The sequence below is a fragment of the Aptenodytes patagonicus genome, chromosome 5 (genome assembly GCF_965638725.1).
Source record: "Aptenodytes patagonicus chromosome 5, bAptPat1.pri.cur, whole genome shotgun sequence".
NCBI lineage: Eukaryota > Metazoa > Chordata > Aves > Sphenisciformes > Spheniscidae > Aptenodytes > Aptenodytes patagonicus.
Genome location: NC_134953.1, coordinates 8,460,297 through 9,013,575, shown reverse-complemented (window position 1 = coordinate 9,013,575; position 553,279 = coordinate 8,460,297). Strand labels below are relative to the sequence as shown.

The following is a 553,279-nucleotide window of genomic DNA, read 5'->3' as shown; positions in this document are numbered from 1 at the left end:
ATCCCACCATTTTAGCATAATGTTTTATTCAAACACACAACACATGGTTCCTCTAGCCTTAGGCCAGTACAAATGCAAGGCCCAGCAATAACAACATTCAGAATTCAAGTTTCCTGCATAACTTCTCCAAATGCCAGCACAGGCCAACAGTCAACAATGTCCTGCACACACTGGACTTGCGTGCAACCCTGTCCACGTGAGTTGCTTCTGGAACAGGTTTAGGGACAGGAGCAGAGGACAAGCGACATTTGGGACTTGCCTGCAGCTTTCAGCACTGCCTTGGAAGTGCACGTGCCCTTTGGGAATGATATTTGTGGGGACCCATCCCCATGTGAGTCCATCCAGCACAAGTGAGAGGGAGGAGGAGCACTGCTGAGTACTTAGTCCATGAAGGCGAGCCCACAGCGTATACAGGAATTTTTGTAGCAGTAAAGATTCAAGAAGCAGCAAGAAAAAATATGCAGGCCTCATACAGTTGAAACAGACATGGGTCATCTGAGTGGAAGGTGAGGAAGAGAAAAAGTTTCAGTGACTATAGGAACAGTCCTGCTACTACTGACTCAAAAAAAAAGAGGCCACTGTGGGAGAAATAGCAATCCATTGCCAATGCAATTTAGCATTTATAAAACAAGCATCAGTATGGCAAGATCGCAAGTGCTACAGATGGCAGTGAAAAGGGAACGTCATCAGGAGATCACAGTACACAAAACCACGAAAGACGGTCCAAACCAAATGGCTTCAAATGTCTTCCTTGACAGTCAAAAAATGTTAGTAGAAAGGAGGAGAGCCTCAGCTGAGCTGCGTGCTGCACTGAAGAGTTTTGATCGCCACTCAGGTACCTGAGGTGCTCAGACGTCCTCAAGGAAGCGTCGCTGAGAGACACCTGGTGGCATCAGCCACCCTCGCTCTGCCGAGCTGCTGCCGATCCTGACCGCCAGCGCGGCAGTGAACGCTCACTGCGAGGGTAACTTACCTGCAACCCTGGCTAAGGCTGGGTAACTGAACACATAAATCTCTCCCGGGTGTAAAGACCCCAGCTGCCAAGATGTCTAGACTGCCCAAGGATTAAAACCACAGCCACAACAATCATTTTATAGAATCATAGAATCACAGAATGGTTTGGGTTGGAAGGGACCTCTAAAGGTCATCTAGTCCAACCCCCCTGCCATGGGCAGGGACATCTTCAACTAGATCAGGTTGCTCAGAGCCCCGTCCAACCTGACCTGGAATGTTTCCAGGGATGGGGCATCCACCACCTCTCTGGGCAACCTGGGCCAGTGTTTCACCACCCTCAGCGTAAAAAATTTCTTCCTCATAGCCAGTCTAAATCTAACCCTCTTTAGTTTAAAGCCATTCCCCCTTGTCCTGTCACAACAGGCCCTGCTAATTTTAGACTGTTTAATCCTGTGGTTTAATTAGCTAAGAAAAAACTTCCAGTTTAGGTGGTTATGAATTACCCATACTGCAAAACTATATTCCTCTCAATCAGTTTCAGCTGTGTGTCTGCGTGCCCTACTCTTGGCATTACAACTTCTGCTTTTGTTGTCCTCTGCGCCCGTAAAACCCTCTTTGTGCTCATTTGCCCGTGTTCCCTTGTTAAAGTCTAACCTTACAATAGGATCTTGCAGCAGGTGACCCTGCCTTCTCATCACGAATCATTTCCTCTACTGAACGGTTATTGTGCCTTCTTGGAGGTCAACAGAGCTCTTTGGAGGTGGGCTACTTATTTGCACAGGTCAGCAAGTATTTACGTAGTGATGTACAGCAACAAAATGACAGAATAAGAGAGCTGCAATAATAAGTCATGCCTGGACATCATTACATAGGCAGGACTCCTAATCAAGGCAAAAAACTACCTAGAGAAAGGACTCAGAAGAAATTTCTCTCCCTTTTCTGTGTCGTTTACATCAAGGGAGAAATCAGAAATCATCATTTAGATTCAGTTTACTAGGTTTAAAGAGATTTTTGGCACTTAGGAAATTATCTCTATCACTCAGTATTTTTTAACTATTTAAAGGAGAATTGACAGATATCCATGAATATATTTGAGGAAAATGCCTGATTTATACCAGATAGCCAAGTACATATTTTCAAATTTGATTTCTAAGATTCTATTTAAAACAGTCTTTTAATACTACATATAAAAAGGAGGGGGAAAAACACAAGAGAAAATGTGGAAGCATACCCCACGATCCCATCATAATTCACTTAAGTAATTTTTCCTGGAAATCACTGCAGATTTAACATCAGGCTGAGCTAGCTATGAGGTACTCATTCCTTTTGTGTCCATCTCAGGAAGCTCCTGCTGCAAAACATTTCTAAGCATAAGGATGTACTACAACAAACCAACCAACCTATCTCAGTTATTAATTTCTTGTGTTCTTCAGAAAATAATGAAGCTACACTGTGTGTGTATATACCCTGTAACAGAGTAGAAATCAAAGACCCAAAAGCATATCTTTCGGCACCCAGGAGAAGTCTACTGTGAAGTAAGGTTTTCCAGGCTGAAGGTGCCTCTGTCATGTGTCACACTACAGGCAGGAGAACCTCTAACCACTGGTTTTAGCAGTTTGCCTAGGCAACCTCCACGAAGGCTATCTCTGTGGGGTCCCTCCAAATAGCTCTCTACTAGGAGAGGGTAATAAGGGGAAAATCAACGTGCCTATGTATTGAGGAAAAAAGAAAAAAATACTCCAAAGATATCTAAACTAAAAAGAGACAAAACTCTGGGAACCGGAGGTGGTGGTGGGGGAAGCATTTACTTAATTACTCAAGTAATGGCCCCACTGTTAATGAGTACAGGAGGTATAAAGAGCCAGACTAGATCCGATGGGGAGGTAGTTCCAGCATAAGAGGAATTCTTGAAACAACAAGCACACGGTTTGCACTTGAGAAATAAAGCTGATCATGGCTACTGTAATTACACAAGCGCACACTGCCCCCAGAAGGCAGCATCCCACACTTTTCCACTCTTGTGGCTTTTTTCTGCTGCTTCTCATTTGCCTGTGCTAACATTTATTGCAGATAAATGTCAAGTGATGCTCGTGGGGAAAAAAATCCCAGCTTCATGTATGAAGTGATGGACTCTGAGCTGATCATTACTATTCGCAAGTAAGAAGGGCAACAAAGATAGCCAAATATATGGAATGCCGCTCTAACAGAGAAGATTAAGTAAACTGGGAAACTTAGAAAGGAAACGAATGAAAGTGATGTGAAACTTGCATATAAAATAACAAGGGGATTCAGAGGAAGAAAGAAGAGAAAGCAACTGTGATAAATGCCATAAACATCTACTTTCCATTAAGAAGCTAGTCCTGGTGTTTTCCCCTGGAATTCACCAAGCCAGGTAGCTTTAGACTTGCTAGGTGAGTATCAGGCTAACAGGTCTTAGAACAACAGGGTGACATGGTCCTCCAGAGTTCCTCACATCTCTGCTGCCACCCTGGGCTCCCCAAAAGTACATCAGGGCCAGTCTTACCTACAGAAACACACTGAGTGGTCCGCCCTGACCTCCACCAACTCATAAGCAGCACTCACCACCATTCCGACCCCATAGCCTGAGCCTTGGGGTATGAAGGCGACATGGACTGGGCAGAACTGAGCTGGTACTTCCTGAAGGAGTTGGGCAAGATCTCATCATCCCGAGCAGGGCGCTGAACGCTCCCTCCGGCCGTCAGCTGGGCCTGCACAAATTGATCACAACCCTCAGCAGAGGTATGCAGCCCTTGAGAGAACCAAGGGAACCCATCCTAAGATATCAAACTGGCTCTTGCCTTCAGAGCAATTTTTTTGCACGATCTTCTCACTTGGTTTATATTTATTGATGTACTCTTTTCCTCTGAAGCCTGAAAGAGCTTTAAAGCCTTTTCCAACCTTCCCCTCTGCAGAACGCACACATATCTGCAGTAATGCAATTCCCTTTGCCATTTCCTAACAGGCTTACAGCGTTAAATTCTGGTCCCACAAGACACTTTGCTGTAACGGGCCTCGGTGCTTTCATAAATCCACCGTTCAGTAACGGCACAAGCAGGGCTGTTGGAGCAGCAAAGGGGAGTGATCCGGAGGGATGCCTGGCATACGTGAGCCGGGTGTGACCAAGCCTAGAGCAATCCGAGAAGCCCAACGGCAAGGACCATCCACACACCTGGAAGAGCGATGGAAACACTCGGATGCGAGTGGGAAACCCACTCGGTACCAGGCAGCAGGACCACCCCGGGGGAGGGTGGGGGGTGGGGGCCCCCCCCCCGACCTTGGGGCCGGGCCGGGCGGCCGCCAGGGGGCGCCCCCGTCCGGTGCCTCCGCCCCGCCCCGCCGGCCGCCGCCGGGGCCGGGCTGCCCCCGCCGGCCGCTCGGCCCGGCCCGCGCCTGGGCGGAGGGGGGCCGGGGCCCGGACGGGAGTCGCCCAGCCGGAGTAGGCGGCCTGGCACCCGAGGTGGCTTGCAGGCTGCATTCTGTCTGCTGCTCAGGTGCGGCCAAAGCCACGAAAGGAGTTGTTTTTATGGGGAAGGTATTCACAATCTCAACAGGGCAGAGACTTGTTTCGAGCTGCGCTTCGCGTCCTTCTCAGCCTACGAAATTTTACTCCAAAATTTTAAGGACAGAACCTGTTCAGACTTGTTCAAAAACGTACACTGACAGAAGCATTTAAGATAAGATCAGTGGGTTTATGCAGGCTGTACAAATTACACTGGTTTGGATTTTCTGCTGTCCTGACAGCAGCTCAAGATTCCTGTAACTCCAAAACCCAAGCTCTGCCCCAATTCAGCCCAAGCGCAGACCGTAGTGCAGATGATGAGAATTCAGCACCTACCCACACCGTAAGGCCTGGTGTGGCTCCGAGGTGTATGAGGGAACGTCTGGGTGTGGTGCTTGCCTCCCTCGAACAAATCACTGTTCTTCACAGTCTAATTCCTGCAATGCCCCGGCAAGTAATCAACAAATCCAATCCAAATTGGGAATCTCCTGCAAGACACTTAATTGCAAGCTCAACGAGAAGGAGGAATTGATCAAAGAGCAAAGGGATACTACATGAGACACGGCATGTTTCTGTGGCAACATCCAGTTTAAACGTAACACAGGGTGTGAGAGCTCATCATTCTTGAAAAGTTATTTTCAAATAAAGGATCTGTTTGTGAACTAAGGCACCTTGCAAGAGTTGTGACCAGTAAGACAAGACCAATGCCATCAGACAATTTACATTCGTAAATATGGGCCTGGAGCTGTCAGATTTTCAGTTGCTGGCTCCACGGTGGCCTCAGACGAGCCCTACACTTCTTGCTTCTATCTCTTCATTTGCAAGACGAAGATAGCACTTATCTCTCCTATAAATCACGTAGAGGGCTATGACTGACAACTGGTATATAAAGAATGAAGACTTGCTAACAGTCACTGAAGTTATGCCAACTAACAACCCCGCAAATTCATTCTGTTCTTGCTGTGGGTGTATTCATTTAGCTAATGAATATCAGTGTGTGGGATTAACCAAACCTGTAGCCAGTGAGAAATGAATACTATGCAGGGTGTGCATCCCTCTCAGCAATCCATGATTAATACTTGTTTCTACTAGAGTTTATGCTTTCTCCAGAATAATAAGCCCCAGTTTGCTTAAGGGGCTTAATTTTTCTAAATTCAATACTCTGGAGGTTGTGGCTCCCCAGGTGGCTTACAAAGGACAAACAAAAAACTGGGAGAAAATCACTTTTGCCGTGTTGAACCTAAATGTGCATCCCCATTGCAAACAGGAGGAGGGGCTGTTGTTTGCAGTTTAGAGTTCCCAGGGCTGTTTGCCATGGCCAAGGGAAATGTTTACTACAGCTGTAATATGTTACGTGCTGTTGATTTTAATTGCTTTTCAAAATGTGAAGACAACTGTGATATTTGGAAGGGACGGGTGAGCTGCACTAATAAGCTCTGTTCTGCAGCAGATCTAGTTCACACTGTGCCATGCAGGCTTCTCTGCAAAATTTTGCCAGTACCCTGGGGAGTGGGGAAGGAAAGGAAGGATCTTAGGCATGGCCTACCCAGCCAAAGAAGTGAGCCTGATTAACTGTTTATCTCGGAGCTGTACCAACAGAGGCCCATGTCCTTTCTTATAAGATCCTACAGTAAAAGCAGCTAGCTCTAGCTACAGAGCTACGGAGCTACTACATTAACCCTTATTGTGAGTAAAAGCAACACTGAACATCAGATTTGGCAAAAGTTATTTGGTCCAGTTGAGAACTGTCTTGGGAATTAGTGGCTTAGTACTTGCGTTAGAAATGGGTCGCCCGCAATGCACCTTGGTTCAGGGCTCAGAGGGGTTCCTCAAATCTTTGGAAACACTCCAGTTCCAGGCTAATGTCCATCTGGAGGCTGTTCCCAAAAGGTTTCAGACCCTGGTCCCAGCTGGTGATGTATGGAGGAAATTCACTGCTTCCTTCCGCTAGGCAATGGGTATTCTGGGATTTTGACTCACCTAGGAGTGGGTTGGAGGTGCAGTGGGGGTGCTGTTTACAGCTGGGTGCTCTCTGCAAATGATGCAATTTGCTTCATCCAGCCCCTTGGAATCCAAGTGCGTAGGCTTCTTCCTGGGGCTTGTGTAGAGTCTCAGCCCCAAATGTGGAGTGCGTTTCTCACTAGCAAGAGATGAGCCAAATGAGAATGACATGTCAGAGGGTTAGGAAGCTTTGCCTCAGCAAAGCTGTACTGCACAGACCCCACAGCCAGCTTTTTTTTTTGCAGCTGTGAGCAAACCTAGCACTAAAATCAGAAAAAGCATCAGCAAGGCAACTAGTGGAAAGTGGCAGATTCAAATACAGCAATGGAGCAAAGCTACTGCTCTCATCCTGTCACTCCTGGATAACCAGATGCTTTACAGTAAAACTGGATGTAAACATGATTTTCAATCATGATCTCAGTTTCTATTCCTCCAGAAGAGCTAGGTGTGACTTCTCTGTTGCTTAGCTCGAACTGCTACACCAGAAGTTACGTGTCTATTTAGAAGTACAAGCGGGTCACAAATGCAGACTGATTTTCAGAAATGCTTGAGTTCCCAGTAATTTCAAAGCAAGCTGTGGATGTTTAGTATCTCTGGGGGAAAAAAAAAAATCAGTCTGCTTTCCTGTGCCAAATATTAATTTTTGGAAGACTGACCTCACACATGCTGGCTCATCTCTTGTTTGACCTCTCTCAGACCTGTTTTTCTCCTCTGGATTATGTAAATAATAATGATATCTCTCCTTGTAATTTGGCTGAATAATACTATGTAAATACTAGATACGATTAATTGCTGTCCTCCTCACACATCAGGAATAGGCAAATCATTAATTCCACTGTTTCTAAAGATTTTGGCTTTTGAACTGTTTTAATTTGACATATAGGTTGTACCCAAAAAACCCAAACACCTGCAGTTACGTACCTTGCTGAAATTATAGCCAAAGCCATAGCCTTACTGACATGCACATTGTCTGCGAATAAACAGGCACTTCGGATTTCTTTGCATAAACAACTAGACGCAGGTCTGAACAAATAGAGACAAGTCTGTGCCGGCCACCTTCACCACCCAGTCCCAGGTGCCAGTGCAACACTGGACTGTGCGAGTTCTACCTGCCAGGGCCCTGCGTGCACCTCCCCTGCCCCAGGGTTTAGCTGCCTGTGCTCCAGGGCCGGGCTGGCAGTGCTCGGCTGTAATTGGGTTCAGGTTGGGAAGCCGGGGCCTGCCCTGCTTTTGCTCAGGAGCGGAGCTGAAGCTGAGCCCCTCGGCCTCGGTTCTTGCCCAGGCTGTGTTGAGGGTAGGCACGTCCCCGGTCTCGTACCTCCCTGCCCCGCCGACCTCCTGGCCTGACCTCAGACGTGCCGCTACGGGCTCAGCTGGCAGCTGGGCGCTTGGCTGAGGCTGGTTACCCTCACTGCGCCTGCCCCGCTCGCCATGCCGGCCGACTGCGGTCCAGCCGGTGCGGGCACAGCCCTGCCTGCCCTGGGGCGAGTCCCCGCTGCCAGCTCTCCTCCCCGGGGGAGCGCCTGCCCCTGCTGCTCCCTGGCACCCCAGGCTTCGGAGCAGCCCTATTCCCTTCTCACAAAGGGATCAGAGACTCAAGAAAAAGGTTTCTTGATTATTTTTTATCTTGGACAGACAAATGTATTTGACTGCTTTGGGTGAGCAGAAGCCCTTTCCTACTTCTATGCCTATGCTGACCTAGCTTAAACTTTATTGTGAATTGATGAAAAAATTTGTGTTTAGACGGAAAGTTTTCCCAGAAACTCTGCTCTTACAAGGCAGCTGCCTAGCTGATCCTCACAAATGAACTAACTATGTCTGGGAAATACACAACGAAACTTCCTGTAATCTAAAATGGAGACTACTGCTGAGTGCTTCCAGCACACGTACACACCACCAGCTCCTCACCGCACACAGCTAGCTGGCATGCTGCGGAGGTCTGTAGAGGCGTAGTGCGTACAACCCCTGACTCACCGGGACGGTCCGAGTCAGTCTGAAACAAACCTGCCTTGCCCATTACACTGTTAGGGCTCAGGGTAATAAACACACCGCCCTGGCATCTGGGCCATATCGGCCTGCCTTTGCTAGGGCGGATGGAGCAACGCTAATGAACATCAACCGACATTCACCTTGTCTCATCCAACCCCAGTTAAACACTCCCAGGAGAGAAAGCAAAGTTGTAACTCACTGTTGTAGGCAATGCATTATATACTATCTAAAGAAGAAAAGACAGACAGAAAATCCTCTTCACTGGCTCAGGAAGGAGATGCTCACTGTCACTATACTGCATAGAGGTAAGATTCAAAACAAATCTACCACCAGCTAACCATTTAGACACAGACACTTAGAAATGTTACTTCACTTAGCTTGTACCTTTTGAGGGAAGGCATTGGATCCTCTGTTTGTCTTGTGTTTGTACAGTAATTAGCACAGTGGGGCTTTGATCTATAACCAACGTTCCTATGGCTATTCAATAGCTGAGGCGTTTAAGAGAGATCAGAAAATTGCCCAGGGCAACTGGCAACCTCACTGGTTGTCACAGGGCAGACTAAGGACTGGATAGGACAGAGATAACTTTGAAAGAAAGGTAGAGGCACAATAGTGCAATAGTATAGTTTTGTGCTGTGCCTACACCCTACGTAATCTGAACAAAAAAAGAAAGCTTTTGAATAGTTGCTCTGTTTTAAAAAACAGATATGAATTACCACATTAACCTAAAGGGAGAATGATGGAATCGAGAATGAGCTTTGTTTTTCCAAGTAGTTTAACTTTTAAAAAAGCTAAGTCTTCCTTTTGGGTAAATACAGTAGTCAAGAACCAAAACTCTACAATATTAATGGTGTAACCCAAGGCAAAAAATATGTTATTTCAGGCCTATGCGTACCTGTAATACACTGAAATAATCTCAGCCATTGCATGATCATTGATTGCTGAGATTTTCCGTATTATTAGTTTTACTCTGATTTACTAATTTTCTATATTTATACTTTTATAACGCATTTTCGTGTTTCTGAGGCCAAACATTTTGTTTTCAGTGTCTCCTCTAACTAGTCATAGCTGAATGATGTGACTTCATAAAATCCATAAAAACGGATTACGCTGCATGGGGTATTTCCATTATGTCTTCAGCCTGTGCCTAATAGCACTGTTTTTCTTACTACAAAATATTCTGGTTTCCTTGAAGAAGTCCAGTGACAGAGATGAAAACAAAGATTAAATTATCCAAACACAGATGCTCAAAAGCAAACATACAAGAACCTCAATATAAGGATCCTTTTAAGTAATGCCTTCATTTGCTGGAGAACAAGTACTAAGAATATCAGATTAAGGGGACATGCTGAGCCTCAGATTTTGTCCCCGGTTATTGAAGGAAGCCACTTCATAAAATACTGTTTCTTAAAATGACCAATTTTCTCTGTGAAACAGCGGCAGGCTTTTTGCCTCCTTTCATCATTTGGGAAGGCGCTCCAAAGCTGTGATCGTCAGAGAACTCACTTCAATTTCCAGCCCAAACATACTCACAACCAGTGGACAGTGGACAGTCTGTTCCAGGGGTTCCCCTAAGTGACATTTCTTGCATAAATAGCTTCTGCCACGTAAATGCCAATGGAGCACATCCATCTTTTCCATCCGGTCATCTTTGCGACCTAAATAATTCTTCAAATCTCTTCAAACAGTAGTATACCCTCCACTCATTCGGTGCCCAGCTCCCTACAAACTCACCTATACATACCCTTGTTTACTACTTTTTGTTTCCTTGGATCCTCGGTCTTGTCTCTGTATTTTTTAGCTTCTTGCCTGAATAAACACTGCATACAGTGTTAGCAGATTCACCAGCTATGTGCAAAGGAAGGAAGGAAGCCTCCTCCCAGCCTTTAGCTGTACGCTAGGCCTTTATCCTCCTCTCACCGAGGAGAAGCTGCAGACATGGCACATGCACAGTGTTCAGCTGGGGAAGAGATCTTCAACTCAACAGACTTGACACTTGTTGAGCCTGACAAACAGAGACGTCATTGCTAACATTTCTGACTATTAACAGAATTTGTAGTTATCCATATTAAAAGATCATGTTTTAAGATGATGATTCAGGGAATTAGTATGAATAGATTTGGCTGGCACTGAAAATAAATAATGTCTCTACAAAACATCACAAGAATCATAAGGACAGACAAACCTTGAATTAGTGGGCTGGGCATTTTAAATAACCTGACAGTAATGAAGGTGCTTACAGCCAACGTGTGAGTCAGAGCTGGTAGTAAAACTTAGCTTTGCAACTCATGAATCAAGGGTCCCTCCAAGGCATAAAACTGGCTTCTATAGTAAAGCAGCTTATGTGTGTTTTCAGGGTGAGAGAAGAGATGGGAAACCATGCTGAGCATCTAACTCTCAGTTACCAGCCAGGTCAAAAGGCAGGATGCCAAGCCGGATAGATCAAATACTTTCATCTATGATGACACTCCTGGAAGCACATGAAATATATCCAAATCTTAACAGATTCCGTAACAGGCTAGACCTCTTGTTATCCAGGCAACTTGAGTAGGTGCGTCATTTATAACTAGGTATCTGTGAATTTCCCAGTTGATCAAAAGCAACTTTTTATTAGCTCCTCAGCATTCCCTCATTCTTGTCTTAGCCTGAAAAAAAGGAAAACCCCACACTGACACATGAGAGAGCAGGAAAACAGGCACAACAGAAAGCACAGCATTGCTTAATGAATTGGGAAAGGAATGAGAATACCTGTCTCGTAGCTTTTTGTTTACAAGGTCCTTCCTCCAGCACTACTTAGAGAGCATGCATTGGCCCTGCTTTTCCAATTATGGGGCACCAAGTAACCAAGGAGTAGATTCAAGCAGGAAGCTAAGGAGGGTAATTTTCAATGTCCACGGTGTGTATATGAATAGGATCCGCGTTCCCCTGTTTTGTCTAAAGTTACATTGTCACTTTTAGGTATAAGCTAACTTTTCATAAACCAGATTTAAAGTGACTGAATCTGTTCACACTTGAAGCTGCAGCAGCTTCATTAAACAGGTTCAGCATTCAGCTAAACGAACCGTACCTCCCTGCTTGCTGACCTTCTCCAATATGGATATCCCGCAATAAAGTAAAGCACCATAAATGTAAAATGATTGAACGCAGCGAATATGCATTTTGCATACCCATGTCCTAAGGCACTTTCTGCCTTAGGAAAAGAAAAAAAAGAACTGAAAAATACCCTCACAATTCATTACGCATTAAAGAATTTCAGTGACTCACTTGTTTTAAGAGTATGATCCACAGATGGTTGGTCAAATAGGTAGGCATTCCTTCTCAAAGGCTGATACAGTATGAAAAATTACTTAATCACACTACAGTAGCTTCTGAATGCAACTCTTGTTTCAGCAGCCCATAACCTTTCTTTAGTTCTATAGGAACATCCTAACCCTCAGCACAAACAAATACAAGGCCTGAGAACAAGTGTAAGGATAAATTAGTTAAATAAATAAAATGGTAAGTAGCTGATCAGTTGAGCACAGCGACTGTGGTTTCTCTAGAGTCACTTACTCAAGCCACTGTCAGTAATGAAACTGGAATGCGATATCACATAGCATGTGAATTAGAGCTGTCAAACACGTTCACCTTTATGCTGACAGTTGTGTACAAAGGTGCTAGCCTGCAGCCAGAGTTTCTCAGTTTCCACAGAATAAAAGGAATCATTCATTGCTTTTCTCACTAGAGATATCCTTCCCCTATAACATTCAAGCCCAAATTTCAATTTCAGACACACTAAAGCACAAAGAGTGTTGATGTGGCTGAGTCCTGTTTCCTTACAATTCCATTAACAGTTTTCAGGAATAGATTTGGATCAAATTATCTGCACCACCGACTTTCTTCCCAGCAGAGTAGAAGGTGGGAGTAGACCTGGTCTTCTGGTTTAGGAGCTCCAAATATAGCTGGCATGTTGCCAGGTATTCAGCATATTATGATATACTGCTACTCTATATTCATGAAGCTCCAAACAGAAGAATGTACTTGCAGTACATCTGTGTCTTCCCATCTGCAACAAACTAGCTCCTCGAAGGTTAAACACTACTTAAGGGAGGAAGGAGATAAGCCATCCTATAAAGGAAGCCTTTAATCAGCAATAAATACAATGAAGGAAAGTAAGATCATCCTGTTGGAAAGCAGTGTGAAAGGAAACATGGAACCATTTCCTCCTAAAACCACACACTCACCATGCTATTCATTCCCAGGGCAATTATTTAGCTGCAACTGCTCAGAGTCACATTATCAGTGACATTATAAGGTGAGATCAACTCCTACTGTTCTCTATAGAACTCATGAAAAAACTTGATAGGAACCAAACTGAAGGCAAAGATGTTTGATAAGTTGGGAGAGAGTTTCCAAAGATGCACCTGCATTTTGGTGCTTTTTTCCCAGCTGTACTCATGCCACAGACAACAGAAACCTATGCAAGCAAGGTACGGTCACTTTACCTATTATTTCTGTGAGCGGTGCCAGAGAATTGAGCGAGAAATGCACTGAGAACTGGCAGGAGGAAAGGCCATGTTCCATTTGATTTGGATCAAATTATCTGCACCACCGACTTTCTTCCCAGCAGAGTAGAAGGTGGGAGTAGACCTGGTCTTCTGGTTTAGGAGCTCCAAATATAGCTGCCTGACCCAAACACTTTATTCAAGAGCCTCATGGCTGCAGAGGTTAAAATGCCCCAGAGATCGAAGGACACTGAATAACTTGGGGTTTGGCAAATTCACCTCCTGAATGTTGATGGTTGCCAAGAAAATTCATTCTGACTCACAAGCAGCCATATGTACTGTTCCGTGAAAGGATATGAATATGTGTAGTACTTGCATTGATGGCCCTTGAAAGCAGTTAAAAATTTTCAGCACTTTTAGTAGATTTCTATCTGGCCTGAAGAATAGTTCCGGTTTGCAGAGGAGACCTCCTTTGACACTCTGAATGCCACTTGTCCAAAAAGACCTGGCGGGTGGCCCGCCTGGGAAAAAGAGAGCAAAAGCACGGAAGCGGAGGTGACTTGGTAATGTGTCAGCAAGGAGTGGCAGGCCTGAAAAAGATGGTACGGAGCCAAAATGGGAGAGAGGCGTATAATCAAAGGCTACTTTGCTAAAACAGTTCTGCCCTGCAGAGCTCTTTTTTTTTTTTATCCTGTGCAGCAGGAACCCTGAGGAAACACCACCTGACCTTCCCAGGGCTGATGCTTGGTGATAGACAGTCCTGCTGACACAATTGTCAGATTATTTCATCACAAAATTTGGCCCCTTAATTGCTAAATTTAGTTCTTAATTATTTCATAGAATGGCTGACTCTGAAGATCTGCACATGTGTTTGTGAAAAAGATTTACAAAGGGAACAAAACCCAGCCTTAGCAGCGTGGATGTTCAGACTGTCCTCTGATAATAACACCCTTGGCTTTGCACATCTAAAACATCTTCTATCTTGGACAGCAGCATGCTCTTCACATAGTCATTAGTCAAACTACACAGCATGTCTAGGTGGTAAGTAAGTTTTATAGTCCACTAAATGGGTATGTACAGTGAGAAACTGAAAAATTCTGACTTACCTAAAGCAACAAAACAAGACGGTAGCAAACAGTTCGGATCTAGATGATAACATTTTCCTACTTGGCTTGATGTTACTCTTTTAGGCTAACTAGCAGAACTCTTCAACTCTGTCTCCAAAAACAAATCCCTTCGTTCCGTATGTGTGGGATCTTCCCATTCTACACTGGCCAGGCTGGAAATCATAGGCTTCTTGCCATTAAAAAAACCCCAAACTGTTATGTTTCAAAAAAGTTGTCTGCATGTCACAAGTTTCTGTCTCCACTAGTTTCATGCTTTGAACAAAATTTTAAAATCGCATCCAATGAGGATATGTCCCTTGCATCTGATAACTTATCACTTCCCTGGAGTCCACACTCCAGCTGTTGGATGTCTCTCTACATAAGGACTCAAGCATGCTAATGGTATTTTAAAAGGAGACGAGATAAACGGCCAAGACACACCATAAATGGCCAAGACACACCAATATAAAGCAGGGATCAGAGAGGTATCTGCAACCCCTCCAAAGTTGGAACAGAGAAAAGATTTAAGAGCCCTTCTCTCTTACTGGCATGGGCATCAGGGCACGACTGCCCAGATTTGGAGCCCAGAAACATTGCCGCTCTTTGTAAGTAAAGGAGCTCAGCCTAATTTTTTGCAGAGAATTCACTGCTTGTTTTAATGTCCCCACAAACTATTTGGCAGCAGCACAAAAGTTTCTTCAGACAGCTGTGGGATATTACTGAGCACTTCATGCCCATAGCAATGCAGTAATTCCCTAACCACTGTATAATTAAGGGCTTTGTTGAGGTCCAGTGACATATTTGTGCATTTGAAGTGCTGCACCTTGTTTCATAGGTCAGACTGACACGCACTGAGAAAAAAAGCCCAATTTCTAGCCAAACTTTTATCTGCAAAGGTGGATTCTTTAATAGTGCTTCATAGCTGCTGGAGGTGCAGTCCATCCCCAACCTGCTCCACTTGTCCTCCCCTTGGAACATAACCATTCTCTGCGTTTGCTTTTAGTCACCATTAAAGCCCCGGTGCTCAGCTAGAGAACTGACTTGGCTCTCTTGAGACCAGAGCAGCTAAACATTGAGCCTTTTGTTCTCATTGCCCGGTGAAAAGAGAACGAAATTCCTGAGTGGATGATTCTATCTTATTTGATCATCGTTTATAATTTCTTCCTTTGTTTCCTGTCATGGATTTCCCTGGGAAAGAAACAAAGAAGCTTTCCCTGCCTGGTGTGTGATTTCCCTGCCCTTCTGCTGACAAGCCAAATGGTTGGTGCTGACTGGTGATAATATTACACTCTATGCAAGAGGCAAAGGGGAAATGACCTGTCAGCACTCAAATAATAAAACTTGCAACTGCCACATTTCACTTCTGATGACTTACTTGTATTTCTGGCTTTTTACAGCCTTTTTCACCCTGGATAATCCTAAAGAAATTTTAAAATACATTCAGGAATTAAAGGCTGATTCTACCAACTTTTTGTCATGCAGGTGCTTCATGAAAATCTGCACTAAAATCATGGGGATGACTCATACGAATGCCTGCAGAGGCAAGCACCATTCTTCTATTCTAAGTAGTAAGTACATTTACCAAGTGCACCGTATGCATTGTCTGCAAGATGGGAGGTTACATCTGTAAAACAGGCATTAAGAGAGCTGATAAAAATTTTAAACAACTTGAGTGACAAATGCAGGTCACCTTCAGATGCCTAACTTTTTGTTATAAGTGCCATTTCATGTTTCATGTCCCAGCAACATAAAGATATGAGAACTGCTTGAGATGTTATCAATCCCCTGCATTTTTCCAGTTCATCACTATCTGCTCCCTTCATCTACAGATATTTCAGAAGGTTTAGGGAATTCCGGCTCGAGCTTTGATATATGTAGACAGAAAGATAAAATATTGTCTAAAATGATTTTAGATGAGTTTTCAAAAAATCTCCACATGTAGGAAAAAAAAGAAAAAAAGAAAAAAGAAAAAAACATTTTGTAATCAGAGACTAGCAGGTTAAATAAAACTCACAAGGCAGTATAATAGAGAAGTGATATTCTGGGCAAGTATGGGCATTCCAACCTGCTAGTATAGTAGAAACTATAGACTGACTTTTCTACAGTGACTAAAACCCCTTGAGGCTTAATGTAATTTAACCTGCTTTTCTTAAGGAAGTATGTTCAATGTAGGTTTTGGCAACATTTTATTTTTCACACATGATGAATTAACCAGCAAAACATCCTGCCCTTTCTCACACAGATGAAATAAACTGTATGATTTTCCATGAGAGTTTTCCTCCTAAACAGAAGATTTTAAAAAAAAAGAAAAAAGAAAACACAGAGCAAAACCCAATCTAATCTCCATTGAAAACATGATGTTTGGTAGAATATTCATTCTTATGGGAACTGAAATGAGATACTAACTTCTAAAAGGTTTTTTGGGTGGGATTTTGCATATCCATTGTATCTGCAATTTGGGGTGTTTTTCGTAACCATAAGTGCCCCCACTGACTAGGACGACTTAAAAACTTCACTACTCGATGTCTTTCTGGCCTATAAAGGAGGTTGGGTAAGAAAGGCACAGGGATGAAACTCATGGCGTTCCCAGAAAACATTTCTGATTCTTTCACGGATGCTCTGCAAGACATCAGGCAAGTCAGCGTCAACCTGCTGCAAAATCTAACTGGACCGGGTTTATGCACCACCTTTCTGTCTATAAAATGAAAAGAGTGCCTTTTTAGAATAGAAAGTCTTCGGAGCAGGGAGTGTGACTTAGCAAGTAGTTGTAAATTTCCTGGCAGGTTGGAAGCCTGATTTCAGCACTGGCCTCCAGGCAAAACCTTAAAGGTAATGCAAGAGAGAGTAATAAACTTTGCTGCAGCTTCCCTGTGAGGCACCTGGGTGCTACCAGTGATGATTATCTGACTCTCTTGTCTGTTTGATGGCTACTGCATTGCTTGCAAACTGCTAAGAGTTAAATCTAATGATGGTAGTTTCATATACCCAGATGAAAAAAAGTAAAAGATTTCAGATAACTGATAGCAAAACAGGTGTCAAAGGCCTCTGACAAGCCCCACACATCTCCAGTGGAACAGTGCTACAGGATATGCAGTTATTAATGGAATTTTTGAAGATCTGTCCAGAATAGGAGAGGCAAGAGCTGAAATTTTGCTTCCCTGTGAGAAGTGACACTTGGATAAGTGGGGCCTGCTTCAGTGCAAAGGAAGATGCTAAGCACTTAATAGAATAATTTGCATGCTGGCTTTTTATTGTTTTGTCCTTCTTCTGTGACTCCTGTCCTCTAGATGCATAAGTAATAAGTAAGTTTTTCTGGGTCCTCGTACCATCAAAAAAATCACAGCTCCCTTCCAAACCAGTTGTTTGGAAGTGGTCAGGCAGAGTGAAGCTGGAAGAACAATGATGTCTGGAACTATAGGCTGAAAACACCTTTGAAACATGGTTGTACCCAGAAAGAAGAGAAGACCTGGGGACTGTCATTCAAATAACTAGATCTGGAAAGGTCTGAAAGAAAAGGCCATAGATATGGCTAGTCCTGAATAACAGCTGTTCTAAAATATATATTTCTGTCATACAGAAGAGTTTAATTTTATCTTCTATGTCTGTAATATTGCTTCTTCTAACTCTAGAAGGGGTGGATAGAGTGATTCTGGTGTAAGACGGTGTATATAAAATCTATTGCTGTTCCAGTTTAAAATAAATGTGCTATATTATTTTAAATTACCTGTATATAAAGTCAGTCTTTGTATTCTCTGCCATCCACCTTCAAAACAGATATGGCATATCCTCTTAAGTACAAGGAATCAAGAACTGTTGAGTAGATAATGATCTCAACATGAATGTGCTTGTAGCAGCAAAACCAGTTTCTACAGGGAGATGGACATTCTGTGGGTGCTGCCATTGAATATTGTGATTTTCATGCGATTGCTAACATGGGAGCCTCCCCACCCTCTGGTAGCTTGCTGAAAACAGATGTCACATGCTACTCAGATACTTAGTTATTTTTTACTTCTATTTCAAGATTCCCCCCTAGTTCAAGTCTGGGCCAAAAGATAATAAAAACCATGTGTTTTCAGATTTAGGAAATCAGTATGCTTTATCTTCCACTGCGTTAGCTGCTTTCTGTGTGACTTGTTCATGCAGCTCAGTGATCAGGCACTAGAAATATCAGGCACAAATGAATTCTTATTCTCTTCTGGTGACAGTCCCACCTGCAAGCTGCGATGGTCATGCCTTTTCTGGGGTCACTGAAAGAGCAAGCCTTGCTATGTGAGCCTTCACTGATGACGGTATCGTATCCACACACATGCTCGCGTTGCCGCACATTTCTGTTTCTTCCCTTAAGCTTTGGAAGTGCTAATGAGAAGCTGAAGTGCTGTGCCCTCGCCAAGAATATGTAAACCCCAAAGAGTTCAGGTTCTAAATAAGAAAGAAAAAGTAAAGAAAGTAGTGGGTGAAAGGAAGCACCAGTAGCCCAATTTGATAGATGAGAATCAATTTGAAGAGACATTAAAGGTCAGTTTCAAGAAGTACATACGCACAGGAAGACCTTCAGAGGTAGCTAGACTAGTTAAATTCTTGAACTATTCAGTGAAAGAGTTACCTGCGGGTAGGGTCAAGTTCCAAAACACAGTTCCTCTACATCCATAACTGGAGGCCAGATGTGAGGCATGTTAAAATCAGAACACATCTCTTGCACCTGTGACAAACAGAAGCTTAATACAGTCACCAGCTTTGGAGGTTGCTATTTGGTGCTGAGACTGGCTTATTCTGCATAGCAAATACTCCGGCTGGCTAATTCTCGCCAGCTGCATTAAGCCACATCCCTTGCAGGACACAACCATTCTCTTCCTGGAGAAGACCCAGCATCTTTCCTCCTTAAGCTTTAGCAAGCCACAGTTTTATTATCAGAAAACATCTGGGCCCGTGTGTATTACAGCGTTGTTGCTATGGGCTAGCTAGTCAAATCAATATGCAGTCCAAAAGGAGACCAGCAGAAGTCTGTTTTCTGGCTATCTGGATGTGTGTTGAGTTCAAGTAAGAATCATCCCAAGTTCAGGATGGAAAATCCCAAGTACTCTGGAATCCCTTGAAACTCTCAGCTGTCAACTATCTGTATTCCTTGTCCTATTAATTCTTGTATCTTCTTATCATTCCTCCTCGCCTCCCCAGCGTCCTACAGATACTGGGTATTAGCTCCAGCCACAGCTCTACAACTGTGGGTGAGCCTGACTGCCTTGACACCTTGCAAGAAGTCAGTGGGAGAGTCTGTCTGCCTCTTCTCAGCAGGCTCTGCTATCTCTGTACCACACCACCCATTAGTTCTGTTTCCCAGGGTGGCACCGACTGACTTGCCTTATATTTAGCTATTGCAAGTCTCATGATGTTTCAGGATGTCCTCAGGTAAACTTACTAACTCCTCTGTCAAACCCATGAGTCAAGCCAGACAGCTTCTACTATCTCACACGCTAAAAAGAAGGTTAGTCCTCAACAGTCTTTTCTGATCAGAAAAGCCTGTGTATTAGATGAGGCAACCACACCTACCTTAATACATCTGCTTGTTTGAGCTTTCCTCAACCAAACAGCCAATAAGCCTCCAATAACCAAAGAAAAGGAATAGATGTTCCCACACAGAGCTGCAATACTCTACGCTGCAAAGAGAAAGTGGATTGTAAGGTCTCTTCTTTATCTAGATCTCAGGACACAGGACGGACAGCCTAAAAGTCAGAATTAACTTCTCATTGCTAGGGTGCCTTCCGCAGACAGCCAGAGCTGGAAGAAGAGCTACAATCCCAACAGGTTGCCAAAATGTATCAGGTGAGAAGGTGGGATTTCTGTCTAGTTTCCATTATGTTACCATTGTCTTCTCTCCCCCCAACCCTGTAATCTCAGTTCTCTTCACAGAGATACAGGTAAAGGTAGTGAGTACCTTATCTTGGAAGTGCTGGCTTCCATGACGCTAGAGTTTGGATGTTGCCAGGATCAAAGATCAGCTTGGCCAAATAGACTGAGCAATGTGGGCATCTATGAGAGATCTGCTAAAAGGCAGCTGCAGCTGGGGAAGAGCTAACATTCAGTAGGAAACAAAACCATGAAGAGCAGGTGTAAAACAGTAAGATATGACATAGAAATACAGGAAGGTGGACTTCTTCTCTCCTGGATGTGGATCCCAGCTCATTTGTCGTTTTCCCCTCAGCCATACCTTGCCTGTTTGTGTGATCCTTTCACACAACCGAGAAGGAGGTGGGGGTTCATGAAAGGCAGGGTACATCGGGTACAGTAGACTGCAGAAATGTAGTGAAGTGTATGTGGAGCAAGATAGAGGATAAGACCATTTCCCTCCTTGATGGATCAATCCCGCTTGCGACCCCTCTCTCTCCATGTACTCCTTAGGGAGCTGGCTGGTGTGTCTATATCCAAACCGAGCTCTGCAAAAGCCAGCATGAGCAGCTTTCTGCAAACCACTGTCCTGTTTCGTGTATGCGTCACCGAGCTCTGCTTTCAACACAGCCCACTTTCTTTCCAAAGAGCTCTCAGTCCCTCCAGTCCCAAGTGGAGACAATGATCTGCACTCTCCTCTGCTCACGCTCTGGGGATGTCTCCAGATTCACAAACCTCTTCAGCTCCCACACAGAGCCTTTGAGGAGTCCTTCCTCAAAGTTCACACTGCCTATTTAATTGTTAACTCCTCGCACCTGGATGCGGGGCATGTCTGCATTAGACGTGCTCATTAGTTTATTATTTGCTTTCCTGTTTTGCTCGTAACTTTCAAAACGGTTTCTGAAAGATTTGGCATTTCCATTCCCTGTCTACCTTAATGGGGACTTTGACTTGCGATGCTCAAACAGGCAAAAATCCCCTTGTAAGACCCAGGCATGTTTTCACAATTGTTCTGCCTGCCTGACGGGGGTGTTGGGAAACATCTCAATTACAGCGTGCGCAAGTGCTCTGTAAGAGCAAACGACTCCCCAGCTTTCTCTAATGTGTTAACAGGTCTACTATAACTGTAAAAGGGAAAAAGCTCAACAGGAAAGGCAGACATGACCAGTTCCTTCCTTAGACAGTCCCACTGACTTCAGCTCTGCCACTCCGAGCCACCAAAGGCAATGGGGAAGGGAAGTCAGGGGAAGTAAGCTGGGGCAATGAGCTGCACAATACACACGCAGTTTACATGTCGCAGAATGGGACACAGGCCCAGGCAAGTCAGAGCATCACTCGAGCCTGTGAACAGCAACTGGGTGTTGCCAAAGACCAAAAGCAGCCGCAGGCAGGTCTGTAGTGGTCACAGAATCACCTGTACGGTGTGGAGCGAGGAGGTCACAGATTAATCCCTAGCTCATGAGACTTGCCAAGACAGCCTATGCAGGCTGGTTAGGGCACGCTTCTGTTTCTCTCCTTATTCTTGCTGCTTTTTGCTGCCTCATTATGTCAATAACACATTGTAACAACAACAAATCTTTTCAAGCTCACTTTTCTACTTTTTTTTTCAAAGTAGGGAAAAAAGTGTGTCCCATCTGTAACTTATTATGCCTCACTCTGTCTCTGTCAAAAATTGGAAAGAGTCTAGAAAGCCACAGATTAGCTACAAAATTCAGCCCATCAAATATCTGTAGTTTCTCCTACCAACAGACAATGGATGCGTTTCTGTAGTTTTGTGCTGGTTTTAACCAGCTGCCAGAAAACAGCCCTACGATGAAGAATGGGTTTCTGGGTTGCAATTATCAAAGGCATCTGAGAGACTCAGGCTCTTCGTTTTATTTCAGACTCCAGAGGAGTTCAGTGCAGGAGCATGCACTTGTGAGAGCAGCTACTGGGAAGGTGGCCCTTTGCCCCTTTTGTTCTGAGATGCTGTCCTGGATTTTCAACTGAAATGCAAGATCAGACATCCAGAGAACTAAGGGTTCATTCAGGCTCTGCTACTGATTTCCTCCGCAACCTTGAGAAGTGCCATCCCTCCTGCCAATGTCAGCACCTGTAACATGGGAAATATATACATTTCCTAATGGCCAAGGAGGTGCGATTGAATTAATGAGTCTGTGAAACACTGTGTGAAAAAATCAAGTACGCAGGACACTTTCAGAAAAAGAGTATGCAGTTGCTACATCACTGAAAAAGTCTCTATAATAGAGTGGTAATCACTAAAAACTTAACACAGCAACTGGGGTTAAAGGAGAATATGGATTTTAGCCAAGAAAGAAAAACCTATACCAAACATTTGCCAAATATTTGCGGACTGCACTTTAAGACTTACTTAAATGAAGGCTCCACTGGACACCTTTGGACAAAGCTGACGCCTAAGGTACAGCTAACAATATATTAAGATATTTCAGAAAAGGGGAGGCAGCTCTACTGGTGTTGGCATTTCCTTGCAAACTCCTCAAAGGCATACAGAAAGAATTACATTATTTTTCCTGAGAAAAGTGTTTTTTTTCTCTGACTCTACAGGAGCTAGCTCACTACTGGACACTCGCACACACAGAGTTCTGTGTGTCTGAATTGACTAACTGTCTATTAAAGGATTTCCAAATCATAATTTATAGCTTTTACTATTACAGGGCTCTCCAAAGCCACATTTTCAATAGGCCATAGTCTTACAGTTATGGGACAACTGGTGTGTATTCATGAGTTACTTGGTACAGCCAAGTGCCCTCTAGCACGCTAGCATCCTCCATCAGGAGTGTGGAATTAAAATACTCGAGTCCCTTATTTCAATTTTGTTTCCTTGTCTAAAGGGCATGAAAATATGGACAGGACTTCAGTGGTATCGTGTTTCTCAACCACCTGGTGATGACCACCAGTAGTCCTGCTGATAACTCAGAACCAGAGTTCCCCTCTGTTTCAAAGGACCTGAGCTTTACTGAATCAAAACACAGTCCCAAAGACTGAGACTTTGATCTTGCCTTGACATACTCGTATATACAGTGCACCTGTAAAGGAAATAAATTTCATTCAGATTTGCAAACTCAGGAGTAAGCACTCTGCATAGTTATTTGCTTAACTAATCCAGCCAAAGGAAAAATTTGCCTGAAGGAACATGTCAACAGTTTGCTGAACAAAGGCTGCTTGTGTTCCAGATGAATTTCCATCCTTTTTCTGGTTAAATACCTGACAAATGCTCCATAGGCTAACTTCAGTTTGTAAAACAGGTTCTGACTATGATGTTTCATCATTAATCCAGTTGTTAGATAGATTCCCAGCTCTATGTCAGAGCTGAGAACATTCATTACGTAATTGGACTTTCCTTTTCCGAAAGTTTGGTGTTTATTTGACCAGAAAACAGTCATTAAAGGTCACTTTCATGAGCATGAGGAAAAAAACTTGAATCTTGTATAACTCAAGGTTACATAATAATTTTGTGCCTGAAATCATAATGGGGATTTGCTATTTTTGTTGCCACACGACAGATGCCAATCCAGCTGCTCTCTTCCCCCTCCAGGCGCAGCCTCCCCTCCCCCAGTGACACCAGGAGGAGATGAGACATACAGAGGAGCTGAATATTGTAGGAAAATAATCTGCTGTGAGCCGGATACTTTGGTCCCCCAAGTCTGCATGGCACTGTGCGAATGAGAGCTATCTAGATACCGCCTTCGTATGAGCAGCGCAAAGTTGCAGAAGCAGCTCTGACCTCTCCTGCACTGGAATCATTCCTTTCTGTATATAAAAAGAAACAGGGAATGAGTCAGAAATGGGGAGAGAGAATATGGGAAAAGGAGAGTCATGTTTCAGACCAGGAAAAGGATGGGGACGGATCACAGCTCTGTAGACCTGAGCAGTCAGTCCAGCTGTCCCTGTCACACTGCTACACAAGCAGCACAAGTTGAAGTGGTTTCCTGCAGCATGCAGCTAAAAGCCAGAAAGGCGCCCTGAAAGCATTTGAGTGAACAGTAGAATTACGCCCCCAAAGATGTTGTGAAAAGGAGCAAATCCTTAATCACTGCTTGTCAGTCATCCCAGCCTGCCTCGCCCTTCCTTGCTTAATATGGCCTCAGGATTCTGGCAAGGACATTAAAAAAAATAAATCACATCTTCCCGTACTAACTACGAGTATTGCAGCATACCAAAAGCCCAGGCATAACCTTTTGCACTTTATTCTATATATAAGAAAATGTATTTGTAAATGACAAAATCTGTTTTTACACACTCCTTGTGAACTTGGAAATGAAATCTTTGTCTAAGTGGTTTTCTTCTGTCATACAGTCACACTGGCTTATTATAGCAGAAGAGCAGGCAAGTGCTGAGCTGAGAACATCGGTTTGCCATTGTCTGAATGGTCACAAAGTGCTGAGTTTTGCACAAAATAACTTTTTACTTCAAAGTTTCTCAGAAGGTCCAAGTTGTTTGCACAGGTTTGCTATTCTAGGGTTGCTTACAAGTGCTGAACTGTAGAAGATGTGCTTGTTATTACATGAAAGATCCTAAGTGCTAGACGGTTGTTTGGGGTTTTTTTGTTGGTTTGGGGTTTTTTTGTTTTTTTTTTTCATGGTACCAAGTATCAATTGTACTGAAAAAACCCAGCAATTAACACCCCCCCCCCCATTAAAGCTAATGCCTTAATTAATTCTCTGTTTCATTTCCCCACTTCCTTGTGGCAAACATAAGAATTGTAAAACAAAGTTATGACATTTCCATTTGAACTGCTAGACAGGATAAAAGAGTGGAATTACAATTGCATGTTAAGTCTTTAATGAACAATTTCTTAACCTATCTACAATTAACTACATAAAAATCTTAAAAGGGATAGGATTTTTCTTCCGATGAAGAAAATCTCTCAATTGTCTCTCAACTGCAGGTAAATTGTGCTCTCATTTGCACTGTGTAAACAAAATAGCTTCACTTAATTAAATTCCTGTGGTATCCTGAGGAACCATAATTTGCTACCCAATTAAAAGAGCTGAACATTATAGATCAGATGCAAACGACTGTCTTATTACTTTATGGAAAGGCTCTCATCCTAAAAAAATGGAAGATCCAGCACCCTTCATGCACTGTTATGCATATCAACAAGCACTAACTTTGTCCTCCTCATTTTTAACATCCTTCAAATAAAATGAGAAATAGAACAAGGATATACAGATAAGAAGCTACATTTTGGGTCTTATGAACATAGGAGATACTAATAGAGGCAACAGTTTTTACAGGAACTGTGTGCTCTCCCTAAGGCATTTCAATGCAATTTGGGCATTTAAATCCCCTAGATGCATATCAAAATATCACCTTTAAATAAGAAGAAAGCACCCTAAGAATCATTTACCGCAAAGATAATTACAGTAAGCAGTAAAGTTAGAACTGACATAAAAGAAGCAGAGCATTCCCACGGCAGAGTTCTTGGAATTCCTTTATGAAATTTCAAAATATTTTATTAAAGAGGATTTGAAATTGTTGCTTCATAATGGAGAGAGAGATGCCTGTGAAGAAGCGCTGCCTTATACATGGACACACGCTTTCAAAGGGATATTTTAGAATTATGGATGCTGAGGTGGTCCCTTCTGAGATATGCAAAGACTACAGTCTTGTCTCATAGCAAAACCTGTCTCAGAATCTAGAATTTTATTCTCTCCTTTAGAAGTATTCAATCACTTCGTACTACCCAGAGCTGTAAAAGCTGAGGCTTTTCCGTCTAAATATGATGTTGTATTAATGTCGTCAACAAGAAATTGCTGCCTCTATGCTGTTTTCAATTACTGTACAGTTGGAATTAATTATTATGACATCTGGTTGCTCCAATCTCTGTGATTCACTGAGTTCACTGTCTAGCAATTTGGTGGTCAAGCTCTGAGCAGCTAGTCTGTGAATGGGCACCACACCGTAACATTCACCCTTGGAGAGTTTTTGCAGCTCAGCTCCTTCTTTTCCAGTGTCTCTTCTTTCCTGTGAGCCTCTTCCTTCTACTGGCCAGCCTCATCTCTTTTCATGGTCTCTCTCATACCAAAGTGCTGTGCAGCTTCTGGTACACTGCCTGTTCAATGCATACATTTTCACTATATGTTTCCACATTGCTTTTTCTCATTGCACATTTTCACGGAGCGATGTTTGGAATACTGTGGTCTTTCCACAGTATGTGTGAAACGGGGTTCATCCAGTTCCTAGTGGGATGCGAGCTTGGATATGAGCAAACAGATGTAACCAACCCTTCACATCCACCCCTTAGTTTATACCAAACTTCTATACTCCAAACATATGTCTGCAACTGACAAAATGCTTGCCCATCATTTTAGAAATATTTACAAGAGGAAGTGATAGGTAAGGGGGAGAGTGACCTAGATAAGGGTCTTCTTGGATAAGTCTGCCATTTAAATAGCTGGCCTAGGACGCTCCCTCCCTCACTGTACTGTAACACTAAGAAAAGCTCTGTAGATGAATAGCTGGTTGAACTGCAACTGTACAACCTGCCTGACAGCCCCATCTGGCTGTGTCCATAACTGTCCATACCTTGGAAAACGTAAGGATAACACTGGCTACTGTCGGTGGTGATACGGCACTGGTCAGTATGCTCGGGACTGTAAAGATTCTGTCGCTGCTGGTGGCAGTCTCTGCTTTTAAGTTCACGTGGCATCTCATTTAACTTCAGCCTGTGGAGCAACTTCTGAGGACAGGCTGTGTGTTCCTACTAGTACCCACCAGCCAGGGCCGCATCCCTCATTTTGGTGTAGTGAAGCTGACAGACAGCATGCCTCTCCCTATGGCAGAGGAAAATCTGGCCCCGTTTTTACAATCCCGTGCACTACAACTAGGTCAGTGAACCATACTGGTGACTCACTGTGGTGTCTGTTGACTATAAGCACTTTGGTGGATGCCTGTTCTTCAAAAACATTGCTGCAGAGGCCAGGACTTCAGGAAACATGTTTATAGGAATGTTGGTGGTTTTGAATTTGAAACGGGATTTACAAAAAATTAACCAAAATCCATAGAAAAGCAGATTCATGCCTGTCAACTCATTCTCTGGCTCTCCTGACCAATGCCCAAGAGAGGAAGACAGGTGACCAGTTCAAGTTTGCAATCTTCAGTTGACAAGAGTTTGCATCACTACTTTATCATGACATGGCATTATCCTGCTGTAATATAGTGTATCATATGCTGCATCAATCAGGAGCCCGCTAATGACCACAGGGAGCAAAATTCTCACCTCAAATGCTTTAAAAAAAAAGATTTTGCTTAAATTAATGACATTTTCAAAATATAGTATTTTGTGGGTCCTATGATTTCCTATCTGAATCCATGCTTCAAGCCTTTTTCCAATAATCAGGAAGGTAAAAATATGTAACTGAGATTCTCCACTGCTCTGATACACCAAGGAACCTTGAAGTAATATAGCATGAAATTGTGAAATTTGGCAACACTGACAAACTGGAGGGTGGCTTGCTGCTCCCTCATAGTTAGCTCATAGGAGCATCCAGCCAGGCGAGGAGACTGAGTTACTACACAGACTCCTTTGGGCCCACTTTGTGACGTGGTGTCCACGTAACAACTCAAATGTTTCCATGGTTTTATTAAACATGACCAGACTTTGAGCCTTTGAGCCAGCATGAACTCAAAATTCTTGGGTTTTTTGCTTTATTTATTGTAACTTTCATAATTTCTGAAATTAAAATCTGTTTTTCCCCCTTCTAGCGTTCCCTGGATCTGTGCTGCTGGGGTGGAGGTGGGGGTGCAACATTGCTGGGCAGCTAATTTTGGGAATTTTTAAAATTCTGTGTATTCAGCCTCAGCAGAGCAGAGTAGCTTGCATGACTCAACTGTGACTGATTTAATTGCGACAGCTCCTTTCCCAGGAATATAGTGCCTTGTAACTGGGTTGGGAGCAGAACCTCTGACTTTCCTATGCAAGTAAAAACCGTGACATGTTCAGAAGGTAAAGAACAAAAAAAAGGCAATCTGTGAGCAACGCGGTGGATTAGAAACCAAATTTTGCAGAATAGTTCTGATCTGCCAGCTGCAGTCCTGACTGCTGTCCTCCAACTCTGCCCGTCAAATCCTTGGGCTTTCAAACTTGTGACAGACACATCACTTCCCCTGCAGACCACTTCCACTTATTAACAGCAGGAAATTGTCTCTGAAAGAGACACGTGCTCTGCTTGGAGCGCCAGCTTTGGCAGCCTGTAGGACGGAACACTTCCTCTTAGACCTCAGAGCTCTTCAATCTAGTGCTCTCCCATGCTGGGTCTTCTCTGTTTTGACCACCGTATCTCCTTCCACTGCAAATAACCAGCACTAACATATGTCCATCATTGTAACATTCACTTGTGGAAAGAAAAAAAAATGCCCTCCAAACCATTAAAATGCAACACCCATATCAACACTCCTTTGGAGCTACACTGAGCTTGCCTGCATTAGCCAGTAACAGGTTCTTTACTAGGGTGTCCTCTACTACGCAGTTACTAAGGGGCTACTGCATCATTAACACATCTATGCACCAGGTCTGTTGCTATGTCTGCAGAACGTGGATTCTTCTCAGTAACACACTGATGTCAGAACTACCAATGACCAATAGTGCCTGGACAATGGTTTGGACGGCAAAACTTAGGTCAAGCAAATTTGGCACACCCTCTAGGTAAATGTAACAGACTTGTACATGGGAGGAGACATGGTCCCTTAAAGGGCATGTTCCCTAAGCCTTAGCCCAAAGCTCTTTACTAAGAGTGAAATAATAAAGCATTTAATTAGAAGCACCACCTACAATGCCACTCATGGCCTAATGTTACATCTGACAGCTGCACTTCTATTACAATAGCTTGTTTTTACTGGCTGGGTTATCTTGGCCAAGGTCTGATTCAAGCCGTACGGAAAGGAAGAATTCTAAAAACTCTGTAATGCTGCCAGCTCTTTCTGTAGATAATGTTCTCAGGGAATGGGGAGGGGATTCAAATGTGTACTGATTTGACCTCTTTCTTGCCACTTCTGTGGAAAGAAGTGGTAGCCTGTGACTAAGGAGATCAATTACACGATGGTAATAACAAGAAATAGAGAATCTCCACTGTGAAAAGATGTTGGAGCAGTAATTCGAAATAAGTCATTGATGATCCAGTGTCCGTTCTCAAAAGAAAGAATGGCTGGAAAGCGACAAGCGGGTTTTTGAACGGGAGCTATGAATAAAAAACTTGAATATGGACATGAACATAAGACTTAAAAAAATCTTATCCATCCTTCATTGAGCTGTTTTATTGTCTCACCTCCTGTTTTTGCTTAGCTGTCATAGCTGCGAGAGCGAATATGGAAGAAGGCAACAAAAATTTCCCTAAATACATACCCTCTGCACTACGTATGTTGCTCGCTGCATTGTAGCCACTCCACAATAAATTGCTTTTACCCTGAATGTCTGGCTGTCCTAATGTCAGTGACAGTGCTGGCACTTCTCCATCTGTTGCAGCATTAGCAGCCCGACTCCATGGTATTTATGTTCAGCAGTTTTTACAACTTTATCCTCTAGATTTGCATGGCTCTGTAGCCAAGCTGCTAAAAATAATCAAATAGTTTCTACTCTACCACAGTCAATAGGTGATAAACAAGAATTTGAGGAGAAATTCTTAAAACTGCCAGGGTTACACAGTATCATGATGAAGTATAAACACTGCAGATTTTTTTTTCCAATTAAAATACTTTAAATGCATAAACCCTGGTTCAGAAATGCATTTAAGCAGATTTTTCATTTCCAACACATGTGACTTATAGGCAGGTCTGAAAAGGCATGTTTTCTTGAACCAAGACAATATGCATTTTAATTACACAGTGCATTCATACCATACTGACTTGATTATAAGGTAATCTCAAATTTAAGATGATGTTTCATTTTGGAAGATCTGAGATGAAAAATGAAGAGGAAATTATTACCATTCACTTTGTTTTGCTGCTCCACAGTTCTGCCCCTGCGGTCCCTGTACTATATACACAGGGGATCTTCCCCAGTCCTGTCCACAGACCCACACAACTGCTTCCCCTCCCGATCCCACCGGGCGCCACAGAGCTGGTTAATCCAACTCTCTGTGCCACCCTGCAGCTCACCAGAGCTCTAGACTGAGGTGATGTTAAGAGAGAAGGGCGAATGCAAAAGGGTCCCCCTGACTATATAATAATGACTGAAGAAGGTCAGGCTATTGATATCCCCCACTATCCTCTCCAACAGGGATTATAAAATCTACATCTTCACAGGAATGAGAACAGGCTAAGCAAACAGGACAGTTTCCTCCAGATACTCTCGCAGCCTCCATATATTTTCAGTTTCATCCTGTGTGGCTGCTAGGTATTTAACAGCACCTCCCTTGTCATGTAGTTACTAACTGCACGACAAGGGGCTTCAGCTAACACATTGAACTACTGGAGTAGCATCTGCTCCTAAGTACATCTCGTTTGGGTTCATTGCAGAAATCCATTCTGCTCCCAGGTAAGCCTAAGGCCTGCTAACAAGAGCCAACACAGCTTTGTCAAGAACAAGTCGTGTCAAACCATGTTTCCTTCTTGGTGCAGGATACCTACTGACCTCTCAAAGGGGAGGGAATAGATCTATTTCCAGCACAATCCCATACGATATTCTCATAGGGAAACTGGTGAAATACAGTCTAGATGGACACTGCTATGGGGTAGCGCTACTATATGAAAAAGCATACATACAGTAGTCATCTGTATTTTGCCGGCAAATGGGGAACCCGTTTAAGTCAGTTCCCATAGGCCTGGTGCTAGCCAATGTTTTCATTAACAATTTGGGTGACATATTGGAGATAACAGTTATAACATCTGTCAGTGCAAAACTGGGGGGAATTGCAAGTACTCTGCAGATCAGGACAAAATTTCAAAATTATTTTGATTAGGATAAGAGAAAGTTCAAACGCAGTAAGATGAAATTCAAGAAAGAGAAGTGCAAACTACCACCCTTGAGAAGGAAGAATGAAAGCACACAAATTCAAAATGAAGAATAACTGCTTACTGGCAAAAGAGCAGTGAAGCATTTGGGCAAAATGTCACACACTGAATAGGGATCAATAATGTGATGGCTACAAAAAAGGTAAATCTCAGCTTGTTCTAAATTATCAGTTTTGTTGTGGATTAGAGAAGGGAGGTGAAAATCCAATGCTTCTGAGTGCTGGTGCAGAGGAGTATGATATTGCTTTAAAGACAAACAAAATGAAGATGTAGGCAAACTGGACAAAGTCCAGAGATGGACAACATGATCAATCAACTAGAAAACATGCCCTAAAAGGAAACGTTGAAGAAATTGGGGTGATAGAGTCTGGAAAAGAGACAACTGTGAAGGACCATGAGGAAACACAAAGTTAGAAGGCTTCTAATATATGAAAGGACATTATAAAAAGAATAGCGATGAACTCTTCTCCATCTTTAGCGGTAGGAAAACAAGAAGTAAGTATAATATGCAGAAGCTGAGGGTTAGTACAAACACTGCAATGCTATGGAAAAAGGTCTTAAAGAAGTTAGCTAGGGAGGTTTTAAGTCCCATTCACCAGAGATTTGAATACAAATGTGTCTCAGGAATTTATAACTGTTTATATCTGTTTATAACTAATACTACCTCAGCGAGGAGGTTACATGACCTCTCAAGTTTCCTTTCATTTTCACAGTTCTGGGTTCATTTTAGTCATACAGGAAAATACAAGCACAGAAGTATGATGACTTCCCAAGCTGAGACAGACTAGAAAGAGCCAAGAGAGAACACAGATCATGAGACTTCAAATTCTCTGCTGTAAGCAATACCTCTTCTCCCCACTATGGACACAGCACTAAGCACTAAGCAAATTGATACGCATTCCCGAAACTCTCAGGGAAATTCCCAGCTTCCTCCTCCTTTTTATACACTCTACATTAAGTGTTAAGACTGGTAACTTAATGTTACTGAACATCAGATGAACTGTGGGACAGTTATGGCAGTAATTCTAAATAAGTCTCACATTTTTATAGGGATTATGGACAGAGAATGTGAGGCTGCCTTTGTCTGCCGAGGACACCTATTCCTTTACGGTCCTTCTAAACCTGTGAAAGAATACGTGAGTCGTCTGTGTCAACATTTACAACTCAGTCTGCCCATTGTGAAGAGAAGAGCCGTCGCAGCAGTGACAACCCAGAGCCGTACCTGAATTCCACTTTGGGCATGGAGGCAGCTCTTTGCACTCCTTTTCTCGGTCATCAGTAGCACAGCCTCTGCAAGCTGGCCTGCATGATAGACAAGTAGCAGATTTCTTATCCCGGCACACTAAACGTTCTCCAGAGCAAACCAGAGAAATTTGTTTTTTCATTTTTGCTTTAATTGCCATAGAGTTGATATGGGTCGGGGTTTCATTAGGTGGGTTTTTAAAAACTAGTTTGTCCTTGGTCCAGGACTGTTCAATATTTTCAAAACAGCAAGAAGGGTGGAATAAAGATTATCATTATTTAACACGCAGGGCTCAAATAGTGGTGAAGATCAGTTTAGAACTTAAGGCAATTTTGGCAAACTAGAAAAACAATTAAAAAAAAAAAGAATGCAAATCTCTTTTGGCAAATACAAGAAAATGAGCTTCAATGAGAAGATGGCAGTGGCTGGGATACTACTGTCCCAGCAGCTGTTCTGTGGGAGTAGATCTCAGGGTTATAACCGTTCACAGGCTGAAAATGAGTCAGTAACATCATGCTGCTGTGAAAAAGGCAGGCATTGTACTGAAGTGTCTACATTGGAGTATGGCCTGTACAGCACATGAAATAATCCTGCTTCTCTACCCACTTAGGCACTCGTAAAGCCTCAGCTGAAACACGGTGTGCAGTTCTAGGTGCCCAAGAAGTACATGGGCGAGTAAGAGACAGAAGGAGACCAACTAATGTATTCAGAGGTTCAGGAAACACTGCCCGTGAGCAGAGGTCAGACACACTGCATCAGCCACGGAAGAAGGCAGGAGAGGGGATGCCATAGCAGTTTTAAAGTACACGAGGTGTGTAGAAATAAACTGTTTAAATGCCTGTGGTAGACAGGACAAGAACTAATGGATTTCAGTTGCAGTGACTGGAATCCAAGTTTTCATTAGAATAAATTGATGAGGAGCATACACCGTCTCTATTATCATAGGTTTTTTCAAGCAGGTGAAATAATGTCATAGATAGAGTGACCCTGCTTTTGGACAGAGGGATTAATCTAAGGTTCCTTCGAATATGATTTGTTTCATAATTTACTGAAAGAAAAACACAAGACATTGTATTGTAGATGGCTCATTCTTGAGCTTAAGACTATAAAAGAAAACAAATCTAAAAAAGTGATATACAACTCTCTGCCTCTCAGATGACCTCCTTCTCATAAGACCATGCGGATGTGAATGTTATCAATTCCTGTTATGATATGCAGAAACATAAAAATACTAACATGGGAAAAAAGAACCTCAAGCAAATCATCCTCTTCCTCTCTAATCTTTGGCACAAATTCCTTCTGTCCAACAAGAACGTAATTTCTCTGCTTTATGCCCATTATGGAAATGGAGGTGTGGTTGACACACTAACTGCAAATCTTTCTAAGAAACATTACTCTTTCCAGAAGTTAATTCCTTGCCTAACATTGTAATCTATTATGCAGCCTGAAGCCTCCGTGAGACACGTTGCCTTCAGATACCTAGGAATTAGTTAATCTTTTTAATTTGCTATGACTGCAGGTTTATCTAATTTCCTATGCCTCAGTCCCCATTTCCTGGGAATACTGCAAGGTTAAAACCATGACTGTCAAAGTCACTAAACAGATACATCACAATATACTTAAAACAGTCTTTTCCTTGCCCATATATCAAAAAATAGGGAATGGGCTAGATAGTACATTGGCTGGAATGCATATCAGCTACTCCTATTACACACAGCTTTTTAAATTAACAGTACTTTCGCAGCATTTTATTTTGGTTTTATTTGGAAGATGCCTGCAGTAATCATAAAATCTCAAAAGGATCTGAAAACCAGGAAAAGCACCACTCCCACTTTCATTTAGTAAAAATGGCTGTTATAATTGCTAAAAGAACTTCAATGACTTGCACAAGGTAAGAGATATTTAGATTCAAAAAACACATTTTCCACGTGAGAACATCTGAAATTAAAGATCCATTTTCACAGCTGGAAGTATTACTATAATGAAGATCTTTATGGGAGCATTTCTATGCTGACTGAGGATTCAAAATAAGAAAAAAATAAAGTATGTATAAATCTCATCCAGACTCAGGGTTCAGGATACTGGGATCAAGGGGCTGAACCTCAGTCACTGATTATAATCCTGCAAAGAGCAGGCTGCAGAAGAGAAGAAAACAGAGACATTCCCACCATCTGCTAAGCAACCAGCTTTACACAGTGCAAGCACTACAAGGAGAAGAACTTGGATTCTGACAGGGAACATGGACTGTAATCCTGCAGCCAGGGAGCTCTTGGGTGCTTGGCTGGACAAGAGAGACCACCAGCGTGGACAGAGCTTCTACCGCCTAGAAAAATCTGACTGAAAAGACAGTTATCCTTCATTCAATTTGATGAAGACAGTTGTAGACACAAAATACTAGTGTGGTAACATGACAACTTTTGCACGCTTTCTGCATCTGAAATAACCACTCTGAATGAACTTTCCTATTTGCCTCTTCAGATCAATCAAAGTTTGTTAACATCCAAGAAATTTCAAACATATGCTACGTTCATAAATGCAAGGATATTAATAGACAAATTGCCGAACAGGAATGGTTTTCTAAACAAGGCCTCCGAGGTAATAAAACATAGAAAACCAGAGATGGTTACAGGGGACAGACGCAGCAACCTCAGTTCTGAAAACAGCGCCAAGAACAATACTGGGGACATTGACTCATGGAGAGCTGTTTAAATTCCCGAGTAAACTACTGCACAGCTGTATTATATCCTGGAGAAAAGCCAGGCTTGGAGATTTTATCTTCTTCTTTCATGAAACTCCTTAAAATGACTCTTGGGCAATCTCAGACAAAAACTGAACAGAGTTGAGGAAATACAGGACTCCATTGGCTAAATTGGTTGAAATAAGCTGAAGGCAGGTAACTCGTAAGCACATGCCAGCGTCAGCCCAGTAGGCCATTTGTGCCTCTTGAGATTCACTTTAACCCAAGTTCATTTGACAAAGGCAAGGAAAAGTTGCTTCACATGTACAGATGTTCAAATAGTAAAATTCAGATTTGTCTCAGGCTTTTAAGAGCATACCTTGACTTTGAGAAGGTACTCCCAAATACCCCTTTCAATGCAAAAGTCTTTCTGAACAGACTCTTAGCCTGAAACATCTCCTTTTTCAGTATATTACCAGTATCTGAGAACAAAGGACATTACAAGGTAATGGCTGTAACAATAACTGTAACAATGGCTACCATGAAAATCCCATGCTTTTGCATACCGCAAGAAGTCTATTATAGCCCAGCAAAAGAGGGACTGCACTGTAAATACATTTGGTTGTAACGTTTACACTGAAGGCTTTTTTGGTTTGCAAATATTTCATGAGTCAGTTCTGATTTCTTTAGATGTAGTCATTGGGTCATATGAACATATCATAACATTTTCACAAATACCTGAAAATCATTTGAATGAACTCTCACAAACGATTGTGCTTCTATGTGTTACAGTATTTGCAATGTTGATTCAACAAATGCCATTTGTCCTCTTCAACACATTTTTCTCTAGCGTTCATACTGTTGTAATCATAAATTTACATTAAGTAATGCCAGAATTGCACTCAAGATACTTCACACTATATTTAATACAGAAAAGAGAAAGACTTGTATAATCAATACTGAGCTTTTAAAACTAGTAAAGAAAACAACTTGGCAGCCTTCTCCATATACTCATAATTTATGGGAGAATTATTTTTTTCCTAGGTTTGGCTAAGTCTCTGAACATGTCCCTAAAATATGCAGCTTTGCCACGAATTGCATAAACAATTATCAGAAAAACCAACAGCCAAAGCCAAATCTGAGAGGAAGACTATTTCCATGACAGAACGAACCAGTATAATCATGGTTTAGTTCCACATCAATATCTGTAACCATGCCAGTACGGGGGAAGAAAGATGGAAGGTCCACAAAGCCATTAATTTTTTCCATTCCAAATATTTTTTGGTTCTTACCACATGATTATTTAACTTCTTTAGGATACTAAAATCAAAATTTTAACAAATTAAACTATATCATCTGGTTCATATTCATTCCTCATTCTACTGACACATTCAAAGAATTCTCAAATAAGAGAAGCAAGATTTATCCTTGCAAAACCTGTATTCTTTCATCCTTTGAGAACATCATCTTCCAGCGTTCCCTCTGTTTTAGCTACAGTTTCAAATAATTATTGGGAATAAAGGTAAGGTTTTTTGATATACAATACTCCCGAGTTAACCTTGGAATATTTTTCAACACAAGAGCAATACTTACTAATTCTGATCCTCTTCAGCAGCAGCAATTTTAACTGAGAAGCAGCATTGTTTTTAACATTCCTATACTTCATATTAAAGTTCATTCAGAAGTTTCAGATGCTGCTTACCTCCTAACAGCGCTACTTCTTTCCGACCTACTAGTTTGATCAGTCACCCCTCTTTTTGATATCTCATTTTCCATATATACTACAAGGAGAAAGCAGGTCCAAGACAGGTCTCTCTCCAAAATTAATAGAGAAGATAGATACAGAAACTTGGTTTGCAATCACAGCAATTGTCTAAATTTCCTAACTGTATTTCCTAACACCTTGTGATCCACTAGGCTAACCAAATTGGTCATGGGCTTGCCTTTTCCAATAAACTTAACGTGGCACATGATTCTCTTGTTTGATTTTACAACATTAACCATTTTCTGAATTATTTGTAATGATATCTTCCCTCTTAATGCCTGTCATAATTTATATTCTGTTTTACTGATTTCATTTGTCAAAGACTTCTGTGTGGCTTTAGTGGATTTTCAAACCTCACCATGTAGCCAAACAACTCTTTGGAATGGAATGGGGCAAATGTTTTTTGAAACTTCAAAAGAATTTAAATTAACGGAAATTGAGCAAACATGGATACAGGATCAAGTACCACCCTGTCATACCAATGGAACGCCTCTTTGAAACAGCACAGGTATCAAATAAATCAGGCTTCAATGCCATGGGAGTGGGCTACTAAAAAAGGCAGGCCAGATGGGAAAAACCTGAAACAAAATCGCAAAGTTCATAAAGGAGTGTGGATATATCAGTCGAAACCTGAGGTGTAAATTCAAAGGAAAGAGAAAATGCAATTTGGCTGGTGGTTAATAGTCATTAACAAACTGTAAATAACAGAAGAAGAGAGACTACAATGTACGGTATGCAGTATCTATGCAGAGGAAATGAATAAAGATGACCCTACAAGGTTGACAGTTGTATTTATTCTTAAAAGCTACTTAAGTCACATCCTACTTTGTTTGGAAACGCAGCCCACAGTTATGTAAAGCAAGACAGACTTAGCGTCAAGTCATGATTACATAAACTTATTTACAGCAGCGTAAATAAAGGAAGCAGCATGAAAAATATGTTGACAATCTGGCTGATGTTAGGCAGTCCTCTCACTCATGCTACTGCAATCGCTTCACTGCTGTGGCAATCAGCAAACTTGCATAGGGACAGATATGTCTAAAAATTGTTCCTTGCTATCAAAAATACTGAATATGCAAAAAAATCTTAGTTCTATGTTGGATCTGAGGAATGAGTCATATGGGTAATGAGACAACTAATAGGGTTGCAAGCATCTGGACTGTACTCTTCTGTGGATTCAAGTTCAGATAAGGTGACACCTGAGAAGAGGCAATATTGTATGTCCTCCTAAGCAGATACACTAACATGCTTCAGGAGAGCTGTGCTATTTCCTATATATTTGAAATGTCAAGAAGTACTACAAAGGGGAACCTTATTCTTCAGATCCTGAGTTTGGTACAACTAAATCAATTAATATTTCCCTCATGTAAGACTTGGATTTTGAATTCTTTGATAATTGGACAGAAAACTGTCAGTCAGTCCTTGCTCTGGCACCAGTACTATCAAAAGAGGCACATCTCTATACACCTTGATGATTTTTATTGTCACTCTGCCCACAAACATGGGGAAGGTTGCTTACTAAGCTGGACTTGCACGGTATTATATCCAATTTTCTTATCCCGATCTGGCATGTCATGAAGTCTATTGGTAAAATAGTTGCACTTCAAGATCCGATTTACATCAAAAGAAACTCATGCAAGTACATCATCTAAATACTTTTCCTCTTCTTCCCCCAATTCATAGTACTGAACTTCAGAACTTAATTCTGCATCTTTTGTATATAATAAATTCAAATGTAGATTTTAATATATGTATTTAAGAACAAAAATCTGCCCCTTGAAAGTTTTTGGGTAGGTAAACCTCACACAGCTGCGTGACTGCAAGCGTCAGAATCTATTTGTGCATGCCAGCAACAACAAAATAATCCTATAGATTAGCTCCTGACGAGGACAGTAAAGCATACAGGCTTTCAATATTGTTAAAGAGAAGAGACAGGTCTGTTGCATGGGCCGACCACAGAGCTCCAAGCAATACAGGAATTCATGATGCTTAACTCTGTCAGTAAGACCCTTCCTGGGGTGTCAAATAAGTGTTGTAAATTTAAGTAGCACGTATGATTCTCAGAAAGCAAGGAGTTTTAACACACATAAATCCTGTGTTGTTCTTGGTGAAGAAAAGCTAATGAAATACACTAGTTTAAGAGCACCTGTTCATTACTCCTCCCTGAGAGTTGCAAGAGGATCAGTATTATCTGCAACCTAGGAATACATCTGTAAGATTTACAGATTTTAACTTTGCAAAATTTCAGATGAAAAGAGATTTTCAGGTTGCGTTAGAAAGTGTTACTAATGACAAGTGAGTAGGAATTTTTTATGATATTTCTATACTATTAGAAGTCTTTGTGCAGGTACTACTATACTAGAATGGAAGAGGGTTAAGGATACTAATATATTTCATTTTGCTCACAAAATTACTATGTGCCTAATCTGCAAAGTAGTCCAAATAAAAATTTCTATAATAAACTAGGCCAGAGGCAAGAATTTTCTAAAGAACATGAGAAAATGGTATGATAAATCTCATTGAACTCCAGCTCATTCAGGAGCTCACTTGAAATAAGCATGAAGGATTAATGCAAGAAGTGTGACAATTTTATCTTCTGAACCTCTAGCTTTAACTGTATAATTTGCATACATGCTGAACAGCCTTTTACATGAAATACGTGGAATCTGTGACATAATGGACAGGGAGAAATATAAAATTATCAGCATTGACCGATCCTGGTTCAAAGAACATTAGTCCAGCTTTTCATTTGGTAGAGATATTAATCATAGGAAGGAAATCCTTATCAGCATTGGAAGAAGGGGTATCTTTATCAGCCAAACAGCAAACACAGTATCCTATTATTTTCTCTTCCTCATTAAAATTAACATCTCCAGAGAAGTGGAAGTCTGATTCAGAATTTCTACAGATTTTTAATGACTAAAAAAGTCAGGAAGTGGAAACGGTGATACAAAAAGTATCTACTTTTCATCTTCCTAGGGATGAATGCAGTTCTCCACTTGAGTGAGCGCAGTACTTCACTGCAGGACAATGCATGTGATGTGTGTCAGTGCACTGTATATATTCATGTCGCTGCTCCCCTCCCACTAAGTAGCAGTTACTGCAGAAAATACAGAACCAAATGGGAATTTAAACCCACTCCTATTTTATTTTATTTTAGCTACATTACTCTTTTACATTAAATACATAGATAGACTAATGGACAGCAGAACACTGAAAGAAAAGGGAAATGGGCTTTAATGACTGGTACCAGAAGCAAGCAGTTTGCTGTGGAAGGGGAGAAAGCACTATTTTGACCAGTAAAGAAAGCTAATAGGTCTCAAATTGTGTTTGGTTTCATTCTGACAAAATCATAAAGATTCTGAAAGTTAATACTCAACTTCCATGGTCCAAAAGGTCTGAATCTTTATCCAGACTTCAGAATGATGCTGGTTTTATCAAAATTGAACTACTGTTCTTCCTCCCAACAGGTCCCAAACATACCTCTTTACTCTTTCTAGCAGGCACTAGCATCTCCATTGTACCTTCTCTTGTCCCAGTAGGACAGGATATTTGCTTTCTTCCAACATGCCCCTCTTACTCCCTACTGACTTTGAAGAGTCTTAGTACTCAAGCTAGCGATGCCCTTAAGGCATGAAAAAATGCAGTCTTCAGTCATCTACACTTTGAGTGTAGATCGTTGCATCCAGAGGGTAGTGGTCAACGGCTCAATATCCAGACGGAGGTTGGTGACGAGTGGCATCCCGCAGGGGTCCGTATTGGGACCGGTACTGTTTACCATCTCCATCAAGGACATAGACAGTGGGATCGAGTGCACCCTCAGCAAGTTTGCAGATGACACCAAGCTGAGTGGTGCGGTCGACACACCTGAGGGACGGGATGCCATCCAGAGGGACCTGGACAAGCTCAAGAAGTGGGCCCGTGTGAACCTCATGAGGTTCAACAAGGCCAAGGGCAAGGTCCTGCACCTGGGTCGGGGCAGCCCCCAGTATCAATACAGGCTGGGGGATGAAGAGATTGAGAGCAGCCCTGCCCAGAAGGTCTTGGGGGTACTGGTGGGTGAAAAGCTGGACATGAGCCAGCAATGTGCGCTCGCAGCCCCGAAGGCCAACCGTATCCTGGGCTGCATCCAAAGCAGCATGGCCAGCAGGTCGAGGGAGGGGATTCTGCCCCTCTCCTCTGCTCTGGTGAGACCCCACCTGCAGGACTGCGTCCAGCTCTGGAGCCCTCAGCATAAGAAAGACACGGACCTGTTGGAGCGGGTCCAGAAGAGGGCCAGGAAAACGATCAGGGGGATGGAACGCCTCTCCTCTGAAGAAAGGCTGAGAGAGTTGGGGTTGTTCAGCCTGGAGAAGAGAAGGCTTTGCGGAGACCTTCTTGCAGCCTATCAGTACTTAAAGGGGGCTTACAAGAAAGATGGGGACAAACTTTTTAGCAGGGCCTGTTGCGACAGGACAAGGGGGAATGGCTTTAAACTAAAGGGGGGTAGATTTAGACAGGCTATGAGGAAGAAATTTTTTACGCTGAGGGTGGTGAAGCACTGGCCCAGGTTGCCCAGAGAGGTGGTGGATGCCCCATCCCTGGAAACATTCCAGGTCAGGTTGGACGGGGCTCTGAGCAACCTGATCTAGGTGAAGATGTCCCTGCCCACGGCAGGGGGGTTGGACTAGATGACCTTTAGAGGTCCCTTCCAACCCAAACTATTTTATGATTCTATGAGGGCAAGAGAAAGACTAGCAGGTCCTTAGCCTTTTCTCCTTCCCTTGCAAGACATATCAAAATGAAAATGAGTGACAGATGGCAGAAGAATTGTTGAAATCCTTCTATCCCTTTGGATACTTGGCACATGAGACATGTTTGTTAAATGAACTTTGTAAAGGTTTATAGGGATTTATGTGCAGGAAGAAGTTCTTTACCGATCTTTCCACCTCAGGGGCAGCAATTCTACAGAAGTTGCTTTTTTTTTGCTGCCGAGTCACAACATCTACCACCATAAACCAGAAAATGAAGACACTTGTAATTTTCTTAAAACATGGGCCTTGGTTACTCTGACGTCTGTACTCTGTGGCAGTCCTTATTCCAAATAGTTAAAATTATAGATTTGTTCATCATTTCACAGTGATCAGATAGATACACAGTCATCATTACCAGCTGCTGAACTTTGCCTTCCATGCAGAAAGCTGTTTTCCCTAGCAGGGCTCTTTTTTTAGGATACTTCAACTTAAATTGAACAACATTTTGCCTGAAAGACATAGTGTCTGTAAAATATCTGACAGGGGAAAAAAAAAATTATCAGTACTGATTGATCCTAGTTCAAAGAACAATAGTCGAGATTTTTGTCTGGTGGAGATATTAATTATAGGAATTGACAGATAATGGCAGATAATACTGCTGAAGCTGGGAAGCAGCAGATGGGACTGCTGTTGTGAAGTATGCATATATTTCTTTTAAAAACTGAAGTTTCATTTCTCAAGTGTTGTGCTCTCCAAACAACTAGCATATAAATATATTTTTGGCAGCCAGTAAACATTCCAGTTAGAATACCAATACCATGTATCAGTGCCAAGTAAACATCTCCTGATTTACTCTAACATCTCAAATGGAGGAACTGAGTTAATATACTGGAAAATCAAATGCAACCCCCTAATCTCCACAGAAATTAACACCATATCGTACCATAGCAAAGACTCTTTCTGACAGTCATGTCATCTTTAAGATTGGAGATCTCAATTTGTCAATATTCCAATACACATCTCCTGAAATCTATTAGGTGGTCAGATGTGTATGAGCAGTGTTCATTTTAAGAGAACGGAGATATATAGGAATTGACTTTGCAGCTCATGGAAATGATTTGGGAAATATTTCTAGTACTGCCATTGACTTCTCTTCCCAGATTTCATTTTTATGACCTTGATCTAGCCGGCTGAACTTTCCATACCTCAGTTTCTCATTTGCTGTCCTACCAAATAATGGTGTATTAGTTGAATTGTGAATTTTTTGAAAGCGTGACTTTCTATGCATTTATAAAATGCTTAAAACAACAAAATCCTATTCTACTGTAGGTTTTTGAAGGACCAAAACCAGAAAATACATATAGATTGCAACAGCTTTCAAAAATTACCTGAAAAATATAATATGGTTTTGGGTGGTCAGCTTAAGATACTTAAGTCAACTTTTCATCAAACTTAAGTGCCAACTCAAGAATCTTTAAAAGGGGTGAACTGAAGCACCCACATTTTAAAAAAAATTCACCACTTGTAATGTACTCAAGGTAATTCCATACACTTCATGGGCTTGAATCACCTGTTAGCATGACACATGAGTTTCACTAGCTTTTTTATTCTAAATATAGACCACACATATTGAGGTCCCTTATGTAATCTTAAAAATTACTCCACACCCAAACTAATCTAATCTACCATGAATGACCCAGAACTCCTTTGACTCCATTAGAGACAGCAGGTGTGCAAGGAAATGCAACATCCCAAATGCTGTGGGAGAACCGTGTGCTTTGGACTGACAGCCCACTTTATTTCAAACTTCATGAAAAAACAAATCCGTTCCAATTAGTAAGTATTAAGGGTTTCTTAACAGCTTGTATTTACAAACTGGAACACCAGAAGTGCAGTGAAAGAATATGGAGTATGCAACACCATGAAAATACAAATATTTATCATTTACTTGAAATTATAAGCCCAAAGTTTCCAAGAAATGGCTGATATGGAAGTCAGAGAAATATGGGCATCTGAAAAGGTCTTAATTTCAAGGGGGTTTGTTATTCTTTATCAATTTTTCCAAAACTACCCTGTAGTCTCTAGAACAGGCGTCTACTTTTCTTAATATTCTCTGAAAGACAGAAATAATAGTTGAGGGGATTTATCACTATGGAGCCATTAAAAATGGAAATAATGAAACCAAGCACATCATGCACAGTCACACACACTGCCCTCAGGGCACTTCAATGCTGCAGCTAAACCATTTATTCATGCTATTGTCTATCCAGCATACCAGATGCAATTTACAGCTGGTATCCTACACAAATGCAGTATGTTTATCAGGGTTTTTTAGTCTAGACCATGTGTTATGGAAATTTGACTTTAAGACCATTCAGGAGAACTTTAAGACTTCGCATGGAGGCTTTTTCTTAAATTTATGAGTGGGGTCAGTTTTGGTATAGGTACAGTGCCAGCAGTTGCCTAGAGCAGGTGATTGCTAGGGCACAACTGGAAATGAGGAACGACCAGAGCTGCAAGCAGCAAGATGTGCTCCTGTGGTTGCCTCTAGAAGAAGGATCAGGGTGTGGGAGACGACAGCTCCAGCTGGCGGCAAGGGGAATATATCCCCTCAGCTATACCAGTCTCTGCTATTGGCTTTTCTTCCATCCCTCACGTACACTTGGGAACAGCAAAAGCAACAAGGTGGTCTCTTACCCAGTTTAAACCATGTATGCCAGTTTTATGGACATGGGTTTAATTTTGTCTCTTGTTCTTAAAAAGGGCAAAATAAGAGCTGACCTATTAGCTAAGAAGCATTTAAATACTTTGATTTTTGCTAAGAAAAATGAAAAAGGCAAATAAAATACTACTTCTAGTTGTATTTTTAGTGGTAGAAACTTTTAATGGATTGACTGGAAACCAGGCTGAAACTTGGATGACCTTCTTCCCAGTTAATCTCAAGGGGCTGAAAATAGTTGGCCATCTTCACTATGGAAAAAATAAATAAATGGAGCCCCTACTGACCAAAAGCACCACAGAAAACTACTTGGTGGTTGTGACTGTTAGTGCTACTTCCTCCTACTAATTGTATTCTTATAATCAGAGCTCTTACTATTACAGCCAATCATTCTGTAAAGGTAGCATACATTACCACCATCTTTACATTTCCTAATTGCATCATGGATAGCTATGAATACAACTGTTCGAAGGTCACAAATTGTGACGTCAGTGGAACTGTGAGGGTGTAGCTAGGGACAAATTTTGACTCACTATTTGTAAATGATCGGTCTAATGACCAGTCCGATTCTGAGCTACTTCATCACAGTGGAAGATGTTTACCAGTTTTCTAGAAATTTTTCAAATTACTTAAGTAACATTCATACATTAGTAACAAAAATGCAATGCTGTTCTCTTCCTGTAATACCCTGAATAGTTTACTTTTAAAACGTAGTGTGACAAGCACAATATCTGGTAACGCCACAGTATCTTTTCAACATTACTGTCAACTGTCAAGATGGCACAGCCCCGGGCTATGTCTTTGCCCATGGGAAACAATAAGCAGGAAATTGTGAATATAACTGTCTGAGTTCTTTTTGAAACACCTGAAAGTTAAAAAGGTAAGCTGTTTATATACTTTTAATCACAAGTTTTGGTTGCGTCTATTAAATAATTTAAGACTGTGGACAATGCGACAGTTTCTTTAGTCCATCTGTGAATACTGGTTTCTCACTGAAATGCTATCTGGGGACCAGGTACTACGGCAAAAACTTTGGTGTTCCTGAATTTTCAGCCCAGCTGGTAATGTGAACCGTTTCTGTCATTTCTGAGCTCTACCTCTACTTCAGCAGTTACAAAACAGCAGCAATAGTTCTCACTACACCTATTTTACAGGACTGCACTGGTTATTGTCTGCAGAATTCTCACCAGATAGAAATGCTCAGGCATACATGGAAACCAGGACACATAGGAAACCTTAACTGTTCCAAACTTTCATGCTTTTTTCTTAAAAAAAACCTGTAATTCTTTCATAATTTGGTAGAGGATAATAACTTGGCCTTACAAAAACAGGCTGAAAGTGCCTTGCTAGGCTTGCAAGTTGTGATTCACTCACTCTTGTAGTCAGTCTCTACTGTGAATAAATTGGTGGCTCACATACATACCCAAATCAACAGCATTTAACATACAGCTAGGAAAGAAGTAAGGGATACCCTTCCTTTTTGCCCCGTCCTTGTGGAGTGACACAACATGACATTCACAGCTCTGCACAGCAAGCTAACCAGAAAAGCAATCTATATAAACAACCACAATTGCCACGAGTAGCAAACAATCTGAGGAGAGGCGGGAAGCAAAAACCGTGAGAGATGGGGGGAGCTGATGAAAGGGGAGTTGGGTTAACGGTCTTTGCAGGGCATGCCTCTGATAGTACAAGGGCATCTTTGTGGGATAATATTCTGGGCTGTCCAGGAAGATTGCCCACAATGAGATAGTTGGGGAAAACAGTTGAACATGGTAAGACAACTGTCCATAAGACAGGAGGTAAGAGGAGAATGGACGAGTCATCATCATCAACACCTTTCACATAAATTTCCCAGAGAACAGCACCCACAGACACCTATCTTAGGAACATATCCTACTGTAAATATGTCATCCTACAGTAAATATGACTAATTCATAGTCCTCCATCACTCAGCTACTTTGCTACCTCGCCTTTCCTCTTGTAGGTGACTGATTTAACGAAGAGCTTCCTGCACTATAAAGTCAACAAGCAATTTTATGACATACTTCCCCAACACAATATGTTACATGCACCTCAGCAAACAGAACGGCAGAAGCACGTACAGCTTGACTAATTCCAGGACTGAGATACAAAAATTGTATAGGACAAGGAAACACACGTGCTTTAGGTGAGAACTTAACTTGCCCCACAACCTTTATGGAAGCTGGATCAGTGCATCACTGGGTTGGCACTTCAGCAGACAGCAGGATAGTGCTGCTCAGAGGATATGTTTGCAAGCCTTGGCATAAGAGATGTGCTGGAGAACTGGAGATCAACAAGACGTGCTCTACAGATTTGAGACAGTGGTGCAGCTCACAGAAAAGCAACTTGGAAATGGTTGTAACTTGGATGCCTGTGCAGCAGAGGTTTGAGTGCGGTTTGCACTTTTGAATCTGTCTACAGGGCAATCTAGTGGCACTGCGACTTGTGTAGACATATCCCAAGAAGCTTTAAGCATGAATCTTTGGTGCTGCCAGCATAGCTGTGGCAGCTTCCGCTCCGCATGCCCAAAAGGGACTCCAGGCCTAACAATGAAAACTACATGCCCCTGCAGCTCTACGAGATGTAGCTAAGTTAGCAAGCATAAAGCTACTTTAGGAATACCTACACCAACTGTGCTTCCCATCTGGATTGCCACAAACAGGAAATTTCAGATACAGTTTGCAGGGAGTTTACATTAAGGCATACAAATCAGTAACATCCTGTGAAATGTTTACTGTTAGTTAGCTCTTTTCAGGTTCTGCCCTAAAATAGGCATGTTTCTTAATGTGCGTCAAATCTAGCAAGAACTGGGCATGGTGCACGACAGCTACATCTCTTTCCTCCCATGCCTGCTTGTTTTAATATTTTTCACAATAATTAAGAGGTTACCTGCCTCAATCTTCCCATATTTGAACGGTCACTTTGGTTATTCAGCTACTAATTAAAGAATTCTAAGAATTGTTTTGTTTTCTACTATTTTATTTCAAAAAATATAAAAAGCCAGCCCAAACCTTATTCATTCCTTTTTAACCAAGAAGGTAATTAATTTCAGCTGTATTTAAAGTCATACTTCTTGTTGGTAACAGTTCTAGATTACAAGATAAGCCAACGATGACTTTGAACTCCACAGGGAATTTATTCCAACTCACTGGAGTATTCTTATCATACTTTAAAAATCTTCAAAAACTAAACAAAACTAAACAGCCCCCTCTTGTTTACACAGAATGGGCTCAAATTTGATGTGACCAAATGCCTGTGCAATGTCAGGCAGCAGGATGCACTGGTCAGTTCTGAGATGTTGCAGACTAGCAGTGAGAACACACAGGGCAATTTACTGAGAAATTCATACTGCTAGAATACCCTGAAACATATCGCTTTGCAAATTTTGGCTCATTTGGAAGGGTGAAAACAAACAGTTTCCATAATAGGACAGAATAGAATATGTTGTGCACCTTGCTTTTTAATGCAACACCAGGTAATTAAGTCCCTTGATTTAGAGTTTGACAATTTTTTATTCTATTAACGTAGACTACTTTCAAACATATTACAGAAACCCCTCTCTTCACACCTCTCTGGAGTAAGCCAGGATTTCTTCCCTGTGAGGACATGATGTCATTTCAACTCATGACCCTTGCAAGTCCGATATCTTCTAGAATGAATATGAGAAAGATAAACGTCTTTCATTTATCATTGCTTGTGTGGCAATACCCAGCTACACCTTACTTTCAGGTGAGAGCTGTTTTATTGATCTGTCTGGAACTCCAAGAAAAGACACTTCCCTCCCGAACAGATCCCACTGGCAATAGGTTTAGGTCCTATCCTACCAGTCCAGTACAGTGGAGAGAAGAGCCCTAGCCTTCCTCCGTGGAACTTTCTCTTTACATCTTTCCCAGGTGTGGCAGACGCTTTTGGTCTTTGTGGAATAATATTTTGGGGAACATTCTGCTACTTTTCGAGGTGAGCAGCTGCATAAAAATAATTGTTTTTCTTATAGGCCTTCCTGAAATTATTTCTGTGAAAGGAGTAATGCTTTTTTCTTGAAAGCAATCAAATGTATTTATTGTGCAGGCAAAATAATTCACTTTACTAGTAGAAAGAATTGAAGTGGACTACAATTTCACAATGTGAAACTCATTCCTGCCTGCTCACCTCCAAAACTGAACAGGTTTCAGGACGTCTGGCACCTTCTAGTTCTTGTAAGGTCAAAACTATCAACTCTTTGTTCCCATGTTTTGAAACTGGATGCTTGTAAGCATTTAAAAATGGACCCTTGAAACAGAGCACAATTCTGCCAAGTTAGAGAAAATATAGAAAAAGAGTCAAAATTGGACTTTCATTTCTGACTTTTATTTTGAAACAAGGACAATGAAAAGGAACTAAATTTGTATGAAGTTCCATTAGAGACAATGAACTTGTCTTAACTTCTAATATCATCCGTTCTAAATTATTTTTTTATCCATGAAACTTGGACAAAGGATTATGAACTCTTCAGGAATATCCTGATCGAGTGACTCACACCTCAATAGGGAGCTTACCCTACACTTAGTTTCTTTCATATCTGCTGTCATATGCCTACCTCTCATTCACATTCATGTCCTCTCTAGCAACTCATAGGAACTCAAAAAAGTAGTAGGAGAGTGCAGTAAGTGATATGAATAAATGTCTGTAATGCTAAAGATATGCTTGTTTCCAGCAGCTTCAAGAAAATTAATGTTCCCTGTCTTTGCTATCTGTGGTACTCCTGATAATTGCTGATGGGTACATATACCCAGTGGGCCTGAAAATTACTTTTCTTCTCCCCTGAAGTCTGAGGAAGAGGTGGAGGGGAGATGGCTGAGCTTTGCTTCCATTTCTTTGGCTGCTCTGCATGTCTTCACATTGCTAGGTGTCAAAAGTTTTGAGGTTTTTTTGAGGCAGCTGGAAATAACAGAATGAGGACCTGTACTAAATCATAACCCAGCCCTCTTCAGGCAGCAGTTTGAGAAACCTCTGGCTTAAAATTCAAGCACTAGAATAAAAGGCAGGTCTCTGTCCTACTCTTCACCCTGACTGCTTATGACCTTGAAAAATTTACTTCCCCCCTGTATTTATAGATAAGAAGTTAAGGCAAATAAATGTGTGAAGCAGAGTCAGGCAAGATGCTCCTATATGAGCATCTTCAGCTAGATAACAAGTAATGTGGATGACAGAGGTCTACATCTGGTGACTATGCCTACTGCCACACACTTCAGAAAGAAATCTCATGGCTAGAAAGGGAACTGTGAAAACGATGTTATCCTGCACCTGCAAACAACCTCAATCAGCTGCTTTCAGAGAATGAGCTGAAAATCGTTTCTCACCAGGATGAACCACTGGGGAAGAATCTGCTAGCAGAGCTTTGTTTGCTACACAAAAGAAAGAATGAAGAAAAGTACTTTCCCAGGAAGTGCAAGAAACAGAAACTTCCTGCTGCCACTAAACATGGTGTTCTTGTTTATGTATCTGAAAGAAATGGGGAAGTTGCTCCAATATACCTAAAAAGACCTTTGGGTAAAAGACATGCTTCTCCTCAATATTTGACCTTCAGTCTCTCTTAATCTTCATCCCAGAGAGCTGTGTGTACCCTGGCTAAAACTCTTACAGTTAGGTGAGACAGCATCTCCTTCTTGCTTGCTCATCAGGCTGCATAAAGCAAAGAGGTCCACTGTAAGCAAATGAGTTGTATAAGAGCAATGTAAGCAGACATCAAGGAGTGGTGCCACCTACTCATCTCCTTGCAAAACTCACTGAATGCTCACAAACCATAAGCACTGACCCATGCTTGAACTCCCAAGCAGTAAAAAAGCCTCGTCTTAGCCATTTTACCTTCAACCTGCAGTTCCAAGGACAGGGTGAAATAATCCTGCCCTTTCAATTCTTGATCAGATACATAACAGTTTTGGCTGTTCATGATCCCATGAGGCTCAGAAATAGCAGAGTGCAGGAAGTGGCAACAAGTCTTATTCATGAACCAGGTTTAGTACAGGAAGGAACAATGCCTTTTGTTTGCTCAATGACTTTTCACTGATACTCGGTAAAAAATCTCCTGAAAGCTAAAGTTAGAAGGGATTTGAGCTGCCTAGTTACTTGGCAATGTAAGACCTTTCCAGTAAGTCTTCAGCTACTAACCCTTCCCCACAACTTGAAATGAGTAACCACTTCAGCATGATACCTATATTTCACAGTTCTCCAAAGGCTAGGAAAGACGTAATAAAATCTCAAAATAACAATGTTACTATTTTTTTCAGTTCTCTTTCGCCAGTCCCTAGGAGCAGAACTTGTTGGGAAGCCAGAATGCTTGCAGAGGGACTCCACTGTCTGTGATCCCACAGCTCTTGCCAACTAGCCCAACTCATCATCTGCACTCTGTGAGCTTCCATGCTATGGCAATACAGGTATAAAATACCAGCATTTCTGGCTGAAGAGCTTTCTGAAGTTTTCAATTTCCTGCACTGTGTAAGTCTTTTCAGCATTACAAAGTGAGAGCAATACACCTACAAAACCCCAACATGCTCACAAACAGGTTGTTTGGCTTCTACAGTTGTTCACAGAACTACAGGCGGAAAATGTGCTAGTTGAAGAAATACCCTAAAAGCCACACTTAAAACAAGCAAAATTTGAAAAATTGAATGAAAAACTACTTAACTTAGGATGGGCTAACATGAAATACATTAGTGTATGTTTGCACAGTACAAAGACCAACAATTATTTGGTTTTTTTAAATAAACAGACACTAATATACACATGCAATGTACACCAATATGGTAACTGGATACGACACCATCCATTTCTTTTGTTGTTGTATGTTTTTTAAACTCTCAGAATGTAGACAGCCTAAATTATCATATCTGAGGGGGAGAGAGAAGCCACAAAGAAAGGTGCTGCAACAGGCAGGGTATGACAGATGAAGGCATCAGTAAGGATTCTGATCAAAATGGAGTTACGGTCAACTAGTGAGCTTCAGCGTAGGCAGGTTGCTATGTGGGTGGACGGTAGGGCGAAGGGATACCAGGAATTTCATAATGATTGGCATTTCTGGTTCAATACATAGTGAGAACTGGCACTCTATATTACATTGCTGGCAGTTGGTCTCACACAAGGCCACAGACTTTGAAAGCTCCCATTACTAATTGCATATGATTAAATTGTTTTACCTATATTATCCCCTTTCCTCATTTCTTTAGAAGTGTTTCAACATATTTCTAGTCCAAAACCCTGTATTTAGAACCTTATTTTTCACTGACCATTTCCTTCTCCTCCCCTTTGCTTGACTAAGTGACCCAGCCCTTCCTCTAGCTTCCTCTCCTGGGGTAAGCATCCAAGCTCCCTCACTTCCTTCATGATCAAATGGAAAATTTTGTTTTGGAGGGTGGAGGAAAGGTAAAGGAAGGGGAAGGGGAAGAGGAGAGACCAGGATTAGTTGGTGTGTTGTGCATGATCAGTGCGTTCTTTATATGACACCAAGAGAACTTCTTGATCATGTTTCAGAGTGAAATCTTGCCACTGTTTCTCACACTCAGTAATATCCTACTCCTCACTCTGATGGAATGATTTACACCTTTAAGAACAAAGGGGCTTGGACCTGCAAGCCCAGTTCCAGCAGGTGCTCAGAGTTGGTACTGTTGTGCCCAGGGAACTGAATTTTGCATGCTTATGTCTCTTTCTCTGCTGTGGAAGCTACTGCATCACCCTTGATGAACCGCATCTTCTTGCTAAGATGGTACATCTAATGTTTAAACACATTCTCAACGTTAATGGAGGTACTCACATGTTGACAAACTCCACCTACATCCACCTGCTAAATGAGCTACCTAACGTTTAATATGTTCCCTAACTCCAGAAATCAGTTAACCATTACATACAGATTACAGAGGTTAACTAAATGGTCCAAAACTCATCTTCCTGCTTCAAAATTCAAACCATTTATATGTAGCCAGTCATGATTTTAACAATAATGCTAGCAGGTCCAAAACAAGCGTTACCAAGAGTCCTACTAAAATTTCTCTAAAATTAAGTCAAATGCAGGTAGATATTATTTCATAATTACAAAAAATGAAAATCAGGAAAACGATAAAAAGATTTCTGTGAACAATTAAACATGAAAAAGATTTACAGCTCACTATGTCATCAACTACATGCAGGATCACAGCACCTACACTGCCTGTTGGACAATTTCAGATTTGAAGCTGTGATCTTTCACAGCAGCTTCTGGCATTACTTTGTAAATCCAGGTACCAAAATTTGCTGCCACAAACTTTCACATAAATTAGTGTGTGGATAAAAGACATTAGACATCTGTTTTGAGGACCTACTTTTCTTAAATTGTAAAGTTGTGATTTTTTTTCTATGTAACAACGGGATTTAAAAAAAACAGTACACTTACTGAGTAGAGAACAATACTGTACTGGACATGTGAAAGCCAGTAGGAAAGATCACGTGCGGAGCATCTTCAGTTTAAACTTTGCTGAGGTTTGTTCAATCCCTATCCATAAATTAAGACTTTGTTTAGAAAGGCTAAAAGTTTTTGTTTAGAAAAGGCTGTTCTGAGTCACTGTGCACATCTACTGGGTCACGAGTCCTGAGAGGAAATGTACTGCAAATGCCTCAGTGCACCCCTTCAGTTGCAAAATTGAACTAGCTGAAAAATCTCAGACAGATTACAGTGAAGGAAAAATTTCTTTACTGAAAGAGTGGTGAAACATTGGAACAGGCTACCCAGGGAAGTGGTTGAGTCCCCATCCCTGGAGGTATTTAAAAGACGAGTAGATGAGGCACTTAGGGACATGGCTTAGTGGGTGGTGCTGTTGGGTCGACGGTTGGATTCGATGATCTTAGAGGTCTTTTCCAACCTCAATGATTCTATGATTCTATGATTCTATGACGGTGACTGTCTCAAAGACAGTCTCCAAGTGGGATAAGTCATGGGACTGCAAAACTGCAGGTGCCAAGCCTGGCACTTCCAGCAGTGCCCACAGAAAGACAGACTGCATGTCTGAGTTGTGGCACTCATCCTTCCAACACGCCTGGAGGATGGTGACCAGCTAAGTGCAGGAAAAAGGTACAAGCTTAGAGGAAAGGAGGAGAATTATTCTCCCAGTGAAGTAAGTGGGGGAAAGTTGTAATTATCCCTGTCTGGAATCTGGGATGTTGCGGTTAATATCCCTGTTCTTGTCAATAGTTCAATGAATTTCCCAGTGGCCACAAACAGTCAGGGCTTTAGTTTTATATTCCACACTCTAGAAAGGCGTTTGGACACTGGCTCAACACTGACTCAGCGGGCAAGGTGCCGTTTACTGAATCACAAACACCACTTCCTGCGGGACGGTTTCTGCCTGTAGCATTTCGAAGGAGTGCTTGGCCGGTGAGCTGAGAACCAACCTCACAACTTAAGGCAAGGATGTTGCAGAACATATGCAGTTCGTGTAGCGTTTGAACAAAATACACTGTTCCATCCCACAGACTTTGAATGAGGTTGTTCAAATGCAGTAGCGTTTCCTATGTGTTATATGATATTCATTTTTCTTAGGAAAATAAACTTTTTCAAATGAAAAAAACAGAAAGCATGTCTATCTTTATGCTTCTCTTGCTTTGTGTCCTTCTTCAATGGCGCTGCAAAGCACTTCATTATAACAGAACGGACATCTTACTGAATAGGATGATTTTCCCTTATCAGGAAGTCATGATAGCTAAAACTTTCTGAGAGAGTTGGATTTCCGTATCTTAGGCTGTACAACACTTTTAGGAACAGACAAAAACAAAACAAGCAACTCTTAGGTCACTGTAATATTACACATTTTAAAAACACATAAAGTACTAGTGGGGGAATTTTACATGGTACTATTATCAGAAATTATACATATAATTTCATGTGCACATATTGCACATGACCGTCCCAGCTCATAAATTCATTGCTAAGTCTCTGGTCAATAATGCTGGTAAATGTCCTTAAATTGTCCTTATGATATGCGAAAGAAAAACAGTGGTCTCTTCCTCTTGGTGACAGACTGTTGGCTGTAAGTAGCTAAATGGTTAATTCCTAGTAAGGATCAGTGAGTTTATCATGAGGTCATGCTTGCATGCCAGTGCTAACCACTTCAGCTGTACGTGGGCCAGCAGAGCTGTTTCTGCAACCCAGCCAAGCCTAGGCACTCTCCTACAGTTTTGTGACTCTCCTGCTTATGTTTTCCATCAGCAAAAGTTTTGGCAAGTTGTGCTTATAAAAATGTTTGTCAAGTACTAGGAATACGCATGAAATAAAGCTGTAATCAGAAGTAATGGACGCTTCTGTTTAGATTCCTCATTCTTAGCCCAGCTGTAACTATTCTCATTTGAGAGGTTATTTAAAATACATTTGACTACTTGCATGCCTGCCAAAGAAGCCAGTATTTCACATCAAGTATCTGCTTTCACTGGTAGTAAGTAGTAAGTCACTTTCCATTGTAAGAGTGACCAAAGATGTAACTAGTCAGTCTGGAGGCTCAACTAACTAGATTTCTGAAGAAGTTTGTCCAAAAGGAGAGTAGCGGTATGAGAAGACAACGGTATAAGCCTAACCGTGAACTGCTAACACATTCAAATTTCCTTCTTAAGTTTAGTGCACAAGGAACTAGGACATTATTTTGCTGATAGAGTAACAGCACTGACCTCTTATCCCATACATGAATGATGAAAACAAGAACCACTGGCAAACTTGAAAATTCAAACCAGAAATTCTCAGATGACATAAGGCGGGCTGCATATGTGCCAGGCACTAACATCTGAACCAAATCTTTTGCAGTCGATATCATTTTTAGCTTATATGGGCAGCCCAAATAGATCCATAGCATTCACAATATTCCTATATACCCCAAACTTCAGCTTCTAAGTACATTATTGTGGAATCCCCCATAGCCACAACCCAACATGATGCTGCAGAAGATTGCCCTGCTGTGGAATACAGGTTTCAGCAGAGGTGAGATAGCAACAGAACTATACAAGAACTCATGAGTTCACTGTTTCCTTTGGTCATTGCATAAGATCTACCATTCTGAGGCTTTGGGATAGAGTATCAGGTAAGGACACACTCCTATTGTTAACCACCTGCTTAAAAGCAGTGCTTAAAAGCAGTACACACTTTTATTTTGTCAAGAAGTAAAAAGAAAATACGATGTTGACTTCCAGCTGCTCGGCTTTCTGGCTCCTTCTCTTCCTAGAAAGACTTCTTTAAAAGAAGTGTTACTATTGCTCCGAGAGGTAAATCTCATGTCAGGGTTCAGAGAACTACCTGTCACATCAAAGGTGCCTCAGAGCTCCTGACGAGTCACAGCTCCTGGGACTCTACTGGCTCTAATAGCATTGGTCCATCTAACATCTGAAGAAATCCTCTCATAACATGAAAGTCGCACCAGGTATTTAGGTATCTGTTCTTATTTTCACTTTTATTTAAAATTTGTTAAAATTTCCGTGTCATTTATTAATAACCAAAACATAGCTTATAATCTTTCTTTTGCCTTTTGAAACATCTGTACTACATAGACACTTATTAGAGCTTATATTTATGATAGTTTTTTGAAGATACTTAAGGTAAAGTTTGCCTGTGTGTCTAGTCTGAAGTTACTTACACAAACTGTTTCTAGTTATAATACTTGATATATATACTCGCACAGACTTGAATGTCACATGCTCAAACTGTGGTTTCCTTATGTTCCTTAAATGATTTTGTCTTTCCTCTTTTTCTGTATTTTCTCATTTTTTTGAGGAATCAGTCTTCTCAGTACTTACCTCAGCTAGGGAGAAAACGTCAAACATGCCTATAGAAGGCAACGTGGAGAAATGCAGAGGTCCAAGTGTGCCAAATTATCTAGCTCCAGAACTGAGATCTGTGAAACCGTAACTGTGCAGCACTGTCAGTTTAATGAACCTCACTTTCAGGAATTATCTCATGTTAATGTAGTGACATGCTTTGAGGATCAAAGCAAACACCTCTGCCTGGCACTAAATACTATTGTGGTATCACCTACTAATATATCACCAGACTGTCAAAGACAAGATAAATTCCTTTTTCAATATGAGTCGCACAGTGGGAAGAACAAAAGACAGAGGAATAGCATTAATAACTTAAAATTATCTGAAGCAAGCAAGTGACCTAGTAGCCTACATTGCCTTTATTGGAATTTAGCTTGAAAATCATCACATTTATGAGCTTAATTTCCACATGTATCAAATTTAGGCATGGAAACATTAAAAAAAAAAAAAAAGGTGCTTGGCCTGGTTCAGAATGCCTAAGGTAGGCATTTGATGTCCTTATGTCCCATGAGAGCACCCCTGAAAGCATTTAACAGGTCCTACGGCATATGAGCTCACACTTCTGTAGAACCCTTGCACAACTGACTTTCAGTGCCTGCACTAGAAACACCCCTTAAGACTCGTATCAAGTTATCTTCTAAGAGCAGGAGCTTGACAAAAGACCCAGCAGTAGCAGCACCCACTTTTTGCAGCTACCCTGAAAGGGAAGACTGGGATTCCAGGCTCTTGTCAGCCTAAGGCATGAATTTCTAGCTTTTACAGTGAAGAGGGTGGCCTAGGGCAGGAGTCATTCTCCACCTTTTCCTGACGAGAATGAGGCCCTGCAGAGAGAGAAATGGGAGATCTATGAGGCCCAAGAGACAATGAGCAACTAGGTAGCTTTCCAGGAAAAGCTGTTCCACTGGCACATATGTTCTACAGTGGGCTTTTTGTATAAATTTGTGGATACAAGAAAAGAGTGATGAGTTATTATGGGCCAAATGCTGATCCCTGTTACACCAGTATAAACATGTAATGGACTAGCTGAGCTTATAGATGCGTATTTCAGAAGAGGGTTTGGGTCTCTGATTTAGTAGGTATTTTGGTACCCAGACCTATTCCATTAAAATGAACAGAAGACAAGGATCTCCCTAAGCTAGTTTTCTTTTACATAATATTCAGTGCAGCATAAGGTACTTTTAAGTGATATTCAGTACAGCATAATACAGTAGCCTAGGATTTGTCCTGACGTTCCTTACTCCCACTGAGTAATGCTTATTCATAGAAGTAGTTCCATATAATGAATTGTGTTACACAGACTATATTCGAAATTTCCATTTATCTCAGGGGAATTCACATAGGCTGGCAAAAGCTTTCCTATTGGACTACAGCATGAATGTTCATCACCAGGTGCCGGGAGGGAAAATCCAATTCTTTCTTATAGTCTGTCTTACCTTAACAATATCCCACTCTCTACACTACCGGCAACTCCTTCACACATTGATCACTTCAGAGCTCACCAAATACAAACTTAACAATGGAGTTTCTTCTCCAACTCCAGTTTAGGCTTTCTCCAATCTTCCTCTGTCCTTTGCATGGAGTGGAAGCTATTCTAACCAGAACTGTTCAGAAGCAGAGCTCTGTCCTCATTCTCCTGGGCTTGGGAGCTCCCTTTTGTGGTGGTTTAACCTCAGCCGGCAACTGAGCACCACACAGCCGCTCGCTCACTCCCCCCCACCCGGTGGGATGGGGGAGAGAATTGGAAGAGTAAAAATGAGAAAACTCATGGGTTGAGATAAGAACAGTTTAATAATTGAAATAAAATAAAGTAAAATAGTAGTAGTAATAATAATAATAAAAAAAGAATATACAAAGCAAGTGATGCACGATGCAATTGCTCACCACCCGCCAACCGATGCCCAGCCAGTCCCTGAGCAACAGCCCCTGCCCCCCGGCCAGCTTTCCCCTGTTTATATGCTGAGCACGATGTCCCATGGTATGGAATGTCCCTTTGGCCAGTTGGGGTCAGCTGTCCTGGCTGTGCCCCCTCCCAGCTCCTTGTGCATCTCCAGCCTTCTCAGCCGGTAGAGCATGGGAAGCTGAAAAGTCCTTCACTAGCATAAGCACTACCTAGCAACAACTAAAACATCGGTGTGTTATTGTCGTGGTTTATAGTTGGCAACTAAGCACCACGCAGCTGCTCGCTCACTCCCCCCCCACCCGGTGGGATGGGGGAGAGAATTGGAAGAGCACAAGTGAGAAAAAAACTCGTGGGTTGAGATAAAAACAGTTTAATAATTGAAATAAAATGATAATAATAATAATATGATAATAATAATAATACACAAAGCAAGTGATGCACAGTACAATTGCTCACCACCCGCCGACCGATGCCCAGCCAGTCCCCGAGCAGCGGCCCCCCCGGCCAGCTTTCCCCAGTTTATGTCCTGAGCATGACGTCCCATGGTATGGAATGTCCCTTTGGCCAGTTTGGCTGTGCCCCCTCCCAGCTTCTTGTGCACCTCCAGCCTTCTCAGTCGGTAGAGCATGGGAAGCTGAAAAGTCCTTGGCTAGTGTAAGCATTACCTAGCAATGACTAAAACATCGGTGCGTTATCAACTTTGTTCTCATCCTAAATCCAAAACACTGTACCAGCTACTAGGAAGGAAATTAACTCTATCCCTGCCGAAACCAGGACAACATTATTCTCATCCTAAATCCAAAACACAGCACTGTACCAGCTACCAGGAAGAAAATTAACTCTATCCCAGCTGAAACCAGGACACCTTTACACATCACTGGCCATGTTCCGCTCTCCTCCACTGCCTCTCTTTGTACTCTTTTAACTCAACGCTCCTTGTCTTGAAAAGGCTCTCTTTTGGTTCCCTTTTGTCCCTCATTTTATATCTCACTTGGAAACACAAACTTATTTGCCATCTCTATGTGGGTGATGTTACACCTCTACTGTAAACCTCCCTCACTCTGTCAAAGAGTAAATCCGCACATCTCTCTGGTATCACCTTTTGTAAGACCTTTCATAAGATCAAACTCAACTTAATTATAACAAAGCTCCATCTTTCCTGGTCCTTTTGGGTCCAAAACCACTGTCCTCCACCTTCTTTCTCTATCATTGAAAGCAATGCAACTTTTCTGCCTGCCAGAAGCCTTGACAAATGCAATTCCGCTTCTCTTGTCTGCACTCAGAGAAGCTCCTGCAAAGGCTTCTCTTATGGCATTCTCTCCGATCAAGTCATCCTGTATCATCCACCTGTTCTTCACTGAGTCAACCATACATAATTTGTTTTCACTCTCAGAGCACCTCACGACCTATGCCCTCTAGGCCTATCCTCTTGCATTCATCCTTTGGATGCTGACTCCTCCTGAATAACCTGTGTGGCCAACCTCCACTGCCCACTTACTAACTTTTCTGATATTAAGTCCATGGATAAGTGGCTTTCAACCTTTTCCAGCACAACCTTCATTTGCTACGGTGTTCTCCTTCCATTTCTGACAACTACTTACTTAATAACACTTCTTTCTTACCCTTCTCCTGGCTAAACCACAGCAGTTTCTGAAAGGCAAATGACACTTAACACTGCCTCTTCCCCCTGCCACCTTCCACCCTGCCTTTCTGATCATGACTATAGCAGTACCAGCATGCAGCCCAAGATGCTGAGCCTTACGGATTTATTAACATGGACTCTGCTCTACACCTTGCCTTCTCCATCTCCCCTGTAAATGCCTGCCTCGCTCACTGCTTGGTCCGTAGAGACAAGTGAGCATACTCCTGACACCTCTTGGGGAACAAAGGGAAGATGCACTCCAAAGCTGTTTCAAAAGCTCCCAACGAGGGAGACTTTGTTATATCTGAGTTTGAGATATTTTGCTCAAAAACCACACACATTTCAGAAGAAATAAAACATTGTCATTTCCAACAATTCTAACCAAAATCACAGGATGGCACAAGTGGTCAGTATTGCCAAGAAAAAGCCATGGAGACAGAAGAGGGAGACAGAAAGTAAGTGTTTCCGCTTTCTGGCAGGAATAACCTTGGTGGTACTGATGATAGGTCACTATATGCCAGAACCTCCCTCTGGAAGACTTTGCACAAGGATGAAAAAAAGGCCTGTTTTGAAAACAAAAGTTGTTTTAAAAAGTTTTTTTCTGTTGTGCTTATCATATACGAAAAGGCTCTGTAATCTCTCTTCTTTCCTTTTTTTTTTTGTCCTCTTTGTCCATCAATAAAAGCTGCAACAGCCATAGACAGGATAGGTGTTAAAGTTCCGGCAGGAGAGCAAGCACAACTTTCTTTAGAGATGTATTTACTTTAACTCTATAAGCTTTAAACAACAATGAGCAAACAAAGATTAGGGAAAGTAGCACAGTGTCTATGCTAGAAATGTCACAGGAAGCTAACTAGGAAAAAAAGGAAGACTGCAGCCAAAACATCCAAAGGAGCGGGAGGGGGAGAAAAGATAAGTACTATCATTAGAGCACCCAAGATACATGCTATTATTAGAGTACCCAAGTTAATTCTGTTTCCCCTTTCTTCTCAGCACAGTTTCTTTATGAGCTTATGCAGGAAGAATGCCGTTGTTCAACAGCACCCAGGAAGCAACTTATTTTTTCTCCTTAAAACTCTTTTTCCTCTGAATTGTTCAACGGCTGTTCACTTGCAGGTGTATCGAGACTCTGCCTGACACACTGGGCAGTACTGCCCTATGGGCTCTCTGCACTCACATCTTTCTGCATTTGGTATCCTTTTCCTTCAGCTGTAAATGCACAGGGGTGTCTTTTTTCTTCAGAGCTTTTTCAGTGCTTCATAGAACAGTCCATGACTAATGTCATTAATGTTATTATTACGGAGTTATTTTTCTGTAGCTTGTATTTATTTAGATAATTAATGCTTTAGAAAATTATACTGCTGCCCACCATTATGGTACCTGGATATTTACAGTCAAAACAATCCTGCATTTAAGGATTGTAGCACAATTCTGTGCCACGGCTGCAAGCCATCTGCATCTCCGGTGAGCAGCAAGGGATACACTCAACCCACCTGCTACCCTCCGGGCAGACAGGGCTCCCTGCCACTGATCCTGCACCCCTGGATTCTGCCTGAGAGGTGCGAGACCTGCACAATATGGTGTTTTCTCCCTGGAGGCCAAACTGGTAAGAGCAGGCAGTGTCACACCCTACTGAGAGCCCGAACAATTAGTTGCCTCTCCGCTAAGACACGTGTTGTGGTATTAGTGCCGCTTGGCAGGGCAGCCTGAAAAATCACCACTTCCTTCCCTGTAGGTAGGAACTGTCCATGTTAGTTTAGGCATTTATCTTCCTTCATGAGTAGGAAAGCCAAAGACAGAGGAGGAAGGAGCGGAATCCTAAATGATCTTCCCAGGCAGCCTCTCGCGGAGATGAGCAGTGCCAATTTTCTCATTGCACAGGGGGTTAGGGTATGCTGCTTCCCTGGATACACCATCACTGGGATACAGCATGCAGAACTTATCCCCCAAAATTTGCTTTCTTCCCAGTTTTTAGCAAATCTTTTTTCACCAGAAGTCTGCCAACTGGCGCGCTCTCAGTTTGTTGGTTTTCCTGTGGAATGTGAATCTGATTGACTGACGCACTGCAGAAATAATAGTCCAAGCCAGCTGTTTCTGTAAATTTCCAATGTTAGATTTCAATGTGCTATTCCAGATCAGTAAATGGCAGGCAGACCTAAGATTCCCTTGAAAAATATCCTACTTCAGAACTTAAGATCACCAAAAGAAGCACAGCTTAATCCCTAAAAAACTCTGTATTTGCTTTCTGCCTTCTAACTTCAGACTCAGAAGTCATCTTTTCTGGGTTTCCCCCAGTGCTGCCAGCAACTAGAAACTAAAGATAGGCCTAGACCTAAATGCAAACATAATTTTAAGCTGTTTAGGATGTGGATGCAACATCTGTAGCTCCGACTAATCTTTGTTTTAGACATTAGCTGTCTCAACTGAGCAATTTCAACAAACATCAAAGAGATTGGTGATTTTCATAATCAATGGATTTTCATAAACGCTAAATGAGATACAAAACATAGTTTAAAAGCAGGTGCATATCAAGCTGATGAAGAAATCCTCAGATGCGATCACTGCTGTTCAAAAAATACCCATATTTGGACAGCTCACTGAAACAACAAAAGATTGTATACAAAAAAAGAACATTCGTCAAGTAGCTGCTTTCTACGCATGAAAGAAATGGGCTCAATGACAGGGGATTTCAGAGGTGCTCAAGGTGCTCAGCCTGTACCTAGAGTCAACTTCTGGCACAGTCAGTCGCTTTGGAGAATGCAGCTGGAGTATCCAGCAAAACAGTGCTTGAGAGGCATTATATTGTTTTAAAGCTTCAACCACATTCTCTCCTAGTGTAATAAAATAGCTGAGCCAACAGCCGTTGGTTGCTTGTGACTGAAGCAAGTTTACAAGTTTTTGATTACACTGGCTCAGTTCAGAGATAAAGGCTGGCTACTCCTACCACTTGCAAAGCAACAAGTAGTGTCAACAAGCATGTGGAGAGAGTCCAGTGGCCCTCAGCTGATACACTCTGCTACTTCTACCCACACAGATAACACAGATGAGAGAAAAACAGTAGGCACCAAGGAAAAGGGAAAAAAAACTAAATAAACATAGAAACCCAAGTAGCTGAATTATACCTAAAGGAAATGAGATCACCATTTGCTTCAGATTCCAACCACAAACAACTGACAAGTAATCAAGAGTCATTAAAGTGCAAGAATTTTTATGAATCACGTTCGACTTAAAATCAGCTACTCTGGAAATTCCTGGGACTCATACAAGCTACAATTTGAGAGAATAAGATTAAAGAGCAAGCTGTATATTTTTAACTTTATGAATAGTGATAATGTAACATTTGAAATCTATTGGTTTACATTTAAAAATCTATTGGTTCATTCAGTCATACCTGTTATTATCTCAAGAGCTAGAAGTAAACTGATTAAAAAAATGAAGTTGGCTAATATCAAAGGGAGAATACAAAATATTTTACTGTAAAAGTGCCCGTGTTTTTAAAGGTGAAGCTAGAATATTCCAAAACTTTATACTGGAAAATTGCCCTTAAACTTGTAATACATTTTATGACTGCCTTGAAATCCTTTCTGCCATAATCCAAAATTTACTGTAACCCAACACTGTTTGATTTTGAAGCTGCATTCCAATACACAAAGCAGTTGTAAATAAAGCTATATGCTTTACATTCTATATCCATAGCTGGGGCTACTTAATTCAGTGACAAGCTATTTTCTCTAAAAAAAAAAACCAACAACAAACTATTATCATTATGGAGATTACAAATCATGTCAAAAGGATCTAGGTGTTTTCTTAGCTTTTGTATTCTTAATCACTAACTAAATACTGAATGTGAGGCTTAACCCTGCTCTTTTATGTGAGATGACAGAGGTTCAGAGACACATAACTGCTCATATGCAAATTTAGACCTCCCGTTCTTAATGCACCATGAGTAGCGAGGACTTGCAAATGATTTTTCTATTTTATGGGAAGCCACGTTGGCAAAACAGACATAATTCTGATATTATTGATATGTGATACAAACCAGAACGTGCTCCACACAACCACCAGATTTAAGGCAACATAAAGCCTCAGGCGTATCTGAGCCCTGACTCTAAAGTGCCTTGAGCAGAAGGGACTGCTCCCCCTGCACTGAGCCCCATTACCTTCAGTGGTGGCTTGCAGAAGTGTCTGCTCGCAGAGCCGGGATTTCAGGATTGGGGCAGATTTCTAAGCATGGTTGTAATTTTAAGCGTGTGGAGATTCCTATTAGGCTAGCGAGTGTCCCTGACTGAGAAAACCGGTGTAGAGTGTCAGGGTACCACAGCAAGGGAAATTTTTCCCGATAGAACAGCACTTCTGTGGCAGTTCTTTTTACTAATATTTACAGGGTTACTTAACTCTCCATGAATTCTATCCTTTTGGGGTTTACTGACGGACCACCAGAACCAATATGTGGTGGATGGTGTTTCTCTTTAGTTTTAATATTTTATCATCACCTGTGAAAATGAACACTGGAACTAATAATACCTCCACCTCGGCAACTTCTGCAAAACAAGGCGAACCTCACAATCTCTTTCAGCGCACCACCATGAGATAAAAACCCCGTATTTCTTTAAGAGGGTCGGTGTCCTCATCTAGTTGGAATGGAATGTTATCTTTTCTAAATTTGCTAAGTCAGGCTGGCGATTAGTCTGAAACATTCAAGTTACTTCAACTATAAATTAAAAGAATCAGCAAGATTTTTATCGGCAACTGAAAACTAAATCACAGAATCACAGTAAACCAAGAACTGCCTGACTGTGGGTCTGATCCTACTAGGTCTTCAGGGTTGGATCCACTGCATCTGACCTCTGTTTGAGAGAAGTACTATACGACTGCAAGGGGTTCAGAGATTTGGATCACATGAGCAGCTCATAATAGGTGTATATATTTTCTTTACTCTGTCTTATAATCCAGGTACAGACAAGAGAAATATATAAAGCCCTATTATTAACAGTCCTGACTATGTAAATGAGAGAATGACTTTCAATTTTGTTAACTGCATTTTCTTGTTTAGATGCTGTATTCCTACGAAGCAGATAAAATGCTCCAAGGTCACCCATACCAGTTCCTGTAGCACTGCTCTTTTCTCATAGATAGATGTCTATCAGTTCACATCTTATGAAATGACCCCACTTTGAATATTTCTTTGGAAGACAGAAATTAGGGGGAAACTGTGACTAAACTTCTGCTCCAGAGAAGATTGCTTAGGGGTAAGGAAGCTGTGAGTAGCTTTGGAGAAGATGCGTTTAGCCCCCGCTGTGAGCCCTGTGTCCTAACAGAATCCTAAAATAGTTTCGGTTGGAAGGGACCTCTAAAGGTCATCTCGTCCAACCCCCCTGCAATGAGCAGGGACATCTTCAACTAGATCAGGTTGCTCAGAGCCCCGTCCAACCTGACCTGGAATGTTTCCAGGGATGGGGCATCCACCACCTCTCTGGGCAACCTGGGCCAGTGCTTCACCACCCTCAGCGTAAAAAATTTCTTCCTCATAGCCAGTCTAAATCTAACCCCCTTTAGTTTAAAGCCATTCCCCCTTGTCCTGTCGCAACAGGCCCTGCTAAAAAGTTTGTCCCCATCTTTTTTAGAAGCCCCCTTTAAGTACTGATAGGCTGCAAGAAGGTCTCCCCAAAGCCTTCTCTTCTCTAGGCTGAACAACCCCAACTCTCTCAGCCTTTCTTCAGAGGAGAGGCGTTCCATCCCCCTGATCATTTTCCTGGCCCTCTTCTGGACCCGCTCCAACAGGTCCGTGTCTTTCTTATGCTGAGGGCTCCAGAGCTGGACGCAGTCCTCCAGGTGGGGTCTCACCAGAGCAGAGGAGAGGGGCAGAATCACCTCCCTCGACCTGCTGGCCACACTGCTTTGGATGCAGCCCAGGATACGATTGGCCTTTGGGGCTGCGAGCGCACATTGCTGGCTCATGTCCAGCTTTTCACCCACCAGTACCCCCAAGTCCTTCTCGGCAGGGCTGCTCTCAATCCCTTCATCCCCCAGCCTGTATTGATACCGGGGGCTGCCCTGACCCAGGTGCAGGACCCTGCGCTTGGCCTTGTTAAACCTCATGAGGTTTACACGGGCCCACTTCTTGAGCTTGTCCAGGTCCCTCTGGATGGCATCCCGTCCCTCAGGTGTGTCGACCGCACCACTCAGCTTGGTGTCATCTGCAAACTTGCTGAGGATGCACTCGGTCCCACTGTCTATGTCCTTGATGGAGATGGTAAACAGTACCGGTCCCAATACGGACCCCTGCGGGACACCACTCGTCACCAACCTCCGTCTGGATATTGAGCCATTGACCACTACCCTCTGGATGCGACCATCCAACCAATTCCTCACCCACCGGACAGTCCACCCATCAAATCCATACCTCTCCAGTTTAGAGAGAAGGATGTTGTGGGGGACCGTGTCAGAGGCCTTACAGAGGTCCAGATAGACGACATCTGTAGCCCTTCCCGTGTCCACTGATGTAGTCACTCCATCATAGAAGGCCACTAGGTTGGTCAGGCAGGACTTGCTCTTGGTGAAGCCATGCTGGCTGTCTCGAATCACCTCCCTGTCCTCCATGTGCCTCAGCATAGCTTCCAGGAGGATCTGTGCCATGATCTTTCCAGGCACAGAGGTGAGACTGACTGGCCTGTAGTTCCCCGAGCCTTCCGTTTTTCCCTTTTTAGAAATGGGGGTTATGTTTCCCCTTTTCCAGTCAGTTCTTTTCTTCAGAAGTCTTCCCCCCTTCCATCCTGCCCACACCTCTGCCAAATTCAGATAAGAGACCAAAGTGATGACACCACAGACATGTGTAAGGAAAAAGGATTAAACAGTGGAAAGCAGAAAGTGTCTCTCAAAATACAAAACTTGTTCATGGGTCTGTACAAGAGTTTCTCTCTTAAGCCCCATGGCTTGTCATTAATCAGTATCTACTGGGCACGTGGGTTCCACTGAGAGTCTTTCAGTAGGCGTTTCATTTTGTTCACTGTTCTTCCCAAACAACTTTGATTTTGAGTTATAAAGACCTTCTTTTCCTCTGTCCTATCACGACCTTATTCTGGAGAGAGAACATGACTTGTAACAGGGCCCTTCTAAACTCTCGAGACATGCAGTAATGAACAAATCCTGACCCTGAAGCTATCGAAAGTCCCTTAGTAGCAGAACTGGTCCTGTTTCACCCCTCCCACTCCCTGGGTCTGTGCATTTCCTACCTGTGCAGGCAGGTCCAGCTTTGAGGTTAGGTGGAGGTCTTACCAGAACTGCCAGGCTACAGATTTTCCAAGGTCTCTGCCTTAAGGCAGGGCACATAACAAGGGTCAAAGGGTTTATTTCAGCTGCAACCTCACTTCAGATCTTGTTGGGCCAGCCATCAGCCAGCTCAGTGAACTCAGGCACTGGAAATTATCTCATCCATTTCTGCTTCCCTAAGAGTCACTTAATGCGCATAACGACCATGCGGCCTTGTTTGCTGTGAGATTACTTGCAGTACCAAAGCAAACTCATTTGCAGCTAGCTTGGGTATCTCTCTGCTAAACCATAGTTTCAGTTCAATCATTCAACTATAACTCATTCACCTATCTAGGTGCAAATATTCGGACCAAAGGAATCTGATGGCACTAAAGCGGTACTGCAAACATGGCAGAGTTTCTGATCAGTAACTTACCAGTCCAATTGAAACAAAGCGGCACCACAGCCCAGGTCACTTCTCCCGGTGGCCTTTTAGATATATTTTATCATTGAGAAGAAAGTAATATAGTATTTCAGTAAAACCTAAGTATATGACAAATGGTAGAAAAAGGGAGTTTTGAATCTTGCTGTATCTTGTGCCAGAGTGAAGACAACAAAAGTTTTTGGCTTTTGGACCTGGGAAACAAGTATGAACCTTCAGGTTTTAGGGGGAAAATGAGGAACAGGGGACATCTACACAGCTTGGTCAAAGGTTCAGGGAGAAGACCATTGCTCATGCTTCTACGGCACTTCTCAGGGAATAACAAATGTGAAAGAGGAAACCCAGATGCTCTAGGGTTGACTTGTTTTCCAGAAAGAGAATTTGAGGAAGCCACCAAGGCCTAGCACCTCTTCTTTGGGTGCATGGAGGAGGAAGGAGAGGAGCTGTCCAGCCCCAAGGAGCCCTCCTCTTCCCAGCACCTTGTCCCTTCCCTGCTCTCCCTGCTGAATCAAACCATGACCTATTTCTTCATTTATTATGTGTAAGGTTGGTTGGCGGATTAAAATTCATTAAGTGAGTAAATGTTCCAGACTGCTTTTAAAATCTGGATTATCCCCCCCCCCCCAATATATTATTTATTTATAAGTTTACTCCACAGCCACTCCTCTAAAGTGAAGAGTGCCATGGGGATTCTACCTTCCTTGATGTTTTCTGTCCTGTTTCTTAGAGGATGTAATTGCTTATGATGTTGATATATTCAGTCACCACAGAGAGAGAGAAAAATTGCTCTCCTGAAATTCAGAAAGATTTGTTCCTTACCTATGTTCATTTTCAGACTTCCAGCCTGAGCTGTTTCTCTTGACTCAGTTCCTGCCATTCAGTGAAGTGAATTCAGCGTGCTTTCGGCACACATGAGGTCTGTTCTGACGTGAGCTTGAAGATCTGAACAGAAAGGAATAGAGAATGTAAGTGGCCAGTACCCAAATAAAGGTATGCTTATATCGTAGACTTAACACAAATAGAAGGTGGGGAGGGAAGAAGAAAGCTAACCCATACTCATACCAGTGAAGTTAGATGTCAAACATAGAAAGGTGGTCTCCTTAAGCTCTGAATTGTCCAGTTATGAAAACATTCCTCTTGATGGAAATTCAGGTCAACTCCTGCTCTGACCTGGCCTCTGAAGGAACTGCTCTTCATCAGCTACACAGCCTATGGAGACCTGCCTCAGCTTAGTCACCTGCACTATCTGAAGCTAAAACCTATGAATATACCCACAAGGACTATGTGCTGGTTTGCTGTCAGTCACTGCATTGCTACAATATCACAGCATAATGTGAAAAATCACGTTTGACTGGGCTAGGAAAGACTATCTGTTTTGCTGGGCCTGCATGCTTAGACAGATGTCTATCAGTTCACATCTTATGAAATGACCCCACTTTGAATATTTCTTTGGAAGACAGAAATTAGGGGGAAACTGTGACTAAACTTCTGCTCCAGAGAAGATTGCTTAGGGGTAAGGAAGCTGTGAGTAGCTTTGGAGAAGATGCGTTTAGCCCCCGCTGTGAGCCCTGTGTCCTAACAGAATCCTAAAATAGTTTGGGTTGGAAGGGACCTCTAAAGGTCATCTAGTCCAACCCCCCTGCCATGGGCAGGGACATCTTCAACTAGATCAGGTTGCTCAGAGCCCCGTCCAACCTGACCTGGAATGTTTCCAGGGATGGGGCATCCACCACCTCTCTGGGCAACCTGGGCCAGTGTTTCACCACCCTCAGCGTAAAAAATTTCTTCCTTACATCTAGTCTAAATCTACCCCCCTTTAGTTTAAAGCCATTCCCCCTTGTCCTGTCGCAACAGGCCCTGCTAAAAAGTTTGTCCCCATCTTTCTTGTAAGCCCCCTTTAAGTACTGATAGGCTGCAAGAAGGTCTCCCCAAAGCCTTCTCTTCTCCAGGCTGAACAACCCCAACTCTCTCAGCCTTTCTTCAGAGGAGAGGCGTTCCATCCCCCTGATCGTTTTCCTGGCCCTCTTCTGGACCCGCTCCAACAGGTCCGTGTCTTTCTTATGCTGAGGGCTCCAGAGCTGGACGCAGTACTGCAGGTGGGGTCTCACCAGAGCAGAGGAGAGGGGCAGAATCCCCTCCCTCGACCTGCTGGCCACGCTGCTTTGGATGCAGCCCAGGATACGATTGGCCTTTGGGGCTGCGAGCGCACATTGCTGGCTCATGTCCAGCTTTTCACCCACCAGTACCCCCAAGTCCTTCTCGGCAGGGCTGCTCTCCATCCCTTCATCCCCCAGCCTGTATTGATACTGGGGGCTGCCCCAACCCAGGTGCAGGACCCTGCACTTGGCCTTGTTGAACCTCATGAGGTTCATACGCACCCAATAGGTTCCAGCTGGCATGAGAAATGCTCCCTGCTCCCCCAAAATGTCCTGTGTTTCTGGAGGCAGCTCTCTGAAAACACATTCAGTGCCTCAAGCACACGTTCTGGCCCAACACCCCCTCCCAGTGGGCTGTGTTTAACCCACACCTGAATCAATTTAATTCTCTACTAATTACTATATTATTTGTGCTTCTCTCATTATGGGTAGCACCGTATGAATAAAATACACCACGCTTCTTCAAATCTCTAGGCACGTTTCAGCACAAGTCGTTCGTCCCACAGCTGTCACTCACATTTCTCTTTCGGTTTTATTTAAATGCCTCTTAAGAAATTGCCGACTGCCGCGGGGAGGCCAAGGAGCCCCTCACAGAAACCCAACTCCGAACAAAGCTGTTTCTTCGCCCGGACCGTACTCCCCCCACCCCCCGAAACCACAAAGCGGCGTTTAACATGTCCCCCCTTGAGTCACTCCAGCAGCTTTTCCTCTGCAGCGAGGCAAGCGCCGAGGCGTTTGCAGGTCCCGGGGGGGGGGGGGGGGGGGGGGGAAGCGGGCGCGGACCCGCCCCGGGGCGGTAGCGGCGGCGGTACCGCCCCGGCTCGGCCTTTATAGCGCCCGCCCGGCGCCCCACCGCCAGCAGCGCCGCCGCCGCCGCAGCCTCCCCCTGCGCCCGCCCGGCACGGACAGCGGCCGTTCCGCGGGGCTCCTGCGCTGGTAAGTGCCGTGCCCTTAAAACCGAATTAGGATTTAAGGGCGAAAACGCCGGGTGTGAGTTGAACAGGATTAAGCGGTTGCTCTTTAAATTAAAACAAATAAGATCTCATGTCACGCGGTGTTTCAGCGGTGGGGAAGATCTGTTCTACGCCCTACAGGGTATCATAGTTTTTGCAAGAAATCGGCAGTGCTGCTATCTGTGATGCTAAGGTTGGGCCTGAGAAACTAATTATGGTAACAAATGGCAAACTACCTGCACAGCTGCCAAATATGCTAAAAATAATTACCTTAATATGAATAATGTTTAAGGGAAAGTATATCTGCTGAAATCACAACTGAATCTGAAAAGTGTGCATGTCCAAGTACCCGAGGCATGATTTGCTTTCTTGCATTATGAAACCTGCTTACAAGCGAAGGGTGCATCTACATGAGCATTTTGCTTTGGATCATGTCAGCTTGTTTTCAAATGAATCCAGTGACCTTCTCTATTCCCTGAGTTTTTGTTCACACCACCGAATGGCTTTAGAGTACTTGCACTGCATTTCTTCTGAATAAAAGCGAACTGGAAGATGCACTCCAAATATCAGCAGGCATTCAGTCTGCAGGACCAAACTAGAACTAGTCCAGTGTAGAAACCTCTGAAGCAGATACAATGCGGAGCGGGTCTTCAGCACCAACTCAAGTTCTGCATACCTTCTCCTACTGCATTGCACTGCTTGCCGATGTAAATATAACTAAGATTCCCATGGAATCTTTTAAAAAACAAAGTTGTCCAGTTTTCTAGAACTGAGGGCACTTTAAAAAAAAAAACAATCCATGACTTGCATTGCAATTTAAAAAAAAAAAGACATATTGGTACCTTATAGCTCTCTTCCCCCATCGTTTTTAAAAGCTAGTTTTTTAGCAGTCACTCTTGGGAAGATTGCTATGCATGCTTGGCTGCCAGATCCAGCTGCATATAAGAAATCAAGACAGAATATGTTCTAAGCCTCTCTAATACTGTAAATAAGTGAGGTAACATCACAACCAGCCTTTCAAGAGTTTGCAGTGGTCAGAGGCACTCAGTGAAGTGGCCAGGCTTATGTAAGTGCCTAGCATCAACAAGATGCAGTCAGCAGCTATAGAGGAAATGAAAAAAAAGGAGCTTTCCCTTTCATACCCTAAATGTGGATGTTCAGTGCTGTTGTTGTGAGGTAGTAATACTCAGTTAAATAGGTACAAACAGCTGGACAGCAACTAAATACATGTCCCAATTTCTGTGTTAGCCCACACTGCAGAAACCAAGTATGGATTTTTCCAATTTCCCTTTCTCTGCCTCATTTAAACTCTAAAAAAAATCTGGTTGTATTGCTAAATGGACCAAAAAAGCTTCAAACAATAACCTCTAATTTAATTCATGGAAATAATAAGCAGATATTCCACAGCAAGTCAATGCTTAATTCTTTTGTCAATTGTGTTGTGACTTATTCTGAAACCAACTGAAGACAATAGAAACGAGAAAGCTGATGCTGCAAGCTACATGACACTAAGTTCCTCTTTTATTTTTAGAGTCAAAATAATACAGATAGAAGAGGAACGAAGCGAGAAGTTAATTGACAACATGAAGTTACTCATCTTCCTCACAGTAACTCTGGGCACACTTGTCATGGGACTAGATTCTGTAAGTTTTGAAATTAATGGTGGGGAGGTTCACTTGGAACCACTTCTGGGTTTGATTGTACTTCTGCTTTGGACAGTGTAGTAAGCTTTTGACTTGAATTCTCCTCTTTGCTCCCTTTGCATGTACACATACATCTGCTGCACATATACCTCCAAGAAACCTGTTTTTGAACCCTTAGGTTTTTCTTCTGATTCTGCTCCACCCTAAGATGTCTGCTAGCATTCAAATAGTGAAGCCATCGTGCAATCATCCAGAAATCTAGCTTTTCTATTTTTCTCTTAATGTAATTTAGACCTGGACACTGAGTACTAAGAGCTCATTGGTCTTTGATGGAGGTGGATATTGGGCCTTAACTAAATTTCCACCTCCCCTACTTGAAAGTGTGATGCTAAAAAACGAGCAACAGATATGAATTTGAATATTTTTGACTATCAATTCATATGATAGTTGGTATCTATCAGCAGAGCCATTCACCAACATTACGGAATTATATTGTTACCATTACTTGTTTTAGCTCAGGCAAGCCCACTTGACCTCTGGGAAAAGTATACATAAAGCCAAATCTTATTTAACTCCATGGAGAAAGAAATATCCAGCCTGCAAAGCAGAGGCAGGACCTGAAGTACAGGGCAAGAATCTATTGTTGTATAAATGTACTGGCTTTTATTCCATGGCCCAAATGTGAAGCACCAAGGTCATCAAAATGACAGAGGCAGCTGGGGAATACTGCATCTTTACTGCACTGCTTAGTGGCTGAGAGGTGGAGAGGGAGAAGTTCCCTTCCCTGTTTTAGGGACACTGACCATTGAGAGCTGCTTAGGTCCTTATAGCAAAAATAACTGCAATGTTGACCTGATGCAGTGGACCAGATTGGTGGAGTTCTCCTGAGGTTTTTTTGTGTGGGGTGCGTGTTTGGGTTTGGGTTGGTTTGTTTTTATTCCCCATTCTGCTTTTGCTCAAGTAGAGTTCCACTTATCATTCACATCCAGATTCCACAGAGCAGGTTCAGCTGGTTAACTACATACAAAAAACTAAACTGTTGAAGGTATGCAGTAGGGAACAGAGCTTGGGCCCATAAAAGGTAATCACACCACACAAAAGAAACTTTGCTTAAAATCCTTTTTTCTTTTCCCTTAGGTTTATAGCAGGAAGCACCACAAGCTGCCAGTTAAACACAGATCACATCACAAGGGTAAATATCTGCCTGTTCTACTTGAACCTAAAAAGAACTTGGTAACCTGCACTTACATCTTCATACAAGAAGAAAGACTCTTAATGATACTTAAACACCTAAAACTTAAGTTTGCAGCTACATTTCACTTCACCATTCAAATGCTTTGCCTCTTAATTAGTGATGTCTTTTACTTGCAGAATGCCATTGTTTGAATGGAGGAACCTGCATTACCTATTACCTCTTTAGCGGAATTAATCGTTGCATATGCCCAGAAGGATACAGTGGGACTCACTGTGAACTAGGTAGAGTATCTATCTTCCTTAATACTAACTACATTGATTGAAAAGATCTAAAAAGATAGGTAAATCATTAATATGAAATGCCAAGTGAAAGTATTACCCATAAGCACATGACTGGATATCCTGTAGCGCTTTATACTACAGACTTAAGTGAGGAGAAACAGCTAAATATTGGTGCAAAATCGGGATCTCTGATTTTTTTTTTTTTGTCCCTGCCTCACTAATATTGCCTACCTCCTCATAAATGTTTTAGTTTGGAGGGGAAAAAAGTGAACTTGTTTGGAAGTGTTCAGAAGCAGAAGAACTGATTATATTGTGAAGTACACTGAAGCTATTAAAGAAGCAATAGGCATGCTTTAAAGCATAAGACACTTGATGCTCAAAATTCATATAGAACAAATTTAGTAAGAATATATAATCAGTCCAGATCTTGCATCATCTGTTTTCAAGTGTAATGCATGAACTTTTTTCTCATTAGAAGGATCCATACAGATTATTTCTGTCTCAGAACGGCTATAAACAAGAACACACTGCTAACAAAATATTTATTTTTCTCAGACACTGAGAGCGTATGCTATACTGACAATGGGGAGGACTACAGAGGAGTTGCAACAGAAGACAAATGTCTGCTATGGGACCTTCCCTCATTAGTCGGGAGGGGTCATTACCATGCTCACTTGAAGAATGCTTTGCAGCTTGGACTGGGCAAACACAACTATTGCAGGTAAGAAAAGCATCACTCTTCCTGGGATGCCTCCTATTGTCACAGCCCCATAAGTGCCTCAAGTGATGGCACATGCTTTTTAAAAAAAAAAAAAAAAAAATACAAACCAAGCCAGAATATTATGGAGATGAATTTTGAATAAAAATATTTGGTATGTGACTCTGAAGTGTTTAGAGTTCTCACCACTGAAGCTGATCGTACTGCAAAATTCCCAGTATGCAACAGTAATAGTCAGTAGTTAATTATTTTCTCTGGTATATGTTGCAACAGAACACTTTTGGCCTGTTCAGAACAGTTAGAATTCCAAGATACCTTAAGTCTTTAAGAAAAGAACACTTCCTTTATCTTCTAGAAACCCGAATGGAAGGAACAGGCCCTGGTGTTACACCAGAAAGGGATTCACCATTCAAGAAACACCCTGCAACATAGAGAAGTGTGGTAAGTACAGTTTCAAGACAACTGGTTTTTGTTTTGTTTTTTTTAATAGCACAAGGTTGGTGCTTAGTTGTAAGAAAATCTGAACAAAATTTCTCCTCTCATAGGGCGTGCATGTGGTCAAAGGAGCATCAGCAAGTACTTCAAGATTGTTGGTGGAAGCCAGGCAGAGGTTGAGTCTCAGCCTTGGGTAGCTGGCATCTTCCAAAACATAAGGGGCATCGACCATTTCTTGTGCGGTGGCAGCCTCATTGACCCTTGCTGGGTACTTACAGCAGCACACTGTTTTCATAGTCTGTAAGTTTGCAGTTCTGCATCCTTCCTATTTGCAACTTTCTTCAACTGATTCCTTTGCGCGATGCTCACTGAGCAACCCTTCAAAATGTATTGTAGTAAGAATGTTCTTTTGATTGAGCAAAACAAGAAGAGCAGCCGTAAACATTAAGCCTCTGGGAGTCCAAGTCTAGCAGAATGCGCTAGCAAGATGCAAACATTTTGGTGGATTATGCACTTTAAACAACTCTAGCCTAAATTTGAGCCAGGGTTTCATTTTACCTTAGCTGTTCCCAAAACTTAAAAGTTGTACTGAAAGGTCATGAGCTGTTGAGCAATACATTTATGGGTGTGTTTTGTTTTTCCTGTGGAAAGCTGATCCTCCTGTCATCCTGCAGGGGACTCTCAGGGCCCATGCTTGGCATTAGTAGCAGCTAGCTAGGTGTGCATTTCAAAATGCCTGAACGTCTATCGTAATCCCTTCAAATGGAAAATCAGGATGCTTTCCTTTAGAATACTGGACCAACTTTCAAAGCTGACTAAATTTTGCTTGTCAGCATTAAAGTAAACACAAAGCAGAACTGGGACTTGATCTAAGCTGTTGACCTCACTCTCAGAAACCAGTAGTCGTCATGAATCTCTTTACTCTCACTCAGGACCGAAAAACCCCAAGAGAAATCCATCTACAAGGTCTTCCTTGGAAAGTCCATACTGAATGTTACTGATGATAAGGAACAAGTATTCATGGTCGATGACATCATCTCTCACCCTCGCTTTACAGATGACACAGGTGGCAATGAGAATGATATTGGTAAGTGTCATCTTAATATGAGCCTTTAAAACACTGAGGAATAGCTGAAGGCTACATAATTGTGGCATAATCTTCTAAAAAAAGTAGAACCAGAGATGAGATGAAGGGGAACAGGAACTAGGTGCTTCTGAGAACTAGGCCTGTGCTGAGCAAGATTTTTCCACGTGTATAAATTTGGTTTGTGGCACGTGTCAGATGCGTTACCTGGCATACAGTCAACTGTAAGCCTGTCTTACCTCTTGACCTGTACAAGGCATGGCTTTTCCATAAGCACTGGTGGCAGCATTTTATTCTTCCCATCTTCCTAACTGGAGGGGGCTGCCTGTCAGCAGAAATGCATGCGCACCAGGTCTAGCTGTTCAGAATGGGGCAGGACGTCCTATATACATGCAGTATGGTTGCTCTGCCTTGAGCATAGTAGGCCCAGAATTTTGTGGGGTAGAGATGACATTATTCTATGTTTACAGAGATCACACTGTATGTATAGTAAATGATGGAAAAAAAATGCACGCACAGCAGGTTTCATCATATAGTAGGGGAATGCTATATCAGGTACCACATTAGCTGAAGGTTATCCTGAATTAATCCAGACTTTCATAAGTCTCTCTGGCTTTCGCAAGCCTATCCCTAAACCAACAAAGTCAGAGATGGGTTTTTTTGCAACTCGCACAGAACAGACTTGCCACTCTTGCACTTGACACTTAAAAGTCTACCACCCATTCCACATTCCCGCTGCTAAGGAAAAAGACCCAAGGAATAGCTTCATAAGCCCTTCTGGTGAGAAGTACACTATAAACTGCCCCCTCTTCAGCAGGGCAGCAGGTGCCACCCTCTACAGCCAGGCAGGAGGTTGAGGTTTTAAAACATCTGAAGATACACTTGCAGAGGAATCTTCTCTGAGTTACCACCCCCTATCCTTCCAGGAAGGAAGTTCAGGTTGGAATGTTTGCCAATTTTAGCGCTGGGAAATTAATTCTGTTGTTACTAAACGATGCAGTGTCATTCCAAAAGCAATGAGAGGAACCGTATGTAACCAGAACTAAATGTAATTGCAACTATTCCTATTAACTGTACCCAATACTCCTATTCTCAGAGAACTTGAGGGCAAAAACTTGCTTTATAAATCTAACTGTATCTTTTCTGACTCATTTCTTAGCTTTGATAAGGATAAGAACAACTTCTGGACAGTGTGCAGTAGAATCCAAATATGTCAGAACAGTCTGCTTGCCAGAGAAGAACCTTTATTTGCGAGACAATACCCGGTGTGAAATATCTGGCTACGGCAAACAAGATTTTTGTAAGTGAATGACTTCTCTTCTTAAAGTTGTACTTGCACAATGTGGGAACTGGATGGTTTTTATACCATGATCTGCAAAGGATTAAAAGATTCCTTTCTGTTTTATGTACTCCATGTGCATCTCTCAAAGATGATCTTTGCTATCATTTTCTCTAGTTGTCCATGGCATTTCCTATCTGATGCTTCTCACACTTGTCAATCATACAAAGTAAGCCAAGATGTAAACCAGCAATTTCTTCATTCTTGATGTGGTGAGGAGTAGAAAAAATTAAAGCTGTGTTGGAGGATTAACAAAGGATTGCATTTGTGCAGAACTTCCTTCAAAAACTATCAAACTCTTCCTCTCTAAAAACCAAGCTTTATAGTTTGCATTTGCAACACTTGTTTTTCTCTTTAAAACTTATTCATTAACAGTAAAAGTAAACCAATACTGCATAAGCTGGAAATAAGAGCCTCAAATCAGAACTGGAATAGTTATGCTAATTTCTTTTAAGTGCTGAAAGTGTGTTTTGTTTTTTTTTTTTTCTTGGTGAAAATAGTTAAATAATCTTTTGTTTGCAGATGACATTTACTATGCTCAAAGACTGATGTCAGCCACTGTAAAATTAATATCACAGACAAAATGCAAACGTGAATACTATGACAGTACCAGAGTTACTGACAACATGGTCTGTGCTGGAGATCCCACGTGGATGACTGATGCATGCAAGGTAAAACTGGTTTGTTTTATCTTCTAAACTGTTTTAAATGCTTGTACACTACATGGATCAGCTGGTAGCATCTTGTAATTCTACTAGTCAAGAATCTCTTTATGTAGCAGGAATTTAGTACATCCAGTGGAGTTGACTCATAGTGTGGCCAAACATATGGAAGAAGGTTGGGACCTAGAGTTAGGTGTTACCCCAGTCCAGACCCTCTTTTGGAGGAGCAAGAAGTGCAGTATCTTAGCTATTGCTATTCCTGAAGGCCTTACTTACAATCTATTCAAGCAATGGCTAGTAGATATGTAACAGAGGAATACAGCAGCTATTCCAATCTCAGCTTGCACTTTCTTAACATTAACTATAGCTCTGCAAAGGGATAAAAGGTGAATTACCGGGGGGCACTGAGCCCCTCCACAGATTCCTCAAAACTAGATTTGCTTCCCTGCAACTTCATTGGGCAGAGCGGCCATATGAGCCACTAAAAAGAACAAGTGTTGTCCTTAAGTGTAAAAGTACCTTATGGACAGGGAGACAATTGATTCTGTGATGAAAATTGGGCATGTTGGCTTTGACCTTATATCACTAGCCTAATATCTCTGATTATAAACCTAGGATGTAGTGTTGTGTACAAGGTAACTATTCTCTCTGTGCCCTGCTAGGGGGGAACTAGAGAACTCCTTACCTTACAGACAGTGTTCACGTCACAGCAGATGCTGAGCCTTCTGTTCCATCTATGCAGTGTACTCAAAAAGCTAAACTTTAGCTCATAGGTATTTACTAGCTTGTTTCACTCTAGAAAAACAATAATCACAGGCTCCTTGTTCTGAAGGCTCCATCTGTAGAAAATGGCCTAATATGTTCTCTTTCCATTGTCAGGGAGATTCCGGTGGCCCCATGGTCTGTGAGCACAATGGCAGGATGACGCTTTATGGGGTCGTCAGCTGGGGAGATGGCTGTGCAAAAGAAAACAAGCCTGGCGTTTACACCAGAGTTACTAAATACCTTAACTGGATTGACTCCAATATGAATGCGGTACTCACCAAGAGTAGTTTTCTCCCTGAACCAAAGTGACCTTTTTTCCTACATCTGGACTCAGATGAACAAGATTAAGCCTGTACTGATGCCAGGACACTATGAAGTCCTGAATGTCATGAGGGGCTTTCCTTTTAAATCCTTGTGTGGTCTGCCACTCACATCAGTGCTCCTGAGGTAGACAGATGGTTGATATATTATCTTACTGCTCTGAATTACCTGAAAACCACTCCATGGGAAGCTAAAATATTTAACATTTAAATGAGTATTCCCATGCCCGATACTATGCATATCAAGTTACCTGTCCACTTATGAACCAGTGTTTGGTCTGGAAGTATTGGTAAAGCTTTAACTTATTTAACTCAAGTATGCATTTTATACGTGGCCTGAGTCTAAAATCTTTCCTCATCACACTGAACAACGCTAAGATTCAAGTCCTAGAAACTTAACCTGTTAAGACCAGTACTGAGAGGGTGATCAGGCTTTGCATCAGAAACTGAAAGAAACTGCATTGGCATTATTATCACTAATGTGTGAAGAAGGACCAAAGTCTACTTAGACTGAGGCAATGCTTGGTGTACGGGGTTCATTACTATATGTTGGGTTTATAGCAGTATCTTAAGGATGGCACCTGTAGCTGTCTCAGCATTACGAACTCTTAATGCATTCCACTTAAGAACTGTGCTGCAAGAAGGCAAACTGGAAACTTGACTGGACTTCCAGGTCACATCTGAAGGTGTCTGGGTCCACTAAAAAGTCTGATTGTGCAATCTCTCTACATGTACCTATGCACCCAGGAGAGGATTTAAGGACTCGGCACCCATTGAATGCTGCAGATGTCAAAAGTCAGAACTTTATTTCCATTCATTTAACTGATATTATACGGAAACTACTTCTCTTTTCCCAAGACTTATGCTGGTTTTATTTTTAAACTTGTCTTTGTTTTATAGATTTGAATTATTTGTATGAGGGCTGGAACCTCAAGCTTTATTTAATTATTTTTACTGTGTTTAACTTATTGTTTGTATTAGATGTTAAAAAAAATCATTAAAACGCCCCTGTTATTCTTATGTGTCTGTTCTTCCTCTCTTGAAAGGGGGAGGGTATGATTTGAAGAGGACTGCTATTATTAAGTTCTAATCTGAACCATAATGTCCCTTAGTAAAACATAAATGTTTGAACCTCCTGTTCGCTAAAGCATTTCATATGAGAAATTAATGTCCTCTGCTCTGGGCTAGAGTGCTAGAAAACTATGTGTGCACTAGCAAGACCTAGAGCATGGGATGAACAACGGTGCTGAGGATCCAATATCCATGCTGCATGTGCTTCAGGACTCCTATCTAGCCTTGTAGACTAGCCATTCTTAAGTGGTTGCAGAACATTAGGTGAACTTGTAAAGCAAAAACATCCTCTTTAGGATGTTTTCCCCCTAAGGGAATACAGTTCTTATGCTGCAGAACTGCTCTGTAATAAGATCCAAATCACCTGGTGGGGGGATCAAGAGATTAGTTTCACAAGTTCACTCTAACTTAACTAAAATGCTACTGCACATGGAAGCATGCAATGTAGAAATATCATAGAAAGGTGCTAAAAGGGAAGTGATAGTTTCAGCTTTCCTCAGTACTTTTTTGTGGACAGTAATTTGAAGTTGACCTCAAGGACTGCTAAGCAAAATCTTAGGTAGTAGAAATTCTATCTGAACTGCAAGATTTATTTATATTTCAGTTTATTTTCATTTTCAAGAAAGAAGTTTAGCTAGAACACAATTCATAGTAGAGAGTGCTAAGAACTAAGAAATACTTAAAGCCAACTGCATTTCCAATTCTGGGCAAAATTAAACTCAAAGTAAGTCCTTGCTGAAGATACGTTCTTTTCTTTGGGCAGACAAAGGCAGAAAATAATCTCAGTCTTCCGTTTTGGGTGGTTAAGGGAACACAGTGAGAACCTAGCATCACTTCAACATCCTAAAGAGCATGCTCTGCTTTGATTTTGTTTCTTTTAAGGAAGCTATAAGATGAGACAGACCGGTGACACTGCTATAAACAGTGTTTATAGCAAATTTACAGAGAAGAATTTGTATCGTAGCATCAAGATGCCATATATTTGTGTGACGTTTGTAACTGTGAAACTAAAAGGCTTGCACATATCATAACAATATCCTGCCAAGCACTAAATGACTTCCTACACTGAAATGGCCATCATGGAACTAATTAGCAGGCTAATTTCTGAAGTTAGCAGTCCCATCCGTCCTAACCAAGTAACACAGCGAGCCAGCAAGACTCCAGTAGTTACTGGTCAAAAGATCTCAGACTAGCAATTTGGCTTGCCATTTTTTAGCCTATTTTAAAGAAAGTTAGTACCCAAATGTTTTGTTAGTTATTCATCTCCTCTCACAAATGCAGAATTTGGGGTCAAATTACAGGACCGCTAACAAAATTTAACTGATTCTTGTAGATCAGACCATATTAATGTTTACTTTCTCGTTATAGTTCATTTAAGAATTCAGAAAAAAAATCAAATGTGTATGTGCAATCATTCCTTATGGAGCTCTCATACAAACCTTTTGGTCTCAGTCGCTAGCTGCTTAATGATGAATGACTACAGATTTCAGAAACATTTTGGAAGAGTCTTGAGCAAGAAATTTGTTGTGACCTACAAGCAGTGCTTTGACTACAAATGAGCAGAATTGGCTCTTTTTAAAAAGTACTCATCATAACATTTTGGTCAAATGTTTTTTTGTCATGTTATACACACCAAAGAATGTAAAAAATCTCTGAAGAGAGAAAAACTTATGCTTCCTTTTTTTTTATCAAATAGAGATGAGCTAGATGAACTGAACTCATTGTTAGACTGATTGATGTCTTCACTTCATAGAAGGCAACTGTGAATCCAGAGTTGCTCAGGTACAAATTCAACTATAGCAATCCTCCCAAAAATCAAGGGAAAATGCATAAACTAAATTTTCTCTTTCAAAAAAGCACACTGGTATTTGTGAGAAGCATGCTACATCTCATAGCTTATTGTAGTCTGGGTACATGAACTTGCACATTGGTGATGGAATGATAGGAATAAGAATCTTAATGAAGTCTTCTTGTCCTTTAGACTCAAGACTGAAGCATGTAACATCTGGACTATTTCCAGCTCTGTTATTGTTAAGTTACATGTCTTTGTGCTTCAATTTCCCTTCTGTAAAATGGGTGGGACGGTACTTCCTTTCTCCCACCGATCTGCCTGGGTGTGATTTGTCAGGAGGAGGGAGAGTTGACAACCATGTAAATGTCCTGTGAGTAACATGCCGACAGCCCAGTCTCGTACAGGGACAGCAAGCACTACTTACACACGAAATTATTACCGACAATACTGGATCGTGAACTGTTTGGCAACACAATTTGTGGTTGGGATCTGCAAACAGAAATTTATTAGTAGAGTTTACCACCGTGTGTGGTAGAGTTATTCGGCAAAAGCGTGCTGTTTGTGGACTGCTGATTAAAGTTTGTGCAGGGAGGTAAAATTGCATTGTTTCTAGAGAACAAGTTGGAGATCTCCTGCAAGAGACTGTGAGACTGGAGACTGTGCAAGAAGAGAAGGAAGGCACCTCTTCACTGCTTTTCTAGACAGTAACTAACAGGCCAGCCTGACCAGTGTTGGCAGAGAATACTTAGGGCACAAAGTAAGCAATGGTAATAAAGTTTTAGACAAAAAATATATTACGTTTTAATCATGTCTTTTGGGATGCTACAGCTTTCTCACTTCAGTATTTCTTTCATTTAAACATTTATCAAAGTACTAAAGTCAACAGATTTCCAACAGGTGGAGAATATAAATATCTTCAGGGCGATTGCATATTATTATCATTGTAATGAACGGCACATTTGTAATCGATTTCTATGGGCTTTTTCTATTAATAAAGTCAATACAATTTAAATTTCAACTTATTCCCATCGTTATGAATATAAGTAAGAATGAAAAAGGAGCGATAAACAAAATTTGCATTTAGGTCTCTTTCATTTTGAAATTTAGGAAGCTCTGGAGAAAGTATGAATAAAGAGAGAATCTTGAGAGCAGAGGAAATTCAGATGCTGTTTTGGGTGTGCAATCTTATTTGTTCTTTAGTTTATGTTAGATAAACTGCCCCAACAAAAATGAAATCTTTAAACAAACATACAGTGTACATACATCTCTGCTTTGGCTGCTATAATACTTCATATACTCTCTTTCAATGTTCTCTGCATGACTTTCGCCCCACAACTACAATATCATCTGGCTGGCTAGTTGTCAGCCTGGGAAAAAGAAGGGCAGAAGATGAGAGCACTGTTTTGCAAAACTTGCTCTTCCTGCAACAGAATCCACAGGAAACATTTTCTTTCCCTCTTTACAGAGAGTGAGCAGAAGACAATCCAGGTTGTGGTGCTGGTGAGGAGGAAGAGAAGCAGCCTAGAGAACTGTGCATGGAGCTTGGCAAACACCACTGCAGAATGACAACAGAAATACTAGAGAGGGAACCTTTTTGGAAGATATTAGATATCTGGTGGGTACTAACATACATGCAAGACAAATCCTGATATCATAAATCTGCTCTTACTTAAGCATATCCTTCCTTGATTTCAGATATGTGGCAGGCAACAGAAAGGTGTTGAACGGGAGTCCAACAAGCGTTTAGAAACAGCTGAGAGATGGGCATCAGCCAAAGAGAAGAGATCATACTCTCAGAAGCCTTCGGACCATAACTGATATGAACTCAAGGCCCTACTTATCTTCAATACTTCCACAAAATAAACACATTAAGCAATGAGGATAAAGCAGTGTCTCATGTCTCCAGACCATAGGAAGCTAGTTTAACCTGTCAGCTCTTAAAAGGAAGTGATGCATTCTGAATGGACAGACCACTTTACCTTATATAGCTGAAGCTTTCTTCATGGAAATGAAACTAAAATGTGACTCAAAGCGCTTGAAAATAAAATCTGTTTTAAATAAACTAAGTTGTGGTGAAACATGATATATAGTCACCTATTTGTTGCATATGTTACACCACTTCCATGTGGAATTGTATGTGTGGGAGGATTTTGTTTGTGCATATTGAAACCTGAACTAATAAAGAGGAATATGACTACTTGGTCACCAAGCCTTTGGCTCACTTCTGACACTTAACCAGAGCGTTTGCTTTGGGGCACATGAGAACAGAGCTTATCCATGAAAAGAGAATCAAACCTTTCTGCATTCAGCAAGCCTGCAATCTGAAGTTTCAGATACCTCCACCTCAAGCCAAAGTAAAAAAAGTGACATACTTGAAACAATGCATATTCATTAATGAGCAAATCTGGGTTCAAACTTGGTCTGGCATACCCCTTCCACATCCATTGCATCCCATGCAATTACACAAATGGGCAATCTGAGCAGAATTTGGGTTGTGTTGTTTAACCTTTTGGCAAGTGAAAGAAGTGGAACTTGAAGAAGGGAAAATGTAAGAAGTTTATGGAACAAGTGCTATGTACTTCATGAGCAGTAAAATGAGATGTACACCCACAAGTCAAGCATGAATACATATGCAGACCTGTGTGCGCAGTATGCTCAATTCCTGTGTCCTGCTCCACAGCTACAGCCAACTAGTTGTCTCATTCAGATTTAGGCTGCATCCGTCTGCTAGGATACACTGATGATATTTGAAGCTGCGAAGGACTGCAAGTATACCAGCATTCAAGCAGAATTCAGAGTGAACTTAGCAAACCGGAGTTATCAGAAATGAACAGGCTAATAAAGACAAACAGGAATAACCAAATGCACAGATGTAGATGAGTGACGACTGGTATTAAAGCAGATCCAGATGGCATAGCAGACCACAAGCTGGGTTTAAGTCAATAGTATTGAGTAAAAAAATGGAAACATACTGACACATACACCAGAGCACAGTTTGTAAACCTAGGGACTAGACAGACGCTCAGCTGTGTCTCATTTTGAGCCTCATTCTTCCTGATGAGAACACAACAAAAATGATCAGTGGGCTAGAACATGAGGAGGAGAAAGGACTGAAAATATTTGGTTTATTTTATCCAGAGAAGCAAAATCTACAAGGGACGTTTTCTTCAAAGGGGAAAAGGCTGCGGTAGAGAAGGGAATAAACTGTCCTCTGTGTCTACAGGAGATAGGGTGAGAAGCGATAAGCCTGGTTGCAGGAAGGGAGCCTGAATCAAAGTACTATGAAATTACTCTACTGGTAAGAGTAGTGAAGCATGACAAGAAATGGCATGGAGTTGCGCTGAACCTCCTCCACTGGAATTTTTCAGAACAATTTAGACAGAGATAAACCAGTTGTTTTGGGCTCTTGCAATGAAACTGAAAGAGATTTTGAGAAATCATCTAATCTCAGGTTCCCTGTTTTATGATGAAATAAATGAACATGCTCGGTGACTGAGATGACTACATGAAAATACAGACACCACAGGGAAGTTTAGAAATAGTATTACACAATTTAACCATCTTTTTAAAAAGCGGCTTTAAAAAAATGGCTCCTCTGAGAGAAAATGATCTGGATTTCTGAATTCACAATTAAAGGCAAACCTCTTAGTGGTAGACTAATAACTATAAAAAGTTTTGAGCAAACTTTTCAGTGACTCTTAACACAATAATATTCCAGACAGAACTAGAATCAAATTAATTGCTTCCATGTCCCACTGGGCAAAATATTTTCAATTAATAACATGTGCAACTGGCAAGAGAGTAAAATTATTATCCCCAATTGGATAGTGGAAACATTACTTCTCTACTGAATAACTGGAAAGTGTTTTGTACGTAATGCTATGACTTGGCATCATACGCATGAATTATCTCAGTATGTTTCAAGCTGGAGGCCTCTGGGTGTGATAAAACCTTCCAAAGCACAGTATTATCATAAGGAGGCAATCACAAAAGAAGCTGAAAATCACAGGCAACCACCAGACTTTGCCAGTCATGGGCTTATGCATTTTAGGATCTGATGCCTGTTTGGTGACAGTATAATTCCAGAAAACCAGATGGACACATTTACAGATAAAAAACATCCACAGGCAGTTTCATCATTTATTAGCAATGAAGCGAAGTATCTCTGCTAGTCACAGCTCAGATGTTCTAAATTCAGTATATTCATAACTTCAGAAGCAGTAATTAAGAACGACCACTTACTAATTCTTCCCTGAATTTCCTTGTGTTGTGGCACAAAACTTTAGCCTAAGTTAAAACAAAACATCCCCAAGTGACATAAATCAGAACATCACTACAGCTGTTGAAATTGCAGCTGTTCCATGAAGGTCACAGCATGTACTCGGCATTACTACAGCACATCAGCATGCACGATAAAAAAATCTTCACTACTGTTCCAACTCCTTCATCTTCAAATGCACCTGCAAAGTCTGACATACTGCAAATTGGTGTGGTTGGGTAACTTTTTTTTTTAAACATGCTTACATGCTATAATAGCAGCCCCAGCCACAGGAAGAACTGCCTTGAACAGGTACCCTTGACCATCTCAGTTGTATTTTGCTCTAGAACTTGCTAGCCAGAACCTGAGCCAACATTGCAGGACAACAAGCAGCTTTAAGTAGCTGCCATTCAAAAATGAATTGATTTGTCTCAGAAATTATTCTGACTAATAATCTTCCAGAAAAATGAGAGAAACTATCAGACTTAAATCAGTGACAGAATTCAAGTGCCATCACTCAAGTGGGAAGACATTTTTACCTCCTTATGTGGTTAACAGCTTCTGCTTTATTTCTGGAAGGATCTTAGCTGTCATTTTACAATCGTGATTCTTCACAAATATGTCCTAGGCATCCTTGTTTGGGTGTTTGATTTGGCTTTGAATGCCAAATGGGGCGTGGTGGCGGAAACTGAGGTGGAAGAATCCCTCAAAAACGTGGGGTAGAAATTCTCATTGAGTCTATCATGTGAAGACTGGGCACAACAGAAATATTTAGTGTTCAGTTTTATAGAGGATCACTGGAGAGACTGAATCTAAGCTTGGCTGTTTCATTTCCCTTAGACACCTTGCATTTGGGATCAAGTGTATTTGATCACAGACATCACATTTTATGTATCATCTTTAAGAACAAACAATTGCTAATTTCATTTCAAACTAGACGTAAACAGACAATATTTTTCCAGAACAACCCAATTTCATCTAAAATAACTGCAACTAGATTCATCCTACGTATTAAATCTTTTGGCATCTAAGGACACTTCTGTCTTATATTAACCACATCCGTTATTTACAACAGGCTTGTTTTAAGACATGCAGTATCAAGAGCTCTTTTGTTTATTACCTGGGGAGACAAATCAGAGAAATTTATCATATTCTCTAGCTGAAACCAGGATATGGAAATATTTTAGATGGTCAACTCGACTCAGCATTAAGACTGCATTAAAGGGACTTTTAGAACATTTAGGGGGGAAATTATATAAGCTACTAGCTTTGCTTATATAATATTCCAAAATTTTGGAACCATTTTTTGTTTTACAGTCATAGTCTAGTCTTAAAATACACATATGTCCTCCTGAAGCATGAAAACAATCACACGGACAGCAAAAATACTGACTGTTCAGAGGCAACAGAGCTGTCAAACATATAAGCTGACAAATGGTGGGAAGGAGATAACGAGACAGTTGATTCCAGCCTCCCAAGGATGCTAGCTTATGAGAGCTTTGAATTGCAAACCTTAAAAATAAAGTTTGTCACCTGACTGTGATCTATGTCAGCAGTCTTTTAACTCAATAAACTTGCAATAATAACAAAAAGTTTTATTATTAATTGCAACATTGAAAACGTCAGGAGGCAGCAATGTTTGAAGACCTCTCAGGAACTAGATACCGTATCTCAATGAAAATACACCAGATTAAAGTGCCAGGCTATACATACCTATGCTGGCATTTATGCTGATAGACTTTGTGTCAGGATAAGAAAAAGGAACAGTATACAGGTATAATGAAATTTTATAGTTTTCACTACATTGGTTTTACAGTTTTGACTACATTGGTTTAAATAAGTTAATCATTTTCCCCTGTTTGACAATTTTACAGCTACAAAGACTGTGTGGTAACAAGGTCTGAATTTCACAACTACACGAGCTTTTCTGCTACATTTTTTTCTTACCAACCATTCATGACAAAGGCTGAAGTTTTTACATCTATATATATATATATATATATGTTGTATTTCACCGACTTAACATCAAAGGATCCTGCGCATCTCCAGCATTTGAGCTCCTGCATTCAACAGCCTGAGAAGGTAGATATATCTGCTGGTATATCCTAGTTTCTGGAGAGACAATCAAGATCAGATGCTATTTAATTATTGTTTTTTCATTGTCTGGGTATCTGTTACACTTGTCCAGCCACTACAGTTAAAATTACAGTCTGTGGGCTCTTTGAATGGCAAAGAGCATTTCTGTATGAGCTTTCTTACTTAGAAGGTTACCAGTACTCCAGCCATGTTGTTGGTATCACTGCACAGGAGCCAATGGCTCATTTTTCATATTAACAAAACCACTGCCAAACAGAACTGTTAAGTCTTGTATTTTTAGTTACAGAATCTTGCTATGAAAACATGCATCAAGACAGTCTTTATACAGATTCAGCAACAGAAATGAAATTTAAAGGCCCCCAGATCGAAGACATGGGTAATCAGATCAATTTGGAGATTTGTGAGCTATCAGAGAAATAATGTTTTAAAGGGAGAATGTAAATGTAACACTGAGGAAAGGCACCATCCTCCAAAAGACACCTTTATTACTGAATGATCTACAAGAGCAATTGAATTCTTATCTCCAGATTTAGCGCTACTTGTTTGGGCCAACTTCATCTCTTGTTTTACAGGAAGCAATCTCACACCTACAAAGCTCCCAGCAGATGGGGCAGCTTCCCTGTCTTTAAATGCCACTAGTCTCTATTACAACTTTTATGAAGACCTGAAGAAAAAGTAATTATGTCTTTCATTGATTGGCCTACATCATACACTCAAACGTTGATGGGTCGCACTTGCTTTTGTTCAAATCTATTTTTAAGTCACGTATTTTTAGGTTACGATAGCCCAGGCTGGGAGGAGCGAGCATCCCGTTTCCTCTCACGGTACCCGAAGTACAGAACTGCCAGCAGATGGGGCAGCAGCCTCAGAGAAGCAGATGCCGTCGCTCGCAGCCAATGCACAATTTACTGAGCCTATGCACGTAAACCACACTGAAGTGGTTTTATTTATAGCATAACCTTTGCTCCACCTCAGTAGTTACGAAAAGGTGAGCAAGGGATAAACAGTAGGTACTCAGCCATTTACGTATATAGCCCCGCACTTCTTAACTGTGACTCTGCCAAACAAGACTGTGATTCCTCGCTGACATTTATAATCTTGCATCTTCCTGACCTGTCCAGATTTCGGGCAACGCTAGCACACGGCAGCAGAAGAGCCAGAATGCTACCCTTATGAGAATCCCTTGTCACAACAAAGCCTTCGTGAACAAACAAACAAAAAAAAGGCCAGTTATTTCATGTCGTGCTCACAGGAAGGCACGGAACCAGCGGGAAGAGCGTTCAAGATGAAATTCATAGAATCATAGAATCATAGAATCATTGAGGTTGGAAAAGACCTCTAAGATCATCGAGTCCAACCGTCAACCCAACACCACCATGCCCACTAAACCATGTCCCTAAGTGTCTCATCTACACGTCTTTTAAATACCTCCAGGGATGGGGACTCCACCACTTCCCTGGGCAGCCTGTTCCAATGTTTCACCACTCTTTCAGTAAAGAAATTTTTCCTCACATCCAATCTAAACCTCCCCTGCCGCAACTTGAGGCAAATTTCGCAAATTGCGAAAAGCGCGGTACCGTACATTACCGTTTTCCTCCAACAATGCATGAGTTCGACTAAAACAGCATAGGCGAAGATAAACTGGCACATAAAATACGAGCAAACACGACAATGCTAAATCTTACCTAAGAAGAGTAAGTTATAATTGTTTTAAGTGGGAGCGATGACGGTGATCTTCCCCTGAGCCGCCCTAAACCGCTGCATCATTAAAACGTCCCCGCCAACCGCGGCCGCTTCGCAGCATTTGCTGGGAGCGCCACCCTCCGCCCCCCGGCTCGGCGGCGGCGGCTCCGCTGGGGGCGCCCGCGCTTCGCGGCCGCGGCGGGGCCCGGGGGGCGGCGGCGGCGGGGCCGGGGGGCGGCGGCGAAGGGAAGGCCCCGGTCGGCTGGGCGTGCGAGGACAGAGCCCGGCAGCCCAGGCTGGGGCAGGGTAGCCGGGCGTGCGTGTTGTAATACAAAACACACGGGGAGGGGAAGGTGCCTTTCCCCCGGGACGCCCCAGACACCCGCAGTGATACGAGGCTGTAACCCCCGCCTATGAAAATATTAATTTTCATATTATTATGAAGATACTAACCTCAGGCCGTGCGGCCACGTCTAAGTATGAGCCAGCTTAGTGCTCTGGCCTGAGAGTTGTTACACAGCTTAATCTCATTTGCTTTCAAAACATGGTATATCATATACTTGTGTTAGTGTTACTGTTCCTCGGATGGAGATACTGGTGAGGGTAGAGGTGGCATCCCAAATGTGGCACTGAGGTCTTCCTGGCGCTAACACTCGGGCAGTTTTCTCCAGCCGTTTCTGTTACACGCTACACACAAACAGAGACCGGTACTTTGTTGTACCCGAGTTACAGCAACGTACTGCAATTTGCTTTGAATTGGTTTCACCTCTTGGATTTTGGATGCTGAAAGTTTTAACTTCAAGACTACACCCATGAAGTTTCTACAGGTGCTTGGGGAACTCAGTCCTTGACTGCTTGCTGATGGGAATGCAGACACGCTCAAGGAATAGCCAAAAGTTTTTTTACAATTTATTTTTCGTGGGTCTTCGCATCTGACATCTGAGATGTTCAGGCAGGGAAGTGAAGTAGTGGCAAATGACTTTTGACAATGTGCTTCCATCAGAAGGTGTACGAACATTTTCAGAACACAACTGATTTTACACTGAGTAATTATTGTAATCTATTCAGGCATCAGTGCATAGGTAAAAAGACAAACCTTACCAGTTTGTTCAAGAAGTCCCATCCTGAAAGTAAAAATGGCATTACAATACCAAAATAGGTGTAACACAAAGATTAACAGAACATCCAGCCGGAAGGTACTTGCATATGTTTAACAAATAAGCCTGCACACCCCTTTGCTACAGATGTCTGATCTGTGTTATCATTTGTTGCCAAATTTTATGAAGCCTGTGACCTGAACCTTCGGAATCCTTATCATTCTGTACCTGGGAAATATGAAGCTATTAAAACACCTGTGACTGGAAAATATACATTGTAAGGTCAAGAAACTTTTTTCAGGCTCTAATTTACCAAATTTACATAAATAATTTTTTTCAAGTACATTGCTATAAGAAAAATGTGAAATATATGGCAAAGATAAAAAATCCTAGCTCATCATTCCATTAAAGAGCACTTTAAAGATTCTTTTCTCCCTGACATACAAACAGAACTCAATATTGCTTAGAGAAGCAAATGCTACTTTTTCAGATCAAAACTGAATTTATTTAATCCCATTCTGCAGATGTCAAACAAACATGACATCAGTCAGAATGCCTGAGATATTCTGCATTTCTCTCAAATTACCTACCCCCATTAGAAACTGGTCTTGTAATGTTTAAATAGGTTTGTTACATACTCTGTTAGACTATTACAAGAGCACAGCACACAAAAATTACCCAGTGTCTAGGTTACTATTGATCTTCATTACGGATCAGTTCCATTCTAAAATGATGCCAAATCACTCATTCCTTTTACAGTCATTTCTGCCACAAGTATATGATATACCATGTTTTGAAAGCAAATGAGATTAAGCTGTGGCAATCAGCATTGAATCAAAGTTAAGGGAGGAGGTAGATAATTTTCATAATCTTCAGTAATTTTCAAAATTATTTCTAGAATTGATATCTTTGGCAAAAATTGGTTGTTCAGATGCCAAGGATAAGTAAGTAGATTTTTTTTTGTTTAAAGGATAAATTCTGACTGCAAATGTGAAGACAATTTAGTCTAGAAGAATTTTTTCTAAAGCAGTTACAAATTAAATGAAAGGTAAGAAAGAGTCAAGTAATTCATTTTCTCAGCAAGATGCATTTGACCTATACGCTACATAAACTCAAGATGGCATTACACAGGAAAAATCTCTTTCATGCAAAAGATGGGGATTAAATAGCCGTCATTTCCAGGCCCTGCTGGAGAATGAATTTTAGTGAAGAAGCTCCTACTGTTACTGCCCGGGCTGTGCTCTGCGTATCAGTGGGAAGGTTCTAAAAGCCACAGCAGCGGGGGATATTTAACGTGTATCACTGGGGCACTGAACAGGGTCCAGAGAACTGGCATCTTCTAGTATATGTATGAAAACAGAATTCTGCGCCTTAGTGCAAACACACACTTACTGGCTCCCATAAACTAATTCATCTATCTGCAAGCGTCTTTCATCATGGATAACTCCTGATTTTCCAGCTCTCTGTGGTCAAAGCTTATTGTGCCTTTCATAGCACTTACATAGCTGATAACCTTCTTCAGATCTTTTGCAAGACAGTGCAGATACATCACCATTCAGCTATCAGACATTCAGTTCTCAAACCTCAGTATCAGATGGTCAGTCTAAGAGTAGTTACAGACACTGCAAGAGCCAGGGGTGTATCATCTCCTGTGCTCTTTGGATGTACTCCTGGTCTCTTCGGCACGGAACCTACTCTAATTTGTGTGTCTCCTTTCTGCTTCTGTGTTTGTCCATCCCTAAAAATAGATTTAACAGTTGCAACATTTCACTGTTCACTGGGTAAGTATTTCTACCTTTACACATAAAAGGCACATCATGCAAATATGTAGAGACTAGATTTCCTTACTACATGGAAGTGCAGAATTCCATTAGAAGAAAAGGTACTACGTGCCATGAAGAGAAGATTTTTAAAAGAATCTGGTTCTTCACTGTCTTTTATCAAAAAAACCCAACTATCTTCTTATTCTAATCCTTTCTCAAGTAATCAGAGAATTGTAACAACTAATTTCTTTCCCGTTATGAATATACGTTGATAAAAACATCATCTTGCTGGAAAAGAAACCACTCAGTTCAGGGTTTTTTGTTTGTTTAAATAAAGACTCAACAAATCAACAAACCCAACATTAATAAAAGTAAAGCCAGCCTAAAAAGCATTAGTCAATTTGTCTCAGGTCTTAAATTTTAATTTCCAGTTCTTTGTTGTTTCCTTAGAATCATCTCTTTGGTCAATAAGGAATTTTGTGAGCTCCTGTAATCACACATAAAAGTGTTATTGCCACCAGTTAAAAGACAGGTAAGTGAAGCTAAACTGCAGGGAAGCAAACAGCCTTCAAGGAGAAAGGCAAGTGTCTATTGCTTATTTAGCATTCAATTCAAATGTGTCCATACGCCAGGGTTTGGTCTGGCATACAATTCAAGAAGTAAAGAAATTACATGGGAATGCTATCACCCCCCACCCCCAACCTGAGATACTGAAGCCACTTTCTAAAATAACTGGACAGACAATATAAGAAAAAGGACGGGGGACTCAGAGGCAGCAAATTAGGCTAGAGCTACACTTTGGCATAAACCTTTCAAGAATGCATGCAAATTCTGCTCTGCCAGTGAGCTGTGAAACAGCGATGTGCTCCAAATAGCCTCTTTCACAGGTAGGATGTGGTATGCAAACCTGGATTTCTGACCGAGATTTACAGAGAAGCTCTTTAATGTATGGCTATTGTAGATAATTTTTAAGTGTAGGAAGGAATCTATAATCTACGGATGTGTGTTTTCTTTTCCTGAAGCTCTGCGGAGGTAGGGTACGAGGCAAGGATGACTTCCCAGAAATTTTATTAGGACCTCTGAATGGTTGGGTAGCTGGAGAATGTTGGGACCCTACTTCTAAAGCAGGTATAGGCTAGCACAAACTTGTAGAAACCAACCGCTAGTTCTAATACTATCTTTCAGTATTCACAAGTCAGACCGTCTTGGTTAGCTAAGGAAGAAAATGTTTTTAGGGACAGAAATTCATATCCCAAGCTATGAAGCTAACCAATACGGGATGGTGGCTGAATATTCACAATGCACAGGCCCAGTTCACTAAAGATCAAAATGTGTTAGTTGAAGAAGTTTTTACATATGCAACAAAAAAATAAAATCAGTGTGTTCACAGCTTAATAAGAGGAAAAGTGGTGATTTTTTGTCATATTTTACTTTTTGATGCAAATTATTCCCACTTCCAACAAGGTGTAGACCTATGTCTAAACCAACTATTTACTGCCCTACAGGACATTTTCAGATTAGGTCCACAAACAATGTAACTACGACAGTTAAAAAAGCACATAAAAAACACTTGCATTTTGTCATGAAACATGTCACAGCTTTGTTTTAGCTGTTGTAAAGGGGTTAAACTCTGCTAAAGAGGGAAGCAGTGCTTCAGCAAATGAACCCAATTTTCTTTCCTAACTATACAAACTGTTGCATATATTTTCCCCTCTAGCAATCTCATTTTCATTGTTTCACACTACCACCCTGAATAGTAATTTGGCTTTGAATAATTCCCCTCATCATAATGCAGATGTCAACACCAAACGATACCGGCACAAGCCACAGTGTATGCAGCAGCTCTGGTTTAAAATGCAGACTCTCGTATGCAGAGCCAGTGGAGCATGTGGTTTTTATTTTTCAGCTGTTTCCAACAGACTGAAAATTCCACAGGCTACAGAGTCTTGAATAATTTACAATGCTGCTTGGAATACTCCGTAGCTAGAAAAATACACAAAGAGGGGAAAAGTACTTCCTTTTACTTTGCTGGATAGATTTGATCCCGAAATAGTAGTGTCTTCCTAGGGAGCAGAGGCTAAGAACATAAAACACGCCAGTCCAGGAGAACATATTGATTCATTATATTAATGAGACTCAAGAGCAATTTCATCATTGAACAAGACTAGCAGCAGGGCTATTTCTCTGCCTCTGTGACAGGAGAGGAATAAAACTAAGCTGTAGGACTTGCTTGACTACTCAGAACTGACAAAACTCAGGTGTAGAATAGATTAGCCTGCAATTGCTTTAACAGCACGGTGTTGGGGAACCAAACATCATGGCAGTTTTTAGTCAGAAAGGAATGGCTAAACATATTCATTCCAATGCATTGGTGATTTAAGTTAAATGTTTAAAAAATGTATGTTAAATGTTTAAAAAATCTATTATTTACGGGCCTTTCTTGAGTAAAAGAGCATGCACCCAGCAAGGGAGTAAGTTAAGGTCAGATTTCTCATTATGCATCTTTTTCCATCTCCTCTGCATGTATCTTCCCTCAGCTGGAGCCAAATTCAGAAATGGTATTTATGTTGCACATCATTTTTCAAACAGCTATTTTACCAAAAATAAAATGCATGCTAAAGAGTCCCACATTAAAAAAAAAAATCCTCTGCAAATTCCGTTTGTCTAGATTCTGTTCTAATGAATAAAACAGCGGGACTTTAAATTGTTTTTCAGGATCAAGCCCAAATATTCAGCCCTGTCCTCCTCAATGCCAGCAGCTCCCACTGAATCTCACAGGCAGCAAGTACTCATTCCAGAGGCAGACTGTGGCAACTTCCTCTTATCCTAAAGTCCAGATTGTCATGAAATAGAAATATACCTCAGTGAAATGAAATGCCTGCAAAGACAACTCTTCAGTCAAGACATTCAAGACACAACAAAATGCCCAAGTATGAACTTCCTATGCAGTTTATATTTTGCAAACATTTGCAAGTTACAGTTTCAAGGCTAGGCTGCAGCCCTAGCAAGAGGCTGAGAAGGAACTGAACTGCTGTAGCAACAGTGCTCTTTCTCTGAAGAGCCCCTCTGGGGCTTTCCTCACTCAGACCTGTCAAGTCTCATTGCTCTGAGCATATGACTCACTCCGTTAGACCTCAGCTTATGCACTTTCCCACTTCTGCCACAGAGTCTGCATTTCATGTATTTGCAGTGCTGGGATTTTCCTCTAGCTCTTTGCTGTGCCTTGTTCACGGGGTTTCAGAAGGAGCAGACGTGGCAGCAATGCACATTTTCTGGGCAGCTGCCTAGCAGCTCTGCACTTTCCCACAAACACGTGAATCCATAACATGACCTTGAGCATGCCAGATGCACAACCTTCTCCCTCATCAGCTAGAGTCCCATGAGTCAGCATTGATACCTGTTAAAAGATTCATGCTCCGAGCATCGACCGAGTGAGCAAAGGGAATATAATTCAATAAATGTCTCCATGTCTAACTAGATAGTGCTTGCACTCAAGTGAAGCCTACCGGAAGCAAAAAGCCAACACTGCCGGCTTCATGTGGACTAGCAACTAGTCACCAAACTGGCTGCGACTTTCCCCTGCTCCAAGCGGCGAATGGAGCTGAATCGCTGACCGAGGAAGGAATGCCTGCGGTCCCAGCTTTGCTTCTGAAACCGATACGCATGGAGAGCGGAAGCCCTGCACATCATGCAAAACCCGGACAACTTGTCTCCTCTGTTTCTCAAAGCCATAATGGAAGCAAAGGGCTACATTTTGTGTAGGTTCTTGGTTTTAGTAGTGACTCCCATTTCAAGGCATAGTGGAAGACTATTCAATAAGAACTAATCATACTTAAAAAATCACATCCTCTACTGAGTGTAATTAGACAACTTAAACATTAACTTTTTGCATTAGACTTTCATGCTTTTAGTAGTTTTACTTCCTTTTGTGACACATTCCTAAGACTAATGGAAATGCAAAATAAAAAAAGCTGAAAACCGTAAACTCAGGGAAGCCAGATTAATTTATGCATCCGTCTGGCAAGTGCCGTTATTCTTTCTTGCATAGTATTTAGCAGAAGACAGTTATTTTCTAAGGCTCAAACCACTTCATTATTTCATTAGCACTTATTATTAATAAAAATGACGTGAAAAAACATCAAAGCATAACTTCTATTAAATGGGGAATTTATTATCATCAACATAGCCTAAAATTGATGCTTTAATTGAATTTGCTGCAAAAGCTGCACTACCAAGCCAGGTGAACAACATTGCAATGTCATGTATTCTGTACCTAGATGGTTGCTTGTATGTTCAGAAGGAAAATAAGCTTAGTGGTGGATGAAGACATAAAACCATTCAGGCACTTAAACTAATTAAAACAGGTAATTCCAACACAAAGGAAATGGGCATGGAGATGAGTCTCCATTTGGAATCTGTAAGGGCAGTTAATGCATTAAGAAATGGCATATTGGTTGTGAAGATAGATGTTCATATAAAAACATTCTGACACTCCCAGTTAGGCATTATCAATACTTTTAAAATTAAGAAACAAGCTAAAAGCTATATAAACCAAGAGGAATGAGGAATTAGATTTCATGAGTGGTCATTCCCATGTGGGACTACAAGCCTTTAGTATACTGCTTGATGACTGGTTGCAAATACCAACAATCAAAGCAACCTCCCACTGTGAAAGCTATCTTCAACTCTTCCTTCGCTGACATTGATCTCGGTGGAATTAGAAGGAGAATAATGACAGCTTTTAGAAATGGCTATGATGCCATGCTTAGAGAACAGGTAAGTGTTGATGTTGGAAGATGATTTGCAGCAAATATGTGGGTTTTTTTTTCTATTATCTGTGTACAAAGAGGCCAAAGGGTGCTTCTGCATCCCTGATACTGACAAATAAAACCACCGAGTGCTTCCTAAGATAATTTCATCCTGGTGTCACCAAGCTGCTAAATGCTTATTATCATACTGGGAAAGATCATGGCACAGCAATTAAATCAACTGAAATTATGTTTCTCAGCTGGGGCTGGTGTGTCAAGTATAGAAAATAACTTTAAAATTAGCTCCCCATTTCACTTACCATTTTCTGGATGCAAAGATATGAAGCTTGAACCTGCAATGTTCTTGTCTTCATTCACCTCAGCATCTCTCTCATGGTCACAGCTAAGACTTGGTTTAAAACAAGCAGCCTAGACAACAAGAATCCTGTACTGCAGAACAAGCTAAATAGTTTTCTGTGAGTTCTGAGCACTAAAGGAAGCACCAATGGTATTTAACTGTGTTTAGTTAGAAATAATACCATTCATCCTAAAGTGGGATACCAAAAGCTATGAGAACTTGTAACGATAATTAGTGTTTTGCTTAAAGCCCAGAGTCAAGGGATTTAAGCTTTCATTTACAAGAAAAATTGTATCCCTCATCGTTACAGACAAAAAAGTAAAATCATGACTCAGGTGTTTCCTTAAACAAAACAAAGAAAGAAATGAAAAAATCCCATGAATCACAAAGAAAAGCCCATGATTTTACAGGATGATGGGGGAGAGGAGAGAAGAGAAGGGATACAGAAGTCTGCACAATATTAACATACTTGAACTATGTATAACTATATTTGTGATGCAATGTATTTTAAAGATCATCCACCGGGAAGCCTAAGCAAACAAAGGACAAATCTGAGTGGTATAATACTGCTAACATTTGCATTTCACTTTCACATGCTGCACCACAATAACAAGAACACAGAACTAGAACAGCATATCTTAATTCTCTCCTGCAGAATCTTTCAAGCTCCCAAAATTAGTGTTATTTTCCCTTTGCAATGAAAGTAGGCAAAGCCTTTCAATACTTTTGTAATAATGCAAGGGTTCAGGACAATCTGATACAAGTCCCTGCTCTAATATTTGAATATGGCTTATGGGTATTCACTGTGAATTTTCATCCCACATCACTCTTTGTCAGGCAGAGCATGGTTTTAAATGGGCTTTTCCACACACCATGTCAGTAGCCCTACTTTTCAAGCTGTAGTCAGCCAGCAGTCTGTAACTCGGTCTTTAAATATCTCCTTCTGCCTATTTCTCAGAATTTTCACATTACCCAATAATTTTACCAAATATCTAATTTTCACAAACTAGGTCTACATATTACCCAGCAATATCACTGCTGTCTCTTCAGAACCTTTTTTCTTTGTGTGCAAGCAATTTTAAGTCTTTGAAGAAAAGCTTGTTTTCTAGGCCTGCGTGGAGCAAGAAGGATGTAGCAGACTTCCACATCACTGGTTTCTTCTTCATTGAAAAGCCAGCTTGCAAGGACCTAATACCTACCACCAGAATCCACCAGAATAACACATCAAAATATGAGAGAGTAATGTATTTTTTTTCCTCTTATTGGCTAGGCAGCATTTTGCTCTACTGACACTCTATTCAGCATGACCAGGCCAAACACGAAGCTGAGAATTTTAGCCAAGGTGAAGCCACACACACGATCATATAACCGTACTGCTTCCAGTAGTCCAGACTTAACAGGGCACCTCCATACTGCGTTGCACAGTACTGGGTATGCATCGACTAACTACCAGTGTAGAGGGAAGAAAGACACTTAGACAAATCATCCTCTTAACAACAACCTCACTTGCTCAGGAGCGAGTGACTGAAACAGCCTTTAAAGTTGGACGGCGCAGGATGACTCTCTTTGGTGGTTTTGGGCATATATTCAAAGTGTGCTGAAAAAGTAGCGAACATGAAAGGTTACCTTGGAAGCAAACAAAAGGAGCCAGTCCACTACTAAGCCTCAAAAGCACAGCCGTTAAGGATCTTGTAATGTCTTATTTGGGAAAGCTGGTAAGTGCCAAATCAATGAAGATATAATTTTGGATCACTGATTTCTAAGTAAGAATGCAGCAAAGATATTCTGCTCATTTTTTAAAAACAGACTGACTCATAGAAGTAGGAAAAAAGTATTGTCTGCTGTTTTATACCAAGATGCCACTTTTTGAATAATCTGTTGTCCTGGTTTCGGCAGGGATAGAGTTAATTTCCTTCCTAGTAGCTGGTACAGTGTTTTGGATTTAGGATGAGAACAAAGTTGATAACGCACCGATGTTTTAGTCGTTGCTAGGTAATGCTTACACTAGCCAAGGACTTTTTAGTTTTCCATGCTCTACCGACTGAGAAGGCTGGAGGTGCACAAGAAGCTGGGAGGGGGCACAGCCAAACTGGCCAAAGGGACATTCCATACCATGGGACGTCATGCTCAGGACATAAACTGGGGAAAGCTGGCCGGGGGGGTCACTGCTCGGGGACTGCCTGGGCATCGGTCGGCGGGTGGTGAGCAACTGTACTGTGCATCACTTGCTTTGTGTATTATTATTATTATTATTATTATTATTATTATCATATTATTATTATCATTTTATTTCAATTATTAAACTGTTTTTATCTCAACCCACGAGTTTTTTTCTCACTTGTGCTCTTCCAATTCTCTCCCCCATCCCACCGGGTGGGGGGGGAGTGAGCGAGCGGCTGCGTGGTGCTTAGTTGCCGACTGAGATTAAACCACGACATCTATATACAGCATCAGGTCATAGAGGATTCACAATTCTACGATGAAGATGAAGGAGAAGCTGAAAGCATGGAAATTAGATACAACTGCATGTGTACAGCATGAAAGTAATATATATATATACATGAGGGGTCTTTTCTCTTTCATGGTCCTGCTGAAGAAAGCAAGAACACCAGGCATCACTAGCATCCAAAAGCTTCCCCCAGAGATGAGAACCCCAATGGATTTCACAGAACCTTCATCTTCCCTTGCTCTTTTCTTCAAGCCAGAAGTCTGTTCTTAGCTAAGGTAAAACAGATCAGGTCCTCTGGCACAACTGAAATGACTGAGGGATAGATCTTTGTTATTTCCTGACCTCAGTCCTGATTCTTCCATCATCAGATGGCACAGCTTTAGGGTTACTCTGACTGGCATTATGTGAGAAAGCCCCAGATGGTTTTTACAGCTTCCAGATAAGCTCTTTGCCTTATCCTGGCACAGCCATTGTGCCAGTATCTGAGAAAGCTGTGATGTAGAGCTGACTGTTGTTTTTGCAGCAACAACATTTGCCAATATTTACTCAAGGAAGAGGAGTGGCAGATGGTTACAAATGAGTCATTGGTAAATAATGCAAGAACATTTTTTAGCTAACCCTGAAGCAATCCCTTGGGATTGCTGAAGAGCCCTATGAGACACATGACATCAATTCCATGGACTTAGCTTTAAGGACAGTCTAGTTACAAACGCGGAGGTGGAACATTGATTTGAAGTAAATTTTATAGTGCTCCTTTGTCTCATCTTCATCTATGCTTCCAAATAATTTTTTATTAATTATGTTTGCAAATGTTTGTAGTCCTTGAAGTCAGAGGGCACTCCTGGAAGCTCAAATCAGGCTCCATAGTACCATTAGCTCATGAATAATTTCCTATACATGAGTGAGTGTTATGCTTTTTTTCCTTAAATTAGACGTTGCAACACATGCATACTCAAAATCAGACATAATAGCAGCTGAACCAGTGAGCTGAGCAAATAACTTGTGTCAATGTGCTGCGACTCATTCCTTAAATAAGAAAATTCTCATTATTTTGAGTAGTAAGAGGCCAGCATTCTTATCTATTGAAGTACATTCATTTTCTCTCCTCCAGCGCCATTGTGTAGCTATTGCTTACGGATCCAGGCTTAAGACAGCATAAGCAAAAAATCAGAAAGTCTAAAACAAATACATGTGAGTTGACAGTTAGTGAGTGGATTTTACAGGGAGCCCCCATTCATTGTGACAGAAAGATTTCAAAATGAAGGCAAGTGAAGACAAGGTCAGACAAATGAAATGTCAATTATGATTCCTTTTTTAGAAATATAGTATATCTCATGAACATCCCTTCATTCTGCTTCCTTCAGTGGATTGACACATATTGTCCTCCTTGACTGGTAAGCCCCAACCACAATGGGCTCAGCAGTATGCTATATTTCCGTAAATTCACATCCACCCAGTACCATCTTTAACCACAGCAATCAACTAGCCACAATATGGCTTAGTCATTTCCTTACAAGTTTACGTCTCATCAACAGTATAGATCCACATAACAGAAGCATATGTGGAAATTTTCAGAACCAACACAAACACAATTTTCGCTGATTGACCATTTAAGGAGGCAGTGAAAGTTTCTCAGAAAGTGAAACATTCCCCCTTTCAGACTTCCACTCCTCACTTGTTCTTCGGTCAGTGCAGGTTTAGATCTGAAATTTGGTGCTGCTGCTGCCTAGCAGCACGTACACAAGGCAGCAACAAAAAGGAGTTCTACCGATGCCTAGAAAGCCCCAGCTCAGCGTAAAGTCATTGTAAACTTAGCTAAATGAGCTAGCATTGCTCATCAGTCATCCAGAATTAGTATTACACTGCTGAGTGGCCGAAGAACACAATGGCCCATTACCAGACAAAATACAAAACAGAGCCGAATATCAGAGCACTGCCTTTTTCCTACAACCAGAAGTGAAGCATTATGTTCTACAGGTGATAAGATGCACCGGTACTCTGAGAACATCCAACTAAAGAGCTATAGAAACTCTATTCTTTTTTGCCCGGACTAACACCTCACACAGCAAGAAATCTTTAGCCATTGGTGAACAATAAAAATCATGAGGAAAACCCACAAACTACAGCTCTGTTTCACTGTTAATTGTTTTTTATTAGTCATCTTTCCCGTCCTTATCCACCTACTTTAATTTGACATCTGCGTACAGGCACATCTCTCGTGTGTATGTGCCACACGCGCTTACATGCTGTCTGATGCTTGGCTTCCTGTATGACATGGAAGCAGAGATTCTTCTACAAGCACCGAGCGTCTACTCAGACAATGAGCACATCATAACTTGATTCTGAGGATCTGGAAGACAATGACACTTCTTAGAGTTATCGTGCCATCTCACAAATGGAAAAAACAGTATCTCCTAATCAAGGTAAAAATGTATTTCCTGAAATGGAACTATGAACATTATTTTAAAATTTTTCAGCTTACAATGTCCAAGCGCACCCAGATTTCTCCCCCCAGAATCACTCTCCCTATTGGTAATTGCATCTTTCTCCAGATGACTAGGAAATTACAGCTTAGTGGGTGCAGAAGCAAATTACTATACAGATAGCGCTCTCGTTGAAGAGACAGAAATAGTGATGTATTCGCTTTATAATTGGCTGGCACTTGCTATCGACCATGTAAATCCTCCACCATGACATGCTGATTAGCGTGTACTGTAATTTATCAGCCAGCTGTTCCAGGCTGGAATTCTGTGCCTTGTAATCCATGCTCCAAAAATGCTCTATTTAAGTGCTGTTGCTACCTGCTAGACGATAATTTGAGAGTTTAAAGTGCAGAAAGCTCCTAAATCATCAAGAGCAAGAAAAGAAGATATCATTAATTTTAAAATATGTCTATTTAAAAATGCATTCCTAAAGAGCAAAATGTAGTCAGGTGGGTTGTTAAAACTGCTAGATAATAATGACCATAAAGCCACATGTGCTACACCCTATTTGTGGAGACTCCTGCAACAGATGCTCTTTACGAAGTGTCCCTGACAGCCCAGCAGCATTATCAGTACAATTACAAAGGCATTAGATTAGAGAAAGCTACAATTTATAGCAAGCAAGTGCAACAGAATGAAGCCAGCTCCACAGCACTGCAGTAAACCTACCCAATTTCAGCAGTGCTTGTCAAAATAAGGATCCTGAATATGACTTTGAACTGAAACCTAAGAAATTTAGGCTAGTCTGTATTCTGCCCATTCTCTTCTTCCTTCTGTTTAATTGGCTGTGAGATGGAAACAAGCAGCAACACTGTGGCCTGCGACAATAACTAATGCAAGAGTTGCACTTCTGACGCAAGTAATTTTATAGTAAAATGAGAATAGCCATGTACAAGACAGCAGTCTCATGTAGGCAATATTTAGTAATTTTGACCTTTTTGGTTCGCTTTCCAGCAGTGCTCCAGCTTGCATGTTTCTCCATACAACTCTAATACTTTGGCATCAATAAACTTCAGATTTTGCATCCTCACTGACTTCAGGTCAGATATTGTGTGATACTGTGCAAAGAGAAATGATGTTAGTGAAAAAGATTAGGAAAAGGATATGGTCAGAGTTCTATAAAGAACAGACTAGTTCAAGAAAACCCCAAATAAATAAATAAAAAAGGAACAGACTGTTATGTTCTGTTGCAGTCTGGTCACTAGGAACCACCTGCCTTCTGAAAGGCAGAAGTGAGCAAGGCCAATGCACCAAAATTTTGCTTGTGGCTAGTTCAGGTTTTCTACGATTGATTTCTAAGACTTCTCTCTTGCTCTGACATAACAGATAGGCTCTTTAATTGCAAGTTTATAAGCTTAAATATGTATTTCAAAGCCATCCATCACTATGGCATTTGGATGGCTTTTGAGAAATACACCGGTAAAGCAAAATCAACGCTTTGGCCTCTGCCTTCCTGGCATGTTCAAAACTGTCACAACCATCAGCAGATAACATCCAGGGCCTAAAGCAGCAGAAAGTCTGTTCTTACGAAGGAAAAAGGTACACCTGAACAGACCATACATAATACCACACAGCCGAGACCTTGCAATCTTCTGAATACTGTCTTCAGGGCAGAGGAAAGTTAATTGAAGACAAAACATTTGAAGTAACAATTAAAAAAAACCCAAAACTAGTTGTAATTAGATGGTTGGCACTTTGATAGATCTGCAGTAATTAAAATGTGGAAGACTTTTAGCTCTAAGCTGTTAACAGTGGGAAAACAGAATTCCCTCACATTCCTAGGAGGGCCAGACAACTGCTGAAATTTAACATATACGGTAATTTAATTGAAACATTACTACAGGTTTGGGAAAAAATAATTCAATCTTGGAAAAGCCTTTTCTTCACTAGAAAAGACAGAAATAACATTTCAGTGTAGTATTTGCCGAAGGAACCATTACTTCCCTGCCATCCTTCCCCTGGCTACATTCTGTTTTCTAAGAATTATAAAGATTAAAAAAAAGAAAGAGGAACCTGAACAACTAAAAGCAAGTTTGTGGTTGGTTACTATTTAAAATATCAGTATGTCCAGATCCATTCATTCAGAACGGCCTCAGCCCTAACAGACTGGTTCTTGTTTCTGTACTTGATGTTTACGAAACATGGATTTCCCAGCTGCATCACAACAATTTCTAGGTAGGATTACACCAGAGTCCTTTGATTCTTGACTCTGCAACTGCATCATAATAAAGCATCTCATCTGTCCTCCACAAAACAGTGTTTTCAAAGTCCTGCGCTAACTGGAGTTTGGAATAAAGTAAACAAGAGATGATAAATAATTCTGTGCTTCTAAGTGACTGTGTCAGGACAGCAAACAACCGCTGTGGATACCGGGAGCGAGCATGCACAGTGACGCACTCTCTATAGCTGATGTAGAGAGATTGCTTGCTGCCCCGCTGTATGCATTCAGAGTGTCTTAGTGGCTTCCCCAGAGTTCAGTCTTATGTTTGAGACACTGAAAAATTTACCATATCCTTTCCTTTGAGTGAGTCATCTACACAGTGTACCTCAAAACTTTTTCACTTCTCTCTGTGCCTTGTACTAAGCAATATCCTGTCTTTCTACACAGGGTAAGTATTGTGCCTGCTCTGACACAATGCCGGTCTGAAGGCAACAGAAAAGCACTGGCATTGGCAGGGTGTCCCTAATCAAACCTTCTGCCTCTTGTTTACAAGTCACCAACCCTTCTATTTCTGTACAAGCTGCATGATCTTGTATATCTTGCATAACGTCGTCGTGGTGCCTTGCTTTCCTGGGTCTCCGGGTGCTTCGCATCTGTGGTCTGTCTGTTACACTGACTAACAGCCCATTTCTTCATGTAGCTTAGGGTGACCTGATGAAAATGCACATATTTGGGGATAGTCGCAGTTGCATTATATGCCCACATTGCAATTTGCCCTCTTCTGACTATATAGATCCTGAACTTTAAAAGAGCATTATATTTTACTTGAATAGTACATTTCATAAGTTTGTCCTCATAAACAGTTATGTTTGATACGTGCTTCTCATTTGCAAAATGAAATATGAAGTACTGCATTTAGAATTAAATGCATAGTAGTAGTTAAAAGCAATGCAAAACCAAACTCTGCCATGAGTATTATTGGCACTCAGCAACCTTTCATAAGTTTAAATGAGCAATATTATTTATATAACATAATTGCGGAGGCACTAAACACACTGCGAATGCAAGAAAAGGTGTATACTATTTTGTCCGCCAGTCAGTCACAAGAAGTGGAGAAAAACACTTACAATCCTCCTTGTTTAGAACTTAAAGCATCCTTCAAGTATTACCACAGGAGTCTCTACTAGCCAGTGTGTGCTGCAGAAGGTTATTCTACAGCACCAAAGAGTAGGTTTATTTGCCTATGCTGTTATGGTGGGCATCCAAAAACCCCACACAGGAGCACACCACATACAATGTTCTCTCTTTTACAGAAAATTGATTTTTTTGTCTGCTTTAGTAGTGACACACAGAAAAGGACAAATATATTTCTGCTTGGGATTTCCTGATCAAAGCTGCCTGCATTCATACGACACTGCACTTGCACAGTAAAGTCACCTGCTTTTAGGACATGCCAGAATTACTGTGTATGCATAGCTGTTTCACTCAACACTTTCCAGAATGCCTGTGACAGTGAGCATGCCCAGGGTTTCTGGAAGTGCAGACCCCGATCAGAGCTGCTGGGCACTTAGAGCAGTGTCCAGTTCAGGAATTTCATATATTCTTTGGTATATTTGCATTTTGCTTATTTGGAAAAAGTGAAATAGAAAGACAGGATCATTGTTATGTTTTTAATTGTTTGTTAGTTTCAGCCAAAACCAGAATTACCATTTTTACTTATATATTTCATCTACACACAAAGAAGCTCAGGGTTTAACACACAGACCCATTGCATACAGGTGATATTGTTCTCAGTGCTGGAATATTTATTTACATGTGGGTGTCCTGGTTTCAGCTGGGATAGAGATAATTTTCTTCCTAGTGGCTGGTACAGTGCTGTGTTTTGGATTTAGGATGAGAACAATGTTGATAACACACTGGTGTTTTAGTTGTTGCTAAGCAGTGCTTACACTAGTCAAGGACTTTTCAGCTTCTCATGCCCTGCCAGCGAGAAGCTGGGAGGGGGCACAGCCAGGACAGCTGACCCAAACTGGCCAAAGGGCTATTCCATACCATATGACGTCATGCTCTGTATATAAACTGGGGGGAGTTGCCCAGGGGCAGTGACTGCCGCTCGGGAACTGGCTGGTCATCGGTCGGCGGGTGGTAAGCAATTGCATTGTGCATCACTTATTTTGCATATTCTATTATTATTATTATTATGATCATTATTATTTTCCCTTCCTTTTCTGTCCTATTAAACTGTCTTTATCTCAACCCACAAATTTTACTTTTTTTTCCCCGATTCTCTCCCCCATCCCACTGGTGGGGGGGAGTGAGCGAACGGCTGTGTGGTGTTTAGTTGCCTGCTGGGTTAAACCACAACACTGGGCCTGCTTGCTTACATTAGTTTCAAAGCAGCTGAACAAAAAGCAAATTAACAGAAAACAGAGAAAAGTGTAAGTAAAAGAAAACCAAAAGAAACATTGAAGAAACTTCTTCCAGGCCACATAGCAAGACAGTGTCGATGCTGGAGTTCCATTGTATGAGTTGTTCAAAGATTTGGGACAACCTAGCTGTCTTAGCAGTGATTCATATAAACAACAAGAAAAATCATAAATAGTAACAATTACGGTTGATATCATTTGGTGCCGGTGCCAGGAGTAGGCTGCCTGCCAAGGAGAACATTCCTCACAAGTTAGTCCTACAACGTGCTGGCAGCCAGCAGCGCCTGGAACGAATCCGATGTTCTGCTCAGTCGGGCTGCTCCCAGGGCGTCAGCGAGGCAGGGCAACGCAGGGGTGCCTCAGGGAGCCCCCCAGGATGCACGGAAACGGGGGCATTCCCTCTTCATCCGCACAAGGGAGGCTTTGTGATAAGTGGAAGCCTTTTGCTAAAGTTTCTGGTGTAAGGAAGAGGAAGAAAAAAACACACTAGGGAGGTCAGGCTCTGCTTCTCAGACATTTGTTTTCATCTGTGAGCATGCCTTAAACTGAACTATTCTCTTTTATTTAAAATATTGTGTTTCACAGTGAGGAACATGTCGAGATTTTTAGCAACAATCTCCATGATAGTTGACAGCTAGCACAGATGATTGTTTCAGGATGTAAAGCATATTGTAGCTTTTGGACTTGTAAGCATCAGATTTTGCGTACTGTAGTAGGAGGGGCACTTGTAAGAGAAGGGATTTAAAACTAAAGCAAATCCATGTTCAGTGCAGTTCTTTCTGGAGTCTCCAAAAGGTTAAGGGTAATTTCTTTAAATCCTTGACTTCCACCAGAGAAAAATGCAAGCCTACCCTGTTGAAGGCTGAACTGCCTTTCCATTTTTGAGAATAGCATTTCCTGATACCGTTTTAATATACGGTAATGGGATAAAATAATAGGCAAGGAATATGCTTGCCTACTAACTTAATATCAGATTAGGACAGTAGAAGCTACCGCCATGCCACCTTACCAGTACAGCACTTATACGAGTGTCTGCTAAAACGCTTTTTGAAGTTCAGAAAAAATTAAGTATCTTCCATCTCCTACTGCTCATAGTAGCTGTGAACATTTTTATTTCACACTAAGCAAGCACAGAGTTTCCTATGCTGACAAGTTCAGACAATTTCAGATTTTCTGAGTCTGCACAGCTACATTTTCTAGGATGATTGATTACATTTGACTCTCTGTGACCTTAAAAGAATATTCAAAGAACAATTTCTGTGAGTAGCTAGAAGTTGTAATTTTTTCAGTAAAAGATGGCAACTTCTGCTGTTGAGAATTTAATGGAAACATATATTATGTTCTGTGATGTGCTTGACTTTAACTAAAAACAAGAAAAGCAAAAAAGAAAAAAAAATCCCTTTTATGTCACCATCTATCTTTCTTAAACTTTACCTGAGTTAACAATCATCATCGTGATTCAAGTCATAAGCTTAAAGATAAAGATGGGGAATCTTTTGTCAGAAGATACTAAGTATCACTGAAACTCTGTAGAACTTACCAGATTTAATAACCACTAGGTTATTGACTTCATACTTACATTCTTTTTACTTATACTTTTTTTGGCTCTTAAAATCATCACAGGTCTTGGTTTCAACCTGACACTAAATAAAAACTGAAAATAGAAAAAAAAAATTCATAAGCAGGGAAGTAACTTTTCAGAAGTTTAGACACTTTAGAGCTTGAAGTAGCTCGGTTCAGGGAACTTGTGCTTCTCTCCAGTGTGGTAGCACAACGATGGTGACCCCTCCAAGAGCCCAGGTTTGGAAGGAAGTCTGCAGTGTCAAAGTGTGCTCAGCATGTGAGAGCCCGTGACACGAAACTTTCTTCTACCCCTGTCTCAAAGCCTATTTACACAAAGCATTGACTGTTCTGAACTCAGGCATGCTATTCCATTTCATTGCTGTCGTCCTGTATTCCAATCTCTAGTTATGTTACCTTGAAAATCATGACACGATTTGCTGACTCCTTTCTTGAAAGGAGATTTTGTGGTTTTATTGGTGGAGAACTTTTTTAAGCAAGACATCAGATAACTTGACTACATGCTTCATATGTCTTTTCCTAGAAAAGACGATTTTAAAATATGCAAGCAATGTATTTTAGTTAATTAAGCACATCTATACCTCAATAAAAAGAATATTGTATGCTGGCTGATACTGCAAACATCTTTGCTAAAAAGATTTCTTTGCAATTATCAGTATCATCTTAAATACAGGAAGAGCCTTGAAATGTGTTAAGTCCTGAAAGCAGAACACTGAAAGTGCCTGGATACAGATGTAGCCTTTTTAAGCCTAAAAAGAAGAGGATTTAAAAGGACTGAATAGCTCAAAGGATTAGCAATGAAAGACAGACACTTTCACATATAAACTTGTCTGAGTTCATCCAAATTCAACAGCAGCTTAGGTCATCAAATTAAAAGAAGCTTTGGTGGTTCACTGGAAGTAAGACTGTGGCTCTCAGCCCAGTTTCTAGAGAAAAGTTACTCATCAAAAACATGCCTCTATTTGGAGTTCATACTGGGTGTTTCAGAAAAGACCAAGAAATTAAAATACACAGAGCAGTTATCTTAAAATATCTGGTATTAGTGGCCTAGCTAGAATAGCATGTGGGGAGCACAACCTCCCTTTTTTCAGTTGTGGATATGCAATGCAATCCATGGATAAAAGCAAATTTTTATAGTATTACTAATGCAGAATTTTCTAAAAACATGTAATATATTCAGTAAGTGGGAAGGAGAGTTCAGGTGATTCCCTACTGAATTCCTCACTCCTAAACTTAAACTCTGTTTATAGCATAATGCGACTTATCATTTTACATTGTTGTCGTGAGCTTTCTTTTGTACAGTCCTTCCCCATAAAACTGGACTCAGATAAAGCTGGACTCCTTTCTGTCAGGAACATTGTAGGAATGTATCATGCTTTTATAAGACACCGCTATCATACATACACAAGGGACACTGGTGGGCCTCAAGTGCTTGAGCAGACAGTGGTGTCAAAGGCACTGAAGTCGCTATGACGAGCCACGACCAGAGCTGCCGGGCCGGGGCGAGCATGCAGGTCACTGCCCATCCACTCGGGCTGAGACAGTGGGAATTCCACGAGTGATCAGGTCTCATTCTTGCCCAGCAGAGCAGCCAGTAAACGGGACTACTGCATCCAGTTACCAGCTTGACTTTCTGCATAAAAATTCTTCAGTTTCATGGGCATGCATGTTTCTCCAAGTGTAAAAGACAAAGCTAGACACTGGGAAAAAGGCACAGATTTTCTGAGAAGCTACAAATTAATAGTTCCCCAAGCAAAAAAATGGTGGAGGGAGAAAAATGCATTTTCCCTTAGGCATCTTCTCATATATAAGCATATGAACATTCTAGATACATTCATGTGGCTGTAAGCTTATTGAAATCAGTAACCCCACAAAGACAAGCAGTATTTTAATGAAAAATAATTCCGTACACTTCTCTACATCAAAGCACCCATGCACTTGGTGTTGGCTGCCCTTTATTCATGATCCAGCTCTCTCAGTCTGCGTGATCAAATTAATTATGTGCCTAGAAATCAAATAATCTCCTTATGTAGGTGTTGTGAATACACAAATGCACACACATTATCAGACTGTTTGCCTCTTCTGCTTTAAAAATGGGGGAGGGACGGGTCCAGAGCACTCTAGCTATAAATGCTTTCTGTATATCATTACATGGTACACTTGCACTCACCAAACTCAGGCTGGCTGTAAAAATAACCCTCTCTTGAAGAGCAGACGTTAATTTATCTACTAGGGTTTCCACCTGTTAACATTTTTCAGAGAGGGGCCCTGTCTGGAAATAACTCTGTATTTCATGATGAACTCTATGTGCTTTACTGGACAGAAGCAAGATGTGACTCATTGCTCTGAGATGTGTAAGTATTAAACCTGTTTCAGCCATGGAGGCTTAGACTTGTCTGATAATAGACAGACATCAGTGGCAGAGCTGAAAAGAGACCACAAAAATCTGGACTCAGATTTTTATTTTACCCGAAATAAATGTTGGCACTCTGAGAGTAATCTCAAGAAATAAGTCACTGTGAGGAAGACATCACTGAATAGGAGCAGCAGGCTCTGCTTTCTAGAAGATAGGAGAATATTTGCATCAGTCAATAGGACATCTTAGTGATCTTTAAGCCATGCTTCTCTCTCCTGCTGGTCACAAGGACATAATAATGATCACTGGGAGAGTCACATTTTTGATCACTGTGGGATTTACTCATGTGTCCTTGCATTACAAGTTTTGCTCTGAGGCTATTCTCAAGTTACCTGCAATAGTTTTATGAAAGATTTCAAAGGCGGGGAGGGCGGGAGGGAATGAACATATAGCAGGACATCATTTATTAAAGGATATTCCTATTGCCCTAACCACCATGATACTACATCATTAAATCAAATTAAGCAGAAGGATTACTACTGAAACAATAGTCAAAATCAGCTGTTCCCTGTACTGTGCTCCCAGTTCGTGCCCGTCTTTTCAAACTTTTATCAACTTACAATTTTTAAATCAAAATTAAATAACTTTTTTTTTTAATTTACATAAGGTTAATATAACATTCTCTGCCTTTTCAGCATTATGTCATGACATTCTGGAATTCCTTGAGTCAAATTTGTCTGAATTTAAACATTATTTGGCTACTGAGGTCATAAAACCATGGCAGTTATATATCAGGGGACATATTAAGGGCAGGGATTCTGGTTAATACAGAAATTGCCATTATCACTGAGAGGTAAGACAAAGTAATTGCAATGTTTTGGGTATCTGTGCACTAATTGAGCACTAGTATTTTTTTGCAAGAATCAGAAAAAAGGTGCAATACAGGTAAGTATCACACATTATCCTGCCCTGCTAATACTGCAGGTAACTATACAGAAAAAGAGCCACAGCAATATATAACCATTCATTCAGTGAGACCTGCTACGAAAGGTAACTGAAAATGTTTTGGGTTTGACATAAAAGATTCCATATCAAAGAGGGTACAGTAGGGCTGGAGAGTGGGAAGAAGGATTTGTTTATCTTAGGAGTGTGGCAGCTCAAGAAAATTTCCTAGCAGCGTACAACAGCAAGAATCAGGAAAATCACTAGACAGAGCATAGTTTAGCTGTATACAGTTCAGCGAGGAAGACAGGAAACCAGATGGAGGGCAGTTTTGACTGTTAACAATTCAGAAGCTACACCATGACAAAGTGGAGACTGCACCAATATGTGGGCTTAACCCTCACCCCTCATACACATACTGTTTTCTACAGTTACTAGCAGTATGACCTCATCGACACTTGTTCAGCTCGATACACAGCGGGGGTGCTGATATCCATCACGCATATAGAGCCAGTACAAGGTCTTAGCACCATAAAAGACCCATGGCCTGCTGAGGGGTTGTGTGGTGCCAAGTCTTGTGAATTACAGCCAGTTCCTGAGTTATCCTCGAGGGCTCTGATCACTGTACCAACCAAGGCATACTTACATAGGAACTATCAACAGATGCCCCATTTCCCCACCTTCCATTTTCTCCCCCAAAATAAGAAATAACCTGCAACCACTGTGACACACAGCAGCTGTGACAGATAAACAATTCACTTTCCCATGCATGAGACACTACAGCTCCAGCCTATAACATTCTGGCAAAGATACTGGTATCAAGACAGCATAGCTTTCCAAACGGTACTGCAGGCTATTCTGTCTCTGCTATTTGATGATCACTCCTGACCCTGAACTAGTCTTTAACATTGTAGGGAAAAAAATTAGCAACTAAAACTTCAGAAAGAATTCAGCACTGATATATATACTCTTTCACAGGGGCAGAGCATGTCAGCACAACAATGAACCCTGGCAAAGCTTCTTTAATAGATTAGCCTGAGAGAGATGCAAGCACCATATTTTGTCAACAGAGAAAGGGAAATGGGAACAAACTGAAATCTTAATATCTTTAGCAGCTACTCCCCCAAGGCTTTTCTCAGGGGCAGAGAGTTCATTTGTGCATGTGCCAGTTACACAGCCAGTGACGGCCGAATGAAACAGAGGGGGGAAAAGGGATTCTTCTCCATGTAGCTATCACACTTCGATGAATTTTCTTCTTGTATGACTTACTGACAAAACAACAGAAATCCAGGTCTTTCCAAAGAAACAATGCAAAACACCTGACCCAAGGAACTCTGAATCTGCCTTTAGTTTCCCACAGAAAAACAGCAGCTTTATACTTCCGGTCTGCATGTCTTATTTTAGATTACAGAAAATATTTGCACAGATCACTTACTGGGATGAAAAGTTAGGATTTGATGCTACAAGATCCCAAATCTCTTTCTTCCACTAAAGCAAAAAACATCTGATGGTCAAAACCTCCTAACTTTAGTTGCTGTTAAACTGGATTTGATTTTGTTTTATAGCAATCTTCATCAGCCTTACTATTTTTGAGGCCTTCTCCTATTTTGTGCATGACTGCTAGCAAGTGTGGATTTACAGACTTCAGAAATACAGAACAGTACTGGCAACTACACAATGTTGTTGCAACAGTTGGTGGTCTTGAAGAAGAGGAAGGTTGCAATAAGCATGCACTACTCTTGCAAGAAATCTGGAACAAAACATTTGGTGAGTTGTCTACACATGCTGCTAGAATCAATGGTTGTTCAAAAGATTGTAGTAATCTAGGGATTCTGTACAATAACTTAGTGCCCTACGAAATTTAAATTACAACATCCTTTGCATTGCTGATGTTCTATTTCAGATAGCTTCCAGCCAGATACTGGGCTAAGTTTGTGTTTGAATACACTACAGCCAATTTCCTGAGCAAAAGACACCTGGTTCTTTCTAACTAAAACTAAATGTAATGAAATGTAACTAAGAGTTTCATTACTTCTGAAAGTGCCAGTTAAAACCCAAGCACATCTGTGTGGTTTTTTTGTTTGGTTGGGTTTTTTGGTGGGGTTTTTTTTAAGGACTATTCCAAACCAGATTTGTGAACACTGGTGAGAAAAGTTGGCATCTTCTGCTTTTATTCCCATAGTACCTGTACACTGTATGCCGCTCTGGGAAAGTGCTTTTTCCTGGCTCCTGAATAGCTACCGAGGCTTCAGACAGACAGTCTTTACAAAGGTTCTCACGTTGCAAATTTCCTCCTGTACTTGAGCTTTTTACTGCAAGGAATTAATGAACAGGAAGAAAACCCTCCCTTGGCTTTTACTTTCTAATCAGAATTTGCAGCAGTAGCTGTCAGAAATAGCATTTTATTTATAAACAGGTAAGGTTTGAGATAGCTACCAAGGTGCAAACATAGAGCATTCCAAAGCCACCTCATAATCCCTTCCCAGAGTCAAACTGCACTTTAAAACAGTACTTTAAAAAGTATGAACTGTCTTAAACCACCAAATGACCTGGCACTTCAAATAAATATTTCCAAAAACCATCATAAAGATGATCGATTGTTTCTACAGAAGTTTAGCCATTAGCTTTCCACCATCACACAGCTTTAAATTAAAGATGGAAAGGGTGATACAGCTTCCCTGATAGTTCTCAGTAAGGGAAGCACCGTAGAACCTTCAAGGCCCCAACCAAAACCAGGGACTCCTGCAGAAGTAGAGTTCATATTTATGAACTACAGCATCCTGCTCTGAAAAGCTCATTTCCCAAACTATGTAAGGTATTTTCTAGGAGTCACCATCTCTGAGATTATTAAGTCTCAGAAACAATCAGAGTACCAGTAACTTCCTTTGCAACAGATTTATAGACATTATCCACAGTACAAAAGTATTTGACATTAAATAGAGGAAAATTCTGAATCCCTCCCTAGGTCTGTACTGGCCACTGATAAAGATTAGCCCAACGTAAACTAAATACATTAGTAAACTAGCACATTTAATGGGGACAACAGAAAGTAAGTCAGATCCTGAAAAGTCATGTAGTATTGTAATTATGTATAGTGTTGTAACTAAGTGTTGTGACTCAAACTACTTTCTGGGATTTTAGAATTAGAGTGCCCCATTTCTGAGCTTTTCTCCCCAGAAGAGATATGGGAATTAGACATATTCATTTAAGAGTTTGTATGGCATTACATAATTAGAGAACTCAAGAACTAGTGCTCTATTAGTAGTAATAGTAAGGCTAAGAAGAAAACTTATAAAGTTTTAGAGTCAGTAACGTTGAATGCTGAGTTAGTGGGGATTAGAAAATTACCTAAATTGATGTAATGAAAGCAGTTTTTTTCATCAGATAATAAGCAGACAAAATCATGCCTCTCAAAAGAAAAGGCTAACATCAACACTCCAGCCTTCAAACAAAAACCACTACTGAGTGTCTGAACACACTGCAGTCACAGGGGACCTCCTTTAAAGCTTAGCTGGCTGACACTGGGGCTTGTGGGGATGATGAGACAAGTTGTCTGCATTAGTAATTTGTTTTAAAGCCTCTTCCACACCACCACGTCAGGTTCAGGAGAAAGCTATAGCCTAAGAAGTACAGATGTGGGTGACGAATTTGATTCAGACTGTGAGTTAATAACAACTAGGTTAGCCAATGGGCTAAATGGGAGTGATGACACACATGGCGTGAAGGGAGCCTGCCTCATGACCTGTCACTGAATTCCCAGTAATAGCTATGAACTGCTCTAGTATTTCTGAACAGATTAAAGGTCACCAGTTTTAAAAGGGGATTTTAAATTAGCTTTCATACACATGATTCATTTTTACTTTGTATTGGGTTTGTGCGGCAAGCTTTTGGTAGCAGGGGGGCTACAGGGTGGTTTCTGTGAGAAGTTGCTAGAAGCTTCGCCTATGTCTGATAGAGCCAATGTCAGCCGGCTCCAAGATGGACCCACCGCTGGCCAAGGCCAAGCCCATCAGCGATGGTGGTAGCACCTCCGGGATAACATATTTAAGGGCGGGGGGGGGAACCTGCGCAACTGCAGCCGAAGAGAGGAGTGAGAATATGTGAGAGGAACAACTCTGCAGACACCAAGGTCAATGAAGAAGGAGGGGGAGGAGGTGCTCCAGGTGCCGGAGCAGAGATTCCCCTGCAGCCCCTGGTGAAGACCATGGTGAGGCAGGCTGTCCCCTGCAGCCCATGGAGGTTAACGGTGGAGCAGATATCCACCTGCAGCCCACGGAGGACCTCACACTGGAGCAGGTGGATGCCCAAAGGAGGCTGTGACCCCATGGGAAGCCCACGCTGGAGCATGCTCCTGGCAGGACCTGTGGCCCCACGGAGAGAGGAGCCCACGCTGGAGCAGGTTTGCTGGCAGGACTTGTGACCCCGCGGGGGCCCCATGCTGGAGCAGTCTGTTCCTGAAGGACTGCACCCCATGGAAGGGACCCACGCTGGAGCAGGGGAAGAGTGTGAGGAGTACTTCCCCTGAGGAGGAAGGAGCAGTGGAGACAACGTGTGATGAACTGACTGCAACCCCCATTTCCCATCCCCCTGTGCCACTGGGGGGGAGGAGGTAGAGAAATCGGGAATGAAGTTGAGCCTGGGAAGAAGGGATGGGTGGGGGGAAGGTGTTTTAAGATTTAGTTTTTATTTTCTCATTACTCTACTCTGATTTGATTGGTAATAAATTAAACTAATTTCCCCAAGTCGAGTCTCTTTTGCCCATGACAGTAATTGGTGAGTGATCTCTCCCTGTACTTATCTCGACCCACGAACCTTTCATTATATTTTCTCTCCCCTGTCCAGCTGAGGAGAGGAGTGATAGGGCGGCTTTGGTGGGCACCTGGCGTCCAGCCAGGGTCAACCCACCACATACTTCTTTTTAAAAATCTTTACTCCATATTAAACATTTTGAACTGAGAACTCTAGTCTCATTCATAATGAGTTGCACACCTTGGGGTGCTGCTCTTCAAAAACTTGACTTCAGGCCACAGCCCACGTTGTTGCAATAATGCAGATCATTTGAAATCTATGGCATTATCTGGTCTGTTCTAGCTATATGGAAAGAGTAAGCCACAGCTGCAGCTTCTGGTGTTCCTGCACAAGGTGAACTCACAAGAAAAAGGGACAAAAAGTACTATGAGCGGAGATTGTTCCAGGACTGAGAAAAACACAAGTTTGCTGTCTCTCTTACAAGACTGGAGGTTGTACTTTTTCTTCTACATCAGTGTCTGCAGGCCTAATTCCAAATAAAGACAAGGCCTTTGTGTCTTTGCAGATGACAACATGTAAATAAAATCGTGGTTTACACTGCCTTACTGACTTTTTCATGGTAACTATATACAGTTTCCACTGCAAGAAGAAATACCTGTCTTTCTGCCAGCCTTCTGAGTGCTACTTGGTATGCCCAGTTCTTCAGCAAATAGAAAATTAATATTGCCCCGCATGAAGTAGGCAGACTATTTGTAGAATTACCAGGGGAGGGGGGATATAAATGATCTGCTAGGAAAAGTTTACAGCTCTCCTCTGTACGTTGTGACAACTCTGTAAATGGTTAGCAAATGGGCGGCACTGCCCCCGACTGCACTTGAGGCACTTCCTATCAGGGGTTTAAACATAACCAAGGGGATATGCTCACCTCTCAGGAGAATGCTAATAGCAGTTTTGTAATGGTAATAGACGATTGTTACCAAAAGCATGTTGGAATGTCACAGACTGTATAAATTCTGTCTCAGAGGCCCATATGAGTTGCTTGTCATCTCTCAGCATGTCTGAAAGCTCTGGAGGCTCTGGACGATGTTCTGGAAGATGTTAAAACTCGTCAACCACACTCATGACTGAATGGACATTCCCCAACTTCCATCACAGTTATAAAGCCTCCCATACATTACTTATTCCTTTGTGGCTCTTTGCAAAGGTACCCCATGCACGCCAACCTCTGTGCAGTTTGCTAATCACTTTATTGCAATAAGGGTGAGCTGTGCACTATGTTTTACTATACCACTACTTATTGTGGTCAAACACTGTTCACCACATCTATAGCTGAGCTAGTATCTGGAACTTGTATAGCAGAAGCGATTTATTTGCTGCAAGTAGTTGGATTTAGTTTTAAACAGACTAAGTAATGTTCAGAGTGTTTATGTACACGGTCCAAGGGCAGCTCCTGCTCTGCTTCACAGCTTCCTTTGCAATATGCAGGAGCACCTCTGGACTGTCAAGAGTTTAAGTCTAGGCTGAATGTGTTTGGGAATAATGTGCACGTATTTAAATATAAAATTCTGTTGCATTAATTCTGCAAGTTTCTTCAAAATGAAAAGCTTTGGTAATGCTCAAATGGGAAAAAAGTTTGTGGATTTTTTTTCCAGGTCACATTTCAAGTTCAGGGGTAAATTCCTTGCTCTATTAAAATATGTGTGAGTTCTGCTACTTAATTCAGTGAGATGAGGATTTCAGCAAAGATATTTCCTTGCATGCTTAGGACTTGGATAAAATTTTGCAAAGTTGGGCTAAGTACTTAAGAAATCTGGGCCAAATCATAGCTTATGTAGAAATTATGAAAGACTGAGGTATAAGCTCCACTTTCTTTTTTTTTTGTATATACAACTAGCAGCTAATATTAAGTATTCTCCCACATGTTCAAACATTCCTATAAGCATTTGAGAGACACGCAGAAGTCTTACAATAGTATAATTTACATAGAGTAAATAAATCATCCCCGTGTAAGGAAGTTAAACTATGCCAAACATTTCAAGAATGGGAATGTGGAGGAAAAGAGACTGTCAAGACATACGTAGTATCACATCATCTCTATCTGGAATCTAACACCTGAAGTTAAGAATTCAAGAGAATGAATTCTTGGCTGTGTATATTACTGGAGCTAGAGAAGTTAAAAGAATTAGCTTAGAATATCCAGAATCAGCACAAGAGAACCAACAGTGTACTCAGGTGCTAATTCAGTGCTGTGTCCAAGACCACTGGCTAAAACCCGTAATAGCCTTAAACTGGGAAGCTAACTCTGAGACCACCTCTTCACACATCTGAGTGCCTTAACAGTAAGATAATCACCATTCAGTTGTGGAATTACTGTGTTCATGTCAAATCACATAAAATAAAAGCACATAGAAAGAGTGCTCTCAAATGGCTCAAAAAGAGCCGTCCACAGACTAAGCCTAAAAATATGACTTGGCAATTTCCAGGCACTATTAAAGAATGAAAAAATGTTTATTTTTAAATAGTCTCAGTTCCTTCTTTTCTAAAATAAGGACTTATTCCATGCCAACCTCAGAAGAGAGTACTGCACATTAGTGCAATATTTAACCCATCCTTTGAAAAATACGTAGTGCTGAATGAACTTGCAAAGAGCATCGATAGATAGAAGTAATACCATTACTTGCAGAGAAAACAGAACATCCATGAATAGGGAGATCAATCTACCGGCAGATAAATTGATATTACTATTACTGCTAAACAATACTTTCAGTTAGTTAATAATACTAATTTTTGGTAGCAAAAAGATAGGACTATTCACTGTTGATAATGTCAAATCATTGTGTTTTTATCTGTATTTCTTATAGACTACAATGGGAGTTTTGCGAGCTCAGTAGTTTTGTAAGTCCAGATACTTCTGAATGTCATTTGCCAGTATGTGAATCATGCAGCCTGTAAAAAAGACTGCCCTAGTGGGATTTTCATATGTAGTGGAATGCATGCATCTAAATTCTGAGCCAGCATGTACTATTTCATGTACACTAGAAATGAGCTTGCTCAGCCTTTCAGGTTGCAAGACAAGTAACAGGAGAAATTCACTGCCACATTACAGGGGTGAAAAAAACCAGTTTTCTACCTTGGGTGGGAATTCCTAAATAGGGTTTCCTACACCTTCCTCTGAAAGTGTCTGGACTGGCCACAATCTGATTGGACTTCACAGGTTAGTGGTCTGATCTATATGACAACTGTTACCTTCCTACAAAAAGTCTGTGTTCTTAGGATTTTGTGCTCCTAGGAAAATGTAAATAGGAAGTACTTTCTATTTCTTGTATCAAATAAAAGTACCTTTGTCTGCTTCTGGAATACTAAGAAGTCTGAACTCAGTGTGACTGTAGGGTGCTGGCTGGGAATAAAAAAAGAGAAAAGGGAAGCAGCCTAGAGATTTTCACAAAGCTCTGGAGCATTCCATGCATAAGGAAACGTTTGCAGTAGCATTAGCAGTAGTGCCAAATTACCTCTTCTCGCTGTAAAGGCTATCTTCTGACTGTGGCAACTGCAAGAAAATACATTTCTAAGGTGTCAACTGCCACCTCTTTAATTTTGCAGGCCAGGGGGGCAGTGCTATCTTGTTTCCCATGTATTGCCCTGCTTGAAATTCAGCCTACAGAGAGCAGAAGGGGAAACAGTGCAGTAGAAAGAAACAAAACTCCTTTGGATTCTGGGTGGGGTGGGAGAGCCACATACTGGATCTGGAAGGAAGAAACACGGTTCTCCATTCTGCAGTACTATCAGCTGCATGGTTAATTCCCTGGAGTGCTCCTGCAGTGTCCATACATTCAAATGTACTGAAAGTAAGCTGTAACTTAAGAGTATTTAACATATTTTATTGCAGGCTCAAAGCTTATTGTAGCCAATTATCACCATTTTAAATATTCAATTTATGTTTGCATGTACTTTTAAGTTATTTTGTTCACAACAAAAAACCCAATTATTTTATCATAATGGCTACTTCTTTCCCTAGGACTCGTTTTTTTTGTCTCAGCTTGTCCCAGAGTTGAATCTTTCCTAAATGACTCTTTCCAAATGAATGTCATCATCGTCTTCTTCTTTTCTACTTTTTTTCTTTTTTTAAATATATATTGGCAGCTTTAGATGTTATCACAGAACAACCAAGCCTGGGACACTATGGGCAGGTGCTGCGCAAGATTCTTTACATAGCTCTTCTGTGACAACGCACCTCAACCCTTGGCCTCCAGCACCCGTTGCTCTTCTGGTCCTGGATTTACTAGGGAGTTCTCTCTCTGCTCCCTCCATGTCTGCATTCCCTCTTGTGCTACTCCTGGGCCTCCCAAGTTCTTGCCTTTATGCAGCTCCTGCAATTCCAATCCTGGACTGGAGAGACCCTGAGCATAATCTAAGCTATGCAGATTCAGCATATTGGGTGGTTTGTGGGTTAGGTTTTGGCTTTTTGTTTTGTTCTTTTTTTTTTTTTTTTAGTTTTGCTCTTTTCCTAATGTTCTTTTAGAGACACAAGCCAAGGTCAGGCCTGGGTTGCAACGCTACTCCTTCCCACTTTGTGGGCAATAGAGAGAGCAGAATGGCAGCAGCCAGGATGGAGTGTTTACACTTCCTCCTTCCCTCTACAATGGTGTAGACCATTGCATGATTCAGTATGATCTGCAGGACTTCAATGCAAAGGCCACAGTCTTCTACTCATACAGCATCGCTGAGCTTATCTGCTTGCACCCACTATTCAAGGCTGTGTGAAAAAAGTAAACACAGGCCTCTCACTACTATAACCAGCATGACTGCTTTGGATTTTTGCACTGTGTCATAGGTCGTCTGTGATGTTGTTATTTCTTGAAAAAATACTCGTGCTCTTTTTGCATTCACTTTTTTTTTTTTTTTAAGAAGAGTAATGACACTTGTTTGCTAGTGTGGAATGGAACAAAAATTTTAAGTAAAGCCTATCCACAAATACAAATCCACAAATCCCAAGACCATGTTATCTGTTGTGTTCCCCAGCTGATCAGCGCCCTGGACATAATAATCTCTCTTTCGCATTCCATGTAAGAAAGTCCTCATGTAATGCCATCTGTTCTTGCACTGGCAGGTTTACTTCCTACCATAACATGTGGCAATTAACATTTATATCTCATCTTGGCATTGGACATTTGATGTGCAATCAAAGGGGTCCCCAGACTGTTAGAGCCGGGAACTCTGGAGGCCCTTTCTATAACCACTTGAAAGGTACTTGCTTTTAGGGTTTGAGCCATGCAAATCCATGAACCATGATTCTCTTTGTACTTCAGATCTTAAACTGATGTTGATCCCGTATTTTGCAACTAGACAGCTAAAAGTGTCCAGACTCCAGTGTCCAGTAGTGAAGGTTACTGCGTTATCCCAGGATCCCCTCAGCTGCAAGATTTGGAAAGCAGCTATGCCGAGGTGATACACTTTGGAGCCATAAAGTACCACAAGCAGCTCTCAGAAACACATTGCCTGTACAGAGCTTTACCGACAACAGCAAGCGCAGCGTAGGGCCTTCCCTACTGATAGTCACATTTGGAAATACACTTAGTGATATTATTTTTAACTCTTCCTGAAAGCTACAGAAGTACTGGTTTCCTATGGGAGCTGAAGGAAGCTGTTCTCCCAAGGGGTTTGTGCTGTGGATGCATGAACTGTATCTACTCAGACGTGGGGGGATTTCTTAAAATGTTTTGCTTCAGTTTAAACCCATGTTCTTCCTCTCCTTTACTATTATTTTGAAATTAAAATACAGAAGGCATGTTTCCTTTGCTAAAAGGAAGTCTATGCTCACTGTCATTTCATGGGCAACATAAAATCTCCTCCTTTCATGAAAGCTCTCAGACACTCAAAGCAGTTCTGTCTGTAGAATGCTTGTATGATTTTCCAAAAGAAATTTTCTCCCTGTCTCAGCCCTTTGTTCAGAGTCTGTTTTCTTTACCTCATTTTCAGATCTAATTTTCCCTGGGTTTCTATTGCATTATGTTCTCGCTGCCCTCTCTCCCAGTCTCCAAGAGAAATGCAAACCTAATTAAAGACACATGTAATTTTTAGCTATGTTAATTAGAGACGGTTGGAAATTGGAAAGAAAATAGGCTTGCATGAAGCCATGGGAGGTTGTTTCCAGGCTTCTTTTTAAGAAGAGAGATGCCACAAGTTTACTCCCAGATTACATGAAGGAGATGCAAGGATTCTCTCTCACAGAGAGTGCCGTAAGCATGTAAATAAGGTGCACGGGAATACACAAATAGGTGTCTTTAATAGATGTACAATTTTTTTCTTAGAGCTCATGTTTTGAGTGCTTAAAAGCACAAGTGGCAGAGAGAGGTTTGTCCAGCAGGCAGTCTCTGCCACGTGACCAGATGCAAGCCCAGCCCATGACCTGACCCGCAGCTGTGCCTCTTGGATCACTGTGTCCACGGCTGTCCGTAGGGTCAGGACATGATGATGCAGCTTGTGTTCTGTTTTCCCTCACATTATCGCTAATTTTGAAATAAGAACAGTGCGGTGTTTATACAATATGTATCTTTGCTGTAACAGAGACGAGTCAATTCTAGCAGAAGAAAAGCTCAGTCACCCAGAAAAGAGGAAGTAACAGCAACAGCAGATAACGAGTTACTTTAGTATCGCACATCATCACCCTGACACCAATTTTGGTCCTTCTTTCTTGGTTTGAGGTGTTAGGGCAGAATCATTTTACAGGAACAACATAAAGACGCACAGAGTCAGACCACGTGTGTCATCTAGCACACTATCCCAGCTCTGACAGTGGTCAACAGTAGATGTCTATGAAAGAGTACAAGAGCGGGGCAAGAATAAAATAACAATTCCCGAAGTACACATGTCTAGCTGAAAAATCTAAAGCCGAGGATCTTCTTGAGCCAGAAATAGTGTCTCTGTGTTTAACAGACCCTGATGGGATTATCTACTGTGAACTTGTTCAAATAGCTTTTGAACATTTTGGACTTTTGAACTTTGTTCCATATAAACTTTTGGAATCAATAACATCTTTTTATGACAATATAGTGAAAATATATCTCTAATGAAGTTATAATCACTTAACATTCAGAACCCCTTATTTTGTCATTTACAGCTACAGATAGCTCTTTTTTTTTTTAATCTCCAACTAAAGACTGAGCAGTTTAAGCATGTACTGAGAGTCTTTTACATCTTTGCAAACTGTTTTTTGGACTCCATGATCACGTACAGGGATGGAAGGTGAAAAGCAAAACCAAATCAGGCATTAGGGTTTAATCCTTTTGAGGGGTAAAATATATCCTCCAAACAGCAGCCAAAGCAATGTCATCTTACCGAATAAAGTACAAAATTTCTGCGGTGAGACAGAAACAACTTTATCAAGGTTGCAACATTTCCTATTTCGGAGAGCTCTGAAAGCTAATGGTGTAATTTAGTAGCACTCCTACTAAATCTTTCACTGATGGCACATTAGCTGAATCACTATGACTCAACTTTAACATTACAATCCTAATTAGAGACACTTGTGACTTGAAATTTAGGAGTCCTTCCCACTGTGACTTGCACACGGTATCTTTATTTTGGCGGTAGCAGTAGAGGAAACGTATGAAGGCACACAAGAAGTTTAGAACCTGCAGAGAGAAATGTTGACACTTTTGCCTAATGACATATAAGTAATATACTCTCATATATACCACCCTAAAGAAACTCAAATTCAATTGTTGTTCAGACAGCAAAGTCAGTTTCAGAAGCTTGAAACGCAGTGCAATCAAATCTCTTTTGCTAAGACAACACACGATACTTCCTTTAGGCAGTTTGAAAAGAAAAATAGAATCTTCTACCTCCATCTTAACGAAGTCTCCCAGGACAAGCAGCACCCTATCTCTTCCATAGTCATTCTAGCCTGAGCTATTTTTCTAGAAAATTCACAGCTCTTTCACAATAAGTAAGGGAAAGCAGCCTACAAATTATTTTCTGTCATAAAAAGCCCTCCATAAGAGGGCTTTTCTAATGGCATTTCAATTCATAAGACATTGGCTTCATTTTCCTTGTTTCCAAAAGCCAGATTTATCCTCACCTTGTCAAAAGGTCCTAAACCTTGTCTATAAAGCAGCCAATAAGGGTACCACTTACAAAGTTTCTGTAAACAGTGGCTCGCTGGAAATGTGAACCACTTTGCAGCCATCTACTCTGTCAGACTTGCCCTTGCTGGTTTGGCTCTGCACTCCTTTGGCCTGTAGGCCGCTGCTTCTCTATGTGCCTGGCTGACAGACAACTACCGCTACTTAGGGAAGTCAGAAGCCTCGAAAATCTACAACAGCTAAATACAAGTGAATCTACCAGGTAGTAATTGGAATCTGTTGATCCTCTGCTTTCTTGGGGCTTTTTTTAAAGGACCTCCCTATGTTAAATGTATATTAAGGGCTCTTGTTAAGCCTTTGAATAAGGATTTGTAGAATGTGGGGTCTAAATATTGGTGAATTTAGTTCTGTTCGGAGAGTCTGTTCTGGCAGAATTTCAGCCAGACCTGGTAGTAAGCCCCACTAATCTTCTCACAAGCGTTCTTCTCATGAGTCTTCCTGATAAATCTGCAAAGCCAACAGATTGGTATTGGCAGAGTACGGATACACATTTGGATTTGGGGTAAGTGCACTATTACATACTGAAAAATGGAATGGAAAAAAATAGCTGCATTTCTGTTGTTCAGGCCCTAGACAGTTAACATTCAACAATGCTTCTTTCTGCTATCACAGTATTTGTATTTCATTCCTTTATTCTGACTAAAGCACTACAGCAGTTACCTTTCTGAACAAATTCCAAGCAGCTCATGTAGTCCCAACTATTTTGTCCCTTGCTGTGCTGAGGATGGCTTCCCAGGCTACTACGGCTGCTTCTCTTCTCCCATATTTGGAAGTTGGCCTGCAGTATGGAGATCCCTTGTGGGTTTCTGTTTAAATTCCAGAGTCACTGTTGCACATTACCATTTCCTTCAGCTGATGTAAATCAAATACAGTATGAGTGAAAAATGTGAGTACAGGCTTGGCTAACTGCTTTGCGAGGGAAACTGTAATGAATGCAGAAAGTTTGTCTCAGGAGAAAATGTTTCACAAGCGCAGCATGCTTTGCACAGTGTGACATTGCTGAGGCTATTGACCCTCATTTGGCAGCAGTTTGCACACACTTTACCACTGTGCACCACATTTAATTGGCAATGCTGACACAGTATGCAACAATAAAGAATGACACTCGCATGGAAAATATTGTTCCCTGGCATCAGGGGCATTTTTCTATACAGAGTTCAAAACCTAAATGGGAATTTCATTTCACCCCTGACATTTTAGGGCATCTGCAGCAAACTTAGTAGCCCTTAATTTTTGCTTCTCATCTTCCAGCAGCTCCAAGACAGGAGAACCCAAACATCTGCTAGTTTCAAAAAATGTTAAAATTTTTATTAATCAAGTGTTATTTTTTTGTCAGTGGACTGAATACCTGATGGAACATAATATCTCAAATAGGAATGATTTTAAAATATTTTAACAGAACTAATAGTTTATAGCTAAGCTCCTGTAGGACAGGATTTATGAACCTCTCATTCCTATCTCTGAATACTCACATGGGTATTCTCACTTGTGTAATGGGACAAAGAATCCCGTCCACAAACACTTGACCCTTACAGGAAAGTAAGGCAAAGCACAGGGATCTTCTCTATATGTAAGAGATTCACAATTTAATTCTTAATAGCTATGAGTCTAGCTATAGAGGAGATTAAGAGAAAGATGATCATGTTTTCAGCACACTTTAAAAAGATTCTAAAACAAAACTTACGGACATAACATGTCATGAGAACAGCTTTTTCAAGCCCAGAAACGCTGCATGGATCAATGTAATTCTGGATTCTTCCCTTTGCAACAGGATAAAACTCTCACTACAATCCTAATGGTCTCTAAACCTATGAGTGGCACAGTGCTGAATACACACTGTCCTTTCTGTGACACCACTGCATTTTCATGAGGAACAGAGAACAAAATGTATACATTCACAGAGCAATCTTACAATGAGTCCTACTGAATTTTCTGCAAGTACAAGGTCCAATTATGTGAAAATAACTATAGGTTCAGGATCTCAGGGCAGGAAGAAGGAAGTATTTTTGTATTAGGTTAATTTTCTTTCTTTATTGTAATTACTTGAAGCTCCTCTGAGGTCTGGGACACTAGAATAGTTTTAGTCAAGATGAATTAATGAATATGGCACAGATAAGAAACTCAAAAGTATGTCAATGTGATTTATTCTGTGGATTTATATTTCCACTGTATATGGAAGGAGTTTATACATATATTCAGAATTTTGGTGCTACCTAGCAATTTCTTTTTTAAGTATTGCATAATTTGGCCATTTAGTGCCTGCTGATAGCAGTAAACTCCTATATCTACTCACATGAAGTCACAAATCTTTAGTATGCATGCTAAATAATTAAGCCATAAAGAACCTACGAAAGACTTAAAGATCTTCAAGACTATCCAGTAAAAAAGCAATTACATACACGCATATATTCAAAGAATTAATTATTACTAAATATAGTATTATTTAATTTTAGCCAGTGGCTTTTCCAGAAGTCTTGGCCTGTCCAAAGGCTTTGGAATTGTGATGAATTGGAATGTACACAAAATTGCAGAAATCCCTGAGCCTGTTCATTCTGCAGTAGGGATATAAATAATTTATGAGACTCCAAACCAGCAAACCACTTAAAATTTCAGACTAATCTTACACTTACCAATACACACATGCTTTAATACTTTGGTAAATCAAATCCAATATGGGGAACTACTAGGAAGGGAGTTGATACATACAAGCACCTAATATTACAGGGGGAAAAAAAAGCCTGCAGAGCTGAAACAGGCACTGATAAACATGTAGCCAAGGAAAATGCAAGTATTGCATAGGTCATCTTATAGGCTGATTTGGATACAGGGATCCTTGAAATTGAATTGAACATAATTACATGCAAAAATACTTAATCAAGAATTGACCGAGTATCAAGATGTGTTCTTGCAAGGGAGAGAAAAAAATTTGAGAACCTACTGCATGTATCTCAGCTGAGGTATCTGTCCATTTTGGTGTGAAGTAAAACAGGGAAGGTTAAACTGATCAACAAGAGTGATTTAAACCAACCTTCCAGTTTTTAAGGAAATACACAAAGAACATACAAGAAGTCAGTTACCACATCTCAGCTGGTAGATGCAACAGCTCTGCAAACTGCTTGATCACAAGTTTTACTGCTCCCAAATAGCATGCTCTTGGAAAAGAATCAGTGCAGCAAAGGCCATTTAAAGCTGAATGACAATATCCACATGAGGTTTAATATTCTTAACTTAAACACATTTAACATCTTCAGTTTATTTGCCTCAAATTCCCTGTGTCCGTGTGTAGACATAACCATAAACATTAACCAAAATTAATAGTGGTAAAATTAATGTCTCTGTTCAGATTGTTAAAATGGTCACATACTGTGAATAAAGCACTTTGTTTGCCAGATAGTCATTTATATTGACAAGCTCTGAGCCAGAATACATATACTCAGAACACAAGTATACATCTCTCATTGCCTAAAAATTTTATTTAAAAGAACGCTGCCATAGTAAATGTGATACTTGGTGGGATATATAGGAACAGTTTTTTGGCTTCAATTCTTTTTTCCTTTTAGTGGTACTCATCTATCCAACCACAGAGTCAAGCTCCTGAAAACTACCTATTGCCTTTTGAAAAATCAAAGTCTATTGTAGGTTCATAGTAATGTTGCCACAAGAGTAGAAAGATTTTTTGTTTGCATTTACTGTGTAATTTTAACTACATATACACAATCATACATGCTTTACATATACATGATAATATATTCTCATCTGGAATTTTTCAGAAGAGAAGTAGGAAAAACTGGTTTTTTGGACCTCATTCCTAGTTAGCAACTTCTGGAATAAACATTCATATATACACACACATACCTATTTATATCTATATATGCTCATCTTTCTTTTCTACATGTTTTATGTTCTTAAGAACATTTTTTGAATTGTGTTGTTACAACTGTTGTGCTACCCCACGATAAACCACTTAAGAATGCAGTGTAGTTCAGAACAGTTGGCACAGTAACTAAGATGAAAAAATAAACAAAATTTGCACTCTTGGCTTTCCAGTAGATGCTACATAGCTGTGTAGAACTTCTAGCAAGAAACTTCTTGAAGAAGATAGTGAATTGGTAGCAGCATTCTCTGCAGATCTAAGCTCCACTATGTTTTAACAACACAACACACCTATAGAAGGGCAGCTAGGAACCAAGCAGCGCTGTGTGATGAAACAAAGTGAGTATTCAGAAGATGACTGACAATTGTGATTTAAATTTTCCAATCCTAGATAGGCTGCTCCCATCTAGCTGAGATAGTTACTGGTGATAAGTCAGTGCAGAAAAATCCTGAAGCGTTGGTCTCGTTGCAGCTCCTAGAACACAGCCAGCCAAGACCCAGAACTAAACAGAACCTAACCTAGTTTCATGGCAGAAGTCACCTTTATAATGGCAAGGCACACTGACAGACTATTATGGTGACGTTACACTGTCATACCTCCTTAGTAATCTGCTCTTTCCTTCCCCTAGGTTGTAATTTCTTAGGTGTGAAATGTATTCTTTCTGTGCCAGTCACCTACACGCTAGAGCTATCAATATAGTAATACCATTCTACGACAAACCCATGACAAATTTAAAATTTATGTTTAAGGCAGACATTACCACAGAAAGAAAAAAAATCTCTATTTTTTTTAACTTCAATCATCCAGTGCTTATTCCTTAGATTACCCAAAGTTAATGACTTGATAAAAGGGAAGTGCAGAATGCATTGACCTTACAGTTTACGTCCACTGATCAACAGTAGCCTCCAATCCTCCAGAAGCTGATAAAAAGAGACTCTAATCCTTAAATTTCAACATTATGCTTAAATCTTCATAGGATCAAGACAGTAATGCAATCCAGTTTATGCAATTTATGAATACAGCATTTCTGTACACTTTCTCAGGCAGCTAATCAGGTGTCACTCAGAAAAGTTAGAAGTTGGTGCAGTCAAGGAACAACATCAGGTCATTCCAGGGAAAAGTGATTAATCACAGCCAACTGCATTTGCCTAGAAAACCTAATCCTTCTCTGCTGTGGTACCTAATACTGAAAATAACTACTGTAAAATGTAGGTTAGTGCTTAGAACTAACCAGACACATGCACTTCAATGAAGTATTGATACCAGCAAAACACCTTATAATTACAGACAACTACAAGTTCATGAAGCTCTTTGAAAATAGTTCTGTTCCACTGCTCCCGCCACATGCAGCTGCAGTGTCATGTATCCTGACCGCAGGATACAGAACTCCGCGAAAGATATTGTGGAAGAGGCTGCATTGCAGCTACATTGTTTGTAAGCACAGCGTTCTCCCTTTTTCTACCAAAGCCTGTTACTTCGGTATTCATACATCTCACTTACATCAGTGGAAATAAAAAGAGGATTTCTTTGCTTCATTAAAAGACTTCATTATGTGTGAGAAAAGGAGAATTTATTATCTGATCATCTGGGACAGAGAGACATTATAGCCCTAAAGTCAATGGAGATTTTTATAAGCAGAAGAATCTACCGACATGAAGTTCTTTGCAGAATTGGGTTTAACTGGACTCGCCTGAGTTCTTATGAAATAGTAAAAGACATGGAAAGAGTGTCTTAAAAGCTAATCCTTTCATACTAACCACTTCAACTTATTTGAGATGCTAGTCACCACTGTAGTGCTAATAATAGATACTGCTTCTTAACAACACTAAAATTTTGAGTGTGTGGAAAGGAAAGGAGGTTCAGCATCTCTTTTTCTCAGTGGGGAATCCATTGTTGCATGTGTAATACCATACTGAAGAGGACAAAAGAATTCATACATTTCCACCTTGGGCATTTATTGAAATGGAAAATATTGTGATCAAATCTATTGTTACTTTCTAACCATCTGTTAGGACCTGGAGAGTTAATGAAACTGTATAAACTGGAGAAGCAATCTCACAGTAGCAGCATAATTAATGTATAATTACAGACTGAATAGTGCAAAGGGCAAAAGAAACTGATTTTTTTTTAAAAGTACCTGCTGCAAAGCTGTTATTCATATGACATCAGTGCGACAGATCTGAATACTGCAAAGGAAAGAGAAAACACTGTAAAGGTGGTACTTCAAAAGAAGAAACAAAAAAAGCAGTGCTACATGTATTGCCATTAATTGCATGGAATGTTGCTGGATATGGCTTCAAAAGTTAGGTAGCCACAGCAATAGCAGGCAGGGAATTTCAGTCATGGGCCTGCAATACAGTCACGTAGTACAGACAATAAAAACTGATTTTTGCATGGGCAAAAATTACACCAATATAACGCAAAAAGTGAAACAAACTCTTAATACCAACGCACCCCTGAATACAAACGCACATATTTTAGCCCTGTAGATGAATAAAGTCTCAGAAAGCTACCAAAAAGTCCATCTGTTCTATGTTTTATTTCGCCAGTAGTAACAACACCTATTAGAGCCACCAAGACAGCCTTTTATAATGATTTTTTTTTCTTTAAAACATATGCATGCACATGCATATTTCAACCAGAACTCAGTATACAAGATCCCAGACTTAAAGCAATTATTTTAAATCAGAGAACTTAGCTTATGTGCAAGTCCCACAAATGACTAAATACGTGGTTTATTAAGTTTGTATACTTCCACAAAACGGAATTTAGCAGATTTTTAGTTCATAACATGGACTAATTGCTTTATGTAATTCCCAGCTGCTGCACATTACTATCCAGAAGGATTTTTATGTGTGCACATTATTACTGATCCATAGTATGCTAAAGAGGCACTGCTGGGAATGCATATACTAGAAATGTAAGTACAATGCTATATAGCCAATAGCTAACAACATAAAATACTCTTACAGTGCATAGTTCAAGTGACTTAATACACTCGTTACTGCTGAGAGGCTGATGTTTTAAGTATGTTTTGAATGCCAATAACATAATTTGATTAGCTGTTATCAAGCCTACAGGTATACCTTTTTCCAAACAAAACTCTATTGTACAACATGGAAATTAGTCATCTGACTTCTACCATTGCAGATTGAATAAATACACACACGTAAACACAATTCCCAGCATACTAAAAGAAAAGAGAACAACAAAAAAAGAAATTCAGAGCTAAAGGTGTTGCTAAGATTTCTAACCCTGCACAAAACCTGTTTTTCTTAGCTCTCCAGGCCTACAACTTGTAACTATCCCTGTAGCTCCAACAACGACAACTCCGGTACCAGAAGTTATCAAGACAGATCCTTGTGCACACCAGAAGCCTTACTGACTTAATTGCTCTTTCTGTATGTCCCTGTGTCTGCTGGTAGGACCGGCTGTGTTCAAACACTGCACAGAAAGCATACTGTTTGCTCTGAAACATTTAGGAGTGAACGCTAGTCTGACAGGTACATTGATTTATAGCTTAAAATAGCAGCACCAGGACAAAGAGAAAAATACCTAAAAGCCAGTAATCATTTTCCAAATCTAATTCTGTGCTCATGTTATCAAGGAAAGGAAGAAGTACAGACCGCAATCCTGCAACCCCTTACTTACATGCTTTATTTTATTACCATGAGTACTCCCAGTGTCACAAGAGACACTGCACAGGCAGCGCTGGAGGAGCGGGCAATGTAGCGCTCTGCGTGAGCTCACACCCTAAGTTTTATTGAGACTGGCAATGGTATTTGCAGGCCTCAGGACAGCACTCTCGTAAATAACAACGCCGTAAGGGGGTCGCACGGAGCGGTCTGCTGACCGTTGGTGGCAGGCCGACAGCCGGCCAAGGCAGGCCGCCCCCCGCTACCGACCCCGCTTCACTCCCGGCGGGGCAGCCACCGGCTGCCGCGCTCCAACATCACCGCCACGGGGAAAGGCGGATTTACGTTGCTCTCCGGTTACGGTTCGTATTCCTTCCCCCAAAACCGCGTCGCTCACCTAAATGTATTTAAACGAGCTCCCGCGCCCGTGCCGCTGCTATCACCAGAGATTATAACGGCAAAAACCGTGAGCCGCGATTCACTCTCCCCTTACTTAGCGCTCCCGGCCCGGCCCGCCCCGCAGGGCCGCCGCCCGGCACTGACCCCGGGCAGCGGGCCGCCTAACAGCTCTCCCGACGGAGCGCTGTCGGGGCGGCGGCCGCTGTCCCGCGCGTCCCCTCAGACTCGGAGGGGCCGCGGGCGGGGCGGCGGGGGCACCCCTCCCCCCTCAGGCGAGGCGCGAGCGGGAAGCGGCCCCCGCCGCCTCCCGCCACTTCTCCTCAGGGGGGGCGGAAGCGGTTGGGACCGCGCCCAGGGCGTGCCGGCCCGGGCCGGCTGCGGGCGCTCTGCGGAGAGGGCTGTGGGGAGAGCGCGGCCCCGTGAGCGGAGGGCGGCAGCCGCCGCGGGGGTGGAAACGGGTCGCGCCAGCGGCGTGAGGAGCGCTCCCCGCGGGAAGCCTCTCGAAACGGCGGCTAGGGACGGGGGAAAGCGGGCGGGGGGGGGCCGCCGCCTCCCCTCGGCCACCCCCGTTCCCGGTTATACCCAGCCAGGCGCACCCCGCCGGGCGAGCTGCGCGGCGCGGGCAGCGCCCGCCTCGGCCCAAACTTCTGCCGCCGGCGGCGGGGCATGGGAGGGGCGGGGCGCAGGAATCCCACCGCTCCCCCCGCCGCTATCCCGGCACCCCGGCTTTAATCGTTTCCTTATATGGACACCAGAATGTCTGACGTCATCCCAACGCTGGGAAACCAGCGCCCGCGCAACCAAGCCTGGTTGGGAAGGTGGGCGGTGCGGGAAAGGCGGGGGGGCGGAGGGGGAGGGAGGCTCTGGAATGTTGATGGACGCGGCACTGCGCCACTGGGAGCGGCGGTCCCGGCTCGGCCATTGGGCGAGGGCGGCCGAGGGGGCGGGGAGCCGCGGGAGGGGTAGGTTGTGGTGGTTGAAAAGCCGCCGCCTGGCTGAGGAGCGGTGCCAGTGCGGGGTGGGTGCTGCGGGGGGGAGGTAGGAGGGCAGCGAGTTCGAGTCCCGCCTCCGCGAGCCTGAACCGGGAGCCGCTTCTCCGGGCTGCTGCAATCCGCTGAGGGGCGAGGGGGGGGGGTCTGAGTGGTCGTTTGTTTTCCTCTGCTTCCTCGTTTTCCTCCTTGCGCGGAGGCCGCGGCTCTCTCTGTGGGGCGCCAGCCCGCAGGGACAGAGTTTGCCAGGAGTTTGTGCAGACTTCGGGCCCCGGCCCCCCGCCCCGCCGCCGCCATGCCCGTCTTCCACACGCGCACCATCGAGAGCATCCTGGAGCCGGTGGCCCAGCAGATCTCCCACCTGGTCATCATGCACGAGGAGGGGGAGGTGGACGGCAAGGCCATTCCGGACCTCACCGCCCCCGTGTCGGCCGTGCAGGCCGCTGTCAGCAACCTGGTGCGGGTGAGTAGCGGCGGCCGGCCCGCCTCCTCCGCTCCTCCTCACGGGAGCAACTTTGGCCGCCGCGGCCAACTTCGGGGTCCCGCGGCCGCGGAGCCCGCCCGCCCCGGCCTGTCCCGCACAGGTGCGCGGGGCCCCACCGCGCCGTCCGTCCGAGCGGCGCCCCGTAACGGACCGGCTTCCCCGGCGGTGCCGCCGGTAGCCGTGGCCGAGGCTGGGGCCAGGAAGGGGTTAAGCTGGGAGGCTTTCTGGACCTCTGCGGCTCCTGTCTGGAAGCCGCCTTCGGCTGTTCCCGCCCCGGCCGGCGAAGGAGCTCGGCGAGCCGTGCTGCAGAGCAATGAGTTGTCCGGAACAGCGAGGTGTTCACCATCTTTATGACTGAAGAAGTCTGCCTTTTCCCCACCTGAGGGACAACATCACGTTAAAGTGCGGTGAAGTGCGGTAATTGTTGCTGTTCATACCGCCTTAGCCACTCAGTGCGGAGTGCACCCTGAAACGTCTCACAGATGTCTCTGATACGCTGTGTGGTTTAACTGCATGCGCTATAAAAGGCAAAACACTTACTTAGTGTGATCCTATCCTGAAAAAAAACCTCCTAAACCTCCCAGGCATTTGATAGCGATTTCTATATTGGTGAAGGCTGGCAGTTCATTATCAGTGCAGGAGTCAAGGAGGGACAGACCTGTGGTTTCTAGGCAAAGTTTGGAGCTGTAGTTTGTTCTGTTTGTTAACATAGCCTCGAGTGTGAGTTGCTGTTAATTGCAAACTGTTGCAAGGCAGAAATGTTTTGTTTGCTATAGAAAGCACTGCAATGTTGCATGCTCTCCTATTTCATTAAGAATTACCTGTTAATACTTGCACTTTTGTTAGTTCATTTACAGACACTCCGAGTTCATTTTTGAACATCAGATGTTACTTGCTCACTTTGAATCCTACAAAACTATTAATTCATTCATGGCAAGCGATATCCCTTGCCAGCAAACTTTACCTTAAAATGAAATAGCTACATACAGTTAAAATATTGTATTGCTGTTAACTGATATATTAATGCACTGAAATCATGAGGCTTGTGGGTATAAGAAGCTGTCAAGGTGACTAATGTACGTGTTGTGTTTATCATCAGATTTCAGCCTGTAGTACTTGCTACTGCTGGAATAACTTGCCACTCTGAGGTTTTGCAGTTTATTGCAGTGTAACTACAACTCCTGGTCCCCATGACTCCATGAATTTTACAGGATGTACTGTCTGGAATGCTTGTGCTTCTTGCTGACTTCAGCTGAAACTTGTTTTTATGAAGAACAGTCGGTCTGCAGCAGTGAACTGATGTAATAGGTATATTGGCTGTAAGGGTGTGAAGCCTGAGTGTATGAAATACTTTTCCTTGAAAGGAAGACTTTAGAATAACGCTTTGCCTCTCTGAGCTTAGCTTGTATCACTGGGTTGTGTGACTATTTCCCCCCCCGCCCCCTTCCTCTCAAAGGAAACCTGATCTGATAAAGTAGCATTTACTAGAGAAATGCAGAAACAGAATTCATTTCTTTCTGCAGCTTGCTAATGCCAGCTCTTCTTTTGTTTTGGGCTGTTTTGGAAGCCTCTGGTTTTCCTTTCTTGCCTGCTAGCTAGATAAAAGGAAAGACCGTTGAATTATTTTTTTCTGTGTTAATTCACAAAGAGCAAATAGAAGTGGTGTAATCTGAAGTGGTACTTACAGAGAAGATGCCCTGATCTGGTCAAATACAGCTTTGACTACATTAGGAAAAATACAAAATTAAAGTTCTGTTTCCTATCTGGAGCTGCGTTTTCAGTGCATCATTCTGAAGTGTAAAGGTGATTCGTGAAACTGCAGTTTCACAGGAGCAGGAATACTTGCGCAGTTAGTTTATCTAATTGCGAGCCTTCTGGTGGCTTCACAGGTGATAGTAAAGATGGAATTGTCAGTATGACCAAGACAATAACGTAGCTGCTAGCTCTTTGTGTTGCTTGCTGTCTGCTCAGGGTTCTTTGTGTAGCATCAGTATCACAAAGTGTACATGATGGTAAGTACTGACCAGCAGAGAAGTTTTTCAGTGATAACTTGTCACACGCAGCAGCACCATTCTCAGGCTCCCCAGCCTATGGTAAGGACTCTGCAGTTTGGGAGGTGCAATATTTAATTCATGTAACTATGGCATCTGTAAGTAACTGCTGGTAGCAGTGTTTGAAGTGCTGAGACCCATTCTTGTGCAAGGCCTAGGAGATGTGCTGTGTGGGGAAATGGGCTAGGAAATGAGAAAATGACTATGAGGAAGGAGCCGTGCGCAGTAACTTAAAGTTTATTTTGCTGACATTCCTGAGGTGGTGTTAACACAATACACTATATCCAAGATGGAACAGAGGTTGATAGATATGAGAGTCTTAAGATTATTAGATGAGTTAAAAGGGAGTCCTAGATAACTTGACTACAGACCTGTATATGAGAACTTTTCCTTCAGTTTGCCGTTCAGCATGCATTTCCATTTTTTCTGTCAGAAATGGATGTGTTGTATTTTAAGGTTTGCCTGAAGCCACGTTAAGTTTCATGGGTTTTTTAATGTGAGGTTTGCACACCCAAGAAGACCTACTGTAGGGATGCTTCCTTGTCAGAAGCTAATTGTAAAGTAATCCTAGGTAAGAGATAGTCCAAGTCATTGTTGAAGTTAATGAAATAACTAAATCTTTACAAGTTAGTCTCTTTTCAACGGTAAATACCAAAGACTTGGTATTCTGCATTTCTCTATTAGTTCCCAATATGTGGCAGTTTGATTCTACTGTGTCTTGAATATCCTGTTAGGGGATAGCTTTTGCAGAACAATACTCAAATTGTTTTGAAGTAATTTGATGACATTTCTTAACTGTGAGATAAGGTACATGTTGCCCATGCAAAAATTTTGCACGTAGAGGTAAGCAGCAGAAGCTTTTTTGCACAAAAATAACCTTTGACCAGAGCCAAGAATTTGAGGGAGAAGCTTCAGATTAATATCACAAGATTAATAATGTACTAAATCAGTCCTTTTTTAACTGAAGATCTTAATGTTTTTGTTGGCTGATATTTGGAGTGAATGTGTGCCTCTTATGGGAGGGTTGGGGTTTGGTTTGGTATTCCTTGTAGCTAAAAGTGTAATACTGTAAGACAACAGAATTGGTGGGGGGTGGGGAAATAGTCAAGTCCAATAGGCAGGGAATAATTTGGAGCTTGCTGTATATGCTATTTAGTTTAGTGGGCAGTGGAATGAAATTCTGAATTCTAACTGGTCAGACTTCACTGGGAAGAAATGAACCATATGGTGATTTTCTATTTATTTTTTTTTTTAAATAAAACATTCATCAAACTTTTAGCCTATTTTTAAAAAAAGGGATTTCTATCAAAGCTGACTAATGATGATGCAGAAAACTTAAACCTATCACACACATTTTATAAAAAAACTTCATTTCATGGAGGAGAAACATCTACTTTCCAGTAGTGAATTTATAAGCATTTATGTTCAGAGTAATGTTATATTACTGCCAAACAGAGAAAGCAAATTCTACTCTGATGTTTTAAACTCCATTCACTTACTGCCTTGTATGGATTCTGGCTTTTTGTCAGTATGGGCATAGCCCACTCTTGTCACTTTTCTCCACTGTTTCAGACAGAACTGCTTCAGAACAGTGTTGCTGCTGCTCTGCCAAATACCAACAGTACCATGGGTGAAGCTGCTGAGTTTGACAGATAGAGAAGTAATTCTGTGCATGAGAACTAAGGTAATAGAGGGGAACCTGAGAAGGGACGTAGGAAGTACGTTACACATAACTTAAATACTGGAGCAGGATCAGCAACTCAAGGAGATGTTGGCTTTTCAGAGGCTGGGTTGTTGAACCAGGTAAATGCTCTGAAATATTTGACCTGCTTTACCTGAGACCAAATGCCTGACAGTTATCCTGTTTTTCTGTCCTTCAATTTGACTGAACTTGAGCCATCTGAGGAAAGTGACACTGGTGTGAAATGCTCATAATGAAAGATTTAAGCCACTTATGGTCACAAATGAAGTGACTGAGATCTTTCAGAACAGAGATCTGCTCTGAAAGGCTAGCACTTGTCTAGGTGATGATGCAGCTTCTGCCTTTCCATCCTCTGTGCTATAGGCGCTGTCCTTTTGAATTTGAATCTATACGTTTCATAAGTGTCTACATGCATCCAATTTCTATTACATATTTTTTATGGGGAAAAATTGCTTTACTGTCTATTAAATTGTTAACGATCACATTTCTCAGGAACGTATTCTTGGTGGATGCTGTGATACGCCTTTATGTACCTACTGAGTTTTGGAGGCTTATGAAACTATACTGACATCTTTCTGCATCTCAGTCACTAAACACAGCTAGCAGATCAGGCTAATCATCAGTAAGGGTCTCTTAACTTACAAATATCCTGTCTTGTAGTCATGGTTTATCAGATGTTTCCTTTAAGTAGAGCAGGGCCAAGGACTATTTTTAAAAGTAAATAAATGCAGTCTAGAATAAGATTGAGCTTAACTGGAGATTGTACTCGATGAGAGCAACACCCTATAGCACTAGGTCAAACAGTCATTCATGTCAGAGGTTTTTGCCACTTCCTGAAGTTGTGAGGTCAGTCTCTTTAAAATATCACCAGCTGAAGCGCACCCCATCTGGGCGCAACTAACCATGTAGATTACTCTCAAAACAGGTGAAACTCTATATGTCACTGCCTAAGTACTGATAAAGTTTAAAATAAACCAACCAAAAAAAATAAAACCAACCCTTAACTGTGGAAGAGTTGCATTTATTGTAGCTGTAGCAGCTGTCCTGTCTCATCCTTGTGGATGAAGAAGTAGTAATCACCTGAAGCAATCAGCATGTTCTGGGTGCATATCCATGGGCCTCTGTCAAGTGAGAAGTTGCCTGGGGTTGCAGGGCCATGCGGAAAGAGCTGTGCTTTTTCCCTGGACAATTTCCCTGGTGAATTGCCTACCAACACCTGCAAACCACCACCTTGGAAATCACCTATATAAATGAATTTGTGAAAAATGCAACCTGCCTTGAAATCCTTGTTATGATTGCAGCAGCAGATGTCAAATACATAGCTAAACACTTGGAATGAGGAGAAATGGTCTGAATGTTGTGGACAGTAAAACAGCTTCCTCATCCCTAGGATTTCTTCTGGTATAGCTGACTTGCCTGTATCTCAGGGTACACAAGAGAGGAGTGAGCTGTTGAGGACAGCTTAATGTTTCTCTTTTTTGAGAGGAAAAATTAGCTTGCAATATTTATGTTTATGTATTTATGTATCTTGGAAGAGGATGGGGAAGAAAGGAAAAAAGTAAGCTTTTTCCTTGCAGAATTTTCTGCACAGCACAAAAGATGGCTCTCAAGGGGTTGTAGTAACTTTCTGAATTTTTTTTCTTGATGTTTGTAACTTGTCGTGGGATATGTATAGATCTGTGCCTCCCCATCTCCAGTTTATTGTATTGGAATATCTTTAAGGTGAAAGAAATGGGTTGTTATAGCAGCTTATCTGAACTCTACAGAACTCAAACTTAGTGACAAGTGAATGAGAGTACTAGAAGAGCCCTGATGATCTCAGAGAAAGTAAGTCTTTTCATTATAAGTTTCTAGGTCTTGTCTATGTGTAGTAGAAACTTGTGATTAGTGTTAGGAGAGAGAGTGCTTTTTAAATAATAAAAATGTCCTTCTTTTTTGAAATAGAACATTTACCTGCAATTTATTTAGGGATAACTTACTACATTGTGGGAACCGTGGCCATATGCTCTGAGAAAGTGGATAAAACCCATTAGGGGGTGTGCATGGGAGGGACAGGGAGAAGAGTGATTAATGATTAATCAGACAGAAAGCAACTTTGTAATAACAAAAGCACATAATAAATGTCTTTCTTGCTTTTATCTGTTAGGAATTATCTTTACATAAGTGATAAATCAGTTTCTGATTTGAATGGAATAATCTCTTTGTTCTGTTACTACGTTTGGAGACTTAATTTATACCAGTCTCTTCCATCAGCTTTAAAAGGAATCTTTTGTTCTCTGTTCCTTTAAATGTGCATAGAGATGGTGAATGCCTCCATTAGTAATTACATGCAGCTTGCTTTTTGGGCAAAAAAACTGAGAATATTATTGTAGAATGGATAACCTTAAAGTGACAGTTGGACTAAAAAATTCCATATGCCAACAATATGGTGTATACCACTCCTGCTCTGGAAAACTGAACATACGCTTTCTGCTGCATAAGTGAATTACACCAGTGAGGGAGGAGTTGTTAAATCCATATTAAAGGCCAATGTTTAGCAATTTATTCTTGTTCCTGGCTTGTAACTTTAAAGTGTCATGTAGTTTTGCTTTGTGCTTTGAAACAAGAAGATATTTCCTCCACATAGTGGTATTGGACTGTAGACATGGAATTCCTTTTATAGAGTTTAATAAAACAATGAACCAAATAAAACATGGTTTAGTATTTTTTACACTTAGAAACGTGTAGCTTCAGAACATAAGTGTGGTAATATACAGGTGTTTCCCCATTCCCAATATAGATGAAATTTGAATTGATGAAGAAGTCTGAGAGGACTTGGGGGGGGGGGGGGGGGGGGAGGCGGAACCAAGCAGTGGTTTTAAAGATGTGTTAGCAAATGTGGTGTTAATGCTAGTTACTGGAAATGATGCCTGAAATCATTAACTGGTGTTGCAAATGCTAGGGTATGTTTCTTGTTCCAAATCTGCCAGAAATTGTAAATAAAAGCCAAATGACACTTTTCTTGCCAATTATTTTTCCAAAGGAGAGAATAGGCCATCCTAGTCAGTCCTTGCCTTGAGTACTGCTTAATTTTGGTAGTGGCTTCACATACGGCTAAGACTAGCTTTTTATCCCTACTTCTCTGTTGTACAGCTTGTATGTGTTGTTCCTAAGCTCTTGTTTCTGACTGCATTGTTTCACTAAGTCTTACTGGCTTTGTATTTTTTCACCTCAAATATGAAGACAAAGTATCTACTATTAGTAATATCAATCTTCTGCCATTTCTCACTCTACAAAGCAAGTCAGACTGGCAAACTAGACCTTAAGAAACATTGCAATGTGATGTGTTTTTTTTCCTTTAGTGACACAAATTCTATTCTATCACTTGCTCAGTCAAATGCTGAGAAGCAATTTTTGATACAGAACTTGTTTCTGCAGCCATGGTTCTTAATTCCTGCAAAATGATAACCTTCCTGGCATTTATCTTTAAACACAGCAATAGGAGCTCTTACTAGGGAGCATTGTTATTATCTAATTTGAACAGTAAAGTATCATCTTTATAACTATATAACTGTTGTAAGTGTATCCACTAAATTAATTGTAATGTTTAATTGTATAATTTTTTCCTTAATTTTTATGACATCAGGCAAGAGAGAATTAACCCTAAATGATGTCCTGTAATTGGAGTCTAAAGCAACAATTCTTGTTGATGCATGGAAACGCACCACAGATGAGTAGTTATTGCAACTATCTGCATTTCAGAAGACACTTTGTGGATACAGGATGACTTGCTGCATGGAGAGATAAAATGTTAAAATAAAGGCTGGATCTTCTTTTCAGTTACAAATGTTTCACCAATAAGTATCTCCTTAAAACATGAGCCTAGCAGCTCAAAACTGAATTGTGTGAGGGGGTGGGGGAACAACTCTATGTGCATAATATTTGGAAGTAAGTCTAGTTTGTTCCTGCAGTAATTTCAGGCCCTAGTGCATTTGTAAGAATATGAAAAACTGGATAGAGAATCAGTAGAGAGAGCAAGCCTGTCCTTTGTTTACTTTGCCTAATAATTCAAATCTACTGAGGTATGACTTGTACTTGCCCCTATCCTGAGACTAGAACCAAAGTTTTCTGTGAAAATGTACTGAACAACTCACTTTGGAACAGATCTCTTGTTCTGAAGTAAATAATGTTCTGATGCTTCAGAATAATTATTTACATTATGAATAATGATCAATGGATAACAATACTGGCTGATGAAGGGGGAAAGAAGGAAAAAAAACACCTCAACTCCCAAAGGCTTTCCATGATTACTGAAACTGTCAGCTCATATTGATTCCTAAATGATGATGATGATCTTGGTAACTCTCTCTCTCGCTGAGATAACATGTGTCGGAACAGTTTCCCAGTACCCTGACTTCATCGGTAGGGTAGGAAACTGATGATTCATGTCAGCGTTCTCCAGTAAAGAGTGGAGAACAGAAACAAGCCGTTCCTGTAGAAAACTTGTGTGTCTTGTTGCTGTTGGCTTAGAATCCTTATGAAGAGACCTTTTGTAATAAAACTGCATTGCATTTTCCATCAATGGTTACACCCACAGAATAGCAAATGTAACCTAGTCGTCTTTCACTGAGGATAAGTTTTCCTTGTGCCAAACTTTCAGTGCGTCTCGGGGATCTGGGATTGCTGAAGGCAGATCTTCTCAGTAAAGATTGCGGTAAAGAAGGTATTGAGTACCTCAGTCTTCTGTGTTGTCACCAGGCCCCCCACCTATTCAGCAGTGGGCCCACATTTTACCTAGTCTTCATTTTGCTGCTGCTGCATTTACACAAGCATTTTTTTGTTGTCCTTCATGTCCCTCACCAGATTCAACTGTAGATAGACTTTGGGATGAACCCCATCCCTGCATGCTCAGGTAGCATCTCTGTATTCTTCCTGAGTCACCTGTCCATGCATCTACCTCTTGTGTGCCTACATCTCGCGTCAGCTTTGTCAGGAGCATTCTGTTCATCCATGCAGGCCTCCTGCTGCCTTTGCTTGACTTCCTGCTCATCAGGGTGAACCATCCTGAGTGAGGTGATCCTTGAAAATCAGCCAGCTCTCCAGAACCTCTCTTGTTTCTAAGACTGTATCTTATGGGATTTCTCCAAGCAGGTCCCGGAAGAGGCCAAAGTATGTTCTCCTGAAGCCTGGGGTCTGATTTGTCTTGTTTCTTCCTTTCAGGATCCTGAATTCCACCATCTCATGGTCACTGCAGCTAAGGTTGCACCTGACCTTTGCATTCCCAACCAGTTCTTCCTTGTTTCTAACAGCAGAGTGCCTCCTCTCTTTTGGCTCCTCAATCTGTATCTATCTACTAATGAAAGATGGTATTTAGAGCTTACAGTGTGTGATAGGAAAAGTACAGTATTTCTCATTGCAGTGGAAAGCAGTTTTCATATTAAACTGATTTTCTGTGATGGCCTAAGAAGGTTTGACTTGAGCAACTGTCATACTTGATCTTTGTCCTCAGGTAAATATGGTGCATAAATGAAATGACGAATAACAGAACTGAGAAAAAGTACCGCTTTGGCTAGTTTTACAAGCTTTATGCTCGGATATCTTTGTCTATGCAGCTTAAAATGTCTGGGTATGCTGCAACTGTTCTGGTCTCATTGCTCTACAAACTAGAGTTGTTACAGTTTTCAGTCACTTGGTTAGAATACAGTAAACCTTGTATGGTAATTCCAAAATTGTCTAAATTCTTTAACTGTCCTAAAAGGTACAGGTTATTTCAAGGCAGTCTCAGTTCAGGTTAGCAGTAGCAAAGACCAAAAGCCTTGTTCTGTAATGAATGTAAATGTAAATGCATTTGCAGTTAATAAGGATATTCAGGAGTACTTGACATTCTTGTGATGGTGTTTATCCAGTAATGCATCTTCTTAAAGTAGGTGATAGAAAAGATTGCTTTTTGTCTTTTCTTTTTAATAGAATACAGATGGCAGTACCAGACTGTGTTCTTTTCAATATTTATCTTCTGTTTGTGGGAATAGTAAAGCATAATGGTATTAAACTTGAACTGCATTTTAGTAGCTGAGTCTTTGCATGAACTACAGACAAGCCTGTCCCTCCTTAAATGCTGAGGAGTGCACAAGAAAATAGCTATAGAAATTAATTTCTTTAACAGGTATAGTCACAGAAGTGCCAAAGTAGCAGTATGGGAGATGGTGGTTATTTCTGTAACCCCTGAATTGATGAGGAGCACTCTGGCCTGTACTGGACAAGTCACAAGTGTCACCTTAGCTAAGTCATTGTGTGATGGCAAACAGTAATAACTGTTCTCTTCTGTCTTTCATTTTTTTTTAAATTCTCATCAAATAGTTGCTATATAGTCTAAGGAGCAGGTGCATCAAAATGGGAAGCTTATTGAAGGCTGAACCAGGAAAGTCCGTATCAACTTCCTTGCCCATTCCAGTCTTTCAGCCGTTTTCCGGGTGTCAGCTCTTCAGCTGCAGAAGAGTCTGAAGATTCCCCCTGTCAAGCAGGGAAGCTATTAAAAGCTGTCATCTGGAACTTCAGTTATTCCAGCTGAGTTGCTTCCTCTGCTGTCTTCAAACCTTTTCCTGAGTTTGGAAGAGGCTGCATATTGTAACTGTTTTTGAGGAGGGAAGCATTAATAAAACTTTCTTTTCTTATGCAGGCCTTGTTTTGTTTGCCTGCACAAATACTTCCTCAGAAGAAGCAGAAACAGACTTCAACCAGACTGATAGTCAGTACATGTGACAGCCAGATAACTTGTAAGTTGTAAGTTGCAAGAGTTTTTGGGTGGATTTGGTTCCTGGTGACCACAAATTTGGTTAGGTTTTGAAAAAATGGACTTCTCATTTATGAGTAAAATATCTATCTGTGCATAGGCAACAAATAGTTAAACTGTTAATCTCAATGGGATATAGTAGTACATAACTGAATGAAAGAATTAGTGCTAAGGTTTAGCTGTATATGCAGGCTGGCATGTTCAACCTTCCTATTTAAACTCTATGGAAACCTTGTTAGTTGCTAACATAGATCCATGTAGTCATCTAAACTTGCTTAGGAGAGGTGTTTAATACTGAAGTGTGTGATTTACTGAATGTTTATCTTAAGGGTTATAGCTGTTAAAAATGCTGCTTCAAGCACCCAGCCAGAAGTTACTGGGAAGGTTACTTTCTTTGGTGTATCTATCTGCTTTTAAAAATCTTACTTGTTGTGTAACTTTGCTCAGGATTGATCTCAAAAGATGTTTCCCATTTCAGCCTCTGAATGTGTATACATGTGTCTAAATATCCTTCAGTTAAGTCTTCCAAAAAGGTCACAAAAACACTCAATACTTGAAAGAAAATTTATTCTCAAGTGTAAAAACACTTTCTTAAATTACTGCATAACTTTTATGAGGTTTTAGGTAAGAGAACAAGTTAGTAAACTGACTAGCGTTTGTTGGACTACACTAAAAATCACTTTCACAAGCCTCGCTGTCTCTGCAGCTTTTACAGCATAATAGTTGTGCTGAATAACAGAGATAAACAAATGGAGTTTCTCTCGAACTCCAGAGTAGTAGCGAAAAGGTCACTTTTTATTTAGCTTGCCCTGATAGAATGACAAAAAAAATTGGATTGTGAAGGGCTAGTAACTGCCAAACAACTGTCTTAACTGTAGCAACTGAAGAAGTGCTGCTTGATTCTTTGTCACACTTATAACAAGTTCCCTTTTTCTCAAAAAATCAAGGGGTGGGGAGTGGGAACCTCAGTTAATTTTAGTTGGGTTTCAGCTTGACTTCAGTCTTTCTCTGGAAAAAAAAAAAGGTAATAGCATAGCATTTATTTTACTTCTCTGAAGTTAATGCTGGAGAAAACCTGCATTCCTTAGCTCTCTGACTAGACTCCGCTGGCACTTGAGCTGTCAGACCAGCCGAGCCCAGCCCACCCCCCATGCAGCAGGAAGGAATGTATTTTTCTGTTAATCTGACTTTTTTTTTTAATCTTCCCAGCTTGACATCAGTGATTATCGTAGTTCAAAGCTATATAATACAAAGTGTTTTATCTCTCAATTGCAAGCTAATGTCTGGCATAACAATTTTGTTCTGGCAATTTGGGGGGGTGAGTTGGAGTCTCTGACCCGTGCTCCAATTACTTAGGGTAGTGAAATACTGAAGAGACTTTACGACCCTGAAACAGTTGCTAACTGCTCCAAAGAGTTGTTGCTTAGCCTTTGCTGTGGCAGATTTTTACTTAGTTGTCTTACAAAGAGCAAACTTTCCTGCACGTGGCTTATTAGTTCTAAATATTGTGGTGATGCTGATAACTAACCTTGTTACTGTGTGGCAATGGAGGAAGTAAGCTGTGAGGGGATTTGTAGACTTGATGGATCTAGCTTCTGCTTTCACAATTGACTAATTCTTTTCTTCAGACAGGTTTTCCAGTTTGCTTGTTAGCTGGCCCAAAAACTTGTATTTCTGTTGCATACAGTATGATGGTTGGTCAGAAGAGTGCTTCTCTTCTGTTCCATTGCTTTTTAATTTGGAGCAACTTCTTCAAATAGGACAAAATGTTGGGAGCAAGTGTAGCTTCCTGGTATAGGAGATGCTTTTAGTCAGATTTGCAGTAATACTGCTGTTTCTCTTTTCACCAAATTCTTGTAGCAGGTAAAGGAACTACATCTCTAAATGTGTTTACCTTACAAAGATTTAAAGGATTTTTCATTAATTTCTCTTAAACTTCTAAAAGGATTTAAACAGTTAGAAATGGTAACTATAACTTCTCAAAGTGGTAGCAACTATATATTATCAAGTGTTGGTGGCACTTTGATATCCTTATTCTAGTGTGGAGTTGATTTTTTTCAACGTTCTTCTAATGTGACACAGCAATGGTCTGCTGTTATATGTGGACTGGATAATATTGTGTATTTGTACAGTGCCTGGCACAATGGAGCTCTAAAATGCTAACAAATTCCAGTGAAAAAAACTTCTGTTGTTTTAAAGAAGCTGAAAATTCTGGTGTCTCTTTATGATTCAGTGTCAAATTCAAAGATTAATTTTTTGGACAAGTTTATGGAGGCTTTACTTCAGTAGAACTTCGAACTAACAGTGACTAGGATTATTCCTTTTGCATGCAAGAGGTGAAGCCAGACTTTGGCCAGCTTTGCTGATCATGGGAACTTAACAAAATAAGCAATTTTAGCCTAGATATTTGTATGTACTGGATTGTAACCTTCAAGTTGCTTGCTTATACTACCTAATTTCCCCCCTTTGTTTCAACTGAGAATAGTAGTAGCAGCTTCATGTTACAGAGCTACACTGAGAAAGTCTGTCCATCCCGTCAAGCATGTTCAGATGCTACTGTCTACAGTAATAGGGCCAAACAAATCCATTGGTACAAAGAAAAGTCTCACAGGTTTCAATATTATGTGAACTAAGCTTTACAGTAGGGACTGCAAGAGTGAGTGTAATGCTTTCATAATGCTTTAACTGGGTGAACATAGAGAAGTAGAATGTAATGTATATTAACGTTAGTCCAAAGCACTGTTTTAGAAGTAGGCTGCCTCCAGCACTGTTTTGGGTGGAAATAGGTTTTAATGGCTGAATGTAGACTGTAAAAGTGGCTAAGAGTAGATTCTGCTCAAGATGGCATGGAAGACAATTGTTCTGAGTGAGAATTTTTTATCATTTAATTCATTCTACAGACCTAATTTCTCAAAGGAACCACTGACAACTAGGAATTAGTTAGATTATACCACTCTTATTGGTTATGTCATCCCGTAGTAGAAGATTCTGACTGCATTGGTAACATCTGCTGCTATGCCATAGTTTATTAGCCTTTACCACTTAATCTCTTCAAAGAATAATTTTCTTTTTCAGTGTGAGTCAAGAAATAAATAGCAAATGCTGTTGAAAGTAGTTGTTTTTAAAGCTTTTTTGGATGTGAAAAGTAGTTTGCTACTTGACAACATAGTAAGCTTAAGTTTTTGTTAAAAACTAATTTTAACAGCAGAGTAAGTCTTCGTCTAACTCAGAAGTAATGCCAGATCAGACATTTCTTTGTTTGATTTATTAATATCCTCTATCAGTTTTTTCTGCTGAGTGGCTGCTTTGTAATAGTTTGCAAATCCTTTGTGATGACTCTGCACATAAGTGGGTTGTCTTCTGCATGCTGAATTCCTTGCAGAGCTGGTATAAGTGGTCATGAGCACAGAAGGCAAAATCAAGCTGGAAAACAATCACAGAATATCAGGTTTCTGACACACTTAAGGTTTTTAATGGTGCTGTAAATGAGCACTGTCCCTTGGAAAACAGCCCACCGTTTCTAGTTCTTATTCTATTTAATGTTACTAGATATTGTTGTAGCTAATTAAAACATCACATTTAACATGTGAGCAATGATTTACACCATTAACTTATCGTACACTTGAATTAACTGTTAGTCAAGTAAAATGAGACTCTTATGAAAGACAAATTGTCCAATATGCTGCAGAAAGTGGATAATCACTATGAAATACCATGTTAGTCCATATCTTGCTGGTAAAGAAACATTTACTGTGGGAGGGCTTATGCCAAAAGGTGACTGCTGCAAGTTTCTCTTGCTTCAACCATGTATTAGTGAACACCTGAAAATATTTTCAATATAATATTAAAAAATCAGTGAAAAATGTTACTTTATCAATAAAGCTAATTTTAGATGAGTATGTTTCCCTCAAGGGGAAACACTAGGATTAAACAAAGTCAATGAGGGATAGAACTGTTTAGTTCCAGCATTTGCAGATTGACTTAAGTAAATAGATTAAGGTAGCATCTCTTGTATATTCCTTCTCTGCCTCAGTACATTGTTTAGCCCTAAACCCATTTAGTTTTTGTAACCCATCAAGGTAATGGAAATAGATACTCGCCTGATGGGGCTGCAAATAAATAAGCCAGCACTTATGACAGGCAGATGAGAACAAGTTCAGTAACTCGGAACAGCGTCATGGGAAGAGGTGGGGGGAATTGTCGTAAGAATTTCAGAATTGCATAGAATGAAGGGTGGTGTCATGACAGTGGCTTTGGCAAAATAGTTGCACTTAAAACATGTTAAAAAGCAACGACATGTAAATAGTGGGGTGTTGAGTATTCTTTCATTTATCTACTGATAAATGCATTGCCCCCATCAGATGCTAAAAGTGAGTCTTTATTTTGATTTGTTGTGTCTTAAAATCAGTGATGATTGGTATTCCTCCTCCCCTGCTATCAGAGGTGTTTAAAACTGCTTTTTCTTTCTCATGCTTATAAATTTTGTCTTCCTGGAGGGAACTGTTACTGTCTTGAACTTTAAAAAAAAAAAAGTTACTCTGGAATCACTGGTGCTCTAGGAGGGAGCTCAGAAGGGAAGCAGTGCTGACCTTTCTTTCTGTGGAAGAGGAAAAAAATCAGCGTTGAACAATCTGGTATTCAGAAGTCAGTACAAGTTTGCATATTACAAATAGAAGATCCTAAAATTCAGGTGTCTGGTAGCCAACTACATTTTCATTTGTAGTATATTAAAATGCCTCATGTAGTTAACAATACCTGTCAAATTAGCAGTGTTTTAAAAAAGTAAAATGGGTTATTAAAAGTAACAACAGATTTTGTAGTTAACTAAATATCCAAGTGAAATTAAGGCATTTATAGTGGACATCTGCTTTGCACCTGATTTAGTTGGACATCTTAGAAACTTCTCTACTGTTCTGCATCTGAAACTTTCTCAACAAGTAACAGAGAATACATATTAATTTGTCTCTTCTTTTTTCAGCCCCTTAAATATCTTCTGTGCCAACACATGGATAAGTGAAATACCAATTTAATAATATTGTTACAGAGACCACCTCCAACTTAGTAATTCTGAAGAAGGAAAAAACCAGCCTGGGGAGAAAGTGTGTTACTACCCATGTGAAGCTATAGCTTGGGTTGGTTTAGAGACTCTGTGCAGTACAATATTTATCTATATTAGGAACATAAATTCTCACAGGCCACTCTGCTGTATCTGGGAAGAAATCTTTCTTCCACTTGATACGATCTATGAACTTCCTATGGTGAGGCTTTTTATTACTCTGTTACTAACAGAGCCAAAAAGCCTTAATCTTAAGTAAACTTTCTAGATACTTCTACTTGACTTAACACTTGGAAGGCTGGGGAGGACAGGATGCATCTCAATTACGGGACGGGGGGCGGGATCCTCCTCAACCAAAATTCTCTCCAACATGCAGATATTAGCGGATTGTCAAAGATGATGGAAACCTACCAGCAGTATCATGGTGTTTGGTGGTTGCTTGCTTTACAGACAAGCACCTGAATAAGGAGAGAATTTAGCTCTGTGATATCACATGTGTTATCTTTTAGTACAGTACTAATCTGTGTATATATCTGCAGCAGGATTTATGTTAAGAGGTGCTCTGAAACTTAGTGGTCATTCACAGGTCTGGGTACAAGGAAATGAACTGGAAGAGCTTTTGGAGTCTGCATGCTGTTTGGTATGAGGCACTTTCCTTAAACTTCCTTGTAAGGCAAAAGTAGCTAGTTACAGCTGTGAATCTCATTTGTGGAGGACAATTGCTGTATCTTATTTTTCCGGGTGAGTTTTGTATATGCTCAAAGGTCAGAACTGACTTATGTTATTTGACTGAAGTGGAGTTATAATGTCTTAAAGTAGTTTTAACTCGGAAGTACTGGTTTAGAAGAAGAAACTCTCCTCTCGATAAAAGAACTAATTTCCAAATTTTAATAGTTCTGTAAAAAGTCTCACATAATCAGGATGTGCTTTTTGTTTCCTTTATGTTGTGCATCCTGTAATTAGCTAAACCATCCAAGCCTCGACTCTGTACTGGTAACAGAGTTAGACAATAGCAGCATGAATAAAAGTCTTTTGGTACCCAAATGATGTCACTTTCTGGCTTCCATATGGTTCTCATTGCATAGTTATGTATTTTACTTGGACAGCAGGATTTCCTTAGCCTCAAGCCAACTGAATTTGTCTTAATCGCGAGTGTAGACAGGTAGGTCAGTTTGTTGCTATTAGGGACCAGATGGCTGGAGTGTTCTAATTTACTTGACTTATTGCCAGATGACTTTGAAATTGTACCTTGCTATGCCTGGAATGCAGTCTCCAGGGTAATCATGAGAAAACCAGGAGCCAGTATACAGCTTCCATATTCACCGAAAGGCAAAGTAGATAGGCTCTGGTTTAGCAGTCTTTAAGTTCTTGCCCGGCTTGAAGGAAAAGTGGTCATGCTGACTGATGTCACTGGTAGTATATGTGCATTGTTTGTTTGGCGTAAACTAGAAGCAGGAAGAGAATTCAGCTGCATATTTCTTTGGACTTATTTTTTCAGTCTCTAATTGCATTGGCCTATGCCTCTACAGATAAGTAGAAAAACTTAAAGTTTGTTAAAGCAGTGTTAAAATCACTAATTACAAGTGATGTATCAATCCCAATTATAATGCAAAGCAACATAAGAGTGGAATGATGAAGAAATTGGAAATCTGCTTTTTTAAATGCTTCCAAGAGAACCTTTGAAGGAAAAAGGAAGTTTTGTGTTTAAGAAAAAAAAAAGTTGTATTATTGTACCTTGTTATAACTGACTCTTTTCAGTCTTATTGGATGAGAAGGATTAGATGTGAGGAGTAACTTGTAAACCTTAGATTTCTGTAAAAGCACTTCAACGTTGCTTGTCTCTTCTGTTCAGTTTGCAGAAAGTTCTGTCTTTACTGGAAGCTGTTTATGTTATCTGATGGTAATTTTTGAGTGACTTGTGAAATCTAGGTGTGACCAAGAAATTTCATGATGTACCCCAAAGGTGTTTGACTTGCATCTGGCAAAATTTTATGCTTTGCTACTGTGCCAGGATGTATGCAATTCTCTTTTGCTAACATTTACCACATGGGTTAAGGTAGCTAGGAGTCAGGGCATAATAAAACAACATACGCTCCAACAGCTGTATTTCTAAGAAAGAGCTGAGTGAAATAGCTTGAAATACCAACAACTGGATCTGCTTGATGCTGTAAATAAAAACAGAACATGGGTTGCAATCAAAATACTGTGACTGACAACAATAAAGGTAAACAGCTAAGTCCTGTTTGCTTCTCCTTTGCTGCTAGAGCTCATTCCCAAAAGCTTTCTGTGTAATTTGGCTCCAATGACTGGTTTCACAAAGGGAAAACTGCACAATTGTGAAGTAGTTATTGAGCCCTTGCCACTTTTGAACCCACTGAGACAAACTGTCTCTGAACTCAGCCTTGAGATAAAGGACCTGCTTTCTAGGCCTGCAATGGACAAGCCTTGTGGGGAGGGATGAACTCCATGAAAGGTATAGGATACAAAACTGGATACCATTAACTTCAGTCATTGTTTTCTTTATACTGCTATGTTTGAGTAACACCCCCTCAGTCTGTCACCTGAATTCAAAATGCTTTCACAAAGGTTTAATTCTCTCTGCCTATGTTGTATTTTTCAGTCTGGACTGAAATGTACATCATCTATGCCAGCAAGGAGTAGGCATAATTTTGGTGTAACTTTGGCTTGCTTCTAGCTCTGCTTGATGGATTGTTCATAGTCTTGAAATCTAGGCCAGTTTTACTTTCTTAAAATGTGGGGTGGGGGGAAAGGACTGGCAACTCTGTTTTGAGATGGATTCTAGACATGGATATGCAATGTAGAAAGTGCTGTCATTGTAGAATTATAGCAAATACTTAAGTTTATTTTTTCAGGACAGACATCTAAAGAAATTGAGAAAGAGGTTGCAGAGAAATTCATGGAACTGCACTGACGTACAGCAAATTTCTGATGTGAGATTTAACATTCCCATTGTCATGTCACTTTTCTTCCTGGAAGCTTGAAAACAGGGAAGAATGCGTAAACCAGCAACTGGATTTCAATGAGAGATGGCTTATGGTAAAGTTGCTTTTGCAGCATACAGACTTAGATCACTTTGAGTGGTACTTTGATTTGTCAAGCAAAACTCATCCCATAGCTTATTCCTTGGGAGAGACCTGGGGCTCTGCTAGTGTTACAGCCAGGGCTGTATGTGTTCGCTGAATGATGATGCAGGAATACTCTTAGGCTCCTTGCGAAGATGACAGATGTTTTAAATTAGCTTCTGGAACATTGCAAGAACTAATTCTTCTAAGGTCTTCCTTTTTAACTGGGGAAATCATATAAACTGCAAGGAAAATTTTCGTTTCCAGCATTTGGCAAATTGACAAATTGGTATTGTCAATATAGGCATTCAGAAGAATCTTTGTTTAAAAAGAAAAAAAACCCCAACAAAACAAAAAAACCCCAAACAATAAACTTTGGACTCATCTTAAATATTTGTGTGTTTTATTCTATATGATACATACAGTTCGTACTTTCAAACTTCTAGAATTTAAGAGAACTAGATATTACTGGGTGTTTGTGGTGTCCTTGTTTAAATGAACTCTTAGAGAATTACAGAAGCTGCAACTATTTCCCCTTTTCACTGAACAGCTGTTCTTTGCTATATCCAGCACAGCAGGCTGAGAAGATGGGAAAGGGACCTTGTGGGGTGCTCATGTCTCATCTTTCCTGCAGTAGAAGCAGACATGACAAAAAGCTGCAAAACTGGTTATGAGGGAAAACCTCTGCCTGATCAGAAAGTTTTCCTCTTGCTTCTCCATGGAGAAAATACTCCCAGCAGGAAGCTTAAAACATACTGGTCTTCTACTAATCAGTGGCAGATAAGAGCGCAGGAGACCTACAAGCAAGGTTAAAAGCCAAAAGCAGCAGGAAATCTCAATCTCTTCCTGGTTCTTCTAGCTGCATTCCTAGAAGGCTTTTCAGTGGCCATATATATGCCCTCTGACTTGTGCATGTCCCATTTCCTTTAAATTTCTAGACTTGTCAGCCTCTTGTTCACTGTTGTTAAGGAGCAGGGAGCAAGCAGGGAAGTAGCTAATTCTTTATCTTGATTCAACTGATTTGCCTCTAATCTCCCAAAGAGTATGGAAATTAATATGGATAGGTAGAAGTTGTAACTATGAAACTGCCTTGGTAAGTTTTGCTTGAGAGCTTCCCTTCCTCTGTGTTGCTCTGGGCAAGTACACTGTTCAAGAAGTTAGGGTCCCTTTACTGTGTTAACCCGTGCAGTTTCTTTGGAACGATGAGTAATGGCCACCAGTATTACTTAAAAGCAGAAGCTTCTATTTCATGGAGACTGTTGCTTCCCAGTTAGTTAGGGAAAAATAATCTTAGAAGGTAAGAATATCTGAAACCCAAGTAGGAATCCTGTTTTTTCCACATGTATACTGTTGGATAGAAACAAAATACAGGTTTCACAGATAATTGTTCTGTATTAGCATGAAGCTCGACAAGCCTTCTGTCTGAAATAGGGAATGTGTAGATATTACATCTTAAGGGGGGAAAAAAAAAATCTTCATTCCCTTGGTATTGGAATATGGAGAAGGTAGAGTTGAGTGAATCTCTACCTTGTGTTACACTGCAGTATGTCTGAAAATTGCTTAACCCATGTAAAATTCAGTCTGAAGAAACCGGATCTTATTAAAACAAAGTAAGAAACAAAACAAAAAGTCCCCCTAACCACAAAGCTAAAAAGGAAAAGCCACAAAACTCTTTTGGGGTTGTGTGTTTTCAGTCATGAATGTGGCTTCACATTTTGAGACTTCGCCTGTTAAATGGTATACGGAGTACGCTTGTTCTTTACATTCCATCTCTATACCTTGGCTACAAATGTAAAGAGCCACTTCTGGAAAGGTTAATTAATAGCTATGTAAATACTAAATGCTTTCCTTTGAGCCACAAGGTTTTATGTTTAAACAGATTCAGTGAGTATGTGCTGTATTGGTGCTTAAAATATGGTAAAAAGTCCTTTCTTCTAGAAAGGTAGGGGACCTTTTTAATTGAAGCCTCATGGGAACTGCCTGAAATCTTGTGTCCTGTCTGTGTGCTGTATAGTGCTGAGCAGAAATTGTTTCTTGGTTGCTCCTGGCTGGCTGTTCAATATAAAATAGCAATAATGATTGTTAGAAAGACCTTCAAATTGAAGCTACCCCCACCCCCATTGTAAGCTTTATTTTTCATGCATTCTTTAAAAACTGTATATTCTCGGAAATATTTCTTTAATAAACTGAACTATATGTGGATTCGTACAGCTGCAAGAGAAATAAATCTTCAAGGCAATGGGATTTCCTCCCAGTGGTTCTCTGGAAATAAAGTAGTAGTCTTCCTTTTCACCTGGTGACAGCCTTCTGTCTGAATGATGTGTAATCCAAAGCTTATGCAAATTACCCCTTTTCTGTGTTATCTTTATCATGCATGTGTGCATACAAACATGTGAGAAATAGAAAAAAAATATTTCATGAGTGCAATGGAAATAATTGGAACAAAGCAGGCATACTCTCTGGTGGGTCATGTAACCCTGTCCCGAGAAATGGGGCATGAGATATGTTTATAATTGTGCTCCTGAGGCATTGCCATGAAGTTTAGGAGTCAAAGCAACACTGCAGTGCTGTGCGCTAGGAGGGAGCATGGCTGTTAGCGAGCCTACAATGACCATAAGAGACTGAAACCTATAATAAAATTGAAGACCTTTAACCTCCTCTCTGTTCTTCCCTTCATCACTTATAAATATCTATGTGACTACTTGTGAGTGTAGTACTAATAAATTAAAAAAAAAAAAAAAAAAAAAAAGTAGACTAGGCTGACTCTGTGTTTGAACCAAATAAAATACCAGGGCCAACATACTTCTGTAAAGCCCCTCTGAAAAGGACCAGGCTAGGGAGACACAGTTTTTGGCAAGCGGCGTAAATTTGCAAGGAAATGGTGCTTCTGGAAGGCTGTACAGCATTAGAATTGGCAAGTGCTGTGCATACTTGCACACTACAATTTCTGTCAAAAACCAGCAAATCTTTAAACGCCAGCTGATCAGAGATTTTCAGGGCTATCTTGTCTAGCTTGAGCAGGCCTGGTAGCTCTTAACACAAACTAGTGTCTGGGTTAAAGACCTTCTGCTTTGTGATGCCTTTCTGAATAGCTTATTCAGCTGGAAAATACAGTGAACAAAGGAGCTGGAAATATTTTGTCAAGTTGGTGATCTCACAGTCCGGAGAGCCAGCTACCAATTATAAAGACTTCTATTGTATAACACAAGAGCTAGTGTATTGAAAACTCCAGATCTTACTCTATCTCGTTCTTTATTAGCTTCTGCATAATTATTTTTGCCTAAAGGATGGTGTGAATGTGGGTGTGGGGTGTATTCTCAATAATTAACTACACTTTTCTAATAGACTAGGTTGAATAGCAAAATGGGGGTAACTTTTTTTTAACTTTTAGCTTGATTTCTGACTTCTGGGGATTAGGAGGGAGGGAACTCTGAACTACAGAGTTCACAGTGATTAAGTTTTATACAACTAAGTGTAGCAAACAAATAGTATTGTTTCTGTGGAGAGTGGGAAGCGGGAAAAGTGCCCACTCCCAGTTAATGTAGTAGAGATGTTGGCAGGAAACAACATATGATTTCTAAAGCATTAGACTAACCACAGTATATAGTGGTCTCAAAAATAGACACAGCAACAGCAGACCTAGTGAAAGGAATTATCATTAGTACAAATCAATTTTTTTGTTGCTCTTTTGCTATTTGTTTTCATCTAGGCTTTACAGTGAAATTCTGAATCTTAAGTATGACTTCTTTCTCCTGCAGGTTGGAAAAGAGACTGTGCAGACAACAGAAGACCAGATCTTGAAAAGGGATATGCCACCAGCATTTATCAAGTAAACTCATTTTATTGTAAATCTTCTACTATAGGTACAGGAAACCTGTTCCAATGATAGATCATTGTCACTCATTTCTGCTGTACAGGTTAGAAAATACTCCTATGTTTGAATAGCTCTTTGGGGCTGACCTTTGTCAGGAACGACCTTTCTGCCAACAGTGACTTTTCCTGTTACATTCTATGTATATGGGTACATATCTAGGGTATTTCTTCCTTTTAAAAAAAAAAAAAAAATTCAGTGTAACAATGGTACTTACCTATGTGCTGATGTAGTTTTGCTTAGCAGTGTGAGAGGGAACGTGGTCTCAATCTTTTCTATTAATGTGGTTGGTGGAAAACTGTGAATTTGTCAGTATAGGCAGCTGATGCACGATATAACTGCCTGGAAATGGAAGACATTTGAAGAGCAGTGACTGCCACTCTTAATTCCATGGCTCAGTGTCAAGGACAACTGACTTTCTCCTTCTGCTGCCTTAAGTCTTAAAAATCGTGTCTCTCTTCTTGTTGTGGAATTGCCAAGCTTCTTACTGCCAACTGACAAACTTTCACTGAAGCGACTTTGTCCTACAACCTACTGAATGTAGTGACTGCTCTATTAGTGTTGTCCAATGTGTACAGAATGACTGAATATTTTACTGTATTCCCAAACACAAACCAGGCAGATAGTCAAAAAAAGAAAGCATTGAGGCAACTAAGAAAATACTAAAACGGAGAACAGAGATGATGTCTAAAAAGAAAATTTCTGTTAGGCAGTGAGAAAGGATTTAGTTTGTTGCATTGTAAGTTGACAAAATGAATGACAAAAAAATGCCTAGGACCGGGTGGTATTAGCGTAAAAGCTCAAGAATGAAATACCTGAATTATTAGTGAAGTACAGTCTCTCATTTGAGACCACCTGGTATGTCAATCAAGGTGATGCCACTGCCTGAGAAACTTTCTAGGGGAATCTGGGGAACAGCAGGTCTATAATAGGTCTGACATACCTTTGGAGCAAATGACTAGAAATCCTGTACTAGAGAAGAGAATTAACAGATCTCAGATACGTATGATTTGCTTTGGGTGAACTGACAGTGTTCCTGTGGAGGGAAATTCTGCCTTACAAATCTGTTGGTGTTCTTAGAAATATCACAAACAGGGATAAGGGTAATCCAGGTGATACGGTATACACTGATTTCTAAACTTTTTGGTGAAGTCTGAAGGCTTTTAAGAAAATGAAGTAGCCACAGGGTAATAAGAAAAGTTCTTATATGGAAAAGAGAAAATTGAAAGTGAAAGGAAAAATTACATGGTTAACCGTGACAATGGTGGGAGGTAATCAGAAGGACTCTAGAGATCTCTGCTGGGATTGTGCTTTTCACCATGTTCACAAATGCCCTGGAAACCAGGATGAGCTGTGAGTCGAAAGTACTTGCTGATGACCCAAAGTCGTACACAGGGTAGTGAGATTAACGGATGACTGAGAAATTGCAGCAGGACCTTATTAAACTGAGTGGCTTGATATCAAGTGTGGATGAAATTATTTTGAAAGATCTGAAAAGATGCACACATAGGAGAGCAGCAGGTCTAGCTTCAGATAGGATGATTGACTCTGAACTGACTATTACCAATAGTGAGCAAGGTCTTGGAGCTGTGACGCATTGGTGAGAGCGTCCATTATATGCTCAGTAGTGGTCAAAAAGTAAACTAAATGTTAGGTTTACCAGCAAAGGATGAGAGACCAAAATGTCACTGTGTATTTTTCTCCCACACCTTGAATACTGCATGCACTTGTGGTCCCTAAATTTTAGAAAGGCTGTAGAAGAACTATAAAAAGCTCATAGAAGGACTTTGAGAACAATCAAAGGTATGGAATTGCTTCTGTATAAGGCAAAGCTAAGTAGGCTGGAACTCTTTAGCCTGGGAAAGGTGACGGAGGCGATTGGGGCCCTGACAAAGGTCTAAGGAAGTATGAGTTACATAGAGAAGATGGAAACTTGTGCTTCTCTTCCTGTACAAGAACTTGATGGTGGCATTGCTTTAAGCTAGTAGTCTATAAACCAACAATAGGGAGAACTTCTTTGTATAGCAAGTTATGTACTGTTAAAATTCTTTGTATAGGTTTGCAGGTTAATGGATAAGTACTTAGAGGAATCCATTGTGGGTTATCAAATAGACAAACTGCAGGAAATCTCAAGAACTGAAAACAGTTGGAGGATGGGAGAGTGCCCAGAGGAAGTATGATAAATGCTTATCCTGTTCTTAACCTTCCTTAGGCATCTACTTGCAGCTACTTTTGGAGACAGGATACTGAGCTAAATGGGCCTTTGATACAATCCACTACAGTATTTATTATGCTTTGTTCCTGGTGTGTGATCTTGTTTAGGTGTAGAGGGGTTTGATTTTTTTTTTTTTTTTGAGGGGAGTGTTTATGTATTGAAATGAGACCAAAACTTTTTTCTTACGTCTTGATGAGTTGTATAAAAACATGTAATTTTGATTGTACTCATTTTCTAGGATATGTAGATTTTTTAGTTAATTTCCAGCTTCTTGTTCACCTAGACAAGTAAGGGATTAAGGAAAAGAGATTTTCTTAATTGCTATACTGCAACCAGTCTTTAATCAACGCTTAGCAGATTGTGGAGATTTAAATAGTGTGCTAGATTTAGATTCTTGCACTGCTGAATGCTGGGTGCAAGAACTTTTTCTGCAGCAATTAATGACTGCTTGAATTGTGATACAATGAAAAATGGGAAACAAAGCTGTCTGTCACAGTAATGAAACCTACTGCACGTAGTACTTACCAACCTAGATGCAGTAACATGAGTTAGGAGTGTTCAGTGGCCTTTATGAATGATAATCTATTGCATTTGTTGGTTTTTTTTGTTAATCTGGAGTTTATATCAAAATGCAGTAGTACATGTTAACAGTTCCTTGTTAACACAATCGAGTGTATTGTCACTGATATCTGTGTTGTAGGGACAAGTGACAGTCACAGGTGAGCTGCCAAGGGAGTCTTACTTGTTCCTGCATTAAAGGGCAGGATTTGGATGCAGGAAGTGAAACAGATGAGATTTGTTGGTTTTTTCTTCTTCTTTTCTTTCCTGAGAGGAGGGGGTTTTGTTTCTAAAGTGTTAGTTCAGCAATTGGCATTCCTCTTTAAGGGAGTGCTCCAGCAGAACTTGTACTGGCACATGGATGATGGGGTCCAGGAGCAGCGCGCATGCGATAGCACCGCACTCCCTGTCCGTATTTTCTCCATTCAAAAGGACGACCAGTCTTGAGGGAACCACTTTTGGAGGATGAGGGAGAAGTTCTGTTTATTCTTTTCAAAGACTTGGGTTTTGTCTTGCCTGAGACTGGCATTGAGGGTTCATAATGAATATATATGATGGTAATCTGTAAAGATTTTCAGTAGGAGTGTGATTGTGCAGCAAAATAATTTGGCTGCTGAGAAGCTATCATGCATCTCTTTGCTTGCTACTGACATAAACCACATTGGAACTATTGACCTAGAGTTAAAAAATGCTGTGTTCTTTATTTTAATTGTCTTAATCACCAGGGAGTATGAGTAATGCATATAATTTACATCAGGTGTTTTGCAATGAGTTCATATTACTTGTTATACATCTCTTGTAAAGAAGGAAAAAGCTGTAATCTCTAGGCAAAGAATAGGGTAACGCCTGATTTGTTTACACTGAGAATAAAAATTTGTCTACGTTTAACTTGCACACGCAAACTCATTTAACAAATCAAGCAGTAATGCTATTCTATATTAACATTATTTTGGTAGCCAAGCTGAAGCTGCACTGCTGGTAACTGTATTAACAAGTTAATGTTAATGTAAAATATTTACTTTTTAATTTCTATTTCTAGAACTGCAAGTAATCTAAGCTGTAGTGAGTAAACTCACTACAACTTAAGTGATTAGAAATTGAAATGAGCATTATTCAAGCATCAACGGCATTGCCTGGAATTTTTGGGTAGGCATCTCTAGGAAGAGTGGAGGTCAATACTAAAACCTAAAAACTCAAATGGTATTTTAGCATAAGCTAAATTTTTTTCCCTCATATTTCATAAAGAAGACACTTACAGGAATGAAGCTGATTGACTACCAAAAGTAGTATGGTTGGAAATACCATGACCTGTGTCTTCTTCACAAAGAATTTGGCTGCTGTTAACATAGCTTTATTGTAATCATGCCTCAAAAATAAATACACGTTTTTTTATAAAGCTGGGGTTTTTTTAGGTTGTGATATAATACAGGGATTAGAAAATTCATCACAGCAATGAACTTCTATTAAAAACTTTTGAATGTGTTTGATTCTTGTGATAGAACAAACGGTTCATTGCAGTGAATATTTTTAGTCTTTTTTTTTTTTTAATTAAAGTAATTGAATTACTTTTTTCCCCAAATTCTAATCTTTTGTTTCCTAGCATGTATGCTTTGCAGCAGATGGAGGGGTGTCTGGTTTTTAACCACCATTCTGCTTTTTTTGTACGTAGTACACACTCCTGAAGTCTTTCAAATGCATTGGGAAGTTTATACAAAATAGACATTGTACAAGTAAAATGCAAGTTTACCTTTTGGAGGTTCAACTCTAAAAACTGTAAAAGAAAACTTTGAATCTTTAGAAACTTTATTTTTGTTAATTGTGGTGACTTCTGGGGTAATACACATTCACGTTAATTCCTTTCTTTACAAATGAAAAAGCCAGCCTTGAGATCATCATTAGTATTAAACAGATGACCATGAAATTGAACTATAGGAAATTAAGTATTTCCGAGCCTATAGCTCTGAGCTGGCTGAATAGGTGATTTGTTTAATCCCTTTCATGGCAGAGTTGAAAAGAATAAATTTGAGAAGCAAGCGCGGAAATCTAATTTAGTGAAGTCAGTTGACTTTGATAATGCAGCTAAGTACATTGCATAGTAATGAGCAGACCATTCCCACTTTCTGCCTTGAAGTCCTCCTGTTTTTTCTTACTCAGTTATGAGTTACCACCATCTGATGTGCTGAGCAGATGTCTCACTAAAGAGCAGGTTATGATAAGGTCAGCTGGCCCAATTTGATCTACTCTAGGGAGCCATTAGCTGAAAACTTTACTTTCTGAAAAAAGTATGTTTTCCTGTAATGAGTGTCTTATTTCTAGTGTAGTTCAATTTAGATGTTACCATTAAGTCCTGCCATTTGTGTTAACAAGGAATGTAGGGGAGAAAATGGGATAACTGTAACTTTCGGTTAAGTACTATTGGAAAGTAAGATAAATGAGTGTGTCCAAGTGGTCAGTAGAAAATGGGCTATATGACAAGCATGAAAAAGTTGTGATAAGAGATAGTATTGCTGTAATAAAAGGGTATAATGTTTGTTGGAACCTCGTGTAACTTGAATGAGCACCTGGCACTCACATGCATGGAGCCTATGTATTAGACTACACTTACATCACTTACATTTCTGTCAAAAAACCAGGAGAGAATGGAGGAAAGTCACAGTCAGTGTAGTCAATAACTACAGTCGTGAATAAGCATAGCTAACATGGAAGTGAAGTCTGAATTTTGCATTTCTCTAAGTTGTCATGGACTAATTACAACAAGAGAACAAAACCGAAAGCTTTTCAGTGTTCCAGTTCAGTTAAATGGGTTGATGTAACCTAATTTCAGAGCTCATTTGCTTATTGTAGTACCTTCTGTGTTACTGTAATTACATATTGTAATATCTTGCAAAACCTCCGTTCTGTTTTTAAGTGTGGAATTGCAAGTTGCATTTGAAATTCATACCTTATTGCTAAATCTTGTGGCTATTTAAAATGCTAGTTCTGTTGTGAGTGTTAACAGACTCTGAAGAGCTGGACTTACAGCTTCAACAAGCAGGGCACAGTGTCTTGGTTTTCTTAATACTATGTTCTTTTGTCTTAATGTGTAGCTATCATTTAATATTTATTAATAGCAATTGCTTCTTGAATGACAATGCAAATACAAGGCTGATAAAGGTTAGCAATTACTTTGACTGTGAAGTCCTAAAAGAATAATTGTTTTGTCCCCTGCCCTTGTCATTAAGAATGAAAGGTGTTTTGCCTTGTTGGGACCTCTCCTTAACGACACTGCACTGACTGCTGTACATGGGGTACTTCAGGCATTCCCTACATGGGAAGATTGCATGACTTCTGAAAAACTGTGTCGTACAGTTGCTGGTTACTTTCTTGTTAAAAAGCAAGAGTATTTATTGTATTTATTTTAAAGTATAAAGGTGTAAAATGATCAGTTTGCTTGCAGTGCTTTAAGTAGTAAAGTTAAAAACAAATCCAGCATTTTCTCAGGTCTGTTGTCATACAGACAGAAACTAATCAGCAAGTTTTGTCTGATGACTTCCCACAGAGTGGAGAACGCCTGCACCAAACTGGTTCGGGCAGCCCAGATGCTGCAAGCAGATCCTTATTCAGTACCAGCTCGTGACTATCTAATTGATGGATCAAGAGGCATCCTTTCTGGAACGTCAGACTTACTTCTGACATTCGATGAAGCGGAGGTAGGAATCCCAACATGACTGACATAGGTATCTGCACAACAGTATTATTAATTCAAATATCCACCTAACTGAATTAGCTAATCTAAACTATTGAGTAGATGAATGTGGTTTTGATCGTTTTAGCTTGATTGGAAGCGTATTTTGCATTCCTTTCTGTCAGAAGGAGCTTAGGCTTGTTGCTCTGTTTTGTTAAGAGCATCTTTGTATGACTTAATGTTTAGGCGTTGCCTGTGATTATTCCTCAAAAAGGCCGGATCCCATCAGCCCTATCTTACATCTTGCTGACACTTTTCTGTATTCCCTTCACCATAGCCATTACTGATCCTTATATTCTCTGTATCCCTTCACTGAAAAGCCCTAGGCCGCTTCCTAACATGTCTGTCTGACTCATTAGCTGTGGCAATTTAATTGGCCTTGGGGCGTGGGAGGCAATACAAATTTGGACTGTCTGGCTGGTTAGCCAGAAGATGTGTTCTGATGGATGTAACAGTTGCTACATTTGGGCTGCTGCACAAGCCAAAAAGTGGCTCAAAGGTGCTGTTGGTCCATCCTCAAATGGACAAAAAAGCCAGTGTTGCAAGGAAACTTAAAAAGGAAGTTTTGAGTGTCTTATATTTGAAAATGTTTCTTTGTTACAAATCTTACTTACTCTTGTAGTCCTCTTTCTGAGAATGTGGAGTCTTGCTGATTTCTAAATAGCAAATACCATGCTACTATGAGGAAAGGAAGCTCACACTGTTAGAAATGCTGATGTTAATTCTAAATTTTACCCGTGCAACAATCTGTTAATCTATGAAATTGTGTTACTCTTCCTGCTGTTCTGAGTAGTCTAACATGGCATCCTTGTCTCTCACTCAGTCAGCTCATGGTACTGTTAGCACGTTCCTCTGAAATAAGGAGAATGCTATGGGATTTCTCTGGCACTTGTGATTACACATTATTTTAAGTGGTTTTTAATAGATACTATGAAGTGTTACAGGACAGAATTGCAAAGAAGTTAATAGCTTTTAATCTCCCTGCTTCCAGTGTTTAGGAAATGAGTTGACTTCTGTGGAGTTAATGCTTCATTGAACTAGTCTCTGACAACTGCATATTAACCAAAAGAAAAATATTAGTCTGGAATGATTGTCTTTTCACGAATACAAAACTTGGCATGTCTCTATCCTGCTATGTTTCAAGATAAACTAACATTGGGACAAAACTGAAATGAGTTTTAGAGGAAACTATGGTCTGTTCTAGGGACTGAACACTGCATGTGGTTGATACGAATGAAATGTTAATTAATCATTCTTCAATGAGAATTGTATGTGGTGGTGTAGTAAAGTTAAAAACATTTTAGATGTTATCTAAACGTTATCAGAAATAATGTGGTTCAGGAGGTTAGAAGATTAACCAACAGAGAACTCTGTTTTGGAATCAAGTATGAACTGAAAAAGTTAAGCTGAGGCAGATGTCCAGAGGTAAATGAAGTACAGTCTTCACAGATTTTTCTGGAAAGCTTAAGATGTTGGATCTACCTTTCCCACTGGAATGCTGGATAATGCTTTATCCATATGTAAAGCTGTATGGTGAATAATACTTCCTCTGAAAGCTTGGAGTCTGCTTTCTATGTAGTTTTGCTTTGTGATTTAAGTTAAATTATTGATGAAATTGCAATGAAAAACTTGAAGCATGCCAGCATACTTAAATGCACTTCCTTATAACCTGTTTTCTCAATGCTATCCTTCATTTATCATACAAAGTGAAAACACTGGAAGTAGGATTTTGCATTTCTGAGTAGTGGAATGCTGATTAAATACTGTCTTTGTCGATATTGCACTCTTGAGTAATGGCATTGTGGGTAACTTAATCAGTATCCCAGACCTTTGTGATTGCCCATACGTCATGTTAGCAAATGCTATACCTATTCTGTTCTAATAATAGGCTTGCATTTCTAATTCAAGCGTGACTTAGCTTCATCTAGTAAATGGTGGAATGTTCCTTTTTTAGGTCCGTAAAATCATCCGTGTCTGCAAAGGAATATTGGAATATCTGACTGTGGCGGAAGTAGTAGAAACTATGGAGGATTTGGTGACATACACAAAGAATCTAGGGCCAGGTTTGATTTGCTACAGCCTATCATAAACATACTAAGTATAGTCTTTTTCACTACCTTTTTTCCCCCCCAGCACCTTCCTTACCCAAGTTTCGAGTGTTTGGACAATGATAAACCAGTTGCTTTGAAAATGTCTGTTTGAAAGATTTTTGAACTAGAGGGTGAATGATGACTATTTTCTGATTCACATTCTCTCAAGAATGCAGAAGAGTCAAGTTGTTGGTAAATTATATGTATTACACAGATGATATGTACTATACTTCTCCTACACTATATTATATGAGGGAAGTAAGCATGTATTAGTAAGAGTAAAACAAAAAAATTGAAAAAGCTGTGTGATTAAGCACTCACAGCTATAAAGTCCATTAAGCTGATAAAATGTCTGTACTAACTGAGATGGTTAGGCCTAGTAGGAATTTCTTGGAGTAGTATAAGCTACATATCATCTATTAAAACCTTAATGAGGTTGCAGAAATAGCTGTCTTGCAGTGTAATACAAAAGCACAGCTGTTACAAAAATTCTTTTTGTTCATTATTTGATGCTCCTTCACTACTTGTTACTCCACCGTGTTAACTCACTTTCACTGGTGGAAGTGGGCAATTGGTAAGTGAAGCATCGGGTTGCTATAGAGGAAACCTACCATTAATCTGTCATCTACTACTCCAAACGCTTTAGTTTCAGCAAGCATAAAGCAGTTTAGGTATTTAACAAAAGCATTCCATAAAAATTAGATGTTGTGGTGGTAATGTAGGAATTAAAGTTACACTGAACTAAAGAATGCTTATATAAACAGAGCAGGAATCTAGTTGGTACTTTATATATATAAATAAGAATACATCTGTACTGTAAGAATAACTAGCTCATAGATGAAATGACGAGCAGCTCTCATGTCACAGAGCATGTTTGTAGATTATCCTGGTTTTATCTAACATGTGTATGCTTTACCCTGTTTCTAGATGTGAAAAACTTTAAGTTCCATATGAAATGTATAGTGTTCTCTAAACTTTTTTGAATGTCCCGTGAGAAGTTACCTTCAGCTAAATAGACTTTGCCTCATTTTGAACAGGAAAAGATGAAGCAAAAGGGCAATCTTCTCTTTCAGTGAACCTTGTTCTTTTACTTGGTATACAATTTCAGTTTCTCTGTGGTCATTGTCTTCCATGTCTTTAAAATGGAAGTTTCCCCAAACTTCAGTTTACTCTATTTGGCTCAGTCACAAGCATTTGGGGCTTTTCACTGAACCTCACAGACGTAATTTGCTGTTACGTGATAGAGGTAATAGGTGTTGGGCAAGTGTCTTAATTTCTCAGAAGCGAGATGGAGGCTTGTACATTTATCACAAATAATCTTCTCTAAACTCATGCTGTTCTGAATAAATAGCTAATCTTGTGCTTCCGGCATGCTCTAGAAGCACTGTCTTTGCCTGAACTAAGTGCTGCTCAACACTTACAGCCCATGCCCACAAAACTTTTTATGCCTGTAGTCCTTGCTCCCTTCAGCTATATCAATGGGCATCTGAACTTAACTGTTAATGTGAGCAGTGTATAAATAACAGGAATATGAGCATATACACTTAAAATCAGCAAAGTGCTTATCAGTTTTATGTTGGAAGTAGAGGGGAGAACATGATTACCTATTTAGGCTTTTGTCATTTGAAAGGAAAGGTGGTTCTGCACAACTTACCCCTCTATGCTGTCAGTGTGGGGATTCTACTACTTTTTAGTGTTGTAATTAAAGCTCATTTAACCTTTTTGTTATATTAAGATGCTAACCAACAGAAAAGTAATTCAGTCAAAGAGTATACAGCTTTCTTCCAGTTTTCTCCCCTGTAGGAGAAAGAGAGAGTGGGACCACAACAGCACCAATTTAAATCAGCTTAAATTTTTGTGAAGCTGTGTCTAAAATTTCCACGTGCTGTGTGGTAAAGCTCACAAGCTTTAGCCATTGAAAATAGATTTGCTCTAGAATAAATTGAATTCTTTCCACACTTCTAGAGCACTGAAATATTTCTAGCAGAACTGAAGTATAAATACAGTTCTTGAACTCTGGTAGAACCTCAAGGCAAAAAAACAAACAAAAAACCCCATGATGTTTCCTTTTTCTGCCATTCACAATTAAGGCTTTGATCATGTCTTAACAGAAAAGGAAAAAAAATCCATAAATTAGCTTCCAGAGTTCATGAGGTGACTTCATGTCCTAAAGTAGTCATTTCAGGTATTTTCCTGTTTCATTGCTGGGATTTTAAATCAAGAATTTTGAGGATTCCATTCTACTTTGCATAGTGGCTAGGTTTTGAATCAGTGGCTTCTCTGAAGCATCTGGAATGTGTTTTAAGTAACAGCTGCTAATATAAAAATTAAGTTTTAAACTTCAATATAGTTGTCATAACTCATTACATTTTGTTCTTGTTTAGAAAGCTCAACTGTTGCAAATTAAACTTAATATTACATTTCTTTATTTATGACTATGTTCGATTACTTTAATCTTTAGGAATGACAAAGATGGCCAAAATGATTGATGAGAGACAACAGGAATTAACTCATCAGGAACATAGGGTTATGCTGGTAAACTCCATGAATACCGTGAAGGAGCTATTGCCAGTACTTATTTCAGGTATTTTCGGCTTAAATTTTTAATATCACTCTGAATTGCTGTCTGTTTTGAGCTGGGGTTCCAATGTCTTATGTTTATTAAAAACAACAGCCTTGACATTGCTTCTGTACTGATTGGAAATAACTGTGCTTCTTGTGTCAAAACTAGAATCTCTTCGAGATAAAATGGTCCATGCAAAATAAAATGTACTACCTCTGTATTAATGCAATAGGAGGTCACCTTGAGCATTGATCGTACCTTTCATGTACCTTTTTCTAATCTATGGTATTTTCACAGCTATGAAGATTTTCGTAACCACGAAAAATTCTAAAAGCCAGGGAATAGAAGAGGCATTGAAAAATCGCAATTTCACAGTAGAGAAAATGAGTGCTGAGATAAATGAAATAATCCGTGTATTACAACTCACTTCCTGGGATGAAGATGCCTGGGCGAGCAAGGTATGTTTCACACCTACGTTTGTATGTAGAAGTCTAATTTTTATCTACTGTGTTGTACGCTTTATAAACTTGTGTTTTTGAGACTGTTGAACTATGTATTTGTGCATCAGTTTTGTAACACTTTGTAATCACATCGTATAATCTTTTCAAGGTCAAAGAACATCTTCAGAGATGACTATTAATGTATCTTTCAAAATTAGCTTTCTCTCAATAAGCTAAGTTAAAGGAGTGTGGCATTTGAAGATGGCTCAGTGGCTACATAATCATATTTGACAGAGGAAAGTTAGGTAAAAAGCTATTGTTTTATACATTAAACTGGTCTTGTAGCTAGGAATTCGTAAATGAGATTACCTGAGCTTTTTCTCCTAGATACTACTAGAAAAGATTGGTTGCTGTCATATTCCTTGTGCAAAAGGCCTGAAGTTGAGAAGTTTTAGTCAGTTTTTGGGGATCCCTCCTCGAATACTTCCTCCTTCTCCCCCTGCCCCATTTTTAGTCTGGACACGGGAGTAAATTTCAAGTGTTTGCCTTGTCTCAAAGAAATACACGTTAGACTGAGCAGCCTTTCTGGATAAGTGTGATGTCTGTGAAGCTGGCATATGGACAGTATTGGTTTCTTACAACTCAGTGTTAAGCTGTGCAAGTGACTACAACCACTTACCTGGAGTTAAGTGGTGCTCTTCAGTGATACCCACTGAAGATACTGAAATGTCTAGCAGACTAAAGCAGGTCTGACAGACAGAATCGTAAAAGTGTAATTGTGGGCTTACAAATAAATGTAACTGCATAACTGAAATTCCTGCCAATTTTTTTTGAGTACCTTGAAGTAAATTGCTGAAGGGATTTTTTTTTTAAGGGTTAGTGCTATAAGCAAGAAGTAACTGTAAATATATTTAAAGAAACTACTGAGACCTGAAGCCAGACTTATTAACAAATGAAATCTTGCAGAAAATCTAACATTAATGTAATCTAGGCATTAAAATCACTTTGGCCTATATTGTTTGGCACTTGACCCTTGGTTTGCCTTTTGAGTTATTTTGTCACTATCACTTCCTTATTATGACTACTTTATGCATCTTTGTTTTTGTTCTCCTGTTTCTTACCCTTTTCTCACCTTTAGAAGGTAAGCTTTCTTCCACACCCTACACCTCTACCGTGTACTAAAATCAAAAAAGCATGTATGTGGGATTTTGTGCTGTGTGCAGACTGTGTGCTGTGCAACTTTTTATTTGTGTGCCAGCTGTGACACCATACTTACGTATATACACACAGAAGTTTTAAAAGGATCTTAATAGCTTTGTCTAGCTACATGTAGAATTGGCTGTCACTAAGAGAATGGTAATTGCAAGCTGAACTGCAGTAAGACTGTCTTTCTGAGTCTGATTAGAGTCAGCCCAAGATTTTAGAGCACATTCTTGCTGAATGCTTTTGTGTTAATTTATGTTACTAGTCTCTGTAGCTACAAATAAAGGGTCCAGTCATGCAGGAACAAGCTTTCTGCATGCCCAGAAAGCTTTATTAAATCAGGAATTTTTGTCCATTCCATAGTATTTCACCAGCAGCCTTCCTTCAGTTCAAACGGTTCATGTTCTTCAGGTCTAGGCCTAAAACTTCAATTTTGTGTGTGTATTTTTTCAATTCAGTTTTATTTTTGGATTTAAGCATTCCTGTATTTTACAAAATACAAATACAGTTTTGTTTTATTTTACACAACAAATTTGGAAATTTCATGGTAAAAAAAAGACTTTTGCAAAAAGTTGGCAATTTTAGCCTTAGGAAATTCTTACTTCTCTTGCTAGTGAGGCAGACTAATAAAGGATTTTATTGAGAAAATAGTTGGTGTATTAGCAGTATTTCCAAATGGAAAATACTGGTCATTATGTGTAATGCATAAATATGTTGTGTGGACTAGTATAATCAAAGTATCATTTTGTTCTGAGTTGAGAACTTCTTCATTGTATTTTGTTTTTTGAATTAAGGTACGCTGACAATTTGGAACTGTAGCACTGGGCATTAACCAAACAATTATGACAAAGAATTTGAGTTGAAAAACGCAGTGGGATGAAGAAGCAGGAACTAGTTTGCTAATGGCCACTTTTCCTGTATTTGCATATGTATCTAATGGTTGAATTACTCATTATTTTTCTGGGAGGGAGAGGGAGGAGCACTTAAATTCTACTTGAGATTACTGTTGCATGCATTTTGTGCCTGGCAGTCAAGGGGAAGGTATTTTCCTCACATTTTTCTGGAGCAAAGTAAGGTGTATTTGGGGATGCACAGCCTTGAATTTTTACCTGTGTGGTACATGCTACTGTTGATGTTGGAGTTTATTTTATGTTTATTATTCTATCTTGAATTGTGTATACATTGAAGTACCACAAAATCTACCTGGAGAGAGTGGAAAATGAACAAGTGTATGGAGCCAGAGTTGTAGGCTTTTTTGTAAACTATTTTGTTGGTCTTTCTAGACTCTGAAATGCACATTACTGTTACTGGATTGCAATAGTCTCTGCTTACACCAACACTGGATTTTTTAAAATAGTACCCTGATTTAGAATTGAAATACTGAGCAAATACTGATCTCTAACAAAATCTTGAAAAAAACCCCCAACTGTCTATTTATTTCTTCCATTCATAGCTTTGTACCTTTTTTCCTTGAACTTTCCATTTTACAGAGGAGTCTAGCTTTCTCTTGTATATTCTTAGTGTTTATTTTTAAATAAACCTGAAGTAATACTCAATTCAAACATCTTCGATTTCCATAGAAATGGAGGGAGTTAAAAGTTGTAGGAAGCTGGGAAGTATCTAGTAACTTGCAGGGTTGAACCCTGGATGGTGACTAAGCTATCTCTTCTGCCAGAAGGCTGACTTTGCCTATTTCCTTCAACATTGCCTTCTTTGGTAATGAAATGCAGATATCGCCAGACTAGACCACTTTATTGAGTCAGAGGTTCTGTTTTATATTCAACAAGGGATTGTGTAGGATTTATTTTGCTCCTTTTCAAAGCAGTGCCAATACCACCTGCTCCGTGATTAATCTCAAAATTCTTGGTAGTGGCAGAAGTGATGCATAAAGGTATCTTGAATAAGTGCTCATTTGCTTTAGGAACTGATTTGCAAAAAGCCAACTTGCTCTTTTCCCTTCAGACGATGTTGCCCTAGTTGTTTAACTTGATTAAGTTAAGTTGTTTATCTTTTCTGAAAAGGTATTAGTGGTGCTTTTGTTAATGAAATTCCTTTTGCCAACAGGGGAACTGTGGGGAGAGGGTGGAAAGAATCCTTTTTTTCTGATAAAACTACTCTATATGAAACTCTTTTTTGCAGGATAGCTGTAGGATTTTTTTCTTTTCTTGCTTGCAACTGATATTCTGCTGGCAAATCCCAAAAAGTAAAATTTTAAACATATTTAGCTCTTTAGGAAGGAACAAGGCATTTAAACAGCTCCAGAAATCAGGACTATCGAGACTCTTTCAATCAGTAAGACCTTGAGCAAGTTGCTTTGTTTTGTTTAAATAGAATATTTCTACTTTTGTCTTCCTCCTTAATAGCCTGAATTGGTGGCAAAGTCCAGACATTTCAGGATTGCTACACCTTTGTTGCTTGCCAAGTGTCTGACACCAGACACAACTGTAGCAGAAACAAAAGTGTAGTGGCAAGAAACCTAGTTAAGGATGTGTTCTAATTTCCTATTTAAAAATTACTCGTCTCATTGCAATGAAAACTCCCTATCGGGTTAAGGTGAGAGGGATTCCTTGCCGTGGCAGTTTGAGCTGTGAAGATGGGGAAATCTGTGCTTTAAGAGCAGTTGTCCCGGAACACTTCGACTACTACGCTAGGATTTCACCAGCTTTTTTTTAAATAGGAAAAGGGGACAGTATTTTGCAAACGTGAGTGCAGAGCCACACAGGATAGCAAGATTTAGACTGCAGAGCGATCCGGTTATATAGCCTTCATATGATAGGACAGATGGATCCTGTAATTGCTTGGGTAGTGCTAGCAATTACAAAATCATGAGTGTAAAAGCTAAAATGCCCTTGATTTTGTCCCCTGATACAAGACTTCCGATTCAGAGGCTTCGATATAGTTTTGCTGAAACTGCAACTCTGCAGGTAGCTGAGACAGCACAAAAGCCTGTGTTAGTAAAAAGGGAGGGGCAAAGACGGTTTTCCCAACACTCTCCTTTTCTCAGCCATCCCACACCTATCATCTCATCAACACGCTAAGCAACATCTGTTGCCTTTTTAAAAATTCAGTTAGTTCTTTGTTTCAAATTATTTCTGGGTAGACAGGCCTGCAGTAGACCATTCATTCCAAACTAAAGTAGCTTCAGCCCATATGTAAAACAACAGAAAACTGTAATACCTACCTTCACAGCTAGTGAAGTTTTTATATACATTTGAATACTTAAGTGATTCTTTACTTGTTTCTTGTCATATTAAATGAACAATTCTCAAGCTATAGAGAAGATGACTTTTAAAAAAATGTGCCCACCTCCCACCCCCAGCTGCATGTCCTACCCTTTTTGAAGTTTTTTCAAACAGGTCCTGACCTAAGCTCTGAGACCCAGTTTCTAGATTTGAGAACCGACCGTCCAGGTGAAAATGATTCTGCTTTTGGTGTTCTCTCTCAGGCTGTGATTCAAGAGCCCTTGAAAATATCCAGCAGTGTCGCATGACCTTTTGGAAAGTTGGTTGCTGAATTATATTATAGCACCATATGAATAGCTGACAGACCAGCATGCCTGAATAAAACTGGCTTAAATGCCAAAATGTTTACAGTGATGTATCTTTGAGACTAAGCACACAGAATGAAGAACTCCACAAAAATGTGGCAGTTCTTTAGTATTGTCAGGATATCACATGCTGTACCAGATACTGATTGTTGGTGTTAGTAGGCTCCTCTTCATAAGAGTTGGACGTGGACAGTCCAATTCAGTTAATAGCGCAAGAGCCAGGCTTCTTTTCATCATCTGTATACTAATCATGGGATGTTAGATGCACTTCAAATTATTTCTGTGACATGTGTGGTAAAAAGCTATTCTGGCTTTTTCCCAACTTTCTACTTAAGGTACTTGTTACTTTTTTCACTGTCTTTCCATCTGTGTAAGATAGAAAACTTCTGGCCTCTAGTGGAGAGATGACACATGAACAATTAACAGAGTATGCAGAGAAATGAGAACTGCATGGTTTTATCTCCTCTAGTCAAAGAGGTGTTGGATAATTGCTTCTTTGACTATTATGCTGCTGCTTCTCTGATGCTCCTGCCGGAGAAGTTCTGAGTTTAAAACAACCACATGTGAATACACGTGTTTGTCTCCGAAGACATTAAACTCCGTATTTGAGAATTCCAGGAATTAGCTGGCAGTCTGTTTTTCTGCAAATAGCAGCTGTTTGACTTTAAGCAGCAGAGCAGGTGGAAAATGCAGATGTGCAACCTCTTACACAGAAGTGAGTAGTAAAATTCACTGGCCAATTTCCATTTTTGAAAAGTTTACTCTAATCTCATTGTTACAAGTTTTCTATGTGCCCTGATGTACATTAAGGAAAAAAATGGAACTAACTCCAAGATGTGTGGTTATTAGAGCTCTGACTTTAGAAATTAAAACAGTAGTAAATAAAAGAATAGAAAAATCACTAAAATTGCATGCATATTTTCTGCATTTTGAGTGAAATGAAAATGTCTGTCTTAATTGGAAAGCAGTGATTATGACCTGCTAGTTTGAAAATGGGTTTTGAGCTGCTTATATGGGTGTGTTTCTGTAAGTAGGCTGTGCTTTATAGAACTTCTGTCTGCTTTGCCTGTGTTGATTATTTGTGCTTTGATTTCTTTTTGAGAATCATTTTGGTGGTTTCTCTTTTGTAAAGGACACTGAAGCCATGAAAAGAGCTTTAGCCTTAATAGATTCAAAGATGAACCAGGCAAAAGGTTGGCTGAGAGATCCAAATGCACCTCCAGGTAATACTGAAAAAAAACCCCAAAAACAAAATCCAAAAACCCAAACCCAAAACCCAGCACAAAGTATTTTGATTTTTAAAGGCTTGAATACTTCTGTTGTGTAAGACAAAATTGCCTTTAAGCATAAATAACCCATATGTAGTGGATCATTCAGAAGGAGCCTGTATTTATTCCTTTCTTTAGATACTGAAGATTGAACAAGTTGTGTCTAATGACCTGGAAAGCTCTGCTTCTTTTCAGTTGTCTAAATAATATACTCTGTATAACATGCATGGTTTTTCTTTGCATTCCATTAGTAAAAGCAAAAACCCATAAATTACATTGAACAGTATTTAACTGCAGTGGTTGCTAATACTTAAAATCCCTGCTTCTGTATTTTCAAATTCGTATAACTTCAGATTCACCTAACAGTAATCTTTAAGCGTCTTTCTTTGTCTTGACGTAAAATTTTTAACATGAAAATCTGCCATAAATACTGCAACTACAGTCAGCTTTACTTATATAAAGGTTTTGCCTTTGTATGCATCTTTAAAGCAAATAAAACCGGATAGAGACCTGTTCCATTTGGACGTTGAAAGACCTTAGCTGAAAGACTTCCTCTGAAATTGAAGCCAGAATAATACAGTTGTAAAAGTTGGAAGTGAATTGTTGTTATCTGTGGAGCTGCTGCTTATATTACTTCTGACCTCATTCCCCTCGCCGCAATCAATTCCAGAAACCTCGAAGTTATTTTCAAAGCCTTCTGTCATTGACACTGACAATTGAGAAAGTAAACTGTTAAAAATTCAGTAGTGAAGGACAAATGCAAAGATAATTGTAGAACTTACTGCAAATCAGATTTTACTGGGTGTGTTACTTCGAACTAGCCTCATAATACGTTTGTCATCTGAGTGTTCCTTAACATAGGAACACTTGAGCCAATTTCATTATTATAATTTCATAGAGGAACCAGTACTTCATGGGTACTGGCACCTCCACTATCCATAATGCTGGAGGATGGGATCAGGGTGGGTTGCAAGGAAAAGGAATGTTGTTCTTGCATCTTCTTTAGCCAAAATCAAGTCAGATTTGCAACTGGCTGATCAAGTCAGATTTGCAACTGGCTGAAGTTAAGGCTACATGAATCTTGCCATGTTGCTCTTTCCCTTCTTAGCCTGAATTACAGATTCTATAAATGAAGTATTTATAGAAATTAAGCTATGATAACAGAATGATTAAATGACTTGAAATACATGGCACATGATGCACATTAAGGCTATGCTATATTGTTTCAGAAATACTGTCCTATTATAATTATCACATTTGGTGTATATCTCATAGTTTTTGATAAATGTATTTTCATGACTGAACCTAGTGCAGTTAATGTGGTGGGACACGATGAGACTAGCAGTTTACTCATACATGGCAAGGAATGTCTTGTTTGTTTTACTAACTGACTCTGCATCTTAGGGGATGCTGGTGAGCAAGCAATAAGGCAGATCCTTGATGAAGCTGGAAAAGCAGGAGAACTGTGTGCAGGCAAAGAACGCAGAGAGATTCTGGGAACATGCAAAACGCTGGGCCAGATGACTGATCAACTGGCTGACCTCAGAGCTAGGTAAATCTATTACTTTTAATGGACGATTTTCCAGTATGATTAAAACAGTTTTTCTGAACTTGCAGTTGTGTCACTTCCTAACCTGTAGGAGAGCAGGCCAGTAGCTGTATTTTGCCTTTTTCACTTCAGTCTCTTCTGATAAGAATAATATGTTTTAATATGTGAAATCTTAATTATGTAACATTACGAGCAAAATTGCTCAAGTAGATAATCTGGAGTTTGTTTAATGTCAAACACATAACCTTCCTCCAAATTAGGCAGAAATGAAATTTTAAACTCTGCTGTTAAGCCTGTTCTCCAAAGAGGATACGTATCTTAGTCATTGGGGTGTGAATAGGTTTTAGGTGTTTATTGGGATGTTAGACCACAAGCAGTAGTTGTTGAAGTGGTTTATGAATCACTGATAAATTCTACTGAACTTCATGGGCATTTCTTGCATAGAGTTTTATTTAACCAGAGCCCTTTATCAGTTTTCCGCCTCCTCATAAGAAATTGTTTATTCTTTCACAATGGTGTTTTGAATTTAAGGGGTTTTGTTTTTAGGCAGCAGATGAGTCTCTTTAAATGTACTATTTTTTTTGGTGTTGGGTACTATGGCCTTTTGTTCTTTTGCCAGAAAGTAGGAAGTATGATATTCCCTTGTGAAGGCATAAAGATGATGAGCTAAGAAATAACTATTGCATGTAGTTTGAACACTATAGCCCAGCTTCCTTTGAGTATAAGGAATTTTTCAGCTGCTTATCAGGCTAGCAAATTGTTAAGCTAGAGTACTCTAACATTGGTTTCTTTATTTTGTTGTAACGCTCCTCCCCACCGTTAGAAACTAGGCTAAACTCCTACTTTTCATGTAAAGCAGTGGCTGGTGTCAGCTTTGTATTGTTTGAAATTTCTGGAGGTGGAGGAAGAGGCCGGACTAAGATTTACTAACAAATGAGTTAATTTATATGCCGGTTTAATATGTAAATAACTTCAACTCAGCCTGTGAGAAATAAGGTATAAAGAAACATATCTTGAGACTCTGGCCTGACTGTGTAAATACACCTTAGCATCTCAGTAGCATGCTTGTCATTCTTCCACTTACTATGGTCTTTTTAAAGTTAGTAGTTTGATAAAGTTAACATGCTCAAAAAGCTTTCCAGTAGTCAGGTTATTTTGGAATGGAGTATGAGATTTCTTACGCAAAACTGATGTTCTCAGGCATGTGTATTTGAAGTAATCATTCTATCAATCTTTTAATTCCTAAGCATTTGAACAAACAGTGGTAGTGCTGCAAATAGTTTTCTACAGTCCTGTAAATTTGTATTGTTAGCATCCTTGTCACCATTTTAAGAAGTCTTACCAATAGCCCGTAACCTTTAATCTACTTTGTCAACATGATTGAGGCAACTAAGACATCTTATTTTCACTTACAGCCTTGCTGTCCTCACTTAGGTATGGCGAGATGTAACTCCATGCAGGTTCTGACTGACTTGCAGCAATCTATAAATGAGGAGATAACAGGCTTTGCCCTGGGTACTTTAATGGAACTGTGTCCTCAAATAGCCTTACTTCATGACACTTAAAAAATGTCCATTCTGCTGAGGATGCTAAATGTCAAATTCTGGAAAGGGGAAAATATGCTCTTAGTTTTAAACTCTTCTTGTTGTGGTGTTCCTCCTCAAGTTATTTCTGTTTTCCCAGGAAAAAAAAATAAATCCGATTAAATACTGTATCTCTTGCAATAATTGCTGGGAATGCTCATAAACAGTTTTTTGTTGCCTCTTCATTAGAAGAGAGCTTTGTTCAATCCTGAGCTGAATCTGTGATGCTCTTTTTGTCTTGGGCAGAGGACAGGGTGCTACACCCATGGCTATGCAGAAAGCGCAGCAGGTGTCACAAGGTCTGGATTTGCTCACTGCAAAAGTGGAGAATGCAGCCCGCAAATTGGAGGCCATGACAAACTCTAAGCAGGCAATTGCTAAGAAGATTGATGCTGCTCAGGTACCACTAATGATTTCATAAATACTGCAGAACATGATTACATTACTGCTGTTAGAGCTGTTATACTGGACTATTGTAGTTGTTTCCAAACACAACACAGTTACTTGTTAGGAAGAACAGGTAGGGGATACTTGGTTTTACACAGAAGAATCTTAAATTCAGTAATTTTATAGGGTGCTGTGAGTTTTGCTACAGCTTATGATGTTTTTTTTCATAATTTTTTTAGCATTGCTAAAAATTTCAAGGTTGTGAAATTAAAATGAGGAAACACCCTAAATTTGAACATAAACTAATCTTATTGAAGAAGAGAGTAGAGGAGTTTCAGACTGCACAGATTTACCTGTGGGTAAAACCAGAGCCCTTTCCTTGGGCTCTGCTTTGGGAGCGGAGGTCAGGATTTAGAACTTCGTATTAATGACAAAAGCAAACCAATGTTCATGAAACTACTTTTTCTTTTAGTTGCTCCTTTATTTTTGTAACTTAAAAACTCCCTCAATGGTCAGCCTATTACCCAGTGATGATGATGGTCATCAAATAATGAACCTTCTGTGTATACCTTATCTAAATGTATGTATGTGTATATGATTATATACATATAAATATACATTAATATTATACACATCGAATGAAATGATAATGAAAGTTTTTAGGAAGAGCTCTGTAAAGGAATGCCACACTGCACAAGAATATCTGTTACCATTTTTCTTCTGAAAGCTAGATCATGAGTCTCTAAAGCCACTAGTTAAATTTTACTTCTGAAAATACTGTTGGCAAATGTTGGAAAGAGAGAGAATGTAAAATCTTTGGGTAGACTTCATCTAGTTTGATATCTTTTTCAAAACAGAAAAACTGCCAGACAATGGTATCTAATAAACAGAAATTGCTTTTGAAAAGTATTTTCTGTTAAATAAAGTTTTGAAAGCTGTATTAATTTTTATTTTTGTTTAAAAGTCTTTATAGAAATAATATTACTGTTTATCTTCACTTGTACACAACTTCTTTCTATTAAGAATTGGCTTGCGGATCCTAATGGGGGCAGTGAAGGAGAAGAACATATTCGGGGAATTATGGCTGAAGCAAGGAAAGTTGCAGAATTATGTGAGGAGCCTAAAGAAAGAGATGATATCCTTCGTTCCTTGGGGGAAATCTCTGCTTTGACAGCTAAGCTGTCAGATCTGCGGCGACAGTACGTATTAGTTTTATTACCATTAATTTATTTGAATAACTTTCATTTGGAGTTCAAAGTGCTGAGCAAAATCAGCATATTGATGATTAATTGGGGAATATATTTTCCTCCAAGAACTGGGAATGGACATCTTATACTTCTAAGTTTCTATCCTGCATTTAGTAAAAATTGAATGTGAAGAATTGTTCCGTTCCGGGGCGGGGGGCGGGGGGAGCTAACTTTTTAACATCCTTTAAAAAATGTAATTTATAAAATATGGTATCCTTTTTAATGCTTCAACCTAATGATTTCTGTCCCAAAGCCCAACTTACACTATCTTCCTCCAGGAAAAAAAAAAAAGAGTAACTGGAGTTGTATTATCTAGAAAATACTTTCCTTCTACTGCCTGTGGAATATTTGACAGGCGCTGAAGCCAAAAGTAAGCTCCTTTGTACTGTCAAAGCGCACTTCAAAGGAATGAGATAGTGTGAAATTTAAGTTTGTTTATACAGACAAATGTCATCACTGTTTTTTGCTAAGCAGTTTACTAAATGGCAAGATGGAATATCTAGCACTTCAATCAGTGTCAGTGTTCTAAGCTGTAACTGCAAACTGTATAAAAGATAAGACTTTCAGAAAACCCTCTTACCTTGGGTTCAGTGCTCAGCTGCAAATGATATTTCTAAATCAGTTTTGCAAAGAGGATGCTTGAGAATGGAAGTGAAGAAACAGTTATTGTATAAATTGTGATCTTCATCTATGGCCAGTTGCAATATGGAGATAAATATTTTTCTTCATTAGTTAGACACTTTAATGGAGTTTTTCTTGAGATTTAGCTGCTGCAGGTCTTAATGTGCTACCTCTTTTCAAGTTTATATATAGCCTTGGGTTTGTTGCTGCTTACTTTTCTGCTTGTAATCTGTGTGGCATTATTGCAGTTGCTCATGAGAGAGCCATGAGTATGGGAAATAAGTCATACATCAGTATTACCAATGACAGTACCATGCCTTCCCCCACCTCAGTGCCGTGTGGAACATATGTAATATCCAGGTGCCACAGCAGAGAAGTGTGAGGTGGGGATTTATGGATGACGGATTATTTGCTCTGAGACTCAAGTGTCAAATTTAACCTTATTTAAAGAGATGAAGTACCTTTCATTGTGTCTTTCTGCTGAATTTGGGACTAGCTGTAAATGATCTTTATATGACTATACTTTTTTTTTTAATCCTTAGTGGGAAAGGTGACTCTCCTGAGGCCCGTGCGTTGGCTAAGCAAATAGCTACATCACTTCAGAATTTACAGTCCAAAACAAACAGGGCTGTAGCAAATACTCGGCCAGTTAAAGCAGCTGTCCATTTGGAGGGCAAGATTGAGCAAGCTCAAAGGTGGATAGACAATCCTACAGTTGCTGATCGAGGAGTAGGTAAGTGTTTCTGTGTGCTCTTGCCCCCACAGTTTTAGAGTTAAACTTGTTAGTAATTTTTGTGACTGAAACTACTGCTCCTGGGATGCTGAGGGTGCATGGAATCTCTTCACTGACGTGGAGACCTGCAGTTTGTGGCTGGAGGTTTATAGCCAAGTTCTGGCTGCAATATTATTGAGTCGAGCTGGCCTGTGATTCTCTTTGTCTTCTGGAAGGAAAGAACAACTTTGGTGAAGAGTAGGAGAACGTGGGCTGTAGAACAGACAAACTTTAGACTGCTCCTTGCTCTTATTACCATGCCAATATAGTATCTCAAATTTGAATTTATACCTACTCCAGTGAATTGAGTAATTAAGTCCTTCAGAGAGGAGAAAAACATTCACAAACCTGACCTAAAAATATCACTTCTTGTATGGTTTCTGGGTTATCTGAAGAGAATGCTACTTAAGCAAAGAGAAAGGTGATTTGGGAATCCAAGCATGCTATCAGCGGGCATATAATTATGGTTCAGGAGCTGCTCTACTGAGAGCTTGTAAACCATTTCTGAAATTTCTTGTTTAGCTGCTTCTGATGCTATTGCAAGTAGGTGGATGAAGCTTGAAAACTGGATTCAGTAGTTTTTTCCGTAGCAGTTAAGTCTGAGTAGTGCAACTGATAACAACGGGTGGAAACATGCCTTGTAAGAAGTACTATAACTGCAGACCTTTAATACCGCTTTCTCACACCTTTCCCTGTCTGTCAAGATAAGTTCTGTTGTGTGAATAACCAGTGACAGATCCTTGAATTAAAGATTTAGTGATGTTGATACACTTGTGAAGTGCAAATTTATATGCAATATTTTAAACAGAATAGTAGAGTTCCATTTTTTGACACTTTCTGATGAGCAATTTGCACACTGAATGAGATGACCAAGCAGGCGGTAGATAGGTCTCATGAGATGTTTTGGCAGTGGCTGAAAACCTTCCTAATTTTGATGTTTCTCTTGAACATAGTAACCCGTGAGGTGGCTGGCTCAAAGCAGCACAAAACCTAAACTTATTTTTTTTTAATGTTTAATTTAAAAGAAATAAAGGTAACTTAAATCCTCCATGAAGTCTGTAAATGCCTAGTTAATCATGAGGCTTGCATACATACTGAAAGCTTGCTGAAGGAACTGAAGTTTCTCAACACTGGATATATACTACAGAATTTAATCAATTGCTGTAGTAATATGTACGACAAGTGTGTGTAGAGATGCAAGATGTTGCATGTCCCATAACTTTAATGTTTCTGGTTTAATGAAGAAAAATTCTAGTTGTAACATGATGTCATTGTTCAATTTTTTTCATTTAAATGTCTTTCACTTGCATTGGCCCTTGGCAGGGTGCTTATAGGAAAGGTATCTTAAGAATATAAATCAGATATGTTCTCTCTTCAGTCTGGACAGCACTTCTGGTAGAATTTGGCCTGGTATTTTCAGTGCTATAATAATGTGATAATATTTCAGTGTTAAGTAATGACTATGTCACAAATAATTTGGTGTGTTTGCAGTTATCCCAGGGTAGTGCTTCAACACAAACTGAATTTTGAAGTAACAAGGCAGAATGTGTATTTTATTTTATAAACACGTGAGCCACTTCAGTGGTGTTAGCTGCTACAAATATTTACATGCAGTCATTATCCTAGCTAAGTCATGGCTAAATTAATTGTAATTGGCAGATACAAACTAGGCAAGATGTATTGAAATACTAAACTGGTGTGTGAAGTGTACTTGCTTGGCTGCACTTGACTTACGCAAAACAACAATTAAAAAATATCTTGGGACAGTCCAACAGCACCAAACTTAGCTACACTAATAAGTTTTCTAAAATGATGCTGGCAGTGCTGAATCAGGTCCTGTGACAACTTCCTTCTAAGTAGTTTTGAGCTTAAAATGATTCTTCAGTAGGTCTTTAAAGGACTTAATATACGATGACTTCTTTTAAAAGAAGAATACTATTGTATTGAGGAGGATATTCTTGTGAAAGAACAGGAAGCTTCTGTAAGTGAATGAAGGAAATCACCCACGCTGAAAATAATTTTTTACAGAAAACTTTTGACACACTGTGGAGGCTTTATAAGGATTTCCCCTCCCCACCCCCATCCTGGACACTTGACACTTCTTACCCATGATTTCTGGAATCCTGGGAGAGGGTATTCTGCTTTTTCATTTACGTTTTCTACTTGGCTTTTCTCCCCCTCTTCCTGCTCATCTTCTAACGGCTTGTAATGATGTGCAGATGAATTGCAAGTACTTGGAATTTGCAAGTGCTTTCTGTTGGAGTCAATAGATCAGTTATGTAGGAACACCTGACAGCTGTAATGGTTACCTTCTGTCAGGCCACCCTAGTTAAAAAGGAGGCATCTCTAACCAGAGTTGCTGTAATAGGCAAAAAGAAACTGGTGTGAGTTGAATTCCTCTGTGGGTTTAAACTGCAATTGCTTAATGATAAACTGCAGAAGAACCTTTCCACTGCCTAGAAAGGTGTTCTTAAAAACCCAAGAATTCTGAAATGTCACTTACTTCATAGTGCATCTGATTTATGCTTTCAGCTTTTTGTTCTACTGTACGTTAATGCAACATGACTTCTTCCACTGTAGGCCAGGCAGCAATTCGGGGTCTGGTTGCAGAAGGTCGCCGTTTAGCCAATGTCATGATGGGACCTTATCGTCAAGACCTTCTTGCCAAATGTGACCGTGTAGACCAGTTGGCTGCTCAGCTAGCTGACCTTGCAGCAAGAGGGGAGGGAGAATCTCCTCAGGCCAGGGCAATTGCTGCTCAGCTTCAGGACTCGCTGAAGGTAAAAATCTGCTCTTGTGCAGTAAAATGCATGATATGCTGAAGTACTTGCACTCCTCTGGTAAAGTGCTTGTGTGTGGGAGGCATCAGTAAAAACAAAAAAAGTGCAGCAAAAAACCCTGTTGGTTTAGCTGAGGTGCTTAAAGCAAACTTTCTACAAAGTCCTTGATATCATGCCATAGGGATTAATTCCAAATAAACAATTCAGAAGTAAAAACAAAGTCTCATTTTAAAAGAAAATAGTATGCTAGCACTGCAAATTTGAGGGGCAAGGTCTCAAATCGTGCTGTTCATAGCTTCTGATGCTGCTTCAAGGGGTGGTATGTAAGCTTCTGGTATTTCAGATTATGTAATAAGTGATTCATTGATCGTGCTTTTAAGGTCATTTTATCGGAATGACTGCTATTGTAATGGGGTCCCCCCCCAGAAGAGGGTTTATGGATTTGAATCCCTACAAACTTAATATTCCTGTATCATGTGCTAATAATTTTCCTTTTTTTTTTTTTTTCCTCCCAAAGGATCTTAAAACACGGATGCAAGAGGCAATGACCCAAGAGGTTTCTGATGTTTTTAGTGACACCACAACTCCTATTAAATTGTTAGCGGTAGCAGCCACTGCTCCTTCTGATGCTCCCAATAGAGATGAGGCAAGTATACCCCGGTGGTCTTTTTCCCATGTGAAGCTTCAGTTATTGTTTAATTTAACCTGAATTGGTATTTTGAAAAATGAATCAGTATTTTTTTCCTCAAGCTTGTGATACATGCTTATTAATTCTGACAGCACAGTGATTGTCATGCAAATTTCTGTGGACTCTTGGAGATTGCAAATTGTTCTGTATATGCCTGGAAACTGTATTGTCCCCGACTTCAGTAAATGGCAAAGATTTTCCCCTGTGATGTTTGTACCATGTTACCTTCAGCATGCTAAAAATTCTTGTGCAAAAATCACTGACAGACTAGTTAGTGGATTGTATATCTCAACATTAAGCTGATTAAAATAGTCAAATGCATGCAAGATTGATCAACAGATTTAACCTGTTCTCTTGCTGTATAATGTTTCTTTCCTGTACTTCAAAGCTACTGTCTGCATGTGAAATATCTAAAACTCTGTGGCTCGCAGCTCTGTTTGGCTGGTTGATTTGAACACGATCAACATGATTCCCAAGCCCTTGGGGAATTTAGCTTTATGACAGGATAGCTTTTTGTCAAAGTATTCTGTGCCTTGAATAACTAAGGACTGTGGAAGGAGGGATTTTTTTCCCAATGTGAAGCTTCAATTTTTAGAGTAAAACCCCATATTTATCTTCCAAATATAGTTACTTTTGGATTATGGGTTTGAAGATTAATGTCTATGAGCTAAAATAGTTTTAAGACAGTATTCGTTACAGCAGTAGTCATCAGGAATTAGTGTACTTGATACCTCAAAGCTGTAAAGTCTGGTCGTATCCTTTGTTACCCAGATGAGTTAGTAAAGAAGAAAGTCCAGTAATGTAAAGATTAAAAAAATTAAATAGCTTCAAAGCTTTTGTGTCCTGTTGCATCTCTCAGGAGATGCACTAAGTGTGGACGTTATGAAGGTGTCTCTGGTATTTGACACTTTGAAGAAATTATGTATTCTTTAGGGAAGTTAGGCTTTTTTAATGTGTGTTTTCCTCTTCTGACAACTAGGTGTTTGATGAAAGAGCAGCAAACTTTGAAAACCATGCTGCTAGACTGGGAGCTACAGCAGAAAAAGCAGCTGCAGTTGGAACTGCAAATAAAACTACTGTGGAGGGCATTCAAGCAACAGTGAAATCAGCAAGGGAACTTACCCCACAGGTTTGCTTCCTTAGTCTCGAAGGGCTGTTAAAAGGGCTGGGGACAACTTCTGTGGAATTTTCTTTATGCCTCTGCTATCAGAGACAGATGTTAATACCAGCAAGGAACATAGTGCTGACACGTAAAAGGGGAATGGCAAATATTTGGGTATATGATACCAAGTAGAACAAACTGATTAAATGACATGTCTTACTCTTCAGCTTTTGGACAGAAGCGTGAGTGACTTATCCTTGAAACAAAATTACTTTGAGGCTTAGTAAATATGTAAGTGGAAAAAATGGTCTTTAATGAACGTACTTTAGTGCTTTCAAGAAGTGTTTTTTAAATAATAAACACTTTTTGATATAAAGCATGTAATTGAAGTTCCAGAAAAAAGTATTTGTGTCAGCAAATTCCAGAAGCATTGTAAATCTTCAAGCAGCTAGATGTTGAACTAGAATTAATGAACTAGTATTCCAAATGAGGAGCAACACATCTGGTCCTGAAGAAAAATGTATTTTCCAGGAATATGTGTGATGTCATTAAATACTGATACTTCCATAATCAAAAATGTTTTCCATTGGCAGGTAGTATCAGCTGCTCGTATCCTCCTGAGAAATCCTGGAAATCAAGCTGCTTATGAACATTTTGAGACTATGAAAAACCAGTGGATTGATAATGTAGAAAAAATGACAGGTAAAGTAGGAATTTTTGTTGAAGATTATACTTGTGGCTAACTAGCTGGTATAGATCCCCCCCCTCCCCCCTCCCCCCCCCGGCCCCTTCTGGTTGGACTAATGAAACATGCATATGAGTAATGACTGATGAAAAATAAATTAAGAGAAGTGGGAATGTGCTCTCTGACTAGAAATAGGTATGTGTTACATCATAAACAAAATACCTTGCTTCATAGGTGTTAATTTTGAGCTGCAGGGGAGCAAATTTGGCTTTAGTTCTTTTGTGGGAAAAACAGAATACCGTTATTTTTTTTTATTGCGATTGCTATTCTAATTCTAGCAATGTATCACTGTAGCAACTCGAGGGTTTTTTTCTACGTAATCTTGGCATGTTGAATGAGGACAAATAATTAAGTGGAGGCAAGAAGACACGTTTAAAATGATGTAACAGCTTGATGAAAGCAGTGAATAAAACAAAGCTACTGATCTACTGAATCTTGCCTAGACGCTTAAATGTTTCAGTCTTTCCAAAGTGCAGATCCTTTACATTGGTCTGCTGATCTCCTGACTGTATACTACCTCCTTCTCCGTCGCCATAATTAAATTGTGGGTATTTTATATCTTACTGCCTTGTCACTATATATAATCCTTAAGTAAAAGCACAGCCAGAGGGATATTTCCTTTTGAATGAATGGGAGAGGTACAAAAAGTACTGAATGTGCTTAAAGAAATTTGGTGGGGGGAAGGAAGCTCTGCTGCATATACTGTGTAAGCCAGTTCTTGACTCGAGCAACATTCCATGGTAGATGAGTAAGAGCTTGGGATGCCATTAGTGGGAGCAAGCCTGACCACGGTTACTGTGATAAAGATGTAGCACATAATCAGAACTGCAGTAATACACTTGGTCTGCTTTCCATGCCCCCTTCCGCCCCTCCCCACCCCCCAGTTTGGAAATGCTTACTTTTCTGGTTGTGAAGAGTCTCTGGAATACCAAATATCCCTTTGCACAGATGAAACTAGAATATTAATGTGTTTAACTTTTTTGTTCTAGGGTTGGTGGATGAAGCCATTGATACTAAATCTCTGTTGGACGCATCAGAAGAGGCTATTAAGAAAGACCTTGATAAATGTAAAGTTGCGATGGCCAACATTCAACCTCAGATGCTGGTAGCTGGTGCCACCAGCATTGCTAGACGAGCAAACCGCATCTTACTGGTAGCAAAACGGGAGGTTGAAAATTCAGAAGACCCTAAATTCCGTGAGGCTGTTAAAGCAGCCTCTGATGAGCTAAGCAAAACTATATCGCCAATGGTAATGGATGCTAAAGCTGTGGCAGGAAACATTTCTGATCCTGGTAAGGATTCAGTCAGCTGATTTCAAATATATTTTTTTACTGGCTGAAGATGATGTGAAGTAGTGCTTATTTGGTCTTGTACAGCTGTGTATCCCCTTTTATGCAGATTTTGTGTACACTTAAATCCCAGAACGGTGAAATCAAGGTCACATCACTAACTGCTGAATCCTGCTCTTTTAAAATGCAATCAAAGACCTTTGGCATATTCAAGGGAAAAGGATTCAGCATTCTAGTTTATTACATTATTTCATAATCTTTATTAGAAGAAGTATTTGTCACTACTTGTCAGTAGTACTACTTTATATAAGAAAATATCGAATTTCTTTTATTCTATAATTGTTCTGGGAATGACTTTGGCTTAATAGTGACTGTTACTCAGCCCAGGCTTTATTTTATGCATGTTGCGTATGACACTAACATTTCAAACATGTAAATCCACTGTAAACATTTTGGTAGTTTTTAAACATCTATTTTTTACATATATATGCGTACTCGGCACAGTATGTTATAGAAGTAATTTTTCTGGGGTAGTGTAGCAGTTCGAAGTATTACAGAATGCTGTTAAACTGGTAATGGATTTTTTGTTCAGGTTTGCAGAAGAGTTTCTTGGATTCTGGATACAGAATTCTGGGAGCTGTGGCGAAAGTCAGAGAAGCCTTCCAGCCTCAGGAACCAGATTTTCCCCCTCCTCCTCCTGACCTTGAGCAGCTTCATGTAAGTGCAGCATAGTTCGTAATACAATACACAGTTGTCACTGACAACGTGTGGATTGCACACTGAAATTACTTGAGTATATTTTTATTCCTTAGAAATAGAATGCGCTGTCTGGCCAGCCATGCATACAAGTAGCCTTAAGTCTAAAAAAACCCAATACAGCTTCAAAAGAAGAGATTAAAACATGGTATTTCTCTTAACATGGAGCACTTGAAAAACTGGAAAAAGGCATGAGCTCATGCAATCATGTCTTGCCATGACACCATCCTTTACTCAGTCTGTACTATTTCATCGCACTGAATAAGGCTTTTTCCGTTTCTTAGCTGACTGATGAGCTTGCCCCTCCAAAACCACCACTTCCAGAAGGTGAGGTTCCCCCGCCCAGACCACCACCACCTGAAGAAAAGGATGAAGAGTTCCCAGAGCAGAAAGCAGGAGAAGCTATTAATCAGCCCATGATGATGGCTGCTAGGCAGTTGCATGATGAAGCCCGGAAATGGTCTAGCAAGGTAAGAAGTTGTTATATGTGTCTTCTGCTAAAAGGAATATATATATATAAAATTTTTTTTTTTTAGTATCAGTGTATTTGGTCCAAAGTCAGTTGCCTCAATGACAGAGAATAGTCTTTTATAGACCAAATAGTAAAAACACTGCCGTAGGAGGAATTAGAAACCCTCTCAAGTTCGGAGTGAACTAGGGTCAACTGTTCTAATACTCAGAATTGCTAGAATGCTTTATTAACATAGCTCTGTGAACACAAATGTGCCTTGTATGCTAAGCTGTTTGTGATCCTTGATGCTAGTATTGCCTAGAGAGCCACTAATACTTTTATGCCTTTCTAGACTGACAAGCTGATTGCTATTTTTAAGTGACTTTGAAAAGCCTGTATGAATGTTGCAGGTGCCAGCTGCAGGAATCATGAGCTGGTTTGTCTTAATTCTGGAAGGAGCTGCAAGTTACTTCGCAGTTAATCTGGTGCATTTATGATCAGAAAAGTGACCATATATAGATGGCCTGGTCTCATTCTTTTTCATACTGAGTCACACTCGCTATCAAGGCCAAAATCCTTCATTTCCTTACCATTTCAGTGCTATGACAGAGCAGTGTGACCTCGTCAGTTTTATAAATGCTAATACAACTTTTTTGCTTTCCCTTTTTTGTCCCCAAAGAGCTACATTTTTCCTCTGGCAGCAACTGAGGAAACTTCTGAGATTTAAGCTTCTGCAGGTATAAATTAAAGATCAGAATTTGGCTTTTAAGATCTCTACTCTTTTTCTCCACCAAATTAGATGGTGAATGAGAAGATAAACTTGAATAGCTTACAGAATCAACTTCAGTGCTTTGTGCTTCAGGAACATCTATTTTGCAAGTACAGATAAAATACAAAAGAAGTCCTGCAAATCTGTTTGAGTGTCTTTTCCATAAAATGAAAAGCTCTATTTTCCCCCCATACTTCTGGATATACCAAATACAGATTTATATTACTAAAGGGATAGTACTGGAATGTAGTAGTCATCTCAGAAGGTAGTTTTGTGGCCAAAAGCCTTAATTTCAGCTTCCTAAAAGTGTTTTGATGTTTGAATCCCAAAATGGGTAACCTAACAATACACAGTAAGTAATAAAATGCTTTTACTATATACATACTAAATTACCTATATATACACTATATACATTCTAAATTAAATAGTGCAACTATTAAAACATCTATCAAAGCCAAGCAGCAGACCTTAAAACTCCTTGCTGATTATGAAAGAGGTCTAAGCTTAGTGCGTTTAGAACATAAAACACCATTTTTGTTGCTGTTTCTTTAATTTGAGATGAACAAACCAGTAAGTTAGCCTAGCATTTGTCCTTCTAATTCTTTTTTAGCAGTCCCATTTTAGCAATGAGTACAGTTATACTGACAGTATGTTTTTGGGGAAGAAGTTCAAAAACATTTTTGTAGTCTCTGAAGTCACTTATTGGGTGGAAGAGGGATTGATGGACAGCACTACTGAGGAATATGGGTTAGACCTGGAAAGACAGAAATATAAGGTCTTGCTCATACTAAATCACAATAGTCTGTTTGTCAACTGTCTTCTGCTTTTTTGTCCAATTACTGGGCAAAGTAAAGTACCAGTCTACTGGTACTTTACCCTGTGTTACGCTTATGGGGGGGACAAGAACTTAGTCTTTAAAAAATTTTGATAACATTCTTCATTCTTGTAAGCTTTAAAATCGATTTGTTTTTTTCTCCTTTACAAAAACTCCTCTTCACTGAGTGGATTCTGGGCTTTTATGTACTCCGTTTTTCTCATGGAGCACAAACCAAACACTGTCAATTGCTTTAGCTTTCCCTGCCTTTCCCCCTCATTTGGATAAATCAGAGAATGAGCGGTATTTGGAAACTTTTCTTTAGATTAAGATTTAAATAGAAGTTCTCTTTGAAGAGGGGTTGATCTGGCAGTGTATAAAAGTTAAAACTTCCTTCCAAAACTCCTGTGTGTTTTCATTGGTGTAGATGTTTTTTCTATAAAAGGCTGTATCTTAAGCGAAACACAGTTGAAAATGCATAGTTTTTGGTAAGGGTAGTTTGACTTTTATCACACTTGGCTTTAGTCAAAGAAATACAGTTAGTAAACTTGTAGAATATCTTTGTATTGAAATGCTGCTGTATTATAAATGCCTGTATTGTTATACCACTCACCTCTTCCTTGTGATCTATCCTAACATGATATATTTGCTTGAATCCTCTTTTTTTTTTTTTTTTTTTGAAGGTAACGGATACAACATATTGTGGCAAAACAGTATCATATGCTTCTTATTCTACTAATGCTATTAGTCTTTTTTTAAGAACTGTACTATTCAAAGCATTCATGACATTCAGTATCACCTCCTCTTTTCATAACCCAGTTTTGTTCTTTTTCATGTTATCTGTGGTACTTCAATAGTCGCTTCTACAGTGTCCCCCACCTTCTCCCCCCCCCGCCCCCAGCAAGCAGTGTCAGTGGTTTTTCTGTGATCCTGCTGCTATCTCTTATCACATATATGTGAACGGGCTTCCATACAAAGCTTTCTATCTGCACAAATACCACAGTCGTCAGCTGCTGTGCCTGCTTCTCTGCAGTCAAAATGGCTTTCATTGAAACAGAAACTCCATTCATTTCACCATTGTCTTGCCAGAAAAATGTTGTTCTGCAAGTCAGCCTCTGTCTGCAGAAGCTGTGTGCTCAGATGAAAAATGTTGCTGCATCTTTGCATTGTAACTTCTTAGTATTTTTGGTAACTTTGGTTCACAGGTGAAATGTTTGTTTCCTTCTGCTAATCTTGTATTCCTTCCCCTCCTCCCTCTGACCTGATCCTAGAGCTGTCTTGTCAGATCCTGAGAGACCAAGAGGATGTATTTGGTCACTAAAACGGCTCAGTTCATGCTCTTCTACCAAATTCTGCTTCTCGTACTAACTGTCCCCTGTTTCTCCACCCTTGCTGCCACCTGCAAAGCCTGATGTGACTGTGATTAATGAAGCGGCTGAGGCTGGTGTAGATATAGATGAGGAGGATGATGCAGATGTTGAATTCACTCTCCCCTCTGACATTGAAGATGATTACGAGCCTGAGCTGCTGTTAATGCCAACCAATCAGCCTGTTAACCAGCCCATTCTGGCTGCTGCTCAGTCTCTACATCGGGAAGCAACCAAGTGGTCTAGTAAGGTACTCCTGAGTCTCCTCGGGGACTGATCGTGTGCATCCAGCCATTTGGAACGCTGACACATTTGCATCACTCTTGATCCCTGCTGGGCCCCGCCGTTCTGAATGAATAAGTGTGTCTGCACTTCATTTTAAGGACTGAGAGTGGCTTCACAAGTTTGCTAGATCTGTTTGTCAGTGCTGGATTGAAGCTTGATTTGGGTCACTTATTAATATTTAAAGGCTTCCTCTCCCTTTGCATCTGCCTGTTTTTCTTTGTTATGGCAGTTTTCAAATTGTACTAGGGGTTGTCTTCCCTCCCCCCCTGTTCTTTTTTCCATTCATTTGGGCTACCTGAGAAGCCATGGTTAATGGTTTCATAATGACTTCCAGATACAGCAGAGTATACAGAATTCAAGAAGTCATTTAACGTGTCTATTGTGCTTTGCCTCCGTTGATGCCATCAATTAGAATACCTTCCAACAAGGAATGGCTTTGTATGGCAGTGTTTATCGAAGAGGACTGACTGTCTGCTGGCTTGCACTTGGCTGTATTGCAAATGCTGGTCTTGAGAGAATTCTTTTATGAAGAAGCTGCACTGAATGCTGTTAGCTGCTGAATTGAGATTGTGTTTACATGAAACCAGCGGAAATCTAACATGAGGTTCAGACATTCACAACTAGCCTGTCTCTTCTGTCTAAGCACAAATGTTTGCAAGACTGGTCACTTTTTATAGCATGCTGCAAAAAATAAGGTTGGTGTCCCGTAACAAACAAAGGTTAGGGGTGTGTGTGTATGTATATGTATGTGTGTGTCTATATTTACATAGATATACTAAACTATTTTAATAAGAAGGGCTTAAAAAATGTTCTTGTCCTTTTCAGATTCTGATGCTTGGATAACTTGTTAGAGGGCTTCGTAAATGACACTGGTCCTAATTTCTTGATCTTCCTACGTGAAAACATGGAAAAGCTTTGTGTTATGTCACTTGCATCCTAACTGGTTATGCTAGCAAACTGTTTAGCTATTAGGTCACAGTAACGAATAGTTCAGCTTTTTTGCGTCACCTGTATCTGTAAAATATCTGGGATATCTTCTTGAATTTGCTAGTAGCGAGTCATGGAAGTATGTGCACAGGGATAGAGATTACATTTGCTAAGTTGGGTTCTCGCTGTGTACTCTTTGCTCCGAACTTCACTGGTCATTAATTGTGGAATTATACTGAGGAAGGAGTGTGCTAATACACTCACTCTGCTAGTATTTCATCCACACAATAGGAATGCGTCATGGCACCAAAGAGTTCACTTCTGTCTAACAACTTTCTACAAAGGTGAATCTAAATATACTAACAGGCTACTAACAATTGCTCATCTAGGTCTGCTTTTTCTTGCACTGGGTTTCTCTCTGGAACAGTGTATAAGAAGTGGTTTTGCCTTGGTCATACTTAATTCACATGTTTCAAATATTTCTCAGAATTATTTCTGTGACGGTAATTTTGATGTACTTAATACAAGAAATCTGGATTTTAATGTAAGAAATATCACTAGGTTATCTTTTGAACTATCAAGTTGTTCTCTCCTGGAAACTTTATTTTAAAGGGAGAGATTTTGTCAAAAAGGAAGACTTATTTTCAAGGAATAACGTAAAAAAAAAAAAAAAAAAGTAATAGTTGTGTCTCACTTCCATGTTACCAGTGACAAAAGTTTTTTATGTCACAGATTCTCTTCCATTTATCTTTTAGCATTATAGCAGCATAGCTGATGCTTTAACAACTTCAGTTTCAGATGCCACTGAAAATTTTATGCTCAACTGTTATGACAACACTATTTAACTGAATTAGTGCTGTTTGGTTTAACAAGCTATTTAGCACACTTTTTTTTAATAAAAAAAAAAAAGCGCCTTTTTTGGGAAGTCTGGAATTTCAAATGCTAATAACATGCTTTATCTTAAAACCTAGCCAGCAGAGCAGTAACTCTCGTTCCATGGATGAACTAACACTTTACCACTTCTTTTCCAGTTTTGAAGCAAACTTTTTTCCTCAGTGTTAGGAAGAAAAATGTCAGAAACATATAATTAGCGCAGATCTTCCCTGTTCCTTGAAGAAACCTCTTCTGTGTTCATAAATGGTTCTTCCATCCATAACTTCTTGAAAGGGTTGCTACCAAAATGTAGACTGCTGTTCAGTCGTGACTTCTGTGAAGCTTCTGTCCTGGCATGAACACTAACTCATGTTGTTCTCTTCAGGGTAATGACATCATTGCTGCTGCTAAACGAATGGCGCTGCTAATGGCAGAGATGTCGCGCCTGGTGAGAGGAGGCAGTGGAAACAAGCGTGCCCTTATTCAGTGTGCAAAGGATATTGCTAAGGCATCAGATGAAGTCACTCGATTGGCCAAAGAGGTGGCAAAGCAGTGCACCGACAAGCGCATTAGAACAAACCTCTTGCAGGTAATGAGTTAACTTGTAAATGCCTCCAACACTTTCTTTTCTCTGTTCCTCCCTTAGTGTGAGTGAGCACAGGAGTTGTGGCAGTAAATCGCGTGTATCTTTCCGTGGCTTGTAAAGTTTTGTCAAGTTCCATGTCTGTTTTTAGATCCCATGGTCACATATATTCTCTAAAGTCAGGATTTGTTTACAGGTGAGTGGAAGATGCTAGTGTCCAAAGAGGTTTTGAAAAATACTGTGCTATGAGCACTGGTCTGTCCTAAGCCTGCATTGCTTTGTATTTCATCTACTCATTCCTTTGTACCAACAAATAGTAGCGGAAATATAACACTCCTTAGTTTTTTCAGTCTCAGCCAAATATACATCATCCCATTCCTAACCAAGCAGACCCTTGAGGAATATCTGGAGGAAAGGAAAAATGTTGGCTCCATCCCAAAAATTCCCAAAGCAAGTAAAATAAGATTCAAGTATCCTACCAATATTTGTCAGAAATTCTTGGAGGTTATGAGATCCTTTCTATGCTTATTCCTTATCTGACAGTAAAACAAAATCAAAGAATTTATCTGAAAAAAATAATAGCTAACATATTGGTTCAGTTTACAACGTGAAGTGGTTTTTATCCCCGTTCCTTAGGTCTGTGAGCGAATCCCAACCATCAGCACACAACTCAAAATTCTTTCCACTGTCAAAGCTACCATGCTGGGCAGAACTAATATCAGCGATGAAGAGTCGGAGCAGGTAAGAGGTTTGAAAATTGATGGTAGTGTGGAATTGTTGATCAGTTTTATGGGGAAAAATATGCAACGTAATATCAGATGTGCTCTGGAACTCAATGTTTGGAAGCTTGCCTCAGCTGTTTAGCGAAGATAATGTTAGTATAGCACCTTGGTTTCTGGCTCAAAAGCTACAGTTTGATAGAGGAACATCAATCCTTCCCAAGCCAAAAAGCTCCTCTGGTTCCAATTTTTACATGAATAACTTCTTGATCTCCTTGACTTAACAGTAAAAAGCGAGCTAACGAAAGACCTTGCTTCTACAAATCCAGCAGGTTTGACATTGGAGGAGTAGCGGCACCCTCTGGTGGATCGTCGTGAAAATATTTATTCTCCAACAACATCTTGAGTACTTGTCTTGCAGTTCCGTTAGCTTCCAAATGCATGTTTTCAGTTGAAATCCTGCAGGTTTGGCTTCTGGGAGAGATTGTTCTACTTGGAGACACTAAGCTTTTATTCAGATTTTGCACAAATATTCTGTGAGAAATGGGAAGGTCTTGTTGTGAGTCAGGATAACGCTTGCTAGTTTCCAGAGACGAGTTGTTTCATTTACTTTTTCATGGTTTAAGTCAGCAATCGACTGACTTAATGCTTGCCCTGGGAGTCCCCATGCATGATGGGTTTCCATGCTACTGTCCTGAACGTGGTATTTACTAATACATTGGAAACTTTTCTTTTTCTTGACAGGCAACTGAGATGTTGGTTCATAATGCCCAGAATCTCATGCAGTCTGTGAAGGAAACTGTGAGAGAAGCTGAAGCAGCATCCATTAAGATAAGAACAGATGCTGGATTCACTCTTCGCTGGGTCAGAAAGACCCCATGGTATCAGTAAACGCCACATAAGTATTGTTTTCTGTAACATAAAATGCCTTGTTTTGGAAACAGATGAGATATATTAACAGCAAAAGGTGCTGTATACATGAGCTTAAGATTAGCTTATGCTAATGCCCCATTCTAAGGGTATGAAATATAAGAGAATGCATTTCAAATGTCTTCGGAAAGCATTTGATATCGAACACCTCAAAATTGCTTCCGACAGTAGACAGTTCTTATCTTTTTTTTTTTTGCTTTTGAAAATTCTCTTCGTGAAATCTGTACTCCCAGAAGCACATTTCATTTATGCACTGTATATTCCAGTAGTTTCCATGTGATGATATAAAACGTGGACCTCACTTTAAGCTTGTGTTGAGAGTCTAGGACACTATTGGTTACTTGGCAGTTTTTTAGGGACAATCATTGATATAGAAACATTCAACTTTTCAACAGGATTTTAGCTGGCTGTTCTCAAACCATGCAGAAATGACGGAAGGTGTAGGGTTTTTAATTAAAAGGGGGAGGGGGGGCAGCAGAACAGTTGTAAATTGACGATTAAAATTCCATGTCCGAAATGATATTTTTTTTTTTGCTTTTGATTTTTGCCTGGCAGCAGTACTCTAACAAAAACTGGAGCTGTCTTTGTCACCCTCCTGTCACCCTGTAGGTAGGCATTCCAGAACTCTTGTACTGTACTGAAATGCTTCGAGTGGGTGTTAGTGGCACACTGTTGACAGCTTGAGCCTTACGGCTGGAGACCTTAAATCATGGAACTCTTTCCTTCTTGCTCAATTCAGTAATGTATTGAGCTGAAAAATCCTGATTCCCTTAAGCTAGCTGCATGTCCAGGACCAGACAGTGCCACACGCTGACTCCTTCCTTTTGAAAACCAAATGAGCACACGCAATTATTCTTTTTTTCCTCTTCCCTCCATCTGATGTTATTCCAGCCACTCAAGGTGGAAATTAAAAGATAAAGATACTCAATTAAAAAAGACCTTTTGCCTCACTGCCCTTGTTTCCAGCAATGCATAAGCTTTTTGAAACCCAAGCACTGCAGGGCCATGAAACCCTTTTTAGGTAGTCTGATGGCTTCTAGCAAACGGTGGTTCCTAATGCTAAACATCCTAGGATATTTTTATTGGTTTTGACGTTTGGTGTTTGGAGGCTCAGAATCTTTTTTTCGAGTTCTAGTAATAGTGAATTGAACAAAGCGTTACTGTATCTTTAAAAAAAAACCCAAACAAAACCACAACAATAAAACCCCACAAAATCCCCCCCACTCTATTACTAAAATAGACTTGGGATGCTTTTATCCTTCCATAATTGAACATACACACCCCCCCTTCATTTAATTGCTCCATAGTCTCTTTCGGCATTTGACAGAAAGGAGAATTACTGGCTTAGAATGAGTCTCTGTACATTTGCAAGGAACACTTGCAGACCTCTGCCCAGATCAGCACTGACCTCACGACGCCCTCTTAATTTGCTGAAAATTGTTGCCCGATCAAACCACCTTTCATAGAAGTGCCCTCATGGAAAAACTGCTCAGTCTTGACAGCTCAGAGAGACGCACCATATAGTCAGCTGTCCTTTACCTGTCTGCAACAGTTATTCTACAGTTGGACTTTCTCCCCTCCACCCCCCTTCATTGCACTGTTATCTAAAAAGGGAAGTTAAACTGATTATAGTACATCTGCCTCAGACTGACCTTAGCAAGAAGAAAGCACGCGTTCATCTTTAATTCACTCCTTGTCTCTGGGTATTATGAAATACGTGGTACTTAGGATCTTTCCTTAGTATTCTCTTCCTGCGATTACCTGCAACGGGAAGAGGAAGGAAGGGGTGCCAGAGCCTTAACCTGAATGTCTTGCATTTGGTTGGTTTATACCAGATCTTTAACGTAATTGTAATGTAGTAATTTCTATTTAATAGTAAATAACACTGAATAGGTAGGGGTTATTTTTAAGGGATTTTCTAAATAGTCTTCCTGAATTACTTTTCAATGCTCCTCACGTTTCCTCTCCCCCCCGCCCCCCAATTCAGGCTTCTCTGAGATTTATTTTTTTTTTTTTAGCATCACTGTTTAGTTGCTTGACTGATATTAATGCAATATTACTAATGCCTTTAATAACATAATTGTTTATGCCAAAGATCACTTTTTGTTTATTGAGGAATGTTTGCAGGAAAGTTACGAATCATGGTTGCCTTTGACATTCTTCCAGAATGTTTGCTATAAGTTCTTGAACTGTTTTGTAGAAGCGAAGATACTTGTCCACCTTATGCAATTACTGCTTTTTTGAACACTATTAATAGTCTTCGGACCTGAAATGCAGCAAAAATTTGAAAAAGACCATGAATGTCACTTAGAAATGTTTTACCACTATAAAACTTTGTTTATAAACCAAAATGTATTGTATAGTCTAATGTTTTCAACCTTTCTTTGTTCTGTTAAAACAATAAAAATGCATTTGTACAAATGTCAGCTCGTGAGTATTAATGATAACGGAGCGGTGGATAACACCCTAACAAGAAGAAGAGCAAAAAGCTAAAGCAGCAGAAATACTAAAGCAAAAGAACAGTTGTTTCTACGTATTCTGAACAGAAAAAAGTGCCAAGTTCCCCAAACAGGAGAAGATGACAACAAATTGTTTCTGTCTTTTGTGCCCATAAAACTGGTAGTTAAAGAACTTAGTGGAAGCTGTGGTCCAGTGGGAGAAAATGGGAGTTTTTCCCGAGGCCTGATGGTCGCCTGTTCCAGTAGCACCGAACAAGGTTCTGAAAACTTGAAACGGGATTTGCCTGATCCTGTCACTAAGGGAAGAACTGCTACTCTGGCCAACACCTCATTAATCTGAATTTTACTTCACAAATTGAATGCAAGAGCAATTAGCATGGAATCACTGTCCTGTTTCCTTCACTCCTTCACAGTAAGAACCTCTTACAAAACACTTTTTCTCGCTAAAAACTTCTACCGGCACACATAACGTTCTGACTTTGTGGAACCAACGTTTATTGGTGCTGTAGGACCGAACGCAGTCCCACAGTGCCGGAAGGCATCTGGGATTTAGTAAGAATAGGTAGAATTCAGATTTCATGCTGTTCACCCAGTTCTCTCCATATCTGAGAGAGGATGAGAACCCGAGAGACAATCACCTCTGTCAGCACTCCCAGAGCTGGACACCTAGAGAAGGGGAGGACGAAAGTTGGCAGTACTAATTCCTCAATAATGACACCCTCCGATTTCTCAAGCTGTACTGTTCATACAGGTGCTGGTGCAATTTTCTTAACGGGGAGAATACGAACACAATCCCCCCCGTCTGCAGATTCTGCAGCTGAGTTTCCTGTGTTTGGAGAAATGGCAGGAGCCAGCACACCTACAGCAAAAGGTACGAGCCTGACACGACAAACGCCATTTCCCTGACGAAAACCGTCTTCATGCTCATGGTGGTTTCCTGCCAGGTGAGTGTAATTCTTGTTGACGGAGACTTCTGGTGGTGTGCTGTGAAGTACGGCTCAAAGCTTTTCCAGAGACAGAAGAAGCTTTGTGCCTGCTTCCCTGGTGCCTGCGTTACAGAAGGTTGGCAAGGCCTGTTCTGCAACAGGCTGAAGGGAAGCGTTGGTGTTAAGGCCTAGCCAGTTTTGGTATTACGTTACGTTCTGTATCCGTAATGGTGTCAGTTCTGACAGGAGGCCTTGCGGCATTTCCAGGCTGCTAATGCAGAGAGCAGCTCTAGCTACTCAGGCTTAAGCTTGGGGCGTTATCGGTTACATCTGAAGACAAGACTTCCAGTAAAATTACCGTTAACTGAAGGATGCCATTTGCTGAAACATGGAGCGGAACTGTAGGATGAGTAATGAATTGATGCATGTTTCTCCAGCTGAAAAGGGTAGACTAGACGGTCGGTAGCTTTTAATACCCAGTGACACGTCTACACAAATGTAAGGCTTTCTTATAGGTGCTGGGTCTTACAAGTGCTGTTTTGTCTACACTAATCTACTGTAATTTCAGAAATTCAAAATGGTTGTCTCTGGCAAAGTTTGCCCTAGCGATATTACCAAAGTTACCGAGAGAGAATATACGCTCATTTCTCTTCTTACTGGCTTGCTGCCAGCGTTCGGATGGGCTCCCCCTCCTTTTTTCAGACTGCGTCATTTTTTGTCCCAGTATTTGAAATTTTGACTACTGAATGACTTTAGTTCCCGTTCTTCATCTGAAGCAAAGTTAGCGCCTATTCATCAATTTGTAAGCCAAACAGGTTAGGGAAACAAAGATTCTCTGGTATCCCACCCTTCCTTAATTCTGAACTTGGGTTTCTCAGCCTACTGCGTACTAACCAAACGTATGGTTTGAAACCTGACGGGTGCTGTGGAGCACGTGTTGGTTTACAGAGATAAGTTTATGCTGGTGTAATAAGGAAAAGTTTAGTCAGCTGTGCATCATCGCTGTTGTCTTTGAAATGTCATAATCTAAACATCAATTGTCTTCCATTTAAAAATGAAAAACATGAAAGGGAGCTTACCTGCCGTGCTCCTAAATGCCCTTTCTAAACTTTAAATAGCTGCACAGTGATCGAGTTCATTAAAGATGTAGCAAATAGTCATCATTTAACCGTGTATCAGATGCCTCCTGCCTAAGAGCAGCATGAATAGTTTACGATAGCACAAACATTTCACCAGAGAAGATGTATTTGCAGTAGAGTTCCCTTTATTTCATAACATTAAAGCACACAACCATTAAATACACTTGACACCTCTATTGTGCTGTCTAAAAAGCTACGCTCCAGTGTACACGTGGCACAAATCTGGTGGCATCCACTTCGAACAAGTGGAACATCTAAATCAAAGCAAAGGCTTCACATAAAAAATAGATCTTACTCTCTGCAACTGTATTCTTAAAAAAAATGATGGCGATGACGAGATTGAATGGAAAGAAAGTGGATTACTGAAGCAACAATCACCTCCCAGATTTAATGCAGAAAGTTATTTTTATCAGCTCATCTGCAGATGGCACAAATGAAAGCTGATTAAGGCAAATGCTTCTTAAGAAAGGCGATTTCTTGTAAACAAGGAAATTATTTTTCTCTTCATCAGAAGCTCTTTCTCAGGAGTGACACTTGCTATGTCCCAGGCCCCTGTGGGACCCCTGCCTCTCTCACTGCTGCTCTCTCTTTCTGAAGGGATTACATGATGCTTTGTGGAATGCCAGCTTGCAGCGAGAATAGCTGAGCTTTCTTTGCAGGCGGCTGCAGCAGCAGAACGTGCCACCACAAGACTTTTCCAGTGGCCTGTCTGGCCTTCGTAATGTGCTTGGCCTCTGGGCTTTGGTATCTGACTGGCAGTGTAGCGTTTGCGACGTTTTGTGGATCGCCTATATCAAACTATTCACCAGCACAACAATTCAGTAAAAAAAGAGTGAAGGTGTATTAGGAAAAAAGTACCTTATTTTAAAGCCATATTAAGAAAAACTAAGCTATGCTTTCATTTTAAGAGCTGCTGTGCACAAATGCTTTGATCCCAAACTAATCAGTGTCTATTAATTAATTGGCACCTAATTAATAGCAACATAAGTCACTAAGCAGTCAAGTTTTTCTAAAGGGGAATTTCTTCTTGGAAGTAGAACATCTTCTCATGTCCTGACTTGGAATTTTCCTGCTTTTGTGATATATTTGACACCTTTAAAAGGCTTGTATTTTTCTCCATACATGTCTAGGCGATTCACTTTCAGTCCTGAAAAAGACAAAAACAAGTACAAAGTTAAAAGCGGAATGCTAGAAATCATGTCAGTCTGTATAGAAGTCCTGCTTGCTTGAAGCACGTTAAGATCGGTTACGAAGCTAACTTTCCTTCCTTTCACAAGTTCATCCCGTTTGAAACAGCAGAAGGGACCATTCTTGTCACCTACTCAGAGCTGCTCTGCCAGGGCAACAACTTTTTTCTGTTCTACTCAGTGAGCCAACATCCTCCTTCCAGGGGACGAGCTATTGAACAAATGAGTCCATCTTCCACAGCTCCTGTACGCTGCACTCGTTTCCAATAATGCAGATGAAGCAAGGAATTCTTTTCGCTCTAAATCATAATTGCAAGGACCAGCAATCCTGCTGCTATTAATTGAGTGCCCTGGTTTCGGCTGGGAGAGAGTCATATTTCCTTCCTAGTAGCTGGTACAGTGCTGTGTTTTGGATTTAGGATGAGAACGATGTCGGTAACACACCGGTGTTTTAGTTGTTGCTAAGCAGTGCTTACACTAGTCAAGGACTTTTCAGCTTCCCATGCCCTGCCAGCGAGAAGCCGGGAGGGGGCACAGCCAGGACAGCTGACCCAAACGGGCCAAAGGGACATTCCATACCATGGGACGTCATGCTCAGTACATCAACTGGGGGAGAGCTGGCCGGGGGGCAGCGATCGCTGCTGGAGGACTGGCTGGACATCGGTTGGTGGGTGGTGAGTGGCTGCATCACTTCTTTTTCCTGGGTTTTGTTCCTCTCTCTTTCTTTTGTTTCCTTTTCATTACAGTTTGTTATTATTATTTTATTTTATGTCAAGTATTAGACTGTTCTTATCTCAACCCACGAGTTTTCTTACTTTTGCTCTTCTGATTCTCTCCCCCCTCCCACTGGGGGGGAGGGTGAGCGAGCGGCTGGGTGGCGCTTGGTTGCCGATTGGGGTTAAACCCCTTATTCTGTATCTGTGTCATGCCCAGGTCCCGTACTTTTCCTGTCTTCTAATATAAACACACAGATATCATTCCCTTGGTCTATGGGACATCCCTCTAAAACGTCTGTTGGGTTCATTTAGTAAGAAAACTCATGGGTTGAGAAAACGAAACAACAACTGAGGGAGAGAGACAAACAACTAAAAACATCCCTGTGTTATCCACGTGATTCTCATGCTAAATCCAAAACACAGCACTGTACCAGCTCCTAGGAAGAAAATTCATTCTATCCCAGCCAAAACCAGGACATCGAGGAACACCAGTAGCTATTAATTACCGAACAGTTTCAGCCTGTCCCCTGCTTTCTCACAGGTCCGTTATCTCTGGCATCCAGCCACTGGATCCACTATGTTTTGCTAGATTTAAACTAGTGGGTTGCAAGTTTAAGAGGAAACTGCAGGATTCTGTTCTTACACAAGGACTAACCGTTATTTATTCAGTGAAGCAGTCAAGGAAGCAAAAGGACCATAGCCTGGTACCCACCTAGAAAGGTACTACATGTACTACCCCCAATTCTCATCTGCTGCCTTCAGTCATCCTCCTCCTTTCCAAAGGCGAGTCTTCGTTCTGTTAGGGTCTTAATCCTGCAAAGCTTGCTTGCAGAAGGATTTTACGCATGGACAACTCGCGTGATTTAAGTGTTTGCAGACTGAGGCCTTGTTTGCTTTAAATTTACTTTTGCACTTACCCTATAGACTTCATTCTGATTTTACTTGCAGATTGTTTTGAAGGTAAAAAACTAACCAGCTCCAGAAGGAAAGAATAAGAAGGGTATTCTTTAAAATTAATGGAGTTTTTTGACCACTAGAAAGGGCTTTAGTGGTACAAGGCTAAAGCAAGTCAAGAGCAGCGTGCTAAATCATCATCCATCACTCTTCACTAAAAGGATGTATTTGCATGTTTAATGCACAAGTCGACAAAGAAAAATCCATTCTTCTGTACACTTCTCAGTCTGTCTTAAGTAAAACGATTGGGAATTCACAATTCCCAGCAAGGGAGTCTTCCAGCAAGGGCAACTGTCAGGTCTGGGTAAATCGGACTTTACCTTTTTGGACCAAGCTGACTTCAGATCAGCATCTCCAATTAAAAGATTAAGAGTTTCCCACTTCATTTCCTACTGCTACTCATTCTGTCAGTACCAATTTCACCTAACAGGTAACACCCACCCACTCACCTGAAATTGCAAGCTGTTGTATCTTAAACTGGATGTTTAAACTTGGATTCTCCTCTGGCTTGGGGGCTCCAGACTGCAGGTTCACTATGCCCTTCAGGTTTGGTAGCTTCTGAGGGGTAATCTTGCCAACGTCCCATGTTAACACCTTGTCAGGAGAGAGAGGATATAGCAGTAGCTTTCTAGGAAACAACCTGTGAGGTTAAGTTCACGTCAAGCTTTTAGTTTGCAGGCTGGGTACAGAAAGTAGCCTGGTAGCCCTGAGAATTATCCCACTGGCTGGGAGGTGGCACGGTTAGGGCTCCTGCGGGTATGGTGTCTTTTCTTTCCCAGCATTTCTTTTGCCCTGTCAGTGTTCCTTAGTTGGTCTGTGCACTTAATACATCTTGTTCCCTTAGTCATGGCGATTGTTCCTGTTGTCGGAGGGGGTCAGCTACATCCACGAAGCAAGGAGAGTAACCACCACAAGGTCGTAGGAACTTAAACACGAGAATGAGGAGGACAGGAACAAGGCACTTGGCAAAAGGAGGTGTTTAAGCTAGAGTAACTTTCCTAAGGGTCGCTTGTTCCCCATTGATTCTTACGCTTTAAAGAAGATACGTGGAACCAAGTTGGCCCTTTATTCACCCACAAGAGGTTGGGGTTTTTTTGTTCTTATCATAAACTGAAAATTGTTGATAAATGCAGAAAAACCCCAGTTCTCTCGACTTCTACAAACTTCTGCAGTTACAATCCACCTAGTTATCCCAACTCTTGATAAAAACACAGTATAATTTATTTCTGCAGAGAGGAAAGGAGACTTCAAGTGTTTTTGTTGGTGTTTCTAACAGATCAAGGTCTGTTCTTTTCGAAACAAAACATTACTTGGAGAGCTTTCACTTACAATTCAGATCAATTGCTGAGATATTCCAAGGGCAGCAGAAAGCTCAGAGCAGGGTGTTAGAGCCAGCAGAATGCATTTCAACGGAACGGTTCCTGGGTACTAAAACGCTTTAGGAAATTTAGGTCTCCAACCCCAACTCAGAGGCAAGAAAGCAGGACTCCCAAGATACAGTTTTTTCAGACCCTTTGTTTTCCTTCCTGTCCATCTTCAGGCAGACCTTTTGGAACAGCTTTTTTCCTCATCTCCTGCTCCCTGTTTTTCTGGCTACCTAGTTTCAAGTCTACTGCATTTTCTCCAGATAAGTATGTTTTAAAGAACTTAGATTGCAAAATATACCATAGCTGAAACCACCAGCAAAATACTACTGCATCCACTAAAGAAAAATATTAGGGGGGTGAAGGAGCAGGGGGAAAGAGAGGAAGGGAAGGGAAGGGAAAAGAGACTGATAAAACCAGAAATCACAACTGGTGTGTATCTAAGTTTGAAAAAGTGAATTTTAAAGAGAAGATTTTAATTCACAAACATACGCTGAAGGGAAAGTTTTCTGCAGAGTGTGGAGCACTGCTGCAGTGCTCTGCAATATGCACGACTTGTTCTAATGTCATCTTAGATATTTAAATAAATAAAAACTTAAGACTTACTTTAGTAACTGGATCAAACGTATAGCTGCCTTGTGTAGCAGTGAGGTTCATATTAAGTACGGCCTTTGGCATGTGAACTGTCATGACAACTCCTTCTACTGTTTTCCCCATATTCTGTTTTGGTCCAATGGTAACATCAAATCTTCCTGAAGAACTGTTTTCCTTAAAACTGATCATGTGTTTCACGTATACAGGAATTGCCACCAAGCTGAAAAGAGAAGACAGCAGCTGAATGCACCCTGGCTACTTCTCTGCTCGAGAAAATAAAGCTCCCTCTTTCTCATAAACAGTTTTTGTGTTTCTGGCAGCTATTCGAGTTAGAACCAGTTTGTCTCAAAAGTGAAAAGTGATACTCAGCTCCTCAACATCATTGCTGAAGTGATTTTATTAGCAGAGAAATCACAGGAAAAAAAGATTTTCTTCCAAATCACTTGTCCTAATCTCTTTCCCTCCATCCGTTTATTTTTTTTAAGTAATCTCACTGAGCCAATTCTCAGAACAGCCACCACCAGTCAAATCAGACTTAGTTTGCAAATATCTGCAGCTTAGACTTTTTTGCTTTATTCTTTTTATGAAGATCAGAGTCCTCTATGTATACAGAGACAGCCACAACGCATCGAGCAGCAACAATGATTACCGGGAATGAATAGCCCTATATTACCGTCATGTGTAGTTTATCCCACTGAAAAACAGTTGCTGAGTACCAGCAGCTCACTGAAAAACCGTTTTCTTGTTTTAGGGCGGACAGAGCAACAGATGAGACAAAACCTGAGAACATGCATTTTAGCAACAATGCAAATTCCCCCCATAACAAGGAGAAACCTGCAGTTAGTCAGATGGAAAGCGGTAGACAGTATATCTGAAGAACCAGTGTGTCTAAATGGAAACGTACTTCTGTGAACTGACACGGTAGGAGATCAATCTGAAATTCCCATCGGGAGGAATAAACGAAAGGACTCTCTCAGACTCCCAGCGTTTGAACCGAATGCACGGATGGAAGCTGACGTCATCCAGCAGCCGTGGGTTCTGTAAGTAGTGGCAAAGTGGTAAGAGAAATCTCGTCAAGTATCAGCAGTTTGAACTAGCTCCTGACCTCTACACAATTCCTATTTCTTAGACTCTTAAGTATCATTCCTAGCCATTTTCTGAGACACGTTACTGAGCTAGATGGATTTCTGGTACAGCAGTCCTCGTGAGTGTATTTTTATGTACAGACAAAAGCCATTCCAACTACTGAGCAACACAGCAACTTCTACAATATAATGCAAAACTTGTTATTTTTCGTATGTGTAACACACAAAGTAGTGACTGCACTCTTAAAAATTGTTTAACTCTGATCATTAAGAAAAATAAATCCCGAGCAATTAAAATTCCCAAATACATGCTAAATTTACCATGAAAGAAAGAGAAAGATCTGGCATTCCTGAGAGCTTAATACACGAATCAATAACACCTTGGATTTCTGCAAAGACTGTGGAACCTGCGGTGGGAAAAAAAAAAAAAAAAGACACTTGACTTAACATTATTATCAAGGGCCTAACAAACATTGCGAAGTGCAGCTAGAGGGCACAGATGACATTTGCACAACACTCAAGAACACGCCAAGCACAGATAGGAAAGGTCATTCCAGTTACCTGTGGCCTGGGCAGCTTGCTAAAATACATGAGCCAGAGCAAACAGCTTGTCCCAAATCAGCCAATTATACTTGTGCCAGCTGTTACACAGGACTTGTACTGGATGTGCTTGAACTGGTTGCCAGCAATGAGCAAATAAGAATTTCAGAATATGCAAGCTCTGAATCTTCCTTTCTTTCATCCCTGTCCCGTCTCCAGAAAATTAGCAAGTTGTGTAGTGGTGCAGGGAAGTCGAAGCACATCAAAACAGTCAACGTCAAAACACAGTACGTTTGTGCTATAAAGCTCCAGATAACCTTGGTTTTCACAAGCATGGCTTGTTTAACGGTGGGATTACATATTCATCTTGATGTCAAATAAATCTATAGCAAAAAAACCCCAACAACCCCAAAGCAAGAATGCCAAGCATCTTACCCAGGAAAGGCTCATTTCCTTAAATGCCCTATAAGGACAGAAAGGCATGAGCAGGACTCTGGACTAATTAGCTCTACAAGCAAAGGTTATTTTAGAAGGTATTTAGAAGATATAATAGAAACTACTGCTGATCTAGTCACGGGGAAGGAGAAACTGTGGGTTAATACGTTGCCTGAAAAGAAGGGATCCTGTTTCAGATGAAAGCAGTTAACCATATCCCTATGAAACAAGGTAACATCCCTATTCTAGGGGAGCAATCTTACCTACTTTCTTAGTCCTAGTGAAGGTTAGGAAGAAAGATTCTTGCATTGCTAGTCCCCAAGGGATCAGAGCAGAAAAGAGTAGCTATGACTACTGCGGTGGATCCTCAGTAGGAAATTTAAATGCTCTGTGGACACTGATGGGACTTGAAATACATACAGAAATACAAACACGGTCTTGATTGTAACTCCTCAGACTAAGCACTCATACTACTCCTGGGAATCCTATTGAGCTAGGAGAGTAACACAGCCGTCAGGGTGTTCTGACCGTGATTGCCACCTTCTTTTAGTTTCAAGATGGCAAGAGTAAGAGCTGCACAATAGCTATTTATGACTATTCAGTTCAACGGTGGCCAAAGCGTTTGTCAAATTGGTGTATGGAACCAAACCAACATTGACTACTGCTACAACAGCAGCACTGAATGAAGAAACCAGAGATTTGCTCCCTGCCCCATACCACCACAAAATGGTGTCATGGAGTCTTCAGCTTTAGTAACTGGTGGCCCCGATAATGAACAAAACAGCAGGCTCCTCTCCACAGCATAGCAGTTTTCTTTTTGGATCAGTTTTTTCTGCTTCTTGGCACTGGCAACATTTACACAAGTTATCAGATTCCTCCTCAGAGTTAAATCTCCGATTAAAGATTTTTGTATTTGAAGATATCATGTTTCATTTACAGAAAAGGAAGGAGTATTATTATGCTTCATAGTATCTGGCTCCAGTTTTATATATAAGGAGAACAATACCGTCCAGCTATTTTGCACCAAGTTTTGTCTTGCTATCAGAAGAAAGCTAATGAAAGCTTTTGCCTTGCTCATTTGAGGGCCTATGAGGACTACAGTAAATTGTTGGCAGGAACAATGGAAGATAATTTTCTCATCGCATTTAAAACTTCAACTATTTTTTTCCATTTATATCTCTTAAGAGATAATCAATATACAAAGAGAAAACATCTAAGTACAGAATATTTCTCGTGGATGTTCTTGAAGCAGCCTAGAGCATATTGCTATTTTAAGATGAACTGAAGAAATACATTTGGGCACGTCATTTTAAATTCTGTATTTCTATTTAAGATATAGATTCATGTATATAAAACACACGCAAAAAAGGGGTTGGACTGTATTCTCTCTAAACATCAGCAGCTAAATGTAAACACATTCAACAAACAAAAAAGAGTTTGCAAGGCATCTTACCTGATTTGTCTATAATCGCATCAATTTCTTCAACGACATCAAAATAGGCTTCGTTGTTTGTGTATTTTACCCCTGCTCTGCGCCAAGGAATGTTTGACAACTGCCCGGTGGGAAGTGTGTCACCCACATTACTACTGCCTTAAAAATGAAAAGGAACTCAAAATCGGTAATTAGTTACAAGAGGAAGGTTTCAACTGCCAAAATTAAGAATCAAAGCAAGCTTTGCCCCCAAGAACTGCAGACTAGAAACTGGACCGCTAAAACGTCGTTCATTAGGTGATGTGAATGCACTTTAAGGACGTGTCCAGACTTTAACGGTTTTCAGACTATACCTTGCACAGCAAAAGGCAGGGCTCCAGTCAGCAGGAGGTTTGACTGGGAGTAGATGTGGGGCTAGATCCTGTGAAGGAGTTAATCACTACAATTCAAGACATGACAGCTCCTTGTGAGGGCCTTAAGCACGCCTCCCCCTTCTCCTAAGAATTTTAGCTGGCTGACTTCAGGGCTGATTTACTGATAAGAGTTGTTATGAAGAAAGGCCTGGAAGAAGCCTTAGGGAGGGGTCCCACCCCCTTTGCTTGGGAGCTGCTGTTAGGCTGAGGCTCTCACCCTTGGTACTCATCTGAGCTACCTTGCAGCAACATGACAGCCACGTCTGCACCTGACCACGTGCCAAATCGATCCAGACCCTGGCCCATAGACTTGATTTTCTGGCTTGACCTGTCTCCTCACGATGGACTTCCCTGGCGATCACTGGGCTGTAGACCCTGGTATCATCTGATCCCGACCCTGACCTGTTGGCTCAACTTCTGGTCTCCTTAACAGTGATGCCACTGCCCCTGCCTGCCTTGCTGTCACCCTCGGCTCCTGGTTCTTAATACCACCCAGTGTGAGATAAAGAGTTTCCTGAACTACCTAGTTATAAAGTAAACTCATGATTCTTTAAAAAGGAAAAAAGAAAAAATTCTTATCACTTCTAGGGCTTAGGTGACTGATCTTGGAATACCAGTATAGTGGAAACAACTCCCTCTGCTAGAAGTAGGTCTCAGGACAGGGCCACAGCTCACGCCTGCTTGTGCCCTTCAGCACAATGAATGTGGTAGTGTGTCCTGCCGCGTGAGACAGCTTCACTGAGGGGCTGGCGGTCAGCAGTTATCATTTCTACACAACCTGCTGGGTAGGCCCTCTCCTAGCAGCCAGAAAACAGAAGTTTTCGTTCTTTTGAGCTAGTAAAATAACTCTCACAGAAAAAGCCCTCCCTAAAGTCCACCTCCCCTATAGCACCTCGGTGCTATAACACATAGGGGAGGAGTTGCAACCACTTCCTCACTCCCACCGCATCTCAGAAGGGGAGCAGTTGCCGTGTCCGTGCCTCGTGTCCCTCAGCAGCCTTGCAGGGTGCAGCAGCGCTACACAGGCTGGGCTGGCAGGCCAGGTGGGCGGCAAGAGCTCTTAGGCTGCCGTTTCCCACCTGCTCAACGCTGAGCTGTTGACAGTGACAAGATGCAGGCCGCCCTGGGCAGGTGCTTTAGGCTCCTAGGGAATTCTAATAAATAAAACAAGAGGATTTAATGCTGCAACCCTTGGCTTCAGGAGTCTTAATTCCCCTTACAATGGTGCATCTAGTCCATTAACGTCATAAATATTTTTCGTAAGCGTAACTACTACCATCCAAAACCACATTTAAAAAAAAAAACCAACCAAAAACCAGAAATTAAAACTGATGAGATTTAGACTCAAAGATTAAATCACATGTGCTACCTCAAAGACCAGCTCCTCCGAGCACTATCTCTGTGTCGCCCTGCAGCCCACCTACTACCCTTCTCTAACACAATGTACAGGCAAACATCTCACATATCTCTGACCCCATGTGACACCTCATGGTGTATCTCCCTTGCACCCGCTTGCCAGACAAGCAGATTCCACCAGCTCAACTGACAGACATTTGGCTCTGTCAGTGCAAGACATACCCATTTACAACAGCCTGAAACCAGCTCCAAACGTGATGGATGCTGATGGTGGTGGGGGTGGGGAGGAGGCTGAGGACAGGCTATTTGCTTCCCTTCATGCTATCTGTTCCCAGCCAGCAAAGATTTATTAGATATCTGTTATATACCTTTCTATAATGATTTCTTATAAAATGCATAACCTTCTCCAATGCCCCTCAGTTATTCAAGGCTTGGGGCTAGCTCTGCACCAATCCCAGAGCACCCGTCTCCAGTATGTGCTGTCTGTGCTGGGAACTGCTATTCCTGAGGGACTTCAGCAGCTGTGGCTGGACCAGACAGCACCACTGGGGATATCAAAGGGGCCAGGCATAAACTGCAAATAAAGGAGGAAGTTGCTTTTATTCAACTCTTAATTGTAAGAAGTGGCAGGACAGTGGCCTCACCTTATGGATTCACACCAATATGATACTATTTTTTAGCTATGAAGCATGATGGGGCTTTGTTTTTAAGCAGCCAGTCACCGCTGAAAATTACTTATTTTCATACCTGTGATGGAGTTGACAACGGAGCGCAAAATTGTGGGAGGCTTAATCAGCTCCTTCAATATGTTAGATTCTGTTGCCAGTGGAAAGCCATTGTCTAACATTTCTTCTAGAAGTTCATACACAATAACTACATTGTCCTTAATTGCAGTCTCAGAACATTCGCCGAAGTAATCCTAAACAAATCAAGAGATTACAAAGGAGAGGATTTTTATTCCTGTTAAAATGCTTTGCAAAAATTTGTTTGTTTTTTTTTTGCTTACAGAAACCCTCCAATATATCAGGGAATTTTAGTGCCTAAAGTGACTAGCTACTTCTATAGTCTGATTGCATCATATGTTAAGGTTACATTTATCATCTAATTAGAAATAAAGACAGCGTGAACAGTGAAATTAATGTAATCTGGTTTACTAGTACGTATGTCCCAAAGGTTCTCCTGCTTGTGAACATTAACACATCTTCAGTTAGAAGACTTTTGTAAAATAAGGAACCTATCTTTTGGCGATGTCCAGTCTTCACAGAGGTTCCTTTATTTACAGTATCTGTGAAATAGGTTGAAAACTGACTCACACTTCGCATCTCTTTCCTCCCTACAGAGTGCTTCATGATTGCATGCTCCTTCTTGTCCATCTATGTAACATGGACAGTACAACAGCTTACAGAAAAAAGACAGCATTTACAAAGTGGGATTTGGGTTTTAGTGCATATGCACTGCTATCTATGAGTCAAATGAATACACAAAATCCACTGTCTTTTCCTTTGTACTCTATAAACCAGTGCTTGACTTAAAAATCACAAAGGGGAAAGTCACTGACAGGAGGGCTTATTACCCTTCTTTAAAGGAAGTTTATACAAAAATTCCCTTGGAATTATTTCAATATTAAAATTATTTAATGGTAACAGACCTGGAAAGTATCTGCTACTCGGTGTAGAAATTCAATTACAAAGAGTGGTGGCACTTCTGTCTGTATGACAGACACAAAGAAGATTTTATCCCGATAGATGCTGATGAGGTAGTGATGTGGCGTTGAGATGACAGGAGGCACATTCTCAACATCGATTGCTTTCTCCTGAGCTTCAAAGAAATAATCACACACAGATTGGCTCACAACGCTCTTCCAGTGCTTCTCCAAGAATATATCACCAGAACAGTTTATAAGAAACAGGCTGTGGATCATTTTCTGTTGGAAACACATTCAAAGAAGTTAAAATAAACAAAAGGATATAAGGATTGACATTATTTCTTCTCCCAGATTCCCCTTCTTACAACGGTTATTCTTTATTAACACACACTGTGAATTTAGAAAAAGATCTGCTTTGCTGCTTTTCTTTAAATTGCATTTTCTTTATTCAGAGGAATGTTCCACCACAAAATATTTCACAGTGGATTAAGTCACTAACATAGATCACAATGTAAGCAAGAACCTAGCACCCTTGATTTCCACTTTCATCCCTATTTGGTATTTGTAATTTATTTCTTAAAGAAAAGCTGACTCTCAGGAGTTGGCACTCACTTAAAAATGTTTGGCAACATGTAAGGGTAACTTAAACATCAAGTTTCCTATGACAGAGGAGTTTGCGTAACATTTACACACACAACTAAGAATTGCACTGTCTTAAAGATATAGCTCTTCAGCTTGTCAGCTTTCAGCTATCAAACTATAAAAGTGTTTTTTATTTGCTGGCTGATTAGTCTTTTACGTATGATCTATGCCAAGCTGCACTTTGATAAAGGGTTGGAATTCATTAAAAGTACACAAAACCAGGAGTTTAAATCTGGTTTAATGAATAAAATTGCCTCAAATGTGCTTGACGCACACGAAATACGTTTACATAAAATGTTTTACACTTAAAACCTAACTCACTCATGAAAAAGGGGAGTATGAACTGCAGATAAGGAATGTAACTTTTTTCTTATATCTTTAAAGATTTACAAATAACATGCCTCAGCCACTGATCCTTCATTTTATTCATGGGACAAGAAGCTTATCTGCCTTTTTTAAAAACTAATTCCCAGTCTATTTATCAACTTGCAATGAGATAATGTGAACTAAGTTGTTGATTCAAATGAAGTGAATAAACTATTTTCTCCACATCTACAGAAGAGATGAATGCTATCAGACTTCGGTTTACCTCTGTAGCCTTTACATCAGACAGATATAATGCTTTGGCTGATCTGCAGCAAACCATCCTCTGACAAAAACAACATCCAAGTTTAAACTCAGGCTTAGAAAACAAAACAAACAAATTGTGACCCAAGCACTGGCTCCTCACGGTGAAGTTAACCTGGTACTTATATCCTGCATAAATTCATTCTGTAGTTGAAGAAGCTGCCCCTGCCACTGGCTATTGATCCCTTTTGCCTTCCAGGTATTGATTTGAACAGGTCTGTGGCTCTGCAATTACCTATATCAGGAAACTGGTCCAGCCATAAATTGACCCAGAAAAAGGAGTTTCTGGTCAGATCAGCTTCCTGATGCAAGTTATACATTGCCGAAGAGTGCTACAGCTGGCGCAGAGGAGGTGGTGGAAATGGGCAGATGACAGCAATGGAGATATCCTGAATTGAAGTTTACTTAGCCTTTGGAGGAATTCAAACATGACTGGAAAGAGACCAAACAGTTACTGGGCATCCACACCTTGAAACAGAAGACCACCATCAACTCTGCATGTTCAAGAGAAGCTAAACACATCTACCAAAAACCTATCATAGTTTTCATTAATCTTAGGATGTTTGGCCAGGATCATGCCATAAAATACAGATAAAATTTGCTCCTTCGCTAATGTTAACTCCGGCACACAATGTGAAGATGGCACAGAAGCATCTAGATGTAAATGGCCCAGTCCCACAGAGATATTAAGGAGTCTAAACACTGTATGATTAAGCCTCATTCCAAAATACTGGAATAAGCACTTAGCTGCATCCAGAGTGAGCTCTTGTTGCTGTGTCTGAATCTAAACTGCCCAGAGTACTAGGCTGACCTCCCAACACGCTTGTAACACTGAAAAATGGTCTGGCCCTGCAGATCTTGACAAAACAAAAGTATGTCTTCCAAAGCTGACCAGAGAAGGTGAAAAAGGACTACTAAAGAAGGTAGTTAGCATGCTATTTCCCTCCACCTAAGTCAGCAGATGTGGGAAGGGAGCCAAGATCCGGCTTTTCAAATTCTAAACTCCAGCTGCTCCTTCACATGCATGACAGCAATGTGCTCATCTTCCTTGGGGCCTTGCCAGGCCTTAGATACCTCCTGCTAAGAGCACACTGTCTTTGCTGGTAGACACAAAAAGACCAATAGTCAAAATGTGGACAGAAAAACCCAACTAAGCCGATACGGTATATAAGAAGAAGTTCTTTTGGAAACTGTGATTGCCAATTTGCTTAAGAGTGGGAAAGCTACAAAGTGTTATTGCGTGTTTCTACTGTATCTCTCCCGGACCAAATTAATTTCTAATTATTAAAAAAATAGACAATTTTAATACTGTGAGCACAGCATTCTTATAAAGGAACCTTGACACAATTGCTTTAATCCAGTTTAACTAAACATGTTCTGAATTTAGCCAGCGCTGAACATTAAAACCCTCCAAAATCTCCTGGATAGTCACACAAAGGTGGCAAGTATAATCAACCACTGAATGTCAGTATTGTTCCACACCAAGGCAGCCCAAACATATGAAGGTGATCAGCTATAAAGCTTAGAATAGTTCTCTGTACATTTTAATATGGATACAATAGCATATCTGTTACAAATATAAAACCCAATTCCTAGTAAATGCACACAAAGCTGCACAGGAAAGTTTCAGTACAAGCAGCACCGGTAAGACTCCATTTCCAGAGGACTTGATCTACAGCCTACTGTGGAGAAGCTATGCTGGGTTGCAGGCAGCTTCGGACAATACTCTGACAAAGTATATCAGATACGTGTGCAGAGTGCTTTTAAGCCCTAGCAGTTGTCCTGCTGTTAATGTTCATCCAGATTCTATTGATCAGAAACAACTGCATTTGTCACAATATACTTTTAACAAGCACAGCCGTGCAGCAGGCCAACATAATCGCTACCTAAATACAGCAACTTCATTCTACTGTGCCTGCAGCAAGCTCCTGGCGCACGAAATGGCTGTGTTAGCAGGGCCTCTTCTTTTGCTGTAAGTTCCACTCAGGATATTAGACCACAACTTGATATTCAATTGAGGGAGGGCACGGGTAGCCAGCAAGGGCGGTAGCGTTGGACCACTGCCCCTGTTCACTCATCTGCCCCAAGCTGCCCAGGTACCGGCTGCGTTCATACCAGTGTTTGTGTGGCCTCGTGGTGAATTGGAGTAGCAAACTGATCCAGGGGGCCATGCTTGGCAGATTATAGCTTTACAGTATCTCTGGAAACTGAGCAGTAAAATCCCACCTAGCTGCCTACCCTATCTTCTGGGTAGGAAGATAGGGATTACAGGATTTCTCATGATACATAATTATTTTGCTTCTAGCATAAGAGTTCCCTTCAAAACCCCCCACATACTCCTTTTCTCCTTCACAAGTTTTAGCAGTACACTAATTTGCTGCTAATTTGAAGTGCTCTGGAAAATCGAAGCTCTCTCCTTGCAGCTTAAGTACGGAGCAGGCAGACCCACGGGCACCAGCCCTGCCCTATCAGTCAACGGGGCAGCTCAGCTTGGATGCTTCCCTCTGCCGGAGCTGACTATCGTAAAGAGGCTCTTACAGCAGCGGGGACATCAGCCTATTATATGCAAGACTAAGTCATCTGATTTATCCCACACACTGTCAAACAATTGGCACCAGCCAATTAAAGACGCGTTTCATGCTGGATATCTTACAACTGCTACTACTACAAAAATATCTTATGTAAGCTATTATTTAACAAAAATTACTTACAGTGCTCCCAATACTGAAGATTTCCCTGCTACTCTACTTTTTGAGTGCCAGATTTCATTTCAGACACGTAGACATCCCTGAATTCATTTCTCAGTACCCTTCCTTCTTCTATCTCACCAGAACATTACATTTGCAAAGAAAAAAAGATTAAAAAATGCCGAACATAAGAAATCAATCCAGTAACAGTAAGATTCCTCACACCAATAGGTCAAGTTAATACTTGTGGCCAAACAGCAAAGCATGTTAAGAGCTGCGACACTTTGAGGGTAAAGGTCTTGAATCAAAGTTCCTAAGTTTAAAAAAACAGTAGCAAAAGCACACCATCAAAATTTAAGAATCATGAGAGTCCCTGTGCAGCAGCGTACACACACACCACTTGGAGATGGCAGCGTAAAACCACTCTATGTAAAATACTGTAGGTGTGCTTCTAGGACTGTTTCAAAAGGACATGCCTCCCACCTCTCTGCTTTTAGGCCCTACCTAAGAAGCAGACTGAAGACGTACGTGGATTATTATTTGCATCTTTAGTCCAGAGCAAGCCATTCAAGCTCATTTTTAGCAGGCCGACAGCCTTCCATACTCCTGCCTGACTGAAAGGCATCTTACAGGCACTGCAGCAACAAGCAGCCCAGCAGAGGTTTTGCAACTTCTTCTCACAGACTTCCCATTCGTGCTCTGACACACGAAGCTCCATGAGATTCTTTGTAGTCACTTCCATCCTACCAGAACTTGAAGTCCTCACAGAAGAACTAAGTATTTTAACTAAGGCGCCTTCAATATGCTGTTTCCAAGTCTGTATCTTTTCTTTTGACTAAATCTGGGTTTTGCAATGTTACTGTTTTTTCAATCTCTTGGCAGAGAAACATCTGGCCTGAAGTCACAGCAGGCTCACAAGACAAAAGTGGAGCTCGTTGGCAAGAGGGAGAGGCTGCGAGCGTGGGAAAAAGACTGATTGCACGTGCTTGTCCTTAGCTACAATTAAGTACTCTAAAATGTAATTAATGCAGAAATACTGTTACCAGCTGCTTTTCCATAACACTGAACTGAGCTACAGTCAAAGCTCTGAAAACCAGGACGTGAGGTATTTATCACTGACCTCTCAAATGCCCTTTAGAGCTAGTAATAATTACTGAAAACGGCTCAAAATGGGACCATCCCTTGGAAAGTATTCCACAGCTTCCATGTTCCCTGCATTTGGCATGGCTGCTCTGAAGGGTGGAAGGATTAGTGGGGGTGGATTGTCTGAGCCTCTGTTATGTATTTGTGGAAATGAACTTCTAGCGACAAGCGAATGGAAAGTAATCAAATGCTTAAAGTAATCTGGAGAAACAAATAAGCTAAGATAGGCAGTTCTATTTCTATTTTAAAGCTAGTATTTTTGTCACAACCAGCTGGTCGGTAGTTTAGCTTTTTCCTATAAATTCAAGATGTGTCACAAATGTGCCACAGATGTGGCAAAACTAGACAACCTTTGCTCCCCACCTCCCCAACCCCATTCACCGGCTCTTAAAACAGCAAACCTAATGAAGAGAAGTCCTATTAAATACTTGAATGACATTTTCAAGACAGCCAACATGGCAGCTCAGAACATATGTATAACTGGCTGGACCAACCCTGACACAACATTAGAAGTTGTGGTTGAAAGTGATATACCTGGAAGTCTCAGATCTTACTAAAATGTGAATGTTCTGTAATTTCACAGTTTTTGTAAGGCTCCTATCATTGTTAGCATATCGTACTGCTGCTGCTCAAGTGTCATTGATCTTTTTACTTGTAAGATGCCCTCAGCTTAGGTATCTGCACATTAAAGTAAAAACATTTTTGCAACCCTTCTGAAGTGCCTGGTGTCCCTCTCTATTAGTCAAGCAAAACTCCCATAATCAAATCAACTCTAACGTAACACCCTGAAGTGCTCGTGTCCGTACAACTACTCAGATGCGTATTTTACCAGCAAGATCATCCCTATTAAAGACTAAACACTTTGCTTCCCAGATGCTCAGTATACATTTATTTATCTTTACTCTCATTTAAAACACTGTTAGTAACTTTCTGGAATTGTTTTTGAAAGGAAGTAGTCCTTTGAGAATACTCTGAAGTTGTCTTAAATCAGTGTTTGGTATCCATAACAAAATTTCCAACTTCCTCCATGCTTTTACCAGTAAGAATCACAGCCTGCATAAGAACTTGTACAGCATTTAATCTACTGACTGATGAGCTTTCCAATAATACATTTGCATGGTGCCTCTGTTCATTTTAGTTCCAGTATAAATCTTCTAACTGCTGGCAAGATAGTTCCATCTCTTGCCAACAGAACAATATTAGATCCTCAACAATCGAACTGAGTAACTGCAGTTCCCTTTGGGACCTGCAAGAACAGAAAGCTTCACTGTGAAAGCTGAAAAAGCAAGAGTTTCTTAGAAAAAACACCCACAAAACAATTAAAAATTCATTGCTTAAAGTACATTTTTACACGAAGATGGAACATTTCTAACACAATTTACATCCGAATCAGCCGCTTTAGGACTACTAAGGGACCACCTAAGAAATTCACTCTCTGAAAGCAGTACTGAATAGACAGAGAGGACCAAATGGACGCAGGTGAGGCGAGTATCTTGTCATGCATTTACTGTCCGCAGGATTTTCAGGAACAGATTGATAATTAGACCCATATTCCAGCCAAACCATGGAGAACTCTGAACAGCCAAGGCAGCAGGAATCGATGGAAGGATAGAAAAGCCTCGTCTCAGTAGTTCTTTGGGAAGAAGTTTTCCATCGTGCTCTCCCAATTCACTGCTCCAGTAAGTCTGACGGGCCGGAGCGACAGTGCTACCAGCTTTATACTGCTGTTTTTCACAGGCTCTATTTTAAGAGGCACTCGAGGTTCCAGAAAGGACAAGCACAGTGCCAAAGAGCCATGCACTACTGAAATACTAGATGAGAGCCAACAAGTATCACTGGAACCCTGCTGTAAATGACAGCTCTTACTAATGTGTGTGCACTCCACCACAACTAGGCCAAACGCAGACGGTAGAAAGAAGGCATATAACTGTTTTTACCTCCCTCTCTTCCATGAGAAGAGAGCAGAGCGGCACTCTTTAATTCTTCCATCCTATATGAATAAAATCAGGCTCCCAAATACTGTCTTAAAGAATCTTCTAAGAAGTTCTCATTAAAAAGCAGCCTCTCATGCATTATGTTGAATAAGCATAAAAAAGATTTCACTTATTTTCTGTGTATTAACTAAGTTTTGAAAGCTATATGGGAAGCTGTAAGTTGGGGGAAAACAAAAGGGAAATAAGAGGAAGGAACTTAACATTTTGAAAAGGTTTAATTTGGTTTCTTCCCATTATTACAGCCATGAAGTACAGCTGCCACTTGTCACCTGCTGTTCAGACCTCTCTACCTCAAGGACTTCAATTTCTCTGTCATGAATCCTCATGACAAGGCTTCTATTAAGATTCTTAATGCAGAACTGCTTGTAAGGAGAGCTTTGTTTGAAAGAGTAACTGGGACTTACCTGGTGCATAGCTATTTTGCACAACAGGAAATTTCATTTCTGGACAAGGACAGCAAAATTAAGCACTAGAGGGCGTGGAGCGGTCTTAATGTTTAATTTGCCATCTGCAAGGAATTTCAGGTATGTGCACACAGACAGAAAAGAACCTGCTTGTCCCATATTTTTTTTCCAAAACCAGGTTTGCTTGTGTTTTTGAGTTAGCACCCAACACACCACAGATTCAATCCTAGACATTTACAGTGAAATACCATTCAGATTTTTTTTTTTTTAAACAAATGAGAAGCTATGTGTACATAGCTGGGAACTGCCAGGTGAATCAGTCTCATGGTTGGCACAGTCAGTTCTTTTGTAAAACGTTGCTTCCATCATTTTACCTCTTGCATGAATAATTTAATTTGCTTGTGCTTTCCCTGCAAAATAGCTTTTCCTCTCCCATACTGCAGTCTGCCTTCTATGAACACGAATTTTCATTATTCAAGTATGATTTTTTGCCTGGTTGTTTATACAATAGCTACATTTAATGGTGAAGCTATTCCTCCAGTCTGATCAACCTCTAATGGGTACAAATCATTCATCACACTGGAAAGATGGTAAATGCATTGCTACTTCAAAGCAGATAAGCACGGAAACAAAAGGAAAGAAGCGACAACCTCCGCTCGATTACCCTGTTAGGTACTGAAAAGGGCAGAAGCAATGTGCAATGCACAGTGGTGGATGATAACGGATTAATTTCCAGCGCATATTATGCACGTTTACACTCGCAGGGCCCCTTGCTAATGAAGCAAGTACGGCATGACCAGAACCACCATGTTTGCAGCAATGCTGCTGAAGAAAAGATTCAGGTGGCCTAGGTGCTACCCCTCCTGCAGCCCCCCTGCCCCTCCCGGTGCGGCTTTGCTGCAGGTTTTGCGTATAGCCTTGAATGGCAGTGCCTGCATCATCCCTCCTGCAGGCCCTGTGCCATCTCCCCTAAGAACGAAACTAAATTACCTCCCTGTGCATAATCCCTCCTTCTCATCACTGCTTATCGTCTTAAGAGTTACCTATGTAGATGCCCCCCGGACTGGGATACCGATCCGAGGAGACCCCCGGGCAGAAGGCAGGCCAGCCGCTTCCTCGCCCGGCCTCACGCCGAGACCCCGCACACCCACAGCCCTGACAGGCGCCGGCCCGGCCTTCGCTCCAGCACGAGCCGTGCTGTTCCGCACACGCACCGGAGCCCAGAAAAACAGGGGTTTTATTCAAACACGGGGATAATTTTGTATTTAAATGGACACCGAACAACGGAAATAGACGCAGGTAAAACGGGAAGTCTCGGATTTACGGGGCAGTCTCCCGCTACCACCGCTGACGGGGTTGTCACCCCTGTCCGACTCCAGCCACCCGGGACTGCCGGCGGCTGCGTACGGGGCCGGGCACAGGCGGCTCCCGCCGGGGGGGGGATTCCGCGGCTGCCGCCGAGGCCCGCCCCGCCGCGACGACGGCCGCCGCTTCTCCCGAACACGGAAACCAACGCCCCCCGGTGAGGCCTCCCGCAGCGGCCCGGGCCATCCCCCCCGGCCCCACGTACCTCCCCCGGCCCGCTGCGGCCCGCTCGCCCCGGCCCGGCTCGGCCCGTCCCGCTCCCGGGGCAGCGGCCAAGATGGCGGCGAGGCCCGGCAGCGCGCGGGGCCGCCCCCCGGCGGAGGCGCAGGCGGCCGGGACGCTGCCTGCGCTGAGCGGCGAATAACGGGCGCCCCCCCAACAGCCCCGCCGGCCCCGCTGCCGCGGCCAGCCGCCCACCGCCCGCCGGCGCCCCTCGGCCTCGGCGGTGGGCAGAGGACGGGGGCTGCCTCCGGGCGCTAAAACTACCCGGGCGGGCGGCGCGGCGGCGCACCGCTGGGCAGGAGCGGCGGGTGGCGCGGCCTCCCCTCCCCTGCCCGTCAGGCGCCCGGCACAGCCGCCCGCCCCGCCGCCCCCGCCCCCCAGCGGCGGTGCACGGCGCGGTCGGCGGGGCGGGCCGGGGCCGGCGGGCGGGCCGAGGCAAGCGGAGCGCGCTGCACGCCGCCCAGCGCGAAGATGGCAGCGGGGGAGCCGCAAGCCAAGAAGCTCAAGCTGGAGCAAAAGCAACTGAGGTAACGGGCGGCGGGGCCGCGGGAGGGGCTCTTCTTCGCGAAGAAGCCCCAGCGGATACCGGAGGGTCGCTGGGTGCCGCCGGTGCTGCCCTCGGTGGAGGACGGGACACGTGCCGCCGCGGTGCGCAAAGTCACGCCGGGAGGGTCCCGCCGCGCCGGGGGCGCCGGCCTGGGCTGGGCTGGGCTGGGCTGGGCGCGGGGCGGTTGCGGAGCGGTGCGGGCGGCCCCGCCGCGGGACCGCGCTCCCCTCCCGGCGGCGCCGGGCGCACGTGGAGGCGGGCGGCGGGGCCGTCCCGCTGCGCTGCGGCTGCAGCGGCGCCCCTTGCTCTCGCCGCCGTCGCCGTCCTGGCGGCCGCCCCGCGGCTACCGGTGCCCGGCCCCGGCGTTTGCCCAGGGGCGCCGCCGGGCTGGACGCCCCGCGGCCGGGGCAGCGGCGGGCGGGGGCGCCGCCGCCGTGCGGCGGGAAGCGCGGGGACCGCGCCGCCTGGTGTGCGGGGCCCTCGCTTTGCCTCGGGGCCGGGGTCGGTTAGAGCAAACGCGGTTCTGAGGTCCTGCGTGGGGTCGTGCGGTGAAACGGAATGCTGCCTGCAGCCACAGCTACCAGCGTTTGAAATGCAGCGTGGGTTGTCACCCCGCGGTCTTCCTCTCTGAAAATACCCTCCGAAAGCCCCGATGAATACGCTTGAGGGGGTCTCTGTCCCCGTTAGACGGGAATTTAGTTATCTAAAAATCCTCGTTAACAGATACGTTTTCTTCAGGACACGTGGAATATTTTTAAGTGTTTTCGTATTGAAATAATCTGTGCCGTTTGCTATACTTCCTTATTTGTGTCATCACTGTATATTATCACTGACTGAACCCCATCTGACCGATGGCCTGCACGGAAACAAGTCATTTATTTTTAAATGTCGTGGCAGAAAATGACAAGGTTTCTCAATGCAGGAAGCACGGTCAAAATGAGTACTGAGAGAGCTATAGCGGAGCTTTTCTTGGTGCAGTTTCTGGTTTGTTTTCTCGGGATTATTCACATGAATATAACTGTAAGATAGCTGATCTCCTTCCAAGTATTCAGTATATGAAGAGGATTAATGACATAAGGCTTGAAAGGTCCAAAATTACCTTGGCGATAGCTAATAACTTGCTCAAATACAGCATAAAAGAGATGTACTTTAGTCCTGAGATGAGAACAGTCCCTTTCGGTACTGATGTCCTTACTGAAAGAACTAATCCTATTAAATTTGTCAAAGTCAGGGTACTTGCTCCTTTGGCAGCTGAGTGACTTTTCAAGTCTAATAATAGTTGACAAGCTCAGTTGTGGATAGTGGAAGAGGAAAAATGTAACTGAGCTCTGAAAGCAAATAAACGGCAGGCAGCAGTGTAAAGTTGTAATTAAAAAGCAACCGTTATTTCCATGGGCCTTAAAGCAAGGCGGGACAAGAAACTGGGAATTGCAATGTTTCTGTTTATGAAGCTTATTAGAGGAAAGTGCATTTTACCTGCTTCAAGCCTAAACATGAAAATTCGAAAATTTGAGAACATTATTGAAGAACTGAGTTAAAAACGTAAAGGATGTTTACAGTGGAACGAAAGGCCGCGGTGACATGCTCCAATAACAACTGATTAAACTGAAAATAATAGTTTTGTGAGGTACGATGGATAAAACCTGGGGAGCGTTGTTAGAATTTGTGTACTCTAATTCCGTTTCAAGTTATTTCAATATGAAGTGTAAACTGGACTCCAGCTCTGTTTCATCAGAGGAGAAATGCCATAATCAGCTGGTGATCAAATAAAGTTAAAGTGTGCTGCGGGCCGCAGGTTGGACTTGTGAAGCGGGTGAGGTGGTTGGACTAGATTTGGCAGACCTTTGCACACGTTTGAACGTAGCGGCAAGAACGTGTTTGGCCGAGTGCTGCTGTGGGACTTTGTCCTGTGTTAAAAGCCAGTACGGAAGGTACCAGAAGGGTCGAGGTTCCTTGGCTTTGTTGTATTTGTAAGGAGGTTCGGTTGTTAATGCAAAGCCCTGCTACATATGTCGGGAGTATTGGAAACGGTTAACCTACAGATTAGAAAAGAAGTGAAAAATCACTTGAAAAATTTGGGAGATGATAACTTCATATTTGTTACACCAAGAATTAGAGGAGAATTCCTTGTTCTCGACATCTAGATCTGAGACTCTCCAGCCTCTTCAGAAGACCATGTCTAATGGACTCAACAAGGATGGTCTTGTACCTTACTTATTCTCCCATACAATACGAACCTGAATCTTTCCTGTGGCTACCGTGAAAACTATTTTAATATAAAAGAATGACATAAAAAAGTTAAATTCCAGTCTGTAATATAAGCTGTACCTTGTCAACAACAACAAACGTTTCCTTCCCCTATATTTTTTTTCATCATTTTCTCTCTCAAAGTGGCATCAGGGAGGTTTCATGGATACGGGTTTTTTTTTTTTTTTGTAGTCCCTTTTGATCCTTTCAGGCAAAGGAAAGCAAATACTGTTCCCTCGTGAGGAAGGCAAAGCTGACTGGGTTCAGCTAAGGTTGTTTGAAAGCAATATAGGATGGCTGGCATTTGCCACCCGTTGGGCAAAACACAAAGCCTGAGACCCAAACTACCGTTCCCAGCTCAACAATGCGTTGTGCTGACATTAATCTGCTGGGCGGCAGGTTTTGCATCGTCTTTATTGACGGATGCAAATCCTCGCTAAAACCAACGTGCTTTAGGCAAGGCCATTAATGTGTGCTGTATTGTTTCAGGCTTCCGACTACATCTCTGCTGTATGAAATAAAATATTATTGTGTGTGTAAACTGTTCTGTTTGAACAGAAAATAGGCTTGCAAAACCGCAAATGGCTTGTCACTGAGTAGTAGCATCAACTTACTAGAAACATCATGAGGTGTTACTTTAAAGGAGAATTGCTAAGGATTTGTGTCCTTTTGTATTTGGTTTGGTTTTATCTTGGAAGTCTGTGAAAACTGCAGCCAGACTTCTGTTAACAGACTGGTACAGTTACGAAAGAATTTGGACATTCTCTGTAGAAATGTTTGAGCTTATATGTACATGTCTGTATAGAAATATGTATGCGTGCAGAAGGAAAAAATGAACAAACTGGTGAAATCCTCCGCTGTGAAGTCCCCTCCGCTGTGTTACGGCCTTCTGGCCGTTCTGCAGCTGCTGTATTGATTGAATAGTCGTGACGTGGTTGGCTGTTTGGACAAATCAGTTTATCTACATGAAGACAATGTAAGCATTGAATTTGACAAATACTTTATGCTAAAAGTACAAAGTACAATATTCCTCTTCTTCTGTTACTATTAGACATCTCTTCCATTTCAGAATAAATTATCGAACACTCTGTGGGTAATTGTTATCAAAAGCAGTCCTTTGTCATTACTGTTCCACTGGATTTTAGACAGCTTGATACTGGTGACTGTAAAAAATATTGCTAATTTCATGCATTTTTAATTTTCTTAATAAGCTGGCTTTTAATTTAGCTTATTCCTTCATCAGCTCTCTACAAATGAAAGAAGATTCTGAATATTTTAAATTAGCTGTGACAAAGCTTTCAGTTAGAATTGAGTAAATCGTTTTTCTTTCCATTATCTCTATTTTTTTTTTCTTTTTTAACTTCACCTCGCTCCCCATTTGTATTCATTTCAGTTTCTGTCTTCATGGCTTGTACTTTTCTCACTTTCCAGTTTCTCAAATCTGCGAATACGGGTAACTTTTTCCGTGTCAGTACTCTTAATGGCCTCTTAGTACAAAGAAAGATCTGAGACTCTAGCACCTTGCTGTGTTTGCTCCCAGAAGAATAAAAGCAATAGACTTTTTCTTCAGATGGGTATTTAGACCCCTGTAGGAAGCCGACAAACAAATACTTTTGAAGACACTAGCAACAGACTTTGCTAATTTTGCTTTATTTAGGACGTAACAGCAGCAACCTTCCCTTCAAAGTTGTGTTGACAGAAATATATCCAAAACCGGAATGACTTGCAGCATGGAAAATACCTCGCACTTGCAGTTCCGGCGCTCGTTTCCATTGTTCAGATACGTAACTCTCAAATTACTGTTTAGATTGACATGTGTCTTCACCTGGCCTTTGATGTAATCCTGTGGGATTTCTCACAGCGTGTGTCATATTTCCACAGTTTTGTGTTCTTGTATTGGCGAAGCTTGTTATGGTGTTTTCATCCTTTTAATTAAGGTAATTGCTTGCTTTACGGGAGGGAGTGTGTAACCTGAGGAAAGAGGAGGTCGTGGGAAGGCTCTTTCTGCTCTGGACCATGAGCGTGGCTGGCGTCTCTTTCTTTCATTACTGATGTTACCTGCAGCCCACCTGGCAGAAGAGTCATACTGACGAACAACAATAGTTCAGACATAATAGGCTTTACTAATATCCTGCAGAAAAGTACGCCTCTGACTTGGTGTGCTGCCTCCCTGAAGTCAACAGGACTAGTCTTGTCCCTAGAGCTGCTTACACGCTTGATTACCTGTGGGAGGGGAGCCAGCGCAAATATGCCTATTTCATCATGAATCTTGAAGTTCCTGTGAATTTTTCCGAGATTTGCGAGTTCCTTCTTTTTCAGCTTGTGTAGAATTACTCATCTAATCAGACCTACTAATGTTACTTATAAACAGACAAGCAAGATGCCCGGAAAGGAGACTTGCGTGAACGTAGAGGTAGTTGGATACGGTGTCGATGCAATAGTGTGAAATGCGCTTTCTGTAGAACAAGACCTTGGCTTACTCTATTATTGCTGAGGTGTATTTGATGTGGAAATGTTTGAAGCAAAACTCTGGCTTGTGATTCAAGGTTGTGATATTGAATTTGAGTAGTTACGTACACAGGCATGGTACACAAGTATTTCACAAAACCAGTTTCAGAAGCAGGGAATAGGTTGCTATCTAAAGGTCGTTAGTATTTGCTGGCAATGTGTTGGAAGAGCTTATCTTCTCAAAAAAAGTAAATTGAACTTGCAGATACAATGTGAACACTATGTTTTCTCAAGGCTGTTCATTTTCTATTTACATAAATTGCTTCTTAAATAATTTAAATTTACATACTAATATTGTTTATATAATAAATATCAAAGCATTTTGTGTGAAGGAGAGAAGTCTTTGGGTATTACTCAGAATTCAGTGAAGGGAAAGGGATTTTTTCCATTTTGAACTATAATCATTTCTGTGATGATTGTTTGACTACAGTCAAAGCTGCTCCACACTTGAAGGATATGGTAGCATAAAGCTACTTGCTGGCTTTGTGCTACTTTGGGATTTAATTTACAGTGAAAGATTTTTGTGGGTTTTTTTTTCCTTGTACATCCAGTGGTAAAAAGCAGTTGTAACTGTCTCAAGGGCTAGGCTATTTGACTAGAGTAAGATAGAAAAACTGTATAGCTGTCTGCAATATGATGAAGACTTAGCAGATTTATAGACTTTCCTTTGCTCTTACAGCTGTATGGTCTGTGAAGCTGCATTATGCTACGGAATTTTAAAATAATAAAAAAAAATCTTTTTAATACTTTGCAAATAGATCCATGCAAGATAAAAATACGTCTTATTTTATGTTGCAAAATACGATATTCTCTCTGTAGAAGTTTTCAAAACAACCACTGCTCTAGTAGAAAATACACGCAAGCTCTGCAAAATGCTGTTATTGAAAGAGAATTTGTGGGCTTTCTGCTTGCTAGTCCCATTTTATAATGTCTGCTGAAGCTATTATGTAAAGATCATCCTTCTGTCTTGCAAAGATAGAATAGTGGGCAGCTTATCTAAGACTAACCTTAGTTTTGTACTTTGAAGAAATCGAGTGAAATATGGGGGTTAATGGAGAACTTTTGGTTTATGTATTGTAAACTGGACGATTTATACCAAATATTTGCGATGTAAAACGTAACACAATAGTCCAGGACTAAGGCCTAGATTTCCTGTATCTTGGATACACAAGTTACAAATGTATAAAATGTATAGTTTCATGGATTACTTCAATAAAGTGCAATTTTAAATGTTCTCATATGCTTACCTGTTGTTATATCAGGTAGGGGTGCAGTTCACTTTTAATTCATACTGTGCTTGAAAGGAAGCATTTTAGTGACATCGCCTGAGGAATAATTGTTCATCATACGTAGAGGAACTCATATGGTCATGAAGATCTCTTCCTTACTGTATAGTAACAGAAGCAGTTGAGAGAAATTGTGGCTAGACCCTGACAGGTATTACGTATTTTTAGATGCAAAAGCTGTGAATTCCACATTTCTCTCAGGGATTTCTGAAGCCAAAACACGTGCGAAGGCACAGGTCAGCTGCTCCACGCAAGCAGAGCAAGTTTGGAAAGTGTCAGGGAGGCTGAGCTGTGACTACGAGTCGAACTTGTGGCACAAGCATCATAAAGTTGATCTATGAATGACCATAAGCAATAAATGACCATTTTTCCAGGGATACCCTGGTTGCTGTCGCTCCACTTACGTGTCATTTCCCTGGCAAATGACCAAAAAAGCCATAGGGGTAGGTGATGCCTTGAAGACGTCAGTAACAGTAGAACCTGCGGGTATGTGATAGTACAAGCAAGATGACTGGGCACTTGGGAATAGCTGGAAGTTCATAAAGTACTATTGACAAATGCTGTTGAGGTGTCATACATGCTATTTCATGAAAGGCTGTTTTATTTTTTAGAAAAACACCCTTTTGATCCTATCTTGCTGAACTGGTAAAAAGTTAGAAACATTTGATGGTACCTCATTTGGACTCTAGCTTAATTTTCGTAATATGCAGTTGTATGTTACAAATTACTATAAATGTAGATCATGTTAATGCATTATATCTGTTTTCCTTTACATATTCTTATGTGCTTGTTAAAGCCAGGCAATTATTTGTGAGGGAATCTACATCTTGATTTTTTAAAAAATGGATTTATTATTTAAAATACAGTGATGGGACCAACAAGACCAAGCTGTGTTACCACTATTGTTGTATTTATCTGTGATGGGATTCCCCCCCCCCCCCCTTTTCAGTTTCAAAACAGAGGTTTGGCTATTAGGCACTGAAATTGTTGAACTAGGAGTCATCTATTGTTCAACATGGATCAGAGGATACGGCCATTATATATCCAAATATAGTATTTACATTTTGTTAGCGTTCAAAATCCTCCATCAGGATTTGGGGACTTGTTGTACTGTGTGTTGCAAAAGTAAGAGTATGGATGTGTTTCCCACTCCAATTAGTTTGACTTTTCAAGACCCCTGACACACTTCAATAACGAGAATTTTGTAGCTGGTGACTAATTTTTGAGTGTCCAGTTTGGAGAACCTATGAAACTTGTCCTACATCTGCTATTGAACATTAATATTCCTGTTACTTCAAGTGACACTATAGGTCCTTGAGCATCATGAACATCTCAAATTTTTGGCATCTTCTCTTCTGACACACCCAAAAATCAGCAAATAGTTAAAAAGTTTGGCTTTAATTTTTCTGAGTACAATATTTCCATTTTGTAGATGAAGAGGAAGGGAAACTAAGGCTAATAACCACATGATTAGGAAGTTGTAAAGTTTAAATATTTAATTAGGGGTGACACAGCAGTACTTAACAGAACAACGTGGGATTCACTTTTGGCAAAAACAACCTCTTCTGACATCAGTTTCATGAATCAGTGTTTCTGGTGCTGGTAAGTTAACAAAGTAAGTGCCAAATCTGCACAGGGTAGCAGTAACTTTGACAGCCAAATGAAGAGCAAGCGGGTAGGACGGGCGAAGCACAGGAACCTGCCTTTACCGACGCTTTTCCTCTCCGATACGGGAGTTCTGCTTGAATGCCAGGCAGACGAGAAAGAGGTTAGGCAACGAAGGGCTGCCCCTTTTTTTTCCCTGTGAACGGCGGCAAGCAGGCCCACATCTCATCGGTGTCTCCGCTCTTGCCCTCTGGCAGGTTGGAAAGATGAGAGTAACGTCCGGTAGCTGCGTACCGCAGGTGGGTGCCAGGCGCTTCAGCAACCCGGCAATAAAATAGATCTCCTCTCTGGAACTAAAGCGAGAGCCCGCATCCGCATGGCTGGCCAGCCCTGCCCCAGCACCCGGTCGCGCAGGGACGCGGTCTGCGTTGGCTGCGGGCGCCGATGCCTGGCGGCGGTGGCCGAGGAGGAAGGCTTCACAGAAAGTCACCTGAGGCGGCGTTCAGGTCGGACCCAACGCACAAATAAAGAGAGTGAAAATGCGTTCTTGTCGAGTGTGTAAAAATCGCGTGTCGGGGGAGGCGTCGGTCAGCGGCCGGGGAGGACGAGTGGTCCTGGAGCGGCGGCGGGCGGACGCCCGGGGAGGGAGCGTGGCCGCTGGCCCGGGGAGCAGCCCCGGCCGGGGGGGGGGGGCGGTTGGGGTCCCCTTGGGAGCGCAGCAGTTCCCACGGCCCCGTGACAGCTGGGGGACAGCGATGCCGGGGGCTCCGCTGGCCATCTTTAATGCGGGCAATACGGTAGAACTCCGCACCTCTTCGGTACCTCGATTAAACACTTTTTTTTAATTAGCGCTGGCGACCATAATTGCCTCCTCGGGCTGGGGGCGGGAGGTGACAGGAGGAGGAGGTGTGTGGGAGGTGCGTGCTCTCTGCCCGTACCAAAGATGGCGGCCAGGGAGCCCGGGGCGCCGGGAGGGCGGTGCCGCCCGGTACCGTGAGCTTCCGAACCGGGGCGCGGGGCCGGTGGCCACGGCGTCCCGAGGCCGCCGCTGCCTCCCCCCGGGGCTCCTCGCGCCCCGCCGCCGCGGAGGGCCCGGGCCCGCCTCCGCCGGCCGCCCAGCCAATGGCGGGACGCGCGGGCGGGCGGGGCGGGGCGGTGGTGCGCGGGTGGGTCGGCCGAGCCGCGGCTGGCGGCTCAGTCGCGGCCGAGGCGGGCGGCGCGCGGGGCGGTAGGCGCGGTGGGCGCAGCTGCCGGCGGGCGCCGGGCGGAGAGGCGACGCCGCTGCTGGCGGGGCTCCGCCGCGGGCGGCCGGGCGGGGAGCCATGCCCACCCTCAGGTAACGCCGAGCCCCGACGCGGCTCCCGCAGCCCAGCCCGGCGCCCCGGGGGAAGGGGCGGCGGGCGCTGATGCGCTCCTGCACGCGGGGCGGGGGCGCCCGGCGCGATATTCCGCCGGAGCTCAGCTCTTCCCTCCTTCTCCACCCGTGTGATTTTAGGGTGCGGGGTCGCGCGGCTTCCCTCCCTCCGTCTCTCTCTCTCTCTCTCTCCCTCCCTCTCTCCCCCCGCCGCGAGTTGGTTTTGCAGCTGCACGCCCCCGCCCCGGGACGAGGAGGGAGAGCCGTGCCGGTCCCCTCCCGGCCCCTCAGCCCGGCGGGCCGCCCGCGCGGCTGGGGGGGGGGGGTCACCTGCTCCCTGGGCGTGCGGAGTTTATTTCTGGCGGGCAGGTGGGCGCGCGCCGGCGTCGCCAACCGCCGCCAACGGTCGCCCCGGCTGCGGGCTCGCGGCGGCGCCGGGCGATGCCGGTCCTCAGCGGCTCGCCCGTCCAGCCAGCCCTGGCGCGGCCGCCCTCCCCTGCCCAGGGGAGAACCCCGAGGAGCGATGCGCCGGGCTGGGCCGGGCTCCCGGCGGTGAACGGCGGGGCGGCGACCGGGGCACGGCCCGGGGGTTTCGTGAGGCGTCGCTCTGCGGCGGTGCCGCTGTCAACGGTAGCGCCTGAGCGCGGGCGGCCACCTTCCGTGGCGGGGTCCCACCCGGGGGGCTGGGAGGGCGGATGTCGTGGGACTCCGGCAGCCGCGTTTGAACCTTAAAGCATCGCTGTAGCGTGCCATGACTGGAACCTAATTTTAAATGAATCCCAAATAATGAGAAGCAGGGTAATAATAACAGGCCAGGCTCTTAGCAGTCTGTTGGAACTGCGGTGGTGTCAGTTTGTCAGCGGTAACTGAAGGATGACAAACCCTTTACGTTCAGCGAAAGGAATTACTATGACGAGTTTTACTTCCTAAAATGCTTCATCTTAAGATGGGGTGGTATTGTGGTCACCTTCATCACGTAGTTATTTTGATCGGTCCTTCAGTTGCTAAAGAAATGCCAAAAATTACAGACTCCAAGCTCAGTGATCATTTGAGGCAACTCTCCCATCTCCACCCTCAAAACTCAGTGTATCAGATTTCACCCTGTTTCTGACCGAGGAGTACAGATGGTAACTCTTTGAAATTGCAGTAGTATCTCCCTGTTGGAGCTTGTGGAGTTAGCGAGGCTGCGTAAGGAGCTGGGTAGTGGTGGAACAGTTTTGTTTTTTTTTCTGCGGCAGCCTGGCTTACAGAAGGCCAAGGCTTTTAGGCTTGGCTTCTAGGTTGGAACCTGTGAACGTGTCACCCTAGAAGACTATGAAAGTTTCATAATGAATGAAATCTTCACTGAAGATACTCCTCTAAGTCAGTATGTAAACATGTAACTCCTTAGCCAAATATTGCCTTTACTTAAGACCTAAGTAAGGAAAGCACGTGAGCAGTCCTACAGGCTACTTGTATGTTTAAGATCTATACACTAAAGTGATTTGCTGACGAATGATGCAAGGGAAATTGTCTAAACTGTGGAATCGTGGAATAATAGTTCTGAGGTACTTCTAGCATCGGACAAGGTTAACAGTAAATGTCATCATATTCACTTACATTTATGTTGCATAGGTAAGTGGGATGAGAGAAGGATGTTCTTAGTCGAGAGCTTATAGCTATTCAAATGCTATGAATCTGGTACTATTGCTGTTTTGTTTTAACTACATGTATAAATGATTTTTGATAAATTCAAATCTTGTGTTATATGGGGTTTAACTGTGTTCCTCTGTGACTGAAATGGATATGCTGAGAACAGGCTTAGAACATGCCTTGTTTGGCCTTACTTTTAAGGGCATAATCAAACCCTATAGAAATACTAACATTTTAGATCTTAGGAAACCATATCTTCTATTTGTAAATGGAAGACTAGGCATACAGCAGGCTGTCATGCAATTGGGACACCCAGACATCCCAATCATCTTTTATTCGGGCTTTCTGACTGTAAAGTATCTTAGCATAAGAATTTAATATTAAGTGTGCATTACAGCTGCACAGCAGTATGAGGCTGTTATAGAGCAATAAAAAAGGTGAAATTTTCAACTTGGCTTCCTTCACTACTAATTACTTACGTAGATGAGAAAATTTTTGCAGCAATTAACAAGAAAAAAATATGAAATGTTTTTTTAAGAAATAATGGGATATCTTTTTTTTTTTTTAAGCAAGACATGCCAATATCCAAAGGCTCAAAATATTCGTCTGTCTCTGTGCCAGTAACTAATAATATGCTTTCACTGATATTTTGATGTTGTTCTTCCACTGAAGTGCCCAGCAGCATGGGATGATAACAATATTGTGTGATAGTTAGATACAGTACAGCTAATGTTCAGCAGCCAACTTGAAACAGGACCGTATTTTTTAAAATGCCTGCAGCAGTAGAGCGTTAGTAATGTATAACCATGATATTGGACACAGCTTTCCAGATCATTCAGTTACAGTTAATGTTGTTGACTTCTTAAAAATGATTGAAGGGAAGCTCAGTACTGATGTGGCGCTTTTTGTTTGGTTGGGTTTTTTGTTTTGTTTTCATCCAGTTTGGTTTCATTTCATTACTTCTGCAACTTGTGATGAGAGTAATATGTGAAACACTGGCTATTTGTGAAAAATCAACCATCTTGGCAATCTCCAGACAAATTACCATAATTAGCAGGTGAAGATTTATTTATATTTCATGAATTACATTGCTTGAATTACAGCTCACTCTTCATCTAGTCCAAAGTTAAATGACAAACTCATAAAATATATTGCTTGTTGTCAAGAGTTTAGAATGCAAATGCGGTGTGCATCCAAGCTTTCTGTAAAGTAGGTTACCGTTGTTGCTGTAGTTTTGCCTGCTAGATGGACGGCGTATGTCTGTGTCCAAACAAGTTTTAGATTTGTATGAACATCTTATTCTTAGTTTAGAGTTTAAAAAGTATATATACTGTTCATATATATCTGTACTCTTGTGTGTATGTGTATGCATATATGTACACACACATACATACTGTGTATAGTCAATTATATGCCTTTAATTTGTGCAGGTGGAGGAGTTGTCACTTGTTTCTTGAAGAGCTGAGCCAAATATTCTTTTGCAGTAGGTTAGTCGAGTTAAGCAAGAAGATCCTTCTCAGATAATTAGGTACCAGTACTCCTGTGCAAGAGGAGGGACTGGAGAGAGTCAAGGAGGCTGTAGAGTACATAAGTGTTTGTTCTATGTCTGTTGCAGAGATGTGTTTCCCAAATAACCTATGTATTGTGAAAGCTCACGTTTCAGCAAACTATTGCTGCTTCCTCACTATGTTTTATGTCTAGCTGGTTGGAAATAATCCATGAAATTTGAATCAATGCTGGTGTCCAGTGTGACTGAACAGCAAACATCAGGCCAGTAAGTTTCACATGTACTGCTGAAAGTGTAAAACTTGCCGAGAATGTAACAGTTTGATATCTCAGTTTCTTGCTCCGCAGACTTGTAAATTTAGCATTCTCCAGGATCCTAAATATTATGTTTAATTTTATGCTTTTACAATATGTGGCTTTACAGAGTATATGTGATTTTTTTTATTATTTTATTTTTACAGAGGAGCAAACTGTAGCCAAGTAACTGCTATACCTCATGTTGGGCCACAAAAAAGCTCAATAGTGTAACAGTGCAGATACTTTGCAGCCCCTCCAGACGGGAAGGGTGATTTGCACTGCACTGAAATGTAGCCAATGTTGGGTTAATCAGGTTGAACATGCTAAGGATTTACACAGCCAAGTATTTCTCTTTAACGGTAGGAACACTGGACTTTCCACATTGTGGTTCACAAAGCTTGTATTAGAAAACGCTGATCATAGTGGTGATCTTAAATGTCTGCTTAAACTTGTTGAATTTTTTAAAATTTGTGATTTGGAAAGAGATTGTTTAGACTCTTCCCATTTTGCCCAGAAAGGTATTTTTTGCCAAATGCAGTGTCAGTTAAGGAATGACACAACTACAGTCTCCAGTACAAATGGAGTGTATGGATCCTTCTCCTTTTTGCCAATGGAATGTTAATATCTAGCTTTAAGCATGGAAGTTCTAGTACCTTGGGACTTAGTTAATTCAAACATCTAGCTGAAACAACCAAAAATGTAGAAATACATGTTAGCTGAAAACACAAGGCTAGCTACTGGTATATATTAGCTCATGTATTTAGATTATTTGCAAAAATAAGTTGTGTTATAACCTGTGTACCTCTTTTCTTCATAGAAGTCAAACAGTTAACGTACTCAAAGTTTTACGTGTTTGAAAAGCTGTCAAGTTCTGCTATCCTGCATTTGGTTGTGAGAAACAACTATGCTGAAGTTGGGGAGAGTTTGCCCAGAAGTTTCAGGGGAATGTTTCTGAACATACACTTACTAGTCCAGTGATAGCTACCTTGGCTTTTAAAACTTTCTACCCCAGATGGCACCCTACTGCACAGCCTCTGGAATACTTGAATGGGGATGATTATAGAATACCGTGGGAGAAGGAAGGCTTGGGGATGGAACAGGACTTGTTGTATGTGATGTAAAGAGCTGCCTGGATTAAAAGGCACTGAAAGTGCTAGTTCCTGCTGCTGATGACATATTAGGAGTTTGTATGCATATTATTGGCTTCTGTGTATGCTAAACCAGTAGAAAGTTGCTCTCGGGCTGCTTCAAGTATATTGACCAGTATGTTCTGCAGCCTGCAGCTTGTTAAATGTTTGGTAGCTTCTAATTCACTTTTCCATTGAGCAAGGTGACTTCTTCATAGGTAGTGACCTCAACATGTCAGCTGTATTTCAGAGAGTTTTTAAAGTACAGCTGCCGTTTTCTGGCATACCATACACTTACATGCTGATACTTGTCGTATATAGAAGTTATCCAGGACATGCCTTTTTTTCTTAAGTGTGGGTATAAAATTATTGATGTGTAGAATTTCACAGAAAGTGAGAATCAGCTAAATATCAAGTACAGGAGCATGCAGTTTGGGACAAATCTGCATTCAGCACTCTTAGAATTCTGACTTGTTCATTCATTGTCCTGCAATACTACTGATGCAATACTTAGTTTTTAAAATGGAGAGAATGTCCTGTCTTGGGGCTCCAACTGCAATCCCCTTTATCCTTATGTCTTCTTAACTGTCATCTGGCTCTCCCTCTTCTTTTCTTCTAGCTAGATTTAACTTACGGTTATGCTATTTAGAAGACTCAGTACTACTTTTCACACTGATAAAAGCATTTAGTGAGTCTTATAGGTAACATCTGCTTAGTAAAAACCTATCTTAGTTAGGAGTGAGCTGGATTTCTGGCTCCGTCTTCACAAAGCTGTCTTCCACGTTTCACTTACAGTGAAATGGGCTGTAAAGGCCTGTCTTCAAAGCTACAAGAAAAATAGGATACTTAAAGCATGGTTTGCTGTGTCTCAGTATCAAGGTTATTAATCATGTTTTCCACTTCTTCATTTCTGGACTTCAGAATTTAGCATTTAATGGAGGCTAATGTGGCATTGTAAAGAGGAAGAAGTTTGACTGTGTACTTCTTGGCAAGTAGCTTCAAATTTGACAAATGTTTGTCAGCTAAGGGCTTTTCATAGCAATTGTGAGAGGAAGTAAGTGAGTTTCCAACCTCTGTTGGACACAATTAATGAGATTGTTCCATATCATCTCCTTTCTGCTTGTTTTATATTCTTTTTTTCTTATCCTGCTGAGTAGAAATTAATGAAATCTATCATTTAGTAGGCAGATGTCGAGTCTCTAAAACATTCATCTTGCTCCAAATGGGCCAGAACAATTGAAAACTCACTCACTTTCTTTGAGATTCAGCTGACACTGTTATGCAGCTTTGGATAAACTGCAGATAAACTTTGGATCCAACTGCAGTGTTACAGTAGTACTTTTTGGGTGATGGAGAGACAGGGAATATGCTTTCTCTGCAAATACTTGATAGAGACATAGTAAAGAGGGAGGTGTATTTGGTAGTCGTACTGAAGCTGCCTTTGGTGGCTAGAGCAAGGGCTTGCCTTGCCAGTTGGAGGCAGCAGGTGTTAGCTTAGCAAGGAATGTGATGGGTTTGGATGTAGTTTTAGGCAGCCCTCGAGAACAGCTGCATTCACTCCTACTTGACACCAGGCCACGTATCTAATCCTTTGGTATTACTGCATTATCACCCAAGTACTTGCTATTCAGGAAAATGTAACACGTGGTTTCTGAATGAATCTTAAAAAAAAAAAAAAAGTTAAAGCCAGCTCTTTCAGCTGTTTACAGTATCTCTGATGTCTTGTTTTTATGTGGCAGAAGTCATGGTAATGAATTTCTAATTGATTAAGAAGTACATACATTCTTATCAGTAGACAGCTACACCGTTTAAGATGGCTGACAATGCAGAATCCATAGTCTCTTAATTTCAGTTTATTAAAACAGACTTAAACTGTGCATTATTGGTCAGTAGCAGAGTAAACCCAGCAACTAAGTCTGTTCACTGAAATTCTTATAACCTGGTCTGATGCTCCCCCTGTCTAAAATCTGGTACTACAACTTGAATGCAGTCCTTTAAAGCTACAGAATGTGTCATGCAGCTCTAATTCTTTATCTGAGTGAATGATAGCTTTGCAGAATATATACCTTTATGTATTCTTGACTGCTTGCAGTCTGTATATTGATCAAAGAAGATTATTGTAGGATGATACTTCACTCAAATCTGACTCTGTCTGTGTGCCAGGTCTCCATGTGACTACTGCGCTGGGCAAAATGTGAATCTTCTTCTTCCATAGCTGTATTCAAGAAAAACTTTTCTCTCTAATAAAAAATGTCTTCAACATAGAAACATTAAACTAACGCTAAGCTGACTTGAAATAATTGATTCTCTTACAGTGAAAATGTCCTGTTTGGAATGGGAAATCCTCTGCTTGATATCTGTGCAGTTGTGGACAAGGACTTCCTTGACAAGTAAGTCTTGACTCTTTTTTTTTTTTATGTCAGTTTTGTTTCCACAATGATCCCTATAAATAAACGGCGGACTACCTGCTTGTTTAATGCTAAGTTTGTGCTGATCTCTGTGGGATTTTGGCCTTATGCTGAAAGAAGCCAACGTTGTATCAGTTTGATTGTTCTAGCTGTATGAAGCTGTGGTGGTGGTGTCAATGAAAAACTTCAGTGTTTTCATGTGGTTTTGGTATTTACTGTTTTCTATCAATTATTTATTCTAGTCTCTTCATGCTGTCTTTGCTAGCCTTTAATTGGAAGCAATCGTCAATGTCAGTAAGATGTAGGTAGCTCTTGTATGAATATTTGTGTGCTACTGCTGATGTATTACAGCACTCTTTTCTTTCTTCAGTGATGACTTTGGGGCAAATAAGCCATTTCTGTAACACACCAAGAAAAGTTGTGCAAGTGTACCTTTTCTTTTAATATTCCAATTTATCAGTCAAGAACAGGACCATGTGGTCTGTTATCTTGCTTAAGCCTAGTTGTTATGCTACCATCCATATAACCGTATCGCTGAATTGCTGTTGGCATTAAGCTTACTCGTTCTCTGATCAGCTTAGAGATGTGTCTTTTCAAGAGGTGTAAAATATAGTTGCTCTTTTAAATCCTTCTGCATGAGTTCACTTTTTCCAGTTGTTGCCGCTTTGTTTCTCTTGTTTGCAAGTGATCAGTAAGTTGATTTCATCTTTCAGAGTGCTCACAATTCTTTGTTTAATTTTTAAAGTGCTAGTAATTTTTTTCTCTAGTTGTTCTTCTAGTTATTCTTGATCCAGTATTCCCATTAATAAATTTCACATCACCAACTAAAGAACAGGTGCAGAGTTTTTACTTGTGATTGTGTACTGTCAGCCACAAATCTTTTGTTCTGAAGCTTTTAATAATAGCAATAATTTGTTTTGCAACGGATATTTTATCACTCAAGTTTTATCTAAAGGTGTGTTTAAGTGAGAGCCTGAATATTATAAGCTGGAGGCAAAAGACAAGAATGTAATGGAGTGTATCAATCTCAAAAACATCTGGAACTTTGAACATTCAGGATGTAGACTTGATTTCTGAAAAAGTAAATTATTCTGATGTAATTCTCTGCCTTATGTTTCTACTGAAATAACTTGAAAAACCAGTCCCTGAACATAAGTAATGACTCCGCCCCCAACCCAACAATACCCCCCAACTAATCCTTACAAATTGCTGTTGTAAAAGAGGTGGTGGGATCTGTACTGCAGCAGTGAAATCCTGCAAGAGTGCGTTGTGCTTTTCACTGGACCTGATATGCTTTGCAGAATTCAATTTAATTTTAAAATTAGAAGTATTATGTACTCAAATTTGAGTCCTGTCAGACAAGTTAAATTATCTCCTGGAACAGCATGTGCTCTGTGAGCATTTCTTTACTGCCAAAATGCCTTTGTGGAGTATTGCATTATTTAAAGCAATAAGCAGTCCTCCAACAACAGTTTCACAGGGGGCTTGCTGATAGTGTGATAGCTCTGGTAATAACCTGAAAACTGCTTGTCTTCTTCGCACGCACCTGATTTTATTTCTAGTTCCCTATTTATGAGTGTGTGCATAGTAGTCCATTTAACAAACAGACAAGCATGTTTCTACTCTTAAGTCCAATTACCTTTTGCAATACTTCCTGAAATGAGAATGAAATCCCATGCTTCCTCAGCTTGTGAAGGGAGATAAAATAGCAAACCTAGCTGTAGAACAACTGCTAGAATAAAGTTCTCTATTCAAATGCTGCAGGGAGGTGCAAGAATGTAGATATTTCAGGACTGTGAAGCATTTGACAGAGAAGTTGTCAATCATACCAGCCTAGTCTCTCTGTTTTTTCTTGTCAAACACCATGTGCATCCATCTCTAGCCACGTAGTGTCAGCTCTTGGTATCTTGGCAGTGATCAAGTAACTCTGGAGTCTGTGTCTCACCTCTTGAACTGGATGGGCATGTTTAATGGGGCCATCAAGCCAGCTGGGCTCTGACTTGAGAAGGTAGCTTAGTAAAATGAGGAAAGAGTTTAAGTAAACACCCATAAGAATTTTAAATATTTAACTTTTTCACTGTTTCTGTTAGTTTATCCTCCTCTCTTGTATAACCAGTTTTAAGAGTAAATACTTTTGTTCAGAATAAAGGACTTGATGTTGCAAGTTTAATCAATGTATATTGTCAATGAAATGAGGGAGTATTAAAATGAGTCCTGTAACCAGATTATTTTTGTAACTTCTATTAAGAAAATGCAAATGGAAACAGCGTAAGATTGTGTAGGAAGTCTCAAGTGGTCCTTTTAACAATATTTAAATGGCCTACAATTCATGTTATAAATAAACCTGAAAATAAATACTTAATGCAGTCCTACCCTGGCAGATTTGAAACAGCTTGCTGCCATGTAATACTGGTTTGAGGAAACGAGCAGTATTGGAGAGTTGGGTGGGTGTTTTTGGCTTGGGTTGTTAGCACAGCCTTGTCTCCTTTCTTTGAAGGTGGATTTTGGTTTAATCTGGGCTCCAAAGTCTTTCGCTCTCTTGACAAGTTTTGGAAAGCTTTAACCCTTTCCTAGACTATTTCTAGGACAGATGGTCATAATTTATATCACAACAGAACTTCACTGTGCCCGTCTGAGCTTTTCAGACCACATTGGCAGTCTGGCATTATCTGAGCCAGAGAAGCTTTGGCCTCTGTCAGGTAGTTATGTTTTCTGGGTCTCATTTCTTATCGCTCTTCAGGGAGACAATCTGAAAAAGTGTTAGCAATGTTGATGGCACTGTTGAAAGCTGGTGATACCCAAAACCACTTCAGTTTCTGTTCACAGAGCTGGAGAGCAGTCTTGAAGTAAATATAATCCATTGTATGTCCTTTGTTTTTCTGAGTATCTGCATGAAACAAATATCAGAAATACCCTTTTTTTTTGGGGGGTGGTGTCTCCTTTTAATTTGCATTAACTACATAACCTAACAGTATTTTTGTTTAATTTTTCTAGAATACAGATACTTACTCAAAGAGCAGCTTTTTATGGGTGGAAGGGGAAAGAATAGAAAAAGGATTGATGCTTTGTGGGTGAATTGCTAACTATAGCTACACTAATCTGCGAAAGTAACTTTGCTAACAGGTATTCATTAAAGCTTTTGGTGTACTTGGTTCTACCTGTGACATTTAACAGGAATGATTCCTTTGCCTGCTGAATCTGTAACAGGCATTTAATAATAACTTAATCTACACTACGTATATTAAACTCTAATAAAGCGGGCAAAGAAATTCTGATTAACATGGCAGTGATGTTTTAAGACTCCATAGAAACTCAGTACTGCTGACTCCTGTAAATACTCCAATGTCCTGCTGTTAAAGTTAGGAGATGGCATCTGTTTCATTGCTCCCCCTAGAGCACTCTGTTTTGCAAATATTTAGTTTTTTAACATTTATCTAACTATGGTTAATTCTTAGGCTGTAGAGATCTGGTCATTACTTGTCACCTCAAGTGCACATCCAGCGGTTGAGAAGTGTGTGTTCACAGAATGGACAACTGTTCTCTTGCTGTTGTCTAACATTTGGGTCTATGACTGCATGAATTGAGGAGGTGGAAAGAATCATTATTGACAAATTCATGTTGACAGAATTATTATGCTACTCTTGGAACTTCTAAATATGTGAAAACCTTGTGTCTTCCCTAATTAGCCAGTGAGAAGGTGAGGAAAATATTTGTAATTGCCAGCACCTGTATAAGCATGTAAACTTATAAAATATTTCAGCCCATGCTCTTACAAAGGAGTGGAGATATAGGGGAAATTATGATATATGTTCTATTTCTCACATCAAAGTTAAGGATGCTTATTGCATTATTTCAGTCTATTTTCTGGGCTCTTGACCAGAGCAATGATCTCATGAAGTGAGGTATGTTTACTAGTCTGGATGCTGAATTCCATTGTATTTGTCATCTCCAGACTGCTTATTTGATCACCATCGTTGTCCAGGATTACAAGCTGCTATTTGATTTACTTAGAATCATAGAATCATTTAGGTTGGAAAAGATCTCTAAGATCATCGAGTCCAACCGTCAACCCAACACCACCATGTCCACTAAACCATGTCCCTAAGCGCCTCATCTACGCGTCTTTTAAATACTTCCAGGGATGGGGACTCCACCACTTCCCTGGGCAGCCTGTTCCAATGTTTCACCACTCTTTCAGTAAAGAAATTTTTCCTCACATCCAATCTAAACCTCCCCTGGCACAACTTGAGGCCATTTCCTCTCGTCCTATCGCTTGTTACTTGGGAGAAGAGACCGACCCCCACCTCGCTACAACCTCCTTTCAGGTAGTTGTAGAGAGCGATGAGGTCTCCCCTCAGCCTCCTTTTCTCCAGGCTAAACAACCCCAGTTCCCTCAGCCGCTCCTCATCAGACTTGTTCTCCAGACCCCTCACCAGCCTCGTTGCCCTTCTCTGGACACGCTCCAGCACCTCGATGTCCTTCTTGTAGTGAGGGGCCCAAAACTGAACACAGTATTCGAGGTGCGGCCTCACCAGTGCCGAGTACAGGGGCACGATCACTTCCCTACTCCTGCTGGCCACACTATTTCTGATACAGGCCAGGATGCCATTGGCCTTCTTGGCCGCCTGGGCACACTGCCGGCTCATGTTCAGCCGGCTGTCGACCAACACCCCCAGGTCCTTTTCCGACAGGCAGCTTTCCAGCCACTCTTCCCCAAGCCTGTAGCGCTGCATGGGGTTGTTGTGGCCGAAGTGCAGGACCCGGCATTTGGCCTTGTTGAACCTCATACAGTTGGCCTCTGCCCATTGATCCAGCCTGTCCAGGTCCCTCTGCAGAGCCTTCCTACCCTTGAGCAGATCAACGCTCCCGCCCAACTTGGTGTCGTCTGCAAACTTACTGAGGGTGCACTCAATCCCCTCATCCAGATCATCGATAAAGATATTGAACAAGACCGGCCCCAGTACTGAGCCCTGGGGAACACCGCTTGTGACCGGCCGCCAACTGGATTTGACTCCATTCACCACAACTCTCTGGGCCCGGCCGTCCAGCCAGTTTTTGACCCAGCGCAGAGTACACCTGTCTAAGCCGTGAGCCGCCAGCTTCTCGAGGAGAATGCTGTGGGAGACGGTGTCAAAGGCCTTGCTGAAGTCCAGGTAGACCACATCCACAGCCTTTCGCTCATCCACTAGGCGGGTCACCTGGTCATAGAAGGAGATCAGGTTGGTCAGGCAGGACCTGCCTTTCATGAATCCGTGCTGGCTAGGCCGGATCCCCTGGTTGTCCCGCTCGTGCCTTGTGAGCGCCCTCAAGATGAACCGCTCCATAATCTTCCCCAGCACCGAGGTCAGGCTGACAGGCCTGTAGTTCCCCGGATCCTCCTTCCGGCCCTTCTTGTAGATGGGCGTCACATTGGCAAGCCTCCAGTCATCAAACTTACCGGTTGTCAAAGCAGCCGAGTCTTTTTCTCCTTGTGTGTTTTTGGTTTTTTTCCTCCTTAAAATCAGGGTCTATGGCAATCTTTGCACAAGTTCATTGAAGGTGCTCAGTAAAGGTCTGTAGTTTTTAATAGCCTTCGTGTCCTGTATCATCTGCTCGTTAGTTCTCTTCTCTGCCTTCTCTGTGACATTGTTGTAAATACAAACTATCTGTAAACCAAGAAATGGGTTTATGTTCTTTTTACTCTTCACTGGGAAAACAGGTTTGAAGAAATGAGAGAGGAAGAATGAATGGGGTCTTCGAAGTGTGTTTGTGTTTTGGAGAGGTGGTGATGGTTAATGTATGAAAAGAGAATATCATCACACTGAAGGAAGAAATGCTGTCATTTTGATCTGTAATGTCACAAGTATGGGTATGGATCTCCTGCAGCGTGCTACTAACTTGTCTGCAGCATTGAAAGTGGTTGGGTGGTTACTGGAGATTCCAAGATGCCTGGTCATTCTGTACCTTTCCTTGCTGCAGAGTAGTGTTGGAGGGTGATGGATTAGTTAAGCACAAACTTTACTAATAGTGCAATGTTGACATCTGGTAAATTAAACTTTCTTGTTTTAGGCTGTTTTAATGCTTGCTGTGATGGAAGTGAAGAAGATGTACATATCTGATCTTTTTTCCACTCTTGTGGGAACTTGGATTATAAATTAGGAAAAGGTTTGAGAAGCAGCTGAAATGAAAAACATCTGCTTACTTGCATTAAATTTAGGTTGGTCTGTATAGCTGTGGCTTTAGTCATTCTACCATGTGTTATTCTTAACATTTTCAGTTTGTCACCTTTGCTTGTATCTAACAGAAGCCTTTGTAACTTCCCATAGCAGAAAAAATCAAAACACCACTCATTCAGGTAACCCTCACAAGGTGGCTAAGGGTCTAAATAGCTTTTACCCAATCAGAAGTGAATCTTTTCCTGTTCACCAAACTCAGGTTTCAACACAGTCTTAAGGCTTCAATGCAAAACAAGCCCTTCCCCAAAAACACACGGTGGAGTGAGCTTGGAGACTGAGAAAGACAAGTGGTGATTCTGTACTAGGAGGTTGCAGGATCACAGAATGCACAAGCTGCAGATACGGACTTTGCTGCCAGATTTAAGTGGGAGAAACACACCCCCCCCCCACCCCACCCCCCCACCCCCACCCCCCCCGAGATTTACAGCTTTTTCAGTTTCACTACTGTGTTTACTTTGTCTTTGTGTGCTTCATCAACCCTCTGGGACAGGTTAATGGGGTTTTGTATTGCTTTGAGTTGGGCATTGTGTTATCTGCCTGTACAGTGCTGAATGTATTGAAAGTACATAGTAATAAGTTTAAAACTTGTCCCTTTTCTTTGAAGATAGTTTTCTATACAATGTTCCATTGTTTCAATAATCCTTGTGAAAGATTGCTACTAAAAGTATCTGTTGCATTGGCTGATTTGGCAGAGAAGCTGAACAGCTGAGGGTTCTTTATTATTACCTTGTGTTTTGAGTTGTATCTGTAGCAGTCAATTTAGCTTACCTCAGGGTCTGACCATAGAACATTGTTGAAACTGTTGAGCCAAATTGCATCATCTGACTGCTGGTGAATTATAAAAAACCTTAAGTGTTTGCTTGCAAAAACTTAAGGTAATGATGGCTGTCTTAAAAAGGTCCTCTCAGTACTAACGTGCCTATAAACTTGATAGCATTCCTGACAACATAATTAGAGCTTTCTACAAGGCTGATAATTTCTCCTAGTGCATTTAGCTAAATGTAGTTTAAATGAGTGAAAGATTTTAATTAACCTCCATTTGGAAAAGGCTATTTGAAGAATCTACCCTGTGCAAGGACAAAGTTCTGCATGAGGAGCTGTGATGTTTTCAGGATATACTGAGCTTGAGCAATGGTTATAGAAGAGCTTGTAACTACTTATTTACCGGTAAAATAGGATGCAACGTGTTCATGAATAGGAAGTATTCCACTCCTTGTTATCTGTTCTCTTTATTGTGTGTTTTCACTTTCTTAACTACTTGCTTAGTAATAAACTGCAAATCATAACTTCATTTTTTAAATTTTCCATTTATTCAGAAAACTTGCTAATTTAATACATGTCACTAGAACATGTCTAGTTCTTGGATTGTTTTCTTTAGAATAACCTTGAGACACCGGACAGACTCACACACACACAGAGCTTATCTGTATTTTCCCTTCACTCCCAAGTAAATATTTGTTTAACAAAACTTTGGGAGTTGCGTTACAAGGCAAATGATGAAATACAGGGTTCCATTTGCCTCCTCAATGCAAACAAGGAACTTTAAGTGAAAGAGCTCTATGAATTAAGTGTCTCTGTTTTTAACTAGGCAATAATATTAAATGAAAAGACCCTTGCTGAAGATGTCTTTGATGGAAAAAGCTGGGTTTCTCAGTAGAGAACTGGAGTTGATCCAAAACCAGATAGTAAAACTTTCTCTTGGGAAGTGGTACTTGCTGTTTGTACTGAAAAACTTTTCATCTTAGAGTTTCCTGATTGCGCAATTGCAAGATCGATTTTTATTTAGGATAAAGTAGATAAAAACTGTGATTCATGTGCTGAGCATGGTTGCAGGCATTCTTTTTAATTACAGGGTAGTAAGATGTGATTTTAATACTGCTTCCCATTCCCATCCTGCTGCTTCAACCCAAAATTTCTAACAGCATAGGAAAGGCTAAAGTTATTTTCTAGTTACTATAGTAATATAGTGAAACAGTTTGATCACTTGTGAACTGAAGAATAGAAAAGTCCAGTCAAAAATTAACAATTATTTGTCACATTCTCAGTTTCTTTAACTGTAGATGAAATTGATTTGTCATCTCTTAGAAAAGATGACTTTTTAATGATAGCATTTTTGAAGTGGTTGGAATACCTTCAGCTTTTTAAAAACTTCAGTTTTTTAAAAAATTAGACATTTAAGTAAACTATAATGCTCCTTACTACTTGATTGTTTTTGCTTCATTCTGGTCAGGCAATTTGCAGTCTCAATAGCTTTTCTTCCCAAGTTACGTCTACCAAGGTGAAGAGGGATTCTGTCCTTCCCTTGAAAGTAAATACTAATTTTTAACATTTCTTTTTAGTAACTTGCTATTTCATCAGGCTATTCCTGAACAATGTGTAAATACCACATCAGTGTTACTGTTAACTGTAACCTAAGTTATGAGGTGCTTATGCTGCTGTTGATCCCTGTTACTACACTTGTGCTCTGCGTCACATAACCACGTCCAGGCCTGCTCTGTGCTTTGCCTCTTCTTGTCCTGTTCCTTTCTGGGGTGTTGGACCTGTGGTCTCTGCTGCAGCCACAGGGAGAGGGCGGAGGCAGCTTGTCTTCCTCTTAATTACTGGTGTTCTTGTTTTCCCTTAGTCAAGGGCTGGGGAAGGGTAAGCCAGCTGTTTGATTGCTATTTTACTTTATTTTTGTCAGGGCAGAACCATCAATACTCCAAGTTACTGGAGACCAAGTCTGTGTTGTAGACTTCATTCCCTAATAAGTTCAGATTAAATGCAGAGCTGGGGACAAAGATCTTTCATTTCACAAACCCCTGATTCCCCCCTTTAATAGGATAATAGAATATTTCAGTAAAACTGTTGTGGTTTTTTTTAACCATTATTATAATGAGATTCAATGATGAGTTCATCAGTCACTGGTGTAGATGTTTGTGCTGTGTGTCCTACTATGCCATTAGATTATTATTTTGAACCTGTACCAAATCCTATAAAACAATGCTGTATCTTTTAGGACAACTCAAAAATTGCACTCAGAAAAGCTCTGTGCCTTTGCAAGCTGCATGAATTAATTTTAACATACAAATTATCTTCATTTTTTTTAGTTCCACTTTAAACTTGTGGGTTTATGTCTGTCTTACTATCAGATGAAGACTAGGAGCAATTTTGGGTGATTATTTTTCCAGCTTGCTCCAGTGATTTTTTTTTGTTGCATTTTTTCTCTTGTTGTGAAGTGACAGCAAAAGTGATTAAGTTTCAGTGCAAGAATCTGAGGTGCACATGACAAAGCATAAAGCGGAGCATACGACTGCCTAATATAACAAGCTGTAACAAGTGAACAGTAGCAAGAAGTTATAGAAATACAAATATTACCATGGACATTTTTTTCAATCCTTGTATTGTTGAGGCTACTTATTTAGTGTTGAAGCTGGTTCTTATTCTTTATAAGCAACAGGAGCTTCCCGCTGGTAGGAAGATAGGCGATAAAGATCACTGTAAAATTATGCTATCACTCTAGTCAGGAAGTGTACGGTCATCTTCCTTCATGAGAAGTGAAACTATGACCTGACCCCTCCAAGTAAAGGTGGCGTGCAGTCTCAATTATGGATATTAAGTTAATAGAAAAACAAAAACGGTATATGGTGATGCAGAAGTTTCAATCCCAGTGTCTTTTACGTGGCTTCAAGCTAGTGTACTTTATCTGTTCTTTTTCAAGACAAGAACTGTAGTTACAATGTAAATCTTTTAATTTCTAATATTTATATTTCCCTGGCGTTCCAGTAGAAGAGGCAAAGTGTTCCAGAATCTTATGTGTCTCTTGGGAACTTTTTTTGTAGAGTTGCTGTGTAGAAAAGAGGTTGAAGACCTTCCCCCAAATCTGATTGCTATAACTTCATTTTTTGCAAGAGTGTGTTCCAGTGTATTTCATTGAAGCCATTTTGGTTTTGAATTGTGCTTGTGGTGTTATGTACAGCAGTACTAAACAACAACTAAAGTACTAAATGGAATGCAACTGTTAGTTGGTCTACATGAGGTAAAGTGTTTGGATGTGTATCTTGATTAGATACAGTTTCAATTTCAATGTCTGTAGTATTTTTAATCTAGATTGCAATTCCACTAGCTCGGAGTTGTTGGAAATCACATTTCAGAGGACTGTGGGCTGGGAATTAGCTATCTTTACTTAGGGAAAGCAAAGCTTAGCCTGCGCAAAATTCCTGACTTCTTTCTTTAGTAGCTTTTGTGCTAGGGACATGGCTAGCATATATGAGCTAAGGCAAACTGTAGAGTTGTATCAACATATTCCACCATTCAAATACCTAATTAATTAAGATGAGTAAGTTGCTTTAGTAATTGTTAGCTTTTTATTGTTTTGAAAGCACCAACTACAAATTCCTGCTTTAGCTAAGAACTTCTAAGGTGTAGCTGACTTGTTTTCAAAAGTAGGGCATTTCAAGTTTTATATGTAAATTAGGGTCAAAAGTTAGTAAAAGAAGCCTGGCAACTTTACAAAATAGGAGGATATTTTGAATTTCAAATTTTTGCTGACTCACAAAATTAGAAATGCTCGAAACAAACCTTTTTCTACAACCAGCCCTGGGACAAAACTGTTATTCAGCCAAAGCAGGAAGTTCTTTTGGGCCACAAATAGCAGGAACTGTCCAAATACCTCAGTCCCTTTTTCCTCTGCCGGATCCTTGGATGTCTGGACTTGATGTTGCAGCTACCACTGTGGGTGAAGGGTTAAGATACAAAACAGTGGCTATGGCTAGAGGCGAAAGGGAGGAACAGTTCTTCCCAGAAGCAGTAATTGCTGTTCTCGGTATGTCTGATCCTCTAGTGGTAGCAGAGCAAGGAGTTGATCTCTTGAGAGCTCTTCCCTGAATCTCCATCTTGGTATTGCTCCTTTTTTTTTTTTTTTTTTTAGGATGAAATTGAAATTTTCAGTGCAGTAAAGAAACAGTCTCTGCCATTTTCCATATGCTACTTTTTTCCAATAAAGCTAATGCCTTTAGTGTCTTGGACAAGTTCTTTCAGCATGGCTGGAATTTCACAGTAGCTGCAACACTTGTCTGTAGCTTGCTGTTTGCTCCAGTTAGTGTTAAAAATCATTTTTAGAGAAGGCAAATTAAAGTACATGAACTCCCTGACAATTCTCTATTTAAGTTTCTGTAAGCTGAACTGTCCTGTAACAAGTGCTCAGATGCAGAGCATCTGAGATGATGGAAGAGATCTAGCTTTTAGGCAGCACGAAGACTCATTTAGGTTGCAATAATAGTATGGAACTGATACTTCTGCCTAGCCTGTCACAAACAGGAAGACATCCATAAAGCTGCGTAACAGGAAAATGGAATAAACCTTAAAACTTTTTCTTGTTTATTTAAAAAATATAGTTTAACTGGTATGTAAGACTCACTGTTAGTTTCCTTATGATTTCTAAATGGAGCAATGCATTTTGCCTTAGATATGATATACCATGCTTTTTCTCTGTGTCCCTATGAATGATGAAAAGGTCAATTCTTAGCATTTTTAAGACAATAAAGTATTTAACATCAATCAAGATTCAGTACAGCCTCAGCACTTCCAGTATCCTCCTTTTGGGGGATTTTATTGCTTGAAAGTAATATTCTGGGCTGACTTTGTGGTTTATGAGTTCTTCACTGGAGAATAATTGTCTTTTGCTGTGTCTTAATTGATTTTTATTCATGTGGCATTTCTTTCTTTGTACTAGAGATATTAAAATAATTGTATGTTAGAAATTCTGTTTTCATAGGGTTTTTTTTTTTAGAGATAGAGACAGAACAGATCTAGTATGGGGACAAAGCTGTAATTCAGTTCTGAAATGTATTGCATGTTGATGGAGCCTAACACTGTTGGTTTATGTTTGCAACAATGTAATGTTACTGCCTTGGTTAGTTTGTCCAATGTATTAACCTGTATTTTATTGTAGAAGTAGAACCCATTGAACTTCATCCTGACACCTAAAGCACGTTGCTTTGCAAGTCTACCTTCTCCTTAGAAGAAATGATGAAGGATTTGTTTTCAAGCATAAAGAAGCTCAGTTGAGTAGCTGGCAGTGCTATTCACATATGGCGTACAGAGAGTCTTTATGTAGAAGAAATCATTAAAATAATCCATAAATCTAGGCAGGAGAATCTCAGGATCGCATCCACAACCACACTACTCTGCCTTCCCTGAATGGTATTTTGTTACGATTTCCTTCTCAAAGCAGAGCTCCTTATGCAGCAGTGAGGTATTGGGGATTTTCAGTACTAGTGCTGACAGGATCTGTTGTAGAACTGGTACAAGTTGGTCCGAACAATAAATTTTAAAGTGCTAATAGCAAGTAATCGTGGATAACGAGGAAGAGAACAGGAACCCTTCAGTTTATTACTGTTCAGATTATGTACATATTACTTCTGTTGGGTTTTTTTGGTAAGTTTTTATGCAAATGAAACTTTAATGCAAGATTGAAAGCTGGTTTGTGTTTATAATCAAAATGAATTCAACTACAAACCAGTGTTTATTTCTGATTGAAGAAAATCGGTATGTAAAGGTTAGGTTATGATTTCAGAACAGAAACAATGCAAGATGACTGGTATGACTAAAGAAATGGTTTGAATATTGAAGGCTCAAAGGAATAATATTAAAAGAATATGTTTAGGGGTTCAGTCTCTAAGCAGAACTGCCTATAGCTCTGCACAAATTGAATTAATGATTTATTCCTTAATGAAGTTACTAAAGGTCAACCAAGTATATTTCCACCAGTGTAATGAGTACAGAATTCAGAGTACCAATTTAAAAAAAAAGTACAGAGTGTGTACAGCTTGTTCAAAGGTGCTTGCAGTCAGATATTTCAAAAATTATTACTGAGAAAACATTTTTCTTTAGCTGTATACCAGAAGTGTTTAGATGTCTTAAATTTTTAGCTCACTAGTTTATAGTTAAGAAAACTGTTTTGACAAGGCCCCTACTATATGCTTAAATCCAGAGTGATAGGCCTGACCCTATTAAATGATAATAGTTTTCCGCAGTCTGGTGATTAACAGGCTTTGAACTTTCCTGGCTTTCTTAATCCTTTTTAATCATTTAAACCTATTATTGTTTTGACTTCAATTTCAAAAGCCCTTTAAATCTGTCTCACAATATTAATAGCTGATTAAAGTCCTGATTTCCAACCATATTATCAGTGGGGAGTCTATTTTATTACACTGAATAATTTAGAAACAACTATTTAGGAAAATGTTGATCGGGGGGTGGGGTGAACCAAAGAAAAAACACCAGAAAAACTATACCTAGTAATGTTTATATTTAAATTAGTGATCATATCCATGCAAGAAATTGGGGAAACAAAATGCTTCTAATTTATGACATCAATAACTATTTTTTTTTTCTTTTAGGTTTTTTAGGAGTGTAACTTTAAGTTAATTCTGTGTTGAAATTTAAATCCATCTTTCATTTTCATCATAAGCATTGTGGTGAAAAAAATCTTTCTGCTAATTGTTTTGGGATCCCTTTCACCCAGAAATTCCAAGATTTTTCTGAAAAACAGGTTTTATGTAGGACATGATGCAGCCAAATAAGACTCCAGTCATACTAGTACACAGGAACTGGGTACTAATAACTGGGTAAAAATGAAAACACCAGAAATTCCTCCATGGGTTCTATAGGATGGTCCTTCATTCTCTCAGCCCCGACATTTCTATTCCAGTATCAGTGTTTAAAGTCTGGAATTTTTTTATAAATGAAATGGCGAAGATCTGTGGTTTGATTTGCACTTAAACTTTTCCTTAAGCAGATGCTTTTGTTTGGTTAAGCAGTGTAATTCTCTGCCAGTACAATGCTACATGCTCTTTCCCTAGCTGGACTTGATTCTTCGCTATTGATAACTATGAAGTAATTTATTTGCAACAGTCTTGCAGAAGTATCTTAGCTTTCTGTGGCTATTTTTTCATGTCTCTTTCCCATTACCACTAGTGTGTGCTTTACTCCTACCTATGTTTCTTCTTCCCGAGCTAAATGTTTTAGCTACATGTTTTTCTGTTTAAAAATGGAAGGGGATGAAATAATTAGTCAGGCTGACTGCTCACTCGGTTGGTTTTTTTGCTTATTCTTGTCTTGTTTGTTTGCTCTTTCCTATTTCTGTATTAAAGTAGTTCACTGATGTCTTCAATGCTTGACATAAGTTGGAAGCTCAGGTTGAGTTAGTTGCAGATTATGACACCTGGTTTTCCCCCTCTCCAAGTTACTACTCTGTGGGATGCCTTACCCCGCTGCCCATGTTTTTATTCTTTTAATTTACCTTCTTGGCTCTGCATCTGTCTGTATTTTGAAGTGACTGTGTTTGAATGGGTTCATCTTACTGTCTGCTAGAATCTTCAGTTGTTATTACATACCCTTGCCAGTCCGCTGTCATCTATGGATTTTATCAGTAGCTACTGTACTTAACTCTAGATCACTCATAAATGTGTGGCATAGTGTTGGGTCTAGCGCTGATCCATGTTGAAGTCAGTCTGAGATGTGCATTCTCTCACAGCCCTAACACTTTCCTAAAGGAATGTCTGAAAAGTCTTTTAGGCAGTTTCCTCTTTTGTTGGTGTAAGTGGACTATTGCAAAACTTAGATTTTTCTGGAAGCAGGTTTTCTTTGGGATTGTATTGCTATCATACAGTCCCTCTTTAATCTTTCAGTTTTTCAAGGAAGAGATTCTGGACTTGTGTTTTGTATTTGGCAACAAAGCAGTATCTACGCAGTAAGGAATCTTTCTAAAAATGTCTAACCTGTACAAGGTCATCCTAGAGTAACAGTGAATGATGATCAGCTGTTGTTAAAACCAGAAATTAATGTGGAAGGGTCCCTGTTTTGCTGTCAATTTGAGGCCAAGAAAGAATGTGAAAAGGTAGGTGGGACAAGCTGCCCTGTTATGGAATAGGAGAGAGGCTAAAGGAGAGAGAAATTTTGAGGGAATGGGGCATGTGGTGCCTTTCAGATGGTGAAGCTGAGAGACTATAGCAAAGCGGAGGAATTTACGGAAAAAAGGAAAAAGCATGTGTATTGCACTGTTTTTATTCCACCAGTTTAAGCCAGGCAAGAGACTGAGATTTTCAGGATATGAATCAAAGCCCTTTACTGTTTGTTGTTGGTTTTGTTGTTTTCTTTTTTTTTTAAATGGGGAAAAAAAGATGTCTTAAAACAGTATTTGGATTAGGGTGTATGTATGTGTCAGTTACATGAAACTTTAATTTTGGTTTAGCTGGTTGCATCTGGTCCATGATGAATTCGGCTGCTGAATTTATACATAACGTGTGGTCTGCGTTGTGGTTTTTTGTTTTCATCTTAATTTAGAAAATGCATAGCTCCTAGAATCTGGTGTAGCAAGCTTAAAGTAATGATCCAAACAAATACAAGTCATGGTACTTACACTCCATATTTGTGTACATGAAAAAGATTACTAGGCTAATCAGAAGAGTAAGCCTACATTAGACTTCACTGAAATTTCTAAGCAACTGTAGCCTTGTCAGAAATGCAGAAATATTGCCTTGCTTTAAGTAGTATTTTACTACTGTGGGAAAAGCAGTTCACTTACTGCCTTTTGATCTCTGTATAGATCAAGTCAGAAGACATGGAGTTAGCAGTTATGGCAGCATTACTCATTCTGTCTGATAAATTGCAGATGGAAGTTGAAACAGGCTGACCTTCTATACCCATCCCCCATAAATCCAATGTGTTAGAAATATTTTGGGAGCTTCTGTTGGGCTTGCTGTGTGCATTGGTCTGTAAACGCTCATGAGGATGCACTGTTGTAGCAGGTTCACACATGGCTGTGTTTCTGACCTGAAAGATCTTGTGGGATGTTAACTGCGTTTGGTAGAAAGCAGTTGATACAGTCTGAAAAAGGACATGTGAGCACTAATGTCCCTCAGGCTGGATGTCCTAGTTTTACAAGATTAATAATTAAGAAAAACCAACAGAAAAAGGACTGCATTTCTTTTTTTAGAACAGTGAAAGTAGCCTTAACATCACTTGGAAGTTGAAGCAGCATAATTGCTGAATCATTCTTATGGGAACTTCTTTAGAATAATCTGAAATACAAGACAACTATACTTGTAGTCCTTAAGGTTTCTTAATGGTTTTGTTGAAAATTTATGAAGAAATGCTTCTGCAGAGCTCTGTCTTAAAAGGTCTTTTCTTTTATTGATGAAGCATAGCCTAATATAGCATAAATTCTACTTGTCTTGTCCGGTTAATACAACCAACATGTTTTAGGTCTCTGACAGAGAAATCACGCTCTCTTCCCTTTCTTGGATGACTTTTCTGCAAAGTTCAAAGAACATGTTGGAAATCTACCCTTTTATACATTCCATTTTAATCAATCTGGGAAATATTTAAAACAGTAACTGCAGCAAAGCATGTCAAGTATAATAAGCTTATGGAATAGCAAAGCCTGAGTGCTTTTAAAGGGGAGCAAGGTTAGTCAGAACCATGTACTGTGGAAAAAAGTTCATATTTATTTGTACATCAAACAAGGCGGAGAAATGTCTGCACAGATATATGCTTGGAGCTTCCTAGGGTGCTTTACTGTCGCAACTTTGTATTGTTAAAATAGTTTTAATCTTTTTTTTTTACACTGACTACTCTGCATTGATCATTAATGCAAAAAAGTTCTTTTTATCTCTAGTGTCTTGTTCCTTCACAAGTATTCTTGAAAATATTGATGACAATATTACTCTGATATGTATACAGTTTTGTGTACTTCTTTGTTTCTGGGTAGTCTGCATGATGGAGATTTTGTCTTGGCTCTTCTGGCCCAAGCAGCAGTGTGTGTCTGTGCTGATTTTTAGTTTGATATCTGTGCAATTTTTAGCCATTGTTTCTATGTAAGTTTTTGCTTAGATTGGTGGATTCAAGTCAGAAATTTTGAAAGGTGAATTAAGTTTGAAGCTATGAAGATCTATTGCCATTTTTTAAACCTGTTTGTTCATCACCAGTTTTTATTTTAGGCCTTAGGACAGGTGAGTTTTACCAGCTTTTCAGGAAACTCTTGTTCGTAGAGCAGATCTGAACTTGATATTCATTTGGAGTTTTTCACCAGTACATATTTAGCGTAGGCTGTGTTTTCTTTTTAATTTGGTTAAGGCTTTAAAATTGGATGCTGCCTGAAGGGAACCATGCCTTATGGCTGTTTGTTACATTAAGAGCATTATTGTAAAAATGCTGACTACAGTCCAAGCACATTAATTTTCATACTCTCTCATATTAGGAGCTGGGAAATAAAAAAGCGTTGAGTCATAAGATTACCATTTCAGAAGGATCTTTAAAATGCATTACACAAGTCAGAGCTGAACTTACAGATTCTAGTATGCTTAAAAAATGAAAAGCAGACATTTAATAAAAATGTTACATTTCTGCAAAAACTGAAATTCAGATGATAAACTTGTAGGTGAATGCTAGGGAAGTCATATACACACAAGAGGAGATGAGTATGCCGCCTTCATCGTTTTTTGTGTAGTACCATAACCAAATAGCATGTGTTGGTCAGAGTTGTACCTCCAGCTGTTATATACAGTAAAACTCTTCCAAGTGGCCTTGGCATTTTTCTGATAGAGTATATTTAGCAATATGTACAGCCAGATTTCCTTAACACCATTTTGGCTCTGTATAATATCTGTCCTCAGAATGCCTGCAATAATCCTTTAGTCTGGGTCTGTGCTACTTTTTCAGGCTTGTGGAAAGGGAAAATATTTAAGATTAATGTAGTTGTAAATTTATAATTAATGTTTTAGGGGGCTAAGTTTGATATTATGTATGTATCTGCACGTACATAGAATTTGGTTCTGGAAACATAACAATTAGGAGGGAAGAAAATAACATGAAGTTCAGGTCTGAGTTCTGGTAGAGTTACTGGTTATGTGGAAAAAAGACTGAGAGGTTTCTCCTCATTGAGAAAGCTTTGTCTTGGGCAGTTGAAAACCTCCTTGATAATTACGATTCAATTATTTCAAGATTTTCTCATTGAAATATATCCCCAGTTTGTTAATGTTCTGAAGTTATGGAGTTAGGGACTAATGGGAGGCATTCAAATAATCTTGCTCAGCAGGCTAATTTAGACATTCTGTATCGCTATGCCCCATTGTAGTCAAAGGAAAGAGCTTTTGCAGAGTGTGAATTGGAGTTGGGTCTTTGTTTCTTGACGAAATGTAGGGGGATTAGCGTGCTAATTTGTCCTGGTAAGTTAAATGCCTAAACATGCCTTTTTGTAACCAGGTTGGAAAGAATACTGTTTAAAAAAAAAATTATCTCAGCACTGAAAAGAGGCGTGTAAAGCAGTGTGAAACTTCTCATTTAAACTGCGATTAGAGGATGGATGATAGAAAAATGATCTCTGTTAGCTCCTATCTGCAGCTAGGTCACTTGAGCTTTGATCAGAATAGGGTATGTTGGAGTGACTGTGATACGATGACATCTAGAGGTTAGACCAAGAACGTTGTGGCTTAAGAAATTCCATAAGAAGCTGAGTTTGGGGAGAAAGCTGCTGTCTCCCAAAAGTGGAAGTTTTACTGAAGTTATAATCAGCCTATCGGGCTGTCAGAAGCCATTAGCTGTGATGCTCAGCAGCTGGGCTGTGCGTATCTGGGCAGGCAGCTGCACCAGTTTGGTGGAAATATGCAGCTGTGCAGTGTGATAATTGCTGCAGTTGGGGTGCTTTTTCTGTCCATCTTCATGATCGTGTGCAGCTGCCATTTTGAAGGGGGTGGCTGGAACATTGGCTACTCTTCCAGTAGATTAAATGTCTGTGAAGGATGTATCAAAGTGTTCAGATGTATCGTTTTTGAGATGTACTACAGTTTTTGACACTTACCTACGATTTTGGTGTAGACCTTAGGTCCCTTTTCTGAAATAGGATCTTGAGCAGTGACGAAGAGACTATTAACATTTTAAAACTGTATCACAGTTTGGTACTAGATAGTTGAAAAGAATAATCATTATTTAACATGCTAGGATGTGTTGAACTTTGAATTTCACAGGGTAGAAAATAGAACAAAGTGAAGTTGTGCTCTCTTCAGTTCCTTTGCCCACTTCCATAGCATATTTGCTTCTCTTCTACTTACTAGTTTAATACCAGGCATGTAAATGTGTAATACATGTACCGTATGTTGTCCTGATTGTTAAGATTGTTTTAAATGTCTTTATTTTAAATTTTTTGACTGCGTATCTTTAGCTTCAATTTTGCATTGAGTATCCTCGGCTCCTAAAACGTTTTTTAGAGAAATTCTCTCAAATCTAACCTGCATCGGTTAGGAAGAGTGCTTTTCAATCTTGCCTACGAAACACATGTTGGGAAACATTATGTAAGCTGTTCACTGTGCTAGTTGCACATTTAAATTTATTAAATATTTTAGCAGCTGTGTATGAAATATAATATGCATCCTGTCTTAATGCATAAAGAACTAATAAAAGTTTGAACTCTACAAGCATGTCCCTTTGTGGAAAATTTTTTTTGACAAGTTGCTATCAAAGCAATATCTTTAGGGGTCAAGGAAGAATATTTGAAAAATGTCATTTCCATGGTGAAGGAAGGGGGTGGTGGTGAAAAAGATTAGGTAAGCTAAGGTTCACCAAGGGAACCATTCTGCAAACCTCAGGGGTAGCAACTGTGTCCCTCCTGCACCCCTCTGGTATGTCAGTAACATACCCGAGGCAAAAATCACACATCTGTTAAACAGCGTTCCCATTATGTTACACAGTTTCTGTTGTAGCTGACTTACTAGTCTGAGTAAGTAGTGAAGGGTATTATTTGGGGTTTTTCCTCTAAATAACTGTGGGGGTTAAATGGTGGTTTAAAAAAAAAAAAAGTGAAGGACCAAGGAATCTGGAAGCTTTAAAAAGCTTGAGTATAGGTATTATTACTATATCCTCAGCAGATAAAACTGTATTCAGTTCTAGCTGAAGTAGTCTGATTTCTGGTCAGAGGAAAAGCATGCAGTGTTATTTTTAGAGAAGAATGGTTGTGACTTTATGCGGATATATATTTTTAATGGGCAAAATGATCTCCACTCACAAAATGGATTGCATATTAGCCAAGGGTATATCTGTCTACGACAGGCAAATCCTTTTAGCAAATGACCTGATTTCATTTTAAGTAAGATTGCAAGTTGCGTAAGAAGAGTTAATGTCCTTTGACTTCTGAAAGATGTTCCTTTTAGAATTTCCTGGTAGCTCTTTGCTTTTTCTCTGATATGTAAGTATTTGCTATCAATAAAATGCTTATTAAGACATGACAAATGGAGATATCGGGGAGGTGTAGCAGTATTATGAAGAGACTGGTATTGGGCTCGACCCTTTTTCATTAAAGAAAGAGCCTGATACTGTTCACTACAGAAAACATTGATTTGGCAGTAAATGTAAGATCACAACAGTTAAAATTTATGGCTTATGGACTGACAGGATGGGAAACTATAAAGAAGACTTGGCAATTAAACCGAGTGACCTGAATCTGTTATTCAGCAGTGTGTTACAGTATAGTCTGCTTGCTGTAAGAGTCAAATGCAAGCCCTGCATTTAGAAGGAGAATGTGGATGGACCCCACTGTGTCCTGATTAGAAGTGACTCCATGAAGGATTTAGCAACAAAGTGGATAAATGGATGCAAGTCAGTGTGATACTATGGCAAATAACCTAAGGCAGTCTCTGCATATGTAAACAAGAAAAATGGGTCAGTCAGTCGGTGTCTTGTATGTTTGAATGCAGCATTAGTGAGCTTGAGAATGTGTCCGGGGTTGATGCTTGCGTTTTAAATGGATCCTGAAAAAAAACAAGTTTCAGAGAGTATCATCAGAAAATGCTATAAGGAATAGAGAACATACACTTTATCTGTTTATTTGACACAAAAATCAATTTGTAAGATAGCTTGGTTGTAGCTGGCTGGTGACCAGAATCTTTCCTCAGGAGGAGTAATTTATGGTTCTGCAGTTGACTGGAGTAAGGAACAAAAACAGAGGGCAAAGGGACAGTGGGAACCTTCTGCAGTGTGAGCAGTTAGCTGTTTGCAGAATTATCAAATGGACACTTGACTTTTAGCTGCTTACATTATGTATAAATGTCTTACAAACCAACCAACCAAAAAAAACCCCAAACCCAAAAAAACTAAACCCCACAGAAAACCATAGCAGTTAAATTGGTGGAGTATTTTGAGATGGCAAAAGATTTTGCTCCGAGGCACAACAAAAGTGAGGTCACTTCTTAAAGGTTTTCCAAAGTGAGTGACAGTGCAGCCTGCAGCATTACTAGTAGTAGCCTGTGCTGCGGGAGACTGGGTTCCTTTTTCCCTCTGGTTCACACAGTGTAGGCAACCTATTCTGTTAAATTGCCTATTAGGTAAGCTAGCAAAGAAAGTTTCTTTCTCTCAAGCTCTCTCTTTCATCAGAGGTTGCCTGTATGGACTGCAGAAATTTTCCTAAATAGTCTGTTGTTAAAGTATATTTTTTTTTCTATAGAATGTTTTTGGTATTGATTATAATAGTTTTATTTGGTACGGGGTCAAACACTACAGCCAGTTTTAGTGTTCGCATTGTCTGTATTCCTCACTGTCATGTTTTGTCAGATCCAAATTATAAGATCAGTGTACAGTTTATGCTATGAAGTGCAATGATTTTGGATATATAGCAAGCCAAAGTATCTGATATAATTTGAAGTTGTGGTATAAAGCAAAAGTTTTGTGTGATGTTAAGTTTACTTTAATAAACATGTAACAAATTTTTTAGAGAACTTTGCTGCTGTCTTTGCAATACTTGAGGTACCCGAATCAACAAATATTACATAGTTTAATAATTTGCCAGTTTGAAACTATAAAACTACATTTTATGGCTATATTCTCAAAGGAGTAACTGCTTTGTGTTTTTTTTTTTTTCCCAAGGTATGGGCTGAAGCCAAATGACCAAATTTTGGCAGAGGAGAAGCACAAAGAACTGTAAGCTCTTTTATGGTGATATACATGCATGTTATATATATTTACTTTTCTATGTACATACATATCTTATTATTAAAGACCTGAAGCAAAAATTTTGTGTTTTCCTAAATAGCTTTTGCTCTTCAGTATTGCCTACTGTAAATTACACAACTTGTCTGAAAACTGTTTCAAAAAAAGATTTTTAAAAATTTTTTTCATTAATTTGTCTTAAATATTCTTTTCTTAACTGCAGTTGGTACACATGCAATTTAAATGTCTTGGTGTTCATCCTAGTTGATGTCTTATGTATGACAGTGGTTACACTAACAGCTACTGCCAGCCTGCATTATGGCTGTGTGTAAGTGAAATGTTTGTTCGTATCTGGCAGAAATGAAAAGGAAGATTCCGCCCTGCCCACCCCACCCCCACCCCCGGTTCAGGGTTGACTCATTATTTTAATTTGCCTACTTGTGTGATATCGTGGCTGTTCCCACCTTTGCAAATTCTCATCAACACAGTTGGGCTGTGATGTGGAATGTAGCTAAGCATCACCAACTGCCCTTTCAGTTGTATTGAAATTTTGCCTGTTTTGGCTAATATGATTTTATAGCCTAAAAACTCTTGTTCCTGGGGAAAAAATATGATGCATTGTTGAATGGATCACTCTTGTCTTGCAGGAGAAGTAGCCATATGAAGCTTAATCAAACATTGCAATAATAGCATCTTCAATTATTTTGCTCCTTCATTAAAGATGTGCCCAAACCAAAGAAGCTTGAAGTTCACATTTATTCTGATTTTAGATAGTCTTTCATGTTCAGGCAAAATAACCTTTATTTGTTATTTTGGCACACTATGTACTAAAATACAAAAGCTCTACATTTGAGTTGAAAGCAAATACTGGGTACTGTGCATAAGCATGTGTATATACATTTGGAAAATGCAAAGTAAAGAGGTAGGTATTGTCTGCATATTATCCAGATATGGGGGAGGGGGATTCTGAGTTTGTATGCCTGGTTTTGAAACCTTCAATTCCGCCCCCCGCCCCCCCCCCAGTTATGATAGCTTTTAAAACAGATACTGAAGTTCTCCAAGTTACTGACTTTTGAACTGTATATGTTTTGAAAGCGGAGGGGATTTATCAGAGCTTGGTATGCTTTCTGTGATGACTGATTAGTTCAATCAAGAGTTACTATATTAAATGGGAGAAAAGTACTTACTAAATAAAAGATGGCACAATTGGAACATTCCTGCTCACTTATATGTGTAAGCATTCAGGTTACATGAAAGCAATACTATAATACTTTTTATTTCAGAATTTAGTTTAAAAATTTTCTTGTTGTTAAATCTCTTCATTACGTGAAGTAGTTGCCTCTTTTATTACTGTTGTTTTAATTCCTACACATTAATACCACTGGCTGAAGAGCTATACTCAGTGCATGAACTCCAGTTTTCTTCTTGCCTCATTCACTCACTGTTCTCCATGAGTTGCCTGAAAAATGTTCTACGCGAATGTCCTCTTTGCCATCCCTCAAATCTGTATTATGTAACTGCTTTTTTTTTTTGAAGATAGTTAGTTGGTATGAAAGACTGTAGAAAATGCTTCACTTGTCAGCCCTTCCATAATTTTATTCAGTGTCTTCTCGATGATGACTAGTGGAATATTTATGTAAAAGTTGTATTTCCAAATAAGATACAGATTTTTAGGTTTACTTTCGCATTTCTTCCTTTCAGGATAGACATAGTGGGAAATTTGGTCCCTTTAGTGTGAATCTGCATGCTTAGATATGGAAAAAAAAAAAAGGTGTTCTTTTTCTATTTTAAACTTTCAGCTCTTGCACATAATTGTCTGTTTCCATTATTACACTAGCATTATTTTGCATTATTTCATAGTACCCCAAAAGACTTAAGCAGTTTATCCATGTGTAAGATGAGGTAACTGTTTCAGATGAATTAATATCTATAGCTGTCAGGCTTTTCCATGTTAAAAGATTGAATATTTCTCAGTAAGGTCATAGATTTCAAACAGTAAAAATGTATTCTGGTAACAAAGATTTAATTCCTTTGGAAGAAGAATTATTTGCTAAAAGCCTTAGTGATTGAATTACTAGCCAAATAAAATTTCTGTGTTCTTTCAGAGGATGGAAAAAGGCATTTAACTTACACTTATACATCATGGTAATGTACCTGTGACATTAAAAGTGCTTGAGCTCCAGGCAAAAGACAGGCAACAGCAGTTGCCTTTGATCGGTAGATAAGATGGGTTTTATGTAGAGCACTCTCTAATGACAGAGAACTTGTGGACAGCATAATTATGATTAACCCATTAAATGTGTTAGACCATTTTAAAAGATATAAGTTAGAAGTGTTAGAAGTACTAGCATGTTGAGGGGTAAACACAAGTTAAATGACACAGGTCTGTATTTTGGACAGTACAAGCTGTACTGTGTACACAAGCTTTATTTGCACAATAGATATTGATTGAACTGAACCTTTTGATGTGAGGTATTTCATCTGAAGTAGTTTAAACATACTGAAATCCTCTTTGAGCTTTTTATTTTAAGTATGTTGCATCTTACTTAATTGCATATTAGTTACTGATATACTTAGAGCATAGTCACTTATTAAATGGAGGGTTGAACTTTAATTAAATAAAGGAAATTCAGTAAAACTAAAGTTTTACATGAATCAGCTCAAACAGAAACCTTTCTTTGGTTTTTCATTGTTATCACTACAGTAGCTCCTGAGATGTTTTATATGCTGTTGGTTATAATGAAAGAGTTTGAACATGCTTTTGCCATTGACCTTGGCATCTTGAATGTCGCTGGATACTTGACCGGGGAAAAACTCTCGTAGGTCAGTGTCATGTTGTTTCAGGACAGACCTTTGGAACTCTTCTAATATGCTGTGTGCTGCTCTTCTCAGACCACGTTAACTGTAAGGCACAGAACAGATTAAACAGTGTTGAACCTCAGAGCACTTTCAGTCCTTCAAGCTAAATTCTCTGATTTAACTTACAGATGAGTTGTTAGATACTTAACTATAGTTTTCTGATATTTAGATAGGCTTTCATCTTTAAAAGAAATGCCAGTTCTAGGGAATGATGCAAGACAACTTGCATTGACGAGGGTGGTCGCTGATTTGGTTATAAACTTATCCTTAGGTTCAGTGCCCTTATAACTAACGTGTTCTCCTGAACCTGTCTTAATGTTTTTAAGTCAAATACAAAGTTAGACTCTATGTATCCTGTTCAGTGCCAAAATCCCCCTGCTTAAAATACTTTATCTTCCAGTCTTTGAAATGTCAGCAGCTTTTATATTGACTTACCTAGTAAAGAAGACTTCTTTTCGCATTCTTCATCTAATAGTACCATGATGATTTTTCTGACTGTCGGATGTCCTTCAGTTTCTTAGAGATCACGTCTGTGTAGCTGTTCTTCATAAAAAATGTAAATTTTATTCAGTGATGAATGCCTTATCTCCAAAGGTAATTGGGCCAGCTACACCCTGACTTGGCTTGATCCTGTTGTCCTTGAATCTTAGTTATCTAGAGAGATCAGTAAAGCCACTAAGACAGGCTGGAGTTGGTTTACAGGCATGGCATCATACTTAACTTCTATTTTAAGAGCTAAGGTATGAAAGATCACTTTTTTTTTTTTCCTTCCCCCCCCTGCTTCCAATTCACTTGGACTGCAGCAGCCTTTTTAAAATTGTGTCTTTTCATTAGTGTATACTTTTTTTTATCTTAAAGGAATTTGTTAGCACTGGAGTTGTAAGTTAATGCATATATACATTCTTTTCAGAATTCAGCTGGAAATATCTACCCCCCCTGCCCCAATCAACTCCTGAATGCACACAAAGTGGAGGTGACTGTCCTGCAGCTCAGCCAGGGAGTGGAATGGGTGGAGGCTCCTTAGCCTGCTTCCGTGTAAAATTAGCAGATTAGTTCAAACCATCTTAACTGATGATCAAGCCAAGCATGCCAATGTTGTAGTCAATCAGATGAGCAATCGTCTTTATTTTCACTGGCGAGTTTGTTATTCTGCAGCGAGAATAACAAAGATGGGGGAACAGTATTATCTTCAGTTTGCACAGGTGTTTTACAAGGTAACCATGCATTTGTGGCTGAAGAGATGTCCTGGAGATGTTTTCCCACCTCCCCCAACCCAACTAATTCCCTGTAACTTTGAGGAGAGGGAAAAAAGAATTCCATCCTGCAAGACTGCTGGGGAAATTTGGACATAATAAGGTTGTGGAGACCTTAATGTTGCATATGTTTTGCATATGCATATGCTGAGAACAATAAATAAATATAAACTCCAAGAAAAACAGAAATAATTCTCCTGACCATTTGTATAGTCCTTTTACAAGAATTGCTCCTATTTTTAATTCTCAGAATTGGGCTGAATTACTTTAATGGAAGGTCATATTAACCAAGTATAGAGTTGTGTGTCTATAGACTTCCGTGCGCGTGTTGTTGCCTAGGCTGGTTTTTTTTTAACTATGGTTCCACATCAAAAGTTTTTGAGGAGAATAAATTTAAGCTAGCTGCAGCAAGTGATGGGGTGTGATCTAAGCTGTCTTGATATTAAAGTAGAAACACTTAATTTGTTTACCTGATGTCCAATACAGAGTCCATTTTCACTGCGTAGAGTAGTGGTCGCAGAGGTGTTGGGTTTTTTTTTAGTAATACTCTCTTTTACTGAAATATGGACTGTAGCAAAATCTTGGTGTAGCTTGACTAGCTTGTATGAATAGGTGACTAAAATATATTCATTGTGAGTCTTAAAAGCATTGTTTGGAATTTAGTGGTACCACTGAGTCTGTAAACTATGCTTCAGGACACTTGTTTCAATACAGCTTTGACTGCTGGTTATACAACTTTATAAACTGTTTTATTTAAGCAGTTTTGGCCATGACCGAACACTTCATTGTTTTGGAAGTTAGTTGACGGAAAAAGTAGGAAATGTGGTAGCTATTTTGTGCCCCACAGCCTCCTCTGCTTTCATAATGTATCTTTTTTACAGAGATAAAGGCCATGAAGTGAGAAAGAGGAAGAAGATAAATATAAGTTTCTTTTCTCTTCAGTCAGCAGTTTGATGTGTGGCAGTCAGAAGGGAGGGCAGATGTGTTGCTCTGCTGCAGGTTTGCTGAGAGGAATTTATCTGGGTATTTCATTCTTAGCTGCATACTTGCTATATGAATACTTTTTCATAGTGAAACTGAACAAGGGGAGGAGAGAGAGACTCTTAAGCTTGAGAACAGCTATTTGGGTGACCGATGCAGTTATGAATTACCTGTAACATCTGGGGTTTTTTGTGTGTGTTCTGGTTTTGCTTAGCCAAGACACATATAAGTGAGTGTGTGTGTGTATATATATATATGAGTATTGGAAGGGTGAATCTTGGAGACATAGGAGGACTGTTTGAGGATTACAGAGGGCCTGTATGATGCTTGGGAAAGAGTAGAGAAATTTACAGTAGGGGTTTAGTAGTTTGGGTGTGTTAGAAAGCTGGAGGATGCAAAAGGGTTTTGAACCTGTTCATGGGAATGTTGTAGTGGAGTTTCCTTGTATTTGGCGGGGGTTACCATGTGTAAATCACTATCACAACACTTAAGTACAAAAGCTAAGGGACTCGACCCCAAACCCATTTACTATGCAACCATGCCTCATTGATGGTTCAACATGCAGTGAGAGAGGCATGAATGCTGGGGACGTCACGGGGTGCAACTGTCTGTCTAATGCTGTTTGGAGCAACCAAGCTACAGTATTTTGTGCCACTAAAGGGTGTAGCTTATCTTCAATAACACTTTCAAAAATCCTTCCGTATATGTTGCTTTTAGGATCCGGTATCATAGAATCATAGAGTAGTTTGGGTTGGAAGGGACCTCTAAAAGTCATCTAGTCCAACCCCCCTGCCGTGGGCAGGGACATCTTCAACTAGATCAGGTTGCTCAGAGCCCCGTCCAACCTGACCTGGAATGTTTCCAGGGATGGGACATCCACCACCTCTCTGGGCAACCTGGGCCAGTGTTTCACCACCCTCAGCGTAAAAAATTTCTTTTCCCCTTGTCCTGTCGCAACAGGCCCTGCTAAAAAGTTTGTCCCCATCTTTTTTAGAAGCCCCCTTTAAGTACTGATAGGCTGCAAGAAGGTCTCCCCAAAGCCTTCTCTTCTCTAGGCTGAACAACCCCAACTCTCTCAGCCTTTCTTCAGAGGAGAGGCGTTCCATCCCCCTGATCGTTTTCCTGGCCCTCTTCTGGACCCGCTCCAACAGGTCCGTGTCTTTCTTATGCTGAGGGCTCCAGAGCTGGATGCAGTCCTCCAGGTGGGGTCTCACCAGAGCAGAGGAGAGGGGCAGAATCACCTGCCAGTGTCGACCTGCTGGCCACGCTCCTTTGGATGCAGCCCAGGATACGATTGGCCTTTGGGGCTGCGAGCGCACATTGCTGGCTCATGTCCAGCTTTTCACCCACCAGTACCCCCAAGTCCTTCTCGGCAGGGCTGCTCTCCATCCCTTCATCCCCCAGCCTGTATTGATACTGGGGGCTGCCCCAACCCAGGTGCAGGACCCTGCACTTGGCCTTGTTGAACCTCATGAGGTTCACACGGGGGCCCACTTCTCGAGCTTGTCCAGGTCCCTCTGGATGGCATCCCGTCCCTCTGGCGTGTCGACTACACCACTCAGCTTGGTGTCATCTGCAAACTTGCTGAGGGTGCACTCGATCCCACTGTCTATGTCCTTGATGAAGATGGTAAACAGTACCGGTCCCAATACGGACCCCTGCGGGACGCCACTCGTCACCAACCTCCATCTGGACATTGAGCCGTTGACCACTACCCTCTGGATGCGACCATCTAACCAATTCCTCACCCACCGGACAGTCCACCCATCAAATCCATACCTCTCCAGTTTAGAGAGAAGGATGTTGTGGGGGACCGTGTCAGAGGCCTTACAGAGGTCCAGATAGACGACATCTGTAGCCCTTCCCATGTCCACTGATGTAGTCGCTCCATCATAGAAGGCCACTAGGTTGGTCAGGCAGGACTTGCTCTTGGTGAAGCCATGCTGGCTGTCTCGAATCACCTCCCTGTCCTCCATGTGCCTCAGCATAGCTTCCAGGAGGATGTGTTCCATGATCTTTCCAGGCACAGAGGTGAGACTGACTGGCCTGTAGTTCCCTGGGTCTTCCTTTTTTCCCTTTTTAAAAATGGGGGTAATGTTTCCCCTTTTCCAGCCAGTGGGAACTTCCCCGGACTGCCACGACTTCTCAAATATGATGGATAGTGGCTTAGCAACTTCATCCGCCAGTTCCCTCAGGACCCGTGGATGGATCTCATCAGGTCCTGTGGACTTGTGCACTTTCAGCTGCCTCAGATGGTCTCGAACCTCATGTTCTCCCACAGTGGGCGGCTCTTCATTCTTCCAGTCCCTGCCTTTGCCTTCTGCAGCTTGGGTGGTGAGGCTCGAGTGCTTGCCAGTGAAAACTGAGGCAAAAAAGTCATTGAGTACCTCTGCCTTCTCTGTGTCCCGGGTAACCAGGTCTCCTGTTTTGTTCTGTAGAGTGTCCACATTTTCCCTAGTCTTCCTTTTATCACTGATGTAGCTATATTAGTTTTTCTTGTTGCCCTTGACGTTCCTGGCCAGATTTAATTCTATCAGGGCTTTAGCTTTCCTAACCTGATCCCTGGCTGCTCGGGCAATTTCTCTGTATTCCTCCCAGGTTACCTGTCCTTGCTTCCACCTTCTGTAGGCTTCCTTTTTGTGGTTGAGTTTGTCCAGAAGCTCCTTGTTCATCCATGCAGGCCTCCTGGCATTTTTGCCTGACTTCCTCTTTGTTGGGATGCATCGCTCCTCAGCTTGGAGGAGGTGATCCTTGAATATTACCCAGCTTTCGTGGGCCCCTCTTCCCTCCAGGGCTTTGTCCCATGGCACTCTGCCAAGCAGATCCCTGAAGAGGCCAAAGTCTGCTCTCCTGAAGTCCCGGGTAGTGAGCTTGCTGTGCGTCCTCCTCAGTGCCCTAAGGATCTTGAAACTCCACCATTTCGTGGTCACTGCAGCCCAGGCTGCCCTTGAGCTTCACATTCCCACCAGCCCCTCCTTGTTGGTGAGAACAAGGTCCAGCATAGCACCTCTCCTCGTTGGCTCCTCTATCACTTGGAGAAGGAAGTTATCATCAACGCCTTCTAGGAACCTCCCGGATTGCTTATGCCCTGCCGTGTTGTCCCTCCAACAGATGTCGGGGTGGTTGAAGTCCCCCATGAGGACCAGGGCTTGTGAATGTGAGGCAGGCTGCTCCTGTCTGTCTATAGAGGGCCTCATCTGCTTGGTCTTCCTGGTTGGGTGGCCTGTAGCAGACCCCCACTGTAATGTCACCTGTCCCTGCCCTCCCTTTGATCCTGACCCATAAGCTCTCAGTCGGCTCCTCATCCATCCCCAGGCAGAGCTCCACGCACTCCAGCTGGTCATTGACATAGAGGGCGACACCCCCTCCTCGTCTCCCCTGCCTGTCTTTCCTAAAGAGCCTGTATCCCTCCATCCCAACACTCCAGTCCCAGGAGCCATGCCACCACGTCTCCGTGATGCCAATAAGGTCGTAGCCCTGCAGGTGTGCGCACGTCTCTAACTCCTCTTGTTTATTCCCCATGATACGTGCGTTTGCATAGAGGCATTTAAGTGGTGTCCTGTTGGTGTGTAGTCTCTCTAAAATACCTTTGTTTTTTATCTACCCTGTTCCCCCCAATACCTAAAAAAGAGGGTAGAAAATTGTTTTGGGGGGAAGAGATACTAAAATATCAGAAATACTAAGCTTTAAATCTTTTGTCGGTCTACTCAACGTATGCTGACAGCATAGATGATTTGTATGGTTGGGGTGATGCATGAACCTATCACAGACGTCTGTCAAAGCTGTTGAGTTACTTTATATTATGTAACCTCACTTGTAATTACATTTGAGTGGATTAGTATATAATATGAAATGTGGTTGGCAATGAAGTAATGTGGAGAACTGTTATGGCAATAACAGGGTGCCCAGCGTTATGAAAAAGCTTACCACCTCTCATCTTTACACAACTTTATTTTAGATTTCCTCCTCATTTTTTTTAGATCAAGCTATCATACTGGCCTGTTTCCTGGCGTAGAGGTTTGTATGAAAATGTCAATAAAAATGTCTACTGTGGAGTTTATACTCATTTTTACAAAATCTAATAGTTTTAGAATTGCTACACATTGAAACTTCTAAACTACTGTTTTTAATGAATAAATAGTAATTTAGAATGATTGGTCTCTTAAGTTGCCACCTTCTCCCAAAGCAAAGATAAATTCTGTTGTACGTTGACACTGATCGTTCTATGACATGTAATCAAGCACTTTAAGTAAACTTTCATTAAATGCTTGGGAATTCTGTGGAGTAAGAATTGGGACGATGTGCTGTGGATATCTGAAAAACATGTAAATGTAATGAAAGAGATTGATGGTTGGGAAGAACTCTGTGCTGATCTGGAATGCATTTTGTTAATTCTGTTCTTCGGGTTGTTGGCTCCCTCTGTAGAAATTACTTTAAATTGCAGTTTGATTTCTTTAGAATTGTTTTATCACTTCTGTGGTGTATATATAAAGGCTCGACGCAAATGTACAAAAAGAATGATTTATGGTTAGCTACAAAACTTCTATTACAGGTGCCTCCTTCTATTTTTCCCTTCAGTTCTCTGCCTGCCCACCCCCCACCCAATTTGTTTGAATGCAGCACCAATGCAAATTAGCATTGCACAAATAATCTCATGAATTCTTGGTAACAGACAGTCCTGCGTAGAATTTCCAAAAATGAAGAATCTAAATTATAGCAGAAATGCTTCTGCCTTCTTTGATGGAGGCAGTCTTTACATCTATTTAAATTTAAAATGAAAAATTGCAAGTGTTAATTATATTGTATAATTTAATTTTGCATCCTGCTATTGATGATATGAAATAAGTAATCTGCAGGTTACTTATACAGGGTGGTAAATATTAGATCAATATTTTTAAATTGTTCTCATGTATTAAAATACTGTGTTGTAATTAAGCCTTCTGACTGTTTACATTATTTTGTGTATATAGTATATTAAAGCAAAACTTTGCTATATAGTTTTATAGGCTCTGTTAGAACATTGTTAAGCAGCTCTTGGAATGTAGTGTTGATTCATTCTTATATGACACAGTGGTTATTTTGATATAAAATAGAAGAAAACTTCTGGTAATAGCTATGGTTGGCAGATAAGAACAAAGCTTATGTTCCTTTGGGGAACTTGGTTTTATAGCCCGAGCTGCTTATCTGAGACTTGTGTGATACAGCACTTCTGTGGTAGTGGGAAGGAGGAGAGCTGGAAGGGACAGAGAAGGATGGATGTGAAAGCCAATGGAGAATCCAAAATATTTTGCATGTGTGATATATGAGAACCCAAAAATGAAAGGCCTAAAAACAGCTGCTAGAGGATTGAAACTTAATTTGCTTAAATCAAGTTATGGAAGTTCCTAGTGTCAGATTTATTGTTCTTCTGTAGTCTTGCTCTTATGCAACTTAATCTCGTATATTAACTTTTCTTCTCTTACCTTCAAGAGATGTTTTTCAAGTACATGTGTCACCTACTTTGATTATCACTACCCTATTATAAGTGGTAGAGCAGAGATATCAAAAGATCCTCCAAGGGAAAGATGTTTTGAAATATTCCAAACTGTAATTCCAGCTCAAATTTGAGCTCTCAGAGTACTGGTTATTGAGTTAAATTGATCATTCATAACCACCTCTTACACTCTGAAAATTTACGCAGGACTAGACGGATTGATACTGACCTGCCTGGCTCTTCTATGTAGTGAGCTAATAAGATGAGTTACTCTATTGCTCTTCCTGATAGTAATTATTGTTACTTAGTATGTACTGTACATACTTTGTTTAAAGCAAGGAAATACATTTTTGCTTTTGCTGCCTATTCCTGAAATCACCCTCAAGCACAGACTGAGCAGGTGGCCCACAGCACTAAATTGAATGCCCGGACTTAGAAGGTTCAAGTATTCTGAACTCCTTGTAAAGGGTTTCAGCTTGCCACTCACCGAGTGTTCATAGCAAAGGCTTCACAAACAGCACAAAATATTTGCACCTTCTTGTCCCCCTGGAGGGTTCATGTTTCAATAAATGCAGCTTGGGCAGTCAGTGATGCATGATTGTCCAGAAGGAGGAGACTTCCCCCCCCCCCCCCCACTTCTCTTGACATTTTTCTTCCTTTACAGCAAATTAAAAAATGGTGTGAAAAAAGGTGTTACCTGGAGTCAACGCAAAGTACAGTTATGCGCCAAGTGTGGTGCTGATACAGGAGTGACATGGCTGTGTGCAACCACTGACGTATTTGAAGACTGAGTTTTGAATATGCAGACTAATTTTTCCATAGTGCTGCGTATTTCTGTCACTGTATTTATTTCTTTCGGATAGAGAATGGGGCGCATACTTACAATAAGATGCGATCTTAAGCTGCAGAGCATGCAAAATCTTCTGGGATCGCTATTTCTTAGTTAAGGTAGCTGGAAAGGTTTCCGCATCTTTGTTGCACAGAAGCACACAATTTAGAATTGGATAAAATCTGTCTTTAGAGTATTAGTCTTTGTGTGTTACGCAATGCAGCACTAAACTTGAGATTTTTCTAAAATTTAGAAGTGACTAATTGGTCATTTTACTAACTTGGAAGATACAGTCTGTCTTAGTGTCTCTTAGAAAAAGAATGTAAATAAAGATACTGCTGTGGGATGGTTTTGAGCTGTCACAGTAATTAATTTATGCAGCTCTTGCAGTCTATCTTGCAGCTTGGAGTATTCTGAGAGATAGAATGAGAGTTTAACTTAACATGGGATTTTTATGCCATTCTTTTACTGTACTTCTTACATGTTGTATTTTGCTCACAGTCCTCTAGAGGCAGCACTAGATGCAGGGAAAAAGTTAATACCTGCCTGAGCATTTTATGAAATTACATTAATTTCATAAATGTAGTGTGTGTGGAGGAGAATCTTCAGAAAGTCTTCTCTTGGCAGATCGTTTTTAATTCTGCATTTGTTCAGGTTTTAATGAAATACATAGCAAAGCTATGTGGAAATGTTTGAAAGCTCCAGAAAAGGGACATGCGGTCAGTACTGGTTTTGCCACAAGGTGGTGCTTTATGTAGTAGCTAGCTTTATGGTAATTAATTGAAGACTACAGTAAAAGATGTAAAATGTCTAAAGCTTTTAACCACTTTAAAGTACTCGGCAGTGCACTGTTGACTTTTTGTTTAAATACTTCTGAGCTTGAGATGAGGAGGCTTACTACTTTCATAGAGACTATTTAAAAACAATGAAAATAAGAATCGTATGTTTTGTTGCACATCATGTGCATGCACAGTTTGAGCTTAAGATAAGACGCACCTGAGTAAAGCAAGCAATTTGTGTGGGCTTCTTTTTTTTGTAATGCAGACCACAAACATATATGGTATTCAGATTACTATGTTAAAAGATTATGTTGTAATAGACAAGAATGCAAAATCCAGAATGATTGTTTAATTATCTCTTCTCTAAACTCGAGTTTTGTTTTGTGGTTTTTTTTCTTGTTTTGTTACTGGCATGATGTGGTTGAGGTGATGTGCTTTAAAATGACTTACACATGTTGCTGGTGTGATTATCTAAAAGCTGACTGATGCAAAAGAAAGTAAAAATATTCATAATTCAGTTTATACTCATTTTTTGGATAGTCCTAAGAGTAGATGGAGAATTTAAGCTTTCAGTATTTTTGCATTTTAATGAAAAAATTCTACTGTAACAGAAGATATGCTGTAACTGAACTTTAAAATGAAGACATTTTCATTTGATTTTTGAATAGCTTGAAGCTTTTGTGTGAACTCTTAGAATTTTAAAAATAGAACTTATTGCTTGGTGGCACCTGTGTGTGCATGTTCTGTTTAAATGCACAAAGTATGTAATTTATTGTTTCTTCATAATTCCGTAAGAGACATAGTCAGGATATAATGCCACCGTTTTTCCTAAATAATCAGGTAATGAGCTGTATCGTGGTGTAGTCCTGTTGTTCTTGGATGTTTGTGTGCTTTTCAGTGAATAACATGGTGTATATTTTTCCCGCGCTGGGACTTCAATTTTCTCATTTAAAATCTTGTTCAGTGAGACTGTTGAGAACTGAATTGCCAGAGAAATTCAACTGATGTCCTGCTTGTTACACTATTGTGAAAAAGGCATGATCACATCAGATATTACATTTCCAAAGCTGCTAATGCGACATCACTCTCTTCACTAATTTAGCTTTATAAGTATCCTCATTTACAGATGTAAGTGTCCCAAATGAAAAATATAACAAGCTGTATAGTTTATCAGCAACTGAAAGAATAGATAAGTCTCTGTTGTCCATTCAGTCTTTTCTGGGTTAAGCTTAACCCCAAGAGTACCAATTAGTGCTCCATATAGTGGATTCTGCTATTTTAAAGGAGGTGATCATCTATCAGAGCAGATTAAATGGGTTGTGTGAAAATAATTTAGTAGCTGTCCATTAATTGCCTTTCCTTTCATAGAACTTTAGAAACAGACCTCAAGAGAACAGTTAGTTTCATTCCCCTAATCCAGCTAGAGATGCATCTGTCATTCCTGGCAGATATTTGTCTAGCCTCCTCTAAAGATCTTTGGAAATAGTAAGATGTCATGTGGAGACAGTGCAATCTTACTACATAATCTGTATTGGTGTGCCACTTAATTCCCACTGAAAAGTTCCCCCTCCCCACACTAAATCTAGGTTTTAATCCATTCTGAATACAGTTCAGTTCTATTAGCTGTCCTATTCTCCACTGACACAGAGAACAGATTATTCCCTTCCTATTGGTTTTAATTTTATGTTCTCAAGCCTGTCCTTTTATCCTCATCTGTAGACTGGAGAATGCAGGATACATATCTTCCTGCAGCTCGCATCATCTCAATTTCTTCTCAATTTCTTCCCAATTTTACTGCTTTCCTCTGGCCTCCCTCCAGTTGTTTTAGGTACTTCATGAAGTGTGTTGCCAAAAATGGGATGCAATCTTCCAGCTGTGGCCTTGCCATATGTAGTGTGGAATTCCTAAGGCATCAAATCAAAACACATTAAACTCAAAGTTGGCAGAGTGCAGTATTCCGAGAAGTAGTATTGGAATTGTAAATATTTATCTTTAAATTTTAATTTTCTTGTCACTTTGTAGATGCTGGTTGGTATGCCTTAGAACTAAAAATTTGTTTGTTATTAACATTCAGATTAATCAAGAAACAAGACTAATAAAAAAGCTTAAAATTTACAGCATCTATGTTCAGGATTTAGTTTAAGTTCAAGAGTAACTGTACTACTAATTAACCCCCATTCAAACATGATTGATCCCCCCCCAGGAGTGAATGAATTGAGGAAAAGAAAGTAGATACTTTAAACAATTCAGATAATTGATTCTCAGAAGTCCTCTGGATACATTACATGAACCAACAACAAAATAATGTTGCATGGTTAATTCCCAGAAGTGTTTCTTTGTGACTCAAATTTCTAATCTGGCTTCAGAGAATTGAAAATCACTGCTAGTTTGTGGTGGTGTTGGGAGTGGATCGTTCTTCTTTGCCTCCTGGTAAAGAGGAGACCATGAGTTGAAGGCAGTTTGTCATCATTTTCAAATTGGAGTGATCAAAGGTGTATATAACTTATTTATGAAGAACAATTCTTTGTACTTCTGAAGTAGGTTTCATGGATGAGCCTTCCTGTTATGAGAAATCGCAGTACAAAATTTGGCAGTTCTGTTTCGTTACAGAAGTCTCCCTTTGCATCAATTCTGCTGTATGAGCATGAAGTGGCAGAGGGCTTGCAGGATGAAACACAGAGCTAATGCCCATAAGTCAACTAAACAATGGAGAAAGAACAGTGAAGAGGGAGTTGGATAGATTACAGAATGCATAGGAATGGGATGGGAAAAAATAGCAATGGTTCTAAACTGGGGAGCCAGAACAGTGCAGGATTGACAGGACAAGGCCATACGCAAAGAGAATGTGCATATGTATTTGCTAGGGTAAGGTTCTGTGCGCCTATGCACCCCTGTAGGCAAAAACGTAGAGCAGGCAGAGTAGCCTGTTGTGTGAGGGAAATAGTCTTAAGCCATTTTATTAGTGTGATGGAAGAGATCACTTAAAGTTGACTGTCTGATTTAGTCAGGACATTTAGAAGGCCCTGCTTAGCAGTGTAAGTATATATGTCCAGTATGGATATGTGGTTTTACATTTGCAGGGAGATAAGTTTGCGTTTTAGTGTAAAGCTGATTTGCTTTCTTACTGCTGATCATGAATAGCCTTGAAGACTTGCCAGGAAATATCTCATCTTCTGATCTACATACTTATATAGCTCAGTAATCATTGTATATGGGTGTCTCAGACATTTAAATTGATTTGTTCTTGCAGCTTTCTGTTAGATAAGATTGTAATTTTATGGATTTGTGGCCAAAGCAAACAGGGAATGTAGCTGGCTCCGAATTGCATGGGAAACTTGCTGCAAATTCAGAAGCTGTGTGCCTTAACCACTGAGCCATCTGCTTATTCTGAAGGGGGTCTCCTGCCCTAATACCGTACTGACTGTATGATCAGATGACCTTGCTTTACAAGAAGTGAAAACAGCAACTGACACACACTGCAGCTTCTGTCCCCAAACCAGTGATCACAGATGGAGCGCAGCTGCTGCAAGGGATTCAGTGGTACCTTCTGCCTTCTGGTCACATGAGTCAGCTGGTGCAGTTGCAGCTGCAGATGCCAGTGTCTCTGCTGAGCAGCTGAAACCAATATACATTATTCAGGCTGGTGCAGGAGCATGTGGGAGGTGATGGAGATAAACTCCCTGTGCCAGTTAAGCATCTTAAGCACCCTGCCCCTAGTACATGCGGTCTGGCCTGGCCTTGTCTTTAGCTGATGTAGCTGGCTCTGATTGTGAGGGGAATAACAATAGAGCTGCAGACAGTGAGAATATAAGGGTATTAATTAATTTCAGTTATTAATTTCTAATATCTGTATAAACAAAACTGAATACATACACATTCTCCTATCCTGCTTGTCCTAGATTCAGGTCAGCAGATGTGTGCAGGTCTTGTATTGGACTATCAAAGATAGGAAGATAGAATCATAGTCTTCCACTGTATTGGAAAAAGTATTTTGGGAAATTCAGTATTAGTGCAAAAATGTGTTGAGTGCTTTAAGTTGAAAGTGAACATTTAAACAAGATATGCAACTACAGTAGTTAACACTGTGCTTTTAAACTGCAGCGACAAGTTATCTTACAGATTTGGTGAAAGCTGAGATGGGCTGCTCTAATTTGCTTCTGAACTCACCTAAATAACTTTTCTAAAGTAGGTGATCTCTTCAGCTAACGTTTCTAGCATTCAGCAACAGTGAAACATGTCTGTATGCAACAGTGAATAAGCCTACCATTCCCTTCTGTTGGCACAGTCCTGCACAGATTTGTGAATTCTTAAAAAAAAAAAAAAGTTTTGGGTTATGATCCCAGCAGCAGCTATGGGAATGTTTTGAAACAGCAGCTTTCTTAAAACCTCCCAGTGTGTGAACATCCCACTTCACAATGAAGAGAAAATCATGCCATCATAGTTGTCCAAATACATGTGTTAGTGGTTGATATAATTTATGGGTCTCTTTCCGAAGTTGGAAGGATGTGCCTGTGTCAAGGGTTGGATACTGAACTATTAAACTGTGTGACTCTGTTTATTGTCTCTACTCTGAGGAAAACACCCTGCAAAGTCTTTAAAACCAGTTCTTTCTTTCTCTATTCCTGTCATATTGGTTATTGCAGATGGCAATTACTGTACAACAGTCTTTTTTCCCTTTATTTTCTTCCATGATTTCTTTCAGCTCTGCCACAGGTGCTTACCATGAATAGAGGTCACCATTCTGGTACCCAAAATATAAAATATTCTATTTTCTGAGGAAATAAGACATCAACCAAATGAATAGAAGGTAGAAACTTAACTGAATAGGAATTAAAAAAATACATTTTTTTTTTTACGGTGTTTGAGGGTTTTTTTGGGGGGATGGGGGGAGGGTGCTTTTTTTTTTTAAAGTCTATACTGAGAACACACTGAATCATTTTCTACCTAAAAAGCAATAAGAAGCGGCCTGGTTCAGGAAAAAGGTATTTTCAACCTTCAGTGAATATATTAGTAGGACTTCAGCATTGGAATAAACTTGCATTACAGATCTTGTGAATATTACAAGTTGCAGAATCTTATATTTGATACTTGAAGTTCAGTGTTGTTTTTGCACAATTATTTGAATGTGCAGTTGCTCTTTTTGCACTCTTTGCTAGTACTGCATTTCCCAGCAAGATCCCTATGTTCTTGGCATGCTGGCTGCTCAAATACCTGTGATTAGAAGTGGAAATACCCTGCTTAACTGTTTTACAGTTGCTCCAGCAGGATCACAAAAGTGATGAACTTCTTAAAGGGAAGATATCGCCACTGGATGGTGCTATTGTTATGTTATTTAACTTGCGTTCTGTGATAATGTGGATGGCATGAAGTCTCCACCCCTGTCCTCCCCAAAGATTTTGTTAAGATCTGCTGCAAGAAAATCCTATGTATACAGGTCACAGTACCGATGGGAAAATAGTCATCCTTAACCTGTATCTTCACAAAGGTTGGGCAAGGGTAATTCTATCTGGTGTGATCTGTATTTGAGCTTTGCAGATGAATGTTTAATACAAGTTTGGATGAGAACCTGCTGCTTGGTAATAGTTATTTTTATGGAAGGTGATGTTCTTGAGGAATGGGATATGTTTGAGCCAATCAGCTCTGTGAAATCTGCATATTCATAATACATCTAATTATCCAGAAAGAGATGCTGAGTTACTGAAATTGTCACTTTGAACGGTTTCCTAACAAGGGGACTGTCTTTTAAAACGGCAGGGGTTACATAGTTAGCTACCTATTACAGTACAAAAAAAAAAGTTTTGACTGTTTTATGCAAATACACTGCACTACCTCGTATAAATGAGAAGGTAAATCAGCTTTTGAAAGCCCTTCATGTTTTTTGAGGGGGGAGAAAATGAATTCTTCTTATAAATTTGCATTTCAAGAAGTAAATAACTACTTGAAAAGGTGCACCTTCTTTTAAAGATTGCAGTTTGATAAGCTAGAAATTTGAGAGTTAAAATGGCTTTAGAAATTTTTGAAATTCATCTTTGAATATGCTATGAACAATTGGAAACGTACTCCAAATTTCCTATAAGCTGGTTTAAAAACAATTTATTTTTTTGTGCTTGCCCTCTCTCCCTCTTCCATTTTCTTTCACATATTTCAATCTGTCCAGAGCAATTGGAGTAGTTTTTTAAGACGCCTGGGAGAGGACAGGAAGGGGGGAAAAAAAAAAAAATCCCTAGAACCTAAGAAAACTATTGCTGCTGTCAGTCCTGACTTCAGAAGAAATTACGAGATTTGGCAAGGCACCATCTTGTGTATTTGTAGCCTATCTTTTACCAGATGAGCTATCCTGTATCTGTCTTCTAACAGTTCTTAAGCTCAGTGGGCAATATCATAACCATATTTGACAGGGCAGCAAAAATGTGTAGGATAGTAAGTTACTTCAGGTTTCAAGCCAGTTAGTGGCTTGACAAAGAAGAGAGTCCCATGGAGGGAATGGTGGGTAGAACTCAGATGTTATTTCCAGCAGCTTCATGCCTAGTGGGCTGGAACAGCCTATGGGTACCGCCCAGTCAACCACGATGCAGGGAACCCCAAATCAGCAGGTCCTCCCTTGTCACCAGCCAAACAGCTAGGTTGGAGGAAGTGGGAGAAGATGAGATGAGAGGGTACTGTGGTGGGACTTCAGGAACATGACAGAGAAGTAAGGCTGTTGGGGTAGGAACTATAGGATATGCTTTCTTGGGAAACCAGACTTAATTATTTTCTGATCAAGAAGCAGTTTACATTCAGCAGGTATTATCTTTCAAGAGGCTACTTGTTGGATATGCTCATTACTTATTGAAATGAGAAGCTGTTTGCTTGCTCCATCTGCACCTGGAAGACCTTAGTTTGTTTATGCTACATATGCTACATCTGTCCTGGAGTTCTAACTTTCATTTTATTACTTGTACTTTTCTAAGATAAAAGTAGCTATCCTTTTTTTTTTTAATATAAATTTCTTTTAGTTGTCAGACAACCTGTTCCAAAGTCTGTGTTCTAACAGGCATAGATTTCAGTCTGCTGCTTTTGGTGCAGTTAGTTCATACACTTAATGTTCATTTTTCTCCTTTCTGTCTCAACCCATTAACTCTTTTACTGTGTTTGTTTTACTTGCTGTTGTAGCTGTTAGCTCTATCTAGCACACACGTTGTTGATGGTGACTTAAACTTTTGAGATAACAGTAAGTATATACTCATACAAAGCAATGCTCTGTATCTTGAGTTCTCTGAGAAGGCAATTCTTTTCCTAGAGCTCTGCTCAAGAACAGGGGTTGGGATGTGGCAGAATGAAGTTAGACTGTGAGGAGCTTTCCTGAACGGCAGAGAAACACTATTTCTGAGAGAAGTCTTGGAAACTATTCGGAGGCTTGGGGAGATGGTGCACTACTATTGGGTCTAACTGGAGATCCTTGGTGCCAGGTGGGGAGCAAGAGAAGGTGCAGGGAATCCTTGCTGGAAACTAAAGTGCAGTAGTTTGACAGGAAGTTGGACAGTATACTTTGGAGCTTGGTGTGAGGGTTTTTACAGCAGTGATAAGTGGTGTTGATCTTATACTTGGAGTGTCTGTTGGGCTGAAGGCTATGGGATGTACTTACTTGAAACAGGCTGTCTATGTATAGATATGTTGTGGGTGGTAGAAGCTGAAAAGAGATCCAAAGTATTAGGTTCAGTATGTCAAAGGCATAATCTAAAAAGCTTATGAATTAATGGATCCATTTCTCTTTCATCAAGGGTTGAAAAGATGAAGAGATTTAATTTTAGTTGAAAATCCCGTTTGTCATTACTCAGTTCCCTGCAAGGCAGCTGGTAGAAATGTTTAGATATTTTTAATAGAATATGTAACTCTTCTTGCTCCATACAAGTGAATGGATAGCTAAAGATACTGTTGGTGTTTTTTAAATTTCCCCTTTCCACTTAAGTTTCTTAAAAACTCTTGGTATTCAAAAAGACGTAAAATGCTTAAAAGTAAGTAAAATAAAGATAGTAACTAATGTTAATCTTATTGCATCTAAAGGCACAGCAATGTAAGCTGGATGACTCCTTTTAGTGTGATTATATTTTTCTTAATCATTTGAATACCTGAAGATGATGTGTTTCAGAAATAAAAAATGGAAAAAAAAAAAAAATTCCCTTTGCATTCTTCTTTGTGTCCATCTCCCTGGGACAAACTGAGATCATCTACACAATCAAATACCTGCAAGAACCTGTGTTCTTGTAAAAAGGTGGGAAGCCTTCTGTGGAGTGATTATTGGACAGTGTCACATCTGTGTGAGTTATTAATGAAATTTGATTAACATATTTTATGATTTCTTTGATCATACTTTGTTTTACATCTTTTTGTAGCATCACTATAAAATAATCTGTCATTTAACAGGGGGGAAGCTGACACTATGTATCTCTAGATTTCTTCCAAATTCTTCATGTTATATGATAGAACCAAAAATGAACTGTCTATACAAAAAAGATTCAGTAATTGGAATGAAATTTATGAATCACTGTAGCTAGGTACATGATTCCAGATACACCTCAGTTTTTCAGGTTTTTTTTCCTTGATTATTGGGTCTGCATGTGAAAGACTGATTACGTTCTATTATGTGACTGCTACTATGCCCTCCGGCTTCTGTATGAAATAGCTAAGCAGAATTATCACTTGTTTGAAGGAGCATGAAATCCTAGATACATTCCCACATGGAATACTCATGTTCAGTGTGTCATAGCTCTGTCTCACTTAAATTCTTATTACTAGAGATTCATTTTCTGACTGTAATGAGGTAACACATCACAAACTCATGTTTTAGTCAGTGTGATTGTGAATATAGATAGGGTGTTCAGCAACCAAGATGTAGTACTAGCATATGTCTTTTTTTAAAATTTATAATGTACAGTAGTCGTGATAGATTTCATAAAACAGATATTATTTCAGAGCATCCAGCTTCATTTGGTAAATAAAGAGAATTCTTTAAAGACACCATCTGTTCAGACCTCATGTTTTTGGGTCCAGTATGTTCTTAGTGTAAATTCATGAATCTTCTCTGATTATTAGAAGTCCCTTCTCCAACTTTTTTCCAGTATTCAATTGATTTTAACCTTTCTTTCCCAACTAACATTTTTTTTTTTTCCTCGATCCATTCCCTTACATAAAAGTAGTTAGAACTCAGGATTAGGCATTAGTACCCCATGTTACCTCTTTGTTCTCCCTTGTGTCTCAGGATACTATTCAAACTCTCTATCTTTTAAGAGTGAGAATCCTTAATAGGTGCATTTTAAGGAGAGAGAAAACTGAGGCCTTTTATACTGCTTCTCTGATGTCTTTTTTTTTTTATATATCCTGGATTATTCTTCATCTATTCTCCATACCACAGTTGAGTTAAATCCGTAAGCTGGCTTTCATTTGTTACCCTGTTGTTCCACTCTTTCTGAACGATAGGGCGCTGGAGTTGTCCCATTTCAGTCATGCTATGACTGGCTCCTGTCTGTGGGAGCTCTGCCTTTCACTGTGGGGAGAGACATGCACAAGTAGAAGAGGAGTGTGAAAACCTTGGGAGTTCTGCCAGAAACAGCTTGCCTCATATGCCGTCCTCTTCTTCTGGTGTAAAAACTTCAGCGCTAGAGTCCCAGACTTGACAACAGCCTGCAACTGTCTTGATAGGGAGAAAACGCAGAGTGTTGGAGAGTGTTTTTTAGTATGAAAGAGAAGCAAACGAAGATTAAACCAATGTGGGAGCTTAAGACATGCAAACTGATCTAAAATGAAGCATGCTGAAATTGGCAAGCTGGTTGGATGAAGGAATGAAAATCCTGCAAGTGGTATCTTGACGATTATGAAACAAATTATTTTTGCTTGTTACGTCCTTAATAAACTGGGGCAGGGGAAAGCATATGCAGATGTTAAATTTTGCATTAAACCCCCAAAGCCGCAATGAGAGGGAACACAGTATGTAAATTTCTCATATTACATCATGACTTGTCTCTGAATACTTGGCGTTATTTAAAACAACTTTGTTGAATCGGATGAACTTTGATCCTAATGAAGAACATTCGATCATATTAAGTGCAGACTTCAAACTGGTGTTTATCTTGAAGAAATGTTTGCAAGTAAGTATTATATGTATATCTAAACAATCTAAAATTACTGGTTTTAGTGTATTATATGTTGATATGCAAATTTCTGTTAGCCCAAGGAGCGTATTTACTGCTTTCCAAATTGTGCTCAATGTTTCAGTTTCTCTTGGCAGAAAGAAGCATTCATTTTATGGACTTTCTTTTTCTTCCTTCTCTTTCATCATGCGAATACAGGTTTGGAATGAGGCTGTATAGGCTTGCCCTTAAAGGATGCAAAGTGCTGTTAGCCTAACCCTTTCTGGTGCTGGTAGAGTGGCAAGTCATTTACTCCAGGTAACGTACCTTGGGGGCAGTCCCCGCTATAGCCTTATCTCCTCTGTGTACTTCGCAGTGGGAAGGTGAGATTATGTCTATGTTTTTGAGGGAGGAGGGTAAGTGTCGTGGTTGGCTGAGGTATAATGCTACAACAGTTGGTTGCTACAGCTCTGGAAATCAGCCCTGTTCATGTAAATGCCACTTTTTTTGGTTTAAGTAAGACAGTGTGTTATCTAAGCCAGTCAGTGTTAATACGTAAATGAAGGGTGCTTAACTAAACTGACTCATTGGATTTACATACAGGAATAGTAGTTGGGAAGACAGGTGTTATTTGTAACCGTGCTGTGCTTTCAGGAAATTAGCCTTTGAGGAAAAGACCCTTAGCTAATCTGGATGCTGTCTGGGCAGATTGAACTCGTGTTCCATAGATGCATTTATGTTTGTCTAGTTTAGATTTCCTCTGCTTTTGGATTGAATCTTCCAACTGTCCCCACTTACTGCACTTGGCTTCCCATTGTAGAGTGATCTCCGAGCACGTGAACTGAATTCTTCTTGGGCAAAACAAAAAAGAAAGCATGTTCCAGGAGCGTACCTTATCTGCCACAACTGCTATGAACTCGGGCTATGGGAGTAGGCAAGAGCTGGTCTGACAAATGCCCTGAAATACTTGTGCAGTGCATGCCTATTCCTAAAACCAGCTAGGAATTTACCTGGCTTTACCGTTGGCTCCATATATACGAGCTTGAAATTATTTTTAGACCTAGGACTTCTTGGGGCAATGCACTATCCATCGAGCTATCTGCATAGTTATGACGGCATTGTTAAGCCTTTCAAATATGGGACTGCTGCTGCTAAGTTCATAGTGGTTAATGTATGTAGGAAGCTTTTATCATCTCTGAAGAATAAAAAAGTGAAGACATGGTGAAGAGTTCACCATTCTATTAATGGAAAAGAATAACCACCGATGTGGGATTTAAAGATAAGAGAAAAATCAGGACTGGAATGCATGTACTGGCTGCTAGTAATGCTTGCTTGTTTGTTTAGGGATGTTTCCATACAGTTAAGATTTTACAAGAAGTTCGCTCTTCATAAACTGGAGTCTGGAGTAGTAATAGCTGGTTGCTCCCCTTTTTGCAGTTCAAAGTAAGTTTTACTTTTAGCCTTAAAGGTACAGTTGAGAGAGTAGCTGTTTTTTCCCGGAAGTGAACAATACCAGTTTACCAATCTATAGGGAAAAGTTGTGGGATGTGCTGATTGGTGTTAGCTTATGTTCAATTTCATGTCTGATTTACATTTTTTTCTTGTTGCACTTCTCTAATCCTTTAGGATTTTGCTTGCCTGCACGCAGTAACTAGGAGAGACTTTCCCTTTATGTGCATAACTTGGTTTCGCATACACATCTCTCAAACTCGTTGGAGGTGATGGTAGCGCACCAGGATTTGAGGCAAAGTGTGCTGTGCTTCTAGTGGTATTAAAATATATTCTATGCCTGTCAGGCACATCATATTCATGAACTGAAGTTATATAAATGGTTCACTGGATGTGGAATGAGATACACAAGAACTTTTTGAGTGCAGGTCTGTTTTGGTTTTCACTTTCTTGTGTGTTGTGGGACACGGTGGAGTCCCCTAGGTCATCTAATACATTTCTTAATATTGCAAGAACTTAGAACATTTTTAATACCTTCTTTAGCTATCATTTTTTGTTGGAAATTTATTTATTTATTTGTTTGTTTCCCCCCCTTCTCCACCCCATCTATGGCAAACCTGATATTTTGGTGCTTTTGATGAGATACAGTTCGGGCTAACATTAGCAGGAAGGTATCCTAGTGTGGATTTTGGTCTGTGACGTGTATGTTCTGTGGCCAGTCTGGATTATCTGTGGTTGCCTACAGCTATGGAGAGGATTGTACTTTAATTCAAATGGTCCATACAATCTTGTATTGTTTTGTATTTGTATTTTTGCCATTTAGTGATGTTTTGCTGCCTTTAATACTTGGAGAGTGCTGCCTTAATAATCGGAGAGCAAGGCTGCCTATCGCTAAAGCTACTGAAAAAGAATTACCTTTGCAGAACATAATTTTAAAACCAGCACATGTAATGAAGATTTCGGGCTTAGGTGCCATGGCAGCAATAGTGCAAACTGTTTTTATAGAGACTTTAATATCACTGCAGATTTTTTGTATCATTCATATTTTTAACTTCATTTGCACTACTTAGATGTCAAAATAATTGCTGCTTGCAAAATCAATTAAGTAAAATACAGTTCACAGATAATAAATAGCAGTGCAACATGGAAAAAATTGTTGATGGGGGTAGCAAAAGAAAGTAAGTTCTGTGTTTTGTACCACCCAAGTTGTGAGTGGAATAAGCAGCCTTGTTTGGGAATTGCAGCCCTCCGAACTCTTGACATACATGAGAGAAAGTGATGTGAGTGTTAACAGAGGGGAGAAGGAAGTTGTTAGATGATGCATCTACTGTCTTCTCTGAAGCTTAGTTTTTATTTTCTATTTACTTACTTTGAAGCCTGTTAATTCATCTTCAGATTTCTTGTACTGATAGACTACTAACCTGTTCCTTTGGGCATGGTTTTGTGACTTCTGTTTTGAAGTTAGACTTGAGCATCTGGGCCAAGGCCTGATTCTCTACTGTACAGGATTTAAAATTTTTTGGATGACAGTATTACCCAGCCTGAAATGGTTTTGTTTGTTTTGTATGTCTACCATATCTTGCGTTACCAGTGAGCTTGAATTTCTGGTGAGTGTTGTTATTGTATCACTGCTGAGTGAGAGAGAGAGAAATCAATTATATTCTTAAACTTCTGGAAGAAGTACCAACATGTATCAAATGGTCAGTAGACCAAGCATGAAAAAACTGAGCTACTTCTGTGGACGAGAGGGGGTTGATAGTACAGTTGGATCACTGTGGTAAAGAGCAGCACTTTGACTTTTATGTGCTGCTTGTGGGTTAAGTTTCAAGGGGTTTTGGAGGTGGAGGCATGTGTCTTGGGTTTTTTTTTTGTTGTTTTTTTTTAAAACCTTATAGCTGAGTGTTCTTAACTTGCTTAAATTCCTATGGTAATCATGGTGAGGTGGTTGTAAAATTCACTTGTTAGCCTTTCAGAGGAAGGACGTGCATGCTTATTGTAAATTATATGTATCAAATTGATTTGAAATTGGACCAATAGTTACATTGATTTAAAGTGCCAGAAAATTGGTCTAAATTTCATAATTTAAGAATGGAACTAGTTTCTCTGACTTTATGGAAGGATGACTTATTTAGAGACCAACTGGAGCATGAGTACCTGTATAATAAAGTTGATAATGGAGAGGCGGCCGTGCTGGGAAAGAAGTAAAAGGGCTATCACAGTTTGTTCAGGGAATAATTTCAGTGTAACCCATTGGAAATCAAACATGCCTGAATATTTCTGGATTTCTTGTTAAAATGTGTCTCCACATACTGTCACATTTTTAACAATTGCATTTCTTTCCTTTCCCTTTTTACTATGCTTTGAAGCTTTGGTTGGCAAGCATTGTGTCTATTTAATAAAACCTTCTAAATAAAAAGCTTTTCCAATTGTAACGAATGAGATGGTATGCTAGCATAATATATCCAGAGGATGATGCTGATTAGGAAAATTCAGAAGTTTAGTATACTGGAAAGTTCGAAAAGGTGTCAGATACTGACGTTACCCTGAGAAGCAACAGTTGGGGGAAGCGTGTGAAAGTAAAATTGAACTCTGTTTTTGTTTCTAAAGCCTTGCAACTGGTGGTACTATTCTGGGTAAACTGTTAATCCTGTGGCTAGTTTTGTGGAGCCAGCAAATACAGTTAGGCCATGTTGAAATGTGCAGTGTTTGTGTTTTGAATCAAAGAAAGTGAAATTGCAAAAACTCGAGTATAGCAGTCTTGAAGCAATGTAAATAGCAGATTACCAAGTGTATATGACATTGACAAATACAGTTATGTGTTAGAATATTTTTAACCGCTTGAGGCAGTTAATTCTGTTTCCTCAGATAATCAATTAATAGTAAGAACGAATGTATTCGCTCGGTCCTGTAAGTTGTGACCTCTGATCCACAGAGTCCTCTTAAAAGTTTAAACATTTCTGTGTACAACTGAAATTGAATGTCTTGGTACTGAGCTCTTTCTTACTTGTCTTAGATTCTTAATGCTGCGAAGAACAGACCTGGATTTGTGAGTGTCCAGTTTCTTACAGGGGACTCGTGCTAATGTTAATACTATGCCTTACTGAGACTAGAGGCTGCATAGGACTGAGCCTCCTGGAAGTGCACAGAATAGCATCCTCCATTAATGGCCAAGGAAATGTGTGAGGGAGCCTGAAAACCAATTAATTCCACTAAATATTTTCTTGATGTTGAAGGGTACCGGTGATACATATGCTTTGACTTAACTTCTTATCAGTCTCATCATTTTGGTGTTCTGTTTTGCCAAAATAATGTTTGCTATATGGGCTAATGAAACTAGATAGTTATGCACGATTATCTTAAACAGAAAACTGATTTTGTGTTTAATTAGTGTGAATGGATTTGCTGAAAGTGCTCAGAGTAGGCATACAAACAGTAAATCAGAACATTATGATCAATTGTGATTATTACTATTGAATTTCGTCATAGTCTTAATACCTCATGTATGCAGAAAGCAACGCTGGTGCTAACCTGTATGAGTGAAAAATGTGTCTAAATTAGATAAAACTGTTAGCCTATAAAAATATTTAGGAGGGACCAGTACAGAGTTTGAGGAGAGCAGGGGGAGGAGAAAAAAATGATGATGGCGGGGGGGTGGGGTTGTACCTTATTGTTTTGAAGTTATTGAAGCTAAGTACATCGATTCAGAGAGTTGAGTAATGTGTGGGTTGTTAGACAAGTTATGGCAGTTCTAAACCCGAAACAATTTTTGCAATGGATTAAGATGCACTCATTTTAACTTTTCCAAGCTAAATTCAGCAGATGTCATGAAAGAAAATTAGAAAAGCAAGTGAAAATGGGAGGCAAAATCTTAGGTATAGAGCTATTGAATTTATGTTCCGGTAATAGAAAAATACTGTAATTATCGATTATAGTAGGCAAGTAGGTCAGTTATATTAATGTGTTTGCTTAAATTTTATGTTTGTTTAGATTCTGTGAAAAAGATGGCAAGTATTTAGATAAAACCAGTAGAAAGATGTTTTAATCTTGGTAGTGAATAAAGCAAGCGTTGGGGGGTGGGGAGGACCAATGGTTGTTTTTAAAGCTTTTTGACTCTTTTGTTGTTAATTCACAATAAAAATAATTTAAGGTTTAACCTCTTAAAATTATGATTTGTGTTTTTCTGTGAAGTTGCCCACTGGCTGTTTCACTTCCCCTGCTTGGTATTCGTTTTAAATGTATAAGAAAATGATTTTTTTTTTTTAAAATGTTTCTACTGGTCGCTAAATTCATTAATGGTTAAGAAGGTAAAAACTACTTGACTCAAAGATTTTGTTTATGTAGTAAATGCATCTTTAAAAAAAATTGCATTCTAACTTGCACTGTAAGTAGTACTATTAGTAATGAACATCATAGAGGGACCTGATAATGTATGAATTATTCACTGGTAGATTATTATATCTTTGTTGTTAGCATGCAAGATAATGAACATAATTACTGTGGCAGTGTACTCAGGGGAATGTGCAGTTCTTCCCTCCGTCTAGACTGGAGTTACTGTCTAAAGGAGTATTAAGAAAACATGGATGAGGTCTGGTAGTTGAGTTGCTGCTGCTTATTTCCTTCTGCTGCTTTAGTAAATGCATATGCTTTGTACACTTGAATCTTAAAGGTGTTTTGTGTTGGGGTTTTTTGTTTGTTTGGCTGGTTTTTTTTTACTTTCATTTTTGAGTAGTAATCATCTTTCTGTTCTCAGTCTGGCAATATTGCGCACTGACTGAAAGGATTTGATGTTTAATTGTAGCAGCATTGTAGATTTACCTTCTTCTATTAGAATGGTCTATTATTAAATTAGTATAAACAGTCTAATCGCTTAGGAAATCTAGGGTAAAAGGTTAATCAGCAATTTGCCTTTCTTTAAAGGACTTAGCTTGTTATGATTTACTTGTCTTAAAGAACTTTGCAAGGCATTAGTTTGTACGCCTCTCTAATCTATGAGGCTGTCCACCTGATCTTAAGCTTTTTGATGAACCAAGTACTTCTATTTTCTGTTTTACATTATGATAATGTAAATTATCTGTAATAAGCCATCCTAATTAAAGTTGGTAAATCTACAGCTCTGCTCCAATTACTAATCAATTATACACTAATTTAATTCTACTTAGCTTGATACAGTGCATCATTAATCAGGTTCAGGTTTAATACAACAGATTTACTGTATTAACCAAAAAATTGCTGCATTCAAATAGAGGGAAATAAAGGAAGTCACGATGCCAAACAGTATACATAAATACTTACTTGTCAATAATGTGTTACAAAAGATTTCATTTTTCCTTGGGGAAGTATAATTGAAACTAGTTCTGTCTTTGTGAGCAGATTGTTGTTATGAGCAGAAACCACTGATAATATAATACATTTAAGCAGATCATGGTGGTTCCTTTGAATGCTATACGTAGTTATCTAATGTAGTCAATTGTCTCACTTCTAATGTTATTTAAATGATTAGTTGTAAAATAAATCTGCCAAAATGCCTTTGGTGGTAGAACAGTGAGAGCTAGTGGCCAAGTAGATGTCATTCTGTTCAGACTTCTAAAAGCTTTACCCATATATAACTCTCAGTACAAGTTTAATTTATCTGCTGCTCTTACCAGTGGGACTGCTGTTTTGATGGGCTCTTACGTAGCCACATGTGCAAGAAGGCTGTCTGCCTGCTGTTTTCCCTCTCCCTTTGCAAGGCCTAGGAATGACTGAAATTTGCCACCTGGAGACTCTTCTAAAAGTTTGAGAGTTGCAGGGTGCAGTTCACTTGAAAAATACAGATGCCACACAAAGCTAATATGGCTTTCAAAAGTGCTCACAAATAAAGACATTAAGCAGACAAGTAGAAAACTTTTAAAAATAGAGAAGAAAGAGACAGCCCAGCAAACAAAAGGAGACAAGGTCTGCAGATGATGTCACTTAACCCCCGTACCTCTCAGAAATAGTTTAGTATAACTAAAAAAGGGTTGAAGGGGAATAAGGGACTTCAATAGGTATTTCATAAAATAAGATACTATGTAGAAACTAAATTGAATAATAAATGAAGTTAAATTTTATTACTCAGAGGAAAGTATGATAAGTTTTCAGATATCTTTGCCAGAGAAAATGCAGGAGGACAGTTAGGTTGTGAAAAAAAAATTGGAAACCATTACTGGAAAACAGGAATAAGAGAACACATGGAAAATGGTCACTATCCTCAGGCCTGCTGTTCTGGATAACATGCGTCTTTAGAAAGAAAGGGAATTGAAAAAGAACTTTTTGTGATTCTGCCTGTTCAGGTCCAAAAAAAATCATGACCAGGATTTATTTTCTTTTGCTATATATGCTCTTGGTCTGTCCATGTTCAAGATTTCTTCTGATAAAAATGCATATTTAAAAATTCTTAAATCCAGGTGGTTTGCAATAAAGGCTTTAGAAAATATACTTACTTGTCTTCTAGAATCTTAATTTGAGGCTTGTATGTGATGCATTGATGACTGTCTGTCACTGCCATTGCTGTCACATTCCTGTCCTAAACCTACAAACCATATTGAAAAAATCATGTGTTCAGAAGATGAACAGCAGCTTCAGTTCACTTTTCCAGGAGATTTGCAAGGCAGCCTTTTAGAACTCTTTAATTTGTAAAGGCTTGATTTAGCTTAATAATCTTTGCCAGCCAAGTTTGACTTCTCTGTTGTAGGATCTGAAACTGAACTGAGGAGGAAAAAAAGGTCTTTGAAACTTCTCTGGATATTGTATACTTTGTCTTCAGGATGTGTCTTTGTCCAGTGATATCTTTTATTTACATTTTGGGGAAATATTTGTCCTTTCTACAAGTTAAGCTAACAAATGTGCAGTCAAATATCAGTTCCAATAACAATGCGATGATTCTTCATGAATTTTTTTTAAACACAAGAGTTTACTTTTGGGAGTATTTTTAGTGTGGATGTGCCTAATTGTTATCTCTGAAAGTGATTTAAAGTAATCTGCCTTGTTTTACGTTAAAACTGACCAACAACATTTATCCAGGCAGCTATTGCCATCTCCACTAGGGTGACAGTAACTATCAGCTGTGTGATTGTCTTAAATTCTTCAGTCTTGATAACAAGCGTGCGTCTCTATGCTGGTGGTCTTTGGCAATATGATCATACACTATTTTTTATGTAGAACTGTTCAGAGCACAATATGAAAAGAATGGTGTTTGCGTAATGAAAAGATGCCCTTGTCTATAGAGCATCATATACTGTGGAAGGTGGGATATGTGAAGATGAATGAGAAAAGAGAGAGTGGAAAGTGAAAACAGGGTTCCTTTACAGCAGATTTGAATAATCTCCTGGAAGATTGTATCCTAGTCTTCTGTGTAAATTTTCTAACTTTCACAGGTGATTTTTTTCCAAGTGTTTGACTTGTGATCTTAATGTGCTGAGTACATACAACTGTAAGTAGATGAATGGGAGTTATACTTCGAACATATTAGGTACTAGATAAACCTAGATATGGAGAAAAACAGGTCCTAAGCATAACAAGTTGAACACTCAAAATTAGTATATTTTTTAATATATTTTTATATTTTTTTACCTTTGTTTCCACAGAAAGAGGATAATTACGCCTTTAATCTCAGTGGGATCCTATGAAAATACATAGGATTATTCATGTTTATACTTGAATACAAGTGCTTCACTATAGAAACTTGTAGCAAAATACTGCTGAGAAAGCCAATAATTCTATCTTCATAAATGGTGTGTGTAGAAGGTGTAGGGCCACAAGCTGAATAGGAAGATGAAATAGAAAGCAGCACACAAGAATGAGCCAAAGTCTTATTTCCAGCTTTTTGTAACTTCAAAGTGTTTGACTTGGAACTTGAGTGATTTTAACATAAGGATTTTGTGCATCATTAATACAGTTTCATACATTTCGTATAGCTCTCTTTAGGGTACAAACCCATTTTGCATTGTATTGTAATTGAAACTTTAGCAATTTTGCTTAAAGTTCAACTGTTTCTACATTAGAATAGATCAGTCAACTGAGAAATCCACAATCTTAAATCCAGGAAATTAGAAATTAACTGAAATGTGTTGGAAGTTCATTTTTTCCTTTTTGTTTTTTTTTGTTGTAGTTTTATATATATATATATGTAATATTTGAATTGTGAGACATCTTCTAATTGTGTAATGTTACCTGTTGTCTCAAAATGTGTTACATATTATATTTTAATGAATGATTTTCATTCATGAGAACATCAGATTCGAGACCATCTAAGGCACCTGAAAGTGCACAAGTCCATGGGGCTCCACAAGATGCATCCGCAGGTCCTGAAGGAACTGGCGGATGAAGTTGCTAAGCCACTATACATCGTATTTGAGAAGTCGTGGCAGTCCGGGGAAGTTCCCACTGGCTGGAAAAGGGAAAACATTACCCCCATTTTTAAAAAGGGAAAAAAGGAAGACCCAGGGAACTACAGGCCAGTCAGTCTCACCTCTGTGCCTGGGAAGATCATGGAACAGATCCTCCTGGAAGCTGTGCTAAGGCACATGGAGGACAGGGAGGTGACTTGAGACAGCCAGCATGGCTTCACCAAGAGCAAGTCCTGCCTGACCAACCTAGTGGCCTTCTATGATGGAGTGACTACATCAGTGGACACGGGAAGGGCTACAGATGTCGTCTATCTGGACCTCTGTAAGGCCTCTGACACGGTCCCCCACAACATCCTTCTCTCTAAACTGGAGAGGTATGGATTTGATGGGTGGACTGTCCGGTGGGTGAGGAATTGGTTAGATGGTCGCATCCAGAGGGTAGTGGTCAACGGCTCAATGTCCAGATGGAGGTTGGTGACGAGTGGCGTCCCGCAGGGGTCCGTATTGGGACCGGTACTGTTTACCATCTTCATCAAGGACATAGACAGTGGGATCGAGTGCACCCTCAGCAAGTTTGCAGATGACACCAAGCTGAGTGGTGTAGTCGACACGCCAGAGGGACGGGATGCCATCCAGAGGGACCTGGACAAGCTCGAGAAGTGGGCCCCCGTGTGAACCTCATGAGGTTCAACAAGGCCAAGTGCAGGGTCCTGCACCTGGGTCGGGGCAACCCCCAGTATCAATACAGGCTGGGGGATGAAGGGATTGAGAGCAGCCCTGCCGAGAAGGACTTGGGGGTACTGGTGGATGAAGAGCTGGACATGAGCCAGCAATGTGCACTCACAGCCCCAAAGGCCAATCGTATCCTGGGCTGCATCCAAAGGAGCGTGGCCAGCAGGTCGACACTGGCAGGTGATTCTGCCCCTCTCCTCTGCTCTGGTGAGACCCCACCTGGAGGACTGCGTCCAGCTCTGGAGCCCTCAGCATAAGAAAGACACGGACCTGTTGGAGCGGGTCCAGAAGAGGGCCAGGAAAACGATCAGGGGGATGGAACGCCTCTCCTCTGAAGAAAGGCTGAGAGAGTTGGGGTTGTTCAGCCTAGAGAAGAGAAGGCTTTGGGGAGACCTTCTTGCAGCCTATCAGTACTTAAAGGGGGCTTCTAAAAAAGATGGGGACAAACTTTTTAGCAGGGCCTGTTGCGACAGGACAAGGGGGAATGGCTTTAAACTAAAGGGGGGTAGATTTAGACGGGCTATGAGGAAGAAATTTTTTACGCTGAGGGTGGTGAAACACTGGCCCAGGTTGCCCAGAGAGGTGGTGGATGCCCCATCCCTGGAAACATTCCAGGTCAGGTTGGATGGGGCTCTGAGCAACCTGATCTAGTTGAAGATGTCCCTGCCCACGGCAGGGGGGTTGGACTAGATGACCTTTAGAGGTCCCTTCCAACCCAAACTATTCTATGTTTCTGTGATTCTATGATTTTAACTCTGCTACTAATTAGTAAAGGAGGACAGAGTTACAAGTGGAGAAAAAGAACCTCGTGAATGAAAATCAAATTGCTATATTTTATTAATGAGGTGATAATTTATAATGGTATAATTATGTTCATGGTATGTAACTAGTTGTTTCAGGAGTTGGTTTTTTTTTTAAAAAAAAGCATGCACACATGCATAACTCTACACTGATGCTCTTAGGTATGTGCCACTGTGCATGAGAATATTGTGTATAGCATTCCAGTGGCGCTCATCGCAAGTCATTGAAAAGTAGCAAGTGATATGTCATTTCCACAGTAAGAGTTTAGATTTGTGTGATATAAAGGCAGTAGTTAAGTGATGATCTATGGTAACTTCCTACCATCTCTGTTTGTGCAGTAAAAAAGTGTATGTACTTATGTCCCTAGTTCTACAGGGAAGTAAAAAACTTCTGTGAAAACTGTCTTACAGTTTTAAATCACCTTTGTGACTGATGGCTTAAAGTCTTATATTTTCAAAACAAGTATTTCTAAATGTGTGGAGAACGTTAGCTACTTTTAAGTTATGACGGCTGCTGCAGAAGTTTCCTTATGTTTTCAAGTATTTTATATTCATGTATATTGTTCATAATGGACTTATATTTAAAGCTTAACATTATAATTTCACTTTATAATGACTGAAAACCTATTAATAAAAATCCTTGTTAAAGAAAAAGTTTTGCAAAATGGGCACAGTCCTCAACACTTATGAAAAGTTAATTCAACAGTTATTAAAATTTACTTTTTAGAAATAAATGCGTATTAGCAATATAAGTATGTTTTAAAAGGAGTATAAGTGTTCCAGATGTTCCCAGTATTCACAATTGACCACAATTACATATCACTGCTAAACTGTCTCCCTCAAAAGCAAGTTCTGCAAATATAGTTGTGCCTTCAAGTATGGCACAAAGCCACAACATAGTCACTTTTAAACCAGAGGAAGAAGAGATCAGGGACGTAAGAACGTAAGCTGACAATACTCTGATTCTAGACCAGTTAAACTGCCATCTGTTGTTATATATAGACAGATATATACACTGTAGCAAAAAAAAATGTATTTATTTTGCTATATATAATATACATTTTATACATATGTACACATATATACATTTTTTCCTGATACTTTTTTGTTTTTATTATTACTTTTGTTTTTATTATTAGCCTTGTATGAGTTAAAAATCAGAGTAAAGTGGTTTTGGAGACCACATTTGTTACTTCTGTGTCAGCTCTTTAGATATTATTGAAGGATAACATCTCTTAGTATTGTTACTAGAATGTAGGCTTTAAACACAACTTGCATTTGGCTCTGTTTTGACAATAGAAGTTAACCTTGTATGGTTTTTGTTAAAGCACTGTTGAAAAAATATCTTATTGAGCTATTTGTGGTGTTTTTTTAAAAGATATTTAAGATTTCACATACAGTTTAACTGATCACAGATGAAACTGTAAATTAATACCTCATGAGTTTTACTGACTGCAGGGCATTGTTTGTAATTCAAAGCTGCTTTGTTCCTACCCACTAGGAAAAGACCCTGTTCAAGCAAACAAATTAAAGAGTTCACCATGATATCAAACTATTTATTAAAACTGAAAACTCTGATTTTGAACTTAATATTTCACTGTGACTTTTATAATAACCTATTTAAAACATATTTTTTTAAAAGCCTAAATCTTTAGGGATTGAAATAAGATATAAAATTGGTTTAATTGTTGGTCTTAATCCACCTTGGTCGAAATTTTGTACTCAAAGAATTGCATGGCAAACAAAAAGAGAAAACGTTGCAAGTTGCTTCAGTTCAACTTGTTCTTTGATCAGATGCGTTTCCAATCCTACTGACTTGTACATGGTCTCGATACAAATAACAGCTTGATAACAGAAAACTTTCAGGCATGTTTCATGTATAAAGTTTAATTTTCTCACTGCCACCAGTCATTCTGAGCTAGAGAGAGTCAGGATGAATGTGTTTGTTTTCAACCTCCTTTTCCGTCTTCTCTAATCTCAGAAAGGATTTTGAGGGAGCCTTTTTTTTGTACTTTTACTATTTTTACAGTATAATTAGTGAATAAAAATTGGAGAGGGAAATAGTCTCACCATATGAAGAATGTGTCAAATTATGTAAAACTAAGTCAGGAGCTCCTGCTAGAAAAAGATAGGCTTTATCTGTGAACAAAGTTAAGCTCTTGCAGAGATGTTCCCCTACAGAGTGGCATATTCAAACTTACAGGGGAGTCACCCACCATCTTCTGTCAGGTAGAGACACTTTCTTTAAGCTCTCCACTCAGTAATGCTCTCTGTGGATCATCCCACAAGACTACATGCACTACAGAAAATATACGTGAAATGTGTTTGAATTGGGTAGCATTGCTGGAAGATGGCGAACATCACCGGCAAGCCTTTGGCATAAGGGCCAAAAGTGTTTTTGCAAGTGGTTCAGCCGCACTAACATAAATGTAATACTCTGCCCAAGTCAATAACGAAGCAGTGTGTCGTGGTGACAAAGGCTACTTAAAACAGCTGAAATGGCTCATGTAGCTCTGCTTGGTATTATGTAAGAACATAGTTATGGTCACATCCAGTCAGTTCAAAGACTCAATTACTAGTATTTGCGACTGGAGGGAACGACTGTGAAATATAGCAAGCATTACTGAATTTCTGTATTTGTGTTGAATATTCTCCCAGCTTCCAACAAATAATGTGAAACGGAGATGGTAGGGGTTTTGGGGGGGTGGGGAGGGGTTTTTCTTTTTTACCAAATAAATTTTGCTAGATGTTTTGTCCATTAATTTATCCAGTAATATCTTGAATCCAGTATGCTTCTGACATTCATGGTCTGCTAAGGAAAGAGTGCCGTAGTTTCACTGTACCTTTTATAGAAGTATATTCTTTTCTATCTTTGGAATCTGTCACTAGCTTGGTTCATTTATGCCCTTTATCTCTTGTATTATGACATGATGTGAATAATCACAACCTATTTCACTGGTTAATTTATAGGTCTTGATTGTTTCTCTCCAGAATTGACTCTTCTAGAGTGTCCTGGTTGTCTTCATTAATGTGAAAACATTTCCATGACTTTGATTATGCCTGTTGTTCTTCTCTGTACCTGTTTCAGTCTTCCACTGTTTCCCTTTTAAGGTGATGAGGACCAAAGCTGCTTATGGTGTTCATACTGTTGATTTTCACTCTGGCATGATGATGTTCTCCCATTTTTATTAGGAGGAGCAGAGAACAATTGTAACACTGAGATTTTTTTTCAACCTCACTGATCTTTTACATGAGCAGTAGTATTTAGGTCAGGATCCTTTATTGTTTTAGGACTATTTTTACTTCATGCACACTCAATATGGAGTCTTGACATCCTCTTAAAAAAAATACGTTTTCTAAAATTGGTCTTTTATATCAGCCTAAGGACATTCAGATTTGCTCATGGAAACTCTCTCATTCTGGTCTTGTCTAGCTATTCAAAATTGCTCTTTGAGCTATTTTTCTAGTCTTTGTGGGCTCTTGCATCATTCTCATCATGCTTAATGCTAGCATGTCTACAGATACTATGAAAAGATGGGGGGGGTTGTATTCTTACATGTGTTTTCCTCTTTCCCTCTCTCCAACAGGAGATTTAGGTACAGTTTTGAGTTTTGGGAATTTTTTTTTGTTATTTTTATATTTTTCTTTACGGGAAGTTAAAGAAATGTTTCTACCACTTGGAGAAGTGGTTGTGATTGCTTTGGGTTTCTGTGGAACTTCATTACAGTTGCCTGATTTCTTGAACAGCTGGGTATTCTTTATCTTCCGTGACCTTAATGTGAAAGATTACGTTTGAAATGAAAGGAGTTGTTGACTTCTGTTTTCTTCAAAACTTCAGTGAGTGGTGAGCTCCTTTGCAATCTCCTTGTATGTTGGTTTCGCTCCTGTGGGAGCTTTTGTGTTGTTATGTGTAGAAGATTAAAGGACTGTTCAACCTAGAGATAAGAAAACTGAGGAAATGTCATTCTGTTTTCTCCTGTACTTTTAATTATAGACACAGAGGGCTGGTATGAGCTTCAAGTCCGTTGTATAGCACCAAGCTAAACATACGTAGCTGGAATAGCTAAAAGTTGTCTAACTGTTCTCAAAATGTGAGTGAAGGAGACTCTCCCTCCTCTATGTATGGGCGTCTCCTACATGTAGTTAGCTTTCTGTAATGTATAGTCTAAGTCATAGTTAAGCTCATTTCTACCTGCCTGCAAGGGATATGAAGAAATGTTTGATTTCTTTGTAAGAGTCATTATTCAACTGTCCATCTTGTTTCTAGACACTTCTTTTCTTGACTAAACTCAATTTCTTCAATCTTTCCTTATACCTCATGTTTTAATACCTCTTATTCTACTTGCCTTCCAATTAATTCTCCAAACTGCTTTTCATCTCAAAGTAGGCTACCGAAATTGGACTTGACAGTTGGGGTCTTCATTACTTTTGAGTAGAAAAGAGTACATTTTCCTTGCATCGAACATTTGTCATCCTTACTGCTATATTCTAGAAAAATACACATCTTCCTGCTCCCATAACTCCCCCAGCTGCTGCAATGGAGTTAAGTTGCTGACTGGTTTTCTCATTTTTGATCTTCTGTTACCTTCAGACACCTTCTTCCTGCCCCCAGTGGTACTGCTGCCTAATCCCAGTTAATTCCTGTTTGGTCCTTGTTCCTTAAATTTCTGTTTCATCACTGCTAGTCCTCACTAGCTTTCATTTTAAAAGATTTTGAATTTTTTTTTCTTAATTGTATTGGGAACATTGAGCAAAGTGTTTTTTGGGGTTTTGTTTTTTTTTTTGCGCATCTGTTTAGGTTTTGCTAAGTTTAGGTGCCTGGTTATCTAATAAATACTGACTGCAAAACAGAACAGGATAATCACATTTGGACCAAGCCTGAGATGTAATTCGATTATATAGAAAATTATAGTTTTAGTTGATGTTTTTCTGTTACTGGTGTAACAACTTAAGAATACTTAGTTTTATTTCATATTTCCTGAGTTTGCTTATGAGAATGTCACAGAGAAAATGCCTGGAACATTTTTTTTAAGTTGAGATTTATTAGGTCTACTTTTCCTCTGTTCCATACTAAGCCAGTTATCTTGTTGAAGAAGGAAATGCATATTGATTTGTAAAGAAAATGTTGATATCCAATTAACGGTCACTGTGTGACAGTTAACTACCAGGTGCTTATGCACTGGTGTTTTGTTCCAGCAGCTTTCCAGACATAGAAATTAACCTTCAGTGGTCTGTAGCTGCTGAGTTCCCACATTTCCTGGTCAATAATGTATTTCTATACTTCACGAAGACAGGTTAATTTTTTTTATTCCTAGTTTTTGCAGAGCTGAGGGTAAGAAGGTAAATTTCTGCCTCCTTCATTCCAGCCTTCTTGGGAGGGGAGGTAAATTCTTTCATGCACAACTCCTGTGATGAAATGCTGCTCTTTAGAAACACTGTTCAGCAAAAGAGCTGGTGTGATTCTGTGAAACTTAACAGCTGACCACAAGCTTCTTAATAATGGCATGAAGACTAACACAGGGTATCACTAAACATGTCTTGTTAGTGTTGTAGTGGCAGGGTGTATACAGACAGGGGAAGTCGAAATGGCTGCTTTATCAGAGGGAGCCTCTCAACGTTGTCATATTTGGGTCAAATGTTTGGATTTTTCCTTTCAATCTATGAATTGTTGTTCTGCTGTGGAATTAGCCTTTTAGTGCTGCTTGGAACATTGCTTTTTGAAATGATTTATGCACTACGGTTCCCTTGCAGCTTTTCTGTAACTTGTGATTTTTGGGTAGCGTTCCCCGCCGCCCGCCCCCCCCCCCCCCCCGTTCATTGCATATGCTAATTTTTTTTCCCCAAAAGGTGACCCTCTGAGATTGTGCCTATGGAGTGAAGAGATGGACTGAATTGTCATAGGCTGTGGGATGAGTTATTTTTAGCTGTTGGCATTTCAGGCTGGAACACTTCATTCTGTTGTGCTTGCTAATGAGTCATCTGGAGAAAATGGGCTTCTTGCTTTCAGGGAGGGTCTGTAGCAAATAATAATAGGCTAATCTCTGCAGGAGATATTCTGTCAAATAACTAAAGCTTCAACTAGAAAATATGTTGAAATGGAGACTTATCTTCTCCCTGTAAGAATAAGCATGCACTCACTATTATTATTATTATTGTATTATGATGTATATGAAAATCTCAAAAACTGGAAGACTGATAAAGAGCCTAGTAATGGTATAATAGTAAAACATTTTTGAGAAAGAAGGTTAATTGAAGACAGTCACCTTTTACAGATAGAGAAGAACACAGAGTTGCTTCCTAATGCAGAACATCGTTCACTTCCTGAAATCTGAATATGCATCTAGTTCTAGAAATCTTATGGGAAGAGTCCTAACTAGATAAGCCCTATATAAGGCTTGCATCCTTGAGAGAACCACAAGTTCATCAACATTCAGTGTATTATTTTTAGGGATTATCCAGCATCTTTGTTTTGGTCCCTACTGAAGTATATATTTTAAACTTTTTTTTTTCTTTCTGTGTGCAATTCATAGTTTCTCCTTTGACCTCTTCCCTCAACGTTTGAAGGTTTTGTGCTGATACAACATGGTAGGCTTTGTTTTGCAGCTGAAAATATCACCACTCAAGTAAAAAACTTAATGTAAGAGTAATTAATCAAAGTTGTTAATCTGGTTGCTTCTTTTTTCTATTATTGAAATTCTAGAATTCAGTAGTGTAAATGATTCTTTTATAAAAAAACCTATGCAAAGATTTAGGGAGAACTGTATGAAAGACGGGGAAAAAGACCCCCAAACCCTATTCCATAAAGGAAGTGATTTAAAGAATAGCATCAGTGTTGAGTCTCTTTGTCACCTTTGGTACTTCTAATGCTACTTACAATCTATATGTTTACCTTCTTTTGTTTACACCTCTTCCCCTTGTAAAGCATATTACTTCTCTGTTTTGGTGGCAAGAGGATGTTTCCTTCAGAGCTAATAATTTTTACTCTCCATTGATTATTTAGCCATTTGGGTTTGCTTTTTTCAATTATCGATGGAATATTGAGATAAAAGAATATTTTATCTTCATTCAGATAAATATTTTTGCATTATTAGCCCCTGTTGACCCTTCAACCTATACTGTTTTAACCATCTTCTCATATTGCTGTGATCACTCTAAAACATGCTTTAAACCAATCAAGTTTAATGATTCTGATATTACCAGTGTGTGCAGCTCCTAAATAACCCACAGGGCTTAGACTGGGTTAATAAAGATAAATATTTTACGTTTTAGAAATTTGGCATATCTACATTGCGGACAATAGTGTTGTGGTCAAAACACTCGAGAAACCTATTAATAAGCTGGTGTAAGTATCAGAATCAATTTAACTGCAGTAGCCTGGAAGTTTGCATGAGAAAACTTACCTGTGTTTTAGCAGAAAGAACTTTTCCTAAACATCAGGCTGCTGTGGCTAGACTGCTTCCAAATCCTGATCTCATTTGTTTATGGCTAGTTTGAGTACACTACACTGACTCTATAGATTGTCCTGTAATTGTCTCTCTAGTAGGCAACTAATGCAGCTTCTCAGGTAGCAGTATATTCTGTGTATCCAATCCTTGGATGTCAACCCACCGGCATAGTTTCTCCGGCTTGTAGGAGAGCCAGGTTTTTGTCTTTTCCAAAAGTGAAAGGAACATATTTCCATGTTATCCCTTCTGAACAGTTCTGGTTCCTTCTTTCTTAAATCTACACACACACACACACACACACACACACCCCCCAGTATCCTAAGATGTGGATAATGTGAACAGTTGATTCCTTCTGTAGTTTCCAGTGCCACCTAATGAAAATTAAGATGTGGACACATGATTACGTACTTAGCAAAAACGTACAAAAACAAAATATATTTGGGAGTGTGTGTGTGTGGTAATAAATATTGCCTGTGTTTTTGAGCTACAGAAATTCATGTTATTACCTGCTATCAGTAGGTGACTATCTTAAGGGATATGTGGCTGGAAAGCGGCCTGATACAAAAAGGACCTGGGGGTGCTGGTCAACAGCCAGCTGAATATGAGCCGGCAGTGTGCCCAGGCGGCCAAGAAGGCCAATGGCATCCTGGCCTGTATCAGAAATAGTGTGGCCAGCAGGAGTAGGGAAGTGATCGTGCCCCTGTACTCGGCACTGGTGAGGCCGCACCTCGAATACTGTGTTCAGTTTTGGGCCCCTCACTACAAGAAGGACGTCGAGGTGCTGGAGCGTGTCCAGAGAAGGGCAACGAAGCTGGTGAGGGGTCTGGAGAACAAGTCTGATGAGGAGCGGCTGAGGGAACTGGGGTTGTTTAGCCTGGAGAAAAGGAGGCTGAGGGGAGACCTCATCGCTCTCTACAACTCCCTGAAAGGAGGTTGTAGCGAGGTGGGGGTCGGTCTCTTCTCCCAAGTAACAAGCGATAGGACGAGAGGAAATGGCCTCAAGTTGTGCCAGGGGAGGTTTAGATTGGACCTGAGGAAAAATGTCTTTACTGAAAGAGTGGTGAAACATTGGAAGAGGCTGCCCAGGGAAGTGGTGGAGTCCCCATCCCTGGAAGTATTTAAAAGACGTGTAGAGGTGGTGCTTAGGGACATGGTTTAGGGGTGGACTTGGCAGTGCTAGGTTAACGGTTGGACTTGATGATCTTAAAGGTCTTTTCCAACCTAAACGATTCTATGATTCAAAACAGAGCTGGATAGAGAAACAGGGAGGTTAGAGAACTAAAATAGAAATCTTGCTTGGTATTTACTGTTGGTTGTGCTCAAAGCAGGATTTTCTGCACTCATTATTTGTTCATGAGGAAAATTATTATAGTTCACTGCATGTTAATAGGAGCTTGGAGTGGACGTATACTGTCTTCTTGGTCTATTTAAATATCCTGATGTATTTTTAATGTTTTCTTGATTTAAATTTACTGACTGGTTACTGATGTAAAATAATTTAAAATAGCACAAGGGGTGAAGAAAAATAGATGTTTTTAGCAGTGTAGTTGAATTGACGTGAACCATTTATATTATTGTAAAGAACAAAAAATTGATTTATATTGTGGTTAACAACTGTCACCATTGTTTTGGACTTTGTGCTAATAGAGAATATTACTCAGATAAAATGCTTCTTAATCTGAGTGATGTATGGAAACAATTAGTTCATAATTTGGTTTTGGAGCAGCTCTTTGCAAAACTTTCTGATATTTTATCAACTCTGAATTGGAATCTGAACTTTGCAACTTGGTTAACTTATTTTTTACTGTTTTACTCTTTTGATGTATTTATAGATAAAAGTACAAATTGTAAAGTTACTATAGTAAAATATTTTTATCTGCCAGGTGTGAGTGTGCATACATCTTTTTTTTCTTTTTGTCAGCTCTTTACAGGCAGCTTAATATGATTTGCACTACAGCTTTAGATAATCTAAACTGTAGCAAAGATAAGGCCTAAGATCTCTTGATGACTGAATACTTTTAATATTAAAATATTCTTGGCAAATATTCTATTAAGTTAAACAAATTTTCACTTTGAGCTGGAGTAAGTTGATGCTTGTGAAACAGCAGTTTCAATTAGCATTCACTGAAGGTTTATTGACAGTTAACACCTGGTCTCTACTGTGCCAAGTGGGAAGCATCTACTGCAGTCTCGTATGATTGTTGCATAATTAGGATTATGATCTCTAATTTGCTTTTAATTTTGTAAACCTAGTCTTATTTTCAAAACCAGTCCGTGTTACTTGTTTTCCTGCATTTTTATTGTAGGGTAGGTAAAGTTATTGATGTTAAAAGGATTAAGAAGTATACTACTTTCTAACATGAAAAACAACTTGCCCTTTCATTGGTTAGTTAGCAAGGAAATTTGGACATGAAGAATTTACTGGTAGGTCTCAGAAAGTATGTATTCTTCCCATACTACTTATGAGAAGCAAACAGAAAATGACACAGTTTTTTTGGAAGTAGTATTCTTGTATACAAGCTGCCAAATGTATACTGGGAACATCAGGAGCAAGTGTAAATGTTTTTGTAACACTGCTGAGAAATAACAAAGGAAATGACCTCGTTCCGTAGTGCTCCAGAACGTACTTTGGCGCATCCAAGGATGAAGAAGGTAAATGCTACATATTTTTCCCTGCCTGCAATGCCTTTTGACCCTTATTGGCTATGCATAAGGGCAGGAAGCTACTTCTGGCTACGGTGTTTTGCCACAAATACTATGGTGCAAATCCCTAGATGTATCTGCAAAATTTTTGAGTCTTGGCTGATCATTTGGAAGATCTTCCTCCAAAAAGACGGGGGGGGGGGGGGAAGCATAAACTTGCAGTGAATTACTGAACTGACGGAAATTCTCTAACAGTATTTCTGATTACCTATACTCAGATGACACTTTTTACAATGTTTTGATTAGAAATTTAATAAAGGGAGAGAAATTTTAGTTTTCTTGACCTATACTATAGTAATCATATATAATACGCATATTTTAAGGTTTGTGAAGGTATTCTGTGTATATATAATGTGTGTATGTATTCATAGTGTTTAGTGACAGTTAGAATCAGAAATGTAAACATTTAATAATGTAGTGGTATAGTTTTTCTTTTCATTTTCCTACAGCATTTTGGAATATCAACAGTAAAACTTGCCTTGTGGTGGCTGATGCTTCTGAGTGTAATCATGTACATTTTTGAGATAATGTAGAGGAGGAAGATATTCAGATAATCTGGAATAAGGGGGGGCTTTTCAAGAACACTCGCATAAATTTGCCTGACTGCTGAGAAAAGAAAAAAAAATTACTTTGAGAAATGTCTTTAAATCATGATCCTTAAGAGCTGATGTTTTAACCTTACATTTGAATGACTGTTACTTTTTCCATCTTGTTTCAATATGCCTAAATGCAAACACATGTGGAAAATGTTCTTTTGGCTTTTATCAAACTGACATTTAAGTGCATTTTTTTCAACCTCGCTAACATTTGTGGTAAAATATTTCAAAGCTATGAATCTTGCAATTTGCCTATGCATTTTTTTTTTCTTCTTCTTTCATATATTAACATTTGGTACTCATAATCCTAACCTGGTTGGAATTACTGGCTTTTTTCATTTGCTGTTTGTTTGGATGAGGTGATTAGGAAAATACTTTATGTGAAATTCTAGTTTGCAACAGTAAATACTTCCATGAAGAGTCACTGTTTTCTGTACTTTAGTAAATAAAGGAGAAAAATACGATAATCTGCTATATTCAATTGTAGCAATCATATTCCTAACACGTTTAGCTTTCTGTTGTGTTACATGTCCATGGTGCTAACCTGTCTCCAATACTTCCTTTTTAGCATGTTTCATTCTTCCCCTCTACTCCCCTACCCATTTCCAAGCTCTTTTAATTCTGTGCCAAGCTAATAAGGAGAAGAACTAGCTCTGGGTAGTCAGTCATTGCCAAGCAGCTGTTACACAGTTTTCTCATGTACCTCTGTGATCGTACCTCATTTCTAAAAGGCAGTATTTTTGGTCTTTCAGGTCCAATTTTAAGTAAGAACAACCAATTATATCTGCATCTCAATCTTAATTGGTTATACATCAAAGACTAGGGATGAAATAGTTCATATATGTAACTATCCTTTCTAGGGTTTGAACTTTGAACACTGAGTTGTACAATTTAGACAGAGAAATTAGGTACACTCTTCAGAGTTAAAAATATGAATTACTTTTCTTTTTACCCACAGTATTTGTCCTAAAGTATTCTCCCTTTTATTTCTGTTTAAAAATAATACCTTGTGGTTTAGTCATAATGTTTACATCTCGAGACTAGACCTTTTCCTTAAATCTGAATTAGATTTTATGCAGGATCAGATTATGAGGGCTTCAGCTTGCCTGCTAATACTGACCAGGGAAGGTTGTCTTTCTACAACATGCGCCCCATCTGCCTGGTGGTGTGGCTGCCTGCATCGTTCTGGCATTGGCCCAGGCTGTGATGAAACTGAGAATGTGACAGACGACAGGCTTGTCCAGATGTATGCATAACTACTTCTGCCATGCCCTGCAAAACAGTCAGGATGCAGGTTTGGCATTATTTAGTTGTTTGTGTTGATTTATTCCCTGAGGGTTTTCTTCAAAAATGGAAATAATATTTGGTACTTTTTTGTAGTTTTACTGAGCTTTTAGTATTATTAAAACAGGTTGTATAATAAGATGCTCACTCACCTACTTTTTATTTAATTTATGGAGTGATTTCTTAGACATTCTGACACAGGTTACATAATTTGAAGATTTAAGCAGATTGAAAAAAAAATGCAATTAAAAGGATCAAACATCTAACAGTGCATGAGTGTGGTTCTCCTCACAGCTGAACATTTAAGCTATTGCCATGTCTTAATATGACTACTACTTGCAATTAAAAATATCTGGGAAAGGTGTCAGAATTGCCATTAATTATGATTTTTAATTAAAATCTAATTAAAATTCATCCAATAGCTTGAAAACATACCAAATCCTAGTCTACCTTCCTCTCTAGAGGGATCGACAAAGGCTGCCTCCCCAGGCCCAACTTACCTCCAAAGAGAAAGAAGTTACAGACTTATGTGCAACTTGCGACCTTTTATTGATTATTTAAGAGGTTTCTGTCTTAGTGTTTTTGAAGGTTTTTATAACACCAAACAAAAATGTACAATCCACTGTATTGTATTATTATTATACAGAATACATATTGTAGTATTATACAAAATAACCAGATTTTTGTCTTACATTCAGGCTGTCATTATCTGGCATACAACAGAAAAAAGGGCAAAAATTATTCTTCTCTCCTCTCTAGCTGCTTTTGGCAGCTGATTTTTTTAAAGTGTAGCTCCCTGCTGATGTATGCTATTGAGTACATCTTGGGTAATAAGCAGATATATCAAAAGATATCCAGGGCAACACACCCTGCTGAAAAACAAGCGATTACTTTTCTCTACTTCTTGCAGGTAGAAGTAGCTTCTGACGTATGCATCAGAAGTGTTTTTTCCTGGTGCTCTCTCTGTATAAGACAGTTAAATGTTGGTATTCTATGGCCATTTTACTCTTCAAAAAGAGTTTCTTTGTAGTCTAATATAAGTCGTATCCAAAACCTTAACAGCATTACTTGAATTGCTTTAATTTTCCTTACTGCAGCTCCATTGCCTTATGTTGTCTGCCTTCAGTTGTAGGGAATGTTTTACGTGCTTATTTTTGTTGTCAGTTTGGTTTTGAAAGCATGGTGAGCCAAATATGACTGTATTTGTTGCTGTGTAACATAGAACAAGAAGATAGTCCCAGCTCAAAAAAGCCTCTGATTTTGTGTATAAAGCGAGTTACGAGAGATGGGTATTGATTCAGGAGAGGATTGCCAGTCATTAGACTGGAGAATAGCCTCGGGAAATCACACTGCCTTGCTGATGACTTTTTTTAGACATTATGCTGAAAGATAGTCTGAAGGAAGATTTAAAGTAGATTTGCTGATATTCATAGAAAATTCTAGTAACTGGGCATTGGATGATATTATGGGTTAGTGAGAGAAAAGGTATTTTTGTTGACTGCTTTGTGCCCTGAGGCTGTTGTAAATCTGAATGTACCGAATGAAGGATGGTATGTTCAGTGCTGTAACGCTTTGCAGGGCCTTGACAATGTAGAAAAGTGGCTTCTGCCTGAAATGCCTGAGAAGGGGCTGGAAGAGGGGTGTGGAGAGAGGCGAGCTGGGCAGAGGGATAGCTGACACAGATGATCTTTGCAGCTGTCTGAAGGGATTGGATATTAAGATGAGTGCATTTATCCGTATAGTACAGGAAATCATGCTTTCTAAGAGGTGCTATGAGAAGGAATAGTGTAAGGTTTAAACAGTTTGGTAAGAGGACACAGAGAAGAAGAATAGTGATCCTCAGGTTATGAATGGTTTGAGTGACAAACAGGGTGGTGAAATTGTCAGCAGTGGTACTTACTGGGGGGTAATTCTAACAGCTGTCTCCAGTTTGAGGTAATGGTATGGCATATGTAAGAGGAGTCTGTGCCTTTTAAAAATAAGCCCCCACCTCCTGTAATGTAAGGAGGTGTATTTTGTTTAAAAAAAAAAGGCATAAAAAATTTATTCTCATTCTTGTTTGTATTCTTTTATAAAATAGCTTCTTCCATTACCGTGTTATACTTTTTTTTTAATAGCCATTAATTCTCTTAAAAGTGAAGCTACTGAAAAAGCTCACCTTTCAGTATTGAGTTCAATTAGGAGTGAACCCTTTTTAAAAAAGGGGAGGGGAAAAAAAAGCAACTGACAGAAGTGCTATTGCCTTTAGTATAATTGAGCAAAACATTAACATATCCTCTTTGGTCAGTGCTAGAGTTGATCAGCAGTATCACAGCTGAAAACACATGCTGCTGCAAATGCAAACTTGTTTTTGTTAAAATACGCCGTAATGTGGTGAACAAATTCATGGTACCAAAAATAGGGGCCCCTCTATATGGTGCTGATTGTGGGATTTATTATTCTGTTATTTAAGCTAATGGTATGTTACTAGGTCAGGAGAAGGGTCACAGTTCTCAGATATAGCACAGCCTTAAGAAATACTCAGACCAACAATTGCAGAACATGAAACAAAAATATTATTCAGTCTTGCTCATAAGGTTCTAATTTTCTTGAATTATCCAAAGTGTGATAACAGCTTAGTCCTGAAGCACACACAGAAGCTCTGTTTAGCATTCCCAGGCCTCAGAGCAGTTTCTACAGTTGAACTTCCTTCCTTAAAATGGAGAGTTTTATAAAAGCAAATACCATGTTTCTGAGGCATGCTAGAATGACAGTCTTCTCTTTGCAGGTCAGACATACAGCAGACAGTGACAAAGTCAGTGTTCCCACGCTGCCTGTGCCATCTGCTGACATTTTGAAAAATGTCCATCTAACCGTTCATTTTCTTAAGATAAAAAGCTGTTGGCATTCTTAATTTTCAGGTCATTCTTGATACAACTTGGTTATCAGGCTCTTGTGGATTAAAACAACACAATTTATATCGTCCTTTTGAAGTGTCATGGAAAATGACCAGCAAAAATTACTTTTCTTGCTGTATGAACTCATCTTCTATTTTATATAACAGACCTCTAGAGGTGTTGAGTTTACTATCTTAATAAGAAGAAAAGGAGTTAGGTCTTTTAATGTTCAATCTGAAATAGTGAAAGACAGTTGCCATTGTTTGTCTTATTCTATTAAGTAATTTTAAAATAATTTGTTCAGATTATTTCTTAGATTACATAGCTGTCACCTTGAAATCTTCATAATACAGACAGTATTTTAACGCTGTTTCCAATTTTTTTTCCCAAATTCATATACCACCTATTTTATTAATTCAAACTACAAGATAAGTATTTAAATACATACTCCTCTAGATTTAGAGCTGCTAAAGTAGGTGATCAACTACAGTACCTTAAGTTTATAAGGTTTAACATGGCATTAAATAATACGGACATAGAAACATTCGATGTCTTTAGGGAAAGGAATTAAAATATCAATTGGCATGCTTGTAGATATACAAGAATACAAAAATAACCATGTGATTTGGGCAGTACACACTCAAATTGATTGAAAAGGTAAAACGTGAATTAAATTAAAGAAAAAATATTGCCAAAAACTTAATTGGTTCATGACGGTTTGTATGTCTTTGCTTGAGAAGCAATTGTTAGGAGACCTGTTGTGTTTTGTTATTTTTTCCCCGCTCTCAGCTACTTGCTGTCATTTGAGGTTTCAATTGCTTGACATAGAATTGGTGGATAATTAGTAGTGTGGATAACTGTGAAAATCATATGTAGTAATTGAGTTCTTGATTCTTTCTAATTGTCTGCCCATCAGTAGTTTGCTAGGGTGAGTAGCTAATTATTCAAACATTTTAAATTGAAAGTACTGTAGAAATAAAAACGCTCTTGTTAGTAACATGGTATTGAAAATCAAAACCTCTTAAACAAAAAGTCATTATTTGACAAATCTATCCCCAAAGCCATTGTTCACATACTATGAGGAGATTGGGGTTGTGAGGGGGAGAGGAAGTCTAGGGTTGGCAGATAGTGTTGATTTTTTCACTGTCTGAAATAAAGATATGTCACTGTTTTAAAAGATGCTAAAGGTGAATACCATAAAATATGTTGAAATACATCTAACTGGGCAAGCTTCATTTGTTAAAGATAAACATCTAAAGTTAATAGACTTTAAGGGCAAATCTGTGCCATTCATTAGGGTCGACCTTGAGGTCATTTTGAACCTCAAATGTGCAAACAAATTTTACAGTAACCATTTTAACTTGCCTGCAGGAGTCCTTCTCTCTGAGTCTAATGTCTTCTGAGGTTGTTAATCCTGCTGTTTAATTCACTCATTTTGAAGTGTGCTTAGAACTTAAAGGCATGATACAGTATTTGTGCACAGCCTCCCTGCAGTCTCCACAACTCGCTCATTCTAGTTTCCTTTTCTGTGACACTTCCCTTTTCTACAACCTGTGACTAGAGAGAAGGCTGGTTCTTAAGCTTTGGTGTACTGTGATCAGAGATGCAAAAAGTACCCTAGACAAGGAAGAGTGTCTTATAGAACTCTATCTGGGTCTTAACCATGAAGTTTGATCTGAAATACGAGGGTAGATATTTCTGTTAAAAGTTCAAATATTTGTTTCAATGTTCAAACCTAATAATATACTACTCAATGTTATCAGAGAATGCTATGTTTTCAAAGTAGTATGACTTGAAGGATTTGAAAGCTCATCTGGAGACACTTGGCTTTTCTGTTATCAGATTTTCTCACATACTAGTAGATTTGTTCGTAAAAGTGTCAAAATATACTATTTCAGATGAAAACTTAAAACATAGCACCGTTGTTTGGGTCAAGTTAATTTTGAAATAGACACCACATCTCCTCAATCTTCTCACTTAATTTTACGTTCTGTTTCTAGCTTTAATGAGGTGGAATTAAGTATCTGAATGTCTTCATTTATATAATTTTTCTTAAAGCATATATTTTATCAATCTAACAGTTCATTGCAATCAAGCTTATGCTTCAGATGTTTTCTTCAGTTACTCGCTCCACTTGCAACTTTAAGGTAAAGGATTCAAGTTGATGTCACACTTTGCTTTGTAATTTGGACAAAACCTAAATAGATGTTTCCAGCTTGCACCATATGTAACAGCTAATGTGTCTGAATTTCTTGTTTTCAAACAACATGATGTCATCTACTTCTAATCTTCATGTCTTCTTTTGAAAACAAACAAAAAAATGTAGAGTTTTAACTTTTTTCTTCTCCACCTTTTTTTTTTTAACAGATTTGAAGAACTTGTGAAAAAGTTCAAAGTAGAATATCATGCTGGTGGTTCTACTCAAAATTCCGTTAAAGTGGCCCAGGTTTGTTCTTGTTTAAAAAAGAATTATTGATAATTTGAAGTGTTGAGTTTGAATCGACTTGATGCTCTGTATTGTCTATGTTCATCATAAGCACTGCTGAGTGGGTGCTTGTGATTCTGTTGCTCAGACTGTGCTTGTATTTTTTGACATGATTTATTTTGAAGTTGTGCTCTTTATTCTTTTCACAGACTTTCTGTTAAGGTTATAGTTACAACTACGGTGTACCTAAGAGTGGAAGGGAGGGTTTTAAGGAAGGTTGAGCCAGGCTCTTATCAGAGGTGTACGGTGGAAGGATAAGAGGCAAGGGCCAAGGTCCCTTGCTGCAGTGAGGAATCTTCCAATGAGGAGAAAAAAGTCACAATGAGAATCAATAAACAGAAGTTGTTGAATCTATGTGCTTGGAGACTTTCATAACGTATCAGGATGAGTTCTTGGGCAACCAGATCTAAATTTGAGGCTGGCCCTGCTTTGAGTAGTAGGTTGGACTAGAGACCTGCAGAGGTCCCTTCTAGCCTTGCATTGTTCTGTGATTCTAACCACATTTATCCTGTAAGAACTTGAAAGTTTGTAAAAGATTGAAATGTTAAACTTTTTTTTATACAAGTATAATTTTTCTGGCTATGGGTATGATGAACAACAGTAATGATGAATTTGGTTTCAGGTATATTAGCTTTTCTATAACTAAAGTATGCCTTTTGTCACAATACTCTTAAGCATATACCTGTGTGTATATTTTTAGATTGTGATAGATGTACAAATCCTATAAATAAAAATATACAAACTGTATTTATAACCTTTTTGTTAACGATCCTGGCTTATTAACTTCCAGACTTCCTATATAATTAAAACTTACTGCCAGATAGCATTAAATGCACATTTGGAAGAAATTAAGTTATAATTTAACAAAGGTTGCCCCCGCCATAAAAAGGAAAAATTCATTACAGTAATAATCACTGCTCCTTTGTACAAAATAGTTGCTGCTTCTTTACTAAGGTTTCCGTTTTCTGAAAACCCAAAATATTTGAAAATATTTGTGATAAAAATATTTCACAACAGAGAGAAATCTAAGTTGCATGTGTCTTATTGTATGTAGCATAATTCTGAAATGGTTATGCTTTTTACATACAGCTTTCAGGGCTTTTTTTTTTTAACTGTGTGGTCAAGCCAATTTTTTGCTTCTGATACTTTAAAAAAACCTCTTCATCAGGAGAGCTCAAGTTATTGGATTCATTCTGTATCAGTATGACTGTTGCTTGACCTATGGGGATGGTGTAGAGGTGGAACGCTGTTGATCTCTTCCATGACAGCTGATTAGAGGTCAACTTTTTGGAGGGAGTTCTGCAACTGTTTATTACTTCAGAGGCATGAAATTCTGCTTCCATTCCTACATCTAGATTGAGGAGATTGAGAAGCAAATGCATATGGTAGGCTCAGAGTTTCTAAACTTTGAAGTGTTCAAAGAGCCCAGGATTTTATTGCCATCTCTCCTTGAAGTGACCTCTTTGACATCAGCTAATTTATTAGTAAACTATGTCTCATACTTAACTGCCTCTTAATCTATCAGTCCAGGTGTTGTTCAATAATTATACTATGAAGTACACAGAACCTATACAGAGTCAATGAAAAAGATGACATTTAAATCAATGAAATGTAGGGGTTTCTATGTCAATGCTCCTTTCTTATACTGATCAGGTTTTGTCAGTGAACTTTTCCCTTTACCTTGGTTCTGAGTTGAGAGCCTCATTCAGCTCCAGTTGCCATCTGGAATTGTATTTGTCTCCAGAAGGGTTGTCATCTCCTAGTTTTTGTTTCAAATAAGATTGAAACTTCAAACAGTTGTGCATGAATAACATAACATCACTAAGAAGCTTTAAAAAGAGGGGTGGGAGTGTGAGAGAGAGGAAGAAAAAAGAGAATTCTGGAAATCTTGAAAGAAGCTGTTATTCTGTAAGCTTCGGCAGAAAAAAATAGTTTAAATGTAAACCCAAAATTAAATTAGAAATTCTGGAAGAATTTTTGCAGCACTATTCATTGGCATATTGGAAAGAATAAGTGTGTAAGTAATCTTAGATCTGAATAACTTATATATATATTTATTTGTTGGAAGTAACGGGAGGAAGCAAAGACTGATTCAGGAAGCCTGACTGGTGGTTGAGAAGTAAAGGACCAATAAATAAGTTCAGAGCTCTGAGGTAGTCACACTCTAAGTGGATTCTCTGCGAGAAGACGTGTGGGGAAGAAATCCTAAGAATACAGCTCTTACTAATTTCTCAACTTGTGTTATTTTATGGGAAAAGCTTGAAAAAGTATGCTAAAAACTGAGAGACATAAACGAAAAAAGCTTGTTTCAGCTGTTTAAAAGTTGGTGAGAAATAATGGCATGTTAAAGAAAAGCATCCTTGGAAGCCCAACTGCAATGGAAAACAACTGTCTGAGTAGAATGGCTGGAAATGAACAAATGGCCTCTGAAGTCTGGCAACTGCTTTTTTAAAAGTTCATTTCTGAGCGGGAAGAGTGTATTATTAAGGAGTGAGTAGGAAAATTGGAGAGCAATTAATAAAATGATTGGAATAAAAAAAAGGAAGAATTCAAGAAGCAACTCATAAATAGGGTTGTTGAATTGTTTGTTTCAAATAGTCTGCTGTTTTAAGGGTCAGAAAAGCAACAGTATATTGAAACAAAAATACCCAAAGGCAAAATGGATGGGGAAAGTTACAGTATATAATGTGTTTAAAAAGGAAAAATGAAAATGTCATATGCTTGCTTACATGGTCTATGGTGATCATCACTTCAGTTATACATGCTCATATATTTTGGATATTTCTTTTGTATCTGTAAGACTGTGAGATCTACTCAAGAAAGACTGTATCACTGTTCCTGAAAAGGATAACCCAACTTCTTTAAACAAAAAACAAAAAAAAAGGGGGGGGAGGAGAAGACATCTTAGAAATACTGTATTTATCATGTGTGAGAAATTTGAGATGGTAATCACAGAAAGAGGCAATAGGAAGAAGCTCTGAATTATGAAGAAAACTGGGAAGAAAATGAAGCTTAAATCATGGGGTTTGGAACTAAAATTTAAAGCAGCATCAACTATAATGGAAATGAAGATTTTAGAAGTTTACAGAGAATTAACCAGAATTGCAGTCAAGCTGTGAAGAGTAGAATTAGGTTGTTTTTTTTTTTTTTCCTAGTGTGTTAACAGAAAGATCTGAAGTGCAGCCTTGAAGAAAAAATTTGGCGGGTAAGGTGCTAAAGGGAATCTTGGTATTTTTTCAATATTGTCTTGCAGCAGAGCAGAAGTAGAGTGTGTGGTACGTCGCAGGAGTGAGCGGTGGTTGGAGACCATTGTGAGAATCAAAAAGCTGAATGTTGACTGCCCGAAGTGGGCATTATGTAGACAGCGTATCTCAGCAGGGTCAGAAAAAGAAAAATGTCTGAACGTGTAAGGGACTACAGAAAGGATTTTTTTGAAGAAATGATTCTAATGTACAATGGAGAAGACAGATTTTTTCAAAATAAAATGCGGAAGCAGAGTCAAAACATACATTAGAGGGAAATCTCTGTAAAAGGAAAGGAAGTAGCAAATGAAAAATTATTCTGTTGCAAAAGAAATATAGAAAACTGTTGGATTAAAAATTGAGAGGATGGAAGATAAATGGTAAAGGGGCAGAAACCTGGAAATATCACACTTTTGCTTTTCAAAAGTGTATTATATAACTGTTTTTATAAGTACAATAATATCTTTTTAAAATACCTGAAATTGGTGAAAGGGAGTACCAAGAGCAATATAAAAGTAATAAAGAGCAGTACTGAAGCCAGTGAGATAGGATGTTTATGTTCAAGTTCTCTGGGATATTGAAGTTATTTGGACATATACTGATCTTGAAAAGAGTGAGGAAGTCAAAATTATTTTGGCTTGACCTAACTCATGTTATGAATGGGGCAGGGGGACTGATTGATGTATTCCAGTAACAGGCATAAACATGGAAAAGATAAAATAAATGAAATTACAGTTTAGTCATTCCTTAATGAGTTTAAATTAGCAGCAATTATGTCTTGGAAATACTAATTCATACTAGGAGAGGAATAGTGACAGAAAAGTAAAGAAAATGGAGACAGAAAAGCATGTGCAGGATAAGACAAAACTGAGAGGATAGGAAATAAGTAATCTGGAAAGAGAAAACCAGTATAAAAATCCCAGTGTTGCTCTGATTCTGCATCCGTCACTGTCCCATCCTGGTTTCTTCCTTACCAGTCTGCTTTTCCCTGTCCACTCTCATCTTTCTTGGGTGTAAATTTGTTCACCTGGAAGAGAAAAGATGGCTAACTAAAACAGATTGAGTACTTCTAAGGCCTTAAGGAAAAGTCTTATTGAAATAAATATATTTTCATTTAAGACTTTAGTACTGAGTGGAAAAATAGAGACAGACCATAAAGAATGGGGAGCAGGGAAGAAGAATAACGATAGAGGGTTTTCCTGAGTGCAGTACAATACAGAAAACAGTTGGAATCCAGATTATCAGTAAAAGTGCAGGTAATGCACTTCTAGAGGTGCTATGTTACTATTGGACACAGTTGTTGGGATCATTTTTTTTCTTAACCCACCAGCAGGGAGTGTTAATAACTTCAGACTTTGCTGGATCAAGCTGTAATTAATCAGGCATCAATCGCTGAAAATTGTGTGATAGTACTTTGGAAAATGAGGACTAGAAATGATGAACTGAATTGCAATCATTTAGTTTCTGGAATAGAAACTAAAGTTTAACTTTCGTGTTTGCTTTAGTGATCTTGGCATTGGGATTACCCTTTTATACTAACTTTTAGTTTTGCTTTGTGTTTAAAGTTGAAGTTACGATGCATGCTTAAACACAGGGAGGAGAGTGCACATTGCAGTGTGCTGCTCTGACCTTTACTTGTCTCATTAAATTTTGGCTTTATATCTAATATGATATGTGACATCTTGCTTTAATCTGAGCTCTTGCAATCCCTCCAAATGATTGGATCCATTATATTAAATCTATAAAATATGCATACATGTAACTGCATGCAGTTCATAAATAATGTATTGTTTTAGAGTTCTGCCAACAAACTAAATTCAGATTTGTGAAGCCAGTATTTTACTACTTCACAGCTTCCTTCTGTAATTTTAATTAAGACTGTGCCTGTCTAGCAACAGACATTGATCTGGAAGGAAAAAAAAAAAAATCTGAATCTTTTAATAGGGCTCGTGACTTTAAAGTGTCTAAAACAGATAGCTTGCAGACAGGGCAAGTATTGCTGACCAGGCCATATTTGCATGATTTTTATCAGTGTTTATTTTGACTTTGGAGTGCTGAGGTTAGAACTGCAAGAAGTAGTCTTTTGAAGTTTTATCTTTCTAACTCAAGTGCTGGATTTCAAGTCTAACTTGATAGAATTTTATAACTTGGATTTTAAACAACACAACCTTGGCAACAGCACATTTTCGTTCTTGTTTTTCTGGAAGTGCATATAAAGAATGCCACATTCTTTATCCTCAGAAGGTTTGGTTGCTCTTGGTTTATGCTCAATTTCTTAATAGCTTATTTTCTTTCTAACAATTCTGCTATTGCTGTGGATCTAACTTAGCAGTTAGAGAGCGCTATATTCTATCATCTATTCATCCTCACCAGAATTGTGAAATTCTCGTTACACAAGTTTTATTACTAGTGATGCCACGTGAACTTGGAAGAACATAGCTTGAAACATTTCAAGTTGAATTTGTAGGACTGGCAGATAAGGGAAAAACAAGTTACAATTCTTGGGAAGCTTTCATATAGATTCTCTTGGGACTTCACAATAATGTTTTTGTAATACACACCTCAGAAAATCATAATGACTCCCCATTTTTTCTGCACTATCTCTTGCTATCTAATCGTAAGCTTTTGGTTTTTGTGCTTGTGCAAAAAGCCTACATACTGTTGTTAGATACTTTAAAGAAGCTTGGTTTTAAACTAGAGTATGTGTTTATTTACTCTTAATAATGTGTTGATTGGAATGAGTTAAATTGAGGGATAACACTAAGAGAGAATAATGTGATGCTAAATTATGTTGAGCATTTGTGTCCCACAGTCTTCTGTACATCAGGGAAGTATGACACTTTCCCAGTATCAGCCTATATTTCAAGGGCTTGTAACTTCATCCCAATTTTTATTCTTCAATGATGATTAACTTGATTATTAATCTAAAGTGATTGTACTTTTTAGCATTCTAATAAACTGACAAGTTTGAGAATTTAATTTTGAAAAATGAACTGATTCGTGCTTGTTCATAAAAAGCAGTATGTGCTGAAGGCTTAGATGTCTCTTCAATTTTTACTATTTGTTATGTGAGTAATTAGCCAAACCTTGGCTTTATATTAAACATATGTCTACTGAGTCATGTCATGCTTAATCCAAAAATAATCTGTAAAATTACAAATTTATCTATGAAAACTACTTGCAGGAAGAACTGTATTTTTTTGAAGAATATAAGCTGTAATCTTGTAAACATATAACTAGCTCATCGCAACTGGTTCCACGCTTTTAAAATTAGGTTTGTATGTATTTACAAAGCAGTACCTTCGGCTAAACATCACTCACTCTATGTAGTCCACGAAGTCCATTACACATTAGCTCTTCAATGTTCAGTCATTTAGTGATTTCCTTCTCACTTTCCTATCATTCTGTATAAATGGGCATATAACTGTAATGAATTTAAGCTTTTCCTCACTTGTGAAAATTTCTGGATTACTTCTATACAATTGATTAGACTGAGGCATAGCAGGAAGAAAGGTTTGGCTCGGGAGCAGGCCTCAAAAAGTATTGAATATGCATAACTAGGGGAGAGGTAAAGGAAAAGTTACCAGGGAGGTCACCCCAAGCATGCTCTCAATTTTTTGATGTTGATGCAACTTTGCAGGACCTACCATTGTTTTATGGAATCCGTCATGCCATTAACTAGAAATGTTCTCTGTTCTGCTTATTGTGTGCTTAAATTCACTTATGCCACAAATAGCTTTCTCCAAAAACTGTTTCTGGAATAGTGCTCCCAGAAAGTGCAAGTCCCCTAAACAACCTTTTCCTCCTACTTAGTGAAGCAGAGAACATTTAGCTCTGTATCTTTCTGTTGACCAAAAGGAAATAGGCTATTTTTTTTCCAAGAGAGGTAGGCTCTGTGCTTTCTGAACCATTTGGGTCAGAATCTTAAATTCCTCAGAGTTAGTTTTGGCCTTGTGCTCGATATTCCTTAAGCAGCTTCATTACATCCCCCTACTCGGATGGGCTTGGTGGCCCCAGCAGACATATGTTTCCAATATTTTCAATAGTTCAATCCAGCTTTCAAGAAAAAAAGTATGAAAAAGCTCTCTAAACCATTTTCTGTTCTGTTTGGTATGGTTTAATAAACTTCGGGGTATAGCCTCACCTTCTCTGCCAGAAAACAATCCCAAGGCGTGTTTTCTTCTATGCCAGCTCCCGCGTGTTTCTGCCGTGCCGCGCCTGTGTAGCATTCCACCAGCGTGGACCCCTGTCAGCGACAATGCCGGTGCCCTGTGCTGTCCTGCAAGTGCACATACCTGCTTCTCAAACCTATTCAACATAAAAGAAGATAAAACAGAGGACTTACAGCTAAATTTTTCTTATTTATACCTTGCTGAAGTTTATATGCTGCTAGCCAGTAAACTGAATCTCTTAAGCATCTATCCCCAGTGCTGTGGCGAGTCCTAATGAGTGAGACTTGTTCTTGGCAAAGGAATAGCAAAACATGCCTCAGTGGTGACAAAAATAGTTGTTTAAGTTTGTCTCTCTGGAAATACAACAATGGCTCTTCCCACTATTGCAAAGATGATGTCCCATGGATAGTGTCACGGTGGACAGTGTCACGTGCCAGTCACATCACTTTCCTAAGTTATTTATTCTTTCATTTCATGTGTGATAGATATTTTCTATCATTCATGTGTGTTTCCAAATTAGCCTATGTCAAACACCACAGTGATGTCTATGCTTCTGATGGAACAGCCAGCCTTTCCTCTTCTGAATTATAACACGCAGCTTGGGAAATTGGTGTAATGCCTAAGCTGATTGGTACAGAAATCAGAGAAATTCTGTAATATTTGAGAGCTGTCTAGATTTTTTTGAAAGCCTTAGAGAAGATTTCTAGACCTTTTACTCCGCTGTACCTAAGATCAATTTCAAAGCCTTATTCAGAACTACCTGGAATAGTTCAAAAAAGCAACAAAACACTTCATTGTTACGGCAAACTGCAAAATTCAAAGCAAATTTCCCCCAGGTTACAAAGCTGGGTACTTCTCAAGCTTTTTTGTGCTTGTGAAGGAAGCCCACACATTGTTTCTATGGTTATGGGTCAGATGTTGAAAGTAAATGATGCAGCAGTGTGGTGGGGAGGACCTAACTTTTCAAGGTTACTGACAGCAAGGCTTTTTTCTGCACACCAGTACTGGTTGCGTGCTGGGGATAACTGTCTACAGCTCTCTGTGTATATCTGTAGGCCTGGGAATATAATTTCAACAAGTACCAGGATGGTCAGAAACTGAAGCTCCAAAGAGCCTGTGGCATTTTTTTCAGATTCTGCAATGCTAGGTCCCTAAATTTGTCCTCTTGAAAATGAGGCAGTTTCAGTTACACTATTGTTAGTCTACAACAGACTTTGTTATGAGACAGATGGTAACTGTTAAACATTGCAAGACAAACGTCCTTATGTGCATTGCTTTGGCATGGAATTGAGTGGCTGGCTGCTGGTCACATGGACTTGCCTGTTTGATGCACCAGAACCACAACCACTTATTTCTTCAGGTCTTGTCCCTGGCCAGCAACATCAATAGGATTGTGGGAAAAATGTCGTTGAATACGTCACGTCTGAAGTCACTTTAGAAAAACAGTAAAAAGAGCTGTACAAATCACATTCCCCCTAAATCCATTCAGATAGAACCTTGAAACCCTCTCCTTCTCAGTGTGTTTGAGTGAGCTTCAGAGTGCATATGCAGCCTCTGTTCATCCATCCAGAATTGTAATTTATTTAAATGACTAAAAACTGTTTCCATATTCCAGAGTCATCAAACATCAGTCACCCGCATGGACTCAGAAGGCACTATATAAATGGTAGCAGTTGGCTCTTCCTGGGAATGCAATTCAGCTGCCTGCTGCTTGACCCAGCTTCTATGCCTGTTTAGCTATGTTAGCACCATGTTTTGGAGCTGTAAAAATTTGTCAGTTTTTTTCAAAAGCAAGGAAGGAATTTGGGCTCTGTCCCTAAGCTAATGTCCAGCTGAGTGAGTGGACTCAGACTTCATTGATTTTTGGTTTTGTTTTCCCCTGAGCCAATGCCACCCCTAACTTGTAAGTCATGCTATATATGAGAGTGAGATTTATTAGTACATTCCCTAATTTATGCTTATCCTGAAAATAAAGATGTCTCTAGGTAATGCAATAATAGGTGCAGGCTGGGATTTATCCTGAAGAAATAAACAGCTGGAAGTATCAGTGAGCCACATTTAGGGGACCTGGTTCCAAGGGTACCGTGCTGTGAACCCTCCAACCTTTTTGTATGCGGAGCGACAATGGGACTTTCTCAGAACCTTTCACTTCGTGAGGCTGTCCATGCAGCGGTGGGCTGATGGCACTCTAATAGTTGACTGACACTTACTTGACTTGTTCCCATTAGTTGACACTGGAAGGAGAATGACTGCTTGATTTGGCAATCTCAGAACAGAGGGTAAATCCCTGTGCTTCACTGATTAATTTGGCATGCCACTCAAGTCTTGGGAGCTCGGGAGCTGTTTTATCCTTAGCAGCTCAATAAGTTACATAACTACATCTTTAGCAATTAATTAATGTTAAGTGATGTGATACAGTGGGGAGTTAATTGCCCTGGAAATCTGAAATGCCAAGTTACAGGGGTTTCTTGCACATCTCTAGAATACTTCCTGTTGAAAGTGTACATTTTTTTTTTTTTTTTTTTCCCCCCTGAACAAGGACACTGAAAATCTTGCTGTTAGCTAAGAACTCTGCAGGTTTTATAATATACTATTTCTGGAGACCTAGTGCTTTCCTCACAAAGTTTAAATATATTAGTATAACTTCCTTGCACATTTATTAGATATATTCACGTTTGTTGCCTAAAACCATTCTTTTCTCTCTTTCAATAACTTGTGCTCAATCTAAGGGCATGTATGTCTGATTTTGTACTTTTGAGTTCTGAATTTGACTTTGCTGCTAACTTGCATTGTAGCCATATAGTAAAATAGTATACCTTTCTCTTTCTTATATATACGATGGAGATAATAGTGGTTTACCAGTATAGAAACTAACATAGGAATTTACCTAGTCTTTTTAAGAATGCAAAGGGATAAGGACTGGTAATTTGATTGGTTCATCAGGAGGTATGGTAGTGCTGCTTTTTTTTTTTTTTTTCCTTAAGGACCCTGAGCATGATTTCAAAAAAACATACAGGGTTGCCTTACAAATCACATCAGCAGACTGTGTTTCACTGGCCTTTGCGGTGACTAGCATTATGTGCTATTCTGTTCAAAGAAAGGATGTGGGATAATGCAGTGAACTCCCAGTTGGGAAGTCTTATCCTGGGACTACTCCATCAGTAGCTGACTTACACCCTGACCCATTAGAGTTGGCCTGTAGGTGTTCTTATTATTGGTATATGTGTCTAGTCTTTTTTTAAAAAAGAGCTTTCTAAAATTTGACCTCATTGATATGCGTTGAGTTTCACAGTTTAATTATTCTTGCTGCAAAATAGTATTTAGATGGATTTGGCCTGTTATCATCTTAAACAACTGTAGGAGAATATTTACCAGAATATTTATCCCATATTGCTGGGGTTCTGTTCAAAACAGTCACAAGACCTTAAAGGAAAAATATGCCTCTTGTATACTCCAAATTTGTTAAAGCACAAACACATATGCAGCAGCTCCACTTAGTTTCTTGTTATGTTGTGCCTAGTAAAGTAAAGCACTGAAAGTTGACAGCTTTGTATTCACTTCAAATGCTGTGCTTGTGTTGTGCTTTTAACTCTGAGATGTTTTTCACTCGAGTGAAGGAAGGGTCCTGTACGCATAATAGCTAGATTCTGCATACTTTCCCTAGCTATTCACAGTATCTACCTTAGACTCTTCCCCCGTCCTCACACATGCCACAGTATCGGGACTAGCTGAACAATATTTCAAGTATTTTTGCATTTCTTTTTCCCAAATTGTGATAGATTTGCCCTAGGAAACAAAATAAGCTAAGTAAACTTGTTTGCTGCTACACACACATTTTTATATTTTCCATTTTTCTAATGAGAAGACCACTCTGATTTACTAAGACATCTTTAGGAGTTAGATGCGGACATTTTAGAATTGAATAGTATTTACTAATAAAAGATATACTTTATATTACATACTAGTCTGTGTAAGAAGAGTTAAGTTTAGATATCCTAGTAAAGTGAAATGACTACACCCAATTATACTGAGTTTCTTCATGACATTACAGTCTGACAAATACCTGAAATAACAAGAGTAAATAATTTTCTTGAATTCTGTCAACAGTAGCATTAATAAGTTGAGATATATTTGTAAACCCTAAGAACACAAGTCTTTCACTGTCATTATAGTGGTACAAATGTGCTGTAGGATAAATTAAGCTGGTTAGTTTGTCTTTTAAAAATACAACCTGAAATCAGAGTGATCTCATATGCTTAGTTCGTAAATAAAAGGAGTTTTTTTTTTTTTTAAAGATAACTTTCCAGAGCTCACTTGGACTCTGAGATGAGCTGTGATTTTCTGCCTTTTTCATGCATCTTATGTGGAAGAAATTCTGCTTGACTGTAGATTAATTCCATAGTCTACAGCAGATTATTATTAAACAAAGAAGGAAACTTGTTGCCATAAATTTTTAATATTGTTATTCATTATTCAAGCTTTTAAAATACTTTGTGTACAAGTTGAGACTACAGTGGGTGTGATTGATCAAAAAAGCTAGCTTTTGTGTGGCCTCAGCAGTTCTCACCTATGATCTCAAGATGGGTCAGCTTATTCTGTAACAGCTGCTGAATTGTTGCAACCTGCAGGCCGAAATACTAAGAGAAAATAGGTGCCGGTTTATTTTAATTTACCAGGCTGTCAGCTGCGGTGGCTCAGTAGATATGTCATGAGCAACTGAATTGTTCCTGCAGTGAGGGCAAGGGTTCCTGGGAAAGGGATCGGTAGTCTGCTGGTTAAACACCATTAAGCTCTCCTATGGAAACATGTTCCTGCTCATAAGTCAGAGCTCTATGCCTAGATGAGAGCCCAGAAAATCAGCTTTTCCTCTCTAGAGGATACACATTACAGAAACCTGTCTGGATCATTATCAGTGGTGTCCAGCTATGTTTGTAAGGGCCCCTGCCCTATTGTGAGAGGGAATTTGATCTCAGATTATTGCATCTTCAGTTTATGAATATAGCTAATGATAATTGCAAGGTAGTCCAAAATTCAGCATTGGTCTAATGACAGTAACTGAAGAATTTGGATCCCCAAATTAATTTTACTCATGGTTGTCATATATGAAATGCAGATATCTTGGTAACATGGTGATATGTATTACCTTTTAAAATTGCTGTGAAAAGATGCTAAATACTGCTCCTTATAACAATCCCTCCCCGCCTTTTTTATAAATGAGATGAAATGATAATGCATCTGATTAACCAAATCTAGAAGTTTAGGGATTGCCTGTTTAAGTCACTGTGAAGTTTTTTCAAATATTATTTTCAAAACTTGATTGAATTGAAATATTCAAAATGTAAAGAAGTTAGCACTGCAGGAATAAACTTATTTTACAATTATACCTTAACACTAAACTGAATTATTATATCATTAATTGTATTTTTTTAAACAGTTATGTGCTTTACAATACATTAAAAATCTGTTTTTCAAAACTGTTTTGAAATTTTACTGTATTTTCTCTTGTTCAGTGTTAGTTGCCCATAGGAGACAGGTCTTTGTGATGTTTTGGAGTCATGGAACTGAAAGCTCACATCTTGGAAAACACAACTTTAGATTCTATTCCCTTTCAGAAGAAACCAGTTCTGGAGAGCAAAAGGAAGTGGGACTCATTCTTTTGAGGGAGTCTTAATATATAAAAGTGAGGAAAAGCACATCTACCAAAGGCAAAGGAATTATTCTCAAATAATTACTTTCAAATAAGCTTTTGTTTGAGTATTTGCATATTTAGTTATGTTGTTTCTTCAGAACCATTTTTAATGAAAAATATTCTTTATTTTATTTTATTACAAGCTAGTCCCTCTAAACTGGGCAATTTATCAAGTTTTGCCATCACTATTGATGAAGATACATCTACTTTTGAACTGTTTTGCAGTAGCCCTGTAAGAAACTGCATGCCTTGTTTTTCCACTAAGCATGCTCTAGGATCCAGAGCATGATCTAGCATGAGCCAGGACCGGTGGGTCACAAAATAAGGGCAAGTTGGCAGGAATGAAAGGGAAATTTTTCTCTTTCTGTTACCCTGTTTCTGGTATGGATGGATAATGGCTTTAGGTATGACAAATAGAATTTTTTCAGAAGAACTAACATGATTTAAAAAACTGTAGCAATGACAGTTTTTAAATTTACATACATAATGTAAATTTGAGCTTTATGCTGGGAATGCTGCTGTGAAGTAGACCAAGTGTGATTTTCTGTGACAATCTAACTGTGCTAGAATTTTAGACTAGATGACTCAAAGCTGCCCTGCTAAAAATAAAGCAGGTTTCTGTTTTAAAATCTGAGCTGTACACATACAGAATATATATGCAAATAAAAAAAGCGAGCTTCTGTGTATGGCAGTTTTTTGATGGTATTTTATTTAACTCTGACGTACAGTTCAAAGGTTTAGAGATCCTGAGAACTAAGGTACTTAAAAGAAAAGGTAACTGTGACCTGGTCATATGAGGCTACCTGTCCAAGAGACCCCTATGTCAATAGCTCTAATATTTTTTATAAATAAAAGAAGCTGGATGCAGCAATTGGTGAGGCAACACAGGCTTGACATCCAGGTTTCCTTTTGTTAAATATTGTGGGCAAGTTAAATTTTAGAATCAATTTAAAGGTTAATAATTAAATTCCAAAGCAGCTTCACTTATGAAATGGAGAACAGTATGGCATGCTTTATTAAAAATGTAAGGTGTAGTAATTGAGTATGTTCCAAGTCAAGCAAGTGAGAACATGTATCAGATAATTATTTTTTTAATTGCAACATGATGGAGTGAGATGGCATTTTGCGTTCTCGGTTTTTCTTTTAGATCTTCTCATTTTTCCCATCCGTTCTTTGAAATATATCGATAAACTATTTTGTTAGTCCTATCAAGGTGAGCTTTAATTATTCTTTCATCTTTTCCAGAAGGTGTAGAAGGAGGGGGAGAATTTGACCATCATCTGACCTGTGTTCTTGTCAGATTTTTCTTGTTTTACTAGCATCATGAGAAGCGTCTGGGCTTTAGGATGCTTTTAGACAGCTGAAAGCAGGGGTTTGACTACCAAAAAATAAATCTTTTGTTCAACCAAGAAGTCAAAGACACAAAAACTTTGTTTCTAACTCATGCTCTGAACTGCTGTCTGACCACTGAAGTTGAACTTCTCTTTTATGGTGTATCTGGCTTAACAAGAAATGACCTCTTCGCCTTTACATAATCCCCTTCCTTGCCTTTTTTTGTGAGCATGCGAAAGATGCCAAATGTTCCCAGTTCTAAAGCTATGATTTAAAATGATATGGGTGAGGCAGGTGAAATAAAGTTTAAAAACAAATCCCACCCTGTTCCATTCTTTATAGGGCTTTTTAAATGGTTTTGCTTGCTAGTTTGGGAACTTCAAATGGCTTCTGACACTAGACAAACTCTGTGCAATTTCCTCTTCACCCCCAGATCTCGGCAAGTGTTTGCTTTGGATTTGCTCTCTAATACAAACTCACTGTACCTCTTAGGAGTCTGTAGTCTTCCCTTGTTCTCCAGCTTTCTTGTTGCTTTTCCTTTCTGTTTTCCCCATTCTGAACTTAAGAAGGGAGCATCCATTTTTCCAAGGGAGCTGTTCCAGGTTATTGTCAGGAAAGTTGAAATACCCCCTCCTCTTCTAACAGAGGGAGCCAGAGTGTGGTGGCAGGATGTCATAGACTAGAAGCTTTCCTTTTGATTTTGACAGTCTGCTTAAGGAAGAGCTGGTGGCTCTTTGAATAGTTCTTGGTATTTGATTAATACAGAATTTGTCAGATGATGCTTGCTTTTCCAAGTATCATGACCCACTGTCCTTATGGAAGGAGTACCTTATAATTCATTCCAAAACTGTTGCTTTATTGCTTTGTTTTTGGAGTATGTTTGGGAGTGTTGTGGTAGGACATAGGGTCCAGCCTGTCCCGTAGGATGATGCTTGAATTGTAGACATCTGCATCTCTTAAGGAGACCAGCAGTGCTATTTTTTTGATAATATGCAATTACAAAATATAGTTTAAATATAAAGGAAAATTAAAAAGAAAAGCACTTGATGCTTCTGTATCTTTCTCTTTGTATGATAGCTTTTCACTTATGAGGAATTTGTTTCAGAAACAGATTGAAGGACAATTCCAAAAAATGCCTATCTTCTGCCATCGTTGTGGATCTATTTCACTTAGCCCTTCCATTAGGTTGACTTTGGATGCGGGTAAGCACTCATTTTAACAGAGCTAATATAAGGGTGTAATCAGAGGAGTAATGAAAGAAGAGATGGAGACAGCCTTTCCACAGTCATGTTCATTATTTATTTGGCTCACAGCTTAGGGATCCAAATGTTGTTGCTACTGTCAGTAGCAGTAATACCAAAGTAAGTTTAGTAACTATATATCATGGGAGTTGACATATTTGTTGGATGAGCTGTCGTGTATGGAGTCTTTCAGACCTCTATTTTCTTCTCCATGGTACTTAGAATTCACATGAAACCCCAGGGGGTTATCAAATGTTGCCAGTATGCAGACATGAAATAATTGTATGTTTCTTTTAAGTCAGCGCAGGGAGCATCATCTAAAAGCTTCTGAGAAATCTGAACACAAATGAAAAGCAATATATTGGGACCGAACTTAGTATAGAAGTGGTACCAACAGAAAGATGAAACCTGTGCTAGAAGTTAGCGCTTAAAATACTGCACTTTGTTAAAAATGATGTGCATCTTATGATCTTCAGTCTAGGAGAGAGCTTTTAAAAGTTGTTTTTTATTGACTACAAGTCTGTGCTGTTATTCTGACAGATACAGATCTTACCTTTGAGACTTGCATGCTTGTTTACTCTAACAGTCATGTACCTGGAAAATACCTAAGGCTTAAAATAATGCTGTCTGGTCCAGAATATGGCAACTTAAGGTTGAGCTGAAAGCTTCAGGTCTAAACTACAGTTGCTCTCCATTACATACTGAAACTGGCTCCAGTGTATGGTACTAAATATCAAAGCTGACTGGACTGCCTAGGGGACTGTGTCTCCTTTAGCAGTAAAGATCTCTCTCACAATGGCTGTCCTCTTCAGAAACAGGAGTTATTAAAAATAACAGCTGCAAAATCTAGAAAGAAATAGTCAAATTTGGAGATAGAAGAAAAGAATTTATAGGTATGAACTCTAACTTACACATCCTAACAGAGGACAAATAAGTCAAGTCAATGTAAAGCAATATATTTTATGAGTATTTTATATCACTTCTGAACGCAGCCTAGATTTTTTCCTGATGATCAGCCCACAGAAATTTTCTTCCAAGGGAAATTAGCGACCTCGGATCTTACTGCCTTCTGAATCACCTGTAAACTTTCAATGGTGACAGTAAATCCAGGATGGATGAAAGAATGTGTAGTTACATGTGGCCATAAATACTTCAGTTGGAAAGAGAAATTATTTTCATGTACAGCACTCTACCAGAGGAGAACTCTGAGTTACCAAGTTGGCACAAGTCTTCAGGGTCTAAAATAGTTGCTTGCCTTGCTTTGGCCTATGGCCTTTGTTCAAAATTATATCAGAAATAAGAATGAGGCAAATACTTTCTGATTCCTTCTCCTTTCCTATCCTATTGCAGTGTATCAGTATCTGATGGAAATTACTGCTCCTGAGAGCACTGAGTGGCAGTGCATGGATAGCCTTCATTGGTAAAGGCACATTCTAGAATCTTTTCTAAATCACGTCAGTGGCATCTTTTGGCCTGAATTTGTAGATTGACGTATATTATATGAAACAGTTAATGACTGCCTTAATTGTTAAGTCAAATATTTTAGCTTCATTTCAATGAAATTTATTTCTCTTAAGTTCTAGGGGTATCTAAAAGGAGGACACAACCAGATGCTATGCGTTAGAAACTTCTAGTGCAAAACCTTCAGTGGTGGTGACTTCAGCCAACTTAGAACTGTACTGAAGCACATGTATGTATATGTAACTACTAGCATAATTACTGCTACTAGTTACGCTCAGGTTTTAATTTGCAGGAAGGAAATATATTAAAACATTGGGATGAAAACAGCAGCAGTGTGCTCTTTTGCTTTCACAAATAGTGACAGAATAGGAGGAAGCAGTATGCAAAAATGATAACCCATTATTATACCTTTGCATTTATTTTGCATTCAGTTTGAAAGACAACTGAGGAGAAAATAAAGATTTATTTATTTATTTAGGTACCTTTAGAAATATTTAGCTCTACAGTTGGGCTAGAAGGTAAAAATAGTTGTTCCTGGGGAAGTGGCATGTCTTTGGTAGAATGCCATCAGGTAGTTGTATTTCACCTACTTTTTCTCTGACCTTTTTTAGTCTCATTCTGTACCTGTCTCTCAGTGAACCAAGTTGCATGTGCACCCATCAATTTCTTATCAAGGTGATGGGAGGGGAAGTAGTAGATGAGAAAAGTGAGCTTTTACTGTAGAAATAACCGCTCTTTCAAACACTTCCAATAACTTCTTAGAGAGAAAAAAAGATTTACAGTTGGGATTGGTCCACAACACTGCAAAATTTCTCAAAAATGTGCCTGGGCTTGGCATTCTTCTTACTTAAGCAGGCATAACACCATCGACTGACATAATTCGTGATACTAGAGCATAATTATTTAATCACAGTAGCAGCTTAACTTGCATGTACTCATAGGTTAGAGTTTCTTAGGTAATGGAACAAAACGGTTGCATGTTTTTATTCAAATCTATTGCTATCTTTACCTTCAAAACTGTTGGTATTTCTTGAGTAGGAAATACAATGAAACATCTTGAGAACACATGTAACATTTTCAGTGTGGACCTACTTGCTGTCCTCAGTCTAGTGTGTTGTGTCTAGGTGTTGTAGCAGTTTCACATCTGTAATTGATCTTGTACATGGCATGTTGTGCATTACCTAGACACCACGCCATTAAGGTGAGGTTTCCAGCTAAGATATCTTTGCTTTTGTTGGTAAACTCAGGCCTTTAATGCCTGTTCGGAGGTGGCTTTTTTGTATTATATTTTCTTTGTGAGAGTAAGTTGAAAACTCAATCTTCTGTATGACAAAATCATTTAGGGAACTATTAAACCGCTAATTTAAAAGCAGCGGTATTTTGGAAATTATATGGGTAAGCTGGATTTGAGGCAATGCTTTTGAATTACAGCAAGTCAGCATCTGCAGAAACTCTTAAATTTCCACTGGGACCAATATAATAAAAAAGGAAAATAATTTTTCAGGATGCAAAGAATTTTATTATGTCAATACATTAAGTGGTTGTTTTTATCTGAATAAATAGAAAATTATTGGTTTACAAATATGCGTTGTAAGAATAAATGAGTTGTTATGCACCTGCTATCAAGTCTTCCCTTATTCCTGTGAGTTTCAGGAAACATCACCTCATTCTTCACAAAAACATTGTTTTGAGATTGTTCTTTAGATAAAAATCCATAAACTGTAAAACCCCATGCCAAAATAGGAGCCACCTTGATCAGATACTGATTTAATTTCATTACTCCAGTCTTTCATGAAGGAAGTAATGAGTCCTAGTCAGCAGATACTACACTTCTGCTAGTAATATAACTTCACATGATGAATGTCAGGGCAAGTTTTTTCAGTTTTTGGGCTTCAGGTTGTGTTTCTTAAATAAGAGTTGAACCAGCATGGTGATGAAACTGAAATGCAGGATAGATGAGTATTTAAATACCTCATTCTGACAATGAACTGGAACATAAAATTTTAAAAACCATCAGCAATGAATTTTGAAGTTAAGTTTACTTCAGCAGCCCTTTTCAGGCATTTTTAGGTAGCTTTTTATGTATTTCAATCTTGTTAATTTAGGCATTACAAGAATGGAACTTCAAAGTTGACAAATACAGGGTTTGATTCTTCAGAGAATTGTTTTCCTGTTACTCCTCCCTCTGTATTTCTCAGGGTTTTCTATCAGTATAAAACATAGTACTTCCCAAGATGGGTATAAGAATCATAAATGTATTCAGACTTTGAAGTACCTAGTGTTGCTATTTACTAGAGGAAGACTGTTATTTCTATGGATTTGAGGAAGAAAATAGAGAGAAGAAGCTTTTTCTTTTACTCTGTCATAAAATGAAGTTTCTCTGGTGTTTTGTGACTCTTCATGCTCTCAGCTATGCCTTTGTCAGCAAATACTCTTTCCTTCCTATGAAACACTTAAAGATTTCAAGAGCCAACTTTTTCAAGAGCCTTTTCCAACTGAGCCAAATTTGACAGGGTAAGAAAGAAATTGATACCAGGGTAAGCAACAGTCAATCCCAAAAATACTGAAGTAGTCCACGCAGTCACTGGGATACAGAAAACCTGTATTCAGAATGTGCTTTGCCATTTTTCAACACCCTAGTTCAGTCATCGGCAACAAAACTCTTGGATATGCTCAGGTCTCTCTGACGAGGAAATGCATTTTCATCACGAGCAATCTTCCCTGACAAAAGTCTTGTCGAATAAACATACCTTTCTGCACTATGCCTTGGTTTCAGGGAGGTAGTACTTTTAAAATGAGAAATCTTGAATGGAATTAAATGACATTCCCAATCTACTGCATTCATGATCCACTTTCTTCTCTAATTTAAAACCGAGTGAGAAGAGAGGGTTCCTTAACAATGAGGAGCATTACGCAATGGATATTGGCATTCCGTGGAACTTGAGTTAACTGCTAACAGTAACTGAGTGCCAAAAACTTGTCTAGGCTCCGAGCCTGAGGTGCACAGTGAAGTATAGTATAGTACTGTAAGTGGAAACATACCTAATTAGTCCTGTAATTTAATAGAAATCCAGCAGAGAGACTCTGTAAGCAAGGGGTATCAAAATTTCACTTTTGTTAACTTAGTAGTATTGTCTGTGAGTTAGAAAAGAAAACATTTTGCGATGTTTTCTTCTTTTCAATACTTTAAAAACATCTTTACTGAAATGAATAAAGGTCTAAAGTGGCATTTTGTGATTATCTTTAAGTATTTGTTAAAGTTATGTTTATACTTAAGTCAGATTAGTTCAAACTCATTTTGCAAGTCTTTAAACTGAATTGCAGTAGATTTGCTAGAATTAGTAAAAGTTGTGTTACAATTCTGTTTTGCATTCTTTATATCAAAAGAAATTACAAAAGCATCTGAATATATGCTGTTGAAGTGATATGCACTGTTTAGAGTATTTAAATAACTAATGAATCCATTTATAATAATTCTTTCGTAATCTGTAAGTGTATGCAAAATGAAGCATGATAAAAGGGATAGGCTTTTGTATTGTAATCTCACATTTCATCATGCTTTTTGGATCTTGCATGCTACAAAAATGATTTTTAAAATTAAAAGTAGTGTTTGTGGACACTTGAAAGTCATCAGAAAAACCTACTTGGATGTTAACAGAAATTGGATCCTGTTGGTATTTTCCATTTCATGCATACTAAGTCAAAAGTGTAATATCTAAATATGCTACAGGGGATTATTAAAATTATACAGTTATTTTCTAGCTGAAACTTGAAATTATCTGCTAGCTTTCTTACTATAATGTAGTGCTTCAAAATGTGTACAATTTAACAGAAGTTAAAACTGTAGATGGTTTCCAACCTTTAAAATAATTCCCATTTGGTTGCAAATTCCATTGCAATTAGAAGAGGCCATAACAACTTTTAGTTTTATTTAAGACATAGAAGAGGAGATCTGATTTCCAAAAGTGCTGTGTATCAGCAACTCTGAAGTATTTTTAAATTCTAGCCAGAAGCATAACATAATTGATATTTATATTATTGGGTACAGCAGCATTCTCAGTGCTGTCATTTTGCTTGTAATTTGTTCCTTGCTTGTAAAATTGTGTCTTATTTATTATTTGCACTTTATTCTTAATCAGTTTTGCTAATGTAGTAAAAACATTGAAATGTTATTATATGATTAGCAATTTTCCACTATATTAATCCAGCATTACATTATACTGTGACAATAATGATTTCTAATGTGGTAACGAGAGAGAGTTATTAACATGTCCCAATATTTAATAGTTTCTTAATTGCAAGATGGAAAAATATTTTATGTTATCGTAACCAGCTGTGGTAAGAATTGCAAAATGGTGGGATCTGGGCCATAAAAATGTAAAGATATACTTTGAATGGAACAGTCTCCATCACCTTGAAGCTGTTTTGTTTCTATGTTTTCAGGAATTGTGTAGTTACTCATAGGATATTTTTTCCATATATTAAACTCGATATTAATATTGACAAATAGAGGAAGATTTCCAGATTTAATACATGTTTACCAGTGTACATTAAATGGGTATGCAATACACTTTTTTATGAGGAAGGCGAAAAGTCTGTGGTATCCAGCTGGGAAAATGATTTTAAATCATTATTCTATCATGGCCATGACATAGTATACTAAAATAGCCACAGTACAAACTCAGAGCTGCACGTTAACAGGAATTCAGACTCTGCTTTCATGATTCACAACCAGCATAAAACAAGTAAATACATATAATAAATGATATATCAAACTCAGTATATTGCGTGGACTCTTATATTCAGTAAATCATTTAAGATGTATTGGAGGTGCTTCAAAAATTGGAAGTTAGAAGTCCAAATGGAGCTTCTGGCCTTCTTTGTGTCTATGTGCATGCATGGAGGGGACTGTTTTTTCTGTGTTCCTGTGTCTGTGTATAAAAATGTTACAAATAACTTTTTTTGAAGTGTTTCTTAATTAGGCCATGCAAGCTATTGAGAGTTTGCTTTGTTTTTATTTAAAACATTTAAAGTCTCACAAAAATACATTTCCCATTTCATTTTAACAGTTTTAAAGATAACTTGAAAAATTGTTGGGAAAGAGTAGAAAAAGGGGAAAATAATTATAGTCATTGGGGGAAACGTGTATTTTCAGATCTAAAAGTATTGTAGCCATGTATAAAATAACGATACAATGTGTACTGGCAAGTATGTTGCAGAAAATCTTATTACAACAGCAGCATGTTAAGCTTCAGATGGAAAAAGACACTGTAAAGGTAGAAAATACATAGCCCTATAGATAGTATTATCATCAATAATCCAGCTAGTACAGTGAAATTCAGCATTCGACCAAAGCTGAATGTGACATTGCTTCTAGAAATTAAATTTCTTGAGAAGTCTCTCCAATACAGTGGTTTTGGTATTGGAGCAAAGTCATACTATAAAATACTTTAAAAAAAAAAAAAAAAAAAAAGTATATTTTATATATTTCCAGTGTTTTCCTTGTAGCACATAAGTGAAAAATTGTTTAAATCTGAAGCTTCATATTTCTTACCAATATTAATCAGGCATCATACAGATAAAAGTATGGCCAATATGTTTTTGGGAGAAAATTAACAAAATGATCTGTATACTATTGAGAAAATTGATATTTGAATCTCAAAAAACAAATCCAGTTGCTAAGAGATAAAAATGCTCTGCATTGATTTAATTTTTAAACTTATTTACTTCCAATGAAATGTAGATATGGGTGATTTGTGTAGCTATTTTAAAAGACTATTTTTATATTGAGAAAATTGTTCTTGAATTGAAATGCATATGCTACACTTTTCATATTCAAAATGTCAGAGAGTGAGATCCTTGTGTTAAGTAACATCCCAGTTTTGAACCATAGGAGTATTGGATTGCTTTCAGAGCTATACTTATAGGAGGCATGGTTCTGAGTCCATCGTGACTCCAGTGAATTTATAAATACTTAACTGTACGTTCCCCAATGTCTCAGGAGCTTACCTGGAACAGGCAAAGACTCTCCAGCTGCCACTTAGTCTTGTGAGAGTTCTTCTGGGCGTGATGCAACTGGAAAAAGTCATGAAGCTGATCTAAACTTTGCGGGAGGCTGTTTAGATTCCAGCTTTTCTCCAATGTCTCAGACTCTCATTAAACTCTGCTTATTTCTATTTGCATAATCTCACAGTGTAATATTAATGAACTGATACTAGGTTTCTTCCATTGTGTGTTCTCAAGTCTAGAAACAATCATCGTTTTCTAGCATCGATGTCTTGAAGTTTTCGTGATAAAATGACTTTGCTTCTGTTATTTTTGCCTTTCAATTTGGAATAATACTATTTTCTGAAATGTCCTAGGTTAAAAAAGATAGATGAATTTATTACTGTAAGCCTTATTTCTGCATTCCTGGGTGTAAATTGTCCAGCAGGAAACGTGTGGACATTTCCTCATACCCTTTTCAAATCAACAATTTAGTTTGAGGTAGTGTTAATGACATATTAAAGAAATTTCTTCTAAAGGTTCCACTAGAGCAACTTGCATTTTATTACCCAATAAAAACAGTGAGGCTTCTATCAGGATTCTTACAACTGAGAATTTTGCATAATATAACTGTCACTTGAAGCCAGTATTTATGAACATGAGGGCAGTCCTGTAATAAGTAAAGGATGAGCTTTCACTAATTTTGCATCTGCTACAATTAAGAGAGAGATTTAGATTCCCTTTATGTAACGTGTTGTAAAACAGATTCTATGAGTGAAGCTGAAATGTTTAGCCTGCTTTTATTACATGTTTAAATAGCACAAGGAAATGACATTTTAATGCACATCCCTCTAAATATATATATTATTCTCAGTGGTTAATTTTAATGCACTTCTTTGTCTCAGTGATTTGCTTCTAGCGAAAGTATTGTTCTGTTCAATTATTCTGTGTAAAACTCAGTGAAAACTTGCTCACGTTTCAAGTTTTCTTTTCAAAAAGAAACAGCAATAGACTATACAAACATTGCAAATGCCAGCATTGCTTTCATCACTGTTGCGTATTAACTAGTTTTTAATCCCCAAATGGTTAAATTTCTACCAGCCTGCCACTGCACTTTATCAAAAGAACAAATTGTTCATACCTGCTTCAATCTTTTTCTTTTTTTAAGGGCTACGCTGCAGTTCTACGTTGAAGGAATTATTTCAAATTATTTCAGGTTAAGGTTGAAATTCTATGGTGAGATTAGGCAATCTGGAATCATAGACCAAAAAATGTGTTTTCCTCTCTCAAGTAAATGAATAATAGTACTGGTATAGTGGCACCTCTAAGCCCCTTCTTCTTGTAACGTCTACTTTCTATTATGTATAATCTGGCTTACTGAAAATCCTATTAAAATAGCACTCTACTTCAACTTTTCCTCAAGTTTTGTATTATTTCAGGACCTACTTTAGATGAAAAGGCTTAAAGCAACAACGCTAAAGAGATTTGATGTTTAGATGCTGTAGTGAGTGTTGTGATGTTGCAGAAGTTGAGAGCGTTACTCTTATAGTCTCATGTTTCAATAATGCGGATTTGCTCCTGCTTTACGGCTTTATTTTGCCTGCCTGTATAGTTAACTCTGCATCTCATGGTGTTGAATTCCTACTTGCAAAACCAGAAGCTCTTGCAGAAACAGATGAGCTATCAGTAACAGAATAAATGCTTATGAAAGTGCACTGTAAAAACATTAGCTGCCTAATCTTATGGGTTTGTATTTGTCCGTTGCCACCCCTTTCAGATGTTCCTTTGTTCTGACAGATGAAATATGGAATGCTATTTGTATTTTAATTTATCTCTAAGATAACTGTTGATAATTTTTTGTTGTTTCTCTTCATACATATATATTTTCCATTTTCAGCCAAAAAATTTGCAATGCTTTTCTTTTGGATATTAGGGGGAAAAGTTAATTTGTCTTGTGAAGTTCTATAAACAATTAACAAGAGGTATATTAACTTTTATAGCTGTATACATAATTTTCACCTTAATTTTTGCCTTCTAAGTGACAACACTGCAGATTTTTTGGATGATCCCACGGAAGTGTTCTGTTTCCTTTTCGGTGGTCTGATTGTTCTTGTACGCTGTGATATTGTTACACGTGGGTGGACATCTTTTCTCAGATTTTGTAGACAAGAAATGAGGACGTTTAAAAATAGTGTTTTTTTCCCCTTGTGTCAAAGAATAACGTTTGAAACTCAACATATTAATGTGTGGTTAAGAATACTTTATTAATTGTCCGAAAAATTTTCAGATACGCATACATCTCTCTTGTCTCTGTGGCTACCTAAACATTAGCTTGTAAATTAAATTTATTTGACCAGAAAAGTAGTATTTTCTGTTGCTTTTTCAATATTTCTTTTCTTGCTTAATAATTTCAAGTGGTTTTCCTGTTTGTCAAAAAAAACCCAACAAACCCCAAACATACCCAAACCCAGTATTTCTCAAACACCTTGACTACTTCATCGCTGAGGCCTGCTTTGTTGGTTTGATGGTTCTACATTTACCTATGCTTTACATTTCTTCTCTCGTATCTTACAGTATTTTGGGGGTTTTCTTTACGTGTGATCATGCATATTAACAAGCAGGCCATTTGCTCCCTCAAAGTTTTCTTCCCAGTCTAGTTATCTAACTCTTCAAGAAACCTTGGAATTTATTCCTTCTTATGTAATTTATTAGAAAGTCTCCGGTCATCTTCTCTATTCTTTGTGCTCAGATGCATTCTGAATAGGTGCTGGGGTAGGGAGTGGTTTAAGTTACTAAAGCTATAAGAAGTATCTGGTGCGATTTTTCTCAACTGCAGCATCTGCATGGAAATGTTCCTAGCTTGTCTTTTAGAGTGCATACTACCTCATTCACCTCATTTTATGATGCTGCCAGTGACAGAGGAATATCCCCAGCTGTGCTATTATGGGTTACTTTTAAACTTGCGCATATAGTTCCATTCTGTGAATTAATCTGTGAACTGCCTCAGGACCCTTGAGGGAACTATACTAAATTTGTCTTTTGACAAAGACTTTTTCAATTTCCTGCTTCATGTCATTTATTTCTAATTGTTTCTCTTCTGGTTTTTGTGTATTGCATTTGTGTTGTGCTCTACACAGCTGGTGGTCATTTGTCATCTCATCTGTATTGATCTCCTTGGCTATGTCAAACAGCTTTCAGTCTGTTCCACCACAACCAGACGCTGAACAAAATGCATGCTATAACTATGTTCATTTGTCCTGAGATGAAAAATAATGTCATACTCTAAGCAGTGCCCACATCAATTATAGAATTCTTATCTTTTCTTTAAGTGTTCTGTATTAATAAAAAGAATATCAAATCTGATAGTTCTAATAGTCAATTGCCACCTTTTAAATTACAGGTATGTAATCTTTCCTTTGAACAAATCCATACAGCCATCAGAACAATAGCAGTGTGTGAATTACAGCTTTTGCAGGAAATCAAGCAGGGAGTATGCAAGTCTGTTGTTTCTTTCTATATTCATCTTTGCCATAACAATGCCTCTGCTCATTTTCACAAACCTTAATTGTCATTCAGAGTATCCCATTTGAGTTCAATTATGCGCTCTTAAGGGGAAGGAACCCTGTTAATGTTTATCTGCAAAGCACTGTGTTCATTTATAGCACTCTGTAAGTAGTGATCCATTTTCTTTTATACTGTGTGTTCTGGTTTGTACTAAACCCATTTTAGCAGGCAGTAATTTTTCAACACCAATCTTTCTCAGTGTGTGTGTTATGGGTAGTTCAGTAAAAAACTATGACAGTGGCATGCAGTTCTTACTTGCTTTTTATCAATTTTGTTTCTTAACTAACATTTTCAAAAGCAATAAAATTACATATTATTTGAGAGCATTGCATACAGGTCAGGGTATATCTTATTTCTTCCATTTTTCCAAAACCAATGTTTTTCATGTTCCAATTAAAAAAAATATTGGCATATCTGTTTATGCATGCAAGAAAGCTGTCTAATTTTCTATCTTCTAGGAGGGCCATATTACAGATCTAAATATGATGCACTTACTTTATGTCTTCATTTTGTTTTTAAGTACTTTTGTCTTAAACGTGAGAAGTACAGAGAATGGATGATAAGTAGCTTATTCATATAGTTGCAGTGCAGAAGGAACTGAAGTGAGCCTAGGATCATATGTCTCTCAAGTTTGCACTGAACATTAAAGTGTGAAGAGTAGGGAGCCCACAGGGCTACTAAAAGAGACACTGTGGTTTTAACGCTGTGCGTTTGCCAGAATGGGAACTAACGCTGAAGATTCTTAAAGAAGAAATGTGTTTTTTTTTTTCTTCTGCTTGTAGTTACCTGATGTCACAGAAAATTATTAAAATACAGTTTTATTGGGCTTGCTGATTTCAGTTCTTTGAGTAAAAAGGAATTTAGATTCACACTAGATTGTAGCCAAATTGACTTGGGAACTTTTTTGAGTGGTTTTGTTGATTTTTACAAAGAACACTGACCACCTGTTTTGGATAAATAATGATTATTATAATTTAAAAGAATAAGACTGGGTGGCATACCCCAGAAATCTTCACGCTGGACACGCTTGTTAGATTCCATTTAAGACGTGTAGGAAAAGACCTGAGGCGTCATGGAGATGCACATTTCCGCACAACAGGTATCTGACAAATGGGCAGCCTGCTGGCAGCACTTCCCTGGCTTCCCTTGTCTTTTCTCTTGGTCTTTCCACATTCTGGCTAAAGTAGCATTCTTACATATCTGGGGCTTTCTATTTGTTTGGTAGGTTTTTTTAAGCGTCCATACCAGTGTACAAGGGGACTTCTGCCATTTAACCCTTCTTCCTGTCTTCGTTTTTGACTACTAGCTTCTGAACCATTTAGGTCTCTAGATCTGGGAAAACATCCAGAGCTGTATTTGGAATTTTAGATGCATTTTAGGTGGAAAATGATTCTTGCACGCCCCTATGACCCAACTCTTTAACAGTGAAGCTGGAAGAACCAGAATCTATTTAAATGAGAATCAAACTTCATGATCCCAGTTCTTTAAATCCTCTATCCTGCTGGCAAATGGGAGACTGATGTAGCCAGTTTCAGCTGTATCAGAGAACAGGTTATACCGTACATGAGAACAGGAGCTTCTCATGAAAGATTTCATGTTCTCTTCTGGTTAAATGTTCACACAGAAACACTCGGAGCCACTGAGCTCCTTGCTTTCACAGTAGACATTCAATACTTTGTCTCTAATCGATATCAATAGAAGTTGGAGTTATCTACTGCTGTTGAACATGGAAGCCAGTATATTTAATACCTAACTTCAGTGATTTAGGTGTGTAGACTTGAAAATTTTCATGAGTCTTTATTCACTCTGAAGAAAAGCTGACAGAAACTATTTCTAGTGAAGAAAAACATTCTTAAAAGTTAAGTTGCTTCCTTCTTTTAAGGATTGAAAATGTGGCTACAAAGAATTGTTACAGAGATGAAAGACTGCTAGACGCATGAACTGACAGTTTCTAAATGTTAGTTGTCAAAAAAAGATGTTTCTGGTGTTACCAGTTCAAGTGAAATATAGTTGTCCCATGGCTTCTTAGCAGTTAAATATAGCTGGTTTTCCCCAAGGTCTTTTTTTTTCTGACTTGCAGTGGGTTTTGGTTTATATCTATTGTATATTTGCTTTTTTGACGTATTCCATGCAGGATGTTATCAAATGAAGTATTTGGCAGAAGTACTGCTCTGATTTAGAAGAATAAATAACACATCATCTGTACCTAGAGTATCCATTTATTCTTCTTGGAATCAGACATTACGGGAGGTAATTCAGCTTTTTTTTTTTTTTTTTGGAAGTGTTTTATCAAAGTTTTAAATTCAGGTACAATAAGCATGGAGATGCCACGGCAGGCATTTCAGAAACTGATTGGTTATTTGTAGTTTATCGATCAGATGGAAGAGAATCCGTACGTGTTATGAGGATTGGGAAGGGGGATTTTTTTGTGTGGTGTTTTCATTTTGTAAGATCAGGGGATAGTAAAAGCTTGCTAGGAGGGTGCTGTGATTAAAGTAGTAACTTCAAATTTTTATTTAACTTTGTAGTGATCCATTTACATTGCCTGGAGCAGGGTGACTCCTAAAAGTCAACAAAGAGCATATGTTGAATGCCAACATAGATCAAATTTTTAAGTAATGTGTAAGAAAATCCTGCCATTTCAAAATAATTACAATGCAGTTTTGTGTATTGTATGGACAGCTGCTGTTTACAAGAGAGGAAATGTAGTGATAGCAGTTTAAAACTGCCAAATGAGAAGACAGGATAACTCCATGTCATGGTTTAACCCCAGTCGGCATCCAAGCACCACACAGCTGCTCGCTCATCCTCCCACCCTCCCCCAGGTGGGATGGGGGAAAGAATCAGAAGAGCAGAAGTAAGAAAACTCGTGGGTTGAGATAAGAACAGTTTAATACTTGAAATAACATAATAATAATAAATTGTAATGGAAAGTAGAACAACGAGAGAGAGAGAAAAACAAACAAACAAAAAAAACAGGGAAAGAAAAAAAAATTGATGCAACTGCTCACCACTTGCCGACCGATGCCCAGCCAGTCCCTGAGCAGCGATCGCTGCCCCCCAGCCAACTCCCCCCAGTTTATGTACTGAGCATGACGTCATATGGTATGGAATAGCCCTTTGGCCAGTTTGGGTCAGCTGTCCTGGCTGTGCCCCCTCCTGGCTTCTTGTGCACCTTCTTGCTGGCAGAGTATGGGAAGCTGAACAGTTCTTGACTTAGTATGAACACTGCTTGGCAACAACTAAAACATCAGTGTGTTATCACATGATTCTCATGATAAATCCAAAACACAGCACTGTACCAGCTACTAGGAAGGAAATTAACTCCATCCCAGCCAAAACTAGGACACTCCATAGACTACTGTATTTGAATGTATTTCAGTAGAAAACAGAGTTTTAAATGGCAGTATGTAAAAATTTGTTTTCTTATGCATGAAACGTTTTATAATGACTAGTTGTTGTTACTCCATGCAATAAATTTTGATACATCCTTTATTACATACACTAGATTGATAACTTGGTAATCTGCTAGAAATAAAAAATAAAATAAAACTTCAATTGATGTGGTTTTTGAATGTTTAGTTAGTAGTATGTATTATTGCTTGTTGCCATGAAATCAGTTGCTCAGAAGTTATGTGATATGCCATGATTGGTAGGGCACTGAAGTTGACTTGGAGTAAAAAAGGTAAAATGAAAGATAAGAGTTCTCGCATACTGTGATCTTGAGACCCAGAAGTCAAGAAGGAGAGATGACATAGTCTGCTCTGAATGTTCCAACTTTTGCAGGTTTAGGTTTGAAAATTAACATCTTTTAGCTCTTGCTTATTAGTTCAGGGTTTTATCTTTAATTGCAGAAATCATACTAAATGCAGACATTTAAACAATCCTAATAGAAATTTTGGGCTTTGGTGTTTTGGGGGTTTTGGTCTTTTTTTTTTTGTTGTTATTGTTGTGGGGGTGGGGGTTGGTTGGTTTTGGTTTCTTTCAAGCTGGTAGAAGTCATGAACGTTTTCACTTCTTCTCAAGGTATGTTGGTTAAAATATTTCTACGGTAAAAAAGGTAGGGGCTAAGGTACTTTAGTGGCCCCAGTCACAGTTACTTAGTATTAAGAATTAAGTTAGTATGAGCACTTACAAGGCCTCCAGAAGCCAAATTACTTGTAAGTTAACAGACTGAGATCCTGTCATTCTCTGTAAACATCAAAGATGTCACGTGAGACACAGACTATGTATAACTTGCTCTTTGTTTTGGAAATATTCATTAGTTAAAATTTTCTGGTTAATTTTGCTTAAAGAAACAGAACTTAGCGTGCTATTTAAATGTAAAACTCGTAATTGCCTGAAGACGGTATTTCATTTATTACAGGACAGGATTCACTAAAGTTGGGGCTGCTGAAAGATTGTTGCACAACTGTGGAGACTGTAATAATGAATACTCAATTGTATACGTATTCAGTGATGTATTATTTTATGGTAGTTGCGGATGTGAGGTATGAAGTTATCCTTCTCTTTGAAGAGAAAGACCTGACGTTGTCTAGATACCACAGGCAATTATGTCTTGTACTCCCCTTTACAAATTTCTCAGCTTCATCTAAAAACCATCTGATCGGTTTTCTACCCTCCTCTGCTTTTTCTGAAAAACTGTTCCAAAGTAAATAATATTGTAATTTCTGTCCTGTGTTTTTCCTGGCTAATTTGCTTCCATGTTTGTGTCAAGATTCTCCTTCAAGTAGCCGTTTTGGTGTTTACACAGAATTGCAGCATTGCTGAGGTTGGAAAGGTCCTCCAGTCCCATCCCCCTTCTCAAAGCAGGGTCAGCTGAAGCAGGTTGCTGTGGACTGTCAGGTTTTGAATATCTCCAAGGATGGAGTCTCCATAGCCTCTCCGGGAAGCCTGTGTCAGCTTTCGACCACCCTCACAGTAAAAAAGTGTTTTCCTTATGCTTAAATGGAATTTCCTGTATTTCAATTTGTGCCTGTTGCCTCTCGTCCTGTCACTGGGCACCACTGTGAAGAGCTTGGCTCTGTCTTCCTTGCTCCCTCCCATCATGTATTTATACATCTTGGTAAGACCTTCACTGAACCTTCTCCTGGCTTAACAGTCCCAGCTCTCTCAGCCTCTACTCATGACACATGCACCAATCCCCTAATCATCTCAGTGGCCCTTCACTGGACTCAGTCCAGTATGTGCTGCAGAGTAGAACGGAGCAATCACCTCCCTTGACCTGCTGGCAGTGTTTTTCCTAATGCAGCCCCAGGATGCTGTTAGTAGTCTTTCTTGCAAGGGTGCATTGCTGGGTCATGTTTGACTTGTTGTCCACTAGGACCTCCATGTCTTTTTTTTCAAAACTGCTTCCCATCCAGCTTTTCCAACCTGTCCTGGTGAATGAGGTTATTCCTCCGCAGGTGCAGGTGCAGGGCTTTCCGGTTACCATTGTCAAACTTAATGAGATTCCTGTTGGCTCATTTCTGAAGCCTGTCGAAGTCCCCCACAATCATCTGGTCTATCAGCCACTCCTCGCAGTTCTGTACTGTCTGCGAGTATGCTGAGGGTGCAATCTGTCCCATCTTCCAGGTCATTAATGAAGATGTATTGTCCTCAGTATCAGTCCCTGGGGTACACCACCAGTGACCGGTCTCGAGCTGAATTTACTGGGCTGATCACAACCCTTTGAACCCAGCAGCTCAGATGATTTTCAGTCCACTTCGTTGTCCATTTATGTAGGCCATAGTTTGTCATTTGAGAATGTTAGAGAGAAACTGTCAAAACCCTTGCTGAAGTCAAGATGAACAACATCCATTGCTCTCCCTCATTCATGGAGCAAGTAATCTCATTGTAGGATGTATAGTCTAATGGATACAATCTTTGTCATCCGTTGTTTAGCTATATAAAGCTGAACTATTTTAGGATCCCTTTATTCTCATGATCTTACTGTTAAGTTCTGTTTTTATTTTTCTGTTCTGAAAACAGTGACCAGACTGCAAAAGGTATTCTGGTTGTGGTCATAACAAGGATTCTTACAATGGACTTAATGTTTCACTGTCTATATTGGAAGTGCTTTTTCTTAAATTAAAAAATAGTGTCTTTTAAGGCATCTCAGGTTGTCTAAGTCAGGTTGTGGTCAATTATTATGTCCAGATCTTTCTCCAACAAATAAGCCCCTAGCTTTATATTTAAAAAAAAGATATACTTATTGGGCCTTTGATACGTGACCTTTCATTTCATGCTAAGGCATTTCATACCATTTCTATTTTCACAGTTGAATAGTTCTCGAAGTCATTTGGCTCCTCTAAGGTTTTCTACTTTTCCTCTTTATTGAGCTTCTTTGTAAGCAAATCTCATTAGCACTGTTCTGTGGTGTCCATCATTAGTGTTTTGTGAGATCTGTCCTAGGGCTCATCCTGGAGGAGCTCCAGCATTAACTTGCTTGAAGCCTGATGATCCCTGTTTCGGCATAACCCATTGCCAGGCACCACTGCCTGTGACTTTCCTGGGATTTGTGTACTACCAATTTCCGTTTCTGCAGTTTCATTAATAGTTTCCTCTACAGCATTAAATCAAATACTTCAGTCAAGTCCAGATCTATGAAATATCAAAGAAAAATGTCAGATTTGTCTGGCATACTCTACGCTTAGGAAGCCCACGTGGCATTTTTCCCACTTTCACCTCCATATGTTTCATTCAACTATTCAAGAAGAGTGCCTGTAATCTTGCATGATGTTGAGGTTACATTGCACGTCTTCAGTTGTCTCTATCATGTTTTCCCTTTTGTTAAATGTAAGAACTATTTCTTGCTCCCCATGTTTGCAGCACATGGTGTTTCAGTAGTCAATCTATTGTATCCTATCTTTTTTTATAGTTGCCAATTTATACCTGTGGGCAAAAAGCCCTAAGTCTCTGAAGCAGACATTTTCTGTAAGAAATGGTACTTTAGGTACTTGATCATGTTTCCAGTAGCTGTGTTGAAAATTCTTTGTGCATGTTTTCCACGCCCTTACTTCATCAACTATGTAAATTTGTAGTAGTTTTCATTAAATGAGAGCTGATTGTTTTCCCTAGTAGAATTCTGCTATTTTTCGAGTTTTTGATCTAGAACATAATTTTTATCCTGTAATGAGTTGTTATTTATCTCTTTTGGAAGCAAACACTTCCAAAGCTTTCCTAAGTGCAGAGATAAAAACTTGGTAGCGTGTGGTGTAAAATCTTTACTGGTTTACTTAAGACAAATTTTAAGAAAGAATTAAAAGTTAAAGAAATTATCTCAGGAAATACTCTGATTTTTTAGGGTTTGGGATGGTGGTCAAGAAGTTGGCAGGGCAGGTGAACGTGGCTTTTATTTTAGAATGCTCGTTACAGAGCAGCCGCTTGAAATTATGTGCCTTCCTACCCCAAATGCTTATAATGCAATGTTGCAGTAAAGGTGGAAAACAAGGCATGTGAAGTATAGATGAAAACTAGTAGGAAAGCAAACTTCAGGCAGCTCTTGGGCACAGTATTATGAACTAATATTATGTAAGTACATATCCATAAAGTGGTTGCTGCTTCTCTGGGAGAAGCCCAGGAAGCCCTTGCTGGAGCTGGCATGAGATAGGCACGTGGGAGTGTGCAGCTAAGATTGGAGTAAGGTAGGATGAGTGATGGGGAGCTGCTGACAATCCCTCGCTGCATTGCATAGACCTGCACATCAGATTCCTCTTAGCCAACTTTTTCCCTGAAGATGAGTGATTGTTAGAGTTAGGGTACCCTGAGAAGTCTTCCAGAGACACCAAATTAAGTCCTTTGCTGTAAACTCACTATGCTTTTTCCTTATCCAAGAGGAAGCCTGGCCATTTTTCTTAATGAAGAGAGGGATTGACTCCATTCCTTGGGTGTGTTCCACAAGAAGTAACGCTGTCTCTCGTTTCCTTTGGTGCCTTGTGTTTGAATATGAATTATCATTTTATCATTTTTTTTACATTAGTAAACACGCATGGTACAAACACTTAAGTAGAATAAATATGCGTAGCTCATTGTTACTCTCCTGTCTGGTCCCAATCAAGAGCTAATTAAGCACATTGGGTTGATAGCGCTTTTGTGGGTAACAGATCCCTAGGCTCTTGCTTCCTAACAGGGAGGTATTGAGAATTAAGTACATGAAAGAAATAATTTTTTGCCCTGGGAATTTTAGTTTGTTTATTCATTTACTTAAATATTTATGATATTGTGATTCTATTTATATTGTAAGTCAGATGAAAACACTGAAAACAGTATTTCTGAATGCTCGTTCGCATTATAAATTCCACAAAGAAAGATTTAAGGAAGGATTATTTTGTGAACTTTGTGACAGCGTGTTACACTAGTGTTTTCAGATTTTTAAAGTAATATTTTTTTAAATTTAAAACCTTAATTTTTAAAATATTATTTTTATGTGAACAATTTTTAGTATATGTATTTACCTGCCGAAAACAAACTCTTTGTATTATTTGAGAGTGGTCATTTTATATAATTTGTACTTACATTATCCTAGCCTCTTAAACCAGTTATATCCGACTAATTTAATCTCTTCGGTAACTCCAATGGATTAAAGGTCAATTTTTGCATAATTTTTTCTGTGTTATGATGACACTGGCTATCATCATAATAAGAATTCTGTAATCAACTGTTTTGCAACAACATTCTACATAGTCTGAAACCAGTATTTAAAAAAAAAAAAAAATCACTTTATTGTAACAATTTAGAATCCGTGCTTGAAAACTGTTAAATATTGAAGGTATAAGCAAAGATATAATAAAGATTAGAATACTGGGTAAAAATTAATGTAAGTTATAAATATTGATCATCATAAACATGTAGAGTTCCATTTTACACTGAGTATAGTGGAATAATTACTAGACCAATAGTAAAAGTAAGTTAGAATCTCCAAGTTTTATTGGCTTTTTATGCAACTTAAGATCTTTTGGTGGATTTTCAAAGCTGTAAGTAGCTCTTAAATGTTAATTTCCATGCTTTTTCAGTAGATAGGAAATACTGAAAATTTCAGTTAACTATCATTACTAATGTAGAAAAGATTATTTAAAATTGGATTCTTATGCTATCATAGTATCCAAAAAGCCACTCTTCAGTGAAATGTTCAGCATCGAGTCATTTGGACATTCATATATATTTAACTGAATGCTTTCAACCGCATCACAGTCTGATGATAGTAAAAAGTATATCAGTGTGAAAATAATACTGATTATGTATCTTAGCAGACTGCTGATCTAGACGCATTATTTTATAATTCTCTGCAGTGTTGCAGTTACAGTAGTAGTATATTTTATTTTGGTCTTTCTAATGAATCATACAACACCTTTCAGAAAATCGAGTGCTGGAATACTTCCATCTAGAAGTCTTTGCCAAATGTAGTATTATTATTATAAAGTAGGTGTAACTTCCTTTGCCAATCATATTAGCTATGAGAGCAGAATGGAATGCCAAGTACTGGCAGCTGTTTGTTCTTTTATTCGCTGTCTCTGATATCCTTTGCTTAGTCATTAGTACTTCCACAAACATTTAGCAGGTTAATGTGTCAGCTGCATATCAGCTATAAAAGTATTTTTGGCAGTCTTTCAAAGAAATTTTTCTTTTGTAGCTGAAAGAATCCAGTCTTCTATTCGTGTTTTAAAAATAACTCGAGTTTAGATTATACAAACTGTAGCTGTAAAATTGAACATGGGTATCACAGTATTTATGAAGTATTTAAAAATGTATTAGGCTTAATTTATTCTGAAAAGTTAAATTCAAGAAGTTTAAAGCCACAGTTTTTCACCCTCTATATAACTTTGTTTTACTCTGCTCAATATTCTAGATTGAAGAAATAATAAATTCGCAAAAGGGCAGGATAAATTGCAGATTAAAAAAAAATTGGATAGTTGCAGATAAGCTTGTATTAGCCAAGTTAAATTCAGTGTCAAACTTGTAAATTTAATTATTTTAGTGTGTAGAACATTATAACATCTTAATCTACTCAGTGTTCTTTTCATATTGTAGACAGTTGTGGCTTCTTCCCCCAACACCACTTCCACCTCTACCCCAAGAAGACCTTATTCTGTTTGTACATTGCACTGTTGATTTGTTCCTCGGAACTGCAGATCCACCCACCTGGAGCTTTTGTCCCATGACATGATTTTTTCTTATTCTTTAAAGTTACAAGTTGCATTTTCTTAACACATTCGAAGTTAAGACAAAATTTCTCCTCTTCAGTGTTTTTGTATATGACTCTCAAATTAAAGAGTTGTTTAAAACAAGCAAACGGAAGTAGTTCCTAGCAGTTACGATGACTATACCCACTTAGAGTTATCGCTGGTGTGACTAAATAGTTCAGCTTCTGAAGCATACAGCTTTTCTGTGTTAGAGTCGGGAAGTACAGTATATTATCAAAGGATCTTCACACTTGCCTGCAGACTTTATACTGTGTGTCTAAAAGAGTTTATTGTCACTGAGATAAACATGCATAACTCCCACTAACATTAACGGGAGTTATGCCTGAATGTCAAGAGAAGAGTAACTTCTTAATGCAGCAAAGGAATTAATTGAGCTGTTTGGTTCGTTGGTTACTGAAATGTGATCATTAGACTCAAAGGAAAAAAAGTCTTTGACTGATATACTAGTTTACTTTGTACTGCGCAGAAACCTATTGATTTGCCAAGGCAGAGCTATTAGAAGAGCAATTAATTTTTGGATACTTGCTGTACGATTATGGTGAATGTATAGCATGACAAAAAAGCAAAATTTCATTACTGATTCTGTGAGATGTAAAAGGAGCATATTTTATTTGTGCAGTTAAAAAAGGTGAAATGAGAGCTTTATTGAAGCTTGCTTATAAAGAAAAATCTGACTTGCTTCTGCCAGCCATTTTGACATCTAACATGATTATAGTAACCTCATGAAGAATTACTCACTGAAATAGTTTGAGAACTTTAATTAAAGAGAACCACTGAGTTACATACTCAAACTTCTTCTGCTGCTCCGTTTGCTGTTAATAGTGTTGTGTTCATTTTTTCTGTTCTCCGTATGTTGAGTCAGATAGTTATGGGTAGCTGGAGTTCTGAAGTTTTCTTGTTTGGCTCTATTCTAGGCCTGACTATGGAACAGAAACTAATCCACTTATTTTGGTTGTTCTCAAAATTTTGTAACCTGCTCTTGTCTCCACCATGCATCTGTTACTTTAAGTAGTGTCTGAAAAAAATGGGACTGCCTTCTGGAGTGCAGCTGTGATGATCTGAAAAAATTGTGCTTGTAGATAGAGTGGCTTTTAAAAAAAAAAAAAAAAAAAAATTTTTTTTTTTTATACAATATGATATAACACCTTACAGTTTGTGCGGAAGACTGCAGATAACTGGAGCTCTTGTTAGTGTGCATGCAGGTTTCACTGAGTGATCTGGATCTCAGACTGCACATTTGGAAGAAGTCTTCCCATTTTGCAAATACAAGGTGCAATTAGATCTTTGCTGAGCCTTGTGGTAGACATTGTCTTCAGCACATAATAAATAGTACAGATAATACCGGTTGCATATATGGTATTTATTGCTTGGTTTAGGTGAATGCTATTTTAGCCAATTTTGAGTAAGCAGAATCTTTTTTCTTTTTGGTATGACACAGTATAGCGAAGTAAATGTTAAAGTGGTTTATAATCTGCCATCTTTTCTGAACCAAATTTTAGGCTTTCGCTGGAATTCGGTACAAAATATGCAAATGGAAAATTGCTTCATAATTGCTTATCAACACTCACCTTTCATTTAAATTTCTAGGCGTATGCTGAAGACGATTTTATATATTCTGATGGAAGCAGTGGGGTTTTATATGCATACCTGGGAACAATTTCTTGTGACTGACTGAACAAATTTTACCCATGTACTAGTAACAACAGCTTGGTTTTCTTCCAGGTACATTCATTTCATTACTACAGTTCAAGGAGACCTTGTCTTGCAATAATAGATTGTTCAAGGGAGAACAATTTGTGATTGCTTTCCAAGTAACTATAGGAAGTTTTTGGGTGATGTACTCTCCCAGGCAGAAAAGTAGAATTTTTACTGGGAAAATCAGCTAAGTGAATGTCGTCTTCTGGTGACATGCTTGTAAGTGAGCAAAAAGTACTCTTCTGCCATAAAGAGTTTGTTGTACGATAGCTGTGTATTACAGGAATCACTAGGGAAGTGATCGTGCCCCTGTACTCGGCCCTGGTGAGGCCGCACCTCGAATACTGTGTTCAGTTTTGGGCCCCTCACTACAAGAAGGACGTCGAGGTGCTGGAGCGTGTCCAGAGAAGGGCAACGAGGCTGGTGAGGGGTCTGGAGAACGAGTCTGATGAGGAGCGGCTGAGGGCACTGGGGTTGTTTAGCCTGGAGAAAAGGAGAGGCTGAGGGGAGACCTCATCGCTCTCTACAACCACCTGAAAGGAGGTTGTAGCGAGGTGGGGGTCGGTCTCTTCTCCCAAGTAACAAGCGATAGGACGAGAGGAAATGGCCTCAAGTTGTGCCGGGGAAGGTTTAGATTGGATGTGAGGAAAAAATTCTTGACTGAAAGAGTGGTGAAACATTGGAAGAGGCTGCCCAGGGAAGTGGTGGAGTCCCCATCCCTGGAAGTATTTAAAAGACGTGTAGATGAGGCGCTTAAGGACATGGTTTAGTGGGTGGTGGTGTTGGGTTGACGGTTGGACTCGATGATCTTAGAGGTCTTTTCCAACCTCAATGATTCTATGATTCTACAATAAAGAAGGTACATCTTGGTATGTATTTAAGCTGTTAAAGTGACAATAAAATATTGAATGACTGTAAAATGCTCACTCATGTGTAGTGTAGTTATAATTACTTCCTTATTTTAAGGTAGTTTACATATTACCGAAACACTGGATTTTTCTCTTAATAGAAATTTCATGTGCAATGTTAAACTCTGAATTCCATAGATCAGTTGATTTCTACATACTTGATAGAAGTTATTAATACTCTCTAAGTGGGATCCATCACTGCACACAGCCAGTTGTCAGAATTCATCGCTGTGCTGTAGAATTCTCTCTGAATTTTCTTTTGTCTGTTTCAGTTCTTTCTCAGCGCACAGGAATGCAATCTGCTAAGCCTAACCTTGGTGTGTACAAACTGGCATTGGTGTGGACTGACAGTTTAGTAACAAGTTAGGAGGGTTTTTGTGTTCGGTTTGGGGGGGGGGGGGGGGGGGGCTGGTTGGTTGGTTGGGGTTTTTTAAGGAGTCTAAAGCATTTGAGGAATATGCTTAGACTGCTGTATCAGTGTTGCGGGTTTTTTGTTGTTGAGGGGTTTTCGGGGGGGAAGTTAGGTTACTGCTGTAACACCTGGAGTTTGCGATGTGTGTGATCTCTGGTAAGGTCAGGGTTAAAAGGATTTTTACAGCTTCCTACGTTAATATCTTCTGAATGTGCAGCCTAGAGAACTATAGAGTTGTGGTCTCTGTAAAACCTCTTTCCGAAACAGTCCAAGATACCTGTTTTGATGTATTTCTAGCTCTCATTTTTTAATACTGCTGTCTTTTGTTCAGACTCTAGCAATTGTTAAAATGGATAATGGATTAGCAAGGAAATTAGATACAGTTCCTTGACTTAAGAATGCTACTTCTGGCTTTTAGTGGAGGAAAACTTTTTTTAAAAAAGAAACAGTTGAAACAATTCTACTATGTCATATTTAATTGCAGGAATGACTGTAACAACATTGTTTTCCTACATTTGTCACCATAAGCTTTCCAAAATGTTAAAATACTGGGTTAGACTGGGATTTTAACAAATACATTTTGGAAAATAGTGTTTATTTTGGCTAGTCTGTACAAAGCTCTAGAAGATGGTATGCTGGTGCTGGGGCTTAGTTGTAGAGAGGGAACTCATCAAAATCATTGCTGCTAAAGGGTGAGCCTTTAATATTGCTAAATCTAGAAGGAATCCTCACTATGAGCAATTATTTCGCCTCTTTGAGGGAGCAACCTGAAGAATTGATAAATCTGGATTTAGACACACCAGCCATGACACAGTGGTCTGTTAATAAAGGTTAGCTGTAAGCTGGTAATACTAGTTTCCTTTGTATCTATCTATTGGTTTTGGGGTGGTGGTGGAATAGGAGCAGCTACTGAAGATGTTGACTTGAAATAACTGAATTTGGGTTCATTTCTAACTTACCCTCTGAAGGAGGCTATTGCTTAGTATTTGCCTTGGGTTTGTCTGCGGGTATTCAAGTGATCTAAAAGTAATCATGGACTTGTTAAGTGGTCCATAGAAACAGAATGAGGAAAGAAATTTCTTGTCTGCTATATGGAATCTATATAGCGAAAATCTAAGTGGATGTGCACTTCCAGAAGAAAACTGGAGAGGTCTGAAAATGAATAATCTTCATTACCGTGTTGCATTTCATCAGCAGAAATATTAGCCTTACTAGGCTAAATTTAAACATTGTAAGTACTTGTCAGGCCCTCTGAGAAGTTGATGATTATGGTCTTGCTCCTCTGAAATTTCTTTCAATGTGAAACCTAGAGCATAACAGATTTCAGCCTCACAAAAATCAGTCTGTCCTTGTGTGACACCTAGATTTGTTTTCTGGAAAATAATAGTAAAATTAAAAATGGCAAAAGGAAGGCTAAATAAAAATTAAAAAGCAATGGCAGCTATGGTAACTAGCGCCTAGTCAGATGATGTGAAGAAGTGGCAGTACACAATGCATACCGTCTCCCTAGAGAGTGAGACCCTAGAGAGAGAACCCATCCTGGCCGTCTCTTGTCGTGTATCCACAGGGCATCCCCTGTACATTGATATGTGGTACAATGAAGTGTGAATATGGGAATATATGCATTATAAACCTGGATGTCTACAAAGGTGGCCTGCTGCCACTGGCCACTGCTGCTACTGGCCAGTAGTAGGGTGCCTTTAGCCTTCAGTAGCAATTTGTCCAGTCCTGTTTTAGACTGTCTTAAAATAAGAGTAATCAGGTTGCCATATAAAGAGGAATATTAACAAAGAACAGTTTCAATACAAAAAAAAAAAAAATTTGGGATAACATATCAAATCTCTACAGCATTTTCCAGAGAGCGGGTTATGTCATGTTAATAAAGGGATGAATGCTTTCAACGTTGTTAAAATAATGGATCTGCAGATCCTAAACTGATAAAAAGAAATGTTTTTGTATTTTCTTAGGAATAAAAAGTGGTGATGTTGGCTTTAAAATCATATGCATAGGCAGTACTTTCATAAGTGTCTGGCACTGATCTGATCTGTTCAGTTTAAATTGCTTTACAGTTACTAATGAATGTCCTCACAGCCCACTAACAGAGCAATGTATTTGTCTTGAATAGTCATATACTATGTATAACAGCTTAGCAGAATTAAGATAATAGGACCAAATTCTCTTTTAATCCATACTGGTATAATCCCACTGATATCAGTCAGGTTCCATCAATATAAGTATGAGCAGAAAATTGGCTTTTCGATTAAAAGTATCTGAAACACTTAGGAATTTGTTCTGGAAAATTAAAAATAAGGACTAATGAGTAGTTAACCTTTTACATTGTTACTTGTTAGCTTTTGCGTCAAGAGAAATGGTGATGCACCAGTTATAACTGGTGAGTGTTTTAATATTGATACTTGTCCTTATCTTCCAGTCGATTTATTGAGAGATTCTCCTCTTAATGAAGTTTAGATAGAATCTTTTTTGTTGTTGCTTCAGATATTCTAAGGTATTAGCATTTTTTTCATACATTCTCTGCCTGAAGCATACATTCAGTGCCTGAAGCTAGTTTGCTGCTTCTGTTTTAAGTAGCATTTCCAAATCTTGCATGCTGTATTACAAATACAAATTTGCATTCAATGTCATTTTATCTTCTTGACAGCCTCCTAATCTACTGTGTTCCTCTGCCTCTATAGAGAATAAGTAGATGGAATTACAAGTTGTTATCCATGGGAAATCATGTAATGATGTAATTAACATTAGTAGAACAGCTAACAATAATGACAATATCCAAAAACTCCAGAAAGAATCCTTAAAATTATGTTGCAGTTTTTATCTTTCTGAGAAGGAAAATATCCCAAGATATTTTTAGTTTGAAAACACTTGATTTTTTTTTCTTAGATGTTAAGTTAAATACATTCATACTTGTGCACTTTTAATATGATGGATTTTGTACTGTACAGAAAATGATTATATAAAATACCAAAGTAATAATATGATAATTTTAGATCCAAATTAATTAGCACATATGCAGTTAGGGTTTCAGATTAAGTACATGCTGTCTAATACATTGGATCTTCAAGGTTCACCATTAGCATATCCTGCAGCCAGCGCAAGCAAGATACGAGGTTGTTGGCTTGCCTGATGCTGCTGAAAGCAGTAAACGCCCCTGAGCAGAAAACAACAAAGATTGTTGAATTACATTTTTGCATAGACTGTTTTACATCTTCTTCTTCTATAAAGCATACATAAAAATATTTCTTAAAAAAGTAAATGGACTATTACATGTGCTCAGATAGAGATAGTTTATGACAGATTTATTGTAAAGAAGAGCAGATAATTCTGGATATTTGGAATTGCCCATGAGGGGAAAAATCAGACTTTATAAACAATTAATAAAGTTACTGTATTCCCAATGCATCAGCTGAAGATTTCTGTCTCATTTAATAGCATTGGTGTATCACACCGAATTTTGCCCCCAAGATTTTTTTCATTGTTTTATACTTTTTTTTTTTTAAACAATTATTGGTTATGATGCTAGTAGGAACAAAAAGGTCCCGGGGTATGTTTTGGAAAGCAGTTCCTACTGGATATTTCTCTGATTCTTTTTTTTTTTTTTTTTCCTTTCTTCAGTGGTCGTTGTTCCAACTCTCGCCTTTCAAAATTAAGTTGTGAATTGGCATTTCACCCTTACAGTACAATCTTTATCAATAGCAAACATTTCAAAATACAGAAAAAGGTAAACAAGGAAATCCTAAATTTGTGAATTTGGGGAATAGAAGATAAGCACATTTTCAGAGATGCTCTTTTTGTCCATATTTAAAGGATCTTGGTACCAGTAGGATCATAAGACTGAACTGAAATGCCTATCAGTAAATTAAGTTTTTGTAAGGGTCACTCGTAGTCACTTAGTGGTTTATGGTATTTGAGTGATTTGACAGGCGATTTACCTGATCTTCAGCAAATCTGAATACACAAGTAAGATGCTTAGGGAGCTGTTCCTGCAACTTGAATATTTTGGGATGGTGGCTGTAATGAAAACATATTTTTAAAATGAAGTTCTATTTATTATTTTTAAAAACAAATCACTATAGTTTGTTATCCTTACAGGAATTCCAGTTATAATTTATTATTGGTTTGCCGTGTTCATGGGGAATAAAGGAAAGACACAATACTCCATATTCTGTTTCATGAACTGTTGACTTTTCAAGATTTGGCATTTTATTGTTGCACATGCTTTAATGCAGATGAGGTATTGTTTCCTTATTTTACTTTAAACTCTTCAAGTGGTACTTTTTAAGTGTCTCCTGCACTGGATGTCAATCCTTGACATAGATCTTCCTATTTCAACCATTATAGTTTGATAATGGTCAATACATGCATTGTAGAAGATGATATTGGGTAGGTTTTTTAAATATTGAAATAATAAAGCTATACGCACATACTTGCAGATACTCCTTTAGGTAAAATAAAAAATAAATTACCAAATGAAAAGATAATATATACAGTATCATACTAGGTATGGATTTGATTTCATTTGCATCTGCATGAATCATGCACAACTCTGTTGAAGTGAATAAATTTACAATAATGTAAAACTGGATTAATTGGGATCACAATCGGGTCTGGACTTTCCAGCTTCTCAGAGGAAACTGGAAAAGGAAATACTTAACTTCAAAATACGCCCCTCTCAAAGAATATTAACTGGATCAGGGCTGTACAGTTGTCAGCAAAGCATCTTCTCCTTAGTGTTTCATGTATGTATTTCTTCTTTCTGTTAATTTTGATTTTAGAGTTTGAAAAAAAAAAATTCTTGCTGTTGTCGTGGTTTAACCTCAGTCAGCAACTGAGCACCACACAGCCGCTTGCTCACTCCCCGCCCCCCGGTGGGATGGGGGACAGAATTGGAAGAGTAAAAGTGAGAAAGCTCATAGGTTGAGATAAAAACAGTTTAATAATTGAAATAGAATAAAATAATAATAATAATATACAAAGCAAGTGATGCACAATGCAATTGCTCACCACCTGCTGACCGACGCCCAGCCAGCCCCCGAGCAGGAGCCCCCCCGGCCAGCTTTCCCCCAGTTTATGTACCGAACATGACATCCCATGGTATGGAATGTCCCTTTGGCCAGTTTGGGTCAGCTGTCCTGGCTGTGCCCCCTCCCAGCTCCTTGTGCACCTCCAGCCTTCTCAGTCGGTAGAGCATGGGAAGCTGAAGAGTCCTTGACTAGTGTAAGCACTGCTCAGCAACAACTAAAACATCGGTGCGTTATCAACTTTGTTCTCATCCTAAATCCAAAACACAGCACTGTACCAGCTACTAGGAAGAAAACTAACTCTGTCCTAGCCAAAACCAGGACAGTTGTATAAAAGATAAGATAAAGTTCATGAGGTCTGATTCTGCGATTTTTGAAGCCAACAGTGAAAGAGTTGACTTTTTTTTCTTTTTTTAGTCAAAACAGGCATTCTAGTAAATGTAAGATTTCCCTTACCTTCCACTGCTACCAAATTAGGTCTGGGAGTTAGCGCTGAGGCTGAGCTGATCATAGAATCATAGAATAGTTTGGGTTGGAAGGGACCTCTAAAGGTCATCTAGTCCAACCCCCCTGCCGTGGGCAGGGACATCTTCAACTAGATCAGGTTGCTCAGAGCCCCGTCCAACCTGACCTGGAATGTTTCCAGGGATGGGGCATCCACCACCTCTCTGGGCAACCTGGGCCAGTGTTTCACCACCCTCAGCATAAAAAATTTCTTCCTCATAGCCAGTCTAAACCTACCCCCCTTTAGTTTAAAGCCATTCCCCCTTGTCCTGTCGCAACAGGCCCTGCTAAAAAGTTTGTCCCCATCTTTTTTAGAAGCCCCCTTTAAGTACTGATAGGCTGCAAGAAGGTCTCCCCAAAGCCTTCTCTTCTCTAGGCTGAACAACCCCAGCTCTCTCAGCCTTTCTTCACAGGAGAGGCGTTCCATCCCCCTGATCATTTTCCTGGCCCTCTTCTGGACCCGCTCCAACAGGTCCGTGTCTTTCTTATGCTGAGGGCTCCAGAGCTGGACGCAGTCCTCCAGGTGGGGTCTCACCAGAGCAGAGGAGAGGGGCAGAATCCCCTCCCTCGACCTGCTGGCCACGCTGCTTTGGATGCAGCCCACGATATGATTGGCCTTGTGGGCTGTGAGTGCACATTGCTGGCTCATGTCCAGCTTTTCACCCACCAGTACCCCCAAGTCCTTCTGGGCAGGGCTGCTCTCAATCCCTTCATGCCCCAGCCTGTATTGATACCGGGGCTGCCCCGACCCGGGTGCAGGACCTTGCCCTTGGCCTTGTTGAACCTCATGAGGTTCACACGGGCCCACTTCTCGAGCTTGTCCAGGTCCCTCTGGGTGGCATCCCGTCCCTCAGGCGTGTCGACCGCACCACTCAGCTTGGTGTCATCTGCATCATGGGAGTTGTGTGGAGTGTCTTAGCCGCGCTGGAATTCAGGAAAAACAAATTTAAGAGCAATTTGCCGTTCTTTTTCAGAAGTACACAGCAGTTGGCAACTAAATTATCTGTTCTGTGAAAACTATTTGAACTTACTAGAGTGTTTGAGCTATGTGCCAAAAAATTCAGGTAGTGCCAAGTGCTGCTTTCAACTGCACATAATTATATGTGATTTCTGTCATGCATTTTGTTAAAATAAAAAAAAGAAGTTCAAATTTGTTACAATCAAATATAAAAATGCCATGAAGGAAGGAGTGCCTCAGTTTAAAAGTAATCAAAAGCTGTAATAAATAATTGTATTTTGCTATTTTGTTTGATATCTTGGGAATCGGAATGGAGTATCTTTACAGCTTATGGCAAAGAGAAGCCTTCTTAAATTATTTTGACAAAGGTATTGCTTGTGTCCCACCACAGCAAATCTAAAGGCTTTACGGATGAAACGGGCAAGGGGAAAAGTCATTCTTGTGAACTGGAGCAAATACAATACAGTATTTATATACCTAAGAAATGAAGAAATAGGAAAAATAAGATCATTGACATTCAGTTATTGGTAAATAGAATAAAAACCATTTATTTACATGAGTGGATAATATTAACTACTGTGGAGGAACAGCATACCTTCTCTCCCCTAAGTGGTTAGCAAAAGCATCTGGCGTAGGGGCTTGAAGAAGTTCTCTGCACTGGGCTACAAAATTTCCATCCCAGAAGTCCTGGAGGGAAGGGAGCTGGAGCCGTGCAGCACGCATGGAGTGAGCCCGGTACAGCGCACCTCCTTCCCGCCTGTGCCCAGCGCAGGTGGCTGCTGTTTGCGTGGGCAGTCCTGGGCGCTCCGACTGCGTCCGGCTTTCCGCAGGCGAGCAGGGGGATTCCAGGGCACGTGCACAGGGACTGACAACTTTGAGAGCTGTTGAACCTCCTCTGCAGATGAACTGCCCAAATGGAGTGTTACATGCGACAGCCATTTGTCCAGACTTCTTGATGTCAATAAGCAAGAAACAATAAGAAATAAGTCCTTATCGTGCAGTTAATATTCTGTATTGATTTTATACCTAGTTGGTACTGGAATAAGAAGCTGAAAGGTAATTTAGAAATGTGAATGTATATACTTCACTCAAAGTTTCTTATTCCTTTCTGAACTGTTAAAGGTAAGGCACCAATGTTTGTACACATAGCCATAAACATAATAATGGATTTGTTTCAGTAACATAAAGCATTATAATTTTGAGGAAGTGAGTACTTTCTGCTGGGAATACTATGGCAATTACTTTTATTATTTTGTGAGAGCATGTATGAGTTCTCCTCCACATCATTGTTCACACACACACTGTGGATCCAGTATTCCCCTGGAATCTCAGCCTGGTCTGTGTGCCGATCAGAGCCTTTGGTGGACATAGAGCATTTCCAACTAAATGTGGTTGGAAGTCTCGCATGAGGAATCCAGAGGCTTTCCTGAGAATTGCCCATCCTAAGGCAATCATTTTTCAGTTGGTTCACGTTTTTATTCCTTAGAAGAGGGATCATTCCTTAAGAATATTGAACCTTGGAGGAGGCGCATTTCCATGTGGAACTGTGGATGTAGCATATGGGATAACGCTTAGGAGAGGCCAATTCGGAAATATTAATTCCTAATGGGGTCGACTTAAAGCCTAATATCACCTTTCCAAAATATTGTCTTGGTCATTCAGAGGGCTCCTCGTCTAGTGAGAGAAAGCCTTGAAGTTAGAGGAGAGACAGATTTTTTTTTGTTTGTTTGTTTTTTGTTTTAACTTCTGTTCTCCTAATCTCTTTTGGCTTCTTTATTAACTCTGGAAGAAATAAACTTCTTATCAGCTTTGGTGGAATGCTCCACCACAATACTATAAGCCTTGCTGTACATATACAATAAAGTTTAGGCTGATTTTACACCCTTTGCGACTGGGTAGGGTTGTTGTGGGTCTCTTTGAAAAAAGATTGCAATTTAATAGTGCTAATCCCATCACTCGTGAACTAGTTTGGAGCTCCTGGAACATTTCTTCCTTCGCATTCCTATCAAAAAACAGTTAGAATCTGGCTAACTACTGAATTTCTACAGCAATGCTGTTAGTGCTAAGTGACAGCTAATTAGTTGCTTTCCTGACTTGATTGTCTGCCTTTGTGGCGTGGTGTGACAGGTTCTTCTTTAGGCTCGTGATTACAACCTGTAAACATGTTCTGTTACCTGTAAGCTGTATCTTGATGTTTATATGAAACCCATCAGTTTCTAGTGGACAATTCTGATTTTTTTTTTTCTTTAAATCTAGATTACATATCCCATTCCTTCAGAACAATGAGGTACTACTGAATAAATGCCATAGTGTCAAAAGTCAGCTCACCCTCCGGAAAAGCCCAGGCATCTTCAGTGACATCTCTGAGGGATGTCTCTGTTCAAGCATTTTGTAGATTTTCCCACATGGAGATTATCTACCTTCTCCCTTCCCTGCCCACCCCTCCGTTAGGCCTTTGGTGCAGTATCTGGGCATGATGCATAATTACATTGAGGAGTTTTAGAGTCAATGTCTTCCTACAACTACTAGGTAAACTTTTAAGGTTCAGATACTACTTGGAGTCAGCCAGTGTGGGAATGAGATGTGGAAATCAACAGTTAACTGTATAAAAATGGCAGTTATTTAATAGTAACTGAAAATTCCTTGAAATGTACTTTCTGTAGGCATGTTTGCAACTAGACCTTCTTTCTCATTTGACCAAAAAGATTGGGATTTGGAAATGGAAGGGGGAAGTACGCTTCACATTATCCACTAGTTGCTGTGGCAACATAGATGCATAATTTTAAAGGCAAGCATTTCTCAGCATTTGGGATAGATAACATTTTGTGTCTTCTTGCTATTTCAGATTGAGAAATAGGATTGTGATTCTTCAAGTTCTTGTAATTATCGCACATTCACTTGAAATATAATGTATGTTGTATGTTATGTTTGTAAAACGTATAAGAATTTATAAATTAGTAAAAAGGGTGATCTCTAGTTGCTTGGGAATGCTTCATAAATGAAAGGTTTGCTATTACAACAAAAATTATAATCTGTGTTACTAGAGCTTTGGTAAATAGTTTAATGCATTGGGAATTCTTGACAACAGATAGATGAAGACCTGACACTTTAAAAAGTCCCTTGCCTTAACTGCTTTCTAACTCCAGTAGTCAAAAGCTGTTAAGCTTTAAGTGCTCTGTCATATTTGTGGGCTTTTATAGCAAAGAGTAGAGCAGACAGCAGTGATGATGGAAAACGATGGTAGGTAGACTTAAAATACTATAAAGCATAGAGACAATTGTATGTAATGCCTGGAATTGAAACCTTTTTGAATGAAATGATGGGCCGTATGTGCCACCCTTATGGACCCTGTAAGAAGAAGAGAAGAAATGTACCCTATTGCTAACTGCATGAAATTGCAGCGTTAGGAGATATTGACCAGATGTTTCAATCTCAACAAATAGCTTGTTATGTGACTGAGTGAAAATCTCTCTGCTGCTTTGATCACATACACCTTAAAGGAAGAAGTAATTTAATAGAGGCTGTCAAAGTTCATCATTGTCAATAAACTTTGACTTGACCTTTGCCATCTGTTTTTGATACTATTGCTGATAGAAGCTGATAGGCAGCTGTTTACAGTTTGTGCTTTATGAATTCTGTGCTGCCAGACAATGAATCAAGTCTCTTCACTTGTGGATTTTTTGCTGTCATTCTGAGTGTGGGTGTATTCATTGAGACTGCACGTCATCTAGCAGGGGAGTGAGAGTGACATATGCATGCATTTTGAAAAGGAAGATTTGTTTTAAGGTTATAGATATGCAAAATCATATGTGAAATATCCTAAAATGTCACTTTGCAACAATATCAACTTCACTTATAGGTTAGTACTTAAATACATACACAGTGTTTTACACTGGAGAATTTTAAGGCATTTTTAAAACGTTTATCAGTCTTCCCTATATCTCCATGAAGTGGGAGCTAATTCTTTACGGGTAGAATAGGCTGAGGCATGGTTAACAGAAGTGTACAGTTGCCCAATGAGTCTGTCTTACTGTACCCAAGTATGATGTTCCATTTTCATGTTGTTAATATGCTTCCGTTAACAGCTTAACACCGCAGCTTCTAGCCACAGAGTAACAAGACTTTTTTTTGGTTGTACTTTATTTGCCACTTTGCCGTGTTTCTCTCACAGTGTTCAACAAGGAAGTTAGTATCTTTGAGTTCTTTTACTGATAAAGGTACTCTTAAACCTTACCTCATGCATAGCTCTCTAATGTTAGCGAATTTCTTAATAAACAGTTGTATACACTGAAACAGCTGCAGAAGAGTTCCAAGTAAACCTGGAATTCTTACTGTTGTGACACCCTTCATGTAACTGTCATCTGAGTGATGAAGAACTGGCATGACCAGCCCTGTTTTGTAGGTGTGTCATCTTTTACCTGGTTTTGAGAAGGGACCTCATTAATGTTGCGGAAAGGGAAAGGGAGTGACGCATCGGATCAAACTAGAAGGAGGTGCTTGATGTCTCAGGTTCTGTGCTTCAAATGGGGAAGGGACATAAGGCCGGCTGCGGTCTCAGTTATGTGCCTTGTAAGGTCTTGCAGGAGACATTCTGCCTTTGGTCTCAGATAACGTATATTGAACTTCCGAAGAGAGGCTGCAGCACTTCAGGTATTTGAGGCAGAACTGTAGCATTGTAAATACAGGATAAGAGGGTGATGGACTAAGGAATATTAGAATTAGGTGCCAATATTTAAGGGGCGGAATAAAAGAGAGAGCTACCTTTTGGCCACATTGAAACTTTGGAATATGGCTACTCCATGTTTAACTGCAGAAAATAAGCTTGTATTTCCTCATACAGCAAGAAGCTTACAAACTAGACTAAAAATAAAACAGTGGACAAGTAGATGAAGAGCAAGAGGGAAAGAATAGGAAATGGAATACAAAAGAATAGCAGCACTGAAAATAGTTATTTGGATTATAGATTTTGTTAAGAGGCAGTTTGTTAGCTTTGTGTTTTTAAACGTAGAAGTGAATGAAGTACTGCTCCTGGATGATTAATGTTTTGATAAACATGTTAATTTGAAAAGCTATGGCAAAACACAACTTGTGGTGCCACACTAAAACTAGTAGATATTCCTGTGCAGAGATTTAGATAGTACATGTTGAACCAAATCCCGGTAAGATGTAGATACTGGTCTCAGTGCAAGGCTTTCACTAGTCTTTTCCTTTAAAAAATATTATCACTTTTATCTCATTTGACTGGAAGTTGCTTGAGGGTGTTGTCATGTATTTTAACAATATCACTTCCTTATGCAAGATTTGGCAGCTTCAGCTAATGGTGGAAGAATTACTGTACAGGACATGGGGCTCCTTTTTGCAAGCCTGCTTTTATAAAGATAAGCTTATTTTTTCCTTTTCCATTTTTTTCTTATATGGCCATTATGTGATAATAGCTGTTGCAATCTTTAAATGTTGATCAATGAAAAAAAGGAAAACAGATTGCAAAGGTGTTGGAACAAAACTGTAGTACCTCATCTGTTTTCCAGGGTCTTGATGCTGTATTCTCGTAACAACGATTCTTGAGTAGGTATACCGGGTCTGCTTGGGATGGAGTTGATTTTCTTCATAGCAGCTGTTGGTGGTTTAGGTATTTAGGACATAGGTGCTGTCTGTGTTTTAGGTTTGTCACCAAAACAGTGTTGTTTAACACAGCAATGTTTTAGCGACTGCTGAGCAGTGCTTGCACAGCATCAGGGCCTTCTCTGTTTTTTCACTCTGCTGCCCCAGCAAGTAGGCTGCGGGGTGGGAGAGAGGCTGGGAGGGGACACAGCCAGGACAGCTGACCCCAACTGACCAAAGAGATATTCCAAGCCATATGGAATGTAGTCAGCAATAAAACTGTTGGGGACAGGGAGGGAGGGGGAGTTTTTCCAAGGTAGCCATTGCTCGGAGACTGGCTGGGCATCGGTCTGCTGGTGGGAGGTGGTGAATGATTGCCTTTGCATCACTTCATCTTGACCCATGCGGTTTTTTTTCTCACTGTTGCGTTTCCAATTCTCTCCTCCATCCCCCCAGGAGGGAGGATTGAGAGAGCAACTGGGTGGGGGCTTAGCTGCTGGCTGGGGTTAACCCACCACGGTAGGGATTTTAAATGATATAGTATGTGTAATGGTAACAGAATATTGCATTCCAGTTGTGCTTGAGGTGTATCACATCATTCACAAGAAATAAATGAGCTCACTTGGAACAGTGACACTGATGTCTTTTTTTTTTTTTTAGGATTGTTTTGCATATTGCCAGGTTTTCCTGTTTTTAGGAGAGAGATACATATATAATGATTTAGTTTTTGATCCCACTTTTTCTCTTTTTATCTGTTTTTTTTAAGATGAGGTGTGATGTATTTTCTTTCAGCATCTGAAATATTCCTAAAAATATTCATAAGAGCTTTTTAATGGACTGTGTATAAAATTGGTGATGGGAAATGTCTTAGGGGTACAACAGACTGGTGAAACCTTCTGAAAAGTGTGTGGACTCATTCTAAAATTCAGAAGAAGAGATACTCCAAATAGTGCTCTATAAAAAGAAGCCATTTCTGTTCTGATTTACGAAAAAGAATGCTTCATGAGTAGTTGCTAACATTGTTTAGTTTAGATTTTAGCAAGCATGTTAAGTCTTAGCTAATTTTAGGTCTTTGGAGTCCTCTCCTCTGTGAGCTGCAATTTAAAATAAGATCAGATTTGACAGATCATGCAGAGAAGAGTCCAGCTTCAAATAACGCACTTCAGATGCACTTCAGATGTCTGTATTCAGTGTTAATGAGTTTTGAAGATCCTTCACTGTGAAGGGGCGTAATGCTTCCTGTTGTGTTGTCAGTTCCTAGGCATTTAGGATTCAAGTCTACAGCTGAAAACTCCTGTGTGCAGAAGGTATGTCAGTCTAAGCAAAGCTTCGTATGCTTTGGCATTGTTAGTTTAAGATGACTGGCGGATGTGGAAATGCACTACTGGCTGCAGCTTTAAAAAAGAATTCAGGAGCTAAGGAGTTCAGATGGAGAACAATGTGGGACTGATAGCAAGTGTCTTTGTCAGCCTCCTTGTTCTGATTATCGATGTTGTCCAGTTAACAGTGGCATTTACAGCAAAGCATAGAGTCGGAGTAAAATGAAATAATTTCTGAAGGATCTTTGTTTTAGTCAGAGGGCTATAAAGCTGTCTTAAGCTTCATCAGTATGATGTTTCTTTTTAAGTCTTACAGGATTGTGTACTGAGACCCAGCAGTAGCAAACTTCCCTTTTGCAGGGGAAGTATCTTTGCAACCGGGGAGATAGTGAGGTAAATTAGATCAAGTATTTAGTTTTGCTGCTTTTTGCCTTTCAAGTAGAGGTTCTCCTCTACAGTGAACTTGGCAGGAACAGCAAAGAAAACCTTTGAATACCGATCAAGTGTTGTGATACGGGGTACTGGACTCTGCCCCTGTGGCAGAAGCATAGCATTCTCAAGCTAAATAGGATAAGCTTGGGAAATACAAATCAAAGAACTCAGTTCTCTCCCTTTCTTTCTCTAATTCTTTAAGACCACTGATTTTCTTTCACATAGTATGAAGGGGCATTTTTTGATTTTTTGGGTGTAAGGGACCATTCGGGTAACTCTGTCATCTCATCTTGACTATTGTTCTCAAAAGACAGCATTGGGTAGCCAATCAAAGTCAAGTCCCTTCTAGTGTTGGAAGAAGTGCTTCTAGAAGTGCTTCTGTAATTCAGAGGAAAGGTTGTTTCCAAAGCAGTTTTCTGATCAGACAAAAGTGGGAGATAGGTGTACCACATCTTTGAGTCTGAGGATGTGAAAGAGTGGGACATACTTAACTCCAAGCAGTCTCCCATAGTCACAATTGAATCTTCAGAAGTTTTACTTGTTACCAAGTTTTCTTGGCATCTCAACATCTTACAAGAAAAGACGGTGCTATTCTCTGCGACTGCCACCCACTCCCTGGTACACAAAGGTTCTTACACTTCTCTGATAGCTAAAGCATGCCAAAGAGTTCACCCTGTTAACTCTGATCATGAAAAAACACTTGAACAGATACTCCTACTACTGTGAGCCCAAGTTAGCCTCATGAGGATAAGGAGAGAAGCATTCTGTCACTCTCTAGTGTATCCTTGAGCGGCCAGGGTGCTGGCCTCTTTTGGAAGCGCTGGCTTCAGTATTTGATCATAAGGAATAATGTGCCTGTAGGGTTAGGGTAATCTGATACTAGATGATGCTTATTTTCAAATCAGCCTAATTTTAAGACAGAGTTATGCTGAAGGCAAGAAATAAATTTTTAAAAAAGTTAATATTTGCTTTTAGTTTACCAGGGTGCATACAATAAAAACGTAAGGAAAATGCAATCTGTTTAACTCAAGAGAACATCTGAAAGGTGTTCTATTTCCCATGCTCCTTCCTCTGTCACGGATGCTTATCCTAACTCAAAAGGTCAGGGCCTGTCATTGTGTGTACCTGATGTCCAAGCTGCGTTGACAGAAGAAAACTTTAGGATGGACAAACACATTAGATTTCATAAACCACTCTAGATTTTGAATCTCCTTTGTGGTATTCCCCTCCTGAGGCTGTCTTGTTCCTTCATGATAAGTTCCTACTTTTGACACTTCTGTCTTTGGGCCATTAACAGCCTCAAATTCCCTTGGGTGATGGTGAGGATTCATGGTGTGGCCAGGTGCCAACCTCTCCTGACCAGACTGTCAATACAGTTAGTTAATAGCTGCCTCACTGCCTAGCCAAACCCTAGATAATTAACTCATTATGCTAGTGCCTGCTGAGCTGGGTCATTTTCCGTTTCTGTCTAAAGTCTTTTTCATTCAATTAAATCTTGTATTCCACATAAATCTATAAAATGAATTTGCAGTTTATATAACCATATGCCTGGCATTAATGTGTGCAGTTTGTTATTGGCCTTCAACTGATATTAGATGTAATGCTGCATGACTATTTCATGGTGATAAATGCCTTGTGATGACTGACCCTCATTCCCATTTAGAGTGTTTTAGCCAAAATGTTGCTAATAACAACAATAACAACGGTGTGGGAAGTAGCCCATAGAATCCTGTTTTTTCCATATTGGGTTATTCAAAATTAAACTCCAATCCAGGGTCAAATTTTTAAAAAAGTGCTCCAGAGTCTCCCTTGGAGATGTTATTTTGTTTCTTGTGTTTTGTTGGTTTTTTTTTTTACACGTATGCAAAAAATGCCTGCTGTGACTCATACCATTGAAGTTGCACCCAGGGGAATACCACAGAGATATTTCTATAGTTCAGTTTCATCAAGTTTGTAATGTGATGTCTGGTTTTTGCCTTTACTAGTATGTAGCCTTTTAGCTGAGGTAAAGGAGGAACAGTTTGGAGGAGTTCTGCAACTAGCAAGACCTCACCACCGTTATTGTGGGAATATGTGGAGATAATTCCAAGAAGCTGGGAGTATTTGTAACTGGAGATCTGTGATGAGAGGCTCTTTCCAGAAACACTGCTGAACTACTTTTCCATCTTCCTCAGTGTTGCTTAACATAGCTCAGATGTTCAAATGAAAAGAATATCTATATAGTGGGAGTATTCCCCCATCACTGAATTATTGAAACCTGTGTTTTAAATAATCATGAGTATGAGCAGAACCATTGCTTATGGAAGAGGTGGTCTGCACAATATACAGAAGTTCACCTCAAGAAATCCTAGATCATGACTTCTGATTCTGAAGAATAACTTTACTTAAAGTAAGGATTATGACAGTTATATATGGCGTGTATCACATCTGAATTCAAGTTGAGCTGCTGCCAATAGCCAAAACTGTGATACTTGAACAGAAATTCTTTTTTCAGAGATGTATGTGAAATATTACTTACTACTGCTCCAAATGTTGTCAGACTTTATATATATATAGGATGGAAAAGTTATGTCATTTGATAAAATGTTGTAAGCCTAAGGTGCAGTTTGAAGTCTTACGTTTTTTGAAGAATTGTTAGGGTTTGATGCTTTGATAAATGCTGTTCATAGTGATCTCTATTAATTCTTGTTATCTGTGAGAGTAAGGCATGCTTTTCAACAGGGACACAAGGCTTCAGGTACTTCTGTTCTTACTGGTGTGGAAATTGGTTCCGTATTTGCTTACAGTAGGTCACAACACCTTTAGTCTTGTTAAGTAACTTGTTCTACTTAAACGTACCTCCAAATATAAAAGATTACTGTTCCTAAGACATCGTAAATGAACACTGTGCAAATGTGTATTATGTATATGCAAATGTATGTAAAATACAAGGATATCGTAGATAATTCTCTTGTTAGGGGTTTTTTTGATTTATATTAATTTAGAGTGATATGGAATAGAATAGCAGAGCATATGTAGTGTACATTTCGCGAATGAGAGATTGAATGCTGCCACCATCTGACGACACAATCTTTTTTGTCCTTAAACTTCATATATATTAAATTGCTACAGGAAAGAGGCCTTGCAACTTTTGTCCACCTTTGCCTCATTAATGAGGACTTTTACATGACTGAAGATTTTTTCTTTTTTTTTTTCTTTTTTTTTTTCTTTTTTTTTTTTTCCCCTACCCTGGAGCTGGAAGTAATAAAGATGTGACTAAGCATGTATTTGCAACTCAGTTACTTGACCTTTCTACAACCCACAGCTACCACTAATGCTACTTTGTAATGGAGACATTATCGTTTATTTAAATCTTGATTAGGAAACAATTATAAGTAGGGTTTTAGTATAGCAGTAAATTGATGTAGCCTTTAATTCATACTATAGATTGAGTGGATAAGCTTTCTGACTGTAATTAGAGTGAATTATAATGACTTCAGTTGGTTGACTCACCACCAGCAGAGTAGGGCCTATGATTGTTTCTTCACATTTATTTTTTTTAGTTCACTCTTGATTTTACTTTGCTGCTAAATGCTGTTTTTTAACTTAATACAAAATGGAGTTACATTTACAGTTGAATGATACATACTTTGTCTTAATAAAAGAGGAGCTTTATGAAATAACCTGGCACCTTAGCAACACTGTGCAGCTACGCTCTTTCTTTACAATTCAAGTGACAGAACTGCTCTTAATAAAGTTGGAGATAGATATTTTAATGCGTGGTTTAACAATGTAAATGGGGAGCATTTCCTTTTTTGTATATAATTAAATGGTAGACACAAATGGTTATTTTCAGTACCATTTAGTTTTTGTATGTATTGTGAATGTTGCACAATGTTTCTTCTTAAGGAAAACAGTATGTTTGAGAAACCTATGTGCTATCTCTGGGTTTGGGGGGGGGGGGTGTTGTTGTTGTTTTTTGTTTCTTTTGTCTTTTCTACAAATTTTCTTTAAAGATACCATACGCTGCTTGATTAAATGTAAGTGTAGGGGCATCTCCATGAGCAAGGGAGCTTCTTTTGACATACCTTGTAAAAACATACTAATGTATTTGATAGTGAACTACGTGTATTTAAGTTTTACATTAGGTATTAAATACTCAGTGGGATCATTAAGGGTAAATTTTTTTTATTCTTTGCCGACCTTCCCTCCCTTGATGTACCAGATGTTTTTTACTTCAGGCATAGAAGTGTTCTGTGTGTCACAGTGCTCTGTAGGCACAGAATTAAATATGGCAAGTGGAGAGAAAAAAACGACAAAAAATAATATACCAGGCATGCTAACTTTTTATGTTGTGTTTTTTTTTTTTTCTCCCCTGTCAATCTGCAGTGGATGATTCAGAGCCCTTACAAAGCTGCAACTTTCTTTGGGTGCATTGGCAAAGATAAATTCGGAGAGATCTTAAAGAAGAAGGCTGAGGAAGCTCATGTGGATGCCCATTATTATGAACAGAGTGAAGAACCAACAGGAACCTGTGCTGCCTGCATCACTAGTGATAACAGGTCAGGGGCCTTTGATATTTTCCTAAGATATAAATGCAAGCGGCATAGTGTGTGGAGCCTAATTTGTTTGGAATATTTGGCCTTGAAAAATTGTGATCTGAATGATAAAGAAAGTATTAGCACTGGTTTAAGACAACACAGGACTGCCTGGCTCATAGTTTGGGACTGGGCAGTGTTAATATACTTTTAGAGAACAGAAGTTGTACTATGGCAGAAAAACGTGAGATAATAATATACTACTACTTTCTGAACTTTATAGCTTCCAGTTGCTCTGGAGAGAGAAAATGTGTGGGAGACAAAAATTGGTTATGCAGCCTATGTGAAAGCTGATTGGCATGTAAGGCATATACTTGGTTGGCAAGTGAGGAATACATGTCATAATGTGTTTAAAGAGGATAGGTGTCAGCGTATAGCCTGATTGAAAGGGTTAATTTGATTTTATACAAGAGGAAGAAAAAAGCTTTTTTTTTTGTGGTTGTTGCACTTGTTGAGAATTTAATCTGATAACTAATTCTGTATGTCTACATCTTAACAATTTCTTCTGAATTTTGTCTTTCATGTTTTCATTTGCTACTTTTTTCAGATGGTCTTTGCTATATAAAAAAAAAAAATCACTTCTCCAGAACTCTCTGATATATTCAACTTTTCTTATATTTGTAGACTATGAACAACTCTTTGTGGTATTTTGTATGGTTTCAGAGCATTCCATAAGTAAGAACCCGTTTATAGAGTGATTTATTTTGGCTATTGTAATAAAAGAATTTCAGAAAGAGACAATGAAGACAATAGGCATTTATCTTGAGGATGTCCCTTTGCTTTCTTCTTTCTCCCTCCACCCACAACACTTGAACTTATGTACTACTTCTTTGCTGATTACCTCCTGACGATTTTTTTGAAGGTTTCAAAACCAGCCAGTCAGGTCTGCTTTAATCTTGAGATGTCACCAGCACACACCAACCCTCCCTGATTTCTGCCAATGTCTAAATTTTCTGATACTAGATATTGAAACATTAATGAAAATGGTATCGGTTACCCTGAAGAATATTTTCTTTTTGGCTCTGAATAAGAGCAAAATATCTGTCGTCATTCTTTTGGTTTCCCTCTGTGGCTTTCGGTGCCATTAACCCTGAGGAACTGCTCTTTCCCTTTCAAAGCAGTATCAGGAGTTAGCAGAATTTATTAAGGTAAGATAGCAGTCCGATAATTAAAATCCACACCAAACTTCCTGAGAAGTTGGTGAATATTTTGGGTAGAATTAGAAAAGGCAATAGGCAGCAACATGAACTGAACTGAGAGTCAGGGGAGGGAGAATTTTCCATATACTATGTAGAACCCTGGAAAAATTTTAGTTAGAGCGGACATCTGTTCCAAACCCCTGCAGAATGCAGGACCAACTTCGAAGTTAGATCAGGTTTTTCAGGGCCATGTCCAGCTGGATTTTGAATATCTCCAAGGACAGAGGTTGCATAACCTCTCTGGGCAACCTGTTCCAGTGTTTGACCACTCTTCATGGGAGAAATTCTTTTGATGATACCTAGTTGGAGTTTTCCTTCTTCCAGCTTGTGTCTGTTCCTTCTTGTGTCCAAAAATAGTCTGGCTCCATCTTCTCTGTAAACTTTCATTAGATATTTGAAGATGGCAGGAAGGTGTCCCCTTAGGTACCTCTTCTTAAGGCTCAGCCAAGCCTTTCTTAATTTAAGTGTTCCAGCCCCCTAATAATCTTGATGGCCCACTGCTGGACTCACTCCATGATGTCAGTGTCTTCCTTGTAACGGAAAGCTCAACACTGGACACAGAACTTCAGAGGGGGTCTGGAGACCAGAACAGAGGTTTTCCTCTGTTCTGAATATATCACTTCCTTTGTCCTGCTGGCTGCATGCTTGCTCATTCATATAGACCAGAATGTGATTAACCTTCTCTGCGCGGATGTAGCGCTGACTCGTGTTTCAAGCTTGGTCCACCAGCATCTCCATGTCCTTTTCTGCAAAGCTGTGTTGTATCCTGTCAACATTCAGCCTATATTGTTGCATGGGAGTTACTCCATCCTAGTTGCATGACTTTGCATTTGCCTTCAAGTTTTCTGTCAGCCCAATTCTCCAGGCTTTTGAAGATCCACTGAATGACACAGTCCTGTTCTCCAGCTTATCAACCTGTCCCTCCCAATTTAATGTCATACATAATGTCTTACTCTCAGGAATGAATGTACATACTCAATGGAGGACAGAAATTCATTCATCTTCATCTGGAGTTTTGACATTAATTATGTCTACAGACTTCCCCCTTCATCTCCAGGATCCATATTCATTTTTTCAAAGAGAAGACAAGCAATAAAGACGTTTCTGCTCTGTGATTCTCTGTCTCTTCAGTGACATAGTATCTGTGTATGCATCCTGTAGCAATCACCGTTTCCTAGATGACATGATGGGAAACCGAAGTCAAGACTGTCAATAGACATACATTGTGAATTCAGGAAAAATATGTGCATCTTTTGCCATGCATCTCAATGGCATTTAAAAGTTTAGGTAAATTTATTCATAAAAATGTCTGCAAGTACTTCTTTAACTTATTAAGCGGTGTTTTTGGTTTACTAACATAGAACACTTTTCTCTCTTAATATCAAATGTTTGCTCAAATACTAGAGGCAGTGGCTTCATCTCAATCGCTGTTTTAGAACATGCTTGAGAGTGTGCAGGGAGTACATGAGACTGACTTCCCGCCTTGGGAGACAGAAAAAAATGGCCAATGGTTGCTGCTAAAGGCTTTATTGTGCAACCCCCCCTCTTCTGGTGAGAGCAAGTTTATTCTCAATCTTTAATTACCCTCTGATTGTTTCTTGGTTTTCAGCATTTTCTGTTTTTGTAAGAATCACTTCAACCTGGCCCCAGTTGATAACTCTGTTTATTGATTAATCTCTTGTCCCAATTGAGGTACGTGCTAACTGCCTTCTTCAGGTAATTCAGCTTTCTTGTCTCTTTTGGAGGAGCTGGCTAATAGCACTCCTGGTTTTCCCAGTAAGCGGCTGTGTATATTTATATTCCAGATGCCCTGATGTGAATGTTTTTCGTTTCTGCTAAGTCTGTCTAGCTTTTTGCAGAAAAGGGTTCTGAGCTAATTCCCGATTACCACTCTGAATTCTGTAGTTTAGCAATACTAATGCGCTTTGTTTTCTCAGAGCTTTTCAAGAAAATCCTAACACATGATTAAACTCTAAAGTAGTACCTACACTCCGTCATAATCTGTTACTTTGATTTGTGCGTTCTGCTCAGACATACCCAAATGCACAGAGTCTTCATTAAGCTGTTGATTTGAAGCACTCTGGCTGTCTCCAATTACCGTATTTCACTGGAAAAAACGTCTACCTTCTCTGTGTCCCACATGCTGAACTTAGTGCTGTTAGACTTACAGTTTTAATTTGGAAAAGCTTCGTGCTTTGTCTTCAGTGTAACGATCTTTTATTACGCATCACGTGCAGAGCACCTCTACAGTTGGATGTAGCCACAGAGAGCTAGGTTTACAGTTTCAGGGGCATGTGATAAGTGAAAGGAAACATAGAGAGAGTCTTTGCTTAGTTTCCTGGAATGTAATTGCTTTTCACTTAGCAACATACGTAGGCAGACAAGATTTTTCAGCTAGGTCCTTGATGGATATTTAGGGTTTGCCAAAACTGAAAGATTTAACTTGCTTTTTAAATTTGGTTTACAGAAAATTACCACAGTTATGCACATGTCTTTCTTGGATTTATTTGGTTTTCCTGTGGATTTCTTGTCATCGAAATGATAATATTCATCAAGAATGAAACTTCTTGCCCTGTTATTTGTACTGCTACAGAGGCTTGGTCTATTTGTTTATACTTTTTTTTTTTTTTTTTTTTTTAATTTTCCAAATTCACATTAGTTCTTGTTGCCTTAGGCTCTAGAATTAAAGAGATAAGCCCCAAGAATATTCCTGGGATGAAATGACACAGAACTGTGCTATGTATTTTGATATATTCAGAAAAAGTTCGTCTGACTTTTTGTTTTAATTTTTATATACTTGATCTGTTTAACTTACAGGGATTGTCAATGATGAGTGCTTCAGGAATTTTACAGGGAGACTTGGTTGCTGTCTTCATAAGAGATTCTTCTGGGCTTTTGTTTGTTTTTTACTGAATAGGACAAACAGAAATGGTGATAGTGAAAAGATGCTGTTTTGAGGCGGACTACATTTTCAAGAATTCCTAGTTTACTTACCTCCTAACAGCTGTACATGATACTCAGTCTGGATGCAGAAGCATAACTCGGTAGAAGCAGACTAGCAATTCACTCCAACCGGTTGCCTCTGGATTGTAGTAGCATTTATATGGAAAAGGATGATACATACAACATCAATTGTATGCACATTGGAGAAGGCTAACGTTTTCAATAGCCATATGTTGTATGTGTAATTACACATTATTTATCTGGCTAATGTGCTTAAATGTCACAACACAGTGATGCGTTCATGTTAAAGGTGCATCTTATGATTATTAAATCTTGAAAATTAAATTTAAAACTCTGTGTGCCAGCATGGAAATCTCTGTTTCCCCAACTCCCTTTCTCTAAATATTGGATGTTATTAAACATTCTCATAATAAAATTGCACAGAAGGATTTGGTCATGGTAGCCAGAGTGGAGAGCTAGTGCATAACCATCTTTTCATGTCCTGTTTTTAGGAGTACATCTGTAAGTTTTGTGTGTTTCATAAGGCTGAATTGAATGACTGAAGAGGAGGATTTAAAATAGAATGTATCTTACATGTAACAAAGTAAATATAATACAAGTATTTTTGTTCTTGCTAATGGAATTTGTGTCCCATGGCTTGTGTTATAACTTGTTAGGAAAGAATTAAGTACAAATGAGTTTTTGGTAGTTTTCCAGTAATACGCAGCTAAGCCAAAGTGTTTTTCTTTAACGATTCATCATCTAAAAGTAGCAATGTGACCCTTTTTCATTTGCTAAAGGAAAATATGAACCTAACAGGGGGAAAAAACCCCAAACAAATCCCTTTTTAAATAATGTAACTATTCATTGGAAAATGATAAAGGCAAGACATACATATCCATCAACTTTCTGGTTCTAGTGAGGGAAAATAGTTTTCAGAAGATAAACTGGAGTAGCTACTTTCCTTTAGGTGTTAGGTACTGGAAGAGTTTTAATGAAAATCTGCAGATGCTATACTGTATAGAGGGAGTTGATCACAAAATGCAACAAAGGTTGATTCTAAGCAAATGAAGGCACGTGAACAGTGTAACAGTGATAGGTTACATAAACTATGTAGCTGGATTTAAAATACATTATTTAATATATGGTTTAAATTTAAATTGTATTTAATGTATGATTTAAAATATATTATTTAAATATTATGAAATGGTCAAATGAAGTATATGTGCTTTATGGTGCTCTTTGTTAATTGCTTTTACGTTCCTTAAGATCTTTGATTATCTTCGAGAAATTTTGTTCTTTGAGACAAATTTCCAGTAGTGTTAGTTAAAGAGGATCTAATGCCTGTTTTTAATCACTTTCAGGTCTCTTGTAGCTAACCTCGCTGCTGCTAATTGCTATAAGAAGGAAAAGCATCTTGATCTGGAGAAGAACTGGAAGTTGGTGGAAAAGGCCAAAGTTTATTATATAGCAGTAAGTTCAGCTTCTTTCAAATTGCTCAAATTTGTGTTACAACATTGTGAGGTTTAAGCAATGAGCATGTCTGTTGCATATGGTTTAGGATGATTTTGTAGGAATACAATGAAAGAAAATGCTTCAATTTCACTATAGTTCAATTTCTTCAACTTTAAATGTACAAATGTAGAAGTATGTTTTAGTTGTGCGCTTTCTTGAATTAGTGGGAAAAAAATCATAACAACTAAACATATTTTCAGAGCTTTTGTAGTAGTGCATCAAATTTACATTTCACATTTTCTAGTAAATTGTTGTGAAGGATGCACAAATTATGTAGAAAAACACTATTAGCATAATTATTCACTGCAAACAGTTTGAGCTTATTTGTGTGAACAATCTTAATTGCTATTTATTCCATAGTAATTACTACAGCACCTTATAACTCAATATTTCAGAAACAATGATTGTGACAAATCTCTTGAATGTGGGCGGTGGTGCAAACTGATTTTAATGATGAAATCTTACTTCTGGAATAAAGGGGGTTTTGAGGATGGGGCATTAGTAGATTCACAATTAGTATTCTTTTTTTGCCATCTAGAATGAATCAAGCCAGATTAGTGTATTTGTGTAGATTACATCTTGCCTAAATAGAAGTGGTGAATTTCTTTTCATCTTGCTCTCAAGTTGATACGACTGATCAAAATTAGCAAACATAAAACATCTATGACAGATTAAAACCTCATAACATGCATGTAATATATGGATTCTGTATGACAGCTGCTGCCATTCTGCTACCTGAGCTATGTGGGAACAGCTGGTAAGAAGTGTAAAAAATTGATTATCCAGGAGGAACAAGTTCATTGAAAATACAGTTATTTCTTTTAGCTAGCGTTAATGTCTCCTACAGCCTGTTAGTGTGCACTGCTGCAGGCTTTACATGGTTGTTATTGATTCTTGTGTATGGCCAAGACTGCCCCTTTATAACTGTCAAAAAATACTTATAACCTTCTCAGTATACAAAGAAAATGCATCCCACTGCTATGACCATATGTTTGTACTGCAGTTAAAAAAATACATAGGTGCATTGTCTACTCATTTTTTATTTCTGTTTTTCAAGTGTTCCGGGCTTTTTATTTCCCAATAATTATACCTCAGTCTATTCCAAATGCCATGCTTAGGAATTAATGCTATTGGCTAAAAAAATATTGAAAGGCTAAGAATGTATTTTAATTAAAGAAGAAGAATGACAAATGTTGCCAAAAGGTATACTGCACTAAGCTTTTTGTTTTGTTTTGTTTTGTTTTAATTTTACCATGCTTATATATAATTACCAATGAAGCTTCCAATACACAATTTAGAAAATTTAACCTTAGTGGAGATTCTTCAGGAAAAGTGGGAAACGTTACATGAGGTGAGAAAGAGGTTTGGGGTTTTTAAGATACAGCCTTCATCTTATCTTAGTTCTGAAGCCACTCTTGTGTGTTCAGTCAGTTTGATCACTTAAATTTTGACTAGGTGATTCACTATACTTATTTTCATATATATTAAAAACTGTTGTTCAGATGTCAGTTCTATGACATCCAAGCTTTGACTAAGAGACAGAGAATTATTGTACTAAACTGAAAATAAAACCCAAGATGCGCATATGTAATGGATAAATAAATAACACTGAAGTGCTAATAAATTAGATATTTGCAAAATGGAATTCAGATTAGGGAAACATCTGATTGCAGGAGGAGATCTGTTGGGTAAAGAACCTGGTTCACACCTGTAGCAAAAGCACTCAAGGATGAGTTCATCTAAGATTTCTAGGACAGTGTTATCACTTCAGATCACAGATTACATGTGTAACTGTACTTAAGGAAAGGAGACAGTGTGTAGAACCGTACACATTCCCTCATGCTACAGTGCATTCATGCCCTTTTCTTTGATTTAGCTTCTGTACTTGCAGGTTTGTAGCAGTTTACCAGATTAAACAAAACCATGTAGTGAACAATTACCACTCCTGAGGTACAGGGTAGCTCTCAGAGTCATTAATTTGTCTACTGTTGTCTGTTTTCACTTTAGTCTTGTTACCTTCCTTGACTTTGCATTGTGCATATGTTGTTTTTCATTTCCTTCTTTCTATCCAACTGTCACCTATTACTTGGATTGCATTAGAAAGTATGTTAGTGACAGATACTTATTCTGGAAACGCGTGTCCTGAGATTGTCAATCTATTTTCTTGGCGGAGTAGGGCAGTTATTGCTTTAGGACAGGTCTGTGATATCCTGTGGTCATCTGTATGTGCTTCCTAGAATAGATAATATGCTTTTCAATGCAGCATTCAACAGAATGGCCCTCAGATGAAACTTAGCTCTGAAATCTAATCAATTCACTGAGGGAGGAGTAGGTACAAAGGAAAAGATAGTGAAGCCGTGACAGAACCCTTAAAGACAACTTCTGTTACCGTGGGTGAGCACAATACATTTATTTTAGCCATCTGGTAATCAGATCCAGCAGACAAATTGGAGAAAGACTAGCAAAGAATAGGACCCTGTAAATCACAGATAGAAGCAAAATACAGAGGCTGCCCCAGCTTTCTCAAAGATGGTAAACTTTGAAGGTGTATTTTAATCCTTTAAAATTACTCTACTTTGCATCATTTAAGGTAGATTACATGTGCTGTCAAAGTCTATGCAATTTCTTTCCCTTCTCCAGATATAATTCATATACTTGCAGTAATTTCTACTATTGACATCGTATCTTCCAGTCTGTCATATTCATTTCGCTGTGGATCAGCTAGCTGTGCTGCTGGTGTCTGATTAGAATTCACTGTGAGGGATTTTATTTGGTTCCTACTGGGGCTAGAAAATGTGTCGTCTTCAGACATTTCCCTTATTTCAGAATAAGTTGAGAGTTACGGTAACGCTAAACATTGTCATTCTGTCTCTGTAATTGTGAATGGGACACAACCTGACATGAAAATAATCTTAAGTTGTGTTTCTTGTATGTGTTTTTTTCTTTTTTATCTTTTTTCTTTCTTTCTGTGAATCTATGCTTTCTGTCAGGACTTGCATTTTAGAATTCTTATGTGTGTTAGAGTTGCATCTTACAAACTTGGGTGATAAAATTCCATATTTGGGCATCTTGTTTGTCTTATTTTCAGAGGCATTTAATAAACTGGTGGTAGTACTGTATTTATGTAGGCATCTCTAAGAGTTCTATAACATGTATTGGGTTGTGGGGGGGTTGTGTTGTGTTTTGTTTTTTGTTTGTTTGGTTTTTTTAAGATCATCAATGTCTAGCGCCAACAGAAATCTATGGGAGTTGCTGGTGCTCAGTTTCTTTGACATTGCACACAAATATTTTAACATTTTTAATGCAACTTGCAGTGTAAAGCTATTAATTTTCATATCTTACGAAGGCCTGGAATGCAAAGATATTTTTATTGTCAATGGTTTTGATTAAAAAAAAAAATCTGCTGATAAGAGTTACTTAGGAGAGCAGAAAAACTGAGGAGAATTTTAGTTGTCATTTGACTCCAATTAGCACCTCTGTGTTACTGTATGTGAGTAAGGAATTTTGCACTTGTCCTTTCATTATGGGAAGAAAATGGAAAAGGAGAAAATGCTTTCCTTCATTAAAAGCTGCACTTAACCTTGTAAAATCTTAACTCTGTGACAACTGATACTGCTTGCTCATACAGACAGCTGAATTTTAACTTTCTGCATGTATTTGAACATTATTGCCACAAGTGTGGTGCTTCCCAGATGTGTGTTTTCTCTTGTTCCAGTTAGCCATCCTTATTTCTGCCAGTTATTTAGCTTTATTTAATTTGTTCTTCAGTCCAACACCTGCATTCATTTAATGGTTGCAGTTGGAGGCATTAGGTGGGTGAAAGACTGTCATTTGGTGCTGATATTATCTTGGAGCTGAAGTAATAAATGTGTTCTTGAGAGTTCCTTCAGTGCTTCAGTTGTTTGGTGAGGTTTTTTTTCTTAAATACTTTCCTTTACTAAGCATATGAAATGGCAGTATTGACTGCAGTTAGGTTCCCAATCTGCAGTAACTTCAGTCTTAGCTTAGAATGGATCCGTTAAGTAGCTCCCAGAAACCAAACAGATCTTCCTCTAATAAAATGCTTGTCTCTTTTCTGTACAAAGGAAAATAATAGATTGTTGTTTAGGGACTGTATTTGAATTTGTATTTTGCGGATATAGTTTGTGTGCTTAAAAAGCTTTTCTCAGTAATATCTACGTAGACTTCTTGCCTAGCCATTTCATATAGGTACGGCATTGCTGATGCTCATGCTTATCTGTGTTCGTTAAAGAGATGTGGGACCATTTTTACACTGTACTTTATGTATTATGATCCCTTGTCTTTGCTTTTTGAATTTACAGTGCCTAAAAGCTTCAGCTCCTGTGCTACCTGTTGTAGGTAAAGAGTAGAGGAGCAATGAAACTTTTTTTTTTGTAGCTCTAAGACTTATTTCTGTGCAGCTGGATTTGGGGTTGCTCACTTCCAGTATTGCCATACAACCTTTTATTCAGGTAAGATAACACTTTCACTCAGTAAGCTCTGCATGGGCTGTTGTTATTTCACAATCCATAAAAGTTTAAACCATTCCCTTCTCCTACTTTCATGTAGCAAATAACAGAAATTTCTCAATGGTGAGAACCACATTAAGTATAAAATTTCCTAATGCTGCTTAGATTTGTTAGCCCACAATTAAATTACATTCACCACCTTCAGCATCTCTGTTGTGTTTACAAAGTTAATGGCAAGCGTAGTTTATTTTGATGTTAATGACAGTTCTGATCAAGACCAGGTATTCTGGTCTTAGGCTGAGTTTCAAGTAGGAAATGTCATGTGTTGCGGCATGTGATAATGAACCCAATGTAACATACCTATCTGCTGGAGAAGTTTTTAAAGCCCCAACCACCCTGGTATGTTTCAACAAATACTGTGGTATTTTTATATTTATTTTCTTTTAATGCCTAAGTGCTTGTCTAAGCAGAGAGATACTCTGGTGGTGTAGTGGGCTTGATGGTGGAATTATCTGGTTTCAACATGAGTCTGTCAAAACATAAGCTGGATGTCAGCAATGTGTAGCAAAGCTTAAATAACATTCTACAGTATTTTACATGGGGTTTGGCTATTCTACTTGAGAAAAAATGCTGATTATTATAACAATGTAAGTATAAATGAAATTTCTTTTGTGCTGTCTCCTCCTTTCAGAGGCATATTCAGTGAAGGCATTTTTATTGTAATTTGCTGTTATGATGAGTATGATAATTTACAGTGGATTGTGATAGGTTTTTTTCTTTGAGATGTGCTGGGTCTGTGTGTGCATCATGGGAAACGAGAGAGACAGACACTGGCAGGAATCAAAATATCCCCTAAAAAAAGACATTTGTTTGAATAGCTCCACAATAGCTTGCTTTTTCCGTTGATAACTTTTGCTATAGTGCTCTGGCATCAGTATGTATGCCATTTGACATGTGAAACTATTTCTCACAATAATGAATAGGGTTTATGGCCAGGAAAACACCATTCTGGATGTCTTAACCATAAAGAAGAAGCTGCAGCTAGCAACAGTTAGCTGTGGCCTTTTTTGCTGGCCTGGGATAACATCGCCTTCCTGAAACCCACCATCTTGAGGGATTGTGTTTTCTGGAAGTTATAGCTGAAGTGTGATGCATTCGTTGTGGAGAGATGATAGACTCTGTATCTAACCAGGAAGCAAATCTACCATTTACTGGCTTCCAAAACAAATATGGGAAAAATACTTTCTTTCTCATAAATACAGAAATTCCCAGCTTTATTTCTTTGATCAAAATGCAAAAAAAGAGTTTTATCTAAACTGGCACCAGCATGTGTTATGTCATTCTGTGATGTATTTAGGGTGCGGCGTGCATTAGGCTACCATTTCAGGTATAACTTCTCATGCATAGACAATTTTGCAATGTTTTCTCAAGTGACTTATGTGGAAAAGTGAATTAGAACCTTTTTTTTCTTATTTTTTGCGAAGTTTGATCCTCAAGATGTCATTCTTTGAAGATGAATGCTTTGTACTTTATGCGGAAAAATGCATCATCAACTTTTAAGAAAGGTTGTAGCTCCTTTTTCCATAATAGAAAATTAATGAGAATCTGTCTAACATTGTAAAAACATTTATTTCTAAATGTTCACCTCTATGTTATTAATTATGTTTATTTATATGAAGAACATACACGTTTCCTTCCCTGTCATTCCCCTCCTACCCCAGTAGCCTTTAAATTGCAGATAGACTTCTTCAGCACAGTAATTAGTGAAGCTCAGTCATCGCTCCTTTTATCATGTGATTTTGGGGTGTTTTTTAGAAGAATGCATTATTAGAGCACTTACACAGGCAGTCTAGCTGCAACAGCCAGGCGGCAATAGCAGTGCCATTTTTCACAAAGAGAATGTTGAACAGGAGCCAAATGTTTGGTGGCCGAGTCTGTTGCTAGGAAATCAAGTTCCTGAGGCGATTAATGACAAAGCAAGCAATAACAAGAAGGCAGAATTACAGATTTAAGAGAGGGAGAAAAAAAGTGGTTGGTGTTATAATTACCCAAAGAAATCCGTACTCATTAAATTGGCTGTTTTTATGATTGACTTTAATTGGAGGTTAGCTCAGATATTTAGCTCCTTTCCCACCCCTTTAAACACACACATGCACATAATCTGTAGAACTGCAGACTTGTTTTTCTAAGCTTTGAGAGGAGCTTGCCCTGTAATTTGATCCCCACTGACAGATGCATTTTCTATGCTGCCATTTTGAATTAACCTATTGTGCAACAATTTTCCTCAGCTCTGTTGAATAAAACATCAAGTCTTATTACCTCAGATGGATTTGATAGAGTAAAAGAATGTACTTCTAGCTGAAGTAGACTATTTGCAATGAGTTCAGTGATTTGAACTCTGCCAACAAGCACCAATAATTTGTGATGTATACTTAAAGAACGAAAGAGCGAAGAGCCACGTGGGGGGTCTTTTTGGCTGTATGAAGTTCAAATGCAAACCTCAGAGTAATATTGTTGTTTGTGCTAAGGTTATTCCCCGAGATCAAGCCTTTTTAGATAAAGCATGTTAACTAAGATTTTTACCATTAAGCAGATTGGTTTTGAACTGGAGATTCTCTTACCCCCAGTGGTTATCCAAACTGTTAGGCTGCTGTGGGATTAGAAAAATAAAAATCAATCCCCCTCTCCCAGAAACCCCAACACTTGGGTTTTTCCTCTGAGACTTCTTTTGTGAAGAGAAGTTTTCCCTTGTAAAGTTAACCTGGAATAAATGATGTTTTAAAATGATTTTAAATTCCAAATAGTTTGTATCCTGTGGTAAGGGAAGAACAAGCTTTCACCTTATTCCCTTTTCTCCCCAATTAGAAAAACTTACGCAGTTGGTTCAACAAAATTTTGGCACAGAAATGGGGAAGCAACTGACCCTGACATTTAAATCCTGTCCTGTTTCATCGATCATGTTCAAGACAATATTCCCTGCTTGCAGCAAGTGATAAGTGAGAAAATATCCTTTTACAGCACCTGTAAGTGAACATACAGAAGCTAACTGTAAAAGCTAAATGATGCCATAGCTCTCCAAATTCCTAATCAAACAGTGAAACAATAGAACCACGCGTATTCTGTCCAACAATACCCACATTACTAATCAGATGCCAATGCCAAGCTGTCTGCTTTGTTAAATACCCAGGTTCCCTGAGGCAAGAAGACAGCTGCTATAACTACTACGAAATTTGGTAGCTCAATCTATTTTTGCTACCCTTGGGCTATCAAGCTACTGTTAATTCAGACCACCCCAACTGGTACACTTGAGGGATTTTTTTTCAAAGTGTTTGTAATTAAAATGATAAAACATCATTATTACTCCAAAGATGTTGTGTGCGCTTTGCATTTGACAGATACCTACAGAGATAAACCCAGCATGTAATTTTCCTTGACATAATGGTTGTGATTGCATTACTCTTTTAAAAGTATATTGCTGGGGGGGGGGGGGGGGGGTGGTGGAAGAGAGAGGAAAGGGCATGCTTTTATTTCATTAGTAGAATTTGTAAATCTGTTGAAATACTAAATCAGTCTCTTGGTTGCGAGCTACTTTTTTTGCAAAGGCTGAACTGAGCTTTGTAGCAGTCTGGGGAGTGGTGAGAAGAGGCGTTCACCAGGGCCAGCTCTGCCACCAGGGACAGGGACCCGCCGTGCCGCCCGCAGACTGCTGCAGAGACCTCTGCTCACAGATGCCTCTGCCTTTAGGGACACTGAGTCTCAAATCATATGTAAAGTCTGGGCAGACTTAACACACTATTTAAATGTAAATTAAAAAGGGAAGCCTTCATACTCTAAGGGGTGAGGTGAGTCAATTTGAAGGGAAATTTTTACTGCAGGTCCTCTTGCATGTCAGTCTTTATTAGATGCTCGCTTTATGAGAGCACAAGAATTTTGTCTGTTACCACGTCAACTTTATTAGAGCAAAATCTCAAAACTAAAGCACCAGCAAATCGAGGGGTTAGAAGCTCTGACTGAAACAGTATTGGTTCTATCTTGATTATTTTTTTGTTTCAGTACTTCTCTAATAAGGTTTAAAAAGATTCATTCATTTAAGACTGTTCTAAAGACTAAAACTTGAAATTTGTGAATTTTTCTAATTTGGAGTAACTTGCTTGTTTTGGATGCTGACTACCAAAATTTATAATAAATTGGTAGTCACCACTCTGTGTACAGTTGACTGAAATTTGGAGTTCCACCTTACTTCCAAAGGAGTTGATCTCATTAACACATGGAGATGTCGTATTCTGCATAACCTTGGAATATGTATGCTTTGTGCCTATGTCATCAACTGCCACATTAAAAGCAGCATATAAATACTACAGCAATTGTGCTCTGTTTTACTTGAAGAAGGTTAAGTTTTAACAGCAAAAACTACGTGCATGTGTGTAACTTGAGAGCTGAGTTAAGCTATTTATGGTAGCCCACTACTTGGTCTGAAGTTGAATTTATAGTTTCATTTATTGTTTACGTGTGTAATAGGGATAGTGCAGTTGTTTAAATACCAAACTGTTTTTTTCCTTGCAAAAAGTTACGATTAATGATTTGCTTTGAAATGACCGCTCTGAAATGATCACATTTGTGCTTGTTATTTCAAAGGCAGTAACTTTTGCACTAAAAGTATAGAATGTTAAAATATGTATAAATAGTGCAAGGGGATTCATATATGCTTCCTCTTAGCTCAAAGACTGAGCTGTACTGAATGGCATTGATCTACACTGTAGACAACAGGTGTTTTGAAATAGCAGGGGTTGCGAGCAGGTTAGGAACCTGAAGGCTGCTTTTTGATTCTGCAAGTAACGATTATTTTAAAAAGTAAAAATGTTTTTACGGCATAGCTAATAAATATCCTAAAAATCTGTCTCAAGTAAATTTTAGTGTGCTACATTGTTCTTGGTAATTGTGTGCTTAAAGTAAAAAAATATTTTGCAAAAATGCTTCTGCACAGATTTTCAGCGATAACATATTAAACATGTTAATAGTATGCCTTGCAGATTGGGCTTTTTACAACTTTGTGATAGATTCTTCAGTCCCTTAGGAGGCAGAAGGGCTGAGTCCAGCCAGTCTTGTTTGTTATCAGGTTTATTTGAAGAAGGAATTGACTGATTCCAAAAACAGGCTCTGGAAGTTCATTTGAAAGAGGCTGCGGGACATAAGACAGATCCTGGATTGGCCTTGGTGCAACAGAGGAAAAGACCTTTCCCCTTTCTCAGGGGACATCTGCTTTAGTTGATATCTTTGTGGTGTTTTCTGAGTTTCTTTTTAAAGAATAGAACTGTGCCCTAAAGACAGGGCTGAGAAGGTTTTGTGGTGTGGCTTTAATCCTTCTAGTCGTGGGGCTAAAGCCCAGTCAGCAGCGCGCTGGGTCACCTGCTTGGTAAATGTGCTTGGGACTGTCTGGTTTGGTCAAAAGAAAGAAGATCCTCCTTTCTTCTTTTCTTCTTCCTTTAATTAAGGATAGAATACTTAAGGAAATACTGAATCCTCTGAATAAGTAACGAGTGCTGTTTTAGAAGAAATTTGTAAGTTGGAGAAATAGAGGTAGACGCTGTTCCTTTCTAAGGCTTATCCAGACCATCATGGTAGTAGGTAGGGCTTGACTGACGAAACTTCATTTTAGCAATATGAACAAGATAAAAACACCCGTACTAATCCTTGCAGAGGTTTGACTTAAACAAAAGCTAAGGGCACTTAGATTTTGCCCACAATAGAAGGATTTTGCTGATGCAGCTGCTGTGGAAAATCCTCCTGGGGATTTACACTTCTCTCTGGCATAAGCACCCTAATGTGGAGACAGTTTATAACAGCTGCTATACCAACAGAAATGCTCTCACCTTCCCAGACTAATCATACTTGCACCACAGTTTTTATTGGCAGGACTATGTTGGTTGAGGACAGCGGGGGTTTTTTCATGTTTCTAAATAATGTAGCTGCTTGGGCAAAATATCAGCGTACTCAGATCGTAGTCTGAGTCCATAGCCCATAGATATTGCAAAGCCCTTTATAAATCACAAGGTTTCCCATGTGTAGTATGTGGCTAATAACGTCTAGCCCTTGAAGATCTGTAGATGAGAAGATCTGCCTTGTTACCACTTTTTATGCTAAAGTCACTGAAGTTGTTTTGCAGAATGTCACTGCTCCCAATAGTTTTTTGCCAACTATGCTATTGCCAGATGCAATATAACAATACTTTCCTGCAAATTTGAAAATGGTGGGGAACAGCAGTTAACAGTATTTAGCATGAAATATGCCTCAGCATATGCCTCTGAACATGTCTTTTTAAGACCATATGGAGTATAATTGGTGCTGAACAACATTGAGGTGTTTTGTGAAAAGTAAAGGCTAAGCATTATAAAGAGTCATAAAATCTTAAAGAATGAGACAAATGGAAGAAATGGGAGAAAGAAGGGAGGTACTGAATTTACTGTCTTGCTCTCTCTGCATAACCTGAAGTGAGAGACCACAGTATTTTTAATAGATTTCTCTTCACAGTAGGGTTAAAATTAAGAAATTCAGCAAAACAATGGCAGGTAGTGGGCATGGAAGATGGTGTGAGTAATTGGAATGAAGCAGAAACAACCTTATCATCCATTGAGAGCACCCAGGAGAATATTGGCATTTATAGCTGGGCTTACTATCATTGGCACTGTTTTGTATATGGAGTTCTTAAGGCCCTTGATCACAAGAAAGGTAAGAATGAATTTCATCCTTAAATATGAATTTTCCCTGTGCTTTGAGGACTAGAGTCAAAACTTAGAGTTTTTATTAATTTACTTATTAAGATGTCTTATTTCCAAGAGACGATTTAGAATTAGTAGAGCAATGTGCTAAAATTAAAATTCCTCACCATTTTATTGGTTTTAATCATGAACTGTAGCTGAATGCAGAAAAAAAATTTACAAACTATAAGTGATTGAAAATTTTCAACAACATGAAGGATCCAATTTTCTTTGAAGAAAAAGAGAAATTTTCAATGAGCGTGTATATAAAGGATAGCAAGTATTCATTCCCCAGAACTAGTGCTGTTCCTAAGTGCTTCTTTATACTGCTGAGAATGGGCTGAAGAGAGTTTCTGCTGAGGGCTGTAGATTCTTATCTGCCTAATTGAGCCATCATTTGTTGATAGGAGGGAAATCATGTGACCTGCCTTTAATGCATTTCTCAGTAACAGCAGGAGTGTAAAATGTAGTTCGTGGAAGAGGAACAGAAAATGTTAAAATTTTTTAGAATGGCCTCCTATACGGAATACTGTGAGGTTTGTATTGCAGCAGAATCAAATGTTTGAACATTCGTACGGTAAATATGTTAAATAAAATTATCAGATTCTAATTATCCTGAAAGCATTGAACTTCTTTCTATCACAAAGCCCCCAAACCTTCTGAATAAGAATTTAAGACATTCTTAGTTTTATCAGTATGATGATAAAGTTCTGTCAGTAGAATTGAAAGCAGGTGTCATCTTTCTTTTCTTTTGAGCAAAAATGTCCACATAGTAATCTGCCCAATTGCAGAGCTGGTACCAAGTGTTGTACAGTGGTAAAAGGAACAACAAAAAACATTCAGTATTATCATTTAGTAGAAAAGTATCAGAAAAGGGTATTAAAAAAAACCCTGTAATTGGAGGCACATTCTCTACTTTACTCGGTCCATCTAGCACATCAATTTTATATTGAACTTCAGCCATGCTCCCTAACCAAATATCCTACTTTCTAGAATGTAGAATTACAGGCATGCTGCTGTCTTTTGGAGATATCTGTTTGCTAGAATAGTCTTTTTTGTTGTTGTTTTTTTTTTCCAACGCTAGGTTGAATTGATCTCATCTGTAAGAAAAGTTAATTTCAATTTTGTTTTTAAAATAAGTGATTACTGGCTGTTCTGTTGATGAAGTGATATCATAGGTTGGAAGACGGGTACAGCAGCAAAACCACTTTAGAATGATATGTAGAAATCATGTAACCGAGGAATCTGAGACTGGTATAACTCTGGAGGTTAGTTTACCAATGAACAGATAATCTGATTGCATCTGCTAATTTTCATATCACCAGCAGTCATGTCACCACTGACCTGACAGGGAAGAGTATCAGAAGAGTACTTGAGTCTTTCTGCGACTGCAGATCTCTGTAGGAAATCCTCTAAGCTGAAAATAGTTGGCAGCTGGAAGAGTATTGTATGTGCTGCTCTTGTTTTACTCTTGTCTAGACATCCACTTGTGGCTGCTGTTGGGATGCGATACGGGACTAGGAGAACCTTTGAGCTGATAATTTACTATTGCAGCTTTTAAGTTCAAAAAATTCATGGCTTGCACCTCTCATTCTTGATTTTTGACCTAGTGAGAGAAGACAAATGTGAACAATAATGAAAAGTAAAACAAAAGTGTTAGAGGTGAGAAGGAAAAGTATAAATCTTTAGATGTTAGGAAAAAATGCTCCTGGGCATGTTATAACATTATGTCTGTTGCTCTTTTGCATAAAAAGAATACACATACTTTAATGTTTTATTTTCAGAAAAATTGTGATAATATTAATACACTAGAGTACAGCTCACACACTTGTGAACCATGGCAGAGCATTTACTGTGTTTTCCACAGTGTTCAAGCTATTGGGTTTAGATTTGAAAATAGGTTTTGTTAAGCCATAATTGTCTTAAGCCTGTATTACCAACTAGAAAGAGACTCAACAGTTAATATCTGCCCTGAAGGCAAAATTTTTAACTCTTGACTGTACAATATAATAATATGTAAGTAAGTAGAAAATTCAAGGGTGGATTTAGACTTTCACATGTAGAAGGCAACACCTAGCATGCCACCCAGGACATGAATTCCATTTTCTAAGCTGAAGGCTATAAATGGCTATAATAGCTAAAAAGCTATAATTGAATCACAGTCAATATATATTTAACCTGGAGTCAGAGTCATCCTTGCCTCCTCTTGTTTCCCCATTTGGGAGAATAATTCATACCATTAGACAGAGTACGGGATATTTTGGTGCCGAGTGACATACTGACAGGAAGGAAGAGCACTGTCACATTTCCCTCCATTCTCCTCATTTCAGCCCAGTTAGAGAGTAGCAAACCTTAGACTTTGCTCTTGCTTCCTCCTTTCTACTCATAACGTAAATGTATTTGTGCCTATGCGACTGATGCATCAGTTGGGATTTGGAAAGTCATTTTCTCGGCCTCCTAACAATAATTGAGCAGTATTCTTAGAGCCAGTAAGAGTTTTTTGCAAAAAATCTAAGTTCAATCATCATCTTGTCTTTTCATTCTTATTAGTACCATATATATATTGTAATGCTATAAAGAAGTCACCTACATTTTATTGTAAATAGATACTACTTAACATTGCATCAGTTTTACAATACTTGTACAATACAATGTATTGTCCTCTTGTTACAATTCAGCTAAGTTTTCAATTTTTATAATTTTAACAGTAGGTAGGTTTTAGTTTTAAATTAATAGAAAATACATAGCTTTATTTGGAACTCATGGAAGCTGCTTCCACTGGTAGCTGGAAGACTCTTAAGAAAAACAAAACCAAAAAAGTCTTAATATTATTGAGTGTATGTGCCCTTTAGGTAGCATATGTGTGTTCTTGGTTTTGCCAGTTCAAAATGTCCAATAGAAATCAATTTCTGGTTTTAGTACAACAAGAAAAGGGGGGTTGAGATAGCAAGAACCTTGGTTTGTTGATATGGCCACTGGCAAAAAAAAATCAGTGTTGCAGAGCGACTCATCTATCTAGAAGGGCAACAGTAGCCCACAGCCAAATAAAAAGAAAAATTGGTTACATTGCGTGTACTCTTATGTTTTGTGTATGTGCCTTCATTATTTTAATTGAAGTAAGATTAAATGCTTATTATGACATCAGTAAACTAAAAATTTGTGTTATGAATTAGGCAAAATCTTAGAGAGAATCCTGTACAGATTTTTGGGCTAAATCTAGAATGTGTTTATAGTCCCTTCAAGTTGAAGAGCTCTGGCTAAATATGGAAGTTTTGATGAAATGCATAAAGCATGTTAGCTGTAAATTCTCCATGAGTAATATTTGCTTTGGAGTTCTGTTTGCCTTCACTGATAAGTTTGCCTAGCAGTACTCGGAAATGATGATTGCCCTGAAATGGATGATGGTTCAAAAATAAGCCCTGTGCAAATTAGGAGGAGTTAATATTTGCCTGATACAACAAATGAGTAAGAAGTTTTAGAGCAGGCGTAAAAGCAGTTCTCAAATTAAACTCTCTTGTTTAAAAAGAACGAAAAGCTTTTGGAAATCCTGTGAAACATTGTGGGTTCATCTTCCACGTCAGTAGTGTTTATTGCCACAACAGCCACAAATGTTTGAGAATATATTATAATAAACTACCCAGTTCTACTCTGATGTCAAGGATTATTATGACTGATTTTGCTTTCTAATTGCCATAAAGTTTTTTCATTACCAAAACCTCTGATGAGAAGGCAGCTTTCCCAGAATTTCTTAGTACGCTGTTTTTTATATTGAACTTTATATTTTGTTTATTTTCTGAAAGCTCTTAGCTTCTAATGTCTGATATCAAGTATTTTTTTGTCTAAAATGCATTATAAAAGGACACACATGTGGTTGATCTGTCTTTGTTTTATTTTGTATAGCCTTGTTTGGCATAATGTTTCAAATAATGGAACACCACAGATCCTTCAGCCCCAAAATACTCTGCTGTTTTGGTAATAATGGGCCAGAAAAATTGGATTTCATTCTTCAGTCATCTTTGTTCCCTCTGACTTGCCACATTAAAAAGATTACTGCCATGTTGGCAATAAAATCCTGGACTTGAAGTGTATGGAAGCAGAGGACTTATGTTGCAGAGGTGGTTGGTTTAGTCTCCAGAGAGACATCCTTTTTTTAAATCTCCTTAGACCTCAGCCTTCTTCACGATAATGTTCTCTATACTTTTATCTTTTATTTTATGGTTTAATTTGCTTGTGCCACATGGAAGACTTCTGTTGCTTACTGTAATTTGATGTAAAATATAAAAATTCATCTTGTCATTCTCAGAATCTCTCCTGCTGATGAGCTGCAGGATTCAGTAGCCCACAGTCACGTGGGCCTTTAAAACTGAGTCATGGACCTCATAAATTGTCTAAAAAGCAGTAAGAGTACAATCTGCAGCTGTTGTCATACATAGGAGGTATGACTTTTTGCACAATATGGAAGGAAATTAGATGAGAGAGGGGCAAAGAGCATGTTATAAAGGAGTTAGTGCACTGTAGGTAATGCTGCTCATGTTTTTATTCAACATATTTAAGATACTTTGTTAGGATGTGGGATACCCCATTTGGTTTACAGTGTGGTTTTTCTGAAAGGGTATCATTGGTTAAGCACAATAAAGCAAACAAGTCATTTTCTCCAGACGTATGTGGTTGAAGTTCAGTGACTGTTGGCTGTTAAGAGCCCCAGACTAGCGGTGGTTGATTTGCCTTGCGCTAATGTGAGTGCGTATGGTTGGTGGTTCAAATGTAGCAGTAAATCTAAGTGTAATTTTTCTCCAGTTTTGCTCATATTTTTGTTATATAGCTCACAGATTTTTATAAGAGATTGTTGCATGCTAGCAAGACCACCTGATAAGTTTAGAACTAAATATTTGATGCATTATGTTGACTATACTGTATACTTACTAATTAAAATTTTGTTAAAATTTTAGTAAACAGTGTCATATGTTCGTAACGGATATTTGAATTTTTAATAAAAATGTTACAGCGGGTTCCTCTTTTAATAAAAAGATAGCTTGTCATCTGACTTCAGCAAGCCTAATCCTAAAAGAAAAAAGCAGAAAAGGTAATTTCATTTCAGAAAATAAGTTTTCAGGTACTGGCAAGTCAAATGCAAAATTAAGCACACTTTCAAGCTGCTGCTTTGTCAAAATTGATTTAGATTTAGGGAAATTCCTGTGGATTTAAGTGAATTCTCCCAAGAAGTGGTGTACGTGAGAGAAATGAAGAAAACCACTCAACTTGCTATGAAATGCACAACATTTATTATCACTTTCAAAGCTGATATTGCATGCATTTGTAGCTGTTTACGACTGGCTTGGAAGCAGTTGGATAAGTCTGCTTTCAGAGATGGCCGTGCTGCTCCAGCTGTGACATAGCAGGAGTATTGACAGTTGGTTTTAGCTGAATGAGTGTTGAACCACTTTGAGCAATGCTTTGTTTAGGAGTACTTTGTGCTCTGATTGATCTTGATAGTTTAAGATGCTCTCCAAATTATAGGGAGGTTGTTTAATACAACTGTTCAGGCATGGGTTGGACAAAGTTATTGTCATTGATTTTTCCTTTTAAGTCCAAAAACAAGAATTAACCTCATCCCCTCTATTTGCTTTAAATCAATGATGTTGATTAAATGCACTCCTTTTTTTCTTTTCCTCTTATGTCACTCTCATTAGATATTTAAACATATATAAAACTGGCATTTAGATACTGTTTATTTTCTTTAAAAATATTTTCTTCAACAGAATAAAAAAGAGAAACACAAATGAGAAATAAAACTGTGGGACAAAATAAGAGCAATGTTTACAGCTCTCGAGAGAGCGAGCTGATAGAGTAAGACAAGTGCTAAGGGAAGAGTAGGTGATCGTGGCCATGGTATAGGGAAACGTGCACAACATAGTCTCTCAGCTTTCAGTAATCTGCAGCTCAAGGTCTTCCTCAGGTAAAGGTGGTAGCATGTTGCTCAAGAGTTCTTGAGGTTTGTGAGTTTTTCCTAAGTAAATGTAAATAATAGTTTTTTGAACTTCTGCATTTGTGGCATCCTGGAATAACAAGTCATACACTTCAGTAGTGTATGTATGAAGTATATTTTTTTGTTTTGACCTTGCCACCTGGTAGTTTTATTTGATGTCCTTTAGTCCCCATGGTGTGAGAGACACTGAGCAATTGTTCTCTGTGTCTTTCCTGACGCTGAAGCTAGCTGATTGTTCCAGAAAGGGTGCGTTCATATGAGATGGTCAACATGGAGTGAGCAATGATGTGAATGTAGAATGCCAGGCTGACCCCGTATGGACCTCGTTAGTGTGGGAAGGTTGTGAGGAAACGCATCTAACTTTTGAAGTGGAATAGGCTAATGTGTGCAAAGGCTTGAGAGTCCTAAGGCTTGCCTGCAGAAACTAGGAAATAGTGAGTAAGAGTGTGAGTTTGTAGCATGGTAATCGCTCTGCTATTACATGAGTACTCTGAATACACACCACACTGAAGGTGCTGCAAGATGTACTTTCATACTAAAAACATGGATAAGCTCCAAATATAGCCTTTCCAGAAGTTACCGTGGAGTACATACTGTATTACAGTTTAGCTTACTGTATGTTTATTTTCCAATGCGGACAAGCCCAAATACAGCATGTGTGCATAGATTTCTATTTTCTCTTAGTAACTTTATCCTTCCTTTTTTTTCACTCTTATATTAAATGTAGTATCTCTTCATTTTGTGAGTAATATTTGGTTTTCAGATGTTTGTGGCATCCCGGCTCTAAATTTCACGGTCCCAGTTTTCTTACTCTCTTTTCATACACTGGGTCTGCCTGCAATCATGGAGACCCGCTTCTGGCTCCCAAGAGCTGGACACTGTATTTCAGATGAGGATGTATGACTGTAATTTATTCAGAATTATTTCCTAAACTTAATATAGACCCTTTCTTTGTTTTTTTTTTTATGGTTGCTGAGCAATGAGTTTTTCTCAAGTAGGTAAACCTTGAGGGAGTGTCATTTTTTTTCCTAGTTCAAGCCCCTGATATTAAAACAGAAAACCTTTCTTTACTCATTTGAATGGCTGTGGAAGACCTAGGATAGAATTGTATAAATATTCTAGTGATGGAGAATTGGAGATTAAAAGATACAACGAAAAAAAATCGGTGTTGTGGTTTAACCTCAGCTGGCAACTGAGCCCCACACAGCCGCTCGCTCACTCCCCCCAGTGGGATGGGGGAGAGAATCAGAAGGGTAAAAGTGAGAAAACTCATGGGTTGAGATAAAGACAGTTTAATAGGGAAAGCAAAAGCCACGTGCACAAGCAAAGCAAAACAAGGAATTCATTCACTACTTCCCATCGGCAGGCAGGTGTTCAGCCATCTCCAGGAAAGCAGGGCTCCATCACGCATCACGGTGACTTGGGAAGACAAACGCCATCACTCTGAACGTCCCCCCCTTCCTTCTTCTTCTTCCCCCAGCTTTATATACTGAGCATGACGTCCCATGGTATGGAATAGCCCTTTGACCAGTTGGGGTCAGCTGTCCTGGCTGTGCCCCCTCCCAGCTTCTTGTGCCCCTCCAGCCTTCTCAGTCGGTAGAGCACGGGAAGCTGAAAAGTCCTTGACTAGTGTAAGCACTGCTCAGCAACAACTAAAACACCAGTGTGTTATCAACTTTGTTCTCCTCCTAAATCCAAGACACAGCACTGTACCAGCTACTAGGAAGGAAATTAACTCTATCCCTGCTGAAACCAGGACAATCGGTCATCTAGATTTTGGGACGGTAAAGACAAAAGGAATAAACAATTGACAGCATGTGAAAATAGTACCTGTCTTGAGGCCTGAGTCTGTATGTCTGGTTTGGTGCTGCCGGTGAAGAAGAGGGCAAGCTGAAGAAAGGCTGTATGCTTCCCAGAAATAAGTTTGCTATTTTGTAAGTGGTATCTAGATAGATTAGGTTTTATGAAGTTGAAAATCCCACACGAAAAAAGGAAAATCGATGTTGCTTACATTGTTTCACCCCATTTTTGAATTGGCATGCAAAGCTTTTTTAAAAAAAAAAAGTTGTTTTGTGTTTTTGTTTTACATTGTTTAGGCAACTCACAACAAGTTGCATACATGGGTATGTATACTTTCTTTCAAGAGTGTAAACTTGTGCTGCTTTAAAAACCTAAGATTATTGTATATCCAGTAGCAGTAAGTTAAAAAAAAAAAAAAAACAAAACAAAACACAAAAAACCCCTCGGTAATTATAAAATGTGGGCTGCTACACATAGCTTAATGCCAGAACAGTCAGTGATTTGCAAAGAATCAGTAATATCCTGAAAAGAATTTTATCACGGTGATGCCCTCCTACACCTAACCCTGGCAATTGCCTGTAGCTTTGCTCAAAATAAGGATATAAAATCAACCTTACAAATCATTCTATGTATTCACAGCAGCAAATATTCTTATTCATACAAGCTGTTGTGCAGACCACTTATGATTTGTAAGGTTAGTTTTATAGATAACTGTAACAAAGTAATCAACAAATGCTTTAAAAAGAAAATAGTGGAAAGTGGAGGAGGACGTTGTGGGCATGCAGCGGTGCCTTGTGGCATGCTTTTTTTGCAGTATTGCTGGTTTCTTAAATAGTCTGAGCACGGCTTTTGTGAAGTGTGAATGGGCTGTATTTCTGCCCAGGCCTCGGAAGAGCATGTGTGCCTTCAGATACCATCTAATTTCATTTCTTTTTCTTTGGATATGGTCTTAGTGGCACCACAGTATAAACAGTCCAGGTGTTTTACCCTGACTGGCTGCTCTGAGATCCTTTTCTAGAATTTTTTCTGTACAGATCTGCTAATCTGTTTTGCCCCCAGTAAACATTCCCACCTTCTTTATGTCTGTTCTTGAATTACAGGAATACATTTGTCAGTATAACCTGGTAGTAATAAATTTTAACGTAGAATTTTTGCACTCAGATTGAGAGTGCTCCCTAAAAGGGCCCTGTGTTACTATGCAAGGACATCATGTACATTTACACTACGGAGCTCGGTCAGGTTTTCTAAGCTCAAGTTGACGCACTGAAGTTTGCTTATCTTGAGTGAGGGTGGACACAGAATGTGCAAAATAGCACTTCAGTTACTATGCATGCCCTGGCATCACTGTATCTTGTGTGTGACACGGAGGTTCCTGGGGCTCATCCCGGAGTTAGCTAAATCAGTAAGCTAAATCACTATCCCGTATGTTTCCTAAGCAGTTATGGTAAAGCTAATCAATCCTTTTGGGGCACATAATTATACGTGGCAAAGAATTAGAAGTCTTGCCATGGAGCTTGTCCGCATCCACATTCAGAGTAGTTACGTTAGCAGGAACTGAGTTGTTCTAGCTTGAATTTTATTGTATATTGTGTCATTAATGATTTCTGCTGTGGCAAAATGCATCCAGCTGACAGTCTTCTCCTTCCCTTGTAGGTTACCACCCACAGGACAATGCTCCAAAAGATAATGTTGTCCATACTTTGAATTGAACTCTGAAATGTTAAAAAACCCTGTCCATAAAAAGGGCTAATGGTTAGCAGTAATGTTGTTGCCACCTCAAGGATTGTTTTTTCCTCTGAATCATTGTTCATAATACAACAAGCCTGCTCATAAATACCAAGTATATGTTCTCAGGGGAAAATCTGAAGAATATTTTCTTAAGTATACCAAACAAATTGAGTATTCCAGTTCTCTTCTTTTAAAACAAATATTTTCTGGAAGACTAGTCTCTCACAAAAGTGGATATTGATGTGGTATCCATGTGGGACAGAAAAGGATTGTTTGAGCTCACTCAAGTGAAGTCTTCCACCCCTTTTGTAACAAATACAGACACCAGTAGATGAATGAGTGTTACAGCTGGTGCCTGTCGCGATCACATGTTCTGCTTATGGATCTTGTCTTACTCTAGACTTGATGTATTACAATAATTGAAGTAATAAACTTCACAGTGAAAGATTCAAGAAGTAAAAGACACAGCTTCTACTCAGACTTGAAATGTCTCCCTTTATTAAATTGAGGGTTTGCAGTTTAGAAGAGCAGTATTTCTGTGGCTCTTTTTATGAAAAGACTGAAATGTTTGCTCTATTTCTAGTGAGTGTAGGTGGAAGAAGGCAACATTTTGTTAAACACATGCAAATATAACAACATTCTGACAGGAGCAATGTTAATTTATAAAAGTTTCCTTCACATGTGAATAATTGATAAGGCTAAAGTCTCCCATTGAAGTTTCTACATGACGGATCCATTTCACAAAGGAGCTTAATTCTTTCATAATGATGCTTTTAACTCTGATAAAACAAATGAGTGGATTCTTGAAATGTGCCTTTTAGCATTGTGGTGTCTTTCATTCATATTTTTCCATACAGAAGATCCGAATGGTTCTTCATTCAAGTGGCGTATGGCCCGTGTAGTCTCAGTATTTTCATGTGTGGTCTTCAGCCCATAGCAGCAGGATCAGTGTCTGCGCTGCGGAAAGAAAGAGAAAACTAACAGATGTCTGTGAATGCAAAGAAGCGTTGTGGAAGTAGAGATGGGGTGCAATGCCATCTGTAAGTTGCAGAGAGTTCTATGGAAACTTGACGCTTCTGGAGTGCCGACGTCCCATACCAGTGTCTGTGAGCACGATGGCTGCCTATTGTAGGAACCCTGCTCGTCAGCAATCCCAACATCGAAGCTAACGTATTTATTTGTAGGAAATGCAAGGTCTCATATTCAGTGTGTCTTCCATAAAACAAAACAAATCCATCCCTCAAAAAAAACCCAAACCCAAAACCCACCAAAAAAAACAACCAAAGAAAATTAGTTTACCAGTTAGTTTATATTTCTTACTTTTGCTTTCTCTTTTTATTTTTTTGTTACTGTAATATTCTAGGGGTTTTTTTAAATAGTGACTAGCTTTTTCATATATTTGCCATTTCATAGAAGAAAACACTGTTAATTTGTCTTAATTTAACATTCTAGTGAGGTTGATGCTCTTACTATTATTTAATAATACATCAGTATAAAACATTTCTATAGAAGTTAGTGGACAAGTTTATATTCTGCTCCATAAGGCTGCCCATGTGAATATGCAGGTGTGATATTACATTTTCCCTTTGAATCCTGTGGTTTCCATGTGTCTTATGAGTAAAACATTGACAGGAAAAACACATATAGCACTAAAACTCTAGTTCTGTCTGTCCAACCGTCTTCATCAATCAGTATAGCTGTTAAAGGAGTTAAATGCCAGTGATGTGTTGTTTAGCAAGATTGCTTTATCCTAGAAGCAGGTAGTTCTGTTGTGGCATTAACTGGTCCCATGCACCTACAATTCCTTACAGGGCAGTTGGTGCACAGGACAATTTTAGTAGATGAATTTAAATGTAGTTTTTAAAAGTACTATCTTACTTGAGTAAGGCTAGTCTGAAATACTGCATTTCTCTTGTGCTAAGCTTGTTTGTCCCTGAATTGCAGTGTGTTTCTGCCATAGTATAAGGTGTCCAGGAAAAAGCACTTGATCCTGAAGACTTATAAGGAAAAAGAATACTGGTAGCAATATTGCAATCCTTCCAAAAAAATCTCAGAACTGCCTATTATGAATGGATTTCATATGTGGGGGGAAATAACGGGCATTTAGGGTACAATTCATAGTGAGGGGATCTTAAAATAGATTTTTGAGAGTTTTTTTCTTTCTATTTCCTGGACTTGTGAGCATACTGTAAGGTCAAAGGTGGAATTGTTGTCTAGATGGTAGATCCTCCTGCGGTGCTGGTTTATTTCAGCGTGCAGTCTTGTATTACAGAAAGAACTAGCAGAATAATGTATCCAATTATAATTTGTGAGAAGCTCAGTTAAAATCTACTAAGAAAAGCATCTGGTTTGTTACAGTCTTCCTGAACATTTAAACAACTGTGTGCGTGTTTCAGCTTCAAGCTGATCTCTCAAAAATGTGTAAATGCATGCTTTACACAATTCTGTCATAAAATTCAGTTGGTTGCATTACTTACATGCCCTTTTCACAGCATTCTCTCACCTCCCACTCATCTTTAGCAAACCTCTGTAGTTATTCCTACTGATTAAATTGGTGCTTAGAGATGAGTAGAGAACTGCAGGCTACGTATCTTGCGGATCTGATGTGGTCTTTGAAGACTGATGGTGATTTGTGGATGGGCTTTTTATTTACCCGTTTAAACCTGGGAGTAAAGTTGACGTTCAGAAACAGCGTGCAGCTCTTGACATGTAGCATGGAAGCCTGAACATGAATGCTTACAAGAAGATAGCTGACCATCCCTTTTGTGCTGGTTTTAGATTTGTGCCGGTCAATAAACTTCCTTTCCTGTTTACTGTTTCAAAATAACAATTTTGCTTCACGATCAAGTGAAGAGTGCCTCGGCACAGGAATAAACACTTAAACCCATGCGTCTTTGGGCTAGCAATGTTACAGAGGTGAAGTTTGAACAGGGAGGCCAGATAGTAAGTGCTTTTTTTCTCCAGCTGCAGGAACGTACTGAGTGCAACAAACATAAAAGGCAAAAGGGATTACACCATCCACAAAAATGTTGGCCCAAGTAGGCACAACTGTTGATCTAGTCGAGAGACAAATGGGTAGAAATCACACGTTATCTTCTTCAGATTCTCGTGACTCAAAGTTCAGAGTATGTAAATGTTATTAGGGTTTAACATGTTATTGTTATTCAGTACTTAACTGTAAAATTTACTAAGATACTTGATCCTGAGTTTTTAGTGATGTGATATTCCATGCGTTTAAAGGTATATACCACATGAAAAAAAAGTGACTCCTTAGTATATACTGTTTGATGGAAAAGGGAACTAAAGAAAACCTTCCCTATCCTGAAAAACTTAACACAGAATTCCCTGAAGTCTGCCTGTATAGTAATATTTTGTATCGGACTTCAGGTTCTGTTACTAAAAATGTGAAATTACTCTTAAGAATGCCTTACATCTTTTATTGTAAGGCTATTTATATATAAAGGTGTCACTGAATTTGCTGCTTGTTGTCCATTTTCAGAGTTGAAATTCAATTTTAAGGCTTGGGGTCAGCATTTTTCAACGTTTGCAAAACTGTAATCCTTGAAAAATATTGTACATAAAATAGCAAGCTGTTTTGTATTTGCTAAAAGCTGAGAAAGTTATTACTTCAGCTTTTGCCAAGTAATATGACTAAAAAAAGAAAAGTTTATCAGAGAGGATTACGGAAGGAACAGATTTATGGCAAGTGTCTGATATATACCCAGAATCCTCATGTTCAACTAAACCAGACTTGCCCTGGGCCTTCTGGAGCACAATGCCCTTAGCAAGTAGCTTTCGACAGCTTTTTCAGGAAGCAATATTTTTCTTCAGAAAGAGGGTCACTCCACTGTTTTTCTTTTTCCTTCTCTCCTGTCTTATCTTTTGAGTTCAGGAAGTATTTTAAATTTACAGCCAGCTTTGAAGGCATGAAGCAAGTTCAGCCCCAGAAGTATTTCCTGTTATGGCATTAATCTAATTCCATGAAAGTAGAACTGATTTTTCATCTGTAAAGTAGATAAAGTGCCTGGAGCAGCAAACCATTACTCTGGGTTATCATGATAAAGAGGCTTAGTTTTGACACCAAAGTGTTTATCAGCCTAACCAGGGGAAGATTTCATCCTTTTTGTTGAAAGAGATATTAATGGATTATAATATTTCTTTGCTTCATGGAGACAATGAGTTCATATTGAAAATGTTGACCCGAAATAACAACGTTCCCATAACATATTATAAGTTAATTTATCTGGAAAGCTACCAGTACCTGGGGGAACAGGGAAAACTAGTTGTAAAATAATAATATAGTGGGCAAGTATGTCATAAGTACATGATAGTGCTAATTTCAGAATTATAAAAAAGTTTTAGAGCTCTGGCTGGAGCTGCTGTTTTCTTTATGGCTTCAGTGGTGCCTGTGAGTGCAGTTAATCTGATCTGCCTCATTTTAAGGATGTTCCAAAATATATTACATAATAGGACTCAGATACTGTAGATGAGAACAAGTTTCACACTTCTTTTAGTGGCTAAAATGATGTCGCCTTTATGTTTCTAACAGTGCTTAAAGCATTCTGCATTTACCTAGAAATGTGCAATACTTTATACCTTTTTCCTTTTTTGTAACACTGCCTTCTACAGTGTTTACGATTTTGTTAGTATTTATTTTATAAATAGACAGTTTGAAGGTAATACTTAAACTTGTCCATAAAAACTAGTGCCAACTTAAAGCTTTGACTGTATCCCAAGTGTGTACCTGTACAAACTACATATGCAAATCTGTTGCAGACTATGGGAGCTATAAGAAATCTCACAGCGCACTTCTTTCCCACTCCAGTTCCAGTATCTGTATTTAGGTGTCATCTCCCCAAATTAACATTCATCTCCGTATTTGTTTGCTGTCACTTTAGAGCTGGGGATAAACTGTATTCACTGGTCTCTTGACAGTTAATGTAATAGTAATTTTTACTTCACGTGTAACGAATAGGTTTTGGTATGTGAGCTCCTGGGGACTAGGAAGTGATGCATTTTTTCCTCACTGACCTTTTGGGAAGCGTTGCCTTTGGTTTGCCTGGGGAGGTAGGAACCTAAATTGGTCCAGCCAGCAGGGAGGGGCATGCCAAAGGCAGCTGCATGGGATGGCGGCTGAGACAGATTTCTGCTAGCGTAGAAAAAACAAGGGATGCACGGACCAAATAAGCCATAAATACTCAAGGTTACAGGAATCCCCAAGAGCGACTTCACACTCGAAAGAAACACTGTTAAGAAGCAGGCACAGAAGGAAACGTCATTCCGAGTCTGAATCGGGGATGGCAAAGCCTGAGCCCATGGCTGGTGTGAAGGACCGGAGCCTAGCTAGGGCAGCTGGAATTGTCCTGAGGATCCGCTGGGCTTGAAAGTCTGCTAGCCGAAAGGGACGCACAAACATCGTGAGGCCAAGCCAGGGTGAGGGGATAGCAGTGCAGCACGCGCTTGCTTCGCTGCTCTGTCTGTCAGCAAATGCGATAGGTGGTTTGTTCCAGAAAAATGTCTGGACCCACCTGGGCTAGTTCTCTTACACCTTCAGGCCTTAAGCTATGAATTCTGCCCCGATTCATTTTGTCATTTGGAAAAAAAATTGCTAAATGGTTGAGCGTGGTTGTATAACTATGTGTGAATTCATTCTTTTAAAAGTGCTTACTACATTTCCATGACAGACAATATAGTCTTAAAGCTAAATAAGACAGCAGTGTTTTCAAATCTCTGTATGTTTCTTGTGAAGGGTAGCGTGTTCTCCCTGTCCTTTGTGTCTTCACTTGGCCGTGGTATAGGGATATTAATGAGCAGCTGGGGAAGGTGGAAGTTAGGAATTACTTGCCCTAGCACTGCTGATAATAAAAGTGTGCAAGTAATTGTGGCCTAACTCTGTCTACATCACATTTACATTTTTAGTAAAGAAAAAAGGATACATGTGAGGCATATTTATTGACCCTCGTTTCTAATACCGTTACACTTGTACATTGTTATTTTGGACTTTCAAGACATTAATGTACTACTTAGTTTTAAAAATATCTTTTTATTTAAATGTGGGTAGATGGTGTTGTAGTAGCTGAGTAAAAACACAGAAATTTAAATTTGAAAGATTTCAAAGAAATGTGCCTATTATAATGTTTTCCTTTTGCTGTTTGGCCTAATGAGATAAAAATTACACATTATTTGTTTGGTTTGTTTTTTTAAATTGCTTATAAAATTGGAATTGCCTTTATTTATGCAGTGTCTGTTAGGGCAGGTCTGTAGCGGTGCATTCATTCTGCAGTAGATCTTCAGCTTCAAAGGCAATGTAACAAGCCCCTCGAGCCACTTTCCCCCATGGCTTTCCCAAACTGCAGCCTGGAAGTCTGCTGGGGGAGGGGATGGGAGCATCTGGGCCTGAAAGGATGGAGCACTTTCAACTCTGTTTTCTGTGCTGTAGAACAGCTGTTGAAAGAAGGTAACCACCATGCGTTAGAGCAGCAATTAGCACTGCTCTGGCATATGTTGAAATGCTCTCACCCATCCCCCGGGAAAGTGAAAAATTATGTGAGGTGCAAAGGTAGACGTCCCTTCCCTGTTGTATCTCCTGTATGATGCCTTCCTGAGATGGTATTATGTCTTTACTCTATTCGTTAAATTTCTGTCTTTTGATATTTTGGGGAACAGGGAGGTGAAGGGAAGGAAAATGATGATTCCTCTACTTATCAGTAGATTTGTTGCATATGATCGATATTTAAAAACTTTCTACTGAAGAGCGCTGGCTGTGCGTTTCCTAAAGTCTCCTTGGAGGAAGGAAGGGGGAGTTTTGTGTTATTACAGGAAAAGTATGTCTTGCTCTAAAACTGCACCTATGGTTTCAATTAGTCAACTCTCAATTATAATAATGTAATGAGGAGTAATGAGGAGGTGGGGATAACCTGGGTAATTGCAAATGTGACTAACACAAAACATATGTAAAATTAGATTGCAAGAGCCTCCATTGAGAGCTTAATGGAAATAAAAGTCCTATGATAACAGTTGGTGCACACAGATCTCATCCAGTTAGACACATGGAAGCAGGTAGATGCTTACGTTGCAGCAAAGAACTAGTGCAGCTGTGTCACTCCTGTACACAGCCAGCTCTCCAACCAAACCAGGCTTAATCAGACACTCCGACCATGGCTGATCATGAGTAGCATGGAACTGCTGGGAACAACATTTTAGAAACAACAAATACCTTGTCTTTGTGAGTAAGGGAGTATTTATTGGAAAATGCCTTCTATGAACTACTGAATTGATTTTTCAGAACTGTTGTTAAATAAGCCTTTAGGTCTTTTTTCCTTAAGTATTGATAATTGATAAATGTTATCCTGGTCAGATATATTTGCTTCTGACTCTCTGGGTAGCTTTGACTGTGTTTAATAAATACAACATGCCGTCAAGCTGCAGCTTTGTGGCAATCAGAGATGATGCAATTGTATTTCATCCTTCTACCAGAAGAAGTAAGCTTAGTATGTAGTGTGGTAGCTGAAGAGCAGAGATAAATTGTTCCCTTCCTGAACGCTGATGTAGAAGAAGCTTACATGACTCTGTTCACATCTGTAGCGAATATTTGTATTCATTCAGTCATATGCCTACTTTAAAAAAATTTTTAAAATGTAATTTTGGGGGGCAGAAAGTTGAAAGGGAAAATATGCTTAAGGTACAAAAATATTTTCTGTCGGTTTGATTGGCAACTGTATCTATCACCACCTTATCTAAGGCCAAGACAGAAACATCTCTGTCATTTCCTTTCCTTGAAAAAAGGAGTATGTTTGTCTTTTAAAAAACATTATCTTGAGGATTCTAATCATACACAAAGGAATCTCCAAATTAATATTTTCCCTAGCAAGTATTTAAACATTTTGCTTTAGATTATTAGAGATAATCCTGTTGCTCAAGCAATCCCTGAAGTTTCTAGGGAATTACAGGCATGTAAGCTGGAGGATTTTACCAGGCAAATTTAGTAGAGACTATAATAAAATAGAGTTAATGAATGCCTGGCTAAATATAGTCCACTTGAGAGAAGTCAGCATGGCTTCTGCAAAGGGAAATCCGACTTGTGGTGTTTGAAGGACATGTGGGTAAGGGTTATCCAAGTAATACAGCTTTGTCTACATTAGGAAGGAGTGCCATATAATAGGAGCAATCTTGAAAGCAAAACATCCAGAGGACCAGACACCCATGTTATGTTTGGTATGGGGGAAGCAGAGGGCACTTGGAATAGTTCTCATCTGGATGGACAGACCACAAAAAACAAAAACCAAAACAAAACCAAAGAAAACAAAAACCAATCCAAATGTTAGGAATTATAAAGCAAGAACTAGAGAACAAGGCACAAAAGACAAAACACCATTAAATCATCAAAGAAATCCACACCTTGGATACTGCTTATAGTTCTGGTTCTGTCAATTCCAAAGGATGTAGTAGAACTGGAAAAAAGTTTAGAGAAAGGCAATAAGATAAGCAAAGGTAAAGAATGGCTTCTGTATGAGGAACATAGGGCTCTTTCTTGGAAAAAAAACAGCTCAAAGGAGGAAACTACAGAAGCTGAAAAAATCAGTAGTGGTGTGAGAGGATACATTAGGATCAACTGTTCACTATCTCTTCCAAGGTGAGACTTAAGTGTTACTTAGCCAAGCTAGTAGAAGCCAGATTCAAAATAAATACAGGTAGTAGACATGTGGCACATCTTGCCAAAGGCGGTTGTGGATGCAAAATGTTCGCTTCCAAGACAAGTTCTTGGAAGATGGATTCACTGAGTATTGCCTTATAAGACAAACTACAGCATGCTCAGGAAACTTTTTGAGCAGGAAAGAGTTGGAGGCTGAAAGATTACATGGGGAAAGCGTGATAAATGCATGCCTTGTTCTTAGTTTTCCCTGTGTGTGTCCACTCATGGCCATTATTAGAGGCAGGACACTGGACCGGGTGGATCTTCGACTGAATGAGTATAGCTATTCTTATGCTCACTATTGGAAGTTGTGGCTTGGTTTCCAGAATGTACTGAAACATTAAAAGATTTATAAAGAATTGCTATTCTACAGAGAGACTTTTTGGGGGTGTAGAGCTGATAGGAGCAACTGTGCTGCTCCTTGTTTCTATTTGCTACTTTTGCCTTTGGTTTTGGTAGAAGTGATAACTTTGCTAAGACAGAGCTGTGGGAAGGACAAGATCCGGCAGAATAGTACGGATGTGAACAGCTGATGCTCAGCTGATGTGGGAAAATATAAACCAACAGCTTACATAAGAACAAATGGAGAGCTGCAAACCGCCCTTTATGTGAGCCCCGTTATTTCATCCAGCAGAGCTTCAGTTGGAGTGGAATATCTATTTTTGCAGAGTAAGTACAATTAGTAACACTAATTCAAGCAGTATATATTGCCCATTAGCTCTTGCCAAAAAAGATGACTGGAAAAATCTTCAGCACAAGAAAGCTAAAGTCCAAAAGGAACTTCAGATGTTTCACTCTAACGACAACACATCACTCAGCTTTGAGTGGGTTACGCAAAAAAATATTTCTTTTTCTGTATTATTACTAGCATTCTTCTTTTTAACATTGCACCACAATTGTTATTGAATTAAAAATTAGTTGGGGTACCCTGGACTCATTTTGAAAAGTTTGCAAGAATACGAGTAAAGTCCCTGGGCGAGTATCTGCCCGTGGCTTGCCTTTACGCATGTTGTTTTGAAAGAGATCTATAATAGGTCAAAGTGAGGCAGCATCCGCAAAACAGTGAGTAAGGCATGTTTTAAAGTGTGTTTCTCTGGTAGAATTGTCTGTATATGTGAAGCTATCATTACTTGCTGGGCTTGCCATTTTTATCAGTCCTAGTGTCTTTGACCATCAACCATGTAAGTAACTCTGTTTCATTTATTGTCCTATGTCAACTCAGGGATTCCAAATCATGTGGGGCTGGCAAAGAGTCTTGATGAGTGCCTGTTACTCATCTGATGCTATCTTATGTTGGGCTTCGGCAAGGATATTGCAGATGGTGAGAGAGATCAGTGAGCTAGTCCCACAAGTATGCATGTCTTCCTTTAGAAAAAAAAAATCTCTTGTGCTTCACACATTCACTGGTTTCTATTAGAACGTTTTAACATGGTTTTATCTACAGTGCCTTTATTATTGTATGTGTGCTTGTGTTGTGCTGCTCACAATCCATTTATGTCCTGTTTTCCAGGGGGGAGATAAGTATATTTATTTCTGCAAGGTCTCAGGTCAAGGCAAACTTCACTGGACAATTTGAACACAATCATTTTAGCCATCTGTTAGCCTTTGCTCATCATGAGGGGTTTTTTTAAAATAAAAAACCACACCAAAAAACCCAACACCATAAAAATTAATGCTTGATAGATATTCATGATGCTTGTTTTCTCTCATAGTGAGAAAGCAGCTTAATTATTTTCAAGTAAAATTTTACACCGTTGGATTGAAATTTGAATCATTTCTTCAGAAGTAGAACAAGAGCATACTGTTTCTCTTAAGATAATGACATGCACGTGCTCATGACTGATTCAGTGTTTTGATCTCAGATGCTCTGGACATCTATCATGTAGCTACTGTCATATAAATTACACATTAATATCACTAAGATTTATTCTAGCGTTTGCAGTAGTGGAAGTTCCTTTCATGACAAAGTATTAAAAATATTATAGGATATGTACCATATTATTGGAAGCTTAATTTTTTTTTAAAAAAAGTTACCTACGTAAACATACTAAGCAGCTACATCTCATTCAGCTTTCTGATAAAAACATTATCACTGATTTAATTGAAACATTTGGAAACCTTACAGAAGTATTCATTTCATAAATAAGATAAAATATCAGGCAGAAATTTATAACCAATGGATCACATACCCTTTACCAACTGCAGGAGACTGGATTCTAACCTATTAAGATGATTTTAAGATATTAGTGAAGATTTCCCTAACTAGTGAAATTAGCTCATGAGGACACTTGTTACTTTCATACGGCTGTTACAGAAAAACTTGTTTAAACAAAGCCCTGTCGTGTGCAGGTTTCAGAGCCGATGGAAATATCAATGTATGTATCCAGTTATGTTGGGATATTTTTGTATTCCCAATCCTTGAACTTTGTTTTCTGTTTCCAGACATTTTCACTGTTCTATAAATGTTGGCTAATTATTTAATAAGAAAGGCAGAAAGAGGAGACTTACAGACAGGGATCAGGAGCAAGGAGAGGGGGGAAAGGTGAGGAAGCAAGCAATACAGAGGGTATGTTTTCAACTTTAAATATGAAATCACACTGAAAATATTCACGGTGATGAAGCTGACGCTTATAAACCATTCAAAAAAACCCATTATATGAGATAGAAGTGTAACCCCTAAACAACTTTTAGGGAGGAAGATGTGCCCCACAGGGGCAAGGCAGAAGAACTTTCTTTGGGTAGGACTATATTCAGAAGACACAGCAACAGCTGGCTTAACTCCATAGTTTTGAATGACCGATCACAGCATACATGACAGTAGCCATCACTCCTCCTTGAATAGGAGGAGGTAGCTGGAGTCGCTAAAAATCTGTGGGAGATTTGTACAGCTAGCCATGGGAGGAATGCTATACCACGTAAGCTGAGCAGTTCTGATTCAGTGCAGTATGTTTCTTTTTTTCTTTTTTTCTTGTAGCTAATACATGAAATCGAGAAAGAGATATAATTGTTATTTACAGTGGCTGAGGAGGAAATGGAAAGGCAATAGTGAAATTATGGAGGATATAAAAATAGCAGGTAACCAATAGGAAGTTTGTTTGTGATGTTAATTACTTTGCTTGTACCTCGTATCTCATTCGCTTGCATTTTTTCTAAAGTTAGTATTTTAGGGTAGGAGTCAGCCTTTATGTATAGATCACCTGTACTATAATGAAGTTGTGATCTAGATCAGAGGCTTTGAACATTACCGCGACATGAATAAATAATAAAACGATATTAATAAGAAACAGCAGCCCATCTGCACAGGATGCACAACCACCCTAAATTCTATATATGTCAAGCGTAGATGAGTTGCAAACTTTGGGTTTCTCGAGGTAGTGCACATTTCCTGTGTAGAGGAAATTTCCTTAATCAATAAAAGGCTTCGTCATTAAGAAAGAACTACTTTTGTATGCAAATGCCTGTTAAAAGAAAAAACATGTATATTCTAACACAAAGTACAAGTTATCTGGGTCTAGCAGAACTTCCTGCTTTTGAGATTTTAAATTATTAGTTTGTAAGCATTCCAAGACAGGAGCTGTTGGGTCGTTTTCTAATTGTAAAGCAGTAGCACAATGAAATCTGAAGTAATACTCATGATACAAAATAATTTACTCAAAGGTCTTACCTTCCTTTATGTTCCTTGCTGTCTTGAAATGTGAGGATACCAGGCAGATGACAAAGGGAAATATCAGCTGTCCATGGATAGAGACACCCTAATAAGCACTTAGCAAGATACTTAATGATTAACTGTGTGCATTAATTAGTTACAAGTGTTATGTGTCATTAATAAATCTATACTTAATTACAATATTAAATACCTTATGTGTTTTATGATTAATTCCATAACTAAAGCAAGCATCTTCATGTTTGTAAATAAGGGATTATTGCAGAGTAATTATTGTTAAATTGACTAAAATGAATTGTTAACTGTCATTGTAACCTGCTCCTTTCACTCAGTCTAAGAATAAATGAAACTTGGGGGGGGGGGGGGGGGGGGGGAGAGGGGAGATTTCCCACCTTATTTGTGTATTTGCATGAGAAAATTCTGTGCTGTAATTCCTCCTATGTATTTTCAGGTTAAGAAAGATAATGTAAAACAGATTTAGCAAAGGTAGATAATACTGTTTGCTCCTAAGTGTGTTAGTGTATTCTTTTTGCAATTTAGTATGTTTCTAAATGAATAAGAAAAAAGTAATCCTGGTGTCTATTTGGCAAAATGTTGTCTGTTTATGTATAGTTCCTTAAGAAAGAAAAGCTATGTGCATTTTATCTTTGTGTTAAAAGTGATTATACAAAATATGCCTTACAATCTGTTTCTGTCCCATTGAAAGTTGGACAAAGTCTTATTTAACTTCAGCAAAATCAGACCATTATTGTTGTACACATAAGGAACTGGTTTAGTGGCTTAAGCTACTAAAATGCAATTGAAAAAACTGCAGTTTCTTAGAACTATAAATTAAATTCTTCATCCTTTAGAGGCAGATGACTTGAGTGCCCACTAGTTTTTTTAAAAGGAAAAAAAAAAAGAAAAATCTGGCCTTTTCTATTTTTTTTTTTCCTACTCAGTTTTCTAAAAATGGCAAGCAGTTTCATTCTTATTCAACAGGTTTTTTTCAATACATGTTCTTCATTTCAGTCATTTTCAGCTAATATCTCTGGGCTCACTTTGTATAGTAGATATCAGAAAATGCCATGTAATTGAAAAAGCAGTAGGAAGATGTTTCACCCACACTTGTTTCTGCTATGCCTCTTACTTCATCACTAAAAAGCTTAGCTTATTAGTACGCTCTTAGGTTTCTTTTATGAAAAAATAATGCTGGCTTAAGTAGAAGAGTTTCTGTTTATCAGCTTTCCATTTCTGGATGCTAACAACATCCCAACATTCATGAAAGGTTTGCTGTTGCTGCCACTGTCGTAACAGATGGGCTTGCATGTTGAGAGCCTGTCCATCTGACTAGTTTCAGTTCTCCCCATGTATCATCGTAACAGTAGAGAAAGGGCTGTCTAGGTATGGCCCTGTCTGGACCATTCAGGGAAATTAAGGCAGACAGTGGTCTTGGAATGCAAAAAGATATTGCAGTTTGTTTCTCTTCCTCCATAAATTATCATTAACTTTGTGGATGGATGTGAATTTCAATGGAATTACTAAACTTGATTGCACGTTTGAACGCTTTTCTAGAATAAAACTGCTGTGTTAACATCACTTAATAAGCGAATTGAGAAAGAATAAGGTGGGTTTTTTTGGGAGGAACAAAACCTCGCAAAGTGAGCAAGCATCATCTCCATTTCACACATGTTCTTTAAATTCAAGCACATTCCCTACGTTTTTCATCTAAAGGGATCAGGAATGACATTACCTGCAGTAATGACATTTCAGTCAGCTCTTGATGAAGATGGAAGTTTTCTGAGCAGAGCTGGTGGCCAAGGCTCTTTGCTGACTCAGGAGGTCACTACTGCATTATTTAACAGTTCTTATTTTTAAAGTTATCACTGGAACCATGAAGGCTAGAAATATAGGCCGTTTGTACAGTTCTAAACCCTAATTTTCTAAATTATGTCGTAAAGTAATGCGTTTTGCACAGGCCCATTATGATATTTGAGAGATGTAAAAATATAAATAAATTGTGTTTCCTCTTCAGGATGGCCATCACTTTCTAATAGTAAAGTTTATGATCCACTTTTACCAAAAAGAGAATTACTTCACTGCATTTGTCAATGCATATACAGAGCTCTCACAGAACAGTACTGGTGTGATATTGATTCTTTTAATGTGATTGAATATTAAGTGACAGATTGTGAGAAAGATGAGAAGGATGACAAAGCTGGAAGCAAGTAATTAATCTGAGTCTTCTCTTAATTGCAAAATGTAACTGTTCTATCCAGGACTATTAGGAGGAAGAGAGGGAATGTGAGGGAAAGTTTGTCTTCAAGATGAAGATGCTGAGTCTGGAGCCATGAAAAAGGTCTTGATTCCTGGCAGTGCCATTCACATTTTTTGCAGAACCTTGGCTTGGAAGCTTGCTGTTTGGTTTAATTCAATAACACTTGTGAAATCTTTTCAGCTTCTGTTATAAGCACAAAGTATTAGTATTATTTGCATTGTTGTTAACAATTTGCCCCAGGGATAACTGCTTCAGCCAAGTATTTCCATTTGTATTTGCTAGTAGTTATATATATGATATACCCATGGGTCCCATCGGTCCCTGTTATGATTGTGATGTGCTCGGAAAGGAAACTAGGAATTATATTTCTGAAGAAATTAGGGGCATCTTCCAAGAATATGTTCTGTATGAATCCAATTTTATATAACGTTATTAAAAATCAAAATTCTGCTTTGCTGTCTCAAGACTAAGACTTGTTCATTGAACAATGCTTCAAACGGAAGATGATTGTATGATAGATGTCATACTCAGGAGCTATCAGCCATATAAGCAAGAGTATAGAGGTATTGCATGTGCACAGATATATCTGTCTTTCTGTTCTGGCTGGAATCCCTCACGGTCTCAAACTTTATTCTTTCTAAAGATACCAGGCTTGTATTTACATTATATAGTTTACAATTTGTTTTGCCTATAATTTCAAACTTTTCTTTATTATAATAGAAGTGTGATTGCAATTTTAAAAATAATTTTTCAGACATAAGAAATAACATTAATTTTTATTTCTAGAGAGGTTAGATTTGGTATTCCCAGACTTTAAAGTACTCATGGAGAAAGTCTTTGCGAACTTTGTTTCCTGGTCACACAACTAGCCTTAACACATACTTTAGATAAAGATAATAAAAATCATAGTAATATATAATATGTTATTAACAAAAACTGCATCTTTTATCAATGCTGGGTTTTTTCAGCAGCCAGCAGAACTTGCAAAAAACCAACACAGATGCAGAATTGCTGCAGGACATTATTGATTTTACTCTCTCTCATCAATTGCAAATTAATTTTGCTGCAGTTTATAAAACATTTGTATTGTTCTAGCTCTTGTTCTTAATAGCAGATGAGAACCTCTTGTTCAACTGAATTAAACTATTACAGCATTGTGAGATAGAGCCAGAAATGAAATCTGTCTTGCATGCTCAAGTATTGGAAGTCATGCTTTTTGGAAAGCAGCCTGTAATAACTTAAAGCTTATATAATTTTAACTCCTTGGTATTCTTTAGATGCTCCAAGTTCTCCACTGGACGTCATGGCCCAGATTCATTAACTACGTTCTGCCAAAGACCTTCTGCCTAGTATTCCCAGCTAGCTGCCTCTGTTTCACCAGTGCCTTATCCGATAGGACACGGTGAACACAGGGTTTTGTGGAGTTTGAGCAGGATGAATCCAGCCTCGCGATGCCATCTCTGAGAAAATACTCAAAATAACTGAATGTGTAACTTTTTTTAAAAGTACAAATATCTATTTTAACGAATAGTGGTTTTCAAGATGCATGTTTTAAAGACTAATTAGCCATGCTATCTTATCCCCTTACCTTATCTGCCGGCCAATGGCCTGTTAATGCATGAAGATTGTTCTACTTCCCACTATGCTGCTTCTCCTAATTATCTTTTTGAAGATGTTAAAAGAGGAAAAAGCAACCAAGCTTCTATTCCATCTTTGAACAAAGCTATGCTGTTAACAAAGTCTCAATCCCTTGTCTGTAACATCTAAAAGTTTTGGGATTTTTTGTTCTGGAGAGAACTAGAGAAAATCTAAGTTTTGCAAAAACCTATTTTTTTTTTTCTTTTTAAACAAGAGATGCATCTTCTTCCTTTGGGAAAATACTATAAAACTGCCTTTCGTTTTGGTGGCATACATTAGATACCTGAGAAAGGTACTGCGGCAAAGTAGGTTTAGAACAGAATTTTTAACATAGTGAAGTTAAAACATTTTCTAGTGTTCCAGTCACAGACAGGATGCAAGACTAATTTGAAGGCTTTCTTATTACTTCATTGCTGCAGGTCTTTTCCTGGCAGGACATGTAACTATGAACTAGCACAGCTACCATCATTTTCAATTACCACTGGATTCTCAGTGCATACCTTTTTTACCAAATTCATAACAAATACCACGGAGGGTCATTCTGTACTCAAAATGATAAAATCACTATGTGATAAGAATCTGGGTAAATGTGTTGAAATACCAAAAGAAATCAGGTGACAAGTCCCTAACAGGGACTATGGATTTATGTCATAGTCCACATGGTCACAGAGTGAGCAAGAAATGTTTTTGCAAAGGTTTTGAGTGCTGATCTGCTCCTATTTACACAGTAAGAAATAATAGGAATTTTTAAAAGTGTCGATATTTTTAACTGTGTGCCATCCTAGTAATATAATAAACAAATATTTACTGTCTAGCAGTAACTTAGAATCTGACACACACATTCCTTCTCCAGTCCTCTTTTTTTCCAGTGGGGAAAATGCATGTGATACACTTTTCTATTTTCATCGCCTTTCTTTGTGTGTTCTGTGAATTGCTGAGTGTTTTTACTCGTAACATAAAGGCAGAAGAAATGTACTGAGACAAAGTGGTCATTGAAATACAAGAATCACCAGGAAGATGCAGCAGCTTCATGTTCCATATCTGCAACATACTTTAAGTTTGGAACTGGTGCAAATTTTCCTATTCCGAGGGCCAACAGGCCATCTTCTGTAATTCTGAATGTGCACCTAGGATTTTCACATTAAAATTATTTCATTGCAGCTTTGAGGAAAATACAGGATGGCATTCATTCATTTATCATGTGCAAGGTTAATGAGAGACTTTAGACAAAAATTCTGCAGTCCTAGAGATCAGTTGGATAACTAATATAAAAGGCCGCATTTTCAGAGCTGAAAATCTGCTATGCATGATACATCATTTAAGTAAAAATAATAAATATAGCCCTTCTGTTAGAACATTTCAGTACACTTTTGAAATATTGTGAACACGTAGAAGACAAAACTTACACGACAGTCGTGACTGGCCAGCTAATCCATATCAGACCTTAAAATTAAACCCAATTTATTTCACACTATTACTAGCCTAGAAATGGTAGTGTTTCTCTCAAATGAGCTTTAAACTTCTATTAAAACTTCCAATTTTTCACAGTAACCTAAGGAATTCAATGACAACCGTTGGCCTGTAGACAATATTAAAGTCAGTTTAGATCAGGTCTTTGAGAGTTCATGCTGCTGTTTTCTGCAGTAGCTGCAATCTTGGAACTGTGAGCAGTACAAGAAGTAACTGTGGAAGAATACTGAAATGTTACGTATTCTGCTGAAGTCAGATAGGAATTATCACTGGCCTTCTAAAGGCATGAGAGGGAAAACAAATGTGAAGTTACCTAAATGAAAATTTCAGTAAATTGAAAGAAAAGTTTAAGGGTTCAGTATTCAAAGCTACTTGAATGTCTGATAATACTGATGGTCACCAAGAGTGGGTTCAAAAGCAGTTAGAATCTAACATGCCATCCCTCCATAGGTTCTTTTTAAAAAAATCCTTAAGACCCTGTCCATGCTATGAGGATGAACAGAAGAGTTTGTTCTTTTTAATTTCAACTTTTCTCTTTTCCTGTCTTCTCAAGCCTACTCCTTTTTTATTCTGCTCTGCAGTTTGGTCAGAAACCATCGCACCTTTAGACAACGTACCCCCCAAAACTCCTTTCCTGTTGAAGTATTTGTTACGTTGAAATGAGACTAATAGTTTTCATGCTGTTGAGGTATGCAAGCTACTGTTGCCTTTAGCTTTGGGGAAAACGTATTGGGATTTTCCCAGAAAAGCAAAGTAAGGTATGTTCCTCTTCGTGATAAACTAGCAGTTGTGTACTTTATGGGTGAGGATTTCTGCAACCACTAAAGGGCAGTGCATGCCATCTTATGATTTTTCTTCTGCAGCTGTTGAACTGTCCTTGCTATTAAGCAGATTGAGATAGAGCCTATTGCTGGGCTTCCTTTTTTGAGAGATTTGTGAGCTTGATGCAGTTTTTAACACAGAAGATTAAAGGTCTACTGTTGTGAGCAGGACACGAAGAGGAAAATTCTGCCCTTTTCTTGTTCCTATTCAGAGGCCAACTGCCATGTGCCCATAATAAGTGAAAGAGCTGCTTGTTACTGAAACAACATTTTTGTTGGCCAAAAATTGGTTTATGTTGTAAGAGGAATCATAATTTCAGTATAGGTACTGAAACAGAAATACTGCGCAGATCTACAGGTCTGATTATGCCAAACACAGTGTGTGGTATTTACTGTGCAACTGAAACTCTTAGATTCACTAATAAGTAAATATGATCAGGTTTTGGATTAAGCAAGTAAACAAACATAATAAATGAAGACATTTGAAATCATGTCTCTTATTCATGCATGCTGACAAGTATACTTTAATTATTGATCAAGATGGCAATACAGTAAATACGCAGTTGCTTACATTAAAAAATCAGCATCTTTCAACATTTAGCTAACAGTATCCATATAATAGTCTTTGTGATACGGCTCTTTTACCACTACATGGCACCTGTTGGACAGTGTTGATGTCTTTTTTTAAGGATAACTACCACCTTAGAGTATACTGCATAAAAATGTTGTCTTAGCAGGACAAGACTGCCCTGAGTCATTGCGCTGTTATATATGACAAGTATTGACCAGGTACGTGATATAAGAAAGTGGAATATCAGAGCTGCGCTCAATGGTTATTGGGTTAGTAGTTTGCTTGGTCTTTTGGGTTGTTTTTCTTTCAATTTTCATGGTATATCAAATTTGAGGTGCCATTAAGAGGAACTGGAGAAGTTGTTACTCTAATGACAAATGAGAAAGATATCTTTTCTTTCTATATGCACTAAGGGAATAAAATGCTATAACAATGTGAATAAGAACATGTTCTTTTAGGCAATTTTTCATAATCTGAAGGATAGCTTTTACTTTGATACCATTGTGTTTTCAACCAAATTCTAATGGCAGAAAGAATGAAAAAGACCATTTTCTCAGTTTGAATATGACAGGAATGCAAATGTGAAATAGATATTTCAGTATTTCAGAAAGAATATGCAGCCCAATGGCTGCTAGTCCCTCAGTCTCAGGTCCAATTGCTCAGTAGGTCTTTATAAAGCATTGCCATGTTATGGAGCCCATGGTATCTAGACTGATGGAATATTGTACTTGGCTCAGGTTTTTTCTTCAGTTTGTCTTTCATAAGAAGGGTAGTATTTGAACTAAGTGGTTATGATGAGTTCCTTTTCCAGCAAATAGGAATTCCAGGAATTGTCTTCTGTGTAGGGAAGAGTAAATGACCAAAGGAAGCAAAAGGTTCGTGCATTCTGTACAGCTCTACTTAAAAGGAGCAGACTTGTGAAAAAGTATCAACTCCAGTACCTGGCCTGCTTCTTGTAAAGCTAGTTCTTTTTATTGAATTACCTGGAATAAACTAAACACATGGCAGAGCAGTAAAGACAGGCTATTTCATTACGTATTTTAATATGCCAAATTTTTTTATTGGTGGATTGAGCAGCTGTGTTTTGTTTTTTCTTTATAAAAAAATTTTGGCATTTTTGAAAACAGTATGAAAACGTTCTGCTGTAAGAAAAAAAAATATCTATTATTAGTGCTTACTGTTGAAGCTTTAAAATGGTGATAACTATTTAAAAAAAAATCTGGATCATCAAGGTAAGGAAACAAGGCTTTGTTCAGTGTCCTGCTGAAAGGTGGCTGTTTGGTGTACTCTCTCTTCAGACAGTTCCCGGACCAGATTTTTGTGAGAGAAATGTCTGCAAGATAGCACTGCAGAGGTGACTCTCTCTGGAAAAAAAATTACTGGACTTGATCAAAATTGATTTCTCTCAGGCTTTACTATTTTAACAAATATTTTAGTAGCACATTAGGATAGAGCATAGTCCTCTCATGTTTGTCATCCTGTGGAGAACTGAATTCAAGTCAGAGCTACTGCATGCCTTCCTTTCATTCCCTCTGCTTCAAATTTCCTGGGAAGACTATTATCTTAGCTTAAAGAAGACATCCAGCGCTGACAAATTTTGGCCCAAATGAGAAGCTTGACAAAACTGTACACAACTGAGAACAGTCTTATAATTGGAAGTATGAAACCACTTAAATAGTTGTATGACACTGAAGGGGAATTCCTGAGATAGGAAATTGAGTTCCCAATACGAGTTCTTGGGTATCAGATGGGTTGTTTTTCCTGGGGGCATTTTACAACTGTGGATTGAGGTCTTTTACATCTTCCCTTTGTGTTATCATTTGGGGAACTGATTTGGGTTTTTGGGGGTGAGGGGTTTTTTGCCGCTAGTCTAGTAGGTAAAGATATTTAGTAAATGTCTATCAGAAACACCACTTCTTTGTGTGAGGAGATTAGACTTGACACACGCGGTCCCTGCGTTCCTAGTTGTCACAGAGGTTATGTGTCCTATCAGTAATGATTTTGCGTGTTGATACAGATGTAGATTTTATGACTGATGTATATCCAGTTTGCAGGGATGAAACTGTTAGCGGTTTGGTCCGTGTCTTTCTGGGGAATCTGGTAACATTGCGCAGTCACGTATTTCTAGAAGATGCCGTGTTCTGTTCTGACGTTCATTTGCTCAGTGTCCCAGGCGGATCGCCGACAAAGCGTGAGCCACAGCAGAAGATGCCGCTGTCAGCCTAAGGTCTTCTCGGCTCTGGTTGCTGGAGGAGAGGGGAGCCACACTGTGAGATCTCAGCGTTGCGGGCTGGGCTGTTAGGAAAGCGGCAGCAGTTAGCTGCCGAATGAAATGCGTGAGTGGCACCAGCTCCACCAGATGGGTCTCTGTGGTGTCCGTAGTGGTGTGAGCTTCCAGTCCCCAGTGGACTGACATTAATCTGCAAGGACTTACTACCTAGGGCGAGGTTGAAGAGTTTTAATAAAACAGCAGGCACTTCAGTTCCACGCCATGCGTCTTTCTCCCCATTTACAGTCTGGTGTTTTACACTGGTATAAGCCTTAAAGCATAGGAAGATGCATGTTTTGCAACTCCATTTTACAAAATATCCAAAAAAGTCTATGTAGAAAAACTTTCAATATTTAGAATAAGCTTTTAAAGTGTATTTGTATATGTTTATTTTTTTTTTAAATTGAATTACAGGAATATGTTACTACTGAATGGTGTATAGCCTTTTAAAGAAAGAAAAGAAAAAATCACTGCCAACTGCTGAACAGCTAATTCACTCAATATAAAACAAAGATGCATTTCTGTAGGGCTAACGACATGCATCCCATCTCCTTGACAACCGCTCTAATTACCTCAGCTTGGACGATCAATATTTGATCTTTTTCCCACCATACAAACATGTCACTTTAACTCCATAGCTTTCTCTTAGCTTTTTGATAATTTGCAGCCAAGTGAAAATGGTCCTTTCTATTTGTTCTCCCTGGCTTGAGGCCAAGGGTTCTCTCAATAGTATAATGCAGTTCATTGATATGAATTTGTTGATCTCCTGGGTAGTTTTTCACAAATTTAGGGCAATTAAAAACCTTTAGAAAGCATTTCAGTTGAAGTCAATAATTTTGCTTTTAGAAATTACTTCATCGTTTTATGATCATTTTTGCTTCATCTGTTCATAAAACAACTTCAGAAGAAAGACAAAGCACCATTTTATTGAGTAGTTTATATATACATAAAAAACAGCTTTCAAACTTAGAATTAAGCAACAATTTAGAAATACTTTAATTGGAATGTTTAATTTGTAAGAATAAGAAATTTTTAATTCTATTTTGGACTCTGAAAAGTAATTCTCTTTCTTTTAAGACAAAGATAATGAAGCTTGACAAACTTTAACAGTAGGTACGGAAACTTTCTAAATACATTTATGTCATTTAAGGTACAAAAGGAATCCAGTGTTGGGGTGGGAGTTGATTTGTGCATTTTGTTTTGAATAGTTTTTGTTCAGAGAGGTTTTTTCTCCTAGACTGTTCCAGAGATATTTTAGGTTTTACATGTATTACAGCAGTATTATTTAATCCAGAATGTCTTTTACAGAGGCTCAGAAGTCTTTTAATTTATATAGCAGGCCATATATAAAGGGATGCCATCTTTAAATATTAGAAAAGTCAGAAAGCCTATGCAGTTTTCACGGTGTCTTTTGCTGCTTATACAGATCTTCAAGTAGTGTCACCTGAGTTCAAAATACAAGATATCTCATTGTACAATCTCATGCAAAAAAGGAGTTTCTGAACTTCTTTTGACACCTAGGTAAGGAATCTAGTTTCCTTGGAAAGAAAACAGGATTTGTGGGGGAAAACCAGGAAAGTAATGGTCACATAGAGCTGGAACTTCAACATCCCTTTGTGGAAAACAAGGAGGGACATTTTCTGTCATTTTGGAGTGAATGGTATGAGGATATTTACTTTGAACTTCCTGTAGCTGTTACACAGGTGAATAGGTTGTCAATGAGATGCAGAATAAAGATTGAGTTCTGTGGTGAAAATGTTAATTCTTTAAAGGTTCTAATGATGCCTGAGTGACAGAAAATGGTGGAATTTTTTGCTGAAAGATGAGCATATGCTAAGATTTCAGACTTCATCTTCACCTTGCAAGGATTTAATGGAATACTGAGAGATCTTATATTTGATAAAGGCAGCAATGACATTCATAAAAGTAAATTAACTATAGCTGATGATGTTTGAAATTATGCAGAAAGTTATTTGAATTTTATACCCAAAAATCACAACAGAAACTATGTACAAAATTCCCCACCCTGCTTAATTTTCTACACTAAATTAGGAAATGATCCTGTGAAGTAAGTGGTTGTTTCACTCAAAGACCTGAGAAAGCTTTGACATGTGATAATGATGATAATATTGAATACGCAAAAAGAACAGAATTAAGGTTATGTGGGATGGTTTTGATTGTGGCTTTCCTCATCTTGGAAGCTTTGCATTCTGCAACTTGAGGAAGATTCTTTGATTGCGGGTGGTGTTAAGGGGTGGGGAAGCTGAGTGCATAATAGTGAAAAATGCAAAATGCACACTATAAAACTACCGATTATCGTCCATTATCCATAATCTCCAGTGAACAAAAGGAATATCTGCCCAAGTAAGCAGACACACGTTTACTCTTTGTACTCCAAGCAGATGCGAGTTTATTATGCCGTGTTCTGATGCGTCCAACGTCCATATTCTATACAGCACTGAGCCTGTCTTAACGTACCTTTTTCCTGAGATATACTTATTAACTAACTTAGACTCAGCGCTGCACTAACATGACTTACCCAACTCTTGATTTTTGACTGTTCTTGCAGACGGTTGGCCCAAATCCTAAGTGTGCATCTGCCTATAAAAAGCTGTTCAAAATACTGTAAATCTAAATGAATCCATTTAACTGTATCAAACAGAAGTATGTCCATATCAGTTTATGAGTTTATGATGGCATACCATGCTTTCTTGTTAATAGTTGTATTCACCATTTCAGAATGGATTAATGCAAACCTGAAAGCAGCAAACTCATTGGAAAGGAAAGTCACAGCTGAAGTACAGCATTATGTGCCAAATAGTTTGGTTAAGATGTTAGGTGTGAACAGCAGACTTGTCAAGATGGACTGATCATGCTTCCACTCAGTGAACACTAGTAAGTTGTTGAAGTTTGTGGAAGTGTTAGTACTGAGATGACGACATTCTGGAGTCCAAAAAAGCTTTGTGAATTGTTGAATGTGGCAGATCAGGAGTAGAAATAGTGAGCACCCAAAATTCAGGCCATGGAATGAAGTGATTTAATCAGGGTAAATTCTTTTTTGTCATGTGGTTTATTTACTCATTTTGTTTCCTTGCTTTTTTCCCATGCTTTCATGGGTGGGAATCTGCTGTTGAAAAATACTAGGATTACCTCGGGGTGGACAATGTGAGATTTTTTTGCTATCTGGAGTTGTATTGTTGTCTTGTTATTTTCTCTTTAGGAATTACTGCTAAGCTCTTGGTGTTTTATGGAGGAGTTTAAATACTTTGTTTAGTGCATGCTGTGTTTATTAAATAGATAACACTGTGTTGAATTATAATCCGTTCATAGAGTAAAAGGTTACTATGCCCAAGGATACATTAAAATCTTTCCAACTGCTCATATCTGCAAAACAAAATCTATCATAGTAGATCAGGGCGAAAATCCATCTAGCCAAATACCCTGTATCTGACAGTGGTCAGATATTCCTTAAATATTTAAGGAAATGGGGGAAGAAAGAGTCTTTCTTCTGTGGTACCCTGATAGCTTGTGGGTGTCAGCAGTTACGGACTTCATTGATCTGAAGTTGAATCTCCTCACTCAAGAGCATCATGTTCCCATCATGTTAAGCAATTAATTCATTCATTTGAAGAAAATTTTCATTTGACGTAATAGGATGGTTTATTGAACTTTTTTTATATATTAACACTATCAAATTTTTGCTTCTACAGTGTAAAGCACTTTAATACAAATCCTGACAATCTTGGTAAGATTGCTAGTATTCAGGAGCTACTGAATTTGTAATTTGGAACAGAGTACAAGAGTAAATCATTCAGGACCTATACCAGACAAGCCGAGTGTTAATAAGATGACACAATTTCACTGAGTGTAGAATCATCTCCTTGAAGGCAAAAAAATAATTTCCCATGAAATACCTTCTTTACTTAGGCTAATTAGCTTCACATTTGAAAAATCTTCACATTTAGCAATGGCCTAATTATTTAGCCAAGTAAATATATTGCTTAACCAAAGAGACAGTCAAAAGAGGAATTACATCCTGTTATTTGTATGAAGTGCATTTTTTTTAACTACTACAAGAATTTGAGTCCAGCTTTATTACTATAGTTATTTCTGTGAGAAAGTCCAAATCCAGAAGACATGTAATCCTCAGGGAAGAGGCGGGTGTTGAGAGGGGGGATATTAGAATGAAAAAGTGGGTAGAAAAATGTAAAGACCTAAACCATTGAATTCAGTGTATCCTTACATTTTGTTCCTATATCGTCAAAGCGCCATTTTCCATAACAAGATACGTTGTGTTGAACTCTGGAGGTTGCTTTTCTTCTTGCTTTTTAACTTATACCTATGCTACTTTGGAACCAGATGGGTCACTTTGTCCTATCTTTCTTTTTGTTGTAGTTACAGAAAAAGTAAAGGGTAGATGCAGAAAGTATCATTGTGGTATATGGTTGTCAAGTATATTTAGAAAAGCAATAGCTAATTTTGTGATAACGCATCTAATTACTAACCCAATCTCTTTAGACAGTAAAATGTCTTCAGGACCCATTTCAGTATAAGCATAGTATGCAAAATGGTGGAATAGTTTTCACGCACCTTATAATAGTTTGTTAATTAAAAGTAAATAGGGCTCTTAAGTGGAAAATGAAATTATCCCATTGCTTGAAATACCTTGATGCAGTTTTTATTACAGGTTGCATATGGTATCTGTTAGGAATTTGAGCATGGGTTCGTTGTTGAATTATTGTGTGGATTAGCTGTAGTATTTGAAGGTTCTCGACTTTAAAAGCATGTGTCTGTTTTAAATCCTACATAAATTCCTCACAGTTTTTTAGAACAGTCTGTAACTCTAACCAGGGCATTTTTAACACCACAGCTTCAAACAACAGCAGGAGCAAATCTAAAACACTGCTCTGAGTGGTTTCATAACATCATTAAAAGATTTCATTTTAATTAGATAAATTCCCCCTTTCTTTAACTTTTCAACCTTTCTCTCCTAAGTTCTACAAGGCAAAGGGTGAAAAGACTAACTGAATTGAATTAAATATTAAAACATTAAAATTGGCATTTTAGACCTCATGGGAAAAAGACAGGGAAAAAAACTCATGAAAAACATATATTTCATGCATATTTTAGATTTTATTTTAAGACCTTTCCAAAACTATTATGGATATTCTTAGTAAGAAATATTATAGGCTGTGTTGTCTCCCAGGGCAGCTAAAGTTTCCAAAAGGAAGTTCAATCTGTAATACATCTTTCACATGTTATTTTAATAAAAAAGCAAATATCATTTGTGTGTTTCCACTGCTAAATGGAGACTCATTGTTTGGTCATGTTTCCCTACATCAGCAAATACATTTAGAAAGAATAAAGTAAACTTTATTTCAAGTTACACTGATGTAAAGCATTATGTGTATGTTACCGTAAAAGTGATTTGAGGTTGAATGTGAAAATAGCTTAACTGGTGTCTCCCTGTTTGTGTCTCTGTCTGTCCAGGTTTTTTTACATTCACGGATTCATTTGCATGTATTTACATGTTTGCAACTTTTGATGTTATTAAGCTCTCTTATTTCTCCTCACTCAAGAGCAGAGAAACTTTATTGGTAATCAAATACTGTGATCTACAGAAGAGTAAATGAAAGAGAAATTACATTCACTCAGTTTGCTTTTACCATTTTTCCAGAGCAACTTGTAATTTGTATGAAGAAAGTCAAGGGAAGCTGTTCGCTGCATATAAGCATTGATCTGCATTGTAAAACCAATAGCTCTTTCACTATTGTGGGTCATTAGTCTGGAACGTGCTGAAGGAATTATAACAAGTCTTTGCAGTCTTTAAACGCTCTATAGCGTGAATGCAATTTGTCTTACTAATGTGTTGTCCCTGGTATTGGTAGAAAATGGGTCAGTCCCTTTCCTGCCTTGTGAAACATGGTATCATAGGCAGCATGTGTTTATCTTGGTTTTGAGAGAGTGAGCACCGAGTCGTTTAAGAACATAAATTTGGTTCAAACCCGCTTGACTGATGAAATTAGGTTTGTTAACAACGTCAAAGAAAAGCGATGTTGTAACTAGGTTTCTTGAGAAAATGGCAATGCTCTGTAGTTGGACCTTGTGTAAGTTTGTAGGCTGAAACTAGAATAAGAAGTTCACTGCTCCTGTCTGTCAGTTAACAAGGGCAAAAGGTAGCTACCAACTAGTCTTCATTTATATAAAACTTCCATGAGAATTTCTTACGGTGATGTCTAGCAGCCTGTCTCAACTAGAACAAAATTCATAATTGGTTGTATATATACTAAGAAGGGTTTATTCCTTTTAATAAATGATCAATGTCAGGAGGAAGCATTCTGCCAAAGTTACATCCATGCCATTTTTACTTCCCCACAAGAACCACGTGCCAGTCGGCAGACTGTGTGGCTAGACGTGATGTACACTGAGGGCTTCACTATGAAAGCTCTGGCGGCCTTTGGAAAGGGGGAGATTGAGGCAGCTGATTGATGCAGGTATAGCAGGGTTTACTCATCAGTGCGGTACAGTCAAGAGGATTTTTTTTTGCTGAAGTTGCATCATTGGTCATTGAGCTCTTGTGAGTCCATCCAGTCACGGTTGTAACACAGAGGCTCGGGTGATGCAGCTTCAGTACAAGAATGAACATCACTTCCCTACTGGCCTGAACAAACACGCTTCAGGATTTTGGGCCTAACGCCCAGACGTAAAATCAGAAATGGGGGTTTAAAGCAATGGGAATTGGGGCCATCTTCAGGTAAATTTTCCTATTGGTTATTTAGGCTGTAGACGACAAAGAGTTATGGGACAGCTCCCATGTGGATGAATGTTTTACTCATCGTTCATTTAGATATATTGTTGCTTTGCTTACTCACGCTGACAATACGTTCTTGACCTCCAAAAACGTTTTTCTTGTTTCAGTCATAGACTCAGTGCCTGTGACCGGGGAAGTACTGCATGTTGGAGGCACCCGGGGAGAACGCTTAGAAACACCAGTAATTCTGGTCACGGTCTTGAGTGTTACCTGTTCATGGTTAGAGCACTACTTCTTTTTCATTCCCCTGCATGTAACAATAGAAGATTTTAAAGGATGGCTTATGCCATTCTGCTTGTCAAAGAATCCTGGTTTCCGAGTTCAGTTCACAGAGGCCTTAGTTGTCATGACTAACTGAGCGAATAGAAGAATAATATGAACAATTGATACTGGATTATTTGACTGAATCCCAAATTAAAAAAATGTAAATAGCAACAACCTAGGTTTACCAAGTCTGTGGGAGCTGGCAAGAAGTCCTTTGACAGTCAAGGACTTCTATTTGTGCCTCTGACTGTAGAATAAAAGTGACTTGGTTCCCTTTGGAGATTATGTATGGTTCAGTTTTATATATTGATCAGTGTTTTTAAATGCTTTTAAGGCTTTTAGACCAGGTGTTATTTGAGGAGTCAGTTTCTCTGGTCCTTTGTGAGCTGTTAGAGTGCTAGGGCATTACTGAGTGATTGACAGGGCATACTTCTGTTTTTGTCACCTACTTTTTATTTAATGCAAAGAAGTGAAAGAGAGGAAATACAGAAAAATACATTTACCAGTTTTTTAGTTTTGTATAATTATTTCTAAAGATTTATTTCTAAATCTCCTTGCTCCCCCCCCCCCCCCCCCAATGCCACCATAGAAACTGCAGTCTATTTATGAGGAAATTGAAGTAACTTTTCTGAAAACTGTGTTCTGGAATTAATTTTTATTTGGCTTTTATTTTTTAGTGGACTCTGCATAATTTGCCAAAATCTACCAATTCTTAGTTGACTCATATTACCTTTTAAAAGTCGGGTTTTTTAAAGTTTGCACTACATGTTATTTGTTAGGGATATAACCTGACGTCTCTGATAACTTCTCAGGCAGTCTCAAAGCACTTTCTAGATGACATAATTGATACATCATAGAAGGAATCAAAAAGAGTGAAGCTGCTCAATGACTCACAATAGCACTATGTGATAGTTTAGGACAGGAAGTGGGGAATAACTATGTGCAGCTGGATCTACAGGATGAAATTAAATAGACAGGAAATACTTAACCAAGCTGGAATTTAACCACATCCAAAGTGGAATTTGATGTGGAGACTAGCACCTTTAATTATATGAATTTTTTTTCAAAGGAACGCTTATGATCATATGTGGCCGCAATCTTAATTTTCTTGTGTTGATACTGAAATTCAGTCATTGGTTGAACCAAATTTTACTTCTCTTGTGAGAATGTCAGGATCCTAGTTGTCTTTGTTATACCTCCCTCTTCTGTGCAGTATATAATTTCTGAATGGAAATGCATTTATGAATTTCCAGGATCAAATTATCAATCAGTAATGATTGATCTTATTTTTGCTGCTTAACAAAAGAATTAGAGCTATACCCCCTCCATTTCTTCTGTTGTTTTACTACAATTGCAGAGTGTGGACAGGACTGACTTTGGTCAGTATTATGTGAGTATGCATGAATTAAAAACAATCAAACCCCCTGTCTCTCCCCTCTCTGTCCCTGGAACCTCCTCTCTAACCTGTCACACAAAAGTAACTTTTTCTTTTTTCATCCTATTACTGTAGTGCCTTGGAGCCTTAGTGACAGATCCAAGCCCCGTTGGGGTGCTACTCAAAGATATATTTTCTGTTGCAGAGCGTGCAGTAGGGGAAGCACATAGAAATAAGAACATAGTGGTGATGTTGGTCTGAGTATCCCCGAATCTCCAGCGCTAAAAGCTTTATAGTGACCCTGGAAAAGGAGAGGCTTATGGGAAGCATTTCACCTGCTTGTGGGACAGAATGGGATAACAGCAGATAGCTAATTGTTTCAAAATTGAAGTAGCAAGTGGTGAATGCTCACAGATAATCTGGTTTAAGATGGGTATGAAAGCCTGGAAGAGGAGCCAAGTACCGAATACTTGATGCAGTCAAGAAGATGAATGGAAAGTGATCTGATTAGGTATGGACTGGAAATTATTTCTTTTTCAAGGTCAGTTGGAATAAGGTGATGTCTGCTCAGTTTAAGCTGTGTGACTAAAAAGTAAAGGAAATGTTATGCAGAAACTATTAGAAGAGTTAAAGGGAAGTCCTAAAAAACATTTTAATTGAGAATGTGGTTTGAAAGTGCGGGTCTCAGCTTGGACAGAATAAGTCAGGACTCGAACAGGGAGAGAAGAGGAGAGAGAAAGGCCTTCCACCATCAGCTTAAATATGTGTTTGGTAATAAGATTACCTGGAAACAGGCTAGAGCTAGAGGTAGTGTAAAGATGTCTTAAACCAACCTGTAGAACCATGTTCAGTAACACTGAGGAGGATCTTCCAAAAGATGAGCTGAAGGAGTTGTTAGAGAGATAAGAGCATCAATAAAGGGAAAAGTTATGAAAGTCGAGAAAAAGAACACTTGAGAAAGAAGAACGTGGTCAATTCTACTATAAGATGATTAATGAAAAGAAAACGGGTACTTAAGTTTTCAGAGTTGGGAAGAAATTTTTAGAGACTTTGATTATGCCTCGGTGATGCAAACTTGCATCAAAGATTTACTACTGCATAAAAGGAGTGGAAAGTGAATTCGGGTTGGAGGTTGATGGCCATGTTATGGAAAAACAGTGTAATAGCCAAAAAAGATAGGAGAGGGGAACTTGGGAAGAATCAAGGGCCATTATCAGTGGATGAAGGGGCAGGATGATGTAATAACCTGTTATTTTTAGCATATTTTTATCATCTAACTCTAATCCTTGTGAATTATAGCATAAATTATAGAATGTTCTACTTGAAATTTAGATATCTTTATCATAAATTCTTTTCCATTGTCTTGCCTTTTATATCCATCCTTTCCTTTCCTTTGTTAAACAGTTGGCAAATTTTTAGCTTCCTAAGTTGCACATTATGTCATTGGTACATTGAGGCACATGTATCAGCACAGTTCATAAATGGAAGCAGCTGGTTTCCTCTGCACTTAAGAGAATGCACAAACACACAACCAAGATCTTCAAATCCTCTGTATGCTTTGGATGCAATTCCTATCCTGAAAAGCCATGCTGTGATTTCAATTAGTGCAGATGTGCACCAAGCCACCTTATTGGCTCAGAAAAGAATTCTTTTGTTTCAACACTTGAACTGCTAGATCTGGTTAATGTTACCAAATGAAAAAAAAATAACATCACACCTATAAGACATTCGTCTTATACTCCAGTATGTGAAAAAGCCTTGGCAGGGAAAAAAAAAATGTTATCATCTCATAGGGAAAAGCTGAATTCATACACAGGAACTGCAGGATTACTTCGACATTTTACTAGTCCCCTGTAACACCAGCAAGTCCCATAAATGCCTAATGGAAAAACAGCAGAAAATGAGATCTGCAGCAGGCCTTTAGAGATCAAATTTATGTTGCTGAACACTTTTTTCAGGTCAGGTTTAAAGGTCAAAAGAAAGTGGATAGATTAAATTTGCTGATTTTGCCAACTTTAAAGGCCCCTTTTAGAGGTTTTCTGTTTCCATGGAAAGCCCCGATATGCTTTTGGATAGTTTTGTGCAAGAACTGAAATGTGTAGTATCTTTACTGTATTTTTCTCATGTGAGAAATACACTCATATAACAACACTTAGTTATCCCCAGCGTGCCCCTGAGCAGCATCTGATTTAGATCCAAGGTATGTTATCATCTTGAAGTAATTAATTCTTCCTATTAATAAAGTTTTTAGTGTATATTCATTTCATATGCAGACTCAGACTCATCTATCACAGGGCCAGCTGTGACACCAGTGACAAAAATAGTTACCCCAATTTGTTTTCACACTTGTGTTAAAATTTATCTCCCTGTTTCTCACACAATGTTTTTCCTTTCTGTATCGCCAAGCAGAAAAGTATCTCCCAGTGAGCATCACTAACTTTTACAGTCTGTGCTCCCTTAAATGTGAATAGAATCAAACCATAATATCCTCAGTTGAGAAGGAAGAAAGTGGAATAGAAAAACTTACCACAAAGGGCATTCTAGATGTCTAGATGTCTCTGCAAACACTAGTGACAAAATGAGTGGCTGGGAGCGGGAGGATGACTGTTGGGCAATATCTTCAGAATCCTAAGTAATTTGGGCATAATGCAAAAAATGTCATTTTTAGGAACAAAACACCCTCTTTTCTACAGGGTAGTAATACTGCACAAAGACAAGTTGAATTAGAAGCTTAGTTTCTGTACATGAAGCAGTGCAGAACAAACAGCATGTTTGTATACCTGTATTTTATTTCGTGGTTTTATTTATATGGAGTTATTTCATCGGTCTTTAAATGTTAAGAGTAATTCAGTGCAGGATCATTCAAAGTTAGCTCAATGTCAAGTCCTAAACTTCCCAATTCAAAAAATTTTGACCTAGCCTCCTCAGTATGTCCCCTTAGGAAAATCTTGAATGTGTAGCAACTGCAGTTGTTCTCTCGGTGTGTACAAGTACTTGTAAATTATCATGCTTAAATTAATAGCAAATATTCACTCAAAAAGGCTTTTTAAAAATCACTTTGAATTGCTACTTTTTTTAACTTTCTAGTGGATACTTTTCTACTATGTGATGATTTTTAGGGCATGAGGTTTTCAGAATAGTTCAAATTTTCATCAATATCAAATTCAGCAAAGACCACAGACAACTGTGTTGGCTTTCAACTGTGTGTTTCCTATATACTTTTTAACATTAGGTCTGTCTTTGGAATGGAGGAATTAAGTGACATCTTTAAGTACAGGTTTACCAGTACCTCCATAGTTTGAAGTACATTGTTAGCCACTCATTTAGGAAAAGCTTTTCTTTCGATATAAAACTATAAACACTAAAGAATGTTATTCTTACAGTTCAGTTCTCTAGCAAAGCTTCTGCTAGGATTTGAAGAGCTAGCTGTGATGAGAACTTTGTGTCTTGCGTGTAGTCCTGTGGGAGGTTTTGGTGTTCGAACTCCGCTGCTAGTTATGATGATTTTCAAACTCAGCCAAAGTGGACATAATAATTCCAGTTTCGGTGCTAACTGAAATGTGAGCCCAAATATCCAAGCACTTTTAGTGAAATATAGCTGTCTTTTACAATCACAAACACAGAAGACTGTTTGACCAGATATGGACCTTGCTGAACTAAATGAAATAATGCTTAAGGCTTGGGTTTCAGCTTAGGAACAACTTATCACAAAACATGCACAAACTCGGGGTAAATTTGAAAATTCTCCTTTCAGAATGGAGCTGATGGGACAAATTTTAATAAAATTGGATACATCTGCAGTGGTATCATATATCAACCAAGAGGCAGACAAAAGAAGTAGGAATTTATTGGAGGAATCCATCTGACTTTTCTTGTGGGCAGAATTACATCTGGCATTTGTGAGGGTGTGCCATTTCCCAGATCTTCACAGTATGTTGGCAGACTATTTTAACAGGCTTGGATGTTCATTTGGGAGAGCATGATCTCTGAATAGATACATAATTCACTGTAGTAAAACCAAGGTACAAATCTCCCCAGAACAGACTTTTTTGCCATAAGAAGAATATCCAAAGGCAAATACAAATTTGTAACAGGCAGTCAGAAAAATCAGACAAAGTATTACTGTATCAAAAATGCCAGACATTCAGAAGATGTTTTATAAAAGTTTAATTTTTCAAACAGCTCCTTGTCATCTGTATCCTCTTCTCAGAACATAGAATGATTATGATGGTAATTGTGGAAAATTGCTAGTCATCAGTGCTATTAAATATCTAAATTCTAAAATGTATCATAGAGTCTTGAAATTGTTGAATATTTTCCAAGACTATTATTCACAGTGAATACTCTGAAGTTCCTTTGCTCTGAGATTAGAGCGGACAGGAATACGGCAGGGTACATGAGATATAGGCAATCATCGTTGCGGAGAGTAGATGCCAGAAAAGCAACTCCACAGGAAGACTTCTGCAACTCCTGCGCATCTGAATGCAATTTGTGTCAGAAGACACCTCAGACTCTGTTTCTTACTCATATGCCAAAGTACTGCTGTGCTGCAACCCATTCTCTGAAATCTGCTTTTTCAGCAGCCGGAACCATACTATGGTATTACTCAGAGGTTATGGATGTGCATTAGTTACTAGACTTCAGTACCGTTGGATTTACAAAGTTAGGTGCATAGCTTCACAGGTCTGAGGCTCTCATTCAAGGAAGACTCATGCAATTTCTCTGCTTCCAGACAAGGCCAGGGCTGCAGTTTCTAATAAGTAACACTACCTCTGGTTAAACCTCGTAGTTGGGTGACGTAAACATATTCTCCTATGATTATGTATATCAATTTTAAGCTAGGAAGGTGTGGCTGAAGCAGACTCTTACCTGGTTCTAGTTCACACTGGAAGAAGTCAGTTGGGTGCTGGCAATAGAGAATCTTGACTGTCTTTGTTGGGTATTAAGTGTCTGAAGTATTCATTTGGTGAAGCTGGAGCCTAAAACCTAAGCTAAATCATCATATTCAGAATAAGTTCTTTCTATTTGAGCAGTTTTGTCTGTTTTGGTGCCCAGAAGGGAAACTTCCCATCAGACTGCATGTCCAGAAAGTCAATTTCTAAACTCAGGTTCAGCAAACATTAGGAAATCAGGACCAGTTTCACTGTTGGCACAGTGGTGCTCATTTGTAAAAGCTAATGTAAAGCCTATGCCAGCAAGAAATTTATTCTCTTCACATTTCAGTTTTGTGCCCTGGTGACTGATTTAAAAAATTATCTTTTTTTTTAAGTCTTGGTGCTTCATAGCATCCATGGAGAATAGGTATATGGGTAGGCACATTAAGGATCATGTTTACCTTCACGGGAGCCACTATCCTACAATAAACAATTTTTCAACAAGTGTCGTTCGCAACTTTTATGAAGATCTATCGGTGTCCGTTTCCAGTACGGAGCAACTGTGCTGACTGTGCTCAGAGCTGGGGGAGTTTTGCTGTAGAACTGCAGGAAGAGCTGAATGTGCCTGCGTGGTACTTTCACCTGAGTGACAGCTCAGAACGAATACCTCTCCAGCCTGCCTGGTGGCTATTTGGCTATGGAAACAATAAACAAGCAATCCATTTGTTTGTGGATCCTGTTTAAATTATTGATGAGGACGGGTAATATTTTATAAACCAGTTATTTCCAGTTATAAATTTTTTGCATTGAGTTTCATGGAGTAAGATTTCCCTACTAGAGAAATACAGAGCATAAAAGGAAAAGGAGTGAAAGGCAGTTTGTGCTTCAAATTAGTACCTCTAAAGTGAACAAAGCCATCCATTGTGTTGCTTTCGTGTCACTGTTGTTAGATATTAATTTGATAAGGACAGAGTATGTTAAAATGGGGACTGGAAAAAATGTTGAACCTTTTTTTTTCCTGACTGCTTTATCATACATTATAATGTTTATTGTTGAGATTAACTACTCTCTATTCAAGCAGTAACAAGTTTCAGAGTGGAACAAAAGTAAGCAGCACTCACAAAATTCATTTAAACAAAAAGTATGAACAGAAAGATATGAAAACTATTGATTATGTTGTCTGTGGTGACATACAAACAAAGTGATAACTGTTCACATCTATAAAAGTTGGAGAATGGCAATGTCAGGTTGTGCAAAGATTAACATAAGAATCTGACATCTTTGGTGAAAATTTATAATTACATTTGACGCTTTGGTAGAGATTGGAATGAAGGTGGAATCTTGTCAGGTAATTTTTTTGTTGTTGTTCACGTCATTACCAACTACTTAACCCTTTGATTAACAACAATTATTACGATGGATAAACACGACTATTGGAGAGGGGAATATGTTGCCCTGTGATTTATAGCAGTATTCAAACATCTGTTTTAGAAGGGAGCTTCTTGAGCTTAATTTTGTTCTGCAGATGATCTTCTAAGTAGCGTCATATAGATATTGCTCTCCAGGGAAAGTTTTGCAAAAATAGCTGATGTGTGTCTCCACTGCCCTTCCTGAAGAAAATTAGAGCTCTAAGTATCAGAAAGTTGAAGAAATGTAAAACATTTATCCATGGCTTCTGAACTCTGGTTTGGAGGTACCATCATCACTGTCTTTTCCTGTTATTTGTAGAAGTATTTGATTGGAACCTGTCATTATCTCGAACCCTTCGAGCCCCACGTTGGGCACCAAAAAGGACTGTCATGGTTTAACCTCAGCCAGCAACTAAGCCCCACGCAGCCACTTGCTCACTCCCCCCAGTGGGATGGGGGAGAGAATCGGAAGGGTAAAAGTGAGAAAACCCGTGGGTTGAGATAAAGACAGTTTAATAGGGAAAGCAAAAGCTGCGCATGCAAGCAAAGCAAAACAAGGCATTCATTCACTGCTTCCCATCGGCAGGCAGGTGTTCAGCCATCTCCAGGAAAGCAGGGCTCCATCACGCATCACGGTGACTTGGGGAAGACAAACGCCATCACTCCAAACATCCCCCCCTTCCTTCTTCTTCCCCCAGCTTTATATACTGAGCATGACATCCCATGGTATGGAATGTCCCTTTGGCCAGTTGGGGTCAGCTGTCCTGGCTGTGCCCCCTCCCAGCTTCTTGTGCCCCTCCAGCCTTCTCAGTCGGTAGAACACGGGAAGCTGAAAAGTCCTTGACTAGTGTAAGCATTACCTAGCAACAACTAAAACACCGGTGTGTTACCAACTTTGTTCTCCTCCTAAATCCAAAACACAGCTCTGTACCAGCTACTAGGAAGAAAATTAACTCTATCCCTGCCGAAACCAGGACATACCCCTCTGCCAGTGTTTGGTTTCTTACTAGGCTCCTGACTAGGTTGGACCATAGATGTTGATGAGGAGCCGTTGCAGGTCCAGGAGTAAAGAGAAAATCCTTGATTTCCATAGTTAGCTGTTTTGAAGAGAAAGCAAGCTCCAATACATACCGAATCATCGGGCTTTCCTATAAATGAAGGCATGTTATTGATACAGATACATTAAAATATATCAAAAACTTGAGACAGAGACTTTCTGTGTTTGCTTTGAGGAATGCTTGCTGCATTTTACTTTGACACGGACCAATAATTTTCATTCCCTAAAGTGAGGTTATTTGTTTGCAGTTCCAAAATGTTCTAGTTTGGCTGTTTAAAAAGTAGAAATTATGTTTATTTAGCATAAGGAATGGATTTTAAACTCTCAGAACTGAGGAGGTGATTTTGAGAGATCCCAACTTCCTTTTCTTATAAAAGCACTAAAACATGAGCTTAAATGCTGATTTAAAAAGGAGTGCTTTTTCATTTGTCTTTATTTATGTGTCCAATATGTCAAAGTTATTAATTGATATTCTAATCTAGAAAATCATGGTTATAGTGTATAAATTAGCACACAAGTTAACACTGTTAAATACATCATGATAGCTTTTTTCTATTTTTCTTATTCTCTCTATTTTCAAGGACACAAAGTGGATGGGCAGAGATTCAAGTAAAGGGCAAAAAAAGAGCAGGGAACATTTTTTCATAATTAATATTCTTGTAGCAGCGCTCATTCCCGTCCAAAGGACTGTCTACGTATAGGGCTGTAGGCATTATTAAGATCTCATTGACTTCATAATTTTGAATTCAGGGAAGCTCCATATGAAGTTGAAGGGCCACAGGAGGACCTTAACCTCTAAGGTGTTATTCTACTCATAATGCGTTTACACGGTTCATTTGCAAAGTGTATACGTTTTGTGGTGTTAATTTCAGGGTGAAATAGCTAATTTCTTACATGATTTGTTAGAGGTGTATGCAGTATCTGGGATGCTGTGCTCTGAAATACTCTCTTAGAAGCTGATAGAACATTGGAGGCTATATGCTTTGTCCACATATTTTTTTTGTCCATATTTTTCAAATACAGACTTAGTACTATCATAGACTTCTAGAATAATTCAGGTTGGTATGGACCACCAGAGGTTTGTTAGAGCAAATTCAAAGTTTACACAGTTGCTTTATGTTCGGTCGTTTTGAATATTTCCTAGGATAGATATTCTAATGTTAGCCCATCTTGTGAAAATTTTTTCCACATGAAATTTCTTCAAATGTTATAAAACTTGCATGAGTTTCAAAAAAATTGTTTGAATTATATAATTTCAAAGACAATTTTTTAAGAACATTACCTCATATAAATCTCTCTTCTCTTTCCCTGTACACTTGGACATTTCAAGAAGAAGCAAATTTAATTAAAGCAGACAAACTAATTCGGGCACTAACAATAGGAGAGATGTTGGTTCGAGGGGTTAGGCTGATCTTCCAAAACCAGAATTGCCAAGTTGGAAATATCTCCTTGAATGTAACTTTGTTTCCATAAAGTAACAGTTTTGGAGGCTTCAGTGAGTCCAAAGAAGTCACTGATTATCAGTTACCAGTGATTTTCTTAATTGTTATTTCTGTTCTCTTTTGTTGTTCTTAATCTGTAAATTGACTTGGAACTATAAATCCTCATTTACATGACAGTTTATGAAATCCATTTGTCTGTCATACATTAAGTAGAAAATACTGCCCATATGTTTCTGTTGTTGCAGAAAAAAGGTATAACATTACACAGTGTTCTTAAAATCAGTAGCATGTAATCCTACCATCAAAAATTGCATCACGATGTCTATGTGAGCAGCCTCGTTCAGTATTTCCTGAATTCCATTTTGCAGACACTAGTGTTTTTAATGGAAAATCATTTGCAAGTCTTCCTATCAGGAGGTGTACATCACGTCAACATTTAGTACTAAACACACAGTAACGTCCGCAGAAGGGACCTGGACCCCATTGAACTTGGGCGCCTATTTATGAAGACTGAGAGGCTGCATGGGTACATTATACTTCTAAGGTGGCTAAAGGGGTGTTGTCACAGGCCAGACGTTCTTAGGGAACAGATAGGTATTTGCTCACTAAGTTTCAGGGGTTTCCTGTTCTCAAAATCGTTTTACTTGAAAACTCAGAGGTGTTCTGCATCAAGAAAGGTTAGTTCTCTGCCATAGGCTGACCACCTAACTTGATCTTTTATTGATCTAAAACTGTTTTTAAAAATATTGCACATTTTAATTAAATGGGAAAAAATGTTTGCTCAGTCGTATTTCCTGTATCTATAGTCTGATTCTCTGTGAAGGTGGGCAAATAATGTGACAGGAGTGGAGACATTTTCAAGTAGAGAAGTATGGAAAATATTCAGTAGAAAATTAAAACTTACTTAGAGAATTCAAGCATCTTGAACAGCAGTGCAAATTGAAGCCCCTACTGAAACCTGCTACTCCCACAATAACATGACATTGCAGAAAAGAGCGTCTTAGCAGAGAAGTTTCCCCTCAGGTTGCAAGATCTGGGAGTAAAAGACTAACACTACTCTCCCTGGTTACAGTAGTGGTACGGTCAGTGGGCTTCTGAAGCGTGAGCTCATGAATTCATTAGAAACAGGAACTTAATGTAAATATGATTTGGCTCTAAAAAGCTAATAGTTAGGGGTATTCCCCCCCCCTTGAAGAAAGTACTAATTCAGACTATAATAATTAATGCTAAGCACTTACATAGTTTCTTGTATTCAGTGTTCTACGGACAATTATTATTACCCAAATTAATTTAAGTGAAAATATCTTTGTTTAGAGTTTAGCAACTGTCCACATTTCAACTATATTTCTTAATAATTATTAGAATTAGCATAGGTCCTGACCCTCATTTATTTGTGTGTTCAGAAACAAAGTCATGCAACAGTCTGTATAATGAAAATTAAAAGGCCAAGCAATAACATTAATGTTCTTTTAAATAATTAATTTTAATGTGTGGAAGTGTGAGCAATAAATGTTTTATTGTGAACCCTGATGTGGTAATTAATCCAAGTGATTAGGACCTAATTGCGTGTTCATAGTAAATGTCATATTTTCTGTGAAAGAAGTTTTTTTGGAATTGTGGGTCTGGGGCTAGAGTTGTGAGAAGGGTAATATTTAAAAGGAAATGTTAACGCACTTACTTTTAAACTTGGTAAGCCAGAAATTGAAAGAAATACATCCTTTATTATTTTGCCAATTACTTTTTTAGTTCTTCTGAGCATTTTATTTTACTATGCACATAATCTTATGCAATAGTGGTGCTTGTTAAATTAAATGTATCGTAAGGATACGTAGGCTATTTAGAATCAGCTAGCAAATACCTTGGGGAGCGGGAGAGGGTATTTTGGTTTATTAATCATTTACACCTTAATTTGCAAATAGCAAAAGTCCTATTATTCCATAAAACTTGTCATTACTTTAATGCAAAGAATAAGTCATCCTGTGAACAATGTTATTAGTTTGAGGTGTACTGGTTGCGTTTTGGATAGCCCTATTGCACACGAAATGAATTCAGATCTCCGCTGAACCTTTAGAGCTGCGCTGGATTTTCACTGACGTAATTTATGGAGTTTGGATCCTTGGTTTTTTGTTGTGGTTTTTTTTCCCCAGCAAAATTACATTTTGTAAATACACTGCATGCTTCTGTGGTTCTTTAGAGCTCTGTTTTGCCCACGGTGAGTCTGCTTTACTTAAACAGACTCAGAAATCTTGTGTGTTACCTCTTGATCGTTTCTTTTTTTTTCCTCTTTGTACCTACCATGCTACAGTATCAGTGTAGTCTTTCTGATGATATGATCTTTATTAGTGAAATAATATGCTCTTTCTTTGGGGCTCTTGAAATATGTTCTAACGATGATGGTAATGACTTTGATTAATATTTAATCCCCGTGCTGCTATGTTCTTATAATTTACAAGATCTCAAAGGTAGTTGGGGGGAGGGAAGAAAGGTTTCTTCTTAAGTGTTTCAGTATGAGAGTGCTTAGGGAAAAACATACCTGTTTTATTATACCTTATATCTGTTTTCTAACCTGAATTTAAGTGAAATCTTTCATAGCATGACCATGTTGTTGACAGGGAAGTCCATAAGGTATAGAAGTCATGCTGGAGTTGACTTATTTTTCGTGGCATTGGACTCATTCCTGTATTTGTTTATATTACATAACAGTCGCATTCCTCTGCATCACCTGGGAATCCTGCCATTCCGAGGGCACAGGTATAGCAGTGTATATATATATATACACACACACTATTCTAGGGCAAGAGGTTGGTGAGGATTTTTTTTTTTTTTTTTTTTTTGTGGGCAGGGGAACTAATATTTATAAATACAGCAGGGCAAACCCAAATTAGTTTCCCCCTCCACTCCAAAAGTCACAATATTTGTGTGCGTAATCACATAACCAAAAAGTCTCTTGAGTGTACACAGCAGAAAAATTTTTATGATTTTCTGGCCATGGAATATTAAAGACAAAATTCTTAAGTAAGCAGTACTGATACGCAAGCTTTGAACCGTTCTCCACAAGGCTTTGTACAACCATATCAAATAATCTGCATTTTTACAAGATCTTTTGACACCCAGTCAGTCAATGGTGATTATCGACTAATACACCAATGGTCAGTCATTGTTTCAGTCTTTGAGTGTTTTACCTGTGTTTATAAAATAAGCCATTGTGCTGGTATAAGCACATTTAATTAGAGATACACTCGTATTTGTTCTTTTCCTGTTCAAGGCTATTTGAATAAGCAAGGAATAGGCTTGTTTTAAGTTTTTGCTTACAGAGCTTTCAAACTGAGGATTAACTGTCTAGAGAATTAGAAATTCTCTATGCATTTGTAGTTACGTAGATTCTCTCAATTTACTAATATACTGTAAATATTATGTACACACCAAACTTGAATGAATTCAACATATGGTTGATGTTTACATAATTAATGAGATGCCAAATTACATTAATATAACTAGCCATACACAAAAAAGCAAATGTTGCACAATCATCAAGGGCCTAAATTAACCATACCTTATTCTTTACTTCCTGAAATGCTTATTTGCCAGGACAGGGACCTTGGGATTGTGCTCAAAATTGTGGAAATTAAGATTGAAAATCAATTATCTCATTGTTCCAAACATCATAAATAACATCATTACCAATTTTTAGTCTTCTGGTTATTGTTTCATTAAGCAATAATTGGTATTTCTGAGTCTACTTTTTGGTCTAAACACAGCATTACCCTCATATTCATAGATGGGTTAGGCAAACCTAATTTTGATAAAGAGTTATTTTAGAAGGATGAAAGGTGAAAGAAGCAGTTTCTCTTTTTAATCAACAATTTAACAAGTATTTTAAGATGCATTGCTTTCTCAGTAAGGATTAAGTTGGTTTTCAATGAAGAAAAAGTGTAGCAAAGTGGTTTTGGGATACTAGGAGAAAAGAAGAAAAGTGGCTTGTTCTTTATCATAGCTTGTTTGATTTGCAGCTTATTTTATTGATGGTAATACCCTGTACTTTATAATACCTTTCAACACAGAATTTCAATCATTTCAGTAATGTTAAGTAATTAAACCTCCCACTGGTTCTGCCAATGGAGGTGTATTTATCATTATAACTATTTTGCAAGTGGGTAAACAGAGGCAAAAAAGGTTGAATTACTTAATCAAAGTAATAAAACCTCTAGGCTCCTGTCTCCCAGATGATGTTTAATACTTCCTCCAAAATTTTGTTATAAATTCAGTATAAATAGAAATAGACATCTCGCTCCCTGAGCTTAATAAACTCACGTAAAACTGTATGCTGAACTTTAGAGAGAATAGAGAGATCTTTTGCTTCCTCACAGAGGGGCAGACTTTAGGGAGCTCTGTCAAACCATCATCTTAAGATCTTAATTCATCTTTCCAAAATGAGCTTAACTAACTTTGTAGTTTCCAGGGAAATAGGAGAATTTTTTATTTGGGATGACATTTCCCTACACCAAAAATAAGTATTACTACTGCTGTCTTGCACATGTGCGTACACCTCCACCTCATTGTTAAAGTTCTCATCTATACGCTCTGCAAGTATACACCTCATAAGTAAAGACACAATTATTTTGTCCTAAATAGGGCTTGGAAGAACTTCCTGAAGAGTGCTTAATTTAATCAATAGTAATCAGATTTCCAAATTATTTAAAACGAAAAAGAAATTGCTAATATATGCATAAAATAATTATTTTCTTTAACATGTAATGTTAAATATTGGAGGTTTTCTGCTACTGTTGTAATCTGATAGATACTAATATGGCAGCAATCAGAGTTCACTGCAGCAACAAAGAAGCTGTTCAAGTCTGAAAGCAATCCTCTCCTCCTGACGTGTTGGCACCATCATAGAGGAAAATGTCACGGTCAATATAAGCACGTTTACTGACAGTTAGGTTTTTTCCTATGTTACTGAAAACTGTTTGAAACTTGGCTTTTATCAAAAACAGAAACACTGGCCGCTCAGAATGATAAAACAATAGTTTACAGCTTAGTCCTTTTCCAGTTATAAAGCAGTACTTTCATAAAAATAAACAATGCATACAGGAACAAGCCAAAACAATTACTCAGAGAAATTGTTGCATTCTTGCTGTCCTTGCTTTCTGATTTAAAACAACTGTCTCCAGTAGGAACTGGACAAAAAGCAGCGGGTTTTGTTTCATTAAGTAACCACTTGCTGATCACTACAAGATAAAATATAGTTCCAAAATGCAATTGATACTGTGTAGGTACTTTCTAAGTTCCTAAATGACCTATTACATGACGAACAGGTACACAGATTAAAATAACGTTCATGTATTTCACTAATTTACAGACTGAACGTTTCCCAAGTGGGTAGTTAATAGCACTTTTGTCCTTCCTAGAGGAAGTAAAAAATGACTTAAAGCACAAGCACTTTCATTAATAAAGGTCATGTTGTTTATTTAATTTGTGGGGTTTTGTTAATTATTTCTGGAGTTTTTTTCCACATTGTGAGTATTTTACTATCTCTATCGTTTGATACTATTCTGTCATATCTCAGTGAGGAAAATAATTTAACAAATAATTTCAAGCAGGAACAGGTTGCAAGTATAAGTGCTCAAAACTCAGAGGAAGAGGTAAGGGGTCAGTAAGTCTGCTAACTTGACAGTGTTGCGCATTCCAAGTATTGTGCTCAGATATTTCAGTGTTAAAGATAGTTTTTAAATTGTTCCCTGCTCTTTTAAACTCACATGAGTACTAAGACAGACGAAGAGCTTTTGCTCTAACTTACCAAGAAGATTCCTTCTGGTTCCTGTTCTGAAGGAAGATGATTTCATTGCCTTGTCTCACAGTGGGTGGGACATGGACTGCGCCCAGCCTGTGCTCCATGCAGTTGAGAGGCTGGAAGACAAAAGTCTTTCAGTCCCTTCTGGTTGTAAGGGCACCCAGAAGCCTTGTGTAAGTTCTTCTGTCTGGAGCAGTTACCTAGTGGTTCGTTCTCCATCCCAAGAATTGCCATGTGTTGCAGCTTCACTCCTTCCAAGCCCTGGTATTTCTGCTAGACTGCAGCAGATGAGGCTGATGGCAGAGCAGAGCTGAGGGAAGTCTCTTCTGCCCAAGTGTGTGGCTTGAAGTTCTCTTTGTGTACAGAACATAGGAAACTTAAGCAGGTCCAAAAGCTCTGACTTGGTTATGTCTGTCGTTTAACAGAGCAAGTTCTTCTGGCACCTTAGCAGTCTCACTCCTCTACTGGAACTGCCAGCATACTTCAAGTTAGATGATTTCTGTAGGGCTTTACTGAATCACAGTATTTATCAGGGCTGTCACTACGTAACTGTCAAACTTTCTATGTGCCTGAAAAATTCCACCCTTTAGACGGATGAGAGTGTGATGTCGTCATAATTGCATTTTTATGTAAATGCTTGCTATAAAATAATTTTGGATTAAATGATGTGTTCCTTTCATGTTGGCAGAATATAATTTGTCTTAAACGGCAGCAGACTGTTGTATATGTGTTTCTGAAAGTTAAATATTTTGATTCACGCTTGCGATTTATTGATTTTTACATTGTTACCAAATGGCATTTCAAAATCGGCTCAGAGTACCGTGGTTCAAAATCCTGTCACTCATATGATAAAGTTATTTTCATGTAACCCATTCTGCAAGTGGGATTGGCAAGGAAAGAGGAAGAGCTAGAAAGAAGAGAGGGCAGATGCATTTAGTGGGTAGCAGGTTTGAGAACAATCTTAATTTTTATTATCTCTCTATGTTCTTATGCAAACATTGCTTCTGTGCTATTAAACAATAATAAATCCAAAACTGCAAAGCTGTTTGTTATCATCTCAGCCTGGATTTGTCTAAATGTACACTAGGTCACAGATTTCAGTTTTGGCTTTAAAGAAATACTCACTGGCTTAAAAAAAAAACAACAAAACCCACTTGATCCTCATTGTGCAAACATTATACATGTATGTAATCCAGACGAATTCAGCGCAAGCACGTTATTTCATGTGAACAAATGATGGCAAGACTTCTCAGTTTGGACAGAACGCCTTATACAGAATTACTTTCACCAAAGCCAGAGTTGTTCTGGCTTCATGAGGTCCTTCAACGCGCTCCGATTCTGTGCTGCTGACACTTTTGACACCCTTAATTTGCTGCCCTCACATCTGCTATAGCTAGTGCTGTATGAGCTTAGTGTAGGTCAGAAGAAACCTTTTGGGTCTGCGAGTGATAAAAATGAGAGAGATGGCTTGCAAAGACAAATTGCTTGTGTGTAAACCCACTAAATCCTTCCGGTAATGCTAGTGTCTATAAAAAAAGACTTGAGTGTAAAAGACTATCCATATTCACAGTACCCTGGCATATTTTAAAAGGTGCATCAAAGAATTCCTGAATATTGTAAAAGTGAGATTAAGATGATATTCTCTCTTGACTCTGTCTACTGCTGTCATATGCATCTTAATATTGAATTTTAAAAGCTCTTAAGTTACAAACAAGCTACTGTATCTCCCATAGCCATGTGTCTGCAATACACAAATGTGTTTTTCTTGTTTCTTCCTTTTTGTTTCTCTTTCTCCCACAAGAAAAATGTTTTTCTCCACCAAAGGACTGTATTTAAACAGAAGGACTGCTTACAGTGCATAAGAAAAGTATCATTGTGTTTTGCGTGTGTATACGTACAAACATGCATATAAATAATTTAGTCTATCATCCTATTTTCCTGGTGTATGTATTAGTTCAGCCTTGCTCTCTGGCTTGTGGTACAATGGTACCTTCCTCCTGGCATAGAAAAGAGGCTAATTACATTTTGAGCAGCAGAAAATAGTGGCACATCATGAAGCAGTAGCATCTGGTATACTCAGTCTCAATCAGCGCACGCCAAAGGAATCCTGTGTGCTGCTAGTATGTCTGATAGCCTTTAATGTTTAATAGGTTTTCTTAGTACAATATTGCTGCCTTTCACTTTCTTTGACTGCACTGTCCAGTTATCATATGTCCTTGTATGTACAACGTTCCTTCACAAAGATAGATACATACACAGTCATTTCATTTCATATGCAAGGTAAGTTTCCCAGGCTATTGGAATTTCTGTATGTTAACTAAGTGTCTCATCCTTTGATTACAGGTGTTTTCCTCATAGTTGTTTTACGGTACCTTTGGGTTTTGAGGGTAAAAAGGTTCCCAAAACTCTCAGAAGTAGACTGAGGTGTGTGGGTGGGTATAGAATATCTTCTGAGTGGCCTCTTAACCTTTTGTTAGTGGGAATAGAACTTCTTACTAGTGAAATACAAAGTCTTTTATACCAGTGATACCGAGATACGCTTATTCTCACACTCAAAGCTGATGTTGGCTAACAGTTACTTGTCAGAGTAGGTAGGAGTAGTTGACTTAGGCATTCCTTTGTATACATCTATCTGGACCAAAAGCAGTGGCAGCTGCAAGAAGCATGTGGGCTGTGGTTCTAAGGAAGCCACGGAGTGACTTTCTTGTGAATCCCAGTGAGATATGAGAAAACCTGTTTGTTTTAGTGGAGTTCATTCCTGTACAACATTGTAGCATGCTGCAATAGCATCGTCTGTGGCTTATCTAGTTGTAATTGGAAGCTGGGTTCCTGTAACTATACTGGCCATAGCTGTAGCTGGAATTCCACTAAAAATAGAGACAAACGCAATTCAAATACTTAAGGAGGGGGGTCTAATTAGGTTTTGTTAAACCCAAATCTGTTCAGTTCAGATTTTATACATTTTCTTCCCACTTTGTTAATTCCATTGTATGAATTGTAGTACTACAACTTATTTTTTTTTATTGCTACAACTTTTTTTTGCAAAGAAATGTTATACTTCGCAAAGTTTTGACGAGTTCTCGTATACACAGCTCAATTTCTAGATGTTTTAATGTCAAATAGTTATCTAAATAAAAATACAACACACTCTTGGAAGAATGCAAGTAAATGGCAGAAGTGATTTTTAGGAAACCCAGAAGACAGAGCTGTAGCCTTTGAGAGTTCCTGGCCTTTACTTTGCAGGATCTGAAAAGCAAGCTCTCCTATCTGCATCTCAGTACTTTTATGTTGCCTTTCCAAGGAAAAGGGAGTTGGATGCAGGCCTGAGTTAGATCTCATGGGGATAGTGTTCTGAACCTTAAATTACAATCAGATGTATTTTAGTTCAGACAAAGTTTTCAGCCAAAAATTGGTAAGAAGCCTAATTATTTGACCAGGTTACTATTTACGTAGACCACTGTATAGCAATTTGTGATTTATCCACAGCTGGCAACATGTTAGCCTTGAAAGGTTTTTATTTTGTGTTTGGAACAGGTTTTAAAAAATCCAACTCTGTTCATTAAATGAAAAACTAAAAGATAGTAGAGATTGCTATGGAGACGAGATGTTATATAAACTGTTCATTTTAATTCTTCAGAATGTAAAAATAGCAAAGAAGCTTGGATGTTTACAGGCTTACAGTCGTTCAAGGTACTGAGTAACTCCACAAGATGCAAAGCATTCTTGCGCCCTTTGGACTTTTATTGTCATGTAGCAAATCATGCCCAGATTTTGAAATCAATCATGTATTTGTTAGACTGGAGAGCATCGAGTAAGGAGAAATAAAAAGAAAGACTTTCTAAGTAATCTTTAATCTGTAGACTCTTCATTATATTATTTTTTTCCAGTGAGTAGAATGCCTAAGATGATTTGTTAGCTGAAGTATGCAGGATAAAAATACAGATATTCTGCGATCCGAAGACATAATAATATGGATAAAAACTGGAAAATAAGACTGTTTCGCTATTATGCCTATTAGAGTGTCATGGTGGCGACGTTACAGATAGGACTGAGATGGTGTTTTATTGATGAGACCCCCCTCAAAGTTGTTTGTTACTGTGCCTTAGACATCGTCTCTGGCCTTGAATTTAACACTTGCTGCTCTTGCTTGAAAATTGCTATTATTCACTAGGTTTTGAGAACAGTTAGTAACATTGCTTTTAGGATTATAAAAATGAAACATACAAAATTTGTTATATTAGTGTAAAGACTAAGCCTTTGTCTAATTAGTAGATTAATGAAACTCTAGGGGATCTTTACATAACTCCTGAAACACATGCGGCTGGGGTAACCATCTGCAATGCTAAGTTCAAAATGGCAGCCTTGAACTGTTCTTCATCCAGGGTTGAAGTCGGCGTGCACAATTTAGTAGACAAATAGTCATTTCAGGTTGAGTTCTGTTTATTTTGTTTCACGATTGATACTTACTTGAATGTTCATATTCAGAATAAAGAACAATACTTTTGGGAGGGGGGCAAATAAAATACATTTGTGGAAACATCAAAACCCCTAGTTTTTTTCCTGCAAAACAATAACTACTACAAAGACAGCATACTCAACATATTTATTATAAACAAGGTAATAATTTTTCAGGCAAGGGATTTCATTAATCTGCTACCTGTGTATAGAGCCATCATACTGGACTTTGGAATTAAGCAGCACAGTCTGATTGACTCTATTACTAAAAAGGGCCATTTAGAATTATAATATATCACCTTTTAAAACACAAACATTAGTCTTAGCTGCCACGGGAAAGTGTACTACATGGAATGCAGAGGTCGGGAGTTATGTTTAGTTTTGGAAGGCTGTGATTCTAGACATATGCAGATTCTTTGTCACCTCCATAATACCTTAATGGAAAGGCAGTATTTTCCAGTAGTTTTTATCTGTGCATGTGTATGACAAAGGTGGGCTGGAGGAGACGTTCTAGAAGCAGCATACTTAATGTGTAATTTTCCTAGTATGAAATTAGTAACATCCATTGATTTGTTTGGATGCTTGCAGGGATTCTTTCTGACGGTGTCACCAGAAGCAGTATTAAAAGTGGCTGCTCAGGCTTCTGCAAACAACAAGATCTTCAGCTTGAATCTTTCTGCACCATTTATTAGCCAGTTCTACAAAGAGCCTATGATGAAAGTCATGCCTTATGTCGACGTCCTTTTTGGAAACGAGACGGTGAGTCTTGTCAAAGTAATTGAAGTATTTGTATCTCTTGTAGCTGTTTGTGTCTAGGAGCCTGCCTCCTGGTTCTCCGTTATTTATAGAGAGAGACTGACCATGTGAAGTGTCATAGAAAATGAAATCCACGGTCACAGGACTGTGGTATTTCAGTAGATGCCAAAGACGTCATTTGACCTGTTAGAGGTGTACAACTTGCTCACTCTGGTACAGAGACACGTGCACAAGTTATTCTAGGTTAAAAGAGGAAATATCCAACACATTGGCTGCTTTGTAATAACGATCCATGTGCATGATGTACTCACCCAGAAGTTAACTCTCTGCTGGAAGAAAACATATGAAGGGCTACTGCAGAGCTGCTGAGGTTCTGTAACTTGTTTCCATACCCATACTGCTGCTATTAATAGCATTTTCTGTGATGAAGACGACTCTTTGGGGAGAAGTGGGAGGAGAAAACTAAGAAACGGTTAATTGGTTTAGAAGGTTCTCATTGATTTTATGGTAGACGGACTAGCAGTCCATCTAAGGAAGGCTTATCTTTGCTATGCAACAGTTGGCAAACAGATTGCATGAAATTCTGCCTGCAAGTCCATGGTAATAGACCAAATTAATTCAGATTTCGCTCATTGTAGTGCTATCACTTTTTGATTTTTTTTCCACTTCAGAAAGTGCTCTTAAATATTTATTAGTTTGCTCAGCAGAAAAAGGTTAAAAAAAGCCTTGGAAAGTGTGACACACCTAAATGAAGTGTGGGCTTGTGACTCAAGATAACTGCATTAGTACAAGAAAATTATGGAAAAGCGACTTATTCCTGTCAGTGGTTATTTCTGATTGTGACACAAGGAGTTGCACCAACACAAGTCAGTTTTTACACTATTGTCCATGTGTCCACACTAGGGGCTAGCATTGTTACAGATACAGGACTTTTTAAAAAAAAAAAAAAAAAAAAGTATTTTTAAAATGAAGAAAATTGCAATGTTTTTAGATGCAATAGGATAAGGAAAACCTTTTTAACTGTAGCTAATGATGCAGAAGAAGTATTTTCCAGACATTTTGCTGCTATTGCCAACTGTTACCTTTATTCTGTATTTCGCAATACAATCCTCACTGTATTCAGATGCTACTGAATATTTTTCTTTAATAGCAGTATAATCTCAATGAAAAAAAATCTTGTCAGATTTCACAAATTAAGTAATAGCAAGTCTAGTCCGTGTTTGGGTGGAAGGGCTTCATGGAAACTTCTGGGATTAAACCTTGCTGGTCTTCTATGTAGGTATTGCCCCATTGACCTATTAGGAGAATTCAGATCACGGTGGTTCATTAGGTGCTGTTTTTCAGAAGGTAGAACATAGGTTGTTACTTTTGGTGTACTTGCACACTTTATAAGCAATAGTCCACTTTACTGGCGACATTCCAATTTTAGAAATTATATTCAGACTACCTTAATTTCACCTGCCATTTCAGCTTGCTATGGCATTATTCACCTGCTGTCATAAAATATTGTATAGGACTGTTGTGTGTATTAAAGTTGAAAGACTCCCTGCATTTTCTGTGTATAATTTCTGAAGCATTTTGGTGTCTTTCAGGGTAAAAGATACTATTTAGACTGAAGCGATCATCCTTAAACTTGACAGTATGAGAGAGAGAGATAAATACACACACTTCAGAGTACCAGCCTCTTATGCTTTGTTACTTATACTAATCAGTTGAAACCCTGGTCATTTTTTAGTCTCTGCTTTCTGCTATATAAGGTGGCCATTGCTACTTTTGAGTTGTTGAAATGCTATTAGCAGTGCTTTATTCTCTTGTCTTTCTGTGTGACTTGAAACCACGCTCTTGGCATGGTGTACTTCCAGTTTTTAGTAGCTGCTGTATCTTGTGATTGTCAGTATTTCTGCTCTCTGCGTATGGTTTGTGGTAAAGAGTAGTTGCAAAACTCGAGAGAAGCTCATTCTGACATGTTCTGCCTTCTAGTAGCTTCCTTCTTTGTGGTGGTGTTTTTTTTTTTCTCCTGTATTCATTTCATCTACAAGTACATTCAGGATTTTTTTGTGTGTATGTATGCCTTGATGGGCAATGAACCACTTTTTGCCCATTTACTGTGATTTCCTTTTGCATTTTGCTACATTTTCCATCAGTTTTGCTAGTTGAGTTAAATACTGAAAGTGCGTAAGTAAACATATAAGCAAGGCATACTAAGTGGTGTGGTTGTTACTTTATTAGTACAAACAATACTCTCAGACACGATTTTTATTCTTCCCTATATTTATCTTCACTCCACATTATAGACCAATACAATTTTATTGTTAAGCACTGAGCTGTTTATTTTTTGAGTAATACAAAAACATCCAAGAGCAGCAAAATTCTAAATTGCTGCCATTCCTAAACTAAAAACAATTGGCAAAGTGATTTTAAATTACATCTCCTACTTAAAAATTTACATCTGAATGGAGATTGGTTATTTCAAGTTTCAGCCAGATGGTAATTAAAATGGGCAAGTTATAAACCTCTCAGAATAAATGTTCTAGTTTAGAATGTAAATGCCAGGATACCCTGAACTGCAGTAGAGACACTGAATGCTGTGATAACAACTCAGTACATGTATCGGTTTCAGCATTAGCTTAGTGACCACTGGTGGTTTTGATCATTTGTTTAAATCCCTTTTATAACTAGCCAAACGTCTTGTCTTGGATGTTTGATACTTATTAACTGTACTTCATATAATAAATTTAGTACAGAACATTCAGAATAGGAATAATTATATGTTCGTTGTTGCTAACCAATTAGGGCCATTCTGCAGTCATTATCTAGCAATACATGACTGGAGAACTTGATTATTGTCATTGCTTTTAATTTTTATTAAATTAAGGTTTTTTTAATAGTGTCATTTTGCAAATGGTTCTTAGCAATAATACCTTCCAAGCTACCATAATCACTGGATAATTAACCTGCCAGGATTAAGCACACTCTACTTTGCCTCAGGATGCTTAACTCTCAAATAAGGTCAATTATCTCCTGATGATAACTGCTTTGTCACAAGTTGCTGCTTAATTCGTCTGTAAAAGCTCACCTTAGAATACATACTCTACGACTCAAAGTAACTTTCAGTAACAGAATGGTCAAAGGAGTGAAAGCTTTTAAAATTACATCTCTGCACAGAGTTGTGGAATGTTTCCTACACAGCAATTATACTAGGCAAGTAAAGGAGCCTAAATTTGCATGTATTTCTTTCCCAGACCTCTTTCTGCTTTCCCGGTTAGGGCTAAAGCACGGTGTCTCTGATATACTTGACCCATCGAAGTCAATAACGGGCACGGGAACCTGAACTCAATTTCTAGTCTCCCCAAAAGATGTGAGTTACAATGGCATCTCCCCGGGGAAGGAACTACTTCTGGGGGGGAACGGTCTGTGTGTTTTGGGACATGCAGCTAGATAGCAGTTTCTTTTCTGTGGAGGTCTTCAGAATTCAAGGGACACTACAAAGCCTTCACATGATTCAGCCCTGCATATGGCAGTCATTCATGACTCAGAGGAATCTTTATTAAGATATTGATGTGGTAAAGACCTTCTGGGTTCTTTTCCTGCGTGTAGGCAGGACTTCTCTGCAAAATTTTAGAATTTAGAAACTTTAGAATTACAGACATGCTGAGCTCCTTATCTGTTGCTTTGCAACAAAAACCATAACCAAACACTACAGCTTGCAGTATACAGTGTACAGCGATCAGTAAAAGTTGAGGAGGTTATGTAGAAGAGAAATCGTGGATTTTTCTAAAGCATGACTATAATAAAGAGAACTAAGATAACAATTATTCTTGGAAATTAGATCCCCTTCCTCTCTAGTGTAAAGAGCTGTTACTTCTAAACACCCAGTCTCTGAACAAATTAATTACAGGATTGTAAGCTGAAGTTCTGCAAAGACAGATGCTTCTGCAAGCTCATTGGGAAATTGATGCTGGTGTGACAGCAAATGTGCTGAAAAGAAAGAAGGTTGCATACAAGACTTCTGTGTTTTAAAAAGCAATGACAATAGCTTTAGTGGTGGTTCTGGAGTTATGAATCCTGAGCTTTAAAAAGATGGGTGCCTTTGTATGCAATAAGATACCAAACGGGTCTTGTCATCATTTCATCTTAAAATTATACCGAAATGGTACATTGTGCCGCCTTAATTTAAAGTATTTTCAAGTGAGGTATCAAGTACTCACATAAACATCCCTACAAATATATGTGGTTTGGACACAGCCTTTAAGAGCCTTTATAAGCCTTTATAAAGGCAAGTCTCTTTAATGACATGGAAAATTCTCTTTAATGGCAAGGAAAAACAGTAAATCTAAAACCAATAACCGGTTAACATGCTCCTGATTTTGAACTTGCAGTCTGTCTGTAGTTTTGTGCTTATATTTTAACCAGGGAAGTGAATGGAAATGCTGCTAAGCTTTCTGGCATAAAACTGTGTTCAACACACTAGGATTTACACCTAAATGATGGTTTCCAAACAAATTGGTCTATTCCTTTTCTGTAACCTGTAACGCATGTTTGTAAACAACTTTCACTCCACATACTTTGATATATTACATTAAGATATGACACTGTGGACAACCTTCAGTCCTGCCTACAAATTTCGTCAGCTGGATTATCACCTGGGACCAGATCGATACCTGCAGGCTTAGGAATCTGCCCACAGCTCACAAGAATCTTGAACGAGACATAATCACTTTTGTAAGATAAATGAGCCTCACGGTGATTCTTTTTAAACCAGTGTGCGTTCATAACAGCGTAACTGAATTGGTCGGAATTTAGACCAGTGTAATTGCTGCTGTTTATAGACCTAGCAGATAGTTTTCCACACTACCTGAATGTCCTTTCGCACTGGCGAATTGTCTGATTCTGAGGAAACGATTAAGAGGTAAGAGACAGGAGAAAATCAGGTGGCAGATGTAATTTGCTGTGTGGAGGAAGGGAAATACAGTTTGACTTTCAATAAGTAATGAAAGGGAAACAAACATTTCAGTCTGTTCTGTATCACTTGGGGCCAAAAAGTAAGGAACACAGCAAAGTACGGCTGCTCATGCCATAAATATCACCAAATTGTTGTTTCTGTTTGAAGTATTTTCAAGTAAGCATTTGAAATTATTTTTGAATGTTTGAAATTATTAGTAGAAGGCAAACACTAGATCATATTTGAAACTGGGTATCGTGAAGAGGCTCATTTTACTGTACTGCTGACTTGCATGTATGTTATGTAAAGAGCCCTTAAGAGACCTTGATTCTTTCTTTTTAACTTACTGGAACTGGTCCATATTGAGGGGTTATTTTCAGTCAGTGGTTGTTTGCAAGCTATCTTCCTTATGAGTTCAACCTTTACCTTCAGCTTCTACATCTTTATTCATTTTGAATTAAGTTTTCAGAAACATTAAATCATCTTAAATGAAATTAAGTTGGGTGTCAGTGGTTTGCATTTCACTTTATACGCCAGTATTTTACTTTTCGTTCTGCTTTCAGAAGTTCTCAGAAACTTGCCCCACAGGTGAGGGTAATTATCTTCATTTTGTAGGCTGAGTGAGAGACTGAGGTTTGCACAGTCCCCTACAGGGAGTCTGCGGTTGAGTTAAAAATCGTAGTCAGATATTCTGACCCAGTTTATTAAATGCACATGGGAAAAAATTTTGTAGGGAGACATCTCATCTTCTCTTCTGTTTTAACAGGTAGAGGTTTTTAAGGTCAGCTGCTGCTGGTGTTTGCTTTTCTAAACTGCAGTAAACAGATAGCAATTTCTTTTTACAAATCCTACATTTAAGATTGCTGCAAAGTCTTTGGAGGGAGCCTGGGAATTAAAAATCATAATTTTAAATGGAGGAAAAATAAATATTATTTTTCTTTGATGTCTTTGTAGAATTGTGACACTTATTTCCTGGTGCAGGTGCTGCGTTTTCAATTACAGGAAAGCTATGGCATTGTAATATTGCTGCTTAATTCATAGAATTAACTTTCTCAGTATTGGAATATCTAATAAATTGTGGCCAACTGAAAAATGAGAGGGTCTCTAGCACAAGGGAGGTTGATAATGTCAGTGGCATGTTGTAAAGATGTGCTGTGGGAAGGATGCTGAAACAGCCCAAGGCTATTTCAGCTGCAGACACTGAATCTGCTTCTCCCTCTCTCTTCTCTTCCCCCCCCCCCCCCTTCCCTTGTGAACTGCAGTGGCTCTCTAAGATGAAATGCTTTTAAATCATTTCCCAACCTTGCAGCCGTCTTTGATAAAAGCCCTGTTATCTGAAATGATATGAATCACTGTGGAGTTAATCATACCTTATACAACAACATATTTTGTTGTGATTCATTCTGTTTCAATTAATCATCTTATTTATCTACATTGTCTCAGCTGCTGCACTGAAATTCATGAGTAATAAGCAAGTAATTATTTTAGTATAGTTTACCTAGTACATTATGAATGAAAGGAAAATTGAGAGCCAAGTATTTAAATTGATATTTAGTGCTGCTTTCAGCTAATGTCTAGCTATTTAAGCAATTTAGGAATCCTATCTCAAAAATGGCTTTCTTTTTTCCTGTTATGGAAAACAAGCAGGTATTTAGAAGAGAAGCATATACTTTACAACCGGCTTCACTTCTTAAAACTAAAAATATTTTCTGGTAGTCTCTCAGAATGCTCGGGGATATTTATCCTTCCTTATGCTATGCAGTGTTGAGACACTTTCAAGATTACAAATACTGGTTAGAACGCAGCACAAGACAGAACATGTCCTGTGAGGAGGGAAGGCAGATTTCACCGTATTTCAGCAGCTTGTGTTTTACTGACGATGATTGATAACCCTTTTCACTTTGTAGCACTTCCCAGAGCGTCTCATAACACTTCATAAACATTAAAGCTCAGAATAAACCAATAAGGTGGGTGTGTAGTCTTGTCTCTGCTTTACAGGGGGACAATTGAGAGGTTATTTGCCCAAGGTCATACAGCAAGAGCAGAGCCAGGAACAAGCAAAATCGAGTTCTAACTTTTTTTCTTCAGTTAGTGTCCTGAAATGTTGTCAGGTGCTGGATACATTTAGGACAAAACTCACCTGACTGGAGGAAAAGACCTGCAGAATTTGGCTGTCAGTTGTCAGTATAATATTAATGTATGTCTCTGAAAGCGTTTTAAAGGTGAACTGCATGTGCATTTTCAAGAATCAGTACTAGGGCAAAAATGTATAATACATGATATAATACAAATACATAATGTAAGAGCTGCAAAAATAAGAGTATGAATAAAATTTAGTTATATAGTTGATAAGAAGTAGAATGAAGGCAGAAATGTTCACAAAAACTTCTTTAAATCAGTGTAAATCCAGAACAATTCAATTTCACAGAGATACTTGCAGATAACAATGCAGGTAAAATATATAGGTTTCAATAAAGGTTTTGTTTTCCAAACCAGCTAAGGTCTGTTCAATGACTCCACATTTCAAGCCCTATTTGGGGCAGAGGTAGCCAGTTTCTGATTCAGAGCATTGTCAGATCATGCTAAAGCCTTTTATGCCAACATATACTGGGGGTTCTCCCCCTGTTACAGTCCTTACAGTGAATTGTAAGGCTGCAGTTCCATGTTATCCCCATGGGTAACACGTAAATGTGAGCTGATGCGGACCTTTCTCACCTGCCCTTATCACATAGTCTCATCCCTTCGGTCAGATTTAGCAATTTTACGTCCATAGCAAGAGTAGTTTCTGTGGGCTGGGTTACTGTTGAATCACTGAGCCGGTCCAGCTTTCCCAGGCAACAGGATCACTAGATCTGACTAGATGAGAGGGTGCTACATGGTGGTACAGAGAACTTTGCAAGAGAAAGCCTGATAACCTCTCTGTTTCATCTGATCTAACCAGTCTATACTGTTAGGGTCTCCCAAGCAATACAGCAAAGAAACACAGCTGGGGACATTGTCTGACTTAAAGATTTTATTTCTGTAATACAGTATTTACAGCAATATTCTCAATAATCCTGAGTTATGTTATATATGCAGCCACTCAATATAGTTTTATCTGCAGGTATTTAGTTGAATGTTACTATGCATGGATAAGTTCAGGTATTAGCTGTAAAGTTCTTGGACAGAGGTTTTTATATAAAAGAGCTTGTATTTGCTTGAGGAGTATGTATTGATGCTTCCTGTGTTTATAAATTTGAGCCTGAACAAAGGGTACTTGAAAGAGAAGAAAAGAGAAGGAAAAAAACCAGCCCTGCTAGGTGAATAGGCTATTTGAGGATGTCCCAAGAAATTTCTGGAGTTAGGAGTTTTATTTTAAATTTTTCTGGTGCTAAAGATTGATGGATCTTGATTCAGGGGAAACTCATTGTTTTTATTAAGAAATTATGTTTCGTCACTTTGATACTATTGTCCTTTGAGCCTAAGCCAGTCTTCAAGTGCTGGTCAACAGCATGCTTATTTCTCTTTCTCTGTGGCCGTCCTTCTGAAGGATACTATTTTTGTAATTCTGAGAGGCCAAGCTATTAGCAGTATCTTTGGTTCCTGGCAGGTAAGAGACCTCACAGAACTAGGTCCTCTTCAGCATTTCTTTTAACCAAATGTCTTTCTGCTCTGGAATTCCTCTGACAGACCAGGGCATTTTTATCTTGTCTAGTCAAGACCGTTGACCTCTCCAGGTTGTGCAACATTCTTTCTTTTTTAAAAGAACTGGAATTTTCATGAGAAATGAAATTGTAGCCATAAATTGTGTCGTTGCGGCAGTTCTGATTGCTCTGAAAGGAGAACCTTCCTCCAGCTGGAAAAATATCTGAAATTTCATGGAATTGCAGGTAACTTTCACCATCAGTTCACCTGAAGTTTTTTCTAAACTTTTTTTGAAACATGTATGACCTATGTGGATGGGCAGTCAGACGGTCTTAACACACACAATATTTAATATGTATGTCATTTTGGAGCAGCTATAATTAACGTGTCTTTTTCCTCTCGTTGGAATTTCTACTAGACCAGTAGATACATCTGTGAGTGGTCTTGGACACATACCAGTTTCAGATAAATGGATCAGTCAATTTAAATTCTGCACATATAGTTGCCAAACACTATGCATTTGATTTGAACATCAAAGTAAATGCCAGATTCGGATGGAGCTGCATCTTGGTATATGCGAATTACAATAATGAGTCAAACTACTGAATCTAACTGCTCAAAAAAGAACACTCATCATCTGGAACCAAATTAATTTCTTCTAGAATCTAAACGGGTGAAAAGAACTGAAGAAGTACATAGCCTTATGCTGGCCAATTGTAGCCCATCTCTGAACATGCATTATCTGAGAGGTGGGTGGACACACGTATAAGTATTCTAAAGGGTAGCACTGGTGGGAGGTGGACCCATTATTCAGAGTACACCATGGAAACCGTAAGTTTCAGGAGTCCATATTAACTCTACTTGCAGATGAGTTTCTTTCATATTTCAAACAAGATCTTTGTGTCCCAGGATGAGTGGTTCATGTATATATTTCAGGTAGAGCAAGCTAAAATCGAGATCAAAGTGTTTAATGTGTTAACATCATCTTCAGCTGTGTTCTCGGGATAATTTTTAAGCTGGCATGGAAGTGACAACGTAAGTCATCCCAAAGTTGTCTTTTCATTTATGGTAAAGATATTAAGTATTTTAGGGAGGGGTCTTCCTTGTAACAGACTTTATTCAGAGCATACCTATTCATTTTGCACCTCTTCCATTGGAGTTGTTTTTGTAGGAAGTTAAATGTCAATTACCTCTTTTTAACCAACCTTCACCTCTACTATTCTTAAATAAGAGTTTCTCTTTCTTGTTATTTGGAACTTAAAAGTGCACTGTATAGAATACTGCAACACAAATTAACAGAAGTTGGTTACTTTGGAGGGCATTTGGACAGATCTAGAGAGAGAGAAGAATATGTAATAGGTTAACGAGGAATGTTATCAGACCAGGAAGATGCTTAATTCAGGAGTAAATTATGCAGACATTCTTTCTTGTGACTGTTATTCAAGGTAACAATTTTTACAATAGTATCTCATGTAATGAAACACAAAACAAACCCCCTAATTTTTCTATTTCAAAATCTGTATGTTCAATGATACAGTAATGATTTTGAGTGTTAGGTGGATGAGGAGAATTGGATAATTAGACAATATGGCTATCCACAGTTAATATCACTTATTTTTCAGGGTAAGAGCCAACTCTTTAATGAGAGTTTAAAGGAAACCAGACTGTTCTGTAAACTTTCAGTTTCCTTCAGTTTTCTTTGTAACAGTTTTCCAAAGACAGGGTCCTGGACTAGAGAGATTGCTGATCTGATCCATTATGGCCAGTCCTGTGGTCCTTTGACAAGGAAAAGATATTTCTTTCAAGAAAAGATTAGCCAGATAAATAGAACTCTCTTATTTTATAATTTATACATCATGTGGGCAGTTTTCTAATGATTTTTTTTTTAATTAGAATTGAACAACTGTTTTCAGTGCTACTGTTTTGTTCATCTGTTAATAAGACCTCTTGCAATAAATCCTTGTTCAGGATAATGAATAAGAAAAATTATACTTCATGTAGATAAAATTCCCAAGAGTAGATTTGAAATATATTCAACTCATCCTGCAAACTGTTTGAAATGTAACTAATTTTGTCTATGCTAATCTGTCCAAACCATGTTACTAATTTAAATCAAGATCATAAGTTATGATGCTTACCTTTTCATAACGTTTCCTTAACTACTTTTTTTTTCCTTGCATATTTCTTGCATTCCATTTTTCTGGAATCAAACACATCGTACCCAGCAACAGCCTGGGGTGCAAATTTGGTATAACTGTGCAATGTTTTCCTATTTTAATTCCACATTTTACAAACACTTCTATGGATCTTATGTTGCCTGTCTCAGCTATGTGGAAAGTATAACAAGGTCTTCAGAAGTACTTATTACTGAGCATAGTTACTGTTCTCTCTCAACAGAGCCAGCTTCTATGCTCTGAACTACCCCAACTAGCCATCTTTCTGTAATAAACCACCCCTTGAAAACCCTTTCCATGTCCCTGCTCCCAGTAATCTCCCTGCAAATATGAAATGCCTCCCTAATGTTATACTGGCTAGAGACATAAGGCACGCAGTGTTCAGGCCTGCATCTGTATCTTTGGTCCTTGGATGGCTGTAAATGGAAGATTGACAATACTGTAGAGGGGAGGTCCCCAGCTCGCCAGCAAGACACACACAACTTACTGCCTGCCCTTGAAAGCCTCAGGATATTAAGCCTTACATACGAGTTTACCATTTATCAATAAGCTATTATGGGATAACCTTAGAAGGTTTCTAAAACATTTTCCCCTGAGCCTCATACAACTTCCTGACTTTACAGACAAAGGCATATGAAAAATAGTATCAATAAAAATTTTAAATTCTCTAAAACAGTTTTCCTCTGAAACATGTCATATCCAGAATATATGATGGGTTGGCATGTTAAAATGGTTTTGTGGATCCTTTTCTAAGGCAACTTGCATTACTAGCTTGCAAATTGACCATTTGAGTAATGTGTCCATCCCAAGACAGCTTTTCTAAGAAACCATCATGCGTTCTTTTTTCTTGCCTATCTCCTACCCTTATTATTACAGCAGTTTACTTTATAGAAGGTGTTTAGAGTACTATACACTGTACAAACCAGTGTAAGAGGCATGTCCTGTCCTGAGAAATTTACATTTTAAACAGAGATAACAAACAAAAGACTGGAGAAGTAATGACCAGAGAGAGGTGAAATGTCATAACAATGATCATACACTTGCTCAGTGCCATTACCAAAAGTGTAGCTAAGGTTTTTGCCCTGTAATCCCATATATCAATTTTTAAAAGAAATTAAATCAATGGAAGAGAAAAAAGTAATGATGGGCTGTGCTAAGTCTAGATATATGTCCCTTCACTATAGATTTTTTTAGTAATTCTTTTGCATGGTTTTTTTTTTTGTTTTCAATCTTAAATATCATGCAGCATTAAAGCAGTTTATGATCAGTTAAAATTTTAAGTATTTAAGAAAGCAGTATTTAAGATTAACTGTTCTCCATTTACTGACCGTTACTTGGAACCAAAAAAATCTTGTATTTTTGTAAGCATAGTAAGCTACACTGTTTTTCTTTAAACTTTAGGGTATGAATTATATTCCTATAATGACAGCTGCAGGGTGGAATGTTTTAACACACTGGAGTGAGATATATCTTGGACACATTCTTGGTATCTTAAGTTCAACATGCTCCATATGGTGCCACTGAGCCAGTGATTTTGAAGAAAACAGTCAAAGACTGCTGAAACAGCGTAAAATACAAATTAGTCTTTGCTATATAAGTAAAAAAATTCACTGTCAATCTTTTCAGCTTTCTGCATGAATACTTCCAGCAACTTTTAATAGCAGTCCCCATGTTTTAAAACAACTGTTGAATTCTAGCAGAACAGCGTAAAAGAATGCATACTCATTATTAACTGTATTATGCCTAAGTCTTATGCAGGAGAGCAAAGGGAAAGGAGCTTGGGCTTCCCTGTGTTGTCACAGCAGTCTTTAACATGGCAGCAGGGATTGTGTGTTACAAGATTTGTGAGAAGTAGGTTGCTTTTTGTTAACTTGGTCCTCTGTCAGCACAAAAGAGCCATGAAAGAGCTGTGTCTCAGGGAGGTGTCTTCTCAGTCCTACTATTGAGAATAGTAATGATGGGGTACCCTGTAGTAAAACTACCATTGTTATGACTTAAATATTTTAGTGTTTGTGGTACTGGATTAGCTGGGAATTATGTTTTCAGGACTTTGGACTTTTTTCATGTATGTTCGTTCATAGTATCATGACAGGTAGGAGTTAATGTGTGAGTAACTTGCTTGTCTATCTTTTATCTTAATGTGATTGGATTTTTTTCAATATAAACGTAACCCTGGGCTTCCTGAGTTTATATTCATGCTTACGGATTTCAGAATTCTTACAGCATACTTGCAGTTCTTAATGCTGAAGTTATTGGTTCATACCCTGATTTTAACTCTATATTGACCTGGTGTGAATTTTAGTCCTGGATGATGATGATGATTGTTGTTGTTGTGGCTTTTTTTATAGTGTCATACGTGGACTCCAAACAAGAAACCCAAGGATTACACAGCCATGCAAAAGTTCTGTCTCTTTCAAGCAGTGTCAGCCTTAAATCATTTTGTATTGATGTTGACTCTTAAGAACAGATTTACAAATATAACAGAGTATAAGAAAAAAGAGCCACAGTGCACCAACCTGTTAACCTATACTTATGTACCTCTTCTATCAGCAGAACAGCATAATGAACTGAGAGCATTACTGATGAATCAGACCCTTCAGGTGGTGATTTGCAGAGTTATATTAATGTGAAGTCGCACATTACAGCCTGAGTTGATCTAGGAATTTACTGCCAGAGGAAGAAGGAGATCTTACTCCTTGTTCTCCCCCTTTTCAGACTTGTAGCTTCTGTCTGAGGTTCCCTCTGCGCAGTGGGGCTAAGGCAGCAGATACATGGGCGATATTTTAAAGAAGAGGCCCAAGGAGCTGTGGCCACATGATTTTTAAACAGGGATGTAATTTGAGACAGTCAATCCGAAAAGTAAGAAACCAAAACACAGTCCTTGAGCTTCTTCCCCACTGCTAAATTGTTACAATCTATAAAATCATTAGACAAAGACTGACAGGTAACTAGCATTTTAGTAATCTCATATTAGAGCTACCTGCACTGCTGTAGTCCCTCTAGATATAATTAGATAAAACAATCATCAACAGGTTGTTTAAATATCCATCTTTAAATATAGCCTGAATGTCAAATTTCAAATGATAATTACTTAACAACATGTTTGTTAAATTCTTTGGGATACAGCCAATGTTGGTATCTGTGGTAAAGGACCTAGCTGCCAATGGATTCATAAATAAACTTCTTGTACGCTCTCAGTACATTCAAAGCATGCAAGGTCTTGATACCGTATTTCTCATAGTAAACAGAGGTCAAATTTCTGCTTTAAGTGAAAAACAGAATTTAATATTGGCGTTAGAGATATGACCAGAACATCAATGATGCATTAAGGTGGATGCTTTCTCCTCATACATAAATTATAATTACCACCTTTTTTGTTTTTCTTGCAGGAGCTGGATGCTCTAGTTTAAAAAGATATCTGTTGATATTCGTCCAGTCACTGGACATACACTGGTATATGTTCTGTGAAAGACTTATTCAGCTGTACCTCCCTCATCAGTGATAACTGTGTAGGCCTTCCAGTCTCCACGGCTATCCTAATCCATTTGATATGATGATATAATGCAGCTGTCACAAAACACTATCCCCTTTCTTTCAGAAACGTAAGACTTGCAAGCCATACATGTAGTCTAACCCAAGGAAACTATCCCAAGGGATCCACTTGACCTATCAGTGCCTTCCTTCATTTTGTGTCATGGGTGGACCGATCCCTTTGGTTATCTGCTCAGCAGGATTACAGTCACTGTCTAAATTGGAAGACAACTGTGCTTTCCTTCTCTGAGTATCAGTTCATCATCACTATGTGTGAGAAGCTTGGGTTAAGCTACGTGTTAAGCTTGCACTTAACTGTTCCAAAACAAGTTTGTGTATGAAAGACCTAACAATTGTGTTATATTGCTCAGCTGGGACAAAAGGAGGACCTCCTTAAGCCAAACATTCTTTATGATGAAGAGCAGAGCATGAAAGGAGACCAATAATTCCACATCTCAGCCGTTGGTGAATTATTTGAGGAGAGGAGGAAACAAAGAATAAGGGGAAGACTTGAGAAAATCAGATAGAGTGCTCTACCTGAAAATGGCTCTGTATTTCCCAGAGATGGAGAAATTTCCTTAGCCTTTCAAACTTTCCACAATGGCTCAACCTTGCCTCAGTGCATCAAGACCTGGGAGTGGTTTTCTTATCATAGAATCATAGAATAGTTTGGGTTGGAAGGGACCTCTAAAGGTCATCTCGTCCAACCCCCCTGCAATGAGCAGGGACATCTTCAACTAGATCAGGTTGCTCAGAGCCCCGTCCAACCTGACCTGGAATGTTTCCAGGGATGGGGCATCCACCACCTCTCTGGGCAACCTGGGCCAGTGTTTCACCACCCTCAGCGTAAAAAATTTCTTCCTCATAGCCAGTCTAAATCTACCCCCCTTTAGTTTAAAGCCATTCCCCCTTGTCCTGTCGCAACAGGCCCTGCTAAAAAGTTTGCCACCATCTTTTTTAGAAGCCCCCTTTAAGTACTGATAGGCTGCAAGAAGGTCTCCCCAAAGCCTTCTCTTCTCTAGGCTGAACAACCCCAACTCTCTCAGCCTTTCTTCAGAGGAGAGGCGTTCCATCCCCCTGATCGTTTTCCTGGCCCTCTTCTGGACCCGCTCCAACAGGTCCGTGTCTTTCTTATGCTGAGGGCTCCAGAGCTGGACGCAGTCCTCCAGGTGGGGTCTCACCAGAGCAGAGGAGAGGGGCAGAATCCCCTCCCTCGACCTGCTGGCCACGCTGCTTTGGATGCAGCCCAGGATATGATTGGCCTTTGGGGCTGTGAGTGCACATTGCTGGCTCATGTCCAGCTCTTCACCCACCAGTACCCCCAAGTCCTTCTCGGCAGGGCTGCTCTCAATCCCTTCATCCCCCAGCCTGTATTGATACTGGGGGTTGCCCCGACCCAGGTGCAGGACCCTGCACTTGGCCTTGTTGAACCTCATGAGGTTCACACGGGGGCCCACTTCTCGAGCTTGTCCAGGTCCCTCTGGGTGGCATCCTGTCCCTCAGGCGTGTCAACCTCACCACTCAGCTTGGTGTCATCTGCAAACTTGCTGAGGGTGCACTTGATCCCACTGTCTATGTCCTTGATGGAGATATTAAACAGTACCGGTCCCAGTATGGACCCCTGCGGACACCACTTGTCACTGATCTCCGTCTGGATATTGAGCCGTTGACCGCTACCCTCTGGATGCGACCATCTAACCAATTCCTCACCCACCAGACAGTCCACCCATCAAATCCATACCTCTCCAGTTTAGAGAGAAGGATGTTGTGGGGGACCGTGTCAGAGGCCTTACAGAGGTCCAGATAGACGACATCTGTAGCCCTTCCCGTGTCCACTGATGTAGTCACTCCATCATAGAAGGCCACTAGGTTGGTCAGGCAGGACTTGCCCTTGGTGAAGCCATGCTGGCTGTCTCGAATCACCTCCCTGTCCTCCATGTGCCTCAGCATAGCTTCCAGGAGGATCTGTGCCATAATCTTCCCAGGCACAGAGGTGAGACTGACAGGTTGGTAGTTCCCAGGGTATTCCTTTCTACCCTTCTTAAAAATGGGTGCAATGTTTCCCTTTTTCCAGTCACCAGGGAGTTCACCTGACTGCCATGACTTTTCAGATATCATGGATAGTGGCTTGGCAACTACATCAGCCAATTCCTTCAGGACTCTGGGATGCATCTCGTCAGGTCCCATAGACTTATGTATGTTCAGGTTCCTCAGATGGTCATGAACTTGATCTTCTCTTACAGTGGGAGGGACTTTGCTCCCCCAGTCCCTGTCTTGCAGTCCATCCACTTGAGAGGTGTGGAAAGAGGGGTTGCCAGTGAACACTGAGGCAAAAAAGTTGTTGAGTACCTCAGCCTTCTCCTCATTTGTTGTTACCAGTTTGCCAGTTGTGTTCATTGCAGGGGGGTACGCTTTCTTTAACCTTCCTTTTCTGGCTGAAATACCTGTAGAAGCCCTTCTTATTATTCTTTATGTCCCTCGCCAAGTTCAGCTCCAGCTGCGCCTTGGCCTTCCTGACCCCATCCCTACACAGCCGGGCAGTATCCCTATATTCTTCCCAGGATACCTGTCCCTGCTTCCACTGCCTGTGCATTTCCTTGTTGCCTTCAGTTTGACCAGCAGGTCTAAGCTCATCCATGCCAGTCTCTTGCCTTCCTTTCCTGATTTCTTACACCTGGGGATTGAGAGCTCTTGCGCTCTATGGAAAGCGTCCTTAAAGATCTGCCAGCTCTGGTCTGCTTCCTTGTCCCCAAGGGCAGTTTCCCAGGGGGTCCTATTGACTAACTCCTTGAACAGCTGGAATTTTGCTTTCCTAAAATTCAGGGTCCTGTCTTTACTCTTCGCCTGACCCATATCCCACAGGACTCTCAACTCCACCAGTGCATGATCCCTGCAGCCCAGGCTGCCTCCAATCTTGACGTCACCGATTAGCTCACTTGTGTTGGTGACCAACAGGTCCAGTATCACATCCCCGCTGGTAGGGCTGTCTATTACCTGGCTTAAGAAGTTATCCTCAGTGCACTCCAGGAGTCTCCTGGATTGCCTACGGCTCGCCGTGCTACTTTTGCGGCAGACGTCGGGGTGGTTGAAGTCTGCCAGCAGGACGAGAGCCTGTGAGCACGATGCCTCCTGTAGCTGGAGTAAGAAGGCTTTGTCTTCTTTGTAAGAAGGCTCCCCTTGATCGGGTGGCCTGCACTAGACACCAATCACAAGGTTCCCTTTGTTGCCTTGGTCTGTAATTCTTACCCATAAGCTTTCAACGTGCTCGTGGCTATTCTTCAGAGACAGCGCTTCGCAATCTATCAATTTCTTCATGTAGAGGGCAACCCCTCCGCCCCCCTTCCTTGCCTGTCCCTTCTGAACAGCCTGCAGCCATTGATAGCCACAGTCCAGTCATGGGATTCGTCCCACCAAGTTTCAGTGATGGCAACCTTCTTCATGCAGGCCAGAATCCTGTTCATACTTTGCTACTTACAGGCCAATAAATTACTTCTCCAAAAAGTTCCTTTCTTGATAAATCAATTTGCTCGTGTGTTTGCACTATATTATGTAAGGGGAGCCTTGTCATCTTATTGAAATAATAGGACATTGCGAGATACCAAGTATTTATGGCTAGATTTAACGATTTTAAAGGAAGCAAATTATTGCAGCTCCAGGGCAGCAGTAACTTACGTAGTGACAACTTATACATGTTTTATGTACCTATTTACTTCAATGTTCACTACGAAAGTATAGTTACCATAGCAATGACCATGTCACCAGATTTCTTTGCTAGTTCTGAAATACAAAATACCCATATGCCACCTGAACTGTGATTATTTTCTGCACAAGTACTGAACGTTGAAGTTGAGAGTGTCACACACTTCTCTAAACAAACAGTAACACATTGATTTACAGAACATTTTATGGTGAAAAGCAATTGGTGCAAGTGGATCTCGGGTCGCTAGCATCCCTAGTATTGTAAATCCTTTGCCACTAAGCTGAAAGAAAAGCTTCACTGGCTCCTATCAGCAGAGACTCCACTAGTAGATACTTAACCTTTAGTCTTCTGTGAAATATTGGTACTTACGTGCAATATTCCAGGACAATAATGTGTGGTATTCAGGAAGACATTTTCTCTGATTTTAGGTGTGAACTCATTAACAGAGCCATCTTTTGGCTATTTACAGCTTGTTAATGTTACATAAAATAGCATCACAGAAAGTGGTGGGGTTTTTCCCTGCTTCTTCTACTTTAGAAATCGCAAATTTATGAAGAATTTAGGTAGTGACCTTGTATACCTCGGGGTGCAGCTCACTAACACCAATAGAATTGCAATGCCAAGTACTAGATTCAGGTGAATACAATGCAGATAGTTGAAGAAAAGCAGTTCGCGGGACTGCAGACTTAATCCACCATTTCAGTCCTTCTCCTTTAATAAAGACCTGTCTACACAGGAAAATTAATCTGAACTGAGATAGCACATTATTTTAAGCACAACAGCTTTAACTCAGATTTGTATTGTGTCCATTTGTGGACAATCTTATGCTGGAACAGGAGTGGGTTGTTCCTGTTTAACTTACTTTGAAAATGTGTTTAAAGAGTAGCAGGGCACATGAATTATTGAGCACATGGAGCCAGCCATTAGCAATTCCATGTGAAGATGCAAAATTAAAATTGATCCACATTCATATAACGGTTGATCTCCTTTTCCTCGCATCATGAGGTGTCAGAATTCTTCCCACAAAGAAGGAATCTCACTTTGCTGGGTAGGGAAGTGGACATGGTGCTGTTAGGTATTAAGTTTATCTGTATGAGTTGTAGGGAAGAGTTAGGAAATTACTTTAGCTGGGAAGTTTGATCCAACCTCCCTAAGTCCTTGAACTGCAGGTGGAGACTGAGTGGTTCAGATTCCAGCTTTATATAGCAATGCCACTGTTTAGACTCTCTAAACCTGATCAGAGGCTCCCAAAGGAAAACAAAGTTTTAAATTAGAAAAAAGGAAATTTTTCTTCACGGCTTCCATGTTGACTGCAAATTGTGTAAAAGGATCAAAAAAAGCCTCTTTCATTGTGTTATAATTAGCAATCATTAATAGGTAATTCTAACTACTTCAGTTTTTATTTGGATTCTCTCCGTTCTATATTTCTTAGAAAAAAACCCTCAGTATTTTTATGTTTATCAAGGCAGCAAGTGGAATTTGCAAATAATCCTTTAAAAGCATAGGTGTACTCTTCAACCAAAGACATTTGAACTGACCCTGGACATGTAGCCAGCAAAACTAGACGATTCAATTTGCTGGTGCGAGTGCTGTGCTTCAGGAGTACCTTAAGCTGCGTGACTCTGCGTGAATTACCAGCTCAGGTAGTTCTGGGATCTCTGTGATGCTCCACTGCCTGATACAAACATGCCCAAAGACTTATATTGTCTCTGACCTTTGCACAGACGTACAGGTGCTACTCCCTATATAATTTACCAGATGGCCTTCAACAGTGACCTATCCAGGGTAAGGGTAAGCTCCAGCAAGTCAGTGGAGTATGGCCGCCCAGCTTCGCGCCGATGGGCAGGTATGGTGGGAAACTTTGTCCACAAAGCCCCCCTCTCTCTGCAGCTGATCGGCTGTGTGATACATTAGGTCACTCGGTCTATGTCTCTCCACTTTTACCACATACTGCTTTCGTAGTCAAGAGCGTGTTTGTTCCAGCTGTGATGTTAAATGTATAGCTCCATTTACACCTACAGGAATAGTCTGGCCAGAGGGGTTTTTTTATCATCACTGGCAAATACACTCAATACCGAAGCACGTGCGTCTTGTATATGGTTGAAGGTATAATGTACACTCACATGTGTTGGCACTGCAACAGACTTAGGAATAAATCTGCCTCAATGTCTGGATGAAGGCTGTCTTTCTCCTACTAAAATCTGACATTCAGTTCTTGTTCTGTAGCTACTGGAGTACTGTATTTCTTCTCTGTCCTCTTGCTGGTGCAGCCACCCCGTCTGGGGTGGATTCCATGCGTGTGATGCTCACACACATGCTGCTCTGCTGCCAGGAGCAGAGGACCCAATTTTTTGTCACATGAAAAGAAACTTGGTGGTATGGTACATTACTAAATGCTAGAGACTTATTTCATGAAATGGGAACACCGCAGGGGAATCTGGCAAGGAAGATGTGTTTATGTAACTGAATTGAGTGTTGCAACTGCCATCACTTAGTTCCCTTGGCTGCAGTGAGCGAGCTGTGAGAGAAAAACAATCCAAACAGAGGTCTTCAGACACTGAGGGCAGCTGTAATTGCATACAAATAATTAATAAAAATGAAATGCAGTATTATTAGAAAATACAAATACCATTCATTTTCTTACATGATCACGTGTACCGAGCTCATTGATAGGGACAGAAACACCCAGGCTTTTGCGCTTTTATTTGAAGTACATATTCTTTGGGTGTCTTCAGCACATTCTGATATCCCAGGGAGATTCATGACACAAGAATAACTGCACATAATGTAAACAAGATCTGCATTAGTTGGCTCTTTTACTCAGAATCCCTTTCCAAGTCCAGATGTGTGATGTATAAATGTTAGGAGAACAGAGTCCTTATGAAGTAGCTTTATCAAATGCAGCTAGTCTTCCAGCAAAAGGGAGAAAATATAAATTAGAGCTCAAGACCTTGGTCAAATCTGGTGCATAAAATTTTATGGTTATATTTAATGTTCCATATGTGCTTTGGACAAGTGCCATGTTTGTAAAGAACTGCTTCAATATTATTTTTAAAAAGTGACACTTTTAGCACAGTATCCTCTGCAAACTGTTCACTGCTCGCCATGTAAGCCAGCCAGACTCCAAATAAACTGTTTGTTTTCATGGTCTAAACCTAAGATGAAAATGCCTTTTAGAGCATGGCGATTTTCAAAGCGTGGCATGGTAGATATCATATGTGACTTTTCGAAGCATAATTCAGAAGAGTTGATTAACTTGACTGAAAGAGGAGAGTGTATGATATAAAAATCTGACAAGAGACAAGGAATTAGGAAGATGTATACATGACTGCTAGTGCTGCATATCTGTTCTAGCTTGTTGTTTATAACATAATTAGATTTTACTGTATTATATGAGCACTACATTCCTCCTAGCTCTTTTAGGAAAAACAAACTTCAAACCAAGGAGATTCTACAAATTTGTGCCACTTTTCGGAGGTCCTAGCCTATTTTTTTCTTCATTTCCCTAAATCCCTAAATGGCTGTCTTTTAAAAAAGCTTCCAATGCAGCATCTGGTGTGCTGTTATTGCCACTACTTTTGCTCTGGAAGCATAGCACTACTGTTTTAGAATGTTCCCATTTATTTGTTTTCTGGTATTTGGCCAAAAAATTTATTACTAATATAAGAGAAAGAAGTAAATTTTCAAGAACCCAAATCGGAATGCAGTCTGAACAAAAGAACAGCACTGCTTTGACCCTACAGCTCTCTTCAAATTTTGCGTAAAATGGAAGAGACACAGCGTCTTGGAAGAAATCGTAGGAATTCTTTGTGTTGGAAAGTGTGAGGCAAACTAAATGGATTGAAAGAGCTTCTGTTATATTTAAAAACTAATATAATGCTACAGGCAGAGAAAAAAAAAAAGATTATTTACACATCTAAGCACTCAGGAGGTGTGAGAAATCTGTAGTGAAGGGCTTGAGCAAGTACTTCGCTAAAAATAACCTGTCCAAAACTGAATTACTACTACTATTACTACAACTACTAATTTCAGCTTCAGAATAATTTGCAGTCTTACATTTGTCATGTAATAAAATAAGAAATGTATCAGGTGCAATTTCAGGTTCATTTGCAATATGCTAACATATACTAAGCATATAGTAATGGTTAACAAATACATAAATGTATATTAAAATATAATGTCAATCTGTTATCTCAGTAATTAAAAAATAGTTGTGAGACAAATCCTAAAATAAATGTAGCATTTTAAAGGCACAGAAGTAGAGGTTAAAGTGGTAACTGTTCTGAAGTATAGCTGAGGATTAAAAAATGTTCTTTGAGTCTGGGAGTATGTGGAGAATGTGCATATGCTGGAATCGGAAATGGTAAGTTTTTTGTACGCTTACTTACAAAATTTATAAAACATTATTGCTTGAAAACTATGATACGTTTTTATGATCCTTTAGAATATACAACTGGTGCCACTAGGAGAGTGTCCTTGCTTAGCAGAGATCTAGAGAACTGCTCTTGTAAAAAGAGCGCAGCTGGAACTCAAAGTTTTCTTCTGTTCAAATGTGGACCAAATCTTTCATGTCTCTTCTGTGTGGACTGAGTCCAAATTTTACTTTTCAACTTGGCTCTAAAAGTCATCTGTGTGTATTTATGAACTGAAGAACAATAGCACATAGCAAATTGTACAACAATCTCAGTCATTACACTGTAAGAATAATATATTTGCACTTTAATATTTTATAGGTAGTGAATGTATCAAGTGATATTTTTAAGAGAGAATAGATACTAATTCCTTGCAACTATATTCACAAGGTAAAATTACTTCATAGTGACAAAAAGATACATCAGTACTATCTAACGTGAATGGTGATGTAACCAGTATATCTCAAACTATAGCTGCAGGTCTTCATAACCTTCAAGTGCTCAGAAAACTTGAAAGTGCTGGTAAGTTGTGGTATTTTAGTGGCTGTGATTCCATTGCAGGCAGGGTTTTTTTCCCCCTAGTTAGAGGTCTGGTGAATAAAAATGCTTGCGAAAACCACTGATTTAACCAGGAACGCTTTGGAGAATGGGTGCATGCAGGAGAAGACTGAAATACAGAAGGTTTCAGGGAGGGAGATCACCTTTGTTTTGTCATGAGCTATATACGCATTTAGGAAAGTCGTGTGTGTGTATATGTGTACGTAAAGTTGATTTAACAGGGAAGGCAAATGCCTGAGACAAAACCACTATGGATTCAGTTTCTTATCAGTATTACTGCTACGTATCCGGTGCGTCTTAGAGCAAATGATCACACTGAAAGAAAGGGGGTTGCATACAGTCATCCATGTAATAATGCATTGCTAAACTATGCACTTTTAACAAATAAGTTGTTGTCATAATTACGCTGTTATGTATTAGGTGAAAGATTACTGATCTTTGCAGGAATGTAATTTTCCATAATTAAATCATTTAATTTTGAATTTTTTTCAATAGGAATTCATACATATTCATACATCATTTTATATTCTTTTTTGCATCTTACTCTTTATCGTTTTCCTTTTTTTTGATGAGTGACTGTGGTGTTTTAAAAGTAGAAAGGAGTGCTGAGAAAGGTTATAGTTTGCTTCGTGTCATAGGAATTCTGAACCCCACTTCTTGAAAAAAATTTCACTTTCATGTTTGAAAGCATAGTAACAAAACCGACCAATAGGATAGTCATGATCTTTTTACCTAAGCCAATTTTTAAAGGAAAAAGTAATTATAATGAAATGAGAGTGATTTGAATGCATGAAGCAATTGGTTATAGATAATTTGAATGTCTGCTGCCAAGCATATTATAACCCACTTGAAATAGTTAGGTGAAGTTTAGTGGTCAAAACATTAATGGACTTCCATGTTTTCTTCATCTTCGGTGTGCTGTACTGATGCTAGCAGTCCTTTGGCCAGCAGAAGCTGGATAGAAGGTTTTTCCTAGTTTGAGAGATACTGCTTATTTGTCAGAGCAGCTTGTTCTAATTCATTTGTAGTTCTTGACTGTCCTTACCTGCTGCGTGGTTGTGGTAGGTTGCTTGGTTTCTTTAGCTGTTTCTTTTCCATCCTAACAGTCATCTGACTTCTCTGCATATATCAGTAAGTCTTTGATAAAGTCCTTCCCTGTCTGCCTAGCCCCAGCATGGATTTTATCCCGTGCTTGGAGTCAGTAGCTACTACCTTAATGCAAAGTATAATATCAAATTTTGAAGACCTTGACAGACTGGAGAAATGGGCCAACAGGAATCTCATGAAGTTCAACAAATGGAAATGGCAGGTCCTGTACCTGGGGAGGAATGTTGGTCCCAGAACAGGCTGGGGACCAGCTGGGTGGAAATCAGCTTTGCAAAAAAGGACCTCAGGATCCTGGTGGGCAAAAAATGGTTTTGAGCCAGCAACGTACCCTCACAGCAAAGAAGGCCGACGGCTTCCTGGGCTGCGTTAGGAAGAGCATTGCCAGCAGGTGGAGGGTGATGATCCTTCCCCTTGACTCAGAAGTGGTGAAACGCATCTGGAGTGCTGGGTCAAGTTCTGGGCTCCCCAGCACAAGACAGACATGGACTTACTGGAGTGGCACCAGCAAAGGGCCATAGAGATGACTGAGGGTTTGGACCATCTGTCGTACAGGGAGAGGAGACTGAGAGCCTCAAGAAGAAGCAGCTCAGGGTGATCTTATCAATGCATGTAAATACCTAATGAGAGGTAGTAAATAAGATGGAGCCAGGCTCTTCACAGCGGTGTCCAGTGACAGGACAAGAGGCAACAAGCACAAATTCAACTACAGGAAATTCCCACTTAAGCATAAGAAAAAACCTTCACTGTGAGGGTGGTCAAATGCTGGGACAGGTGTGGAGAGGCTGTGGAGTCTCCATCCTTGGAGATACTCAAAACCCAGCAGTCCCGGGCAGGTCTGCTCTAGCTGACCCTGCTTGAGGAGTGGAGTTGGACTAGATGATCTTCAGAGGCCCCTTCCAACCTCAACCACTCTGTGATTTTGTAATACCTTTTTAAAATATGTTGGAATTTGTGATGCCTCTTAATTTCATTACTTGACTTCCCTTTCAGTCTCTGCTCTGTTTTAGCCCAGCCCAGGTTCAGGTTGGCTTCTTTTAGAAAAGGAACAAACATACCAAAAAACCACTCATCCTCAAACACTTACTGGTCAGAAGCAGGTAAATTCTAACTTTTATAGATTTAAAAAAAATTGGTGCAAGAAATTAGCAACTTGTCCAAGATGACAAATAGTGCCTCAGTCACATCTGGAATTAGAGCTCATGTTCTTCAGTCAGGACCACAGTGACCTAACTGTGGTCAGGTTGAAATCTTGTTTTTCCATGCAATGACCATGTTGTGAGAGAGCGCCACTAGTACAGACTGAGAACTAGGTTTTTCCTTCCATAAAGTAGCTGCAGTAGCTAAAACTGAAAATAAAAGAAAAAAATTTGTGTCTTGAGTATTTGTATCTTGAACACAGATAAATGCATCATCAAATTAGCTTTAAATAGCACAACAAACTCCAATAAGAATCTTTACGTCAGCTGGGTTCAAACTTAATTGGAAGGGTAAAATTTGTAATATTAAGGTCAGTTAAAAAGTTAGTGTTATTGCTGGAGGTTGCAGTGAGCAATTTTATTTTCTTGCTAGAGTTAACAAGCAGTGCAAGCCTAGCACATGAAGAGAGTTACACGATGATTGCTCTTTATGGGGTTCCCAATACCATAGCTTTAGTTATATTTCTAAATGGCTGTGCATGACATCATACCAAACAAAGTATATAAAACAACTCAATTTCACTGCTAAAAAGGTGTTAACCTTTTAGCTGGACTAGGGAGAAGTCCTGATGGATCCCAGCACTTTTAGCACAGTATCTGATTATTCTCTTCATCTGAAATTGCTAGATGAGAATATCTTGTCCATGATTTCAGGCTAGTCTGAGTGGTTGCAATCATAGAAGACCTTGTTGAAAATGATGCAATCTTTTATTTCTGTTGGTCATCCTTCAGCCAGAAAGTTAACACTAAGAGCATCCAATGAGCAGTATTAAGGACTTCAAAAGACCCTGCACATCTTTTGTTTTTTATATGCGTATAAAACTCTTATCTTCTAGCTATTAAATTAATTTTAAGATATTTGTTTTCATCTTTATTATGTTCTCCTGATTCAGTGATGGTTAAGGAAGGGGTCCTTTTTTACTTCTCCCTCTTTTCTGATCATGATGCATCTATTCTTAAGATAGAGACGGACACATTTGTATGGAGAGGTGGTGTAAGGAAGTATAGTTCGCTAGTTTGATGCTTATAATATGTGAGGAGAGAGACGCATACAGAGTCATAGGTAGTTCAGTTCTTTAGGTAGGGATGTAAGGTAGAGCTATAAGTAATAGCGCTTTATCCATCATAAAATTTCAAAGTGGCTCAGAGGCATATCGCTGCTGCAGCTGTTGCAGACCCTGTAATGGCATTAAGCTCTGACTCAGGGCGATTTTTTTCTGGAGAAGATTCTAGCAGAAACTATAGTTCTGGTAATAACCTGAATAGGAGAATAAATAACTTGAATATTAATGAATTGTACGTAATACAGACGCTCCAGGGTGAACCCAAGCAGGACAGGAAATACGTTTTTTTTTCCCTCAGTTCTTTTCACACTAAGCTTTTTCAGACAAAACCCTCTGGTGCTCTGCCAGAACCCCCTCTGAACATTACAACTTTAACCCCATATGGTATTTATACTTGTTCTGATTATTCACTTGAACTGATTATTATTATTTTATATTTTCACCTACTGGGTGAAGGTAGTGTAGATATATTTACCAGTATCTTTAGTACTACTGGAGCAAGCTGAAATAATATTTTAGGATAGGATACGAACTCTTGCTCTCCTTTATGAGGAAAAGCAATTTTGGGGTCTGGCACTGCTCATGGGAAAAGTAAAGAGGGGAAAAAACCACCTTGGTGTTCCTTTATGATAATCTGCCCATCCAACTGATGCCAGCTGTGCTTTCTTCAGTAATAACCAGCGAGGGGTAGATACGTGCTCAGATACTGCTGATTCTCAGTGTTGATTCTCAAGCTGTGTGCAGGGTCTGTCCATTCTGTGACCAGCTTTTATTGATCTTCTCTGAAACGTGAACAGGTGTCTGCTACTGACCAAATCAAAGAGTAGTCTTCTGTGCTTGTCAAACGAAAATAATTTGGAAGCATTGCATCCGTGTAACACATCCCCAAGTACAGCTCAGACTTCATCAGCTGTAGCAGAATTTCACCAGGTAGACACTTGCTTCAGAAAATATGCTGGGTGGTTCTTTTGACTCCTGTTTCTCAAACTCTCATATGACCCATATTAAAGCAACTGTCTCTGGGGGAAACAAAAAAAACGGAAAAAAAAGGATAAAATCACATTCGCCTCCTGAGCCCTGAATGCCTTTATAAGTGGCCATTTTTTAATAAAGGCATATGAGCTTGTATTGCTTTTACAGAGTGCAGCGTAGTAATAGTTGGCCTTAAAGCAATGCCTGTCTAAATCAAACTACAATGACATAAAAGGCTGGATAGGACTACAGTGGTTTGAGTAACTGTTGATAACTGTTTAGTGCTGAATTGAAGAGGAACGTATGTATCTTGCCACTAACCATAAGAAATGTTCTGTTGGCACTAAAGGTTAGTGATCCAGCTGGAACTATGTCCTATAGACTTTCCATCCATTCATTTTAAATAACAGAATGGTAGGGGCCAGTTGTTGAAATCATATTTTCAAGTAATCATCAGATAGTCTTCAGCAGTATCTACCTCTGATTCCTTAGGTAGGTCATGATTATCATTACCACAGCTTTGACATCACCCCTATGTGCATAGCATGAAAGCAATCTTAGTTCTTGCATGCTGTTAATTCAGCATGTTAAGAAGTGTGGATCTGTCATTATATGTCTGTATGTGTGTATATATGTGCATCTATTATTTTCTCACTTAAAATTGGGATGGGCAATAAAATCAGGTGTAGCTTAGTTTGGCTTTGTGTAGCATACACAAGAAAGAGTGGTATAAAGGCAGATTGTATTACTGCACGTTTATGAGCTGCATAAAATACCTGGATTTGATATAAGAACACCCCACCAACTGCGTTGTGAAGTTAGTGGGTGTATGTATGTTACATCTTTGTTATAATTCAAAGGCAGCAACTGAAAATCCATTGTCCTGCCTGTGCTTTAAGCCACGTTTCCAGGGTCATACTTAGTGTAAAGTGGCCTGGAGCTGGAAGAGTGGAAAACATGGCATGACACAGCTCACTAGCCCCCTTCCTTAAAAACTAGCTTGGCTCCTGCCCTGTGACAAGTGTTTTATGAAGGAAATACCAAAAGGAGGGCACGTGGTGATCTTGACAGTACTATTCTTCATGACTTATCTTCTGACAAAAAAAAGAGGGAGATTTTAACAAAAGATGTCTTTCAAGGGCCTGTGTTCAGAATTACTGGGCACAACAACAGATACTGCTGAAATCAGAGGTTCTCAGTACCTATTGGAGCATACAAAACTAAGGGTATAGCTCTGAAAGCAGAGAATTTTATAAGAAAGCTCTTTGTTAAGGACAAGGAAAGATGACAGAAAGGACAGGGAGATAGGAAAGACAAATGTGCCTACCTAAGGAAAGCTGAAGTACAAGTATTTGTAATTATATTATAATAAAGCAGAAGACTTTCCTGTCTCTCTAGTGCAGTGAGACAAATAATACATGAAATTTTGTTTGGTTTTTTTTTTAATTGTTTTAGAAAGCTTTACAAGTATACTGTCCTTTAGGGAATCATGAATAAAAACGTCTATTTCAGAAATACAAATCTTTAGCACCTATCTCTAAGAAAGGAGGTTGTCAATATAATACAACTTTGATTATTTGAGTCAGTCTTCTGTAGAATGAAGTTGTAGATATCAGTGTGCATCACTTGCATGAAAGTCTTCCCTATATATCAATTTGCTTATTTTACTTTGTTGTCACCCTTTTCATTTAGATAGCAGGGTTTTAATGTTAAAGAAAATTTCTACAACTAACACTTTGTTGAAGCAAACAAGGCAAGCTGTAGAAAAGCAAGAGAGGATACAAAGAGCACAAAGTTATACCAGGTCTAGAGATGAAGTCATGAGTGGGATTGATAGTACTAAATGGTTATACTGAAGAAAAAGAGAATTACCTGAGCGAGATAATCATAGCCTTTTGTGTTCAAGGAAACAACGTAAATGGAAGAAAACTAACAATTCATACTTCTTAGAAGACAGTCATACAACGGCAGTAGCCTGAAGCTGAGGAAGGAAATGTTTAAGATTGATTTTTAGAAGATTTTAGCAGTTGAAAAAGTCTCGTTAAGGTAGAGTGGTGGAATTCAAGTTATAATCAAACATGGTTGGTACCGGTAGGAATGGTTCCATCAAATGCAAACGCTAAGTGGATGGTCCTCATAGACATTTACCGTTTCTTATTGAGTGAGTCCACTGAATTTTGCTTTTTTACTTCTTTTTGTCGTTATGCACTCTGATTTACTGCAAGGATCTTCCTCTGTAGTTACACGTGCTGTATGTGAATGTGCGGACTTAAGAGTATGTTGATTCATGGGCCGGGCTGAACCCACTAAGTCACAGATTTGTTATGCAGAGGAAGAGGATGATATTCCTGAAAATGTGAATACGGCTTGTTTTGGGCTTATTTTGGGTAGGTCAGGAAGTTTTCAGTTATTGCAATAGGAACTCCCTCAAAACCTGCCAGTAATCCCCCAATTAAAAAAGTTAATCAAATCTATTCCCCCCCCCCCCCCGGGAAAAATAGAGAATTAGAGCAAGCTGCACAGGGTAGTACTGTAATATGTGAGTTTAGGTTATTCTGTGACATGTCTCCTCTACCAAGAAGGATGGCAGGGGAGGGATTAGCTTCAGTGTCCCCTGCATTTGCTTTCTTGTGTAATTACGGGAAATGCATTCAGTGTGCAAGGGTATCATTGCTGTCCTGCTGTTTTATCATTTCTTTATGAGATAATGTTGATTTCAGCGATGAAATGCAAATTTAGTTTACAGTGCTCCTTTTCTCTGCATAAAGGTTAAAATGCGTATTGTAGATAATACTGTTGGTGGTGCTTTTGAAACAGTCTTTGTCAGCTACTTTCAGCAATACATGGTTTTAAATGCTGTGCAACTGCATGAGTTTTATGTTGTCCTACATGAATTAAATTTAAGCCAACATGCATGTTGTTACCATTTTGGCTATAATTTGATCAAGTCATCATAAAACCTTGGTACCAACAAAAAAAAAATTGGCTGTGTTGAGAATATTTGATATATAGTGTGCCTTCTGTGTGTTATGGCAAACCAAACATACAGTTATTGAAGTTGAGCCATCTTAATTCTATAATCATAAAATTCTTCTAACAGAGGGGGCTAACAAGTACTCCTAGGAATGCAGATGCTAATGAATTCTGTGTTTGGAGGATATGTTTCTGTTTACTTATAAACAAATAGTTTGTATTGCTGGTGATAAAAGGGCTCAGAATTTTAACAAGTCCTGTTACAATTAGCTCCAGTGTAGATTATAGACAGCTCCATTTACTAAGTGCTGGGACTCCAACAGCAGTAAGATACATGCAAGAATGGAAATAGTTTTCAGCTAGCAAGCGAGTTCTAACATAACAGCAAGGCCAGTGCTAACGGAAGCTGTCTTTTTTTATTGTTATCTCTTTAGTTTATCTCGCTTTCCTGTGTAAACTGCTCACTATTGTGCAAAGAGAGGGTGTGTGTTAACTTTGGTGACATTGTGTTACTCCCATTAAGTAATGCTGTACACAGGTTTTTTCAGCATGACTGTACTTAGGATTTCCCCCCCCCAAACTGCATGAGCCAAATAATGTTTCATAACTAATAACATCCCATTTCTACTTTAGGTGGTACGGCAATAAATTCACTGTCGCGGTTAGTAAAAAGACTATATAGAAAAAGGAGTGTGAGTTTTTAATATATTTAGTATGAGAGAGCAAAAAGGTGGGGAAGAGGGTTTTAGGAAATGAGATGTTCTGTTGTAGACAACAATGGAAAATAGCTCTGAAAATGCTGAGTTGGAGTAATGAATGAATAATGTCTGAAGTTTATCAAAACTGAAAGAACTCCTGATGTGAAATGAAGCCTCCTAAGAAAATTCTGTTCTGTCGCTGTTTTGCTTTGCTGTTGTCGCCTGTCACGCATGAATGAAAATGCTGCATTCTCCAGGGAGCGGTAAAGCTTCTGTGTAGGTTGTTTATTTCCTTAATCCCTCCTTCTTCGTGATTTCCAATGTCAGATATAAAATGGAAAGCCTGTAAATATAGTGATTATCATACTGATTATCACCTGCATCAGGGAACGCCCCGGCTGGCCGTTGTAACCCTAGCAGTCTCCACATGTTACAGCCACTTAGATTTTAACCTGACTACTTTATTAGAGACATGAAGCTCAGTATGAGGTGCCCTAGGGCTGCACAGATGGGGTCTGCTTGTTTCCTGTTCTCACTGTTATTGTGAATAGATACTAAAAGGTTCTCATCGCTTTTATCTGGTTAATTTACTTTGAACTGTCCCTGGCATTCAGGGCCTGCCTCACATTTCTCACCATTTTGCAAACACCAAACTGTAGTCTCCAAACGTGTGTTTTGAGCTTTATTATCTTTTTTACTGGAAGGACCTTAATTCTTAAAGGGGTGTAATTCTGAGAGAGGCTGATTCTTAGGGGGCTATAGGCGCAGTCCTTACTGAAAGAAGCTGTTCAGGAGTTACTCTGAGGTTCAGTTGATAAGAGAGAAGAAAATTAAGATTGCTGCTGTTCTTTGGCACGTTCAGACACCCTTAGATTAGAGGTCAACTGCAGGAAAATCTATGATTGTATGCTAGCTACTATTATTCATGTAGCTGGGCAGCAGACCAGGCTAAAAGATGACGCTCTAACAGGAAAATCCAAAGATGAGATACTTTTTAACAAATGTGCAATCATTTATCCTTTCTTGTGAAAGGGCCAGGTCCCTCAAACCACATGTGCTATGCATGGGTGCCCCAGTACAGAAAATTAAGATGAATTCTCTCAAAGTCTCCCACATAAGGAAATACTACTTAACAGAATAGTTTTTATTTCACAGATGTAAGAATGTAGCGGTGTCCAGTTTCCTGGCCAAACAATAGTTTAACACAGATGTTAATGTCCTGCTGCACTGGGACGTTAAAGAAATCCCCTTAGGACAGATCAGTGTAACTTCCGATTTCGATTGCATGACCAAAAACCTGAGGTTGAAGAAGTAATTTGGCTACAGTACGTAATTTTTAGGCCATTTTCTTATTCTCTGCCCCCTTATGACTCCCTTATTTTTCTTATTTTTGTTTTTTTCTGTGTCCCGGTCCCATTTGAGGCTTTCTTGATTGTGTTGCAGTTCATTGTAAGTGCATCCCTTCGGAGTGGAAGCTTGCAGGCTCCTTTTTTCATACGAGCATAGGCTTTGTTAATCACATGCTGGTTTAGGAAAAGACTGCATGATATCTTTGAACCCTACACTCCTGCTTGACAGCCAGGCTAGCAAATGTCATTGACTGTGTGATGTACAAGAAGGAATTCAATTGTAAGTAAATTGTCAAAGTGGCTAACCTTGCCCGCACCCAATTGTCAGGACCATGATTCAGTTTTTCTGTCAACATCAGCTAAGGCTAACCCGGTCAGCCTTATGCTTCTGCAGTGAAGCAGCCTGAGGAGTTGTGCTTTTTCAGGTTATCACATTTTGGTAACCTCAACTTACTGTTGTTGTAATCAATTGCACCCACTTCAAATTCTTATATTGCCCCCAAATTGGCAGATCATATAGGTCCGCAAGTATGTATTTTCTGCAGCACTAAAAGCCGTCGTAGGGACACGGGACTTAAATGGTTTGGTACGGTAGTTATTTTTGTTTGGTTGGATCTACTCACCATTTTGGCTCAAGACTTATCCCTCTATTAATATCACTTGGCAGAGATAATCTGGAAAATGCAAGTAAAAACATAAAGACTTTGAGGGTTTTCTGCAATATTTGCAATGTTAAGGTAGAAAGTGAGTAAGGGAAAAAACATTGCTATTGTCTTCTGTCTCCTTGCTTTTATTTCAAAACAGATTTTAATTGCTCCAATTAATATAAATAAGAAATGAGGACATTCTCATACCCTGATGTTTCCTCTGTTCTTTCAGGAAAAGAACATGGTTAAATTGCCTAAAGCAGTCATTAAGACATCAGAGTATTTTAAAATGCTCGTCTGATTCCACCACAAGGGTTTGAACACGTTTTGTGATCCTGTTTTTTTAATGCACCGTAGATGACAAATGATTTTTTAAAATGGCTTGATAACCTGTGTCCCGTGAAGTGCCATACATAACTGGAGATACGATACAATTTCAATTAAAAATATGTCTGAAGGATGTTTGTCTGGATTTGAAGTAGTGGTTTCCTAGTCAAAGTCCTATCTCCAGAAGTAACTTTCCTCGCCTGGAAAAAACATATTGTACCTTCTTTATTTGAACTTGCGAAGTGTGTTGACATTGTACTGTTGTTGGGCTTGAGGGAAGGAGGGGGAAGCTTTTGGTGCGACTATCAGAATTGAACAACTGTCTATGGGTATACTGAGATAATCGTGTAAAAGGAAAACTGGCTGAATGAGTTTCAAAATGTGTTATTTCTTCATTATCTAGCACTTTATAATTAACTGTTCTTTTTTTATTATTTCAGGAAGCTGCCACTTTTGCTAGAGAGCAAGGCTTTGAGGTGAGTTAACCCACAATTGCACACTAAACAGATCCTAAAGGTTTTTTTTCTTGCTGATAATGAAGTTCTTTTGGACAATGATTGATGTGCTATTATACTCTCCAAGCCTCGCAGCGGTTGCCATGGAAACTTGGCAGTCGTCATGGTTTCTTTGTTCTGCCAGCTCAGTGTTATGACGCACTCTGCTAGGTCTGCACCCAACATCGCCTACAGATGTTATTTATTGAATTTTGAAAAGCCTCTTGGGAAGCCGAGAGGTTGGGCACGGTTTCAAGCTGCCTCTGCAGATATGGGACCTGTCAGTTTGTTCAGTTAAAAAGCTACCTCATTAGCTGCATTACACTCCATAAGGATTCACTGCTAAAGCAGTGGTGAAGCAAGACTAAATAGTGAAATATAACACCGCTTAAATAACTTAAACCCTGCCATATGCGGATTATCATTATGCAAATGAATTTTAGAAAGGTTGTATATAAAATTGTTAGGTACTGATTAATGTAAACCATGCTTCTACAAACAGCTTCTTTTAGAAGGGGTAGTGTGGAATTTGTGTTTCAAAACATATTCGAGTTGGTGTTTTCCATCTGTGCTCTAAAAATGTATGATCCTCTACTTTCTTGAAGTAAACACTGTTGATTTTACAGCGATTTTCAGAGCTTTTGATTTCATCTTCTTGAGGTATTTATTTGACTAGTATCTCCCATTGGCTAAATTCAGATAACTTAATCTGGAGAGCTATCAGCTATTGGTCTCTAATGCTGAATTCAAATAGGCAGGTTTTAAATGCTATAATTAATGTGACAACGGTTGTGCTAATTTTGCACATAGTAAGTGATCTTACTGAAATCTAAATTGCAGAACTGAGCACACGTAAATCCTTTTACATGTTTTTTCACTGGAATAAGACCCGTCTTAATTGATTTGTTTGCAGTGTAAAAGAACAGATAGGAGTTTGACTGCTCAACACCCATTTTGCATAAATAATAGAAGCCGCGCAATTCAAACCGCATCGCTTTAAGAACATGCCACTTTTGTGTGTGGATGGTTGCATATAAAAAAAGAGGGAAAGACTGACAGCTTTTGTTCTACAATTTAGATTTCTTTAGAACCATGCACCAGCAGGTACATCAATGCCATCAGTGTTTTAGATATTAAAACTGTGGGCTGTCCCATTTCATTTTATGTTTCCCAAATTCGTGTGGCTGCTTTGTAGAAATCAAGACTTTTTATCACTGTCAATTTTCATTTGTATAATCTGTATTGTTGGCATAAAAATACACTTTGAGTTTATTCTATCAAATGAATGAATTTCACAGATGCCTCCAAATATAATATGAAGCATAACAAATTATTGGTACCCTCTGGTAGCTAGACAATAAAAAAAGAAAGGAAGTAGTGTATTAAGCCTACCCATTCTATATTTTTATTGCCCCCTTGAGCTAAAGACTTTGAATGTGCCTGGTTTAAATTCAGTTCTAGTGACAAACTGCTTTTGCTGGTGCCTGCTAACTACCATCGTATTAACCTTTCCATTAGTGCTTGCTTAGAGATTCTAGCACAGTTCCTTCTGAACATCCTAAATCTGCCACATTTGATTACAGCATATCAGTAAAGTGCACAATGATTATGATCTTATCTCTTATTACCCCCTTGCTTGGCAACAACTCACATGTCAAGTTTACTGACAGAGATGTGTAAAACTTGGTAAGTGTCCACAGTCTTATTTTCCCATTGCGCTGTGGAGGCAAAAAAAAAATCACACTACTAGTAAAGTGTCTTAGGAAAAATTTAAAGAGCTTCAATTAGCCTTTCAATTAAAACCAAGAAAAATTTCCAGCAACTCTCAAAAGCTTGTAAAACTGATTCTGCCATTTATATTGAGAATAGAGAACTGATGAAACACAGAAAAGTAAAGTCAAGGACTGGAGTGACCAGAGCAAAAATCCAGAGGATATTTATCATAGAAGTGATGAAAAGTTGCTGGTAGCTGAATTTGAATTGCAGCCTGGAATTTTATTTTTAAACAAAAGTCATCAGAAACCTTCTAGCATGGAGAATCAGTTGTGACTAGCTTTTTTTTTTTTGGCCCCCCCTCCCCCCTTTTTAATCGTCTCCTTTTCTACCTTCCAGTAATTTCAACAGTTTATGTGGACTAAATACATCTTTCAAATATAGATTGAGTTAAGTATATCTGAAAGAATTTTTGAAAAAAAAAGAAGTACAATCAAGTCAACTTCAGGAAAAAATACACCTTTCCTGAAGAAATAAAATCTTGTCATAGGCAGGAGAAGACACTTCCATGACATGAATTTGTTTTTTCTTTGTAAGAGAAACCATGTTCAAAGGAATATTTATTTTTATGCTTCACCTTACCAAGAGTTAGTTTTCTATTGTACTTAGCTGAAATCCAAGGTGTTTTTGTAAAATCAGTCATGATATTTGAAGAACCATTATTTCCTTCATTTTATCTCCTGACCAACACTTATCTGTAATAATCAAAAGTAGAACATTACTTCTGACGCAGTCTCTTCCTGAAGTGCATCAGTGTTTTCTTTTTTGTGAATTTTGTGTTCGATGACATTTTAAAAGTATTAAATAAATAGTCAATTCACTGTCTGTGAAGACAGTGCTTCATCCTAATTGTATGTTGCAGTCATCTCAGTAATACATTGTAATAGTCACAATTTTTATCCCAGGGAAGCTCTTGGACTTGGTTCCCCTTGAAGTGGTAGAATGGTTGTCAGTATATTTTAACTGGATGTTTGTAATATGTTTCAAATAACAAAATTGCCAGGACAAAAGTTTATGAGGTTTTGTTTTTACAAAATGGTAACTTGCTGTTTGTTCTGTGTAGGAATTAGGACAACATAATCCTACTTTAATATAAAACTTAGGGTTCAATTCTGTCCGTCAAGCCAAGAAGTAAAATGAAGTGAATGGAACAGTATGTATCTAAGGGGATAGTAGCAGCTGCCATGCAAAATAATTTTTCCTGTTAGAGGCAGAGGTCTCCTCCTAAGTATGTATTGGCTGGGGAACCAAATTAGAGAGTTTTGGTACCCTGGACCAAATTTAGGTCTTCAAGTTAATGAGGTACACTGCACAGGTCCGCTGTTTTCAATGGATTTATGCCTGTTTAGGTCAGGGCTATGGTAGTCCCAGCTATCGTGTATCTGTTCAGAGGCAAAGATCAGAAGATATAGTTTGACTAGCAGTTTTAATTGTATGCAGTTTTTCACATACCTCTACCTGATCCTGGGATATCTGGTGTACGTTCTTTACATGCATATATTCCACTTACTTGCTGGAATGAATGCCACATGCAAGGTTTTTCAGGTGCAGCATCAATAGGCAAATCATGCTTCTGTGAGATTTGTATGACAGCTTTGTTAAATCAGATTCGAGTGTATAATTGGATATGTGTGAGTATCCTGTGAATTTGGGACACGTTGTAGCGGCTTTAGGACCACAAACCAGTACAGTCTTACCGTTCGGCCATGTCTGTAGATACAGGATGTATAAGAAAGTCTCGATAAGCGTGCGAGTACGAGTTAGTGCAAAACAACTATTACTCATTTCAGCTATTGGAAAATATTATGTATATTCTGAACAGAAACAGGAGATGACAACATTTCATGATGTTTGCCTGACAGTGAGATGAGGGGCATAGTACCTCTGCAGTCCTAAGCTGTAAATATTCACATATTATAAAATGTCACAGTTGTACCTTCAAAATACAACATAATGGTAAGGTGGAGATACATTGTGGAAAAGTTAAAGCCTCCTCAACACTGAGATTGTAGCTCTTCCACTACATAACGTCTATCTTAGTCTCTTCGTTTGAAAAATTTTAGTATAGAAAGTGATTTTGGCCAAAAATGGCCAAGTTAATTCTCACAGAAGATGCTATTCAGTTACTTTTAAAGTCTGCACAATCAGACACAAGTCTCCAAACCACTGTTTTGAAATTTCTGCTTTTTAAAAAATTGCCTTTTTTTCCCCTAAATACCTTCCTTCTACTGTTACATGCTTATTATATATTTAATTCTTCCTGAAAACATATGTGCTTTTTACTTTTTTTCACTGTCTACTTTATTTCATCCTTTACCATCATTCTTCACTAATCTTATTCCTCAGGGTCCTCTTTCCCTCATATAAATTCATCTTTATTCTTCCTTAAACTGAAGAAATCATCTCTTGATCGTGCCATTTTCTCCTATTATAACTTCCTCATTTTTCTTTTAAAATTTAAAGTGCATGTAAATACATTGCACAAATATCTTCGAGCTCTTTGATTTCTGTGCCTGCTCTGCTCCACTGTAAATGTGCTTAATAAAGTCACTAGTAGCCACTTCCTACTTAGCAAAAACTAAACACCTCTCTCCTGTTTCCTTTGATCTCCATGATGCTTTATTGCATTTTCTAGTTCATGGATGTCTTAATTATCAAGGCCTGAAACAGTTCGGAATTTAGGTGAACCTTCAGAAGCCTACGTACTACCAAGCTGGAGGGCTGTAATTCTCCATCCATCCCCTGTTCAACAGCTTGTGCCATCAGCTGATACCTGCTAGTCGCAAATCTCTTAAAAAGACATTTCAAAACAGAAAAGCAGCGTTCAATTTTTTTCTCTGGCATCTTTAAGGGACTCCTCGCCCTTTGAGAATTAGGGGTAAGATGGCCCCTGTTCACTGTCCTCAGTCCACACAGAGGGGTTCAACGTTCTTCTCTTTCTTCTCTGGTGGAAGACGTTGCCTTCTAAAAGCTATATTAACAGTCTGAGCAGGAGGAAGGACAAAATAACACAAATGAGAGTGTAGTATATGGAAATGAAAAGTACGAGAGAATCTAAAAAAGAGGTAAAGAGACCAATAAGTAAGGGGAAATTATTTTCATGTTTGGCAAATGTGTATAAATCAATGAGCTCACTGACTACCAGAGTTGGGGGAGAAATTAAAGGGAGGCTAAGAGCGTTGCAAAACAGCTAGGTAATTTTCACATAAATAGATACTGGTAAGTATATAGCCCGGGCATATTCTCTGTCCATAATAAAGGTGAAGTGCTTGAAGATCAACAAGATTATCAAAAATCAGCAAGTAACCAAGACTGAATGGTACGCAGATTATAGTTCTTGAAGTGTTTAACTGACCTGCTGATGAAAAATAATCAACCTCTTGTTAAAACCAGCAGCTGCAGTCAAAATGGCACATACTGTACCTGGATTTCAAAATAACACTATATGCTGATTTTGGAAGATAAAAATCTATTTATTAATAATGTAAATTAATTGTAACAACTCTGGTAAATGACTTGAAACCACTCCGGATAGCTTTATCCATGAACTCTATTCATTATGTAATTGTGTTAAAAAATGCGTTGGGATTCGTAATGAACAGGACACAAAACAACGCAGAAAGTATTGTTATGTTTTCATATATTCAACACTAGGCCCTCACCAAATCAGCTGTGTTTCACTACAGTTGCTTGTACGCAAGAGCAAACTGGGGAAAAAAGTATAGTGTTATTTAACACAGATATGAATAAGGTGGGACATGGTAAGTAGCACAGAGAATAATTACAATCTTTCTTACTTTTCCTAATGTTAAAAAAATAAAAGAAAAAAAGAAAAAAGTGTACATGACAAGAAATAGGTTTACATATACCAAAGATAATTTGTAGAACTTACTGACTTGAGATAAATCTGAGAACAAAAGCTTCCCACATAGCATTATAAAAGGATTTGATGCTTATACAAATAACAGGAATACCTATATTTAGATTAGACTGAAAACTAAGTAAATTAGAAATTGAAATCCTTGTGTTTCAGATCATAGGGCAACTATGAGAATAGGAAGGGTAATATTCTAATGACAAGTTGTGCTGTTCGGATGGATGAGAGTTTTGGTTCAGCATGCCGGTTTCTCTGTTCCTATCTACATGCACTATGGCGTACAGACAAAGTCCCTTTAAAGCAAAGACTCCTGAAATTTTTGCAGCTTAGCCTTGCTTCAGAAAATCGGGGATGTTCTGTGCCCCACTGAATATAGCTTTCACCCTTTGCTTCCCTGCACCTCAGTTATGCAACCAGCTAGTGAGCACAGAGCGTGTTCACCTGGGCTCCGCGCCTTCGAAGGTGCCGCAGCGTACAGTCAGTTTACTTGCTGAGATCAGTTGCTGCAGGGAAGTTAGAGAAACAGTACTTGTAATCCTGCTGAAATCAGAGGGATTATAGTACTATAAAACCTGGCTAAATTGGATGAAGATCAGGCTCAGAGTTTATCCAAAATATTCTCTTCCCAATTTTATTTTTAATTTTATGATAGGTAAGGTTAGAAACCAGTCAGCAGCAAAGAAACCCGCTAACTGCTCATTAGGAAATGCTCTGTAATTCCTTTGTTAGCTTTGCAGTTTTGCAGCAATTGGAATAGCTGAACTATCATTACCGAGATTAAAAACAATGGTCTCGTAGTACTACATAAACCCTTAGGAGAATGAAGTATTCCTCCTGTTAAAAATCTTCCTCTACTGACAATAAAGTCTATTTTATACCTAGCCGTAAGAAAATAAATCTTTGATCTGCTAATAAAGTTCTAATCTCTCACCACTCTAGTATGCTGGTAACAAGATTTTTTTTTCTCTCTATTAATAGACTGAAGACATTAAAGAGATAGCCCGGAAGACACAAGCCCTGCCAAAGGTGAACACTAAAAGGCAACGAATCGTAGTCTTTACCCAGGGGAAAGATGACACTGTAATGGCTACAGGTATATTTTTCAAATCTCCGTTGTCGCTCACAGTAAATATTCCAGTTAATCAATTACAGGTTGTGGTTTTACAAATTATAACTGTTAAGTGGTAGTCGGAGGGTTTGCCTTTTGATGTTAGTCCGTGTTTCTCATTTGTTATGCTTTTAATTGTTTTAAGATTCTGAATTTGGGAAGTTAATATTTCACAGGAATGCCTGAGAATTTAGTTCTGAACATCTTAAGTTCTTTTTTTATAACTTAGATCTAAAATATTGATCCAGTTGGTTTTACTCAGATTTTTATGACTTGAGACTTTATCTGTGTAGCCATCTTTGCTGCAAACAAGAACACACTATGCCTGCCGAGAACAGCTGTGCAACAGTATAGTATATTTAAACATTTGTGAAGAGGAGGAAGTGAAATCCAGCACTAAGTGAATTTCCAGGCTTTTTTGCTTTGAGCAGAAAATCTCACTTTAGCTTTTCTCAGCCGTCTGCTTTTCTATTCTCAAAGGAGTACGTGGGAAAAAGGTGTTCTAGCAGGGATGCAAGTAGTTTGTGCTGTCTAAATTGATGATGTACGACGCACAGATTTAAGCATTATAAACATGACTGCCTACCTTTTGACAGTCTCTTTAATTCTGTCCACCTATGCTTCTAGACTAAATAAAGCTATTAAAAACATGTGCTGTGGCAAGCCGTTTTAGTCATTCATTCCTTCACGAGGTAAGTGAGGGCTGAATTCCTCCTTTGGATATCAAGTGAAGTTGAGGAAGCTTTGCACCTGAGGGACCGGTGCTTACTCATACGATATGTGCCTCAAAATCAGAATTGGCTTCAGACTGTGGCTGCAGGGCTAGGCACTAAGTAGGTAGGTCACTGCTATATAGATCACGCTTAGCAGCCGTTTGAATGATTTCTCCAGTAGTTTGCATCTTCCTCTATTTTGTTAGCTACACACTGGTTTAAAGGAAATAGAAAGCAGTCACTGAGAGTTGGGTATGTGTATCTCGCTGAATAATGATGGAAGTGTTGCGTCCAGAAAGTTACTGCATTACGTGAATGGCCCATATGGAGGCACTCCACTTGAGTATTGTACAGTTGGCTGAAAAATAGCAGTATAAAAATGTTTTATACATGAGCTAGTAATAATGGTAGTAAACCTAAATCTTATATGTAACCCTCCCGTGCTCTTATTTAATTTTCACTGTGTACTTATTTTATTCTTCAAACTAGAGTTGTTAACAAATCCATTAATCCCTTCTTTGATATTTTTACAACTGGGAGCTTGTTTGAGGACTGACACTTGCTAATCTTAGCTGTTTGTTTGCTATGAAATGAACTTAAATTAGAGAATGCACTTTATATGCATGATAAATGCAAGATGGATAGAGAGTGTATGCAATGGTGTCAGCTACAAAAGCAAACATGATAAATGTTAAGGCAGTTTTGAGCCGTGGGATAAGCTATTCAGTGCACAAGCATAGCTCTTTGCTATGTTGTTATTCATGGCAGCCAAATAAATGTCAATAATAAAAGAGAATTAAAGATTTTCATTTCCCAGAGGCAGTCCTCTAATACAGCTTGATCTTTCATTTCATTTGTAATTCGTTCTCATGTCAGGATGCAATCATTCGCCAGGCTCTGTGTCATGTTAAGTCATTTAATAATGATTAAGAACATAAAAATGTTTGGCCTGTGGGGCAATTCTCGAAAGAGATACCAATTTGTTATTGTTTTCCCCCTTTTCCTTTCCTTTGATGTGGATTATCTCTTTCCCACCTCCTCACATTAAAATAATAATGAAAGAAGGATAATGTGTCCCTTAATTTAGCATATGATGATACCACAGAATGGCATAGAGTACTGCTAACACACTTAATTCAACACTAATTAGGTCTAGTTGTACTTTGAAACCTGCAGTGGAAAGTGTAGAAACTTTCTAAATGATCTCTGGAAGAATTGCTGCATTTAGGAGTAGTTACCAGTATAAAATTCATTTCCTTTTTCTAATGCACAGAAGAAGAATAGCTTTTTTGAAAAAGGAGGCTGTGTAGTAGTAGTTTATCCTGCCTTTCTGAGGAAACAATATATTCTCAATAAGTTTGTGCCTAGGTTAAAATAGCATTTGCAAAGTCAGCTGTGGATTTGAACATGCTTGTCGGTACCTTCTGCTTTATATTTTGTCCATAATAAGAACACGTTTATTAGTTGAAAGATGTTTCTGTCAGTAGTGACTCATCCAGAGGGGATCAGTATCCAGGATAAGGACTCTCCTCTTCCTTTCTTTCCCTCTACTGCTGCCTTTAACCATCCCTCATCAGCTGTTGGGAGTAACACATATTCCAGTGGTCTCTGTTTGTGTCCTCTGAAAGAGCGCAGGATGGAGCTGGAGCTTACAGGTGTGAGAGTAAAAGAATTTTTTCACACAAAAGGTGAATTTGGCCTTTGTGATTTTTCTACCTTTTTTTCCCCTCCTCCCCTTCTCCATTTTCCCCACGGAAAGGTCTCTGCTCTCTGGCAGCAACGCGGAGCGTCCAGCATTACTGTGAGCCATGGGAGTAGAAGTGAATGGCTTGGACTGGGCTGCGCTCTGTGAAGAGACGCAGCCGGGTGGGCACCCTCCCTTCTTTCCCTTCCCCCTGCCCACGCATGGCAAGATGAGAAGGGCAGCACCGAGGCTGTAAGAGCATCCTTAACAGAGCTCCGTTTCCTCTGTCAGACAAAGCCTCTGCGTACTGTCGAGGACAAGACAGCCATGGGGCTAAGTTGGGAAGGGCTGGGTTACGAGAGGAGGAATGCATCTCTTCGATGAGTTATGTGTAGGTTGAATGGGGAATCGGGTAATGGAAATAATGAGGGGGTACACTTTGATACAGCTCTGGCTGGAAGGAGAGGAAATAAGATGGATAAAAGGGGTTGTTGCAGGTTGCCAGCTCGTTCATGAAAGGGCACAGAATTATATGTGCTGGAAATTAGATGTGGAATTTCTTGGGTTTTTTGGTGGGATGAAGAAGGCCAAATACAGCTCATCATTACACGTGGAGAGGACTGTGGTGACAGTTGTTGATTCCTGGACACTCCAGAGAATGGAAGTATCAACAGGTATTTGAGGAGTAGAGCGTAGGGCAGAAAGGCACAGTTTGTTACCAAAAGGAAAGAAAGATTAGCCAAAAAGTTCTGAGAATATAGCTCTGATAGACAAGGGAGAGAGCTTAGACTGAGACAGCTAAAACGTCTACTTCCTCCAACAATCTGGCCCAGCCATACTGCAAAGATGTTTACTCAGCTTATGAATTGCTGCAGTTTACACAACATTGTTTTAATGCCCGCCAAAACCACCGGTGGCTCACCTCAAACAGACCACGAGCTGTAGACGCTCAGGCACGGATTGTCAAGCAACTTAGAGGTCCATGCAACTGGAGCAGATCATGAAAACGGTGAAAAGCAGTAACTGCATCAGCAATCCCAGTCTAAGCCATTCCCATTTGTCAGTCCACTTTCTTTGGCTGTCTGAATTAATTGTGTTTTCAGAGGAAAAATTTCTCTCTCTTTATCATGGGGCGCATTGGGTCTTTCTACTGTCTGTTCATATCTCCTCCATCACAGTACTCCAGCCCCAAGGCCCCTTTTCTCTCCCTTTCCTTCCTGTTCTCTGTCAGTAGGAATAATTGCAAGGAAGAGGCAAGCTCAAATTCAAACTGAGTGTGATCAGTGTATTTTATAGGGAAGGAAAGGAGTGTTTAGGATTGGCACACAGGAGCTGTGGCAGATGAAACGTTGACTAAATTAACTGTCAGCTTCTAGTAAGACTCCACAGAGCATGTGCACATGATCGTTGTCTGAAGTTTTCCTCTTCACGTCATAGAATCATAGAATAGTTTGGGTTGGAGGGGACCTCTAAAGGTCATCTAGTTCAACCTCCCTGCCCTGGGCAGGGACATCTTCAACTAGATCAGGTTGCTCAGAGCCCCATCCAGCCTGACCTTGAATGCTTCCAGGGATGGGGCATCCACCACCTCTCTGGGCAATGTGAGGTGCATTTTTCTATGATGTCAAATTTTATCTTTTTACTGAAGAACTTGGAGGCATTGGATCTTCTCAGTGACCCTAAGAATTAACATTGGCAAAAACGTTGTAGTTTTCTCTAGCATCGGTCCCCAACATGACTGAATTTTGATAAAACTCTCTTGAAAAAAAAGTAGCCTGTGAGAGACACCTGTGACAAAACCTTTGAGTACAGAGGATTGTGGTTTGGGAAAGGTACTGGTAACTGAAAATAGGGTCTGTGGACTTGCTTCCCAGAAAAGTTTATTCGAGGAACAATATTGGGTTAATTCCTTGTGTGGATACTCTTCGGCCATACTGGGAATTACTTGGCTATCAAGACTCTGGTCCCACTACCACAGCCTTGTTCCATCATATCCCTCTTCCCAGGCCTGAGATTCTGGATTTGACTTAGGGTTACTGAGCTTATGGGATACATTCATTTCACGTTTCAACACTTTTTTCTGTAACCACAAAAAATACATATGCGGGGAAAGGGGAGAGAGTTAATGAACACATGCAATCTCCTGATTTCAGCAGCTGGAGCTTTTAAGAAATGCACCAAAAATCACAAGCTCTGGCAAGTATGTATATGTCATATCTATATGTGTGCTGTAACATTTGTCAGAATCAAATGCTGTGAAAGCTATCCCTTTTACAGAGCTGCTCATAACATTTTTAAACAAATTACTTTTAGTCAGATACGTTTTATGACTGGTCTTGGCCCAAAGGGAAGTCTTTGGAAAGTCTGAGCAAAATCAGTTCAGCAATGGAAAGACATACTTTTATATTGAAATATTTGCATAATTCAAAAACAGCTGAAGCTACAAACTTTAAACTTGGCTTGTTTTATAGCTTTAATAGAGGAAAGAAAAACAATCCAAATTTAAAGAAAATCACTTCAGCATTTTTCAAGTTATGAATGATGAAATCTGGCATGTTCAGGCGTGAACATAGAATTTTCCATTCTTTTTTCCCCCCAATGTTTGCAAGACCACCTCTGTTAAGGGCGCATTTGTAATAACCTCATTTGTTAGAATATGGCAGTAAAAATGGATTTTTGTAAGGATTCAAGCATTAAAGCCTCCTCAGTTAGGGCTTACTAACCACTTACATCTTCTTCAGTTTTTGGGATACATTACTTGAGAATATTTCAGGAAATGTATTAGCAGTGCTGGCGAATGTGGTGGAATGAGAAAGGTCCATCTTAAAAATTTCTTAGTGCGCCTACCACATAGTACATACTGAAATAGTTTTGTGAATTTCTACTTGTTATTATTACTTGTTATTTAACCTATTCCATAAATTAAACAGCGTGTGCAATATAGCCAAATTAACATGTTGCAATAAACCTTGGAACACTACCAAACTTTAGAGCCTGCCTACCAAGCTTGGGATGTTGGAGTAATGCTAGGCATTTGCCTCTACCTGTTTTCTGAAACAGGATACTGAGCTAAATGGATGTTGGTGTCACCCAGTACAACCCATTCTTAAGGTGATATATATGCACGTATGTTCATAAATTCAATGTTTCTATGTTTGGATAGAACCAAAACCTGATCTAAATGAAAATAACAACAAAGGTGTGGATAGTATGTTTTTATGAATGATGAAGCTTCTTTTACTTTGCAAGGACGTGTTAGATCTTAAATATTTTAGACGGAGAGTTTTTAAACTGTTTGTTTTAGAAGGTTGTCAAAGTTGTGGAAACTAGAGAGATTTTAAGAGCTGTTCTTAAATCATAATGGCATGATGGTGTATGCTTTTTGGGGAAATAAAAAGGACTGATGTTGAAGCATACAACTTACTCTAAACAGAGGTCAGTAGGTTTTCTTTGTCAGGTTGTGCTGCAATCATAGACCAGCTTGTTAACTTGTAAGCCTATCTATAAAAGATAGAAGTATTTATTACTATTGACACTGCTGATATTTTATGGTGGGCCTGCTTGCAGCTCCTCTTTCTGTACATTACTGAGTATTGTGTGTTCTCCTCTAAGAAGCAAAAAAAAGTGTTATTTTTTTCCTTACTTCTCACAGCTCTCATGCTTAGCCTTCCAGACAGGAAAACCTCGACTAGCTCTTTTTATCAGACAGCCTTCCTATGTGTTTACACAAACAGAAGTAGTGTCTTGGACCTAAGGAAATCGTAGTTGGGTTATATTACAGCGTGTACTCTTTTTCACAGGATTACACACTTTCACTCCTCCCTATCCATTTATATTCACAAATGGAAAGAAAAGTTTAAAAAACCAAAATGGATTTAGGAAAAAAGGACTTTTTAGTCCGCTAATGGCATAACAAATGAGCCAGAAAGCCCAATAGAATTATTTTTAGTTTAGTTGTGATTTAGGAAACCACAAAACCTAAATTAATAATGAATATTTGTTGATAAGGATTAATGAATAGCAAAGCTGGTAATACCTTTTCGTAACTGAGACCATTCATGCTTTCATGCTGTGTGGGAGAGGAGGTCTGAGCATTTTATTAGACAGCTGAAACACATTATTAAAACCTAAGTTCCTGGATACTGGTATCTTGACTGGACTTAAAAGTGTATCAACTGTTGCATCTCAAAGAATGTATAGATATAAATAATGTAAATAGATATATGTATATATGTAATGTGTGTGTGTTTCAGTAATTTCATATTGATTTAATTCTAGTCTAATGCGTTAACGCACCAGTTTAGCCCAGAAATTGAGAGTGAAGCTGGGAAATCCCCTTTTCATGTATAATCACTAGTAATAAGGAGTTTTCAAGGCAAAACTATGCTTCTTATTAAACCTAGCCCGAATTCCAGGTGCTACAATGAATTTACATTCTGGCATTCTGAGGAAAAATTACCCCTTTAAGCTGTGGAAAATGCATGTTTGTTGAAGGACGACAAATAGGGGCCCCTACCCCATTCCTTAGGACTGGGCAGTGTTTCCTCTTACACAGAAGAATTTCTATATTTGTTTCTCAGATACAAATATGTAGATTTAGGAAGTCGGGTTTTGTACCATAACTCTAAAAAGGATTCTTGGAGGCATGACTGTTAATATACAAATCCAGTGCTTAGGTGGTAGAAATTATGTGATGTTAGAGAGGCAATGCAGAGTGAAAGAGTGGGAGCAGGACTGAGGCAGACCAAAGGTCTGTCTAACTGGTGTCTGCAACAGTGTACAGTAGTGGGTGCTTGTAAAAGAGGATAAAACCAGAACAAATCCGTAGTGATACTTCCATGTTACGCTCTCCTAGCTTCCAGCGATCTGTAGCTTGGGAATTTCTGAACTAGAGATGATGTCTTTGTGCTTAATAGTCCAAAATAGGAATTTACTGTACATAATGTCTTGTGATAATGAGTGTCACAGACTCTGTGTTACGTAAAGAAATACCTCCCTTTACTTGTTGGGATTCAGCCGCTCAAGACTGTTACTGGCTGGCTCCTGCTGCTTGTATTGCACGGCCAGTCCGTAATCATTCCATATACAACGTCTTGTTACTTCTGATTTTGCAGAACTCTTGCTTATCTCCCCTTCGCTAGTCTTTTTTCCAGACTCTTCTCCCATTCTGTTCTTTGTTTGCTCCTTAATTCTGACACCCTGGCCCACCCTTCCACTACACCTTTTTTCAGGTCTGCTGTACACTTTGTGAACGGGGGACCAGAATGTTCAAGTGCCTGAGAAGTTTACAAAGTGGTTTAATTCTGTGGTCTCCTTTGTTCTGTGTTCCTCTGTTAATAATTCCTAACACTTTATTTGCTTTCCTGGCTGCCATTTATGATTGATCTGACATTTTCATAGAATTATCTGTTGTAACTTCAGATTTTCTTTATAGTGTTGTAATAGGTGGTTTAGAGCCCATCACTGTGTATTTAAAGCTAGAATTGTTTTTTGGATGTGCACCTTTTTTACATTGATTGACGAAGAATTTGATAGCCCGTTAGTGTGAGACACTTTTGCAATTCTTCACACTCAACTTTTGGTTTTACTATCCCAAATGAGTCTAAATGTATCACAAGAAGATGGCACACAGTACGCTGAAGAGCTCCTCTCAGAAATGGTATATATAGCCTGGACGTTCTACCCATAACAGGTAGGCACAGTTAATGTCAAGACTGGACTTAGGCAGGGCGATTTCAATAAGGCCACCTCTTAAACCACTTGAGGCCTGTCTTGCTTGACTCTGGAGAGCAAAGTTGAATGAATTTACAGTCAGATACTGATTCAGGTGCCATTAAATCCCAAATGGACACTCTTGTTCAGGAAAGAAACCTTAGTACACTGTAGCTTAATTTTTTTTTTTTTTCCTGAGAAATGAGGCCTTCCCTGTGATATTATGCCTCAATTAGAGCATCCACATAGAATTAATTTATCACAAATTTCTGATGCCTCCTGTATATATGGCTGTAATACTTGAAAACTGGTACCATTTTACTGGTGTCCTGAGTGAGTTGTTGAGGTGGTTCATACAGAAGAAATTACATGGGCACAATATTATTCTGTTTGCTCAAACCACGAAGCAACAGAACTACCTACCAGAAATCCTGAGAAGAAAGAATGATAGTAATTAAGCCTTATGGTTACCAGGGCAGGCCCGTACTGTTCTGGGCCGTCATAGAAGGAATGAGGATTCACCTTATTCATTCTGTGGCTACGTAGTCCTCAGAGCACGAGAGACTGAGACGTGGGTCCCTGGCAGTTTTGAACTGATAGAGAAATCAGAAATCACTGACTCGCCCTAGGACACGCGTTTCCGTCCCCTACTTTTCCCCGACCCTGCCGGCACTTCTCCGCCCGCGTGGTGAACCAGTTCGGCAGTCCACACAGACCGGCAGAAACCTACTCTGGAAAGGTACTGGGCTCGCAGAACCTGCTCGTTGCAGGGTCCAGATGAGTACTAGTGCCAGCATGGGAGGACAGAAGGCAGGATTTGCAGTAGAAGGAGACGAGGATGAGACTATAGTATCCACAAACCATCGCGGCTGAAGTTGCTGTGGGGCCTCACTCTGAGGCATAAAACGTGGCGTTTTATTTTGAACTTCCATCTAGCAACAAAGACTGTAATTCCAAAGTTGGAAGGAAAGTTGCTCCAGGATCAGCTGGTAATATTGTAGAATTACGTCTGCAAAGAGCAAATAAGGGGACAGAGCCATGAATATACCATCAGAAGGGAAACCACCTCTTTGACATCTCATATGCTGAAAACCAACGATTTTATCGTAGAACTATATTAAAAAAATGGTGAGACAGCAGAATCGGTCATTCAGTACTTGGGAAGCACTGGAACTAATGACAGCCTTCCAAATTTAATTTGTGCTTTTCACGTGCACATGTAATTAATGCAACTTTGTCAAGGCCATCCCCTGTTTTCTGAAAATTACACCTACCCCTCTCCATGTACACCAAATACGAAATTCAGGTGACTTTTAGTTTTTCAGCAACTGGTTTTGCAGCTACAATGTTATGTCAGTCTAAACATATCTTTCTGACTTTTTGAATGAACGGAAGAAAATCCAAAACTACAGTATTGTGTTTCGTATAAAATAATTCTCCTATAAACTTTTCATTAAATTTATGCTTTAAGTTTAAAGTTCAGCATTGTCCTTTTCTATGTGTGCATTCTGTGTTGCTGCAATATTCAGTATTGGACGCTACCCATTTCTCCTTAAAACATGTGGTTTAATGAGTTGAATCTGAAACCCGTGCTTTAAAGGTTTACAGTGCGTAGGCTTCTCACCTCCCGACACTTAGGTTCAAGTCATACTAACAGGGTGGCTATTTTATGAAATTAATCTGATAGTAATTTTTTACCAATAATTTTTAAGAAAAATATTTTCTCTTTACCCTAATTTGGTGTGATTGTTTTTTTCATTGTAAGAAATTAAATGTATGGCTTATTCAGCAGGTTTCGTAATAGATCAATAATTTGTTGGCTTAACCTTTTTTTTCCTGTGGAGATGTGGGAAGATCAATGTCTGTAGTGCCCTAGGTCGTGATCAATACTTTTAATAAAACTTCCTTTTTTTTTCTTTTTCTTTTTTTTTTTTTTTACCTTTGTATGGTTTTGCTTTTATTAAGGAGCCTTTCCCTTAGTTTCAGACCATTAATGGTTTTCAGATAATGTCATACTGCCCAAGGTCAAGGCCAGTTTGAACTTATAACTCTACTTATCAGTGATTAAATCTATCGGATGGGCTTAGACGTGTTAGAAGACACAGGAGTTTGAAGCACTGCTTTCTAGAGGCTCAAAGTTAAAACAAAACAAAATCTCAACCTTTTGGGAGGGTGACACATTAAGGCTTTTTTTTTTCATTTCCTTCTTAAACAAATAACAATTGTCTTATTTACGGATCTCATATTGGTGTTAACACTGCAAGCAACTACTGTGGCCTTGACTGCTCTTCAATTCAAGATACTAAATGCTCCATCTTGAGTTTTGTAATGGTATATTGCTCATTTTGCAAAACCAGTTTGAAGCCAGGTAACGTATCTTTCATCATCGCTGAAATTCTGGATGGGAGGGTAGCAACTTACCAAAGTACGTGTTACCAGCTGGGCTGCTTGCAGAGAATGCGGTAGTATTGTCTCTGGGGCTCAACCCGGTGTCTTTTGAAATCAATGGAAAGATCTCATTAGCCTCATTGGATATCGATTATGGCCACGGAGAACTTAAAACATTCATGAATATTAATGGTTTATACAGATCCATGTGTCTTTTTGTGTGTTGTACCTTGTCTGCAATGTCCGATTCAATTTTTGTAGGCTACCTAGAGGTTATACGAAAAGCGAACTTTATGTATGCTGAAAGATTTGATAACACCTTTTACCTTCAGGTATCTTCTTTGTTGTCTGTTACAAATGAGGTGCATAAAGAGCTGGACCCTTTGACCACTGGCACCTAGGCAGAATATCTTCTGTAGAAGATCCTTTTTTCCCCATTATTTTGGCAGTTTTAGCCTTGTTTTATTAGGCAGCGGTTCACTTCATAACAAATCATCACAGAGCAGAATCTCCACTCAGAAGGTGCCCTCCGGACTCTGATAGCCTATCATCTTTAATTTAGAGATTTGATTTCCCATTTCATGATTACAGTTGAATGAACATCGTAGAAAAGTTTAAATTGTAGCTATCCATGTCATGCTTTTGCCATAAATGATGGAACTTATGTTTTCAAGCCTCTAATCTTCACCTGCTCAAATAGTCACTATAAAATAATTGCACAGAATGGAAGGAAAGTAAAATGTGGGTATGTATGGTGACCCTGGACAGAAATTGACTGCAGGAACTGACCCTTTGATTAGAAATTTCTCTGCTGTAGCATCCAGTTGCAGGCAATAGAAGTTGTGAGAAATAGGTGGCTGAATGGAAGACAAATCCTTAGCGCCGGGGGGGTCAGAGCAGAGATCCTGGCTAGTGGAAAAAGTGGACAAAGGGAAGGTTTGAATGGGTCCGGCTTTGCCTGACTTTGGGGATTTAGGATTCATTTTGTGTGAGACAACAAAACATCTAGAGTTAACATGGGGGGAGAGGTTAATTGGAGTCCTCGAAAATGGTTAATTGTCTAAAAGTGGAACTGGGAGATTTTATGATCGGTTTGGCTCAGTGATTTCCACAGTAGGTTTTACAGATAAAGCAAGTGGAAATGGTTTAAATGCCATATCTGAAAAGTAGGCTGTGCATGTTACTCATATACCAATGACCTGACCTTGACACACCTGAGCATAATATAGAATATGAAGTGGCAGTTTTGATATAAACCTCTGGATACCACAAAAATAACGTTTACGTAGTTGATCCCATTTGAATGAAAGTAGGCTCCAGCTTATTTTCACCATAGCTGTTTTCTTTGTTATGAATAATAAAGTCAGTAAAGTAAGCAGACCTGGCTTCAAGTATATACAGACAGCAGATTTAGTGAATACCGTAAACATGAACTATTTTTATATTGTTAGGTTTTGGCTATACCTACTGAATGAGGTAATACTAATGTTTGTTTAAAAAGAATACACAGAGTCGTCAGAAACCAGATTTAAAGTTTGGAGGGCTGCTTACATTGATTTTGTGTGCTGTATTCTGCTACCCTGTGCCCCCCACCGCCCTCCTAATCCATCCCGATTCCTCTCCCTGCCCCCGTGATTAGCAGTCAAAACTAAATCAGAGAGGAGTCTGTGGAACCAAATATTTATGCCCCTTGTAATCCGACACTGTGATATTGTACTGTGAACCTGAAAAGATGCCGGGCCAGGCATTGTGGCTAATAGCAATTGATCACGAATGAAACTGCAGAACTCTACTCCAAATTGTTGGCTTTATAAATTTGATAATAAGTACATTCCCTGACAGAATATAAAAGTGCAATCAACTATGCATGCCCTCTCTTTCCTCCCCACCTGTCCAATTGCAGAATGCTGTTTGTACAGTATATTGTTGTTGCTGACAACTGAATAAGAATTTTTAGGAGCAGTTGGCTATCAAATGATGGCAAATTTAAAGGTTATGCAAATTGTGCCAGTACAGCCCAGCTTGTTTCAGACCTCTTTTCTCTATTATCATATCAATTGAGTCAGCTCATAGTAGACAAAGCAAGGTTATGGGAACCACCTAGAGCATCATGCACCATTAAACATCAATGCAGCATACATGAACATCTGCAACAACGATCTTATTAACAGAGGGTATAACGGAAGGCAATAAACAGCTTTCTCAGTCACTTAATTGTAAAAAATTTAATAACCTAATACTTGCATTATTTATCAACAGCAAGTTGGTCAGAAATTATGCAATTGTGGTGTATTAGATTACAATACCTATTGCACACTGTAAATTACTACAAAAATATGAAAATCCATTTGTGAGCAGTTAAACACTGTAGTTAGTAGAGTGCTAAAAATGCAATTTTCTTTTAATCTCTGGTGCATCGTGGAATTAAGTATCTGCTTTTTGCACTGACATTTTTATATTTGGCTAAAACCAAATATAAAAAACCTAAAGATTGTTTTTGGATTTCCTGCTTAACTAGACAGCTTAAACGTTTCAAAAATCAAGGGACAGTTGTTGTGAAAGGTAGACTACAGAAACCATAAAGTGGTCTTTGTGTGTGCAACCAAAACAGATGTTTGGAGGAACAAAGTGAAGCACGTCAGATGTTCATACTGGGTATGTATTGTGTGTTGGCTTCTGAGGTAGTCACTACCCTGGTCTAAAAGATGAGAGCCTGTGAAGCTGTGATCTCAAATGGCTTAGCGAGTTGAATACAGAAATTAAAATATGTTAGAAACTGATGATCAAGAGCAACGAGGTTTGGTTCTTCAAGGCCAAGCCAAACTGCTAGGGTTAGGCTAGGGTTGGAGCACACCCTTTGCTGGAATCAGATAAATTGGTGGGGAGTGACAGCCCTCCTCTCCTTGGAGACTGGGGGCGCTGGTGGATTCCCTGCTTTTGGTTAACAGGGAGCTGGAGGCCTACTCATAAAAGGTTAGAGCTACAGGAGGAAAGCACCACTCTTCCGATTTCAGCCTGAACGTGCAAAATGTACAGGCATTTCAGAATAAAATCAGAAAAAGGAAATAAGAGACTGGATGAGTGAAACAATGCAGGCTCAAAGGTCGAGTTTGACAAGTGCGTTCAGCAGAAAAACCTGCTCCAAACGTTAGTCTGCTCCCAAGCAGCTTTGTTCCTTCCTGGCGCCCTCTGCTCCCGCCTCTGCTGCCGCCAAGTAGCAGCTACTGGATCAAATTTGTATTTATATGGAAAAAGAATGAAGCCTTCTAAGTTTTTGTTGGCATAAAAATCCAAATTGTGCTAGGATCGTTGGCTACAATCAGCCTCCGGGTCACCAGCAGACACCGCAGCCATTTCTGCAATCAGTAGGAATCAACAGGCAACAGAGAAGGATGGAGGGAAAGAGGGTGAATGGAAAGAGAGTAAACAGCAAAAAGGAGTAAAAGCTTGGTACAAGTATAAATTTGGCAGAAGTTAGTTTTGTTTCCATAAGAAAAGGAAAGTTTTTATTCAAAAATGTTAAATTGAAAGTCTTAATTTTTTTTAATCTGAATTTATTTCCTCTAGGAAAAGATGGCAAAAAAGCAGGCAGTATGTCTAAATAACCATTAAGTATATGGTTTTTACTGAAATGGTTTTAAAAGGAACAAGTAACAAGCATTTTCCATTTTTTTTCCCCACATTTTAAGTTACAGTTCAAATGATCTCACTCTGTAGGCTATCCAGGGTTTTTTCCTGTATATCTATCTGTTTTTTAAAGCAGTATCTGCTTCTTGCCTTTCTTCATAACTTTTCATAACTTAAATGATATCGGCAGAGTGTCCACATTTTATTTATACATATTTATTTACTTGCTTACCAACCTTGGTTTTCAGATTGGAAAGTCTTCAGAGCAGGAACCTTTTTTTTTTTTTTTCCTTGGTGGTCACCTTGACAATAGGAGAATACAAATTAGGTTTAAAAGATCACAAGTTGAACTTGGCTATACGTGTCAACTAAAGTTTTATGATTTTTAGTATGTCTTTTGCTTCTAAAAAGATCAATGTGTTGTTTTGGGTTTTTTAGGTTGAAATAGCTTAAAACTGAATGATTCAGCAATTTAATACTGCAGAAATAAAACTTTAAAGAAAAGTAACTGAGCATGACAGGCGATGATAGGAGTTTGACAAGGTTCCACAGATATAGAGGCTGGAAATTTTTAATTTGTCTGCTAGGTTAGTTATTTTGGTTTTGTCAAGCAGCCTGCTTTTATAGCGCTGGGGTTTACTTTAAATGACAGAAGTGCGCGCACTGTAAAACCTGTTGTGTTACCTTTACGAGTGCCTGTATGCCGCTGCCATGCTTTAAAGGGCTTGCTACACAAACATACGTTTCAAGAGCTCTTGCTGGAAACTGTCAAAACTGCTATAATAATAACTGTATCCAAATGAATTTAGTTCACGATGTAGTCAATATTGTGTAAATTCAGGGTTGCATAATTTACATTAAAATGTATGTGAAATGATTTGAAGGGTGGTAGATTGGCCATCCTGCTTACAGCAATGGTTAGGTAATACTTTTAAACTGATTAAGTGATACTACAGAGATCATAGTTTGGGTTATTTAATTATCTAAGAAATTATCTGCGACTAATGTAGGGGAAAAATAAACTCCTTCATTTGGGGCCAAATTCTCCTTCTAGACTGGCATAACGCTTAAAGAATTCCATTAAAAACAGTGGAGTTGCTCTGTTTTTAACTGGCATTTTAAGAGCAGAATATTTTCCCATTGAGATTAGAACAAATTTCAGCCTCCACTGCAGTGACATCTTCTAATAGATTTAAAACCTGCAAAAGCCTGAGAAAAGTCATTTAGCAAGCATGTTTCATTCTTTAAAAATAAATAAGTAGTCTAGGGAGATCCTAATTAAAGGCAACACAGAATTTACAAGTACAGCATGAGAAGAAAAAAATAATCGTAAAAGTCCTAGATCTGAACTCTGAGTTAAAAGGATAAAAAATTAAAATTTCTACATGTAATTTGAATATTTAAAGGCAATGCTGTACAATTTCTATGGTGTACCTACCTCAGCAATGTCCAACTAGTATCCGATTATATTTTTTTTAGGGAGAAATATATATATCTGTACGTTAATTTATTTTTAGTAATGTTTCTGGGGAAGGCTGTCTCTTTCATTCTGATGGACTGATTGTATTTATGAAACTAAATATAAATTCTCCCAGAAGAAAAAGCTCCTTCAGAACTGCTCTGTAGTGACCTAATGCTCACTCCTTCTCTTTTCAGTCTTACTGACGCTCAAGTGAAATAGAAGTGCCTTGGGCCCATTTCTGCCTCCGCTGACGACCCATGCTTCTCAGATTATCATGTAGCATAAACAAAGCTGTCATGTAACGTGGCATTTATTTAAATGATGTGATTTCTGTGTTCACCACTCTGAAACTGAGGTATAGCTAAGAAAGCTTGCAAGTTTTGACAGGTGTGTTTGCCCCGCTAGGGCAATATGCTTAATGTATAAAAAACGCGAGGCATAATACAGTTTTCGTCCTGCTCAAAATCAAATTATAATGTGTTTTTCTCCTTCTTTTTTAGCCAATGCCCTGATAAGCTTTTGGGTAGGAATTGCTTTGACCTGATTATAGGTCGATACTTGTCAGAAAATTCTCCCATAGGACAGTGTTTTGATGGTCCAGCTAGGCAGTGGTTTAAAATATGTCAGTGCAAACAGTACGTGAAGTGCACGGTCTGCTTTCTGAGCTGAAAGATGCTTTATTTTTGCACAGTCCCCATAGCCAAGTTTCAGAAGGTTGAGGAGCATGTGTGAGCTAGAACGTATGTGTTGGTGTACCTTGGACGTACATACCTGATGTATTCTTTACGTTAGACATTGACGTTCCAGCTGTCGTCATTTATGTGTGTTTTCAATTCTTGAGCTACCTATTTACGGATAGAAATAGGTTTGTCTGTATTGCCCACATCCCATATACAGCTCAAAAAATAATAGGTTTTTTGGAGGTTGGCTTGGTTTTTTACCTGTAAGGATCAAATAAGATGTACAGTGGCCAAACCAATGCATGTGGGATTTACAGTGCAGGAAGAGATATTTGTATTTGTTAACATCCAAGGCGAGATCTGTTTTTGTGTCACCCTGTACCTTCACTGGTGTGGCTAGGCTCACTGCAGTAGAGCACGCTCTCGATAGAGACTAGGATCATACAGTTCACGGGTTTTGTTTACTGTGACCCATCTCTTCTGTCTTCGGGACTGATTTTGGTCTGAGCTCTTCACAGAAATTCCAAGACAGTCATTGCGTTGTATCAGTGAAACATCTGCAGAAGCTTTTCTTACTTTTGGTGCCTGTGACTTCACACCCTTTGCCTTTCCTGAGTCCTCAACCCCTTTCCTGGTCCGGACAGAGACTACGGGAAAAGGATTTAGCTCTGAACACTACCTTATGTCTTCAGCAGCCATGCCCAGTTAGAGGAGTGCGTTTTCTGGCAGTTCAGTGGGCGCAGTTTCAGCTCCCTCTGAAATCTGTGCCTAGCGGGCAAATGGCAATACTCTTGTGTGCTCGGAAAGGCTTTTTCAACAGAGTTCATTGCCATTCTAAACCTTAAACATTGTGACACATGCCAGAAAAATTCAGCGGCTTGTTCTTTAAGGCAGTTTTTTCCATATATGTATGCATATATATATTAAAAAAAAGTTATATTAGCACCAAACTGAAGCAAAACTAGTATTTTCTGTTGACCTCTTGCTTCCCCATCTTTCACACACAGTTATAGTGTTTTGTTTACTTGTGCAAACAAAGAATTATTTAATATGATAAATAAAGTAGAGCTTCAACTCATGGCACTGGCAGTGATGATACAGAAAATACTGATGTTTAAGTGGCTCCCACACCTTCTGTAAAGCAAACAAAACACATTTGGGCCTATAGAAGCTATTCATGAGTCATTAGTTGATGCTGTTACTTTTTTTACAATTGTAACTAGATACAGCGTTCTGAGTCTGATCTCATGCTGGTATAAATCAAGAGTTATTTCAAAGGAGTGGTGTTGAATTAACAGGAGTGCAGACAGAATCAGACGTAAGTTCAGAGGATAAACGCTGGGTGCAAAAATAGTGTTTAATTTTACGTCATTGCTAATAGCTGATGTGTATGAGTGTACAAGCTCCTTTGGAGGAACCTTCTTTCCTCTATTAACTCTGATCCTATGAATCACATTTTAGATAGATGCTATGAATACGACTTCTGAATCAAAATACTCTTGACTGGATAATGGGACAGTGTGTACGTCTGAGGTGAGCTATAAAGGGAAGACAAGTCTCGTTGAACATCTTTGGATTAACTTTACCTCCTAGGAGAGAGGGAAAATGGGGTCTGCACACTGTCATTTCCCCTACAGATATCTATAGGACCATGAATAGAGCCACAGAAGATTCAAAGTCTTTGGAATCATATTCCTTCTCTGTTTCTGCTGAAAATTAACTAGCTGCCTCTGAGGGATAGTTCTTTGCATCCTGGCCAGCACAGCTATAAAGACTTCCTTTTGCTTAGCAAGCTGCGAGGAGAATTTTAGCCTAATTGCGCTATTTGGGTCTTTTTATTATGGAAACAAATTAATATTTGTATTAATGGATTGTATCATACCATCGACACATAAATGCATTATAAAGGACAACTGCTCTGTAACTTGTTTGGGGTAACATTGTTTTTTATAGCAATAAAGGCTTAACAACTTCTGTATTACTAGTTACAAAGTTTTCTTGGCTACATATTTAATTCATTAGAATACAGCATCATTTGTTGTGTATTATTAAAATATGTGATTAGAAAGATCCCAAAGCATGTGGCTGACTTGCATCTTGCTTGTTATGCTATTTAAATCCATTGACTTGCACAAACAAACTCCTTATTTTTCTGACAAGTCCTACATGGCTACAGCACCAGGCCAGACAACGCACAGAACTGGATGGAGGCGAGAGGAGATGTTGGCATGCAGAACAAGGCAAACTTAACATGCGCGCAGAAAGCGCCAGGGGGGCTGGAGTGTTCATCCAGTACAGCTATCTGAAAGCCCCAGCCTGAAAATGCAGGATCTCATTCCGTTTGCCTAGAAATGACAGGTTGAATCAGCACTGCCAGGTTTGAAATACCTCCTCACTGGCAGTCTTAAGGATTTCTAACCAGGGGTTCAGCGCACAGTGCCCTGCCCCACGTTGCCTTATAACTTTGGACAGTGCTGTGCTGATAAGGTGGGAGAATTGCGGTGTCCATTTGATTTACGTTATCAAGTGCGGCATCTTTGTGTGAAGTACAGCAACAACAGCATTTTTTACTGCGGAAAAAACAGGAGACAGTGTCGTTATACTAATGATTTTTAAAGATGTATTAATGTGCTGAAGAAGGTGCAGAGACTTAGAGCCTATAGGCTTCTGGGTTTTACCTTCTGGAGAGAGGTAAGAGCTCAGAATCATCCTGACTGACGTGGGCTTGTTCCAAACACTTTTCTCATTACTTCTTACCTTATGGCTGCCCAGAGACATTTATAGGGTTTGAGTTCAGGTTTCTCTGTTCTGTTAAGTTCTTCCTGTCTCTTTTCCCGCCCCCCCCCCCCCCTTTCTTTTTATCTGTTTTTGGCCCCTGATCTAAAGAAAATTAGAGAGGATGGAGGTGGGGAGGAGATGGGACAGAATTCTGTTTCACAGTTGTTCCGTTTTTACAAGTTAAAGCTCACAAAAGAAACACGAATGTGTCTCCATCTTGTAAGCATCTGTACTACCACTAGCAGCCCACGGATCAAAAGCTTATTTGAGGAAATAGCTAGACGTTTTTGTATATATTTTAGGGCTCCCTTCTTCCTTTTATTTTATTTTAATATAAAATTAAGGACACTCCAACATGTTGCCCATAAGAGTTCTGTTACAGGTAATTAAATGTAAGTTTACACATTTAATCTACTTTTAAGAGCAAGAGAGACTGGTAAATGACCCAGTTAAAGAAAGTACTCAGCCTAATTGGATGTAATGATTGCTTGCTGGTGTTTATTACTGTACTAAGAGTAGATGTGTAGTCTGTGATTCTAATTTGGTTTAAAGACAGACCTGTAGTATTTGCAGCTATCATCAGAGTTCGATTGTTTCAGTTAACATCATGAAATAGGTTTGTGTTCATTTGGGAGCTTAAATGTATTAGAATGGAAGGAGCACTGTTTTTTCAATTAATATTGCTCTCCAATTATTCTCTCTCCAGACTGTTTTACCTACAAAAATATCTTAAGCTAGATATGCTAGCGCATATTTTTGCCTGAGGAAAATAAAGATGGATTTCACATCTTTATGTTCATAATGCAACAAATTAACAATAACTAAATCTACCAACGAGCTGATTCATTCTGATTTATCTGTGAATATTGTCTTCAGCCTATGGAATCACCACATTAATGTTTGATTTTGATTATTTCTCTATCATTCTAAAACAGTTGAGTTCCTCACTAACGTAAAATCATTGAGAGAGCTGAGTCAAAGTCCCAAAATGTTAAATTTCATTAATGCTTATTACTAAAACTTCCCTAATTATAGATGCCTTGTTGCAATTTGCACTCACAATACTGGGCTTCCAGGAAATGATATCCAAGTGGAATGTGTTGTATCCCAGGGTGTTCACTGTAGAAGATATTTGTTGCTTAAAAATAGAACACTGGATTTTATGCCCAGAGGAGCAGCACTTGGACTTCAAAACACTTATGTAATTATTCTTTATTTCATAAGCTCTCAGAATGATAAATGAAATCAGAACTGACTTTGAAAAGCAAGGCCACTGATGACCAGTGCACTTAGCCAAGGTGTCTCTGTGTTTGCTATGATGGATTTGGGAGTTTTGTAACATAATAGATCACACACAAAAATGAAGTTAAAGCAACATTAAAGTCACAAAAGCAAGGGTATTCAGAATGGAGACTTCTGCTTCATCTTAATTCACCCTGTTGTGCCTAGTGGTTACAAAACAGATCAGTGTGAGATGTTAGCTGTTTTTATGCTATTACACAGACGTAGCGAGCTAAATGAATGGCAGCTTTAATTCCAACAGGCTTCATTTATTGTGAAGGAAAGAAAAAAAAAACCACCTCAGTATTATTTTCTTGTATCTTTCACTATGTATTATTGTTAACTATAGTTTAGGAGACTCTACTATGCTAGTAGAAGTTATCCTAAGGTTAAAGAAAGATAATTTGCCTATTGGATGTGTGCAGATGGTAATATCTTTATAATGTAGTACGTGCTCCAAAGACATGCTAGCTGCTTCTGAAACTTCAGTACTTCAAAATACGAAATTATTGCTCCTCTTGAAAATATGTAAAGTTATAGAGATAGAATGTATGACCCAGGTAGAGATGGAAAACTGTGATCAGAAAAAAAAAGATTGTTTTCGTACCAGCTGAATTCCTTGATGTGTTTGGGGTTTTAGACCAATTCTGTTACTTACAGATATATCTACAGCAGAAAGGATAGAATAAGAGCTCATAGTGCAATACTTACCCGCAAGTACTAGAGGGAGCTGAGGGAAGGAATCAGGACAGAGGAGGAAAAGAAAGGAGAAAGATGATTGTGAGAACTTTCATTTGTGCTAGTTTGCTTGAATAGAGTCTTATTTGATGCCAAGCCCCATTTACAGCGTTCAAAATATAATGTCTGTGCATTATTCACTCTCTGTGCCCAAACACATACATTTGTTTGCATATGCTGGTGTCTTCTGTGTATTTAACATAGAACATCTGTGTGTGCCCATGCGCACTTGGGAGGGAAGCAGGTTCGTTTATTACAATGTGTCTTCAACAGAGTTACCACTTTGTTCATTGTTTTAGTATTATCTAGAGCAAATCATATATACCTTCCTATGAAATGAATGAATACACTCTGCTCGTCTGGCAGAGTTTAATGTAAGACCTCTCTTTCTTGATTTCCAATTCAAATGAATCCTGTTAAAATTGCTAAAAACCGTTGCTCTTGAAGACTATCTTAAGAGCACAACACAGCATTGAAGCACGTTTCTAAATAGCTTTCTTAACCGGATAGACAGTAGGATGCACTGAGAACTGACTGAAACCTGTTCTTTAATTGGAATATTCATCTTCTGTTTTTCATTACCCTTTTTCCTTTGCCTCTCATGGATGGTTGTTGCTAATGCTCCCCTCCCCTCCTGGTGGGCCAGCCAACAGTTCCCTCTGGAGGCAGCATCATTATATCTGCCTGGTTCACTTAGTAGCAGATGGTGAAGAGCAGTAGAGCTGATACACTGCATTTCACAGAAACCAGGATCCTTCTGGTACCTCCGCAGCATACACAGACTTGCCTGATTTGAGACTGAATTCTTTATATGCCTCCCAAACTGGGTTTCCTTGTTTGCTACTGTCTACGTCAGTGTAAGAGTCATTTTTATGATCTGCTCTGTTGCTGGACAGTGAAGAAACTACTCATCTCCAGCTTTCAGCTACTGGAGGATCTATTTCCCATTTTATTTCTATTTTTACCAAAAATCAAAAGAAAACAGCTCTGATGGTTTTCATTTTCACTGGTTGACAGGCTTTTCTTCCCCCTCCCCTTTTTTGAATTCCTGCTGTCTGCCAAAGGACAATCTGTTTGCTCTGAGACAGTTTAATGCATACTGACTACCAGAGGCAGAACTTCCATTGGCTCTGTTACAGGGGTAATTTACACTTTAACAAGGTATTGTGACAAGGTGGTAATTATATTTTTATCACGTCATTATGACATTACCACCTGGAAAGCCATAGCTGATAAATTAGTGGCATATATTAAATTTATAACCCTAGAAATCTAAAGTTATCATACCTAAGTGGTGTAATTATGTTGAACTGTGGTGTGGCAGTGAATTGGAGGTGAAGATGCTGAGTATCCACCTATTGCAATAGGTTTAACGAGTGCCAGTAGAGGGCAGGGAGCTGCAGAGAAGGAGATTTTTTTTTTTTTAAAAAAAGAAATACTAAGGAAGAGGGTGAAGTCACTGAAATCTTGAAACGAAATCTAGTCAGATGGCAAGCTGCAAGGCTTCTTACATCTATGTGTTTTTTAAAAAGCTGTAATTTGAGAGCACTTTGATTTACACTAGTTCCTGCCTTTTATTTCAGAGCTTTATTTTAGTAAGTTCATGTGCATTTTGGTTTTTACAGTGCAGCAATTTCTGTTGAGCTTTTGGAAGCTTGGACTGGCCATTCTGGAGGCTACATCACCTCTCTGCAACTAATAGGAAGCACTGTTTTTGGCAGGATGGATTTTTCTTAGTCTTGTCCATATGCCCAGGCGTTTTATGTTGTTCCTCCTGATTTACTTTTTTTTCTCTTGCCCTTAATATTAGGAGATAAAGAAAAGAAATTAAGCTGGAAGTAATTAATGAAAATGTCCACAACAAATTGCTTGATCAAATGTGTTCCTGTATCCCTCTGCAGTAAATACAGACAGCATTATAAACCAAATCTATTTTTATCCAAATCATCGTGTTAAAGGTCAGAGCTCCAGTTTTGAATTGTTTTGATTTGCATTGTTTGTTGTGCTTTTCAAAGTCATATTTGCAAGTAACTCACGTTTTATTCTCCTCTTCCACTACAGAAAATGAAGTGACTACTTTCCCTGTGCTGGTGAGTGATCAGAGTGAAATTGTGGATACCAATGGAGCTGGAGATGCATTTGTTGGAGGTATTTCTTAGTTCTTTCTCTTGTTTGGAGATTATCCTATTATTCTCTCTGTATAAAATCTACCATTTTTTCATTCAACTGTCCTTCAGAATGAGCTTCATTCTTTTAGAGCTTTTCTCTGCATCCTGAAGTTATATGATTTAATTAAGTTCTGATTTTCAAAGGGAAAGTGTGTTCTATTACTTCAAAAATAATATGCCATTATGCTGTACTCTGGTCGTTTTCATGAGATTAATTGTATCTGTCAGACTGTTGCATAAACAAGCTGCATCAAGTACTATATAGTGTACAGAAATCCCTCCTGGCTTAAATGTTAACACATTGTTGTTCTTTAAAACAGGTTGTAGTGAATATTAAACAGTATGTTAATAAGTGAGCATAATGTCTTCTGATCATGTCAATTTTGGTAGAACATCTGCTTCCAATACAATTATTTGGACATCAGAAAAGAACACAAAGGGTTAATTTGTTAAAACAAACCCAGAAAATATCTGGCATTGCTTAATATCCATTTGCAAACTTACTATATTTTTTGGCACAAGCTCTAAGGAAAAAAGAGGATGTTATGTCTATGCCTGTTTTAAAAAATGATTCAATATAAGCCAAGAACCAATCTTATCCAAAAGTTCTGTCACTCACTGTAACCTTCATACATGGAGTTCTGTGATGCACTATTGCATCCTGAAGGCTCTAATATCCAGTACGTAGTAGCTGTAAGGAGCTCCATTAGTCACTAATTTACTGGAAACATTACCAAAGAGACTTTATAAATAGAATTGCAGGGCTCAGTCTTGTAGCTATGAAGGGGATAACAAGCAACGCGTTATCAAATTAAATCTTCAGAATTGTGTCCTGCTTCAAGAAAGTATTCAACGTAAGCTTAATCTTAAGCGTGTGAGTAATTCCATCCTTACTTAATACATCACTTAAACCAAAGATACATTTTCAGTATATGCCTAAATCTGGCTGAAAATAGGAATGTTATTACTCATTGCTTTGGTGCTTTCGTGAATCAAAAAGGACAGAAATAGAGGGAAACATGTTAGGTCATATTATTCATACACCTTTTAGTGCATGCTTGTCACTCTCTATTGTTCCTAAATCACAAACAAGACTAAATTTGAACCAGTAAGTAGCAGTGACTATAACATAAATAGGATCATCTTCAAGTGCTTGTCCTTGTATACATGTGCTCTGTGTATCAGCTGTGCCAGTAAGCTGCTGTTCTTGTTGTGGAAAAAAAGAGAAAAGATCTTGCCTATTTTGTTTTCAGATCCTGAAAATAAAATAATACTGGGTAGGGCCCAGGTGGACAATACGGTAGACACCAACCAAGCTTTGCCTCAGCAGGAAGCAGCTTTTCATGTGTCAGCCGTGTTTATCTCAGGTTGTATTTATTCTCAGTCCTTCAGATTTTAGGCATTTTGAAATCAGGACTTTTCTGTTTTAATAATCCTACTTTTGTTCTTTCCTAGTTCAGCTGCAGGAAGACTATTGCAACTAAATAATCAGGCTTTAAGAACTGCCTGGTGTCTCATAACCCTTCCTCTTTAAATTATATCCTTTTCCCTGGTACTGCCATAGCTGCTGTTTTTCTGTAGAAGGGCTAAAACGTTGATTTTAGTGATTATTCAGAACATCCTGAATGGACAGGCTGATATAAACCACATCAGACTCTATTCCAAGCTGCTACCGTCCACCAGCAGTGTAAGGAGTTCAGGCGCATCCTGTCAAGCTGGTCTTGCATCAGTTGTGAGATTCCTTTCTCCAAGGGGAAAAATGATGTGGAAAATGCTAAACTCCATTGGGAAGGAGGGAAGGGGAAGGGGAAGGGGAAGGGGAAGGGGAAGGGGAAGGGGAAGGGGAAGGGGAAGGGGAAGGGGAAGGGGAAGGGGAAGGGGAAGGGGAAGGGAAGGGAAGGGAAGGGAAGGGAAGGGAAGGGAAGGGAAGGGAAGGGAAGGGAAGGGAAGGGGTTCTTCTAAAGAATCGACTCCCCTTTGTCGTTCTAAGTCTGTTGAGATAACGTGTCTGGATACAGCAAGCTTCAGTGCATTTGGGGTGATCTTAAGAAAAGTCCTGTGTTACTGTTTATGGACATATATTATTTTCCTCAGTTCCCCCACAAATAGCACTGAGGCATCAGATGCTTTTTGTGTGGAGCACAAGTGCAGTGCAGTCCAGTGGTAGCATGGCATTGTACAGTTCTCCCTCGATACCAGGGAAGGAAAGGACCGCAGCTGGCTTTCCCTCTGTAATGGAAGTTGGCTCAGCAGTTGCAAATCTGTCTGAAATCTCACTGTGGTTAGACACTTACCTGAGTATCGGTATGTGAGCTTAGGTTCTTGTTGCGCCGTATTTCTCTCTGCTATGACTCACAAAGCAACATGAGCATTTTGAATATCCATGGTTCTTCCATTAGCTTCTGAAATATCTTAGTTCTCCTCTGTCACTCCATAAATAATAAATTGGTCATTTATTCTCCTCAGAGAACAGATTTTCCTGAGTTTAGTCCAGATGGGAGATTTGGGAGTCATAACAGTCTAGATACACAGCTGATTCTAGTCTTATATACTGTGGTCTCCTTCTTCATGGAGTCATTTCATTTTCCTTCCCATATGTAGGAAATAGGATACTGGACTGGATAGGCTTTGATTTGGTCTGTGTTTCATTTGGGAGAAATGTCTGTATTTTATCCATATCACACTTTTCACGTGTTTTCAAAGTACGTATTTGCAACAGGACAAGTTCTTTATTGTCTCCTTACCAGAAAGCCCTACATGGTAATGTTGGTAATATTACTCAGCATACGTATCTTCTGTTGATTCTAGCATTGAGCCATATGCAGTGTTATTGTCCTGACAGAATTTTTGTAATGGGAAGGTTATATTCTCTTCATTGTTTTTCTAGCTTCTTTCTTTGATTGAGGTTTTTATCAAGTTGTAACTGCCTAGGCAACAGCACATATAGTATTTTGATTTTAGTATCCTTGTAGTAAAATGTTTCAAAATTCATCCCTTAACTCAAAAATGCACTCAGTGTTATAATATACTCTCCTGGAAACACAGTTCCTTTATTCAAACAGCAGAGAACAAGAGACCCGTGGCAAAGCTTCCCATGCTTCTCTGGGACTGGTATATTAACATGACTGAACAGTGGTTTTGCTGGAGCAAATGTCTTGACTAAGAGGGGAATGTGGGATATAATGAGAACTAACCCCATCAAGCAGGATTTATTTTACATTAGGAGGTCAGGTTTGTTAGACTCTATCTTATTTTGAAAGGTCTTTCACAGAGGCACTCTCTTCCAGAGGTATAACTCACAGATTGTAAGGAAATTCCTTCTCGATAATTATGCCAACTTGGCAAATCACTCCTCGTGTGTTTCTCCATGTGAAAGTGGAAAATAAGAAATCTGTTGGGGTTTTTTTTCTAGAACCTATGTAACTACTGAAGGTCTTGAAACCTTAAGTCATGAAAAAGTTTAAAGACACAAAGTTTCTGGGCACTTGTAACTCTGTCAGTTGATTCATGAGTTCAGCATTTCTGAACATGAAGCCGCTGGCCTCCAAGGAGAACTAGCTCACTCCAACAGCTAGCAACGAGAAATAAACTGCATTCTTCAGTTGAAATGTGTTTTTATTAAGTTGGCACCAGGAATATCTCTGAATTTCTTGCCTCTTACTGCAGGCATCAAGTCGTCTGCCATTCAGGCTGGTGCAATGCATGAATGAGAAACTGGGGTTTAAAATTGCTGCAGGTATCTTTATGCTAAAAACACTTCTCTAAACAATACTAACAGAGTTCTGCCTTTATTGCTTTCCAGCAACACTGCTACTTTTTAGAAGTTTAAGCAATAATCATTTACTTTGTAGCATCTCAGCACCTTTTGTGGATTTCAGGGGTGCCACAGATTTTTGGTTATAAATCCCTGAAATACCCATAAATTAAAGCTGCAATTCCACCTCCAGGTTCTGATGACATTGACAAATCACTTGAGCTTTGCTGACATGGCTTGTGTCACAAGAGTCCTCTTAATGGAATTACAGCCTTCATTTGTAGAGTTTGGGGAACATTCTATTACTCGTTAAATTAACATTTGTTTATTACTAGTCAGCCCCAGTTTGAACCTTTGCAATAATGATAACCAAAGCATATTTAATGGCAATAAACAGATTGAAGTAGGGACATTTTTACCATCTTATGCCATCCTGTTCTCTTTAGCCAGAGTAGGTCTGCCTTCTGTTTGTCATTGCCACTGTAGCTAATGAAAACAATAAGCATCTTTTCTGATAGTTACTGCCATTGTTCCCTGCAAAATCTCTCCCCTAGAATCTGCGTACTCAGTGGAACTGGGTAGAGAGTTCATAATAAATGAATAGGAGAAGGTGTAAGATCAATGTTTCTTCAGGTTCTGTCGATATAAATATATTGACTTAGTAATCTACTATGATTTAGTCATATACTGCATGAAAAGTACTAGGGTATGAAACGTAACCACAAATCATTTTGAAGTAGCGTGATGAAGCAGTGACAGAATGATCACAGCAAGTGTATATTGCTTATCGCCATGCTATAAAGATGTTATGCCATTCTCAAGGAGAAGAAATCCCGAGATAGAAGGAGCTCTTCATTAAGCATTGTACGGTGCCAAATACGAGCTGATAGCAATTTGCCGCTGTCGGTATCAAAGCTGAGGTCAACGGCTCAAACCACCTGTCAGTTTAAAAATCCCATTGGCAGCTTTCATGTACCGAGGAATCTCATAAAGCTGCTAGCTATAGTTTGAAAGCTGCATTCAGATTTTTTTTTGGTGCACATGCTTACAGAATAAGCAGTTCTCTCTCTTTCTCTTGGGAAACCTAGCGTGAATCTTATGCGATGGCCAACTACTGCCTCAGCTATCAGAGAACTACTCTGATAGAGGACAGGGACAGCAACAAAAGAGGAATTGTCACCTTGTATACACGTCCTTGCGTGAATGTGCCTCATGGCATCCTTATCTTTTCTTTAGAGACCACAAGGCTTAGTGGAGATACTTCCCTCCTTTTGTTTCTGTTTCAGTTGCCAAACTGGCTCAATAAAGCCATTCCCTCATCTGTAATATAGAGGTTAAGTCTAAACATTATTTTTCCGTCTTAATCTAAATGCCTCTACAAATTAAATAAAGACCTTGAACTCCTAAGTGTTTGCCTAAAGGTCATCACATTGTTCAAATTTTAGCCTGCTTTCATGAGGTAAATGCAAGTGATTTTCTATAGAGTGACATCCAGCTTTGATTGCAGAGCTAAGGAATATTTGGTATACTTCTACATTATTGAAATGTTAAAATATTATCCTTAATGTGAAACATTCTTTGAATGTATTATACATATACATATATGTATGTTTACAAAAACACAGCACAAGAAATATAAATATAGGTTTGCAAAGAAGCCATAGTGCACAGAATAATTGCTCATCGTTACTCCTCTGCTATTAAGTTTGATTCAGAAACCTTTTTAAAAAAGGTCTGTTTCTGTTTTCTGAACACACTAGTGTAACTTTGGAATACCTTGACTGAAGCCGGTGGATTTAGACAAGTATACTGTTGATAAAAATGGAAACAGAATTGAATCCAGTATAGTAATTCTTATGCTGTTGTTCTGCAGAATCTGTCATTTATGGAAGGAATCCAAGAATCTTTAAAATAAAAAATCATCTAGGTGGGATTTAACATGATCTGGCTTGGCCTTGCTTTAAGCCAGGGGCTGAAGCAAGTGACCTCCAGAGGTCCCTTCCAACCTAAATTGTGCTGTGGTCCTATGAGTTCTAATCCTGTTGGAATTAGGTTCCCAGGTGCCATTTCCTGCTCCTCCAAAAACCCAGGCTCGGTCATTTTCAGAGGGCCGTGTTGGTGGCTAAAGAGTAGAAGCTGACTGAATTAAAAAATGAAGCTTATACAATGGGAATTCCATCTTCTCACAATAAATCTGATACAGGGCAAAGATGGACTGCATTCATGACTTCGTCTAATAAGTCCCTTACGTATTTCATGTGAAGAAATTGTGTGGATGGAGGCGTGTGCACGAGTGAGAAATGAAATAAGTTCTCAGGGATAGTTGCTATATGGCTATACCAGGAGGGCTAAACGTGCCAAAAAGATCTGATAATGCCTTCAGCAGAGACAGGTGATTTGAACGGTTTGTCAGAATACTAAATTATGAGTGAGCTTGTGACTATATTAAAAAGAAAGTTCCTTAATGGATTTATAGGGCTCTTTAAGATTGTGGAAGAATCTGTTTTCATTAAAAACATTGCAGAGAAATGAAATATTCCTCCTGTTTGTTGTATTTTCATCTCTATGAATCTCTGTTGTAAGAGCTGCCCTCCCTCCAGCACTCGCCACCCCTAAAACGTTCTAGATTTGTTGAAACAGGAGTTCAGGGAACTAGGAACAGTTCTTTACTGAACAGCAGGACTGTGATATCAGAAGCTACTTAATCCACTTACACTGGTCTTTAATTTGTATGAGGTTTTTATACTTGTTTAAGATACCTTGGGAAGTTGTCATCATTTTTTAATCACATTTGATAGAGAGAAATACAGTGGATAAAATATCACTGCTGTGACGTACTGCCTTCTGATAACACCAGAGCTCTGAGATGCAATTTTATTTGCCAGCTGGGAGTGAGAGGTATTTTTTTGGTGATATCAATTAAATATGTACGTGCATGTAACTTGTTATGGCTGATTTTTGCTACATAATTTATCTTCACAAGCAAAGGGACAAGGGGATACTACTTTGAATCGTGCTGTCTTTTCTTTGAAGTAAAGATAAATGTTATAACAGAAATCAGCACTCTCTTAGTCTTCATTTATACAACATGGGTGGCTAATTGCCTCTGAGCAATCCTGTTGTTACTGAGATCATGGCTGATGAGATATGAGGCTTTGAAATAAAAATACCTTCTCAATGTCATCAGCATTTTGACTGACAGCCCATTTTGCCCATCTTTACTACTCCTGTTTTATAAACAGCATACATGATTATAATAGCTGAGCTGCAGATAGGGCATCAATCTTTGCTTGCTAGTGGATAACTTGTCAATACGTTCATGACTTACCGTCCGTGTGTTCGTAACTCTCTCAGATAAACATCACATCTGAACCTTGGCTATTAGATGGCCACGTTATCTCTGTAACTGACCTTCTACAAACTAGAAAATTACCAGATTATATGTTCCTAGTTGATTTTCTCAGTCTCGGCTAGAGGCACGTCGGTATTCTGATCAATAGTGTAGCCAGTCGCTAGTAATTTCAATATTAGTACTGGCACAGTTTAGAAATTTGCCACAGTTTGAATTGCAGCTACTTAAACAAAAACATAAAAATAGATATCACTCAGGAAAAACAGGGAATATTCCTGTTTTCTTTTTAATTCCCTACTTCACTTTTTACCAATTTCCATTCAAAATTATTTCTTTGGAAATAATACACTCTTCTGTGCTGGCATTATACTTAAAACTGGTAGCAAGTGTTGTCCAAGTATAATTTAATTGTGATCCAGTCTGGTTTAATTGTTTTGTTTTAATTGCTGCCCTTCTCTTGGTTTCTAACTGTTCATCTTAATTTTATTACATATGTATTTTTTATCAAAATATAGTAACTTAAACATGGCAATTCACATTTTCACCTATACAATTTAAAGGCAATCCAGAAAAATACATAGTAGAATTAATGTAAGGCAAAACAGTAGTATACTTGCTGTCATTTGTTAAATAACATGTAGAAGTGAGAGATCCATTTAAAAGGATCAGTGTATGGAATTAAAAACCCTCAGAAGTTTCTAATCAGACTGAAGCAGGACCTGATCCTTCTAGCCGCTGTGTCTCTCTTCCTGTCGGTGACACCGTCAGTGCCAAGGGAGCCTCAGTACACAGCAAGAGGATTAATATTTTGCAAAATTGGGTTTTAAAAGGCCTAATTTACCTCACCAAAAATTCAGTGACATTCTGGACAGGCTTTGTGAGAAATAAATGTCGAATAGGTTGTATACGTTTTAAAAAACAAACCTACTGTGTTAAAAATAGATTTTCAAAACCAATTATAAAGTTCCAATTTTTGCTGTAATAGCTATGGGACAATTACAAATTGACTTAACGCCTCAAAGCAAATCATCACCGTTTAAAATACTTTGTCATGCCTACTATCCCTATCCTCATAACATTTCATTTTACGTTAATGTGTCATGTGTTAGAAAATCATGTAATGATAAAGAAAATGTTCATGTGGAAGGTTAGAAATTACTTTAATGAGTTATTATTACCTTGTTCGCAGGCTGTTGGTAATATTTTTGTGTTATTTTAATGTATTCTGAGTAGAGACAGAGGCGCTAGTCAGATTGGATCATCAAGAACATTCCCCTGGGAATCAGGGCAGGATATAGCCCCCTAAGAAACGATGTGTCAGATTAAGCTGATGCTATATTCGCAGGAGATACAACACCACACAATGAAATATAAAAACACACTGAAGTATGTTATCTATTTCATGTCTAATATGACTTGGTGTGGTGCTGTGGAGATTGACACAATGACCATAAAGGTACTTCTCAGGCTGTGGTATTAGCTAGCAGGATCCTCGCTCACTTGCAGCTGCCTCTATTATAGAATGGGATGATAACGTCTCCCATAATTTGTTCACTTCCCCCACGCTGAAATGGGCTCATACTTGAAGTGGGAAGATGGCAAGGTTGCAATAAAAAAGAAATAAAAGAGAAAACACGGTCCCAGTTGAAAGCAGTGGGTAGTAGCAGTGCTTGTAGGTTGGTTTGACACTGATCTCCGACTCTACTTAAAAGGACATTACTGTTATTGGTGATCAGTAAACAATTAGTATCAATCCAGGACTGTAACAGATACTTAAAGAGGCAAAAGATTTTAAATGCCACTGTATTAAAATAGGAGCATTACGAATATAATGCTAGGGGTAGGCTATTTCAGCCCACAAAAGTCAAGAAATTGATAGGCTTTCTAGCTACTGTATTCCCACTGCACTGGGTGTTGCTTTTTGAGTCTTTTTGCATGCTGCTGGCTTGATGGTGTGGAAGCATACCTGCAAATAAAACCTGACTGAGAGACGGTCGCTCTGCAAACACGGCTTCAAATCTCCTAGCTTTTGTGCATGTGAATCTCAGCTATGAAGTTACATTCACGTAGCCTTTTTTGTACTTGAATATATGTTAAAAACCGAATAGAGGATAGTACATAGTATTCCATTTTGTTACGCTTAGACCTTCATTATTTCTACATTAAATTAGTGAATTTCTCTTCCTCTTATCCCAAGCGGTAGGTGTAGTAATCTGCACCATTTAATGTCAATACAACAGATCTGTTTTGAGGCTCAGAAGATTTCCTCAGGTGCCAATAAAAGAAAGCTTATTTCATTCTGCTGTCTCAAAAATGGCTAAGGAGAATTTTAGCTTTTGAAGAACATGTCTAGGAAACTTTCTAGGAAATGTTTTTAGGAAAAACAAAGAGAAATATCAGCCTGGAAAGTAGTTTTTTCAGATAGCTAGAGAAGATGCTTCCAATGAAAATACCTGTATTTGGTTTGGCATATACAGTGCCTTGAATATTCCTTGTAAGCTTGGAGGATCTTTTTTTAATCAAATGTTTTCCCCTGATCCTGGCTGTTGAAGACAAGCCCAAAGCCACCAGATTCTGATCCAAAAGGGAATTTCCCGAAGTTCATCATGTGGACTTAAAAATGAAAAATAGGACCAAACCATCAGAAGTTATAACTTTGTTCCCAGTTTCCTCCATCACATCTTTCTTGGAGCGTATTATAGACTGCAATGATTCTTTTCTTGGTCAGTAAGATGCGCTGGGGAGTTTAATAGAGGTGATATGCAACAGGTTATAAAGAGAGTCCACTGAAGGTGATGAACGTGGAGGGTATCGCAGTATAAAACACTTAAGCCCTTCCTCCAGCTTTGAGCTGTTCCCGCTCAAAGGGTGGACAGTACTCAGTCAAGGCATAGCCCAGTGATAGGAAAACTCTCAGTAGGCTTCAAATCGGGATCTAAGTTTTCTCCATCCATTGCACAGCCTTCAGGACGGAACCACCGTAGAGTTACAACCGCCGTTCCTACTTGCACAAAGGCATCCAAGAAACAAGACTGCTGATTTTCCTTAGAGAGAGTCTCTGATGGGCCCAAGCATCCGTACAGGCCTTGGGAAGTATGATGATACCCTGTTCTACGAGCTGCAGTGAGCTGGCCCAGTAGGTCCAAACAGCGGTAATCATGTATGCAATGCAAGAAAATTATTCAGCCTTGAGTAACTGATTCCTAATGGAATAACAGGGAGGTAGTGGAGTTTTATTTTGCTTTTCTTATTGTCGCATTTTTGCAGGAATCTTTCACTGACATTTTCCACATGTAATGATTTAAAGCATTAGAGTCTGAACTCTTTTTTGCTTTGTGTATTCAACACCTCCTCTCCGTTCCAGGAAAAGGCTGCTAAACTGAAAACACTCCTTTCACTTATTCATAGTTGTCTCGTAAATGCAAAGTTATATTATTTGCATGTGTCCATAAATGACGGTATAACCTCAGACTAAGGAAGATGTACACCCATCTGAGTGATCCTTACAGAAATTCAATGCATTCAAAATGTGTCTGTAAATATAAAGAAAACAAGAGGGGTAGGGACAGCAATACCAATACTAACTGCTTTTCTTGCAGACGTGCTTGGTTTAGTATTCGTGCTGGTGATTAGAAAATAAGAAGTTTGTGTAAGAGGGTTGTACATAGACAGTGACATGCGTTTAGCACGTGACCATTTTATAAATAAAGTAAATACAGACTTCCGAAACATTTTAATCATGATCTCATGGTTTTGTCATTCTCTGGAAGTAAAAATATTGACATTTACCAGGCTGTTTGTTCCAGCTTTCTGATCTCCTGCAGTTTATTTTTATAACAACCTTATCGATGAGCCTCTTACTCAGCTCTCTAGGTTTAACTGAGTTGAGTCGATTTGTTACCACAGCTTCAAGTAGCTGTTACAGAACAAGCGAGACATCCTAATAAAGCTGTAAACGTGTTTACTCAAACATGGTATTGATTTTACTTGGAGAGGGAGAAGCTAGTGCTTAGCATGGTGTCAGGGAGGATGAATTTAACTGCAGTTTTTCATTGTCACCTGTCATGGTTGTGAAACACTAAGTGAAGCCACAAGAGGATAATTAGAATTGCCAGAAATTTAGCCCCTAAAATCAGTTAACCACTTGAGATTTTTGTAGTTTAATTAGTTTTTATTAAAATTTTCCTCCAGTGGCATAGTCAGGAAGGGTTTTCTAATGTTCTTTTCAGCGAGAGTGAGATTTCAAGGTTGCCACTTGTTAGATATACATCTTAAATGACTGTTTTTCTGAAAGGATTGCTAACCTTTTTTCTCTCACTTGTAATTAGCCTGGCACTACAGTTCTGTAGAAGCACAGAGCCATTTCATTTTAAAAGATAGGGAAAGACACTTGTTTGTGCACCACATACATTTGTCGTTAATAACATATATGTGCACGTGTGGAATAATTCTTAAACTATATTTTGAGAGAGAAAGTGCTAAGGTGTGTGAAGGTTGAAAGAAGTGTAGTGTATTTGAAGATGCTTACATTTAATTTGTCTTATATACTGTAAGTCTAATGTGTCAGACCACAGTGCCAAAATACATGAAAACAGAAGCCAAATCCCACCCTTATTCAAAAACGCTTCCATTTAGAATAGCCAACATTCGGTTTGATAGCAATGGGCAGGGCCTCTGGCTTACCACAGTTCTTGGCTGTAATATCCACCATCTGCCACAAAATTAAAAAAGGAGAAACCTCAGCATGTTGACGTACGGTCGTTCAGTGACTATATTGCAGAATCATCTGATGCCAACATCTTTTACAAAATCTAGGTTGGCTGGTTGGCTCTTGGCACCAGCGTTGCTAACCACCTGATTACAACTGACCAGACTCGTGCTACCACAACATTAACCCACTCCAACAGCGCTAAAAGACATCCAAAAAAGCCTCGGTCATATCGGTTACAAGGCTTTAAATTGCTAGGGTAATGTTTCTTGAAAACTGCATCTTCCCACACTGCTGGCCTGGAAAGCTAGTGGGATCACATAAAAATAGATGAGTGTTCGAGCAACTGTGATAAATGCTGTATACGAACGAGAGTGTGAAAAGGTGCTTGCGACTGTCCCCCATGGTGGAATAACACCATTTTAAAAAAGGCGGTTCACAAATTAAGCTATAGAAACTTTAAATACAAAAAGAGGAGGCAGCTCAGCTGTGCATGATCCTTTCTGTGGCTGGGACGGTTTTGCTGGTGAATGGCCTGGCTAGCATGGATTGTATCGGGTGCTTCAGGGTTGAGCTGGAAGAGGAGGATTCTCTGGGAACATCACATAGCAAAAAGGTTTTGAGGGGCTCTGACTCAGGGTCAGCTTGTAATTGTTTATGATTAATGCATTTGATAATTGCTTTTTTTTCTGCTTTTCTCTCTTGCATTTAAAAAAATACATTAATTTTGCCTTGGGCATTTTTATAAAGGTTGGAAGTGTGAGAGAAACTGCAGAAAGACAAGTAGTGGGGGAGCTGGGTGTCGGAGGCTATAAACGGATTTCCAGCCAGCATTAGTAATTAACAGTCATTAAAATTAATTGTCAAGTGTACGATTTGAAATGAAACATTTGGCTTCATTATGAGCTGTTTTTAAGTGTTGTTAAACCATTACTGATGCAGACCAGAACTGTTTTAAAATCTCCACTATTGGACTCCCACATTCCTATCCAACTGCACTAGCGCTAGGCGTTCATTCAGAATTACCACTGATAATCTGGAAACAAAACTTTCAAAGAAATCACTGGTTTCAGTGAAATTGCCTCTGAAACGTCTATTTTGCTGGCCACAAGAAAAGGAACTTGGTTCTCCTTTAATGATTTTTAAGTGCTACTCAGCTCTCAGAAATAACAAAGTAAAGACAACACCTTTTGTGTCAGTCAGTGGACTGTCTTGCTGTGTCTTTTCAGACTTATATTGACATCCCCAAAGAGATCTGAGCTGGTTTCAGTGAGGACCTTGGTTTGGGTCTGGATTTTGAGGCTCAAGCACCACTTCGGGCACTTGGCTTACGGAACTTTTAATTTGGTGGTGAGCACAAAAAGGAAGAAAGCAACTTGGCTTTTCCGTCCCTCATTCTGTTTGCAGACCTAACAATTATAAACATTGTCTTTGAGCATATGTAGTAAGGAAGCTGGAGATAATAAAGATTAACCCTCAGTTATTTCAGGCACACTTTTCAGAGCAAAGTGATTTCAGAGACGCTTTTCTCTACTGAGCAGAAAAGAAATAATTACGGGCCAAGAATAGCTATTGGTGTGTTATGATCTATCATCTGGGAATGCAAATGCATTTTGTACCACTCTAAGGTTTAAAGCAGCTTTTGAAGCAAAGTTGTCTTTCCTTTCTAGGAAAATGCTGAATAAGTGGGATGAATTGGGGACAGTTCCAGATAAGTTCTTACCATGACTAGGTACAAGGTGGTTACTTGGCTGTCCGTGCCTGTGAGGGACAAAAGGCATCCCAGGCTACTCTGAAAGCTTACCGAGATGGCTAATTACAGCAAGGTGGCCTACCAGACATCCTGCAGCTGCCATTTCTCTTACTCCATAAACGATAAACACTTTGGATGTCAGGGAAAGCCTTGAGCGTGGCTCTTGCCTTTGTGTTCTAGCGTGAAGAGAGTGGTACACAGTGCATGTAACACCGTCCACAGCTTCAGCAGTGTAGAAATGCTAGTGCAGAATAGCTGCAGTTAGAAGATGGTAGACAATATTGCCTGAAGTTGTTTAGGTAAAATATTTGAAGTGAGGTTGTCTTGTGTAGCCAAAATACACTACTGCTTTCTGCACTCCATTCCAATGATAGCCAGGAACTAGTTCAGGCCATGGCAGAAGTGAAAATAGCTGCTGAGCTACTTTAATATGTGCTGGGATGATCTAGTTCTGTGATCCCAGGCCCATGATACAGGATCAGAGTTCAATCCTGCCCTTTCTGTCTGTGAAATTGTAGGAGGAGTGTGAAGTAAGTCTGAAGCCATGTTCACTTATCTTCTTGCATTTCCAGTCATGGCACCTTAAAGAGATTACAGCCTTCAACCGCTTATCATCTTCCCTCCATTGCCCTGCTCCCTGGGAGAGCTGTTGGAGTACTCTCTAACCCACTTCAGTTTTGTTGTGGTTTAACCCGGCAGGCAGCTAAACACCACACAGCCGTTCGCTCACTCCCCCCCACCAGTGGGATGGGGGGGGGGAAGTAAAATTTGTGGGTTGAGATAAAGACAGTTTAATAGGACAGAAAAGGAAGGGAATGTAATAATAATGATAAAAGAATATACAGAACAAGTGATGCACAATGCAGTTGCTCACCACCCGCCGACCGATGAACAGCCAGTTCCTGAGCAGTGGTCGCCGCCCCCCAGCCAGCTCTCCCCCAGTTTATATACTGAGCATGACGTCCCATGGTATGGAATATCCCTTTGGCCAGTTTGGGTCAGCTGTCCTGGCTGTGCCCCCTCCCGGCTTCTCACTGGCAGGGCATGGGAAGCTGAAAAGTCCTTGACTAGTGTAAGCACTGCTTAGCAACAACTAAAACATCGGTGCGTTATCAACATTGTTCTCACCCTAAATCCAAAACACAGCACTGTACTAGCTACTAGGAAGAAATTAACTCTATCCCAGCCGAAACCAGGACAAGTTTAAATCAGCTGGGTTAGCAAAGATCTTCTATTCAACAGCTTACTGTTTAATCTGGCTCATTTTGACAGAGTATCAGGTTATACAAGCAGCAAAGAAGGATGGTGAAAAACAGATGGGGCAGTAACTCCTTCAGCTGGAAATCGAAGATCTGAATCCATGCCTTGAGAGTATGACTCATGGGGTTTGCATCACAGTATCTTATACACCGGAGGAGGCAAACTCTGAATTCTATTCTGACCATGTTGCTTTTTACTGCATTAACTAAAAAGAACATTCTGCAGCTAAGGCAGCCAACCTGGTAGAGCTCTTTGTTTCTCTGCTCAAACAACAGTGCTTTCTGGTGTTCCCTCGGGGTCTGCTTTGCCAACTGCCTAGTCTTAGTATGTGATGTAGTTCTGTGTTTGTGATATGTGTGTTTGTATTGTCATTCGATGTGATATTGTGTCAGATACTGCTATTTCTGTTTCATCTATGAAACACATACCTTTTAAGAGAAACTCAACAGACAAGAGAATGGTTTGAGGGCAAACTCCCCACTGCAGTTTCTACATATCTCACGTATGACAGCTGTACTTAATGTCATTTCTCCACCACTCTGAAATCACAGAGATCTCTCATTTCTGTCCCCAATTAGAACAGGATGTTTTTTCACCTGATTCTGCTTTCACTTAGATCAGGATAAATAAGAAGTAGCTTCACTGAAAACAAAAGATACGTAGTAGCTTGAAACTACAGTGAGCCTGGGAGGTGATGACAGTCTCAGTCTAGTTGGTATTAAAAAATAATTCATGTTTTATGGTCCTTCGCTCCTTGGATTTTCTCATCTTCATATGTGTTTGATGCCTGGATCATAAACATACAGGACAGTTGTTCTTTCTTATATAAACCCCTCTCTGAATTTATGCTCTGCACAAAACCTAGCCTCGTGTTTGCCTTTGGAGGCCTGCCCAGTGCATCTTCGATACTTACTGAGTCAGAAATGGACTGTCTTAACAGCCTCATTTTACATACGGTTACAACTTGCTCTCAAGTTTTAACCACCCAGAAGCACACTGGCAAGCTTCTGCCTCCCAGGCAGTTTAAATTTAATGATTGACGTTCTCCACGTATCCAAGAAAGTTTCTCCTAAGAATGCATGTTAATTTAATGGAGAGCAGACCATTTTGATCTCGTCGTTCAGAAACGGTCTGATTTCTGCCAGGCATGCTGTTTGAATTTCTCAACTGTTACCCAGCTATTACAGCTGGACCATCCTGCCACAGTTGTGTTGTCTGTCATCCCCTGACTGCCATCAGTGATAGCACTCACAGCGCAATTTCTTCCTGTTTCAGATTCTCATCTTTTATACTGAAAACTCCTGTCTTCTCCACTTGTGCGTATGGACTTAACTTTTGTTGGTGAAGCAGTCATTTTTTCCCAGCTAGTGTCAGTCAATATCTGTGAAATTCCAGCTAATACGTAGTTCTCTATAAAAGTATTGATGTCACAAACATATGCGTTTTCTCCTAGCTGTCAACTAAAACGCCTACTTTCTATGGCCTCCCTATTCCAATGAAAAGTATTTGATTTATAGATTTAGTAGTTTCAAACTCTTCTCCCACTCGGTGCAGTTTAGAGAAAACTGTACATCAACTGGGCTTCTTTTCACTATCAGTCATGACCGAGAAGCCAAGATAGATCTTGTTTTCAGAATGGTATTTGAGGAATCAGGAGTTCTCTCTGGAAAAAAAGAGATCTTAGACTCATGAAAACGGGGTCTTTTGCTCACCAGTATTATCCTTTAATCTAACCTTATTTTTCATGCTTTACATGATTTTTAATTTTCAAGGAGCAGACATTATTGCATAGGGTAAAATATTTTTATCATCTTCTAAAAATATGCTCTCATGTGCCACAAAAGGAAATATTTGGAAAAGGAGCATAGGTTAAATGAGAGCATCACAATATAATGTAGAGCCTTTGTTCCAATAGTGACCAAGCTTGAACGGAGAAAGTGTGTTTGAAAGCAAGCTAGCAAAACATATCATCTTTGAATCAAAATTTGTAATATGTCAGAAATTGGTACCTATCAGCTACATAGTACTTATGAGAGACATGGTTTCAAGACTAGATTTGTACTGTTAAGGCCCAAGGCCTGTCAGAGCGTGACACAGGAACTTGAAATGGTGGATGAAAGCTTTAAAAAAGAACACGTTTCAGCTTGCTAGAATTCTGATTTTCCTGGGCAAGTCTCACTTTCCTTCTGTGATTGGATGAGGAAGAGAGCTACATCTGAAACATATTAAAAGCAGGATAAAAGTGAATAAAATATTACCTCTAGAATGAGAGAGCGAAGTTTTAAATTATAAGATACTAAGTTTACTTTCCACGTCTTGAAAACCTCTTCCGAATTTAAAATACGTATTTCACCTCTGCCATAAGTTCTGTCATGCTTTTGATCACAATAGTTTCAGCCAAGACAAAATGTTTCTGAAATGAGGGACTCAATCCATAAAATTTCTGGTGCCACTTGTACTTAACGTTTCCAAGTACCTATGAATAATCTCCTTTTTAGGACTCTCTGCTTGTATTCATTTAAAGAGGTGCTCTGGTTTTCAAAACACTCAGCTCCCAGTGACTTCTGGTTTTCTAAGCCATGCATGCTAGGGCTTTGTTAGCTAAAGCAGTTAACCAAGTGCCCCGATTCTGAGAGGTGCTTGGTTCTCCATACGGTTTGCTGTTCACATAGGCATGTGAACATGCTAAGAGGTACCCACTGTTTCTGAAGCCTTAGGTTAAATTCCCCATGATCGAGGGCAACAGATGTCATCTAACTTTCCTCATCAGGTAAAAAATTCTCACCTTCTTTTCACTGTGAACACCTGTAACTGTGAATATGGATAACGTTTATTTGTTATGTGCCTTTCTCTTTTTTTGAGAAAAGCTTGCGGAGTGACAGTTGTGGGGCTGTAGCTGTAGCCAGTATGAACAGAAGGAGCTCTCTTCAGCAGGGAAAACTGCTTCTTTGTTTTCGAAATGGTATTTGAGGAATCAGGGTTCTCTGGAAAAGAAGAGAGCAGGAACTCTGGTAAAATCATTTTGACTGATCACTAATAAAGATCAGTCTTGATAATCTTTAATTTACTTGAAGCTACCAAATGGAGACTTCCAGTAGAAATAACAGCAGCAGCACTGCAACTCAGCAGGTCACTCAAGCGCAATACTAAATTTAACCTAGCCAGGCTACCTGTGTACATACAGTTAGGCCAGTATTCAGTGCTTTGCCCTGTGACAAACTGATACACTCAAAACCCCTAATCTAACCATTTTCTTCTTTCTCGTTCTCTCCCGCTTTGTTCCATAGGCTTTCTCTCACAGCTCGTCTATGACCGACCAGTGAACGAGTGCATCCGGGCCGGACATTACGCAGCCAGCGTAATTATCAAGCGTTCAGGTTGCACCTTCCCAGAGAAGCCTGACTTCCACTGATACTGGTGAATTGGAGGGATCAAGAGTAACTCCCATGTTGCCATGGGATTCCTGCCTAATTTTTTCCTCTTTCCCTTTCCTCACCTTTCCAATTACCTGCATCAACGCTTCTGTACTTCTGTTCATTGTATTCTAAACAAAATATATATTTCTATGGTGTTCTCCTTTTCATACCACTACAGTGTCTCAGTAGTCCTAATTTTTGGAAGCAGTGCTAAGTGAAGCTTATTCTCTCATCCATCAGGAAAAATTGTTCCATTTACACAGTTTATAAGGAAGTCCCATGTAAATGACACTGCTGATTAACACCATTAAAATACTTCTGTTGAATTGTCTAGTTTGTATCCGGCTGTGGCCAAATCGTACTCAACTTACGTGAAATCAACAGACCTGACTTTATTTGTCACTTAACGTTTTAAAACAAGAATTGTTCTTTCTATATAGTGGAGTCACACTAGTGTAAAGAGCGGTGTAAACGTCCCAAGAATTTCCTTACATACTTGCATGTACAAGATCTGGCCATCAGATCCAGCCCAGCTTCCACGAAAGTGGATAGCTATTTTGTCAGTAATTTAAGGACCTGATCCAAAGCTGATGTCATGCATTCAGTCGTCTTGCACCGAGGCCGGTAGCTTTGGGTCTGGCACTATGTGAGAGCAGGGTCTGGCCACTCTATGTACAGTCACATTCATCTGTCAGGTGAGCTAGCCGATAGGTACTTTCAGTGATTTCATCAGGGCAGGCGCGTGAGCTGATGATGAACATAAACATACAGATAGATCCTGTTTCCTCCATGTGAGCTTTCTAGAGGCTGTATTTAATTAAGGTACGCATAGTGAAAATGAGGTACAGAAATATTTATGCAGGATATATTGACAGGATATGCCAAACGGAATCTCTGAAACGCACATTTTTAAACTTTTAATTTCCTTTGGATAATTAAGCAATATGGTGGATTTTGTTTGTATTTACAGTATTCAGAGGTGATCTGACACTGCATTCATTACTTTGCTATGTAATTTGATACTGATAAATAAAAAATTGTCATACGGTAACACCTGGTTTTGCATTGGTATGTGTCCGGCTCTCCTCCACATATCGTACTGAAATGGGAACAGGAAACGTGTGCTTTACCCACAGTACATGCTAGATCTCAACATTTTGTAGGTGACTTTCAGTGTCCAGGTGGGTGTTCAAGGGTGATCTCAGCAGTAAGGAAGGGAAGGAACATCAGTTGGGTGTTTGTACCACAGGAGAGATGAAAAATAAATGGCTAGGGTTCATCAAAGAATGTTAAGTCAGTGCGGGCTTCACACTTTGCTGCGTAGCATGGAACAAGGGATGCAGAGATTGAATGTTGTTATTTCACTTTGTGTATTGCAAAGAGCATGGGGAGAAATCAAGGCTATGATCCCGATTCCCTTGTTTGGCCCAGAATCCAGCCTGATACATTGGACAACAGGCTCTGTTGTCTTAGAGATCACCTGATGGGATCCCTGCAAGTACATCAAGGAGCTTCAAACCGGCCACTCCTGAAAATCCTTGTGGGGCCACGGAACTCCATCGTCGCAAGCACAGGTCACTGCATCGTAAGTACAGTCTGTCCTTCAAGGGCTCGGGCTCACAGTTTCTATCTGAAAAAGGTTGCATGTACAGGCCTTGTCTCTCTGTGGACCTACTCATGAACAGCTTTGTGCAAATAAGATTTGTCTGGTTTCTTCATAGCGCTACTCTCGAAAGAGCTTTGGACTTTACATTTCTCATGTTCTAGCATGGGAGAGAGGAAGAGGAATGCATATATCGGAGTGAAAATGGAACTGCAAACAAAACTGAAAGAGGCTACAGTGTGCATGGCCTTCAGGCTTTATGGGTTGATCAGAAGAATGTTATTTTTTACATCTCATGGTTAATTTTTAATTCTTTAACTTGATGTATCCATGCGATATATTTTAATCAGGAAAAGCTGACAGGCCAAGGAAGGATGTGTTGCAGTCCCTGCTTTTAATGTATGGTCACATATGCCACACCACGCTTACTGCATGAATTTGGCTGTCAGTAAGGAAAAACCCAAAGGTCTAGTGGTTAAATTTGCCGTTCCCTTTGCTGTGCATCCGTGACACTTTCCATTCCTTTTGAAACAACTTTATCAATGTCCTGCCCAGATAATTATGGCCCATTTAAAACAGAATATAAATATGTAAACATTCTTTACTGTACCAATGAAACTACAAGACAGCGTAACTCCTGTAAAGGAAGGGAGGATATGTAAAGGAAGGTAGTCATAACATAGCGGGGGGTTCGTTCTTTCTTTCTTTCTTTCTTCCTTTCTCTAGGCTATTCCTTGTTTTCAATTCAGGATGCAAGAGAGTCAAGTCAGAGGTTCTGTTCTGAGGTTTTCCACTGACGTGCTTGGTGAGCGTGGGCTCCTGACATTTGGCTCTGAGTGTCAGCTACAAAGCATAATTTGAAGCCAGTGGGAGCAGCTGAGGAATAAACTACTACCCAATTCATGGAAGGGCATCAGAGTCTGACCTGCTCTATTTAGCCATTCATTATTTCTCCAATATCTGTCAATGGATATTCTTGGATGATCTATAGATGCTTAGAAACGTATTGCCAAATCATGCTAAATAATTTCAATTTGTGCTGTCAAATTGCCTGACGGTTTCATTCTGGATTCTTTTCAGGATCTGTATTTCTTTCCTGCTTCTCACTGATGAAGGGGTTTTTTATCTATATAGTGAGTAATGGTGCCATCCTTAATATTCTTTCTCACAAATATTCTTCCTCTCTCTTTGGTCCTCTACCGGCTTATTCCACACAGAGGCATGTTACAAAACTGGGCTTCCTGAAAAACGTCATTGAAAGAGTTGTCTGCCAGTGACATGTGCCACTGTCTCAAATCCCAGATGGCATAACTGAAGTGGGTCTGTCACTGAGCTTGAGCCATCATTCAAACCCAGAGTTCTTACCTGGGTTACTTTCAGGAAAACGAATATTGGAAATCCATTTCCCACTAGCCACCAGCCAAAGCATATCACCCTCACTCAGATAAAACTCCTCCCTTTTGCTGGAAGTAAGACTGCATCTCCTGTGCCCAGCATCATGCATTTTAGGCTTGTTTTAGTACCACATAAGTGGGTAGCAATGCTGCTGAGATCAACGGGCAAGGAAATAGGCCTGGTATTCAGAAAGCCACATGCTAAATAGCTGAGAAGAATTAAGAGCTGGGAATCAGGAAATAAAGGTTGTGTTTCCGTTTCTGCAGGTGATCCACTTTGTTACTTTGGGCAGATCACTTTCCTCTCTCAATCTCTTTCTGTAAAGAAGATGGTAAGCTCAATTAGATGGTAAACTCAAGAGACGAAGGTGGTAAGAATTCAAGTAGGGCAGTATCAGCCACATCTCTGCCTGTACTCATTGCTGGTCTTCTGATTATTTGCATTTTCCCTTTTGTACATGAACTAATTTAAAGCTATTTGTTTACCCTTGAAAAACAGTGCTAGCGGTTACTACTTGTTTGAGGGTTAAGGCAGGGAAGGCAAAGGAGGGGAAAGGAAAGAAAAAAAGCTTTGCTTACAAAGTGAAGTAAAATATGCTACATGAAAATGACAATAGAAATGCACACTGTTTTAAGATGACAAGTCTGGGAACAATCTTTAATTTAAAGGGTCTTATCCGCAGTTTTCATAAAGAAATGTTAATTAAAAGTGTGATGACATGTTTGGGATTTAAAGGAAATCATTCTGCAAAGGATTTATAGCAATCACAGCTCCAGAGCATTAGGATTACAGATCCTTGTGCTGTTCCTTTTCAGCGATCATGTGATTGGCCTGCTGTTAAATATAGCTCCCATTTAGTGAATTGAGACAGGCATGGGAAAGGTAGGGATAGTTTCCCTTTAACCAGCGGGATTTCAGAGGTGTTGGAGATTATACAATTCATTAGTTTTTACATAAGATCAAAGGCAGAGAGGAAGTCTTAATTTGGGCACCAACTGCTACTGTCTGAAAGTCTTGCAGATTAAATGAGAAGAGAACATGTGCGGTGCTAACTGCTTGTGTTAGAGCATGAGCCTATTGTTTTATATCTCACTAACTCATTGTTCGCTTCCCGGAGATAATTCTCACACTTAAGACCTTCAGAGATAGTTGTGTCTATTGTGAATAGTTCAGCAACCAACTGGCTCAGAGGTTATTGGCTAAGCATCTTTCCCTTGGTCTAATCCCCTGCAAGGCTTTTTTCTGAGCAGTGTTGTTAATCTAAAATGACTGCTAACTGACTCCTGTGTCAAACATTATTCATTATGTGCTTTAAATGCTTCCTGCAGAGGCCAAAATAAATTTTGCTTTTTAAAAGTGGACCACAAGGAGTGCCTATGTAGGATATTTCCTAAAAGATTAGGCTCAAAATGGCAGCTAAGATTATGAGGGGGAAAAACCGTGCTCAAAACAAAGCTTCACCATTTAACCAGGGACATACAAAATGGACAAACCTCAGTTACCAAAACCCACTTTTAGAATTACCTGTAAGCCGTTCCTGTGAGAGAAAACATGCACCCTTGCAGGGCAGGAGAAATACTTTCAGGACATATGGAATAAGCGACCTTACTAGAAAATTAAGGCCAAATAAGCAAAATTTTTAAAAGCAGTAATTCTTTTGTGTCTTGTGTTTTTTTCAGGTGTCACTGGTGTTGGCATAAAGCGAGAGGGGGTTTTTGTGTCAATGGCACTGACAGGCCTTGCATGCGTAATGGCAATATGGGAAGAGAGACAGACAGATAGATTTGAATAGCAATAAGGTGGGTTTTCTTCCAGTGTGAAGAGAGCATGGGATTCATGTGTACTGAGATGAAGTATAGCCTTGCTGCACAGTGCAAATATTTAATGCTGTTCTAACTATCCCTTGGTTATTGGAGTGTGACAGTTAATAGCCGTCAGCTGCCAAACCCAGTGAACAGTTTGGTTCCCTAAAAAGAAAATGAAAAGTTAAAAAATGAAGCCAAGTCAGACTAGAAACCCACAAATCATAAATGTGCTATAGCTTAGCAGGCAGATCATCTCCAAAGTTCAGAGCCATGTCAACCTGAGCTGCTTCTCAAATGAGAGCAGGATCGAGTACGTCTGTCGTCTAGTCCTAGCTTTGCCAGGTACTCGCAGGCAAGCTTTGGCTGGGCTTTCTGCCTCCTGAGGCCCTGTTACTCCCTAGCGGTGTTTGTAAAGGAGATTGAGTAAAGGTTGGAATGAAGAAAAGCAAAGCATTATCATTATCCTGGATCAAATATCTCAAGTCAGTGGTGCAGCGTAAATGCACAGAAAAATGGAAGAGCTCCTAAACTGAGCGCGAGAGAAATTGTGTGCTTAGAAGGCCTCCCTGTCTATGGTGCCATGGAGATGTTAACATTGGTGTAAAATATTGCCCTAAAAGAAGAATCACTGTGGAATAATAACAGCATATGAGAGAATATTTCAAGAAATAGATTCAGCTTGAAAATCACCTCTCATTCTACATATTATTCTTCTTATTCATGCTAGAAGTAACACTTGACTGTACTTAAAAATCACTCTATTTTGAATGTACCTACTTTTTGGGTCCTTGGGAATAGTCACATTCCCTCTTCCCCTATATATTTGCCGGCTGTTCTTACGTGATGGTAAGTACCAAACGTAAGTGATTAGAAGGCCATGCTCTCTAGGCTCCACGTGTAGCCACTGGAGACCGTGCCTCCAGAGGACAAGTTAGAGCAGGGAGCTGAGCAACAACTCCCGAAACGCTCTGCAGGCACCTCTGCTGGCTCTAGGGAGAAGGTAGGATGGGACCTACCTACTCTAAGGCTGTTAGCCATCCAAAGCGGGAGCAGAGAGGGGGGCTGCTCTTCCCTGGCCTTTTCCCTTTGTTGGTATTGCACTTTTCACAGAAAATAAGTAACAAACAGGCAAAGAAGGCAGCAAAATCTATCACTGTCAGCAAAATGACTCACGTTTAAATTACCTTGATCTTAGTTTCTTAAAATTATTTGGATTGCAAGTTAATGATGATTCTTCTAATCTCTCCTCTTCATATTAATACTTGTGGTAGATACTGCACAAAACCCCATTGCTCATCTGCTGTTTGGGCAGCGCTTCCTACATAACCTGTTGTTTCCATAGGGTTTATCTCTCTCCTGAAGTATTTCCCCACAAACACACCTCCTGTCCCAGTTAATGTCATAAAAAGAGTAGGTTTGGGGTTTTTTTAAGGGGTGAGGTAGTTACCAATCACAATTGGGTTTTCCAAAAAATTAGATTGTTGTCATATCTGTGGATCAGTGAATTATAAATTAAATCATTGATCCAACTTCGGGATTCATTTTCAGGGATATCATCTATTGGTGGGACTATTAATGGCACTCAAATAACTTGCAGAATTTCCAGGTTCTTCTATCAACCTATCACATGGACAGACCTATTTTGGTCTGGCCTGTCCTAAAGCATAGCCAGCTGCTGTGGCTGTCCTGCAGGGTAAGGACAAAGCGCTTTCCTATTCATCTCCCAAGGTCAGTACAATAACAAACACATTTTATGTCTGATAGTGAAAAGCATTTATCAGTGCAACTTTTGCATTCCGTAAATGGCCACAGATTTCACAAGATGAACACCCTGGATTTAGGGAAGGTTGTGCTCCAGATAACATGGTGATTTGTATGAATCATGAATACATACACGATACATTTCATTGCCTAAAATTAGCAGTAAAACAGCTTCTTGTGGCTTGATGTTTATTATGCACCACAGTGTTTCAGGACAAAGCAAGAAACAAGCTTTTAGCACATAACCTGGCAAATTCAGCTTGGGAAAGGAAGAAATTAATTTGGAATGACGTGTCATAGTATGTTTACTATAGAAATTTATGCCAGCTCAGAAGTTAGCCCTTCTACCCCCCCCAGCAGCAGCAGCAGCAGCAGCTTAAATTGGGCCATGGGAGTCTCACAGGGTAGGAAGATATTTGAGTTTCCCTGAGGCTCAGAGTTCTGCCCTGAAAAGAAGCCTCACATATTGTTGTCTCAAAGAAAAAAGATAAATTGTGGTGTGCTTGGGTATTAACTTGCGCAGTATCAGCTACAGCTACAGCTTTGCAGTTTGGGTTGACATGCAGAAGTACTGTGTCATTCTTTGCATGACATACCTGCACACCTCTGCCTGACACAGCGTTTCCTTGTCCCTCTTGATACTGCCTATAAAATCACAAGTAGCACGTTTTATTTATCCTAGACTTGTAACTTTTTCCTAATGACCTCATTTTTCTAAAAGAGATTAAGACGGGGCAGTGATGTGGAGGACATCTCTCCTGTACCGTAGTTCATACCTTCTGAGACAATCAGCTTCCCTGAAGACTCACTCACTCTTTGCTGAACTGATGATGGAAGAACTACTCTGTGCTAAAAAGGCCAGTGAGATTTCTAATGATCCATTGTTGCTTATGCCTCTTCCCCTGTTTCACGCTGTAGTGAGAAATCAACTCGGTTGAACCAGCAGGCAGCCCTACCAAAGGACTAGCCTCTTTTCTTTAATTGGCTTTAATTCTTGTTCTTTAATTTTCCTTGGATATATCCTGCCCATGTACTAGCCCATCTTGATGCTGTGATATCGAATGGGATCAGAGCACAGGGCGTTTGACATTGCAGCCCCGTATTGCAGCTGGATAAAGTTGAGTAGTACACAGAGCAGCAAGGATCACGAGGGGCTTGGTTTACTTCCCCTCCAAACACTACTGGCAAAAAGAAAGCAGACACAAATGCCTGTTGCACAGGTCTCTTGCCTCTCAGTTCCGCTCATTTAGCTCAGCTTAATGATTCTTTTTGGCTGCCTCTTCCCTTCCAAACCATAGCTGTGAATATTCATCTTTAAAAGTAAAGCACCATAGAAGTGGGCCTTCGTGGGACTCTCACCGGCTGCCACTCCTGCTGACAAAAAAGATTGCAAGAAACAAGAATTTGAATAAAGGACAAACGTCACATATGCTGTGTGCTATGGAGGACAAATGCTGAATACAAAATATGTTTAATTGCTGAGTTAATTATCTCACTAAAGTCTAAATGTTGTTTTTCGGCACTCCCCCCCCCCTCAGTTGTTTACTTTTATCAGTTAGAAAATAAAAAATCAATGTCATGAAAAACATAATTATATTCCTACTAATCTGGAGTGTTTTCTCATTTGAGTACTGCAGTCTGATGCGTTTTATCACTTTCCATCAGACTGTAGCAGTGGAAATTGCCAGCTAAAAGCTATGGCTTTAGAGCAAAAAAGGGGAAGAAGAAAACCCGCCCCAAAGCCATGTGCCTTGCCAATCAAATCTTATTCCTAATGACAAAGCTTCTGCGATTTCCTTTCTGACAATACATGAATAGCTAGTGAATAATTGGTTCAACAGGAGCTTCATTAAAGTCCAAGAGAGAAAGCAGGATCTTTCATGTGAATAATTTGGAATGATTGGTAAAGATGAGGCATTATTGTAGGATTGCCTTCTGCTCCACAGTCAGAAATATGCAGCCTCTTCCTTGCTGAAGTGTGAAAACATTTTGTAAATAGTTCTAGCTACTCCCAAGTGGTGAATGATCTTGCTACTTAGTGAAATGACTTTTTGGTTGCTACTGTTTCTGGGTTAAGTGCACCCATTCTCTACACAAATGGAAAGTAATTGAGCTTTGTCTGGGGAGCCCAGCTGCGGACACATCCTCCCACTCCCAGCTTGAACAGGTATTGATGTAAGCCTCGGGTGCTTCTCCTCCACCACCGCAGCGCAAAGGGTAGTGACACCGACCCACAGAAACCCAGACCCTATGACTATGTGCCCCGGCTCACCCCACCACACTGCTTCACTCCCTGCCATCCAGTCTGGGCTGGAGAGTACATACGAGGTAAGTGCATCAGCCTGTCCTCAACAGCTCTGCCACTGCAGTCTTCCTGGTGGGCAAAACCAATATAGAAAGCTCAGCCTGGCACCTGGTCAGCAGAGTGAACATTACCCATGAGACCGACCTGTGGTCATTTACTGGAGCAGATGAGTCCACGTCAAACAGCCACCTCAATGTGAACCACTCTCCTCCCAGCACTCTTACCACGACCCCCACGTAGCAGGGCAGCGCAATACAGCAGGGTCCTGCCGGTAAACCACACAGATGCTCGCGTCACCCTCCTGGCAAGTTAGGAAAAGGCAAAAGGAGCAGAGGTGAGCCCGGGATTTCAGGGAGTGACCAAGCCCTGGAACTGGGAGCTGACACCCTACACAGACAGGCCAATTTTTGAATTTCAGATCTGGGCTCCCTCCTCCGTGATGAGAGCCCAGGCCTGCCAAGCCCAATATTTCTGACTAGAGCCAATTAACCTCATGGCCTTGTTTGGGATTTCATATGCCCCTAGGTTTGCCATATGGCATCCTAAACCCTACATACGCCTCAGATTTTAACAAATAACCATTTTTTTAAAGGAAGGACCAGTTAGTTTCTTTACCCCGCAATAACAGATGCTTCACCTCACATGAAAAAATCATTCAGTGATTCTGGCAGCCCCTGAGCTGAGTCGCCCGACTCCAGCCATCTTGGATGTGACCGCAACATGGGGAAACTCAGCAGTAGGGCAGCCATCTCCTTGTCTGTACCCCTGAGGATAATGAAGCCTGCTCCAGTATGTCGTCTCAAGACATCACCTATGAAGCTTTAAAACAGTCAGTGAATGCATTAAAATATCACTTTAAAGATAATCTCATAGGGTCATTCACAGTCTTGAGGCAGTGCTTTGTTAGTGATGCAGTGTTGGGGTTTAGGGATTCAGAGTTTCTTACTGTCTGTTGAGTCTTTTCTAGGTCGAGTTGGAGACAGCCTTGTGCACTACCAGTATGGCTCTAAGTGCCCCCAAGGAAACAAACCCACATCCCGGTTGGACCCCTTCCCAAGAGGTTCAGCAGGTTGTGGTAGGACCACTGCGTAAAGGCAGGTGTCGAGGAGAGCGTATTGGATGAACATTTGGCAAGAGTGACCATATGTGTGCCAGTGGACACACATGCCCTCCTGCTCTGGCCTCTGCCTGTTTTGACAGGAACCAAATATCAGGGAATCAGGTTTTTACCCAGTGTACCCACTATAGCTCAGCACAGTTATGCTAATGTACAGAGACATAACGCAACCTGCCAGAATTTGATTAATTCCTGCCAAATTAATGACTTTAATAAATAACAACAGCAATGTTGAACATGATCCTACTCCTCTAGGCAGTGAATAAAACAGCCTTCCCAACTCAGAAGAGGCTGTGGCCCGATGTCAAGTGGCTGCAACCCAGCCAACTCAGAGCAGCTGAGGAGGCTACGTATACCGGAGGAGATTCACTGCAGGGTAACTTATGGAGAGAGAGGCAAGTTTCATTTGCTATGAGTGCTCATTTGCACAGACAACAGTTAATCTGAGCTGTCCCTTTACCGTGCTGAGGCTCCTCACCCCATGTGTGGTTGAAATGTGGAATGCCACACTATCCCTGCAGGACTGAGAATCTCCAGAGGGTCTAGAGCCTTGGCAGATCTTTCCCTGCAGTTCTTGAGTTCACAGACAATGGCCTTGTTCATTTTCATATCCTTACAGCCTACTTTTAAACCATTTACCCCATCTCTTTCTCTTTTCACAGGTCTTCGGGTGTCTGGTCCACACCAGCAAAGTGTGCATTGCTGGCATTAAATAGCCCTGTCTGAGAGATGAGAACTAATAGTATCAGGATTGATACATGAAAAACATCAACAAATTCAGGGCACCCAGCAACAGTGAGCAGGATTTCTGTGAACAGTTTTGCCATTCATTACCAAAAAGAAAATATTTGTCATCTCTCTTCCCCAGAATGTTTTTACAATGGCAGCTGCTACCTGAGCTGGTATTTGGGTTGCTGAGCAAGTGAGCAGCATCCTAAGGAAATAAACACACAGGCAGGTGTGCAACCATGCTCATTTGCTGCTTTTTGAGGGCAGGAGAAGGGTGATGTAATTAGCAGACACATGTTTAAATTTTTAATTAAGAATTTTAATGGATTATTCACTGCCTACCAGAAGACACATGCTCTTACTTTCTCGCTCTTTTAGGCTGGGTTCCTAAGGAAACCAGGCTTAGTCAGTCATGCTGCCTGCCAGCCAGCCAGCCTTCCTTCCTAATCAGTGTTGAACTCTTTGGGGTTCATGGCAGGTGAACACCACTTTTGTGGTAAAATCATGACTGCATCACAATACAGTGGTAGGAAAAGGTCTGAGCAGCTGCCGCAGGAATTTTGCAATAGGCACAAAAAGAATTCTTCCAGGAGCTGGGCCCAAGCCTCCAGCAAAATCAGCTGGGGCAGGGGGAGGAAGGCATGAGAGAAAAGCAGGGGAAGAAGAAAAGAGCATCCTGACATGTTGACCACGGTCTCCCTGGACTCCGTCTTACTTACTGTTCAAAGAGGATTTTTTTATATTTTTTTAGTCTCGTGACACTTGCTGGTACGGTGATATTCTTTGCGGTGCCAGTGTGATACAGGTTGCAGCTGAGGTTGGAAGGGCATGTAACTGAAAGGTCCATTGGACTCCAAGGGTTGTAAGTGCCGCTGCTCACACGAGTTGTTTTCTTCTGCTTGTGAATTAATGGCATTTATTTCCAGGATGTCTCTATACTTTGCGTATAGAAAGGCTGGAGGACTAAGAAAAAGAGTTCCCAAAGTTTCTAGGCCTGCCTTCTTATCGCTGAGAGAGGGGTAACAATGTAAGACTATTAATTTTGCTCCTTCCATGATTCAGTAGTATAAGTGGTAGGTTTGATTACTGGCTGATTCCACCATTTCTGTTCTTCTGTGAAGGAAAATGGGTTGACATTTTTGCTGAGGTCATCAGCCTAAAAGCTGTGGAGATTTTGAGAAGAACAGCCTGTCAGGGAGCAGCAAGAGCTAGCTCTCTGCAAGAGAAGGTGAGCTGGGAGCTGAGCAGAGTAACACAGCTGGCAGGGCAGGAGTCTCACCAGTCCCACAGCCCCCAGGTGAGGCAAGCAAGGCAGGTCCAGTGAGGGTAACGAGGATCAGGCACAGCCCAGCGAGCACCAGGCAGGTTAATGGTGATAGGGCAGGTCTGAGATCAGACTGGAAGTCAGCTGCAGGTCAGGGTCTAGGTCCAGAGCAACGGACCCAAAGCCAGGGACAGGCATGGCTGCAACACAGCAGGAGCTTTAAGCTCAGATGGGGGCCAAATGGAAGGGGCTTAGCTTAAAAGCAGGTCCCACAGGAAGTGGTATCAGCCCTGGCTGAGGCCTCTCTGCAGCGCTGTGTCCAAGGCCAGCAAAGGAGGTGGGGCAGCTCTCAGCTGCGCTAGCTCCAAGTTGGCCCTGAGCCCAGGCAGCCAAACATCCAGGAGGGGGGATGCTCTCAGGGCCCTTAGACAGCCCTCGTCTCTCTGTGTTTGCTCTTGCTGAAGCATGGAGGAATAAGTCGGAAAGTTGCTATGTGATGTGGAATGGTCCCTGATGGCTTTATAACCCATGATCTTCCTTTTTGGATTTAGGCTCACCAGACATAACCGCTGCTTGTTGCCTGGTGGTCCAGCAAATGGTTTTTCCAACCCTATGGAGGCTGAGGAAATCATGAGGCTACTCAGCACCTGCTGGTGAACATTCTGGTGGATACGGGACAGAGAGGACCCTGGCCCTAAGCACAATGTGAGATGGATGACCACCTGGGAAGTCCAAGGTGCAGAGTCATAAATACTAAACCACAGAAGCTGAACAGCCAGAAATGAAGCACATTGTTACAGCTGAACAAGAATTTAAAAAAAAAAAACAACACACCAAACTCTTTCTGTATGTGCACAGTTAAAGCAGGAAAGCGATTTCACTGCATCCGTGTAGCAGGGGTACAGAGCTGCTCCTGTACTCTCAGAGCTACATAGACTCACCTAGCAGCGGGACTGGGGTCTTACTTGGGATCTGAGCTCTCAGACAGTCCCAGCACAGCACAAAAACCGAGTGTTGCAAAGCAAACTGCCAGGAAACTCCTAGCACCAAACTACAAGAAGATTCTTGTCCCATAATTGGGATCTGCATATTTGTTTTGATTGTTTCATTGCAAAATACCTCAGTGAAGCTACAAAGGATGTATTTGACATCTATTGCTGACAGGTTTTTCTACACCATTCACCAAAGCAATGGTTTGTGTGCCTCCTGTTCTGTTTACTACATGAATTATCCATGCATTAACAGACTTTACAATCACTTTCATTTTTGTTACTGTTGCATTCTCACTTTATGGGTAACTTTGTTTATTAATTCCTTCCCACCGACTTGCCTGAAGGTAATGCTTTGTTCTGCACCAGCACTGCCCTGCTAAACTGCATCGTGCGTCTCTGAAGAAGGTCCATACTATTAGCGCCATTTGCAGGATGGCCTAGAGAGAGATGAGCGGTTGTACTGGGCTATCAGTGTCTATTGGAGGTTCTGCTTAAATTCCAGGGCACAACATATCCCTGAAGAACTCTCCCACATCGGCACCTCTGTCAGAGCTGCTGTTTGGACGGACGCGGTGAGTCTCTTGTTCAGACTCAGCACTTCTTGCAAAAGGTGCATTTCCACTTCAGTCAAACAAGACCCAGCCTGAATCTGGTTGGAGAAACAATCTTGGAGCCTTAGGATCTCTCCCCCCGCCCCACCCCAAATCTCTTTTGTGGATAAATTAGTGAATGTTGTAGGAGCAGAATGAAATTGTTCATGTTATGACCCTCTTCTCAACTTACTCTGGGATTATAATTTTGGTCTTAAGATTGTTACTGCACTTTTTGCTGGTAATCTGCTTTATTTTGTTCATTTACATTGTTTTAATAGCCTATATGTAAACCCATTGTAACATATCACTACACTAAAAGTATGTGTGTATATGTGTGTATGAGCATGTGTCTATAGTTTTATATAGATATGAAGTAATTTGGTCTTTTTTAATATAAAAGTTGCCTTCTCAGATTTTTAAATGTGGTGCCAGTTTTTCAAGGTCCTGGCCTAAAATAATTGTATTAATTTAGGAATAAGATTGTGAGGGACTTATGGAAGACTTTTAAGACACAACTGCAAAATGCAACATAGAATGGAAAATATAAGATACATTTTGGCTTCTTCTGTCAGTTTTAAAAAGATTTGAAATGGAAAAAAAAATCTGAAATAAAAAAAAAAAATCATAAATCAGCAGCTGATACAAAACAAGTGTTGTACAGAATGGAAATATGGACAGCTCTTCCAGGCTGCCTTTCGACAGGAAAGCATATATCAAGGATTGAAGTGAAAGAGAATGGGAATATTTGGCTGGACTTAAGGTTGGTTCTAATAATGATTCTTCCAAAAGACTATTTGAATTCTCATAGCCAAAAATATTCACCACTCTTTTTCCATGTGCAATTTTATAAATCAAAAGGCAATGGATATTGCAAAAAGTCCTGCAAGTATATGGATGAGTTTTCCAGTGAGCATCCAAGAAACTGGAAATGTCACAGACCCTTTAATTTAGCCTTGCTAGCACCAACACAGCACTTTCACAGAGTATTGCCTTCATTGGAACTGCTCACATACTCAGAGGTTTGCAGCGGCATTTTTGTGCATGGCAAACTCTTGCAATATGGAAGGTTTTCTTTTCCCTGGCAGTGCAATATGCAAATACACTCCACTGATGCAAAACTGAGCCCACTTAGTGCAGCTTATCATACTGAAATAGCCTCATCAGTGCAAACACCCAGCATCCTCTTACCCAGGCTGTAATAAGATCTCAATGACATATTCAAGGGTTTGTAGGATCATGTTATTATTTGTGTAACATTAAAGTCCTGCTCTATGGGGCAGGCAAACGTATGGCACTCTTCATGGCATTTATTTATAAAGAAAACTAGAAAACACAGTGCATCTATATATATCAGGGCATATAAGCATTAATGGCCCCGACCAGCCTCACCTGGGGCCACCCCGCCACCCCACCCCTGCCCAGGAACCCCATTTCAGCTCAACCCTAGGCTATGCAGTAGGAGTGCTGGTTTCTAGCTCAGCTGCAGCTGTGCCCATGACCAGCCATGGGCCCTGTTTATCCAGACCACAGCTCACAGGCTAACTTTCCAGCTTGACCTTGACTTTGGCCCTGCCTCATCACCATGGACCTGCCTGCTCATCACTGTACTCAATACAGATCCTGACTTGCGGATCGACTGCCCAGCTTGACCTCGGACCTGCCTCATCACCGCAAACTTGCCTGGGGAGCTTGACTTTTGGTTAAACTTGGCCCTGGTCTCAGGGTCTGCCCTGCCCCGCTCCCTCACTGCCAGCCCTGGGATACCCCTCAGCTCCTGGGCCGCAGGGGGCAACTGACCCTTGCTGCTCCCTGACACTGTACTAACAACTCATTATGTGTGTCCAGGAACAAAAAAATGAAATTAAGAGATGAGTAACAAACTCAAGAACACTTGTTAATAATGGAATCAGTGACTCAGCACCCTTGCCACCATTAGGATGTGCCACATGAAGGACTTTTTCTAGTGTGTCTCAGACCCTGCTTCAGCAGTATGAAATATAGATCATGAATTAATTAGAAACAATTCAATTGCATGATCATAAAATTGTTTTTCTTTCTGCGAACAGATGTAACTCATCTGTCTCTGTCACAAGTGCTCGAATTTGTCTCTGAATTGGACTCAGGGCCTCCTGAGTTTCAGATTCTCCCTCATTAGAGATTTTAAAATTATACATGTGGTTCTGAGAACCTCAGTCTTTTGGGGGTTTTAAATCTGTGTAGCAATGGGAGATAATAATTCTTCTTTCTTAAATACAGCCATAAGGCTCCCTGTGTACCAGAGAAGCCTTGTGCCTAGAACAGTTGACAGGCTACTTCTGCCCAGCATTGCAGCAGGGGACTAAGTAGAGCAGAAGCAGAACCACGGGCTGGAGGCACAAGCCCTGGGGAACCTGCCAGCTCCAGCTCTTTCTCAGTCCCTCTGATGCCCCTCAGTTGAGCAGCACATCACACGCAGCCTCCCTTTTCGCTGAACTTGCAATGACTGCTGTGCTCCATTGTAATTCGTCATGAGAGAAGAAGACAGACTTTTGTCCCTGGCAGACAGCTGGCTGTCTTGAAGTATATGCAGTTTGGAGTGTCAATTTTCTGGACTCATGCTAAAGACACCTTTGTCAGGGGAATCTGGTATGTAGTGGTGCTTCTTGGTGTGTATGGGGGATGGTTTTATTTCTTCACTGCACATTTTGTGGCCTGTCACATCTTTTGATCTAAAAAAACCCCCTGTACTAAGCCTCAACAGTTCATAAAGCTGTGTTGAAAAAGGTAAGATGCTGCTGAAATCAACTGTTGTTTAAGTCCACATGGATCATGTAATGTCTAAAAGCTTCTTTCCCCACAGCATGGAGGAGGTGAATTTAAAAAACAAACACACACACCTCCCTGCAGCTCCCCCAAGGTCAACATGTAGTCATTCAACTCAAGCAGTCAGTCCTGCCTGCAAAGAACAACACGCTTATTGCTAGACTCATGATGGAGATCACAGTGGTGTCAGTTCTCGAATCAAAGAGAAATAAAGGTTCATGTTCCTGTCCCAAGAGAAGGCAATTGGTTTGAAAGGTTGTCAATCTAGAAATTTCACATACAAACATGTACATATGACAGCAAAGTCAGTCTTCTGAATGTATGAATAACCTTTCTCCAGACTGGATTATGTAGCACAAAACCCTCTGGATGGCAGTCTTTGGCACAACTGAATGTGGCGGTGTTTGTTTGACTCTTTCAGCTAAAAAGTATTTCAAAACAGAAAGATAAGAATAAGTGGCTACAGGTTGCTTAACTGATTAACTGGTGAGGAATATGGCAATTGCTTCCCCAAGATAACCATTTGCAGTAAACACTAATAAAGGAGAAGAACTGATTTAGGACTATAATTAGTGTTGCAATGACTTAAAACCCAGTAGAGAAAGATTGAACATCAAGAAAAAGCACCTGAAAGCAGCAAGGTGTTTAGTCTATGAAATGCTGGGGAGGTATTGCGGGAACCTCCACCCAGGTCACTTCAAGGTAGCTCATTGAGGAAAGCGCACAACTGAGTCACACATTTATTCTGGACTTTCATTTGCAGGTCATCTTTAAATCTAAGCTCCAAAGAACACATTTTAGGGAGCGATCCCGCTGAAAGAAGTTAGATTTGCCAGCTTTTCCTCATCTGGATCTATGTTCTCTGCTTCCTTTCTATGACCCTATACTTGGAGCATTTAAAGAACTAAATCATCAACCCAAAACAAGTAACTCCTTTCCTCCTACCTTCTCTCAAAAAGAAGAAGAAAAAAAAAAAAAAACGGAGAAATTACAAAGAGAATTTTAACTAGATAAAATCAAGGAAATTCCAAATTGAAGTAGGCCCTTCTGTTTAAACGGTGGTTAATGCTGTTACTGATTAGAATCACAGTAGTGCCTAGATGTCTTAGCTGAGATTAAGGGGGGAGGGGGGTAACGTCGCTTTATTTATACTCTAGATTAAAAAGACAGTCAAAGGAGGTATTACTGTCTCTATATGATAGAAGATGAAACTCTGGGAGGTTAAGTAAGTGACTTACTGATAGGAAGTCTGTAAGAAAGACAGAAAACAAAGCCAGAGCTTCTGCGCTTCAGTTCGGTCCTTTATTCCAAACTCTTTCCCTCTGTCAGGAACCTTTGTCAGGGTAGGGCTCCGAGGAGGTTTGCTGTTACTTGACCAGTACGTTGCTACCTATGCAAAGTGGGAACTACAGTGCTCAGATCGGATGGGCTTTGTGGCAGGAATTGGAGCCAGTTAACATGGCTGGCAGTGGGTTAATTCTTTATGCAATGAGATTGTTGTTCATGTGTGTCATGCAACTGCACTCAAGAGACCCGATTTTGATTGCTTGCGTTACCAGCTGGGAAGTCAGAAGTTTGTAATTTTAGAAGCAAAAGGAGAAATGTAATTTCCTGGACTATAGATGATTTTTTTTAAAGCAATTATCCAATGTCTATAGAGTCAACATGTAAACTCAGTGCTAATTCTTTTCTAAGAGGTTAATTGTTATAATAGGAAAAAACCCCTTATGCAGCAATTGAAATTGAGTGGGTTCATCACTATATTCAGAACCCCCCTCCCAAGCTGAACATGTTCTCTCTAATAATGCCCAGCATTTACAGACAGGAGCATTTCTGAGCTCCAAGTCTGCTTCACCAAGAGACAGGTTAATATTTTTCCTATTTAACAAACATGAAAACTGTAGCAAGGAGCTTTCAACAAGACTAGAGACAGTACCATGTGTTTAAAACTCAAAAGAGCCTGCTGCCCACTATTGTATTTAATCTCTTCGGCCATATTATTTTCCATTAGACTATTTGCCTCTGATAGCTCTGGATAGCTGTGGCTTTGAAGCCAAGGAAAGATTAAAAAAAAAAAACCAGACAAGTGAAACCCTGAAAGAAACAAAGGACATGTAGTCTGAGTGGGCGAAGGGATGGGAACAAGAACATTGTACTGGAAGTTTCTGGGTTTTAGGAATATGTTGGGTTTGTGTATAATTTCTCTGCGAGGATGTCACTGCTATATTACAAATATTAATGATTTATTTTTACAGATTCCCTCTGCAGAAGGTAAATAAAAATAGCTTATTTACTGTCTTTCCTGAAATGGCTACATGTAGGCACAGAAATTCAGGGCCTGATTTTCAGAGGAGATGACAAACAAAAAAAAAAAAAGGTCAGGCTTACTTTTCCTGGATCTAATGAAGATGGAATTATTTTTCTTATATTCCTGAATGTTCTCCATTTACAGATAACTATTCAACTACGTTTACGTTTTAATTTTAACTAAATTATGGTGTTGGAATTGAAAGTCAACATTTGCTAATAAAAACATTGAGTTTATTGTGAACGCTCATTCTTTGAGGTGCTGCCTGTGTTCATAAAGAGTGTTTCTACCTCCGCAAGTTTACAATTTAAATGGTATTTCAAATTCTACCACATCCAATTCTTAGTATAAGGAAAACCTGTAGTATAATAGATAATTTGATAATCTCTAACAAAAATGCCACCAAGCCCCAAAATTAGAAAATGCATATTTCCAATGTAAATAATTTCTCATTTGCTTATTCAGTTTTGCTACTAATTGAATGGTCTCCTATGTGTCTTGGCATTTGCAATGACAGCAGTTGTGAGAAAGTTATTTTTATGATGTAATGTGGGAATTTATTACATATATTTGTAGATTCCTTTCCTGTTAGATAATTTGGTATTTGCTTTATTTTTGATTCTTTTACGTATCCCTCGCTTCCCAGAAAGAGCACTGAGGCCACAGATAAGCTCTTTATTTAACTTTAAATTATTTTAATTTAGTCCAGAGTTTCCAAAGATTAATTATTTTGTGCACTCTACTTCAGATTGCTTCATTTGCAGGAAATTAATGTTCAGCATGACTTGGAAGTGAAGGAAAACTAACAGATCATTAAAAAAAGTCTTTCATTAATACCATATACTGTATTTTTCTATTGCTAATGACTGGGATTTTAAATCAGCCATACAAAATTAAGCCCAAACATGCAAACACTTAAGGTATGATAGTGAGCTCATCAGCCAGTAGGAACCTTTCCCTGGTTTTAGAGGATTTGGGGTTATTCCCTGAAGCAGGTGTACACCTTCAAAAATACACGCATGAGTATCCCCACTAAAAACTTCAAGACTATTCAGTTGCAGTCACGCATCTTGTTCAGACCACAGCAAAGCTGGGCGAGGGTTGATTGAGGTTCTTGATACTACCCACCTTCTCTCCCCAGACTGTCTGTTCAGGCATAATTACATCTGTAATCACTCCCTAACCTGATCCAGTTTAGCTTACACACTTTTAATGGCAGGTTATTTCTAGGATGTCTGAATGTTCTCTGCACCTTCCGTGGGGCTGCTTGCGTGTAAGCGAGCGACAATCCAGGGGATGACTCACTGGATACAAGTTAAGCACCCAGCTCCTGTCGAAAGACAATAAGAGTTGATTAACTCCCAGCTGAGCTTTTGAAAATATCCAACTCTGCTCTTAGGCCACCTTTCAGCAGAAAATAATGCATAGAGAATGCTACTGGTTGCAGTGGAGCAGAATATTCATCTTAGTTCTTAGCTCAGGCAGCATGATATCTCACTTAGCAGCAATAAGCTGCGTTGTTTAAAAAAAAAAAAAAAAAGATCTGGCAGCCCAGAATTAACAGAGTGGGTGAAATACTGTGAGGAGCAAGAGAGGCAGCGGTGGATGTTATAGAAAGACACAGGTTCTGGTTATCCAGGCGTTGAGAGGGATGGGGGGAAAAAAAAGAGGGGATGTTCTGCAGCTTAATTAATGGAAAGAGGCTTGTGCATCTGACAGCAGCCCCTCTGCAAGGTGAATTCTTTCATAAAGAGCCTCATTCATGAGTTGCCAAGACATCCACAACCTATTCTTGAATTCACACAAAAATTAAAAGAAAAACAACTGACTGGCTAATTTAGCGACTTGCAGGATGCAGCTGGTGCTACTGTTTTCACAAAAAAAAAAAGGCCTTTTCCCTTCCACCTCCTAACCATTCCAGTCTTCCTCCCCACCCCCAGCTATTTTGTATCCTGCTGCACCAGTGAGGAGTGTGACAACTCCTGACTTAGCTGGCACTGTGGGATATCGAATAACAAAGGGGAATAATATCAGGATAACAGGGGGGTTCTGGCCAGTGCTAAGGAAACAATTCTGACAATCTCACTGCTTGCCCAGGTCCTGCCATCAGCTGAGAGGTAGAACTTCCCTCTTTTTTTTTTTCTTTTTTCTTTTTTTTTAATGAAATAAACAAAGGGCTTCATTATGCTGGATAATGCAACTCCTTCCCCGGCATCTTGATAAATCACCAGCTACCTATCCTACGTACCACTGAGGAGACAGTTTGTGTAGTTCAATGTGTATGAAGAAGATGATACTTCGTGTTTCCAGCACTGATATATTATTACCTTAGCTCTTCCTAGCTACTACAGTAGTTGACATTCTCATATTACCTGACACAGAAAAACAAGTCTCTCCTGCCCCCCAAATCCCTTTTCACTCAGATTTTCCTTCCCAAAGGATATTTAATACAAAATCCTACTGTGCGTGACAATAATTTAACAACCAGAGTTAGTCAGGTTGGGAGCCCTAATACAAGCAAGCCACTGGCTATTTTTAAAGCAGCATTGAGCAAATCTAAAGGTTTCTGAAAGGTATTTGAAATGATGTGGTATATTGCCACCTGACTCTGACAGGCCTCCTAGTCTAGCTAACAGAGGTAGAGTTGCTCTAGTACCGGCAGCTATGGGAAGTGACTAAAATAAATTGTTTGTGCAGTCAGAGCTTTATTTAGCAAGGGAACCTCACAACTAATGCTGCCTACAAAGAAAATAAAGAAAACATCATACAGACCTAAACGTCCAGCTGCAGATAGCAGTTTGGTCCTTGAGACAAGCCAAACTCCACGTGGTTCAAGCTGCAAAAGGAAAAGACTAGAGTGGAGGTTGCTCAATTTTCAAACAATACAGAGCAGACCTAAGGTTCTTCTAAGCCTGGGCTCAGCAAATTCAGAGCAGGTTTGTCACATGGGTTATTTCCCAAACTCCCATCCTTTATGAGAAGGTGGGTGTGCCAGGAGGTGCTGAGCAGAAGTTGAAAGGGGACGTGCTCCAACCAGCTCTGCAGTAGGCGAGGGTTTTCACTGTCTGTTGAGTCTGAAATGTGGTGGGTGTGCCTCTCAGTCGTATTTCTTACAGCTCTGGCTGCTTGTCTAGTGCTGTTGTACACCAAGGGTTGGGCAGCATCAGAATAGTCTCCAAATTATGTGGCTGGTAACAGCCTCTCCAGTCATTTCAATTTCTTCAGCTTCTTAATAGGATTTGAAAAAAGATAGTGGAAACTGGATGAGAATGGGATTAACAAAAATATGGTCAAGCTCTCTCCTCCCCTTTTTTCTCCATGTTTCTTGGCAATGTTTGACCAATAAAAGACTGCCAACAACTTCAAGTATGGAAATTTTCCCCTGGCTAAAACTGAACTAGAATGTAGTACACCCACATCACAGTTGGAAGTTGTGAGGATTCATTCAGTTACATTAAGGACTGTCAGGATCCTTTAGAGGCTCAAAGTAACCTTATTTAGCAAAACTGCCTTTGCAGTCTCCTTTATTGGCTTCTAAGTGCTGAGGATGGCCGCCTTGTCATCTGAAGGGCTCAGCAAGTGTGATGCCAGGCTTTTTGGAGAGGCTTTCTTTTCCTCTCTCTCCTCTTGTCCAGTTGGATCTGGAGAAAGTTATAAAAGTAATGTTCATTAGAACAGAGAGCGAGAGAGTATTCCAGAAGTTTGGAGAGCACAAAAAGCTGTTGGGAAGCTGTGAAAGGGATTTTGTGTGAACTCTAAAAAGAACCCCCCCCTCTCATAAAGTGACAACTGAATATCCCCAAAGGGAACAGCAGGAGGGAAACCTAAACCTGTGGACAAAGTCAACCGATAATGATTGGAGAGTTAATTACTTTAAAGCTCACAAAGACAAGCTGAGGTGTTAAAATGGCTCCTGCAAACACCAGCATCCTCCTCTTTCACCTACACTGCCTAATCGCAGACGGACGGTAGCAAGAAGGACCTGAGCAGCCTCTGATTATGGCAGCTTTCACTAGCTCTGAGCAAACTGATCTTTATTCATTTTCAAGTCCATCCTTCATCTCATCCGCTGCCCTCACAAAGTATTACTGTAAACATGTATAAAAACACAAAGTTGCATCAAGTTCAGTGATGCTGGTTGATACAGAGTCCTGCAATATCCCAGGCCTTCCTCTTGGGATTAGCCTACTCTTGCACACAGCAGCAAAATGCTTCCCGTCATATCAGTGCATTTTACATGGCAAAAGGAGAAACTTAAATGCAGTATAGCTGTAACTGACAATTTACTGTGGAGCCTAGGTGCTAATCCTTTTTTCCCCAGCAAATTTGTTTTGAGTCACACTTTATATTAAGAGTCCATTTGTGAGGTTTAACACAAGATTAGCAGGGGTTTCTATGTAAAGTGTATAGAGTTTAAATACTTTGGTAGGGTGTTTCAGACTACGATGAGCTATTGTTATAAAAAACCCTATTGACCCATTGGACTTGTAACAATTGACTACCATTTATTAAAACATCTATTAATCACTTACTAATCCTTTATCATGTGTGTATAAATAGAACCTCCATATGCAGTACTGTGAGATACTGTGTATATGAAAGACACCATCTCATAGGACACTATCATGTATAAGAGCCACCTGGGTTTTTTCTGCTTTGTTTTTAGCCTTTTACTTTGCGCTCCTAAATTCTATTCATCCTGTTGCCTCTTTAACATGTACAACAGTTAATGCAGCAAAAAGACATGCTCCTGCTAAGGTTTCAAATACGCGTTAACAGGCCACCAGTTTCTTCTCCATGACTAGCACTGCTACTCCGTAACTGGATCTCCTGTGGCTAGAGCAGGGCCCTTGGAACTCAGGTGGCCAGATTTTTCCTTAAACTGGCATCCTCTTCTAACCACTTTGCTCTATGCTTTGTATCTCTGGCTGGAGAACAGGAAAAATAATACACATTCACCTAACAGAGCTCTTATAGGAACTAATTAATTAAGGATTGTAAAGTACTTTGATATAGCAGTGTGGTATATTTGCCAGAGTAGAATGGAACATGTGGGATTTATTATAAAAAGTCACTGTCTCCATCCCTGTGGGATGACAGCTGATCTACCACAAACACTTATTTCCACATTACAGTATTATGCCAATTACAACTCCTGAGTCGAGACTGTTACAGCATTTACTTTATAATCTGTTAGTTTCAGGAATTAAAAAGCCCCCAAATCAGTAAGATGGCAACAGGAGACTATATTATACTATTATTCAATTTTATTAAATGTAACAGATGAGACAGCAAATGATCAGAAAATATGCCCACAGGTTATTCACTTTGTGTGTGCCTGAGTGTGTATAAATATATGCATGTATATATTAATATAATCTATATTAGTGATTAACAGATTAATTAATCTATATTATTTATTAATAGTGCTTAAATTGGGCAGCGATGCTCTGTTGTATGCAGCAATGCATATCCTCATACATAAACCAAGAAACATTCTGTTTGTATTCAGAGGGACAGACTGAGTTACAGGGATTAATCTTCCAGATTAATTTACGATATAAAAGGCTGTAAAAAAAAATCTCGTCTGTGAAAAAAGAAAAGGCTGTTTTAATCCAGAAAGAATATGAGGTTGAAGGTTAGGGTTACAGGGAAGCTGCTGAACCCACGGCAGGCGAGCTAAGCAGAGGAGGTGGCATAGGTAAAGAATATGTGTGTTCAGCCGATTGGCAGGGACACGCTCAGGATGACTGCGGAGGCTGGGAAGAAACTCGCTGCACTCTTAGGGTGACTTTTCTCCCCAGGGTCACTTCGTTCAACAGCGTATGCCAGGGGAGGCAATTTCCAGGTGACTGTAGTCATATACGTGGTTATGTATGGTAATAATAGAAGGAACATCCTGGCTTTGTCGAAGTCATGGAAGTTTTGCCAGACTGATGGGGGTCAAAGCTTCACCCTCTAGCAGCTCCAAAGATAAATAGGGATCTGTCACCATACCAACATGGACAACTATATAATTGTTTCTAAATATGTGACAGCCCCACTAGTTCTAATGGAACTGCACCAGTGATTAAAGCCCTCACAGGGAAATTCTTATTCTCATACACGGCAGTAATTTCATGCACAAGAATTTTCTCACCGATTTCAAATGAGTGCTCAAACTCTAATTTAGCGTTCTTTTTTGTATACTGATGAATTTGGTCTGCATATGGCTGGGCTTCATTTAATTGGTAGTCTCCAGCTTGTCTTACACCACTGCTGTACATACAGCAGTTTTAAGATTTTGGTTTCTGAGAACTGAACTTAACTCAGACCATGTTCAGCCCTTAACTTCTTGATTTCTTTCACTTGTGATCCAAAAATAGCAACCGTACATGCGTTTTTAGAATAATCCGAAGGACTTTTGGAGAGAAGTATACGCTTACTACATACACTACAATATAGATGTGCAATCAAATATATTTTTCCACCGGGGTGTGTGTGGGAAATATATCCTTTAAATAAGGATATTTAAACTATAATTAAAGCAAGGAAATTAATGGAACAGAGTGAACTGGGCCATAGTACTTCTTTCTAAAAGCAGATGAGAGAGAGCGGTTTTGATTTTAAATACTTTTTTTAATATCAGGGACATCTTTCTAGCAGATGGAATGGGTGTATTCAATGTGTAGGTGTCTAGGCACCTGTTACCGCTCAGGGGCATTAACTGTTGTCGTTCATCAGTTTTGTAGTGGCTATGGGAGAGTAAATCCCCCAAAGTCTGACAGTAGAAGACATGCTACAGTGTGAATTTTATTGCTTACACTTACTTCCTTGATGGGCTTATAACTTTTCCATGGATGTTTTTAATGTAGTTTTAATTTTTTTTAATACAATAAAACAACATTTCTGATCTAGATCACAAACCAAAACGCACGCAACATATTAGACATTCCTAATTAGATCCAAAGTGTTTCAGGTACTTATGGCTTGCCTGTGTAACGTGCACTGTCTCAAATTGAACTGCCCTAAATTCACATGATGCAATTCTTTTGAAGTCATTATTTTGGGAAATAGTATAATTGACAGTGATAGTGGATCTAAGCTCGCTGGAGGATGATTCATGTATAAAGAGGTTCATGTGCTTAACTTCACAATTCACAGTGTTAGGTACACCTGTAAATGTCAAGATCCATAGGAGTCTCTCTTCAAACAAAAGATTCTTGAGTATGTTAAAAACTGGAACACAACACCCAATGACATAGTGACTTATCAAGTTTATCTTTAGGAAAAGAATTAAATTAAGAAGAAAGAATGAAAGTATTTAAACCAGAGACTTTTTTGATTTTTCTCTGTGCTATTACTTATGTCTTCAGCACACTCGTAATTTCAAAATGGCCAAACAGATTGTCAAGTTTTCTCCAGTGTTTTGTTTCCTGAAGTGGGATGTGGCCATGCCAAGTTTCAGTTTCAAGAGATTATTTTTCTGTTTTACCACTAACCAAGTTGTAAATTTCCTGGAAAGAAAAAAAAAAGTTTATAATGGAAATATTGACACAACATTCAGAATAGTGTTGCAAATGTGATGCTCTGCTACAAATTGTGCTGTAATGATTTATATTGTTTCCAATAATCTAAAAACTATTTTCAATCACAGCCAAGTCCTGCATAATACATGAACCTTGAAGGATTATCCAACAAATATTAGGTC

The 553,279-nt window shown here is 39.4% G+C and overlaps 4 protein-coding genes and 2 long non-coding RNA genes across 12 annotated transcripts; 5 read left to right on the top strand and 1 right to left on the bottom strand.

The window, feature by feature from the left end:
* The first annotated feature begins 70,142 nt into the window (after nucleotides 1-70,142).
* Nucleotides 70,143-79,668, top strand: PLAU (plasminogen activator, urokinase). 2 transcript variants are annotated; one of them, XM_076338061.1, is made up of 11 exons: nucleotides 70,143-70,189; nucleotides 71,738-71,849; nucleotides 72,987-73,041; nucleotides 73,221-73,325; nucleotides 73,881-74,046; nucleotides 74,399-74,484; nucleotides 74,589-74,778; nucleotides 75,411-75,565; nucleotides 76,722-76,862; nucleotides 77,424-77,572; nucleotides 78,443-79,668. In XM_076338061.1, the coding sequence occupies exons 2-11, from the start codon at nucleotides 71,790-71,792 to the stop codon at nucleotides 78,635-78,637; spliced, it is 1,302 nt and encodes a 433-aa protein (XP_076194176.1). In that variant the 5' UTR covers nucleotides 70,143-70,189; nucleotides 71,738-71,789; the 3' UTR covers nucleotides 78,638-79,668. The 2 variants fall into 2 exon arrangements, with proteins under 2 accessions (XP_076194176.1, XP_076194177.1); XM_076338062.1 differs by lacking the exon at nucleotides 73,881-74,046 and having other exon boundaries at nucleotides 74,458-74,484.
* A 27,042-nt stretch (nucleotides 79,669-106,710) lies between these two features.
* LOC143160618 (uncharacterized) lies at nucleotides 106,711-117,258 on the top strand. Of its 2 annotated transcripts, none has more exons than XR_012995422.1 (4): nucleotides 106,711-106,753; nucleotides 110,875-110,969; nucleotides 113,479-113,680; nucleotides 117,005-117,258. It is a non-coding gene; the product is annotated as an uncharacterized LOC143160618 (long non-coding RNA). The 2 variants fall into 2 exon arrangements; XR_012995421.1 differs by lacking the exon at nucleotides 117,005-117,258 and adding an exon at nucleotides 114,096-114,917.
* Nucleotides 117,259-133,808: 16,550 nt separating this feature from the next.
* Nucleotides 133,809-197,987, top strand: VCL (vinculin). Of its 2 annotated transcripts, XM_076338473.1 has the most exons (22): nucleotides 133,809-134,163; nucleotides 156,604-156,674; nucleotides 163,028-163,178; nucleotides 165,168-165,276; nucleotides 167,765-167,887; nucleotides 168,164-168,324; nucleotides 174,189-174,279; nucleotides 175,729-175,876; nucleotides 177,703-177,856; nucleotides 178,867-179,042; nucleotides 180,254-180,444; nucleotides 183,064-183,263; nucleotides 183,781-183,909; nucleotides 184,931-185,080; nucleotides 185,647-185,755; nucleotides 186,788-187,090; nucleotides 187,680-187,804; nucleotides 188,128-188,313; nucleotides 191,285-191,494; nucleotides 193,715-193,918; nucleotides 194,549-194,653; nucleotides 195,376-197,987. In XM_076338473.1, exons 1-22 carry the CDS (start codon nucleotides 133,996-133,998, stop codon nucleotides 195,520-195,522), a joined length of 3,411 nt encoding a protein of 1,136 aa, XP_076194588.1. In that variant the 5' UTR covers nucleotides 133,809-133,995; the 3' UTR covers nucleotides 195,523-197,987. The 2 variants fall into 2 exon arrangements, with proteins under 2 accessions (XP_076194588.1, XP_076194587.1); XM_076338472.1 differs by lacking the exon at nucleotides 191,285-191,494.
* A 2,203-nt stretch (nucleotides 197,988-200,190) lies between these two features.
* Nucleotides 200,191-221,495, bottom strand: AP3M1 (adaptor related protein complex 3 subunit mu 1). 2 transcript variants are annotated; one of them, XM_076338468.1, is made up of 9 exons: nucleotides 221,477-221,495; nucleotides 211,810-212,085; nucleotides 210,909-211,080; nucleotides 208,414-208,551; nucleotides 206,307-206,392; nucleotides 205,805-205,938; nucleotides 204,913-205,120; nucleotides 203,392-203,536; nucleotides 200,191-201,232 (listed from the first exon to the last, which is right to left on the bottom strand). In XM_076338468.1, the coding sequence occupies exons 2-9, from the start codon at nucleotides 212,080-212,082 to the stop codon at nucleotides 201,132-201,134; spliced, it is 1,257 nt and encodes a 418-aa protein (XP_076194583.1). In that variant the 5' UTR covers nucleotides 212,083-212,085; nucleotides 221,477-221,495; the 3' UTR covers nucleotides 200,191-201,131. The 2 variants fall into 2 exon arrangements, with proteins under 2 accessions (XP_076194583.1, XP_076194582.1); XM_076338467.1 differs by lacking the exon at nucleotides 221,477-221,495 and adding an exon at nucleotides 220,874-220,958.
* Nucleotides 221,316-527,966, top strand: ADK (adenosine kinase). Of its 3 annotated transcripts, none has more exons than XM_076338469.1 (11): nucleotides 221,316-221,417; nucleotides 237,315-237,389; nucleotides 259,517-259,570; nucleotides 310,478-310,556; nucleotides 368,696-368,868; nucleotides 374,411-374,519; nucleotides 444,748-444,918; nucleotides 478,630-478,665; nucleotides 485,312-485,426; nucleotides 508,566-508,652; nucleotides 526,787-527,966. In XM_076338469.1, the coding sequence occupies exons 1-11, from the start codon at nucleotides 221,362-221,364 to the stop codon at nucleotides 526,909-526,911; spliced, it is 1,080 nt and encodes a 359-aa protein (XP_076194584.1). In that variant the 5' UTR covers nucleotides 221,316-221,361; the 3' UTR covers nucleotides 526,912-527,966. The 3 variants fall into 3 exon arrangements, with proteins under 3 accessions (XP_076194584.1, XP_076194586.1, XP_076194585.1); XM_076338470.1 differs by lacking the exon at nucleotides 221,316-221,417 and adding an exon at nucleotides 230,334-230,419; XM_076338471.1 differs by lacking the exon at nucleotides 444,748-444,918.
* LOC143160615 (uncharacterized) lies at nucleotides 229,104-229,625 on the top strand. Its single transcript, XR_012995420.1, has 2 exons — nucleotides 229,104-229,246; nucleotides 229,341-229,625. It is a non-coding gene; the product is annotated as an uncharacterized LOC143160615 (long non-coding RNA).
* Nucleotides 527,967-553,279: the final 25,313 nt, after the last annotated feature.

What these genes read in the sequence shown, in the direction of transcription:
- ADK (XM_076338469.1), top strand. Translation starts at nt 221,362, where the DNA reads ATGGCAGCGGGGGAGCCGCAAGCCAAGAAGCTCAAGCTGGAGCAAAAG. An exon ending in GAGGAGAAGCACAAAGAACT is followed by an intron (nt 259,571 to 310,477) that starts GTAAGCTCTTTT and finishes TTTTTTTAACAG; the next exon opens with ATTTGAAGAACTTGTGAAAA. An exon ending in CCAAAGTTTATTATATAGCA is followed by an intron (nt 374,520 to 444,747) that starts GTAAGTTCAGCT and finishes GGATGCTTGCAG; the next exon opens with GGATTCTTTCTGACGGTGTC.
- AP3M1 (XM_076338468.1), bottom strand. Translation starts at nt 212,082, where the DNA reads ATGATCCACAGCCTGTTTCTTATAAACTGTTCTGGTGATATATTCTTG. An exon ending in TGCGATTATAGACAAATCAG is followed by an intron (nt 206,393 to 208,413) that starts GTAAGATGCCTT and finishes TTCCCACCGCAG; the next exon opens with GTTCCACAGTCTTTGCAGAA. An exon ending in ATCTTTCTCTTTCTTTCATG is followed by an intron (nt 205,939 to 206,306) that starts GTAAATTTAGCA and finishes CACTACTTACAG; the next exon opens with AACCCACGGCTGCTGGATGA.
- PLAU (XM_076338061.1), top strand. Translation starts at nt 71,790, where the DNA reads ATGAAGTTACTCATCTTCCTCACAGTAACTCTGGGCACACTTGTCATG. An exon ending in TGGGACTCACTGTGAACTAG is followed by an intron (nt 73,326 to 73,880) that starts GTAGAGTATCTA and finishes TATTTTTCTCAG; the next exon opens with ACACTGAGAGCGTATGCTAT. An exon ending in GGATGACTGATGCATGCAAG is followed by an intron (nt 77,573 to 78,442) that starts GTAAAACTGGTT and finishes TTCCATTGTCAG; the next exon opens with GGAGATTCCGGTGGCCCCAT.
- VCL (XM_076338473.1), top strand. Translation starts at nt 133,996, where the DNA reads ATGCCCGTCTTCCACACGCGCACCATCGAGAGCATCCTGGAGCCGGTG. An exon ending in CTGTCAGATCTGCGGCGACA is followed by an intron (nt 179,043 to 180,253) that starts GTACGTATTAGT and finishes TTTAATCCTTAG; the next exon opens with TGGGAAAGGTGACTCTCCTG. An exon ending in GCGATGAAGAGTCGGAGCAG is followed by an intron (nt 194,654 to 195,375) that starts GTAAGAGGTTTG and finishes TTTTCTTGACAG; the next exon opens with GCAACTGAGATGTTGGTTCA.